General features: G+C 39.8%; 3 protein-coding genes, 2 long non-coding RNA genes, 1 other non-coding gene and 1 pseudogene across 25 annotated transcripts; 5 read left to right on the top strand and 2 right to left on the bottom strand.

The window, feature by feature from the left end:
- Nucleotides 1–68,070: 68,070 nt before the first annotated feature.
- On the top strand, nucleotides 68,071–68,969 carry LOC102277210 (60S ribosome subunit biogenesis protein NIP7 homolog). The gene is made up of 2 exons (XM_005898257.2): nucleotides 68,071–68,444; nucleotides 68,813–68,969. Exons 1-2 carry the CDS (start codon nucleotides 68,071–68,073, stop codon nucleotides 68,967–68,969), a joined length of 531 nt encoding a protein of 176 aa, XP_005898319.2.
- An 18,763-nt stretch (nucleotides 68,970–87,732) lies between these two features.
- On the top strand, nucleotides 87,733–167,487 carry LOC138989389 (uncharacterized). Its single transcript, XR_011465627.1, has 3 exons — nucleotides 87,733–87,917; nucleotides 141,938–142,064; nucleotides 167,426–167,487. It is a non-coding gene; the product is annotated as an uncharacterized lncRNA (long non-coding RNA).
- Nucleotides 167,488–175,396: 7,909 nt separating this feature from the next.
- Nucleotides 175,397–414,822, top strand: SYNE2 (spectrin repeat containing nuclear envelope protein 2). Of its 10 annotated transcripts, none has more exons than XM_070377739.1 (110): nucleotides 175,397–175,577; nucleotides 177,839–178,035; nucleotides 183,500–183,600; nucleotides 185,273–185,374; nucleotides 187,660–187,797; nucleotides 193,760–193,924; nucleotides 194,479–194,591; nucleotides 195,431–195,593; nucleotides 196,973–197,051; nucleotides 197,321–197,508; nucleotides 199,388–199,552; nucleotides 200,598–200,747; nucleotides 202,127–202,300; nucleotides 205,124–205,282; nucleotides 205,575–205,748; nucleotides 208,595–208,729; nucleotides 209,623–209,781; nucleotides 212,825–213,036; nucleotides 213,185–213,275; nucleotides 214,101–214,219; nucleotides 214,687–214,813; nucleotides 217,216–217,373; nucleotides 218,336–218,483; nucleotides 219,290–219,897; nucleotides 222,318–222,497; nucleotides 224,435–224,585; nucleotides 231,444–231,602; nucleotides 232,238–232,399; nucleotides 233,288–233,389; nucleotides 234,335–234,535; nucleotides 235,348–235,519; nucleotides 236,046–236,158; nucleotides 237,036–237,238; nucleotides 237,961–238,080; nucleotides 238,179–238,470; nucleotides 239,539–239,690; nucleotides 240,598–240,907; nucleotides 242,093–242,257; nucleotides 244,984–245,325; nucleotides 253,668–253,823; nucleotides 254,681–254,946; nucleotides 255,592–257,695; nucleotides 259,458–259,780; nucleotides 260,920–261,064; nucleotides 262,363–262,581; nucleotides 269,502–269,767; nucleotides 271,542–271,710; nucleotides 275,048–275,203; nucleotides 277,717–277,857; nucleotides 280,055–280,237; nucleotides 281,371–281,508; nucleotides 287,410–287,595; nucleotides 289,210–289,332; nucleotides 290,759–290,941; nucleotides 293,264–293,395; nucleotides 296,533–296,730; nucleotides 297,338–297,412; nucleotides 298,612–298,722; nucleotides 304,302–304,418; nucleotides 308,561–308,791; nucleotides 312,317–312,499; nucleotides 313,531–313,659; nucleotides 314,200–314,321; nucleotides 314,477–314,615; nucleotides 316,077–316,208; nucleotides 317,631–317,783; nucleotides 317,910–318,119; nucleotides 319,330–319,431; nucleotides 320,230–320,349; nucleotides 320,725–320,925; nucleotides 322,262–322,435; nucleotides 329,999–330,130; nucleotides 333,868–334,064; nucleotides 335,558–335,690; nucleotides 336,958–337,140; nucleotides 337,557–337,703; nucleotides 339,645–339,821; nucleotides 341,432–341,587; nucleotides 343,150–343,302; nucleotides 345,456–345,626; nucleotides 346,094–346,224; nucleotides 349,202–349,406; nucleotides 350,716–350,895; nucleotides 351,558–351,686; nucleotides 353,611–353,765; nucleotides 353,873–354,017; nucleotides 356,308–356,402; nucleotides 357,614–357,848; nucleotides 364,021–364,215; nucleotides 366,410–366,535; nucleotides 374,431–374,586; nucleotides 376,955–377,113; nucleotides 377,804–377,970; nucleotides 391,331–391,493; nucleotides 396,841–397,028; nucleotides 397,570–397,720; nucleotides 398,064–398,246; nucleotides 399,660–399,797; nucleotides 400,621–400,815; nucleotides 402,707–402,989; nucleotides 403,478–403,546; nucleotides 404,446–404,585; nucleotides 407,462–407,576; nucleotides 408,281–408,483; nucleotides 409,494–409,694; nucleotides 410,652–410,780; nucleotides 411,781–411,972; nucleotides 412,685–412,768; nucleotides 413,266–413,315; nucleotides 413,770–414,822. In XM_070377739.1, exons 1-110 carry the CDS (start codon nucleotides 175,528–175,530, stop codon nucleotides 413,990–413,992), a joined length of 20,220 nt encoding a protein of 6,739 aa, XP_070233840.1. In that variant the 5' UTR covers nucleotides 175,397–175,527; the 3' UTR covers nucleotides 413,993–414,822. The 10 variants fall into 10 exon arrangements, with proteins under 10 accessions (XP_070233840.1, XP_070233843.1, XP_070233841.1 ...); XM_070377742.1 differs by having other exon boundaries at nucleotides 314,474–314,615; nucleotides 322,343–322,435; XM_070377740.1 differs by having other exon boundaries at nucleotides 314,474–314,615; nucleotides 407,462–407,564.
- On the bottom strand, nucleotides 294,372–308,407 carry LOC138989388 (uncharacterized). 10 transcript variants are annotated; one of them, XR_011465618.1, is made up of 6 exons: nucleotides 308,254–308,389; nucleotides 305,049–305,286; nucleotides 299,140–299,170; nucleotides 296,404–296,524; nucleotides 295,689–296,020; nucleotides 294,372–295,563 (listed from the first exon to the last, which is right to left on the bottom strand). It is a non-coding gene; the product is annotated as an uncharacterized lncRNA (long non-coding RNA). The 10 variants fall into 10 exon arrangements; XR_011465626.1 differs by having other exon boundaries at nucleotides 294,373–295,563; nucleotides 305,049–305,238; nucleotides 308,272–308,407; XR_011465624.1 differs by having other exon boundaries at nucleotides 294,373–295,563; nucleotides 305,049–305,190; nucleotides 308,254–308,391.
- On the top strand, nucleotides 361,223–362,218 carry LOC138989387 (lactoylglutathione lyase pseudogene; annotated as a pseudogene).
- A 6,356-nt stretch (nucleotides 414,823–421,178) lies between the features above and the next one.
- ESR2 (estrogen receptor 2) lies at nucleotides 421,179–486,601 on the bottom strand. 2 transcript variants are annotated; one of them, XM_005898252.2, is made up of 9 exons: nucleotides 486,286–486,601; nucleotides 472,404–472,845; nucleotides 470,647–470,819; nucleotides 463,254–463,370; nucleotides 453,217–453,516; nucleotides 450,029–450,167; nucleotides 443,752–443,885; nucleotides 426,281–426,461; nucleotides 421,179–423,766 (listed from the first exon to the last, which is right to left on the bottom strand). In XM_005898252.2, exons 2-9 carry the CDS (start codon nucleotides 472,754–472,756, stop codon nucleotides 423,580–423,582), a joined length of 1,584 nt encoding a protein of 527 aa, XP_005898314.1. In that variant the 5' UTR covers nucleotides 472,757–472,845; nucleotides 486,286–486,601; the 3' UTR covers nucleotides 421,179–423,579. The 2 variants fall into 2 exon arrangements, with proteins under 2 accessions (XP_005898314.1, XP_070233848.1); XM_070377747.1 differs by lacking the exons at nucleotides 421,179–423,766; nucleotides 426,281–426,461 and adding an exon at nucleotides 435,639–435,988.
- Nucleotides 474,506–474,609, top strand: LOC138989606 (U6 spliceosomal RNA). Its single transcript, XR_011465865.1, has one exon. It is a non-coding gene; the product is annotated as a U6 spliceosomal RNA (small nuclear RNA).
- Nucleotides 486,602–498,471: the final 11,870 nt, after the last annotated feature.

Genomic DNA, 498,471 nt, shown 5'->3' with positions numbered 1-498,471 from the left:
GGTTATCATCATCCTGTTCCTGTCTCTCCCTCTTACTTTACTACTGCCTCGCTTATCCTCTTACCCTCACTCTATATTTAGTTATTCTGAAATGAATTGCTCTGAATATTTCATGCTCCCTTGTGCCTCTGTGTCAGGGCTCTGTGTCCATTCTGTGTCAGCTTGTATTATTTCTGTCTTGAACTCACTTCCTTCTATCACTCACCCGGCTGAGTCCTTCAGGATTGTCTCCTACACTAGAACGTAAATTAATTGAAGACAGGAATAATATCCTTGATTATTACTTATATCTTTCTGTATACCTAGCACCTAAATGTTGTCAATCAGTATATATATATGGGCTTCTCTGGTGGCTCAGTGGTAAAGAAACCTCCTGCCAATGCAAGAGATGTGGGTTCGATCCCTGGGTCAGGAAGATCCCCTGGAGCAGGAAGTTGCAACCTACTCCAGTATTCCTGTGTGGAAAATCCCATGGACAGAGGAGCCTGGTGGGCTACAGTCTGTGGGGTTGCCAAGAGTCGGACACTACTGAATGACTGAACAGCAACAATATATGAGTGAATGAGCTTTAGAAATCCATTCCTATAGAACTCCCCTAGAAAGATTCTGAAGCCTAAACAAATTGTTAAAATGTATATAAACTTGATTATTTGGCTTTGGCTCATTCCCAGCCTACCTGTAGTTGTTTCTTATACAAATCTTTGAGAGACCTAATAATCCTTAGCGATGCCTCAGGTCTGTTCCAACCAGTGTGAGTGAAGTGAAGTGAAAGACGCTCAGTCGTGTCTGACTCTTTGCAGCCCCATGGATTATACAGTTCATGGAATTCTCCAGGCCAGAATACTGGAGTGGGCAGCCTTTCCCTTCTCCGGGGGATCTTCCAAACCCAGGGACCAAACCCAGGTCTCCCGCTTTGCGAGCTGATTCTTTACCAGCTGAGCCACAAGGAAAGCCCAACCAGTGTGACCAGTAGCTATTTGGTAACAAATTCCTTGGAATCATTTAACTCAAACAATCACGAAGAGGCAACAAGAAAGTGAAGCTTTTCCTTTTTAGATACCCAATTTTGATAATAAAAGTAATGTTTGAGTCTTGTTACATGATGTGTACTATTTGATAGGCTTTACTGATAGTAACTAATGTAATCACAACAACCCTGTAAGGTAAATCTTTTTTCTATCTTCATTATACATATGAAAAATTGAGGTATAGACAGATTAAAGAAAATGCTCAAGGTCACCAAGTTGGTAAGTAGCAGAGCCTGCTTTCAAACACCTGACACCCAGAGCCCACAGTTGTAACACATTATGTTATATTGCCTCCCAGTTCAGTTCAGTTCAGTTCAGTCACTCAGTCGTGTCCGACTCTTTGTGACCCCATGGACTGCAGCACGCCAGGCTTCCCTGTCCATCACCAACTTCTGGAGCATGCTCAAACTCATGTCCATTGAGTCGGTGATGCCATCCAACCATCTCATCCATTGCCTCCCAAGAGGTAGTAAAATAACCAGCTCAATCTTGCTATTCTCTTATGACTATTATTAATTAGGAAATTCCATCTTCTGTCTTATTGTAAATAATATTCAATTGACTTCTAAGTCCTGAATTCTCATGTTTTATCTGCATTCATTTTAATCACAAGATCAAATATTGAATGTTTACCAAATGCAGTGCATTAGGCTATAGGCCAGAGAAAATACACAGAGGAATGGGCACATTTGTGCCCTCAAGAAGTTTATATTCTAGAAGGAGAGAGAAAAACTGTAGACAGCCTACTGTAGTGAAAGACAATTATGTTAAATACTTTAATGAAGGTACAGATAGTGTCAGGGAAATAATAGTGGAAGAGATTAATTCCCAAACAGGGAAGGAATAGTATGTGTGTTGGATAAAAATTAAAATGGGGTAATTTTGGAAGGAAAGCATTCAAAGCACAGGAAATAAAATGGTTAAACACAAGGAGACTAGAAAAAGCAAGACAGGTTTTAGAAACCACTGAAAGCATTCAGTGAGAGAAACAAGAGATGTTAGACCTCTTGGAAAGACTTAAAAGCTACACTAAGGAATTTGGACTTTATTCTCAGGCAGCAGAGAGCCAGAAAAAGAGCAAAAAGAGTGCAAAACATGCTGAGGCTGGAGTCGTGATCTTGGCAGAGATTTATTTGCTAGCCATGTAAGAAATCAAATAAAATTTGACTTGGCCAGGAGTTGGGCAAAAAAGAGGTTTTTTTTGTAGAGAGGAGTGAGCAAGGATAGAAAGGACCAGGTGAGGGATGTGGGATGCAAGGATGGTGTGATGGGTTGTTGTGTTAGTCACACAGTCGTGTCCGACTCTGCAGCCCCATGGACTGTAGCCTGCTAGGCTCCTCCATCCATGGAATTTTCCAGGCAAGAGGCAAGAATACTGACGTGGGTTGCCATTTCCTTCTTCCAGGATCTTCCCGACCCAGGGATCAAACTGCATTTCAGGCCGACTGTTGACCTTTTGAGCCACCAGGAGTTCCTCCTGTGATGGGAGAGTAAGTCAAGGGTGTTTTACCCTAAGGCCAACCTCTTCTCAGGGAGCTACCCTTAAGGAGGGGCTGTATGCTGCCTCAGGACTCAGGGTGGGCCCAAGTACAGGATCCTGGAGGAAGGAAAGAAGCTTAAACAAAATTTGGTTAATATTTTTCCTGTTGATCAGTGGGGACAAAACAGTTCAGCTCTTCATTTATGAGGCAAAGAATGGATATTTCTTTGTGGCTCTGTCATTGACAAACCACGCAGGCATCTTATCTAAGTCCTCTGGGTGGAAGGGTAAGGGAATTGTTTAACCTTCAGATAAAGGTCAGCTTTCTTAAGGCATTACTTGAGGCATTACTTTATATGCTCTTATATGCTTTAGAAGCATAAGTGTTAGTTTTCTTTGGATGTCAAGCCCAAACCTGTTTGAGTTTCATTGCAAGACCTAGGCATTGCCTCTTGAGAAACCTATACGCAGGTCAAGAAGCAACAGTTAGAACTGGACATGGAACAACAGATTGGTTCCAAATAGGAAAAGGAGTACGTCAAGGCTGTATATTGTCACCCTGCTTATTTAACTTGTATGCAGAGTACATCATGAGAAATGCTGGGCTGGAAGAAGCACAAGCTAGAATCAAGATTGCCGGGAGAAATATCAATAACCCCAGATATGCAGATGACACCACCCTATGTCAGAAAGTGAAGAGGAACTAAAAAGCCTCTTAATGAAAGTGAAAGAGGAGAGTGAAAAAGTTGGCTTAAAGCTCAACATTTAGAAAACTAAGATCATGAGACCTGGTCCCATCACTTCATGGCAAATAGATGGGGAAACAGTGGAAACAGTGTCAGACTTTATTTTGGGGGGCTCCAAAATCACTGCAGATGGTGACTGCCACCAGGAAATTAAAAGACACTTACTCCTTCGAAGGAAAGTTATGACCAACCTGGATAGCATATTCAAAAGCAGAGACATTACTTTGCCAACAAAGGTCCGTCTAGTCAAGGCTGTGGTTTTTCCAGTGGTCATGTATGGATGTGAGAGTTGGACTGTGAAGAAAGCTGAGTGCTGAAGAATTGATGCTTTTGAACTGTGGTGTTGGAGAAGACTCTTGAGAGTCCCTTGGACTGCAAGGAGATCCAACCAGTCCATTCTAAAGGAGATCAGTCCTGGGTGTTCATTGGAAGGACTGATGCTAAAGCTGAAACTCTAATACTTTGGCCACTTCATGCGAAGAGTTGACTTATTGGAAAAGACTGATGCTGGGAGGGATTGGGGGCAGGAGGAGAAGGGGATGACAGAGGATGAGATGGCTGGATGGCATCACCGACTCTATGGACATGAGTTTGAGTAAACTCTGGAAGTTGGTGATGGACAGGGAGGCCTGGCATGCTGTGATTCATGGGGTTGCAAAGAGTCAGACACGACTGAGTGACTGAACTGAACTGGAGGCATTGTCATTCATTCTAACACACCCACATCTAATAAAAGGATAAAGACTCCAGTATTATTAAATTTATCTGGAACTTAGTCATTCCATTGTTTCCAAAGTTGTTCTTATTACACTTTCGTGCCCTGAGCTAGTCAGAAGTGGTTGTCAGATACTAAAATTATTGCTGAAAGGTTAAGTGCAAACATTGGATCTTAGGCTTCAACACTGTAATTTGAACTCTGTAATTTTAATTGTTGCTGGTTCAGGTTAACAAGGTGAGTTGACATGAAGCAACCTTAGATTTTCTCAGTGTGAGGCTAGAAAAAGCTGGTATTTCAACCATCCAGTCGAGAGACAAACATTCCAGCTACTGCCAAAGACTCTGTCTTTGACCAAGCCTAAATCGACTTTGGGCTCAGTCCTTGGCCACTTAGTCTAGTTTTCCAAAGAATCCTGCTGAATTGGTTTAGTGAAAGTCCTCCACCTTTGGTATCTGATCACCTTGTATCAGATCAAATTCCTCATCCTGCATTCTTGATATTTTAGGGCCAGTCTTCAGCAGGAATCTCCCTTATCCCTAATGTGTTCTATCCACTGACCTCTATCTTGCTCCTTGAATGTAAATCCCTGCTTGTCTTTATTGTATTCAGAGTTGAGCCCACTCTCTCTCCTCAAATGAAGAACCCTCATTGCAGTAGTTTGTCTTGAATGAAATCTTCCCTAATCTCTTTAGATAAAGTGTCATGAACATTTTTTTAACATCAAGTTCATATACATATTATATATGTGTCTCCAGAAGTAGGCTGTCACTTCAGAAGCAGATCTCTGTTGCTTTCTTCTTCTTCTTTCTCATATTGTTTTAACTGTTAGTGCATAGAATTATTTAGTTTCATATATAAGTTATGAGTACTATAAATTCATATCATTTCCACTTACTGTCTTAAGAGAGTAAAACAATCTTTCACTTCATAACTTCTGTTTCGGAAATCTTTTTTATATTAACTCTGCAACTAAATTTGGCAACTTTAGATTTTCAAAACTAGGTATATTTTCACCCAAAAATATACTCAATTGGAAAAGAATTTAAATGAAATGCTCTTACATTGAGTTGGGAAGAATACCAGAATTAGCAAAGAATAATGATTGTTTGTAGTTTGTGTAGTACATTTCTATAAAATTGGCTTTCATATACGTTATTTCATGTAATCTTGATAGTGATAATAATAAATAAGTTATTATCGTCAATCTATATTTGAGGCAACTTAGAATGTGGCAGAGCTGGAATGAGAATTAAGTCTGCTGGGTATCGGTGGAGTACTGTGTTCCTTTTACTACACTGCTCTATATACTACATAGCCAGAGAAATATTCTATGTAGGAGTGCAAGAAGATTAAATGAAAAGAAATGATCCCCTAGAGAAAGGAATGGCTATCCACTCCAGTATTCTTGCCTGGAGAATTCCATGGACAGAGGGATCAGGGTGGGGGCTAAGTCCATGGAGTCGCAGAGTTGGACCCAACTTAGCCACTAACAGTTTCATTCTAAACAAAACATTAGCGAATCAAATCAAACAGTGTATTAGAAATGTTAGCATACTGGATTTATACTGAAGACACATGTTAGTTTAATAGTAGGTAAATTAATGTAATTTATTGTGTTAACAAATCTAAGAAAAACGTGATCTTTTCAGTTGATAAAGGAAAAAAATAAAATTCAACATCCATTCACAACAAAATTTTTTTTTGAAATCTGGACTGTAACGAAACTTACTAACTTGATAAAAGTTATCTGCAAAAACTTATACCAAACATTTTATCTAATAGTGAAATACTAACACTGACTCATTAAAAAAGACCCTGGTGCTGGGAAAGATTGAAGGCAGGAGGAGAAGGGGACCACAGAGGACGAGATGGTTGAATGGCATCACTGACTCAAAGGACACAAGTTTGAGCAAACTTGGGGAGTTGGTGATGGACAGGGAAGCCTGGCATGCTGCAGTCCATGGGGCTGCAAAGAGTCGGACACGACTGAGCCACTGAACAACAACAACAAACATATCTAAGATCAGAAGCAAGTAAAAGATACCTGTTATTACCACTTCATTTCACCATTGTATTGGAAATCTTAGTTGCTTCAGGGATAGAAGAAACAAAACTGTCACTATTGGTGAATGGTATAAGGTTTAAAAAAATATCTGTTTATTCATTTATTGGCTGTGCTGGGTCTTCTTTGCTGCGTGCAGGCTTTCTCTAGTTGAGGCAAGGAGGGGCTGCTCTCTGGTTGTGGTGTGTGGGCCTCTTATTGTGGTGGCTTCTCTTGTTGCCAAGCACGGGTTCTAGAGCAGTGGGCTTCAGTAGTTGCGGCACATGGGCTCAGTTGCCACACAACACGTGGACTCTTCCCAGACCAGGGGAATTGAACCTGTGTCCCTTGCATTTGCAGGTGAATTCTTAACCACTGGACCAACAGTAAAGTCCCTAAAATTTTTAAATCTAGAAGTTAATTATTAAAATCGATAAGAGAAACTGGCAAGAATGTTTAAAAATCAATATGCAAAAGTCAGCTGCAATTCAATAGCATGTATCAATTGGAAGATGTAATTTTTTAAAAATGCTATTTTCAATGACAACAAAAAAACCAAAAGTATTCAGGAATAAATTTAATAAAATATTAATGTATGTAATCCTTTTTTGAGGGAAATGATAAAATGTTATGAAACTACATTAAAATCCTAAGTAAATAAATGTCAGGTTATTAGCTAAGACTCTCTTTGATAGTTGTGTTTGTGTGTGTGCTTAGTCGCTCAGTCGTGTCCAACTCTTTGTGACCCTTTGGACTGTAGCCCGCCAGGCTCCTCAGTAAATGGGATGTTTTTCAGACAAGAATACTGAAATGGGTTGCCATTTCCTCCTCCAGGGGATCTTCCCACCCCAAGGATCAAACCTACATCTCTTATGTCTCCTACATTGCAGGCAGATTCTGTACCCAGTGAGCCATCACAAGGAAACCCTTGTGAATCTCTATGGGAAAGCAATGGACCATTACTCATACAATATACAAAAGAAAATTCCAGATAGATTGAGACCTAAATACAGAAAACAGAACTTCAGACTTCTTAAATGATGTGTAGGACAGTATCTTTATTGTATTAAGGGTGCTGAAAGGTTTCTTAAATTGAGCACAAAAACACAAACCATAAAAGAAAATATGAATGAATTCAGTAGATTTAAATTAAGAACTTCTGTTTATTGAAAGACACCAAAAACAGTAATAAACTGAGAGGGTACTGTGACACATAAAACTCACAGAAGATTAGCATCCAGAATAATTGTAAGACTGTTAGTTAATAAGAATAATACCAAAATAAAAAATAGGTGCAATACAGAAACAGTCATTTCACCAAAAAAGAAGAAATCAAATGGTTCACAACCATATTACAAAGTGCTCAACATCTTTAGTAGTCAGGAAAATAAAAATTTTAAACCAAACTGTACTATTTCATGATAACCAGACTGGGCAAAAATTTTAAGTGGGTTAATGTTAGATATTGATAAGAATATGTGGAGCAATCAGAACTTTGATACACTGCTGGTAGAAGTTGAAATTGGTACAACCACTTTGGACAATAATTTGGCATTTTCCGGGAAAAAAGAACACAAGCATACCCAACAACCCACTGTTGCCACTCCTAGGTACAGTTTAAGGCATCTCTTGTACATGTGCCTTAGGAACACACATAAGAATATTCATAGAAGCAATGTTTGTGATGGCAAAAAATAGGAAACCCAAATGTCCTTCAACTGAAAAATAGACTAATAAATTGTGTGTTTCTCAACTGAATACTTTACACAGCTGTGAAAATGAATTAACTTTTATTCTACTGCTAATGAAAATTCAATTAACTACAAGTTAAAAAGAAAAAGGAATTTTATATGAGCCAAACTGAGAATTATAACCCAGGAAGTAGATTCTCAGAAAGCTCTGAAAACTGTTCCACCTGGTAGAAGTTGAAGGAATAGTCATATATATTTTTGAGATGAAGGATTTACCGTAGAACGATAAGCTGGTATTTTACACAAGGTTCTTCAAGGGTTCATAGGCCAGGTAAACATATACAGCCACTATAACCCCCTACAGAGCCAGGAAAGAACATTATTTTTTTTTAATAGCTGAAGAGTTTTGTTTTATTTGTAAAATTTTATTAGAATATAGTTAATTTACAATGTTGTGTTAGTTTCAGGTTACAGCAAAGTTATTCAGTTTTACATATACATATATTCATTCTTTTTCATAGTTTTTTCTTGTACAGAGTGTTAGAATACCGAGTGGAGTTCCCTGTGCTATACAGTTGGTCCTTGTTGGATATCTATTTAGTATATAGTAGTGTGGTAGGCTGCAGTCCCTGGGGTTGCGAAGAGTCGGACACGACTGCACGACTTCACTTTCACGCATTGGAGAAGGAAATGGCAACCCACTCCAGTGTTCTTGCCTGGAGAATCCCAGGGATGGGGGAGCCTGGTGGGCTGCCGTCTATGGGGTCGCACAGAGTCGGACACGACTGAAGCGACTTAGCAGCAGCAGCAGTGTGTGCATACTAATCCCAAACTCCCAGTTTTCCCCTCCTACTCCATGTTTTCCCTTTGATAAACCTGAAGGAGGGTATGGCAACCCACTCCAGTGTTCTTGCCTGGAGAATCCCAGGGACAGAGGAGCCTGGAGGGCTACAGTCCAGAGGGTCTCACAGAGTCAGACACGACTGAAACAACTTAGCACGCAGGCAGAACCGTAAGTTTGTTTTCAAAATCTATGAGTCTGTTTCTGCTTTGTAAATAAGTTCATTTGCACCATTTTTAAAAAATTAGATGCCACGTGTGACTAATATCACTTGGTATTTGTCTTTGTCTGTCTGACTTATAGTTCAGTTCAGTCACTCAGTCGTGTCTGACTCTTCGCAACCCCATGGACCACAACATGCCAGGCTTACCTGTCCATCACCAACTCCTGGAGTTTACTTAAACTCATCTCCATTGAGTCGGTGATGCCATCCAACCATCTCATCTTCTGTCGTCCCCTTCTCCTCCTGCCTCCAATCTTTCCCAGCATCAGGGTCTTTTCAAATGAGTCAGCTCTTCACATCAGGTGGCCAAAGTATTGGAGAGTTTCAGCTTCAACATCAGTCCTTCCAATGAACACTCAGGACTGATCTTCTTTAGGATGGACTGGTTGGATCTCCTTGCAGGCCAAGGGACTCTCAAGAGTCTTCTCCAACACCACAGTTCAAAAGCATCAATTCTTTGGTGACCAGCTTTCTTTATAGTCCAACTCTCACATCCATACATGACTACTGGAAAAACCATAGCCTTGACTAGACAGACCTTTGCTGGCAAAGTAATGTCTCTGCCTTTTTTTTTTTTTTCTTTTCAATAATGTTTTATTTATTGACTGTGATAGCCCCACAAGAATACTGAAATTCAGTAGGTTTTTTATTCAGAAACTTGGGTCTGCCCATCTACTTACCAGTCTCTAGCATGAAGCTGCCATTATTCGGTATCAGTATTTGTTGCAACCTGTGTGCTGTGCTTAGTCACTCAGTTGTGTCTGACTCTTTGCAACCCCATGGACTGTAGAATTTTAAATAACAAATTCCTGGTTATTTAAAAAATTTTTGGAAAACCAACGTATGAACAGGACTGTACCAGTTGCAGTTGTTTCCTGGGAGAGGGGGAAATCTGTGGCAGACCCAAGGTTTCCACCTGTCTGCCTAGCCCAAGTGACTCCTCAAGGGACAGAGAACTACCAGCAGGGCTCGTGCAGTGAGGCTTCTTGTGCAACCAGTGGTTACCCTTGGAAACTTTGCCAGCGCCCTCAGACTTTCATCTAGGCCTTTAGTCTACCAAATACCGTCTCCACCAACATGCTAACTAGTCACAGGCCTTTACGCCAGAGGCCTCCGTCAAAGACCAGTTGCAATTACATACTCTGATCTGCTTTGTTCACAATACCCAGAATAGGTCTTGGCCCATAGCAGGTACTCTATTTTTTAATGAACATTAAAACCAGTATCTTAGTACCATATAAATATCAAGTATCAGTATTTTCATTCTGATCTAAATTACAGGGACCATACAGTATTATCAAAATGATCCTATAGCACTACTAAGTGCCTACTACTCACAAGGGAGTTAGATGTACTGTGTATAAACCCCAGTAACTATCATCAACTTAAGAGTTAGACTCAACTTAGTGACTAAACCACCACCAAAGATAAAGAAATTGAAGTTAAGAACTGGTCAGATCATTTAGGATGGGGATTTGAATCTAGGCTCTTATTAACTAGGCTCCACTCCTAAGTAAGCCACTTACTTCAGTGTGATTTATAAGACAATTCAACACAACAATAGTGTTATAAATGATACTGCTCCTTGTACTATAGTCACCATGGTTTTAGGACTAAGTATTTGAGAACTTATAATATTCCAGGTCAGACCTCAGGGATATGGTAGAAACCAAGATGGATTTTATTGGCAGGGGCAGGTAGGCAAGCTCACAAGAAACCACAAAATGTGCTTCCAAGTATAAGGGCATTACAAGGTGCTATAGAAATCCAGAATAAGAGCACTGGGGAGGGAAGATAGCACTTAATAGAAACGTGGGAAAGTATATGGATGGCAGGGGGCATTGTAGGTTAAGTGATAGCATTCCAAGGTCTGACAGGCCAGAAAGCAAGCTGCCGCCTTAGAATGGTCTCAAATATCCACCCTAGCCCTGCACACAAACTTAAGGCCACTTCTCTGCAGCTTCACCATGCTTTCCCCACAAACCTTTAAACATATCCCTCCCCAGGGCCTTTGCACTTGCTTTCCCTCTACCTGAAATCCTCTTCATCCAAATATGTACAGTTGACCTTTGTATAATAAAGGAGTTAATCTGAATAATTTATAGATGGCCCTCCACATCCATAAATTCAACCATATAGTATCTACTACTGAAAATACCTGTGAATAAGGGGACCCATGAAATTCAAATCCGTGTTACTCAAAGGTTGACTGTAACAGCCACGTTACCCTCTGCAGCCCTTTCAGGTCTTCTGTAGTTAGTCTCAGCCAGCTCTATCTGAAATTATGTCCTCCACTCACAGTGCATACACACGCCTTTCCTATTTCCCTTGTTTTTTCCCTCTAGCAATTATGCTTTTACAATATATTTGTTGAAATTCCGATATTAGGAGGCTAGATTTTACAGAATATGGAATATTAAAAAAATGAAGTTTACACAGAGGCTAAAACAATGTTTTGAAATAAGCATTAAGAGTGAATCCTAGGCGAATACCTTTAAGATTTCTGGAAAATGAGGTATTTGCAAACATTCAGTGCTGATCAACAGGAAGAATTCCTAGCTCCTACTGGGCTGTTAATTTTGCTACACTGACATTTCTTCCTATATGAAAACTTTCCCATCACCTCCAATACTTTCAGAATTCTAACCATCTAGCATCATTGTGTCCTTTAAATTCCTTCTTACAGAGCACTGTGCTACATTCGTCAGCAACATTTAACATGCTGAAGAATGGTCCCTTTGTGCCAAATTTCGACATATATTCTTAGTAAGCCTCTAATCCTAACTCCCTCCCCAAATGGCCTAATCTCTATTTGAATACTTCTACTGTTAAACAAGGACACTAAATCTCAAGAGAGATACAGGACTTTCCATAGTTTACATAGCCAAAAAGGTACATGAGGTTCCTTGTTGAGGGCTATGCATATGTGATGGAATATTAATTCACTACCTGAACTATTGCTTCATCTATAATTTTACACTACCCACTTCATAAATCTGGGAGAATTAAACCACCAGCATTATCCCACTGACCCAACTCCTATGCCAGTGCAGATCCATAGCTGCTACAAGTTATGTGAGAATAGCTGGCCTCATTAGACTCACTTGTGTGTTGTACACTGCAGAGTGATATAGTTGGTGTAGGTCAGTTAGAATACCAGCATCAGAGAGCATCCTGGCTTCAATGGCTTGTACCTGTAGTTTTCAACCTGAGATGGCATGTGTAGTTGAGCAGGGGGTGGAAAGTTCCAGGCTGATGCAATCTGCCTGGAGTATTGGAGTGGGGCAAAGTTCAGTTTTGTTTCCCTGAAGTCAGGTGGTCCAGCAAGGGCCGTTGAGGTAGTTATCTTATTTTTCTAGGCCTGAGGACTCCTTCATTACAGACCCTGAAGTCATAAAAGGATGGGAAAAGGGCGCCGTATCTCTCTGGCTACTTCCTGCTGGATAGGGGCGACGTTTTTGGGGTCTGGAACAGAGGATCTTTCTAGGGCCCAGAGTTTCCTTTTTCCAACGTTAAGGTGAGGCTCTCAACAAGAATGGTCTTTTACTTGGTCTTGAGAGATGGCCTGAATCCGGTCTGGGAGAACCTGCGCTTAGTACTCAGGCCGCTGCAGCCGCCAGTAGCTGGAGATAAACTCCCCAGGCCCACGGTTGGTTCAAGATCTGCTGTAGCCGCCGCAGTCTGGGTGGGGCCCGACCCCGCTACAAAGTAGCCGTGGCTGCACCTGCTCAATTCAGCAAGACTGAGTATGTCTCTGCTTTTTAGTATGCTTTCTAGGTTGGTCATAATTTTCCTTCCATGGAGTAAGCATCTTTTAATTTCATGGCTGCAGTCACCATCTGCAGTGATTTTGGAGTCCCCCAAAATAAAGTCAGCCACTGTTTCCACTGTTTCCCCACCTATTTCCCTTGAAGTGATGGGACCAGATGCTATGATTTTAGTTTTCTGAAGGTTGAGTTTTAAGCCAACTTTTTCACTCTCCTCTTTCACTTTCATCAAGAGGCTCTCTAGTTCTTCCCTCTTCTGCCATAGGGTGGTGCCATCTGCACATCTGAGGTTATTGATATTGCCCTCCGTACAGATTTCTCAAGAGGCAGGTCAGGTGGTCTGGTATTCCCATCTCTTTCAGAATTTTCCACAGTTTATTGTGATCCACACAGTCAGAGGCTTTGGTATAGTCGATAAAGCAGAAAAAGATGTTTTTCTGGAACTCTCTTCCTTTTTCCATGATCCAGCGGATGTTGGCAATTTGATCTCTGGTTCCTCTGCCTTTTCTAAAAACAGCTTGAACATCAGGAAGTTCACGGTTCACATATTGCTGAAGCCTGGCTTGGAGAATTTTGAGCATTACTTTACTAGCGTGTGAGATGAGTGCAATTGTGTGGTAGTTTGAGCATTCTTTGGCATTGCCTTTCTTAGGAATTGGAATGAAAATTGACCTTTTCCAGTCCTGTGGCCACTGCGGAGTTTTCCCAATTTGCTGGCATATTGAGTGCAGCACTTTCACAGCATCATCTTTCAGGATTTGAAATAGCTCAACTGGAATTCCATCACCTCCACTAGCTTTGTTCGTAGTGATGCTTTCTAAGGCCCACTTGACTTCACATTCCAGGATTATTGTACTTAGTATGATAATCTCTAGGTCCATCCATGTTGCTGCAAATGGCATTATTTTGTTCTTTTTCATGGCTGAGTGATATTCCTTTATATATAGATACCATATATTCTTTATTCATTTATCTGTTGTTGGGCATTTACATTGTTTCCATATCCTGGTTCCTTCCATGTCCTGGCTATTGCAAATAGAGTAATGAACATTTGGGATGCATGTATTTGGGTTTTTTTGCATGTATCTTTCTGAATTATGGTTTTCTCTGGGTATATGCCCAGGAACAGGATTGCTGGATGATATGGTAGCTCTGTTTTTATTTACTTATTTTAATTTTTAAAATGTTTAAAATTTAAAAATTTTAATCTACAAGGGCTTTATTTTACCTAATTTTTAAAATAAATTTGTACTGCTAATATTTATTTCACTTTTCATTTTAGATATTATTCAATGATTTTTATTTTTCAGGTTTTTTTTTAACTTTTTATATTCAAGTATAAGCCAATTAACAATGTTGTGACAGTTTCAGGTGGACAACAAGGGACTCAATCATACATATACATGTATCCATTCTCCCCAAACTTCCCTTCCATCCAGGTTGCCACATAATATTGGACAGAGTTCCCTGTGCTATACAGTAGGCCTTGTTGCTTATCCATTTTAAATATAGCATGTGTACAAGTTGATTCCAAACTCTCTAACTGTCCCTTCCCCCATCCTTTCCCCTTAAATTGGACCAGAATGGCTGGCATGCTGCAGTCCATGGGGTCTTGACTGCTGGCATGCTGCAGACCATGGGGTCTCGAAGAGTCAGACACAACTTGGTGACAAACAACAGGTCTTCACTGCGGCATGTGAGATCTTTGTTGTGGTGCCCAGGTTCCAGAGCATGTGGGCTCTGTAGCTTGCAGCACACAGGCTTCGCTGTCCTGTGGCATGTAGGATCTTAGTTCCCAGACCAGGGATGGAACGCATATCCCCCGAATTAGAAGGCAGATTCTTAACCACTGAATCACTAGGGAAGTCCCTATTTTTAGCTTTATAAGGAATCTCCATACTATTCTCCCTAGTGACTGTACCAATTTACATTCCCACCAACAGTGTAGGAGGGTTGCTTTTCTGCACATTTTTCTCCAGTATTTATTGTTTGTAGATTTTTTTGATGATGGCCATTCTGACTGGTATGAGGTGATATTTCATTGTAGTTTTGATTTGAATTTCTTTAATAATTAGTGATGTTGAGCATTTTTTTTCATGTACATTTTGGTCATCATTATGTCTTCTTTGGAAAAGTGTCTATTTAGATCTTCTGCTCATTTTCTCTTTTTATTGTTTTTTTGTTTTTTTAACATAGACCCTCATGTGCCATTTGTATATCTTGGAGATTAATCCCTTGTCAATCACATCATTTGCAAATATTTTATCCCATTCTGTCAGTTGTCTTTTTGCTTTGTTTATGGTTTCCTTTGCTGTGCAAAAGCTTTTAAGTTTAAGTAGAGTCCTTTTGTTTACTTTTTTTTTTTTGTCTTATTTTCATTACTCTAGGATGTGGGTCAAAAAAGAACCTGTTGCAGTTTATGTCAAAGAATGTTCTGCTTATGTTCTACTCCTAGGAGTTTTATAGTGTCTAGCCTTACAATTCAGAGAAGGCAGTGGCACCCCACTCAGTGTTCTTGCCTGGAGAATCCCAGGGACGGGGGAGCCTGGTGGGCTGCTGTCTATGGGGTCGCACAGAGTCGGACATGACTGAAGCGACTTAGCAGCAGCAGCAGCAGCAGCCTTACAATTAGGTCTTTGATCCATTTTTAGTTTGTTTTTACAGATAATGTTAGCGAATGTTCTAATTTCATTCTTTTACATGTAACTGTCCAGTTTTCCTAGCACCACTTACTGAAGATATTGTCTTTTCTCCATTGTATATTCTTGTCTCCTTTGTCATAGATTAGGTGGCCATAGGTGTATGAGTTCTATACTGTTCTAGTGATCTCTATTTCTGTTTTGGTGCCAATGTCATACTGTTTTCTTAACTGTACCTTTGTAGTATAATCTGAAGCCAGGGTGCCTGATTCCTCTAGCTCTGTTATTCTTTCTCATAATTGCTTTGGCTCTTTGGACTCTTTTGTGTTTCCATGCAGATTAAATTTTTTTTTGTTCTAATTCTGTGAAAAATGCCATCGGTAATTTGATAGGAATTGCACTGAATCTGTAGATTGCTTTGGGTAGTATAGTCATTTTCACAATACTGACTCTTCTGATCCAAGAAACAGTATATCTCTTCATCTCTTTGTGTCATATTTGATTCCTTTCATCAGGGTCTTATAGTTTTCTGAGTACAGGTCTTTTGCCTCCTTAGGCAGGTTTATTCCTAAGTATTTTATTCTTTTGATGCCATGGTAAATGAGACCATTTCCTTAATTTCTCTTTCTGATTTTTTATTGTTAGCATATAGCAATGCAAGAGATTTCTCTGTATTAATTTTGTATCCTACAACCTTCCTGAATTCATTGATGAACTCTAGTAGTTTTTTGGTAGCATTTTTAGGATTTCCTATGTATAGTATCATGTCATCTACAAACAGTGACAGTTTTACTTCTTTTCCAATTTGGATTCCTTTTATTTCTTTTTCTTCTCTCCTTTCTGTGGCCAGAACTTCCAAAATTAAGTTGAATAAAAGCATTGACAATGGACATCCTTGTCTTGTTCTTGATCTTAGAATGTTTTCAGCTTCTCACTCTTGAGAAGGATGTTAGCTGTGTTTGTCATGTATAGCCTTTATTTTGTTGAGGTAAGTTCCCTCTATGCTCACTTTCTGGAGGATTTTTTTTTTTTAACATAAACAAGTAGTGAAAGGAACATTATTGCTTTAAGAAGTTACACAGCTACACAAAGAAGAAAGAGGGGAAAAATTGATCTTTGTGGTTGAGTAGGCACTCCCATCTTTGAGGAGCTCTAGTTAATGTGTAATGCAGGTGTACACTGAGCTGTAGGTTTTTTCTTATTCTGCTTTAAAATATACATTTTATTTCATCACCACATATCAACAGAGATGATTCTCAAGAACAACATATTAAGAGAAAAGTTCAAGTCACAGAAGAAAAACACAGTACAATTTCATTTATACACAGACCAAAGAAATGCAAACTCACATAATATACAGTGGTTACCTCTCAAGCAAAGGCAAAAATGCACAAAGTGACTTCTAAGATACCAGCAATTTTCTATTTCTGAATTTGGAACGGTTGGTTGATCCTTTTTGGCTTCCCTCGTGGCTCAGATGGAAAAGAATTTGCCTGCAATTTGCCAGATTTGATCCCTGGATCAGAAAGATCCCCTGGAGAAGGAAATGGCAACCCACTCCAGATTAGTATAATCTAAATTGTGCAGATACATTTTTTAAAAAGAGAATTAAAACAAAAATTTAAAAATTAGGACCATCATGGTAGAGTTGCATTTCATCATACCACAGCAAAGTCTGTGGCACATTTGTCAGAGTTTATGGACCTGTTGTATGCAGGCAACTGAGATTATAGCAATGTTAGGGTATTACTGTACTTATAGAATACATTTATGGTATACCTATGGTCAAAGTCACTTTTATTTGCAAATGGCAGAAACTCATTCTAGTTTAAACACAAAAGAGTGTCTATTGACTGTATAACTGAGAAATGCAAGATTGCTTCCAGCTTCAACTACAGCTAAATTCAGATTCTCAGATGATGTCATTGGAACGCTGTCACAAACCCACCATTCTCAACATTTTCTTGTTGCTGTTTTTAGATTTATTTTACAAGTTTTCTCTGAGTGGTGGCAACGATGGCCACTTGCCAGTCTAGACTTCTGTTTTCTTTACAGCAGTGGAAGAGTGCCTTCTCTTCAGCATTATTACCAAGTGTCCTAAAGAGGACTGCGATTACCCTTGCTTGGTCCCTCTTCATGATCATTCCCTGCCGCCACAGATGGGCGGTATCTAGCTAGGTCTGTACCATCTGTGTATTTTCTAAGGTGGTGGTGGTGGTGGTAGATCCAGAAGTGTATGCCTGGTGGAGAAGGGCAGGGAATCAGCCCCACAAGAAATGGAGTCCCCACAAGAAAGCAGTAAGGAAATGTCTACTGGGTAGAAAAAGAATTAATTATCACAATTCTCTGGCAATTCTAAAGTTGCCTGTCATGTCCAGCATCTTGTTTTTGTTGCTCAGAAGAATAATTTTGGATCCTGAGTATGCACTCCTTTTCAGATTCTTAAGCTTTGGAATAATCTCCAAGAAATGATTATCCTTCTTATGGTATATGAAATATTTCAGTACATGAACCTGGCAAGTATCCAACAATATTATAGTTCACAGATTAGCTCTATTAATAGAATTTCTCAAAAAAGTCATGTATTGCAGCAATGCATAATGTGATGTTTTATGATTTATGCAAAATGATTCATTCACAAATTATCTTGATCAACGGCCTCACAATGTCAATGCCAGTAGCTTTTCCCTTGGCTTAATTGCTTGCTCATGGACTAATTATTTTACTTTGCGTAAAATCTCATATTGTTGCCCAAGATATCAGGCAAGTGCTAAGAATTGCTGACTATATTTTGGAGCTCATTTACAGACAATTTTGTCCATTACCTCCCCAATTTTCTAAGTTTCCATTTTGATTAATAATCTATTAATTCTTATTCTCTACCTATCTCATCACTCAGAGTCATTTCATTATGTTTACAGAATTTGATGTCAAAGAAGTGTTGTGTTGAAGGCAATATGTGTGGTGGTTAGGAGATAAGCTTTAGAGACAAGTAAAAGTAAGCTCAGTTCCTAGCTCTGTTATTTGTTGGCTCTGTGATACTGAAATAAATAACAATGCTTACCTCATAGGAATTTTGCAAAGAATGAATGAGGTTATTTATGTAAAAAGTTTAACAATGCACAGCTTATAGGAAACATTTAATAAATTGTTGTTATTGTTGATCCTCTTCTCTTTAAAAGATGCTAAAATTGCTATTTTTTCCCCCTTTGAAGGAGTCATTGTAGTTTTTAAGTATTCTATTTCCTTCCATCCTTTATTCTAGTTTCCTACCTTGTGGTCACTAAAAGAAAATATATTTTGACAATGAAAGATCCTGAAATAAATCAATACCTCACCTGAAGAAAAACTGGTTTAGAGAGTAAAATGAATTTGTAGAGCAGTTTTGTTTAGAGTTGGTATTTAAAATTGGCAGTTATTAAGTATATAATACATGAAGAGACAATTTGACTATAAAATACATAGACCACCATAACTGTGAAATTTTAGAAATTTATAGGAACCCTAGGTTGGATTTCCTTATCATTGTTGCTGTGTGACTCATATTTATGAAATAGGAAAAAGTTGAAGAAAAGGACATTACAAAAAGAAAGAAAACACAAAAAATGTAAAGATTTTATTGCCACACTAAAGAATGTTTTTAACTGGAGTTGTGCATGGGTAGGGCTTCCCAGGTGGCACTAGCGGTCAAGAACCCGCCTGCCAGTGAAGGAGACACAGGAGACGTAAGTTTGATCCCTGGGTCGGGAAGTTCCCCTGGAGGAGGGCATGGCAACCCACTCTACGATTCTTGCCTGGAGAATCCCATGGAGAGAGGAGCCTGGTGGGCTACAGTCCATAGGTTCACACAGTCAGACACAACTGAAGTGACTTAGCATGCTCAGATATGCATGTGTGTGGGACCCGTGTGATAAACTTTCTGTATTGAATTGATGAGATAAGTAAGTGCTTTTTTAAAATTTATTTTTAATTGCAGGATAATGCTTTACTGTGTTGTTAGATCAGTGCTTTTAAGTTGAGATACACTGCTCCCAAGTCTGTATTATACCATGTTTACAATTTTTTGTTAGTAAATTTAAACAGATAGACTGTTAAGGTGTCAGATTTTACTACAATATTCTTATGATTCTGAATTTGTTATTAAAAAAGATTTAGAAACATTCTTGATGCCATTAACAAAAGAACCTTGACAGTGAAGGTTTTTACTTTTTGTCGTTACTTTCTTATTTTACTTTTTGTTATTGTTTAGTCGCTAAGTTGTGTCCAACTCTCTTGTGAACCCCATGGACTGTAGCGTGCCAGGCTCCTCTGTCCATGGGATTTCCCAGGCAAGTGGGTTGCTGTTTCCTTCTCCAGAGGATCTTCCTGACCCAGGGATTGAACCCACCATTTCTGAATTGGCAGGTGAATTCTTTATCACTGAGCCACCAGGGAAGCCTTCCTTTTAGTTTTACCCTTTTAGTTATTCTAGTTGAAAGTTGGTCATAACTTTAACAGTTTTCTATTAGTATTTCACATTTATTTAACAGTATAAATTGGAAAATTTTTGGATGTTATTGGAATATCCAGACATTGAAAATGTTGGAAACTATAAAGGATAAAAATATTAGTTGTGTGTCTCTGATCTGTGAGTTTTTCTCCCAGTGGCTTGAAAAGAATTTTTTTAAGTTATGCTTGTTCGATGAACCTAATGTTTATTGGAATAAGACTATGTCACTATTTATCTTAAAAATAGCTGGGCTGAGATATTAACTGAATCTTATACCTATTCAAAGATTTATCAATAATATGCTGATAAACCAGCTAGCCTCATGTCAGTTCAGCTAAAAGCTCAAAGATTAATTCAACTGCCTCTTGTCGAGTATTTGTTTTCAGTAATTTAGGAGTAAATGACCAAAGAAAGGAATACATGGCCTAAAAAAGGATTAGAGTGGTAGAAATGGTTGTTTCAAGTTTCAAAGAGTGCTTTCAATCTCTTTTATTCTTTACAACTTAAGAGGCTTATTTTGTTTGACTTGTTTTTTCAGTGACTGCTGTTAATAGCACCTCTTTGTTTTGGATATCTGCTTTTATTTTCTTTCACAGATGTTATTGGCTTAATTTATTTTATAATTCAAACTTTTCCTTACCTTGGCCCTCCACCTGGCTTTTGATTTATCCATTTTTCTGTTGCTCACGCAGGAAGGCTAACTTTTTTTAATAGAAATTCTAGCTTATGGACACTGGTAGAAGAAATATAGTGTAATGACTCCACAGTTACAGTCCCTGTGCCTTCAGACCTCCTGGAAAGAGGTTCCCTTGGTAAATGCCTCTGGTCTAACAGACCCTAAAGAATTAAAGAATCTCTCTTTGGCAACTGTGTGTGTGTGAGTGTGTATCTCTACGTATATCTACACACATACATATATATACCACATACAAATGTAAATACAGTACTCTTGCCTGGAAAATCCCATGGACGGAGGAGCCTGGTAGGCTGCAGTCCATGGGGTCGCTAAGAGTCGGACACGACTGAGAGACTTCACTTTGACTTTTCACTTTCATGCATTGGAGAAGGAAATGGCAACCCACTCCAATGTTCTTGCCTAGAGAATCCCAGGGATGGGGGAGCCTGGTGGGCTGCCGTCCCTGGGGTCACACAGAGTCGGACACGACTGAAGCGACTTAGCAGCAGCATATATATATATTTGTATACATACCATAGAAGCAAAAATATAGATTAAAATAAGCTCTTCACACAACAAATCAAATTAATGCTAGCCCACAACAGGATATCATGTCTATCTAAATAGCATGTTAAAGAAAGCCTTGTCTCATAAAACCATCTGTGTTGGATTTACTAGAAATGTTATCAGTGCACAATTCTTCTTGCCCTTTAGTTTCATTTCAGCATTTATAAGGGCATTTATGTCAACGTGGGCTGTTTACTCAATCATTAAATTTACCCTTATGAATTTATGAATCTTGTGTATTCAATATTTCTATATATTTATGAATGTGCATATTTTACAACAAATCAAAAGCATATTTATCTATACATATGACTTCATCTATATAAAAATGTATAAAAAAGATTAGAGAGAATACAAAAAATGACAACAATGATTGTCTCTTGGATTTTTCCTTCATTTTATTTTCATGTCATTTTCAAATTCTCAATAATTATCTTTACAATTTGCAGAAATTAAATAAGACTTTATTTTAACATATTCATAAAACTGTATGGTGATTTTTAGTATGTAATGACTATTTTAAAGGTTAGCAGTCCAAATGCAATAATTTAACATTTTATATGTAGCTGTACATCTCATTTATTCCTTTTGAGAAAGTTTTTTTCCAGAGTTTTCTCAAAATATAAACAAAATGACTTAATCAAAGAATATTAACTTTAAAAAAAGCAGTCTGCAAGCTTTTTTGCATGTTATTTATTTTTACATTAAGTATATGTATTACTATACTAATGTATAATGTACGTTCCCTCATAGTTCAGTTGGCAAATCATCTGCCTGCAATGCAGGAGATCTGGGTTCGATTCCTGGGTAGGGAAGATCCCCTGGAGAAGGAAATGGCAAGCCACTCCAGTATTCTTGCCTGGAGAATCCCATGGACAGAGGGAGCCTGGCAGGCTACAGTCCATGGGATTGCAAGAGTCAGACATGACTTAGCTACTAAACCACCCACCACCATGCACAGGCATTTTTAAGGGTGGAATAAAAATATAAATTGACATTTATTCAATAGTTTCTTTCCATACCCAGTGGATTGTCTTGTGTAGCCCTGAAGGACACATACCAGGCTTTGGAGACCATTGCCTTAGAAAACTAAAAAGTCAACTAACTTAGGGTTTTACATTTATCTATATGCTGGGTTCCCTCCATTATTAAAAAAAAAAAATGTGACAGTAAATTATTTTTTCCCCCTATTTTTGATATTGTTTTTGAGAACCAAATTCTACATGTCTTTGATGCTAGATTTTGCATTCATTTTTTTTTTTTTTGAAGACTGTGTTTACTATTTAAGTTCAAAATTTGGCATTTGCTGCTTAAAATTATATTTCATAGAATTGTATAGGAAAGGCTGGAAGTATAAATGAAACTGTCAGGCAGCCCATGAACTATAAAATGAGGGCAAAGCAAGGTCAGGCTGTCTCTAAAACACTCTATAACATAATCTCAAGAGCTGTCCCTGGACAAAGACAAGCACCACTGGTTTGAATTAGAAGTTTTTGGCTTTCTTTTAGCCTTCTAGACACTGTTCATAGGAATAAGTAAACAGTTCAAGGAATTCAAGCAGGCACTCCAAAAATACTTCCAATCTCTATAGTCTCCATCTTTTAGCAGGCATACAGATAAAGGGACGGAAATTAATCTTGAGTCATGCACAAGAGTGAAAAAAACTAATGTCTGTGAAGAAAAGAAACCTTGTTCACTGATGCGAGAAAACATTATTAAGTTTATATTTAATACACCAACCAATGTTAGCTAAATATTCTAAACAGAAAGAATCAGAGAGGTAGTAAACTGAAAGAAAAACACAGTCATTGTTTTTATTTTGAAAATGTTTAGATCAGATAAATGAATAATCAGGTACACCTTTGCTTTTTAGACTTGTAGTCAAAATTACTTAAGAGAAGCAAAATGAGTTGATTTAATTTTTATCTGTCTGCTCACTGGATATACAAATAAGTAATGAAATAAGCAAGAACTGACTAACACCCTCATTTGTTCATCATCCTTTTATGTCATCCAGTTAGCTGGCTATATTAGCACAATATTTCCTTTTTAAAAAATTTATTGGGGAAAAACGCTATCAGCAACATGTTTTGGACAATTCAGGAGGCTAGAATGGACTATACTGTTAGATTTCTTGGGCATAAATGTGGCATTGTGGGCATGGAGGAGAATACATGATGAACTGCTTAGTTGTGAAATGTCATGGAGCCTGCAGCTTATTTTCAAATGATTCAGAAAGTGAGAGAGAGAAGAAGGCAAATTGGTAAAATGCTAACAAGTGGTGAATCTAGGCAAAGAATACATATAGATACATTACACAATTATTTCCTTTTTTTTTTTTTCTCTGTAGATTTGAAATAAAGAGTTGGAGGAAAATGGTGTAAATAAAGCCATTTTTGCAGCCTATAAAAGGTTTTTTCCCTTTGAAGCCTTTTGTAAAGAAGTAATTCCAGGGCTTTTAGAGGCTAAAAAAACCTATTTAAAGGAATTCCCTGGCGATCCAGTGATTAGGACTCAGCGCTTTCACTGCCGGGGCCCAAGGTTCAATCCCGCAAGCCGTGGCACAGCCACACAAAAAAACCTGGAATAAAAGGTGTGATGTGTGCGAGCTAAGTTGCTTCAATAGTGTCTGACTCTTTGTGACCCTTTGGGCTCCTCTGTCCATGAGATTTTCCAAACAAGAATGCTGGAATGGGTTGCCATGGTCTCCTCCAGGGGATCTTCCCAACCCAGGGATCCAATGCACATCTCCTACGTCTCTTGCATTGGCAGGCGGGTTCTTTACTACTAGCACCACCTGGGAAACCTAGATTAAAAGGCAAATAACCCTGAATATTCACTGGAAGGACTGATGCTGAAGCTGAAGCTCCAATACTTTGGCCATCTGATGCTTAGAGCATCAGACCCTGATGCTGACAAAGATTAAAGGCAAAGGAGAAGGGGGAAGCAGAGGATGAGATGATTGGATATCATCATCAACTCAATGGGCATGAATTTGAGCAAACTCCAGGAGATAATGAAGGATAGGGGAGCCTGGCGTGCTGCAGTCCATGGAATCACAAAGAGCTGGACACGATTTAGCAACTGTACAACAGCAACTTTCAGTGATAGATGTTACCTAGCTGAGGTTAAATCCTCATGTAAGCTTACTTTGAGTCTTTCCCTTTTGCAGTGCTTGTTTGAGCACAACTTGTTTGATGCCTTGCTCTCCTGCTGGACCATAAGCTCCTGATGGTGAGAATTCTGTTAATTTTTAAATTTTTTATATTGCCATATTTTAAAGTACATAGCAAAGTAGTTTATTGGTTCAATAAATAGATGAAAATATATCAGGAAACTTTTTGTTCACTTGTTGCTCAAAACAAAGCTATAACAACCAAGCATAAAATTATTTTTCAGATTCCTAGCAACCAGAACAAAGAGAGAAGAAGCCAAGGGCCTTAGCTTGTGGCCTAACAAGCCAGGGGTCAGCCTCCGTCTCAGAAAGCAGTGTGGAAAAAGCAAACACGCTAGCTAAGAAAGTCACTCGGGATTCCTAGTTGTTAAGTGCCTTGAGGAGTAGAGTACAGGGTCCATATCACTGGGCTGGGTTTCAGGGCAGGACTTTGGTCTCTTGAAAGAGCACAGAGGAACTAGCTTTCAAATGGGAACCCAGTTGATAAAGAACAAAATGCAAGCTGTGTTACTTGCAATGAGGGTTTAGGAGGTCACAGAATCCCATTATCAGTTCTGTCCAAGATTAGCACGGGACAAGCTTTAGTTGTAGGAAATGGACCAGAGCTAATACACTAAACTTCCCATTTGCAGGATTGGTCCCAGAGTACAGGGAGGGGTTAAAACTTCAGTGGCTGGGGACACTAAGAACAGAGAATCAGGCAGGCCATTACAAATCCTAGGGTTAATACCGATCCCGTTATTTTATCTCATGATATATCTTACCGTGCCATAGTTATGTGGGAAAATAAAAATAGTGGAATGCTAAAAGGAAAGAGGGGATATACTACAAAAATGCTTTAAACCCCCAAGATCCTTTTTTTTTTAAACAAACAAACAATTACTCATTTATTTGTTTTTGGTTGTGCTGGGTCTTCATCGCTGCGTGAGCATCTCCTAGTTGTGGAAAGCAGGGGCTCCTCTCTGGTTGTGGTGAGGGCTTCTCACTGCAGTGGCTTCTCTTGTCGTGGAGCCAGCTTCTGCAGTTGCAGGCACATGAGCTCAGTAGCTGCGGCTACCAGGCTGTAGAGCACAGGCTCAATAGTTGTGGCACATGGACGTAGTTTTTCCGCAGCATGTGGGGTCTTCCCGGATTAAGAATCTCCTGCATTGGCAGGCAGACTCTTTACCATGTAGCCACCAGGGAAGCCCAACCCCCAAGATCTTGATGTAAGAAATAGTGAAAAGTACCGATAAAGTACTCAATAAAGTTAACCTCCCCTACCTTATACATGTTTGGAGCCTGTGCTGTACATTCATGGACCACTTTGGATCCTCTCTGGTGGCACATTAATCCTCAGTGATTACTGTTTTCAAAAATTTCTTGTAAATTAAAAAAAAAAAATCCCATGAATAAATTCCTTTATTGATGTTTTCATTAAAAGTCATTTTGTAGTTTACCAGTCTTAAATATTCAAATAAATTAAAAATGAATTAAGAAAACAGTTGATAGAAACAGACCCTTGGATAAATGAAAACTTTATATAAGACAGACATGACCTGGCAGATCAATAAAGAAATGTAAACCAATTGGAAGGTGGGCGAATGATGTGATTAGATATTTCACATCTAATCTTAGCTATATGAAATAATCATATCATGTCTTGGAAGGGGGGCTTTCCTGATGGTTCAGTGGTAAAGAATCAACCTCCCAATGCAGGAGATATGGGTTCGATCCCTGGGTTGGGAAGATCTGAGAAGGAAATGGTGACCCACTCCAGTGTTCTTTCCTGGAAAACACCACGGACAGAGGAGCCTGGCGGGCTGCAGTCCATGGGGTCGCAAAGAGTCAGACATGACGGAGCACGCACACGCACATGGTAGTTCTATTCGTAGTTTTTTAAGGAATCTCCTTACTGTTGTGCATAGTGGCTGTATCAACTTACTTCCCCACAAACAGTGCAAGAGGATTTCCTTTTCTCCATATCCTCTCCAGAATTTATTGTTTGTAGATTTTTTTGATGATGACCATTCTGACTGGTGTGTGTAGTCCATAGCATTGCAAAACAGTCAGACATGACTTAGTGACTAAACAACAACAGAATCTTAGAAGGGAAAGCATTTACGGCCAAAAAAGCATGTGAAAAGATTCTCAACCTCATTAGTGATCAGAGAAATACAAACCAATGAGATACCATTTCATACCTACCAAACTTGCAGAAAGAAACTCGAAAATTGGTCAGTTTTTGATGTTGGGAGGAAACGGAGTCATAGAAACCCTCATACACTTCTTGCCTGCATGCATGTTCACTCATGTCCAACTCTGTGACCCCATGGAGTGTAGCCCACCAGGCTCCTCTGTCCATGGGATATTCCAGGCAAGAATACTGAAATGGGTTGCCATTTCCTCCTCCAGGGAACCTTCCCGACCCAGGGATCAAACCTGTGTCTCCTGTGTCTCCTTCATTGGCAGGTGGATTCTTTACCCCTGAGCCACCTGGGAAGCCCCATACGCTCTTTGCGTGCATGCATGCATGCTCAGTCACTTCAGTCGTGTCTGACTGTTTGTGACTCTATGGACTGTAGCCCACTAGGCTCCTCTGTCATAGAATTCGCCAAGCAAGAATACTGGAGTGGATTGCCATGCCCTCCTAGAGGGAATCTTGCTGACTTTAGGAAAACCTGCATTTCTTATATCTCCTACATTTGGGAGGTAGGTTCCTTACCACTAGCACCACCTGGGAAGTCCTTATGAGACTGTAACTTTGCTCAAGATTTTGGGTAACAATTTTGTATTGCCTTATAAGTTGAAAATACCATTTCTAATGACCTTGCAATTCTACTCCTAGATATTTACCCTAAAGAACAATTTTTACATTCACTAGTAGGCATATGCAGGAGCTTCTTAGCTATACTATTCGTAATAGCAAAGAACTGGAAATATCAATGGATAAAGCTGTGGTGTAGACAAATAATAGATTACTATACAGCAGTGAAAGGATGGACTACAGCCATAGGCATTAATATGGATGAGAATCTCAAAAATGTTGACCAAGGAAATAAAGCTAGCAAAGAAAAGTATTTAGAGTATGACTCCATTATATAAAGTCGAGGACAGGCAAAACTTTAAAAAAATATAATTCAGAAATATATAATTAGGAAGCAAAAAATATTTTAAAAGTTTAAAAGTTGCTGTTTATTTTTCTTTAAGTTGCACGTCCTTGCATTTACCTCTGTATTGATGATATGTTTCATAGTATAAGTTCAGTTCAGTTCAGTCGCTCAGTCGTGTCCAACTCTGTGAGACCCCATGAATTGCAGCACGCCAGGCCTCCCTGTCCACCACCAACACCCGGAGTTCACTCAGACTCACGTCCATCGAGTCAGTGATGCCATCCAGCCATCTCATCCTCTGTTGTCCCCTTCTCCTCTTGCCCCCAATCCTTCCCAGCATCAGAGTCTTTTCCAATGAGTCAACTCTTCACATGAGGTGGCCAAAGTACTGGACTTTCAGCTTTAGCATCATTCCTTCCAAAGAAATCCCAGGGCTGATCTTCAGAATGGACTGGTTGGATCTCCTTGCAGTCCAAGGGACTCTCAAGAGTCTTCTCCAACACCACAGTTCAAAAGCATCAATTCTTCGGCACTCAGCCTTCTTCACAGTTCAACTCTCACATCCATACATGACCACTGGAAAAACCATAGCCTTGACTATGTTTATGTCAGCAAAGTAATGTCTCTGCTTTTGAATATGCTATCTAGGTTGGTCATAACTTTCCTTCCAAGGAGTAAGCATCTTTTAATTTCATGGCTGCAGTCACCATCTGCAGTGATTTTGGAGCCCAAAAAAATAAAGTCTGACACTGTTTCCACTGTTTCCCCATCTATTTCCCATGAAGTGATGGGACTGGATGCCATGATCTTCGTTTTCTGAATGTTGAGCTTTAAGCCAACTTTTTCACTCTCCACTTTCACTTTCATCAAGAGGCTTTTTAGTTCCTCTTCACTTTCTGCCACAAGGGTGATGTCATCTGCATATCTGAGGTTATCGATATTTCTCCCGGCAATCTTGATTCCAGCTTGTGCTTCTTCCAGTCCAGCATTTCTCATGATGTACTCTGCATATAAGTTAAATAAGCAGGGTGACAATATACAGCCTTGACATACTCCTTTTCCTATTTGGAACCAGTCTGTTGTTCCATGTCCAGTTCTAACTGTTGCTTCCTGACCTGCATACAGATTTCTCAAGAGGCAGGTCAGGTGGTCTGGTATTCCCATCTAGTAAAATACAAATTATTCATTTAATAGTCTGTAAGAGTAAGGATACCCCACTTAATTCATCTCTGCTTGATATCATTATGAAACTGCCTTCCAAATGTGGTTTATATCAACCAGAGCTCTACTGAAACAGCATCAAGGCTTCCTATTCACCATAGTCTGATGTACAGCCACTCCGGGTGACAGAAGATTCAAGGCCCTCCCTATTTAGACCCCAGTTGATCATTCTTGTCTTGTTTTCCACCACAGCGTCTGTTGTTGACACAGTGATCCACTCACTAATACTGAAACACACTGAGTTCTCTCACTTCTTGGTCTTTGTTTCTGCCATTTTTATTACTTACTAATTTTAATTCTAGAAACTGTACTTTTTATCACCATCAAGCTACTTACTAGCAGTTACTATTTTGCATTTTTAAAATAATCTATCTAGTTTCAATATGTTGTAAAGAGCAAATTGCGGGATCCAAAGCAACAGACGGAAAAGTGCAGATACCAGGGCACTAGCCTGTTCTTGATTGTAAACTTTTTATTCTTTTGGCTGTGCTGAGTCTTCAGTGCTGTGCGTGGGCTTTCTCTAGTTGCGGCAAGCAGGGGCTGCTCTTCACTGCAGTGTACAGGCTTCCCATGGTGGCGGCGTCTCCCGTTGTGGAGCGCCCGCTTTGGGGCGCACTGCTTCAGTACCTGCAGCTCACCAGCCCTAGAGCTCGGTCTTAGTAGCTGTGACACATGGGCTCAGTTGCTCCACGGCATGTGGAATCTTCCCAGACCAGGGATTGAACCCATGTCCCCTGCGTGGACAGGCAGATTCTTATCCACTGTACCACCAGAAATCTGGCCTGTGCTTGTTTGTGATCATCCTTCTGACAGAAGAATTTTTTTGTTTGAGCTGAGCACACTTGTTTTTGCAACATGATTATAGAATTAGTAATTCTGCCCACTCATCGACTCTTAGAACTATAATAATATTATTAACACTTTGTATTTCTCTGACTAGCTGTGGGTAGCACAGCTGTTCAACCGATTATGAAGTAGCATGAGATTTCTCCCTCACCTTACAGTTTAGGAAACTGAAGACAAAGAGAACATTTTAATCAATAAAATCTGGTATGTGAGTTTAAATGATTGTGTTAGTACTAATAGTAGAAATTAAAACAGTAACAATAATATCCTGAATGTGAAAGTCCATGAGGTCCTGAGTCTTACCTGGTACCTGAATTACTCTATTTACAGAAAAGTTTAAAGGAAACAGCAACCCACTCCAGTATTCATGCCTGGAAAATCCCGTGGACCGAGGAGCCTGGTGGGCTACAATCCATGGGGTCACAAAGAGTCAGACACGACTGAGTGACTGTGTGTGTGTGTTCTGTGTGTTACTAAATAAAGATGAATTTATTCAACAAACATTTGTTGACCACCTGCCAAATGTAAGGTAACACATTAGACACTGACAGATTTACAAAGATTAATGATATGGCATGGTCAGTGTCTCCAGGAAGCTTCAAGATAGGAGGGGGAACCTACCAGTATTTTAGATCAGGTACTTTAATAGCTTTTGTATGTGTTCCACAGATTAAGACATTGTGTTCTCAGTTCACACACTAAGAAGAGCGCCTAGTACTTTTCCTTTACCGTTGAAAGCCTTCAGAGTACATTCAGTAATTTGGTAACCACGCCAAGGAGGAGGGAGCCCTCTGAACTCTGCCAGTGTATTTTTCTTTTAAACAGCATCTGGTTCACTGGAGGCTTTAAGTGAATGTTGATTAAAATATTTGTTCCTCTTGATTAAGATGATAGCAAATGATTAATGAATTCCATATCACAATTAAATGAAAATTTCTACCTTCCTGATTAACAGGAATATCCAGATGATAACAACTCTGGAACATAAATCAGAGAAATTACCACATAACCCTTCAGACAGATCAGTTGCTCAGTCGTGTCCGACTCTTTGTGACCCCATGAATTGCAGCACGCCAGGCCTCCCTGTCCATCACCAACTCCCGGAGTTCTGAGACTCAAGTCCATCGAGTCAGTGATGCCATCCAGCCATCTCATCCTCTGTCGTCCCCTTCTCCTCCTGCCCCCAATCCCTCCCAGCATCAGAATCTTTTCCAATGAGTCAACTCTTCGCATGAGGTGGCCAAAGTACTGGAGTTTCAGCTTTAGCATCATCCCTTCCAAAGAACACCCAGGGCTGATCTCCTTCAGAATGGACTAGTTGGATCTCCTTGCAGTCCAAGAGACTCTCAAGAGTCTTCTCCAACACCACAGTTCAAAAGCATCAATTCTTCGGCACTCAGCCTTCTTCACAGTCCAACTCTCACATCCATACATGACCACAGGAAAAACCATAGCCTTGACTAGACGAACCTTTGTTGGCAAAGTAATGTCTCTGCTTTTGAATATGCTATCTAGGTTGGTCATAACTTTCCTTCCAAGGAGTAAGCGTCTTTTAATTTCATGGCTGCAGTCACCATCTGCAGTGATTTTGGAGCCCAAAAAAATAAAGTCTGACACTGTTTCCACTGTTTCCCCATCTATTTCCCATGAAGTGATGGGACTGGATGCCATGATCTTCGTTTTCTGAATGTTGAGCTTTAAGCCAACTTTTTCACTCTCCACTTTCACTTTCATCAAGAGGCTTTTTAGTTCTTCTTCACTTTCTGCCACAAGGGTGATGTCATCTGCATATCTGAGGTTATTGATATTTCTCCCGGCAATCTTGATTCCAGCTTGTAGAAGATGACAATCTTTTGTAAATGTGTCTGATCCTAGAAGGTTAGCACAGTTACAGCTCTGAACTGTTATGAAGTTCATAGTTCAATTAGTACAGCTACATACCTGACTTTGAACTCTAACATTTGCTATGAATAGCACACATTCCTCAGCACAAATCTCTTTGTCTCTTAGTTTGATTATGATTATGAAAATACCAGGTTATACAGACTAGTATTATTGATGGCAAAATAATTAGTATTGAAGAGAATTTTGCATTATGGGTCTTTGGATGGGTTCAAATAGAAAGAAATCAAAGACTATTTTGTTGATAAGCAGTTCTACCTGCTATCAAGTAGACAGCATTTTGAAGGAGATCATGTAAAAATAGAAATTTCTTATGCCAACAATTACTAATATTAATATTAATAATAGATAAAATATTATTAATATTATTTGAAGATAGATTGAGATAAATTAAAAATGCCAAATTCAGAACAGAGATATAATTAATAAGCCAATATAAAAGATAAAATAGAATGTAAAAATACTCAAGACAAAAGAAGATAGGAAAAGAGGATACAAAAGGACAAAGAACAGATGAGACAGATAGAAAATATCAAAACAATAGACTTAAACCCAATGATATTAATTATTCTATTATATGTAATGACTAAACACTCTAATTGACACATTATTGACCAGGGGGTTTTTGCAGAAACTAAAGCCTGTGACCAGTGATTTGTTACGTAAGTGAATACTAAAACATCTTTGGTCAATAATGTTCAGGTAACAAAAGGTGTATTAATACATCTCTAGTCAATAATGTGTTAAAAGGCGAAGATTGTACTCAGTTGTGTCTGACTCCTTGCAACTGCATGGACTGTAGCCCGCCAGGCTCCTCTGTCCATGGAATTTCCCAGGCAAGAATACTGGAGTGGGTTGCCATTTCCTACTTTCAGGGATCTTCCCAACCCAGGGATGGAACCCATATCTCTTGCATCTCCTGCATTGGCAGGCGAATTCTTTACCATTGTGCCACCTAGGAAGTCCAAAAGCCAAAGACTGCTTAAACCGAAAGATTATATGCATCTATGAGAAACATTCAAAACAGTGACATAATGTCACTGATGTACATAGATGCAAAAACCTCAAAAAAATACCAGCAAACAGAATCTTAACAGCACATTAAAAGGATTATACACACTAATCAAGGCTGTATATTGTCACCCTGCTTATTTAACTTATATGCAGAGTGCATTATGTGAAATGGCAGGCTGGATGAAGCACAAGCTGGAAATATCAATAACCTCAGATATGCAGATGACATCACCCTTATGGCAGAAAGCAAAGAGGAACTAAAAAGCCTCTTGATCAAAGTGCAAGAGGAGAGTGAAAAACTTGGCTTAAAACTAAACATTCAGAAAACTAAGATCATGGCATCCGGTCCCATCACTTCATGGCAATTAGATTGGGAAACAATGGAAACAATGAGATACTTTATTTTCTTGGGCTCCAAAATCACTGAAGATGGTGACTATAGCGATGAAATTAAAAGATGCTTGCTCCTTGGAAGAAAACCTATGACAAATCTAGACAGCATATTAAAAAGCAGAGACATTACTTTACTGACAGAGGTCTGTCTAGTCAAAGCTATGGTTTTTCCAGTAGTCATTATGGATGTGAGTTGAACTATAAAGAAAGTTGAGCACTGAAGAATTGATGCTTTTGAACTGTGGAATTGGAGAAGCCTCTTGAGAGTCTTTGTACTGCAAGGAGATCCAGCCAGTCCAACCTAAATGAGATCAGTCGTGGGTGTTCACTGGAAGAACTGATGTTGAAACTGAAACTCCAGTGTTTTGGCCACCTGATGCAAAGTGCTGACTCATTTGAAAATACCCTGATGCTGGGAAAGATTGAAGGCAGGAGGAGAAGGGGACGACAGAGGATGAGATGGTTGGATGATATCACTGACTCAATGGACATGAGTTTGGGTAAACTCTGGGAGTTGGTGATGGACAGGGAGGCCTGGCGTCCATGGGGTTGCAAAGAGTCAGACACGACTGAGCAACTGCTCAGTTGTGAACTGAACTGAAAGTTGTAACTGGAAAAGTTACAGTTAATACACAGGAATCTCTTGCATGCCTATATACTAACAGTGAAAAATCTGAAAGAGAAATTAAGGAAACAACTCCACTTACCATGGCATCAAAAAGAATAAAATACCTAGGAATAAACTTATCTAAGGGGACAAAAGACCTGTACTCTGAAAACTATAAGATACTGACAAAAGAAACTGAAGATGACACAGATGGAAAGATATGTTCTTGGATTGGAAAAATCAATATTATCAAAATGACTATACTACCCAAGGCAATCCACAGATTCAAAACCATCTCTATCTAATTACCAATGGCATTTTTGACAGAATTATAACAAAAAATTAAATTTGTATAGAAACACTAAAGACCCTGAATAGCAAAAGCAATTTTTAAAAAATATTTATTCATTCATTTTTGGCTGTGCTGGGTCATTGTTGATGCACTCGGACTTTCTCAGTTGCAGCAAGCAGGACCTACTCTTCACTGTGGTATGTGGGCTTCTTGTGGTGGCTTCTCTAGTTGCAGAGCGCGGGCTCTCGGCGTACGGGTTTCCGTAGTTGCAGCACATGGGCTCAGGAGTTGTGCCTTGCGGGCTCTAGAGCACCGGCTCGGTAGTTGCGGTGCACAGGTGTAGTTGCCACATGGCATTTGGGATCTTCCTGGAGCAGAGATCAAACCCATGTCCCCTGCATTGGTAGGTGAATTCTTAACCACTGGATCACCAGAGTAGACCAGCCAAAGCAATCTTGAGAAAGAAGAACAGAGCTGGAAGAATAAGGCTTCCTGATTTCAGACTATATTACAAAACCATAGTAATCAAAACAGCCTGGTCCTGGCACAAAAGCAGAAATATAGATCACAAAAACAGGATAGAAAGTCCAGAAAAAAACCCAGGCACTTATGGTCATCTAATCTATGACAGAGAAGGCAAGAATATACAATGGAGAAAATATACAATGGTCTCTTCAATAAGTGGTGCTGGGAAAACTGGACAGCTACATGTAAAAGAATGAAATTAAAACCTTCTCTAACATCATATACAAAAATAAACTAAAAATAGATCAAAGACCTAAATGTTAGGCTGGTCACTATAAGACTCTTAGAAGAAAACATAGGCATAACATTCTTTGACATAAATTGCAGCAATATCTTTTTTAATATTAGTTTCATTTATTTATTTCAGCTCACCAAGTCTTAGTTGTGGCATGTGGGATCTTCAGTATTTGTGTGGCCTGTGGGGTCCTTAGTTAGGGCATATGAACTCTTAGTTGTAGCGCTTGGGATCTTGTTCCCCAACCAAGGATCAAACCTTGGCCCCCTGTATTCAGAGCACAGAGTCTTAGCCACTGCACTACCAGGAAAGTCCCAGCAATATCTTTTTTGATCCACCTCCTAGAATAACGAAAATAAAAAACAAAAATAAACAAATGGGACCTAATTAAACTTAAAAGCTTTTGCTCAGCAAAGGAAACCATAAACAAAGTGAAAAGACAACCCACACGATGGGAGAGTATATTTGCAAATGAAGCAACTGACAAGGGATTAATCTCCAAGATATACAAACAGCTCATGCAGCTCTATATCAAAAAGAAAACAACCCAATCAAAAAATGTGCAGAAGACCTAAAGAGACATTTCTTCAAAGAAGACACACAGATGGCCAAGAGCCACATGAAAAGATGATCAACATCACTAATTATTAAAGAAATATAAATCAAAACTACAGTGAGTTATCACCTCACACCAGTCAGAATAGCCATCATAAAAAAAACAAATCTACAAACAATAAATGCTGGACAGGGTGTGGAGAAAAGGGAACCCTCCTACACTGTCTAGAGAGATGTCTAGAGGGATGGATATTTGGATAGATATGTAATAAAGAAAGCAGAGTAAAATATACATGTAGATTCTAGATGGTGGGCATTTGGGTAATAATCATATTATCCTTTCAACTTTTCTCTACTTCTGGAAATTAAAAATAAAATCTTAAATAAAATCAAGGATCTAACTTTCTACTTGAACAAGGTAGACAAATAGGATCAGCTACAAAAAACTTAGAGCCAACCTTATACAAATAGTAAAATATTAAATTTTTTTTTCTAAGTTCAGCAACAAGGCAATGATGTCCTTTCTCATTATTTTAATTCAAGATTGTGTTGGAGATCTTAACCAATGCAAGAAAAAGTAAAGGATTACAGGTAGGAGAAGAGAAAGTAAAACTGTTAATCTTCGCAGGTAATGAAAAAGTTGGAAATCTGAGCATCTATAATACAACCCCTAGATCTGATACTTCCAAGATCAAACGATACATAGTCAAAATTTACAAATCAATACTATTGGAAACACAATTGGAAAATGAAATGAAAACAATTCTATTTACAATAGCATAAAATACTTCAATTAACTTAACGAAAGCTGTGCATGACCTCTAACCTGAACACTGCAAAAGAAATTGTGATACATGTAAACAATGAAATACTATTCAGTAACAAAAAGGAACAAACTGCTGATACATGAATCAACTTGTTTGAACCTCAAAAATATTACACTGAATGAAAGAAGCTAGAACAAAAATAGTATATAATATATGATTCCTTTACATGTGCTTCTAGAACAGGCAAAACTAATATATAATTAAAAAGAAAATCAGGGCAGAGGTTGCTCCTGGATGGTTTTGGGATGGGAATTGATTGGGATTGACTGGGGAGGAACATGAGAGAAACTTTTGGGATAAAGGACATGTTTTTAGGGGTGAGTTAAATGGATTTATGTAGTTATCAGATATGTCTATTAATGTATGGATATATACATTTCTTAGCTTTGTCTGCTGAGAGGGCCTACAAACAAGGACACATCAGTAGCAGTGAGCATACCTAGCACCCAGATTTTATTCTTTTATTGAAATTTCTATCATTATCTAAATTTAGGACAATTTGAGCCTTATAATAAATGATAGAAATGGAGTATAATCCATTGAATAAAATAAGATTCTATGAATCCAATCTGTCCATTGGATTCTCCAGGCAAGAATACTGGAGTGGGTTGCTATGACCTTCTCCAAGGGATCTTCCCAACCCAGTAATCGAACCCAGGTCTCCCACATTGCAGGCAGATTCTTTACCGTCTGAGTCATCAGGAAAGCCCTACAATAGAGTGCTCAGTAAGAGTTATAGAAGAAACAGTAAAGTTGGATACCATTAGTAGACATTATAACTAGTGGGTAAAAATATTACACACAGAATATTAACATAGTATTGAAGTATTTTCACACAAATTACATAATATTTACATAGGGGAAAATATTAACTTTACAGTGGAGACATCTCATGGCCACTACCTAAGCTAATTAGCAAAGTTTGGCCAGTCTGACTGGGGAATCCCTGGTAGCTCAGATGGTAAAGAATCTGCCTGTAACGCAAAAGACCCGGGTTCAATCCCTGGGTCAGAAAGATCCCCTGGAGAATGAAATGGACAATTTGACATCATGTATCTACTGATACGATGCTCTAAGAAAGCTACAGCATCTCTCTGTGTTATTATTAACAGAAATGAATAACCTGAATCTAATTATGGTGAAACATTAGACAAATTCAACTTGAATGACTTCCTACAAAATATCTGGTGTATATTCTCATCACTGAGGAACTGTTCCATATTAAAAGAGACCAACAAGTCATAACATCTAAAAGCAATATGGAATCTTGGGTTGGATCCTAGACAAGGAAAAATAAATATGAAGAATATTATGAAAAATATTATCTGGACAAGTGATGAAATTTGAATATGAACTTCAGAGTAAATAACAGTATAGTACCAATGTTAAATTTTCTGATTTGGGTCATGGTACTGATTACATAAGAGAATGTTCTTGTTCTTAGAAAATACAAAAGTGTTTTGGGGTAAAGGCACAATTGCCCTCTGTCCCTGGTAACAACTTAATTTTAAATGGTTCAGAAAGAATATATATATGTGTGTGTGTGTGTGTGTGTGTATATATATATATATATATATATATATGCAGGCAGGCATATACAAACAAATAAATATATATCAGAGTGAGAGAGAGAATGATAAATGGTGCAGAATATAAATAATTTGTGAGTCTGGTGAGTATATGGGGTTTCTTACACTATTCTTGCAACTTTTTAGTAAATGTGTAATTATATCAAGGTCTTCTCTGGTGGCTCAGATGGTAAAAAATCCACCTGCAATGCGGGAGACCTGGCTTTGATCACTGGGTCAGGAAGATCCCCTGGAGAAGGGCATGGCTACCCACTCTGGTATTCTGGCCTGGAAAATTCTATGGACAGAAATTAAAAGTATGTTTAAGTGAACCTGTGTGTGTGTGTGTGTGTGCAGTAAACATAGGGGCGTGCTACGATATTTGTAAGTATACGAACTCAGTGTTCAGTTTGAAATGGTGGTTCTTATTCTTAAGCTGAACAAACCTCTTTACTGATAAGTCCCACCATTCTGTCTGCTTCAAGTGCTTTTTTGTTTCATTGTTTTGGAAATACTGAGAAATCAGGAAAAGATAGCCTACTTTATTTTCATCCATAATCAAAACTAGCAAACCTCTTTCCCGAATCTACTCAGGATTTACCCTGACAGGCAAACTGAATATTTACAACCATGACTTCAGATCTGTTCGTGAGACAATTATGTGTCTGTTGACTTGCTTCAGGGGATGGATTACTGAAAGGCATTAGTGTAATCCCAAATAGGACATCATGTGTCTAGTGTGAAAAATGTATCCACAAAAATCCACAAAATTCAATAGCCAGAGATGTTTTATAAAACCCAGACAAATATGAAGCTTTAATGAAGCTTTTTGGTTTTCATCACTGTCAGCATTATATATGTACTTTGTTTAAAGAGTCAAGTGATTCAGCAAGTTTTGTTCAGAAAAAATATCAATACCCCATGCTCCCTCTACCTGTTCCCCACTCTTCAGAGGTAACACTTTCATCTTTTGTAGCTGGTTATTTTTATGTTTGCTGCCATGTCTCTAAATAACATGATTAATTTTTATTTCTTTGATTTTTCAGTTTTGTAAATGAATATTTATTTGTAAACTTACTGTGGAAGGTAGGACCCAGATTCTCATTGCTCTCCCTTCACCCACCACACAGTTACACACCCTTCCCATCTTTCCATCCTCCCCTCTCCCACAACCTCCAAAAACTGTTCTATCAAATTTTGATTCATCTATATTCAGTTCAGTTCAGTCGCTCAGTCATGTCCAACTCTTTGTGACCCCATGATCGCAGCACGCCAGGCCTCCCTGTCCATATCAACTCCCGGAGTTCACTCAGACTCACGTCCGTTGAGTCAATGATGCCATCCAGCCATCTCATTCTCTGGCGTCCCCTTCTCCTCCTGCCCCCAATCCCTCCCAGCATCAGAGTCTTTTCCAATGAGTCAACTCTTCGCATGAGGTGGCCAAAGTACTGGAGTTTCAGCTTTAGCATCATTCCTTCCAAAGAAATCCCAGGGCTGATCTCCTTCAGGATGGACTGGTTGGATCTCCTTGCAGTCCAAGGGACTCTCAAGAGTCTTCTCCAACACCACAGTTCAAAAGCATCAATTCTTCTGCGCTCAGCTTTCTTCCCAGCCCAACTCTCACATCCATACATGACCACTGGAAAAACCATAGCCTTGACTAGACGGACCTTTGTTGGCAAAGTAATGTCTCTGCTTTTGAATATGCTATCCAGATTGATCATAACTTTCCTTCCAAGGAGTAAGCGTCTTTTAATTGCATGGCTGCAGTCACCATCTGCAGTGATTTTGGAGCCCCCCAAAATAAAGTCTGACACTGTTTCCACTGTTTCCCCATCTATTTGCCATGAAGTGATGGGACCAGATGCATGATCTTCATTTTTTGAATGTTGAGTTTTAAGCCAACTTTTTTATTCTCCTCTTTCACCTTCATCAAGAGGCTTTTAGTTCCTCTTCACTTTCTGCCATAAGGGTGGTGTCATCTACATATCTGAGGTTGTTGATATTTCTCCCGGCAATCTTGATTCCAGCCTGTGTTTCTTCCAGCCCAGCGTTTCTCATGATGTACTCTGCATATAAGTTAAATAAGCAGGGTGACAATATACAGCCTTGACATACTCCTTTTCCTATTTGGAACCAGTCTGTTGTTCCATGTCCAGTTCTAACTGTTGCTTCCTGACCTGCATACAGATTTCTCAAGAGGCAGGTCAGGCAGTCTGGTATTCTCATCTCTTTCAGAATTTTCCACAGTTTGGTGTGCATAATTATGATCATGTAAATATAATTTACAACTGATGCAAGTCATCTACTATGATTATTGTCTTATCCTGAACATGCCTTTCTTTTCCCTGGAGTTAATAACTGTCACGTTTTGTAATTGGCTTACTTTTCCATGTATGTATCATGAATTCAGCCCCAAACTCTTTGACAGTTGTGTGAATTTCCTTTCAAGAGGTTCTGACACATCAAATATTCTAGTGGTTTCCCCTTCCAAGGAATAGTGCCTGTAATCCACTCTTGTCTGAACTGATATGCATGTGCCTGGTGACAACTGTCATCCGGAAATTTCCCTTCACTGTCATCTTGTATGTGTGCGTGGTCAGTCATGTCTGACTCTTTGCGATTCCATGGACCGTGGCCTGCCATACTCCTCTGTCCATGAGATTTTCCAGGCAAGTGGGTAGCCTTTATCTTCTCCAGGGGATCTTCCCAACCCAGGGATCCAACCCAGGTCCTCTGCATGGCAGGTGGATTCTTTACCAGTTGAGCCACCAAGGAAGCCAAAGAATACTGGAGTGGGTAGCCCATCCCTTCTCCAGCAGATCTTCCTGACCCAGGAGTTGAACCGGAATCTCCTACACTGCAGGCAGATTCTTTACTGGCTGAGCTACCAGGGAAGCCCTTTGCAAGCAAGAATACTGGTCATTTCCTACTCAAGAGGACCTTCCTGACCCAGGGCCTGAACCCACTTCTGTGTCACCCGCATTGGCAGGTGGATTCTTTACCACTGTGCCACCTGAGACATCCCCTCATTGTCATCATTCACCCCTCAATTACTGTAGATGTCCTGTTCATTTTCATCTTGAATTGTACTTTCGTTTTAGGGGACCACATGCGGGGAGCGAGCTCCGCCTATGGCAAAGGTCATGAGGAAGGAGGCTTGGCATACGCAAAGGCGGGATCAAGCCTCAGGAGTCTCCCTGAAAATTCTCGAGCATCTACCCCCAAAACCAGAGTCTGCCTACTTTCTGCTTTGTGCTTTCACCTACACCTCTGACTTTACGGGGGCTGTCCCCCACTACCTCTCTCTGAAAAAAGAGTTAGCTTACAGCTCCAGTTAATAATTCCTGGGTGTGACAATGTTTCAACCTACAAACTCCTTTGGAAGTCCTCTAGCCTGCCTGAATAGGTTTTTCTGGCCACATGTGATTGCTCAGAGCCTCCCAACTGTGAGAGGCATGAGATGTTCTAAACTGTCTAAATACAGATTCCTTTGAGCAGTTAAAACATTGATTAGAAATTGTATTGGTGAAGGGATTTTCACTTGTTGGGCCAATGTTTGCTGCTAAGTCTCCATATCCCTTACCTGCTGTGTCCCTGGCAGTGTATTGATTAATATAATTGGTGTAAATAGTAGCTTTAATGTTTGTAACCTGGGACCCTTGAGTTAATTCTTTTTCTTGTTATAGCCCACCACACCTTTGCTCTGTAGGAATGCAACTTTATCTAATGCTTTTGGAGGGTGGCGCTTGACTTATCACCTTTAGAGAAAAATAAGTTTTCTGAAGAAAGGGTCTTAAAATGTTAACAGGCCTCCGGGCCAGAAGATGATGCAAATCACCTAAGCTTTTGCATATGATAAGTTTGCAGGAAGAAAGCCTGGCTTGCTGCATGACTCTACCCCTTCCCCCATTATCCTCTATGCATAACTTAAGGTATAAAAACTACTTTGGAAAATAAAGTGCGGGCCTTGTTCACCGAAACTTGGTCTCCCCATGTCGTTCTTTCTCTCACCTTCTGGCTGAATTATTCAGCCTCTTTTCTCCACTAAATTTCCTCACTGAGCTATCCTTATTTCAGCCTCTTTTCTTCACTGAATTTTCCTACTGAGCTATCCTTATTCTATTACTCTTTATATCATTAATTAACGTTTAATTAAGCAGTTGTTTCCTGATCCTCGCCGACGCCGTCCCCGCTTCGAATTCCCTGGATCCGCTGGGGCTGGACCCCGGCAACCACATTCTCCAGTTATTTCATAAGAAAGATGCAAAGGAATTTTGTTGTTCTATTTTTTTTGTTTTCTGAGTATTTGCATTTCTGAAAATATCCTTATTCCCCCAGTGTACCTGATTTAAGAGTAAGTCCTTCACCAAAGACAATATCGTTGGGAATGGAATAAATGAATATAAAAGTTAAGATCCTGTTGTTGTTGTTGTTGTTGCTCAGTCACTCAGTCATGTCCAACTCTTTGTGACCCCATGGACTGCAGCATGCCAGGCTTCCCTGTCCTTCACCATCTCCCAGAGCTTGCTCAGACTCGTGTCCATTAAGTCAGTGATGCCATCCAACCATCTCGTATTCTGTCATCTCTTTCTCCTCCTGCCTTCAATCTTTCCCAGCATCAGGGTTTTTTCTAATGAGTTGGCTCTTCATATCAGGTTGCCAAAGTACTGGAGCTTCAGCTTCAGCATCAGTCCTTCCAATGAATATTCAGGGTTGATTTCCTTAGGCATTGACTGGTTTGATCTCCAAGGGACTCTCAGGAGTCTTCTCCAACACCACAGTTCAAAAGCATCAATTCTTTGGTGCTTAGCTTTGTTTATAGTCTAGCTTTCACATCCATAATGACTACTGGAAAAACCATAGCTTTGACTAGACAGATGTTTGTCGGCAAAGTAATGTCTCTGCTTTTTAATATGCTGTCGAATATGCTGTCTAGTTTTCATAACTTTTCTTCCAAGGAGCAAGTGTCTTTTAATTTCATGGCTGTAGTCACTATCTGCAGTGATTTTGGAGCCCAAGAAAATAAAATCTCTCACTGTTTCCATTGTTTCTCCATCTCTTTGCCATGAAGTGATGGGACTGGATGCCATGATTTTCATTTTTTGGATGTTGAGTTTTAAGCCAGCTTTTTCACTCTCCTCTTTCACTTTCATCAAGAGACTCTCTAGTTCCTCTTCGCTTTCTACTATAACGGTGGTGTCATCTGTTTATCTGAGGTCATTGACATTTCTCCCAGCAGTCTTGATTCTGGCTTGTGTTTCATCCAGCCCATCATTTCGCATGACGTACTCTGAATATGTTAAATAATCAGGGTGACAGTATACAGTCTTGACGTACTCCTTTCCCGATTTGGAACCGGTCTGTTGTTCCACGTCCGGTTCTAACTGTTGCTTCTTGACCTGCATATAGATTTCTCAGGAGGAAGGTAAGGTGGTCTGGTGTTCCTATTTCTTGAAAAATTTTCCAGTTTGGTGTGATCCACATGGTCAAAGGCTTTATCATAGTCAATGAAACAGAAGTAGATGGTTTTCTGGAATTCTCTTGCTTTTTCTATGATCCAGTGGATGTTGGCAATTTGATTTCTGGCTCCTCTGCCTTTTCTAAATCCAGCTTGAACATCTGGAAGTTCATGGTTCATGTACTGTTGAAGCCTGGCTTGGAGAATTTTGAGCATTACTTTGCTAGCGTGTGAGAACGAGTGGAATCGTGCAGTAGCTTGAGCATTCTTTGGTATTGCCTTTCTTTGGGATTGGAATGAAAACTAGCCTTTTCTAGTCCTGTGGCCACTGCTGAATTTTCCAAATTTTCTGGCGTATCAGCACTTTCACAGCATCATCTTTCAGGATTTGAAATAGCTCAACTGAAATTCCTTCACCTCCACTAGCTTTGTTTGTTGTGATGGTTCCTAAGGCCAACCTGACTTTGCATTCCAGGATGTCTGGCTCTAGGTGAGTGATCACAACACCGTCATGGTTATCTGGGTCATGAAGATCTCTTTTGTATAGTTCTTCTGTGTATTCTTGTCATCCCTTCTTAATATCTTCTGCTTCTGTTAGGTCCGTATCGTTTTTGTTCTTTATTGTGCCCATCTTTGCATGAAGTGTTCCCTTGGTATCTCTAATTTTCTTGAAGAGATCGCTAGTCTTTCCCATTCTATTGTTTTTCTCTGTTTCTTTGCATTGATCACTTAAGAAGGCTATCTTATCTCTCCTTGCTATTTTTTGGAAGTCTGCATTCAGATGGATATATCTTTCCTTTTCTCCTTTGCCTTTCACTTTTCTTTTCTCAGCTATTTGTAAGGTCTCCTCAGACAGCCATTTTGGCTTTTTGCATTTCTTTTCTTGGGGATGGTTTTGTACAGCCTCCTGTACAATGTTACGAACCTCTGTCCGTAGTTCCTCAGGCACTCTGTCTATCAGATCTAATCCCTTGAATCTATTTCTCACTCCCACTGTATAATCTTAAGGGATTTGATTTAGGTCATACCTGAATGGCCTAGTAGTTTTCCCTACTTTCTTCAACTTAAGTCTGAATTTGGCAATAAGGAGCTCCTGATCTGAGCCACAGTCAGCTCCCGGTCTTGTTTTTGCTGACCGTATAGAGCTTCTCCATCTTTGGCTGCAAAGAATATAATCAATCTGATTTCAGTATTGACCATGTGATGTCCATGTGTCGAGTTGTCTCTTGTGTTGTTGGAAGAGGGTGTTTGCTATGACCAGTGTGTTCTCTTGGCAAAACTCTATTATCCTTTGCCCTGCTTCCATTTTGTACTCCAAGGCCAAACTTGTTTGTTACTCCAGGTATATCCTGACTTCCCACTTTCGCATTCCAGTCCCCTATGATGAAAAGGACATCTTTTTTTGGTGTTCATTCTAGAAGGTCATGTAGGTTTTCATAGAACTGTTCAACTTCAGCTTCTTTTGGCATTAGCGTTCAGGGCATAGACTTGGATTACTGTGATATTGAATGGTTTGCCTTGGAAATGAACAGAGATCATTCTGTTCACCTATAAAATCTCGTAGGAGAGTTAGATTCTAAGAGTTTAGGAGTGGGTTCAGAGGGTTACCCCCAAACACTTACCTGAAACAGATGATGAAACAGGAGGAAACTGAGATACCTTTAACTAGCAGGTTTACATTCTTATCCCACGTCCACCCTCCCTCTGTGAAATGAGAACTGTAGAGGAAGAGTGAGTCAGTCAGTTCTTACTCAGAAAATAACAAATGCTGTATTTTTGTATATCTGATTTTATGATGTGATCAAACTTGACCAGTCCATGGACATTTCTGATTTCTTTTTTGTCCCCCTTTAATGAATGTCTTTTATAATCAGAAAAAGCAATATAGGTGTTTCCATTTTGAGGCAAAGTGTTTTGGAAAACCAAAGGATATGTTGTACAGAAGTATTTCTAAGGTGTGTAAGTTCCTAATCAACAGGTAATGAGGGTGAAAGAATGGTATTAAATAAGAAGCTGATACATGAAGCGTGTGTAAGGGGATCATACAGTTCTGTTAAATGTGATTTGACATTTTGCAGAGGTCTCTGGCCCTGTGCAGAAAGAACTACCACAGTTTTTCAAAGAGCAACATAAGGATATAATAACCTTATTTTGCCACTTTCTTCTTAGTGGAAACTTTATTCTCACTGGCGCTCTTCAAACTCTGCTGTCCAGCAAATTATGATAAAGGGCAGGGGCTATTTAATAGTTATTCCCCATTCAGATCAGAGAAGGCAATGGCAACCCACTCCAATACTCTTGCCTGGAAAATCCCATGGATGGAGGAGCCTGGTAGGCTAAGAGTCGATACAACTGAAGCGATTTAGCAGCAGCAGCAGCCCCATTCAGATGTCTGAGGGTGTGAGATCTAACTTCAGTGAGCTTTGTTTCTCTTAACACTCCATGTGTGTCTAGATCTCATAATTGCTAATAAAAGCCTGCTGATGATAAGTCCACGTCCGTCTAATTATTCTCTTTTTTAGTTGTCTGTTTCCCAGCCAGGGATTATTCCCCTCAGAAGTGAGAGGACAGAGCCCTAATCACTGGACCGCCAGGGAATCCCCTCATTACCTTTGATTCCTACAGTTTAACTTCAGTGTGCCTTCCTGTTGGTTTGTTCCTATTTTTCCTCATGAAGATCCTTTGTTGTTTTTCAGTCTTAGGATTCATGTTTAGGAAAATTCTCCTCTGTCACCTTTTGGATATTGCTTTTCTCTCATTCTACTTCCTCACCCTGAAGTTCTTACTGGCTTTATATTGGAGCTTCTTATTCTGTTTTTCATATTTCTTAGATACTCTTTGATATATTGTGTTTTTCTTTCTCTGTGCCACCCTCAGGATGATTTTTTTCACATCTCTTGTTTCCTCTTTTTTTTTTTTCATAATGTCTGATGAAATACTATTTATATCTTATGGCAGGACAAGAAAAAATTAAACATAAACTTCTCTCTGTGTGTTTGGCCCTTCTCACTCCCACTGTGCAGTGTGCAACTGCCTTACACACTAACCAGGGTTCCTCAAAGATGGGATGCTAGCAGGGTAACTTCTTAGGAGAACAGTGTCCTTTCTCAGCTCTGTAGGGAGCCACGGTCACTTGCTGCTTGCTTTGTGTGCTACCCTGGCTATGTATGCCTGGTGAAGTTTATCTGGAATATCAGCATATCATTTTGATGTGTAGTCTTTTGTCTCAAAAATGTATATGACATGCCTTCAACTTCTAACAAATGGAACAGTTTTCAAAGTTTTCTGTGAATCTGCTTCCCGGGTTATAATCCTCTATTTAGCTTGAATAAAATTCCCTCTATTTCTTCTTGATAGTTGAAGTTTCATTGACATTTCCCCCCTCCTTCGAGTTTCACTTCTTTTCTGAGAAGAACATACCTAGACTTTAATATAGCTCAGTCACCTCAGTGTCTGGCTATTTGTCATAAGTATTATTTGTTGGACCTACTGATCTTCTCTGATATTATTGTTTTCCATCTAATTTTTGATCCTGAGTTAGAGTTATTTACTGTGTGATTTCTATGTACTCTGGCTTATTAAGATGTCCTTATTGAATTAGTTCCGATTTGGATTTTGTCACCTTGAGTGCTCAGTCGCTTCCGTCGTGTCCGTCCTTTGTGATCCAATGGACCATAGCCCACCAGGCTCCTCTGTCTATGGGATTCTCCAGGCAAGAATACTGGAGTTGGTTGCCATTTCCTCCTCCAGGAAATCTTCCTGACCCAGGGGTTGAACCTGATCTTGTGTCTCTCACATTGGCAGGCCGAGTCTTCCCCACTAGCGCCACCTGGGAAGCCCGGTGAGAATGTGTACCTACAGCCACTGCCTGCAGAGACTGGGTTCAGATCATCTCTTGGTGATGCTTCCATCCATAGCACAGCCTGTTAGCCTGTTTCTATGCATGTCTCTACGAACACCAGCAGGTGGGGTTTTCTTGTTTCACAGGCAGAACAGTTTTTCCCCGTGCCAGCTTTCTGCAGAGAGCTCATTTCCATTCTGACCTGTTCAGGTGTTTGTGTATGTGCTGGTGGTCTCAGGTCCTCTATTCCCTGAGCGTTTCTACCCTGACCCCTTATCCTTGAGGGCCATTTGATTTTAACTCATGATCATCGCTATTCTAGCTTGGTGTTTCTCTCCATTTATTAGCACCTGGAAATTTCTAGGTGGAACTTGTAAAGAGAAAGGCCAGGAAAATGATCTTTAGCTGGTAAATAAGTGGGTTTGAAAATTTAAAAATAAAACCAATCTCATTTCATTGCACTTCTGATATTACTTATTATATCAGATTTAACTTCATCTAGCTAATAGTCTACTAATTTGTAAGCTTTATTTAAGTTTGCATAGCCTTTTTTTTTTTTTTTTGTGTGGCATGGGTAACCTTAGTTTCCCGATCTGGGACTGAACCCATGACCCCTTCAGTGGAAGCGTGAAGCCCTAACCACTGGACTGCCAAGAAATTCCGTAGATTATTTTTTTAAGTTGAACTTATTTGCTGTTTGGTTTCACAGAACCACATAATTTCCAGGTGGAAGGGTAGGTACCCTGGTGAAAGCATAACGTGGTAGAAAAGATAGGGCTGTAGCATTCAGGCACATCAGAGTTCACACGCTGGCTTTAGCACTTACTCTTACCTAACCTTGGGTAATTTACTTGTCTCTCAAAACTTTGGTTTCTCCATTAGAAGAGTGAATACAGTAATACTCATCTAATATTACTGCTGAGAGGATTAAAAGTGATCATAGCAATTAATAGTAATTGAGTATTTATGATGTACTCAACACTCGGCCAGGTGCTTTGATGGATTATCTCTTTTATTGTATGTGAAATGTTTAGTCCAGTGCCTGACAGACTGCAAATGTTTAATAAATGTAGCTATTAGTCTCACATAAGTTACCTCATCCTAGCCAGGCTTTGACCGTATGACACCCTTCACCTCACCCCACCCTTACCGTTAGTTAACAAGCTTCTGCTTAAAGAGAGCAGTCAGAATTCCAGCGTTGGAATCTGACTCAGTGGATTCAAATCTGCCACTTTCTTGCTCTCTGACGTTGGGCAAATATATCTGTGAAATGAGGAAAATAGTAGTTTCTTCCAGGGTAATTTTAAGGTAAATTTGGAAAAGACCCTGATGCTGGGACAGATTGAAGGCAGAAGGAGATGGTTATATAGCATCACCAACTCAATGGACATGAATCTGAGCAAACTCCAGGAGATAGTGAAAGACAGGGAGGCCTGGCATGCTGCAGTCCATGGGATCACAAAGAGTCAAACATGACTTAGAGACTGAACAACAATTTTGAGGCTCAAATGAGTTAATGCATGCAAAGCACTTAGAATAGTGCCTGGTACATTGTAAATCCTCAGCCAGTATTTTTACTACTACTGGAAATTTGTTATCACCTCAAACTTATTTTGTTTAGGAAGCATTCATACTCACCCTCATTTTTACTCTTTTTTTTTTCATCCATAATATGAAGGAACTATTCAGCCAGTAAATGAGAGTAGGGCATGAAGAAGGGATGAAACAGAGATACCATGGTGAGATTCTGTGCAAACTCAGTAGGTGACCTCTGAAGAAGGAAGCATTGACTAGGATGACTTTGCACACAGTGAGACTCCCGCAGTTGGGGTTATCACCTCAGAGTGTTACAAGCTAAGGAATGAATGTGTAGGGGCTTGATCCCACCTGAGGACTCACAGAAACCACATTCAGAGATCAAGAAAAACTCAGAAGGAGGGTTATAGTGAACTTTGGTCCAATTGTGTCTTCCTGAACATAGATATCATATTGAAAAGCAGAGACATTACTTTGCCAACAAAGGTCCGTCTAGTCAAGGCTATAGTTTTTCCAGTGGTCATGTATGGATGTGAGAGTTGGACTGTGAAGAAGGCTGAGTGCTGAAGAATTGATGCTTTTGAACTGTGGTGTTGGAGAAGACTCTTGAGAGTCCCTTGGACTGCAAGGAGATACAACCAGTCCATTCTGAAGGAGATCAGCCCTGGGATTTCTTTGGAAGGAATGATGCTAAAGCTGAAACTCCAGTACTTTGGCCACCTCATGCGAAGAGTTGACTCATTGGAAAAGACTCTGATGCTGGGAGGGATTGGGGGCAGGAGGAGAAGGGGACGACAGAGGATGAGATAGCTGGATGGCATCACCGACTCGATGGACATGAGTCTGGGTGAACTCCAGGAGTTGGTGATGGACAGGGAGGCCTGGTGTGCTGCGATTCATGGGGTCGCAAAGAGTCGGACATGACTGAACGACTGAACTGAACTGAACTGATCCTCTGCATTGCTGTTAAAGTGCTCTGAATGGATGCAAATGTGACCATACCTCTTTATATTTTAAAATAATGTGTGCTCTACCAACCCCTCCCCTGTTGATTTAACAAGGTCCTTCATGATCTGGCCTTTGTTGTTTCTTTCATGTCTTTACTGCCGCTGCTGCTAAGTTGCTTCAGTCGTGTCTGACTCTGTGCGACGCCATAGATGGCAGCCCACCAGTATGCCAATAAATAGCCTGTTTTTTGATTCATGCCTTTGCTTATGTGTATCCCTTTCCTGAAAGACAGTGTGTCTTTTCCTGTTTTTACTTTCTATCTCTTTAAAATATTTGGGACCTTTGAAAGCATCTATCTTAATCTATCTCTCCATTGAAGGGGAGGGGGAGAATGGCAGTATATTAGATCAAGTTTGCACATTTTACTAGAATTGGTCAATTGAAGCCTGAAGCAGATTGTGATAAAGATGCATACCATATTCCCTAGAGTAACCAGTAAGAAAAAGATCAAACAATAGCTTAAAAATGAACAAATGAATTAAAATGGCACACTGAAGAGTCTTGGTTTAATGCAAAAGAATGCAGTAAAGTTGGAACAGAGGAACAAAAATGACACGAGGCATAAAGATACAAGTAGGAAACTAGCAGGCATAAATCTAACCCAGCAAGTAAGTACATTAAATGTAAATGGGTTAAGCACTTCAATTAGAAAGTAAAGATATAAAATAAAGAAATCAGATCCAACTACATACTGTCTATAAGATATACATTTTGGATTCATAGATTTAATATATTGAAAGTAAAATGATGCAAAAAGTGGCTGTAAGAAAATTGGAGTGGCTATAATATCAGAAAAAATATTTTGTCTGATAGACTTTAAGACCGAAATAAGTTACTGTAAGAGGAAAGTAGATATGCTATAATGATAAAGTGATTAGTCCATCAGGAAGATAATTATAAACATACATGCATTTAACAAGAGAGCTCCAAATTATGAAGGAAAAACTGAGAGAATTGAAGAAAGAATAATTCAACAGTAATAATGGGAGATTTTAATACCCTATTCTCAAAAACTAAAGGCTGAGTGCTGAAGAATTGATGCTTTTGAACTTTGGTGTTGGAGAAGACTTTTGAGAGTCCCTTGGACTGCAAGGAGATCCAACCAGTCCATTCTGAAGGAGATCAGCCCTGGGATTTCTTTGGAAGGAATGATGCTGAAGCTGAAACTCCAGTACTTTGGCCGCCTGATGCGAAGAGTTGACTCATTGGAAAAGACTCTGATGCTGGGAGGGATTGGGGGCAAGAGGAGAAGGGGACGACAGAGGATGAGATGGCTGGATGGCATCACTGACTCGATGGAGGTGAGTCTGAGTGAACTCCGGGAGTTGGTGATGGACAGGGAGGCCTGGCGTGCTGCGATTCATGGGGTCGCGAAGAGTCGGACACGACTGAGCAACTGAACTGAACTGAATATTCTAAAACTGAATTGTGATTGTTGAAATATTTAGTACACTGACTAAAAATCATTAAATTGTACTGTTAAAAATGGGTGAATTTTGGACTTCCATTGCAGTCCAGTGGTTAAGACTTCGTCTTCCAATGCAGGGAGTACAGGTTCAATCCCTGGTAAGGAAGCTAAGATTCCATGAAAAAATAAAACATATAAAACAGAAGCAATATTATAACAAATTCAATAAAGACTTTAAAAGTGGTCCACATCAAAAAAAACTTTTAAAAAATTAGAGAAAAAATTTTAAATGGATGAATTTATGTAAATTATACCTCAAAGTTGTTACATAATTACATGTAATAACTTGTTACTTTTTAGTATATTAGAAATAATATTGATAATAATAATGATACTGAGCTCTTGCTAAGTGCCAGGCACTGTTTTAAGCACTTAGTTAGTCCTCACAACAGTCTATGAAATAAATTTTATTATTCCACTTATACAGGCTTCCCTGGTGGCTCAGATGGTAAAGAATCAGCCTGCAGTGCAGAAGACCCAGGTTCAATCCCTGGGGCCAGAAGATCTGCTGGAGAAGGGAATGGCTACCCACTCCAGTATTCTTGCCTGGAGAATCCCATGGACAGAGAAGCGTGGCAGGCTCTAGCCCATGCGGTCACAAAGAGTGAGACCTGACTAAGCACATACCACATTCCATTTATAAATGAAGAAACTGAGGCCCACATAAGTAACTTGCCAAGGTCATGCAGCAAATAAATAGGTGAGCCAGGACTGAAATCTAAGCAACTTGTTCCAGTAGTTGTGCTCGCATAAATCTACTAAGGCAAATCAAATTTTGATGATTTTTAAAAATATTCATTTATTTATTTTTCCTCTGTTGCTGTGCGGGCTTTTCTCTAGTTGCAGTGAGCAGGGGTTACTTTCTGGTTGTGGTGTGCGGGCTTTTCATTGCGTGGCTTCTCTTGTTGCAGGGTACAGACTCTAGGCGATTGGGCTTCAGTACTTGTGGCACGTGGCTCAGTAGTTGTGGCTCCCTGAGCTCTAGAGCACAGGCTCAGTAGTTGTGTTGCAGTGGCTTAGGTGGTCCAAGGCCTGTGGGATCTTCCCGGACCAGGGACTGAAGTCGTGTCTCCTGCACTGGCGGGTGGATTCTTTACCACTGAGCCACCAGGGAAGCCCCTTGATGATGTTTTTTAAGTTCTAGTGAAGCAGCATCATTGTGAATCTCCCCTGAAGTTGAAAAATATATAATATACCAAATTTGACAGTACGAAGCAGGGGAGGAAATGTTATCTTTCAATTTAGGATAACAGTAAAATTGTTCCATCAGATTTCTAGAGAAGAGGTGAAGAATATTTTCCATTTTCTTTTTCTTCTATCTGTATGGCAGGAAGCAATACACATTGAACAGATAATGGGATTTAGAACTGAAATAACTGAGATTTGATCTCTGATTCTGCTACTTAAGTTATACAGCCTGGAGCCTCATTTTTCTTTTATATAAAGGTAGATTTAAATGCCTATACTTCAGGATTGTATGTTTTAAATACAGTCTGATTTAATGGGCATGAAATCTTAGCATGATGTCCTGCTTGTAGTAGACCCTAAAGGAGCGGGAGTTTTCTTCAGTGATCAGTATCAGGTGTCTTTTCATACATTAGGACCAGTCCTGACTTTTAGAGAAGGTCCGGGCAATTCTCTAGGACTTCTTAACAAGATTAAACCTGAAGGAGAATGAAGAGCAATTTAGAACTTACTGATGGCTTGCTTGCTTTCTTAATTTATATTTCCCCTAGATTAGTCTATTAAAATATAGAATTAAGAAATATTTCTTCCTTGTGCAGCAATCTTACCTAGAACTCTTACTTCAATCTTTTTTTTCCCCCATTCTGGACTCTAACTAGATTCTAGCCCTGGCCTCTGAGTGGTATTATTTCACTGTTATCTCCATGTACCTTGGAGAAGTATGATCAACACCTCCTCCAAAGTGTGGCTATTATCAGAACGCCCCATCAGAGTTCTAATAGGAAGACAAAAAATGGCTAGAAAGAGGTCTTGTTCCCTCACCCAGGTGAGTTCTGTGGGACCTAGAGATTACCTGATATCCTGTTGAACAACTCTCTGGGGTACCCAAGGCCCTGGTCACACAAGTTACTGAGAACCTTTTTAGTAAATATATATATGAGAAAAATTTTTTTATTAGTGGCCACTGACCTGAGTGAATCTAAGGGGAAGAAAACATTTATTAAAGTATAAGTATTTTATAGCATATTTTTCCTTAAAGACAGAAATATAAAACGTTAAACTCACCGCCTAGTGGACATGAATCTGAGCAAACTCCGGGAGACTGAAGAACAAAGGAGCCTGACGTCTGCAGTCCCGTCTGTGGGGTCAGAGAGTCAGACAGGACTTTGCGAATGAATAAAAGCTCTAGGTAAGTGAAAGATTTTGTCCACTAGGTGTCGCTGTTGCGCTTGAAAGATAAAACGGTCTATGCTGCTGCTGCTGCTGCTAAGTCACTTCAGTCGTGTCCGACTCTGTGCGACCCCATAGACGGCAGCCCACCAGGCTCCCCCGTCCCTGGGATTCTCCAGGCAAGAACACTGGAGTGGGTTGCCATTTCCTTCTCCGATGCATGAAAGTGAAAACTGGAAGTGAAGTCGCTCAGTCGTGTCCGACCCTCAGCGACCCCTTGGACTGCAGCCTTCCAGGCTCCTCTGTCCATGGGATTTTCCAGGCAAGAGTACTGGAGTGGGGTGCCATTGCCTTCTCCGAAAACGGTCTATAATAAAGTTATTATTATTATTATTATTTTTTTTTGGTCTTAAAAGGCCTATTTCCTTCTTTTTTTTCAAGCATTAGAAGATACCACCGGATGACTGAGACTAATTTGATTTCAGGATAATTTCCTTAAAAGGGAAATCAGGAAGGAGTTTCTTGTACAGAATTTAGGATTTGTCCAGAAGGTCTGGAAGCATCCAGCGTCTGCTGAGGAATGACAATTTTCAAAGTCCCATCTAGGAAAGAACTTTTAATTTTCCTGTTAGCCTGTTCATTTGGGGGCAAAAGTTTATTTTGACGAACCCCTTCATTTTTCATGACCTGTGTCGTGTACACAACCCAGGACAGGCTTTCTTCTGACGATAGAAGTCAGAGGTCCGAACATCGCTCCCATATTCTTTCCTTCTTTCGCATCCCAACCTCTTTTATGATCCAAGTCCTCAAAGCATAAAGTACAGTCATATTTCCATTTTTAAATCAAAACGCTAGGGACTTCCCTGGTGGTCCAGTGGCTGAGACTCCACGCCCCCAGTGCAGGGGGCCCAGGTTCAATCCCTAGTCAGAGAACCTGTTCCTGCGTGCTGCAACTGAGACCTGGCGAAGCCAAATAAATTAAAAAAAATGTTAAGATAATAGAAACAAAATTGTAACACTAAACATTTCTCTAGTCAAGATTTATAAAGATGATTCAGATTTTTTCTTCATTTCTCTTTCCCTGTTGTGTTTATTAACAAAACAGAAACAAAAATCCTACTAGCATATGGTTTTTGAGCCCATGAATGTTTCTTTATCCCTGAAGTTGTACTCAAATACAACAGATGGACTCACAGTAGGATATGACATATGCTGCACAGGCAGAAAAGAGTCAAAGACTATTAGCACTTCCAAAACAAAGAAAGGAAGAACTAAAGAGGAAGAACTAAAGACAATAGTGACAGTTCTTGATTGGTCCTATCTGGTACCATGTGGCTCATTAAAATGTTTTGAGGAGAAAGTTAAGCTCCTGGAAAGAAGCCACTTATCTATGTAAGTGTCACTTTAACCGTCTTTTAGTTTAAGAACTTCTATACTTGCCATTGTACAATTTCAGTATAAATGAAGAGTGATGGGGAAGTGACTTTAGAACTTCAATCAAAATTATTTTCCAGCTGCAGAAGATTGAGGAGGTAGAAGAAGTTTAGGAAGATATTCTCTGTGACCGGTCTTTCCTTTGCCAATTTCTTCCTACCCCAAGAATGATTCAAATTAATGAGTTAGGTTAGCATTGTTTGATTTTTTTGAAATCAGTTTTTGTTTCATAAAGTTCTATAATTTTTACATCATGTGAATTAAATGAAATGACTTACTGTCAGTATTCTGAGATAAGTACTGTAAAGTACTGCATTGAATACCTTACAGTTAGACCTGAGTTTAAGTCTCAGCTTTTTCACTTACTGGTTGCGTTATCGTGGACACACATTATTTTTATTTATTTGTTTGTTTGTTTATTTTGGTCACACCACACAGCTTGCAGGATCTTAGTTCCCCAACCAACCAGATTATGACTCGCTTTATTGTGATCATTTGCTCTCATGCAATATTTGTTTTATTGTGGTGGTCCAGAACTGAACTCATGACATCTCTGAGATGTTCCTGTATCTGTTTTGAGTCTCTGCTTTCAATTCTTTTAGATATATATTTCCCAGGAGTGGAATTCCTGGGTCATGTATAGTTTTGTGTTTAAACTTCTGAGAAACTGACCAAATTGTTTTTCAGTCTTTTTTTTTTTTTTAATATTCATTTATTTGGCTGTGCCGGATGTCAGTTGCAGCACATGGGATCTTTGATCTTTGTTGTAGCATGTGAGATCTTTAGTTGGAGCATTTGAACTCTTAGTTGCAACATGTAGGATTTAGTTCCCTGACCAGGGACTGAACGCATGCCCCCTGATTGGTAGTGTGGACCACCAGGGAAGTCCCTCCCTTTAACTTTTTAATCTAGCTTCTATAATTTAAAATTTGACACATGATCAAAATGCAATTAATTGAAAATAAACAATGAAATGTAGAACCCTGAAATACTCTGTATTAATATTAATCTAAAATGTATTAATATTAATCTAAAAATGCACTTGTTTAGAAACATGTTCACAATGGTGGAGTAAGAACATATTAAAATCTGCTCATTCACAAAAGCAAGAGATTATGTTAGTGTGTGTTAGTCAATCAGTTGTGTCCAACTCTTTGTGACCACATGGACTGTAGCCTGCCAGGTTCCTCTGTCCATGGAATTCACCACACAAGAATACTGGAGTGGGTTGTCATTTCTTCTCCAGGGAATCTTTCCAACCCAGGGATGGAACCCGGGTCTCCTGCATTGCAGGTAGATTCTTTGCCATCAAAACTAGCAGGGAAGCCCCAAAGCAAGAGAACAATGACAAAAAAATTGTCAAAATCAACTTATCAGAACTCTAGAAATGAACGAAAGGGTTGCAATATTCTAGGATCATTTATTCAAGAAAAATGGCTAAATATCAGTAAGAACAGTGAGCTTTGTGGCTCTTAACGTGCCCTATTCCCATGCCTCTCCCCCCATTTCCAGGATAGAAACCATTGGCTTCACAGCTATGATAGATGTGAAAATCAGAAGCCTGGTAGCCACTGGTGGAGAGGGGCAGAATGGATTCGACACTCCTACTCTTTCCATCCCCAGATAATTGTCACTATTTGACCTTTTAGCTCCTTGAAAAGCTCTGTTATCACAGTTAGTCTTTATTTGGCCTGCATCAGAGCTGACTCTGTGTGCGTAGCCTTGTGATTATAGGACATTTACCAAAAACCAGTCGTGTCAGTTGTTTACCACTGCAGGTGCATGAGGCAATTGTATTGGTTGGAGGTACTAAGACCCTGACCAAAGAAATTAAAAGGAAAAAATATAGAATGAGATGTCTGTGTTACAAAGGTTCCACATATTCCAGGGAATCTGGAAGGTCCTGTGCAGTTATAGTGCTCTGCTCATGTTCAAGAAAGAGCTGAGAAAGCCATGATTTCTCACCTCCAACTGACCTTGAGGCTCTGCACAGGGAGAAAATGAAGGTGAAGGCAGAATTGTAAGCTACCTGCTTACAGCATTGAAAACATACCTCAAAACATGCACAGAGTGGTGTTTAGACTGAAATTTATAACTTTTTTATACATCTATACTAAAGTAGAAGAAAGAATTTAAATCAATAAATTAACCATACACGCTAGGAAACTAAAAAAGGAAGAGCAAGCCAAAATTAAAGCAAGCAAAAGGAAGGAAACAAAAAGATAAGAGTGGAAATAATTGAAATAGAGAATAAAACATATATTAAAAACCCAGCAAAGCTAAAGCTGGTTTCTTGAAAAAAATGAACAAAATTGACAAACTTTTAAGTAGCTGACAAAGCAAAAAAGAGAGAAGACTCAAATTACTAAAATCATAAATGAAAAGGAAATGTCACTACTGACCTTGCAGATGAAAGGATTACAGGGATTCTGTGAAGAGTAGTATGCTAGCAAATTGAAATAGGCGAATTCCTAGAAGGACAAAGCTACCAAGTGGCCTCTAGAAGGAACAGAAAATTTGGATAGACTTAATCGGAGAGATTGAATTACTAACCAAAGCTCTTCCCAGAAATGAAGGTCCATGCCCCAGTGTTTTCACTGCTGAATTCTACCAAACCTCTGCTGCTGCTAAGTCGCATCAGTCGTGTCCGACTCTGTGCGACCCCATAGACGGCAGCCCACCAGACTCCCCTGTCCCTGGGATTCTCCAGGCAAGAACACTGGAGTGGGTTGCCATTTCCTTCTCCAATGCATGAAAGTGAAAAGTGAAAGTGAAGTCGCTCAGTCGTGTCCGACTCTAGCCACCCCATGGACTGCAGCCTACCAGGCTCCTCCGTCCATGGGATTTTCCAGGCAAGAGTACTGGAGTGGGGTGCCATTGCCTTCTCTGACCAAACCTCTAAAGAAGAATTAATAGCCATCCTTCACAAACTGTTCCAAAAAAGTAACAGAGACAGGAATGCTTTCTTTCTAACTCATTCTGTGAAGCCTGTATGACTGATACCAAGACCAAACAAAGACACCACAAGGAAAGAAAACTACAAACCAATATTTTATGAATATTTTAAAATATTTTATAAATATTTTTGCATCCTTAGGAAAATTGATGCAAACATTCTCAAGAAAATACTAATGTATCAAATTTATATAAAATTTTATATAAAATTTGATCTATTTATATAAAAAGGGTTATGCACCACAACCACATGGGATTTATCCCAGGAAGGCAAGATTGATCTAACCTACAAAAACATCAGTGTAATAAAACACATTAATAGAAGAAAGGATAAAAACACATGATCATGTCAGTAGATACAGAAGATAATTTGACAGAATCCAATATCCATTCCTGAAAAATCTCTCAGCAAATTAGGAAAAGGAGGAAACTTTCTCAACTGGATAAGGGGCATTGATGAAGAAGACTACTACTAACATATACTCAATGGTGAAAAACTAAATGATTTCCCTCAAGTATCAGGAATAAGACATGGATATCCACTCTCATTACATCTTCTATCCAGCACTGCCCTGCTGTTTCTATCTAGAGCAATATGACTTTTTCTAAAAAAAGTTTCAAGATTGGAAAGGAAGAAATTAAACTATTTAATGTAGGTGACATGACATTTATGTAGAAAATTCCATTATATCTACAAAGAGTACTAGAACTAATAAACGTGTTTAGCAAAGTTGCAGCACAAAAATTAATATACAACACTAAAATGCATTTCTATATGTTACCAATGAAAAATCAGGGAAAGAAATTGAAAATACCATTCTCAATGGCATCAAAAAGAATAAGATATTTGAAATAAATATAACCCCCAAAAAGGCAAGACATCCAATGGAAACTACAAAAGGTCATTGAGAGAAATTAAAGACCAAGATAAATGGAAAGACATCTTGGATTCATGGAGTTCTTCATATTGTTAAGATGGCAATACTTCTCAAATTGATGTATGTATTCAATGCAATCTCAATCAAAACTTCAGCTGCCATTTTTTGTAGCATGGTGCAAGTTGATTCTTAAGTTCATATGGAAGGACTAGAGACCCAGAATATCCAAAACAATCTTGACAAAGAATAACAAAGTTGGAGGACTCACATTCCCCAATCTCAAAACTTACTAAAAGCTAGAGTAACCAAAGTAGTGTGGAGCTGGCATAAGGATAGACTTATAGACCAATGAAATAGCATTGAGAATCCAGAAATAAATTCTCACATTTATGTCAATTGATTTTTGACAAGAATGTCAAGAAAATTCTGTAGGAAAACAACAGTATTTTCTGTGAATGGTGCTGGGATAATGGGATATCCACATATAAAAAAGTAAAGTTGAACTTCTACCATCCACAAAACTAAAGTTGAATCTGACACCATTTATAAAAATTAATCAAAAAAGAATCATCAATTTAAAGGTTTTAAATGTTAAAACAATAAAGAAACTCTTTTTGAAGGAAAAGAAAGAAACTTAGAAGAAAACCTAGATGAATATCTTTTTGACTTTGAGTTAGGCAATATTTTCTTAGCTATGATACCAAAAAGAGTAAACTATAAAAGAAAAAATAGATAACTGAACCTCATCAAAATTTAAAACTTGTGAGCTCCAAAGAACCTCATCAAGAAAGTGAAAAGACAGCCCATGGAATGGCAGAAAGTATTTGCAAATTATATGTTTAATAATTGTCTATGCTATGCTAAGTCACTTCAGTCGTGTCCGACTCTGTGCGACCCCATAGTGACGGCAGCCCACCAGGCTCCCCCGTCCCTGGGATTCTCCAGGCAAGAACAATGGAGTGGGTTGTCATTTCCTTCTCCAATGCATGAAAGCAAAAAGCGAAAGTGAAGTCGCTCAGTCATGTCCGACTCCTAGCAACCCCATGGACTGCAGCCTACCAGGCTCCTCCGTCCATGGGATTTTCCAGGCAAGAGTACTGGAGTGGGGTGCCATTGCCTTTTCCAAATAATTTTCTAGTATCCAGCATATATGAAGAACTATTACAACTCAACAACAGCAACAAAAAGAGACAACCCAGTCAAGAAGCTGACAAAAGGTTTGAATAGTAGTGACTCAAAAAAAAAAACATATTAATACAAATAACCAGTAAGCATGTGGAAGGATGCTCAATATCATTAATCATTAGAGAAATGCAAACCACAACCAGAGTGAGATACCACTTCACACAAGGATGGCTATAATCAAAAAGATAGATAATAAGTACTGGTTAGGATGTCTACAAATTAGAACACTCATCCGTTGCTGGTGGGAATGTTAAATGGTGCAGCCACTTTGAAAAACAGTTTGGCAGTTCCCCAAATGGTTACATGCAGAGTTACCACATGATCCACTAGTCCTAGGCGTACACCCAAGAAACACATGTTCACAGAAAAAATTCCGAAATTTCATAGCAGCATTATTTGTAATAACCAGAAAGTAGGAAAAAACCCAAGTGCCCATCAACAAATGAATACAATATATCTATGGAATATTATTTGGATATAAAAAGGAATGGAATGGTGATACATGCTACAAAAACATGCTAAGAGAAAGCAGTCACAAAGCATTACATATTGTATGATTTCATTTCTGTGAAATGTCCAGATAAGAAAAATTTATAAAGACAGAAAGTAGATCAGTGGTTGCCTAGGCCTGAATTTGGTCATACTTATGAGGTTGTGGGCTGATGGCTACAGGGTATAAGTTTTCTTTTTGAGGTAAAAAAGAAAATAGTCTAAAGTGGATTGTGATGATACATGCACAACTCTATGAATATACTAAAAGTCATTGAATTGCACACACACGAAAAGGTTATCAGAACATTTTAACATTTCCCATATCTCCTCATTAGTTTTCCCCATCTATCTGGGGAACTTAAATCATTTCTTATATTCAAGCTTATTTTTACCTTTAAATATGTCTTTTCTAAGACTTGATAATAATATATTCTTTGTTTTGTAATTATTCATAATAATTATTGCAATATAATCTTATGATTAAATGGATTTTTAATTCTTAGCACCCATCCTTCCATACAGTCATCTCTCCTCTCTTTGAACCTCTATTTTGACTACTTCTCTTGGCTGACCAGAATTTTACTTGAGTATATTTTCAAGAAGGGTTATAGGCAAGAGTTAGATAGCCAAGGGTAGTCCTTGGCTATCTAACTCTGTCTGTTATCTTCACATATGAAATGACATACTGACTAAGTATAAAAGTCATGAGACTCAATCTCTTTCAAGTACAAAGACATTATTGCATTGCTTTCTAGTATGTAATGTCATAGAAAAAAAGTCTGAGCTTAGTTTGATTATTTTTGTTGTGGTATTTGTGCTTGATTTTTTATTTAGTTTTATGCATGTATGATTTTTTTTCTCTGTTTAAGTTCAAGATTTTCTCCAGCATGTGTCTAAATATTGATCTATTTTTGTTAACTTTTTTCTTAAAACACATACTTCCCATTGACTTATGCAAGTAGAGAATGTTAGAATATACTACTCATTTTCCTAAAAATCTTATTGACTATTGAAGTCATTAAGATAATATGCATTATTTTAAAAACTAATTTGAAAATAGATTTTTTAGAAATTTTCAATATTTAAGAAACCACATTTTATGGGCATCATGTTCATATTATTTTATTCTTGTACTTCACAAAGATTGTTATTAAATGTTCAAAATAAACATCATGAAATAAGAAGAAAACAAATCTACCAAATTATGAGTTTCAAGTTAATCAAATATTCTTTGCTCTAAGCTATCAAGATAAAGCTTTCTCAGCTTTCAACTGAAATAAAGAGGAGCAAAAATAGGGAGGGAAGAAGGATGGAAAAGAAGAAGCCAAAGAGAAAGAGAGGCAAAGAGAGACAGAGAGAAAGCATAAAAATTACCAGATGAACAAAACAGACCAAAGATTCAGAACAAAGGAGACACACACACACACACACACACACACACCAAGAAAGAGGAGAAAAATTTTAAGCTATAAGGACTCAGTATAGGAGAAGACTACAATGGAGGTAGATTTAGAAAAAAGAACAAAAAGAAAAAATTCAGGAAACAAGAAAAATAGTTCAGAGAAAGATTAATAGTAATTTTTTAATTGGTCCAAATATGTATTCTGTTTTCATTATATTATGCAGTGAAATTCAAAATAGGCAATTGCTCATCAAATTAACTGGAAATTTTAATTAAAATGCTAACCATATTCCTAACTTTGTAATTTGTCTAATCCTTGAAGTTCGGAAAGTTCTCTTCTGAATCCAAAAGTCATAATAATCCACCAAGGAAAAATTATTTTAGATTGCAGTTAAGAAGTTGAGAACACAATTACCACAAGAAGAGTGTCAGATGTGGTGTATTCTCCATCTCTGTTTTACAGTATTTATTATTGCAGAAAAGAAATGGCCAGAAGAAAACCATAATTATTAATAAGTTAGTGTTTAGCTTACTCCTTGGAAAGAAAGTTATGACCAACCTAGATAGCATATTAAAAAGCAGAGACATTACTTTGCCAACAAAGGTCCATCTAGTCAAGGCTATGGTTTTTCCAGTGGTCATGTATGGATGTGAAAGTTGGACTGTGAAGAAAGCTGAGCACCGAAGAATTGATGCTTTTGAACTGTGGTGTTGGAGAAGACTCTTGAGAGTCCTTTGGACTGCAAGGAGATCCAACCAGTCCATTCTGAAGGAGATCAGCCCTGGGATTTCTTTGGAGGGAATGATGCTGAAGCTGAAATTCCAGTATTTTGGCCACCTCATGCAAAGAGTTGACTCATTGGAAAAGTCTCTGATGCTGGGAGGGATTGAGGGCAGGAGGAGAAGGGGACGACAGAGGATGAGATGGCTGGATGGCATCACTGACTCGATGGACGTGAGTCTCAGTGAACTCCAGGAGTTGGTGATGGACAGGGAGGCCTGGCGTGCTGCGATTCATGGGGTCACGAAGAGTCGGACACGACTGAGCGACTGAACTGAACCTAACTGAACTGAAAATACACCAAAGCAGGAAAATCTCATTGGTTAATAATAATGCACATATTGTATCTATTTGAACTTCTGATTGAACAAAAGGAGAGAAAATAAAGGTAACAAGGCCTGTTGCTGTTGGAATTTAAGCTGTTTAAAATAAATGTTAATTGAATTCTATATGGCACTCCAGAGATAAGGCTTTAATGGTAATTCCACTCCCGCTCCCAACCTATGTTGAGACAGTAAAAAGTTCACATGTAGACTTTAAACATTAAAAGCACTAACAATTATGACAGTCTGAAGATACGACTTGGCATGAAATCCCAATGAGTAGATTGTTTTATTTCGTTTAGGTAAAAGTGAACAAATAAGTTTAGGCAATGCAGCTAGTTTAAAAACAAAGGGAAAATGATGCTTTATGGGTTCATTTAGTGTGTGAAAATTCACTGAACCATGTAGTTATGATAAGTTTTTTTGCATATTGTTAAGAAAAATTTTTCTCTGAATCCATTCATATGTCATAAAATGCTCTTTCATTAGTATTAAAATATTTAAATATCCACATACATATTTTGTTCTACCAATATGAAAGGAGGTAGACTACACAGATATAATCACAGTCTTCATGTACTCTTCTTTCTCAAATAGATAAGATATGTGAAGACAGACATATAACAGACCGACACTCAAAGAGCTGACCGCTGATTGACAGCAGTATCACCTCTCTTTGTTTATGATAAAGTCCCAGCTAAGTGCCAGAACCTTTTCTTTAATAGCATCTGTTTATTCTCTGTCCTTGAACCATTGTCCATAGATCATTTAGAAGCTGTATCTGTCCAGTGTCTCAATTACCTTTCCAAACCTCATCAAAGTAATAACTCCTTGTTAATGGTATACAATGTGCTTGGTACTCTTCCTTATGCCTTTAACTTAATGTTTATAAAACTTCAGTCTTTCATTTACTATCATCACAATTTTCACAGTGTCATCATACCAACTGGGCTGTTATTTTTAAAATAATTTGAAGTTGACTCATATTCCTTTCATTGTAATGCCTACTTTAACCTAGTCCAAAACATTATTATCCATGGAATTGTTGATTTTTTTTTAATAGCCTGTCTGTGTATCATCAACTAAAATAATCACATAAACCCCCAGTGGCATGCTAACCACACTTGAATAACCACAGCGTTCTTGGAGTCAGCTTAGTTATCACCTAGTAAGAATGATAAGTGTACCAACACAGAATCTTGCCCTACAGAACATAAGTTACTTTCTCTTCTATCTCAAAAGGTAGTCTTATGTTTTTGTAATCTCTAGTAAATAGACACATTCCAAGATGTGCATAACGAAGAATATTTAAGAAACTCTTCTGAATTTTAGTTTAACATGCTGATTAGTTTCACAGATTAAAAAGTTCTTTTCAGAAAAATCATCTGTGGATTTTTTTTTTTAAAATTCTTTAGATTGGTTTAGTTATAACTGAAGTTTACTCTGATAATAATGACACATAAATCACTGTCTCTTAATTCTTATCATATAGAATGGTGAAAGTCAAACTCAGAACTTGTGGAATTTAAATAATAGGTAAAGGAAAAAACTGGACCTAGAGGAAAAATAAGGCTCTTTGTTCATTTATTCTGACTCTTGAATACATATTATATGCCTGCCATCTTTCTACATGCTGAACATGCATCAGTAAAGAAGTTTTAATAGACAAAAATACCATGAACATGCATACATAATAATTGTAATACAAAATTTTATAGAAAAGTTTTAAAGTACATGTTTAACTTTGAGATACTCCTACTGAGATATTCCTATCAGTGTTTTCTAGTATCTCATTTCTTATTATTCTCACTTTCAAAATCTCTAAATATTCTAATTACCATTTTAATTCATATTTATGATCTTTTTATTAAAAGTTATTTATTCTCAACATTTGCATATTATAAAAACTTGAAACACAAAAGTTCAGACAATAACATAAGACTTTATTCTTCCGTTTGTTCAGACTAAAAGCATCAGTGTTACTGATTCCTTTCACTTTCTATGCCTCACCATTTTTGCAGTATCATCACACCCACTGTGTCATTATTTTAAAAAATATTTTAAAGTTAGCTCATTTTCCTTTCATCCTAATACCTACTTGATTCCTATCCTTCACCAATACCCCTCAAATTTTGTTGCTTGTACCTTCATAATATATCCAGAGTTCTACCACTTCTTGTCATTCCCACTACCACAATCTTAGTCCAAGACATCATCATCTATTACATAAATTATTGCAGTAGCCTGCGCAGTGGATCTGCCAGCTTCTGTTCTTACTTTCCACCCTCCACATTCTACCTCAACAAAGCACCCAGAAAAATCCAGTTACAATGTGAGTCATATAATATTATTCCTCTGCTCAAAGCACTACAATGAATTGTCATCTTACACTAAATAAAAGTCAGAATTCTTTTTCCTTTTTTTTCTTATTGAAGTATAGTTGATGTACAGTATTATATGATACAGGTGTACAATATAGTGATTCACAATTTTTTAGGCGGGGTATGGGTTGAAGGAAGGATTTATTACTTGCAACAAGTAAAGAGAACACCAGGGATCATTTCTCAAAACGTCTCCCAGAACTGCAAAACTGGGTGAGTCTTAAACTAAGGGTATGTGCAAATTCATGAGGGGTGTTGAGCAGAGGAGAATTCAGCTTAGAATTGGGGCAAAAGTAAACAGAGTCCAAGCTTGAGTTGGTTGAAGTCTGGAGGGTCTACATCATCATTCCCTCCTCCACCTGGGTGGGGTGCCTTAATTCCTGGTGTCAGGACTTAACAGATGCTCAGGTTTTTAGTCTTGTGGAAAGAATTCAGTGAGAGACAAAGTGATGGGTAAGAAGTGGTTTTATTTAGAGAGGTACATATTCCATAGGGCTTCTCAGGTGGCTCTTTCGTAAAGAATCCTCTTGCCAAGCAGGAAACTCAGGTTCTATCACTGGGTCAGGAAGATCCCCTGAAGAAGGAAATGGCAACCCACTCTAGTACTCTTGCTTGGAAAACCCCATGGACAGAGGAGCCTGGCAGGCTGTCGTCCATGGGGTCACAAAAGAGTTGGACACGACTTAGCCACTAAACAACAACAACACATTCCATAGACAGAATGGGTTTCATCTCAAAAGGTGGCCCTGAGAGAAAGAGACTTCACAGAGAGGGCGTGAGTCATCTCAGGAGGCAAGAGGCTGTGATTCACATTTTTTAAAGGTTATTCTCCACTTATAAAATATTGACTATTTTTCCTATGTTGTACAATATATCTTTGCAGTTTATTTTATACATATTAATAATAGTTTGTACCTCTTATGCTCCTACCCCTATATTGTCCCTCCCTTTTTCCCTCTCTCCACTGGCAACCACTAGTTTATTCTCCATATCTGTGAGTCTGCTTCTATTTGTTATTGTTTTATTAATGTTTGTTGTATTTTTTAGATTCTACATATAAGTAGTATCATATAGTTTTTGTCTTTCTTTGGCTGGCTTATTTCACTTGGCATAATATCCTCCAAGTCCGTCCATGTTGCTGCAAATGGAAATTCACTCATTTTTATGACTGAGTAGTATGTCATTTTGTGTGTATTTGTGTGTTTATGTGTGTATCTCATATCTTCTTATCTACTCATCTGTTGATGGACACTATAGGTTGCTTTCAAGTCTTGGCAGTTGTAAATTGTGCTTCTATGAACATTGAAGTTCATCAATCTTTTCAAATTATATATATGTATATATGTGTGTGTGTGTGTGTGTGTGTATACACAGCTTATATGTAGTATAAGTTGTATATTGTCACCCTGATTATTTAACTTATATGCAGAGTACATCATGCGAAATGTTGGGCTGGATGAAACACAAGCTGGAATCAAGGTTGCCAGGAGAAATATCAATAACCTCAGATATGCAGATGACACCACCCTTATGGCAGAAAGTGAAGAGGAACTAAAGAGCCTCTTGATGAAAGTGAAAGAGGAGACTGAAAAAGTTGGCTTAAAACTCAGCATTCAAAAAACAAAAATCATGGCATCCAGTCCCATCACTTCATGGCAAATAGATGGGGAAACAATGGAAACAGGGAAAGACTTTATTTTGGGGGGCTCCAAAATCACTGCAGCTGATGACTGCAGCCATGAAATTAAAAAATGCTTGCTCCTTGGAAGAAAAGCTATGATCAACCTAGACAGCATATTAAAAAGCAGAGACATTATTTTGCCAACAAAGGTCCATCTAGTCAAGGCTATGGTTTTTCCCGTAGTCATGTATGGATGTGAGAGTTGGACTATAAAGAAAGCATCACTGAAGAAGTGATGCTTTTCAACTGTGGTGTTGGAGAAGACTCTTAAGAGCCCCTTGGACTGCAAGGAGATCCAACCAGTCCATCCTAAAGGAAATCAGTCCTGAATACTCTCCAATACTCTGGCCACCTGATGCGAAGAACTGACTCACTGAAAAGACCCTGATGCTGGGAAAGATTGAAGGCAGGAGGAGAAGGGGACGACAGAGGATGAGATAGTTGGATGACATCACCAACTTGATGGACATGAGTTTGAACAAGCTCTGAGAGTTGGTGATGGCCAGGGAAGCCTGGTGTGCTTCTCTCCTTGGGGTTGCAAAGAGTTGGACATGACTGAGTGACTGAACTGAACTGAAGTGATCCAAGAATAGAATTTTGGAGTCATATAGTAGCTCTACTTTTAGTTTTTTGAGAAACCTCCATACCATTTTTCACAGTGGCTGCACCGATTTACATTTCCATTAGCAGTGTTTGAGGGTTCCCTTTTCTCCACATCCTTGCCAACATTTGTTATTTGTGGTCTTTTTGAAGGTAGTGATTCTGACAGGTGTGAAGTTTCACTGTGGTTTTGATTTGCGTTTCCCTGATGGTTAGCAACGTTGAGCATATTTCATGTGCCTATTGGCCATCTGCATTTCCTCTTTGGGAAAATGTCTATTCATTTCTTCCACCCATTTTAACATCAGGTTGTTTGTAGAGTTCTTATTATTCTAAGAGTTTTCTATATTTGTGTATGTAGTTACAATAAATTCATTTTTCACTGCTAGATGATAGTCTAAGAAAATAATTCATTAATCCATTCTTTCATCTATGGACATTTAGGGACCTTTCAGTTGTCTTGCAATTATAAATAATGCCCACATTAAGAAATGCTGAGAGAAATTCTTAAGGATGGAGGAATTGATATTAGATATAATTTCAGAAGTTTGGGAAGGAATGACTACCTCTTATTTATAGTTAACTGATTTTCAACAAGGGTGCCAAAAAAATCTGGTGGGGAAAACATGTTTTTTTTTCAATGAGTGGTATTGTGACATTCAGATATTCATATGTAAAAGAATGAAACTGGATCCCTGTATCACACTATACATGAAAATTAACTCAAAATTGATTATTGACCTAAATGTAAGAGCTAAAACTATAAACTTGCTGGGAAGAAAAAAACCTAGATTGATATCTTCTTGGATTTAGGTTAGATGCTGGTTTCTTAATGAGATCCCCAAAACACAGCAATAAAAGGAAAAAGGGTAAATCAGACTTCATCAAAATTAAAACTTTCTGTGCTTTAAAGGAAATCATCAAAAAAAAAAAAAAAAAGAAAAGATAACACATAGAATCAGAGAGAAAATATTTGCAAATCATGTATCAGATTAGGGACTTGTATCAGAATGATTGAAAAATACAACTCAACAATAAAAGTACAAATACCTTAATTTTTAAAATGAGCTAAGTATCTCAACAGACAGTTCTCCAAAAGAGACATGCAAATGGTAAGAAAGCACATAAAAGATGCTTAATATGCAAATTACAACCACAGTGAAGTTTCCATTTCAACAACTGAGGCCTGAAGATTCTGGGTTCCAACCCAGTAGGAAAATTTGGCCTCTGACTGAAGAGGAGACCCATGTAATGTTTGAGAAGACAGCAAAATTCGTCAGAGAGAACCTTCAGCTGCTGGTCAACAGGTCCTATGGCACCCATTGTTTCAGGCGGCACAATGACAGGACAGTGTACTGTGTAAATGAGATGATCTTGAAGTTGGTTGTGGGTATCTCTGGTGACAAGCTGGTTTTGCTTGGGAGGTACTTTGGAAAATTCCCTAAGACCCACAAGTTTCAGTTGGACATATCAGCTCTGTATTACCTTGCACCCTATGCCAAGAATGGGGCTTCCCAGGTGGCGCTAGTGGTAAAGAACTTACCTACCAATGCAGGAGACATAGATGTGGGTTCAATTCCTTGGGTGAGGAAGATCCCCTGGAGGAGAGCATGGCAACCCACTCCAGTAGCTTGCCTGGAGAAAGGACATGTACAAAGGACCCTGGCAGGCTACCGTCCATAGTCCATAGGGTCACAAAGAGTTGGACATGACTGATCAACTTAGCACTGTGCCAAGACTAAAGTGTCCCTGAAGCAGAGCAAGCCTTCCTGTCTGGGAACCATGAGCTGAAATCTGGACTTGGTTGAATTACTGGAAATACTTCTCAGTACTAGGGAGTCATGGGGAACTCCATGGCAGACATCCCTTTGACTTTTGGGGTAGCAGCAAAGTCTACACAAGACTGCAGGAGAGTAGACACCATGATTATGGTGGTATTTCCTCAAGCAGACATTGGGGAGTACGTTTGGCACGAAGAGATGTTGACTTTAAACCATCAGGAGGACCTGGGGCTGTGTAGATGGGCCTAGCTTTGATTCCTGCGTCTGTAGACCCCAGCATCATGTTGGATTTTGTCAACACTGTGACCTGTTCAGGGACTTCTTGATTTAATATTCTCTCGATTATGGACAAATGCAAGCTGGATTCTCATGCAGACATGGCTCAAAAATGGAGTCTTGGATCTTTGTGATTGTGAAATAGAATACTGTGTTTTATATTTGAATCAGAGGGCTTTTTGTATTAACAAGTTCTAAATTGTTGGAACTGAGGACAAGAGGAGCTTATTATTGTTATCTGTGACAATACTATTTTACAAATATAAGAACATAATGGATTTTCTTATTTATTAATACAACGAAAGATAGATATTGCCATATCAGAATACTAGGGCATGTCTGGAATTTTACAAATGAAATTTGGATAAAATATACGAGCAGTTTATTCTGATGATTTTCTATATGGTAGGTGCTGTGTGGTGTGGAAGAAAAACTTGGATTCAAGCAACAGTTCTCACATCTACTAGATGTATGACCTTAGATGGGGCATTAAACTTTAATAAGCTTCATTTCTTCAAAAAAATAGTTTAACTGTCTTCCTAAGCATAGTTCTTAGCATTAGAAATCATAACTGTAAAGCACGTAGCACAGTGCCTGGCAAATGATAGGTGTTGAATAAATAGTAAGAATTATTACTGAGATGATTCCACTGAGTGTTTCTGTTACTGAGTAGGATCTTATGAATATAATTTGATTATATCTTGACTTTTAGAAGCAGTTTTTCAGTCTTTCTTGAATGATATGATCTCATGCTGAATGTTATTTTTATCACCTTGATTTCCTAAAACACAATTTCTCTGATAAATCTTTTGTTTTGTTTTTTAATTAAAAAAATTTTAAATTGAAGTATGGTTGATTTACAATGGTGTGTTGGTTTGGGGTGTACGGTAGGGTGATTCAGATATATGTATATACATATACATACATATATTCTAATAAATCTTAACTTACCTGACTGAACTGGGTGAAAAACCACTAATCAGAGACTGCAATAATAATTCAGCTCTACCATCCTTCCCTGTGCCTTCCAAAATTATTTTTAGGATTTTAAAAATATTTTTTCATTTTGCTGTATGGCAAAAGCCAACACAGTACTGTAAAACAATTATCCTTCAATTAAAAATAAATAAATTTTAAAAATTTTAATGAAAAACATTACAAATTTTTAAACTACCTGTATTGCAAGGCAATTTCTTTAGTGAATATACTGCTTATTTTAAATTCCAAAGGTAGCATCTCTAAAATAAAGCATTTTTCAATTACCAAAAAAAAAAAAAAAAAACTGAACTGCACAATAAAATAGGAGTTTAACTATTTCACACACTACAATAGTTAAAGTTAAAAAGATAGACAGTAATTAGTGTTGTTGAGAATATGGAGAAATTAGAACCCTTATACATTGTTGCAGAAGTGCAAAATAGTGCAGCTACTTTGGAAAAGAGTTTGACCATCATGGTCAACAAAAGAGTCTGAAATGCAGTACTTGGATGCAATCTCAAAAATGACAGAATGATCTCTGTTCGTTTCCAAGGCAAACCATTCAATATCACAGTAATCCAAGTCTATGCCCCAACCAGTAACGCTGAAGAAGCTGAAGTTGAACGGTTCTATGAAGACCTACAGGACCGTTTAGAACTAACACCCAAAAAAGATGTCCTTTTCATTATAGGGGACTGGAATGCAAAACTAAGAAGTCAAGAAACACCTGGGGTAATAGGCAAATTTGGCCTTGGAATACGGAATGAAGCAGGGCAAAGGCTAATAGAGTTTTGCCAAGAGAACACACTGGTCATAGCAAACATCCTCTTCCAACAACACAAGAGAAGACTCTACACATGGACATCACCAGATGGTCAACACAGAAATCAGATTGATTATATTCTTTGCAGCCAAAGATGGAGAAGCTCTATCAGTTCAGTTCAGTTCAGTTCAGCCGCTCAGTCGTGTCTGACTCTTTGCGACCCCATGAATCACAGCACACCAGGCCTCCCTGTCCATCACCAACTCCCGGAGTTCACTCAAACTCATGTCCATCGAGTCGGTGATGCCATCCAGCCATCTCATCCTCTGTCGTCTCCTTCTCCTCCTGCCCCCAATCCCTCCCAGCATCAGAATCTTTTGCAGTGAGTCAACTCTTTGCATGAGGTGGCCAAAGTATTGGAGTTTCAGCTTCAGCATCATTCCCTCCAAAGAAATCCCAGGGCTGATCTCCTTCAGAATGAACTGGTTGGATCTCCTTGCAGTCCAAGGGACTCTCAAGAGTCTTCTCCAACACCACAGTTCAAAAGCATCAGTTCTTCAGCACTCAGCTTTCTTCCCAGCCCAACTCTCACATCCATACATGACCACTGGAAAAACCATAACCTTGACTAGACGGACCTTTGTTGGCAAAGTAATGTCTCTGCTTTTGAATATGCTATCTAGGTTGGTCATAACTTTTCTTCCAAGGAGTAAGCATCTTTTAATTTCATGGCTGCAGTCATCATCTGCAGTAATTTAGAGCCCCCAAAATAAAGTCTGACACTGTTTCCACTGTTTCCCCATCTATTTCCCATGAAGTGATGGGACCAGATGCCATGATCTTCGTTTTCCGAATGTTGAGCTTTAAGCCAACTTTTTCACTCTCCTCTTTCACTTTCATCAAGAGGCTTTTTAGTTCCTCTTCACTCTCTGCCATAAGGGTGGTGTCATCTGCATATGTGAGGTTATTGATATTTCTCCCAGCAATCTTGATTCCAGCTTGTGCTTCTTCTAGCCCAGCGTTTCTCATGATGTACTCTGCATATAAGTTAAATAAGCAGGGTGACAATATGTAGCCTTGACATACTCCTTTTCCTATTTGGAACCAGTCTGTTGTTCCATGTCCAGTTCTAACTGTTGCTTCCTGACCTGCATATAGATTTCTCAAGAGGCAGGTCAGGTGCTCTGGTATTCCCATCTCTTTCAGAATATTCCACGGTTTATTGTGATCCACACAGTCAAAGGCTTTGGCATAGTCAGTAAAGCAGAAATAGACGTTTTTCTGGAACTCTCTTGCTTTTTCCATGATCCAGCGGATGTTGGCAATTTGATTTCTGGTTCCTCTGCCTTTTCTAAAACCAGCTTGAACAACTGGAAGTTCATGGTTCAGGTGTTGCTGAAGCCTGGCTTGGAGAATTTTGAGCATTACTTTACTAGCGTGTGAGATGAGTACAATTGTGCGGTAGTGTCAGCAAAAAGAACACTGGGAGCTGACTGTGGCTCAGACCATGAACTCCTTATTGCCAAATTCAGACCTAAATTGAAGAAAGTAGGGAAAACCACTAGACCATTCAGGTATGACCTAAATCAAATACCTTATGATTATACAGTGGAAATGAGAAATAGATTTAAGGGACTAGATCTGATAGATAGAGTGCCTGATGAACTGTGGACGGAGGTTCGTGACATTGTACAGGAGACAGGGATCAAGACCATCCCCATGGAAAAGAAACGAAAACAAGCAAAATGGCTGTCTGGGGAGGCCTTACAAATAGCTGTGAAAAGAGAAGCAAAAAGCAAAGGAGAAAAGGAAAGATATAAGCATCCGAATGCAGAGGTCCAAAGAATAGCAAGGAGAGATAAGAAAGGCTTCCACAGTGATCAATGCAAAGAAATAGAGGAAAACAATAGAATGGGAAAGACTAGAGATCTCTTCAAGAAAGTTAGAGATACCAAGGGAACATTTCATGCAAAGATGGGCTCAATAAAGGACAGAAATGGTATGGACCTAACAGAAGCAGAAGGTATTAAGAAGAGGTGGCAAGAATACACAGAAGAACTGTACAAAAAAGATCTTCTTGACCAAGATAATCATGATGGTGTGATCACTGACCTAGAGCCAGACATCCTGGAATGTGAAGTCAAGTGGGCTTTAGAAAGCATCACTATGAACAAAGCTAGTGGAGGTGATGGAATTCCAGTTGAGCTATTTCAAATCCTGAAAGATGATGCTGTGAAAGTGCTGCACTCATTATGCCAGGAAATTTGGAAAACTCAGCAGTGGCCACAGGACTGGAAAAGGTCAGTTTTCATTCCAATCCCAAAGAAAGGCAATGCCAAAGAATACTCAAACTACTGCACAATTGCACTCATATCACACGCTAGTAAAGTAATGCTCAAAATTCTCCAAGCCAGGCTTCAGCAATACATGAACCGTGAACTTCCTGATGTTCAAGCTGGTTTTAGAAAAGGCAGAGGAACCAGAGATCAAATTGCCAACATCCGCTGGATCATGGAAAAAGCAAGAGAGTTCCAGAAAAACGTCTATTTCTGCTTTACTGACTATGCCAAAGCCTTTGACTGTGTGGATCACAATAAACCGTGGAATATTCTGAAAGAGATGGGAATACCAGAGCACCTGACCTGCCTCTTGAGAAACCTATATGCAGGTCAGGAAGCAACAGTTAGAACTGGACATGGAACAACAGACTGGTTCCAAATAGGAAAAGGAGTATGTCAAGGCTATATATTGTCACCCTGCTTATTTAACTTATATGCAGAGTACATCATGAGAAACGCTGGGCTGGAAGAAGCACAAGCTGGAATCAAGATTGCTGGGAGAAATATCAATAACCTCACATATGCAGATGACACCACCCTTATGGCAGAGAGTGAAGAGGAACTAAAAAGCCTCTTGATGAAAGTGAAAGAGGAGAGTGAAAAAGTTGGCTTAAAGCTCAACATTCAGAAAACAAAGATCATGGCATCTGGTCCCATCACTTCATGGGAAATAGATGGGGAAACAGTGGAAACAGTGTCAGACTTTAATTTTTTGGGCTCCAAAATACTGCAGATGTTGACTGCAGCCATGAAATTAAAAGACGCTTACTCCTTGGAAGGAAAGTTATGACCAACCTAGGTAGCATATTCAAAAGCAGAGACATTACTTTGCCAACAAAGGTCCGTCTAGTCAAGGCTATGGTTTCTCCAGTGGTCATGTATGGATGTGAGAGTTGGACTGGGAAGAAAGCTGAGTACCAAAGAATTGATGCTTTTGAACTGTGGTGTTGGAAAAGACTCTTGAGAGTCCCTTGGACCGCAAGGAGATCCAACCAGTGCATTCTAAAGGAGATCAGTCCTGGTTGTTCTTTGGAAGGAGTGATGCTAAAGCTGAAACTCCAATACTTTGGCCACCTCATGCGAAGAGTTGACTCATTGCAAAAGATTCTGATGCTGGGAGGGATTGGGGGCAGGAGGAGAAGGGGAAGACAGAGGATGAGATGGCTGGATGGCATCACCGACTCGATGGACGTGAGTCTGAGTGAACTCCGGGTGTTGGTGATGGACAGGGAGGCCTGGCATGCTGCAATTCATGGGGTCGCAAAGAGTCAGACATGACTGAGCTACTGAACTGAACTTTGGAAAAAAATTTGGAAGTTCCTCATAACTTTTATAATAGAGAATTACTAGAAATGGCAACCCACTGCAGTGTTCTTCCCTGGAGAATCCCAGGTATGGCGGAGCCTGGTGGGCTGCCGTCTATGTGGTCGCACAGAGTCGGACACAACTGAAGCGACTTAGCAGCTGCAGCAGCAGCAGATAACCTACATTTCCAGACTTACTCTAATGAGAGGCCCTGGCAAGTGACATATCATGGACATTATTTTCCTTATTTATAAAGTAAGAATGGTATCTGTTTGTTGATAATTCATTTCTTTGTGTTTCTTGTATTTTGTCGCTCAGTCATGTCTGACTCTTTGTGGACTGTCTGTTCATGGGATTTTCCAGGGAAGACTATCAGAGTGGGTTGCCATTTCCTCTTTCCAGGAATCTTCCCAACCCAGGGAATTATACCTGTGTCTCCTCCAATGCAGGTGGATTCTTTACCCACTTAGCAATCATTTAACTTCAAATAACAACAAAAATAAAATCTTTGGCTTTCCATAAGAAAATGAAAAACCAGCTCACAGACTGGAAGAAAATATTTGCAAAATAGCACATAAGTTTGATGAATGGGCTTTATAAAGAACTCTGACAACAATACAAAGACAAATAATCCAATTTAAAATGGACAAAAGATTTGGACACTTCACAAAAGAAGATACTTACATGCACATGTATGTTAAAGTCTAATCAGCAAATGAGGATGCTCAATATCACTAATCATCATGAAAATCATATTAAAATCTTTTAGATACATCTCTTCCCACCAATTAGAATGATTAACATTTAAAAAAATTGATGACACCAACTGAAGTAATTGGAAATCTTGTATATTGCTTGTGGAAGTGTAAAGTGGTATAATCTCTTTGAAAAACAATTTCACAATTTTAAATATAATTAAAATAAGTATATACCTATTCCATGTCCTAGCAGTTTCAGTCCTAGATATTTTCTCAAGAAGAATGGAAACATATGTCCACAAAAGGACTTGTACAGAATACTTACAGTAGACTGATCTATAATAACCCCAAGTGAAATAATCCAATGGCCATCATTGTGTGAGAATTCATGCAATGGAAAATTAATTAGCAATAAAAATGAATGAACTCCTGATACATGTAAAAACACAGATGAATCTCAAACACAGTTATTTCAGGGAAAGAAGCCAACACAAAAGAATGTTTGCTGTATAATTTCATTTATATGAATTCTAGAACAGATGAAAGTAATCTATGCTGATAGAAGTCAGATCAGTGGTTGCCTGGAGGAAGGGATTGACTACCAAGGGATATAGAGGAATTTTCCGGGGTTATGTAAGTGTTCTGTATTATGATTGTGGAAATGGTAGCTCAAATATATGCATTCATTTAAACACATTGAACTGCACTTAAAATCTGTGCATTTTACTCTAATCCACAGTGAAGTGTATTTAAAAAGTAATGCTACTAGAAATGTTTATATGAGGCATTTTTGTACCTGTCACATACATGTACATTTTTTACATGTTCTAGATATACATAGTATATACCTGAAAGTGGAAATCCTCTGAAAGTTTGCAAATTTACGGTTTTACAGGATAATGTGAAACTGATCTTCAAAATTATTTTTCCAAGTTACACTTTTAATTTTTTACCAACTTACACACAAATGATTTTAACAACTTGCACTGGCAAGTGTTCCTATTGATTTATGCCCTCATCAGCACTTGTATTTTCTGATTTAAAGAATTTTCCAATCAGTGACTAAAAATATTACCTGACTATGGTCTTGTTAAAATTTTTTTCTCATTATTAATAAGGTGGAACTTTTTTTTTCATATTGATTATTTGGATTGTCTCTCCCTAAAGTTGCAGTTCAACTAGTGTGTTACTTTGTCCCCTTTTTCTCATTGATTTTGTAGAATTTCTAAATATATTCTGAATTCTAGATCTTTGACATGTGCTGAAAATATTTTCTTTCTGTAACTTGTCTTTTCACTCCTTTTAAAGTATCTTTTGATGAACAGTTCTTAGTTTTAAAGTGGGCTTTTCTTTTTCTTTATGGTTAGTGCTTTTTAATGCCTTCTTTAAGAAATCACTCCATATCCTGAAGTTATAAAGATATTTTCTATTTTCTTTGGAAAGTTTTATAATTTTTGTTTTCCACATCTAAATCTTTAATCCAGTGTCTTAGTATGGGTAAAGCTAAGCTTACTATAGAAAAGAGGGCTCAAAATGGAGGGCTTAAAGAATGTAGATGCTTTTCTCTTTCAGCTTTAAAGTGGGCCTTGTCCACCACACCCCGCTCCTTCCCTGATCAGGGATGGAACCTACGCCCCCTGCAATGAAAGTGCAGAGTTTTAACCACTGGGCCACCAGGGAAGTCCCAAAGTGGACATTTTAGTCTGGAGACTGGTTTCATTTTATGGAGTCACTGGGGGCCCCGGTTTTAGACGGTGTCTCTGCCAGTTGTGCTCAATGCCATTGCTCTGCTGTGTGTGCTCAGTCGGACCCACTCTTTGCGGTCCCATGGACTGTGCCCACCAGGCTCCTCAGCCTATGGAGTTTTCCAGGCAAGAATACTGAAGTGGGTTGCCATGCCCTTCTCCAGGGGATCTTCCCCGTCTGGGAACTGAACCTGTTTGCGTTTCCTGCCTTGGCAGGCAAGTTCTTTACCACTGAGCCACCTGGGAAGCCATGGCAAGATATATCCCTTCACTTAAGTAGTAGCTGTAAAAAGGAGACATTACTGCTAGGATTAAGGAACAAAATGGAAGAGATAGCATGGATAGAACCTGGGGACTTGCAGGAGGGGCTCCCACAGGCTATACCCAGTCCCCCAGAGAGAGTCCACAGCTGCGACCTCAAGGGGGCGCCATGGAGCTGGTCCTTGGATGCTGAGCGCTGCTCCTGCTCAGACGTCTAGAGGGTCAGGGCTAAGACTGGTGTTGGGACTTCAGGGAGGAAGGTGCCAAGCCTTTGAAGCTGTGAGCAGCAACAGAAGTGGGAGGCTGGAGATACACCTGTTCTTGTGCTGCTCAGGCGTTCTGACTGCGACTGGAAGCAGGAGGCAAGCCCCTTCTCCCTTCTCCTGCCTTCCTATCTCTGTCTCTCACTAACAAAACCTAAGAGAAACCGGCTGGCAGGGGAACAAACAGTGCTGCTATTTGTGGAAAACCTTGCTCATATGTTGTTTTGTCTTTGTGGAGGTAACTCCTCAGGGTAAATTCTTAAAGGGATTGTATGTCGCTTTGCTAGATATTGCCATATTTTTCTCCATATGAGGTTGACCCATTTTGTACTGTCAGCAATAGCACACGAAAGCATTCGTGCACAGAAGAGAGTGCATTATCAAACTTCTGAATTTTTGCCAAATAGATTCTAAATGATATTACAGTAGAATTTTAATTCAGATTTCTTTTATAAAGTTGAACATTGTCTTGTGTGTTTGAGATCCATTTATGTATCTTTTTCTGTGAATTGTCTATTCATGTCTCTTGGCCATGTTTATATTGGATTTTGATAATTTTACTTGTATATGTTAGGGCAAATAGCCCTTTAATTTCATGTGAGTAGTAATATCCTCCCAGTCTGTCATTTGTCTTTTGACTTTGCTTATCAACTTAACTCCAGAAAAAAATCATGTTAGTACCATTATGAAACTGACTTATATTTATGTATTAATTTTAAGGAAAATTAGCATCTTAATTTTATTTGCCTTATCCAAGAACACAGGGTCCTTTTCATTTGTTCAAGATTACTATTGTGATTTCAAGAGTATTTTAAAGATTTTTCTCATATAAGTTTGCATATTTCTGGTTGTTCACTGTTTAGTATTTTAAATTTTGTTGCTTTTGTAAAGAAGGTTTATTTTACATTGTCTTCTATCTTACTCTTTGATATGTCTGAAGGGTAATATTTTTTGTATGGTAACTTAAAATTTAGCAACCATTGCTGAATTCTTTAACATTTGTGTTAAATTCCTTGGATCTTATATGTTTATTCTAAAAACATTGGCAAGTGTAATTTCACTTCTTTATTTCCAGATTTTATGCCTTTAATTGAATTGTCTTATTGCACTGGCTAATCCCCATTAAAGCAGTAAGTTACAGTGGAGACAGTGAGCATCTTTGTTTTGTTCTTGACCTTTAGTAGGAATGCCTCTGATGTTTCCCCAGTAACATGCTGTGATATATTTTGTTATTTTATTATGTTAGGGAGTATCCATCAATTTCTATTTTATTGAGTTCTTTTTTAAAAACAGAAGAAAAGATGTTGAATTGTATAAAAAGCCTTTTCAGCAAATGTGGAAATAATCAGCATTTTCCTCCTTGTATCTATTAATATGATAAATTATATTAATGGCTTTCTTAATATTGAACAATCTTTATATTCCTAGAATAAACCCATCTTGGTCATAAAGTTTGGGTTTAAAAATTTTTTTAACAGACTTTATTTTTTACGGCAGGTTCACACAATATTGAAAGGAAGGAATAGAGATTTCCCATATACTCCCTGCCCCACAGACACAAAGCCTCCCCCACTCTCAGCATCCTCCACCTTAGTGGAACATCTGTTACAATCAAATGGACCTACACTGACATATCATTGTTGCTCAAAGTCCATAGTTAACATGAGGGTTCATTCTTGGCTTTGTACATTCTATGGGTTTGGATAAATGTGTAATGATATCTACCCACTATTATAGTATCATACACAATAGTTTCACTGCCCTAAAATTTTATACATCACCTATTTACCCCCGTCTCCTCCAATCCTTGGAAACCACTGATCCTTTTATTTTCTCCATAATTTCGCCTTTTCCAAAAGGTCATGTAGTTGGAGTCGTACAGTATGTAACCTTTTCAGATTAACTTCTTTCACTTAATAATAAACATTTAAGATTTCTCTGTGTCTTTTCTTGACTTATTAGTTTCTTTTTTAGCACTGAATAATATTCCGTTGTCTGGATGTATCAGTTTATGTATCCATTCACCTATGAGGACATCTTAGTTGCCTCCATGTTTTGGCAATTATGAATAAAGATGCTGTAAACATTTATGTGCAGATTTTTGTGTGGATATAAGTTTTCAGCCCATTTGGATACATACCAACTGGTGAATTGCATAAAGTATTTTTTTAATGTGCTTTTGTATTCTGTTGCTGATGATGCTGACTTAAAATTCTTTGCATTGATATACATACATGAGAATGGTGGTGGTGCTGCTGCTAAGTCGCTTCAGTCGTGTCCGACTCTGTGTGATCCGAGATGGTAGCCCACCAGGCTCCCCTGTCCCTGGGATTCTCCAGGCAAGAACACTGGAGTGGGTTGCCATTTCCTTCTCCAATGCATGAAAGTGAAAAGTCAAAGTGAAGTTGCTCTGTCATGTCCCACCAGGCTCCTCCGCCCATGGGATTTTCCAGACAAGAGTACTGGAGTGGGGTGCCATTGCCTTCTCCGAGAATGGTGCAGGATTTGCCTATTTTGGAATTGATGTTATGCTGGCTTTGTAAAAACAATTTGGAATATTTTCTTCTTTTAAAATGCTCTGAATCACTATATGTAACAATTAAATAACAGCTCTTTGGGGATTTAGAATTTCCTTGTGAAACCATCTGGGCCGGGCACTTTTTGTGTGTCAGTAGTTTTTTGATATCTTTAGTTTTTAGAATAAAACTGATTAGTGTATGCTTTTTACCTTTACTGGGATTAATTTTGGCATATTGTGATTTGCATTAAATCTAGGTTTTCAAATGTATTTTTGCAGTACTATGAAAATAATTATGTTATATCAACAACTTCAAATATGCAGATCTGTCAGTTCAGTTCAGTTGCTCAGTCATGTCTGACTCTTTGTGACCCCATGGACTGCAGCATGCCAGGCCTCCCTGTCCATCACAAACTCCTGGAGTGCCGGGGACCAGCCCCGGCTGATCCAGGGTATTCGAAGGAGAGACGGCATAGGCGAGGATCAGGATACAATAGCTTCAATTAGATATTAATTAAAGATATAAAGAGTAATAGAATAAGGATAGCTCAGTAGGAAAATTCAGTGGAGAAAAGAGGCTGAGTAGCTTGGTTTACGCGGGAGACCAATAAAACTTCAAGACAAGAAGTTTGCACCACTTACGTAGGCCGCAGGCGTCCTTCCGTTCTCCCGAAGGAGAGGAGACACTGAGGCCTCCCCGGTCAGATCTTAGAAGCCCAGGCATAATTAGTAAGCATGGTGGGTTCCGCGCTCCAGATGGAGACTCAGCCAGAGTGAGAGAGAGAGCGACATGGGGAGACCAGTATTTCGAGAAACTGATCCCAATTCTTTATTTTCCAGAGTCTGTTTTTATACACTGAGATGTTATACAAAAGTCACGTGGGGACAGCAGTCCTGACTTTTATTAAAGTCAGGTGCTTCACACAAATGTATACAGAGGTCTTAGGGGTGTTACATCATCTTCTGGCCAGGGCAGCCTGCTGACAATTTACGACCCTCTCCTTGTGACAGCGGTCAGTCAATCAGGACACTTATTTCTCCAGGGCTGATTATTCTCAAAACAGACGCCACCCAAGTAAAGTTACATTCCTACAGGGTGAGGGTGTAGTGGGTTTTAGTTAAGGAAAGAATTTACTTAGCCTAAGGTCTAACATGATTAATATCAAAGGTTAATACTTATTCCTTCTATATATTCATTAATGTGTGTAAGGGCAGGGGATATGGAGACTTAGCAATAAACATTGGCTCAACAAATGAAAAACCCTTCACCAACACAATTTCTAATTAGCCCACTATACTTATAGTTTTCTAACTTTTCTAAGGAACCTGTTTTTAGAAGGTTTAAAGCATCTCGTGCCTCTCACGGTTGGGAGGCTGTGAGCAATGACATGTGGCCTGTCAGGCAGGCTAGAGAACCTTCAGAGGAGTTTGTAGGTTAAAACACTCTTGTCACACCCAAGAGTTTTTATTGACTGGAGCTCTAGGTTAACTCCTTCTCCGAAAGAGGTGGTGGGGGACAGCCCCCCGTAAAGTCAGAGGTGTAGGTAAGAGCACAAAGTAGTAAAGTAGGCAGGCTCTGGTTATGGGGGTAGACGCTCGAGGATTTCCAGGGGGACTCCTGAGGCTCGATCCCGCCTTTGCGTATGTCGAGCCTCCTTCCTCATGACCTTTGCCATGGGCGGAGTACCTCACTCTGGCCCCCAACACTGGAGTTTACTCAAACTCACATCCATTGAGTCGGTGATGCTATCCAATCATCTCATCCTCTGTTGTCCCCTTCTCCTCCTGCCTTGAGTCTTTCCCAGCATCAGGGTCTTTTCACATAAGTCAGTCCTTCACATCAGGTGGCCAAAGTATTGGAGTTTCAGCTTCAGCATCAGTCCTTCCAATGAATATTTAGGACTGATTTCCTTTAGGATGGACTGGTTGGATCTCCTTACTGTCCAAGGGACTCTCAAGAGTCTTCTCCAACACCACAGTTCAAAACCATCAATTCTTCAGCGCTCAGCTTTCTTCATAGTCCAACTCTCACATCCATACATGACTACTGGAAAAACCGTAGCTTTGACTAGATGGACTTTTGTTGGCAAAGTAATGTCTCTGCTTTTTAATATGTTGTCTAGGTTGGTTACAACTTTTCTTCCAAGGAGCAAGCATCTTTTAATTTCATGGCTGCAGTCACCATCTGCAGTGATTTTGGAGCCCAGAAAAACAAAAGTTTGTCACTGTTTCCATTGTTTCCCCATCTATTTGTCATGAAGTGATGGGACCAGATGCTATGATCTTAGTTTTCTGAATGTTGAGTTTTAAGCCAACTTTTTCACTCTCCTCTTTCACTTTCATCAAGAGGCTCTTTAGTTCTTCACTTTCTGCCATAAGGGTGGTGTCATCTGCATGACTGAGGTTATTGATATTTCTTCTGGTAATTTTGATTCCAGCTTGTGCTTTATCCAGCCCAGCATTTCTCATGATGTACTCTGCATAGGAGTTAAATAAGCAGGGTGACAATAGACAGCCTTGATGTACTCCTTTCCTGATTTGGAACCAGTCTGTTGTTCCATGTCCAGTTCTAACTGTTGCTTCCTGACCTGCATACAGATTTCTCAAGAAGCAGGTCAGGTGGTCTGGTATTCCCATCTCTTCAAGAATTTTCCACAGTTTGTTGTGATCCACACAGTCAAAGGCTTTGGCATGGTCAATAAAGTAGAAGTAGATGTTTTTCTGGAACTCTTGCTTTTTCGATGATCCAACAAATATTGGCAATTTGATCTCTGGTTTCTCTGCCTTTTCTAAATCCAGCTTGAACAGATGATACCACTCTAATGGCAGAAAGTGAAGAGGAAAGAAAGGGCCTCTTGATGAAGGTGAAAGAGGAGAGTGAAAAAGCTTTCTTAAAACTCAACATTCAAAAAACTAAGATCTTGGCATCTGGTCCCATCACTTCATGGCAAATAGAAGAGGAAAAAGTGGAAACAGTGGCAGATTTTATTTTCTTGGGCTCCAAAATCAGTGATTACAACCGTGGACAGTGATTACAGCCGTGGACAGTGATTACAGCCATGAAATTAAAAGAGACTTGATCCTTGAATGAAAAGCTATGACAAACCTAGACAGCATATTGAAAAGCAGAGATCACTTTGCCGACAAAGGTCTGTATAGTCAAATCTATGGCTTTTCAATAGTTGTGTATGGGTATGAGAATTGGACCATTAAAACTGAAGAATTGATGCTTTTGAACTGTGCTGCTGGAGAAGACTCTTGAGAGTCCCGTGCACAGCAAGGAGAGCAAATCAGTCAATCTTAAAGCAACGCTAAATATTCATTGGAAGGACTGATGCTGAAGCTGAAGCTCTAATACTTTGGCCACCTGATGTAAAGAGCCAACTCATGGAAAAAGACCCTGATGCTGGGAAAGATTGAGGGCAACAGAGGATGAAATGGACGTGAGTTTGAGCAAACTCAGGGAGATGGTGAAGGATAGGGAAGCCTGGCGTGCTGCAGTCCATGGTGTCACAAAGAATCAGACACAACTTTGTGACTGAACACCGAATAACAATGTAAGTTTTTGTTTCTAAAACCCCTTAGATTTCTTATATTGAATGTTTATGTTTCTTCCCCTTTTTCTGGAATAGGTTCATTACTGATCTGTCATTAAAATATTTTTTATTTTCCAATAATCAGCATGTGTTGACTGTTTATTGGTCGTATTGGTTCTCTGTATTCAACCTCATTGCTTTTATCTTTATTTTCTTCCTCTGCTTTTCTTTGCTTTAGGTTTTCATATTAGAGATAGAATTCATTTATTCTTATTGTATAAATATTTGAAAGCTATAAAATTTTTTCTAATCACGAATTTGTTTTTTATAGATTCTGATATGTATTGTTTCCATTAGCATTATTTTTTGGAAATGCTTTGAGTTTACATTGTACTTTACCCTTTTCTAACACTTCTTTAATAGTATACTTTAAAATATTCACATGGGAAAGACTGTTTTCTGATTTTGTTATCAATTTTTAGTTTTATTATGGTATTTATTGACATTATTGTCTAACCTAAATATTATTTTCGTGATTTTTACTTTTTTCTACTATTGAGGAGTTCTTTGTGACATAGTACAAAGCCAGTTTTCATGACTGAGTCTATATGTGCTTAAAAAGAGTATATTCTCTATTTTTGAGGTTAAATTTAAATATGTCAATAAGGCTTACCTTATTTATTACATTGTTTAGCTTTTCAATATCTGTGCTTAATTTGCTCCATTAGACTTGTCTTTCCTTGAGAGAGATATATTGATGTCTTTTATTTTTATTTATTTATTTTTAATTGTGAGCTGAGTGGTGTGACTAATTTGATGCTGTGCTTTTGAGAGTAAAACAAAAAAGATGTACAACAGGATTTCTCTAAATGATACCTTTATTTCTGCTAAAAACTTTTCTAGGTTCTAATCCGGGAATTGCTTCTACTAGTTTTATGCCATTAGGGAAATCTTTTTCTCTAGAGGCTCAGTCTTTTATGTAAAATGAGGTGAGCTATAGAATATTTTTTTAACCCAATACTTTGCCAGTTTGATAAAAGTGCTTTTGAAATAGTACCTAAGTCCCACTGTTATTTACTAAAGTTATTGTAATCATAGCTATCATTTGTTGAGTGCCTACTGCATGCAAGGCTCCGTGCTTAGCACTTTACATAAACAACTTCACTGAATCATAGCACATTTGTTTTTTCTTCAAACTCTACAATATTGAATAGGCAGAAATTCGATTGACTGGCTCACTATTTTAGGAGACTGTCTACTGCATACCTTGGCAGGGCACACTTGCATGTTGTTGGAAACACCTTTCTACTTGAAGCAGGACAATGGTCAGAAAGATCACATTGGTCCAGGGAGTAATTAGCCAACATTTATTTGTTAGTTTCCGGATTTGGCAGGAAACAAGACTAGAATGAGATAAGGAGCTCAGGCCTTTACAGGGTGTGATTGGACTTTTAGACAAAGAGAAACAGAGCCCTTTTCCTGGCCAGCTATTTTCATCCCAGGCTTACACATGTGCTGCTAGTGCGGTAAATATATGGTAGCAAAAGATTGGTCCTTGCAGTGGTCAGAGTTAACATCTTAACAAATTGTTTAGTTGTATATCAATCTCCTGGTATCTTTAGTGGCAACACTGTTAATAAGATAGAAGTAAGTGGTAACATTGTCTTACCCTGCCTTAGTATAATATCTGCCTCTTGGCCTAGAGATACTTTGTGTTGTTCTTAAATTCACTTAACCATCAGGCCAATCATTTAGCATCATTATCTGCTATTGCCATCATGTTGATAAATACATGATACTAGTGTCAGTACTCTCCCCTTATGTGCCCAGGGTAGAGACTGTAGAGACTCAGTTACTAATAAACTTGTATTCCTCCTTGAAAAATGTAGATGCAGCCCGTAATCCTTCTTAACCTGTTAGCTAAGTACCACTCTAGAATTTACTTCCAGTATAAAATCTGTTGCCTTTCTTATTCAGGCACTCTGGATGCAAAGACAAGGGACTCACAGTTTAGTGTGGGGTGCAAAAATGTAAACAACAACTCTAGTTCAAAGAGGAGTCGTTGCCTAACTTAAAGAGAGGTGACTAGTTCCTTCAATGGCATCAGGATGTCCAACTCACTTGAATGCCTCAGATCAAGTTTTCTGTCTTGCTCTGTTCAATGTGCCGGCATATTTTGAATGTCTGCTTCAGTAGTTCTCACCACATGCCACAGCATGCTTGTGTGCCTAGTCACAGATGTGCTTTGTTTGATCAATTTGCAAAACCTGTGCTTCCCACAGTTGGAGCTAGCAAAGTCTCTCAGGTGGGCTGTTGAGGTGGGTGGATCTTTTGCTATAAATATGAAGGCCTGATGTAAATAATAGCTAAGACACATAATATGGCATCATACTATGTTATTGTATGGTATCTGTGTTTTGGTGCATGGGAGAATGTGGGCATAGCTGGGTTCATGGCAGCCCTTATTCTGCCAGTCAGAGATATATGAGCATATGAGCCATCCGTTCACATGCCTAGTGTTATATTTCAAAAGAGCCAGGTGTGTCTCTGTTTGGCTTAGCATTACATTTTATTTTTATTTCAAAATGTGGAGGACCTGTTTCAGTGTTCTTGCCCTTAGTCTAATTTGTGGATTTAAAAGTATATATTAATATCTAAATTGGCATGGCTAGGAGATGCTACAGGTAATTAAAAGGCTCTAATTAGGGGTATCTGAAAACATTTTGAGACACTTTATTCTGGACTATCTTAAGTGCACTAGATACAGTATGGAATATGGAACAACAGTCCTTTCACTTTGAGGACTTTTAACCTAGATGCCTGGAAGGGAACAATAATGAAGAAATTATCTTCCCCAGAGACTGTTGCCATGATGGTTTTGCAGCATTTATTATAAAAGAATGCAACCAATATAAAATAGAAACAAATTGAATAGAACAGAGAAGGAAAATAGCAGACAATGCTTTGTGGACAACGTCATTAATCCTGGAGACCTGCTCCACCCCATGGTTGATTTGCATGTATTACATCAGGCAAAATGGTACTATGGGAAAGATACACCAGGACAAGAAAAATCTTGTTATATAGACCACTGTTGTGAACCAAGCCTTTGATAATAAATAATGCAGACCTATGTAGTCCAAGAAGAGAAGTGATACTATCAGAACTATTTTCTTGGAATACAAGGATTGGTAGTGTGCCATAGATTGTGCAGTAAATTGGTAGTATGCAGTTTTTTAAAGAGTTAAGCTATTATCAAAATAATGTGCTTTTAAAACAACTTACCCAAATCATCCTGCTACAGAGGTACAGCTGTTTGAAATAATTGTCCCAAATTGTGGGTGCAATTTTCAGCTACTTTTTTTCCATGTTAACTGAATGCATTATCAAACCTCTTAATCTCTGCTTCTTACCATTTAGTTTGGGTCATAAGCACCAAATTTAACTAAGTAATCCAAGCAAGATTCTTGAACCATATAATACATATGAACTAGGACTTATAAAAAAAATAAATTTGCAACACAAACTCAGTAGAGAAATACTTTAAAGTCACTGCTTCTTCGGTGTGATGATAGTGAGTTGATACAATACCTTTCATTTAGGACCTCCAGTGCCTTAGTAATAACACTATAATAGCAGCACAGGAGGTAAGTGGGAGTCAACTGACATCATCCTGAGTCCAAAGGCATTGAGTAATTTGCTGGAAAATTAAACTGACACTTGCAGTTTGGATTCCCGAGGATTCAGTTTCGACTGAGTATCAGACCAGGGAGTTATATATCGGTGTAAGGTTGAGGCTGTTCTCCACTCCCCAGCTTCCAGGAAGGAGGGACCCTGCATTCTGCATTAAAAACAAGCGCCTCATCTTCCCGCCAGGTGACACTGAGGTCTGAACCACGCTATAGGAAATACTGAACCAGATCTTAAAGGCCATCTAATCCAAATTTCTCGTTTTACAAAGGGTCCATAAACGTTTACGGACTTGATCAAGGTCTGGTATCTAATTCGCAGATCTGCTTTTCTTACCTCCACTTCCAAGACCTAGGAGTCCGAGAATGTTAGGGAAGTTTCTAGCTGAAATCGACTCGAAAAGCTTGCTTGAGGGAGTGTGTGACATTCTCCCGACCCTCGGTGGTGGTTAACCTGCATTCTGAGTTAGCGTCTCCCTCAGAGCCTCTCTGATGTTCCAGAACGTGGAAGGAAAGTTGCCAGTCCTGGGCTGCGGCGGGGCGTGCGGGGGGAGGTGGCTGCTCCGCCTCCGGCGCTCGCGGGCGGGCTCGACACCGGCCACCGAGCGGCGAGAGCGGGACTCGGCGGCGGGCGGGGAAGGCGCGGGGCGTGGTTTGCAGCTTTCCGAGCGCCAAGGAGCCGAGCGCGCTCTGCTGCGCCCCGAGCCTTCCGCTGGACCAAAGAAGCGAGCGGGAGACCGAGCAAAAGGCGCGATCGAAGGAGCAAGGCGAGCGGGGCGCTGACCCGGGCTGGCCGCAGCCCGCGCCCTCTCCGGGCCGGCAGCGGGTGAGCGCGACGGCGGCGGGGCCCCTGCACCCCGGTGCGCCCCAGAGGGAGCGGACTGTGGCGAAGAGGGAGGAAGAACGGGAGGGAGGAAAAGGGGCGGGGGCCAGGGAGAGCCAGGTCCCCGAGCTGAGGGAGGGGGCGGCTAGAGACGGGACCCGACCCACGGCGGGGGTCCGAACCGGGCCCGGGAAACTTTGCCCGCTTGGGAAGAGCGGGGTGCGTGGAGGGCGCCGCAAACTTGTCAGCGGGCGGGGCGCTCCGGGGATTGGAGCGAGCGCCAGCGGGTGGCGTTTGTCTCTCCGGCTTCTTTGTGTCACCTCCGGTCCCCAGCCCGCCGGTCCGCCCGCCTGGGAAAGGGGCTGCGCGGGGGGCTCGGCCCCGATCCACCCGCCGCCCCCGTCGGGCCCAGGCCCGGGGAGCTAGCAGTCGGCTGATTGTTTTCGTTCCTCGCGTCACGCTTGGGCGGGAAAGATTTTGAACGCCGCGTGAGCTAGAAGGCAGAGAGCAGCGGCGCGGAGATTGCCAGATAGGGGGGCGGCGCGAGGCTCGCCCAGGGTCCCCCAGGACTGGCGGGCGGGGATCCGCCGGCCCCCGCACTCGAGGAACCGCGGCGGCCGAGCGCCTCCGCGGCGTGGGCCGCTCGGACGGTTCGGCTTGTATATTCCGAAAAGATTGCTTGCGGTCTTTGTTGTCTGAAATTGCCTTGCGCATCTGACGGTAGCACCTTCTCCTTCTGAGGTGGTTTTCCTTCTGTTAAAAAAAAAAAAAGAGCGAGGGGAGACTTGTGTGAAATCAGTGCTATTCCAAACAACGTTAGCCACCCTCTTTGATGGAGGTTGAGGAGTCCTATGTAACCTTTGCCTTTGTGGGCGCCTGTTATTTCCGAAAGTTATTATTTTCCCCTCCCCTAGTGGAAGGGAGCGTCTGAGCGAGATGCCAGCAGGCACGATTGTGTACATGCACCGGCAAGTCAGAGCCAAACCCAGGAGGTTCTTTCCAGCCGCTCAACACTTTGGTGTCGCCTTTTTAAAAAAAGTTTGATTTCAAACAGCTTTCACCTGCTTTTCTAAATGTTCCCAGCGCTTCGAAGAACTCCTTGCAGATATTTTGTGGTTGTAGTAGGATGAGTTCGACCACTTTTAGGGTTGGGGTTAAACACCGGAACCACACCTGGCCAGTTCACCGCTCAAGTCCCTGCCCTTGAGCCATTGTAAACATCATCGGGGTGAGTGTTCACCTTTTATGAGATGGAACATTTGGTGTGTTTTTATACTTTAATGCATGACTCTTTCTTTCCTTACCTTTCCTTTCTGGAAAAGTCTCTTGAGACTCTCCCAGATTCTTCTTGAGATAATTAACTGATTGGCCTTAGCTGTGTCATTACATCCCCCACCCCCGGGAGCACCTGAGGGAGAAGAGAACAGGTGTAATCCTCATTAAGGTTTTTTGTTTTTTTTTTTTCGGCCCCCGTGATGAAGACTCTGGGGATGTCAAAATAAGCAAAAAGTGTAAATCCTTAGTTCTCTGTCCATTTATTTAAGTTTACGAGCTCTATTTGAAGTCACAAAAATCAAAATCAAACCAGCTTAACCTTAGGTCAGCTTAACCTTGTATATTGATTGTTTTTGTTTTTTTTTTTAATCATGTGAATAAGTTTACCCAGTTAGAAATTTTACAAGCAGTTCATTGCGTTCGTCCTAAGTGTGTTTGTAGGATATTGCAGTATGCTTAAATAACTGAGTCAGAGTGGGATTATTCTTGGGTCATGCCCTTAATAGTATATCAGAGTTTAATATAAAGCTCAAAACCAGGATCAGTCAGGTCTTGATAGGTAAGGGAAGATATTAAAGGCAATTACTTCATTTGTCCTTACTCATATGCTTTAAAAGACTTTCAATAATTTCACAAAATTATTCTTTCATTTACTCAAATAAATGCTTACCTGTGCCAGCCACTGTGCTGGACTCTGGAGTTTCAAATAGTACTAACCATTTATAGAATACTGATTTGGTACCAGTAGATGCTTCACATGGATTACCTCATCCATCTAATAAATATTTATTGAGTGCTTTCAGTGTATTGTGGTAGGTGCTGGAGTTATAATAATGCACAGGACAGCTGTGGTTCCCGCCTTTATCTTAGTTGGTGGGGAGGATAGGCAGAACATAAAAGACATCACTAAACTAATAGTAGTTTTTAAAGTGTAAATCAGATCACACCACTTCTCTTCTATGTAAAACCTTCCTGTGGCTTCAGTCTCCCTCTGAGTGAAAGGCAAAGGCTGGTCAGTGGCCTCGGTGTTTACCCCATGTGATCCTTACCGCCCAGTCCTGTCTCCTTGATTTTGTTTTCTGCTCTTCTTTTTCCTCATACTTCTATAGCCAGACTAGCTTCCTAGCTATCTGCGGGCTGTCACACTTGCTGTTTGCTCTGCCTGGAATGCCCCACCATACCTATATGGTTCTTTCTCTGATCTCCCTCACTTCTTTACTCAGTTATATTCTCTATGAACCTTCACTGAACCCCAGATTTAAAATCATAACCCACTTGTAACTCCCTTACTCTCCTTTCATAACTGATTTTTTCTCCCTCCATTTCATCATCTAACACACTCTGTATTTTATTTCTCTGCTTATGTTCTGTCTCACCCCACTAGATTGCACACCTCATCAGAGCTATTGTATTCACTGCTGCATCCTCAGAGTCAACACCTGGCATATAGTAGGGACTCAAACTATTTGTTGAAATAAGAAAACCACAGGATGCTGAGACATAGAGTAACCAAGAGTTCCGAAGTGAATAGTAAGAAGTCTTCTCTGTGCAGGTGACATGTAAGCCAAGACAAGTAGCATACAGTGTGTTGTGGGTGAGGAGGTGAGGAGAGGAGAGAGGCATGGAAGATTAGCTGAGGAGGTAGTACTGAGTCGGGAAAGAGTTTGGTGGTGCATGGATTGATTGGACCTGAGAGAAGGTCTTGAGGCTGAGCACTGTCAACTGCAGGGAGAGAACTCAAGGGAAAAAGAACGGTAATCAAATGATGGCAGAGGTTGAGATGGTTGGATGGCATCACTGACTCGATGGACATGAATTTGAGCAAACTCGGTAGTGAAGGACAGGGAAGCCTAGTGTGCTGCAATCTGTGGGGTTGCAAAGAATGGGACATGGCTTAGCGACTGAACAACAACAGCAGCAATCAGCTGACAGGTCATACAAGGCCTCACTGGCAAAGGTTTGGATACATTCACAGTGAATTCTCATGTATACCCTAGTGGCCCTATGTTACAGTTAATAAAATTGAAGGAACTTCCAGAAGCTACCCAGCAGGTGAATGGCACAGCCTAGGATAGGTAGGAAAACAGGTTCTCAGATCCTGCTTATATTTAACCACTGTGTGTGTGTGTGTGTGTGTGTGTGTGTGTGTGTGTGCGCGCGCGCATGCATGCATGCACGTGCTCAGTCTGGATTGTAGCCTGCCAAGTTTCTCTCTCCATGGAATTTTCCAGGCAAGAATCCTGGAGTGGGTTGTTGTTTCCTTCTCCAGGGGATCTTCCCAACCCAGGGATCTAACCCGTGTGTCTTGCATCTCCTGCATTGGCAGGCAGATTCTTTACCACTAGCACCACCTGGGAAGCCCCATTTAGCCACTATGCCAGCATCAAAAGACATAGTCTGTATTCTGATGGAGCTGTTTGTCTAGTGAAGACACGCCGTTGCAATACACATATGGCAGTGCTAGAAAAGATGTATTCTCAGGGACTCTGGGAGGAGGAAAGCATCCATTTCTGCCTCTGGAATGGGAATGGGACAGGACAAATTGGAAAAAAATGAATTTACTTTTCCTTTTTTATAATTATGAAGTGTTTCAGATTAGCTATAATTAAGAAATAATCTTAACATCATTCAAACGCATAGCCCATTTCTTCACGACTTTACTGTGTGCTCACTGTTGTGTTGTTTTTGCTTTCGTATTTTCCAATGACCTGGGTTATGCACCCCCATTCCTACCTTCACCAAATTAAGAATTGTGTCTGCAATAGTGTAAAATCAGTTATGTTTAAAGCTTGTAATTCTTTGTGAAGTTGCAGGTTAAGTACTGTTTTGATTGTTATCTTAAACTCTGTCCTTTCTGGTTTTTGTGTGATAATTTTATAAACAGTTTCATTGAGTGTACTTGATATACAGTAAGCTGCATAAGTTTAGTGTTAAATTTGATACGTTTTGGACTTATTTGTAGACCTATGAATCATCTTTCCCTTTGGTCCCTTCCTATACCCTGTACCCTTCTTTCCCAACCGATGAGAGCTCTGACTCTATGGATTAGTTTGTATTTTCAGAGTTTTATTCACATGGAACCATATAATATGTTTTCTCTTTTGTCTGGGTTCTTTCACTTAGTATAATTGTTTTGAGATTCATCTATGTTGTTCTGTGTATCAGTAGTCGATTATTTTTTATTGCTGAATGGTGTTCTGCTGTATGAATATATGCCAGTTTATTTGTCCATTCACCCATTGATAAACATTTTTCTTTTTTGCTAGTTTTTGGATGTTAAAAATAAAGCTGCTGTAAACACATTATATTCAGTCTTTATATGGACATCTGCTTTCATTTTCCCTGGGTAAATGTCTAGGAGTAGAATGGCTCGGTCATATGGTAGGCGTATGTTTAACTTTTAAAGAAACTTCCATACTTTCCCAGACATTCCCAAACTAGTGTGTGAGGGTTCCAGTTGCTGTGCATCCTTGCCAACACTTGGTATGGTTAAGCTGTCATAGCCATTCTATTAGATGTGTAGTGGTATCTCATTGTGTTTTAATTTGCATTTCCCTGCTGACTAACGATGTGCTTATTTACCATCCATATTATATCTTTTTTTGCTGAAGTTTCTGTTTACATTTTTTTGTTCATTCTTCATTGGATTGGTTGCTTCCTTATTGAGTTTTGAGTTTTTTATAAATTCTGGATACAAGCTCTGTATCAGATACGTGATTTGCGAATATTTACTTTCAATCTGTTGCTCATCTTACATTCTCTTAATAAATCTATGAAGATCAGGAGTTTTAATAAAGTCTGATTTATCAGTTCTTTTATGGAATTACACTTTTGGTGTTATACCTAATAAATCTTTGCCTCGCTCAAGATCACAGAGACTTTTTCCCTAAGAGTTATAAAACCTGTAGAAAAACTATAAGAGAATATAAAACCATGAAGTCTTTCTTTTTACTTTTTGGTACATCTACCTTGAGTTAAATTTTGTTTATGGAGTGGGATATGGGTTGAAGTTTACTGCCACTAGAACACGTGACAAGTTTTGGAGATGAGATAATGTCTGGAGACAGTGTCTTGGGGGGGGGGGCAGGCATTTGCTATTGGCATCTAGTGGGTCAAGGCCAGGGATACTGCTAAAGATCTGCAATGAACAGGAGAGATCATCTCAACAAAGACTCATTCAGCCAAAATGTCAGTAGTGTCAAGGTAAAGAAACCAAAGGCGATTTTATTGACCTTCTCAATGTTTTGGCTATTAGTTTTCTTTATATTTTCTATCTTCTATTTAATTGATTTTCACTCTGATCTTTATTATTATTTCCTTACCGTGTGCTTGAAAAGGATGTTTTGTATGTGCTTGAAAACAATATTTATTCTAATTATTCCATGTCAAGAGAGCATTCCATCAACAGAGCATCACTATTCATGCTAACCTTGATTACTTAGCTGAGGCAGTGCTTGTCAGGTTTCCCTGCCGTAAAGTTGCTCTTTTCTCTGCATTCTGTCCTGTACTTTTTGAGATGGAAGTTACTATGTGTAGCCCACATTTAAGGAGTGGAGAGTCATGCTTCTTCTCCATGTGACAATCTCTGACTTTTAATTCTGGTATTTAGACCATTTATATTTAAAGCGATTATTGATTATAGTTCACTTTAAATGTATAATTTTGCTATTTGTTACATGTTTTTCTTATCTTTATTTCCTTTTTTCTCTTTTTCTGTCTTTGGATTAATTGAATTTATTATCATTATAATTTATTTATTTATTTTTTGCTTATTAGCTAACAGTCCTTTTTTTTTTTTTTTTTAAATTTGACTCTTGGGAATCTTAGTTCCCTGACCAGGGATTGAACCAATGCCCTCAGCAGTGAAAGCGTGGAGTCCTAACCCCTGGAGTGCCAGGGAATTCCCTAGCTATCATTCTTTATTTTGTTATTTTAGTGTTTGCTCTTGGGTTGATAACTTACCACAGTTTACCTTCAGGTATTATATTATACCACCCCATGTACAGTCATTACCTCATGAGAGCCTTGGAATAGTTAATTCCCATTTCTCTCTGTTAACCTTTGTGATATTGTTATACATTTAACTTTTTGTCTGTTATTGATCCCACATTACATTACTGTTTTTTGTTTGAACAGTCAATTATTTTTTAAAGGAATCTAAAACCTAAAACATCATATATTACCCATGTTTTACACAGGTTATATTCTTTATTTTGCTATTTTCAAGTGAAAATAAATTATACATATTGAGTTTATTGGATTCATTTTTATGAATATGTATATATTCTAACTTGTAATTTTAGTGTAAACATTAAAGTAGTAGTGAAATTTGGAAATCAGAGCATAGTTCATTTTCTTAAACTAAATTACTGAGTTGTCATTGAGCTGATCATTGCTGTAATAGATACTTCAGGATACTGTGGGGTCTTACAAGATTCAGAACACCTGGACTTGGAGATCTCTATGCAGGTATTGATGAGTGTGCTGTCTTTTCTTTCCTTAGGGCAGCATTAGAAAAAGGGAAATTTCAGGAGTGAGTCCTCCCATGCTGACATTATCTAGACCCTGAGAAACTTTCAAAGCATTTCTTTCTTCCGATGGTATATGAGGTAAAAAGCACTTGGTTATAGCTACTTGGGTCAGAGTAACACATTTGACAAAGTGAACTTGAAGCTTCTGCTTGTCAGTGTCCATATTTGGTTGAAAACTCCAATCTGAGATGCAGTTCTTAGAACTCGCCAGAATTTCCTATTTGTTGCTCTGGTTTTAGTTAACTTTTAGTCTTCTTTATCAGTGAGGATGGAGTGGGTACCCTTTCCATCTGGGTATGTGTAAATGTACTCCTATTCTGAAGGTTAATACATTGACAAACACTCAACTATAAATGACTGGGAAAACTTAACTCATCCAGCAAATTAACTTACTTTGTAAATGTTTGTTGAATCTGGGCTCTGGCACATTGATGAAAATTTATGTCTCCTGCCCTTTGAAAGCCAACTCTCTTTTAAGAAAAGGGCCCATAAGCACAGGAGCACGCATTCCAATGTGGTAATTGGTGATCACTGCAGTGGAGATACGAACTAGGCAATGGGTGTAAGCTTAGAGCAGTGGTTCTCAAAGTGTGGTCCAGGGACCAGTAGCATCAAACCTACTGGTTCAGAAATGTAGAGGGTGAGGCCCAGTGATCTGTGTTTAACAAGTCTTCCAAGTGATTCTGATGCATGCACAAGATTGTGAACCACTGGCACAGGGAATTAGATGATCTCTGAGATTTTTTCCCCTGGGTCCTAGTTTCTACAAATATGATTTAGAAATGTGATATTTACCACGTACTTTAAGAACTATTTTGGCACTAATGAATTGTCAAACGTGAGTAGTTATGCGGGTAAAATAGAAATCCAAAATGGTAAAGTTTTGTCTGACACGGGAGCAAAAGTCAATTAGATGTTAGAACACTATTATGAAAAATTTTAAATATATTCAAAAGCAGAGATATTAGTGAAATGAACTCCTATGTAAACATTCAGTAGAGTCACTCAGTCATGTCTGACTCTTTGTGACCCCATGGACTGCAGCACACCAGGCTTCCCTGTCCATTACCAACTCCCAGAGCTTGCTTAAACTCATGTCCATCAAGTCAGTGATGCCATCCAACCATCTCATCCTCTGTCGTCCCCTTCTCCCGCCTTCAGTCTTTCTCAGCATCAGGGTCTTTTCCAATGAGTCAGTTCTTCACATCAGGTGACCAAAGTATTGGAGCTTCAGCATTGGTCCTTCCAGTGAATATTCAGGACTGATTTCCTTTAGGATGCAGTGCTTGGATCTCCTTGCAGTCCAAGGGACTCTCAAGAGTCTTCTTCAATGCCACAGTTCAAAAGCATCCATTCTTTGGTGCTCAGCTTTCTTTATGGTCCAACTCTCACATCCATCCATGACTACTGGAAAAACCATAGCTTCGACTAGACAGACCTTTGTCAGCAAAGTAATGTCTCTGCTTTAATTTCATGGCTGCAATCACCATCTGCAGTGATTTTGAAGCCCCCCAAAATAAAGTCTGTCACTATTTCCATTGTTTCCCCATCTATTTGCCATGAAGTGATGGGACCTGATGCCACGATCTTTGTTTTTTGAATGTTTTCAGTCAGTCAGTTCAGTTGCTCAGTCGTGTCTGACTCTTTGCCACCCCATGAATTGCAGCATGCCAGGCCTCCCTGTCCATCACCAACTCCCGGAGTTCACTGAGACTAACGTCCATCGAGTCAGTGTTGCTATCCAGCCATCTCATCCTCTGTTGTCCCCTTCTAAAAGTTGAGTTTTAAGCCAACTTTTTCTCTCTCCTCTTTCACTTTCAGCAAGAGGCTCTTCAGTTCCTTTTCACTTTCTGCCATTAGGGTGGTATCATCTGCATATCTGAGGTTATTGATATTTCTCTTGGCAATCTTGATTCTGGCTTGTGCTACACACAGTCTCCTTACCAAGGTTAGACATAACCTGTTTAGTTAGAACTCAGGCTATGAGATAGTTCATGTTTTGAGAAAGGGAACAGAATTAACTTACGCAGATATACTACCTGTTTTCTCCCACTTTGACTTTGGAGGACTAATTGTAGTATTCTGAGGAAAAGCCGATTGTAATACACCTGAGCTCTTCAGGTTTGAGTGATATGTTAATTAAAGGATCAGACTGTGGGAGTCTGGGGCTTCCTAGGTTGTTCAGTGGTAAAGAATCCACCTGCTAGTGCAGGAGTCTCAGGAGATACAGGTTTGATCCCTGGGTTGAGAAGATCCCTTGGAGGAGGACACGGCAACTGACTCCAGTATTTTTGCCTGGAGAATCCTATGGACCAGAGGAACCTGACAGGCTACCGTCCTTAGTGTCACAAAGTCAGATGCAACTGAGCAACTGAGCAAGCACACAGTAGGAGTTAGCTAATTTTCATTTAAAAAATGCTGATTAGTAAGAAATAATTTTTATCTGAAGTGTAAATTGCAACAAAATAAATAAAGCTGTTCAGGATTGTTCCCCATGCCCTCAAATAAACCTGAAAAAACCCTGCAACAACTCATGCATCTAAGTTGTTGGTACTATGGTAGGCTATAGTCAACGTTTGATGAGATTGTTTGATAAAATAATGCATGCTGGAACTTTTAGTTAAAAATTGTTAGTGGTTCAGAAAGTAAACAAGAGGATTTACTATATAGTCTGTTTATAAAGCAGTTAAAGGCATGTTTTATTATTTGTGCTAGTATGTTGACAAAGAAAATAGGTAACTAGCAATCTCTTGTTTGACTGTCTTTTGTAGTTACTCATTTGATGGCATCGAGTAAAAAATTTTCCTCCGTTAATAGGCCTTTGTTTAAAAGAAAGTATGTTACCTTTGTAGTTTCTGTACTCTTTTTCATCAGAGAAAGTTCCAATTAATTGGGTAATAATTAATTTTATAAATAGTGTTTAGTCCAGAACTGATTATATTTCCTTCTGAGCCAAGTGAAAAGAAACTCTCAATCTGTAACCACAGGTTGAAAGTTTGGTTACAAGACTGTGCTCGTGATGGTTCTGAGACTTGGAAGGTAAGCTTGCTCCTTTCATGAGTCATCATGTTGTCTCACGGTTGGCTGTGTGTTTTCTTAGCAACAGCTGTTGATTTCTGGTTTGAGTTGGGAAAGTATGTTTTGAAATGATTCAACATATTCTTTCAGGTTATATATGCTTGCTGAACCTTATAAGCTTACTGTTAATGTGGTGAGTTCCACGATGAAGGAATGATTTCATTCTCTTACTGTCCCTGCATTCCAAATCATTTTTCTTCTGTTTTTTTAGGGAATTAAGGGTGGGTATAAGAAAAGAGAAGTCGTCAATCTGGAAGACTATGAACCTGATCGTTTATGACCCTGGAATAGAGCAGAACCAAAAATGGTCTCCACATGCTGATAGTATAAAATGTAATTTACTGGAGTCTTCATCTCGAGTAATACTCCAGGGTGCATAAGTACTAAAGGACAAGTGAATTTTTGAAATGTCTGTGATATTGTGCAATGGTTATGAGTATAACTTCTGAAGTCAGATGGACCCTGGTTCAAATCCTTGCTTTGCCATATATTAACTGTGTCACTTTGGGCAAATTATAAACCTCTCTGAGTAGAGCTTCTTCATCTATAAAATAAAAGGCAAAATGTGACCTACCTCATGGGGGTGTTAAGAATATTACTGAGGCAACACGTGTAGTGGGCAGTACAGCACCTACAATCAAACATTGTAGAGCACCTGGTGATAAGTGCTAGTTATTACATTCAGTTCGAGAGTGCAGTGAACAAGGGGCTAAGTGGCAGGTGTTAGAGGACAGTCAGCAATCAATCAGGCACGGCTCCCTTTTTGCAGGAACTGGGACAGATAGCCTTGTAAACAAGTCACTCTAGTATGATCCAGAATGAAAGAAGTGCCATCTGAAGTGCTAGCAAAGTGCTATGGTCATAAATGCCCACTTTGGGGAAGTTAGGACTAATTTTGTATAGGATATTGACATTTGAACTGGACATATAGCTGGGTTTAGAGTGTAGAGTAGAGCTTTCATGGGTGGAAAATGGAGGATAGTAGATTGCAGGCTGAAAAATATCACAAACTGAAGCACAGGGCTTGTGGCAGGTTGTAGTGAGAGAGGTCTAGATAGATGCTTTGTGGTTAGATTGTAGGGCATTTTGCTCATGGAAGCATTTGGACCATATTCTTCTTGTCAGTGGGAACCTACAGCATGCACATGGTGTGAGCTCTGTTTCACAATAATGTTCTGAAAAATGAAGTGGAGAGGCAAGAAATCCAGTTAAAAGGATGTTTTTAGAAATCTAGGTGAGTGATGAAGAAATTTAGAGAACAGAGTCAGAGGGGATTAAAAGGAGTTGGAAGAGAGAGGATTCTAAATTTGATGCCAAGAAGAATGCTGGTGCTATTACTTGAGAGAGGTACCACAGAAGAAGGTGTGGGGGAAAACCAATGGTCTGGTGGCAGGATGGTCTACTGGGTCTTTTTTTAAGTTGAGGTACAGTTGATTTACAGTGTCGTGTTAATTTCAGGTATATAGCATAGTGATTTATATAGGGTGTATAGGAATTTTTATATAGAGTGTCTATGTTAATCCCAAATGCCTAATTTATTTGTCCCCCTTCCTCTTTGGCAACCATAAGTTTGTTTTCTATGTCTGTGAGTCTCTCTGTTTTGTAATAAACAAGCTCATTTGTATCTTTTAAAAAATATATTCTACATATAAATGATATTGTATGTTACTTGTCTTTGTCTGGCTTCATTTAGTATGATAATCTCATGTTGTTGCAAATGGCATTATTTCATTCTGTTTGCTGCTGCTACTGCTGCTAAGTCGCTTCAGTCGTGTCCAACTCTGTGCGACTCCATAGACGGCAGCTCACCAGGCTCTGCCGTCCCTGGGATTCTCCAGGCAAGAACACTGGAGTGGGTTGCCATTTCCTTCTCCAATGCGTGAAACTGAAAAGTGAAAGTGAAGCCACTCAGTCGTGTCGACTCTTAGCGACCTCATGGACTGCAGCCTACCAGGCTCCTCCGTCCATGGGATTTTCTAGGCAAGAGTACTGGAGTGGGGTGCCATTGCCTTCTCCGTTATGGCTGACTAAAACTATATATATGTATATATACACACACCACATCTTCTTTATCCAGTCTGTCCTTATTTGTCTCTTATAGCAGTCTTTATTTTAAACACTGTTTAAATGCAGGGTCTTTGGGGCTCACAGATTAGTGAGCTGGCAGTTGGGAATTTAGTTCTGAAAGAAGGAAGCTAACATTTATTATGCACCTACCGTGTCTCAGGTTTATGCTGAGCATCTTTACAAATCATTATTGGAAGCAAATAGTATTTTTATTGATGAAGAAATAAAGGTCAAGAAGAGGCCTGATATTATAATGCTTAAACATTAACCGTAATTTCAAAGCATTTCTCACTTCTGTCATTTTCTTCAAAGTCGTTGGAGCTAGAGGAGGGCTGGGGCTAGAAAGATTGAGTGAATGGGTACTGAAGGCATTGAACTGTCCTCTCTGGCACTTTTCATCATTTCTGCATTCAGACTCTCATTACGTATTCTTTACCACAAGGAGAGAACAGCCCTCTAATTAGGTGGTTACTATTTGTTACTCAAAGACTGTTGAGGGAGTTTCATAATTAACCATATTTCTCGAGTTCTAATATTCCTTTCCTTTTAGAACTGCTTGAAGGTTGAAGTCCTCCAGGACTGTTTTTTTCTCTTGCTTCTGATAAAATGGAAACATTTTGGTACGGGTGGGTTTTAACTTTATAAAATGAGCCTTGTTATATTGGGTTAGAGAGGATGAGCCAGGGCAGAGAGAATGATGCTCTTTTCCTTAATGTTGCCACCTTTAAAACGTCCTAAGGTCAAGATCATGAATGCAGATAAAAATTAAGACTGGGAAGACTTTGAGAATGTCTTAAAAACTTTATGACAAAAATCCAGCTACACACATACAACACACACATATTAAAAAGCAAAAGTTCGCCTTCATGTTATTTTCACTTTCCATTTCTGTTGTCTCTCTCCCTAGAGATAATCACTGTGGACAGTTCTTTGTTTATCCTGTGTAAATGTGTATGAATACTTGGAACCTTGGCAGTAATTAGGCAAAATAACTAGATTTTAAGCTTTTTCCTTTTCACTCAGATATTTAGTATCAGAGTTTATATTGAAGTTTCATAAATACAGATTCTTCTTTTAGACTGTGTTCTGAGAACCCTATAAACATCTAATGTAATTTACATTAAATGCTCTCAGATTACCTTTCAAATCAGTGACATACCTAGGATTAGAATTTAGAGAACTTGAGCTTCTCATTTGTTGCTAAACCAGTTCTGTTAGTTAATTTATTACACAAGTTTGCCGGTTAACTGCAACACTGGGCAAAAACATGTTTTATCTTATTTATTTGAGAAGAAAGGACAGAGAACTGCAAATTTAAACTAACATAAGCTCATTATAGTCACTATATTAATCTCTTAATTACTTCATATTTTGAATGCTTAGACAGTATGTGTTCTGATAAATTTCTCTAAAAACTCATGGACCAAGTTAGTATAGGTTGGTATCTCTTGGCTGTTAGGCTACCCACTCCAGTATTCTGGCCTGGAGAATTCTATGGACTGTCTAGTCCATAGGATTGCAAAGAGTCGGACACAACTGAGCAACTTTTCACTTCATTGGCTGTTAGGAATTTGAAGGACATGGAGTTCAGAACCTGCACATTTGTGTTCAAGCAAGAGTTGCCAGTAACTTGGTGTTCTCAGGAAAGGTGCTTATCGTCCCTGTTCCCCTAAATGGAGTAGACGGTGTCTATCTTGTGAGGATTAAAGAGATAGTACATGTAAAATGTTTGGCACAAATTAAGAACTAAATATTAGCTCTTCTTTCTACTGTTTTGTCATTATCAAATAGAGGACCTACAATTTTGTTTACCCATGTAAGCTGAATTTACCTGTTCATACTCTCAGGCTGTAACAAAGGAGACCTCATTACATTTCACTTTTTTTTGCACTGTAGGTTGTTGGGGTATGGTTTTTAAGCAGATATAGATCTCAGTACCTCTCTTAGCTTCTTAGCTAAATAAGTTAGAAGAGTTTCAACCAAAGGACTGCATACAATTTTGTTTTGTCCCAGTGGTCCTACTTCTCAAGAGTCTTCATTGGTCCCAGTTTTGGTTCTACTCAGGAGAATACTGTAAAATCCACAAGACACTTTCTCGAGAGTGTTCCAATTGTTCATCAATGGGGAGAAAACTACTTAGGTGTATTCCTTTTTGAGGATGTTTTATGTTATATGAGTTTTGGGGGCTGGGGACTGGTCAGGGATCTTTCCATGGGGAGGGCTTTGAGAGAAGGAAAAAATATTTCTGTAGAAATCTCAAAACGGTAGTCTGAAATTCCATGAAGAGAAAATTTAAGATTTTCATATTCTAAGTTACTGGAGTTAAGGGGTCAGAAGGATTATTTATGTTTCAGGAAGTTTTTCTTCATACAGAGGTATATAACTTCTAAATATTTTAACGATGTAGAAGATATACTGAAGAAAAAATAACCTTAGAAATGGACAGAAGTAGGATTTTTTTTTTTAAGCCAGACAAATTTCTAATGGAGTCCCTGCACATAAGTAACAACAAAGATAATTTTGTGTACACAGAAGTACATTCCGTTCTTTCCCTGAGATGATGTAACCTCATATCAGATGTTAAAATTGTGCCCACAGAACTGAAAACTGTATCTTTAGATAAATTCAGAAACAAATAATTCTGGTTGTTTCTCTTCAGGTGAGAAACTTCTGTGTGTTTAGAAATGGACGCTAGTTTGCAAACTCTGTAGGGAATCAGGAGGGAAGCCTGGGAGAAGGAATGATCTCACAGTTTGAGGTTCTAGTAGACACTTTACTGGTATTCACTGATCTGCTCTCCACAACCTCCTAAATCTACTTCAGAACTCAAATCCCTTTTTCAGCCTAAGTGTGTGTGTGTGCTCAGTCTGACTCTTGGCCACCCTAAGAACCGAAGACACTCTCTATTTCTCTAGTTGCTTGATTCAGTACCTTTTAAATAAATGAATACTTGTTGAAGAATGGCACTGCTGGCTGACACCCTAGAAAAAACAGCTTCCAAACCACACAACAGTTAATTTTTCAGTTTTTTGGTTTTTTTTCTCCTCATTTACTTTCCCAGTAACCAGTCATAATGCTAAGATTTCATGGTTAGGTAAGACTGGGTGTCTAGTATTTTGTTAGAACTCTACCAAAGTAGTACTGAATAGTTCCTTGGAAGTAAAGAGTTCAACGGAAACAAACTCAAAAAGGACAGATAGGAGCTCTAATTTGGTGAAGATTTGAATTAAAAATATCTCTAGAACAATTTCCTTAAAATTCTGGTCTGAAAACCCTTTGTTGCTGTTGTTTAGTCACTAAGTTGTGTCTGACTTTTTTGAGACCTCATGGACTGTGTAGCCCACCAGGTTCCTCTGTCCTTGGGATCTTCCAGGCAAGAATATTGGAGTGGGTTTCATGCTCCAGGGTATCTTCCTAACTCAGGGATTGAACCCGCCGCTCCTGCCACATCTCCTGCATTGCAGGCGGATTCCTTACCTAAAGCAATTAGAAGAAATGTCATTTACTCTTTAGGTCATAGTACTCGCTAAACTAACTTTTATATACCAGAATCTGTGATCTACATGTTAAAATCTGCAGTGATTTACTGAGTGATTGAAGGATTTGCTAGTTTATTTGCTTTGTGCACCATGTAAGTCTTGGTAAATTAGTTAAAGTTAGATTGTAGAGAGTAGAGGGGAGCTCTTCTCTAAAACGAGTCTTGAGAGTATGAGAAATAATAGGGAAGTTGTAAGGGAGAAGGCAATGGCACCCCTCTCCAGTACTCTTGCCTGGAAAATCCCATGGGCAGAGCAGCCTGGGAGGCTGCAGTCCATGGGGTCATTAAGAGTCAGACACTACTGAGCGACTTCACTTTCACTTTTCACTTCCTTGCACTGGAGAAGGACATGGCAACCGGCTCCAGTGTTCTTGCCTGGAGAATCCCAGGGACGGGGGAGCCTGGTGGGCTGCCGTCTAAGGGGTTGCACAGAGTTGGACACGACTGACGCGACTTAGCAGCAGCAGCAGCAAGTTAAGAGCTGTACCTTTCCTAAGATACCAATTATGAGTTCAAATCCTGGGTTTATCTCAGACAGTTTTATGTTCTTGAATAAGACTCTGATGTTAATGGTCTTAGTTTCTCTGCCTCAAGAATATCATGATTATTTAAAATCACATATGTGTGTGTATGTGTGTTAGTTGCTCAGTGGTGTCTGACTCTTTGTGACCCCATGGATGGTAGCCCGCCAGGCTCCTCTCTCTGTCTATGTTATTCTCCAGACAAGAATACTGCAGTGGGTAGCCATTTCCTTCTCCAATAAAATAACCTATAAGCACAACTAAATACAAAGAATGTTTTGTCTTGGGTCAGTTAAACTGTCCCCACCCCTTTACTGATATTCATTGGTTTGCTCTCCTAAACCCCAACAGACAGCTCTCAAAAGTTCACCATCATCACAAAGGATGGTGAAAGAGAGAATGTCGTGGGATTCAAGCCCATTCCTAGGGTGACTTTAAAATGTGTGTGTGCTATCCATAGTGAGTTAGTATCTCATCTCATATCTGATTTATTTGTCACTTATACAGTGACAGAGTGATGGGTTGTTACTAGAGTCCAGGGAGTTCAACACCTATCATGTTGACTTTAAATTTTAGACTGAATGATACCTGGATCTTCTTATTTCACAGAAGACAATCCAAGATTCAGGGATGGCAAGGTACAGTTGGCAACTGGCAGAACAAGGAGTAAAAATGCTGCCTTCAGATTCCTGGCTCTTGCTGGCATAGATATGTGTGTGTGTGTGTGTTTAAAATATTTGTATTATTTATTATTTAAAACCTACAAAAAGGTATAAACCACCATACTATTAAGTGCCTACGTGTTTTAGCATACTACATAAGAAATAAATTGTTGCTAACATGGTTGTGACCCCTTCTTCCTCCTCAGAGGTAGCAGCTATCCTGAATTTGATGTTTATCAGTCTCATGCATTTCTTTACAGCTTTATTGTATTTGAATAGTAAGGGTGATTTTCAAAGTATTTAACAAACTGGAGTGTGTGGATATGGCCACTCATAACGGATGCTGGCAACAGATCCAGCCATGCCAAGGTCTACTGGCTGAATATCAGGCCCATCATGGACCCCCATAAGCAATGTTTTTAATACCATACATAGTACCATTTTGTATGCATTCTTCTACAAATTGCTCTTTTTCTTTCAACTTTATATTTGTGAGCTGCATTTGTATTGATATGGGTAGCTGATTTATTCATTTTCAGTGTTTAATACCCTAATGTATGAATATGTCACAATTTATCCATTTTTGGATAGTTTTTTTTTTTGTTTGTTTATGCCCTCGTACCTGTTCAGGTGTTTTGCTTCTTTTCCTTATTGATTTGTATATTACTTTTGAATTTTTTTGGTAAACTGCTCTTTAATAAACACATTCTTTAACATCTGTACTTAAGAAGTCACATAAAACCTATCATGGCTTTGTCTTTCCAATATTATTTCCAGCTATTACACATAGTTGTTCATATTTGAAAAGGATCTTTCAGTATTCCCTAATCAGGTTCACGTCAAGTACACCAAGGGCATTGCCTGTGACTGCAGACATGAACATGTTCCATTATTTAGAGTGTATTTGACATAGTCTTAACACTGATTGTGAAGATGGACTTAATTTCCCCATATTTCCATGGTCATGCTGGTGAAAGGGTTGACCTTATTGTAACTCTAAAGCATGGGAGGAAAGTCTTTATAGGAAATTATAAAGTTCTTTTTTTTTTTCCTCTTTATTAAATAAAAAGCAGGAAAATGAAAGTTACGCTTGCTTCCTTAGTGAACCAGAGTGCCCCACAGGATATAAAAGAAGCTGTATAGTAAATGGAAGGGCTGAGGCTATTGCTCAGGAAGTTCTTTCTGGAACTTTCTCTGTTTAAACTATGGGTTAGATAGCTAACAGGGACCTGATGTATATCACAGGGAACTCTGCTCAATACTCTGTAATAACCTAAATGGGAAAAGAATTTGAAAAAGAAAGAGGTGTGTGTGTGTGTGTGTATAAATAACTATCACTTTACTGTACACCTGAAACTAACACAACATTGCTAATCAACTACAATATAAAATAAAAATTGAAAAGCCCTATCTGGGTTGTTTGATTTTGGCTTCTTCCCCACCCCCTCCCTACCCCCTCCTCCGCCACCAGTGATCAGAAGCTAAAGAAGGGCATGTTAGGTTATTTGTTTCTTTTGTGGGCCAGTTTGTATTTGCTTTCTAGATGGTTATTGGTTTCAGGGATGTTAAACAGCAGGATCAGTACAGTTCAACTTTTCCGAGGCTTGAAATGTGTGATATTCCTGCTAGTTTTGCTCTCCTGGCTCACTTGCTTCCTTCTCTCCTTCCTTGTTTCTTTCTAATTACAAATGGCATTTGTTAGTTAACAATCCTTCAGAGCATCCAGTGGTTTGTTCCTTTTAATTTTTAACCATCTTTTTCTTATACAAAAGGACAAAAACATTTAAAATTACTTTTAGTACTGAGGCTTGCTTTATCCCAGAGCATCGCTTCCACCCCTCTCCCCCGTCCCCCAGCAGCCTCGCCCCACCCTCTACCGCCTCCCTCCCACCCTCCCGGCTCTGTAGGTCTCTTTTGTTGTTGGGAGCTAACAAAGTGCTGTAACTTGCTGGATGGTGTGGATGGAGGATAGGCCCAGGGCTCCCGGAAGGAATTTCTGTAACCTGCCCGAGCTCCCTTCTCTTAAAAATTGCTGATTAACTAGACCCTTCTGTCCTGGGAATAGCCAAAACTTTAAAGTGAAGTGTTGTTCAAAAGAAACGTGTTTATTTTTAGAGGCAGAAAGTATTTTGAGCCCATTTGCCAGTAACTGTTTTTAAAGAAACAAAACTGTGGACTTTAAGCCTAATCCCAGAGCGAAAATAAAACTCTTGCTGAAAGAATTAGCAATATATTAAACATTTTGAAAATAAGCTACATTTTTATTTTAGCTTTCTGTATTTTGATTGAAATTAATATTACTACCGTTGTTCTGTAATCTCCTTTTCTTTGCATGTTTTGCCATATACAGTTGATTTATTTACATAGAAGATAAAAAAATGTCAAAGGGGAAAAGTGTTTAAAGAAATTTCAGAGGACATGCATTTAAAATTAGCAGACAAGCCGAGTTCTCAGAGATAGTGTCCTCCAGATTTATTTTAACTTCATCATCACATGAATACAGAGAATCCCTTCCGTCTTTGGTTTTTAAAAAATCCTGGTTTCTTTTTGGAGGGTAGTTTTCACTTTATGAGTTTCGGTTTCTAGTAATGATGTAGCACACGACGTAGATAAAAGGGAAAGAGGGGGCCAGGAGCACCGACCTTCCCACAGGTCTTTGTGAGCAGAACCCCAAAACCTTTACAGAGGTAAAGGTCTATTTAAAGGTTCACAATAACAATGACCGCGTTTTAGGGCTGTCTTCCAACCCCATCACTTCCTTCTTCTAAGGGGAAGTTGAGCTTGGGGCGGAGGAGGTGCATTCAAGCTACAGCCAGCTTTTGTGGAATGACAGACCTTGATGGGATGTTACACCATGGGACTGGTGAAGTGAAGGTCCTTTGATTGATTTAGACTAACAGAATAGAAAATAACAGTGGGTAAGTTAAATAGCAGGACTTGGAGAGGGGGAAAAAACCACACTTTTTTTTGAGGAGGGGGAAGCACATGCTTTTTTTTTTTTTTTTAATCAAGGTATAGTTGATTTACAGTGTTATGTTAGTTTCAGGTGTACAAAACAATGATACATATGTATATATACACACATACACATTACATATATATATGTGTGTGTGTGTGTGTGTGTGTGTATATATTCTTTGCAGATTCTTTCCCTTATAGGTTTTCACAAAATATTGAGTAGAGCTCCCTGTGCTATTGTTGGTCCTTGTTGGTTATCTATTTTTATATATAGTAATGTGTATATGTTAACCTGATAGTCCTCTTAATTTATCCCTCCCTGCTTCCCCTTTGGTAACCATAAATCTGTTTTCTATGTCTGAACCTCACATCTTAAGCAATAACAAATAAAACCTTCAGAATGTAAATATTTACAGTGGATTTTGTGTGTGTGTGTTTGGGCATGAATCTTTAAGCAGGTGTATTTGAGGGACTAGCAGTGTGTCACCAAGGTAATGCTTGGCTACTGAGGTAGAAGAGCTAGCCGATGGCCTCTCCAGGGTCTAGAGCCCTCAGACCATGCCAGAAGCCCCAGAATGGAAGAGGATCTCTGGCCAGAGTGCCTGTTGCAGGAGGTGTATCTTAGAAGGTCCCTCTGTGTAACACTGTTGTGCTCTAGGGGAATCTGCTGATCAGGGTCATCCTGAGTGTCAAGCGAGTGTATTCTCCTCGGTTCTGTCTCATCACAGCAAAGATTTGGAGTGATGGACATTAAAGCCCTTGGCATGTCACAGCTCTCGGGTCTTGGACAGACTGTGTTATAGCTCTTAGACAAATCAGTGTTACAGCTCCGTGTTACAGCTCTATTTTATTTAGAAAGTAGCAGGAGAATCCATCCTCGAGGCGTGAGGGCATGCCCACCCAAAGATGTGAAGGGAAGAGAGTGGGGAGCGCGCCAGCGTTGAGGGGGGGCGGGGGGGTGGGGAGAGAGTGAGAGAGCCCTTGGGCTCCTCTTTTTATGTTTTTCCCCCCTCCCCCCCGGCCCCGGGCCTGCCCTATGTAAATTGGGCCAGCCAGGAGTGCTGTTTGTTCTACCTGAGGTCCTCACTCCAGTCCTCGGACCTTCCTTTGTTCTATTTTCGTGGGCTTTTCCCTTCCTTGTCTTTTAGCCACTGCCATTTTGGCTCCTGTTTCCTATTCTAAGTACCTAACACTGAGGATTTTGATTTAAAAACTGTGAAGCACCTGAAGGTCCTACATTTTTCTGAGCAGATCTCAAGAATTTGTTTTATCTAAAGTGTCTTGTTTTTTGAGTGCTCTTTCTTCCTTCTTTCCAGTGGGACTTCGTAAGGGGTTTCGCACATAGGGGCCTGGACCTCCAAATTCTCCCAGTGCAGATACTTCTCAGGATACCTTGAGCTCCTAAGGACTTGAAGTAGATCAAGACCTGGCTTCATTCAAATTTCTGGGGGTGATTCCAGCAGCCTTAATGAAGTAGATTCCTCTTGGAGTCCCGAGAACCCTGTTGGGAACTTGATAATGTGAGTTCCTGATGGGACCCTGGATAATGAGAGTTCCCACAGCTGCCATGCTGTAGGTGCTCAAAATTTGGTCCCCCTTACTTGTATACTGATTCCTGGGCTTCAGGGAAATGCATCTCACTATCAGTTCAAATACAGTGTAGTCTTGCTTCCTAATTCCAGTGTGTGCTAGGGCTGTGGTTTATGACGGTACATGTTATGGATTTGGTGGCTGTGGATTGAGTTGGTTGCTTAAGCCTTATCTAATTGCAGTAGTGAATACCATTATAGTTTAATTATTTCTTAATTGAAAGAACAACAAAATACATCCCTTTTGACTGCTTGGTAATCATCCTATGATCAGAGAAACTAAGAGAACGACAACTGACTTGTTTAAGGCTTCCCAGTGAGTAAGTGAAAAAATAAGAGATCAGAACCACTGTCGCTAGGTGCCCAGTTTGTTACTTAGTCCAGCAAACCTGTGTTTGAGGATTAACATCTGCTAACAGCCAGAAATAGACCAGTTGAGACCAAAGTCAATTCTCATCATTGGCCACTGAAGACAAAAAGATGAGGGATACATCAGTTTGCTGGGTAATTGATTCTCCCTTAGGATAAGAGAAAGACAAAACCAAAATTGTCCATCATTGAAAATGGTACAGTAAATTATGTTTGGGTTTGGAGAACTTCCAGTCCTATAAATACATTATGGGAAGCCCTCAGGGAGAGAAAAAAAGCACACTATGGCTGTTTTCCTATGTAAAAATAGCAGGGCCATGCAGCTTGAAGAAAAATAACTTAGAATGTTATTCAAAGTAGGAACTACGATTTGTGACCAAAACTTCACTTTTTAAGTTTATTATCACACACTGCCACAGATTGGTAAGTTGAGAAACAATAGGTCAAAAGTTTAGCAGGAAGGTTTTGGGAAATGATTTGTACAAACAAGAGGTTTCTGAGAGTTTCCCTTTTTTCCTGCTGGGAGGTAGTTGATTTGGTTACCTGCATTCATGTTTTGTCTTAGTAAAGGTTAAGGAAACCATGGAAATAGAAAGAAGAACCATCTCCATGCTTTAATGTTGTGATTGAAATAGAACTGCAGAATGCTTTGGGAGATCTGTACTGGTGCAAATTGTCATGGCTCTGAGTTTCTAGCCTGCGTTATGTATTCGCTTGCTCTAGTGTTCTGAGTTTACCTCCTTTTTCTTGGGTTTCCCTGACCGTGCCAGTTTATGGCCATCTGTCTCAAGGTGTGGCATTCTGCATTTTACAGGCTGGGCCATTTGACTTGGCACACATGGTCTTCAGGTGGTAAGTGGGTTTGTGAATGTGAAATGGCACATGTGGGAGCTTGAATGTGACTTTGCCCTGCGGGGCCAGCATGTCTAGATTTCATTGATCTGCCCCTGGTACATCTACATCATCTGATTGGGCCTGAAACCCCAGTAATAGGCCTGCTGTGAGGGCAGTGCACACCCTTACCTCTGGGTATAGGGCGGTGAGGTTGTGGGGACTGGTTGTTTGTCCAGAAAAGTTGGTTAATATATTTATATTTAGGGCCATACAGGAATCAAGATAATGATTAGCTGACATCCATTCTTCCTAGATTTCAGGCATTTCATTGTCTGCTGCTGAAGCTTGCTTTCTTTGTTTTTTAAAGCAGCAATCAAAATTTAGGAATAACCTATCTGATCCAATCTATTAAATAATACGGTTTACTTCATTCACTCAGTACATGTTTTTGGTTCTTTTAAATATATGAAAGACTCCAGATCCTTGAGGAATCTTCTTGTTACATTAGGGACAGAAGGAATTCATGGATGTGAAGATAATGATATGCAGATTGAGGTTGAACTCTTGCATTTTGGAATAATAAACCTAAGGAAAAAAGAAAGCCTTTTCTCTATAGTTAAGAGTCACAGAGCATGGAGGATTCTGTTACATCCAGGAAGAAGGGAAGTCCCTGACTTCAGGCTGGAGTGTTTGAGAGTCTTCCAAGACAACCTTTGGACCTTTGCTTGTATAGAAGTAAGAGAACTGGGGAGAGAATGACCTTCTCCTCCATCAAAGGAAGGAATGTACAGAGAAGTCTGTTCTCTACCTGAAAAGATGCTGAATAAAGAGTTGCATTGCCTCATGAACTAAGAAGAAATGGGAAAAACTGAGGTAGGGTTAATTTGTTTCAAAAATAAAAGATACTGAGAAGTCTCCCTTTAGGCAAGTTTTATAAGAAAGTTAATTTTAATATCATCTTCTTCTTGCAAGTATGTTTCCACATCACATAGAGAAAGGAGACCAACATGTTTAAAAATTAACTTCTGTAGTTGAGCGGCCACCAGCCCAAGTCAGCCCCAGTGAATGCTGGCTGTGGTACCCCTTGTGATCCAAGCCATAAATCTTGGGGGGTGGGGATCTGGCAGAGCCCACAAAGGATCTTCATCCCCTGAATCCTGACATTTACCATAAATAGTCTGTTGGCTTTCATTTCTTTCAAGAAAGGCTCTCCAGGGGGCTAGTGTATCCTGGAAAGGAAGCTGAGAAGGTGGAGAAACCAATTAGACAGAGACTGTTAATTGTGTGCACAAAGAAAGGAGAGAGTGATAGTACATAACTCCAGGGAGAAACCAAAGGACTTGCAAAGTTCATCTAAGGAGGGCTGAGACAGAGGAGGCGGTTTCAACTTGTTCAGATAAATAAGCAAGCGTAGGCAGAAATATTTGTGCTTTCCCTTTAGTACTCCACAGATAACATACTTTACAAATACTGCAAGATTAAATTCTTCAGTTAGTCTGGAAAAGCACTGCAGGGGAATTCAACAAACTAGAAAAGATTACTGTGGGGATTCTTAGGTTTGTAGTACCAACCAGTGGTAGAAATCCTAGGGGCACTGTGAGGACTTAGGTTTATTAATACTATTATTGTTTTTATTAACCACAAATCACATTCTTAAGGGGATATTTTCTTTCATGCTATTTCTTATTTTATAGGTAATAACCTTCTAAATTTTATGTATTTTGTTTCACTTGGTGGAAGAGTTGTGGCAAAAGTTGATTTTAAGGATTTTTAAAGAAATGATATGAGTTACTTGTTTTCATTTAGAAGATGAGGGAGCAGTAATGTTAAAGGTTTTGAATGAGATTTCTGTAAGTATTATATCACTAACAACAATTTTCATTTTTGCACCTTACCTTTTTACTCTTTGTCCACATGAATATGTATTTATATGGTGATATTCCTGTTGAATCTAAACACTATATGCTGTTTATCTTAATATTTTCCTGTTTTCTATTTTCCATAGACTTTTAGGTGATGGGTTTTGTTTGATTAAAAACTTCCCACATCCCAGGTTGATGTATCAGATTTTGCAAAGCATTCCAATGTTACACATATATACATATATTCTGTGTGTGTATATATTTATTTCTAATTAATTACCTCTTAGGATAAATTCACAGGAGTGGGACTACTGAGCATGTTTATGATTCAAGCTACATGAAGGAAAAGTGAAAGTGAAATTGTTAGTTGCTCAGTCATATCTGACTGTCTCTTTGTGACCCCTGGACTGTAGCCCACCAGGCTCCTCTTTCCGTGGAATTCTCCAGGCAAGAATACTGGAATGGGTTGCCGTTTCCTTCTCCTGGGGATCTTCTCTACCCGGGAATTGAACCCAAGTCTCCTGCATTGCAGGCAGACTCTTTACCATCTGAGCCACCAGAAGCCCTCAAGCCACACATATCACTATATTAATTTCCCAAATGTATATATAGTATAGAGGTATATAAGTTTCTTTGTCTACTAGGGAAGGTGAACATTTTTGCATGTGTTTGTTTAGTATTTATATTTCCTCTTAGGTAAATTATCTGTTCCTATTTGTCAGAACTTGGTTTGTTTTTTAGAGGAAACTCTTGACATCTTCTGATTACCCATGAAGCTGTTCACATGGTTGTTTCTTGTCTTTAGTTACTTTGTACATTATGTAAAATGCTTGGTGCATAGTAAGCACTCTCTTTTACCATGAATTTGGTGGCACTAGTGGTAGAGAACCCGCCTGCCAATGCCAGAGATGTAAGAGATGCAGGTTCAATGCCTGGGTCGGAAAGATCACCTGGAGGGGAGGGCATGGCATCCCACTCCAGTATTCTTGCCTGGAAAATCCCATGGACAGAGGAGCCTGGCCGCCTACAGTCCATTGGGTCCTAAAGAGTTGGACATGACTGAAGCCATTTAGCACAGGTGTTTTTTACTGGTTAACTATGTTTCAGTTCTCCTTTATTTTTTATATTTTAAAATTTAGGATCAATCATATGCTTCTTCACTAATTTTTCTCATAACAGAAAAGTTAGAAAGAAGAAACATTTTTTTTAAAAAAACACAATCCCCATTCATTATCATTTCTTTTATATAGCCGCCTTCTTTTTTTTTTTTTTTAACTGACTTGAATGCAGTGAGTGAATGTGGCTTTGGATGGGCACTCTGACTGACTGTGGGCAGATATTCCTTGTGATCTTGTCCTTTTGACCATGTTTAGTCTTATGAGTCAAGCCTCAGGAATTATCTGCATTCCATGAATTCCATCTGTGTGTGAATATTTGTGAGCAGTTTTGGCCTTTGATATTTGGAATCAGACTTGCTTTTTGTGGACATTTTATTACACTTTATAATAATGATCTATGTGTAACCAAATTCAGTTTCAGTTAGCACAGAAAAGGGCAAAATATATTGAGCATGACAGTTGAGAGTTTGACCTCATACATGCTCATAAAGAAGACTGAGTGCTGAAGAATTGATACTCTTGAACTGTGGTGTTGGAGAAGACTTTTGAGAGTCCGTTGGACGGCAAGGAGATCAAACTAGTCAATCCTAAAAGAAAGAACTGTGAATATTCACTGGAAGGACTGATGCTGAAGCTGAAACTTCAATATTTTGGCCACCTGATGTGAAGAGCCGACTCATTAGATAAGACCCTGATGCTGGAAAAGATTGAAGGCAGGAGGATAAGGGAATCACAGAGGATGAGATGGTTGGATGGCATCACCGACTTGATGGACCTGAGTTTGAGCAAGCTCCGGGAGATGGTGAAGGAAAGGGAACAAGGCGTGCTGCAGTCCATGGGGTCGCAAAAAGTTGGACATGACTGAGTGACTGAACAACAACATTTTGTTAAGAATTTTTTTGACCTATGTTTTGAAAAGTAATGGTCTAGATTTTTTTCTCTCTCTCTCTCCCTTCCTTTCTTCTTGTTCTATAAAATACCAAAATTTTACATGTGGCACGTGGGCTTCAGTATAGGAGCATGTGGAATCTTTTCAGGCAAGGGATCAAACTGGTATCCCCTGTATTGCAAGGCAGATTCTTAACCATTGGGCCACCAGAAAGAAAGAAAGTGAAAGCTGCTCAGTCATATCCGACTCTTTGCAACCCCGTGAACTATACAGTCCATGGAATTCTCCAGGCCAGAATACTGGAGTGGGTAGCCTTTTCCTTCTCCAGGGATCTTCCCAACCCAGGGATCGAACCCAGGTCTCCTGCATTGTAGAGGATTCTTTACCAGCTGAGCCATCAGGAAAGCCCCTGGACCACCAGGGAAGCCCTATAATCAGTTTTAAATTATTCAAGAGCTAGTTACCTAGCTTTTGTATGTATTTATATTCTTGTTTGTTCCTTAAATCGATTACCTTTATTTATTCACTTGAACATTGTGGGGCCTGGGATGGGAATGGCTTGTTTTCATTGTTGTAAACATTTAGTTTTAGTCGTGTCAGACATTAGCTATAGTTTGCTGCTGTTCTAGGGTATGTATATATAAAGCACTTATGAACATAGTTGAAACTTACACTAATATACTTTGCCTGGAGTGGATCTTCTGGGATACAGATCTGTGTCTTCAACCTTTCTACCTGTTTTCTGCCATAATTGAGGAATAAAATAACCTGTATAACCTCATATTCTACTTAATGGAGAGTAACTGACACAACAGACTGTTCATTTTCAGGGACTTAGACTGTTTACATTGTAAACATCTTTAGTACAACTGAAATTTTCTTTGAGGTTCATTGCAAAGCTTCCAAGTCCTTTTATATTATCATCATTACAAGCTTCATTGTACTGTGGATATAAAAAAGTGAAGTGAAGTCGCTCAGTCGTCTCTGACTCTGCAACCCCATGAACTGTAGCCTATCAGGCTCCTCCATCCATGGGATTTTCCAGGCTAGAATACTGGAGAGGGTTGCCATTTCCTTCTCCAGGGATCTTCCCCACCCAGGGATTGAACCTGGGTCTCCCGCATTGTAGGCAGACGCTTTTACCGTCTGAGCCAGAAGTGACAGTTAATTGACAGTTAATAAAGGCTGAACATGCACCAAAAAAGAAAAAGGGAATTTCTATCAGATGATAAATATCCCTTCCCTTCAGAAGTATTTTGAATTTGGGAAAAAGTTTTCCTAAACCAGAACCTGATGTTTTCTGTGATGAAATAGAAATGTAGAACTGTTTCTGTTGCTTAAAACACAGAGACTACTGAATTTTTTTGAAGTGAAAAAAATATATTGTGGCATCAGGAAGAGAATTTTGTGAAGGGGCCTTGGGTGATGGTTGATGACCAGGGGAGAGTTGAGGGGTGGGTTCCCTTAGTCTGGCCCAGGAGATGAAAAGCAGCCATGAAGCTCAAAGCTTAGAGTCAGGCCATGGCCAAGATGTCGGGGCCAGACATGTCTGTGAGCATCTTCCCACTCCTCAACCATCTCAGACAAAAGAGAAAATTGAGGGTAAATTAAATGAAGTAAATGGACTTTGTCATAGACCACAATGAGGTAAAATTTCTAGGATTAGAGAATGGGGGGGTACAGCAGCTTTGTGGGGAAAAGGGAGAAGTGCTTCTCAGCACAGTGTCAGTAGGAGGCATCTGGTGAGGATGCTTATTGGTTCTATTCCTCCCTCCCTCCACTGACTCCTCACACATTTGTTGAGTGTCTACTTTGCATCAGAGGATGAGATGGTTGCATGGCATCACCGACTTGATGGACATCAGTTTGAGCAAGCTCCAGGAGTCGGTGATGGACAGGGGAGTATGGCGTGCTGTAGTCCATGGGGTCGCAAGGAGTCAGACACGACTGAGCGACTGAACTGAACTTGCGTCAGACTTGGTATCTGCTGCTGCGGCTACACAGAAGGAAGTGGTACTCACAAGAAGCTTATGGTTCAGATGGGGTCTCAGACACGGAGACCTGACAGTTGGGATATTTGTGCTGCGTTTGAGGTATGGGGTGTGTAGGGAACCCAAAGGCAGATTTCCTCACTCCCCTGGGCTTGGGTAGGAGAAACAGCATGTGCAAAGACAGAACGGTGAGAGAGGACACAGGGCATTAAGGAGAGCATCAACTCGCTTGCCATGTCTGTAGCCTGCGCCCGTGTAGAGTGTCAGGAGTTGGGGATGAAGAAGGAGGAAAGTGCCAGGTCTTGACGAGCCTGGAAGTTGTGAGGAGGAGCCTCTAAAGTGTTTTAAGCAGGGAACAAAAATCACTAGACTGATTAACTTAAGAGCTCCATCCAGATCTTGCAGCCTCTGGGAGAGCTGTCAGCCTTTCAGGGATTGCCTCAGGAGCAGTGAACCACCTCACCTGGTGTTATGCCCTTTCCCAGGGGTGCATGGTGATGGAGGCCCCACATCCAGTGACTGATGAAGTCAGAGTGTGATGACCCCCTCACCCAATTCAAGATGACTCTGAAAAGCATTTCACTTCCAGAGCCCACTGTTGGGTTAAGAGAGGCTGTTCTGGAGCCACTTTGCAGCTCACCCTCGTCCCCTGCCTAACCCTGCCCCACTCGGCCTTTCTGAATTCTGATCTCAGTGGGTTGCTGAGCTTTATTTGGTGTTCCTCTCGAAGCACACATGCACAACACACATCAAATACTAGAAGGCATTGGCTTGGGGCTTCCCTGGTAGCTCAGATGGTAAACAATCCACCTGCAATTCAGGAGACCCAGGTTCAATCCCTGGGTCAGGAAGATCCCCTGGAGAAGGGAATGGCAACCCACTCCAGTATTCTTGCCTGGAGAATCCCATGGACAGAGAAGGTTGGCGGGCTACATCCATAGGGTTGTGAGGAGTCAGTCACAACTGAGAGTGCAGGCACTTGAAGCACTGAAGTCTGCATGTTGTCTCCAGGTAGAAAGCAGGAGCAGTCCTGGGGCTCACCTCACTTATCTCCCTCTCAGAAGGATGACCCTCCACATTGCCCGTTGCACTCTTAAAATCATTGTTTCCTATTTAAAAAAATTATTCTAGAAGAAACTTAATTCTGGATCCTGGAACTCCTTCATGGCCAGAAGTGAAGTCACCTATTCTACTTGGACTATGTGGCATTGTTAGTTGTGGAGGTGGAGCTGTTAGCTATATATTGGCTGCATGTTCATTGGAGGTATTCAGCTTACATTTATTGAACACTTAACTGAAGCGGAGGGAAGATATTCTGAGAGTAAGCAAATTGCATGGGTGCTATTTCCTTAATTGTACTTGGCCACCCACCTCTCCTCCCCAGCACCAACATAGGATCTTGCTACTTTCCAGTGACTGAGCCCTACAACCGTGCACTAGCATGGACAGATATTGATGCCATTTCACAGGGTGAAGATTGCTTTAACACACCCTGACTTGAACAAGATTCCAAATGCACAGTTGCATGGGCTCATTACCTACCAAGCCATCCATACAAGCAGATACACTGTCTTATCACCTCTGTGTAATATCCTGTATCAAGGAAGGGGACGGACTGATGTGTGCCTGGGTTTTGAAAGCTGATGGTACTTTTTTTTTTTTTCCTTTTTGGCTTTCTGATCTTCATAAGAGTAATAATTATTTTTGGTAAGACTAATTGACTCTAATGCCTGTAAGGCAGGGTGGAATGCTCTGTTGCCCACTTATTATGGTGTTTTCTTCCTTTTTACTTTTCAAGTCATAGAATTTGATTTAATGAGGTAGGTAGAATAGAGGTGATTTTAAGAGTGCATTTTGTGATTATTAGGTGCAAAGGCAATTATTAAGTGCAAAGTTTGTTTACCTGCTGCTGCTAAGTCACTTCAGTCGTGTCCGACTCTGTGTGACTCCATAGACGGTAGCCCACCAGGCTCCCCCGTCCCTGGGATTCTCCAGGCAAGAACACTGGAGTGGGTTGCCATTTCCTTCTCCAGTGCATGAAAGTGAAAAGTGAAAGTGAAGTCGCTCAGTCGTGTCCGACTCTTAGCGACCTCATGGACTGCAGCCTACCAGGCTCCTCCATCCATGGGATTTTCCAGGCAAGAGTACTGGAGTGGGGTGCCATTGCCTTCTCCATTGTTTACCTACTGGATGCATTTATATTTTATATTTTGTAAGTAAGTGTCTAAATTGTTTGACAGACTATTTTATACTTATTGGGGTGCATGCATGCATGCTCAGTTGTGTCCAACTCTTTGTGATCCTAAGGACTGTAGCCCATCAGGCTCCTCTGCTCATGGGATTCTTCAGGCAAGAATACTGGAGTGGGTTGTCATTTCTTCTTCCAGGGGATCTTCCCAACCCAGGGATTGAACCTGCATCTCCTTGCATTGACGGGCAGATTCTTTACCACCAAGCTACCTAGGAAATCCATTGGGGTAGTAGTGTTATTAATTTTGTGTCTTTAAATGGCATGGACTATTCTCTAATTATTAAAAAACTTATAAAGAAAACCCTAACAGCATAGAAATAGTGATCATTTTGAGAATGAAAATAAGTTTTCAATAACATAATTTGTTTGCTAGTTTCCATACTGTCTGAGGGCTTCCCTCATAGATTAGTTGGTAAAGAATCTTCCTGCAATGCAGGAGAGCCAGGTTCGATTCTTGGGTCAGGAAGATCCCCTGGAGAAGGAAATGGCAGCCCACTCCAGTATTCTTGCCTGGAGAATCCCATGGACAGAGGAGCCTGGCAGGCTGCAGTCCATGGGGTCTCAAGAGTTGGACACGACTTAGTGACCAAAGAGAGAAAGAAAGAGATACTGTCTGAGGATATCATGTAATGAGAGTGTGATTTTCAGTCATTTAAGGTGGTATTTTGAACTTTAGCATTAGAAAAGCTGATTTGTACCCATCAGACTCACTCTTTGCGTCTATGGAGAAGGTGTTCATCCTGGGGCCATGTTAGATAACATAGCTGATTGTCCTCCTGGACAATCCAGAGGCTTGCCCCTGCCCTGGCCTTGTGGGCATTGCCAGCCAGACTGAGGATTGATGACAACTCAAAATAGCTCAGTACCTGAACTGGAAGGCATATAACTTCTAGAGCAGCAAGGAACTATTTTTTATTCATTCCTATTGTTTGAAATAATGCTTTTTAAAATGGTAAGATGGCTGGATTTGGTACTTTTGTGGACTGTGAATCTACTTTTTACAGCCTCATAAAATCACAGGTTTATTTAGCTGGAAGTGCTCTTAGAGAATGTCTAGTTCCACCCTTATGGATGAGAAAATTGGGGTTCAGATTTGTTAAATGCATTCTCTATTTTTGGGCCAGAATGAGGAACAGAACTCAGGTCTGTAAACCACTGTTGTTCTGTTGCTAAGTTGTGTCCTATTCTTTTGCGACCTCATGGACTGAAGCCCTCCAGGCTCCTCTGTCCATGGGATTTCCCAGGCAAGAATACTGGAGTGGGTTGCCATTTCCTTCTCCAGGGCATCTTCAGGGATCAGGATTCTCGCCTATGTCTCCTGCTTGGCAAACAGATTCTTTACAACTGAGCCACCTGGAAAGCCCTTGTAAACCACTTCTGCTGCTGCTGCTAAGTTGCTTCAGTCGTGTCTGACTCTGTGCGACCCCATAGATGGCAGCCCACCAGGCTCCCCAATCCCTGCAATTCTCCAGGCAAGAACACTGGAGTGGGTTGCCATTTCCTTCTCCATGTAGTCTAGGAATAATTCTGCAACATGGCATTGCCTCTTCAAAGACCTTTCAGCTTCCCAGACTAGACTTAGTGCAACTAGGGTATTCTAAGCCTGCATGGTAATCATTGTCCTTTACTTGATAGCCATCCATCAGCTCATGTGTGCTGGTCCTTGCTTCTCTCACCATGGGCAGAGATCTTGAGGCCAGACTTGCTTTTCGCCAGCTCACATGAGCCTGGGTCCTTATTATTGCTGCCCATTCACCATTCCTGTCCTCCTGAAAATTAGTCTCATGGTATAACTCAGTTAATTATTTGATTTAATCTACACAGAACAGAGCTGAAGGACAGTGGTAACAATGACCAGGGATCAAATAAGGTGAGGGATTATGTATCCCTCTTGCCTTGGAGACCATTTTTCTGAGGATTGACTATCTTGCTGACCATACAGCATAGTGCCTGAAACATGCATGCTGCCCATTAATACATTCTGGGTAAATTATTCTGTGGGAGAGGGAGAGGGTGGGTTGATTTGGGAGAATGGCATTGAAATATGTATAATATCATATATGAAATGAGTCACCAGTCCAGGTTCAATGCACGATACTGGAGGCTTGGGGCTGGTGCACTGGGATGACCCAGAGGGATGGTATGGAAAGGGAGGAGGGAGGAAGGTTCAGGATGGGGAACACATGTATACCTGTGGCGGATTCATTTTGATATATGGCAAAACCAATACAATATTGTAAAGTTAAAAAATAAAAGAAAATTAAAAAAAAAGAATGAAAAAGTTGGCTTAAAACTCAACATTCAGAAAACTAAGATCATGGCATTTGGTCCCATCACTTCATGGCAAATAGATGGGGAAACAATGGAAACGGTGACAGACTTTATTTTGGGGGTCTTCAAAATGACTGCAGATGGTGACTGCAGCTATGAAATCAAAAGACGCTTGCTCCTTGGAAGAAAATTATGACCAACCTAGATAGCATATTAAAAAGCAGAGGCATTACTTGGCCAACAGAGCCCATCTAGTCAAAGCTATAGTTTTTCCAGTAGTCATGTATGGATGTGAGAGTTGGACTATAAAGAAAGCTGAGCACCGAAGAATTGATGCTTTTGAACTGTTGTGTTGGAGAAGACTTTTGAGAGTCCCTTGGACTCTCAGGAAGAGTCCGACCAGTCCATCCTGAAGGAAATCAGTCCTGAATATTCACTGGGAGGACTGATGATGAAGCTGAAATTCCAATACTTTGACCACCTGATGCGAAGAACTGACTCGTTGGAAAAGACCCTGATACTGGGAAAGATTGAAGGTGGGAGAAGAAGGGTAAGACAGAGGATGAGATGGTTGGATGGAATCACTGACTCAATAGACATAAGTTTGAGTAAACTCGGGGAGTTTGTGATGGACAGAGAGGCCTGGCATGCTGCAGTCCATGGGATTGCAAAGAGTTGGACACGACTGAGCAACTTAACTGAACTGAAACAATAACAACTTTTTTTTTTCTGGTCTTGATAAGTTTTAGGAGATTAACGCTTGGTATTCTTTTCTGATTCAAATTTTTGTGTACCATCAAAATACAATGTAGGCATTAAAATGATGTTTATGAAGACTTATAACATGGAAATGCTTATGTTTAATATTTAGCAGAATAAAGAAAAATTTGTGGTATAATTGCAACACTATGAAAACAAAAAGCCTGTGTTACAGATAAAAGTAATCTAAAAATTCACCAAACTATTAGGAGTGGTGGTATTTGTATGTTGGGGCTGTGGATAGATTTCTCATTTTTTAGTTAAAAAAATTAAAACTTGACATTACAACTTACTTTAATACACACAGTTAAAATTCCAAAAAACCCTCATAAAAGTAAAGAAATTGTATATTCCATTTTGCAGGAAATAAATTTAAACTACAGTTTGACTTTTTATCTTTATAGGGTACATAATTTAGATTAAAAAAATTTTTTTTACTCTCTATAAAACTTGAATCTATTTTTTGTAATACTAACCACATTCTTTATATTTTTTTAACTTTCATTTTATATTGGAGTATAGTTGATTTACAGTGTTGCGTTAATTCTAGGTATAAACCAAGTGATTGAGTTATACATGTATATACATCTATACTTTTTCAGATTCTTTTCCCATTTAGGTTATTACAGAGTGTTGTGTAGAATTCCCTGTGCTATATAGTAGGTCTTTCTTTATTTTATGTATGGTAGTCAATGGCACCCCACTCCAGCATTCTTGCCTGGAAAATCCCATGGACAGAGGAGCCTGGTGGGCCGCAGTCCATGGGGTCGCTAAGAGTCGGACAGGACTCAGCGACTTCACTTTCACTTTTCACTTTCACTTTTCACTTTCATGCATTGGAGAAGGAAATGGCAACCCACTCCAGTGTTCTTGCCTGGAGAATCCCAGGGACAGGGGAGCCTGGTGGGCTGCCGTCTATGGGGTCACACAGAGTCGGACACAACTGAAGCAACTTAGCAGCAGTAGCAGTAGCAGTATATATATGTTAGTCCCAACCTCCAAATCTATCTCCCCTCCAACTTTTCCATTTATTAATAATAATCTGAAGTTTGTTTTCTAAGTCTGTGAATCTTTTTCTATTTTGGAAATAAGTTTATTTGTATCATTTCTTTAGTATCCACATATCATGATAACAGATTATATTTGTCCTTGTCTGACTTACTTCATTTAGTATGATAATCTCTAGGTATATCTGTATTGTTACAAATGGCACTATTTCATTCTTTTTTATGGCTGAGTAATATTCCGTTGTATATATGTACCACATCTTCTTTATCCATTCCTTTGTTGATGGACATTTAGGTTGCTTCTATGTCTTTGCTATTGTGAATAGTGCTGCAATGAACGTTGAGGTGCATGAATCTTTTCAAATTATGGCTTTTCTCTAAATGTATGCCCAGGACTGTAGTTGCTAAATCATACAGTAGCTCTATTTTTAGTTTCTTAAGGAACCTTCATACTATCCTCCATAGTGGCTGTACCAATTTATATTCCCACCAACAGTGTAGGAGGGTTCCCTTTTCTCCATACCTTCTTCAGCATTTATTGTTCATAGACTTTATGTTGATGGCCATTCTGACTGGTATGAGGTGATATCTCATTGCAGTTTTGATTTGCATTTCTCTAATAACGAGCGATGTTTAACATCTCTTCATGTGCTTTTTGGTCATCTGTATGTCTCTGGAGAAATACCTATTTAGGTCTTTTGCTCATTTTTCTGTTTTTTTTTTTTTTTTGTTTGTATATTTTGGAGATTAGTCCCTTGGTTTGTTTTTTTGTTTGTTTTTCTATTAAGCACAATTTTTATCTGTTTTTTTAATCCCTTGTTGGTTGCATCATTTGCAAATATTTTCTTCCATTGATTCCATTTCTTAACTCTATTGTGGTGTTGGATTAGAGGAGTAAACTTATTTTTGCCCTTACTAATGATTAGTAATTTGACTAGATTCAGTTGTCCTAGCCAGCCCCCTCATCCACTAGTCTATATTTGCCAGGTCCTACCTGTGGTCATGTATGGATGTGAGAGTTGGACTGTGAAGAAGGCTGAGTGCTGAAGAATTGATGCTTTTGAACTGTGGTGTTGGAGAAGACTCTTGAGAGTCCCTTGGACTGCAAGGAGATCCAACCAGTCCATTCTGAAGGAGATCAGCCCTGGGATTTCTTTGGAAGGAATGATGCTAAAGCTGAAACTCCAGTACTTTGGCCACCTCATGCGAAGAGTTGATTCATTGGAAAAGACTCTGATGCTGGGAGGGATTGGGGGCAGGAGGAGAAGGGGATGACAGAGGATGAGATGGCTGGATGGCATCACTGACTCAATGGACGTGAGTCTGGGTGAACTCCGGAAGTTGGTGATGGACAGGGAGGCCTGGCGTGCTGCGGTTCATGGGGTCGCAAAGAGTCGGACACGACTGAGCGACTGAACTGAACCTGCTTTACCAGGAAAATCTTCAGAGTGAGAAGGTAGAACCTGCTCCTTTTCTGATAAGCATGTTAGGACAAGCCTTGCTTATTTGGATTCCCCCAGGCAATTAGTGACTGCTGTCAGTTATGCATCCCAAGCGCACTGTCTTATCTCTGGAGGATCTTTCCCACATACTCATCTTACATTCCTAGTAACTGATACAGTGCCAGGCAAGTAGTAAGCACTCAGTGGATATTTGTTAACTGAATGAATTAATAACAGTCAGTCTTACATGGAATGCTTAACTCTCCATGAATTTAGTTCATGCTTTTATAATATTTATCTAACGCTTGAGTAGTAGAATAAAACTGGATCAGAAAGCTTCTAAGTTAAGCAAGAAACTTAGCAGTCATGTATGTGTGATTGAAGGCTGATAGTGGAACTTAGTCAGTGTAAGACAAAGGGGACCCTTATCTGAAAAAGGTTAATTCTGTGAATTTCCTCTGTAAGAACATGGTCAAAGAGAAAGAATGGGTACCTGGCCAAGCAGCAGCTGGTGCATCTGTTGATGAATATGTGTGTCATTTGGGTTGGTTGTAGTACTGCAAGCCAAAAGGAAAAAGCAAATCACTCTTCCTTTTCCCATTTTTAATAGTGAGTTAATTTCAAAGTGTGAAAACATTTCTGCAGCTGCCACTAAAGTTGGCAAATATTTTTCTAAAGGAATAGTACATTTCAGAAACAAATTTCTCATCTTAACAGCCAGCATATTTCTGGCTGTTGTATTTGCTCGCAAACATTTCAAATTGAGAAATATTTATTTTAAATGTCTTGGAGATACCAGTATTTGGAATTTGACAGCCCACGAATCCTTCATCCATGGGGAAATGCTTCCCAACAGAAACAAAATTGCACATACAGCTATGTTACTTGAAACACTTGACAGAAATCCTGTTACAATCAGAGTGAGATCCTGCACTCACCAGGCAGCACCTGAAATGTCCAACTAGGACGTTTTCCCAGACGTTTCAGTCATTTCAGGATTTGGCCAGTGAACATGCAACCATTTTGGCCACAGCTCAGTAGTACTAGTAAGGCTTGGTAAATTTAATACAATTCATCTGTCTTCTTCATCCCTCCTTTTCTTCCAGAATGGTTTGGGACCACAGTTCCTCTGGAACCTTGAAAAATCCAAGAAAAAAATTATTATAAGTGGAAATAGGCATTTTACCTTAAGATACATTTCAAAAGACGCTTGAGGACAGTTCACTTTTTTGTGGCCAAGGATTCTGGCCATTTGGGGAGAAAAAAACAATCTTGTCAAAAGTGGAAGGAAAGGAAACAATTCAAAAGGAGATATCAAAGAGGATATTATAACTTTTTAAAAATACCTTGTGACCCAGGAGGACCTGAATTTCAGAATTATTTTTATTTGTGTATGTATTAGAAGACATCCTTGTAAAATACACTTTCTGAGTTTTGGTTTGCTTCCTTATTTGGTTATTTAGTTTTTTCATTTTTTTACCCTGTTCACAAAGAATTCAAGATGACCACAGCAAATATATATGAGAAAGAGACTGTATGTCAATGAAAAGTAAAAACAAAAAAACAAGATAAAGGCCAGGGAAAAACAGATATAACTAGCACCAACGTAATTGCTACAATTTGACCTTAGAGTTAGCTCTGTGTTTCTAGACATCCTAAGTGAAAAAGGAACACTAATTATATGGTTCTTGTTTTCAGAAAGGAAAACAATAACAAAAATAATACAAAAACAACCACAAGAAAATCCAACCCATGTCTCCAAGGAAATGAAATATTTCCTAGCATTAAATTATTAAAAAAGAAATTTAATGGAGGGCTTCCTACCAGGCAAATGAGAGTTGTAGAGACAGTGTCCTCCATTACATCGCTCTCATTTGTTCAGTTGTTTACTCGTTCCTCAAACATTTATTGTGGAACACTTTGTGCCACATACTGTGCTAGAGGACAAAGATACAACAGTGAGCCATACGTAGTCCCTTTCTTAGAGCTCACAGTCCAGAGTCTCAAGAAGACCCAGGGCCAATGGATCTGCTCCAAAAAGCCAATGGATCTGCTCCTCCCTCAGCAGTGGAATTTGTGAGGGTTTCTCCATGTTAGCAGGAATTTAAAGTTGACATTTCAGGACCTACAGCCTCTGCCGCAATGCCAGGATGCTTGCAGTTTACTCTGGCATGAAATCCTGGGAAGAGACTAGTAAGAACTAGGTGATCTAGGTGATCAAGACAGGGCTCCCGCTGTCTTGCCTGGGTGCAGGGCTGAAGTTATTCCTGGAGTGGGGACCAGAGTAACTGATCTGTTAGTCACACAGCTACTTCTTGGGGAAGTAGCCAGTTTCCTGAATGGCAAGTGGAGCTACCTAATTCCGTTTCTTTACACTGTTTGTTTGGAAAATTTCAGCTATTTATATATAATGATTTTAATGGCTTTTTGAAGTTGTATTTAATAGATGGTGTTTAAGTTGTCCTCTTTTCATTTTTATGTGCCAGCAATTTATGGAACATCCAATTTGTGCTTGTGCTGCTGTAATGGGAGGGGACTGGGGCAGAGAGGAATAAAAACACCCTCAGATCCTGGACTGCTGATCTTCAAGAGGAGACTGATGGTCCGGGAATGGGGACATGTGGGAGAGGCAGAGTAGGACTATATTCACAAAGAATGTAATTATTGAAAACATGTTCTTGAGTGCAAAGAGTTCTTAAGAATATATATTTTGTGTGAATAATAAACCAATTTGTGCCCTTTAGTACCGTGTGTGTGTGTGTGTGTGTGTGGTAGTCACTCAGTCATGTCCAATATGGACTATAGCCTACCAGGCTCCTTCTGTCCATGGATTTCTCCAGGCAAAAATACTGGAGTGGGTAGCCATTCCCTTCTCCAGGGGATCTTCCCAAGCCAGAGATCTAACCTGGATCTCCCAAGTTGCAGGTAGATTCTTTACCATCTGAGCCACCAGGGAAGCCCTCCACCTCCCCTAGAGGTGTTGCTAATCCATTGCTTCTAGGCAAGACTCCCCACTGACTCAGGGTCTCCATGGGAATGAGGCTACAGGTGATATGTACTTAGTTCAAGAAGATGGGAGAGGGGCAAACAGAACATGACTAATAGAGTGGGTTACAAAGTCATTCCTAGTGTTTTAGGAATGCTTCACTGTGTTGTCTATAAATTAAATCTCTTCCTAGAGCTTACAACTGGGATCTAGATATCTTCAAGCAACTGGACATTGAAAAATATTAAGAAGATCTCACTTACTAAAAGCACATAAACTTCATCCTCCACTAATACATTTTTCTTTCTCACCAATGGAGAACAACTTGCATTTGTGTCTCACTTTGTAAATTTCAACATGCTACATATGTTGTCTCATTGTATCCAACAAGACTGACATTGTCCAGCAATGTCAAGCAAGTCTGAGTTCATTTAACTCACTTATCTGTATTCTCTCTTATTCTAGAGAAAGTTTGAAGCAGTTTGCCGAGAAACAAAATTCAATAGAAAAAAAGCTGGCGAGGGTATTGCAGCAAGGAAAAAATGAGTAAATGCATAAAGCCAGTGGGGAGCACCTTGTTTTCTGTAAAGTCATTTGTAGTTGCTAGATCTGGGCTATACCAGCCAAAATAAATAGAGGGAAACTTTGTTTATAAAAATAACATGGTCATTAGATTAAAAGAATGAATGCTCAGGGTCACAGTTTTTCTTGGTACTGAGACCCGAAAATTTTCCACACTGTGTTCTCATAAAAGGAGGTTGTCCTCCTGAACTCCTGTGTAAGAAGTACAACGGTAGGTCTCTTTGACTGTTTTCTATAATATCCTGTTCGGTAAGGCTTACGGGATTATGCCAGAGTACGTTTTAATAAAAGCGATTCTCTGGGGGGAATAAAACAATACAGTTCAAGTTCACAGCTCCCTGGTGGCTGGACCGGATCCAAAGACCACATCCAGGAATGGAGAGTGTTCAGTCTTTCAAACGTTCCTCCAGGAATATTATTTCTTGTAATCCAGAGTTTTTAAATGCACAGCAGAGAACTTCGGGTTAGATTCTTTGGCAAGAACGTGAAAGCCTATGAGTTGGCTCAAACAGAATCATTTCACAGATGAAGAAACGGGACCTTGGAGAAGCTGATGATTTATCAAGGCCATGAGGTCGGTGGCAGAGCTGGGACCAGGGCCAGGTTCTTCCAACTCTACGTCTAGGGCTCTTTCTTTTTTTTTTTTTTTCATTTCACATGTTTCAATGACATTCTCCCAAATCTTCCCACCCTCTCCCACAGAGTCCATAAGACTGTTCTATACATCAGTGTCTCTTTTGCTGTCTCGTACACAGGGTTATCGTTACCATCTTTCTAAATTCCATATACATGCGTTAGTATACTGTATTTATGTTTTTCCTTCTGGCTTACTTCACTCTGTATAATAGTCTCCAGTTTCATCCACCTCATTAGAACTGATTCAAATGTATTCTTTTTAATGGCTGAGTAATACTCCATTGTGTATATGTACCACAGCTTTCTTATCCATTCATCTGCTGATGGACATCTAGGTTGCTTCCATGTCCTGGCTATTATAAACAGTGCTGCGATGAACATTGGGGTACACGTGTCTCTTTCCCTTCTGGTTTCCTCAGTGTGTATGCCCAGCAGTGGGATTGCTGGATCATAAGGCAGTTCTATTTCCAGTTTTTAAGGAATCTCCACACTGTTCTCCATAGTGGCTGTACTAATTTGCATTCCCACCAACAGTGTAAGAGGGTTCCCTTTTCTCCACACCCTCTCCAGCATTTATTATTTGTAGACTTTTGGATCATGAGCCATTCTGACTGGTGTGAAATGGTACCTCATAGTGGTTTTGATTTGCATTTCTCTGATAAAGAGTGATGTTGAACATCTTTTCAAGTGTTTGTTAGCCATCTGTATGTCTTCTTTAGAGAAATGTCTATTTAGATCTTTGGCCCATTTTTTGATTGGGTCATTTATTTTTCTGGAGTTGAGCTGTAGGAGTTGCTTGTATATTTTTGAGATTAGTTGTTTGTCGGTTGCTTCATTTGCTATTATTTTCTCCCATTCTGAAGGCGTCTAGGCAACCATTTCATCTCTCCTGTCTAACCTCAGTAGAATTCCAGGTTCTTCCAATTCTACATCTAGGGATCTTTCAACCATTACACCTCTCCTATCTAACCTAAGAAGAATTTATTACAATTTAAAAATGTTTACAGTGAATATTTCTTAATGATGTTTTGTTTTATATCATATTTACCACTTATTATAAACTTTATTAATAACTTATTTGATTCATAATGGGTCAACAGATGGCAGAATAGTTTAAAATCTGCAAATGTAAAATGATCTGAGAAGAGGAAATCAGTTAGGATACATGTTTTAGAGAATCCTCATTTAATTTGTTGTTCAAGAAAATAACTAAAAGTTTGGTCTGGGAAAAAAAATGAATGACTGTTTCTAACATATACAATGTACTTCCTACTTAGATGTTAACTTTTTAGAAGAATGAGTCAAAAAAAAAAAAAAAAAGAAGAATGAGTCATTAACTGTAGAGCTGAAGCCCTACCTTCTCACTCTTTTAGTGGGTGTAATTTCCCAGCATGTTTCTGTTTTTTTACCATATACATATGTGTGTGTTTAAAATTTCATGTGTTTCATATGAGATACATTAATGGCTTCATAGTGTATCAGTCCTTTTGCACTTTTTCTGCCCCTAACCCCCAACATTTTAGTTTTTTTTACAAAGCTTTTTATTTTGTATTGGAGTATAGCCAATTAACAAATGTTATAATATTGTTAGTTTCAGGCGAACAACGGAGAGATTCAGCCATATATATACATGTATTTATTCTCCTCCAAACTCCCTTCCCATCCAGGCTGCCACATAACATTGAGCAGCATTCCAAGTGCTATATAGTAGGTCTTCAACATTTTAGTTTTAATGTATAACCTTGCTGATACTGGTCATTCATTTTAGCTGTGGAATAGTGTTTCCTTGTATGAATCAACTATAGTTTATCCACTCTCCTATTGATGGGATTCAACTGTTTCCATTTTTTCTGTTACATATAATGAAGCTTCTTGAAGATAAGTCCTTGTGTGTGCAATTTTAGAGCACTTTTTAATCGGCGGAGGTTCACTAGTTGTTGCTCCTCTTATCTGAGCATCAGTTAGATGCTGTGTGCTCCTGGGACATCCTTGCACCCCAAATTATGTTTGGGTCCATTTGCAGCCAGTGCTGATCCAGTTTCTGTGCATCTTCAGTGCCCTCCAGCTTCTTGTGTGTCTGTCTGCTTGGTTTGCTCATGTTTTCTACTAGGGCCTGTTTTAAGCACCTTTCATTTCTTAAGAACCCTACACCATCCTAGCTCCCTCACACCCAAGAGATGAACTGACTTCTTATTTTCCTGAGAAAAATGGGGTCATCTGCTGAGAGCTCCCTCGATCCTTCTCTTCCAGACTTCTCAGCATTTCTATCTAGAGGAATTTTCTGTGCAAATCATAAGTGCTTTGTGATTCTCAGACCCCAAATTGGAACTCTGTCTTATGGGGAGCTGCAAAAATCACTAATTCAAATACCCTCTGCCACCAGCCTCCAGTTCTTCTAGCTTAATACCCAAAGTGAGTACCTCACTGTGACAGTTCTTCAGTTTCCCTCAGTCATCAGTCTGTGCTCCTTCCTCTGTCCGTTCACCTCTTCCTGTCTTCACGTCCCCTCTTTCTATTTCACCCTCCCTGTAGCTCCCACTCTGGCCCGCTCTTCTAGAATCCTGCTTTTTCCTGCTCAGATCTGCTGCGTGGCAGTCATCCTGGGAACTTCCCTTTATTCTTTCTCTGTTCTGTATCTACTCTATTTTTCTCATGTTTACTTTAGTTTTCTATTTTGTTGGAACACTTCCCTTCCTCTTTCTATTTTACTTTCTTATTCTGGTGGAGTAACCTTTTGTAGCAGCTTTCTAAGAGCCAGAGCATAGGAAATAAAGTTTCTGGAGCTTTGCATGTCAAGAAATGATTGTTTTCTACCCTAATACTTAATTAAAACTTTAGCTGGGTATAGACTGTAGGTTGAAAATAACTTCCTATCTGATTTCTAAAAATTGTGTTAATACACATAACATAAAATTTACCCATTTAACTGTTTTTAGATGTATAGTTTGGTGGTATTAAGTACATTCATATTGTTGTGTAACAACCATTACCACCATACATTTCCAGAACGCTTTATCTTCCAAAACTGAAAGGCTATACCTGTTAAACAATGGGTTAGCTAAATTTAATTAAAAGTTAATTAAAACAATTAACATCTCCCTCCCCCAACCTCTGGCAACCACCATTCTACTTATGTATCTGTGAATATGAGTACTGTGGGGACTTCATATAAGTGGAATTATACAGTCTTTATCTTTTTGTTACTGGCTTATTACACTTAACATGATGTTCTCAAATTTGCTGTCATGTTGTAGTATGTGTCAGAATTTCTTTCTTAAAGTTGAGTAACAGTCTGTTGTATATACATGCCACATTTTGTTTATCCATTCACCCATGTATGAACACTTGGGTTGCTTCTACCTTTTACCCATTGTGAATAATGCTGCTGTCTTGATGAAAGTGAAAGTGGAGAGTGAAAAAGTTGGCTTAAAGCTCAACATTCAGAAAACGAAAATCATGGCATCCGGTCCCATCACTTCATGGGAAATAGATGGGGAAACAGTGGAAACAGTGTCAGACTTTATTTTTTGGGGCTCCAAAATCACTGCAGATGGTGACTGCAGCCATGAAATTAAAAGACGCTTACTCCTTGGAAGGAAAGTTATGACCAACCTAGATAGCATATTCAAAAGCAGAGACATTACTTTGCCAACAAAGGTTCATCTAGTCAAGGCTATGGTTTATCCTGTGGTCATGTATGGATGTGAGATTTGGACTGTGAAGAAGGCTGAGCGCCGAAGAATTGATGCTTTTGAACTGTGGTGTTGCAGAAGACTCTTGAGAGTCCCTTGGACTGCAAGGAGATCCAACCAGTCCATTCTGAAGGAGATCAGCCCTGGGATTTCTTTGGAAGGAATGATGCTAAAGCTGAAACTCCAGTACTTTGGCCACTGCGAAGAGTTGACTCATTGGAAAAGACTCTGATGCTGGGAGGGATTGGGGGCAGGAGGAGAAGGGGACAACAGAGGCTGAGATGGCTGGATGGCATCACGGACTCGATGGACGTGAGTCTGGGTGAACTCCGGGAGTTGGTAATGGACAGGGAGGCCTGGTGTGCTGCGATTCATGGGGTCGCAAAGAGTTGGACACGACTGAGCAACTGAACTGAATATGAGTGTAAAAAAAAAAAATCTCTTTGCAATTCTGCTTTCAGTTCTTTAGTGTATGTACCGAGAAGTGGAATTGCTGGATCATCACATGGTAATTCTGTTTTTAGTTTTTTAAGGAACTGCCATACTGTTTTCCATAGCAGCTGCACCATTTTTACATTCCTGCCAAGGGTTCTGATCTCTCCACATACTTGCTAACAGTTGCTATTTTCTATTTTTTTTCTTTTTGATAGTAGCCATCCTAATGGGTTTGAGGTGGTATCTCATTGTAGTTTCAGTTTGTACTTCCCTTATGATTAATGATGTTGTGCTCAAGACTGCTGCCCATTTTAATTGGGTTGTTCACTTTGTTGCTGTTGATGTGGGGGAGTTCTTTATATATTATGGATGTTAATTTCTTATCAGGTAAATAATTTGCAGGTATTTTCTCCCATCCCATGGGTTGCCTTGTTACTCTGTTAATTGTGTCCTTTGAGGAACAGAAATGTTAAATTTTATTGTAGTTGAATTTATTTTTCTTTTGTTGCTTGTGCTTTTGGAGTCATATCCAAGGAATCATTGTGAAATCCAATGTCATTAAACTTTTGCTTTTTTTTAATAATTTTATTTATTTATGTCCTTATGACTGTTCTGGGTCTTTGTTGCTCCACAAGCTTTTCTCTAGTTGCAGTGAGCAGGAGCTGTTCTCCAGTTGCGGTGCACAGGCTTCTCATTGCGGCGGCTTCTCTTGTTGAGGAGCAAGGCTCTGGAATGCGTGGTCTTCAGTAGTTGAGACACGTGGGCTCAGTAGTTGCTATTCCCTGGGCTCAGTAGTTGTGGTGCATGGGTTTAGTTGCTCCGCAGCATGTGGGCTCTTCCCAGATCAGGGATCAAACCCTTGTCTCCTGTGTTGGCAGGCAGCTTCTTTACTGCTGAGTCCCAAGGGAAGCCCCTGCCCTATGTTTTTTCCTACAAGTTTTATAGTTTAAGCTCTTATGTTTAGATTTTCTCAGAATTTTTAAGATGTTTCTGTCTTCTATCGTCCAGCATGACTTATACAGAGTCTTATGCTCTTCCGATTCTTTTTCCTTGGTGTATGGTATGGTTTTATACTATGGGAAGTTCTTTACTCTTGCTATTCTGAAATTTTGCAACCATGTGTTTTGCTGAGAGTCTTTAAAAATTATTATTTTGTTGGCCACTCATTGTGCTTTTGTAATACTTGTTCTTTAGTTCTAGAAAATCCTGCATTACTTCTTTGATAATTTGCTCCCTCTGTTTTCTTATTTGGATGTTAGAGCCACTGGATTGGCCCTTTAAATTTTCTATTTTTTTTTTCTACTTTTCTTCCTTTTGTTTATCGGAGAGGTCCTTATTTAATTTTCTAACCCTTTTATTGATCTTTTAAAATACACCACTTAAATTTTTTTTTTCATGGTACACTGTTCCTGTCTTATTGTCTTGCCAAACTCCATCTTCCTGGTCTGAGTTGATCCTGTCGATTTAGTTTCCCATGGGACATGAAACATTTACTTTGAAAAAAAAATGGACTATGCACAATCACCTGGGTTCAGAACCGATGTCTGATGTACATCTGATATTTCAAACCTGGAAATTTTGCTTTGCCCTCAAACCTGCTCCAGCTGCAGCCTTCTCTGTCTGGCTCAACTCATGGCCTCTCCCTCCTTTCTGTTGCCTAGGTAAAAAACTTAGGAGTCATTTTTTATTCATCTTTTTCTCTCACATGTAACATCAAATCAGTCAGAAAACCTTGTTGGCACCATCTTCAACATATACTTAGAATGACCACTTATTCCTTCTGTTCATACAGCCCTCATCTTAACCATCATCATCTGGCTTACTGTAATAACCTTTTCCTTCCAGCATTTTAATATGAAAATTATAAAACATCCAAAAATTTGAAAGAATTTTATATAACTAGCCATATTCTTAATTCCTAGGTTCCACCTTTAACATTTTACCACGCTTGCTTTTTCATTTATTATCTATCTGTGCCTTCCTCTGTCCACCCGTTCTATGATAATCTTTTCATTAGTCTCCCTGCTTCATTCCTTGTCCCATATTTTGTTTACACACATCAATCCAAATGATAGTTTAAGTCCGATTGTATCTCTTCTCTGCTCAGAACTCTGCTATGGCTGCCCATTTCACTGTTACTAACTCTGTGGTCTTTTGATCCTAAAAAGGAAAATTGCCTTGGTAATTTTCAGATTCCTATGAAATTGTGGATTCATTCTGAGTTTCTGTGTGATATTGCCATTTGTTTCACTGACAATGGAATTGACTTTTCTCTTGGAAGAAATAGAACAAACGGTAGTGCTTGTTCAGAGGGCTTCGATTAAAATCTTTATGCGTTCATTCCTGCCAAAGTCCTTTTCTTGCATTTTGCTTTCCATTTTAGCATATGTGTAAGTGTGAGTGTTATAAGCAAGACTAAGTCTAATTTCACAAGGGCTTTGCAAAATTAATTTTGTCTAATAGAATATGCTTTTGCTTTGATATTGTTAAAAATTAATGGTTAAAGAAAGAGCTAGTGAAATGTGTCAGCATGCAGAACAAAACTTTAAAATACATCTCTTGTTATATAGTGCATTGTCATGTGAAGGAGAAAAATGGAAGAAATGTTGATTCTGTTTGCAACCGATATTGATAGCTTTTATCAGCTTTAAAATAAAGTTCATTTTATGGTGTCACTTCTAAAAAAATTCAATTACCAATTTCATTTTTTCTTTCTTTTCTTTCCTACACTTGCTGGTTCTTCCAGGTTCCTCTTTTGTGTTTGTTTCGATCTCTTTCTTTCATTCTTGGAGGCTCTCTTTAAATGTCTGGTGATCTTTGGTAATATAATCATTCAAGAGTGAAGGATGAAAAAACCAATTAGTGGAAAATCATAGTAGCGTGATTTGGCATGGAACTGACTTTCTTATTGAGGAACCCAAAATATCAATCTCTAGAGGTCTTTTCTGGAAAAGGCAATGGCACCCCACTCCAGTACTCTTGCCTGGAAAACCCCATGGATGAGGAGCCTGGAAGGCTGCAGTCCAAGGGGTCGCTGATGGTCGGACACGACTGAGCGACTTCACTTCCAGTTTTCACTTTCATGCATCGGAGAAGGAAATGGCAACCCACTCCAGTGTTCTTGCCTGGAGAATCCCAGGGACGGGGGAGCCTGGTGGGCTGCCGTCTATGGGGTTGCACAGAGTCGGACATGACTAAAGTGACTTAGCAGCAGCGGCAGCAGCAGCAAAGGTCTTTTCTAAGGGCTTTACTTTCTCCGGAAAAGGATCCTCTGAAATCCCACCTTGTGGGTAGATCAAGTAGTTTGGGGAGCAGGTCCATCTACCAGTGCTCATGAAGTAGGTGGGATAGGTGAGGGCTTGGAGTCCTGCTGTTGATGTGTATACTTGTCTGAAATCTTGCTCCAGTCTTGATGTTCAGCACACTCAGTTCCATTCATTTTCAGGCCTGTATTTCATCTTCAACTTCTGCAGTATCTCACTACCAATCCTAGACTTCTTTGGGATGCTTCAAAGATACAGGTGGAGAAGCTAGAGTTAATACAAAAGCCAGGAATCTTTGACAGCAGTTTAGGAACAAAGTCATGGGGTTGGGCTTCCCTGGTGGCTCAGACAGTAAAGAATCAGCCTGCAATGTGGGAACTTGGGTTTGATCCCTGGGTTGGAAATATCCCCTGGAGGAGGAAATGGCGGAGGAGCCTGGTGGGCTACAGTCCATGGGGTTGCAAAGAATTCTAAAATATGACTGAGCGACTAAGCACAGCACAATGGGATCATGGGCAGAGGTGATGGCAAAAGGAATGAATATATATATGAAAAAAACCCAAACCACTGCCAGTACTTACAACTTAAAGATCTCTTAAGGTTTTTTTGGGAGACTGGTATTATGGTAGTAACAAAGGCAGGGAACTTTTGCTGGGGGGATGATGAGCTTTAAAAATTGGATTGTGGAGTACTAGGGCAGAATTTCTAGGTTAAAATAGACCAATGAAAATGAAAAACAATTACTTCCTGAATGCATGCTTTCTAAATCTGTGCTGATTTCACACATCAGGTTTTATAGCATTGAAGGTTTTTATCCTTGTGTTTTTACTCTTCATTTTTATATTGTCATTAGCTTTTAATTTTTACTGCCAGGTAAGAAATGGGCTAATCTGGATAAAGTCATTTCCTGGATTGTAGTAAATACTGTTTATATACTGTAGTACATCTACCATAGTAAGCACTTAGTAGTGCTTACTACAGGTACTACTATAGTTTTAAGTTTCATGTGCTTCACTGAAATCCAATACGTAAAATGTGTATTATTCCCTTTCTGTAGTGGTGGACACTGCAGTTCAGAGCATTTGGGACTTGGCTGGGGCTTCCATGGTGACTCAGCTGGTAAAGAATCAGCCTGCAATGTGCGAGACGTGGGTTCAATCCCCGGGATGGGAAGATCCCCTGGAGAAGGGAAGGGCTACCTGCTCCAGTATTCTGGCCTGGAGAAGTCCACGGACTGTATAATCCATGGGATCACAAAGAGTTGGACATGACTGAGCAACTTTGACAAGGCCAACAGAAGACTCTTTTAGGAAGGTGGCTGCATTTGCTCAGAGTGCTGTTACCATGGTGGTGGTGGGTGGTTTAGCGGCACAGTTGGTATTGGCTGGTGAGTGACCGTGCTTTGTTGTGAAGTAGCAATATCATATCCAGAGAACTGCTACATGTTTGTTTTCTAAAAGTGTGGTGGATAATTAAGATGGATTATTCTGGCATTTTGTGCTGGTCATTAGAAAAATAGTATCTGAAAGCAGATAGGAGAGTGGACCTTAAAAATCAATGGATCTGGTAATTTGCATCAATTGCTTCTGGTCAAATATAGATGAAAAGATAAGTAATAACAGAATTAGGAAAAGTTAATGGGAAAAAGATGAAGAAACTTATTGCAAATATGTCATCAACTTTTCTTCTGTGAGCTTGTAGGCAGACTGGAGTTAATAATTGTCAGCTGCTAGGACAAGCTCAATATCTTAACTGACAAAAGGGAGATCCTTTACAATTCCTAGCTGGACCATAAATAACATGGTGCAGCTGAAAGAACAGAAAAAAGAACAGGGAGGTACCCCAGGGAAAATGTTGACATTTAAACCACTCTGTTAAAGAACTACCTACATGTACTTAACATGTCCTGCTCTGGTACATACACCTTCCGATCAAATTTTGAAGATGACGTAAAAGTCCCTTTCTCCCCACTGACAGTGCTTTTTTCAGTGCTGTTAGAACAGCAGGGCTCATTAGCAAACTGCATAATAATGGAAAATGAAGCCTTTTGAACTACCAAAAGGACTTTTAGCAATCCTTTCTACAAATTTCTGACAAACTCAAGAGTTTTTCTAATATCCCATTTGTGTCAACAGAGTATTTTTCTCATTATGAAGCTATAGATATACAGTTTCATAGCAAATGGATTGGAGAACTGACCCTGAACTAAGTAATACCTTATTCCTCACTTGTCATTTCATCAAAATAAAAGCATTTTTCTTATTGCAGCAGAAATAGGCATTCATCACTTGAAATTTTAAAAATACAGATAAGTGAAAGGAAGAAAATATTTAATAAAAATCACTAATAATTCCATCAATTAGAAAAAGATTTCTATTCAGATTTCACTTTTGAGTTGTAAAAATTCTAATCATACTAATCTGAAGTAAATACGAAGATTTCTCTTAAAAAGGAAACTGCTCTAGTGTTTTGAGGTTTTAGAGATACCGGATGCATATTAAGATATATTGCATAAGCAAACCACAGTCATTTCAAAATAGCTTATGACATTTATAAAAGCACATGCATTAATTTACATGGATTTTAAAAACACAGTTTCGCATGCTTCTTCTTGATCTCTGAGTCTTCAATGCCACTACGTGAATTCTCTACCTAAACTCTGGTGTGTCCCTGAAGATGATTCATTATTTTCCTTCCGAACCCCGATGTTACATAATTGTAACCTTTATTTGAAAAGGAAAAGTAAGGCCATGAGGACTGCATGGGAAGAGACCGCGTTTGTCTTGTAATCCCACCAGTGAAGGCGGCCTTTGTGCTCCGCGCGGGGAAGGCAAATGGCAGGATGGCCCTCGGGATTTTAACTGATAGACACTTGTGACTTGTTGAGTACCTGGCCCAGCCTCATTCCTCTTTCTGCATTCCCTTTCTCATACTCTTTCTAGCTTCTCAATTTGGATCCAGAGGCATCTCTCAAAGCTTTTCTTCTCTATTCTGTTCCAGTTTTTCATGAGCCCCATATAGTAAGTATATTCCTCTCTGGAGATGTTAACTGTTTCTCACCCAAAACAATTACATTGGAAATGTCATCATACCTTGTCTTCAGTCAGATCCTCTTGACCTCTGTAGCATGTTTTGATAAATAATTGTACTAAAACAATATTTGGATCAATAATCTAACACTTGTAATTGATTCCACCTTCATAGCTTGGTTTTACTTTTTTCTTTTTTCTAAATTTTTTTTGGCTGCACCCCAGCTCACGGGATCATAGTTCCCCAACCACAGGCCGTTGTACTCCAACCCAGGCCGTTGTACTCCAACCCAGGCCCTTGGCAGTGAGAGCACGGAGTCTTAACCACTAGACCACCAGGAAGTTCCCTGGTTTTACTTTTTATTTACATTTTTTAGAAACCCTAGAAAAATTACTACATTTTATTGACTTGTTCATTAATAAAATTTCACTGTTAATAACAGAAATGTCTGAGACAAATAGTTATTTTTAAGGTCTATACTTTCTTTTTACAAATACTATTTTTTCCTATGGCTTTAAGATAGAAAACAGTGGAACCTACATGCCAGTCTAGCACAGGAACATTTTCTTGATTCTCTGGTTATCAATTTGCTGTCTGTGGTTCTGTTTTTAAGTTTTTTCTCCTACATTTGATATTTTATATTTATTTAATATTGAATGGCAATGAGTAGCTCTCAGAGACATTCTTACTAATACTCCTGTATTAGCCTAATAATGCTTACAGGACTATTTGGAGTGAGATGCTGTTTTATATTAAGTACACTGCTGGTATCACATCTGTCTCTGATTCATGTGATGGGATGTGCCCTCTCCTTTGCTTCCATAGCACCTTCTACATACATTTCTTAGAAGAATTCTTTCAATATGTGTTCACTTGTCATTCTCAAAAGATTGAATTCCTTAAGAGCAGTGCATAGCATATATAAATGCTAGCTGAGTAAGTGAAAGAAGGAACTAATGAAATGTAAAGAGTCAACTCATTAGAAAAGACTCTGATGCTGGGAAAGATTGAAAGCAAAAGAAGAGAGCAGCAGAGGATGAGATGGTTAGATAGCATCACTGACTCAATGGTCATGAATCTAAGCAAACTCTGGGAGATAGTGAAGGACAGAGAAGCCTGATGTGCTGCAGTCCACGGTGTCACAACCAGTTGGACACGACTTAGCGATTGAACATCAACAAAGCTAGCTATATGAGGTACCAACCTGTTTTAGCTAAGAGCATGAACTCTGAAACCAAAACCACGTGGATTCAAATCTCAACTCCATCATTTAGTACGGTATGTCCACGGACAGGGCTTCCCTGGTGGCTTAGCTGGTAAGGAATCACATGCAATGTGGGAGACCTGGGTTCAATCCCTGGGTTGGGAAGGTATGTTTATGACATTTGTGCATCTCAGTTTTGTCATTTCAAATATGGGATAATTACCGTACCTAACTCATACAGTTGTGCTTAGAACAGTATCTCTATATAAGTAACTGTATCTCTATACAGTAACTGCTGTATATGTGTTTGCTACTATTGCTATTGTCCTTTTATTTAATAGCCCTGGCGTGGAATAGCAGGTGCCATTAGGAAATTGATTCTGGAATTCAGGATTTCTCCTGTCATCATGAAGAAGTATTTCCTTTCCACTTTGGGTTCAGGAGCTTTCGGTATGGAAAGAGGCAGAGGTGGTCTTTAGTACATCAAAAACTGAGGACATTTGTACCTTTATCAATGATCAGGCTGCACAGACTGGCCAGAACTAACAAGGAGCTTTTTATTTCAATCAGAATTGTATCAACTTAGCACAGGAACAGGAGAAGGAAATGGCAACCCACTCCAGTGTTCTTGCCTGGAGAATCCCAGGGATGGGAGCCTGGTGGGCTGCCGTCTATGGGGTCGCACAGAGTCGGGCACGACTGAGGTGACTTAGCGGCAGCAGCAGCATAGGAACAATATTACCTCAGGGAGACTCTGATTCATCTTACTTCTGGAGGATAAAACAAATTAATTATTAATTAATAAGCATAGTTTCTTTGGTAGGTAAAAATCTTTAACAACAGTGATCCATGGGAGTGATGATAAAGGAGCTTTAGATAAACAGAGTAGGAAGACGGGATTGAAAGATTTTTGAAGTCTGGCTCAACTGTTGGATATTTAATGATTTTTGTCTTGTCATTTTGAAAAAGTGGTCTATTAGATATGATTGATTGTATCTAGCTCTTGGCCTCAGGTTTATTTATTTTTTAGTTCCCCTCCTCAACATTTTATTATGAAGAATTTCTAATACACATCGATGTTGAAAGATTTAACAGTGAATACTCATGTGTTCAACACAAAGATTCTGCCATTATTGGTTTTCTATACTTTGTTGATCACGTATCTGTACACTTAACCATGCCTCTTTCCATCCCTGATACATTTTGTCTTCTTGTATATTTGGTTAGGTTTATTTTGATAAGAAAGTCATCATCTGAATGGGAGAAGTCAATGATTTATTCTCAGCCCCCAGGATAGTAATAGCATACACATACATGAAGCAGTACTTTTAAAAAGTTGATGGTAAGAATTACTCTTACTGGAAGGATTTCTCAAGAGTTAAAGTGGGGGTAGAGTAGAAAATGTGAGAGCGAGTGAGAGTGAAAGTCGCTCAGTGGGGTCCGACTCTTTGCTACCCCATAGACTATACAGTCCATGGAATTCTCCAGGCCAGAATACCGGAGTGGGTAGTCTTTTCCTTCTCCAAAGGATCTTCCCAACCCAGGGATCAATCCAGGTCTCCCGCATTGCAGGCATATTCTTTACCAGCTGAGCCACAAGAGAAACTCAAGAATACTGGAGAAAAATAAGGACTTGGGAAAATAATTCAGTAAATAGGTAACCCATGAAAACATTCTTTTTCATACAGTATTTTTAGTTTCACTTTGCAAACTACACAGAACCAATTGTTATTGTTTCCAGTAAATGACAACCATCATGGAGCAGAAAAGGAAGTAAGTTAAATGGAAAGTTTTAAAGAAAATCCCTATAGGTGGAGGCCAATAATATAATACAAAGACCTAAGATATCAGTTTGTGTCAGCTTTACATCCTCTGGACAACTTACAGAATGTAATTGTGTAGCTTTCCTTTTCACTGGTAGTACAGAATCCACAATGCTAGCCCTTGTGGAGTTCTGCCCGCAACTCTGAAGGGCCTGAATAGATCATAGGGCAAAATCTTGATTATGACTCAGAAAAGAAGGCGTAGTCACTTTGTTCCTCATAAACTAAGCACTCACTCACTAGAAAGCTGTGATTCTTTTGGAGGGCGATTTCTGGTTGCTGTTGTTTTCTGACAGTGCATGTTTACTGGAAATGCAGAGCTGCAGAGTACTAATGAGCATTTATCCCTTCTATTTTTAGTTCACTTCTTTAACTGCGATGAACATGATATAATCTCACTGAGTCAAAGGATGGCATCTAGTCCTGTGCTTCCCCGAAGACCAACAGGTTTCCTTGGGCATTGATGATCTCCATTTTTCATTGCAAGGTAATTAAGATTGGTTGGGGTAACCCCATGGCAACTATGCAAACCTCACTGTCACCTGTTCTCAAATTGTACGGCTTTCTGTCTCTGTTATGGTAAAATCTATACATGTTGTTGTTGTGTTAGTCGCTCAGTTGTGTCTGACTCTTTGCAACCTCATGGACTGTAGCTCGCCAGACTTCTCTGTCCATAGAATTCTCTAGGCAAGAACACTAGAGTGCGTAGCCTTGCCTTCTCCAGGGGATCTTCCTGACCCAAGGATCAAACCCTGGTCTCCTTCATTTCAGGCGGATTCTTTACCATCTGAGCCACCAGGGAAGCCCAAAATGTATACCTATGTCTGTATTTTTCCATTTGTAGAAGCTTTAAGTATACTTCAGTATCTTTATTGCTCTCTCAGCTGCTTAGGAAAATAAGGAATACCTAAAAGGAATTTGGTATTTTGGTTTTTTACTCTTCAGTGCGTGTGTTTTTTTTTGCAATGAAAATTAAATAGTTAGTTGCAGGATATAAAATCAACACACACAAATCCCTTGCATTCCTATACACTAATAATGAGAAAACAGAAAGAGAAATTAAGGAAACAATTCCATTCACCATTGCAACGAAAAGAATAAAATACTTAGGAATATATCTACCTAAAGAAACTAAAGACCTATATATAGAAAAAAAATAAAACACTGGTGAAAGAAATCAAAGAGGACACTAATAGATGGAGAAATATACCATGTTCATGGATTGGAAGAATCAATATAGTGAAAATGAGTGTACTACCCAAAGCAATTTATAGATTCAATGCAATCCCTATCAAGCTACCAACAGTATTCTTCACAGAGCTAGAACAAATAATTTCACAATTTGTATGGAAATACAAAAAACCTCGAATAGCCAAAGCGATCTTGAGAAAGAAAAATGGAACTGGAGGAATCAATCTACCTGACTTCAGGCTCTACTACAAAGCCACAGTTATCAAGACAGTATGGTACTGGCACAAAGACAGAAATATAGATCAATGGAACAAAATAGAAAGCCCAGAGATAAATCCACGCACATATGGACACCCTATCTTTGACAAAGGAGGTAAGAATATACAATGGATTAAAGACAATCTCTTTAACAAGTGGTGCTGGGAAATCTGGTCAACCACTTGTAAAAGAATGAAACTAGAACACTTTCTAACACCATATACAAAAAAAAAAAAAAAGAAAATTAAATAGTTAATCATAGTTCGCTTGTCATTGTTTACACTTATTTTACATCTTTTTGTAAATCCTCTTTTAAATGTAATATGCTATTTTTGTCCTAATAAAAAGGAATAACAGTAATACTAAAAGTGAATGAACTTCCAGTCACATGAATTATGTATGAATTTATATGAGTACTGTCTATTTTTTTCATGCTTCTTGGCAATCTTTGTTATGTATTTTGAAAATTCATTAATCACTAGACTCTACCTTTGCTGCAAATCTTAGAGCCAAGTAAAGTTAGCTAGTGTAGAAAAAATAAGGCTATAGCAAGTCTTTGAAAATATTTATATAACTCTGTGTTTTAAAGTAGTATACGGATTATTGACAGTATTGTGTAACATTCTTAGAATGTCACTTAGAAGCCATAGCCATAGGTTTGAGTCACTTGTTTTTAAAAATTTTTAATTTATTATTCTAAAATTGAAATATAATAGACATACTACAATGTATCAGTTTCAGGTGTACAATATAACAAAATTCAATATTTGTTTACCTTGTGAAATAATCACCAAAATAAGTCTAATTAATATCTGTCATCTTACATAGTTGCAGAATTTTGTTCTTGTGATGAGGACTTTTAAGATTTACTCTCTTAGCAACTTTTAAATATGTAAAGTATTGTTAACTATAGTTGCCATGCTTTGCATGTGAGTAACAATAACTCATGTGACCTAAAACGTGTCAGGAAGATAGTGCATCAATAAATGGTCAGGTAAATCCAGTTTCTTTCTTTTTCCTGAATCAATTGATCCTGATATTTATTTATTTATTTTTTCGTTCTGGTTTTATTGAGATATAATTGATGTACAGCACTGATGAGTTGAGGGTGTACAGCCTAATGATTTGACTTACATAAATCATGAAATGAATATCACAGGTTAGTGAACATCCATCATCTCATATAGATGCAAAATCAAAGAAATAGGAGAAATTTAGTTCTATTTGATGAGAACACTTAGAATTTACTCTCTTAACAACTTTCATATACCATAGAGTAGTGTTAATTATATTTATCATGTACATTACACCTCTGATACTTATTTATCTTAAACCGTGTGGAAGTGAAAGTGAAGTCGCTCAGTCGTGTCAAACTCTTTGCAACCCCATGGACTGTAGCCTACTAGGCTCCTCAACTAGACTTAATTTAGCAGGCCTTTTGAAACTTATAGGTATATTTAATTACTGTGTTATGTAACAGGAGCTAATATAGTGTTGGAAGTCAATAAAACTTCAAAAACAACCAATCAAACATACGAACTCATAGGAAAAGATCAGACTTGTTGCCAGTTGTGGCAGGGGTGGTGGAGTTGGCTGAAGGCAGTCACAAGGCACAGACTCCTAAAGGCAAACCTAATTTCAAATGCTGGCTCTGACACTTACCACTTCTTTGAACTCAGATAAGAGACTTTATCTTTTTTGAGTCTCCGTTTCCTCGTATTTAAAATATGGGTGATAATGCCTATCTTGCCCCTGTGCTTTGAGGATGAACATTATGCAGGCTTAGCACAATGCCTGCCAGATACAGAGTAGGAACTCAGTAACTGCATCATAATTTCTTTGTATATATTGCAGTTCAAGTCTTTGTTCCAAAGGATTTTTGTGCAGGAGCACAAGGCTAGAGTAGACACTGTGTGCTGGATAGGAAATAATTGTAAACCAGAAGTCTGGTTTTCATTGACTTGTGTTTTGTTTTGTTTTGACATTTCTATTCAACTCCGGGAAATAGTGGAGGTCAGAGGAGCCTGGTGTGCTGCAGTCCGTGGGGTCACAAAGAGGCGGACATGACTTAGCGACTGAACAACAACAACAACAATTCAATGGCTTCGCATCACATGTACAATGAAGTCGAAACTTCGTGGTGTGGCTCACACATACTGTTTGCTGTGCACCTTTCCCTGTGCCCTCCTCTCCTACAAGCACCCTGTTCTCCAGTCCCACAGGCCCCTGAGGAGTCATACCCACACCACCCCACCGACTGCTTGTGTGCTTTTGTTAAGGTGGTTGTCGCTCCCCTGCCATCTCCTCCCACAAGAGTCCAGCTCATCCAGTCCTCCCATGTCCCTGTTCATCCCAAACTTAGCCAGACTCAGCTCCTCCACAAGCCCCACTCTTCCTTTGGCCAAGATTTACGCTTCTCTTTTCTCCCATAGCAGAGAAGGCAAAGGCACCCCACTCCAGTACTCTTGCCTGGAAAATCCCATGGATGGAGGAGCCTGGTGGGCTACAGTCCATGGGGTTGCTGAGGGTCGGACACGGCTGAGCGACTTCACTTTCACTTTTCACTTTCATGCATTGGAGAAGGAAATGGCAACCCACTCCAGTGTTCTTGCCTGGAGAATCCCAGGGACGGGGGAGCCTGGTGGGCTGCCGTCTATGGGGTCGCACAGAGTCGGACACGACTGAAGTGACTTAACAGTTTCTCCCATAGCACCTACTTTAGCACTTATAATAGTGTTCATATTATAAGTGTTATATTTAAAAATGCTTTCTTCCCCATTGCAGAGTTTTATGCAGCATGCTCTAGCTTACACATCACCCTTTTGTACATTATCTCATTTGATCCTCACACCCACACTGTAAGGTAGATATTTTATCTTCCAGATACAGGGAAGGAAGCTGTGGCTCACAAAGGTGGAATTACTCTCCCAGGGTTACACAGCTAGCGAGCAGCAGAGCTAGGTTTTGACCTGGAGGATAGCTCTCTTTCCACTGCACCACACCCACTCTGACACAGTTCAGAGAACAACCTGAAAGAGGAAATTTCCCTAACAACTTTCTTTGAAAAGTGCACATAAATCTTAGCTTTAATTTTAGTCAACCCATAGCAAACTTTTATTTTTTTAATTTTTACAGCCAATATGGATGGGCATTTTTAAGTAACATTAATCTCAGGTTCACAAATAGCTCAAAATAATGAACAAATTACTGGTAAATGAGTGTTTCCTATAGCATGTTTTTAATAAAATTTGGTTATTACAGTTTTTACAGTAGGAGATGAGTGTGGGCTGTTTGGCAGTGGAAATGTGATATACATGTGCTGCCAGTGTGAATGATTTGCCTTCATGGTCTCTTTAGAGGACTGTAGAGCTGGGTATATTGCTCTATAGGGGGAGAGGTGGAAAGCCAATACTATAATCTAGTTGGCTTTACACGAAACAAGAGCTGCTCACATTAGCTACGTACCCTCAACAGAGGAGTTCCCGTGACTGTAGAATGAAGGCTTAATGGTGAAATGAATGGGTTTCCCAAAGTTAAGTTCTATATTGTTATTAGCAGATTTACAATGATTCTTCTGGCTTGAATTCTTTCTGGTTGAAAGAGAAAGAAAGCAAGGAGGAAGAGAAGAAGGAAGGAAAGAACTTGTATGTACTTCTGACGGTAACTTTGGTTTCATTGCAGGATTGTTAGCTATGTAGACAAAAAATTGATAGATAACATTATGAACATTAGTTACTTCCAAACTGCAGGCTGTTGGCAGTAGTCTTAAAAGCATTCAGCTCTGTCCACTCTGTAAGCCGACTTGTATTTCACAAAATTCACACGTGCTTAATGATCCTTGGAGTAATAGGAAAAAGAGATTTTATGTAAAATGAGAGGCTCAGGATGACTGCTCATAAGAAAGGTTTTTCCTCCTCATTTCAGAGCCTTTTTAAAAGGAAGAAAGAGGCCTATTTAACTAACAATGCCTGTTTTATTTTAACCAAAAAGTTACATAAGATGAGACAGTTACTGCCACACCTTGCCTGCAAATAATATGCTCAAGGAAAGATTAAAATGTCTGCATTGAAATGTGGTGAATCATTGTTGATATCCTATGAAAACCAGGTATCTTATGTGTTCAGGGCCAACAAGGCATCAGACCTAAGGAATCAGGCAGTGCCTTGCTGAAATTTATAGAGCAGGACAATAAACAAGCAATTTTGTCTTTCTCTTTGTTCATCATTTGTGTGATCTTTGAGAAAATGTCTTTATGGAGGGATTTTTAAGGGTCCTTTTTGTAAAGAGAGATTTGTGTTTTCTTAGTGTAATGAGGATAACAGCATTGAAATGGTTGGCTTTTGGGGAGGAAAAGGAAATGGAATTTGTGAATTTGAGAATTTAATTAATGTAAAAAAATGGAATTTATTATTTTTTTCTTTCTTTTATTTTATTTTTAAACTTTACATAATTGTATTAGTTTTGCCAAATATCAAAATGAATCCATCACAGGTATACATGTGCTCCCTATCCTGAACCCTCCTGCCTCCTCCCTCCCCATACCATCCCTCTGGGTCGTCCCAGTGCAGCAGCCCCAAGCATCCAGTATCGTGCATCGAACCTGGACTGGCATCTCGTTTCATACATGATATTTTACATGTTTCAATGCCATTCTCCGAAATCTTCCCACTCTCTCCCTCTCCCACTTTAATGCATTTTGTGCTACTATGGATGGTGCACATTTGAAATAAATTATATATATGAAAGTTCAAGCTATTTAAAATGAGAAATAAATGGCTGCTATTTGCTTAACCGAGGTTTCCATTATAGAATTTCTTTACACCTTTCCATTGGATTTCTTACTTGGCAAAATGATAGGTGCTTCCTTCCCTTTTATCCTAAGAGAATAGTAACTACATTTTTTTTTTTTGTCTGAAATAACATCTCTGCTAAGCTCATCAGGTGGGGAAAGTTATGTTCAGAGGATAATTCTTCGATGTATGGGGCAGATATGATTATAGAAGCAGTAAGGGGTAAAGTTGAATAATACCACCGAGTTTTCAAGTTGTATGGGATTTTCTTTGCTATTCTGTTTAATTTTGAGATGAAAGGAGGAATCCCTTCAGTAGCATTTCTGAGATGAAGATTCTGGAGGGAGTTGAATTCAAGCTAAGAAGTTTGAGGATTATGCTTTTAGGTAGCGGGTAGCTATGGGTCTTGAGAAGAAGAGGACAGGGTCCATGGTCAGAATTGTGCTTTAGGAGACTAATCTGACTTTAAGGTATGGGAAGATGAGAAAGTGAAGTTGGAGAAACTAACTAGAGAGTTCTACTCAGTACTCTTTGGTGACCTAAATGGGAAGGAGATCTAACAAAGAGTGGATAAATGTAGGGGTATGACAATTCAGCTAGCTGTTCAGCAGGAAAGTAACACAACACTGTAAAGCAACTGTAGTCCAATAAAAATTAAGTAAAAAAGAAAAGCTTTGCAAACATCTGGGTGTTGAGTAATATTGGCTTGGATTCGGGTGACAGCAGTGAGTAGGAAAGTATGGGACAGGTAAGAAACTATTAGGTGGACTCTGCAATTATAATATATAATATAATATGACTCTGCAAATATTGACTATGGATAATAAGATGGAGAAGAGCCAAAGTTAGAAGCTGAGCTGCTTGAAATAAAGCAGTAGCAACTAAACTGTCCAAAGACCTCCCTTTTGAATTAGTGTGTTTTCACTATTATAATAGCATCAAATAATAAGACCATTAAATACTATTTTATATCAATGTTTTTAAAATAAATTGTTGCAGATAAAAGATCCTGTTTTCAAAGAAACTCTTTCTTGAGAACTTCCTATGTCGTGGAAAACTTAAAAGCATAACACACAGGTAGAGGACCCATTTGAAAGTCAAATTAATAGTGAGTGAAACTGACACCTGGAATTTAACACAATATTTTAAATCAACTATAGTTCAAAAAAAAAAAAAGTGAAATTGACTGACTATGCTGACTCATCTTATGATATTATAAGTGGCAGCTGTGACAATTTTGAATTATTTTGGACAATTAATATATTTCATATTTAAGTTTTCTTTTTAACACATCAGATCAGATCAGATCAGTCGCTCAGTCATGTCCGACTCTTTGCGACCACATGAATCGCAGCACGCCAGGCCTCCCTGTCCATCACCAACTCCCGGAGTTCACCCAGACTCACGTCCATCGAGTCAGTGATGCCATCCAGCCATCTCATCCTCTGTCATCCCCTTCTCCTCTTGTCCCCAATCCCTCCCAGCATCAGAGTCTTTTCCAATGAGTCAACTCTTTGCATGAGGTGGCCAAAGTACTGGAGTTTCAGCTTTAGCATCATTCCTTCCAAAGGAATCCCAGGGCTGATCTCCTTCAGAATGGACTGGTTGGATCTCCTTACAGTCCAAGGGACTCTCAAGAGTCTTCTCCAACACCACAGTTCAAAAGCATCAATTCTTCGGCGCTCAGCCTTCTTCACAGTCTGATAATTTGGGGGCCATAAAAGGACACAAGAAATTTATGTACATGGAGCACATTATTTTGTTTTGAAAAATGAGGTGGGCCCATGATACCTCATTAGAATGACAGTATTCAAATACAGAATGCAATCATCCATTAGACAAAGGACTAGGAAGTAGTGTGTATTCTATTACCTTGGCACCATATGAGGAATTAACTTTCATGCAGTCCTGCTAAAATGCTGGTGGATGGTTAATCCTCTGCATGAACCTGTATAAAACCACGTTTAGCCAACTTACTGTGTAGTTTCAAACAGTGCTCATATGTTTTATTTAGTGCTGTTATCTTCCAGATGACATATTTTAAAAGATTGAAAAGCCCTTTGTGCCTTCTGAGTAGACATGCTTTGTGGACTGAGCAGTGAAATGTGAGTCTCTATAGTTATTACTCTCATTTATTCATGATTTACTGAGTATCCATCTGAAGGGTGGCTTTCAATTTAAGTATAATTTTTAATAATATTAGAAAATATTTATGTTCATTGAGGTAGATTACAAGCGTAATTATGTGATGTAATGTTGAATTTTATTCAGTTGTTCACTAAATACTGGATGCCAACCATAGGTAGGGTGTTAAGGCTGCAAAGATGAATAGACTGAGCACCTTCCAGAGATGTGTAGCCAAGCTGTGCTTTTGCCTGTTGATGTCAGGTGAAAGGGACATCAACAAATAATACAAGTAAGAACTTCACTGGAGTTTTTCCTGCTGAATCCTCTGTAATTGTTTCTTATCCTGGAGTTTCCTTTCATCTTTGGACATCACTTGTTCTAATCAGCCATCTGAGTTCCTCTAAGGGTGTGTTAGGTACCTGTTAGGTACCCTGTTAGGAAATCTTGTATCTTTATTGCCAGTGAAATTTCTGACATGTTTTAGGCTTTTAGTAAACAACTGTGTAATGAAAAAATGAGTGGCCATTCCAATATAAAAGTATAAATAAGGAGTTTGGGATTAATATATACTCACTACAATATATAAAAAAGATAATTAACAAAGACCTACTGTATAGCATAGGGAACTCAATATTCTGTAATAAGCTATATGCGAAAAGAAGCTGAAAAAGGATGGATGTATGTATAACTGAATCACTTTGCTGTACACCTGAAACTAAAACACTGTTGTAAATCAGCTATATTCCAATATAAAGTAAACATTTAATTTAGAAGGAAAAAATATATATAAAGTACCCTGAATTTGAAGAGTTGTTCTGTGTTCAGGAAAATTAGGATAGAAATATAGGTTTCTTTAGAAACAAGGCAGTGAGGTGTGTATGTGATGTTTAAGGGCTCAATAGTGTTTTAGTATCGTGTTTCTGAGAGAAATTCTACTCAGCCTTATGACAGTGAGTGCATGAAGCTGTGTGAAGTCCGAGAAGGAGGAGTAGATTTAATAAAATGCTTTTGAGTAGAATTTCTGCCCTTTTGCACTCAGGTCCCCACTGTGGAATTTTGATGGATCTGATGAATGAAGGGTAAGAAATGTGCAGACAGTATTTTTGCTCCTCTAACCAAGGCAGACTGCTTCATAATTATGAATAAGAGCAAATTATCTCTGGCTTTCTATTTTTTTTTGCCAATTAGATGATTATTACACCCAGAGAAATTAATTAAGTTATAGTCCTTCATCAGCTATCAGTGCTGTACTGTTTCAACAAAAAACCTTCCAGAAAATTCCTGAAATCATAATAGCTGAGGTCTTTTGCTATTTTTTTTTTTTTTTGAGGATTATTAACCTCCATATTGTAAAGCTTCATAATCTTAAAAATATTTCAATTAAATGAAAAACACAATAGCTCTGTGAGAAGTAGTGTTTGCAATGAACAGTGTTTTTCAGGGAAAGGTCCCTTTCCCCCCTCCACCGCCGCCCCTTAGTGGTATATACTGTTTCGTCTTCTGGGAACTTTGGTTCTGTTTTTGCCAGGAGTTTGGGGATAAGCTTACTTTATTCTGGGTCAGTTACATTTTGAAAAGTAGGGCAAGATAAATCCAGGGTCATTTAAGAGTCCTGTTAAAGTAGGTTAACAAAGATCTCATTCATTCCTTATAGAAATCAGAATCCTTTTTAATTAGTCCCATGGGAGATACAAGATTTTTCTGAGCATTTGTGTATGCCTGTGTCTTGGGAAGGGTGTACTTATTTGGAGCTTGAAGTAGTATGTTAGAAAAAATAAAACTCAAAATGATTTCCCCTTAGGAAATGGTAAAGTTTGAGATAAATATGAGAGATTAATTTACAACCACTTAGTGGGTTTAGTGTGTGATTTTATACTCTAAAAATCAGAGGTCACTGTAAATGTGCCTCTTCAAGGGATTACTTCCCTCATCTGTTTTCATCACTGGTGATTATAATTCTTACAAACGGTTCCATTTTTCTAGAACGTTCAGCAGAGAAACTTGGTAAAAGCTAACTGATGATGTTTGTTGTTCTCAGTATGTATGGGAGGTGAAGTCGACTGATAACCACCAGGTATTTTTAAAGTCATTTAAAAATGATAGATAAGGGCTATGAATGATTTATTACAGAAATAAACGCAGTGAGTGATGTTCTCAACGTGTGTGTCTTTACAGGAGAGGTATAAGAGTCTGGATGAACACTCTCTCCGGGTCAGTCTCTCTTGGTCATTCATGGTCTTTGAAGTGACACATGTTGAATGAGCATGGAAAGAAAAGGGAGAAGAGTAGCTACACACACTTGCTGTCTGCCTCTGGGGGTGGGCAACACCCTCAGGTTTTGCTTTGGTCCTTTCAGCCTTTGCTACACAGAGGACTGCCAGTTACACGGGCAGTGAAATGCTATACGGTCAGAGCACTTGGTTCAAATACAGAACACGCGTGGCCCTTCTCAAATTTGAGTAACATGTAAGATCTTTCCAAAACGTTGGCGTTGTTGGCCCTGTCTTCAGTCAAGGATATTCATGGTGGCAACTAGTTCTGCTGTGTGCCTCCTTCTGCCTCAGTTTGAATGTTTACTTGGCAGAACTTCCAGGGTGGTTTGATGTCTTCAAAACAAAATGTTTCAAAAGTACAGGTGAATTTGCACTGAACTGCTTCATTGCATAATTACAGTTTTTATGAATACAGGTCAATCTATTCACTAATATATTCATGCAACCTGTGTTCCTTGAAACACCATTTGTATCAAGCACTATTTTTTTTAATCAAGCACTCTTTTGCAAGATTATTGAGATGAACGACTCCAACAAACTTCTTGTGTCCATGCATTTCAATTGGAGAGACAAACAATAAATAACAAAAAATATCAAATATTAAAAATGGATTTATGTAATTGTTGTTTGGGTGTCTTCTTTAGATCAGGTTGTCAGAGAAGGAGAAGACACTTAAGGAGAGATTGAATAACATGATGGAGCTGCTGTGCAAAGAACTAGGGAAGAACATTCTAGTCTGAGGCAATGGCTCAAGGCAAAGCTCAAAAGTAGAAACAAACCTGGTGAATTTGTGGAGTCAGGGGAGCCTGGTGTGGTTGGATTGTGGTGGACGAGGGCAGTGTGATTGGTATTGGAGAGCAGGGCAAGGCAGAGCTTGGTCAGGCAGGGATTCGTCAGCTCTAAAGTTAACGTGTGTGGAAGGGAAACCTTTGGAAAATTTTAATCAAGGGAGTAACATGATCTGATGTACATTTTCCAAAAGATTATTCTGGCTGCTGGGTGGAGAGGGGATTATCTGGGAGTGGGAGGGGAAACAGGAAAGCCAGTTTTGTTGTAACCATGGTGAGATATCATAGAATTTGGACCAGGGTGGTAGCAATGGGATGAAGAACCATGGATTTTTTTTTTTCAAAGGATATTTGTGAATGTTGGGATGTGTGGGGGTAAATTATAGGAGAAATTAAGGATAATTTCTAAATTTTTGCCTTGAGCAGTTGAGCAGTTGGTTATACCATTTATTATGATGAAGAAGTTTGGCGGATAAACAACTTTTGGGGGAAATCAAGCATTTATTTTTTCCACGATAGATATCAGATGCTTATTTGATATCCAAGTGGAGATGTCTAGTAGATAACTGGATATCAGGATTCAAAGTTCTAGACTTCTAGAGACTTGACAGCTATCAGCATATGGCTGGTGTACTTAGATTTAAAGCCACAAACTGAGATCACCTGTGGAGCTAGAGCAGCCCTTTTAGGTCTTGAACACCTTTTAGGTGTTCAGAGGTCAAACAAAAGAGGGAGGAGACAGGCAAAGAACACTGAGGATTGGTCAAAGCCAAAGAAGGAAAACTAGGCAAGCTGATGGGCTGGAAACCCCTCCATAAAGATATTTCAAGAAGAGGATATGGTCAATTGTGTTGAGTAGACAAATGGCCGCTGGATTTGGGCTCATAGTGTCAGTTGGTGGCTCAAACACATTCGCTACACTCAGGTGGTGAGGTGGAGGCCTGACTGGAGTGAATTAAGGAGAAAATGAGAGGTGAGGAAGCAGAAACAGTGACTTAACATTTCAAGAGATTTGGATGATATCAGGTACTTGTTGAAAGAAAACGGGATTTTTTAAAAGTAAGAGATACCACTCCATTAATGGTTATGCTTTCCCTAAGTATAGGTTCGTTTTTTCCCTAGGGCCCCATTCATGTATTTATTTGTTACTAAGCAAGTTATTTTGTAAAATGCTTGTGATGTATAAGACACTGTACTGAGCACAGGGAATGGCACATAGCTTTTGCTGTCCTGAAACAAAGATACACACCAGTCTATTGGCGGTATAGTATGATGTGTGCTACGGGGGAGGTGGCATGGTGCTGTAGAAGTTCAGAGTGGGAACACCTCCCTCAGACTTGAGGATCAGGGAGAGCTTCCCATAGGAAGTGGTTTCTAAGCTTAGACCTGACGTGTTAACAGATGAGAAGGCTGAAGATGGAAAGAGGGTTTCAGGCAGTGGTGACAGCGTATCAAAGCCAGAAGATGTCTGAACGTGGCACGTTCAAGGAAATGGATGTTCAGTGAGTCTGAAGTTTGGAGTTTGAAGGAGAGTGTGAAAAGACAAAGTCATGTAGGGACTTCCCTGGTGGTCCAGTGGTTAAAACTTTGCCTTCCAATGCAGGGGGTGCGGGTTGGTTCCCTGGTTGAGGAGCTAGGATCCCACATGCCTTCAGCCAAAAAAAACAAAACATAAAACAGAAGCAATATTGTAACAAATTCAATAAAGACACTAAAATTTTTTTAAAAACCGAGGTCATGTAAGTGTACAGAGGTTTGACATTTTTCTTAAGACCAAGAGAAGGCAACAGAAGCATTCTGAGTAGAAGCTTATTCAGAACTGGTGATGCAGAAATCACCTAGGGGGAGCTGTTACCAAAGTCTAACTGAGGCATAATTGTGTCCTGATCTAGGAGGCGCCAGTACAAATAGAGAGAAATGGGTATCCAGAGATATCCAATAGGCCCAATTTTCAGAGCTTTGAAATTTAAAAATTTTTATTTTATTTATTTATTTTTAAAATTTTGACTGGAGTACAGTTGATTTACAGTGTTGTGTTAGTTTCAGGGGCACGGCAAAGTGAATCAGTCATAGTGAAAGTGTGAAGTTGCTCAGTCGTGTCCGACTCTTTGCGACCGTGGACTGTGGCCTACCAGGCTCCTCATCCATGGAATTTTCCAGACTAGAGTACTGGAGTGGGTTGCCATTTTCTTCTCCAGAGGATCTTCCCAACCCAGGATCGAACCTGGGTCTCCCGAATTGCAGGCAGACGCTTTACCATCTGAGCCAGCAGGGAAGCCATCAGGAATCAGTTATACATATACACATATCCACACTTTTTTTTTTTATTCTTTTCCCATATAGGCCATTACAGAGTATTGAGTAGAATTCCCTGAGCTATACACTATGTCCTTATTAGTTATGTATTCTATATATAATAGTGTGTATATGCCAATTCCAATCTCCCAATTTATTCCTTCCCCTTCATGCCCTGGTAGCCATACATTTGTTTTCTACATCCATGACTCTACTTCTATTTTGTAAGTAAGTTCATTTGTACCCCCTTTTTTTTTTTTTTTTTTTAGGATCCACGTATAAGGGATGTCGTATGAAAAATTTTTTTTTATTTCAGTTTTATTGAGATAATTATCAGGGCTTTTTGATTGAGTGGGTGTGGGAAAGGGAGGGAGTAGCAAGTATCAAAGATGACTCAGGTTTATTCTTCAGCAAACGAACAAACGATGGAGCCATGCACTGGGGAAAAGATGCAGAACAACTTTGGTGGCAGAGGGAGTTGGTTGAGATGGTAACTCAGTTCTGGAAATGTTGAGTTTGGAGTGTCCCTGAAATAATGAAGTGGAGATACCCAGAAGATAGTGGGGTAAACATACACACAGCTCAGGAGAAATGGACACCTGGGCTGAAGGTAAAGATGGGAAGTGATGAGTGTATAAATGGTAATTTGTTCCATGGGAGTAGATGACAGAATCTAGAGAAAGAGAAGAAGGGCCTAGCCAGAACATTCCAGAGATAAAGAAGCCAAACAAACCCATAGTAGGGCTTGGAAGGGGTGTCCAGACAAGTAGAAAACCAGCTGAGTGTGGTATCATGGAATCCTAAGAGAATATTTCAAGAAGGAGAGGGTAGTAAATAAAGTTTCAGAAGTCCAAAAAATACTGACAAGTATCCATGAGGTTAGCAGTGGGCATATTATAAGTGGCCCAGCTGAGAATTAAGTGGAGAGGCAGGGGTAGACGCCAGATTTTTGTGGGTTGAGAAGTGTGTGGTAGGTGAGGAAGTGAAGACAGCCAGGGTAGACAATTCTTTCAAGAAGTTCGGGTTTGAAGGGGAGGAGAGAAATAGGGTGGTAGCTGGAGGAGACATAGATCTGGCATTTCAGATGATTTTTAATTATAATGAAAAGAACATGGATTTTGGTATCAGACGCATCTGGATTTGAATTTCTCTCTCAGCCAGGTGTGACATCTAGAGCACAGTATCCAGGACATAGTAGATTTTCAATAAATGCTTATTGCATGAGTGGCTACAAATCCTTCATCTTTTGTATCTACAGTTTACTCATTTACAGAATGCCTGCCTGAGCACTTGACTAGAAATGAAAATGAAATGTTATTTGCTCAGTCATGTCCGATCTCTGGGATCCCATGGACTGTAGCCTGCCAGGCTCCTCTAACCATGCAGGGAAGAATACTGGAGTGGGTTACCATTCCCGGAAAGTTTAAGGAAATAGTCTCATTGTTCCTTACCCTTGAGTCCTACTTATTCCTGGACATGGCATGCCTTCTGAGTCCCTTGAAGTGTGTCTTAGGATCTCCATAAATTAGAATAGATTTATATTTGAGTTATTAATTCATTATGTTAACATCTCAGAGTTTATTATTTCATTACTATTTTGCTAGGTCCTTCCTGTTCCCTTGTATTTTTTCAAGAATAAATCACACGTATAAACCCATCTAATTACTTTAGCGAGAGGTTTCTCAGAGTGAGCTGTGTGATCCCCCTCAGTCAGAATCTCTGGGAATTGGGGCATAGAACCCTGCACTTAACCTTTGACCTCCAGTTGATTAGCTGGCGCTCAAAAGTGTAAGAATCCTAGATTTGTAACCACAGCACCATCCCTTTAGCTCAGTCTGGCTCTTTTGAACTCAGAAGTCAGAGGTGTTTGGACTGCTGGCTCAAATGGAAGGTGTTCAGGCTCACACCTTCAGAGGAAGGTGATTTTCAGAAGAAAAGTGCTCACAGTATTAATGTGGTTGTTAAAAAGTAGTAGGGAGTGAGAAATATGTGTTAAAAGAAATGTGGTCATCTCTTTGATTTATTCATTCCACAGATATTTTTTATTGAGCAACCCAGGTGAGTCAGAAGAGGGTAAGAAAGAAGAGAAACAAAAAGCACCCCAGATCCTAGGCATGTTATTTGCATTGCGGGCTCATTTTCATGTGCTGGAAGTGCAAAGTTTGTTTTTGCAGAGAGCCAGGAGCTGTGTTCCAAGTGGCTGGAAACAAAAGCCTCGGTGTGAAGGTCTCAGGTGTTTGCATGAGGGCGCGGTTGCCTCATGTGGCTACACGACCTGGCTGGATCCTACATGCTAAGGCCCAGAGCAGAAATTCCTTGCTGTGTGTCACAGCGTTTCCCAGCCAACTAAGATCTTAAATCTCTGGATTGACTGGGGAAAAATAGCAGCAAAGCCCCACTCGCACCTTCCAGCCAGATAACCAACAAATACTTTTTGAATCCGAACAACATGAAATGCACAGGGGTACGTACTGCACGCAAGATGAGGAGCAGAATCAGGGTTGGCCTGTGCTCTCCTGGGGCTCACAGGCTAACGAGGAAGCAGATAGTAATCAAAGAAGTTCACAGGTCTTAGCCGCTGTTTTGGGGGTAACAGCGTTATGGAGATATAATTCAAGATGTGATTCACATACCATGCAGCTCACCCACTTATAGTGCAATTCAGTCATTTTTACTATACTCACAAAGTTGTGCAACCATCACACTTAATTTTAGAATGTTTTTATCATCCCCCCACCCCCAAAGAAACCCCATACCCTTTCAATATTATTCCAAAACCTTCTCCTCCTCCTTGTATCAGCCCTGAACAAACACTGGTCTACTTTCTGTGTCTATAGATTGTCCTGTTCTGGATGTTTCATACAAATGGAATCATATACTGTGTGGTATTTCGTGATGGCTTCTTTCGGTTAGCATAATGATTTCAACACTCATCCATGTTGTAGCTAATATTCATTTGTATAGCTCGAGCATAGTCTGGGCCAAGGATTGGTAGCCTTTTTTTGTAAAGAACAAAGTAGTAAATATTTTAACTTGGAGGTCCGTATGGTCTCTGCCACAACTATGCAACTTGCCATTTTAGCATGAACAGACAATATGTACATTTTACAGACAATTTGTAAATGAATGTATCTGTGTTCCAAAATAACTTTATTTACAAAAATAGGCGATAGGCTACATTTGGCCTTTGGGGTTATCAGTTGTTGATCTCTGATCTACATCACAAGTGTTTAATCCTCTTAACAACTCTGAGGTAGGCACTGCTGTCCCCATTTTACAGGTGAGAAGACTGAGGCTCACAGCTTGTATGTGCAGCAAACATGGATCAAACTCAGGTAGTCTGCCTCTAGAGTCCATGCTCTTAACCTTGTCAGTGATTATAAGTTGAAGCAAGTGCTTAAGTAGTAGAGGAAGACAAATCGGCTTAGGTTTCCTTTGGGATGCAACTATTGAGCTGAGCCCTGTGTGTAATTAGAAGTTAAGTACATGAAGGGGAAGTGTGGTACAAACAGGTGTGGCAGCAGGAACATAACTTCTAGAGGTCCTGGAGGAAGATGGAGTGTCTGGAGCGCTGGGCACCAGGAAAGGGTAGTGTTAATATGTGCTGAGGCTGGAGAGATGCTGTGGGTGAACCACGCAGGGCTTCATAGGCTGTTCTGCTTTTGATCCTCAGAGCAGAGAGAAACCATCCGAAGGTGGAAAAGGTAATGTGGGCAGATTTACTAGTTGAAGTGGAGAATAGATTGAAGGGAGCAGAGCCGACTTGATTGGCCATGGCTGCAGTCTGCAGCAGAGCTGATGGTAGATGAGGCAGGAGGGCCATCAGATGTAGAGAGGGAAGTGCATCTGCCAGAGCCACGTGGAGCAAAGTTGGCAGGATTTGGCAATAGGCTGTACCTGGGGCTGATGAAAGATGGTGGCGTCAAACCCAGGAGACGAAAACACAGATGAGAGCAAGTTTGGCGAGAAGTAGGGAGGTAGAGTGTGGTTTCAGTCCTGGAATGCTGGTTTGACAGTCCATTGCTGTTTCTTGTTTTTTCCTTTTCCGTAGCGACAATGTAGGTTCTCCAGGGAGGAAGTACTTGAATGAAAAGAATTTTGAAGTAGAGACATGTTTGCATACTGTGCTTACAAGATATGTTAGCAAAGACTTAGCTTCTAAACTCACTCTTCTGATTCAGTAAGTAAGGCCTCAGTCTTGGTACTGTTTATTTTTCTTTCTTGCTTCTTTGTTTGGCGTATGGTTCGTTGCAAGAAAATGTGTTGTAAGTTGTCGCCTTGCTTTCTCTATTGGTTAACAGTCTCCCCTTTGGTAGCTCAGTCACAGGCCTTTTCCTGTTTATTCCTAAGATATTTTAGGCTTTTCTTGTTTTGATTGTGCATGCCTGTGTGTTTTCTTTCTCTTAATTTGTTTCTTCATTTATTTCTATTTGTTATCATCTCCTTGAGAAACAATAGAAGAGGTGGCCTTATTGTTTTTAGTTCCCTTTCTCTCGGATAACAGCTTGGGTAAGATTCTTTGGGATGGCTGTTGGAACACGTGGCTAAAATGTGTTGTATTATTGTCTTACTGAATTTATTTATCCTTACTGTGGCTGTCCCAACTAACAAGGGAGTTGGCAGGATTGTTTCAGGGGAGAGAAACAGGGTCTCATTAGTACATGGTCTTTTGTTCAAGACATTTTCTTAGCAGGAGAAAGAAATTGCCCAGGGGTTTTTATTTATTCACTTTATTTTTTTGAGTTTATGTTGTTTTTTAATTTTTACAGTGTTGTGTTGGTTCCTGCTCACAGCAACGTGACTCAACCATAATTATACATTATTTTTATATGTATAAAATATATACTCCCCTCTCCCCCATCCCACCCCCTAGGTCATCCCAGAGTGCCAGACTGGTCTCCCCGTGTTATACAGCAACTTCTCACCAGCTATCGGTTTTACACATGATCGTGTATATATGTTGATGCTACTTTCTCCATGTGTCCCCCTCTTTCCCTCCCCAGCTGTGTCTAAAGTTGCCCAGGGGTTTTTAAAACAAGGATTAGGATAAGACCTAGGCCTAGTAACAGTTGCCAATAAATTCTTCTCCAGGCAACGACAAGTTCAGTTTGAGCCTCAGTCTTTTCATCTTTACTAAATCTTTCAGTCAGCTAAATTTATTGAGTATCTCTTCTCTACATGGCACTGGGTTAAGAGGAAGCAAAAGCACAAAAGGATAAAAGTTTAGTTTTAAGGTTTGTACACTGAGTAGGAGAGAAGCCACGTGCAGTGCATGACTGCAGTATGTGAGCAGCAAGCGGTAATGACCGTAAGACTGAAACAAAACAAAACAAAACTATCCTGTCATAAAAATACAGATGGGATCATTATAAACCCGTTACTTTATAACTTGCTCTCTTTCACTTAAGAAAATACACACACACACACGGGCACATATATATCTACTCTGTTCTTTTTACTAGCCAGATATAATTTTCTTCCTTCCTGTTGATGTGGAAGGTTTATGATCTTTTAAAAATTTTCTTATGGTTCAACAGCTGCTTTTCTGATTTAAATAGTGTACCTAAATCATGTTTATTTTGAATTATCAACTTTAAAAATATCATGTATAGTAATTAATTTACATATAGATTCATTCATTCAGTCGACAAGTTTTGACTGTCTTTTACTCCTTGGAGCTGGAGACCCAGTGACCAATCCAAACAATCCTTGCCCTTTAGAATTTCTTTTCTTTGCCTGCCTAATCTAGAAGGGATGTACAGGAGATTGTTAATTAATGTTGTCTCAGGGCAAGGAAAGTGGGTGTTTGGGGAAGTTAAGAATAACTTTGAATTCTATTACTGTTTGAAAAAAATGTTTTATGAGGATTATATACTTTCTAATGGTAAAGATTAAAAAAAAAAGATCCAACAAGTGTTGTGGTAAGCCGGAGCCAGAAGAGACTATTTCTGTTTTGCAAAGGGAACATTGAACAGGATATGTCTTATTTTAACAAATGTCGATCTAACACCCACCATGTGCTGGGTGCTGGGGTTTCTGTGGGTCCAGAGGGATATGGAAGAATTGTCCAATCCAGAGGGTACATAGCATATTGATGCAGAAAACAGTGCAACTCAATTGGGGGACTGTAGATACTCTGGTTTGGCTAGGGCAGTAGGATATGAGTGGAGAAGTTATGGGAGATGAGTCAGGAAAAAGTTGATCAGAGTCAGATTATGAGTGACCTAGAATGTTAGACTAAGAATTCATTAAGGAATTAGGGAATGATCAAAAGATTTTAATGAGGAGAATGAAAGATCCAAGTAATAAATCTGGGGCCATGTGCAGTAAACCTGTAATCAGTAATCCACCAGTAGAAAGGGAAATTCCTGGATAGAAGGAGATTACAAAGCTTCCTTGGTGATCTCATGCAGTAGAGAACATTCTTGGAGAAGCCACATTGTAGTAATGCATTCCTCTGTATTTTAGTGAAAATGTAAATTAGAGATTCTTATGCCTGGGTGACTTTTAATAATGGGAAGGACTGCTGGAGTCAACATTTTAGATGAACTTTTGTGAAACTGGACCTTGCTGAGACCCAGTGGCCATGGTAGTTTTATAATGAGCTTAGTAATGAATTTATAATCCACCCTCTTTAATTGAGCTTAACTCAATTTGTTTTCATTTAAGTTCCCCTCCAGCTAAAGATATGAGTTGCTAGCTCACAAAAGGCAGATTGAATAAGAACAAACTCAGGGATTAAATGTTATTTTTATGGTAATGACACCTAGAGAAAATCTTTTCCTTCTATGCCTCCTTTCTCAAACTCAGCCAGATTTTTTCCAAGAATGATAATCAAGGACACCTAATATGGGCCTGAATAAAATTCACTGACTACATTTTCCTGCCTTATACATATTTCTTATTTGCCTTAAAAAAATTAGGAGACAGAATTTCTCACTCTCTCTACTCCTTGGTATTTTTAAAAACTCATCATTATGGTAGATTTTATTATTCTCTTTCTGCTTTGGTTTTTTTCCATCCCTAATGTCTGCTGATTAAAAAGTCCTATTCTCACTATTTAGCCATAAAAAAGAATGAAGTAATGCCATTTGCAGCAGCATGAATGACCCTAGAGATTATCATGCTAAGTGAAGTAAGTCAGACAAAGAAAGACAACTATCTTATGATATCACTTAAATGTGGAATCTAAAAATGACACATATGAACTTATTTACAAAACAGAAATAGACTCACAGACTTAGAAAACAAACTTATGGTTACCAAAGGGGAAAAGTGGGGAGGAGGAATAAATTAGGAAGTTGAGATTAACATGTACATACTATTATATATAAAATAGATAATCAACAAAGACTGTATAGCACAGGAAACTCTACTCAATACTCTTTAATAACCTATATGGTAAAAGAATATGAAAAATAACAGGTGTGTGTGTGTGTGTGTGTATATATATATAAATGATTTTGCTGTACCCCTGAAACTAACACAACTGTACTCAATATAAAATTAAATTAAATTTAAAAAAATTAAAGAAATAGAATAAAAAAATAAAAGGTCCTATTCTCTTCATGCCATTCTGTGAAAAGTTTTATTATTTTGTTAGAAAGTTACTCTGAAAGTTTAAAAAATAAAACCCAACATTAATAAAATCTCACCCACTCAAATCAAGTTGCTTTAAAGCATGTAGATCTCAATTATTTTTTCCCCAATGGGTCAACCTTTGAAAAGAACAAAAGGTTACTTATCCTGCCATAGGGTGAGCTATTTGGCTCTGATTCCTGTTGAATTAACAGCACTTTTCAAGGGTAAGACAGTATGGAAGTGTGGGAAAGAGTGTCAAGGGATAAGTGACATGGCAAGGACAAAGCATTCAATCAAGTGGTTATAAAGGTGTTTAATGACACCTGGGACATCTTTGTTTGCTGTTAGCAAAGGGTCCTTGTTGCATTTGAAGGTTTCTGATTTCCAGGATGACCAAGTATCCTGGATTTGGACAACGCATTCATTAAAAGCCATGAAATTTCCTTTTTAAAGCTTTTCATGAAGATTTCAATTGCTAACAGTAGAGTTCCGGGTGGGGATTTGTACTGACTGCTCATCTTACTGTTTTTCTCCTTGTTTTTATTAGATGTTAATCAAATTACGTAAAATTTTTGGTTATTTTATATTTGTTTGTGTAGATTATAGATTGGGTGCTCGATTATTGAGCACCCTTTAAGGTGTAAATGAGCTACAACTAATTTCAGCTGGTAATACAGAAAAAATGAAATGGATTTAAAAAGTTGAGGAAATCCACCAAGGTTCAGTGCATCTTTAATCTCTAGTTATAATTATAAAGACCCTAAAATTCCATTTACTCAGGTTCTCTTCATTTTCTCACCCTGAGCTCTCATCAGATTAAAACATTTTTAAGAACTCAAACTAGGTGTCATGTCAACCATTTCAATTTAACCGTGTTAGAGATTAATAGGGGTGAATGGGAAGAGTCAAAGGAAAACAGTGTTTTAGAAGATAGAACAGACAGCTTTTCAAAGAAGGAATGCAAACACATAAAGGTAGATTTGACCTTCTCAGTATAGAGTAAATAAAATATAACAATAATAATTAGTAAAATTATTGTTATTCCTACTCTTTTAGCAAATATTTATTTAGAATCTGGCCAGACTCTTCCAGGCCCTGGAATGTTTCACAGATGAAACATCTTGCTTATGTGCTGCTTAAATTCTATTGTGAGGAGAGCAAGACATTAAATGATAAACCTACAACATATATGATATACAGAGTGCCTGAAAAACTGTGGACAGAGGTTTGTAACATTGTACAGGAAGTGGTGATCAAAACCATCCCCAAGAAAAAGATAGGCAGCAAGGCAAAATGGGTTGTCTGAGAAGGCCTAGCTGAGAAAAGAAGTGAAAGGCAAAGGAGACAAGGAAACATATACCCCTCAGAATGCAGAGTTCCAAAGAAGAGCAAAGAGAGATAAGAAAGCCTTCTTAAATGAACAATGCAAAGAAATAGAGGAAAACAATAGAATGGAAAAGATTAGAGATCTCTTCAAGAAAATTAGAGACACCAAGGGAACATTTTATTTATTTGCATTTATTGCAAAGATGGGCACAATAAAGGACAGAAACGGTAAGGACCTAACAGAAGCAGAAGATATTAAGAAGCGGTGGCAAAAATATGCAGAATAACTGTACAAAAAAGGTCTTAATGACCTGGATAACCATGATGGTGTGATCACTCACTTAGAGCCAGAAATCCTGGAGTGTGAAGTCAAATGGGCCTTAGGAAGCATTACTACAAACAAAGCTAGTGGAGATGATGGAATTCCAGCTGAGCTATTTCAAATCCTAAAAGATGATGCTGTGAAAGTGCTGCACTCAATATGTCAGCAAATTTGGAAAACTCAGCAGTGGCCACAGGACTGGAAAAGTTTAGTTTTCATTCCAATCCCAAAGAACGGCAATGCCAAAGAATGCTCAAACTACCGCGCAATTGCACTCATTTCACATGCTGGCAAGGTCATGCTCAACATCCTTTAAGTCAGGCTTCAAAAGTATGTGAACCAAAAACTTCCAGATGTTCAAGCTGGATTTAGAAACAGTAGAGGAACCAGAGATCAAATTGCCAACATCCGTTAGATCATCGAAAAATCAAAGGAATTCCAAAAAACATCTACTTCTGCTTCATTGACTACGCTAAAGCCTTTGACTATGTGGATCACAACAAACTGTGGAATATTCTGAAAGAGATGGGAATACCAGACCACCTTACCCGCCTCCTGAGAAACCTGTACGCAAATCAAGAAGCAGCAGTTAGAACCAGACATGGAACAACAGACTGTTTCAAAATCAGAAAAGGAACATGTCAAGGTTGTATATTGTCACCCTGCTTATTTAACTTATATGCAGAGTACATCTCGTGAAATGCTGGACTGGATGAAGCACAAGCTGGAATCAAGATTGCTGGGAGAAATATCAAATAACCTCAGATATGCAGATGACACCACCCTTATGGCAGAAAGTGAAGAGGAACTAAAGAGCCTCTTGATGAGGGTGAAAGAGGAGAGTGAAAAAGCTTTCTTAAAACTCAACATTCAAAAAACAAAGATTATGGCATCTGTTCCCATCAACTCATGGCAAATAGATGGGGGAAGAAAAGACAACAGTGACGGACTTTATTTTCTTGGGCTCCAAAATCACTGCAGATGGTGACTTCAGTCATGAAATTAAAAGACTGTTGCTTCTTAGAAGAAAAGCTATGACAAACTTAGCGTATTAAAAAGCAGAGACATCACTTTACTGACAAAGGTCTGTATAGTCAAAGCTATGGTTTTTCCAGTAGTCATGTACACATGGTGATAGTTAGAACATAAAGAAGGCTGAGCACTGAAGAACCGATGAACTGTGGTGCTGGAACAGACTCTTGAGAGTCCCTTTGACAGCAAGGAGATCAAACCAGTCAGTCCTAAATGGAATCAACCCTGAATAGTCATTGGAAGGACCGATGCTGAAGCTGAAGCTCCAGTACTTTGGCCACCTGATACGAAGAGCCGACTCGTTGGGAAAGACCTTGATGCTGGGAAGGATTAAGGGCAGGAGGAGAAGCGGGTGGTAGAGGATGAGATGGATAAATGGTGTCATCGATTCAATGGCCATGAGTTTGAGCAAACTCCAAGAGATGGTGGAAGGACAGGGAAGCCTGGCATGCTGCAGTCCATGGGTTCACAAAGAGTGGGTCACAACTGAGCGACTGAACAACAATACTACATATGTAGCTTACATAGGATGTTAAAGGTGGTAAGTACTGTAGAAAAAAAAAAATCAAGCCGGACCACAGGCAGAAGAAGGGTTGTTACAGTTTAAACTAGGATGGTCAGAATAGACCTTTACAGGTGAGTGCCACTTAAACCAAGATTTGAAGGAGATGAGGGAGTTAGCTTGTGGGGATAGCTGTAGTAAGAGTATTCCTGGAAGAAAAGAGAGCAGTGCAAAAGCCCTCAGGTGGGAATGTGTCTGGAGAAATTTGAAAAAACAAACAAATAAACAAAAAACCAGATAGGCCAGAATGGCTGGAGTGGAATGAGCATAAGGAAGATGGTGGGGTGAGGGCAGAGGGCAGGTGGTGTGGGGCTTGTAGCCATTTTAAGGAGTGAAGTGAGGAGCCCTTGCACAGTTTGGAGCAGAGTGGTTTCCTGATCTGAGTTAACATGGACCAGGATCGTTATAGTGAAGGTGGGGAGAAGTGGTCGTATTCTGGATGTATTTTGAAGGTGGACCTAAGAGGATTTCCTGAGGCTTTGGATATGAAGTGTGAGAGAAAGAGCAATGGCAGCTTGTGATGTAGGAGGAAGTCAGAGTGTAGGGGAAGCATGGTGTCAGTGTAGGGCTCTCTCTTGCCCCGGGAAGGAAGAGAAGACCCACCTCGAGTGTTCAGATCTTTCCTGGGACCCTCTTCCCGGTTAGTCAGAATGAGAGCTGGCACTTGCTCTGTGTTTCCTCGTTGCCAAGGTCCGTTCACTTCGAGTGAATCACTAACAGTCTCTCGCAGTGTGTACTGCCCACGAGGAACCTGCTCCATGTCCCACAGCTACTCAGTAACAGAGGCAGGATTTGAACTCAGGTCTCTGACTCTAATTGCAGCTCATTTATGGTGAATTCAGTGGCAATATATTCTTCATGATAAATGTCAAAACTAAACTGCCACGACTTTATGAGCCTTTAGGATGTTTTCAGGTGTTCTGGGTTTATCTGACATTCCAAGTGTTGTTGGCTTAGACTGCAAGTCCTTTAGGATTATCAACTTTTTTTTTTTCTTCTTTACAGGTCTTTGTACAGCCCTGTCAAGGTTATGTAGGGGCTTAATTCTTTTGTCAGTAAAAAGTATTAAAAAACCATTGTCTCTTGCAGTTAATCTGTGGGTTTGAAAAAAATCTCATATCAACATGTTATTTCCAAAACATTTCTTGGACAAACATCTGAAATTTAGACTAAATTCCAAGAAAGTTTATAAGATTGTGAGACACACGTACATTCCCAAAGTGACAGACCTTTAATGCTCTGATTTGTTCAAATGGCTTCTGAGGCTTCTCATTTTCTAACTGCCAGTGTCCTTTTTAAACAGCGGAACAGGAAGACACTCAGAAGAAAACCTTCACCTGCTGGATAAACTCACAGTTGGCAAAGGTGAGGAAAAACAGAGCAAATCAAGCTAAAAATATATTTAAGTGATTCCTCCTGTTCTCTCCTGTTTTGGCCTCCAAAATGGCAATGGTGACAGATTGAAAATATGTGTTGAATGTCACCTTGATCTTTGGTATTCTGTTTTGATATATTTGTTATTCTTTCCCAACACTAAAAGGGGGCACTTGGGCACTTCTGTTAAGGATGTGGGAGAGAGTGCTATAAAATATTTAAAGCAGCAACATCTGTTTTATCAAATGTAATTATAATGGAAGTCCTATATATTGACTGTTATGTTAGACACTGTTAAGTTCTTTAAATGTACTGACTACTCATTACATTTCATTGAATTTGCAACATCCCATGATATAGATAGTATTGTTTCTATTTAAAAAACAAGGAATGTAAGGCACAGAGAAGTTGTGTGACTTCTCGAAGGTCCCACAGCTTACAAGTGATAATGTAGTAGTGTGGTGTTAGCTGCTCATGCAACCCCATGCATGGGCTCATGAAGCCCACCAGGCTCCTCTGTCCATGGAAGTCTCCAGGCAAGCCTACCGGAGTGGGTTGCCATTTCCTACTCCAGGGTATCTTCCCGACCCAGGGATCGAATCTGGGTTTCTCACATTGCAGGCAGATTCTTTACCATCTGAGCCACCAGGGAAGCCATGAGTGATCACACTGGGATGCAAACCCAGGCAGTCTGGACCCGAGACCTTGATCTTAATCTCTGTGTCACCCTGGCTCTCAGTGATGCCAAGTGCCTGGGTAACCTAGATACAAAAATGAATGAGCCTCTCTCACAGGCCACCCATCCTAGCCCAATGCTTGTAGTTCTAAAAAGAATCAATTCATAAACAGGTTATTTCAGAAATGTAATCTCCTCTCCAGATGGGTCACTATTGGCTGATTCTGACTATCTTGAATGCCACTTCTCCGCGCAGGTTTTAAGCTGTCAGTGAAAGCTGAAAGGGTGTTGTATTATTGGAAATCTACTGTGAGTTAAGTTCACTTCTTTCCTTAACATGTTTGGATGTGGAACTTTGTGTGTTTTCTATCATCCTGTTAATTAAGAAGAAAATCGCTACCGAATCTTAGCTTTTGCAGAGATCCTAAAGCACATTTATGAGATTCTTAATGTTACCATGTTGTTGTTCCAAACTGTTAACGATTACTTTTCTCGTGACCTTTGGTAGCACACCCCTCCCTCAGTTGTAACAGACCTGTTCACAGACATTAAAAAGGGGCATGTCCTCCTGGACCTGCTGGAAGTACTCTCAGGACAGCAGTTGGTAAGTTTTTAAAATTAAGTCGGCAAGCTTTTAAAACGACATTAAGAAATTTTGTGGATTAAAAAAAAATCACATTTCTGAGTAATATATTTTGCTTGAATCTCAGCCTCGAGATAAAGGATCTAATACATTCCAGTGTAGAATCAATATAGAAAATGCTCTGACATTCCTACAAAACCAATCAGTGAGTATGAAATTCACATGAAAATTAGTTGGGGAGATTAATGCTGTGAAATATTTTCTCTTTTCTAACCTGCATTTTTCTTTTCCAGATCAAGCTAATAAATATTCATGTTACTGATATCATAGATGGAAACCCATCCATTGTTCTTGGCCTCATTTGGACAATTATACTGCACTTTCATGTGAGTAGTTTGATATGAAAAGTGTTCCTCTTCTAATTACCATGGTATAAAATAAGTGTAGCGCAAAAGTGTGACGACGCTGGAGCTTCTTTAGAAATGGGCCCCTTTGGAAGTCTTTTCAGGTGAAAACCATATAGCTGACCTTTTGTCACTTACGTTACTCTTCAATTGAAAATTGAATGCTAAATTATCATGATATACTGAAATAGCATATATGTATCAGCCCCAGCCTGAATAGGACTTGCCGTGGTAAATTTTTGTTTACTCTGGCAGAAGAGAGAATAGGAAGCTTTTGGAGTAAATTCTGGAAAACTAACCCACTAAACTTGGTAAAAATCTCCCCATTTTTGAGGTCCCTTGTCTGTTCTAATAGTCCTGCAATGTCTTATTCTGTCCCAAGACTGACTCATAACTTTTCTTTCATTCCATGAGTATTTTTGAGCACCTACTATGTGCTTGCTTTTGTGCTAGGACACTAAGAAAATAATAGCAGATAAGATGATTAGAGTCCTGACTTTATGACACTTAGGATTGATAAATACATACTTTCAGGCCTGGAATTTTGAATTAGTGCATGTTTTCTGGAGCTACTTAAAAAGTTTACATGTAGGTTATCTCCATAATTACTTTAAAAATAACTTTAAAAATTATATGGGGAATTTATATCCATACACCCGTGGCGGATGCATGTTGATGTATGGCAAAACCAATACAATATTGTAAAGTAAAAAAAATAATAATAAAAAATTTTTTTAAATTATATGGAAAGCAAGTGCTTATTTTAGGAAAAATAGAAAGTAACATAACTAATTTATATAAAATTTCAAACAAAATGAGACTTTGTATCATTTCTGTATACCTATAGGAGAAGGCAGTGGCACCCACTCCAGTACTCTTGCCTGGAAAATCCCATGGATGAAGGAGCCTAGTAAGCTGCAGTCCATGGGGTCGCTAAGAGTCAGACACGACTGAGCGACTTCACTTTCACTTTTTACTTTCATGCATTGGAGAAGGAAATGGCAACCCACTCCAGTGTTCTTGCCTGGAGAATCCCAGGGACGGGGGAGCCTGGTGGGCTGCCGTCTATGGGGTCGCAGAGTCGGACACGACTGAAGTGACTTAGCAGTAGTATACCTATAGTTGGTACAAAATAGACTTTGTATCATTTGCAAAGGGAGACTTTGTATCATTTCTGATTACCTATATTTGTAGTTACAGTAGAATAATATGCATGAGGATGATGAAAACTAAATTTAGGATTTGGAGATTTTTCCTCTGGGAAGGGAAGGAAATGGAATTGAATGCACAAAGACAGAGGCTCAAACTGTGTTTTGTTTCTTTAAAAATTATGAACTAAATGTGGTAAAATGTTAAAATTTAATAATTCATAGGCATGTTAAATATTTTTCCATACTTTTCAGGGTATTTGAAATATAAATTAAAATTTCAACATAGATAATAAAAAGAAAGTCATCTAGAATTTCACCACTCACAGATAACCACTTCAATTAATTTGATGTACAGTCTTCATGACATAATATAGCAGGAATTAATATATATATTCGTGCATGTCTGTCTTAAACAAAATAGGATTGTGCTGTCCATATTGTTTTCAAGTTATCCTAATTATCATCTTTCTGGGTTTATATATATTATAATGGAAGCATGGTGTTCTATAGTAAAGCATATATTTCATTAATGGACTCTCAAAATGTTCACAGTTTTTTGTGACTGTAAGCAATTCCAAAAAATTTATCCTTAAGATAAAACTTTTTTATATAATCTTAATCATTCCTATGGGCCAAATTCCTCAAAACAGCATTCTTGGTCCATTAAGTTTGCAAAATACAAGCTTTTTAAACTTTTGTTTTAATATTGTAAATGAAATTTTGGTAAGAGTATAACACACACAGAGAAAAAGGCACAAATCTTAAGTGTAGAGCTTGATGAATTTTCATAAATTAAACACATCCATGTAACCACCATGTAACTGAAGATAGAAAGATAGAACATGGCCAGCATGTCAGAGCCCCAGGTCCTTCTCCCAGTCTCTGCTCTCCTTCCCTTTAGATAACCACTACTTTGATCTTTATCACTGGTTAGTTTACCATTTTAAACACAATATAAAGGGAATTATAACTGAATTCTTTTGCATACACTATATAATACTCTTCTGTATCTGATTCATTTTCTTTAACATCATATCTGTGAGATTCATCCTCTTAATGTCTTTCCTTTTCATTGCTGTGTATGAATATATCAGTGCGTGAATATTCTAGAACCTATTTACCATTCTGCTGTTGACGCACATTTCTTTTGTTGCTAGTTTTAAGCTGTTACAAATAAAGCTGCTAAGAACGTTCTTGTATATGCCATTTGGTGCCTTTGGTGGCCTCATTTCTGTTGCATATTTATCTAGGACTGTTAACTGCTAAGCTGTAGGGCTTATGATCTTTAGCTTCAGTAGATCACTGCCCAACAGTTTTTTGAACTTTTTCTGATTTGCACTATTATCATAGTTTGAGAATTCTTTGCGCCAATTCTCACTAATCATTTCAGTTCAGTTCAGTCTCTCAGTCATGTCCAGCTCTTTGCAACCCTATGAATCGCAGCATGCCAGGCCTCCCTGTCCATCACCAACTCCCAGAGTTCACCCAAACTCATGTCCATTGAGTCGGTGGTGCCATCCAGCTACTCATCCTCTGTCATCCCCTTCTCCTCCTGCCCCCAATCCCTCCCAGCATCAGAGTCTTTTCCAATGAGTCAACTCTTCGCATGAGATGGCCAAAGTACTGGAGTTTCAGCTTCAGCATCAGTTCTTCCAATGAACACCCAGGACTGATCTCCTTTAGGATGGACTGGTTGGATCTCCTTGCAGCCCAAGGGACTCTCAAGAGTCTTCTCCAACACCACAGTTCAAAAGCATCAATTCTTCGGCGCTCAGCCTTCTTCACAGTCCAAGTCTCACATCCATACATGACCACAGGAAAAACCATAGCCTTGACTAGATGGACCTTTGTTGGCCAAGTAATGTCTCTGCTTTTCAATATGCTGTCTAGGTTGGTCATAACTTTCCTTCCAAGGAGTAAGCATCTTTTACTTTCATGGCTGCAGTCACCATCTGCAGTGATTTTGGAGCCCAAGAAAATAAAGTCTGACACTTTCCACTGTTTCCCCATCTATTTCCCATGAAGTGATGGGACCAGATGCCATGATCTTAGTTTTCTGAATGTTGAGCTTTAAGCAAACTTTTTTACTCTCTCACTTTCATCAAGAGGCTTTTTAGTTCCTCTTCACTTTCTGCCATAAGGGTGGTGTCATCTGCATATCTGAGGTTATTGATATTTCTCCCAGCAATCTTGATTCCAGCTTGTGTTTCTTCCAGCCCAGCGTTTCTCATGATGTACTCTGCATATAAGTTAAATAAGCAGGGTGACAATATACAGCCTTGATGTACTCCTTTCCTATTTGGAACCATTCTCACTAATACTTGACATTTAAAAAAAACATTTATTTTAGGTATTCTGCTATGTGTAATGATTTATAGAAGTTTTAAAATATATTCTGGATCTAAGTCCTTTGTTGGGTATATATATAAATTGCACATATCTTCTCTGACTCTGTGACTTGCCTTTTCAATCCTTTAATTAACAGACATTCATAATTTTAATGTAGTTCAAATTTATCAGCTTCTTTTTTTTTCTGGTGGCTAGTACTTTTTATGTCTTTTAAAGAATTCTTTCCCATTGCCAATATCATGGAGATATTCTCTTACTTTCTAGAATAGTTCTTTCCAGTAGAACTTTCTGCAATAAGGGGTATGTTCTATACTTGTACTGTACAGAATAATAGATACTAGCAACCTATGGCTATTGAACTCTTAAAGTGTTGCTAATATGTCTGAGAAATTAAATTTAAAAATTAAATAGTCACATGTGGCTACTGGCTATCATATTGGACAGCATATCTCTAAAAGCTTAATTATTTCACATGTTACGTTTAGATCTGCAGTCTTTCAGGAATGAATTGGTTTGTCTGTACACCTGAAACTAATACAACATTGTAAATCAAATATACTTCAATACAGAGTTAAAAAGAAGAATAAATTGATTTGTGTGAATATGTTATGTTAAAGCAATCAAGATTTACTTTTTCCATATGGCTATCCAGTTGACCCAACACTAATTTTTTTTTTCCCCTTGCTTTACTGAGAACTTGACTTGAGTTAGGGATTACCAAGGACATTGATAAGCATTGAAAATCTTAACTTACAGAAACTGATACTTTTTGCAGGGGAATGAAGAAATATCACATTTTCCCAATAATTAGGATATATAAGGAAGAAAAACTGTCCCTTTACATAGGGTCTTGAAAGATACTAAACACATCTAGTATAATTACTAGGCAACTTTAAATCAATTGTGTGCAGAATAACTTTCTCATTTCCAGAACACTTTTTGTCTTCTGTTTGCTGTGATAGCAAGTGTCTGCACTTCCTGTGCTTTTCTCTTTTTTTTCAATTGGAGGAAAATTGCTTTACATGTGTTGGTTTCTGCTGTTCAACATCATGAATCAGTCATAAGTATACATATACCCCTCCTTCTTGAGCCTCCCTCCCTCCCAGCCCTCTAGGTCATCACAGAGCACCGAGCTGAGCTCCCTGTACTATACAGCAGCTTTCTGCAGCTATCTGTTTTACACGTGGTGGTGTATATATTGTCAGTGCTACTCTCCCAGTTCATCCAACCCTCCCCTTTCTCCCGCTTCACGTGTCCACGTGTCCAACATTAATTGAAGAGACCTTCATTTTCCTACTACGCTATAGTATCACCTTCATAAATCAAGTAGTCATGTAGGTATGGCTCCATTTTCAGATTGTTCTGTCCCATTATTTATCCTTGTACCAAGTCTATACTAGATTAATTTCTTTAGCTGTACAGTCAGTCTTGATATCTGATAGTGTGCTATCCTACTTGTTTATCAAGATTACCTTGGCTTCTCTGCTCTTTGTATCTCCATATAATATTTTTTTATTGAGATGTAATTGAGATATACCATTGGGTAAGCTTATTGTTAATTTACACACACAACCTACTGGAATTTTAATGAGGATTGATTAAAGTATAAAATCATTTGGAAAAAGTTGACATCTCTTAAATAATGCATCTTTTAATCCAAGAATATAATATTTTCATTTTTGTTCTGTTCAAAAGATTTTAAATTTTTCATTATGATTTCTCATTTGACTGATGGGTTCTATAACAATCTATGACTTAATTTCTAAATATTTGAAGTTTATTTTTTATATCTTCATTAAGTTCTAGTTTAATTTCAGTATGGTCAGAAAATATAATCTGAATTATTTCAGTCCTTCAAAATTTCTGTGGCTTGCTTTATGGCTCAGCATGTCAATTTTGGTAAATAGTCTATATTTACATAAATATATTTATATAAATACACATGTACTGGGTCCCATTTTAGGTGCAAGGCGGTTTGCAAACCAGATCAGGTTTGTTCATTGTGTTGGTCACACCTACTATTAATGGTTATTTGGGAAATCTGAAATTATTGGAAAAAAGTGTACATCTTTCAATAACACAGCTGTTTCTAGATTTGTCTTTTAACATTTTCTGTAGGTATTATCATATTGCCATCCAAGAAATCTGAATCAATTTATGTGTTTCCAGCAATATATGAATATTCATTACTGTTATCTTTTAAAAACTTTTGCCTGCATTACGAGTGAAAACACTGTCTTCTTGCTGTATACAATTAGATTTCTGAAATGATCAATGAGGTTATTTTTAATATATGTAAGAGGGATTTTTTTCTCTCTTGAAACTTAACATCTCCATGTGTTTGATTATTTTTTCCTGTATGTATATTTGTTTTTTAATTGTTTATAATCAAGGGTGCATTTTAATTGACCCAGTCTCTCCAGAAATTTTCTTGACTAGCTCAATTAAGCTCAGTTGAGTTTTGATTGACATATGTTGAGCACCAGTGTAGTGCTCTGTAAGCATGGTGGGGGTGGTGAATAGATGCCTGCCTTCAGTAGTCCACTGAAAGAAAACCAAAGTGTAGCCCCGGATGCCAAATGGCATTGTTCAGGGACTTGTGCGGTGCTCATTTTACCACAAGTAAACTGTTACCGTTAAATGATACTTTTTAGATCTTGTTTTGGCTGAAGGTTTTGTCTCAGTGCTGCTAACTTATGATTCCGTACACATTAACAATGATTATGTCTTCCTTAGATTGAGGAGCTTGCCCGGACTCTTCCTGGCAATTACAGTCAGCCTTCCCTGGACAGTGTGAGTGCAGTTGACTCCTCTCCTACCTCAAGTCCTCCAGCCAAGAAATGCTCCAAAGTCCAAGAAAGATGGCGGATGTCTGCAAAGAAGGCTCTTCTCCAGTGGGCTCAGGAGCAGTGTGCCTCGTAAGTAGCTTGCTGTGACCAGGGGAGACACACAGGGTAGCTGTACCCACCAACATAACCTTACTGACCTCCAGGTCTGAAAATCTGGCCAAATAGGTGTGACAGCTACCTGAAAACTTCCCTGTCAGAAGAAGAAAATGCTCACTCTCTCCTTCTCGCATTGAATTTTTCACATGTAGATGTCTGCGAGCTCAGCCACTCTTGGTTTTAAAGACCAGAAGGTGGTATCACCTGAGTAACTTATCTCACTCCCATGCCCATGTATAGGTGGCCCGTTATGGTATACAAATAAAGTAGTCTTCAAATATCCTTTTCGTTAGGCACAATTCCCTTATGCATCTGGAAGGTGGATTTAGATTTTAAAAAGTTTTACCATGCTGGGAGTTCTTTAAAAGTCAAGACTATTTTAGTTGACTGTGTATTCTCTTAATTTTAGCCTTATATGTGTTCATGGTATAGTTGGCAATAAAGTTAGGAAGGACTTACGGTTGAAAATGTCAGGGGTAGGAAGAGGATTTCCTTTATCTGAGGTGATCATGGAGTGCCTTTCTGAGGAGACCTTTGAGCTGAGACCTGAAGAGATGGCTTGAAGTATATGAAGATTGGGGAGAGTGTCCAGGCAGAAGGATTAAAAGGGCTATCGAGAAACAGGAATGAGGCTGGTGTTGCTATGTGTTGGAAGGTGGAGATGCTGAAAAATAGCCTCTGAACTGAAAAGGAACTTTTAAGACTGAGGAACGAAGTGGGCAACTCCATAAAGTGCAATTATGAAGTTTATTGTGGGTCACTTACAGGCAGGATCAGGCAGACAGGGATCCAGAGGCACTCCGTGCCCCTAAAAGGGGTACAGGGGGATTTAAAGGGGCCAAAGCTAAAAAACAGAATCAATTACGAAGAGAGAGGTATGTCTGCACCAACAGGAACCAGGGGTTTTTTGCTGTCCCTGGGGGTCTTGACCATTAACCATCTGTGTCAGCAAAAGGCATTCTTCCAGTTTCCATATCAGATGAAGGCAAGAGAAAAAGTTGATGGGGAACTTACCTGGCTTGGGCATATTCCTCGTGAGCAGGCCAAGCCCGGTCATGCAGAGAGAAGAGGGGATGGGACTAGCAGGCCTAAGCTGAAGCTGACAAAATGGAGTCAGTGTGGTCCGGCCACACTGCAGCATTGTAAGAAAGGAGAGATAGAAAGACGGGAGAGGTCAGGAGGAGCCAAAGCTTGTAAGGCCTTGTGGGCCAGAGTGAGCGATGTTATTCTAAATATAATACAAACTATGATGTTTTTTTTTTTTTCGAATAGTTTTTTATTGTGATAAAATATACATAGCAAAATTTACCACTTTAACAATTTTTAAGGGTACAGTTCAGTGACATTAAGTACATTCACAGTTGTGTAACCATCACTGCTAACTGTCTGCAGAACTTTTTTCATCTTGTGAAACTAAAGCTCTGTAACTGTTTAACACCTCCCAACCCCACCTTCCCTTCAGCCTCTGGCCACCAGAGGTCTACTTTCTTTATCAGTGAATTTCATTCTGCAAGTTTCCTTATATGAGTGGAATCATGTAGCAGTTTTCCTTCTGTGACTGGCTTATTTCATTCAGCATCATATCCCTAAGTTTCCTCCATGTTATAGCATGTGTCAGAATTTTGTTACTTTTTGGACTAAATATTTCATTTTATGAACATGCTACATTTTGTTTATTCATTCATTCATAATCCATTCTAAGCAGAGGAGTGACAAAGGCAGTCATCTATACAGTGAACTATTGACCATTGACTTGGCACAAAATATTGTTTAATTTTTTCCAATGAGAAATAAAATTATTTCTTCCAGTGAAAAGAACTTAATGGTTCATAGAGATCCAAACTTAGTCAAGCCAACAGATTGTTGAATGAAGAGCATTAAATTTGAGTATCACTGTCATGTGAAGGACTTTTAAAGACAGATTTCAGGCCCACTTCCAGAGTATGATTCAGGTAGACCTGGGGTTGGGCCTGAGAATTTCTACCTGCAGTCCAAGTGAAGCTATTACTGCTGGGCCAGGGGCCACACTTTGAGAACCAATATTTTGTAGTGTCGTGAGCCTTATCAAACTTGACATTTTACTTTAATTTGATCTTATGATTAAAATAAAATACTTTTCTAGGTTGACTGACATAATTTGATTTGCTGAAATTTAAGTCCTGATGAATAGATTAGAGGTACTTTGGTATAGTCTTTTAAATAGTATTTTTAATGTTTTTATTCTTTTGTGATAGGTATGAATCTGTCAATGTGACAGATTTTAAGTCAAGCTGGAGAAATGGGATGGCTTTCCTGGCTGTCATTCATGCCTTGCGACCAGACCTGATTGACATGAAGAGTGTGAAGCATAGATCCAACAGAGACAATCTGAAAGAGGCCTTCAGAATTGCAGAACAAGAATTAAAAATCCCCAAAATGCTGGAACCAGAAGGTAAAGAAGCTTCTTTCTTTTTGAAACAATGTCCAGTGTGAAGAGGATTTGAAAATAGTATCCACATATGAGCAAACATAACAGCGTGATATTTAAGTCCTGGAGGGTTTAACTTTAAACTCCTTTAAATTTCATGAAATTAAGAATTTCTACCAATTACTTAGACTTAGTACTTGCAGGGATGATGTCATAGCTGAAAGCAAATGATGCTGTTTTGTGGAATAATGTGAGTCTTTGTCTTAATTTTCTTTTATTGTGTTCTATTGTGGCCTCCTTGATTTGATAATTCTTTTCTAAAATTTCTCAAGTAAGATATTACTTTGAGTTGTCTAGGTGGCTCAGATGGTAAAGAGTCTGCCTGCAATGCGAGAAACCAGGGTTCAATCCCTGGGTCGGAAAGATCCCCTGGAGAAGGGCATGGCAACGCACTCCAGTACTCTTGCCTGGAGAATCCCATGGATGGTGGAGCCTGGTGGGCTACAGTCCATGGGGTCACAAAGAGTCAGAGATGGCTGAGCGACTGACACTCTTCACTTGAGTTGTCTGTTGTCTCTGTACCTCCCTTTTCCTGTTCCCTCTCCTAGTTAAAGCTGGACCTCTGTGAGGACAGAAGCTACTTTCCGTCTCTTCCTCTGTGGCGGGTCCAGCTTTGCCATTGACTGTGCTAAGTTTTGTTGGATGGTTAACAACAGTAGCAAAATCCCAAATACTGGCTATACTCAAAGAGATAATTATCAGGTTATGTTTAACTTCATGAAATTAAGATTTAAAAAATTCACTTCTGGAAAAGCACTGTACTTTGGATTGCATGGTTTCCCAACGTGCGTGCTAAGTTGCTTCAGTTGTGTCTGTTTGTGGCCCTGTGGACGTAGCCCACCAGGCTCCTCTGTCCATGGGATTCTCCAGGCAAGAATACTGGACTGGATTGCCATGCCCTCCTCCAGGGGATCTTCTTGACCTAGGGATCAAACCTTATGTCTCCTGCATTGGCAGGAGGGTTCTTTCCCACCAGCGCCACCTGGGAAGCCCCTTCATAATGTATCCAAAGCTTATTTATTTATTTATTAAAACAAACAAAAAAACAAAGCACCAGTAAGGTCATAAAAATGGCATGTGGTGAGAGTTACAATGAACTAACAGGTCAAGAGGTACAAATTCTAGTCTTGGCTCAACAACAGGGGTGTGTACGTCAGTGTTTAATATTAGGCTCTCTGAAACAGGTATGTACGTGTGTATGTGTGTGTATGTGTTATACACACACATGTTTAAAGGATGTGTAGCACAATTTACAAATAAAAATATATGATGCACTTTATTAGAACTTCCATATAGCCCCCAGATGCCTATGATGATTTTTGCCAAACTCTTATATCCATCTGTAGCCAGCCTCTGGTTGCAGTTGCTGAACCGGTACAGTTCTGACATCAGTGTGGGTGGGTAACTTCCTTTGCATTAATGAGTAAGTGCAACAGCAAAGAGGCATGTCAGAACTTCACTTGTTCTTCAGTGATGTAAATAAATTATTGCTGAAAGAATACTGGAAAAGTTTGAGTTTTATTATAGTCACAGTTTGACAGCTATAGACAGGACATACTTTTAAGATTAACCTGCATTATTAACAATTTCTCCATCTCTTTCTTAGCACTCAGAAAGTGTTAGTCTCTCAGTCATGTCTAACTCTTTGTGATCCCATGGACTGTAGCCTACCAGGTTCCACTGTCCATGGAATTCTCCAGGCAAGAATATTGAAGTGGGTAGCCATTCCCTTTTCCAGGGGATTTTCCCAACCTAGGGATTGAACCTGAGTCTCTCTCATTGCAGGCAGGTTCTTTACCATCTGAGTCACCAGGATAGCCCTCTTAGCACTCAAGGAAACAGCAAATCAAGCCCACATTTGCTGATTTTCTGTGGTATAAATCTTGCCTCCAATGTGAAGTCATTGAACACATTGGGAAAAGATGCACAGTAGTATATCATTGCATATTATTTCTATCTTACAGATACTATAAGCATAGTCCCAGGCGTGTAGATAAGTAAACTGCAAAGAAATAGTTGAGTACTGATGAGTTTTGAGTATTTATTACCCTTGTTTTAATATAATTTATGTAATTGTACATTTATCTAATTTAATTTTTAATGCTGTGTTTAACAACTGACTTATGGAACTGCTGAAAATTTAACGATCAGCTCTCTCAGGCTGATATAAGCACATCACTGACTGAGTTGACTATGTCTTTGTCACTTAACCTTTCTGGTTTTCAATAGCCTTATTAGGATATATTCACATGCCATGTGGTGTACCCATTTGACTCTACAATTGAATGGTTTTTAGTATATTCACAAAATTTGCAACCATCATTACAATCAAATTTAGAACATTTTCGGCACCCCCTAAATAAACCCAGGGAGCCCATTAGTAGTCCCTTGCCATTTCCCGCAACCTCCCAACCCTGTCAACCCTGCCTCCCCTCCACTCATAGCCCTAGGCAACCACTAATCTACTTTCTGTCCCTGTAGATTTGCCAGTTCTGGAAATTTCACATGAATGGAATCATACAAATACCTGGCCTTTTGTGGCTGGCTTTCTATATTTTATTTTGCTGACAAAGCAAGAGAATTTTGGGGGGAAGTTTGCCTGGGTGGGGAGCAGCTGGATAAGGAACCCAGGAGAACTGCTCTGTGACTGACTTCTTTAAATTAAGCATAATGTTCAAAGTTCACCCGTAATATGTTGCAACATTTATTGATACTTCATTTATTTTTAATTTTTGATATACTTTATTTTTAGGAACAGTTTTAGATATACAGGAAAATTGGGAAGGTAGTACAATAAGTTCCTGTATACTGGACACTGTTTTCCCTATTGTTAATATCTTAGTGCAGTACACTAGTTACAATTAATGAGTCAATATTGTTATGTTATAATAAAGGCAGTACTCTGTTCACCTTTTCTTAGTCATCCCCCAACGCCTTGTTTCTCTTCAGGATCCTGTCAGAATACATTACATCTAGTCATCATATCTCCTTGAGCTCCTCTTGACTGTGATGATTTCTCAGACCTTTTTCTGTTTTGTTTTTGATAACTTGATGGCTTTGAGGATTACTGTTCAGGTATTTTGCTGGATGCCTCTCTAATGGAATTTGTGTTATGCTTCTTCTCAGACTGTCAGCTCGACAGCACTGTTGATGTTGACCTTGATCTCCTGTCTGAGGTAGTAGTTGTGAGTTTTCTCCACTGTGAAATTACTCTTTGTTTCCCCTATCCCATACTCTCCTCTCTGAAGGGAAATCACCAGGCACAGCCCACGCTCAGGAGAGCTATGCTCACTCTCCTTGAGGGCAGGTTGGCTACATAAATTATTTGGAATTCTGCACAGGAGATTTGCCTATTCTTCTCCATTTATGTACTTATCCAACTATTTATGTCACTGTAGACTCAGTACTACTTTATTCTATTGCTATAATTAGAAAAAATTCCATTCATGGGCAGTTCCTTACTCTGGCACTACGAGATGCTCCAGGCTCATCTTCTGTACTTCCTACTGTAGTCCTGGGTCAGTCATTCCTCCAAGGAGCCCTGGTTCCTTTTATTGGAGAATGGTATTGGAAACCAAGGTCTGGGTGCTGCGTATGCTCACTGCTACTGATTCTTACTTTTTTGAAACTTAGTTGTTTTTGTAGAAGTTAAATTAGGTGATATTCCTAAGTTAGGCTAATGGTTCCATATTTCTATAATGTTAGGTTTGTTATTAGTCTGATTTCTTGTTGCTTGTTAATAATCCTTCTTATTTGACCTTCACCCATCTTCTTGTTTTTTCTCCCCTCCTTTATTTTTCTTACTTCTTTTTGTTTTTTAATCTTTTGTCTTGCCTAATTGACTTTTCATTATCTTTTAAAAATTTCTTCATTTTCCCCCATGCTTTGCTTTATTTCCTATTTCTGTTTTTTAACTGCTCCTCTCCTTGTGTTTGCTAAGCCTTTATTACTAGTGTTAACTATTTTCTCTAGTCTAGTATGTGAAAATAACCATGCAACTAGAGGAATAAACAATTTAATCAAAACAAATTTCCACTGTATAAATGATTTCCTATAATTCATTTTATATAGTTTAAATAATAGGTCAAAAATGTGAAGTACATCATGATTATTTATGCAGACCAAATACCAAAGTCATATTTGAATAAGGGAATTATCTTTTGAGACAATCTTGTTAATACTTTTATTCACTATGCATTCCTTCTTATCCAGTAAAAATATTTTAAAGTATCCAGTTAAGGTGATATAATTATTTTATGTATCTCTTGATATTTATATTTTTTCCAATAAAAGATAACTCTTAGGGATCCTTTCTTTATTGAAACCCCACTCCTACCTTTTTATTGATTCTTTTTGTGTGCTTACTGTCTTTACGTTTATTATTTGGATATAGATTAGTTTCACTTCTTCTCTCAGCTGACTTAAAGCATTCACTGGGAAACATGTTTCCTAAAGCATGCATAATTTGTTGTATTTGTTTGTTTTTCTCCTAACTGCAAGCTCGTTGAGGGGCAAATAATGTCTTAAGGCATCTAGCATCTACTCAGGAGTCTAGCATCTACTTGCTGAATGGAGGGATGAGACAGTCCCTGTGAGCAAAGTCTGAGCCTTACATGTCATGCTTGTGACCTGCATTTGTTGACTGTCCGCAAATATTTTTAAATTGAGTTTAATGGAATTAATAAACATAGATTTCCTTGTCAATATCTTCACTGGACATAGCTAAAGACATCCCCAAATCATGTGTTCATTTTACCTGTAACGTACTGCAATCTTTTCTTTTGATTTTGCAAATTACTTAATTTATTATAGGCCTGGAGATGTTCTGCCCTTTAATTAATTTATAATATTTTAAATTTGTGTAAATCAGCATTTTCCAAATTTATTTCACCATGGACAATTTCAGTACAATGCAAAGACTGGCCCATAGACGGCTCTCAGTAAATGTATTTGTTCCATGAATGAATGAATAAAATCTTGTGGATGTTTTGAACAGATCTTCTATACAGCATATACTCTTTGAGATTCTTTAGGTACAAGTGCAGAGACCAGTGTGTCAGGAGTGAATTCCCTTTGCTCTATATTCTTAGACTCCTGGAGGAGTTTCTGCATTGAATCACCAGAAAGAGGAAGGCTATCCTTTTCCTTTCCACCCTCCCTGACTACTTATGTCCTTGTACACACAACATGCACAGTGACTTTTTTATTATTAGGAAACCAAGGCTGTGCATGTACTCCTGCCAGGATTCAACCCAGCTCCTTGTGACTCCAGATCTAAACTCTTAACTACTGCATAGTCTTGGAGCAAGGGTGAGTGTGCAGAGATTGCATGATTGGTTGACTGCTTTGATTCATTTCATGTTCATTTCAATACTGTTCTTGAGTATTACAGTAAATCACACCTGAGGCTGATTGGTGTATTTTGCAGACGTGGATGTTGTTAATCCTGATGAAAAGTCGATCATGACCTATGTGGCACAGTTTCTGCAGTATTCAAAGAAGGCACCTGGGTCTGGAGATGAAGCCCAGGTATGTCTTTATAAGTACAAACCAAGCTCATTTTTGTTGTACCCTACTAATGGTTTAATTGTTAGCATAGAGGCATAATTTGCACACAGATCTTAACTGTACAGTTCAGTGAGCTTTGACAAATGCATACACCATATGTCATACTTTAATCATGACGTAAAACATTTCTGTTACCCAGATGTTTCACTGTGCCTCTCTGTCCCTACTCCTCTACCCTAAGCAACCAGCACTCCAGTTTCTTTCACTGTAGATTAGTTTTGCTTATTTTTTTTAAAGTTAAAAGCAGTAATTTATTAAACTTTGCTGAATTACCTAAGACAACATTTAGATAGGTACTATATAGGACAACTTATAGCAGGCTTTAAAAACAGTTTAGAGATATCAGACTTTTCTCTGTTGTAATTTTTAGCAGCTTTATTGAGATACAGTTCACATACCATAAAATTAAATCATTTAAAATGTACAGTTCAGTGGTTTTAGTTTGTTTACAAAGTTGTGCACCATCATCACGGTCTAATTTTAGCATATTTCCAGTTTACCTGTTCTTTAGCTTCGTATCAATGGAATCATTGTGTTCCACTCTTAATCCTTGTTTGTTGAGACACTCTTGAATTTCCATCAGATTTTTACAGTTTTTTCCTTTGACTTTCAGTTAGTTACACAAAGTATTGTGAGTGGAAATTTCATAAAAATCAGAGCTGAAAGTAAACAACCTGCTTCTTTATGGATAAATGAGTGCTGTGAATTTAGTAAAATGTTTTTCAATATTATTTTTAAATGTAAACTACTTCCTCAGACATGTAAGCATGCAGTCGTATTACTGCATTTTGTTTGACGAATTTAGGACTATGTGTTCCCAACTGTTATGTTTGAGGCACCAAGCCAGATTGTTGCTGACTCTGGAGGAGAGACTCAAGCTGAGACTTGGGCTTATAATGTACTTCATTTATTTCTGACCTGCTGAGGAACTTCTTTTTTCTAATTAATTTTCTTATTAAAAACTAAAATTAAAAATTCAACTGTCCATGAAATCAGATGCAAAAATATATAGAAACACTCTTCCTTAGTAGGAAGGAAAAAGTAAACGAAGGTTAAAGGAAAAAGTAAACGAAGTAAGATGTAATTTCTTTGGCTTTATTCCCCAGCAGTAAACTTTGCTTCTAAATGTGTGCAAGTTTACCACCTAAACGAGAATCTAAATGTTGCTCATTTCCATAGGATAGCTTAACCAAAGCCTTTAATAGTGTTATTTGTAGCATCTTTAAACTGTTCAAGATATGTTTTGATGTCATTTATTTAGTAGATGTAAACATTTCTTGAGTTACCCATGTTTGGGTTTATTGGAAAGCAGAATTCTGAAATGCCTGTTATAAATGAATAATTTAGAATAACATTCTCTAAAATTGAAGAATGATGGAAGTGAATGAGCCAAAAGCTAAGAGCTTGATTGCCCTGTTCTTTTAGCACGTTCTGTTCAGATTCTAGTTTCAGTCCATTTTAAAATTTAAGGTGCTACATGAGCAAAATCCTTCTTTGACACAAGTGAGTCACTGGTGTGTAGTGATTACATTATTTCACTGCTGTTTGAAGTTGTTAATTTTGTTGTTAAAAAAAATCAGTCTATTTAGGATAGACTTTTAAATGTGTGTGTATGGGTGTGTGTGAATTACAGGGAAAGGTGAAAGATGCTATGGTCTGGTTAGCTCTACAAGAGAAGAAGGTACAGAAAATGCTAACGGATTCAGAAAATGAGACCTACTGTAAAACGTATGAAGTAAGTATGACTTTAAACAGCAATTTTTTTGTGGTTTACTCTTAGGGAAGAGTAGGATGTTTTTAGAAAAAAAATCTTTCGGAGCTAATTATTTAAATACCAAATGAACTCCCAGGTTTTAATGCTGAGTTCTAGGGACAGAGCTTCTGGGAAATCTTGTTAAAGTACAGGTTCTAAATTAGTAGTTCTGGGATGGCGCCTTAGACTTTGCATTTCTCACAAGTTCCTAGATGGTGCTGATTCTACTAATCCTTAGAGAACTTTGAGTAGTAAGGTTTCAGTGTGGAAATCGCAAACTGGTCTCTTGACCCCACCACCTTTTTTATGAATACACTGTTATTGAATATATTATATTATAATATACATTGTATATGAGCCATGCCCATTAAAGTATGGTTTGTGACCTCATTCTCATCGCATTGTTGAATAGTAACAGCAGAGACCATATGGCCCAGGACACAAAGACGAAGATGTTTGCTATCTTGCCTGTTACACTACACGTTTTCCAATCCCTGGTCTAGAGCAGAAATATGCTTTTCAGAAAGAATTTGAAGGAAAAAAAGATTAGGAAATCAGAAATGGAGCCATCCTGGAAGTACAGTGCAGGGTTTCAGCCAGCATGTCCTTTGGGGAGTAATAACAACTGATATTATCACCATATATTGAACATTTGCTACATATCAGGCACCTTGCTGATAAGCATTTTACATGTTATAACATCTTGCAGAGTATGGTATTGTTATTTCAGTTTTACAGATGAAGATAAGACTTAGGAGGACCAAGGGATTTATCTAAAGTTACATAGATACTATGAGGTAGAGGTGGGATTTGAATGAAGTCTAGCTTTAAAGCTGTAGCTCTCTTGGTGTCCTGATGCTTCTCCAGGGTAAGCAGTTATTCCCTCTGCATCTTGAAAGAGACTTAACAGGAGCCAATGTGAAGGTCCACAGGTCTATTTCTCAGAACCCAGTGTGCTCCCCACCTGGTCACCATCCTAAAAAGGAAACTCTCATGGGTCTACCCAGCATGAGCACCTCTAGGTCTTTATCCCCACATTGGTTAAGGGAGGGAATTGGATGAATCCAGTCCAGCCTTTCTGTGGGTTGTGTGACTTGCTGGCCTCCCCTTTCTTTTTGGTTTGGAGCCACCACCAAAGGAAGGGATCTCATCTTCCTTCTGTCTGAACTGCGTGGGCTTCTTGTGCTTCTTGCCTCTGAGCTCTGCCCTTAGAGTTTTTTCAACAAGGCGCTCAGTGTCCACAGAAAGTATCTTGCTCTCTCTTTGATTTACTAAAGTACCACAGATTCAGGCTTCCTAAATGAAAGACTATGTGAGGTTATTTTTAGAAAGAATTTAATTATCCCTCAGTTTGAACACAAAATTTAATTAGAAACATGGCCAAAGTTTATGGGTAATCTTTTGAATAGTATTTATGCAGTTGTTGACTCAAATACCAGTATTTCACACAAATACATGCCAAGAAAAGATTTATTTATTAAGTTTTTGAGGGCAAAGACACAGTATTTTCTTTTTTTTTTCTTTTTATTTATTTATTTATTTTAAAATTATTATTATTATTATTTTTTACTTTACAATATTGTATTGGTTTTGCCATACATCAACATGCATCCGCCACGGGTGTACACGTGTTCCCATCCTGAACCCCCTTCCCACCTCCCTCCCCATACCATCCCTCTGGGTCATCCCAGTGCACCAGCCCCAAGCTTCCTGTATCCTGCATCGAACCTGGACTGGCGATTCATTTCTTATATGATATTATACAAGTTTTAATGCCATTCTCCCAAATCATCCCCCCCACTCCCACAGAGTCCAAAAGACACAGTATTTTCTAAAATTCGTATAAAATGACTTGGGAAGAATTGACTGAAGCTCAGTAAATCATGGACACTTCAAAAACCATTTATACTTGACTGCTGTCATTTAATTCTTATTTCCACTCATTCTTATTTTGTTGTGAACACATATTTAGGGAGGAGAAACTTACATTTTTCATGGGTTATTACGACTTGTCCTCTAGAGCTGAGTGGCCTTGCTGCCTTACTCCAGTAGAGGCAAAAGCTGTGACTTATGTCACTATAAGGGTGCCCAGATCGTGAGGGTGCACTGAAGAAAGAAAATGGATTGGTGAGAGGATCCTAGATTTAGGGAATTTTCGTTTTTTTCTAAGTAAAAATTTAAATATAATCTACAGCTATAGACCTTCAAATAGCAAATTACATTTTATAAGCTGGTTTAAACATTTGTCTTTATTCTTCTAATTGTAGAGCCTGCTGTCCTTTCTGGAGTCATTCAACAAAGAAAAAGAACGCTTTTTGGATGTCCTGACAATAAAAAGGAATGTAGATGACCTGAATAAAGATCAGTTGCAGTTGAGAGAAGCCTGGGATGGTCTCAACTACCAGGTTACTGCGTTACGTTGATTAGAACATTTTTGTGGGGCAGCTCGTTTGTTGGACTAGAGCTTTAGACTTCCATGAGGAATTCTGTAAAAGACAGGGTAGATGCTTCAACAGAAAGTTGTAAGAATGTTACTATATTTTCTCCATGATCTCGTTTGAGTAGTGGTTGATATGAATAGGAACTTATAACATTCTCTTGAGAGAAATTGCAGGCTTATCCAAAGTTTTTGTATCTGCCATCAGTTCTTGCAATCGGAATCCTTATTCTACCCGTATTGACCTGCAGCCTCCTCTCTGCTTTGGGACAGGACCATGTGTCAATATCAATAGATGCTTCAAGTGGGTAGGGACAAACCCAGAGAGAAAGTGTAGTGATAAATGTGTGTCTGGATATATCTGTATGATTTCAGTCATTTAAAATTTATTGACTCATGTGTTATGGTATATACCATGTGGTATATATGGAAGAACATGTATTCTGTAGTCATCTGATATAGCATTCTGTAAATATCAGCTAGGACAAGGTGGTTGGTAGTATTCAGATTGTCTATGCCTTGACTGTCATTTTGTCTAGACATTCATTCTACCAATTTCTGAGAGAGGATTATTAAAATCTGTAGCAATCCTTCCTTTAATTTAGTCAAATTTTGTGTCATGTATTTTAAGACTTTGTTATTAAGTATGTACATTTATGACTGTTATGTCTTTCTGAATCAACACTTTTACCACTATGAAATATTACTGTTTATCTCTGGTAAGACTATTTTTCTAGATGTCTACTTAATCTGATATCAGTATCATCATTGCATTCTTACTATGCTGACTGTATGCCACATCTTTTTCCTTCATTTATTTTCAACCTATTTGAGTCTTTCTATTTAAAGGGCATCTCATAGATAGCATATAATTGGATCTTGCTTCATTATCCACTCTGACAACATCTGCTTTTTCACTCAAGTGTTTACACAATATTTAATGTAATTATTGATATACTTCAGTGTAGGTTTATCATCTTATGCTTTTTTATGTTTGTGTACATGCTAAGTTGCTTCAGTCATATCCAGTTCTTTGTGACCCCATCAACTGCAGCTGGCCAGGCTCCCCTATCCATGCAATTCTCTAAGCAAGAATACTGGAGTGGGTTGCCATGCCCTTTTCCAGGGATCTTCCTGACCCAGAGATTGAACCTGTGTCTCTTACATCTCCTGCATTGGCAGGCGGGTTCTTTACCACTAACTAGTGCCACCTGGGAAGCCCTTTTTTAATGTTTATCCCCTCTGTTTTTTGGGAGGGCTTCCCTGGTGGCTCAGATGGTAAAGAATATGCCTGCAATGCAGGAGACCTGGGTTCAGTCCCTCCTCCAAGATCCCCTGGAGGAGGGCATGGCAGCCCACTCCAGTATTCTTGCCTGAAGAATCCCACAGACTGAGGAACCTGGTGGGCTACAGTCCATGAGGTCACAAAGAGTCAGACATGACTGAGCGACTAAGTACACACACCTCTGTTTTCGGTATCTCTATTCTTTCTTTTCTTGCCTTGTTTTAGATTATGTTAATTTTTAACATATTAAATCCCATTTTAATTTAGCTATTGGCTTTTTAACTCTACCTCATATTGTATTTTTACTGTGATTACAATATACATTATAAAATTTTTGCCATCTACTTAAAAGTTGTAAACTTCTAAGTTGTACAACTTCTTACAACATGTAGAAGTCTTGCAATCAAATCTCTCACTTTTTATGACTGGTTGCTTTATATATATGTATGACACACACATATGTTTTATAGTTCCCAAGACCATGTTATAAATTTTTGTTCAAAACAGTCATGTGTTTTAAATAAATTAAGGGGAAAATCAGTTTTTCATATTTATATAACTATTTACATTTCCATTGTTCTTTGTTCTTTCCTAGAGATTTGAGTTTCTGAACTCACTTCTTTTCAGCTCGAAAACTTCTTTTAACTTACCTTGTATTGCAGGTCTTTTTTTATTTTGGCTTCCCTGGTCTTTATTGCAGTGTACAAGCTCTTCATTGCAGCATGCAGACTTCTCTCTAGTTGTAGTGCTTTGGGGATTCCCTGGTTGTGGTGCAAAGGCTCAGTTGCTCAATGGCATGTGGGATCTTAGTTCCCCATCAGGGATTGAACTCATGTCTCATGCATTGGAAGGTGGATTCTTAACCACTGGGACCACCAACAAAGTCCTGTCTTCATTCTTTCTAAACAGTTTTGTTGAGGTATGATTTATATGCCATAGAATCTGCTCATCTTAAATGGCTAATTGACTTTTAGTGAATTTACAGTTACAACAGATTATGCATCACAAATACTCTTTGGCCCTGAAAAACTTTGCCAATCCCTGCTCAAGACTCTTGACCACCTGGAGTGACAGCCTGTTTTCAGAATACGTTTATCACACCGTCTGTGAAATGTGTTCAACACTAGCTCAGTGGCTTAAAAAGAGCCACACTTTCTGAGTCCCTAATTTTGAAGGACCAGTGCAGCTCCAGAAATCTTCCCATAAAGTGGCAGTGCTCCTTGTGTTATCAGCTCCTGTTCTGATCACAGCTCTGACAACTCTGATCCTTGTGAAGGGCAGGAACTCTGTTACAAATCCTCAACAAGACAGGAGAGGAAGAAGATGCTGTCTGTATAGTTCAGGCTGTTCCAGGCCACTGAGATCTGGCCTCATTTTGCTGCCTATGATTTGGAAAAATCACCCAAAATAATGAGGAAAAATCATTAAAAGAACTATTTTACAAAAGTAAGTGCTACAAATTGATGGTAGCTTGAAAATCCAATCCTTAGGCAGACTGCCACTCATTTTCTTGGTGTTACATAATGAAACTTAGTAATTTTAAAGTTATCATATGTATAACAGTGAATACCATCCAGTTTCTGGTTCAGTTGGTTGAGGACACAGATATCTCAAAGTATCTTGATAAATGGTTTAATTTTAAGCCTGTATAGGAAATAGCCACATTGTGTTATTTTGACCTGACAAGATCTTATATAAATTTTCATCCAAATTCAAAAGTAATTTCCAACACTGAGAAAGAAAGCATAGAACTAGTTTTCTATGTTAAGAGTGGAAGGAGAATGAAAGGCAAATATTGCCTTCTACCGTTCCTCTTCCTACTGCTGCATAGCGTACAGCTCACAGTCAGAAAACTCACATTTGTCTTCTTTCAAAGCATATACGGAATTCAACCCTGTGCTCTGTGACAACCTAGAGGGGTGGGAGGAGGGACAGAAGAGGAAGGGGACATACATATACCCGAGGCAGATTCATGTTGATCTATGGCAGAAGCCAACACAACATTGTAAAGCAATTATCCTCCAATTAAAAATAAACAAACATACAGCTTTCTTTCAGTTGCGAAAAGAATAATAGCTGAGTTAGAGGTATCATTCTTAGCTCATCTTTTGCTCAGTTGTTTGCCAGTTTTCTGTTTATTTTGGGGGAAATGCTAATAATAATAAATCACACACATATATATATATAATAAAAGTACATCCTAGCTTCTTTATATTAAAATTCATAATAATGAGAATCTCTTTTTCATTTTTTTCCACCTGGAGGCTTCACGGCATATAATTAATGATTTAGGATTGTAAAGCTGTCTTTTGCTACATGTGTTTTGAGAAAATAAACTTGCATAACATCCCTTATATGCAGAATCTTTATTTAAAAAGTCAAACTTAGAAGTTCCCTGATGGCTTAGTGGTTAGGATTCTGGGCTTGCATTGCTGTGGCCTGGGTTCAATTCCTGGAAACTGAGATCTTGCAAGCATCATGACGAGGCCAAGAAAAGAAAATGAAAGTCATAGGAACAGAGAATAGAAAAGCGGTTGTCCAGGACTGAGGTGGTAGGAAACAGGGAGAAGTTGGTTAAAGGGTACTTTCAGCTATAAGATGATTCAGGTCTGAAGAGATAATGTAAAACTTGGTGACTATAGCTATTAACACTGTATTATATCACTGAAATTTGCTAAGGGAGTAAAATGTAAATGTTCTTGCCAAAAGAGATAAATATGTGAAATGATGAATGTTAATTAACTAGATGGTGAGACTCCTTTTACAATGTAAATGTATATCAAATCACCATCATGTACACTTTAAATATCTTACAGTGTTATCAGTTATACCTCAATAATGTTAAAAAAAAAAAAGCAAACCAAAATGCAGAAAATTCCATGCTTCTAGTTTATGAATAGTGCCATTTGACTGCCTTAAAAGAGCCTAGCTTTGTTCTCATTTTACATCTTTGTATTTGCGTTGTGGATTTAATGGTTTTTTTTTTTTTTAATACTTGCCTTGTATATAGTGGGCAACCAATAAATGTTTTTCAATGAGTTAATTATGAATTAAAGAACCCTATTCTTAAAAAGTAACCTAATTTTTGCCTATTCTTACCTATAAAAGCAACTTAACTCTAAGAATACTGACAATTTATTTAGTAGAACTGTGATAAAAGAGAGAGTAGAAATTTAAAACTTATGCTTTCATCATCAGTGTGGGGTCCTCCCCAGCCCTTTGCTCTGTTATACTGCTGACCACCCTTTACTATGGGCTTCCCTGGTGGCTCAAATGGTGAAGAATCTGGCTGCAATGCAGGAGACTCAGGTTCGATCCCTGGGTCAGGAAGATCCCCTGGAGGAGGGCATGGCTACCTCCTCCAGTGCTTGCCGGGAGAATTCATGGACAGAGGAGCCTGACAGGCTATGGTTCACGGGGCTGTAAAGAGTCAGACATGACTAAGCAGCATTCACTTCACTTCACTTCTTCACACATTACTGTAACCATGAACTTGTTTGTTTCCCCCACTAGGTGGGTCTGGCAGGAGCTGTGGCTGCTGTTCATCTGGTTGACCCTCAGATGTGTGGACAGTTGTGCTAAACTTACTCTTGTCTTCATGACACATGAATCTGGACAAGATCCTACTCCTATTTTATTCACTTATTAAGTCTACAGTCCATGGGGTTGCAAAAAGCCAGACATGACTGAGCAACTGACACACACAAATTGCCTGTTTATTTGCTTTTATCCTCATACCCTCCTTCCATTCTTCTTTTTCCTTAGGCCACCATTGTGATGTGCCTAGTATGTATCTTTTCGTTTATATGTTCTTTCAAAATGCAGTAAAGTATTTACGTAACCATGTATTAAGTTGTATAAATTGGTATTATATGTTATTCTGCTTCTTTCAGTTTTGAGCACACATATTTAAGCCACCTCCACATTGCCATTCGTGTACCTCTAATTGGCTCAATGAGTGAATGTATGAATGTGTGAGTGAGTTTTGGTGGTTCCTCAGCAGGGAGAAAATTCAGGTAGAAGGGGCAGAAAAAGCAAAGACCTGAGAAGGTAATCAGGGCTTGGGGCACACATGTCAGGAGTGGTGGGAAGACTGAGGAAGGAGGAGGCAGTGGGATTGAGGGGCGGGGGCTCTGGTGAAGGACAAATAATCAGGAGATGTGGTAGAGATATCTAATATAAATAGACGATTGGGGCTAGTGAGGAAAATAACCTATACATCTGCTTGCTAGCTGTAGATGTTACGTCAGAGAAGACAGGGGATTATAGGATTTCAAATGGTCGTTCAGTACAGTAGTCTACCCCCACTTTGTAACTATTTACAACTAACTTTTTACCCCCTTGCTGTAACTATTTCTGATTCCCTTCTTATAACTGATTGTGGGTTGATCAAAACATTTGTTTTCATTCTTGCACCCTCTTCTGAAGCTTTTGAACAAATTATCTTCTCGATCAGCAGCTAGCCAATGATACTTAGAAATATACCTATTGATCAGTATTTCCTTGACTAACATATCAGAATTAAAGTATTGTGTTTAAAGGGTTGTTTTAAAATAATTCTTTAGAGGATTAAGCATACTGTATGTGAACAAATAAACTAGAGAAGTGTCTACTGAAGAACATCTTTCCTTTTTTTTTTTTTCAGATTAACGTGTGGCAAACAGAGTTGAATCGTGTCTTGCCCTCACCCCTTTATCAAATAGAAACTTGGCTCCAGGAGGTAGAAAAGCTTATAGATGAAGATTTGTCAGTCTCCCAGGATTACAGTGAAGCCATGGCTCTAACACAAGAGAAAATTACTTTATTCCAGGTTGGCAAAGAAGAAACAAGGAAAAATCTATATTTTGTTAGAACTGTTCTTGAGGAAGACTTTTCTCCTAGAAGAAAGGGAAGGAAATATAGTGGGTATTTGAGGATGGTTTAGGTGATTCCTCTGGAGATTTTTGGGACCCAAAACGATTTGTCCAGTAAGTCCTAAAGCAACTGTAAAGTCTGGCCAAAAAGGAGAGGGGAGACTGTTTAAAACATGGGAGATTGGGTTCTCACTAAAATGATACGGAAGAATTTAATAGGTGAGGTTTATAGCATTTGAGCCCACAATTGAATGGAAAATACATCTGAAAACAAAAGAATTTGATAATGCTTTTACCAGAGAAACCACAGTCTGCCTCTCTGTAAAATGTTCTAGTTTAAAACATTTACGATGGAAATATTTACTCACAACATTTTAGTTGAAAATGTAAGGGCTTTAGAATTTCTTTTAAAAAAGATGCAATGCGTGCACAGAGCAAATGAGGTTAACAAACCCTTGGTTACAGAGTTTGACAATAAATGTGGTTCATGTTATACTGAATTTCTTTTCAGAGTCTGATGGATAAATTTGACTGCCATTTGAATACTCTCCTGGCGTTTGAAAATAGAGACGGAAACCATTTGCCTTTGGTACCCCCTGAAAAATTGGAGGAAATGAAAAGACGGTTTGTACCACCATCCTTTCACCACTGCTGACATCTTCATGTATGAACACTAACACGGTTCTGCAGGCAGCAGGAAATACAGATTTGTAGATAATTTTTGACAATTAGTCTTTAGCTCTTGATAACAATTCCTTCGTGTTTTATGTAATAGTAGCATGATAACATACTTCCTCTTTTATTTCCTGGGAGGATATGGTGGTAGAAAAAGTTCTGGAGTTAGACGCAGAAACTGAGCTCTTTATCTTGGTTTTGGTCAAGTTATTATGTCTTTCTGCACATTTTCTCATTTGTAAATATAGAGTAATGGTAATCACTGTGTTCATGTCTCACAAGGAATACTAGGTGAAATGGGAGGAAGTATATGAGAGCACTTAATAAACTCCAAAAAACTATAAACTAAAGATTATTTAATTGGTGTTTGTCCACATCATCTTCTCTTTTCTCATTATTCAAAGAATGATAGTAAGAAGGTATTACCTTTAATAATGAAAGCTGTTAATATGTAAATGTGGAAATTATTGTTGTATTCTTATATGGAAGTTTTCAAATTCAGTAAAATGTTTTAGAGATTAACATTTTATCATAGAAGTTCTCAATAGGGGAATAATTTCTTCAGAACATAATTCTGTTGGGTATTTTTATCTTAGAAATAGCTGGTTTATATCTCATCACAATGTTTGTTTTACTTAAAAAAAAAAAAAAAGAGGTGAGGATGCATCTGAGTTCCATGTGATTAAAAGAAAATGTTAAAGCCCCAGTATTTTTTAAAATGCCAAACAGGTTTTTCACATTTGGCCAATCGTATTAAATTAAATTCTAAAACCTGCACTATCTTCCAGAATCAACAACATTTCGGGGAAAAAAGTCATTCCACGTTTAGAATTTCATTACTATGAGTGCTCAGTTCTTGGTTTGCTAGAGGAGGTGAAATCAAAATTGCTTGTTTGGAACATCAAATACGGGAGCAAAGAATCTGTGGAATTATTGCTGGAAGACTGGCATGTAAGCTACTTTATTTCATGTCTTAGACAACTGTTCTCCATGATTCTGAGTTTGCATGTTTCCTGAGCACAATATCCCTTAACTTTTCAGGTTTTGAGATGAGTTTTCTTGGTAGCTTTCGGTAGCTTAAATATTACCTAGAGAAAAAGATTATAGGTAGTCAAATGACAGACATCGAGAAGAGTAAGAAGGAGACAATAACATTATTTAGCACAACAGAAGAAACTGAGTTAACCAGGCTAAGTTACAAAATAGTTAGAGATAGTTTCAATGTTACTTCCTTTAAAAAAAATTCCTATTTCCACCTACTGGATATCTTGCTTAATATCTTTCCCCACTCTGATATATGGTTCTATTCAAAAATTAAATTTTTCTTAGAACATTTTAATCTTAGCCTTTCAAGTTTAAAGAATGGGCAAAACAGTAAATTCTGTCTTGGAGGTTTTTCTGGGGGAGGGGTTTAGCTCTTACAATTTATAGGAAAAATTTTTGCAAATGACTTAAATATATGTGTTTATATGGTAAATTAAAACTGAAGCATCCTAGCAATGTCATTTCTATAGTTCGGCCTTATTACCCTTCTTCCTGTATCTCTGTTTTTATTTTTGACCATGTTGTGTGGCTTGCAGTGTCTTAGTTCTCCAACCGTGGCTCCGGGGCCACGGCAGTGAAAGTGCCGCATCTAACCCCTGGACCGCCAGTGCGTTCCCTGTTCCTCCGCTTTTGGAATGAGGGCCAGAAAGAAAAATCTAAGATTATGAACTTCAGTGGAAAAATTGGGAAAACATGATGAGGAAATACTTATTTTCAGTTTATGATTTAAACGCTGTACATTCCTGAATAGGAATCATCACTCTAAATTAGATTTTGAGTATTTTAACTTCTTTTTCCTACTTTGATTTTTCATTTTTTCATTTAAATAATCATACTGTTGCCACATAAGTGTATAATAAATGAGCTTTTAATTGTCTGTTCTTCCATGAAAGATTTTGCTTGCTTAAGACACATAACTTGGATAATGGTATTTCTCAAGGGTCTTTGGTAGATGATTGATTGTATCTATTTATTATCATGCTCAACATATCTAATAAAAATTGTTCAATATTAGTAAAGACATGAGAAAAACCAAGGTAGAACTGTGTCACTACATTAAGATAAACTTTGTCAGGTCTCGTACTTGTATATTGCTAATACTCATATGTATGTTTCTTTGACCTTAACTATCTTTCTTCATGAACTACTTACCCAAATATGTAGTATTAATTACTGTAAAGAAATTTTGGTGCCTAAGCGCTTCATCAATGTTTATGTCTCTGTCTGGATTTCTTGACACATTAAAAAAAATTGTCAATATGTTTTATTTTCATTTCCACCCCCAGAAATTTATTGAAGAAAAAGAGTTCCTAGCTCAACTTGAAACTTCGTTTCAAAAATGTGAAGAAATTCATAACAACTTGGGTAAAGCTGTATTTTCTTTTTGATGGAATGACCATCACTTAAAAATAACATTTCATTTGTTTCACTTTCCTTATGTATCTTAATGCTTTAGGAATTGGTTTTACATATATGTATATTTTGGAAAATTCTTGCATTCACTGTTAATACTGTTAGTTTACATATTTATTTTACCACTGTCAATTAGTATGCCAATATTTTTCTTAGCAGTATTATTTTCTTAATGAAAAACTGTTTTTTAAAATTGCTCTCTTGTCTTGTTAACATTATAGCTGGAGAATATCCAAATATTAGTAAACAATATACGATGGTGAAATATCATTTTTCCATGTATAGAGAAAATATACTTAATGTGAAGTCCACTCTACAAAAAGTTCTGGCATGTTGGGCTACTTATGTGGAAAACCTTCGTTTACTAAAGGCTTGTTTTGAGGAGACAAAGAAGGAACAGATGAAAGAGGTATTTTCAGTCTTATGGCATTTGCTTAATTTTAATTTTTTTTTTTTTCATTTTGTTTGGATACCCTCATTTTCAATCCAAAAACGAGAGACCAAGAATGAGTAAACAATTGTTGGAAAAATTCTCCAAAGTATTGGAAAGAGTTCAGGTTCTTTCTCCTATAATAGCTAAAAGGAATTTTCCTCCTTACTGTAGGTTTTATATACACACACAGAATTTTATTGAGGTATAACCCACATACACAGTATAGCATTTGGAAGATATATTGCTTAATTCCTTGGAAAGAAAAGACATGGAGTACTGGATAGCTTATGCTGCTGCTGCTAAGTCACTTCAGTCATGCCCGACTCTGTGCAACCCCACGACAGAAGCCCACCAGGCTCCCCCATCCCTGGGATTCTCCAGGCAAGAACACTGGAGTGGGTTGCCATTTCCTTCTCCAATGCATGAAAGTGAAAAGTGAAAGGGAAGTTGCTCAGTCGTGTCCGACTCTTTGCGACCCCATGAACTGCAGCCTTCCAGGCTCCTCCATCCATGGGATTTTCCAGGCAAGAGTACTGGAGTGGGTTGCCATTGCCTTCTCTGATACATTTAAAATAAATTAATAAATTAGAAAGTTTTCTTTACATTTAGGTGAGTACCTTTCAGTTCTAAAAGCTTTCTTACTTTCTAGAGGAAGAAAAACAAAATACTTCAGATTTATGTGGAGAAGTGTGGAAAAAATTTTGGTATAATTTATTATTGTTTTTATTTGCCATTTGTGTAATAACCTGTTTTATGATTTTTCTTTGAGGTAGTTTTCTTTCTTTCATTTGCTTTCTTCTGTTGCAAATAAGTGTAGACAACCTCTCAGATTAAACATTTTCCATATAAAAGCTAAAGATACTGAACAAAAAACAGGCTGTTCGTATGAAAGTAAAATTTCTAATAAATGTATGAATGCAAAAAGAATATTCGAGTGAGTCATTACTTTTCCCTATAACCTATATTGATACCCAAAATTCAAATCTTTGGCTTTCAACAGGTCTTCTGTCTTTTAAAGGTCTTTTAATGAGATTCACATTTCTTTGAAAAAATAAGACTTTAAGCCTTGCAGTTTCCAAACTCGATGCTGAGATGCCCTGAGCTACCAAAGAGAACTCTTGGGTAAATTTAAAATTTGAGGGAGAAAAGCAACATCTGTCTGTTGAACAGCACACAAATTACCACTAAGCTGTTTGGACCTGACTAATTATGAATGAGAAGTGTTTGGTACTTTTTCTAGCTTAGGGAATCCTTGAAAAAATTTCTGAGACATTAAGGGGGCCATGAACTGAAAAGATTTGAAACCTTTGCTCTAAGCCTGTCAGCTGCTTAGAAAAATAGAAGAACATCACATGCTTCTTAAAAGTCCAGGATCAAGAATGATGACAGACAGCTGCTGCTGCTGCTAACTGCTTCAGTCGTGTCCGACTCTGTGCGACCCCATAGACGGCAGCCCACCACGCTCCCCCGTCCCTGGGATTATCCAGGCAAGAACACTGAAGTGGGTTGCCATTTGCTTCTCCAATGCATGAAAGTGAAAAAAATAAAGTGAAGTCGCTCAGTCGTGTCCGACTCCTAGCGACCCCATGGACTGCAGCCTACCAGGCTCCTCCACCCATGGGATTTTCCAGGCAAGAGTACTGGAGTGCGGTGCCATTGCCTTCTCTGTGACAGACAGCTAGCAGCTGCCAATTGATCCAAGGATGAAGAGGTAGCCCAACAGGGAGGGTCAGAATCTCTGCAAAATCTTCACACTTACTTTTGCTCGAAATCAAGCTCAGTGAAGATCTTTTATGAGTAATAGAAAGACAAATATTATGTCATTAAAATATTGCATTGTTTATATGTTATATAGGTTCCCTTTGAGACACTCTCCCAGTGGAATCTACAACATACTACTTTAAATGAAGTGGGAAATTTCTTATTTCAAGTCAGCAATGATGAAGTTGGATCGTCTATTTCTAAAGAACTGAAGAGGCTGAATAAAAGATGGAGAAAGCTTATTACAAAAGCTCAGCCTGTAAGGTTTTTTTTTTTTTTGCTAACAGCTTCTTTGAGGTATAATTCACATGCATACAATTCACTCATTTAGTGTGAATTCCTCAGTGGTTCTCAGTATATTTAATGTTGTGCAAGTCATCACCATAATCAATTTTAGAACATTTTCATCACCTCATAAAGAAACTTTGTACCCATTAGCAGTCACTCCTCATTTTCTCCCAATGTCCCCAGCTTTAAAAATTGTCCTGTTCTGGGTATTTCACATAAAGGAAGTCATAAGATATGTAGTCTTTTGTTTCTGGCTTTTTTCACTCAGTGCAGTGTTTTTACAGCTCATTCATTCTGTAGTGTGCATTAGCACTTCATCCCTTCGGACCAGCAGAGCATAATCTGCTGTATGGACATGCCGCACTGTGTTTATTCGTTGACCGGTTGACGAACATTTGACTTCTTTCCACTTTTTTGACTCTTACGAACAATGCGGATATAACCATTCATGTTCAGCTTTTTCTGTGGACGTTCAGCATAGATTTTTAGTTGAACTTTATGTGCCATTAAAGAGTAACATAAGCATTTTTGCCTGTTAGATTTCAAAGCCTTTGAAAACATACAGCAAATTTTATCTTTATATTTAATATTTGTTGTTGTTGTTTAGTCCTAAGTCATGTCTGACTCTTTTGCAACTCCCCAGACTGTAGCCTGCCAGGCGCCTCTGTCTGGGGGATTTCCCAGGCAAGAATACTGCAGTGGGTTGGCATTTCCTTCTCCAGGGGATCTTCCCAACCCAGGGATGGAACCCATGTCTCCTGCATTGGCAGGCAGATTCTTTATCACCAGGCTACCAGGGAATCCCTATATTTAGTATAGTGCTTCATAAAAGCACATATTTAAAAAATAATTTTTGAACTTAAATGATTATTCTCTTATTCTTAATAATTTGAGACTGAGGTGTTGTATGGGAAATTTTATAATGTTCCTAATAAACCCTAAAAAAATTGTTTTTAATCATATATCTTAGAATAAAAGATATAAACATTACATTTCATGACATTAATTTTTCATAGGAAGTGAACCTGCCACTTATGAAATTACAAGATGAGCCCTTTCTTGACAATTCTGGAAATATTCAGCTATCCAAGGAAGAAAATCTAGCTGTTGGTTTTTCAACATATAGGTCAAGCGAACTTCCTGAAAACCACAATCAGAATATTATGGTAAATAATCATATTTTATGTAGTTCCTTTGTATTGATATATGGAAATAATTTAACTTTGCTGTTTTTTCCTTTGGAAAACAACCCATATTGTTGAAACATAGATAAGAAAGATTATTAGATAACACTTAAAGTATGGTCATTGTTCAGTAAAATGCCCAAGTGGAACCCTCACGCAGTGGTCATCAGTGCCTAAACAGTAGCCATAAGCCTCTAGCTTTTATGGTTGTAGGCTTATGGATTAAAATAAATAAAAAATTTGAAAGGAAATAGTAAATAAAAGCCCTGTGCCTCTAACTCACTGAAGAGTTTGCAGACACACAGAAGCAGTCATGCTTTCTGAGCTGTGGAAGTGCAGTTTCTGTTTTCTTCAGATTACTTCTGACTAGTACTCAGTTGTCCAGCTTTAGGCTAGCCTCTGGCCTGTCTTGCATCCTTTCTGTAAAATGGGGGGAAGTAAAATCTTTATTTCCTGCTGTGTTGTGTAATTCAGAGGGTGACTTTAGATTATAGATAAGAATATGGAAAAGAAAGAACAACAACAAGAAATCATACACATGTATGGTGTAGCGCCTGTGATTTTGGAAATATGCCCCCTTCAGAAAAATAACTTATACAACTTTAAAGAAAATACAACTTTAAAGAAATAAATTTATCTGGCTTTTGCCAGTTGCTGTGATGGAGTGCCTGTTTTCCCATCATTAGGAGACCTAATTATGGAACATCTTGAATCTGTGCACTATGCTCTTCGTATAGAAAAATACAGAATATTTTTCTCATACATTTAAAATGTGATCTGATTAAAAACAGCTTTAAGAATTTGTCATATAAAACTGTAGCATATCAACTTATAGGATACTGAGAGATTATTAATGGGAAAAGACAATTTTATTGAAATTTGATTCTGATATTTCACAACTACTGTTACCAATGGCTAGCTGTATTTAATTAAATTGTATACCAGTTTTAGAAATGTGTTTATAGAGTCAATACTATAATTTTCTAAGCTCTAATCTTTCCTGTAAAATGGAAATAATAGTAACTAACTGATAGGAATGATATCCTTAAGAAGATTTTGTGAATAAATCTCTTAATTTTTAAAGTATTTATATTATCATAATGTATCATTATGTCCAAAAAGTAGATCTTAAATCATTAAAATATGTTGATTTAGCACTCTCAGGGGGAAAAAAGCAATATAATGTGTTTATTTTTATTTTTTTGGCATAAAAGTTCAGTATGCATTTTAACTAACTTTTATAAAGATGCTGTTAAAACATTGAGTTTAAAAAGCAGCCATTGTTTTTGAGACTTTAACTGTTAAATTAATTTAATGGTAAATGATACCATTTTCTCGAGTGATAATTTTGAATGTTGTAGGCTGGGGAAGTACATGAAAAAGAAAATGAAGACTTTTCAGGGCCACTGAAAGTGGCTAAAGAGGTTGAAAAGCTCATTGGACAAGTGGAAACCTGGGAGGCAGAAACCACGTCTGTTTTGGATCTTCTGAGACAGCAGGATGATGTAGAGACCTCAGTGGAAGAATCTTTGCAGGTATGACTGTAACAGCATTAACAAGACAGCTTTTGTGGCTGTAGGCTTATGGATTAAGATAAAAAGTTTTAAAGGAAATAGTAAATAAAACCACTGTTTGAATTTTCTTTGTTGGGGTTTTTTAAAAAAATGACATGGAATCTCAACCCTGGATCATTTGCTGTGATTTTGCCTGAAGACAGAGGATAGAGTTGAAGACTAATAATACCTGAGGAATTTAAATTCTTGAACTGATTTTCCCAGCTCCAGAGTGGAGATTAAAATATTCTCTTTCATCAGAGGGCAATGAGATGAGTGAGTTCAGTCTTCCTATAGCTCAGGGCAGTGTGAATATAAGAGACGATGCAATCTACTCTTGGAAAGCTCAGCCCCTGTGGAAGCCACTTTCCTTTCTTACCTGATGCAGGGAGGGGGCTGCATGTTGTTAAAACTCTGTTCTGTCTTTATTCTCAGGCAGTTGACGCATTGAAAAGCAATGAGGCAAGAGTGTATTTTAATATCACTCAGTTCTTCCTGGAAAGAAGTTACAATTGAGGTTTTACTGAGTTCCAGCTCAGCTATGAAATTTATAGAGCATGTCATACATTATAGCAAGATGGCAAGTTCTAGGAGTAAAGAATTACTTGTTTAATTCTTTTGACTTTTGAAATTCTTTTCTACATTTTGAAAAGGTGTATATGAATAATTCTGTGTTTCATTGTTCATAAGAGTAATACCTTTCCTTGCTCTGAAAATATTATGTGAACTTAACCTGTGCCATCTGCTGGTACTTTTCTAATTTTATTTATCTATTTATTTTTGTAACTGAAATTTCTTTTAGTGTAATAAATGAGTGAGAAATGAAAAATTCAGTATTTTTAAAATATTGAATTTTTTAAAAAATCAAAGGTGTTAAACAGTGAAAACACAAACATGCTGGAATATACTTCTGGTAAGAAAAAGTTAAGTAAAACTTATGGTTGCTGGGAGGAAGGAGATGGGGGAAGGGATACTTAGGGAGTTTGGGATGGACAGATATACACTGCTAGTTTTAAAATAGATAACCAACAAGAACCTACTATGTGGAACAGGGAACTCTGCTCAGTGTTATATGACCTGAACGGGAGGGGAGTTTGAGGGGAGAATGGATACATGCATATGTTTGTCCCTTTGCTTTCCACCTGAAACTGTCACAACATTGTTAATCGGTTATACTCCAATACGAGATAAAAAGTTTGATGAAACAAAAAAAAATGAACAAAGGTAGATCTTTATTGGATCAAGGTATATTGTTAATCAAGAAATACAAGTTGCTGAACAGTATGGGTCATGTGTTTTTAGTATTTTAATACTAAAACTCTAAATACTTTTAGTGTTTTTAAAAACAGTTGCCTTTTGTACTTTATACTTTTAAATCTATAGAAAAATATCTGTGAGCCCTCCTCTGAGTGTATTTCCTGGTACATAGTAGATATAAAGTACATATTTTTTAAATGAATATGCAAATGATTGATTAAATGACGAGGGATGGGGAAGAAGAAAAACTTTTTATTCATGTGCTCTACTTCTATTCTTGTTGAAGTATTTTACAGGAACTTTTGTTACTTTTATAATTAAAAATAGAAAAAATTGAAATTACAAATCAATGTGCTCATTTCAGAACATTTAAATAATTTATAAAAGTATAAAGTGAAAGTGTTAGTCACTCAGTCATGTCTGACTCTTTGTGATCCCCTGGACCATGGATCCATGGGATTTCCCAGACAAAAATACTGGAGTGGGTTGCCATTCCCTTATCCAGGGAATTTTCCTAACCCAGGGGTCAAACCCCGGGTCTCCTGCATTGCAGGCAGATTTTTTACCATCTGAGCCACCAGGGAAGCCCATAAAAGTGTAAAGAGGAGAATAAAAATCACCACAATTCCTCTGTTCTATGATAAATAAGATCAATATTTCCATAGTTGATATCACACAATATAATTTCTATTTTATAGAAATATACCTATGCCACCTCTGAGTTGTAATTTAAAATTTTTTTGTTGTTTTGATAACTGAAAAGTGGTGCCCCATTATTTTAATTTGTAACTTATTTGATTACATGTAAGGTTGAACTGTCTTTCATATATTCATTAGCCATTTGTTTCCATGAATAATGTCTTTGTATTTTCTGAATTTTCTTTGGGATCTTAGTATTTTTTTTATTGAATTTATAAGCTCTCTGAATCATGACTCATTTTCATTTGTATGGCAAATATATTTACCAAGTTGTTGACTTTTAAGTTATTTTATTTTACATACAAAATTTTTGTATTTTTATAGTCATTTCTGCCTTTAAAGGCCCTCCAAACCCAGGGAGCAGATCAATTTTCATGGATAATTTCTTCTCTTTCTAGTTTCATGTTTTATATATAATTTTCTAATTCATCTGAAATTTATTTTTGGTATCTTGTAAAAAGCATGGTTCTAAAAAGATGTTTTTCCAACAGCTGTTTTCTCCAGTAGCATTTATTGAACTCCTTTCTGACTGATTTGACTACGTGAATAATTTCACTTTAAGGTTTATTTCTACTCTCTCAACTTATTTTCTCTCTATCGGCATTGTATTCTTCTAGTCTTTATTTTATCTAAGTGCTTAGTGTTTAAGAATAATACACAAAAGACTATGTTGCTCAGAATCTGATTGTATTAATATAAATTTTAAAATGAATTTTAAAAATAACTTTTTTAGAATATAAATTTGCCTCATTTTGGATTAACAGTTAACTTTTTATGATTTCCTGATGAGATTATTAATATGTTTAACATATAATCAGAATATTTATTGTTATCTCACTCTACTTATAGCATCTTATTGCCAAAGGCTCTATGTATGAAGAGCTTGTATCTAGAATTGAAGACACTTTACAAATGGATGTACAACATGTTTCAAGTCAGGAGTCTCTCCAACATGTCCTCACAGCTGGACTTCAGGCAAAGATTCAAGAAGCTAAAGAGAAAGTCCAGGTCTCTCTTTAATCTTCCCTATTTACTGAATTTAGTCTTTAAAACCAAGTAGTCAATGGGAGGGCAGGACAGAGAAGGGGATTGCCTTGTAGTTTGAAAATTTTTTGCAAAATATTAATTTTCCCTTTTATTTCTTTATAATTTAGAGCATGTTGGAAAATATCAATATAGTAAATAGAATATTCTTATGTCTAGTGGGAAAATATGAGTTGCTACTCAAGCTGTTTTTCAATTTATGAGTTTTCTAAGAAGTTGGGCCAAGTGTTAAGTTGACAATTTTCTGTCATTACAGATCAGTATGATAAAATTAGTAGCTGTGTTGAAGAACTCAACTGATGTTTCCCAAGACCTGGATGTCAGGCTGAAGGTGGAAGAAACACAGAAGGAACTTGAATCATACATTACAAGGGCTGAGCAGTTACTTGGGCAAAAAGAGAGCCAGAGGGGACTAATTACAAAATACAAGGTGGGGCTGTTTCAACTATCACATGTAGGGCATTTTTCATTACCTCATTTACAATCAAGATGTTTCCATCACTGTAATTATAATGAAGTTATCATAACTTTTAAAAAGTCCTAGTTTTCTATATTGTTCCCCAGAGACTCTTAAACATTCAAGTGATTTTTTAAATTCAAATTTTACTGTAGACTCACTGAATGAATTCAGTGATATAGTGTACAAAGCATGGCTGACTCTATGACACTGAGCAAGAATTTGATTTCTCTGGCTTTTTTAATCAATAAAATGGACATAATAATTCTAGTCCTATTCAACTGCCAAATAAATGAAAACAAGATATGTGAAGAAGCTTTGAGCGGTTAAAATTCCCCAAATGTAAAATAAAATTATTATTAAAATACTTTAATCAAAGTTACTAGGGACATATACTTATCAGCAGTTAAAGATCCAGTAATAGTTTGCATGGAGACAGTGTTTGGTTGACTTCATGGTTTGATAGGCAGCTTAAGATGGTATCAAAATCAATGGTAAAAACTACTATGTATAAAATAAATAAGCTCCAAGGATATATGTGCAGCATAGAAAATATAGCTATTATTTTATGATAACTTTAAATGGAGTGTAATCCATAAAAATATCCAATCACTCTGTTGTACACTTGAAACTAATGTAATATTGTAAATCAGTTATACTTAAAAAAGAAAAATATGTCCAAGCATATCTAAAGCAGAGACTCACTATTAATTAATACTGGGAGGCACTGGGAGATATGAAATAAAAGTAAAACAAGGTCTCTACCCTTAGACATCGGAGAGGTAGAGAAATATATGTTCCTTCATTCATCCATTCAACATTTACTAAATTTACTGAACATTTTAAATGGGCTAGGCATTTTGGGAGAGATAAAAAGAAGTAAATCCAAAGCAGAAATAGACTACCAGACATAAAAAGCAAACTTATGTTTACTAAAGGGGATAGCAGGCTGGGGAGATAAATTAGGAGTTTGGGATTAACATATACATACCTCTATATATAAAATAGATAATCAGCAAGGTCCTACTGTATAGCATGGGCAACTCTACTCAATATCTTGTAATAACTTCAGTATCTTATAATAATAGAAAATAATCTAAAAAATAATATATATATTATTTTATATATATATATATATATAACTGAATCACCTTGCTGTACACTTCAAAGTAACACAGTATTGTAAATTAACTAAACTTTAATTTTTTTAAACAAAGATGAAGTCAATCAGTACTCTGTGCTACTGCACCCAGTCTTTCCAGGAAAAGGGACTCCTCCAGCAGCCTCTCTTAATCCTCCTTGTGGCCTCCTCCTCTTGTCTGGGTTCAACCCTCTTTTGGCTTTCTGGACTGTTAACCATACTGGACCATAGCACCAGCTATTTCAACATTGCTTCTCCCACAACCATCTTATTCTGTTTGCACCTTGTCAGCCACCAGCTTTGCCCAGTTCCCACTGTCTTTTTTTTTTCTCCCAGTTTTACTCCTGGAATGCTGAGAGTGCTGAACTGAGCTAGAGTCAGTGGTTCTTGTAAATAATCACTAGGCTGGATTTTAAGAGGACAGATACAGTCAGCTGAGGAAAGAGGGAAGGGAAAGAAAAAGCAGAGGCCTCAGGCCCCTTCTCTACCAGAGGGAGGAATTACAGTGTTAGTCCTCATACCACTTTCCTCTTCCTGCCCTTCTTCCTTTTGAAATCTGAAGCCAAGGCCTCCTCCTTTTTGTCTCTGGCATTTAGTAAAATAGTCCCATTTTCACAGCAGAAGCAGAATCCGTGCCTTGCTAGTTACTGCCCTGAGGCCCCAGGGACTCCTGGGACACATGAGTGGCAGGAGTTCCCTGCCCGCACATGGGGCTAGCATGTCTTCCCTTTCCATAAATCTAGCAGTCCTCACAGAGGCTTTAGAGGAGGTCCCTGGGGCTCAGACTGTACCTTTTCTGCACAAGACCCATGATAAATATGTAATAAGTAAATGAATAAATCGCCAGCCTGCTTCATTGCTTTCTCCCTCAGAATTAGTTTCATCTTCTTGTCTCTTATAGATTTTTCTGCCCTTTCTTAGACACTAAACTATTTTCTGTTCTGTTGTTTGATGGTTGCCTAAGCCGGGTTTCTGTTCTTACAGAGTATTATTGCCAGGCAAGATCCTGTAAGAGTAGGTAAGTGTGAGATGAGGAGCAGGCATGTTCCAGTCTATGGGACTGCCACTGGTGTGGGCCCTAAACAAGCCTTTGAAGTCCATGATAAGAGGATGTCGCCTCCTTGCAGCATAAAGTGATTATGCACAGTATTAAACATTTGCCACATTACCCCTACTATAAACTGTGTCTTATTGCAACACTGATATCTAATACAAGCTGGTATACTCTTTGGACTGTATTACTTATGAAGTGTGGTCATCTGCTCAATACTTAAGAACTTTAGAGGATACTTTGCCAGTGGCTCATAATAACAAGCCTTTTAATTGTTTATGAAAGGGACCAAAAACTGTTTGGAATATCAAAAGGAAGTCTCTGTCTTGGCCTCAAAGGTGTAACTATGTTTGAATAATAAATATTTGCAGTTCTTTTCAAAAGAAATCAAAGCATACAAAAGGGAGATCAAAAAAAAAAATCAAAAAAAAAACCAAAAGGGAGATCACCTTCAGTCTACACCTAAAAGTCTCCCCTAAATCTTCAAGTAGTCTCCATGGAGTCCTTTCCTGGTTCTCCCTGTTAAAATTCTCTAAAATTCTACCTGTTAAATTAGCTTTGATAACATGGCCGTAGAATAAGGCTTTCATGCTCTTGTTTGTGGTTTTTGTTTGTTTGTTTTTTTAGGAAGCACTGATAATTTCTAATACTAAAAGTCTGGCCAAGTATTTGAAAGCTGTTGAAGAACTGAAAAATAATGTAACTGATGATGTAAAGCTGTCTTTGGAAGAAAAGAGTAGAGACATTTGTGCCAAGTGGGAGGTAAGAACATGCATGTATGTCTGGGGCTTATGATCCTGATATTGATCCTGATATTAATATATACACATGTAGAGTTTCATAGAAAATATGGGTAGGCTTTGGTGGCAGACAGACCTGGATCCAGCAGCTAATGAATGAACTTGAGCAAGTTGCTTAGCTCCTAGGAGTTTTATTGATGAATTGGGAAAAACCTCACTGACTTGGCAGGATTGTTGCAAGGCTTTATATAAAGCACCTACCACAGAGATTGTTTTTGCTAAATGTTATTGAGTATTAAATATGTGTGTGAGTATATGAAGAGAGAGAGAATAAAGTAATATAATTGAATGTCTACTGTTAAAGGGTTTCTTAAAACACATTTAAAAATAATCTTTTAATTTTAGAACAATTTTATATTTACAAAATTATTAAAAAGGTAGTAATAATGATACAGAGAATTCCAGTGTATGCATGCCCAGTTTCCCCAGTTATTAATATATTAATATAGTACATTTGTCATAAGGGACTAATAGTACATTATTAACTAAAGTTTAATTTCCACCTAATATCCTTTTTCATCTGTTACGGAATCCCATTCAGGATATACATTGTAGTTACTTGTTATTTCTCAATAGGCTTATAGCTCTATATTTTATATATATTTTCTCCCAGTCTACCTCTTTTTTAATTCTAACCATGTCTTTCACAGCTGAAACACATTTTTAGTTATTAGAAAGAAAAAAAAATGTTTATGAGTTTTAAAACATCCTCCCCAAAGATATATGCATGAATCAGAATTACACATAAATTCATTTCTATGCTTGGTTACCACAAATATTTTAATTTTTTAATGGAAATCTTCTCAATATATCCTGTTTCCATGGTTAATATGTGTCTTTGATTTTTTTTAATAGTCTCTTCATCATGAAATGTCCCTATATATTCAACAACTAAAAATAGACATTGAAAAAGGAAAACTTAGTGATAGTATTGCAAAACTTGAAAAGCAAATCAATAAAGAAAAGAAGCTAATTCGCAGAGGAAGGACCAAGGGTCTCATCAAAGAACATGAGGTAAAAACCTGTTTTCATTCAAGTTTTGTCATCACTGTGGGGTTTATCCTAAATGGTTTAGTAAGTCCTTGGCTAGGATTAAAACTGCTCTGAAAATTACCTCAGCGCTTTTGTCCCCTGGGGTTCATCCCTTCTGCAGTTGAAGCTCTATCTAACCAGAGCCTGCGTGTCTTGTTTTTTAGAGGTGAGAAGAATTCAGCATTGACTTCTTTTTTTTTTTTTTTTTTTCATATATCTCAGTGCCCCTTGTCCTCAAGACTCTGATTACAAACATGTCACCGTCTGTTGAAGTTCCCGTAGTTACTTTTGTAAGGACTCGGCATCCTCTGAAGCACAGCTTTTGTGAAAGATAGTAAATCAGGATATAAACCAGCCTGGGCCATCTTATGGTCTGTTTTTGGTCCTCATCCTATTTGATTGCTTTTGTATATTTGACAGTCCCGACCCCTCTTTTCATTTAAACTTTCTACTGCTGTGGCTCTCTCAATATCCATCTCTCTTGCATTTTATTATTTTGCGAGAGATCCTTCTTTTTACATGTTCTTCACAAATTTTCCTTTTTTCTTCTGATATCCCAAAGCTTTTGTTCTGGGGTCTCTGTTCTTGGCTAATCTCATGCTTGCTCCAGGTGACTGTACGTACTTTGGTGCTTTAACTGCCCTCTCTGCAAGGAAAAGCCCAGATCCTTATCTCCAGCTGAGTCCTTCCCCCTGAAGTCCAGATTGTGTCTCTGAGTAGTAGATAGCACCAGAGTTCTTCAGAGACCTCCACTTCAGCATGTCCAAATCCAGCCAATCTTATCTCAGACTTTTCTTCCTCTAACACATCCTGGTTATGAAAGACATCGCTGTCTCAGAACTCCCTCCCCCCTTCCTCTTCCCTCTTCCCTCAGCCTTGGAGTCAGCTGCCAGGTCCCATCTGTTAATCTTCAGAAGAGCTGCTGCTTCTCCTTCCTTTCCATCAGTGTTGCTACTTCCCTTAACCTGGGTTATTTTTTCAGTGCGATGGTGGTGGCATCATTTTCTGGTCCCGTCATGAGAGTGACCCATTGAACCCCCCTTACTCTCAGGACATCTCCGAACTCCTCAGAACTCCATGCAGGCCCTTCACCGTGTGGCCCCAGGATACATCTTCAGTGCCCCTTCTGCCACGCTAGACTCCACGTCCTTTTGGAACATCTGGAGCTTTTCCTGTCTTGGCTGCTCCTTCTGTTAGGCACGACCCCTCTCTCCTTTTCCTTGGAGGACTCCGTGCATGTTCTTTCAACCTCTAGCCCAGATGGTTCCCTCATGTGAAGGGGTTTTCCTCTGACTGCTTAAGGCAGGAGGTGTCTCTTGTCATGCTGTTTGCTCATTATTTGTGTGGTTACTGTGGGGAAGGAACAAGCTTTCCTCGACGGTTTAAGATCCTTGGTTGGATCTGGAAATTGAACCGACAAAGACAGATTAACAGGAGAAAAGCATACATATTTCCTTGAATTTTTTTAATGTGCATTGGAAACTTCATAAGGGCATAATGACCCAAAGAAGTGACTGGAGCAGGAATCTTGTGTACCTTTCAGACAAAGAAACAATACATTTGTGAAGAATTGACAAGACAGAGAAGTTTGGGCTAGGGGTAGTGAAATGGTGAAGAAATAACTAGGAAGAGAAACGTTATGGTACAAGGTTTCTTGCACATTCCTGTGGTCCCATCTCTGGGCTGATAAAACTCTGTCTCCAGTAAAAGGAGCTTTATTTCTTGCCCTTAGGCAGAAAAGGAGAAGCCTTTTCTGTTTTATTTTTTGACCACACTGTGCAGCTGGCTGGATCTTAGTTCTTGAACCAGGGATTGAACCCTGGGCCCCAGTAGTGAAAGCACTGAGTCCTAGCCACTGGACCGCCGGGGAATTCCCTCTGCATTTACTGCTGCTGCTGCTTTTTTAAAAAATATTTATTTGTTTGGCTATGTCAGGTCTTAGTTGCAGCATGAGGGATCTCGGTTGTGTATCTGGGATCCTTGCCGCTAATGGACTCGAGTTGTGTCTCATGGGCTCCAGAACTCTAGGGAGTCGTAATGAAGAATAATATAGACATACAGTTGGCAGTTGGCCCTAAAGGGATTCGCCACAGCCTAATGATGGAGTGAAGGAAACCAGAACATGTCATCCCAACATATGCCTCTCTGACACACAAGGAAATTTTTTTTAATTGAAGCATGGTTAATTTACAGTGTTGTGTTAGTTTCTGCTATGTAGATGAGTGATTCAGTCGTATGTAATTCCCTCTGCATTTACTGCTTCTTTTTAAAAAAATATTTATTTATTTACATATTGTATATATTGTTCTTCATTATGATTTATGACATGAAAATTATTTTTTGCTGAAGGCAAGTATGAAGCAGAAAAGGGACTTCCTTGGTGGTTTAGTGGTTAAGAATCCACCTTCCAATGCAGGGAAAATGGGTTCAGCCCATGGTTGGGGAACTAAGATCCCATGTGAAGTGAAGTAACTAAGCCTGTTCACCCCCACTACTGAAGCCCTAGAGTTCCAGAGCCCGTGAGACACAACTAGAGTCCGTTCACCACAAGGATCCTGGATACACAATGGAGATCCCTCATGTCGCAACTAAGACCTGACATAGCCAAGTAAATAAATACTTTTTAAAAATAAGAGAAAAAAACAAGAAGTAAATGCAGAGGGAGTTTTATATATATATAATATATATATATATATGACTGAATCACTTGTCTGTATAGCAGAGACTAACTCAACATTGTAAATTAACCATGCTTCAATTAAAAAAATCTCCTTTCGTGTCAGAGAGGCATATGTTGGGGTGACATGTTCTGGTTTCCTTCGTTCCATCATTAGGCTGTGGCGAATCCCTTTAGGGCCAACTCTCTCATCTTTGTTTCCAGTGCCCACTCCCACACCAGGCACACTGGAGGGGCTTATAAAAGAATGTGTTGTTAAAGCCACACACATCTGTTCATTTCTAATCCTCATGGACTAATCATGTAAACTCATCGGAAACACATTTCCCACTTTATTTCCTCAATCAGGCCTGCTTTTCTGAGGAAGGCAGCCTGTACCAGCTTGATCATCACATGGATGTCCTGCGGGAGCTGTGTGAGGAGCTGACTTCTCAGAAGAGTCAACAAGAAGTGAGGAGAGTGCTCAAAGATTACGAGCAGAAGATAGAGAGGCTTCGGAAATGTGCTTCCGAGATTCATATGACACTGCAGCCCACCTTGGGAGGCACATCGAAAAACAAGTTAGTGCCTCATGAGAATAGCTACATATGAGGGAGAAATAAGATAAAGCCTTTTGTGAAGGCACATGACACTGAACATTATTTATTCTCTCTTAGGCTTCATTTTTTTCTCCTGATATCTTAATATGCAATTTTGATTCCTTCCTAGGGGAACCACGGATGCATCTAAGAATGGAGGAGGGAATACCCTCAGCGAGGTGCCATCTGCAAAATCAGACAATCAGCTGTCAGCTGAAAAGGTGTTAAATCTGGATAATGTGTTTTAGAAGTAAACCCAATAAGAAAAAATACCAAGAGTACAATAATCCACTTCTCATTGAGTGTTGGTTTTAATTATCTGATTGTTTCTATTAGCTGAGAATTCTCACTTAAATAATGTAAGGAAGATTGCTTTTCAAAGAATTAGAATACAACAAACCAAAGCCAGGACAATCATACTTGATTGTCCCCTGAGGACACAAACAGTTCTTTCCAAAAGTGACCATTTTGAACCATTACGAATACATGCTGCCTATGTGCGTTACTTTTGAGAACACAAGAAGGTTGAGCTTAATCTGCACAGATGCTTCAGCATCAGAGATGAACTAGTTCATTTGTCATGTATTTTTTTTTTTGTCATTTGTCTTTTTATCATTATAATGTCTTTTACTTTCTTTGGGAATTGGATTTTCTAAATTGTTGAGTTCTAGCTTAGTGGGGATTTGCTGTGAGTCTAGGCCGCCAGTCAGAAGGTGTGGGGCAGGAATGAGGTGTACTTGTTTCAGAGGTCTGCTCCTATTGCTATGCTGTGCTTCTGTCTGCCCTTGACCATGGATGGCTATGTGGTCACAAGCAGAGACAATGCTTAGGGGTTGGGAGAACTCCTCTATCCTGCTGGCATACCAATTAGAAGGTGAGAATCAGCCTGATAAATCTCCTGTGTCCTACAGGAAGACCTGTCTCTGAGCTGAAGTTTGGGGTATAAAGAATCAGTGATATCCATTTGTATCACAAAACTGTTTATTTTTTCCAGGCTATTAAGTATATTGAAGATAGTATGTTTACTCTTTTGTGTATTTGCTTAGGCAATGGAATTGGTTCAGAATTTTAACCTGGAATCCAAGTTGAAGCTGCAACAGGAGGAAAGCATCATGGAGAAATATGAAAAGGGTCACAGTACCTCTATTGACAGTTTACTAGAGAGGTAAACTGTTTTTTAAAAAAAGATTTTTATTTGAAGTATAGTTGATTTACAGTATTGTGTTAGTTTCAGGGGTATGGAAAATGATTCAGCTATACATACATACACATATATGTATATATTCTTTTTCAGATTCTTTTCCCTTATAGGTTATTAAAAATATTGGTATAGTTCTCTGTGCTATACAGTAAATCCTTGCTGGTTATCTATTTTATGTACAGTATTGTGTATATGTTATGGAGAGGCAAACTCTTTTAAACAACTAGAAAATCCAGCAAAAATCTTTTATCAGTGCAGATACGGTGTACTTTAAAAAGTTTTTCTTTTCCTTTAGTCATAATTTTTGTCTGTAGTCCAATATCTTAAGCAGAAATTCCCTGGGCTTTCCTCATGGACAATTGACAGTAATTTAAAAAATTTGGGGGTCTAATTTAAAAACTCAAGTAACTTTGCATTTAATTTTTTTCCAGGTATGATACACACAAAGGCACTCTTGAACTTTACCTGCAAAACAGCATTGCCAGAATTACTTCTGATTTCTCTAGTGACAAGGAAAGGAGTAGTGTTTGTCTCCAGGACAAACTGACAGATCTACAGGTAAATACTGAAAATATAACTAGAGGAGTTTTATCTTTATTAGAAAATAATGTCACCGTAGGGTTTCCCTGGGGGTCCAGTGGTTAAGAATCTGCATGTCAGTGCAGGGGACATGGGTTCAATCCCTGGTCTGGGAAGATCCTACACGCCATGGGGCAGCTAAGCCTGTATGCCACAATTGCTAAAGCCTGTGTGCTTAGAGTCTGTGCTCGACAACTACGAGAGAAACCACCCCAAGAGGAGAGTAGCTTTGGTGCCCACAACTAGAGAAAGCCCATAGGCAGCAGTGAAAACCCAGGGCAGCCACAAAGAAATAATACATAAAAACAAATAAATCTTTTTAAAAAATCGTAAAAAATCTTTATTACAAAAGAAAATAATAGCACCCTAAGTATAGAAAATAAAGACACCCTAAGTATTACACCACCATTTTTGTTGAGGTCCCAGATGCTAGATGTTTCTGAAGAATGTTCTGTCACCCATTTTCAGAAAGACACCCCAACCCAGTGAAGAATTTGGTTTCAGGTCCTAATTTATTGCTTATGCTCTAATTTGATATTTTATCAGAAGTTTGGATTCTGTTTGGAATGGAGATGAAATTGGATGAAACAATATGTTTGAAGTTTATTTCAACCAATACACCTTCTGGTTTGCTCTAAAATTAAGGATATGTGAAAAATCAGCCACTCTGAATTTCTGTTTCAGCCAGCTATCACCTTACCTGAATTGTCACATTATCTGTTTGATGTTGGTCAGTAAGGAAGGGGCAGGTAGTGGAGAGAGTGTTCACAGTATGTGATGGGTGACCTGATGGAGAGCCTTCAGAGGAAGTATTGCATCTGACTCAGGAGCTGCAGAAAAAACAATTTATCTAGTGGTGGGCATACCAATTGTAAGTTCTACAAATAAACATCTTCCTTGGAGTTCCCTGGTGGTCCACTGATTGAGAATTTGCCTGCCAATGCAGGGAGCATGCGTTCTGATCCTTGGTCTGAGAGGATTCCACATGCCACAGGGAAAATAAGCGCAAGTGCTGCAACTACTGAGTCCGTGTGCTGTAAATACTGAACCCTACTTGCCTTAGAGCCCACGCTCTGCAACAAGAGAAGCCGCTGCAGAGAGAAACCCATGCAATGCAACTACAGAGTAACCCCCCACTTGTTGCAACTAGAGAAAGCCTATGCACAGCAATGAAGACCCAGTACAACCAAAAATTAATTAATTAATTTTTAAAAGTCTGTTTCTTATTTAGTAGATAATCGGCATTACTGTGCAGCACCCTTGTATGCTTGGAGGTACATTAGAGTGAACCCTTAGAGAAGGCATATCCAGTGGAGAAAAGGCCAGGGGTGCTTCCTTCAATGCCTCTAATATTTTCTAGTTATCTTCCTTTTAAGATGCCAGTTCCTGAGTCACATTCTACCAAATGGCTCCTTTCTATTTTCTGCCTGAACAAGCAAAATTCATGTGTGAAAATCTCTGTTGTTCAAGTGATGAATTTAGTATGTTTTCATCACAATTAAGAAATCGCCTTTGAGACCTTATTCCTATGACTGAATAATAAGTTGATTAGAAAAACTGTACTAAATCCTTGGGGAAAGTGAAGGACAAATGATGCTGATGAACACTCAGATTTTACAGCAGTGCCTTCTTTTTTAAAAAATAGAACGAAGAGAAAGATTTGGAATAGTATAGAATTTTAGTACTCTTGCCTGGAAAATCCCATGGATGGAGGAGCCTGGTAGGCTGCAGTCCATGGGGTCGCTAAGAGTCGGACATGATTGAGCGACTTCACTTTCACTTTTCACTTTCATGCATTGGAGAAGGAAATGGCAACCCACTCCAGTGTTCTTGCCTGGAGAATCCCAGGGACGGGGGAGCCTGGTGGGCTGCCATCTATGGGGTCGCACAGAGTCGGACACGACTGAAGTGACTTAGCAGTAGCAGTTAGATGTTTGATAATAAATCATAAATTAATTTTATTCACTTCTTATTTGACAGAAATGATTCTGTTTTGCTTCAGTTTTAGTTTAAGGAGAAAAATGATTATCTAGATAAAACTAGAATAGCTAATAGAATATCTGTCCTTCCTTCTCTGTGTGTCTTTCTGAGTTGTATTCTGTGTATCTCACTTCAAGAAGGGGATTTGGATTCTTTGAAAGTCATGTTGCTGATTCCCTTGACTTCTTTCAGTGGATCCTCTGAGAGCACATTAATGTAATTGTTCTCTGAAGGACAGTTTACTTGTAGATGGTTGGAAGATATCTTTTCAAATGTATCTTCACGTGAAACTTGAAGATGTGAAACTTGCTTGTGCCCACAGTTGTGAATGTTTCATTTTGTAAGAATAGAATAATTGTGCCTATTAACCCATTCGTTAATCAATTATGTATTCCACACAGGTCTTAAAAAATGAAACTGATGCTTGCTGGAAAGAGTTTGAAATCACTTCATTGAAGTTAGAAGAGCTTGAGAGTGACATTAAGAAGCCTTTTATAGTTAAGGCAAGAGACAAATTAAAGGAGAAAGAAAGAGAGCTTCAGATGACTCTTAAGTCCAGGTATCATTCTGGGATCTATTAACCATTCATTTACTAAATTTGCTGAATTTGTTAATGCTGTTTTAAGCAAGGTGAGTATTATATTTTGGAGAAGGAAATGGCAACCCACTCCAGTGTTCTTGCCTGAAGAATCCCAGGGACGGGGGAGCCTGGTGGGCTGCCATCTATGGGGTCGCACAGAGTCGGACACGACTGAAGCGACTTAGCAGCAGCAGTTAGCAGTATTATATTTACAAAGTATGTTATTTTATTGAATTGTCACAGCAGGCATAAGAGAAGCTGATGAGGAAACTGCTACTGAAGGAGGTTAAATCTTAAAACCGGGTCACACTAGCCAGAAACTTAAGTGGAACTTAAGTTTTGTTGAGTTCTAAAGGCTGAGCTTCCCACTGTCTCCCCTTGAGGCTGAATTTGGGCACATCACGCGACTTCTGGGCCTTGATTTCCTCATTTCTAGAATGAGAGTGCTATTGTTTTTTCTTTACATATTCCAGCACATCTACCCATTTGACATCAGATGAAACTGAGGCTCGGAATCTACATTCTACTGATTCAGATTCACAAATTTCAAATTATTAATTAGCTTAGTCTTTGAAGGCTATTATATTCTCAGTAGTCAAGTAATTAGTATTCATATGAGTTTCTTTGTCACCAAGGCAAGGTTCAGTTACATCCAAGTATTTTATATGTCAAAAGGGAGGGAAAAGCTTAGTGTGTTTTACACCAGTTTTCTATCTAGTGCAGTGTCAGTTAAATTATCAAAAATACTTGGATATAGCAAATAGCTCATTTGCCATTGTGGATCACTGGGTTTGACTTTTAATGGATGATCTATGCATTTGATTGTATGTATTTTCATCAAATAATTGTTTTCTGTTCTTGGTTAATAATGGTATTGATATGTTTTATAGGATAACTTTCTGCTGTGTTTTCCCCTAATGTCTGGCTTATTTTTCACCCAGAATGGAGTCTTTAGAGACTGTACTGAAGATGGTGTTACCCATGGAGAAGGAGTCACTGCTTCTCTGTGACACAGACCTGCTCCTCCGTGAAATGGCCATTCAGGAATTTCATCTCACTGATGCTGATGACATTTATCAAAACCTGAGGGTAAATATAAATTCTCACAGTATATTTATGGAATTACCAGTTCTTCAGAGACCTATATATGTTTATGGATTTTTATTAAACATCAATAGTATTTCTTTAGAATATAAACCATGACAGAAAAACCTTCAATAATATAGACTTGTTATTTATTTCTCAACTCTTTAATTCCTCGCCAGTTCAGAAGTAGTTACCTTGGAGTAAATAAGAATGTATTTTCTTTGAATTAAAAATGAAGGCTTGCTAAGAGTTTGGGGGAGAATGGATACAGGTATGTGTATGGTTGAGTCCCTTCACTGTTCAGCTGAAACCGTCACAGCGTTATAAATCAGCTATATCCCAATACCAAATAAAAAGTTTTTAAATAAATGAAGGCTTGGTAATGAATGCCTTCTCCAGTGACTGAAATCCTAAATATCTGTAGAGACTCATATACTTAAATTATCATATTCTGTAGTTTACTTATACCCTGTCTCATCTTAAATTGAAAATATTTGCTTTATTTTTCAAATTATAAACAGGTGTCTCAGCAGATCAATCTGTAATTATTTTCCTTGCATCAATAATTTGATATACCTCTTTTCTTTTGGAGACCAAAACATCAGGAAGGCTATCAGATAAGAAAACACCTGGGTCATTGGATCATATGTAATTAAAATGTTCCTGCTGTCAAAACTGTCAACCTTGGTTAAATTGAGAAGCAGTTTTCTAGATCAAACCTAGTGACATAATTCTGGGTTAGTTTCTGTTATACAGTCTGTCTTTCTTCTACCTCAGTCTTTCAGCTTTTCTTATTACTTTTATTTTAGAATATCCAAGATTCCGTAGTAAAACAGATTGAAACATGTAAGAATTTGGGACAGTCAGGCAACTTTGCATTAAAGGAATTGCACCCCCTTGACCTGCATGCAGCACAGAACATTATTCTGAAACACAGAACTCAACTGGAAGAGATGAACCACAGAGTACGGAAGAGTAAAGATGCTCTCGAAGCTCTGGAAGATTTTTTGGCTTCTCTGAGAGCAGCTGAACTCTCTAGTGAGCTTCTTACAGACCATTCAGCCTCAGATTCACAGGGGGTACCGGCAAATACTTTGACGGTGGAAAATAAAGAGAAAGAAATTCATCGGATGAGAGACAAGGCCAGACATTTGGATGAGCATTTGAAGATGCTTGGTATAAGCATTAAAGACAGTGAACAGGGTGAAAACACTTCCTGTGAAAAACTTCTGGATGCTTTGTCCAAAAACTTATCTGAGACACGTTCTGGTGGGCAGGAGGAAGTCACTGAAGAAGACAAATTACTAGGGGCTTGTGTTTCTAAGAATGATGAACTCCTGAAAAATATTCAAGATGTGCACAATCAAATCAGTAAAATTGGCCTGAAGGATCCGACTGTTCCAGCAATAAAACAAAGGTAGGTATTTTTATCCATCTCCATGCAAGATGACATTTTTCTGTTGTTGTTTTTTTTCCCCCAAGTATCCATTAGGTGAAATAAATGCTTCCTATGTCTTTCAACTACTGTTCCATCCTCCTCTATTCAGGGTTCAGTGTTCTTTTTTGTAGACTTTTCAGACAAACTTCATTTTTGTTGATATTATGCCTTTACAAAGTGTTATGTAATTTTTTTCAATTTAATAGGGAAATAATTTTTTTCTTTAAAGTTTTCATTCTTCTGGACAAAGGAAGAGTGAAATAAGATACGTGTAAGATCCATGAGTTGCTGAAAAGCCTCTTGACTGCTGTGTATTTATTATGGAGTTGCCTTGATGGGGAGAAGTCCTGGGAAACTACACACATTTGATGATAGACAAGGGGAAGACGCACAGGCCACCTTGGCCTGACTTCTTCTTCATTGCTTGGGGACTGAGTGGGAATGCAGGGGACTGAGTTTAATAGGTAAACTAAAGTTCGTGTTGAATTTGGAGCGTCTCCAAAGTCAGCTCCGTTGGCAGCTGCTGTGAGTGCTGCTGCTCTAATTCTGGCATTCAGATCCTGAAAATGAAAATGTTAGCAAAAGCTAGCAAAAGAGTTACTTTGGTAGAGCTCCCCTCCCCCTTCTAAACCTCTCCCTTTTCCTGGCTTTTCTTCTGTCCACCTCTAATCCCTCAGGCTCAGTGCTCTCCCAGGGCTCTTTAGCTGATTAAGCTCTTCCCTCTGAAATCTCCCTGAGCTCTCGTCTCAATGAGACATCTGTTTCTGCAGTGCTCCAATTCTTAATAAGGCATGGAACTGATTTAGTTATTGATTGTTAATGCATTTACTATAGATTTATAAATAAATTAGTAATAAATATTAATTTATAAGTGAAAACTACATGTTGATAGATGGTAAGTTGCTTTAATTTTTAATTGAGTTATCAATAGAACAAGCCAGGCACTGTTTTAGGTCCTGGGGATATAGCAGTTAACAAAACAGACAAAAATTCTTGCCCTTTGTAGAGCTTATTATCTAGTGGAAAGAAGAAGATATACAGTATGTGTGCTGATGATAAAGGCTATGGGGAAAAGTTAAGCAGAGAAGGAGGAGGTGGTTGCAATTCAAAAGTGGTCATTAGGCAGTTTTACAGAGAAGGCTTTCACCATCTCTTGGAGCTTGCTCAAACTCATGTCCATCGAATTGGTGATGCCATCCAACCATCTCATCCTTTGTTGTCCCCTTCTCCTCCTACCTTCAATCTTTAGCAGCATCAGTCAGCTTTTCACATCAGGTGGCCAAAGTATTGAAACTTCAACTTCAGCATCGGTGCTTCCAGTGTATATTCAAGATTGATTTCCTTTAGAATTGACTGGTTTGACCTCCTTGCAATTCAAGGGACTCTCAAGAGTCCTCTCCAAACCACACTTCAAAAGCATCAATTCTTTGGTGCTCAGCTTTCTTTATGTCCAACTCTCACATCCATACGTGACTACTGGGAAAACCATAGCTTTAGCTATATGGACCTTGGCTGGCAAAGTAATGTCTCTAGGATTGCGTATGCATGTCGCAAAGTAATCCTGTCTATGTTTGTCATAGCTTTTCTTCCAAGGAGCAAGTGTCTTTTAATTTCATGGCTGCAGTCACTATCTGCGATGATTTTGGAGGGAAGTCAAGAGAATCCTGGAGGTCAAGTGAAAATGCCTTTCAATGAGGAGAAGCGATTAGCTGTGTCATATGCTGCCTACTGTTGAAGGAAGGAGATGATGGAGACTGGGACATGAGATTAGCAATGTGAAAGTTACTGGGTAGCTTGACAAGCAGTCTTGGAGGAGTGAGCGCCTTATTGGAGTGGATTCAGTAGAGAACTGGAAGAGAGGAAGTAGAGATAGAGAGAGTATCTGATAAAAGCAATTTAGACCTAAGCAAATGGAGTTAGCCCTGCCAGGGTTAATTTTTACATTAAAACCCTTAGTTCAAATGACTCTTCTTTGTTTCCGGGGGCTTTTCGTACACATTTGCATTCCCCTTTCTTTTTACCCCCTCGTGCCCTGCCTGAGGGGTTTGCAGTGTTCTGCCACCTGTCTCTTTTCCTCTCTCCATATCATCCTTTCTATCCCACCCATGCACACATATTATTTCTTTTTTCTCATATGCATATATACACCCTTTATAAGTGTATTCATCACTGAGAAATGTTACTGCTCATGGTTTTGTATGTCTGTTCTATTTAAAACACAAACTAGTTCTGGAAATGCAGAGCCTCCTGAACTCTGTCATAGGAATCTGTGATCTTGGCATAAATCTCATGAGGGCAAATTAAAGTTAGTGTGCTCCACGAATTACCCATATTTGTATTGAATCAAAATTGGCCAATATTGATACTTGGCAATTAAACTTTTCTCTCTCATGTTCAAGGAGAAAATCGTTAATCAGACTGGATAAGGACCTAGATGAATATGAAGAAGAGAAGAAACACTTGCAAGAAATGGTGAATTCTCTTCCGCAATTCAAAGATGGCAGAAACAAAGCCTTGAGTCAAAGGTGCCAGGACACAGCAGTCTTGTGGGAGAATGTAAAAACCTTGGTCACAGAATGGTAAGGAAAAAACATTCCTTCCACCAGCTAAAATTTTAAAATAGAGAATAATAATAATAAAAAAACCAAACCCCTCCCAAATCTGAAAGATTGTCTGTGGCACAGTTAACTTTTTGGAATTTGTATGTTAATAACACAGTCCCTTGGGCCTCAAGGAGAGGCCAACTTAAGAGTTTCACACTAAGCTCACTAGGCCAATGTCTGGGGCAAGACCTGGAATCCTAGGTTATAGGCAAATGAATTTAAAAGGTTATCTAAGAGACAGGACAAATATAGATAGTGTGTTTATAATCACTATTGCCCCATTTGTATTAGTTTTCTGTTGCTTCTGTAATAAATGGCCACAAATGTAGTAGCTTAAAGGCAGCATAAACTTATCGTACAGTCTGGGGGTTGGAAGACCTAAAATCAAGCTGCGTTCCTTGCCGGAATCTCTAGGAGAGAATCCACTTCCTTGCCTATTCCCTTTTCTGGAGGCCGCCTGTTATCTTCCTTGGCTTGTGTCCCCTTCCATTTTTAAGGCCAGCAGAGTAGCATCTTCAGATCTCAATCTCTGTCTTTCTTTCATCTCTGCTTTTGTTATCACATCTTCTTCTGACTCTGACCCTCCTGTCTCCTTCTTATAAGGGCCTTGTCATTATGCTGCACCCATTCAGATAATCCAGGAAAATGTCCCTATTTTAAGTTCCTTAATTTAGTCACATCTGCAGAGTTCCTTTTGCTATGTATATAAGGTGTTTGCAGGATCCAGGGATGAGGACGTTGATGTCTTTGGGAGTTGGGGGCATTATTCTACCACACCTCTACTTGATTGACAGGTGTTGTCAGTCAATTACCACCATCTTTCCTACAGAGCCTGGACAAGGCTCAGAGTTTTCTTAATTTTGTAGCAGTCAGTACTCACCAATCCTGGTTGGCAGTGCAGCTGGACAGTCTTCATCCTTATCTTCTCCCTTTACTTTCTGCCTGAGGGTGGGAGTAGCTGGGAGGGCTGATCATTCCAGGGACCATACCACTCAAGCCAAGGGTTCCAGTTGGGTTAGGAGGTGGAAGAGACTAGTAGGAGATTCGTGAGCAAGAAGAGAGAGAAGACAAGGTGGTCTTAACCCGTCCTTTTCAGCAGAGGTTCTGACCGCTCTTGTTGGCTCCCTCTTTGGCTCAGGGCACTTTCCCTCTCTCCTCTGGAGGCCAGGTGGCACATCTGTTATTGGAAAGGTTAGTCTCCAGGTGCCTCAGCTCCCTTGTGGTCTCCCTTAACTCTGCCCTCAGTGGTCCTTCCACCACAGAACTCCATCTGAGTATACCTTCTGCTTCCTGCTGGAACCTGAGTATACAGTATTCAAGATGAAGCCGTCTGTGGTGTTTGATCTAGTCCACTCTTAGATTTTACAGAGGAAAGAAGTGAGGTCCACAGAGCCTAAAGTAACTTATGTAAGGTCACATGACTAATTTTACCCAGCCATAAATAGAAACCAGCTGTCTTTTAACTGCCGCATCGTCTATTCTACTTAAGTTTTTTTTTTTTAAATGGCTAAAATCTATAATGAGTTGAAATAGACGTTATTGAATTAACACTGAAACAATATCTAAAAATAATGCTAAAGAGGCTCATTTTCCAAGATATTTTTTAGTTAATGATGAAATCGAGGTGCTGATTCCTTAAGGTTATGAATCCTGTGTTTCTGTCTAGAGCTTACATCTGGTAACTTTTTAATATTGACCTGGTGAAAATAGTAATCCAGTCCTTATTTAGGCCATCCATTTGTCAAATAATTACATATACCATCATTTGTGGGTTAAATTGTAAAACAATATTATAAACCTTGTCTAGAGGAAAAATCCTTCTATAATTTATTAGGTTATTTTTATAGCATACTACAAAGAGAAAGAATGGTTTTGTAACTTTCAGAAATTTAGCTGTGTTATTTTTTTCATAGCCTTGACCAATGTGAAAGAGTTTTGGAGCTCTTAAAACAGTATCAGAATTTTAAAAGTGTCCTGACAGCATTGATTCAAAAAGAAGAGAATGTCCTCTCTGTCCAGGCTTCCTACATGGGAAAGGAGAACTTGAAGAAAAGGATAGCAGAGGTGAGTCCAGATTCCAAAGGAAACTTTACACAGTGGCCTCGATTGCAAGCCTGACAATAGAGAGAAGGTTATCAGTGGAATCATTTTCAAAATGTAGTTTAGAAGTAGTTATTAGTGACTCTGTTTTACCAGGTATACAAGAATTTATTGAATTTATCCCCAGGGCTTGAAAAAAAATTGGTCCCCAAGTTAATACTGGGTTGCATCTGTTTGGGTTTTGATATTGGTGGTATGGTTCTCTTGGAGTCTGAGCTTGCCTTTGCTGAAAGATTGGAACAGTCTGTGCGCTGACTTTCCACCTAAGAAGAACCTGACTTCACCACAGACTTAAGAGAAAGAGGGTACTAGGAAAATCCCTAAAATCGGTTCTTAGTGGATAAAGAAAAAATTATCTTTTTATTTCTTTGTTTTCTGTAAAGATGTGTCAGCTTATCTCCAAGTTGCTCCATCTGTATTCATAGCCTTGCCAATCACAACTTTATAGTCTAAGAAGAATTACACTTTTGGACACTAGATGTCATTATTTTCTATGATTTTATGTGGTTATCAACCAGAGTGGCAGAAGAATGGAATACTTAGAAAAGAATATGTTACACTGTATTCTTATACACCAGAAAATTACACCTCCTCTTGGTTTTCTGAGTACTGTATACTAAAGTGCTGTCAGAGTGTCAGAGGCATGTGTGAAATATCATCTACTTGATACACCTGGCTGTTAGAAGGCAATTTTATTAAACTTTCCAATGACTGAGAGCAACATTAATGAAGCTTATATACAGACATACTTTGTTTTATTAGACTTTGCTTTATTGTGTCTTTTACAAATTTGAAGTTTGTGGCAACCCTTTGTCGAGCAAGTCTATCGATACCATTTTTCCAACAGCGATTTCTCTTTGTGTCCCTGTGTCACATTTTGGTAATTCTCAGTATTTCAAACCCTTCACCAGCAGAGGTTATGGTTCGCTAAAGGTTCAGAGAATGGTCAGAGTTTTTTTTTAGCAGTGAAGTATTTTTAAATTAAGGTATGTACATTGTTTAAGACATAATGCTATTGCACACTTCATGGACTGCAGTGTAATGTAAACAAAATTTTTATTTTTTTTTTATTTATTTATTTTTTTAAACAAAATTTTTAAATGTATCTGGAAACTAAAATATTCACGTGACTTGTGTTATTGCAATACTTCCCTTACTTCCATGGTCTGGACCCAAACCTGCAATGTTTCTGAGGTATGCCTGTTGACCAGATTCTTACGGACAATTTAGTCTTTGCCTAAAACACGTCCCAGTTCATACAGCTACTTTTCTACTCTGCCCCTAGCGCATTTTCCAGCCTGCGCTCTTGTTTCAGGATCCAGGTCTCTGCCTTAGATACTCACAGATCCTGAGTCCCTGCCTTTCAAACTGACCAGAGAGCAAATCCCTCTTGACTTGCAGCTATTCTTGTTTTGTGCCAGGCCCACTGTGATGGCGTAACCTTACCCACCCCCCGACCCCCCACGCCCGGCTTGGCTGGACAGGTTAGCAACTTTCTCTGTAAACAAAGAAATAAAGTAAGGATAGGGGTTAAATAACTTTCCAAAGATTATATGGCTAATAAGTGATAGAATTATTATTTAAGCTCAGCCTGTCTGACTACAAAGTTGTGTTTCAACCATAATATTGTCTTACCTGAAGACGTATTTGAAATGTGAATTGTAGAAGTAAAAAATGGCTAGCTTTATACCTCTTTCTCAAATCTAAATATTTACTCACAAGAATATCTTGAAATTAATGAAACAACTGATTATATTTAAGAAATGTATAAATGTCCAGGTTTTTACTATTAGATTGAGAATCTTATATCTAGCATGGTATTTTTGTATATTTGCTGAAATAATACATCATTTTGCATGGGAGATATAGAAGTACACTTGTGTTTAATCATTTTCTCTAATGCTTTTTTTTTTTTTAACCTGTCTGGAAAAAGCAAATTGTGGTACCAGCTGTTAATGTAACTCTCTGTTAATTTTGTGATGACTTAGGTATGGTCTTGAGAAACAATCAACTTCTGGCATATGTATTTTCATGATACTTTGCACCAGTGGCTGAAATATGATACCACTGAGAACTTTTGTCCTTAAGAACCATAGAAACCTGGATGTTTATCTAGGGTATGGTGCTGAATTTCCACTCTCTTTAATGAAAGGCAGAAGTGCAAAAGTAAGACTAGAAGGCTAGAATGTCGGGGGACTATTAAAGTCTGGGAAATGTCAGGGGGTATCTGGTTTCCTTTATTTACTCCTTCCATTCATTATAGGACAAAACCTGCAGCTCCTGTCAATACTAGAGGTGTCCTCTCCTGCTCTTGCTTTTCTCATCACCCACCAGTAGCTTGCATCAGTGTAACAGCAAAGCTCTTTGAATGTAATAAAGAACAAGATACATACATATATATGTATATTCATATATATATATTTCCATTTAATTGAACAAGTGTCCTGAATGGGCAGAAAAAAAACACCAGAGTCTACTTCTCTGCTCTGCCAAAGTATGAGTCAACTTCAGGTCAGGAGACAGAGACAGCCCAATTTTGTTTTTTATTTAAAACATTTAAGTAAATTTCGTTTTTTAAATTGAACTTTTAATGTGAGATAATTGTAGATTCACATACAGTTATAAGACATACTACAGAGAGACCCTGTGTACCCTTTACTCAGTTTCCTCTGTAGTAATGTCTGGTGTAACTATAGTACAATATTGTAGTCAGGTTGCAGACAATGATGCAATCAAGAGAAAGAACACTTCCATCACCACATGATACCTGGTGTGGTCATCTTATAGCCCTACCATTTCCCTCTTGCTCCCACCTCCTCACAACCACTGATATGTTCTTCATTTCTGTACTTCTGTCATTGCAAAAAGTGTTATATAAATGAAATCATACAGTGCATAACCTTTGAGTGAAAGTTGCTCAGTCATGTCTGACTCTGCAACTCCATGGACTATATAGTCCATGGCATTCTCCAGGCCAGAATAATGGAGTGGATAGCCTTTCTCTTCTCCAGGGTATCTTCCCAACCCAGGGATTGAACCCAGGTCTCCCACATTATAGGCAGATTCTTTACCAGGTGAGCCACAAGGGAAGCCCAAGAATACTGGAGTGGGTGAAAGTGAAGTCGCTCAGTCGTGTCCGACTCTTTGCAACCCGTGGTCTATAGCCTACTAGGCTCCTCTGTCCATGGGATTCTCCAGGCAAGGATACTGCCTAGTATGCTTTATACCTAAAGCATAACCTTTAGGGATTGGTTATTTTCATTCAGCATAATTTTCTGGACATTCATCCAGGCTCTTCCATGCATTGATAGTTTGTTCTCTTTTCTTGCTGGGTAGGATTCCATGGTATGAATGTACCACCGACGGTTTAATGGTCTTCTGGACATCTGGATTGTTTCTAGTTTTGGGCTGTTATAAATAAAGCTGCTATAAATATTGGTATACGGTGTGTGTGTGTGTTGTCTTTTTATTTGTCAGGGATAAATGGCCTGGAGTATAGTTGCTGGGTTGTATGTTAATTTTTCAAACTGTTTTCCAGAGTGGCTGTACCATTTTACATTCCCACCAGCAATGTATGAGGGATCCAGTTTCTGCACAGCTTTGCCAGCATTAGATGTCTTTTTGTTTTATTCATTCTGATACACATGTAGTGGTATCGCTCTGTGGTTTTCATTGGCATTTTCCTAATTGTTAGTGGTATCGATCAGCTTTTCTTGTGCTTATTTGCCATCTGAATGTCATCTTTGCAGAAATCTCTTTTCATACCTTTTGCTCATTTTCTAATTAGATTTTTTTTTTTTTTACTGTCAAGTTTTGAGAGAGATACACACACACACACACACACACACACACACACACATATACACACATACATACACACACACACACATTCTACACACTGGTCATTTGTCAGATATATGGTTTGCAAATATTTTCTCCCAAACTGTAGCTTGCCTTTTCATCTCCCTAACAGGGTCTTTGCAAACAAAAGATTAAAATTTTGGTAAAGGTTGGTTTATCGGTTTTTCCTTTCATAGATTGTACTTTTGGTGTCAAAGTCTCAGAATTGTTTGCCTGGCACAAGATCCTGAAGATTTTCTCTTATTTCTTTTTCTAAAAGCTTTATGGTGTTATGATTGACATTTAAGTTCATCATCCATTTTGAATCAGTTTTTGTATAAGGGATGAAATTTGGGTCAAGGTTCCTGTTTTTGTTTGTAAATGTCCAGTTGCTCCAGCACCATATGTTGAAAAGATTCCCATTTCTCCCTTAAATTGCTTTTTCATCTTAGTGAGAAATCAGTTATTTGTTGGCTTCACTTTGATCTATTGATCTGTGTATCTGTCCCTCTGATATAATCTTTATTACTGTACCTACATGATAAGTTTTAAAATCAAGTAAACTTCCCACTTTCTTCTTCTTTTTTCCAAATGTCTTAGCTATTATAGTTCCTTTATTATTCCATATACATTTTAGAATAATCCTGTCTATATCTACAAAAAATGCTGCTAGGATTTGGTAATAATTGTATTAAACTTGTCCATTGGTTTCAGGAAAATTGATATTTTTGCTATGTTGTCTTCTGATCCATGAACTTAGTATGTGTCTGCATTTATCTAGATCTTCTTTGATTTTTTTAATTGGTATTTTATAGTTTTCGGCATATAATCACTATATATGTTTTGTTAGATTTACACCTATTTTGAGTAATTGTGGATGGTATTATGTTAAAAATTTTAGTGTCCATGTATCCATTGTTAGTATAAAGAAATACAGTAGATTTAAAATTTTTTTTCAGAGTCTTTTCCATTATAGGTTATTGTAAGATGCTGAGTATAGTTCCCTGTGCTGTGCAGTAGGACCTTGTTGGTTATCTAGTGGTTATGCTATATAGCAGTGTGTATCTGCGAATCCCTGACTCCTAACTTATCCCTCCCTGTTCCCCTTCCCCTTTGGTGACCCTAAGTTTGTTCACTATGTCTATGAGTCTGTTTCTATCTTGTACATAAGTTCATTTGTATCATTTTTTTTTAGATTCCGCATACAAGTAATATCATGAGATTTGTCTTTCTGTTTGGCTTACTTCACTTATAGGATAATTTCTAGGTCCATCTTGTTGCTGCAAATGGCATTATCTCATTTTTTATGGCTGAGTAATATTCCATTGTATATAGGTACCACATCTTCTTAATCCATTCCTCTGTTGATGGACATTTAGGCTGCTTCTATGTCTTGGCTATTGTAAATGGTGCTGCAATGAATATTGGGATACATGTATCCTTTTGAATTCGAGTTTTCTCTGAATATTGTGCATGTCTTTTTCCCTGAGTTTTGGATTTTTTCCCTTTTTTTCTTTTTTAAATTATGAAAGTATTACACATTTACAGGAGACTTGGAAAATACAAAACAAAGTTACATACAGTTTCACTATATATTACAACTGAGAAATGTACTCTATTTTTATATGTTTATCTTGTATCCTGTGACCTTCCTGAACCAACATATCAGTCCTAGGGTTGTTTTTGTGGATTCCTTGGGCTCTGTGACATAGATAATCATTTTGTCCACAAATAAAGACAATTTCATGGCACCCAAGATAGAGGCTTCCTTGTTACTGGTTGAGGGTGGGCATTCTCACTTTCTACAAGGTCTCCACTGCTACCTCCCTGAATCCTCCTTACAGCTCCCTATGTAGCCATCCCTGACATCATGAGTGTGTGTGTGTGTATGTCACTGCTCAGCAGGAATGAAAGTCTGAGCTCTACTTGGCCTTCTTTTTCCTGGCTGGGGGAGAGTGGGGCTCCTGTTACTACCTTGAGATGGTGGTGATCTAGGCTCTACACTTAAGCTTTGCTGGTACAGGAGGGGGTTAGGGCCACGTGTTTTCTAAGGTTTTTTGCTCCAGCGGTATTTCCTAAAAGTTTTCTGTTTTACTGTGTTGTCCTATTCCTGGTTCTTTGGCTGAAGAGAAAAGGCTTTTCTTGGTCTGTACACGTGGATATTGCCAGGTTCTGACTTCTCCAGCACACACTCTGGGATATACAAGGGAAAAGGAAAATTCAGGGAACTGATCACCAGGCTGGCTTCAGGAGCTGATACCCCCAGCCATGCTCCCTCCTTGAGCGCCTCACTTTTTAGTTTTCTTAAGTCTGTTTTGTAGGTAGTGTCCAGGGTTTTTAGTTGTACTTAATGGGAATAAGGAAAATTATGTTCACTGCATATTCCCAGAAATGGAAGTCGTATCCCCCATAGGGATATAATTTTTAGTTTTTTATTTATGAGGAATCACTATTTTCAAGTTTTATATAATCATTAAAAATGCTTGTGTAAGATTAGTAAATTGGAAACATTAGAATTGCATTACTCAACACTCAAATTTTATTTTGTAGTTTAAAATCATTGGCCTTTTGATAGTGTTTCACTTTCTATGTTAGAAATGATATGGGAGTTAAAATCATGAAAGATTAAACTAGAAGTCATATTATTGATGTTTTAGAGCTTTGTCTGTTTTAATCAGATGAGCACTTAGGTTCTTCAAAATTACAAAAACGGTTCCTGTTGAAGCAGTCTAGGAGCTGTCATTTTTCATACCACTGAATAGAGGTGACTTTTTTGATAGAATATAATTTCATTTGACTAGAAACATAGTTTTAGACTATTATAAATATTTCATCATGCAGAGCGGGACGAGGAATTTGGTGGTAGGATTATTATTAAACCAGAAGTTTAGGATTCTAAGAATTTCTCGTTGAGAAAGTGGAACAATAAGTCTTACCAGTTTGTGTCAGTATATCAAAACATGTTTCATATCACTTTTACAGATTGAAGTTGTTAAAGAAGAATTTAATGAACACTTAGAAGTTGTAGACAAGATTCACCAGATCTGCAAAAATCTGCAGTTTCATCTGAATAAAATGAGAACCTTTGAAGAGCCTCCTTTTGAGAAAGAAGCTAATATTATTGTGGATAGATGGCTTGATGTAAGTGATAATTTGATTGACTAGAAATTCTGCTTTATAACAATTAAATTGATCTTTTCGTTTGCATCTTTAATGTTGTTATCTAATTATAAAATTCAAAAGTGCTTATTATAAAAAAATGTTCAAATAATATAAAATTTATGACTTAGGATTTAACTTTACCCCAGAGTTAGGTACTACTAAGAAATGGGTCCATACTCTTTTAGATCTACAAGTACATACTCAACTTATTTAAAATAAACTAGTTAATATATTACTCATCCATGTAAGTTATTGATGTTCAGCTTTGTATTTATTTACTAATTTTTGGTTGAGTAGTAATGATATTTCATGAATTACAAAATAAGAATTTGTATATTTTCAGCTGGATTTTTGAAAGCTTCTTTTATTATTGTGGTTTAGAAATGAGAAAGACTATTTCTTTCAGTTGTTTATAAACTGCACCAAATCAGCTAAGTTATTTTTGTAGAATAATGAAACTATGGTATATTAAAGCAAAATTTTTGTTGATAAATAAAGCAAATAATTTAGCAAGTAAAGGTAATCTAAAATTTTATCTTAAAGTTGTGTTTAAAACAGTTGTTCTTATACTTTTCACCATTCAGTGTATTATTTTTATTTTTAAATTGTGGTAGATAAATGAGAAGACAGAGGACTACTATGACAATCTTGGTCGAGCTCTAGCTTTATGGGACAAACTTTTTGACTTAAAAAATGGAATTGATGAGTGGACTGAAAAGGTCCTTCAAAAATTGGAATTACATCAACTGACTGAAGAGGAAAGAGAAAAACTGAAGGTAATTGAACAGAAATAGAACATATGTCCTTATTATAGACATTGGCATTTTATTATCAAGTTTGCTTTCTTGAAGAGGGATAGAGAAATCACAAAGAAACCCTTCATTTCTTTCATTGTTCCTCGAGGGAGACCTGAATTCCATTGTCTTCTTTGTGGTAGTCCAGGAAGATGTTAGCAGGTGTTAATGTGGGTTCACAGACAACCTGGAGGTTCATAGATAAAAGTGACCTCAGGGATGGGTCAAGTGTGTGGCAGCCTGAAGCAGGATCTTAGTTCTCTGGCTGGGAATGAACCTGTGCTATAGTAGTAAGAGCGCTGTATCTTAACTACTAGACCACCAGCAATTAGTGACTAGAAGGTATGCTCTGGCTCTTGTGTTTTTTGGAAAAGAATTTCAACAAGGAGACATAAAATAGTGAAACAGGTAGCTGTCTCTTTATTAAAAGAAAAGTTTTTATGAATAGGCACTTGGATGGGCTCAGAGGAAGAGAGGAAGAGAGTTGTGCAGTTATATGCGGTTCAATGTAATATAAAAATGTATGTATGCATGCCTGATGACTTTACAGTATACCAAGTCTGATGCTTCAAATCTTTTTTCCTCTAATTTTGGTCCCTTTATTCACTTTTAAGTTCACATATCCATTTTTTATACTTTTGGAAAAGACTTTGCAAATGTGTTATTGCCAAAGTGTTTCACTCAGTTATAACATATGCCTGACTCATGAAGACACTTAGTTTTGTATCTCCCAGGACTCTGTCAAAAATCAAGTGATTTGGGAAAATTCAAAGCTCTTTTAGTTGCTAAATATTTTCAGTACCAATCACGGGTACCAGAAAATAAGGTATAAAATAAAAATATATTTTCTATTGGCATTGTGTGTTTTAGGAAGAGTTACAAGTCCATGAACAAAAACCTTCAGAATTTTCTAAAAGAGTGGCTAAAATACAATTCCTGCTTCAAAGCAGTGAAATACCTCTTGAATTACAGGTAAGAGAATTTTTGTTTAAAAGTTGCAATTAAAAATGCTCTCTATCCTCTACAGTAATATTTATAAACCAGAATTCTAAAACTTAAAATAAAAAAGGGTCATTATTTGATTCACCTTTATTCATGCCCAACCAAATTTTTAACAGTCAGCATAATTTATTATATTTGTTCCAATTTAGAATGAGTAATTTTTTACATTGTTTTATTCTCAATTCACTTATTTCACGGACCTCTTGTGTGGAAGGGGAGATGTTACTGTGCTCCCATGAAAAGTAACAAGGGTTTCCTCATAAGTGTTCTTGGGCATAGGATGCAGTCATATGGCTCAATGATTCCAGGTTTATTAGTTGCTAGACAGGGAAACAGAGAGATTGCCCCAACTGGGATTTTCTGTTGTATGGAGAGATTTGTTAGACTTTTACTTAAATAAAAATGCAAAAATGCTTGAACATGAGCTCTGGAGTCAAACTTTCTGGGGGAAGGCCTTGCTCTGCCACCTGCCAACTTTGTGGTCTTGGGCAAGTTGCTTATCCTTCTCAAGCCTGAATTTTGTATATAAAATACTTACCATGATTCTGTGTACATAATAAACAGTAAATGCTGGCTACTTACTTTTTTATATATGTTTTAAAATTAGTTTCCAATGAGCACCATGAGATAGTACCTCAACTGGTATGCTAAATAAAACTTGTTTCAAGGGGAAGAATTCAGTTACTCTCTTAGAAAAAAATTAGAATGTCAATTTCAGTTTTTCATGTTACTCTTTTTTTTTAACAGCAGTATTTAAACTGTTGTATCATCATGCAGAACAAGGAAAAAATCAGAAAGAGAGAGGTGATTTCACATTGAAATGAACAGTTTCAACTCATTCTTCAGCAATGTAGTTGTCTTAAAATCTAGTTAAATCAAATCCGTGACAGTACTTCATATGTTTCATAATTTCAGGTGATGGAGTCTTCTATTTTGAACAAGATAGAACGTGTGAAAATGTGTTTAACGGGAGGATCCCACTGTGGTGCAATCAGCGGCAGCACAGCTGAGCTAAGGGAAGATCTTGACCAGGCCAAGACCCAGATTGGAATGACTGAGTCTCTCTTAAATGCCTTGTCGCCTTCCGACAGCTTGGAGATCTTCACTAAACTCGAGGTACTTCCTGGTTGCTTCTCTTCTGTGGCTCAGATTTATTTTCACACTTATTTCTGGTAGTCTTATCCTTTTGAAATTAATACAAATAATTACTTTAAAAAAAATGAAAGCCTGGGGAGAAAAGTCAGAAAAACAATTTGTGTATGTTTCACCTTTTAATTGAAGAAGGAAATGGCAACCCTCTCCACTGTTCTTGCCTGAAGAATACCATGGACAGAGGACCCTGGTGGGCTACAGTCCATATTAAATATCAAATAATTATTGCACACAAAGGAATTAAAAGGTGAGTGAATTAGTGAAAGTTGCTGAGTTGTGCCTGACTCTCTGATCCCATGGACTGTAGTTCACCAGGGTCCTCTCTCCATTGAATTCTTCAGGCAAGAACACTGGAGTGGGTTGCCATTTCCTTCTCTAGTTAAAAGGTGAAACTGTAAAATACATAATTGTAAAATACATTTATAAAATACATTTATAAATACACCACATTTATTGGTGGCTCAGATAGTAAAGAATCTGACTGCAATGTGGGAGACCTGGGTTCGATCCCTGGGTTGGGAAGATCCCCTGGAGAAGGGAATGGCTTCCTGTCTGGAGAATCCCATGGACAGAGGAGCCTGGTAGGCTATAGTTCGTGGGGTCACGAAAGTCAGACTCAACTGAGCGACTAAGCACATACATTTATTATCTAAGAGAAAGCAAATCCACCCAGTAAAAAATTATCTAGGTTTTAATAGAAACAATGGATACCTAATATTCTGTGTGTAAACTGAGCCCATTTTAAGTACTGGTTGTTTGTTTGTTTATATATTTAGGAGATTCAACAACAAATTCTACAGCAGAAGCACAGTATGATATTACTTGAGAATCAAATAGGTTGTCTGACTCCTGAACTCTCTGAATTAAAAAAGCAATATGAAAGTGTCAGTGATTTATTTAATACCAAAAAAAGTGTTTTGCAAGATCACTTTTCTAAGTTACTGAATGGTGAGTGCAATGCTTCTTTACTATTCCTGGGAATATTAAAAAGTGAATAGGTACTGTGAACACAAGGGCTAATTAATCTAAGCTTCACTTAGAGATGATGGTTGCACAGAGCCTATTTAAGGAAATAATATTCAGATAAATCTTTTGGGAGCAAACACTCACTGATGTATGCCTATTATAAAAGACATGCCTTTTGTTCAAGTCCCAGATCTTTATTTCATGAAGGAGAGGCACCTGGGTCCTAGTGTTTGACCTGCTCACTGTGGTCAGAGTCTGGGGACATGCCTGTGAGTGGGCTGCCCCTGTCCGTGTGGGTCTTGTATGATTGGAAAGGAGGTTTGGTATAGAAAATATGCCACAATTACTGTGTAGGTTCTTTTAACCCTCAAAATTAGGTTTTAGTTTATTATCATTTCACAGAGACTTGTACCTATGGCATGGGGAGCAAGTTTCAGAATCTCTTAATTTAACAAGGTAGGTGATGTCATCTTTGAATAAATACAGCTTCCTTTGTTTTTTCCTACAGATCAGTGCAAGAACTTTAATGACTGGTTTGGCAGCATTAAAATGAACCTTAAGGAGTGTTTTGAACCATCAGAAACAAAAAAGTGTGTGGAACAAAAACTACAAAAACTTTCTGTAAGAAGACATATATAAATTTCATTCAAAATTTATCAAAATTAAAATACTGGAGGCAGAACTGTATATAAGTAGATAGGATAATAGTTATTTTGACTTAGTAATTTCCCTACATAAAGGTAATATTTACCAAAAAAATCTGACTTTTTCTCAAATATTTTAATACACTGCTGATGGGAGTGGAGTGGAAGGTAGCCTGAGATAAGAGGCATTAATAGGGCATTTAAAATGTGTATGGCACCCTCAATTCTTGATCACTTTATGGTAGATTATCAAGTATTTTAGGTGATAAGTTATGCTCTCCAGCTTATTGATGTCATTAAATGTTCTCAGTATATTTCTTGCTTTGATGATAACCATTCTTTATCGACAGAATCATTTTTCTTCTCCTTTTTTCATTTAGAGTTCTTTTTTCTTTTCTTTAAATTTGCTCATTCCATGGGTCTCAGCAATTGATACTCAAACCTTGAAACCCAGACATTGAAATAAAATTCTGATTTGACAAAGTTAAGTAGAAAATAGGCTGCCTGGTTTTACATATTGGTTGCCAGAAAGGCTCAAATATTTAGGAGAAGTTGAACAGAATGTGGCTTTCCGGATCTGACTCCCACTGACCCACACGGTGGCATCATTTTGCTTGATGTGATTCCCGGAAAGTCAGATGCAAACGCCAATGTGCACACACAGTCTAGAACTAATATAAATCATCTTTTGATCATTTGCCATTGGAGTTAGCCGTATCTCCTAGCTCTTCTTTTACAGAGGAAGTTATGGAGATGGCTTGTCTGTGTACTATCTTGGAAAAGTATCACTGGGGTGACAGGGACCACACTGATGCTTGCCTGTAGGATATAATTCAGTTTTTGTCTTTCTTAAGGATTTCTTGACTCTTGAAGGAAGAGGCAGTGAAATACAGCAAGTGGGAACTGTACTGAATCATGTGAAAAAACATCTGCCCAAAGCACCTGTTAAGAAGCTTAACAGTTGGATCGTAAGTCAAGAAGTTGAATTAGAAAAAATGGAGTCCATATGCCAGGCACGAGCAAAGGAGCTTGAAGAGTGCTTGCAGCAGCTACTGAGGTAGGAAATAAAGGTGATCTTTCATAGTAAACTTACTGTGAAAGTTTACTTATGTAAAATCTTCATATGTACTCTGCCTCAGTACAGCTAGCAGTGGGATATATATACACATGAATTTCAAAAATAAAATATATACTTTCAAACCCATGTTTGACACTGGGGATACAGAGGTTTGGAGAATTCTTCAAATTATGGCAAAGGTTCAGGGGAGAGCCCCAAAATATTTTCTGTTTGTTTCTTATTTTTTATGATATATCTCATGCTCATGCTCATCGCTAAGTCATGTTCAACTCTTTGTGACCCCAGGGACTGTAGCCCGCCAGGCTCCTCTGTCCATGGAATTCTCCAGGCATGAATACTAGAGTGTGTTACCATTTTCTCCTCTAGGGGATCTTCCTGACCCAGGAATCAAACGCAAGTCTCCTGCATCAGCAGGCGGATTCTTTACCACTCAGCTACCTGGGAAGCTTATGATATATATTTATGGCTTATTAGAATTCCACTATAATACATGCTATTATTATTCAGATTTTAATGTTATAATTTTGTTTCTAAATTTGTTATTTGTAACATTATTTTGTAAATAATGTTACAAAAATTTTTATAAAGAATAAAAATAAAATGTAAAAAACCTGGTTGGCTTACAAGATTGGTGCCAACGATTTCTTCAGATAGACACTTTTTGCTGATTTCATATTTTAACATGTGTGATGTTGTTTTAGACTCCATAATGACCACAGAAACCTGAGTAAGTGGTTGACTAATCAAGAAGAAATATGGAAAGAAATGGAAGGAACACGAGAGAAAACGGAGCTATTTTGCCAAGCTCTAGCTAGAAAGAGGTATAGATGATCTTGCACAAAATGTGTTTCTTGGGGATATGGTTTCTGAAGGTGTGTCATGGCTCCTATAATCTTCCAATGATATTTGGAATTTACAGAGAACAATTCGAATCAATGGCCCAGTTGAACAACTCTGTGAAGCAATATGGGATTACTGAGGAAGAAGAAATAGTAACGGAATCAACACATTTGATTGATAGATACCAGACATTATTGAGACAAATATGTGAAACTGACAAAGAGGATAAGTTACCTCCTGCCGAGGACCAGAGTTTTAATGATCTTGCACATGATGTAATTCATTGGATAACAGGGATTAAAGAATCCCTTATGGTTTTGAATTCATCTGAAGGCAAAATGCCACTTGAGGAAAGAATCCATAAAATAAAGGTATAACTGTGGAAACTAAATGTCAGAGGTCAGGATGAACTCCAATTTTAATAAGATTTAGAGGAAAGTTGCAAAGATTTGTTTGTTAATGGAAAATAGGATCAGTGTGGATTGGGTGAGAAATTCAGATGACTGAGCTTACAAAAGAGAAGGCCTGTGATGAATCTAAAATTATTTTAACGCATATAGAAAGGAAAGGTATATCCTCTCTTTGTGAGAGCAGTGCCCAGTTATTATCCATCTTCACTGACTGCAGATATGAAATAAAGACTATAAATTAGAACTGCAGCAGGTAGGAGTTTGCTAGGATGTTAAACGAATAGATATCAGTACATCAGAGGCATTGGCAATGTCAAAGTCAGGGCTGGAGAGGAGCTCATTTTCAGAGTGGATATGTATGGATCCTAAAGGGTATTAGATCCTGAGTGGGTTGAGTGTTTCCTGGTTTATCAGATACTAACTGTGGAGGAAGATAATGGTCAAGTTTCAAGGGTTAGTTTGACGTACAGAAGTAGTCAGAATTGTTTGGGATCACATCTGAAAGGTTTTCCAGAGAAGGTGAATCTGAAGTAGTGTTTCTAAGAAGAGAAGAACTTGATTGTTTAGGGCAAAAGAGGAAAATCGAAGTACAGGGAATGAGAATTAATTATGTTGTGCTGGAGAAACAGGAGTGGGCCTGTGACACTGTGCATTTTCCTATAGGAAGCCGGAAACCCACTCTTAGATGTATAAAGACGTCTTGTTCAGGTTGTCACCCCAACTTTTTATTTATAAATAATGGTGCAGGTTGGGAGGAGGATTTGCCAGGGAGTTTTTTTGTACATAATTTCTTTGAGTGCAATTGAGAATCGAGAGGAGAGTAGGTAACGTGACAGATGTTTACTGAGAAGCAGTTCTATGCAATGTGAAGGATATCTTTGTGCTTGGGGCATATGTAAAAGTGAAAGGGAAATTTTGAAATCTACTCCGCAGTTAGAATCTCTGAATGATGTTTATGAGTAAAAAGATATCATATGTAATCCCCAAGTAGTATGAATGGGATTTTAAGATCATTTTTATTTAATTTAGGAAATCATTTTACTAAAACCTGAAGGGGATGCTAAAATACAGGCCATCATGAGTCAGGCTGAGAGCAGCAAGACTCCAGTGGTTCCAAAGACCCTCACTGATATCAAGAACCAGTGGGACAACACACTCCATTTGGCCAACACATATCTAAGGTAAAGGGCATGCCTTCACCATTTTCATGATTTTTCATTGCACAGGGAAGCCATAACAAGTATGTTTTGTCTGCCTTCTGGATGTAGATATAATATATCTGTTGGAGAGAAAGTAATGTCAGGGACAACCACAGTGTTGAGGCAGAAACAGAGACTAGTTCTCTGGATCAGATATGAAACATGCTGTAATAACTCCTTGTTTACTTTGACTGGTGCATCAACCCACCATTGGTAACAAATTAACATTGTCTATCTTTCTACCTTCAATAAAGTCCTTCTGTACCAAACCTCCTGCCCCCAGACAACCTCAGTGTTTACTTTACTGTAGGATAGTTTATGCTTTTAAATATATATGCTATGAGAAACATTTATAAATGTATGAATTAAGTGAACATAATTCTGGTGAAAATTCTTAACTCCTTTCACATCAAATCAAATCATGATACATTTAATGTTCAGTGGAAATGTAAATTTCATATTTTTATAAGGAAGCAGTCAGATCAAAATTAAAATCAAGCTGTAGGAAGCATAAGCTAGTTAGCTGGCCAATATACTGCATGCTTATTTGTTTTACTTAAATGAAAAAGAAAAACACAGAATAATTATATTTAAACATAATAAAAACTGGACTAGTTTGAAATCTAAATTATTAAACATTTGTCCTCAGATCAAATTATATAATGGAAACAATAGTTTTTAAAATCATACTACAACTAATTTTTATCTTGATTTCTGAGTTAAACTTAGGGCCATTTAGAATGTTACAATGCCAAAGAAGTCTCTGGGAATAATGTACAGTAGTGTTATTTTAATGCTTTTTATAATAATGCATGTTGTATTATATGTTGCAAAATGCTGTTTTGTTTTGCTGTGTCATTTCATTTATAAACTATTTTGTAAAATTTAGCCATCAGGAAAAGCTTCTACTAGAAGGCGAGAAGTATTTGCAAAGTAAGGAGGATCTGAGATTAATGCTCACAGAACTGAAAAAGAAACAAGAAGTGGGCTTTGCTCTGCAGCCTGGTTTGCAGGAGAAGAAAGCTCAATTAAAAATTTATAAGAAGTTCCTCCAGAAAGCACAGGATTTAACATTCTTACTAGAGGAGTTAAAATCTCAAGGAAATTACCTCTTAGAGTGCACTAAAAATCCCAACTTTAGTGAAGAACCGTGGCTGGAAATCAAGCATCTACATGAGAGTCTTCTTCAGCAACTGCAGGTGAAATGCTCAAAACAAAACTTTAAGTGATCATCCTCAGTATGCTTAATTATGTACTATTTGTGTATGGGACCATTTTTTGGTTCTTTTGGAAAATCTAAAACTTTTAGAAATGTATCATTTTTAGATACAAATGCTAGCTCCACAAAATGGAGGAATCGATTTGGTCAGTTTTGCTAGAGAAATCTAGTGTGTATTATTTGATGATAGTGTTATCTCCTTTCATCAAAGTTCTCCTCTTCAGGGATTGGAAGGTTTAAAATTTTTTTCCAGGCCCTTGGCAGTGAAAATGTGGAGTCCTAACCACTGGACTGCCAGGGAATTCCCTTAGGCATTTTTATGTAAGAGGTAGTGTCAAAATTGCCCATGCAGCATCCATCTATCCATCCATCAGTCTATTATTGCCTTCACCCATCTATCCATCCACACATCCATCCATCATCTATTGTGATAGTTGTATCCATTATTCTGTATAAACTTTATCAGATTTCTCCCTTGAGTCTTTCCATATGATCCACAATAAAAGAATTAAGAAGTAAAATGTCATTTTGTCATGAAGCATAGTATTATCTTAAGAGAATTATTTATATTCTTTGCACATGGAAAGTTGGATTCAGTGTAAGGATTACCTGGGTTAGAAATCTCACTTATACAGATAGCAGGATTTGTGCGGAGGTGAAGATTATGCTCACTTGGCTGTAAGTTATTTAATTGCTGCTTTTCTGATCAGGTGTGGTCACCTTATTTTCTTACTCCAGGAAGATAACTTGAAAGTGGTTTTGCTCTTGAGTTAGGATTACTTTTTCCCAACTTTGGGGTTTGATTCTTAGGAAAGGAATCTGAGGTTAGGTTGATTTCACATAGTCTCATTTCTGAGAAGGGTAATCGAGGGAGCTGCTTTATTATGGATGTTTGTGATTTGGTGATATAATTTGTAGCCATTTCATTTTGTAAACCTCTGACAAGTTGTTTTCGGGAGTGAAATGAAAGCAAAGAAACGTGGGGTGGAGAACAAATAAATATCTCAACACTAAAAATTTTACTTAAGAACTCTGGATGATTTATGGTCTTATTTCTATTTCAAGATGAACCCTCATAAAATAAATATTTATGAACAATTTAATTATTTTCTGAGTGAGATAATTCAGAGATCTAATTCATACATTGTCAATGTTTTGTTTTTAGGATTCTGTGCAGAAACTAGAAGGTCATGTTCAAGAACACGACTCTTACCAGCTTTGCGTCACAGACCTGAACACTGCATTGGACTATATCGCTAAGGAATTTGTCTGTTTTTCTGATAGGCCTGTAGATGAAAGAGCAGTTGAGGAAAAACTGCAGAAACTGCAGGTATTAAGCAATATCCAGAAATGATAGGCATTTTAAAAAATCAATATTAAACACAACTTGACAAATTAGTGTTCTTGATCAGAAATTCAAATGCTGAAAGGAAAGAAATAAAAAAAGAAAAAATGCTGAAAACGCTATTCAGATGACTATTGGATAAAGTCCTATCTGGTCATGAAAAGTGGAAATGTTCTTCATTAGTGAGCAAATCCATTTATAACTTGAGTTGGACAGTACTCAGCCCTCTGGACCCTCAGAGATAATTCCACTCATGACCAGTCAGCAGCTGCTGGAGATCTCTGTCTTAGAAAAAAGTGCAGTGATTCTAGGAGATAACTAGGTGATCAAATGGTGTACCTAACGCAATAAGGCTGAAGGGGAAATGGTTCAGTTTTGCAGTCTTCATCACAGGTGGATGGGAGTTGTGTAATTTTCACCTTATTTATTTTCATACTCATGGACTACCTTAGAGTTCTCTGCAGATGGAGAGCTTTTAAAATTCCCACCCTCACCACTTCAACAACCCCTCACCTTACACAGTAAGCATTGCAGCTCTTTACCTGCATTCTCAAAACACATTCCTTGGAAGCTCACTGCACAGCCAACAAATGCAGTGTCCTCTGGAAGGAAACAGTAAAGTATGTTCTTTACTTTTCTATGCTGCTTTCACAGTCCTTTGGAGATTGCATGGGGTGAGTCTCAGGAAGCCCTAGTGCCTTGAATTTGGGAATTTCTGATCTCTTCTTTTTAGGAACTTGGGAATCAAGCAAGACTCCCCCTTCAGAATAGCTTGACACTCTGACAAGGCCACCTCCCTCTCCCTCTTTTTTTGGCCATGTGGCATGTGGGATCTTAGTTTCCAACCCTGAGGGATTGATCCTGAGCCCCCTGCAGTGGAAACGCAGAGTCTTTACCCCTGGATCACCAGGGAAATCCTGCCTCCGTTTTTAACAGTGATAATTTGACAAATGTTGAGGGTCATCATGTCCAAGCCCGTGTTTGGGTACCTCAGATACTGAGAAAAGTATAAGACATGAGCTATAGTTGGAAGGAATCTCAGAAACTATCAAGTTCAGATTCCTCATTTTATATATGATGAGCTAAATGACAGAGTAGGGGCTACTTCTTGGGTCTCCTGACCCCACTAGACTTCTGTACTTGGGTGTCTCCTAGTTATTTGTGGTTCAGCATGTCCAGAAAATAACTCGTCATCTCCTTCCTTTTGTCCATACCCCGACTCCTTCCAGTGAGCCTGCTTCTTCTCCTCTGATTCTGGATATCTACACCATCTCTCTAGGCTGCGGGTCAGAAACCTGGATATCCTTTCCTAGGCTGCCCGGCCTAGAGGGACATCAAGAGTTGTCTCTTTCATCTCTGGGTTACCTCTACACTTGGTGCCTCTGCTGTTACCCCCATGGCCGCTGCGTTAGAGCAGACCCTCGTCTCACAGATGCCTGTGTTTGTTAGATGTCTGAGTAGGCTCCCTGCCTGCACTGTCACCCTTGCTGGTGCAGCTTGCCCATGGCCACCTCGTATCTATCCAAAATGCAATCTGGAACTCCCTTCTTCCAGCTGAAAATGTTTCAATGACCTGTGCGTATTTGTTAGCATACATCTTTCCACATTCTTTTACAATGGTCTGTTTACTTCTGTGTCACTCTCACTAGGCTATAGGATTGTGAAGGGACTATATTTTACTCATCTATGTAATTTTAAAACTTGACCATATTACTCGCATGAATGAATGAATACTTACTGTGTAGTCCATTAGAACAGTGAGCAATAAATACAGCATAGTTCACCTAGTAACTTTTAGGCTTATTCTGTTTCAGTAGTAATATCTGGACCTGCTATAGTTTATCAAATTCCTTTTGAGTCTGGAGATCTCAAATTAGCCTCATTCATTTAAGCATTTAGTAAATATTGATTGAGTCCCTACTATATTTAAGATATTGCATTTGATTGATTTAAGCTTTGCTCTGAATTTTAAATGTTAGCACTAGATTCATATGAGCACATACTAAATGATTTTATTCTTTTTAGGGCCTTGCTCAAAGTAGGCACTTATTAGTGTTTTGGTTGTGTTTGATTTTAGTATTATTTATATATTAATTAGTATCTTGAACAAAATATATACTCAACAAATATGTGTTGGCCATTTCCTATGTTCTAGGAATGGGTTGTGAACATTTTCTTCATTACTTTTTATAAATGTAATCTTATAAAATTTTCTGCTGCTGCTGCTAAGTCGCTTCAGTCGTGTCCGACTCTGTGCGACCCCATAGACGGCAGCCCACCAGGCTCCCCTGCCCCTAGGATTCTCCAGGCAAGAACACTGGAGTGGGTTGCCATTTCCTTCTCCGATGCATGAAAGTGAAAAGTGAAAGTGAAGTCGCTCAGTCATGTCCGACTCTTAGTGACCCCATGGACCACAGCCTACCAGGCTTGTCCATCCATGGGATTTTCCAGGCAAGAGTACTGGAGTGGGGTGCCATCGCCTTCTCCGGTAAAATCTTCTAGTATCTTATAAAATCTATTGGGGAATTTGATCTGGGTCACTACATTAGTTTAAATTTTGCCCAAAGTTTCTTCTTTGTGATATGGGTTGATATGTTTCTTACAAAGCTTCCCACTAGTGAAGCAGAATACTCTATAATTTACAAAAGTCAACTAACTCTTGTGATAATTGAACAGTGATACTTTTGTGACAATCTTTTCTCTGCTCACAGGACCTAGAGAATAGTCTCCATTTACAAGATGGCCCATTAGAGAAGATTTTAACTTTAGCAAAGTCCGTCAAGCAAAATACATCTTCAGCAGGACAGAAGATTATTAAAGATGATATAAAATCACTGAAGTGTAAACAAAAAGATTTGGAAAACAGACTTGAATCTGCTAAGCAGGAGATGGAAAACTGTCTCAACAGCATTCTCAAATCAAAATGCTCAACAGAAAACAAAGCAAAGTTTCCTCTGCCAGGCAGAGAGGAGCAGGTCACTTCTGATGTACAGGAGTCCACTCAGGACTCAGCTGCAATGGAAAATTTGGAGGAAGACTGGGAAATCAATAAGGTTAGTGCTTATGATTGCAGCTCTAAGACATCATGTCTGCGAACGGAGAGGTGTTGTTGGGCTCTGAAGAGAGGGTCGTAAATCAAGCCTCCTGATTTCATAATTAAACCCTCAATGTGCTGGCTATTTATGATGCTCACTTGTAAAAAGAGCCCTTAGAAAACTGTCCAGGATTTCAGCAGTGAAATATTACTGTTCATCTGTTAGAAATGTCAGTCATCAATTTAGGTTTATTATTCTCTCTGATATGTAATCAGATACAATTTCTTGGGTCAAGAGCTCAAAAGCAAATTAGAGAAGGCAAAAGAAAATGCACTTTACCCATTTTCTAAAGAAAAAAAAATCTAACGGCTCTATTTTGGTGGGTCTTTTTTGTTGTTGTTGATTTCATAGTGAAATCAGAGACTGTATGGAAGGATAGCTGCCTTTCTTTATCTTCTTACGTTAACCCTATACTGCAAATGTATTTTTAACTGTTGTCAGGTCAGTTAGTGTGAGAATAATGACATTCAGACTTCTGATCTTCCTGGGGAGAAGAAAGAAGAATATCGTTCTGTTTTCTTTCTAAACATCCAAATGGGTATATTTCCCTGTGGCTTTTAAAGTGGTTTCTCATAGGTGAGAGACTGAAATGGAAAAGGCACAAAGAGCCTTCCAATAAACTCCACTTGAAAGAGTCTCCTTGTTTGGCAGCCTCTCGCAGTCCAGGGTCCATTGGGACAACAGCGAAAGTTAGCCCTTTAATTGTCAGCATTTTATGGAATATGTGATACACGGGGATGAAGAGAATCTGCACTTCTGTTGTCTTCCAAGAGCAGAAATACATGGAGGGACTTCCCTGTGCTGGTCTAGTGGTTAAGAATCCACCTGCCAGTGCAGGGGAGCATGGTTTCAACCCCTAGTCTGGGAAGATTTCACATACCTTGGGGCAACTAAGCCCATGCAGCACAACTACTGAGCCGGTGCTCTAGAGCTGGCGAGCTCCAACTACTGAGCCCAAGAGCTGCAGCTATTGAAGCCCACATGCCCTAGAGCCTCTGCTCTGCAATAAGAGAAGCCTCTGCAATGAGAAGCTCACCCAGCACAAGAAGAGAGGAACCACCCCTGCTTCCACAACTAGAGAAATCCCACGTGCAGCAACAAAGTCCCAGTGCAGCCAAAAAAAGAGAGAAGAAGTGCATGGAGGACTAGAGGAGCCAGATAGGGTTTCCTAAAATGAGAAACAAGGTAAAATGCCAATGGAACATGTCTCTGACATGAAGTCCCACTTGTTGGATCGAGCTAACAAAGTATGTCTTAAATGCTTAGGGCCCTGTGATGAGACTCTTGAAGTTGTATCTGTAAAAGGAACTTTCTTAATGGTATTTAAAGAACTGTAAAAAGTAAAAAAGGTAAAATACTTGAGTACTTTTCTATCCTAATACGTGACATTGATAAGTGGATTTGCTTAATAACTCTAAGTTTAGCTTCTCAGACCCATGTTGGCTGTGAACTACCCGAATTCAGTAGAGTATATTGAAAACTAAAGATCACAACCCAATAATAGAAATTTTTGTTTATTAAGCTTTTACTCATTCTTGAATGATGAGCTAATGATAATTCATGCTACTTCATTAGAATGCTTTTTCCTTTTTAAAAGCAGATGAAGGGACTTAAGTCTTCAAATAATTTTCATAAGCCTGTACTAGAGGAAGATAGTTTTAGTTTCTAGTAACATTTTTAACACCTTTTTTCCCCTCTATTGTAACATGAATCTTTTTTCTTTTTTTTTTAATATGGAAAGGCATTTTATTTCAAATATAGCAGTGTGTACATGTCAATCCCAAACTCCCAGTCTATCCCCACCCTCCGTCCTGTCCACCTGGTAACCATAAGTTCATTCTCTACGTCAGTGAGTCTACTTCTGTTCTGTAGATAAATTCATTTGTTTCATTTTATCTTAGAGTCCACATATAAATGATATATGGTTTTATCTTTCTCTGTCTAGTTACTTTATTTAGTATGACAGTCTCCAAGAATGTCTATGATGCTGCAAATAGCATTATTTCATTCTTTTTTTAAAATGTATTTTAATTGGAGGCTAATTACAATATTGTAGTGGTTTTTGCCATATATTGACATGAATCAGCCATGAGTGTACATGTGTTCCCCATCCTGACCCTCCCTCCCATCTCCCTCCCCATCCCATCCCTCACGGTCATCCCAGTGCACCAACCCTGAGCACCTTGTCTCATGCATCGAACCTGAACTGGCGATCTGTTTCACATATGATAATATACATGTTTCAATACTATTCTCTCAAATCATCTCACCCTTGTCCTCTCCCACAGAGTCTGAAAGACTGTTCTTTACATCTGTGTCTTTTTTGCTGTCTCGCATACAAGGTTATCGTTACCATCTTTCTAAATTCCATATATATGCATTAGTATACTGTAAGGAGATCCAACCAGTCCATTCTGAAGGAGATCAGCCCTGGGATTTCTTTGGAAGGAATGATGCTAAAGCTGAGTACTTTGGCCATCTCATGCGAAGAGTTGACTCATTGGAAAAGACTCTGATGCTGGGAGGGATTGGGGGCAAGAGGAGAAGGGGACAACAGAGGATGAGATGGATGGATGGCATCACTGACTCGATGGACGTGAGTCTCAGTGAACTCCAGGAGTTGGTGATGGACGGGGAGGCCTGGCGTGCTGCGATTCATGGGGTCGCAAAGAATTGGACACGACTGAGTGACTGATCTGATCTGATCTGATACTGTATTGGTGTTTTTCTTTCTAACTTACTTTACTCTGTATAATAGGCTCCAATTTCATCTACCTCATTAAAACAGATTCAAATGTATTCTTTTTAATGGCTGAGTAATATTCCATTGTGTATATGTACCACAGCTTTCTTATCTGTTCGTCTGCCAATGGACATCTAGGTTGCTTCCATGTCCTGGCTATTATAAACAGTGCTGTGATGAACATTGGGGTACATGTGTCTCTTTCAATGCTGGTTTCCTTGGTGTGTATGCCCAGGAGTGGGATTGCTGGGTCATATGGCAGTTCTGTTTCCAGTTTTTTAAGGAATCTCCACACTGTTCTCCATAATGGCTGTACTAGTTTGCATTCCCACCAACAGTGCAAGAGGGTTCCCTTTTCTCCACACCCTTTCCAGCACTTACTGTTTGTAGACTTTCGGATAGCAGCCATTCTGACTGGCGTGAGATGGTACCTCATTGTGGTTTTGATTTGCATTTCTCTGGTAATGAATGATGTTGAGCATCTTTTCATGTGTTTGTTAGCCATCTGTATGTCTTCTTTGGAGAAATGTTTAGTTCTTTGGCCGATTTTTTGATTGGGTCGTTTATTTTTCTGGACTTGAGCTACAGGAATTGCTTGTATTTTTTGAGATTAATTCTTTGTCAGTTGCTTCGTTTGCTCTTATTTTCTCGCACTCTGAAGGCTGTGTTTTCACCTTGCTTATAGTTCCTTCGTTGTGCAAAAGCTTTTTAGTTAGGTCCCATATGTTTATTTTTGCTTTTATTTCCATTACTCTGGGAGGTGGGTCATAGAGGATCCTGCATAATCAGATTATGTCAGAGGGTGTTTTGCCTGTGTTTTCCTCTAGGAGTTTTATAGTCTCTGGTCTTATGTTTAGATCTTTAATCCATTTTGAGTTTATTTTTGTGTATGGTGTTAGAAAGTGTTCTAGTTTCATTCTTTTTAATGGTTGGGTAAATTAAAAGATGGTTGCTCCTTGGAAGAAAAGCTATGACCAACCTAGGCAGCATATTAAAAAGCAGAGACATTACTTTGCTGACAAAGATCTGTCAAGTCAAAGCTATGGTTTTTCCAGCAGTCATGTATGGATGTGAGAATTGGACCACAAAGAAAGCTGAGTGCTGAAGAATTGATGCTTTTGAATTGTGTTGTTGGAGAAGACTCTTGAGAGTCCCTTGGACAGCACAGAGATCAAACCAGTCAATCCTAAAGGAAATCAGTCCTGAATATTCATTAGAAGGATTGAGACTGAATCTGAAGCTCCAATACTTTGGCCACCTGATGTGAATAACTGACTCATTGGAAAAGACTCTGATGCTGGGAAAGATTGAAGGCAGGAGGAGAAGGGGATGACAGAAGATGAGATGGTTGGATAGCATCACTGACTAGATGGACATGAGTTTGAGCAAGCTCCAGGAGTTGATGATGGACAGGGAGGCCTGGCATGCTTCAGTCCATGGGGTCGCAAAGAATCGGACACAACTGAGCAACTGAACTGAATATTCCATTGTGTATATGTAACACCTCTTTTTTTATAAAAAAAAAAAAATTTATTGGAACCTTTGGCCACCTGATGTGAAGAGCCAGTTCTTTGGGAAAGACCCTGATATTGGGAAAGACTGAATGCAAAAGAAAAAGGGGGTGACAGAGGATGAGATGGTTAGATAACATCACCGAGTCAGTGGACATGAATTTGAGCAAACTCCAGGAGATAGTGGAAAACAGAGGAGCCTGATGTGGTGTAGTCCATGGGGTCGCAAAGAGCTGGACACAGCTTAGTGACAGAACAACAAATCTGAATTTTGTAATACTTTCTTACTTAGCCCCAGTGAAGACACGTGGGCTTCCTTATAGCTCAGTTGGTAAAGAATCTGCCTGTAATACAAGAGACACCGGTTCAATTCCTGGATCCGGAAGATCTGCTGGAGAAGGGACAGGCTACATACTCCAGTATTCTTAGGCTTCCCTGTGGCTCAGCTGGTAAAGAATCTGCCTGCAATGTGGGAGACTGGGTTCGATCCCTGGATTGGGAAGATTCCCTGGAGAAGGGAAAGACTACCCAATCCAGTATTCTGGCTTGGAGAATTCCATGGACTGTATAGTCCATGAGCCTGCAAAGAGTCAGGCATGACTGACTGACTTTCACTCACTCACTCACTCAAGGGATATTTTAGAATCAGACCTTTGGCTGACTTTTTCTTTAATATCAAAAATGTTAAGGCAGGCTTAGAGGCACAAGAAATTACAAAATGCAGTCTGAAGGGTGTAGGTGCTTATGATCCAAGATCATACTGTATATTTTTACAGAGGTGAATTTCTAAAATTTTTTAAATATGAAAATACAAAACTACCTTCCATCTCCCCCTTCCTATATAACTTAAGTGGGGTTACAAATTAGGATATGATAAAAAGTGAGGTCTGAGTAATCTCTCAGGATTCTACATGTCATAAAAGGAAATGATAAAAAGGAAACACAGGGTAACTGATACATTCTTCTCTTATTATTTTTCTAAAAACTCATAAAGCAGCATTATAGCCTAACCCATATTGAATGATCTTTCTTGTCCCTTCCTTCCCAAATGTCAACCTTCATGGCATAAATATGCCTAAAAAAAACAAAACACCTTTTTTCTATGATTGCTTTTTGAATGTCTTTGTTATTGGGTATAATTGTCAGTCAGTATGTCTGAATCATTTTTTGTTCTTTTTAACATTTTCTGAGTGTTTATAATTTCCGTATTTAAATGAACATGGATGATCATAGACATAAAACATGCAAGGCATCCAGCTGTAGCTGAGTGACCAGAAACTCAGGGAAGTCAGTACTAGAATGAAGAGGAAGAAAGAGAGTTCATTCCTGGGGTAAATGATGTTTATTTCTGGTGTTGGTTATCCTAGTAAGTCAGTAGAAAAATTTTTGTCTTGGAACATGTAGTTAGGTCGTGTGTCAACTCTGTCTTCCAAGTATATTACTTTGCTTTCTGGCCACTATGCAAATCTTGGTTGTTGCTCTAGAGGTATTATTCTCAATCCAAAATTTATTTCTGTACAGGAGTGACTTACATGGTATAAATGGTATTAACATCTAGGAGCAACATGCATTTGAGGACATTCTTCAAAGTCTTAAAATATTAGGCTGAGGAACCTTAGAAAATTTCTATCCTAACTCTGTGTTTCGGGTTAGGGAATTGACATCAGAAGGTGTTAATCAGCCAAATTCTCATTCTAGAAGAGTTGGGATTAGAACCAGTCTCGTCTCTACCCAGCTTGATGTTTGGCGGTCTATCCCCCAATTTTATCAAGTGTGTTACATGGGCTGTTAATTGAGGTTTAATATGCTAATATGCTATCTGGCACAATGATATCTGACACCATGATAAACCTCAAATCATATTGCTGAATGAAGAAAATAAGTTATAAAATAATATATATGTGATTCCAATTTTATGAGTTAAAAATACATAAAATAATACTATATGAATATTAACATATGTAGTCAAAGTATAAAGACAAGTGTATGTGGATTTAGAATAGTGGTTAGGTCTAGGGAAGAATAGATGAAAAAGAAGTGAGGACTGGACTTTAAATTGTATTTTTAATATGGAAAATTATATCAGTTATATCCTTGTCATGGGTAATGAGTAACCATGATATTGTATTCTTTTTAATACATTAAAAGAATACATTATATATATAATATATATAATAATTATATATATTATATATTCAAATATAATGCATTATATTTGAAACATCTTATTGTTTATTGTTTAAAATAAGATGTTTCAAGTGAGTCTGGAAAATCAGAATAGAGCTAAAGATGAGGAGCAAAAGATGACTGGTTACAAAAGAATCTTTCCAGGAGCCAATCAGGGCAGGTGTCTGTGTTCTAATTCTGGGGTGTGCACAAAGGAATGTTACTTTTTAAATTTAAAATGTTCCTTTGAGGGATTCTGTTGGATTTTCTGCCAAAGTGGAAACATGGCTTTTGGATTTGGTAAACAAATGGTGTTTTGGGGTGATTTCAGGCTTTTTAGGATGCTCTCTCTGACCACTGAAGGCTGAGTACAAATAGCAAGCTATAAATGTGGCTAGTCCAGTGACTGGTCCATCAGGTAAGAGAGACCAGGGCTCTGAATTCCTAATAAATTATTGATAAGGAGTGAAGATTTCCTGGGTTTAGTGTCTATGTCTTTAGCTCAGGAGCTCTTGCCCTGCAGGTGGATTTGTTGGGGTACTAAGTAACAGTAGCCATCAGGTGACAAAGAGACAGGCTTCGCCCTCACAGGACTTCAGTTTATGGTGCAGAAATCTGTGATGTGGCACCAACGCCCCCTCTTCTCACAGTCTTCCTGGATCTCCCTCCCTGTCCCCCATCCCATGCAGAGATCCTACCTTCCATGGGGATTAACCATAGTTCTCATGAATAAATTGTTAGAAATGGAGGAAATTGGCAAAATCATCCCACTTATTTACAGCCTTTTAGAAGAAGTGTCCTGTGCTAACTGCCAAGCAGATACTTCAAAACCAGTAACACTGGTCAACTGAATTTTCTTACCAATCAGTATTGGTGAAGCTCCAGACAGTATCTGTTTTATTTAAGTAAACCCTGATTTTATAATAGTTTCACATTGACAGAAAACTTGCAAAGATAGTACAGATAGTTCTCATTTATCTCTTACCCAGTTTTTCCCATTGTTAACATCGTAACATTACTATCTAGGCTGTATTTTTAAGACAATTTTTTAAATAATTTCTGCCATGTTTGGAGATGTGGATATATTTTATTCACAGACTTGGTACAGACTGGATGTTTACTGACATGAAAGTATATGGCAAATTTGAATGATATTTCACTTATAAAGTAACCTGAAAATGAAATCTACTACCTTAGCAAAATAATGTGAAATGTTTTAAAATTACTGCTGTGGAACCTGGTATATATAAGTGCTCAACAAATGTTTGTTGAAAAAATAAATAAATGAGTTGAAATGCCATCTCTGTATATCCTATTGAGAACCTCGAGTTCTTAGAGCTTTTAGAAAAGATCAAATTACCCTCTATATAACCTGTTCTGCCATACCCAGAATTGGTATTCTTACTGTTACTTGGTTTACGGCATGACATTTTTAATGCATGAAATTTTGGCATTTCTTTCATCTCTCCACTTACTCTTTTTAACTACCAGTTGTTACCATTGAATGCCTATTTACTAAACTAGCCCTCTGCATCATGGTGAATACTAAGTATGCACTTTGGAACTTTTGTTTTTTTCATATCTGTTTCTTTCTTTAAGACTGTAGCTATTCCTCAGTATATAATTGAGAAATGCTAGATCCTATACTATCTTGTAAAAAAAAGTTTCATTTTTCTTGGTATTAAATATTGCATGGAAGATACTAAATATTGTCATTAAATATTGCATGGAAAAATCCACTTTGGTCGTGGCAAAAATATACTTTTGAAAAGTCTTTAATGTGAGTAAATAGAAGAAACTGGAATTTTTTCACCAAGAAAAATAAAAATTATTCATTTGGAAGTTAGTCTATTTAGCAATTAATCTTTTTATGTTTTCAGAATTCAGCTTTGGAAATGATTTTGTCAAGACAACTTTCTCTTGATGTTCAAGAAAGCATGAAAAACACTGAAGATGAGCAGAAAGTCAATGAGCTGCAAAATCAACCTTTAGAATTAGATGTTATGTTAAGAAATGAACAATTAAAGGAGATAGAGGTATGGAAACAAGAAAAACACTGACAACATGATTGCATCATTTATCTAGTGCAATACAATATATTTTAATTACCAAAAACTTGCTTGCACAGAATGAAAAATCTTATTTAACCTTTGCCTGATGATCAATTTGGTAACTATATAATTATGTACTAATCAGTAAGTTGTATAAATCTTTCCATTTAAAAAGTGTAAGAGTTTAATGAACATTAGTCTTTCTCTTCCAAAAAGTTCCTAAAAACTTACTTATTCAGTGATAAAATTTGGAGATTCTGGCTTGTCATTATTCCTTTTTTTAGTCATATCTATTTTCCTGCATTTGACAAATTCCTTTTGTTTGTCTTAATGATCAATATTATGGGGTACTCCTTCTTCATTTTTATAGCTGTGTTTGCATAACTGTGTTTATGTATTTATGTACTTATAGCCATGGAAAAGCATCCAAAAATCCAGTAGATGATCATGTTTTGAAAAATGATCCTTACAATTTTAGCCAAGTTTACGTAATAGTAAACGTGTGTCTAAAAGAGGAAAAAGAGATGATGCATGTAAATAATAAAAGCAAGATAAATCTTCTTTAGACCTTGTAGAACCTTTGAACACAATAGGGTAACCAGATTGCTATTAGATGTTAGACCAATGGTGAATGTTAGTTTAGATTTTAACATGACTCCAGTCGGGGGGGAGATCTTTTAAATGTCAGGACCTTCGTTTCTCTGGGTGCAAATGAAATATTTAAAAATATTCTTGGAATGGAATGTATTACTGGAAGGAAAGAGCAAGGGGGAAAATAAGTGAATTAATTAATCAGTGAATTAGTAAGTGCATATTTATTGATTTCCTTTACTTGTTTTCAGGAATTATGTACCCAGTTGGAAGGAAAGAAAGCAGCCATTGAACCTCTAGAACAAAGTGAATATCTCAACAAAACAGAATCAAGTGCCTTGGTTCTCCACGATGAAAGTTATTCAGTGCAGCACTTGGATAATCTGCTTCAGGCACTTATTACTTTGAAGAAAAAGAAAGAAAGTCAATACTGTCTCCTTGAAGATTTTCAGGGACATCTCATGGCAGGTGAATCCTCCATGAAAGCCTCGTTGACAGAAAAGGAAAGTCTGAAAGTGTAAGTATAAGAATTTAGGACGTGCATTCTTTATTTGAACATAGGCTTTACTTCTTTGGACAGGCCCAGGGTGTTAAGAGCTTATATTGTTAAAGAATATTATGATTTTAATACTACAGTATAGAAATTAATTTCATATGGAAACCATTAAAGAAAATTCTTTAATGGTTTTCTTATTTTAAAGAAAGATTTGTATATTCTGGGTATGTGTATTAAATATAGCTTCTCCTTAAAAAAAAAAAGTTTAGCCTGATGGTTATGCCTTCTTGATCAGTGTCGTTATTGTTGGTAAGATAATAACAAAGGAGTTGGATATTGTCATTTTTCTTAGTCCTAACTTTGCACAAATACTTTGCAGATTATAGAGGACTTTTGCGTACATTGTTCCCTTCACAGAACCATTGTTCCTGTGGTTCTCCGTTTTTATGATACTCATTTTATAGATGAGCTTTCTACATTGTCACACATTAATTGAGAGCCACAGTAAACAAGATTCTGATTTTTGTTTTAAGGAAAGAGTGTTCTTACAGACAATCTAATCTTCTCTTTCATGAATTCAGAGCAGAATTAATTTCTTTTAATGACAGCTAACTTCATGTTGAGGTAGTAAATATTAATAAGCTTCACTTTTTCTTCTTTTGCTAGGGGACTCCTGGACAGTACAACCTATATGGACAAAATTAAAAATTTTCTGGCATCAATAGAAAAAGAGAAAGATTCTTTAAGCAAGATGAAAATCGAATGGGAAAATTTATCAAACTGTCTGACTGACATGGATAAGAAGCTATTGGAAAGCCAGATCAGGCTACTTGAGCATGGTTGGGAGCAAATGAAACAACTGGTTCAGAAGAAGTATTCTCAACAATCAGTGGGACACGAAGAGTTTATGTTTCTCATGAGTAAGATTCAAGACCTTGAAACTTCCCTGCAGCAGCAGCAGCAGCATCTGCAGTTAAGGCTGAACTCTCCAGAAGCCCAGGAAGGGAATCTAAGCATGGTTGCTTTGGCCACTGAACTCCATACTATAAAGCATAGGTTTTCTATGCTCAAGGGGCGAGCTGAACTTCAGATGAAGAGGATTTGGGGAGAAAAAGAAAGAAAGATTTTAGAAGATGCAATAAGTAATTTGCAGAAGCAATTGGAAGCATTGGAACCATTAAACATGGAGGTGGAAAATCAGATCAAGAAGTGTGAAACCAGATACAAAATAAAAGAGGCTATCTTATGGGTCCAGAATCTGTTAGGGGAACTCACTCCTCCCATTTCCCTTCTCCCAGATGATGTTCTTTCACAGATCAGAAAATGCAAGGTGGTGCACGATGGCATTCTAGCTAAGCAGCAGGTTGTGGAGTCCTTGGTTGAAGAGGTCAAAGATAATATTCCTAACTTCACAGCATATGAGAGCAATGATTTAAATAACCTCCTTCAGGACTTACAGAATCAATACCAAATGCTGGTTTTAAAATCAACCCAAAGATCACAGCAATTAGAACTTAAATTGGAAGAAAGAAGCAAATTTGTTGCCATAATAGGGAAGGTTCAACTTTCACTTCAAGGAAATGAAACACTGATAATCCCCAAGACAGATACAACCTCCACAGAAGCTGAACTAGAACAACTGTATGTTGCTTTGACCACTTCTCAGAAGGAATTGCAAGAAATTAAGAGTGTAATCTCGACACATCTTCAGGAACAAACAAACATCTCTAAGGATCTAAGTGTATTTGAAAGATTATTTCTAGATGATCGATTGAAAAATCTTAAGACTAGAGCCAACAGAACTCAAAGATTCATTCAAAATAAGTGTAATGAAGTAGAACACAAGATAAATTTTTACAGAGAATTTCATGAAAAAATATCTGCACTTCAGAAGGAGTTTGACCATATACAGCACAATGAACTTCTACTGAATCCAGAAGTAAATCCAGATGTTAAAGAGGAGTTGTATCATCTTAAAAACCAAATCACTGGCATTCAATCTGGTATCCTACAAGTACTGAAACTCAAAGAAGTGTTTGACTGTATAGAACTAAACTGGGATTGGACCCAACTTGATCAAATACAAACCCAAGTACTTGAAAAAGAACGAGAACTTGAAGAAAAAATTAAGCAGTTGAATACGTTTGTGGCAGAATACGACAAATATCAAGCATCACTAGCTAAACTGAAGGCTTTGGATTTACAAATTAAGAAAAGGGCTGAACCAGTACTAACAATGCCTAACACTCCACCAGAAAGCAGTCTGCTCAATGCTCAAGTTTTGAATCAGAGAATTGGGAAAGCCATGAGCTTGTATCATGAGATTATCAAGAAATTAAGTGAAAATAAAGACTTTGATGACTTATTCAAAGAGAGAGAAATACAACAACTAAAGCTGTATGCAGAAGAACATAATAAGTTGCGCCAGGTTCTCCAACAAAAAATGGCCCTGCAATCCCAACTGAAAGAAATGGATGAAAAGGATTTTAAGGACAAACTAGAAAATTCTTTACATGTTTTAAATCAGATAAAATCTCAGTTACAACAGCCATTGCTTATAAATTTGCAAATTGAATATATTCAAAATGAAAAAGATAATTGTGAAGTGTTTCAGGAAAAAGTTCAGGCAGAAATGGATAGCATTAAAGCTGTGACTGTCATTGAGAAGCAAAGTGAGGAAAATTCTTCTGAAGCTAGTGATGTGGAAGCAAAATTAAATGACATTGAAGATCTTTACATGCAGCTTAATGCAAGCATTGATTCCCGCACTGTAAGTTTTTTAATTAGGCAGTTAATGTATTTGTTTTATTTTCATGTTTTTAAAACATAAAAACCCGATTTTATGTTTTACTCTAGTTAATATCTACATTTCTCAAGAAGTAACAGGTTCTTATGGCTGACCCACGTTGATGTTTGATAGAAACCAACACAATACTGTAGAACAATTATCCTTCAATTAAAAATAAACACATTTAAAAACGGAAGTTACAGGTTCTATAAGAACATTCTACACAGGAGAATAGTCATTTTAAAGAACTTCAAAGGGCCAGTTTATAGCCCCAACGCATTCCACATCAAAATGTAGTGCTTGTAGTGGAAAAAGATGTTTGACACTGTTAGTTCTATATGCCTTGTAGAATCTGTTGGGCTCAGAACCAAAAAGTTTGGGTTTTGGTTTGTTTGGGTTTTTTTAGAGATAACAGAATGTAGTGGAATAAATATGGTGTAAAGAACACAAAACAATAACTCCACATTTCTTTAGCACTTACAGTGTCTAGGAGGTATGCTGAACACTTTCATCCTCACAGCAACTCTGTGAGGTGGGTGCTAATATTAGCCTCATTTTAAAACAAGGAAATTGAAGTTTAGAAACTACCATTTTCTCAAGATCTTTCAGTAGTAACAGAACCAGGATTCATGTTGAGATCTGTCTCCTTTTAGAAAGTGGTCATCAAATTAAGGCTCATTGGTCAATCTGCCTACAGCATCTGATTTTACAAGTAAAATCTTACTGGAACACAGCCATGCCCATTCACTTTATGGCTTGTTATGGCTGCTCACCTGCTACAACATCTGGGCTGAGTAGTTGTGACAGTCTGTATGTCTTGCAAAACCTGAAATATTTAGTCTGACCTTTTACAGGAAAAGTTTTCTGATGCCTGTTGAAGAGCGACTGTAACAAACTCCCTCCTTTCCTGTAGTAAAAGGGTAGATATCTTAGGCATCAGTTAAACACACTGTGCTTAACGTAACTCCTTTCACTGTGTTTTCTGAATTGTCACACTAAATTTATAGAATGGGGAAGTTAACTCCCTTCTTTAATTCAAAGAGTTATTAGATAATGTATTTGAACTATTTTGCTAGGTATAAATACTATAGAAATATGAAGTCATATGAACGCTAATATGTTCTTTAAATTGATACTTAATTTCTCCATTTGATTTTAATATGGTTTCCAGAAACACTGTACATAAATCCTCAAACTGTTATGCTTAGAGATGGAATGGAAGGGACCTTTCAAGTTCTTTATTTCAACTATTTGTTATTTCAGCAAGAAGACAGAGATCTGGAGACATTAAGTGATGTGCTCAAAACTAAAGTTAATGGCAGAGACATTAATTTAGTTCCAGTTTTTTTTTTTCCACAAACATTGCTTGAGGTTATATACACTAAATATATTCAGTAGTTTTATTTAATAGTCTAATACAAGAGTTCTAGAGCATTAATATATATCATTAGACGTGATTCATGATGTGTATTTTTAAATTTAGATTGGATTTCTTAGAAATCTAATTTTCTTTATGAAATATTTGAAATTGAAATATGAAATAATTCTAAAAATAATTTTCTTTATGCAAAGAAAAGCCTATTCATTTTAAAATATCAGTGTAATATTATCAAACTAAAAGTGTGAAATGCTTGCTCTTGTATGACCCAGAGATGTATTATGAATGTATCACAGACATTCAAAAATGACAAAAATCCCCCAAATTTGAAAATTTCATCACAGCATTTAATCTTCCATTCACCAGAGTGTCTTGAATGATGCTTATGAAAATATGACACGCTATAATGAAGCAGTCTCCAGGGCCATGGGGATCATCTCCGATCTGGAAACCATCATTGTGTCGCATAGAGTAGATCTTGATAATCCGAAAGAATCAGTAGAGGTGCCTCGCCAGAAACAAGAGGAACTGAAATCCACAATAGCAGGCATCCAGGACCTCACCGAGAATTTGGGGACTGTCTCCAGCCTGGAAGCTAAACGACAACTTGAGTGCACTTTACAGGACTTAGTTTCTAAGAACTCAGCCTTGAGGGAGGCAGCCAAAGTAAAGGAAGCTGAAGTAGAAAGGTAGGTACTTCTTTCTAAAGGTAACGCTTTAAGAACAAATATAGATTATAATTAACATGTACACATTAGAACTAATTTGGAAAATATGGAAAATAAAAATCACTGTCTAAGGAAAACTATAGCAAATATTCTGTTGCATTTATTTAATTTTTTCTTAACATCCAGTACTTAAAATGGAATGTTTATAGAAATCTGCATGTGGTATAAAGAATAATGATAAACACCTTTGTACTGAAAGGTTCAAAGGTAAACACGATGACTTTTTAGTTCCTTTGTGGACTCCTTCCCTCTCCTCTCAGAAATAATCATTATCCTGTCTTTATTGACCATGCCTTTGCTTTAAAAAATATTTTTACTATGTATTTGTATCCTATTTTCACATATGTATTCTCTTCTGTGACTTCATTTTTTTTTCACACTTACAATTATGATTCTGAAGTTCATTCATGTTTTGTCTGTAGTAAAATTCACTCACCCAGGTATTGGTAGATATTTGGATTGTTGCAGTTTTTTCTAGGAAGAACGTTTTCAAATTCAAGAGCTTCTGTTGGGTGTATACTTAGGATTGTGATTACCAGGTCAAAAGTTATACACATCTTAAATTTTTAATTCCAAATGATTTTATCTATTTCTACTCAAGCCAGCAGCATATTAATATTCCAGTGGTCCCATATCCTTATCAATACTTAATGGGGTGAGGTTTGATTTTTGCCAGTCTGATGGTTGAGAAATGATATTTCTTTGTGGTTTTAATTTGAATCTTTATTATTGCTAATGAACTTGAGCCTCTTTTGTGAATATTTCTTGATCAAAAGTTATGAGCAGTTTTAAGACGAAGGAGCTTTCTACAAGAATTGTACCAGTTTACACCTTGTTGGCAGTGTTCAAGAATACAGTTTTCCAAAGTTTAAATGCTTGGGGAACAGTCTTATCTACCTGTTAATATTTGCATTAAAAGTCTCATGCAGATCTGGTGAGGGGGAAGAAGTCAATAAGTATTTGTTGAAATACACTGAGTAGCAAAAAGAGAATTAAATTCTGTTTTTTATTAGGGGTTCAGAATACATTCTGGAAAGCTCAGAATTTATTGCACTAAATAAAGTTTAATATTACTTTTTCCCCCAACTGTGCCTTACTAGGTGTCTTGACAATTACAAACGCTATAGGAATATAAATGAGAAAATTTGCACTAACCTCAGCCAGATGGAGACCATTCTTGGGCAGTCCATGTGCCCCTTGCCAGTATCTTACAAAGAAGCTTTGGAGCGCTTGGAACAGAGCAAGGTAACAGATACTCCAAATCTTCAGTAAGACTGTGTGCAAAAAATTGGCAGAAAGAGCAAGTGGAGGCATTGGGGGATGTGGCTCTGTTATGACCCACAGAAATCTTTAACCTAATTCATACACTCAAGAAAATTCCTAAACCAAAAGCCATGGGGAAAATGAAGAATTGGTTCTGAGAGAGTTAATCGGTCGAATTCACAGGACAGTCCTCTCCCCAGTAGCATACTGTCCTTATTGATCTTTCTTTTGAAAGCTTTGCCTTGCTTGTTACTTTGTTGGAGATCACTGGGCCTATGACAGAGCATTTAATGCAACTATCTTAAGTGCTACATTCTGGTTACTTTTTATACTCTATTACTGAGCAATTTTAGTTTTGCATTTTTTATCTGTTGCAGTATTGTGTTATAAGCATTTGGATGAGAACATTTTAAATCATCTGTGCTTATCATCTACCACAAAACTAAAAAACCTTAACTAATGTGTTAGTGGTTGATGCAGTAAGTGTTGTACAAATTATTAATACCTATCTAGTAAAATATGGGCCAAAGCTATGGTCTTTCCAATAGCTATATATGGATGTGCGAGTTGGACCATAAGGAAGGCTGAGCACTGAAGAATTGATGCTTTCAAATTGTGGTGCTGGAGAAGACTCTTGAAAGTCACTTGTACAGCAAAGAGATGAAACCAGTCCATCCTAAAGGAAATCAACCCTGAATACTCATTGGAAGGACTAATACTGAAGCTGAAGCTCCAATACTTTGGCCACCTGATGGGAAAAGCCGACTCACCTAATCCTGGGAAAGATTGAAGGCAAAAGGAGAAGAGGGCTGCAGAGGATGAGATGGTGGAATAGCATCACCAACTCAAGAACATGAACTTGGGCAAACTCCAGGAGATAGTGAAGGACAGGGAGGCCTGGCGTGCTGAAGTCCACGGGGTTGCAAAGAGTTGGACACAACTTAGTGACTGAACAACAACAAAATATGAGGCTTACATTAAAATTTTTTAAAAATGAAGTTCTAGGAATATTTACCTTGGAAGACACATGTTTACTTGGAAAATGTGTGATTTAAGGGTCATTATTTGTCCCTGTAATTCTAAATTCATGTGCTATATAACAATACATTGATACTTCTCATCTGTCTCAAATTGACTTTGAAAAGGAATAAAAAATGGATCATATCTGACTTATGGATGATTTAAAAGCATTAATTATTCAAGATTAAAATAGTTTATAACTTTCAGAATAGTTCTGAATTCAGAAAAATTCTATTTCTCCTTTTCTTTTCTCTCTTAAGGCCTTGATGTCAAATCTTATGTCAGCCAAGGAAGAACTGCTGAAACAACGACAGGTCCTCAGACACTTGAGAGCCACGTGCACGGACAGTGACAGCCTCTGTTTGCTCAGAAGCACATCGGCTCTGTGGGAGAGATGGCTGAGTTTGCTGGAAGCTGCTAAAGAGTGGGAGATGTGGTGTGAAGAACTGAAGCAGGAGTGGAAATTTGTCCATGAAGAAGTAAGTGCTTCATGTGCAACAATCACAACATACAGTTTACTAACATTTGTCATTTAAATTGTTTTATTATTTTCATTTTTTAAAAATTGTAAAACAAGTCCTCAATCTGTACCATTTGTTTACATCACATATATGGAACCATGTACATGGTTTATAGTGATCAGGTCCTAGCAAAATAATCTCCAAGATATGATTCAAGAATGATTCAAGTTCATTCATGATAGTGGCATTTTTTTCAGTATCAGATAACTTAGAAATAAGTGATTAGTTGCCCATATGATCTTTAAAATCTTTATTGTGCATGTAAGTTCAGTTCAGTCGCTCAGTTGTGTCCGACTCTTTGCAACCCCGTGAACCACAGCATGCCAGGCCTCCCCGTCCATCACCAACTCCTGGAGTCCACCCAAACCCATGTCCATTGAGTCAGTGATGCCATCCAACCATCTCGTCCTCTGTCGTCCACTTCTCCTCCTGCCCTCAATCTTTCCTGGCATTGGGGTCTTTTCAAATGAGTCAGCTCTCCACATCAGGTGGCCAAAGTATTGGAGTTTCAGCTTCAACATCAGTCCTACCAATGAATACCCAGGACTGATCTCCTTTAGGATGGACTGGTTGGATCTTCTTGCAGTCCAAGGGACTCTCAAGGGTCTTCTCCAACACCACACTTCAAAAACATCAATTCTTCTGCACTCAGCTTTCTTTATAGTCCAGCTTTCACATCCATACATGACCACTGGAAAAACCAAACCATAGCCTTGACTAGACAAACCTTTGTTGACAAAGTAATGTCTCTGCTTTTTAATATGCTCTATAGGTTGGTCATAACTTTCCTTCCAAGGAGTAAGTGTCTTTTAATTTCATGGCTGCAATCACCGTCTGCAGTGATTTTGTGGCCCAGAAAAATAAAGTCAGCCACTGTTTCCCCATCTATTTGCCATGAAGTGATGGGACCGGATGCCATGATCTTAGTTTTCTGAATGTTGAGCTTTAAGCCAACTTTTTCACTCTCCTCTTTCACTTTCATCAAGAGGCTCTTTAGTTCTTCTTCACTTTCTGCCATAAGGGTGGTGTCATCTGCATATCTTAGGTTACTGATATTTCTCCTGGCAATCTTGATTCCAGCTTGTGCTTCCTCCAGCCCAGTGTTTCTCATGATGTACTCTGCATGTAAGTTAAATAAGCAGGTGACAATATACAGTCTTGACGTACTCCTTTTCCTTTTTGGAACCAATCTGTTGTTCCACGTCCAGTTCAAACTGTTGCTTCCTGACCTGCATACAGGTTTCTCAAGGGGCAGGTCAGGTGGTCTGGTATTCCCATCTCCTTCAGAATTTTCCAGTTTATTGTGATCCACAGAGTCAAAGCCTTTGGCATAGTCAATAAAGTAGAAATAGATGTTTTTCTGGAACTCTCTTGCTTTTTCCATGATCCAGCGGATGTTGGCAATTTGATCTCTGGTTCCTCTGCCTTTTCTAAAACCAGCTTGAACATCTGGAAGTTCATGGTTCACGTATTGCCAAAGCCTGGCTTGGAGAATTTTAAGCATTACTTTACTAGCGTGTGAGATAAGTGCAATTGTGTGGTAGTTTGAGCATTCTTTGGCATTGCCTTTCTTTGGGATTGGAATGAAAACTTAAACCCTCTTAAAAATAACTGTCTCTCCATCACATTAAAGGTTAGAATAAGGTAATATTCATAATAACCAACTTATTTTGAAATTAATTACAGTTATTAACTGTGGAAATTAACTACAGTTGTTAATTATTGACCTAAAAGTATGTAAGATGTTCTTTCCGAAGACTGTCTCAAAGAAAACCTCCATAGTATAAATTGATTACAGAAGTTAATTTAACCATGGTTGAGGCCTAAGGCATCACATACATTTAGAAGGAAAATTTAAAATAGTATAAAATTATCTTTGGTGTTTTTCATTTGCTCAATCATGTCAGACTCTTTGTGACCCCATGAACTACAATACGCCAGGCTTCCCTGTTCACTATTTCCCAGAGCTTGCTCAAACTCATGTCCATTGAGTCAGTGATGCTATCCAACCAGCTCATCCTCTGTCGTCCCCTTCTCCTCCTGCCTTCAGTCTTTCCCAGAGTTGGCTCTTCACATCAGGTAGCCAAAGTATTGGAGCGTCAGCTTCAGCATCAGTCCTTCCAATGAATATTCAGGACTGATTTCCTTTAGGATTGACTAGTTTGATCTCCTTGCAGTCCAAGGGACTCTCAAGAGTCTTCTCCAACAGTACATAAAATTATCTTAGGGTATTCTTTAATCTTTCTACAGAACCAGTCATAAATGAGGTACAAATCAGAACGTTAAGTGAAAACTCTTCTCTCTTATGCCTATCAAAATTCCTGCTGAATTTGCTTAAAACAGAAATATAATCAATACTTGATTGGCAGTAGGTCACATTGCTTTAGGATTTAAATGTTTAGCACTGTCATATTTTTCTACTAGTCTAATGATAGAGGAAAGTTACCTACAGAACTTAACTTGAAAGTCGCTCAGTCGTGTCCGACTCTTTGTGACCCCATGGACTATACAGACCAAGGAATTCTCCAGGTCAGAAGACTGGAATGGGTAGCTGTTCCCTTCTGCAGGGGATCTTCCCAACCCAGGGATCGAACCCAGGTTTCCCGCCTCGCAGGCATATTCTTTACCAGCTCAGCCACAGGGGAAGCCCAAACTTAAAACTTGGTCTTCTTGAAAATGAGTATCATTTTAGTGATGTTGCCTGGGTTGGATTAGTAAATAGTCTCTCAAATGTGAAAACATCAAGGAGCTTTGTAAATTGTACTTTTAGCAGGACTGCCAGCCTCCAGTTCTTTCTCATCCACAATGGCACTGTGTACTGAGGCCCTTCTGTGCAGTGTGTTCCCGTGTGCTGTGCTGAGAAGGCAGTCCAGTGGTTAGGGACATCTTACTCTCATTGCAGGGGGCACGGGTTTGATCACTAGTCAGGGAACTAAGATCCCACACATCACACAGCAGGGCTGGGGGAAAAAAAAGGCAGTTCACACATGATGCCACTGAATCTTTGCACGGCCCTCACGAGTTACCTGTTATCACCATTTTCTAAATGGAAAAGCTGAGGCACTTAGAAATTTAAGTTGGTACAAGCCCTCCAAGCTAGTGATTAAACTGGGGCTGTGGACTGGGGCTATATCTATTTTGCCCATGCCATAATTTTGGAATCTGAACAAGGCTTTGCACTAAATTGGCACTTAGTGTTTGTTGAGGGACAGCTCTTATTCAAATCCAGGTCTAGGCCAGTCCTAAGCTTATTGTTCTTTATATTTTATTACATTATCTTTTCTTGCTCTATACCCATTAGCAATCATATTTTATCAGTACCATGCAATAATACTTAGTAGTTATTTAGTTGTAGTTATATTTGTAGTTCGGAGAAGGCAATGGCACCCCACTCCAGTACTCTTGCTTGGAAAGTCCCATGGACAGAGGAGCCTGTTAGGCTGCAGTCCATGGGGTCGCTAAGAGTTGGACACGACTGAGCGACTTCACTTTCACTTTTCACTTTCATGCATTGGAGAAGGAAATGGCAACCCACTCCAGTGTTCTTGCCTGGAGAATCCCAGGGATGGGGGAGCCTGGTGGGCTGCCGTCTCTGGGGTTGCACAGAGTCGGACACGACTGAAGTGACTTAGCATAGCATATTTGTAGTTATTCATACAACATTTGACAGTATCTGCTAACAGAATGTCTTTCAAAGAGTAATGCAAACAAAATATGTTCTCCTGTACTAACAATAATAACTACTAACACTTAATAGACACTTAATTGAATATGTGTCAGGCATAGTTCTAAGCACTTTACATGTATTACATTTACATTTATCCTCACAAGAATCCTATGAAGTGTAGATATTTTTACTATCCTCATTTTATAGATGAAGAAAGGAGGCACAGTGAGATTAAGTTGCTCAGTTTCATAAGTAAGTGATGGAAGATTCAACTTATAGTCCGTTTTTAACCACTAAGCTATCCACTTAAATGATATTTACACCTACCAAATTGATATGAGTTTAAAATATCTTTCATCCATTCAATAAAAATTATACCATCTAAATACCTGTACATCCAAGATTCTGTTGGCATGGTTGATGATTTTACAAGTGACAAAATGAATCTCTGTTTTTAAAAAGTACAGTCCACGGGGTGGGAGGTGGGAGGGGGGTTCAGGATGGAGAACACGTGTACACCCGTGGCAGATTCATGTTGATGTATGGCAAAACCAATACAATATTGTAAAGTAATTAGCCTACAATTAAAATAAATAAATTTATGTTTTAAAAAGTACAATCCAGTATCTTTATGAAAGAAAGGTTTTGTAAATATATTTTCAAAAGCATAAGTGCTTATTTAAATTTACCAATTAAAAAATTAATTTAAATTTTGATTTACTGTGTTTTCTCCCTAAAGTCTTACCTTCCTGTTTTCTTAAGCAGAGTCTGCTTAATGTAATTATTCATTCCTGGTTATTCAGGATCATCATTTTATGCTCCACTGATCATAATGTGCTGAAATAAAGGCATGTCTTCAATAATGATGGGAGGTGTAAGGCTGTCTTCTTTCCTTTCTACCAAAGATCCCAAAGTCTTTTCTGTTTTAGTTTTAGTTCTTATTCTTGTTGCTTGCAAGTTTTTCAGTCTCCTTCGCTGTGTTTACTTATGAAACAACTATAGTTCCTCCTCCCTTTCTAGACTCAACTTTATAACTGACTGAACCTAAAAGTTTTATAACCAATTTTTGTTAGACTGCTCTGTCTAAGGAAAATCATCCAGAGGCTGCAGAATGAATGCATAATCTTTGTGGTAACTCTTTTACTAATTTAGAGTTTGCTGCATTTTGAGAAATGCATAGTCACATGACCACCAGTAAATCAAGACTTCATTCCATCACCCAGAAATCCCCCTGTGCCCTTTGTAGTCAGTCCCTTCTGTTACCTCCAGCCTGTGGCAATCAGCAATCTGTCTTGCCATTTTCAGAGTCATAAAAATGGACTCAAATGCGTTTGAGCTTGGGCTTTTCCCACTAAGCATAGTATGTGTGAAATTCCTTCATGCTGTTGCTTATATCAGTAGTTCATTTCTGAGTAGTAGTCTACTAGACTCACACACAACAGTTTATCCATTCACAAGTTGAATAATTGCCTGGCTTTTGGATGAAAATATTGTCCAAAAAGAAAATTATTCTTCCCCCTTGCATTCTCTTCCTAATGACTTAGCAGCTTTAACAGCAGAGAGCAGAACCTGAGACAGGGGCTTGTCAGCAGGTGGTTTATTTTGGAAAGTAATCCAAGGGAACAGGAGTGGGAGATAGGAGAGCTGACCGAGGAAAGGCTAGAGCCTTTAGTCGCTTTACTGTTATCGGGTCCTGGTTGCTGCAGTTGCCCATTTATGGTTATCACTGGCCATGGAAGCACCAAGAAATGCTTGATTAATCCTGGATTATGAACATAGTTCTTTCAACCCCAGTGTATGTTGGAAACCATAGATGGACAGTTACCTCTGTCCACATGGCAATTTCTTTCTTCTGTGCATGCTGGTTCTTTGACTGGTGCAGGGTGGGGCATACTGTAAAATAATCCAGTGGAACCCGTTTCCCATTCCCTGGGGGAACTGCAGCTGCAGAACTAGGACTTCAGTTCAATTGAATTTAGGTTTGAGGTGATGGAAGCACAAACTCCGTAACTGAGTCCTTTGGAGAGGGGCCAATCTGCACATGTACCCATGTATTCTAGCAGTTGGAGACTCGGCTGGAACCTATGGCCCAAGTGACAGGGCTGCTTATACCACAGCCTGGCCCTGCTGCACTGCCCCCTCTACACTGGCAGGATTCTGATAGATGGTCACAAGTTCTGAGCAGCAGTCACAAGTATAGCATACACAGCTGCCAAAATCCCAAAGGGTCCATCTGGTGCTGTGCCTCGTTCTTGGCAGTAGAAGTGCAATATTGAACAACTTCATCTTTACCTTATAGAAGTGCTGGCATGCCCCAGACCATAGGTCCCTGAGAAACTTAACTGATGCTGGGGCTCTTGAATTCTCATTCTTTGGCACGTCTTACTAGGCATCCAGTTCATCATTTCAGTTAGCATGTTGTCATAAATGTAGTTGAGCTGTGTGATATTCAGTGATGTCAAGACTGCAAGATGCCTGATTCTGTCTGAGCATACAGCAGGAATGTTAACAATGCTGGAACAATGTGATAAATGTTTGCTGCAGCAGAGGAGAGAGCTAGAGGATTCGAGGAGGGAGTAAGAGGGATCTGGTTTTCTGTGTCTTTGTTTGAGTTTCAGGGCTGGTAGAACTCCCGTTTCTAGAGATTTGATTTATTAGGTTATGTATTTCTGAATTCTACATTTAGCTGTGGTTGAGAAACACATGAGCAGTCCAGTCATTTGGGCAGCATTCCCATTGGTTTAGGTGACAGGTAATGAGGACCCATTGAACTTACTTTTCTGAGTATATAGGGATTGGATGTGAAGGAAAAGAGAGAGTTATAGAAAAATTATCCAGTACTTGCCTAACCTCTTCTACTTCATGGATGCAATTTGGTGGAACTCATTCAAGGATTTGCTTTAGTAAAGCAACTGATCATGAAAGGAAAAAGAAATAATGAAAATATTCAATAGCATTTCCTTCACTCGTAACAGCAGCACTTCTTTTTAACCACACATCTACATGATCAATAGCTGGGAACTATGGGATTCAAATCCTGGAGGGATAATATTCCCAGCTATAGGAAGACAGATATTACTTTGAACTGGAATTTGGCTTTGGGAATCCTCTGACGAGCCAGTCTTTAAAAATTATGGTTCCTGAGTCCTGAAGTGGTAAGAATATATTTTACTTATTTCAGCTCCTTTTTTTTTTTTGCTTATTAAATTAGATTGAACGAGAAGTAATTATCCTAGATAATCTTCAAGAAGAAGTTCCTGAAATTTCCAAAGCAAAAGAGGCAGCCTCCACAGAGGAACTCTTGGGGCTGCTGGACTGTTTATGCCAATACGAGGAGAATGTGGAGCAGCAACAGCTGTTACTGGCCCTTCTTCTGCAGCGTATAAAAAATATCCAGAGCACTCCTGAAAGCTTGGGGGCTGTGGAAAGTGTTCCTGCATCTCAAGAGATTATGTCCATGCAAGAACGATGCCACAAGTAAGATTTATGAAAAACTACTAAGGAAATGGGTTTGCAACTCAGGCTAAAAATTGAGAAAATATTGAATTTCTAGAATATAAAAATATTATAGAACAAGGATAGATGGTATGGCAGAATTGAGTTGCATCAACACTGATAGGTATGAAAAGGATAGAAAAGATTAATATTAATGATAATTAAAACAAGCACACCTTCTCCATCTTGGTGTTACTGTGGATGAATCTTTCAAAAAACTTTTTTAATGTTTGCTGTTTTTCTAACTTAGTAATACATATTCATTAAAGGAAGTTTAGAGAATGTGGATAATTATGAAGATTAATATAAAAATCACCTTTAATTTTTCATTCAGTGACAGTTACTACCAATCATTCAACTTTCTTACTATGGTTATATTTTTTTTAAAAATTGTGATTATAGTACTATCCTGTTTTGTATTCTGCTGAGCCATCTATCAGCATATTTTGTTCATTTTCCTATGCTATTAAATGTTCTCTGAAATATAACTATATCACCTTGTAGATATGCTATAATGTATTTAGTAGTAGTAGTAGTGCTCAGGTGTGTCCAACTCTTTGTGACCTCTTGGACTGTAGCCCACCAGGCTCCTCTGTCCATAGGAGTTTCCAGGCAAGAATACTGGAGTGGGTTGCCATTTCCTACTGCAGGGGATCTTTTTGACCCAGGGATCAAGCCTGTGGCTCTTGCATCTCGTGCATTGACAGGTTGATTCTTTATCACTAGCGCTACCTGGGAAGCCCAATAATGTATTTATGTGAGTGTGTGTGTTAGTCGCTCAGTCATAATCAAGCCCCTAACACAGAACCTTAAAATTATATATAACCTTTTTACTTTTATAAAAACACTACAGTGAGTATTGTAGAAGGAAATGGCAACCCACTCCAGTATTCTTGCCTAGAGAATTCCATGGACAGAGGAGCCTGGCAGGCTACAGTCCATGGGATTGCAGAGTCAGACATGACTGACTAAAGCTCATAGTGAATATTATGCTAGAATTTCATTCTAGAATTAATTCATCAAGAAAGATGCCAAGAAGTAGGATCACTGGGTCAAAGGAGATAATATGTTTGTAGCTAGAAATACCAGATAGCCCTAAGGAAAAGTTTTAACGACTTAAGTTCCTCCAAAAACATGATGGCTGCATCCATAGCAAGTAGGGGCAGCTCAGATAGAAACACCAGTGGGGTCATCTCTGACCCTATGAGCCCACTCATTCCTTCATTCACACCTCTGGTCATATTCAGTTGAACTCAGGGATTATATGGGAAAAAGGAGGATAGAGCTGGCACTTGGAATGTAAAGTGTGAAAAGAAGGTATTTTGAAATGAAAGTTTTAGAGAGGTTTTTGATGGAGTGATAGAACTTGATATATGTTTGTATATGGGGTTCCCTGGTGGCTCAGACGGTAAAGAACCTGCCTGCAATGCAGAAGACCCGGGTTTGATCCTTGGGTTGGAAAGATCCCCTAGAGAAGGGCATGACTATCCACTCCAGTATTCTTGCCTCGAGAATTCCATGGACAGAAGAGTCTGGTGGGCTACAATCCATGGGGTCACAAAGAGTCAGACGTGACTAAGTGACCAACACTTTCACTTTTCATATAGTATATAAATCTTGAAAACTGGTCATTTTCTCTCAGGAGAAAAAAGGTCTTTTGTCAGCTATATAGACATCTTGTTAATTGTTGAAATAAAATTATTGACTAGAGAAAAACAGAATAAAGGAATAATCTTATTTTGATGCTCTACTTTAGGCTTTTGCAGAAAGCCCAGAAAAATAAGGAATTGATGCAGAATGAAATCCAAGAAAGACATTCCTTTACAAAAGAAATAACTACTTTGAAGAATTTATTTCAACAGACCACAATCTCTTTCCAAAATATGGAATTACAAGACTGTCCAGAAAAGGCAGAACAGCTTGAGGTAAGTGAGGAATGAACTAGTGAATGTGGCTGATACAGGTCTGAAATCTTGGATCCAAAGTTATTAGAGTAAAGGTAATACCATGGCTAGTGTCGAGGGAACCTAGAAAAGGAGAATATGCACACAGGCTCTGTGGCATGGTGTGGGCAGACCCACAGGAGATCCACAGGAGACCCACAGGAGATCCACAGGAGACCCACATGATTGGAGCACAAAGAGCAGAGTTGGGACCAGGTTGGGAATAGGCCAGTGTGGACCAAGCAGCCCCTTTTCAACTACATTTTAAGTGTGTATGATGAACAGGGTCTGTGACTACTCTTGTATAGTATGTTAAACTGCTCGCTTTAGTAGGATGTAATACCTTATCTCTGATGGAGTGGAACTGTTTTTACTCAAAACATTCTGCCACCAAATGTGTGGGGCTTCCCCCCCCCCCAACACACACACATACACACTAACCTGTTCTCCAACCCTCTAGACACCAACTGGGACACCAATTCCATTCTGACACTAACTGCAAGGAGTTAGTACTGACCACCAGCTTTGGGGCTCAGTCCCACAAGACTTCCCCATTTCACATGCTACTGGTAAATTTTGAATGACAGGCTATAAAGCCAGGACTTCCATGACTCCTTCCTCAGGTTTGTAAATTTGCTAGAATGGCTCAAAGAGCTCAGGGAGGCACTTTATTTGCTATTCCTGGTTTATTGTAAAGGATACAACTCAGAAACAGCCAACCAGAAGAAATGTATGGGGAAAGGGGCAGCAAACCTCCGTGCCCTCTCTGGGTGTACCACTCTCCCAGCACCTTGATGTGTCCATCAATCCAGAGCAACCCCAAACCATGTTTAAGGTGACTGCAGCCATGAAATTAAAAGACGCTTGCTCCTTGGAAGAAAAGTAGGACAAATCGAGACAGCATATTAAAAGGCAGAGACATTTCTTTGCTGACGAAGGTCCATGTAGTCAAAGCTATATTTTCCAGTAGTCATGTATGGATGTGAGAGTTGGACCGTAAAGACGGCTGAATGCTGAAGAATTGATGCTTTTGAACTGTAGTGTTGGAGAAGACTCTTGAGAGTCCCTTGGACTGCAAGGAGATCCAACCAGTTAATCCTAAAGGAGATAAATCTTGAATATTCTTTAGAAGGACTGATGTTGAAGCTGAAACTCCAATACTTTGGCCACCTGATGCGAAGAACCGACTCATTAGAAAAGACCTTGATGCTGGAAGGTTGAAGGCAGGAGGAGAAGGGGATGACAGAGGATAAGATAGCTGGATGGCATCACCGACTTGATGGACATAAGTTTCCGCAAGCTCACGGAGATGGTAAAGGACAGGGAAGCCTGCTGTGCTGCAGTCCATGGGGTTGCAAAGAATCGGACACAACTGAGCGACTGAACAACAGCAAATGGAGGCTCCATTATATAGGCATGGTTGATTAAATCACTGACAGTTGGTGATTATCACAATCTACAGCCCTTCTCCCCTCTAGAGGTGTGGAAGTTCCAACCCTCTAATCACATGGATGGTTCCTGTGGCAACCAGCCTCCTTCCTGAAGCTGTCATCCCCTACACACCCCCAACCTTCACCCAACCACCACCAAAGGTTGTCTTATTACCATAAACTCCCTTAGAGTTGGAAAAGGCTTGTTATAAATAACAAAAGACACTCACCCCAATCCAGGAAATTCCAAAGGTTTTAGAAGCTGTGCCAGGAACTAGGGATGAAGACTGAATATATCTAGGAGAAATTGTGAGATTGGGATTGATACTCTATATAAAATAGATAACTATTGAGAATATACTGTATAACACAGGGAACTCTGCTCAATACACTGTCATGACCTGAATAGGAAGGAAGTCCAAAAGGGAGGGGATTTTTGTATATGTATGGCTGATTTATTTTGCTATGTAATATAAACCTATACAACATTGTAAAACAACTATACTCCAATAAAAATTAATTTTTAAAAACTCTAAATATGTTTCTTATACCACACTATCTATATATAAGTGCTTCCCAGGTGGCGCAGTGGTAAAGAATCCACCTGCCAGTGAAGGAGGCTAGGTTCTCTCTCTGGGTCAAGAAGGTTCCCTGGAGAAGGAAATGGCAACCCACTCCAGGATTCTTGCCTAGAGAATCCCGTGGGCAGAGGAGCCTGGTGGGCTGCAGTCCATGGGGTTGTGAAAGAGTTGGACACAGCTTAGCAACTAAATATCAGTCTATACGTAGGCTAAGGGTCCATCTCTTTTCATTCCATTCAGTGGTTACAGGCAAAAGTGATGAAGGTTTATTCAAAAGTTGCAGAGCTTTTGGTTTTCAATGAAAAAGGAAGCTTACCCTGTGTCACAGAAGCATTCTTCATGGGGAAGCCATCTTGGGGTAGCTCTGAATGAAGAGCTGTACTCGCGGCGAGGTCTAGATAAACCAGGAGCGCACCGTGTCTGAAACCCCACATTTGTCAGAATGGTGGTGTTCTCTGACTTTTCCTCTCTAGATTTGTTCTCTGCTGAGGGTTAAAAGGAAAGCAGTGACACATCGTGGAGTCATTCAAAATTGTAATCATTCTTCAGTGTGGTGGCTCAATCCATTGACACAAATAATGCTCCTGAACAGCTACTGTAGAAATGAAAGAAACCTCCAAAAGCCACAGGAAAGTCAAGAAGTATTTTTCCACTTTATCTTTGGGAAACTTTCCCAAACAAATGAGTTTCTCCTTTATAATTAGTGCAGGAGAACGCAGATCAGATTCTGTTTCTAGGCCACTACCAATAGACGGCTTGTTCAGGTTTCTTTTATCTCCTAAAAACTCACATTCTTTACAGGGAACTGGAACCCTCCCTTTTGAAAGAGGTTGAGCTCCACTGGGCTGTCTAATTACATGAAAGCAGACACTTCTGCTTCAAACACAGGGCTTTTAGTGGCCTTGAATCATTGTGATGTTAATGTAGGAAGAAGCAGAAATGGCAACAAGTTAATAAAAAAAAAATCTTTGAAACTTTTTGCTACTAGCAGCCTTTTATATCAAGACTGCTACTGAGATATACTTAAATCCTAGAGGTACTTTAGAAGCAGGAGATGTTGTAATGTCTTTTCAGGACAATGGGTTGACACTATGAAGAGATATCAAGTTTAATTCTTTACAATTTAGAAAGCATCATCTAACCGAACTGAAGATCTCTCAGGCTTAATCAGCTTGTATCAATAGTGAGGTTTTGTCATGCAAAGTTTGCTCATTTAAATCATAAGGATGGCTGAAAAGCGGCTTTCCTGTTTAAAGTTAAACTTTTTCTCTGTCCTGGGAGCATTTGAAACTCTCTTGATTTTTTTAGGAGCTTCAAAGCATTCTTAAGAAAGGGAAGCTAACTTTTGAGAATATTATGGAAAAACTGCGAATCAAGTATTCTGAAATGTACACCATAGTCCCTGCAGAGATTGAATCCCAGGTGGAAGAATGCAGAAACGCTTTAGAAGACGTAGATGAGAAGGTAATAATGTTTGTATTCGTGGTATTATTTATGGAGGGTAATGAATATAAAGAAGAAAATATCATTTAATATCACATTTTCATTTGTCCTGATTCCAACTATGTCTGTTTTCATAGAGTTTAGTTGAGTGATAATTTTTTGTGAATTCAATACTGCTCTAAGTAAGTGACACAGGTAACAGAATTAGTCTATTTATTTTTAGTTGTCAAGATGCTTAGTTTTTCTTCTCTTGCACTTAAAAATAGAGTTATATATTGTCTTTTACTTGGCTTTCCTTTTTCTGGAAAGTCACTGCAAGTCATTCATTTTGGACATGAATAATACTTTGCCGTTAACGTTTTGAAATTGCAACCAAGAGCAATAAGAATACACGTTTCATAACTCACTAGGAATAGCACTTAACACACGGTGCCTTTCTGATGATGATGGTAACGCAATTCTCACACAGCATTCCCAGACAAGTCTTTTACACCTAAAAGTCCAGGTTGAAAGAAAGAATAGGAAATTTCCCTAGTACTTGGAGACATAGGAGAATAACAAGACAATTTTATTGTGTTATTTAAAGGCTGCCCCGATCCAACAGACCAGCATTCAGTTTGGTCCAGAAGAATGCAGAAAGATTTTTGTATTGCCTTTTGAAGCCTAGAATACCTATAATTCAATAAGGTAGATATTAATTGCACACACAAAAAAACAGATTTCAAACTTATGGCAGATTTCTTAGATAATCTATTATGAGAAACTTCCCCAAGAATCATGTATTGTTAGAAAATATTAAATGTTTTTGAGAGAAACTAAATTGGTTTTCCTGACTACTTCATATGAAAATCCTTGACAAAGTGATTTAATCATCAAAATTTACCTTTTAAATTTAGGGTTGAAAGTTTCATCTGTAATTCTTATTTCTGTGTACGTCTGTAAACTGATTTTTCTTGCGTGGTATGTTTATAGGACCCACGCAGTAGACACAGTACCATTCTGTGTAATTCAGATGGCTGTATACTTCACCTAATTCATGATCTCCTAGTGTATGAAAATGATAAGCATTTCTGCCTGGAGAATAACTACTTAAAATATCAGAAAGGTTCATTTCGTGGTAATTTGTTATATAGCAATAAAAAGCTAATACAGGATTAATTTTTTTCTACAAATCTTGACCATGGTATGGTCTGTGGGATAAAATCATTATATAAACTATCACTTATTATATAAACTATAGCAACCTTATGTTGAGAAAAGAGCATAAGGCCTTGGTGTCTGATGGCTCAGGCTTCTTGTGATGAGTTCACCTACGCCTTGATGTGTGACTTTAAGCAAGTTATTTAGCCTGAGTTTCAGTTTCTGTATCTGTGTAGTATCTGCATTGGAAGGTTCAGCCTCAATGGTTGTACAAATATAGTGGTTTTAAAAAGTGAATTAAAAGGATTATGCAAAAGTATTAAGTATTATCTGATTCAATTCCTGGGTCGGGAAGGTCCACTGGAGAAGGGATAGGCTACCCACTCTAGTATTCTTGGGCTTCCCTGGTGGCTCAGATGGTAAAGAATCCACCCGCAATGCGGGAGACTTGGGTTCGATCCCTGGGTTGGGAAGATCCCCTGGAGAAGGGAATGGCTACCCACTCCAGTATTCTTGCCTGGAGAATCCCCATGGACCGAGGGAGCCTGACGGGCTACAGTCCATGGGGTTGCAAAGAGTTGGACACGACTGAGCAACTTTCACTTCACTATTTGGTTATTCAGTGGCTGCTTGGAGAAAGCTTTATCAACATAGTTTAAGGAGAAAAAAAAAAAAAAACCAAGAACTCAAACTATCAGGCATTTGAAAAATGATACATTCAACATTTATTATCTTTCTGAGAACAAGTTATTTTGTTAGGTAAATCATTCCAATTAAAAAAAAAAATACACTGTTTAGCAGCTAGATTTCTAATTGCTAGGAAAACATATACTAGAAACATTCACATAGAAAAACTAAGCTTTTTTGCTGCAAGAAACAGCTAACTTAAGAAGTTTTTTTTTCACCTAAATGAATATTAAGGTGAGGATTACATTTTTTACATCAGATTAAGAATGTTTGCTTTTATTGAAAACAGATCAGTGCAGAGGATTCTCTCATAAAACAGACTGTATGATAAATAAATGTTCTCCTAGGAATTCTTTCCTATCATTTGCTCCCTTGGAGTGTATTTCTAACAGTCCTCTCAGTAATTTTGCCCAGTACAGCACACAGCTGTCATACATACTGTGGGTTACATTGAGCAAAATGTTGTTGGTCAGTTTTCTTTTTTTTTAGGTTGGCTTTAAAAATTCAGATCAGCCCAGCTGCCATTTCCTAGTCCACTAATCTACCGTCTCATTTTGGCAGTAGTCAGCATGGTTCGGAATTTTTCCCAGACCTTAAGAAATGCGTACAAGTAAAATTTCACACTTGTGTGACTGCCCCTTTTAGTATTTGAACCTCTGAATACAGTGCAGAAAACATCTCCATTGTGTCTTTCTCACTTGTAACAGATTAGCAACGAAGTCCTGAAAAGCTCACCGTCGTATACAACGAGTAGAAAAATAGACGAAATTAATAATGGGCTTCGTAATGTCGAAAAGATGCTACAGCAGAAAAGCAAAAATATTGAGAAAGCTCAAGAAATTCAAAAGGTAACTTCCTCCCTTAGCTTCCTCCAGCATCTGGTGTATTCCCTGTTCATTAGTCATCACAGGGATCCTAACCCAGGTTTAAGGGGCCTCCTCGCTGACAGTGTCACCTGCAAAGCCTTGATGGAGAAGGTTGCATTTAAGAATTGTGATGTTTCTTCCGTAATGGGAAGAGACCCAGACTGCTGAGAGCTTGTGATTGTGAACCAGCCTTTGCACAAGGGAAGAAAAGTAAGGATCCTATCTTGGGAAAACTGACATATAAAAATATTTCAATAGGATATGAATAGGATTAACAGCTTATCTTTAGACTGCCAAAGGAAAACAGAAAAAAAATAAAAATTTCAAATTTATTTCCCATGCAAAATGTCTTAGGTTTTAGAATGGTATATAAACATAATATTCTGCCTCTTAACTTCTAAGTAAACTCCTGAGTGTGGAAAACATTATATTTTACACTTTAAGGAAATATTCTACTATGAATGGAAACTTTTAAAAATAGGGCTAAGAGAGACTTCCGGTTGTCCAGTGGCTAAGACTTTGTGCCCCCAATGCAGGGGCCTGGGTTCAATCCCTGGTCAGGGGACTAGATCCCACACGCTGTGACTAAAAGTTCACATGTTGCAAGTAAGCAACTAAAGATCCTGCATGCCACAACTAAGACCCAGCACAGCCAAGTAAGTGTTAAAAATAGTTCAGAGAATCCATCTTAAAAGTCATTATTACAGGGGAAAAACATTTTGTAATTATGAATAGTGATGGATTTTTTTTTTTTTGGTTCCAAAACCCAGGATTATGGATTTTAATTAGACTTATTGTGGCAATCATTTTGCAGTAGATAGAAATAGTGAACCATTGTGTTGTACACCTAAAACGAATAAAATGTTATCAGTTCTACCTCAATTTTTTTAAGTTATCCTCGGAGAAGTCTTACTTCTTATCACTCCCCTTCCATCTATTCCCTCCCTGCAGTTAAACCTCTCCTTTGGTTTCTAACTCAACCTGATTGTGTTCCTTTTGGTAAAAAGAACAAAATAATTATAAATATTGAAAGAAATAATTGTACCTGTTGTATGTGTTCTTCTTTCTTATAAGAAGACATTAGAGTGTGTATATTCTTTTAAAATAAGGTGAACAAGATTTGCTCACAAACAATCATACCTGCCTTTGCTTTGTAGCTCCCTCTAAACCAAATAAATGTGATGTCAAAGGATAAAAAATTAAATTAAAAATAAAAATAGGTCAGAATATGGCTTGCCATTGGACAAAACCCTGGGCTCTCAATAAGCAACTTAACCAAATTTTTTCATTTCTAGAAATTATGTTCTTATGTAGATATTAAGTAATAATTGAATGTTGCCTTTGAAATTTCCTCACCCCAGACAAGTCCACATTTGAATCCAGTCTATTGGTTTCTTGAACCAAAAGCAGTTGCTACTAATACATGTGGCTAGAGTTTCCTGCCTCTGCATTACTCTGAGTCAGAGTGATATTTTCTTTTTATCATTTTTTTTAACATTTATAAGAATTGTCTTCTAGATTAAGTACATATATATACTGGTCTAAGATAGGTATTTACCCAAGCCCTTTTAAATATAATGTTACCTCATCACTCTGGAAAGATTCGGTTAGGGTTATGTTGACCTTGTTTGGTGTCATTCATCTCTGAAAATGCCCAGGACTTTGTGCCCCCTTACAGCTAATTTGTACTGAAATGAATACAGTTAGAGTTAAGAGCTGGAGAAGGAAATGGCAGCCCACTCCAGTATTCTTGCCTGGAGAATCCTGTGGATGAAGGAGCCTGGTGGGCTGCTGTCCATAGGGTCGCACAGAGTTGGACACGACTTAGGCGACTTAGCATGCATGCATGCATTGGAGAAGGAAATGGCAACCCACTCCAGTATTCTTGTCTGGAGAATCCCAGGGACGGAGGAGCCTGGTGGGGGCTGCCATCTATGGGGTCGCATGGAGTCGGACACAACTGAAGCCACTTAGCAGCAGCAGCAGCAGCAGAGTTAAGAGACCTCAGAAAAAGTGTTTTCCAGTTCAGGTCACATGCTGTTGCTGGGCATAAGTGAAAAACTTTGACTGCAGTGTTGTCTCTGCCATATTGTTTGGGTAACACAAGTACAGACACTGTGTGAAAACTTAGAAATTAACGTATTCTTCATCCGAACTGACTTATGCTTTTCATCTCCAGAAAATGTGGGATGAGCTTGATCTCTGGCATTCCAAGCTAAATGAGCTGGATTCTGAAGTTCAGGACATTGTTGAACAGGACCCAGGACAAGCTCAAGAATGGATGGATAAATTGATGATTCCTTTCCAGCAGTATCAGCAAGTATCACAGAGGGCAGAATCTAGAACCTCACAGCTAAACAAGGTATGGCTGTAACAACACATTATAGCTACGCAGAGCCAGTGGTGGTAGTGAGATGGGTTTAAAACAGAAATATATATTCAGAGGCAGCTGGTTTCCCTTGAATTGCCAGTTTTAGGACCTGAGGCTAGAGCCATACCATAGGTTCAAGTGGTCATCGAGGGCACAAGATTTCACAGCTGGCAAAACTGGTATCTCAGTCCTACAACTAAATTCTACCAACAATGAGAATGAACTTGGAAGAGACACCTAAGCTCAAGATGGGGCCTTGATTGCAGCCTTGTGGCATCCTGAGCTGAGGACCCACCTAAGCTATGCCTGGACTCATACTCCATGGAAACTATGAGATAATAAGCAGGAATCCAAAAGTGAGACCACATAGGATTTCCCAGGCAGTCCAGTGGTTAAGACTTTGCCTTCCAGTGCAAGGGGTGTGGGTTTGATCTCTGCTCAGGGAGCAAAGATCCCACATACCTTGTGACCAAAAACCAAAATATAAAACAGAAGGAATATTGTAACAAATTCAATAAGGACTTTAAAAATGGTCCACATAAAAAAAAAAAAAAAGAACTTTAAAAATAAGCCAGAGCACACAAGGATTCTGGGTGAGAATTAGACTTCTCAAGAGGTAAGAGAGGCAGGCAATCTCAAGTATCCCTGGAGAGAACCAGAGAGAGAACATCATTCGGGAACAAGACACCCCACCCTCCCTCCAAGTAAGGGTCATGGTGGATGAGTTGTGCATGTGGTCTAGCAGGAGCAAGGCAGGAACCTACTCTCAGAAGGACTGGGATGCTGCAGGACAAGGCCCTGGACAGGAAAACCAAGTGGAAACCCAGTTTTCAGAATAGAGCATAAAATGGGAACCAGACCAGTTGCAAAGCTAACTTGGAATCCATGCTGAGGCCTGTAGTGCCGGGATAGAACTTCTTCAATCCTTCCCACTTGTGGCCAGGATTCAGTTTATAGATTGAAGGATTGAAAGCTGGATGGGGTGGGCAAGTGTCCCAGCTGTGGGGCATGGAGCCCTGTGAGACCTGACACCACTGACTCACAGCAACCAATTCTTTATTCAAGAATCGTTTGACTCAAGGAGGAGGCATCAGACTGAGTTTGGTTCTGCCTCTCTTTCACAGGCCACAATTAAGATGGAAGAATATCATGATCTTTTGAAGAGTACTGAGGCTTGGATAGAAAATACCAGTCGTTTGCTGGCTGATCCTGCAGACTATGACTCTTCAAAGACACTGAGTCACCATGCTAGCACCCTTCAGGTGAGTGAGTTTTTACTGTTTCCTGGGTGTCACAGAATCTATATAATGATTAATGGCTTAGCCTGACCATCATGATGCTTTCCTCCCCGTGTCTTTCCTATAAAATACAACCTTATCCTGAAGCATGCCAAATGGCAGAAGGAAGTTTGGGAGAGTGGCAGGCTCTAGATGGGGGTTTTGGAGACCAGGATCTAGTTCTTTCTGTCCTCATGAGTATGTCATGATTTTATGAATAATTCACTGTGTCCTCCCTGGGCCACGGTTTTCCCCATTTGTAAAGTGAGAATGTGGCACTGAATGGTGGTGATGGTTTTGATCGTAGAATTCCAAGGCGGCTCCCAATAGTCCTGTTCCCTGGTGTACATGACCTGAATAATCCCCCTCTCTTGAGTGTGGGCAGGAGTATGAGTATGTGATGGGAGAGTTACTCTGTTGATTAAGTTACAGCATATAGAGATGTATATGGGATAGTCACTCCCATGAATACATGACTGATCATGGATATATGATTTTAAAACTCCCTGGTAACAGACTAGAATAAGATTCTCCTGCTAGATTGAATAAGTAAGACCTCATACCATGAGAGGTCTTCCCACGTGGTACTGGTGGTAAAGAACCCACCTGCCAATGCAGGAGACTTACGAGACAAGTGCTTAATCTCTGGGTCAGGAAGGTCCCCTGGAGGAGGAAATGGCAGCCTACCCCAGTATTCTTGCCTGAAAAATCCCATGGACAGAGAAGACTTGTGGGCTACAGTCCATAGGGTCACAAAGAGTTGGACACGACTGAGCACGCATGCATAGCATAGCATACTATGAAAGGACCCCAAGGCCAAGACCCTTGCTGCTAAGTCACTTCAGTTGTGTCCGACTCTATGCGACCCATAGACACCAGCCCACCAGGCTCCCCCGTCCCTGGGATTCTCCAGGCAAGAACACTGGATTGGGTTGCCATTTCCTTCTCCGATGCATGAAAGTGAAAAGTGAAAGTGAAGTCGCTCAGTCGTGTCCGACTCTTTGCGGGTAAAACTAGAATCTCAGTCCTACAGCTAAATTCTACCAACAACCAGAATGAACTTGGCAGAGAAACTTATACTCTGATGGCACCTTGATTGCAGCCTTGTGGCATCCTGACCTGAGGACCCACCTAAGCCTAGACTCATAAGCCATGGAAACTATGAGATAATAATTTTGTTTTATTTTAAGCTGCTAAATTTGTGGTAATTAGTTATATAGCATTAGAAAACTAATCTGTCGTTCTTTCCAGTACTAGCACACCATGATTCCAAAGTTCCTATCTCCTTCCTGGTGCTCCACAGATGCCCTGTGTTTCCATACTAACCTACAAAGACAAAACAAATAAAAGTCTTTTCCTACTCAGGGCCATGACTGCTAGAAATCTGGACACCAAGTGTTGGCTTAAACTTTATTGTGAAGGGATATTTCCCTTCTCTCATATTATTCAGCCATGAGGAAGAATCTCTTAGGAGAAGGTTTATCCTATAACAGCTTTTAGAGTAATCAGACCTCAAAGCTGAAATAGTTCCTTTTTTATATCTTTTGAGTAGCACAATGTGTCCCTGAGTAACAGCTGACCTCTGGGTGTTTGAGATTTGTTGGCACATTTTTTTCCCTATGGCAACAATTGTAAGGATATTGCATTTTCACCTACTTGTTTCTTTTTACCCTTGCCTGTAATTGATGCCCCCACCTCTTGGGTTGATGTTCCACATATCCAAAACATACCATCTTTTATTTTATTTCAAATCATTTATTTATTTTTGGCTGCACCGTGAGTGGCATGTGGGATGTTAGTTCCCCAACCAAGGAATGAACCCATGTCCTCTACCCTGGAAGCTCAGAGTCTTAACCACTGGACCGCTGGGAAAGTCCTTCATCTTTTTGTTCTAAATCACTTGACGGATTCATTTCAATATTTGGCAAAACTAACACAATATTGTAAAGTTTAAAAATAAAATAAAAAATAAATAAAATGTAAAAAAAAGTAAAAAAATAAAATAAAATAAAAATTAAAAAATTGGCAAATAGGAAAAAAAAAAGAATTTTGCAAAGACGGAAGAGAGGAACGATGCTTGTTTTTTCCTCAAATTCTCCTTAGGAGTTTTTTTTTTTTTTTTTTTAAACTGTACAAGAATGAACTCACACAAAAACAGCTGAACTATTACTGCCTTCTTCTGACACAGTGTAAAAGTGTGGAAGTGTCTCTCAAACTGTTCAGGATACCCTTCTTTGCTGGCCTTTGTTTAGGAGCTGGAACTGAGTAGAATTTAGGTTATTTGGTGGAAAAGTAGGGACAAGGGGATGTGCAGGCTGATACCCACGTGCAGGCTGATACTAGTAAATCCCTAAATGGGAGATAAGTCACAAATAACTAATTACATGTGAATACCTCACTTTGTTCCTGTTTTGAAAATAGTTGTCCTACTTTAGAATGTTGTTGTCCTTTAGTCACTAAGTCCTGTCCAACTCTTGCAACACCATGGACTATAGTCTGCCGGGCTTCTCGGTCCATGGTATTTCCCAAGCAAGAATACTGGAGTGGGTTGCCATTTCCTTCTCCAGGGGTCTTTGCAACCCAGGGATTGAACCCGGGTCTCCTGCAATAGCAAGTGGATTCTTTACCACTGAGCCACCAGGAAGCCCTGTACTTCCCTTAATAGCCTGCAGCAAAAGTAGGATTTGGAAAAGATTGGATGAGAGCCCTGAGTAGCAGAGTTGGATATTTCAAGTTTGGGGCTACATACATATACTGCTGTACAACTCATTACTCCTAAAGTTATCTGCTTAAAACAAGAAACATTTCATATCTCACAGTTCATGTGGGTCAGGAATTCAGGCATGGCTTTACCTGAGTGCTTCTGGCTCAAGGTCTCTTAAGAGAATGCAGTCAAGGTGTCAGCCAAGGGTGTGGTCTCATTTGAAGGCTCAGTTTGGGTGAAGGAAGAGAGAGGATGCACTTCCAAGTTCATTCACGTGGTTGTTGGCAGGCCTGAGAAGATCCACTTCCATTCGCAGACAGATGACCCTCTCTGCAAGACTGCCTCATGGTGTGGCAGCTGGCTTCCTTCACCATGAACAATCTAAAAGATATCGAAGAGCTCCCAAGACAGAAACGGTCTCTTACAATCTAATCTTGGAAGTGACAGCTCATCATTTCCACCATATCTTATTAGAAGTATATCAATAAGCTCAGCCTACAATCAAGGGAACTGATTATAAGGACATGAGTGCCAGGAGGTAGCTACTGCATGTGTGTGTGTGTGAGTTGCTCAGTTGTGTCCAACTCTTGTGTGTCCAACTCTTTGTGAACTGTAGCCTGCCAGGCTCCTCTGTCCATGGGGATTCTCCAAACAAGAATACTGAAGTGGGTAGCCATTCCCTTCTCCAGGGCATCTTCCCAATCCAAGGATCGAACCCAGGTCTCCTGCACTGTAGGCAGAGTCTTTACCACCTAAACCGCCAGGGAATCCCTATGAGCAAAGCTACTGAAAACAATGATTTACAAATCTTTTTGTGGACGTGTGTTTTCACAGATTGCTGGCTCTTACAGTATTTAGCTAGGTCAGAAACTGGCAAATTATTTTCCAAAATGGCTGTACCATTTTTCATTCCCACTAATAATATGAGTTCTAATTAATTATCCTGTATTTTTGTCAGGACTTGATATTATCTTTTACATTTTACTCTAGTGACATGTAGTGGTATCTCATTGTGATTTAAATGGCATTTCTTTAATGACTAATGATTAATTTATTTGAGCATTTATTTGTATACTTACTTGTCATTTGTACACTTCCTTTGTGAAGTCTGTTCAGTTTTTCTTTATTGCCCAGTTTTAAATTGGGTTGTCTGTCTTTTTATTATTGAATTATAAGAGTGATTTATACAGTATTCTAAAATCCAGTCCTTTATTAGGAATGTAATTTACAAATATTTTTTCCCAGTTTGTGGCTTGTCTTTTCATTCTCTCAATATTATATTTCAGAGATCAAATGTTATTACTTTGATGGGGTCTAATTAATAAATATTTTTTCATTTATGTATTATTCTTTTGTGTTGTATCTAAGAAATCTTCTTCTAACCCAAGGTCACTAGGATTTCCTCGTATCTTCTAGAAATTTTATAGGTTTAACTCTTAGTATGTTATGAAGTGAGAATTAAAGTTCACTTTTTTTCCTCTGGGGGTAGCCAATTGTTCTAGCACCACATTTTGAAAGGGCTCACCCTTGAATTACTTCAGTGCTTTGTTGAAAATCAATGACCTCTCATATATGTGAGTCTGTTTCTGGAACGTCTTATTCTATTGATCTATGTGACCAATATGATACAACTTTGATTACTATAGTAAGTCTTGAAATCAGGGAGCATAAATTCTTCAACTTAGTCCTTCTTTTTCAAATTTGTTTTGGCTAATCTGAGTCTTTTGCATTTCCATACAAGTTATATAAGTTTTAGAATCAGCTTCTGTATCTATGCAGAGGTCTGTTGGAATTAAATCTAGATCAGTTGGGTGAGAATTTACATCTTAGCCATATTAACTGTTCCTATCTAAGAACATGATGTTTCTCTATTTATTCTGGTCTTCTTTAATTTCTCTTTAATGTAAATTGTTAAATTTATACCTGTGTATTTTTTGATGCTATTGTAAATAGTATTATTGGAAAAAGCATTGGTTTTAGTTTTGGTTTCCTTAAAGTTTTCTTCTGCTGGGATTTTGAATGAAGTCAGTAACCTTATTAATTTTAGACTTGATTCTAGTCTAGAAATAACTAGATTTCTAGTTGCATGGTCTTTCTCATGTCAGTTATTTTTTATGAAATTATCTGAAGGCAACATTATCAGGTTGAACATTTCCAACAGGTGGCTGAGATATTTTGATATCTTAAGTTTGAAAGTTAATGATTATAATTATTAAAAGGAAAAAAAGAAAAATTATAAGGAAGAATGTCTGAGAGACTTTAAAAATGGATGTTTTCCACTTTTATTTGGTTTTATCAGCTAGAACTCTTTGGTATCAAATTATTCAAGTGACTTCAAGCTATAAGGTTGTCTCACAGAAGTCAGTGACTCCATGTGGTAAGGCCAAGGAGGACACTGGCACCAGGACTGGCAAGCCACCGAACTGCCTCTTCATTTCTCATCCCCACTTCATCTATATATTTCTCCAAAGCCCATGTTCCCAAAATTACAAATCAGCCAACTGAATGGCTTTCTTGGCCCTAGTTCCAAATTTATAGAGGGATGGACTTACAGGTCAGGTGTTTCTGATTCTGTTAATGACGGTGGAGGAGCAGGGCTACATGCTGTAAGATAGCTGCTGCAAGCCCACTGAAATGGAGTAGACAGTCTATAGTTACTACTGCCACTGAAGAGAATGTTCAGTGTTTCACTGTTGTGCACTCAGTCGTGTCCGACTCTTTGTGACCCCATGAACTGTACCCTGCTAGGCTTCCCTGTCCTTCACTATCTCCTGGAGTTTGCTTAAGCACATGTCCATTGAGTCAGTGATGCCATCCAACTATCTCATCCTCTGTCACCCTCTTCTCCTCCTGCCCTCAATCTTTCCCAGCATCAAAGTCTTTTCCAGTGTTTCATCACAAAAGTGGAAATGAACAGGAGTTTGAAATATTGAGACAAATTCAGATTTTCTCTGATTTAATTTTTTTAATTAAGGTATAATTCGCATAAAACATTCATTAGTTTCAGGTGTCCAATAGAATGATTCAATATTTGTATGTATTGCAAAATGATCACTCACATTAAGTCTAGTTGACATCCATCACCATACATAGTTATAGAATTTTCTCTATTTTAAATTTTGATTACCTTGTTCCAATATCTTGCTGTTTCTCTCTCATTTTTCATGTTTTCCGTTATCTAGATGGCTTTGGAAGATTCAGAACAGAAGCACACTCTTTTACATTCAGTTTTCACGGATCTCGAAGACCTGTCAGCGATTTTTGAGACAGATGACTTAGCACAGTCCATACAAGAGTTAAGTCATCAAGTAGCAGCTTTACAACAAAGAATCATAGAAAGCCTTCCACAGATTCAGCGAATGGCTGATGTAAGTCAGCACTATAAAGATGTAACTTCTTATTTTAAGTTTATATTTCATTTAGTAAATTAGACTTATGCTGCCAATCAGTTCCTACAAAGACACATTGATCTGATATATATTTTTTATTTATGTTATTTTTTGAATGATACTTTACTTTGTGCCCTATAGTACAACTACAATAAAAAATCATATCCCCATTCTCAGTTCAGAAGTGGTCTTTTAAAAGGGAGGAATCTTGGTCAAATATGCTCAGTGTATTCTCTTTGTCAGAGAGGAGATATTATTGATTTTAAAGCACAGATTAGCAAAGAGGGAGTTAAAACAGACAGCTTCCCAAGACTTCCGTGACCTATAGCAAATATTTTTTGAGAGGATGCTGTATATGAGCCACTGGACTTTTAAATAATTTTATTTATTTTAGCTTGAAACGTGTGAGGCATTTATCTAAGGATGGAGTCACACAGCAAAGGCAGATGCAGTTAGTCTTAGTAATTTACCTTTTACTTCTCAGTAACATTCCCTGCAGTACACTTAAGTAACTTCAGAGCATCATACTTGTTAAATATTCTTATTCCAAAATTGTTAAATGTGTCTACAACTTTTCACAGAAATTACCATAAAATGCATTATATACTTTTATATACTTTCTTAAATGTAAGGTGCAGAAAATAATTTCAATATGATTGAACTTCTCATAATATGAAGACATCACTATAAATTACTGTAATTACTGCTTCATTTGCTTGTAGAGTTATGTTTGTCCTGTATTGAATGGCTCTAAATTGCTATAATTTGAAACCCTTTGTCGATTTCTATGTAGTTTTTTCTATTTCCTTCATTATTAGGCATACCTTATTTTTGCTGCACTTTATTTGCATTAAGCTCTAGAGATCTGAAGGCCTTCTTACAGTGTGAGTGGACTTTAAAATGCAGGTTTTATAGCACATATTCTTAAATATGGGGGTTTGATAGCAAAAATTGCAGCGTTTTTACTTTAATGTTTCGGCCATGTTCTAGAGGTTGAAGTTGACGGGAGAATAGCCACTGGACAAATGATCTATTGTTTATGTTAACCTGAGTAGGTTATAAGGTAATTTAATGATGCTGCACATGACAACAGTTTGTTAGGGAATTGGCAAGAAAATCTGTCAGTTTTCTAGCTCCTTGTGTGTTTGCTTCCCAAGGGTGACTGTATCATTCTACTTAGAGTAGTAAGAATTTTTTTTCAACATTAGACCCACTTGTATTCAAGTGTTTGAGCACATTCCAAAGATAAATCTAAAGAATTTGCACATAATTGACAATTTACTTAAAATTGTTTCAGATGCATTCTGCTTTTGTTCTCATAGCATAAATAATTAAATATTGGCCTCTCGAGGATCTTTAACCCAGCAACTATATGCAGTGCTTTGTACTGTTACATGCCATTACTAACAGAACAGCGTTTTTATTGAAAACAATCTACATTATCTGTGAAGCACTTGGTTAGTTTTTAAGAGATACAAGTGGCAAACATGTTTTGGTTAAACGTGAAAATAAATGGCAACAAATTGTGTTTTATAAAGATGATTAACATATAATATGCTGCGTGAGTGTGTTATTTTGTTTATGAAATTCTAGGATGTGGTTGCCATTGAAACAGAAGTAAAATCAATGGAGAAGAAAGTTTCAAAAATCAAAGCTATCCTGTTATCCAAAGAAATATTTGATTTTTCACCTGAAGAACATCTTAAGCATGGAGAGGTAAGCATAGATCTGTTTAAAAATCTTTTCTCTTAGTACTTATTATGCTTATTTAAAAATATGTAATAATATGTGATTTAAAGTAAGAGCAAGATCAAGTTGAGAATGACTATAAGGCAATGGCACCCCACTCCAGTACTCTTGCCTGGAAAATCCCATGGACGGAGGAGCCTGGTAGGCTGCAGTCCATGAGGTCGCTAAGAGTTGGACACGACTGAGCGACTTCACTTTCACTTTTCACTTTTATGCATTGGAGGGGGAAATGGCAACCCACTCCAGTGTTCTTGCCTGGAGAATCCCAGGGACAGAGGAGCCTGGTAGGAGGCCGTCTATGGGGTCGCACAGAGTTGGACACGACTGAAGTGACTTAGCAGCATCATGTTTTAAATCCTATTCATAGTGGTCTCTGTATAAAGATCATTTTCCTATAAGTTATTTTTTCAATTAATTTCTTCCTAAAACTTCAAGGTTTGGCAGTTTTTCCTTCAAGTCAAACCTAAGTGTTTAATAGTCTAGGAGCTTATGCCTCTGAGTCAGGAGAACTGGGTTCCAGCCTCAGCTGCTCTGCCTCTGTGCCTTTACACGATTGGTTAATATTTCTTGGATTTGCTTTCATGACTATGCGGTGGTAATGCAGTGATTATGTTGGACAATTATAACATATACAGAGCCTCTAGCACAGAAGCTGGGACATACTGAACAGCAGGCAGATGTTGGTTCCCCCTCAGCCTATCAGTTAAGAGCGTGGACTTTGGGCTCAAGCAGCCCTGGGTTCTAATCCCAACCCTGCCTCTTTGTGATGTGCCCTCATGTGGGTCTTCTAACTTCTATGAACCCAATTTCCTTACGTGTTTTGATCTCTGCCTCCTAGGACAGTTATGAAAATTAGAGGAAATAATGTATATGAAATGCTTAGTAAAGTGAATACTGTCTTATAATTTATTCACTATGTAAATCCAGATTTCTATGGACAGGATGTCATTAAAGTGAAGTAGAAGTATACTTTTGAGACTTAAGAAATTTGACAGGATAGTTATCCCTTCAGTGCAGTAAGCATGTTTTGAGGGTCTGTTAGTGGGAAACCCTGTGCTGGGTGCAGTTGCTGTGAGAGTTAGTAAGAGGGCAGTACCTACCTTACGTGGCTCACTGCCTGGCGACAACACAGAAAGCGAAACAATGGTTCTACAGACAGAGGTGGAAGGGGAGAAGGAAGAAAGGCTGTCCAAATGCGTCATGTTGTGCTGGAGGGCACTTTTGCCCCCCACATTCTTTCCGGAGACCCCCTAACTACCAGATCACAAGTAATATTAGTTCTTTTCAACCTGAGCTAAGAAACTGTTTCAAAACTGTAAAGACAGAAGTTTAATATTTAATCGACTTAAGAGTGGCCTTTTTGTCCCCCACTTGTGTACCATGTTTATCTAAGGTGATATTGGAAAATATACGTCCCATGAAGAAAACCATTGCTGAAATCGTGTCTTACCAAGTGGAACTGAGGTTACCCCAGACAGGAATGAAGCCTCTGCCGGTGTTTGAGCGGACAAATCGGCTTTTACAAGACATAAAACTGTTGGAAAACGTGACTCAGGAGCAAAATGAGTTGTTGAAGGTGAGTGGCTTGTGATGACAGCCAGCCTGTTGGATGAAAATGTTCAGCAAAAGCTGGTTTTGTTTTCAGTTTTAAAGCTTGGGTAGATCAAATTCCCATGACAGTAAGACACTGCCTGTGTTGATTCTTTTTGGTCTCTTCCAGTATTATTATCCAGGAGCCAGCATTGATATAAGAGAGCATTTTATTGTTCAAATGGAGCTAACATGATTTTTTCTTAGCTCTTACCCTTGTTCTGGTTGAAGACATTGAATCATAGTTATGGTCTGTTTCATTCCATTCTTTAATAATTGAAGATCTACATGGGTAAAATGCTATGGGAAAAGATTCAACCTGCATAGTGCATTTGCAGTCACATGAGGCCAACAGACCCAACAATAATCTCTTTATACATCTCAGTTGCTTTCCTTTTAATCATTTCATTTTATTACCAACATGATGCAGGTCAAGTAGGCACTTTGCCATTTTATTTTTACACGTTAGGAGACTAGTGTCCAAAGGTTAGGTGATTTGATAAAATACCAGAGTTAACATGTGTTAGGATTAATTTATGTATGAATAAGACAAAAATTGGGGTTTCTAGCCTCCTAGTATTATTCTTCATATTAGAGTCTCTTCTTTCTAACTGATGGCATCTTCTAGCCTCTCCCTGAGGGCTTTCTTTTTATTCTTACATTTTGATTGATCTCAAGCCAAAGAATAGATAAAAATTGCATTTTACTTTGGTTTGTGTTCCTAGATCAACAACCACTCCTATAGGGAAAGAAAGTTCCTGAAACAGCCATGGACTTTTCAACCCTCTTAGTAGACTCCCACATTCTGCCTACTGTTCTTGATTAGGGGGTCAGGGTAGGAGAAAAAGTTATTTTTCCTCCTTCCCACTCATACCCTAGTTATAGGAAGAAAACTGCTATCTCCTTCTCCCTCTTCAGTTTCATTCACATTTGGTGGTCACTCTGTTCTCCTAAGATTTGAGGATATTGTATCTCTGGTTTGAGTCTTAGCTCACAGTCTCTCTGCCTAGCTACTAATCTGTTGACGTTATTTCCTAACACCCACAGGGAGAAAAAAGATCTGGCACTCAATGTACTATTTTTTTTAATAATATAAAGAGAAAACAAAAAGCAACGATAGAAAGTTTGATCTGTTTTTCATCTTTTTGTGTTTTATTGGTCTCTTGGTTAGAAAAAGAAAATAACAGTCCTGACTATGCTTTAAAATGACTCCTTCACAAGATGAAAGGGGGAAATAGAAGAGGAAATTAGGTTTTGTACCAAGTTAGATATCAAGCTGTGCTGCTAAAATTTTCCATCTTATTGTGTTAGTGGAAATCAGATATCATCTCAGGTATTTCAAAGCTAAGTAAACTGATAGTAATGCAAATCATAGAATATGGTGCATTTCTTTTAATTTCTAGTTAGATATTGTTGTAAGTGCTCTCATTGTAGAAAATAAGACAAATTACTTTTGGGGGGAGTAATGGGATGCAGCTCATTACTGAGGGCTGGGAAACAGGTGTGTGCAGTGAACATAGTTATTCATTTCCAGCCTGTGGCTAAAATTATAGTTAAATGTTAAAGAAAATATAAGGAAGAATTCTGTGTCGACCAGAAACTTTGTAGTTTCAAAAGGCATTTGGTTTCATTGTGAAGCATACCAAGGAAATATCCAGATCTTCTTTTGAAGTCCATTTCTTTGACTTTCATCACACTTTGATTGTATCATTTAGCACACTGGTAGGTTCAAGCTCTTAACACCAGATTCCAGATATTGTTCTGGTCTGCCTTATTCTTCAAACTCTCAAGCCTCAACCTCTTACCACAAAATATACCTCACAGATCCCAAAGAGTACCAGGTGAGGATGAGTCTGTACCAGGGAAATCTATCATTTCTCAAATCACTTGCCCTTTCCATTCTCAGTTAGGATTGTCACCTCTTTGTGTAGAAATATGACAAGGAATATGTATTAAATGTCTTACGTGACTATCAGTAATTTCATAAAACTTAGCCTCTTTGTTTATATGCTATCAAATGCGTCCCAGAATAAGCCCATTACACTGGGACAACTTAAGAGCAAATGTATGTCTGATTCCACTCCCAGCATTGCCCAAGGTGCTCTGGCATCTAGTAGAGCAAGTCGGTCAGGTGCCAGCTTTGCATATGTTGTCCTCTATGTTGAGACTACCATTCCCTATTAAAAACTGTGTAGTTGTGTATTTGATAGAATTGATTGGAGTTTGGAACAGGGTTAGACATTGAAAGGAACCCATTGGTCTAGTCATTGGATTGTAACAGATTCTTTTGGGGGGATTTATTTTATAGATAGCCATAAAACAGACAAATGAATGCAATGAAGAAATAGAAAAATTGAAGCAGATCTTAAATAATTATCCAGCTGAATTCTCCCATGAACATATGTCAACAGACCAAGCTGCCAACCTGTCACAAGTACAGGTATGTTTCTTTCATTTCATCTGTCTCATTCATTTGTCCAGCAGTTCATTCACTTTCTAAGCTGTTGATATCTAGAAACCTTTTTGATGATCTGGTGTATTTCCTACTTATCTCTTTCAATTAAAGGTATTTTATGTATATGATTACTTTCTATGCCTATTTCATTAAATAGGTTATTATATAATTATCATAATGAAAGTCTCTTCAAGTGTCTTTAGCCTCAACTTGGTGCATTTTGGCTGGTACCAAAGAAGCTGATGTTACACACGGTATTGGACAACCTGACTTCCCAGCTAGCATTCTGACATAGGGGTCATGCAGGCTGGGCTTTAGAGGTAAAGACTGAATGCTGTTGTAATAAAGAGTTCCATATACTAAGCAGTCTCACCATATGCCATAATTAACAATGTCCTACGGGCCCAGTTACAATGGTTTGCATGTTAACTCTCTATTGCCGTCAAGTTGGTGTTGGCAAGCAGTTGTTGTGGTATTCTTTCTGTGAGTCATAGGTCAAATTCTTTAATATCTAAAGTGAAGTACGAGGGAGTCTAAGGTGACACAAGCTATTAAGTGGTGGACTCAATAAGGCAGACTCAATGTGTTAGTGATTCAGTATTAGAACAGTGTCATATTTCCCTTTACATTAAAAAATTCAAGAACTCCAAAGAGCTTTCATGTATATTAAAGTTCAGAAATGTAAATATATCTGTTATTTTAAAATAGTGATAGTAAACCCATTAAATATGAATGGAAATTATATTTTACAGGGAAAAAATATAGTGAGAAGAGTGACATTGTTTTGCATTTTTGCAAATCTCATGAGGATCTGGCTTTCTAGGAGACAGCTAGATTCTCACCTGGTTCTGCATTCAATCTTTTGAGGTATATAGTTTTGTGTGAAGCATATAAAGATTTCCAACCTCTCAAAGACACATACATGGAAGAGAAATATTTTAATAATGCTTTTGAATAATTTTGGACATCCTTTGAAACGACACTAAACTCTGACAAGTAGCATTACTTACAGGTTCATTGTTAAATGGAATTTGGAGCCATGTCAGTGAACTTTCATACTCTTGCATTAAAATCCATCAGTCTGTCTTATACTTGGAATGGATCTCCAACCATGCATGATTTTATAACATCATGCTTGATCATTTGGAAAACACTTATCTGACTTGTTATGTAGATCCTCCAAATGATGACACATCTCAGTAGCCAATATTAAAGAATTCACATTTATTAACATCTACAGATGTTACCTCTTCAGAAAAATCTGTGTATTATGTACATATGTATATATAGTTTAACAACTGTCTTTTTTTCAAGTAAAAATAGTATTCTATGGGGAAAAAAATGGATAGATCAGCTTGAAACTTAATCACATGAGTGCTTTTCCTCAACCATTAAACTTTGGTATACAGCAGAAGTGCTTTATGCAGGCTTCGCACTTTGTCAAACAGAATATTAAAAATACATGTTCTTTATCAAGGATATTCTTAACTGAAGTTGGCTTTTTTTGCAGTTAAATTCATGATACTAAATTACTAAATTTAGTATGATCCTAAATTACTAGATATGAAGCATCTAGTAATGCTAATACAGTTGATGTTTCTGCCTTGGTTCCTACCAGACTTCAGGAGTTTTCCCCACCATTGCTTTTACTACATCACACAGTGAAAAATGTCAACACAGTGAGAAAGGCCAGTAACATTTTGGTATTATTATGAAAATGATCTTGACCTCATACAGTGCAGACCTCCTGGGGTTTGCAAATACTGCTTTGAGAATGGCAGCTTTGTGCCCTTCTCTGCCTCCATAATTCCAGTGGCTCTGGAGACTGGTCTGTTTCTCTAAGTGCTGTTCTAATGGCTATAATGTTATGTCTGTTGGGGGGCACTGTAGCTCTGAAGTTTAGTGCTTATGGAAAAGGGACGCAAACCACAGCTAGCTCAGATTGAATTAAGTTATTTCCCAAAGCAATCACAAGAAGGTTCATTTCAAACAGAATAGGGGTATGGTGTCAGAATGTGTGCGGTAGCACTGGAGTCATGGGGGCTGGGTGTCAGAAGTCCAGGTCTGCGCTCTGTCCTGGCTGCAGCTCTGGAAGGATCACCTTCTTTCTCTGGACTTCAGAACTTTCACTCATAGGTGGAGTTTCTCTGTCTCTAAAAAAAAAAAAAGATGATTCTATCAATGTCTCTAGGATAGATGGACTGAAAGAAGAAATAAGGAAAAAAGGAATGAATGAACACAGGGTTTAAAGAATACGTTAGGGACAAAATTTCAGTACCTGAAGTTCTGCTAAAAAGGAGCAGGTCTGTCTTCTGATACAGCTCAGGCTTTGAATGATGCCTTTCAGAGTACTGGAGAGGAGGATGTCAAACAAGACAACGCCTGACGTTCCCTCCAAATCCAGGATTCTATGACTCTGTAATCCTCCTGGACAGACAGTGGGCATCTGCACTTTTACTGCCCATGTATGACATTTTATTCCCACATATCAGTCACACAAATTTTTTAACCTTATAAAGCTTGGAATTATTTCTTCATCATTCCTGTAACAAATTACACTTCACAGCACCTTTATTTGCTTATTTATTCCCATATGGTAGGAAGCTTTGGCTGTAAGAAAAAAAGGAAATAAATTTAGGAAAACTAAAGAAGGCTTCAAAAGTGACAATAAAAGTGTGAGATTTCTAGCCTTGTTTTCTCTCAGTGGTTCCCAAATGTTAGTCTGCATACAAATCTTCTGGAAGTTTGTTAAAGTGTGGTTCTTTACCCCTGTGGATTCTGGCCGATCAGTCCTATGGCTACTGAGGTGAGGCAACCCTGGCTGTACTCCACAGTCACCCATGGGGCTTGTTACAGATTTCTGAGCCACCATTTGACCCCCAGCGATTGATTAACAGGGTGTCAGGTGAGGCTAAAGCATCCTATAAGGGAGATCATAAACCTTCCCTGGACCATTTAGAAACACAACCAGAGGGAAGGGAACTATGCCATACCAGGGACTAGTTCCTGGCTGTGCAAGCCCACAGCGTAGAAAAAACTTCAGCCCTTGCACCAAATGCAGCAGGCTCCTGTGGCAAAGGCATCAGATGTCCCAAACCAATGCAAACATTCTTTCTGCATAGGGAGAAATCGAAGGTATGGAAAAGCAGATTCTGAGCTTGAACCAGAAGAAAGAAGACCTGGTGGTGGACTTGAAGGCTGCCATACTAAATCTTCACCAGCATTTACAGCAAAAACAGCAAGAATTAGAACAGGAAGTGCTGTCAGTCGGGGCATCCGAGGAGAATACAGGGGCTGAGAAGGATGCTTCTGAGTGGAAGGTGGGTATGACTGTAGTTAACAATGGTCCCACATTCCTCAAGAGCTTTAAATTGGTAGTATTTTTCATCTGGAAAACCTGTGGCCTCTATATTTATGGCCTATAGAAAAGGAATTTCTTCACGAGGAAATACTCTGCCTGAGATTATTCACGAGTGAATATTAATTCTCAGGGTGCGTCTGTGCTGGACTCAATCCAGAATTCTTATGCCCAAGTTACTTAAGGGGGTGCTTATGAAATCCTATGGATAGGTGGGTGGCAGCCACCCTTTGAAGTGTCTTCCTACCAAACTGTGAGCCCATTTCAAACTCAGAAATGGGCCCAGCACCTCTCAAAGCCCACTTTAAATCTACATCAGTGAATCGCATTCTTGAATTGTTTGATGAGGGGCCACAGAAGGCAATGCAAATGAAAGGGATTTAAGATTTGACCGAGTCATGATATTTGGCTGGATGAGTTGAGAGTTGCTAAACCCAGAGGCTACTTGTGTGGGTGGGCATCCTGGATAAAGAGAGTAAAAAATTAGCTACATAAAAAAGCAGCCGGGCCGGGATCCTGATGAAGTTGAACAGCAACCCGGCTGAAAGTCTTTGTACTGTGCCTTTCAGTTGAACAGAACGAGTTCCATGTCCTTCCTGCCAGCACTCGAGGAAGAGGCAGAAGAGAGCTCTCTGAAGAGTGAAGTAAGGAAAATGATTTTCTCGTTCAAGTTTGGTAGAAGCGTAATCTCTAAAAGGTCAATGAGAAGATCTTAAAATGAATGGAAACATAAGGATTTTTCAAATTCGATGCCAGTATTTTGTAAGGGTGGTTGAAGTAGTTATCTTATGTTATTAATGTTTAAGTGCATATAAACCTACTTCAGGCCAGAGTGGGATAAATGTAATTCAGACACACTTGTTGGCAGAAGGGAGAAGATGAAGTTCTTTGTCATATCCTGAGTTCTGAGTACTTTCTCTGGAGTTTTGAGAGTTTGCTGTTTGGCTGGCACTCCTGGTGGCTTTATCTTTCCATATTTGAATTACTTTTGCAGTCAGACAGCACTGCCAAGGACACGGAGAACGGTGTTGGCAACTAACCCTACTATGTTACTACTCCTATCAGAACGGGTTGAATGAGACCTTTACCAGTTTCCTCATTATATCAATTTCCATTTCATACTTTAAGAACTAAAGCAGTAATGGGTCTGAGCCAAAGGGAAGAAAATTGCAGCAATTGACGGTTTTTAATGTCTCCTACGTAACGAGCAGACATTCTTCCTGCTCATTTTATAGATTGCTCAGTAGCTCCATGGTCACACGGAATAGCCTGTAGTCCTTCACCATATCACTGGGACACGTGGGGCTGAGTGGTCGGATGAGGAGTGACCCGCAGACAGCTTTGTGATCTGATTCTACCTCTTCATAGCAGAGAAAATTTTGAAAATGAAAGAGGTGCTGGAGCCAAAATAAGAGTGCATTTCAGTATGATTCTAATTTGAGACCTGTATTTGCCTCTGAGCTGATATGTTTATAATCATTGTTTGTCTTTGACACCAGTCAAAAAAATACATGTTGTTAAAGAGCCTTTGAGATTACATTTACCAAGGCAGATGAAATTCCTAAAGTGCTGTTTTAAAGGTCCCCTTTGTAGGACATGAACTGACTGCCAACTTTAAGAATATTTTTTTGGCTTTAGGAAGAGCTACCACATTTGGACTCCTGTGATGTAGTTAGCCAAAGAAATCAATGATAAATAGTGGGGGAAGGGGAGGAGAGGGTGGAATTAAGGACTGCAGTTATACTGCCTGGTAAGCTGAGTATTACATAAAAGATATAAGGAGGATGCTGTTATGATGGTAGGAAATCACCTCCCTCTGCTAATCAATTGATTGCTGTGTTAGAGTGGAGATAAGAAAGCAGAGCCGTCTTCCGGGTTCCTGTCTTTACTCTGGAAACATGACAAGGACGTGGAGGAGGACAGGGCATCCTCATCCTCTGGAACAATCATTCAGGTAATGCTGTGCGGGTCACATTTCTTGGGGGTGGGGATGGGCAGGGATAGCAAGTCAAAGCAAAGACTTTCTTGTTTGAAAGAATGTTTCAGGAGGGAATCTATGTGGGTTGAAAATGTTTAAACTTCTTACCGCTACCTCTGGACAAAGCAAAGGCAGCCAAGTATTAGTTGCATTTCTTTTGTGCGCTCAGTGATAATGTTGTTGCTGAGTCCCTAAGTCATGTCCGACTCTTGCGACCCCATGGACTGTAGCCCACTAGGCTCCTCTTCATGGGATTTTCCAGGCAAGAGTACTGGAGTGGGTTGCCATTTCTTCTCCAGGGAGTCTTCTGATCCAGGGATCAAACCCACGTCTCCTGTATTGGCAGGTGGATTCTTTACCACTGAGCCACTAGGGAAGCCTGTAAGTATTTACCTGAGGAAAACTCCCTAAGTGAAAATCCAAACTGAAAAAAAAAAAAAACAGTTAAAGGAGCAGCTAAAAGGTTGACCAATGTGGTTAAAGCATTTAACATGCCTCTTTTTGGGGGAGCAGTTGAGGGTGAGAGTTCTCTTTTTGAACAAAGTAGTGTGGAAGATAAATTAATGAAATAAGTCTTTTTGCTCCTGCTTCTCTTTCATTGACTACGCTGAAGGCTTTGATTGTGTGGATCACAACAAACTGTGGAAAATTCTTAAAGAGATGCAAGTACCAGACCTTACCTGTCCCCTAAGAAATCTGTATGCAGGTCAAGTAGCAACAGTTAAAACTGAACATGGAACAATGGACTGGTTTAAAAAATTGGGAAAAGAGTATGTCAGGGCTGTATATTGTTATACTGCTTATTTAACTTATATGCAGAGTACATCATGTGAGATGTACTGGGTAATCACAAGCTGGAATCAAGATTGCTGGGAGAAATACCAACAACCTCATATATGGAGATGACACCACCCTAATGACAGAGCGTGAAGAGGAACTAAAGAGCCTCTTATTGAGGATGAAAGAGGAGAGTGAAAAAGCTGGCTTGAAACTCAACATGCGAAAAAGTAAGATCTTGGCATCGATCCCATCAATTCATGGCAAATAGAAGAGGATAAAGTAGAAGCAGTGACAGATTTCATTTTCTTGGGTTCCAAAATCACTGCATATGGTGACTGCAACCATGAAATTCAAATGTGCTTGCTCTTTGGAAGGAAGCTTTGACAAACCTAGATAGAATATTTAAAAGCAGAGACATCACTTTGCTGACAAAAGGTTCTTATAGTCAAAGCTATGGTTTTTCCAGTTGTCATGTATAGATATGAGAGTTGGACTGTAAAAGCTGAGCATCAAAGAACTGATGCTTTCTAATCGTGGGGCTGGAGAAAACTCTTGAAGAGAGTCCTTTGGACAGCAAGGAGATCAAATCAATCAATGCTAAAGGAAATCAATCCTGAATATTTATTGGAAAGACTGCAGCTAAAGATGAATACTTTGGCCATGCAAAGAGCTGACTTAATGGAAAAGACCCTGATGCTGGGAAAGATTAAAGGCAAAAAGAGAAGGGAGCAGCAGAGGGTGAGATGGTTAGATAGCATCACCAACTCAATGGACATGAATTTGAGCAAACTAGAAAATATTGGAGGACAGAGAAGTCTGGTATGCTGCAGGCCATGGGGTCACTAAGAGTCAGACAGGACTTAGTGACATGAATGAATGTCATGTCACTAAGAGTCAGATATGAATGAATAACAACTTTTTGCTCCTTGTGAACTTACAAGCTTCTTCAGTCTCTCAAAACAGAGGGCAAATGCCCTCACATTAGAAAATCATTTCATGCTGATATGAAGACGATGTTTTTCCCTTGCTTCTAAAGGATCTCTGCATCATTATGAACCACACTTCCCCCCTTACCTGCCTCCCGACTAGGGCTGACCCTACCCAGCTCCCAGACCAGTCCTTTCTTTGATAGTTGGCATGGGGACACTTATGCCAGCATCTTCGATCTCTGCTTCTTGGTCATGTCCTTTCCTCTCTACCTCAGAAGTGTTCAGATTTCCCTTCCCTAACAAGTTCCTTCCCCCATTGCCCTATCCCTCCCAAAGCCCAGACCATCTCTTTAGAACTGCTCTGCCTCCACAGGTACCCTTCTCTCCATATCTGCCTAAGGACTTACTTCCTGCTCATCCATAAAGTCACTTTTCAACTCCCACTGCCTCCAAGAACCCCCCTGTTCTTTCCCTTTGTTTTCCCATAGCATTCTGAACCTCAGTTATTATAATTTATCACAGTTTTATACATCGATCTGACACAGTTTCATGAGAAGCAGGAACTTTATCTTCTACATTTTCATGTCCTGTACTGGGCTGATTATGCTACTTTGTAATTTATTTGTTTCTTTTTGGCTGTGCTAGGTCTTCCTTGCTACCCAGGCTTTTCTCTAGTTGCATGGAGCAGGGGCCACTCTCTGTTAGTGGTGCCCTGGCTTCTCTTGTTGGAGAGCACAGGCTCTGGGCACCTGTCAGTAGTTGCAGCTTGCGGGCTGTAGAGCACAGGCTCAATAATTGTGGCGTATGGGCTTAGTTGCTCCGCAGCTTGTCGGATCTTCCTGAATTGGGGATCAAACCTGTGTCTCCTACATTGGCGGGTTGACTCTTTACCACTAAGCCACCTGGAAAGCCCTCAATATGCTACTTTAATGTGTTGAATTTCTTGATCCTACTTTCCAGATCAATTTCATGGTGCTTCCTCTTTCATTTATGGCTAAATGTCTTTAGTTGGTGCTCCTCTTTCTTGGCTCCATTTGTAATCGAGATTTTGCCCCTTACTATATTTATACTGCCATTGACTTCTGGATATTAATTTTCAGTTCAGTCACTCAGTTGTGTTCAACTCTGTGTGACCCCATGGACTGCAGTACACCAGGCTTCCCTGTCCATTACCAAATCCTGGAGCTTGCTCAAACTCATGTCCTCCGAGTCGGTGATGCCATCCAACCATCTCATCCTCTGTCGTCCCCTTCTCCTGCCTTCAGTCTTTCCCAGCTTCAGGGTCTTTTCCAATGAGTCAGTTTGTATCAGGTGGCCAAAGTATTGAAGTTTCAGCTTCAGCATCAGTCCTTCCAATGAGTGTTAAAGAGTTGATTTCCTTTAGGATTAACTGGTTTGATCCCCTTGGTGTCCAAGGAACTCTCAAGAGTTTTCTCCAACACCACAGTTCAAAAGCATCAATTCTTCAGCGCTCAATTTTCTTTATGGTCCAACTTTCACATCCATACATGACTATTGGAAAAACCATAGCTTTGACTAGATGGATCTTTGTTGTCAAAGTAATGTCTCTGCTTTTTAATATGCTGTCTAGGTTGGTCTTAGCTTTTCTTCCAAGGAGCAAACATCTTTGAATTTCTTGGCTGCAGTTACCATCTGCACTGATTTTGGAGCCCAAGAAAATAAAGTCTATCACTGTTTCCATTGTTTTCCCATCTATTTGCCATGAAGTGATGGGACTGGATGCCATGATATTTGTTTTTTGCATGTTGAAGTGCCCTTTTATTAGTCCTGATCCTTCTTGACCTCTAGCAGTAGCAACCTCTTCCTTCTTGAAATGCAGTGTTCCTCTGGCTTTATTAATTCTATACGTTCTCGTCTCATCTGTCTGCAGCCCCTCTTCCAGCTCCTTCTCTTTACCCATCTCTGTCATAGCGGGCATTTCCCCCAGTGGTTTACCACCTTCTTTCTTTTCTGTTTTGTCTCATGGCAGTTTCTCCTCTCATAAGTTTTGTAGTCACCTCTATGCCACAGATTCCCAAATTAAATCTCTGGTCTTGATTTTTCCTGTAAATCTGTTCCACATTTCTACCATCCAAATACATTTCTCTTTTTGAATGTGTTTTCTCAAAACCATTTACCAACTTTTCTTCAAAGCTTACCCTGCCTCGTAATCTCTCAGTGTCTGTTAGTGATACAGCTCTCTTATCAGTGTCTGAGACAGACTTCAGAGTCATTTCGGGCATCTCATTTGTCTGGCCTTTTATGGCTACTGCTCAAGTGATGTCCATTCAGTCTTTACATCCTTCTTCTCCCATTATTTTTGTCATTATCCTATTCCAGGCAATTATTAACTTCTTCCCTAGACTTTGAGAGGAGTCTTCTAAGTGGACTTGTAGCCTCCAATCATTTATACATCTTATACTTAACTGATGGATCTTCCTAAAGCAGTTCATGTTAAATTCAAGTCTTTCCTAGATTCTGATTTCTACTGAATAAAATGCAGTGTTCTTAGCCTGGCATTCCAGACTTTTCATGATCCCAGCTTACGTTCCCACTTTTATGTAAGTTTGACCTTTAGTTCTTGGTTCATACCTTTCTAATAGCAGTTACTGTTTTCAGTACATGGAGCTCTTAGGAATGACTAGGTGCTTTGTATGTGTCATCTTGTTTACTAATCACAGGAATGAGTGAGTGGGTTGTGTTGCCACTTTAAAGATGAAGCAGGTGAGGCTCAGAGAGTCCAGGTTAATTTGTCCAATATCACGCAGCTTGTAAGTAGAGCGGTCAAGATTGGTTGATTACAATATGCATACTTTTCCCACCACACTGGTCTTTTGTGTAAGTTTCATTTTCCCATTGTTTAACCTTGATTAACCTAGCAAGTGGATCAAAGTGTACATCCATTTAAAATGTGACATACATCATTAAACTGTCCTCTAGAAAGACAGTAATTTTATTTCTACCAGAATGCATGGAAATGCCTTTTTTCTGACCCCAAGTTAATATTGGATATTTTCAACCTTAGTTAAACATAGCCAGTGGATTAAATTGCATATATTCTAAGGATGTTGACTATCACTTCAGGTATGAATTGGCTTTCATGTTCTTTTTTTATGAATCATGTATCCAGGCCACTTGTCATTTTCTACATAGAAGTTGATGTGCTCCTAATTTATTTGTAAAACTAATTAATACATTAAAGATGTTAACAGTTTGGAAGATGTCATCTCAATCTGTTATTTCTCTTTTAACTTAGATTATGATGTCTTTTTGTGGCACATGTTATTTAGGTTGTTAATACTAACATTTTTTCCCTTTATTGTCAAGCTTTAAAAGTCCCTTCCCACTCTTAGAACGGAAACAGATTCGCTCATATTTCCTTCAATAATTTTTATGGTGTATCCTTTACATTTAAATATTAGATACAATTGGAATTCATTGTTAGCAGTGAGACAGAGATTCGGTTGTTTTTCCTGAAGTGCCTGGATAAGATAGTTGTTCCCAAATTTTAAAGTTTCATCTTTCCTCCATTATTGGAAATAGGACTTTTATCACATAATCTTATTTAAGTTTAGTTCTCATAATAATTCATTTAAATACCCAATTCTTTGGATTTCTTATGTGTTCCTCATTAACCACAAAGCTTTGGAGATTTAAGTCTTCAAATAAAGATAAACTTGAAGAAGTTGATTTTTTTCCCCTAATGAGCAGACTTTTTTTTTCTCAATGTACCTGACTAGTCTAGACATTTTTGTAAGCAGGTGACTTGTAAACTGAGCAGGTGCAGAAAGGACTTGTAAGGCTTCAGGGCAGGAACTTTTCTGAACCTGATTCTTTTCTTTACAGGAGGCAGCTGGGAAAATAAGCACATGTGATAGTTCCATGGCACAGGTTCTTGAACCAGACCTGCTGAACACTGAGCGAGGCCCAGAATTTTCCCTGAGCCCCAACCAAACACCAGAGGTAGGTCCCTGCTGCTGATGAGCCATCTGCCCAAACCCCTGGACTAGCACCCAGAGGCGGCGGGCTCTCTGTGTTTTGCGATATTTTTTTACCAAGCAAGAGGTCTTTGTGAACCTTAACACCTCCATGTGTGCTGCCACGCTGGAGAAGTGGAAGATTTTCCATCAGATATTTACATGGAGACTAAGCGTGGCACAGGGCAAGTAAAGACTTCTTCCTCACTCACCACGTGCCAGGATGAACCAGCCTTTCCAGCAGTATCCCCTTCTTTTCTCTGTAGATACAACTTATGGGGGTGACAGAAGTGGAGGAGAGCGAATGTTAATTATCTACCTATTACATTAGAGGCATCTGTGTTTGCTCTCTAATCCACAGATTAAATAAGGTAGGTTAACATGTACCATGCATTTACAAAAGCAAAATCAAAATTCAGGGTGTAAAAGTACAGTTAGTAAATGGAGGAATAAGGAGGTAGACTCAGAATATTCCAGTCTGCCTTCCTAATTTGAATATTTAGTATTTAAAGATTTAAAACTGAGGCAGATTTGGCCTCACCAAATAAGCTGCCACCACACCATCCCAGCAGCATATTTAGTATTTGTGCAAATGCATTTAGGTCAGGCACTTTACCTAAATCTTCCCTCTTAGCACAGTAGGCAGCACATCAGTCTCATAACCTGAAGATCCTGAGTTCGAGCCTCAAAGAACAGCAGATCCTTCACTTTTGGGGCTTCCCAAGTGGCGCTAGTGGTAAAGAACCCGCCTGCCAATTCTGGAGTCATAAGAGATGCGGGTTTGATCCTTGGGTCCGGAAGATCCCCTGGAGGAGGAAATGACAACCCACTCCAGTGTTCTTGCCTGAAAAATCCTATGGACAGAAGAACCTGGTGGGCTACAGTCCATGGGATCACAAAGAGTCAGACACAACTGAAGTGACTTAGCATGCTAGGCACTTTAGCCAGGCAGTTTTGCATTTTATAAAAGGGGGTGGTGTGTGCAGATATTTGTAGAATTGATGGAAAAGTATTTAAAGGTTTGGTATTTTGCAATGAAATACTGCTACAGCCAGAAAACTCATTTGCATTTTAACTGGATCTTGGTACTCAAATCAGCGATGTGTTGTACAGAAATCAAGCACTGCCACATTCGTTGACTGAGAGGCTAACTTGAATGCCAGAATTATGTCAAAAATGTGGACTTGTAGACCCCAAGGCATAATGAAATCAGAGATTGAATCCTGGGTCTAGGATTGAATCCAGTGACCATAGGCAGTTTGAATAACTTCTCTAAGCCTCAGTTTCCTCATCTGTACACTGGGAATAATGGATTTGTGGCATAAAATATGAGATAGTCTTAGCACAGTAGCTTAGCTCTAGAACCCAGTAAAAGATTGGGTATTATTAATTTATATTTATGCTTTAGACTCTAGATGACATAATTCTCTAACAAGACATATTTGTGGTCATGTTTTTTTAGCCCTCCAAAATATACAGCTATAAAACTTTGATTAAAATAATTTCTGCTTTTAAAATGTGGGGTTATCATTTGAAGAAGATACTCAGCAGGCAGACTACTGTGGGAAAAAATGTAGACTCGGAATTAAAAGATCTTGGAACTGTGTGACCTTGGGCAAGTAATTTATGTCTGGGCCTGAGTTTCTCAGAAGCAATGTGGTGGGATGGGAGGGGTGTGAACTGATTAAACATTAAACACACTTGGATTTCTTTGGCTATAAAAAAGATGTGAACTGATTCCTGGCACGTTTCCCAGACCACCTTCAACTATTGAAATTCTACTGTTACAGATAATCTTTTTGTCTTCCATTACTTTTGGATTCTTTCCAAGTTCAAATAACTAGCAAATAAAACCAAGATTAGTACTCCAGCTTCCATATTTCCTCATTAATTCAGTGACTTAGTGGAGAAGGCACTGGCGACTCACTCCAGTCCTCTTGCCCAGAAAATCCCATGAACGGAGGAGCCTGGTAGGCTGCAGTCCATGGGGTCGCTTAGAGTCAGACACGACTGAGCGACTTCACTTTCACTTTTCACTTTCATGCATTGGAGAAGGAAATGGCAACCCACTCCAGTGTTCTTGCCTGGAGAATCCCGGGGACAGGGGAGCCTGGTGGGCTGCCATCTATGGGGTCACACAGAGTCGGACACGACTGACGTGACTTAGCAGCAGCAGAGAAAACAAAGAAACTCAACTTTGTCGGTTTCTTTTTTTAACATCTGTGGCAGTTGTAGGTGCTCAAATAATGTTTTTGAGTAAATAGGGAAAGCAAATGGAAAATCTCTTATTACAGATTAATTAATCAATCAATCACTGTTAACAGATTTTTATCTCAGGTGACAAAAAGGGGGATTGCAAAATCTTTGCCACTGAGATATAACAATATCTGAAAAATCTGAAAACTAGGAAGCAATCAGATGACTAGAAATTGATGTCTGACAGTAAACTCACATATGAGTTGCCTTTTTAAAGATCAGAATTAAAAAAGAAAATTGAAATGAGTGAATCTAAATGTGGATCCGACTGCGTATGAGCTATAGAGAAAACACGGTACTGGAAAGACTTCCTTAGGAAGATGATTCTTAAAGAAAACCCTGATTAAAGCAGGGGAGAAATAGCATTTTGGCAGAAAAGGCAGGCATCTGTGAAGTAAAGAGATGGTCAAGGGGAATGAGTACAACTCAGAGGACCCTTCTGTTGAACCAGCTCTTATAATCCTCATCAGAGTGTATGTGAAAACGAGTGGTATTTTCATATCCTGCATATTTTTGTTACCACTTACCAATTTTGTCTGTTTCTATTGTACTGAAAGTTCTGTGTTTAAACAAAATTCCATAAATATTAGGAAATAGGCACTTAAGTTGAGACAGGGTATATATTTGTGAGCAACTCCCATTTCTCAGTTGGCCAAAATTATGCCTTGTTAGATGCTGAGATGTAGTTAGCAAAGCCTTATATATTGAAAACATTGTCTTTTCCTCATAATCAGAATGAATAAAATGTTTATGTCATTGTTTAGTCGTTCAGTCATGTCCAACTCTTTTGCGACCCCATGGACTGTAGCTCGCCAGTATCCTCTGTCCACATTAACAGGTGGATTCTTTACCACTGAGCCACTTGGGAAGCCCTGAATAGATATCACTAATTTGGTAGAGCAAAACACAAATCCTTATTCCTAAAAATATTCCTCTAGAAAGGTCAATAATACTGTTTCAGTATTTTGGAAAAAGATGTGGGAAGCAAATATCTGTATTGGTTTATCTTTTGCCTCCAAGTTGGAAGTATCTATCACATAATCACCAGAATACTTTTACTTGGTACCTGGGAGAAATTTTTCTATGGGATTGATAAACAACCTGGTTGTTTGAATATAAAAAGAATACATCACACACATCCTGCCTTCTTTATACTATACTGTGAGTATCCATTCCTTAACACGGTAATATTTGAGTATCTAGAAGCTAAAAACTAACTTTAGAGAGTCAAGAATACAAGAAAAGTTTCCAAATTACCTCAATGAAGCTTATCACTTGACTCAAGCTATTTTTAATAGAAAAAGATAAGTAATAGCAGGGCGGAGGGAAAGCTAAAATATTTTTTAATCTTAACCACTTAAGATGTTAAGTTAAAAGTGTGAGGTATTAACATATTTTCCTTGTGTCCCCACCAGTGTGTAAAGATCTCTTTTTTCTGTTTGAACAGAGGGCATAGCAATGTAAGCATTGCTTAATCATGTGTCACGCAACTTTAAACACTGGCCAATTCGCTGCAGTGTTTCAGACACACACACCCACATGCACACCCTCTCGCGCACACTCACCTGTCTCCTGGGACCCACCGTTTAATGAACCGTCAGCCTGTTTGCGTCCTCCGTGTCCAGGAACTCTGTGCCTGTGTTCATGCAGATTGGCTGCTTGGAAACCTGGGGCGCCAGGTCATGTGATTGTTGCTATGCCTGTGGAGGTGCCTTCTTCGTTTCTTTTTGTTTTTACTTCTTCTGCCCTTATATATTTGTTTTTCTTTTAACTGGGGGAAATGCTATAAGTTTATAGGTCTTTACAAGTCCAAATCTGAATATTTTGGACTCCTAGTTTTTCACTGCCGGATTATCTTGGATTTTTTCATAGGGTGCCACACCTCCCATCAAGGCTGCAGCTACTGGCCTTTCGGACGAGCAAGGAGCTTTTGAGGCCACGGTGGAGAAAGTGAGGCCCGAGCCTGCAGAAGTCCTCCATGTCTGCAAGAATCAGGTGGCTGAGCTGGAGCTGTGGCTGCACCAAGCCAACGTGGCATTTGAGCCAGAAACATTAGACGCGGACATGCAACAGGTGGTGGAACAGCAGTTGGTAGGGTGCCAGGTAAGGCTGCTGGGTCTGAGTTCATGGCCTGTCTCTTCAGCAGTTATGAGAAGATGAATTTCTCTGAAAGCAACAGTCTGATTCTTCCTGTTGCTCTGACACCTATGTTTATTTTGGCCTCAACTTTTTGTTCTCAGGATAATTCTTTGAAATAATTTATGTAAGCAGAGTATTTGGGGAGACAGTAGTGGAGAAGATCTCAGAATCTAGAGTTTAGATCTGGTCACATTAACTATGAACTGGAGGGAGTTACCTCTCACTTCATTTTCCTCAGATAGGTCAACTCCTAGGACTTTGTTAGGATTAAATGAGATAAAGTATCTAAATCAGTGTCTGGAGTATAAACTATATATAAAGTGCTCAGCAGATACTAGTTTTATTCATAATATTCAGTTTTTTAAATTTTCATTCATCAGAAATGAAACTGAATATCCTGATTGGCAGGGTTACAGATACAGCAGAAAAGGGCTTTGCTGTCATTTTACTATGAATGCTCCTTCTCTTGCTGGCTTGGTGGCGCTAGCAGTGAAGAACCCACCTGCCATTGCAGGAGACGCGGGAGTCGTGGGTTTGATCCCTGGGTTGGGAGGATCCTCTGCAGGCGGAAATGGCAACCCACTCCAGTATTCTTGCCTGGAAAATTCCATGGACAGAGAAGCCTGGTTGGCTATAGGACACAGTGCCACAGAGAGTCAGACAGGACTGAACACCCTTGGCTAGGGAGGGGCAGGAATGTAAACTTCCTTGCCTGGAGTCATTTTGAGGAAGCTTTGCTGGCACAGCCCAAAGGTTGGGATCTCTGGATCCCTCCAGGGAGGGGCGAGACTGACATTGCTGGAGCAAAACTGAGTGTCCTCAAGAGCTCAGCCAAGACACCTCCCTCCAAGGCACTTACACCCACCTTGGCCTGACATCTCCACCTGATTGGCTCATTCGCAGTGGTGTCCAGGGACAAGGACTTCCTCTCAGAGTGCCTCAAACCACTGGCCCGTCCACAGGGAGCTCCACCCACTATGTGGGGCTGGGCATACGACCCACCTTGGCCCGAGGCCGGCGCTCCTCCCCTTTCCATTCAGACCCACACTCTTACTATGTAGGACCCAGCCAGGCAAGCTGACTTCCTTCCTCAGGCAACTCAGCACCTCTCACCCCAAAAGTCAGCTCCCGAGGGTTGGATTCATTCAGATACAGGCACTACCATGTGGCCTGACTGGTAAGACGTGCAGGAGGGTCTGGAGAAGACAGTGTAAGTGGCGCAGAGCAGTGTTCCTCTAACCTGAACCTTCGGTATTCCAGATGTTGAGACCCGGCCACTTAGGGCCTTTCAGGCGCCATTTGCCGACTGATGGTCCTGCTGACTGAGTGGACCCCACAGCCAAGTCCTTGATCATTACCGGAATCTGGTCCTTGGGCCTCTTGTGAATTTTAAAAATGTGGGGGCTGCTCAAGGAAAAGACACGACCACAAGGTGGCAGTCGCGCGCAGTGAGCATTACTTGGGCAGCGTTTAGGTGGGGTCTGGAGGGACTGGGAAGTCTCATGCCAGATCTTCCAGAGGCTTTGGCAAGGAGTGGGGGTGGAGCCACCACCCAGAAGGGGAGGAGACAAGGGAACTCCTAGGGGTTAGAGAAACCAGAGGGGCGGTGTGTCAAGATGATGTCAGAGAATCTGAAGGAAGCAGAGGCTGGAGTCTTTAGAGCTCCAGAGTTTGTCTTAACCATGACTAGATGTGGGGGGTCCAGTTTTGAGTCTGGCACTGGTGAAATATGAACTAATATTTCTGCTGGGAAGAAATAAACAACATATAGATCCATATACACGGGCCAACTCTGGCTCATTTATATAACACCATGGCGTATAGACTTTAACACTGAAACATAAAAAGCCTTACAGTGCTCTCTAAAAACATTAAGTTCCCAGAGGGGAAATATGCAAGGACAGGAGCAAACAGATCAGTCAAGAAAAAATTGTATTCCGTAACTTAATATTGAGAAGAAATGTTCAGCCTTGATTATTAAAGATGCATGAGTCAAAACAGCTGTTTTGTTCCTACATTATCTTGACAAAAATTACATTTCCGGGAAAACTCTGGAGAAATAGATCCACTAATGTTTGCCTGATTGGTTCAGTATTTGTGGCAGTCAGCTGTTAGCAGATAAAATGTCTATCTTCTTTGACCTATTAATCCCATTACTTTAAATTTATCTTCTGAAAGTAACCCTAAAAGGAGAAGAATATTTATGGCTGCATTGATTATAAAAATGAAGCACCAGAAACAGTTTAAAGGCTTAACAATAAGGAGATGAAGAGAATCATAGAGTACTAATATGCAGCTATTAAAATAGATATCATGAAACATATATATGTAGACCCATGAAAATGTATACATAAAATAGCTAAGTGGACAAAAAGCACAAAATTATAGTACACTTTGTTTTCAGCCACTTTATAAGTACATGTTGTTTAAGCTTAAAAGAGTCTGTATTCAGAGGATATAAGTTTACTCGGATGAGAAATTATAACTATGTTATTGAAAATCTGTTTTAAGTTTTTAAGTTTCTCTCAAAGGATTGAACTTGTTCTTAGCACCCACGATTTTAGCACAAGCAATCGCAGTGTTAGAATGTGTCTGACTCTACATTCTGCTGCTGCTACACTCGTGTGCCCAGCCAATTGGCATGACTTTTGCGGCTCCATAGCTCAAGGAGAGAGCAAACTTGATCTCTTGAGGAGGAAAACAATGATGATGACTTACTGGGAAACTTACTTCATCCTCCTGACTTATTTTTAGACATGGGTGTAAGTTGACCAGTGGTATCAATGACTAAGTGTTTTAGGTTCCAAGTTATGTCTTCCTGTAATCGTCTTCTGATATTTGGGGAGCTTATTTGGCTTTAGAAAGACAAGAAAAGAGCAAAGGAAAGAATTTCCCAAGGGTTCTGTGGAAGTATTTTTTTTAATTACTACTCAACACTTGGATTGCAACAGAAAAAGTTTAGGAATAAGGTGGGAAGTAATAATAGTAGGCACAGACTACATATCAAGCACTGGCCAAAGTATATGGATTTAACTCTAGCTTCTCAAAGTGACCCCGGAGGTAAGTTCTGTTATTATCTCCATTTTACAGATAACTAGAGGTACACCCATGCAACGTAAAGTGCCCAAATTTTCCCAGCTATGAAGTTCTAGTTCTAGTGTCTGTGGTCCTAACCACTGTGCTGTACTGGATGTGTTCAGCTCTGTGTTCTAAGGGGAATATAGCATCACTTGTTTTAGATTGTGATACAACCAATTTAGTTTATTTATTCACACCCAATTTGGAGTTGGTTTGGCTGAACCCCTACTGAAAAACATCAGAATTATGTGGAAGTTGTTTTTTTTCTCCCCCGACAAGGTCCCTATCAACCTGTGTTTCTGGAACTTCTTAAATACACTTAGGTGTAGAGACAGTGAATCTAACTTATTTTAGAGTGTAATGTGTGTTTGAGACCAAAACTGTGATTAATGAAATGATTTTACTTTCTAGGCTATGCTAACAGAGATTGAGCAGAAGGTGGCCTCTCTGTTGGAGAATTGCAAAGATCAGGGCCTGGGAGACAGTGGAGCCACTCAACAGGAGGCTGAAGCACTTTCCTTGAAACTGAAAACTGTGAAATGCAATTTGGAAAAAGTCCAAATGATGCTTCAGGAGAAATACAGTGAGGACCAGGTAAAATATGACTATGTGTAGACATGTATGTAAATACAGGCATATGTATCAGGAAGGAGCTCTGGGTGCAGGTAAAGAAACAACTACAGAGGAATTATAGTAAGTGAAAAAGAATTGTGCCTCTTAAAGCTTTAAGGGGTGGGTACCCTGGCTTTTGTCATTGGTTTCATTTTGCTGTGTAGTTTGCTCATCTAGGTTGTTGTTAGTGATCGTGTTGCTTTGATTAGGTTTGGTTTGACTGGGTTGGTTGTTGTTCTTGCTGGTAATGAGATCTGTGCAACCTTTCATCATAAATTTTAAAGGAACTTCGTATTTGAAAGGAACTGTGTAATCATGGTTGACTAGAAAAATGAAGCCTTTATAGACATGCTTAAAATTTAACATCAGAAACACAAAAACCTGTTTCACAGGTACTTTTGTTTTCCATTTACAAATATTTATATATACTGATCCAAGTATCATATAGTTAAAGTATGCTTATTACTTTTAAAAGCATTCTGTGTATATAAGTGCAAATGTGCATCCTATGAGTAGAATCTTACTATGTAAAATTCACAGCCATTCTTAATGAGATGGTGGTTTCTACTTAAAGGACTTCTATTTACAGAAGTAAGATTGGCTGCAGATATACAGGCTGTATGGAACCCCTTTTATCCTAATATGTTCTGTCTCTTAAAAAATATACTTATGTTTTGGACATAGGGGAAATTTGAGTTCATAAGCTTAATACTATGTCTGTTTTTGATATTTATTTCACTTTGTTCTCAAGAAAAAAGGGCAATAGATTTTCTGGCTTTTAGTAATTCATTGGATGAATTAAATTGAGGAAATGATAAAATGACCACTTCATTAAATGTAGTGGTTTTTGAAGTAGTTATGAAATAAGTACATTAAATTGTAGTATGTAATCATTGTAATTAACAAAATACAGTCATTTACTTCATATATAACTTTTCCATTGTGTAGTTACATTATTAGAATTGAAATGGATCACCATTTTAAATAATCTGCCATCATAAAATGTTTTGCAGCATTCTACCACACTAAAGAAATCTTCAGAGCATCAGAAAGTTCTCCAACCAGATAACCTTTCTGAATTTGAATCTGTTGTTACCGAAAGGCCACAATTCAGTAGACAAAAAGATTTCCAGCAGCAACAGGTATTTTCAGCCCCCAATAGTTATAAGGACAAGAATAAAGTTTTCTATATGGAATTTCCCACTAAGCTGTAATAAATACCCAAAGGCCACTGGAGTGCTTTCTTACATGACTGAATAGAAAGTGTGATGTGTAGGCGTTCCTGTGTGTACAGCAGTTTTGAGTTTTGAGCATTTGCTGCACTATCTACTTTGCTTTCATCTGCTACCACTGGGGATACTTGAACTTGGCTGCTTTGTTAACATGCATCTTAAACCAAGCAGGGATATACCTCTGCAACTGCAACACTTCTTTCCCTGTTTCAAAATGTGTTTGTATTTTTTTGGTGATTTTCCTTGTGTGTAGTATTATGTTAAAAAATGCTTGGTCATTGTCTAAATATTTTAAATAAGTTTTTGAAAAATAAATATTAACAAGAACAAGAGATAGTAAATAATGATTTAGGAAGTGGTTTCAAATCTGATGATCTCAACAGAAGAAATCCTTGTGTACTAAATGAAAACCTTGATTAATTGGACCATTTGAATCTTATTCAATTATAGGTTTTGGAGTTAAAACCAATGGAACAGAAAGATTTAATCAAATTCATAGAATTTAATGCTAACAAAACATGGCCCCAGTATTGCCAGCATGATAAAGATACAACTCAGACATCATCTGCAAGGTAAAATATTTTTAAAGAATTGGACATTCAGTAGTTTTGTAGTTGGGAGAATTAAGAGTGTTTCTTTTAATATCACTTATAAAACTCTGTCTGGATGTAACATAATTTTTGTACATTGATCATTCTTTTTACCTTTTGTTTTCCTTTAAAAGCAGTAAAACATCTAGCCCCCAAAATGATGCTCCAGACTTGATCTTGTCAACCCAGGGCCAAAGTGGAGATAAGTGGCAATATTTACACCATGAACTCTCATCAAAAATAAGGCTCCCTCTCTCTCAGCTTGTACAGCCCCAGGTCAGTGTATATGTACACGTAGTGCAAATAAACATGTTTACCTTTGAAAAGCCAATAAGCATTCATTAAACACATGTGTGTGTTCTGCATTATTTCCAGAAAGCGATTTATTTATTTTTAGAAAGCAAAAATGCCAAATAGATTTTCATACTTGGCTATCCTCTTTTCATCTTCCTGGAAATCTGCACTTCCCTTTTTGCTTCTGTAGCACCGTGGGCTTCCCCGCTCATAGCTGTTACTAAACTATACACCCGCTTATTTGTCTGTATTCCCCATTAGACAGCATGAGAAGAACGATTGTGTCTGCCTGGTTCACATTTGAGTACCTGGAGCAGAAACTAGAACATCATAACATCTTGGTTACTGTATATTGAATGAATAAAGGAATGAATAATATATATTTTAAAGAAAACACTTTAAAATTATACAGTGCTATATGAGTGTCATTCATTCATAAAAAGATTACTTGAAATCTGCTGTGTGCTGGTCCCTATGCCAATGGTACCCGTCTATAGGTATTCTCACCAACACACCTTAGCATACCTGATCTTTGCCATTATGATCTTTGTCATACCGTGCCAGGTACTGATGCGTGTCTCTCTAAACAGAGCCCATGAGCAGAATAGCACCGTTGCTCCCAGCAGTCAAGCTTGTGCCTTCAGTTTTGCACTCAAACTACCTGGGTAGTGGTTACCAGTGGTTTCCCAATTCCCCAGTCTGGTGGGAACTTTTTCAGTTCTCTTCTATTCTGTGAAGAACCTTATTTGACCAATTAAAGTTGAATTGAATTCATTGGGAGGACTTTAGTCTTGGTTTCTCCTTGTCATACACGCTATAACATGTATGTTGTTCTTTTTCCAGAATAGAATAACCTCCCTCTTTCTCCACCCTCCCACCCCAGCAGAGTCCATCTACCACCCCATCCTGTTCCTTTATATGTTAGTTTTCCAATTTGGCAAAGAAATTAACTCTGAGTCATTCCCCCTTATGAAGTCACAGCTCATTTTCAGTACTTATTTGGCTTTTCAATAACAAATCAAGATGCAGATCTGCCCCTGGAGGTTACTGTATACTATTTAAGAGTTGGCTGTGTGCCAGGAGTATGCCAGTAAACAGGGAAAGAAAGAGCTAACCGTGGAAGTCCAGTAGCATGGCCACAGATTGAAAAATGAGTGGTTTTACTCTATTTTTCAAATTATAGTTTCTTTTCCCTTGGTTTTTTTTTTTTCCTTAATCTAAATGGACCCTCAAGTGTCTAAGTAAAGCCTGTCATGACTTTTCAAAGCTGTCCAAAATATTTAAATTTTAACTAGATCATTTTTTTTCTTTTAAATGACAAGATAGACAAAAATACTTACCAAGAAGATAAACTCAGAAGATAGCTTGTTAAAGCACTTTTGATGTTTTACATTAATAGGATCTCAAACTTTTCATAATAGTATTTCCTTTTTTCAAATGTAGGTTACCACAAATATGAGTATTCTACCCAGTGTGACTGTGTATAACTTTAGATACCCAACAACCGAAGAACTGAAAACTTACACCACCCAGCTTGAAGACCTGCGTCAAGAAGCAAATAATCTTCAGGCACAGGTAGCAGCTGCCTATTATATATTTTCCTCATTGCAATAACAAAAATAAAGGGAAATGTGATACTGTAAAATACCATAATTTTCTTTGTGGATTCTTCAACTTACCCTCAGAGCCAGCATCCAAGGAGTGTGCCCAGTCACTAGGTTATGTCGAACTCTTTTGCAACCTCATGGACTGTAGCCCATCAGGCTCCTCTATTCATGGGCTTTCTCAGACAAGAATATTCTAGTGGGTTGCCATTTCCTCCTCCAGGGAATCTTTCCGACCTAGAGTTCGAACCTGCATCTCCTGCATCTCCTGCATCTCCTGCATCTCCAGCATTGGCGGGCAAATTCTTTACCACTGAGCCAGCTGGGAAGCCCATTATTTTCCTTACCAAACAAATAATAAGATGTACAATTGAAGGAGTCCTAGAATTGCAAATAGAATTTATCTCTGTTACTGACTCTGGTAAATTTGGTAGTGGCTACATAGAATACCACGTATACAGGCTTCGAAACCTGAGTCTAGGATTGGCAGAAACAAGGATCATGATCTATTAATACTGTCTGCAGTGGGGCACTGGGGTCGCAAGGCTGAGGAGAGGTGGAGGGAGGAAGTAGCAGCAGGGTTGCCAACCTTGAGTAGGCTTAACACTGAGATGTTGTGCTGGGTAGCTTAGGTATCCATCAAAGGAAACAGTAGGAAACAGCCCACATTGGGTGACTAATAGGTTTGGCAGGCTCCTAATTTACTTATAGTCACTATACTGTACCATCCCTGTCTTTAAGATGCTGTTCCTCTTTCTAATGAATCCCTTCAAGTTTCTTGACTTCTTTCTTCAGGCCATCCTTGTTGTCATTAACCCACTTTCTCCTTACATTAAAATATGGGGGACAGAGAACAGTGGGAAGAAGGGCAGTTCGGTTTATCTGGAACCACACTTCCCTGGTGGCTCTGACAGTAAAGAATATGCCTGCAATGCAGGAGACCCAGGTTCGATCCCTGGGTCAGGAAGATCCCCTGGAAAAGGAAATGGCAACCCGCTCCAGTGTTGTTGCCTGGAGAATTCCATGAACAGAGGAGCCTGGTGGGCTACAGTCCATGGGTCAATAAAGAGCTGGACACGACTGAGTGACTAACACTTTCACTTTCACACTTCCAGCTGGACAGCCCCACTAAAGAAGTCCATCTTTCGATTTACCTTTTAATTCTATTCAGTAGTCAACTCAATACCTAACACTGAGTTTCTTAAACTTGTTTCTCTCAGAATTAACATCTTAATTTTATTTATTTATTCTGCTACCTAGTTCACAAAGTATTTGAAATGACTAATAAACATAACATGAATGGTAAACTATAATGGAAACCAGGGAAAATATAGGCTTAGGAAGGCAAGGAATCTTAGTGATTTCTGTTTTTCCTTTTCTTCTCTTGATTCAGGAAAACACGTCAGAAGAAACGTACACGAATCTGGATAAGAAATTATTTGAACTGTTTCAGACCCTCCTTCAGTGCCTGGGCAGTGTGGAGGACATGCTGCAGACACCTGGGCTCTTCAGAGGGGATATTGGTACCCAGCAGGTGCACTACGAGGTAGGGAGCACCCATCAAGCACGTGTGTTGGCTGTTACCGCAGGCAGCCCACCGGTTAGCCAGAACTGAAACCTCTCTTAAGGTCAGAACTTATTCACGGTGTCTTTCTTCTTCTCCACTTTGCAGACATTGGCTCTTGAGTTGAAAAAACTTTACTTAGCTGTGAGTGACAAGAAGAATGACCTTTCAAAAGCCATGACTTGGCCTGGCAAGAACGCCAGCCAGTTCCTTGACTGTTTTGATAACCTCCAAGTCTACCTGGAGCACACCCAGGCTACAGCTGCCTCTAGAAGCAAGGCTCTGAAAGCTGGCCTCGACTACACCCGCAGTTATCAGGTACAAGTCTGGGCACTGGGCTGCTTTGGCATAGTGGTAGGTGACAGAACGGACCTCCAATCTTCATTCGCTCCTCTACCCAGAGGCATTCACGAATGGAAATTGCTAAGGAAAGCAGTCAGACTCTTTCTATGAAGGTCTTTAAGTTAGTTCAGCTGCTCATGGCTGGAGACCATTTGAAAGTGAGGTCCTTTCCAAAATCTCAGGTATGAATTTGTTAGGTCTAGCTAAAGTAATGCTTCTTTCCTGTATGACATTCAACCACTAGAAGTGTCACCTGGGAGGATTCCCAGGTAAGGAGGAGCTATTAAAGTTTTGAACAAAGGTATTACAGTCTGTGTACGTTTCTGGTAGATCCAGCTGGCAATTGTCTAATGAGGATTGGAGCAGAGACTTGAGGCAGCCCTGGACTAGTTAGGAAGCTGTTAGAAATTGTCTAATGAAAAGGAAATGAAACACACCACCACTTAGGAAGGAGTCTTCCCTGTAAAATCAAACCTGAATCTGATCAAGTCTCTAGAATCCAAGTCATATAGACACAAGAGAAGAAAATGGTAAGTGGTGCTAAGGGAGTGCAGTCAGCCATATACAGGCAGTGGCAAGCTGTACAGAATAGGTAGCCCATTTTTTTCCTACTACTGCCTCCCTCCCCGCCCCGCCCCCCCACAAAAAAATCCCAGAAACAAAAAAGAGAGATGGGCAGGGGGCCAGCAGATTATGAGGGATTTAAGATACATGAATCCACTGCACCTATTGGACCCCATTTAGATCCCAATTCAAGCACACCAAAAGGAGAAAGTATAGGCAATTAGGGGAATGTGAACCTTGCCTGGGTAGTTAATAATGCTAAGGAATTATTATTGATTTGTGATATTTTTAAAGGGAGGAATCTTTGTCATTTAGAGATACATAGTGAAATATATACTAATAAAATAATATGATATCTTGGACTTGCTTCAAAATAATCTGAGGGAAGGGAAGTCAGGTGTAGTCAAGAAAGCTCAGGGGAGGGGGCAGAAGAGTGACGACCAGCTACAAGTCATCAGTAATTGTTAAGGCTGATGGATGATGATAATGCAGGGGTTCCCCTATTTTGACATATGTTTGAAATTTCTGTAGCTCAGAAACTAAAGGACAGCTAAATTTTTTAAAATGTTCCAAAGCTCTAAATGAGAGTCTCACTGTTTCCTACATTTCTCTTTTTATACAGAATGAAATAAAACGATTATATGATCAACTTGTTAAGAATAAGACATCTTTGCAACAATCTTTGAATGAAATTAGTGGCCAGACTATTGATGAACAGCTTCAGGTAATCAAGTGAAAATCGTTCAAACTGACTTAACCTTGAACCAAAGAGTCTCCTGCATAAAAGACTCCATAAGTCTCCTGTGCTTGTGAATCACTCCCTAAAACACAAGTCTGTGCAGTGTTGGGAAGGTTGTTGAGAAATGAGACCCTCATCCTCTTGGGAGGGGTGCTGACTACTCCTCCATCTAGAGGTCATTTGGCTACATATCAGAATTGTAAATCTAAATGCTCTTCATCCAGCAGCTCCATTCACTTATACAGCAAGTGTGAATTGACCTAATGTGTTCAGGCCATGGTTCTACATTCTGGGTTTGTACTTATCCTAAATAAATAAGACAAGTGCATAAAGATAAATATGTGTGTGAATATTCAAGGAGGGACCTGACAGAACTGCTTGAATTAAAAGACTCTAAATAGCCCAAAAGTCCATTTTGAACCAACTGTTACTAAAGCAGTGAGCAGCCTTACTGTGTCTGTTTAAAAGGCTCTAGATTAGTTTGTACTGCTATGACTAGATGCTGAGAAGCTGATAAGTAAAGCATGCAAACTGTAGAATCCAATGACATGTGCAAGCCAGTGCATTTCAGGATAGGAATGTATCCCTCTTCTCAGTACATGCTTTGAATACATTAGAAACAGACCATCAACTGTGGATCTTTGGGGAGAACTGGAGAGGATGGAGGAAAAGTGGCACTTTCATTTTTCGTTCTTTTCTATATTGTTTAATTCTTTTTAAGTGACTATGTATACTCCTGACTTACTAAACAGTTTTATTTTTTTGTGTTGTCTCTCTCTTTAGAAAGTGGATGCATATACAGTGGAGCTGCAGAACTCTGAGAGCCGAGTGGCAAAACTAAGAGATGAAGGAGAGAGGCTTCATTTACCTTATGTTCTCCTCCAGGAGGTTTACAAATTAGAGGTACGTCTGAGCAGAACATATTCAATCCATAAATTACTATGATTATAAAAAGTTAGGCATTTTTCTTCTAGCAAGGAAATTTGTGCACTGTGTGCTCAGTCACTCAGTCTTGTCCAACTCTTTGTGACCCCATGGACTGTGGCCCCCCAGTCTCTTCTGTCCAAGGGGTTTCCCAGGCAAGAATATGAGTGGCTTGCCATTCTCTTCTCCAGGGGATCTTCCTGACCCAGGGCCCACATCTCCAGCATTGGCAGGTGGAATCTTTACCACTGAGCCACTTGGGAAGCTCTCCATGGAAATTTAGATATGCTCTTTATTTGGGTTATTTTCATGGTTGGGTGGAAATGTTTGTGCACACCTGTTCTTTCTTTTCAGGATGTCCTTGACAGTATGTGGGGACTCTTGAGAGCCAGGTACACAGAACTCAGCTGCCCTTGCATCACTGAGAGCCAGCAAGATGCTTTGTTGCAAGGCATGGTGGAACTGGTGAATATCGGGAAGGAAAAGCTTGCTCATGACCACTTACAGCAAGCCAAAAGTAAAGTTGCCCTACAGGCTCAAATACAAAATCACAAGGTAAGACACATGGGTCAGATCACCTTTTCATAGACTAAGTTATTCTGAGTATGAACAGAGCATACATGTCTTTCCTGGTGAAATACACATCATTCCTTTATTCTTTAAACAAACATCTATTACACCATGTACCAGGAAGTCTGCTAAACTCTAAGAATATAATTGTGAGTGAAAACAGACACAATTCTTAAGATTTATGGACCTTTTAGTTGATTGAGAAGACATTTTTGTCAAGGAGCAATTCAAACAAATTTAAAATTGAAATTGGGATACATACTTTAAGAGCATTTAATAGAGGGAGTTGAATTCAGGAGGTTAGGAAAGGCCTTACTGAGAACTAAAATCAAAATAAATAAAGAAATAAATTACAAATGTATATGTAGTGTAATGCTACAGTAAACCCTTTTGCTTTCCATTAATTTCATTAAATAACACTTCATGATAACCAACAAGAGATATGTAGTAATTTAAATGCTGATAATAAATGTGTAAGATATAGTCCCTGCCTCCAACAAGCTGAAGTCCAGGTTTTTGATAAGTAGACGTTAAGAAAAATTCAAAGGTAAATATTGTATAAAGAATGGAGGGGAAGAGGAGAAAATATATTAACTGATATAAAAATGTCTCAAAGCTTATGGTAGACCCTTTTATGTATCCTTTTCAGGGAATAAGAAAAGAGATTCACCTAATAAGAGGCCCCTCAAAATAATTAAGGGGGCAGCTGACTATAAATGGTGAACCATGTGAAGGAAAGCCTTTCTCTTTAAAGGTCTTAAAGTGCTGTTGTAGGAGCTTTGACCAACCAGAATCCCAATAGACCCCCATCAAGAAATTTCCTTTATTTAACCATTGTATTGAGTAGACGTTAGAACCAAAGTTTAGAAACCCCTGGCAATTGAATATGTGATGTGAATTTTTGAGGCTCACACGTCTATCTATCCAATTTATTGTCTTGAAACCAATCAGCCAAATCAGCATCTACATTTTGGTAAAAAATTTAAAAAAAATAAAAAAGGTTCTTAAAACCTAGAATTTCCGATATACTGGAAATTTTAATTGCCTAATTAATAATATTGGCCCTTTAATATTGATAGTTTTGAAAAAAATATTACCAGGGATAATTTTTCATTGTGATTTGTTAAAATTCCATTAGTATTTGATGACCATGGATACATAGGCAATATTTGGTTTGTTTTCTCATGAATTTGACTCTACATGGCTGTCCTGGGATTTCAGAGTAGAAAGTAAATATGACAGTATAACATGTTGAAAAAACTTGAATTTTAAGGCTTTTCACAGCATAAAAATAAATAAATGTCAACATCTCATTTCACAGCTTTTTTTCCAGAAGCTTGTTGCTGACATGCTCTTGATCCAAACATATTCCAATAAAATGCTTCCTTCTTTAATGCAAAAGAAAGAAACATTTGGGGCAGAACAAGTCAAAGAAGTTAAATTGCTAGAAGAAAAGTCACATCAATATGGAATAAAGCTACAGAGTTTACTGCAGGTATGTGGCTTTCATACATTTTGTACTTAAGCCAGGAATTCTGGATTTTCAACCACCACCTCTAGGTTTGAAAATAAGTATCTGGTTATTATTAAGCAGTAGTTAAGTGAGAACCAGCAATGAGGAACGTGGATCCTGTTCCAGCTCCTACTGCTGCTCCCCCAGTGAAATATTAGCTGAAATTTCCTATACGTCAGTTAGGGATGACACAGCATCTTTCTGCCTTCAAGGGCTGTGTACAAATAAACAAAATGGGAAGCATTTTGAGGTCTTGAATGAGATCATTTCATGAAACATCAGGGGTTCTGAAACTGTGCATCCCAAAGAGGATAAGCCCAGATGTTCTGTTGCTAAGATTTATGCCAGTTCTGTCCTGATTCAAAGAAAAAAGGGAGGCGGTCCTAAGATGGAGGAGGAATAGGACAGGGAGACCACTTTCTCCCCCACAAATTCATCGAAAGAACATTTGAACACTGAGCAAATTCCACAAAACAACTTCTGAATGCTGGCAGAGGACATCAGGCACTGAGAAAGGCAGCCCATTGTCTTCAAAAGGAGTTGGAGAAGTCTTGAGGCTACTGTAAGAATATGACTGAAAACCAGAGGCAGGAGGCTTAAGTCCAAATCCTCAGAACACCAGAGAACTCCTGACTCCAGGGGACATTAATCGATAGGAGCTCATCAAATGCCTCCATACCTACACTGAAACCAAGCACCACCCAAGGGCCAACAAGCTCCAGAGAAAGACATACCATGCAAATTCTCTAGCAACACAGGAACATAGCCCTGAGCTTCAATATACAAGGCTGGCCAAAGTCACACCAAACCCATTGACCTCTCAAAACTCATTATTGGACACTTCAGTGCCCTCCAGAGAGAAGAAACCCAGCTCAACCCACCAGAATACCAACACAAGGTCCCCTAACCAGGAAACCTTGACAAGCCACACGTCCAACCCCACCCACAGCAAGGAAACTCCACAATAAAGAGGAACCACAAACTGCCAGAATATGGAAAGGCCACCCCAAACATAGCAATATAAACAAGATGAAAAAGCAGAGAAATACCCAGCAGGTAAGGGAACAGGATAAATACCCACCAAACCAAACAAAAGAGGAAGAAATAGGGAATCTACCTGATAAAGAATTCCAAATAATGATAGTGAAAATGATCCAAAATCTTGAAAACAAAATGGAATCACAGATAAATAGCCTGGAGACAAAGATCAATAAGATGCAAGAAATGTTTAACAAGGACCTAGAAGAAATAAAAAAGAGTCAGTATATAATGAATAATGCAATAAATGAGATCAAAAACACTCTGCAGGGAACCAACAGTAGAATAACACAGGCAGAAGATAGGATTAGTGAGGTAGAAGATAGAATGGTAGAAATAAATGAAACAGAGAGGAAAAAAGAAAAAAGAATCGAAAGAAATGAGGACAACCTCAGAGACCTCTGGGACAGTGTTAAACGCCCCAACATTCAAAGCATAGGAGTCCCAGAAGAAGAAGACAAAAAGACCCTGAGAAAATACTTGAGGAGATAATAGTTGAAAACTTCCCTAAAATAGGGAAAGAAATAGTCACCCAAGTCCAAGAAACCCAGAGAGTCCCAAACAGAATATACCCAAGGTGAAACACCCCAAGACACATATTAATCAAATTAACAAAGAACAAATATTAAAAGCATCAAGGGGAAAACAACAAATAACACACAAGGGCATTCCTATAAGGATAACAGCTGATCTTTCAATAGAAACTCTTCAGGCCAGAAGGGAATGGCAAGACATACTTAAAGTGATGAAAGAAAATAACCTACAGCCCAGATTACTGTACCCAACAAGGATCTCATTCAAATATGAGGAGAAATCAAAAGCTTTACAGACAAGCAAAAGCTGAGAGAATTCAGCACCACAAAACCAGCTCTCCAACAAATGCTAAAGTATCTTCTCTAGACAGAAAACAAAGAGAGGGTGTATAAACTCGAACCCAAAACAATAAAGTAAATGGCAACGGGATCATACTTACCAGTAATTACCGTAAATGTAAATGGGTTGAATGCCCCAACCAAAAGACAAAGACTGGCTGAATGGATACAAAAACAAGACCCCTATATATGCTGTCTACAAGAGACCCACCTCAAAACAAGGGACACATACAGACTGAACGTGAAGGGCTGGAAAAAGATATTCCACACAAATAGAGACCAAAAGAAAGCAGGAGTAGCAATACTCATATTAGATAAAGTAGACTTTAAAACAAAGGCTGTGAAAAGAGACAAGGACACACATAATGATCAAAGGATCAATCCAAGAAGAAGATATAACAATTATAAATACATATGCACCCAACATAGGAGCACTGCAATATGTAAGACAAATGCTAACAAGCATGAAAGGGGAAATTAATAATAATACAATAATAGTGGGAGACTTTAATACCCCACTCACACCTATGGATAGATCAACTAAACAGAAAATTAACAAGGAAACACAAACTTTAAATGATACAATCGACCAGTTGGACCTAATTGATATCTGTAGGACATTTCACCCCAAAACAATGAATTTCACCTTTTTCTCAAGTGCTCATGGAACCTTCTCCAGGATAGATCACATCCTGGGCCATAAATCTAGCCTTGATAAATTAAAAAAAATTGAAATCATTCCAAGCATCTTTTCTGACCACAATGCAGTAAGATTAGATCTCAATTACTGGAGAAAAACTATTAAAAATTCCAACATACGGAGGCTGAACAACATGCTGCTGAATAACCAACAAATCACAGAAGAAATCAAAAAAGAAATCAAAATATGCATAGAAACAAATGAAAATGAAAACACAACAACCCAAAACCTATGGGACACTGTAAAAGCAGTACTAAGGGGAAGGTTCATAGCAATACAGGCTTACCTCAAGAAACAAGAAAAAAGTCAAATAAATAACCTAACTCTACCTCTAAACCAACTAGAAAAGGAAGAAATGAAGAACCCCAGGGTTAGTAGAAGGAAAGAAATCTTAAAAATTAGGGCAGAAATAAATGCAAAAGAAATAAAAGAGACCATAGCAAAAATCAACAAAGCCAAAAGCTGGTTCTTTAAGAAGTTAAATAAAATTGACAAACCATTAGCCAGACTCATCAAGAAACAAAGGGAGAAAAATCAAATCAACAAAATTAGAAATGAAAATGGAGAGATCACAACAGACAACACAGAAATACAAAGGATCATAAGAGACTACTGTCAGCAACTATATGCCAATAAAATGGACAACTTGGAAGAAATGGACAAATTCTTAGAAAAGTACAACTTTCCAAAACTGAACCATGAAGAAATGGAAAATCTTAACAGACCCATCACAAGCACAGAAATTGAAACTATAATCAGAAATCTTCCAGCAAACGAAAGCCCAGGACCAGATGGCTTCACAGCTGAATTCTACCAAAAATTTAGGGAAGAGCTAACACCTATCCTACTCAAACTCTTCCAGAAAATTGCAGAGGAAGGTAAACTTCCAAACTCATTCTATGAGGCCACCATCACCCTAATACCAAAACCTGACAAAGATTCCACACACAAAAAAAGAAAACTACAGGCCAATATCACTGATGAACATAGATGCAAAAATCCTTAACAAAATTCTAGCAAACAGAATCCAACAACATATTAAAAAGATCATACATCATGACCAAGTGGGCTTTATCCCAGTGATGCAAGGATTCGTCAATATTCGCAAATCAATCAATGTAATACACCACATTAACAAATTGAAAAATAAAAACCATATGATTATCTCAATAGATGCAGAGAAAGCCTTTGACAAAATTCAACATCCATTTATGATAAACCCTCCAGAAAGCAAGAATAGAAGGAACATACCTCAAATAATAAAAGCTATATATGAAAAACCCACAGCAAACATTATCCTCAATGGTGAAAAATTGAAAGCATTTCTCCTAAAGTCAGGAAAAACACAAGGGTGCCCACTCTCACCATTACTATTCAACATAGTTTTGGAAGTATTGGCCACAGCAATCAGAGCAGAAAAAAAAATAAAAGGAATCCAGATTGGAAAAGAAATAAAACTCTCACTGTTTGCAGACGACATGATCCTCTACATAGAAAACCCTAAAGACTCCACCAGAAAATTACTAGAGCTAATTAATAAATATAGTAAAGTTGCAGGATATAAAATCAATACACAGAAATCCCTTGCATTCCTATACACTAACAATGAGAAAACAGAAAGAGAAATTAAGGAAACAATTCCATTCACCATTGCAATGAAAAGAGTAAAATACTTAGGAATATATATACCTAAAGAAATAAAAGACCTATATATAGAAAACTATAAAACACTGGTGAAAGAAATCAAAGAGGACACAAATAGATGGAGAAATATACCATGTTCATGGATCAGAGGGATCAATATAGTGAAAATGAGTGTACTACCCAAAGCAATCTAGAGATTCAGTACAATCCCTATCAAGCTACCAACAATATTTTTCATAGAACTAGATCAAATAATTTCACAATTTGTATGGAAATACAAAAAAACCTCGATTAGCAATCTTGAGAAAGAAGAATGGAACTGGGGGAATCAACCTGCCTGACTTCATTCTCTCCTACAAAGCCACAGTCATCAAGACAGTATGGTACTGGCAGATCATACTGCCAGAAATATAAATCAATGGAACAAAATAGAAAGCCCAGAGATAAATCCACACACCTATGGACACCTTATCTTCAACAAAGGAGGCAAGAATATACAATGGAGAAAAGACAATGTCTTTAACAAGTGGTGCTGGAAAAACTGGTCAACGACTTGTGAAAAAATGAAACTAGAACACTTTCCAATACCATACACAAAAATAAACTCAAAATGGATTAAAGATCTAAACGTAAGACCAGAAACTATAAAACTCCTAGAGGAAGACACAGGCAAAACTCTCTATGACATAAATCACAGTAGGATCCTCTATGACCCACCTCCCAGAATATTGGAAGTAAAAGGAAAAATAAACAAATGGGACCTAATTAAACTTAAAAGCTTTTGCACAACAAAGGAAACTATAAGCAAGGTGAAAAGACAGCCTTCAGAATGGGAGAAAATAAGAGCAAATGAAACAACTGACAAAGAATTAATCTCAAAAAATACAAGGAACTCCTACAGCTCAATTCCAGAAAAATAAACGACCCGATCAAAAAATGGGCCAAAGAACTAAACAGACATTTCTCCAAAGAAGACACACAGATGGCTAACAAACACATGAAAAGATGCTCAACATCACTCATCATCAGAGAAATGCAAATCAAAACCACAATGAGGTACAATCTCATGCCAGTCAGAATGGCTGCTGTCCAAAAGTCTACAAGCAATAAATGCTGGAGAGAGTGTGGAGAAGAGGGAACCCTCTTACACTGTTGGTGGGAATGCAAATTAGTACAGCCACTATGGAGAATGGTGTGGAGATTCCTTAAAAAACTGGAAATAGAACTGCCTTATGCCCTAGCAATCCCACTGCTGGGCATACACACCGAGGAAACCAGAATTGAAAGAGACATGTGTGCCCCAATGTTCATCGCAGCACTGTTTATAATAGCCAGGACATGGAAGCAACCTAGATGTCCATCCGCAGACGAATGGATAAGAAAGCTGTGGTACATATACACAATGGAATATTACTCAGGCATTAAAAAGAATACATTTGAATCAGTTCTAATGAGGTGGATGAAACTGGAGTCTATTATACAGAGTAAAGTAAACCAGAAAGAAAAACACCAATACAGTATACTAATGCATATATATGGAATTTAGAAAGATGGTAACGATGACCCTGTATGCAAGACAGCAAAAGAGACACAGATGTATAGAACAGTCTTTTGGACCCTGTGGGAGAGGGCGAGGGTGGGATGGTTTGAGAGAATGGCATTGAAACATGTATATTATCATATGTGAAATGGATCACCAGTCTAAGTTCGATGCATGATGCAGGGTGCTCGGGGCTGGTGCACTGGGAAGACCAAGAGGGATGGGATGGGGAGGGAGGTGGGAGGAAGGTTCAGGACGGGGAACACATGTACACCCATGGCGGATCCCTGTCAAAACCAATACAATATTGTAAAGTAATTAGCCTCCAAAAAATTAATTAATTAATTAAAAAAAGAGAAAAAAGTTAAGCTTACATAAAGCTCTTTCTCAGTTTTAAGGTTTTTTCCACCTTTACCTTCTTAAACACAGTGGAAAGAAATACTAAACTTTTTTAATGGATAATAAGATATCGTATTATTTTATGCTAATAAATATTTTCTAATAGTATGTCAAGTGGGTATTTATAGTAATAGTTCATGGTGTTTAAAAAAAGAAAAAGATTCCATAAGTGACTTCCCTCATGGTCCAGTGGTTAAGACTCTGGGCTTCCGAGGTAGGGGGCACAAGCTCGATCTTTAGTCAAGAAACTAAAATCCTACATGCCATGCAGCACAGCGTAATAAATTACGAGTTAAGTTAAAAAAAAAGAAAAAGACTCCATGAGTCCAGTGAGTGTCCCTAACTTTCAGGTGACCCACTGTTCCACTCGGTAGGAAAATTAGTGGAGTGGTTCGTTTTCCAGCAGGTAATATTTTGTGTCCATAAATGAGCTCTGTTGAGGGTTAAGGCCCCAGAGGTGGGCTTCTCTGGAAACAGAGTGCTGGGACCAGGCAGACTCTGGCGAAGGCAGTAGTACTCCCCTGCTGAAGTGTAAACTCACAGCCTCTCAAACCACTTATTTGAGCGGCATGCTAGGGTAATGGATTGGGTCATGTTCAGTGGGCTGGGAGTTGGAGCAGGGAGCGTTAGGAACAGCCTAACATGAGCTTCTGTTGAAAAACTTTAAAAGTTAGCACCTTCCTTTCCAAGTAATAAAAGTCCTCTGAGATCATGACAGAGGCGTACACTGAGAGTATCATTTTAACTTAATCCTATTATTCCCTGGGTTGGGAAGACCCCTGGAGAAGGAAATGGCAACCCACTCCAGTACTCTTCCCTGGAAAATCCCATGGATGGAGAAGCTTGGTAGGCTACAGTCCATGGGGTCGCAAAGAGTCAGACACGTCTTCCCTGATGGCTCAGACGGTTAAGCGTCTGTCTACAATGTGGGATACCCGGGTTTGACCCCTGGGTCGGGAAGACCCCCTAGAGAAGGAAATGGCAATCCACTCCATTACTATTGCCTGGAAAATCCCATGGACTGAGAAGCCTGGTAGGCTACAGTCCATGGGGTCGCAAAGAGTCGGACACGACTGGGCAACTTCACTTTATTATTCCCTGCTCGATTTGACAAGACAAACATAAAACCCTAGTACCTCCTGGATTTTTTAAAACCTTTTCCACACTGCAGTGAAAGTGGAATTGTTTCCTACCAGACACTGAGCTCTCATTAGGGTAGGTTATATCTCAGAAACCCCTGGAATCTGTGCTTTAATTTTGTATGGTCTCAGAGTTCATTTTTGTTTGGGAGATTAATTTCATCCCTTTCTGGAACTAAGCCCTCTGGTGATCATGTGTTCTTAATTCTCTAGAAATGGGAAGAATTTGATGAAAACTACGCATCTCTTGAAAAGGACCTGGAAATTCTTATGTCTACGTTGCCCTCTGTGAGTTTGGTAGAAGAGACAGAGGAAAGATTGGTGGAAAGGATTTCATATTACCAGGTATTTTGCTTCCACTTACACTATCAAAGTCATGGTCTGAAGCACTTTGTGTTTTTATTGTGTTTTGACTAAAGTACTTGATTTTGAGGGTGAATGATTTGAATTGAAATGAAATGTTCCTCAAACAACTCACAGGGAGACATATTTGGGAGAACTGCAGATTTGCTTGTGGGCTTCTCTTCATAACCATGTGCCTGACGTGGGGTCGGGACCTTGGTTTGAGTCCTGACTCTCTCTCATTTAGCACTTTGTCAGCTTTCTGTCCCTAAGGTTCAGTGTCTTCATCTATAGAATGTAGGTAATCAAGCTTGTTCTACCTGTCTCTGGAGGTGGATGTCAGCAGGTGTGGACATGAGCTAAAGTATGAGAAGAACTTTGTGAACTATGGGCCTCTGAACATATTTTTAGTCTTATGACAAGTGAAGCCCTGATTGGACAGAGCCAATGAGGAAAACAACAATCTGCTCCCTGCCACCAGCATTATAAAGAGACTTCAGACTTGAAATTTTTTCTTGTGTAACATTTGGTATTGTTATGATCAAAGTCTCTGTGTCTCAGATTTCAATACCATAGAAAAGATACAACCTTAGCATGGTTTTTGAGTGGCATTGAGAATGTGACCTACAAGATAAGAACAGGGTCTAAATATTTTCAACAGAAACTCGAAATGCTTAGTTTTTACTTTAGAATGTTTGTGGTCAGAACCTGGTTGTGTGGTTAGTGTGTGTATGCACTATCAAATAGCCACTTTAAAATTTCAAAAGCAGGTTTGTTGCCTGACCAGACTGGATGAAAAATGAAAAAGTGAATTACTTGTCAGGGTACCACCATTCCTTGGAGGCACTTAAACTCCTACAAAGAGCATTTTCCAGAGGCTGGAATGCTGTAGTTATGCTCTCTAGGTGTCTTGAAAGTTTCAATTGATCTCTTTGCCATCTTCACATATTGAGCCAAACTCAAACATAAATCTGAGTCTTCTGGGACAAGAAGCTGCTCTTTAATTCTTTGTTAGCCTAGGGGTGCAGAAGGTGCCATCTGAACAGCTGAGAGAATGCAGTGGAAAATATAGCTTTTAAACCTCGTGGGATTAAGAAACATTTCACATTAGCCAACCTGATAGAAGCCTGATTATTTCTCCAAGAGTAGCTGTATACTTTAAACCAGTGGTCCCCAGCATTTTGGGCACCAGAGACCAGTTTCATGGAAGACAGTTTTTCCACGGACTGGGTGAGGAGATGGCTTCAAGATGATTCAAGTGCATTATATTTATTGTGCCCTTTATTTCTATTATCATTACGTCAGCTCCACCTCAGATCCTCAGCCTTTACATACAGGAGGTTAGGGACCCTTGCCTTAAACTATAACCTGTGTTTCTGTTAAGCTTGAAATATTTTAAAAAAGGATAGAATTGTTCTAAGACTTTTAGATAATCTGCCAGACTAAAAGAAGACGGATTATCTAGTGAAGCCCATCTCACTGACAGCGGTCCTAAGGTTGTTATCAGTCTTCTGTGTCATGGGGAAGTTTGTATATATCTTGACTGGGGGACATCTATGGGCTGGGAATATAGGGCCAGTCAGTTGTGTGACCTCTGGAGTTGAACAGGCCATGTTCAATGCTGGTTGTCACCTCATGGGCCAAGCGACTAGTGCAGCCTGACTCTAGGGGACAAAATGAGGAAATTAAAACTTCTCAGAGATGCTCTAAAGATGAAGTGTCTTGCACTGAAGGCTTAGAAAATTAGAACCATTTATTTTTTTAAACTAACATTGAACAGTTTATTCTAGCCTGCAGACTCAAGCAGTAAGAGGTATTTGCAACTAGAGTGGTAGAAAGGGGTTGGAGGTAGAATTTTTAATAATTTTTTAAAAGCTTAAGTTAATTGGAAAGTGGCAAATGTTCTGTTTGACCACAATTTATTTTTTAAGATTAAATTTAAGTAACTGTCAGGATATGTCATTAAGCTGAACCCAACTGCAGGAGATAATTGCCTTTAGAGAGTTCTCCTCAGGGGATCATTGTATTTGCAGTTTTGAAGAATTTTTTTTCTTTTCATGAAATTGAATTAGCAGTGTACTGTTTTAATTTATTCTTCTGAAGTCCTCTTTTTTCCTCCCTCCTGAGTCCTTATATTCAGAAGAATCTCAAAATGAACTTTTCCCCCTACTATTTGGGTCTAAAGAATAACCCCTACCTAACTAGCCCACTTCCCTGGTGGCTCAGATGGTAAAGTGTCTGTCTACGATGCGGGAGACGTAGGTTCGATCCCTGGGTTGGGAAGATCCGCTGGAGAAGTAAATGGCACCCCACTCCAGTACTCTTGCCTGGAAAGTCCCATGGACAGAGGAGCCTGGTAGGCTACAGTCCATGGGGTTGCAAAGAGTCGGACACAACTGAGCGACTTCACATTCACGTTCACCTAGCCCACAAGGTAAAATGCTTCCAGGGGCCCAGACAAGAGAACAGAAATAAGGGCAGCTTAGTGGATGGGTATTTGTGGGCTGGTGGGGAGAGCAATGGAGGAGAACCCAGGAGAACAGCCTCTTCTAAAGGAGCTTGCTATAATAGATCTTCCTGTTTTCCCAGAGTCACAGGAAATCCTGATTTCTATATAAAATTTCTTGATTTTCAGAGTAATCCTTAGGTCACACAAACCCTCTGTGCAAGCTCGCTGTGCCCTGAAGACTGTCACCGTTTTAGTTTCTAGGTGAAAGAATTAAATGATCAGTTCTAAATCTGTGAATTTTCATTTCCTACGGTATGTATAAGTCCATGCAGGAGAATTGCACTAGACATTCTCATCATGAAAGATAATAATCCATTAATTATGCTCAGCCAGACTGCAAGAGTCTTGAGGATTAGGAAAGTGTTATTGTTTCTTTTTTTTTTTTTTAATTGAAGTATAGTTGATTTATAACGTTGTACCAATCTCTGCTGTAGAGCAAAGTGTTACATACATATATACATTCTTTTTTAATATATATATTTTTTCCATTATGGTGTATCACAGGATATTGAATATCATTCCCTGTGCTATACATTAGGAACCTTGTTTATACACCCTAAATATGATAGTTTGCATCTGCCAATCCACACTCCCAATCCATCTTTCTCTTTCCACCCTGTCCCCCTCCTCGTCACCCACAGGTCTATTCTCTCTGTCTGTGAGTCTGTTTCTGTTTTGTACATAGGTTCGTTTGTGCTATATTTTAGATTCCACATATAAGTGATACATGGCATATGTCTTTCTCTTTCTTACTTCACTTAGTATGATTATCTCTGGTTGCATCCATGTGGCTGCAATTGGCATTATTCCATTCTTTTTAGGGCTGGGTAATATCCCATTGTATATGTGCACCACGTCTTCTTTATCCATTTGTCTGTCGATGGACATTTAGGTTGTTTCCATGTTTTGGCTGCTGTGAACAATGCTACTATGAACATGGGGGAAACATATCTTCCCCCTATTATAGTTTTGTCCAGGGATATGCCCAGAAGTATAGTTTTGTCCAGGGATTTGCCCAGAAGTATAATTTTGTCCAGGGATGATATGCCCAGAAGTGGAATTGCTAGATCATTCTATCTTGAGTTTTCTGAGGAACCTCCAAACTGTTTTCCATATTGACTATGTTATTTTTTCTTCAGTAGCCTCAACTGTAGGTTTTTCATGAGATATTTGTGAGTTGACTGGCCGATTTAATTTTAAGTAATTCAATCTATGACTTTATTTTTATTAGCAAATAAAAAGAAACTTGGATGAGAAGCACGCCCGGCTTTACCAGACTCTGAATGAAGGTAAACAGCTGGTTGCATCCGTAAACTGTCCTGAACTAGAGGCCCAGATTGCCAAACTGGAAGAGCAGTGGTTGTCCCTAAACAAAAAAATTGATCATGAACTACACAGACTACAAACGCTTCTCAAACATCTGCTCAGGTATGTTTTCTCAGGGATTGATTGCTGTCAGGTTTTGCTGTGGAATAAGACCTCAGAAGGGTTCTGCAGTCAGCTAAATTTCACATGTCATCCCCCAGTGGTACAGTTTTTGATCATCTAAGGCAGTTGGGTCCCTCTTCCAGGCCAAAGGGGATCTAGAGTCTCTGATGTTGGTTCATAGGACTCAGGATAATGTGTAATCAGTTTTCTATGGAAACTAGGAGCTATGTTATAAAATTATATACATGTCACCTTTATGTCATGATGTTGCTCTTTCCTACACTCTTCCAAAATTCTTTTACATCTTAAAAATAATTTTAGCTAATGGAATACTTTGGAAAAAGTCTTTGAAGTTCTTCAAAGAATTTTTTTTTGCTTTAACAGCTCAAATCTTTTATAAAAAAAATTTTTATGAAGTATACTTGATTTATAATGTGTTAATTTCTGGTATATAGCAAAGTAATTCAGTAATATATGTATGTATTCTTTTTCATATTCATTTCCATTATGGTTTACTATAGGATAATGAATATAGTTTCCTGTGCTATACAGTATCTTATTGTTTATCTATTTTATATATATTAATAGTATTGTGTTTATGTTTATCTCAAACTCCTAATTTATCCTTCCCCCGCTTTCCCCTTTGGTAATCATAAGTTGTTTCCTATGTCTCTGAATCTGTTTCTATTTTGTGAAGAAGTTCATTTTTATCGTATTTTAGAATCTTCTTGTAAATGATTATCATATGCTATTTGGCTTTCTCTGTTTGACTTATTTCACTCTTGAACCCCTTGAGGAAGGTGGAAAACACATAATGTTTAACCTGATTCTCTTCCCTGCCCCTTAGGGGGCTGTCTTAACCTAAAGAAGTTTAGACATTTACCAGAGGGAGAGCATTTTGCTTGGATATTTTCATTCTATCAGATATATTGGCATCCACTGAACAGCAGTTTGCTGTTATATAGCTTAAATAAATAATAACAGCTTATAATAAATAAATGTTGGTTATATTTTTATTGTACACAAATCTATAGAGAACATTTGATGAATAAAAATAATGTCTTTCCTTACCTGTGGGTTTATTTTGGTATAGCTATCATAAATTTTTAAAAGAATATTTTAGACTTTAAATGCCTCTTTGTTCTTGATTAGTCATTATAGAATCATAGAAAATGACAGAAGCATCAGATTTGGGGCCTGGAATGAAACAGGGTATGCTGCTAAGTCACTTCAGTCGTGTCTGACTCTGCGACCCCATAGACAGCAGCCCACCAGGCTCCCCCGCCCATGGGATTTTCCAGGCAAGAGTACTACTGGAGTGGGGTGCCATTGCCTTCTCTGAAACAGGATATATAATCCTTTAAAAAAATCATGATTTTGTTCTGAATACCAGGTTTGGTCAACACAAGAAATCATACAGTGAAACAGAAGAAAATTTGTGGGTATTGCATATTGTTTCTTATTTCCTTTCTCTCTCGCTTTGCTCCTGTTAGTTATAACAGAGATTCAGATCAGTTAACCAAGTGGTTGGAGTCTTCTCAGCAAACTCTGAACTATTGGAAAGAGCAGTCCCTCAATGTGTCTCAGGACCTGGACACAATCAGAAGCAACATAAACAATTTTTTTGTAAGTTGTAATAGAATATGCTTGAATAATTATTGGTTGGCTGTAAATAGCAGGGGAAAATTATGAGAGTTGATGTATTTCATCTCCACAACCTTTATGTGTGGATAAGGAATAAGACTTGGGCTAATAGCAGCTGTATTCTTTAGACTTAGAACTATTTGTTTATATTGTGACTTATATGTTTATAATACTGATAAGGTATATTTTTTAATTGGCTCTATAAAATATATGTAAATTTAAAACTTACTCTGACATGGAACATGTTTCATAAATGCAGAAAATATCTCTCCCACCAACTCCATCCCAAAACCTCACAAGATAATCAATTCATAAATGTTAGTTAATAAATACATGATTTTAAATTGTTCTTACAGAATTGATATTTCCACTAAAATGTTATTGTTCTATTGTTTTCAGGTCTTTTTTTTTTTTTAAGAAAGAGTAGTAACTTTTGTAATATAAATTATACTTCCAATACCTGTTTGTCTTTTCTCTTAGTCTTTTCTCCACTTTTCATATTTTGTAGCTATCACTCATTTTGATGTTAAAATGAAAATATTTCTTAAATTTACTTGGAGAAAGCTTATAAATACACAGGAATATTTTCAAATATTTTAGTTAAAATTTTGTTGCATTTAATTCACTCAGTATGAACTTTGTGCTGTGTACCATAGTTTCTTTTTAAAGTTGAAATGATTTGGCTATTTTTAAAAACAATAATCCATCAAATTATAACCCCCTCGAGGGGCAGGAATTTCATCTCTTTTGTGCCCTGCCATATATTTAATGCCTGCAACAGTGCCTGACATTTAGGAAAAATGTGTGTGTGCATACATGTGTGAGTGCATGTATACACATGTGCGTATACATATAAATATTTACTATTTGAACTCAGTTATTTAGCTTTGAACTCTAACCAGTTATTCTGATTCTTAATTACTCCATGCCGTATTTATATATTAAAAGTTTCTCTCTTTTATTATGTATTTATTGAATTTGGCTGTGCCGGGTCTTCGTCGCTGCGTGTGGGCTTTCTCTAGTTGTGGCCAGCAGCGTCTACTCTCTAGCTGTGGTGTGCAGGCTTCTCACTATGGTGGCTTCTCTTGTTGCAGAGCGCAGGCTCTAGGGCGCATGGGCTCAGTAGTTGCAGCAAGTGGAATCTTTCCAGACCAGGGATTGAACCCATGTCCCGTGCATCGGCAGGCAGATTCTGGACCACCAGGGAAGTCCTTCAATGTTTCTAAATTTTAAAACTGTTTGCTTTTAGGAGTTTTCAAAGGAAGTTGATGAAAAGTCCTCCTTGAAGACTGCAGTTCTAAGTACTGGAAACCAACTCCTTCACCTGAAGGAGGCTGATACGGCAACACTGAGAGCTTCTTTGGCACAGTTTGAACAAAAATGGACAGGGCTCATAACTCAACTTCCAGACATCCAAGAAAAACTTCACCAGGTGAGTATTCAAAGACCCAGCATTTGAATTAGCATCCATTTGTTAACGCACAACTCTTTTAAAATCATTTCTCTGACTCAATAATTTTCATTGACACCACCTTTTTTTTCTCTGGCAGCACTGAATATAGGTCTTAATTACTGAACTTTCCTCCAGTGGGATCTTTCTTAAGAGAGAAATCAGGCTTAATTACTTTATTTCCCAGTTTATCTGCACCACTGTGTTAGTTTATGTGAAGGTCATTGTCATTGTTTTGGGGTCACTTATTCTGAGCTTGAATGCTGGGTTTGTTTTCATGAGTAACTTGCATAATTATGTGGCATGACCTTTTATCAAACTAGATATCATCGTCAGTGATGCCCTGATTCATTTTGTTAACTGCAGGTAATTAAATGGAAATCATTTTGTTTTTGCAGCTTCAGATGGAGAAATTGCCATCTCGTAAAGCAATCATGGAAATGATTGACTGGATGAACAATGTGGAACATCAAACTGAAGATGAAGACTCTGAGCATTCACTGAGTTCTGCATCTCAAGTTAAAAATCTTCTTCAGAAGTACAAGGTAATTATCCAAAAAAAAGCCAGAAGCCATTTCATGAAATAAAGAAGGCAAGTCTGTGGGGAAAGAAATACTGAACAAAGAGACATGTAGAATATAATTTAGAAATGCTGATTTTATCAGTGGGGAATGGGATGGTGGATGATTCTAAAGAGAGAAGTTAGTATACTTGCTCTTATCCTGTCCTGATTCTTTTGGTAGCTCCCATTATCACAGTACAGAATCCAAGATTTCCGGCGGCCTCTCTTTTCCTCTCCAGCCTCATCTCTTCATTTTTCCACGTAAACCCTGAACTCTGCCTGAACCAAGTCCTTTGTGGTCCGTCCACTGCTCCTGGGGCTCTCCCACTCATGTTTTTGTATGTGCTGTACCTTTGGCCTAGGAATTCTAGTGTCCCACTTTTAGCCATGGGAATCTTCTTAGTCATCCTTCCAGAGTCAGGTCAAGTGTCTCCTCATTTGGAAATCTGACTCTCCCAGCCAGATCAGTTTACTTTCCAGGATTAGGTATCTGCATGGTGCTATCAATAGTTCCTATCACCTGGTATTGTAATTATTGAGTTGGCCAAAAAGTTTGTTCCAGTTTTTCTATCACATCTTATGGAAAAACTGGAATGAACTTTTTGGCCAACCCAATGTTTCTTTACTTGCCCATTTCCCCACCTTGACTTTGCTTCTTGAGAGCAGGAGCTTCTCCTTTACCTTCCCAGCCCACCTAGCACAATAGGTATTAAGTAAATGTCCCTTGGATAAGAGAATGCCTAAGGAAAACTTGATATCCTTCTACAAATAGATAGGAATGTGGACTTCTCCATGATATTCAATTTCAAGTAGATTTAACTAACATTTAACAAGCCACATGCAAATACTTTTTGTGTGCCAGCAAGGTGTTTGCCACTAGGAACACAGAGAGAAATGAAGACTCTGGTCATTGCTTTCTAAGACCTCATAGGCTAATAGATCTAGCCTCTGGTCCGGTAAAGAACCTGCCTGCCAGTGCAGGAGACGTAGGAGATGTGGATTCAATCCCTGGGTCAGGAAGATCCCCTGGAGGAGGAAATCGCAACCCACTCCAATGTTCTTGCCTGAAGAATCCCAATGACAGAGGAGCCTGGCAGGCTACAGTCCATAGGGTCGCAAAGAGTCAGACACAACTGAAGTGATTTAGGACAGGCAGAAAATGAATGGCTTAAGCACAAATTTAGGTATTAGTAACGATTTTCTTTTTAACTCCTATCCCATCCTAACTTCAGTGAGTAGTAGAATCTGTAGAGGGACTATATGTATTTTTCTCACAGGCCCTAGCAACCTAGCACATAGCTTGGTTTTCCCCCTAGATGTCTCCAAAGGAGGTGCTCGAACTTGCCAGGATAAACCTAACAAGTATTAGGCTTGAAAGAAACATGCTTGGCCCTAAGGAGGGTTTAGGATTGCTCTAGAACTTAAAGTCATCCAAACTTGGAGGCTCCTGAGACAGTCCCCAGGGGAACAGAGAAGCTGCCTAAACTGGCATTGTTCCTTAAAAGTGTCCTGGGTTTTCTGAGAGTTTTAACTTCAGGCTTCCCATCCAGTCATTTCACAGAATGACTCTGAATTCCAATGTAGCTCTCAGGAAACCTCTTACAGGAACCCCTTGGCAGATCTTGGGTCTTGATTTTGGTTCCTATGATTCTACTACCATTCATGGTGCCATCTCTGATTTTTCAGTCTGTTTGAAAGCCATGAGTCTCTCTGTTCCAGAAACGTGTAATTCCCAATAAGGCTCTCCACTCAAAGTAGACACCTGGTGGGGTTGGGGAGGGGTAAAATGTAAGTCTGGACAGGTGCCCCTTGATGACCCAGTGGCAGCCTGGGGCCCCCTACAGCACAACAAAGGGGAGGTCCAGTTCCTCTAACCTGTTTCAGTTCAGGCGTTGGTGGTTTAACTTTGTTTTCTTTGTTTTAGGAGTTTAGAATGGAAATGGACTATAAACAATGGATAGTTGACTTTGTAAACCAGTCATTACTTCAGTTAAGCACCTGTGATGTAGAAAGTAAGCGCTATGAGAGAACAGAGTTTGCAGAGCACCTGGGAGAGATGAACCGCCAGTGGCAGCGGGTCCACGGAGCCCTGAACGGCAAGGTGAACTCATGGTCACATGTGTGATTTGGCCTTCGCAAAATTCCACTTTCTGAAAAATTTACAAAGACATTTATGAGTCTTTCCTAGTGGTCCAGTGGTTATGAGTCTGTGCTTCCACTGCAAGGAGTGCAGATCCAGTCCCTTGTCAGGGAATTAAAATCTTGCATGCTGCACAGAGTGGCCAAAAATAAATAAATAAATGGACATTTGTGTGGTTAACTTACAGTCAAACCTAATAATCATCTCAATTCTAGCCCCTTTTAAATCCAGAGCTTCAGCATTCTCCATTGGTGCATTTAAGAGTGGGAAATTGAATTAGGCAAGTGAAGATGAGACATGTTATTTAGAAAGACGTCGGGTATTGCATGAGGCTACTAACTGGTCAGAGGTTTTGACATTTTCTTTGAAAGTAGATGTTCAAAAGCAGCAAAGCTATTTCAGATTTAGGACTATAAAAAGGAAGAAAAATGTATATGACTTATTGTTAGATTTTTATTCCATGACTGAAAAGACTAAGGAAACCTACTCTTGGGAAAATATTTAATATTCATATATAATAGTGAAATTGGTTGATTTCTTTGTTGTGTACAGAATGCAAACAAATAGATTTATACAATTAAGTTTAAGTACATGAATGAACAAAGAACATGAACAGATAATTTACAGAAGAGAAAATTATAATTAGCAAATAAACATAAGGTTACAGCTTTGACAGCTGAAATAAACATTAATAACATTATACGCTTACTAAACTAGAACAAGATAAAGATAAAAGCCCAAAGCTTTCACATTCATGCAGATAATGGCTTCAATACCTTTTTGGAAAGCCTTCAGAAAATTTCAAGAACGATAATAATCATCTTACTTCTTAAAACAGCAATCCACTTCTTATACATTTATCTAAAGTAGATAGTCCTTTGAAAAGGAACAGATATGTGCACAGAGTGTTCAACATTACTTATTCTGGTGAAAAATGTAGACTGCTTGAATTTCCAACTTGAGAGAAATATTAATAATTAATCATATGGTGTCCATTTGATGAGGTATCGGGCAGCCTTTTGAGTGAATGCAAGTCATGCCACAGCAAGTGCCTGTGGCATATGAAAAGGAGTATTAAACTTTATATATACTGTGGTTGTAACCTAATAAACATTGTGAGCATTGGAAATGAGGAGAATCACAGACTGAAAAAATACTACTTTATTAAGTTTATGCATTATTTGTGATATTCTTTATACTGACAGTTTTTAAGAGAGTCTAATAAAGAGAGTCTGGAAAAAAGAACATTTTCTTAAGCTTTACATATATCAATAGATGATGCCGTGAAAAAATATTGAGTGTTAGCAACATGAGTCTGTTTCCCAAAGATACTGTGGCACTCCAGAACAGCCAGTATCCTTAGCAGGTTAGTTTTCATTTCAAAAAGGAGATTGTTATTCTTATTTCCTGGTTTATGAATCTTTATTCCAAAAATTATTGGGGAATCTTATGCAAAATGTTAGAAATATGACAGGAAACAAAAGTACCCTCTTAAAAGTATCATGACATTCACATTTTAAAGCATGTAGTTGAAAATAAGAAAATTTTTATTTCTTATTCATAACTGGTAGATACAACATTTAGAACAACTTTTGGAAAGTATTACTGAGAATGAAAACAAAATACAGATTCTGAACAACTGGATGGAGGCCCAAGAGGAGAGACTGAAAACTTTACAAAAACCTGAAAATGTGATCTCGGTACAGAAGACGCTCCTGGATTGTCAGGTGAGAAGGTGCATAGCTCGGGCTGTTAGCTAACCCTCCTCCCCCGGGGAGCAACTCAAGCTGCTGCAGTTTCTCAGGGTTCTCCTCCAACCCCCAGGTCCGTCCTTTCTTATATAAAACAGAGAAGTGTCCATGTGTTTTACAGAATTGCAAAATGCTATTTTTTTTTTCCTGATGAGCAGAAAAAGGTATTTTCGTGGTTATTGTTCTTAAGAGATTTGAATGTTATTCTTAAGAAAAAAATGTTGGGAGTGCCCTCGCAGTCCAGTGATTGGGATTTGGTGCTTTCTCTGCTGTGGCCCAGGTTGACTCCCTGGTAGGAGAACTGAGATCCCACAAGCCGCATGGTGTGGCCAAAATTTAAAAAAAAAAAAAAAAAAATTGCAAGGGAATTTTGATTTAGATGTTTTCCAATATTTGTGTATTTATTAATTTATCTACTGTTTACAAAATTATTCTGTCTCTGTGATTTTTATTATTTCATTCTGTTTCTTCAGAGGAAAGTGGCTTTCTTTTACCTACTGTGTAACGTGTTCTAAAAGGGGTGCTTTCCCTTGGAGACCCTGTCTAAATCCCATTTGGACGGGAGCGTGTTGGCTGTGCCCTTCTTTCATTCAGTCATCATTCTCCAGGTCACTCAGTCTTTAAGGTCCCCCACCCTTCCTCCCCACTGCCCTGATCGTGTCACTCCTCCTGAGAGCCGTCCCCAGGTTCCTCGGCTTCTGCACCGCCTATACGAAGACATGACGCTCCTCGCTGTTGGGTGGAAAGTCAGCTCAGACCCCAATTCTACTTCGAAGGTTACAAAATGATACTGGATAGAACACGGGTGGCAACACCACCATCTGTGTTCATTTTCAGATGGTCTATCCTGTTTCTGACTACCCACTAGCCATTTCCACTTTTTTGTTTGTTGTCGTTCAGTCGCCGTGTCGTGTCAGACACTTTTGCGACCCCATGGATGGTAGCCTGCCAGGCTCCTCTGTCCATGAGATTTTCCAGTCAAGAATTCTGGAACGGGTTGCCGGTTCCTCACATACAACTCCTGAGTGGAAACTCAGTCCTACAGCACCCCCAACAGGCCACCCTGGTTTCACTGGAGTTCTAAGTTATTCATGCCTGGGATGTCATCACCATTTTCCAAATGAGAAAATGCAGGTTGGGGGTTTGATGACTTTATGCTTGGTCCAACAGTCAGTACAGGGCAGATATGGAATGGAGGCTATATCTCCTAGACTCTTTCTACTATTCCATGATGATAAGGGCTTGCTACCTAGACTCTTCTAAAGTCTAGAGCCACATAATAACTGAAATATTATTGTAAAAATTATTAGTGTAAAAAATTATTATTGTAAAAATTCATCCTGTAATTGTGTAAATTCATATTATAAAATTTCATTGTAAAAACTGAGTTGCATATGATTAAAATGTCTTTTGTGTAATGTTATTTTATTATATATTCTAATGGCAGTTTTACTTGAAAAGTACAAACTCCTCTTACCCTTATTCATTATTTTGTAATATTGCACAAATGAAAACCTTTTTCCCTCTGGCCTTTCCAGGATATAGAAAATCAACTTGCAATGAAATCCAAAGCATTGGATGAGTTGAGACAAAATTACCTGACTTCGGAGAGTGGGACAGTGCCATTGTTGGAAGACACAGCATCCAAAATTGATGAGCTATTTCAAAAGAGAGACAATGTTATGAACCAGGTACTAGAATTCATTCAAAATGTACCATTTCTTTTCAGATATCCTTCTTTTATCTTATTTGTTGTTTATTGGTGACTACTTGCTCTATACCAAAACCTGAAAAATTGCTGAGAAGAATACTGAAGTGAAGTACAGAAACATATTTTAAATCTCATGGGTTTTTTTTCCCCTTCACTGGATAATTAGAGGCAAAATCACCAACTTCCCACATCTTTGGCAAGCTTGAAGTTCACTTGGTTATCTTTGTTTTGTCTAATTCACTAATACACTCAAAAATGTCTCCAGCCTACCCCCAAAACCCTACAGAGCAGCTGGCATTGTCTGCTGGTCAGATATACAGGAACAGCCATGAAGAAGCAGCTCAGATAGCCCACTCCCAGGGAGATAGCCCAGGGGTGGTGGGGTGTGGTTCTGTCCCATGTAGCCTCCGTTAAGCTGGAAGCATGGTCAGCATAGGAGAAGCTCCAGAGGTGGGGAGAAATGGCATGTGGTGAAGAGAAAGCGTAGGAGAGTGTGGATGACATCTGCTGATTGTATCAAAGGCGTGACAAAGTCTGCATTTACCCCTTCCAGAAGAGCACCCAGAGAAAAAGGACAGTCATCCTTAGACTCTTCAACTTTGACATCTCCCCACAATTGGAGGGAGAAACTGTAAACAGTAGCCTATTATAAGTGTGTCCTTGTTTCCCAGAGAGCCCTTGTTGTGGATTATTTGTCATTTACTGAAATCTACTTTCAACCATTTGTTTCAAGAGAGAATTGGGAGTAACCTCTCTAAATGAAATCCAGAGGTAACCTTCAGCCTCATTCCTCCCCCAGAACTCAGGCAGGAAAGTAGGGATGAGCTTAACATATCTTCTGTGAGTCATTTGTTAACATATCTTTTGTGAGGCGCTATGCTCACTGCCAAGGGTACAGTGATAAACAAGAAAATAAATGGTTCTTGCCCTCAAAATGCTTCAGCCTCCAGAAGGATACCTGTAATAAAAGGATGGAGTGACAAGTGTTGGCAGGGAGATGAAGACGTTGAAACCTCCTACACTGCTGAGACTGTGTAGGTTTTTTCCGCAAATGTCTGCTTTCAGTTCTCTTGGGTATATACCTAAGAGTAGAATCAGTGGGTCATATGGTAACTCTATACAGCATTTCACTTTCTGAGGGACTGGCAGATGTTTCCATAGAGGCTGCACACCTTTATGTTTTCATTGCAATGTATGAGGGTTCCAATTTTTCCCTGGTCTCGCCAACTCGATTAGTTTTTATCGAACTTTGAGGATAGCCCTTCTAGTGGCTGTGAAGTGGTATCTTGGGGTTTTGATTTATATTTCTCTAATGACTGTGGATGTTGTATGTCTTTTCATATGCTTGTTGGTCATTTGTATATATTCTTTAGAGAGATGTCTATTCAATCCCTTGCCTATTTTTTAGTTGTCTTTTTATTGTTGCGATGTAAGTGTTCTTCTCTACATAATACATAAAAATTTTTACACTTACATATTCTCAGTTGTGTCAGGAATCATTAAAATGCTTCAAATTTCAACTTTTCATAATTACCAAAACACATTGAAGGATAAAATACAGCCACCATTGCATCTCTTCCCACTTTGCACTTGCTCATCATTTTGGCCAAGCATGTTCCCCTCCAATTTATACCTGCTCTGCAGGAGTAACCAGACTTAAGTGCCAGGTAACCCAGGGAACCCTTTACATTTATAATGCTTTATAGTTTGCAGAGCATTTTCACAAACACTACTTCTTTCTTTATGTTTTCTTTTATCTGTTCTGTGGATTAAAAAGCAGACTTAAGGATTAAATACCTTGCCCAAGGTCAGAAAGCTAACAGGGTGTCACTGAAATGTGAAATCTCAGATTCTGATTCCTCACTCAGGGTTTTTTCCCTGGTCTGCCGCTCTGTAGGCTGAACTCTCCATGCTGATCCTTCTGGTCTCAGGGCTCTTTTCCATTCACCTATTCTAAAACTTAACCTTTGATATTTCTTGTTCATTTACCCACCTTCAGTGAATCATCAGAGCTCCACTCTGAAATTAAAATACCTAACTTGGATACAGTGGTAGAGTCCTTAGAAGAGAAAAAAGAGATGAGCGAGCCTCTTGTTGATGATTTCCTAAATATGTTTCTACTTTTTTGTATAGGTCAATGAGCTCAAGACCTCCATGCAGTCTGTTGTACAGGAGTGGAAAATTTATGATAAACTCTATGATGAAGTGAATATGATGACAATCCGATTCTGGTACTGCATGGAACACAGCAAGCCTGTGGTTTTATCATTAGAGGCCTTAAGGTGCCAGGTGCAGAACCTTCAGGTAAATTAACCAGATCTTGGCACAGTGCATTATTGGCAGAAAATCTCCAGTGGAAGAAAGCATAGATGTGGACACAGCTGCTGTTGTGTTTTCCACAGAGAAACATGAAACAATGTTTTAAACAGCAGCATTAAACATATAACTTGTAATTTCAAAATGAATTACATGAACCCAATGAGTGAAACTTTGTAAATACATATTGTGAGTTTTTCTTCATCTTTCATGTTCATATTATTTCACAATTTAAAGGTTTTAATTTGGGGGTGTTTTTGTTTTTTTTTAAGTGTACAATTTTAAGTTCTAGCCTCAAATGAAAGAATACCTTCTTGGTTTTCTTCTTCATATTTCTGATAATTTACGGCTGCCCTATTAAGGTTTGAGTGCTAATATTATTGTGATATAGTGGCAAGTGTCTCTGGATGAGGCCAGTTCATTCTGAAGCTGACATACCTGCTCTGTCCTCCTAGACTCTTCAAGACGAAGCTGAGAGCAGTGAAGGGAGTTGGAAGAAACTCCAGGAGGTGATTGGAAAACTCAAAGAGTACTGCCCCTCAGTTGCTGAAATAATTCAAGAGAAATGCCAAAATACTCACACAAGGTACGCTTCAAGATGCGACTTGAATGATAGAGCAGATTTTTTTATCTTAAAAAAGAAAAGATTTTTTCATCTTACTAAGCCTTCTTAATCATCTGAAGTAACTGGTTTCATACTATTCTGGTCTCTTCTGCTTGCTTGGAAGGATCTAGTTCATGTAAGATTTGGTGTTGTGAGGGCTATTGTACTTGCCTTGTACAAGTGTTTGGTATAATCAATCTAGAACTAAGTACAGCCCTAGGATAGCCACTTTCAGTGGATAGAGGCTGAATGCCCGATGTGATCCTCACAGGCACTAAAAAAGCAGGCAGAAACGGACTAAGGGGTGGCCAGAAAGGCAACCTGTCTTACTGGGAACATTATAAGGTGGAAGAAAGTGGATGTTAGAGTACCTCTCAGGAGATATTTGTGAGATTCAGAGGAATTCTTTGATGACCTGCTTATGATTGACAGTTCCCTCTAAGGAGGGTGGCCCTGCTTAATTCTAGGCTTTTGCTGGATGGGGTATGAAGTTGGTTCAAAGCTGATTTGCACCAGACAGTGTTGATGAGATTAAGCCACCCTCGGTGATCTTCTCCATCCTTCCTCCATGCACATTCAGCCTCACCTGTGAACCAACTTGGAACAAGTGTTGAATAAGCGACACCACATTTCCACACCCTGCAGTGGTGTCCTGAGCTCTTGATCCAGTCTTTAGTGGAAGGAGGGGGAGAAGGGAAGGTAAAGAGGGACACAGACACATATCTGATTTCACATACAGTATTGGGACCACCCTCAAAACATTTGGTGGTGGTGCAGGTTGCTGTTAAAGGGGTTGGCTTGTCACCACTACCCAGACTCATTCAGTTGTTAATACAAGAATATATAAGCAGTCATACTGAAAAAGACTGAAGAAAATGGCACTAAATTGCCAACAGTAGTTATCTCTAGATTACTGAGATATCAAGTGATTTTTTTTTTTTTTTACTTCCTCTGTATAGATAGGTGGGTAGATAGGTAGATAATCTCAATATAGGTGTGGATAGATTTAAATATACATGTTTTGTGGAGGGTTATGAGCATACGTTGTACTTATAATTGGATAAAATCTTATTTTTAAAACAGATGGTTTTGAGGAAATTTGTGACATACATAAAAGTAAAGCAATTATGCCATTTTTTACCTTTTTCACCCATTTAGTGGGGTCACTGATATTGTGAAACAATCATTCTCACTTGCTTCAGGTGAGAATGTAAATATTTTAATGTTTTCAGAAAGCAGTTTGAACATATACCTATAACCTTAAAAATATTTACATATTTATATTCTTTGACCCAAGAATTCTCTTTTAAAAATCTAGTGTAAAGCCAATATCTATAAATACAGAAAAAAAACCTTTGAATAAAGTTGTATCTGAGTGTTATATTTGGAAGCAAAAATTGAAAATTACTTCAATATCATACTAAATTAGAATTTGGAAATTTTAAAATAGACCATTTATAAACCATTATGTACATCCATCTAAAATTAGGCTTATTTTTTATTAATAACATGGCAAAATTTTTTTAAGTGGGAAAGGAAGGCAAAATGTTACAGTCCATATTATGGATTAAAAACAAATTTTTAATTTCTACCTTTTTTTTAACTTTCAATTTTAATAAAATGAAAAATGTATTACAGAAAATGTTTTTCTTATTATGATTTTTAGTTTTTGTAGCAGTTTGATAGTACATTTGAGAGCCAAAAAATTTCATACAACCAATGAATGTGCCAGCCCCACAAAATTAGCTAATTTTCATGGATGCGAAAATACTTTTATTATTTGCCATTGTTCATAATTTGGAGAAAGAAATAGCAACCCACTCCAGTATTCTTGCCTAGAGAATCCCGTGGACAGAGGAGCCTGTTAGGCTGCTGTCCATAGGGTCCCACAGAATCTGACACGACTGAAGCAACTTAGCATGCATGCATGCATGCATTGGAGAAGGAAATGGCAACCCACTCCAGTGTTCTTGCCTGGAGAATCCCAGGGACAGAGGAGCCTGGTGGGCTGCCATCTATGGGGTCACAGAGTCGGACATGACTGCAGTGACTTAGCAGCAGCAGCATCATAATTTGATGATATTTACTCTAAGTGAGATATCTAACTAGGTTTCATCAACAGCTCTAGTTATGTTCACCTGGAATCCAAAGGTGATTTATTTTTTAGCCTGGTCCTCATGGAGACCAGCTATGTAAATCTGGGGCCTGAGTACTCCACTGCTGCCTGCCTTCATAGACAGCGCGCTAGCATCCTTTGAAGGGCACACCTGGGGACAATTTTCTCATATGATTAAGATCAGTAACTTTCTGCTGCAAATCAGCCTAAGTAGTAAGAGAATATACAGGAATTAACATTCCTCTAAAGAACAAAATATTATCAAGTACCAGGTAATATCTGCCATTTTTTCCTCAATTCACAAAGAAATTAGTCCTATAACAAAGCATGTGTCTACAAAACAGTAAAACGTTAGAAAATGTAGAAAATAAGCGCCCTTTGCTGAGAAGTAGAAAAGTATATATTTATTTCTACTTTTATATAAGGAACCTATTGCTTTTGTAATTAGAAAATAAATTTGACATAAATACATTTTAAATAAGGCCTATCTAAAGACCTGCTTTATGAAACAGGAGCCCTTCCCATGTGGAGACATTTTCATCAGGTAAACAGTTTGGTACTTTTCCTCACCTTTGCCTAAAAGATGTTCATAATGCAATAGGTATTTCCTGCCAGTCACAAATTTTGCAGATTTTGTTGAGAATTATAAAGTCAATGAAGTATCCTAACTTGGAATTCTGTTGGAATTCTGTTTATATACTGATGATATCATTCATTTTGAAAAGGTATTGAACAGTGTCTTGTTAATTCATCTGCTGTTAGCTTAACGGATAGAGTATGCATTTGCTTTTTCTGTAAAGGAAGAGATGGATGGGGGTCCTGTTTCTTATTTTGCCCTGACAGGTGGACTCAGGTAAACCAAGACGTCGCAGACCAGTTGCAGAGGGCCCAGAGCCTGCTACAGCTCTGGCAGGCATGCAGCAGTGCTCACGCTGAAGCCGCAGCAAGGCTGGAGCCGCAGGAGACAAAGTGGCAGCAGCTCGCAAACATCAACACATCTGGGAACAACCTGGCAGAGGTCCTGCCCCCGGCCCTGCAGGGTGCAAAGGTAGGCGTTACGCCTGCTGGGAAAACCAAGCGCAAGACAGCCTTATGGACAGGGCCGTGACCCAGGGAGTAGCCAGACCACAGGGAGGGAGAAGTGGGTCAGGGAAGCAGCAGACCACGGAGGACACAGGCAAGGCAGGGACGTGTGGGGTTGGGAGAGCCAGGCAGTGGCTCACAGGTGAGGGTCGGGCAGCTGCTAGCTGAGTCAAGGGCACCTGACCACCTCCTTCCAAGTCTCCTCTTTCACTCTAGCAGGTAACTCTCTAAGGCAGAAGCCTTGTACAAAGTCTCCAATTAAAGCAGAAGTGTATCAGCTGAATGTGGGCATCTAAGAAGTAGATGTGGAATCTCTTGATTTAGAAAGAATTATAGATTTGCCCCTGTGTTAATAAGGCTTTTCTGTGGAAATAATGATTTTTAGACTAATATTTAAGAGTTATATACTTTTCTCTGTGGTTTTATTCTATTATGTTAATGATTGGCTATAAAGCAAATACTTTCTAATGTTAGATTAGGTGACCAGATACATTTTGTATCTTTTGATACTATAGGTCAAGTAAAGAAATATCAATTAGAGACAAGAATTCAACAGATATGAATCATATTTCTGATCAACTTCTACATAATCTGTTGTTTAAAAAAAAAAAAAAAACCAGAAATTCACATAGATGCAATATTTCCAAAATCAGTTCTAAAATTGGCTTGGTCAGTGAGATTCCACTCTCCCTACATATGAATCCATTTATGTTACATTTATGTTACAAAGTCTCAGACAGAGAGAAGGGTTGGATTGATCCTTTAAATGCCTTAAAGCAGATCCCTAAAGTGTTCGAGGATTAGAAATAGAACTCATAAGACTCTACCAAAGTCATCTCCAGTTTCTGTGATCTAGAAGCCCCAGCTTTATTTATCCGTGGTCACTTTTAGCTCTGAACTGACAAATTTGAAACTAGCACCAGTGATGTGCATCACATAAAGAAGCATTAGCTTTGTTGGCTCTTTAAAATAAACAGTAGGGCCTTCCCTGGTGGTCCACTGTGTAAGACTGCACTCCCAAAGCAGGGTTCCCAGGTTCGATCCCTGTTCAGGGAACTAGATCCCACATGCCATGACTAAAGATCCTACATGCCACAGCTGAGACCTGGTGCAGCCAAATAATAAACAAAATAAACAGTAAAAAAAAAAAAGCCACACCCACAATTTCAGGGGAGAAATTCTTCTAGATGTTGGTGGAGTGGCATGAGGTGGGCCTTTCCCATTTGTTCTGGGAAAGGAAGAGGAATGTTTTACAATCACTTTTTCTCTTCCAGGAGCTGCAGTGTGAGGTGCAGAAGACAAAAGAGGCGTTTCTCCAAAATTCCACTCTCCTGGATCGACTCCCACAACCTGCAGAGCCCAACACCCATGTGCTCCTGTCTAGTCAAATGCACTCCCTTCAGAGAGCTTCCTACCTGGAAAAGATGCTGCTTGTGAAAACAAATGAATTTGAGGTTCTTCTTACTTTTTCCATTCAAGTTATAGTCTTGGACACTTGCACACTCTGCACAGTTCCTAGTATCTTGTGAAGTGATAGTTATCAGTGCTTTGTGGGCTGCATGTTAGGGAAACAACAAAATAAAGATGCCCTAAACATATCTACCATTTGACACGATTCTGCAGTCATGTGATTCTTCAGTCACATTTCTTCTTTATTGAACTTGTTAAAGTGATATATTTTATATACTGTTCAGATCACACAGTATTTGAATCTTCAGGTGGGGTAATTGAGTCCCCCCAAAAAGAATGGCTGCTTAAAGCATGGCCATTTGTGGTATATTTTATTCTCTTTTTGAAAGCCTTTAGTTCATGAACTCTCAAAAAGATGAACAGAAGGCCATGGAGCTCCAGTATCACACAGCGGGGAAAACACTTAACTAGCAGGACTCTTCTATATGCCCCTGTCAAGCAGGTGGTCTGTTCACCCCTGTGAAGGCTTAGTACTTTACCAAAGGCACAAAGTAAATATCAGAGATGTTCTGGATATTCAAGATAATGAGCTGATAATGAACTCCTGAGGGCTGGAAACAACTTGAACTTTTATCACAAGGCTCTGCTTGCTTCTGTTGTAGATGCACATGAAAATTGTTTCTGATGAAAACTTCTCTTGTTCTAGTTTGTTCTATCACAATTCAAGGATTTTGGGGACCGGTTGGAATCTTTAAAAGGTCTCATTACACATGAAGAAGAGAATCTGGATAAACTCTACCGGCAAGAAAAAGAAGGAAATCCTGACTTATTCCTGGTATTGCTAATGTTTGTTATTTCTAGGGGCTCAGGCTCACCATAGGATAAAAAATAAGTGACTTACTGTCATATGATAAAATCCGTGTGCATCCTAACCCTTGAACCACATTCACTGATCTGTCTTCATTCTCATCCTATTTTCCCTAGTGTCTACAAAAGTATGACAACACAGAGATCTGTTTTATTTTTTTACACTTTAAATATACAATTCATTTGTCAATTATTTCCCTTTTTAATTTGTAAATTTATAATATCATTTTTAAAGATTACTTTCCATGTACAGTTTTTACAAATATTGGCTATATTGTACATATATGTACAATATATCCTAGAGTATATATATCCATGTTGTACAATATATCCTAGAGTCTATCTTAAACCCAATAGTTGTACCTCCCCCACCTCTGCTCCTGTATTGCCCTTGGCCCTGCCACTGGTAACGTCTGGTTTGTTCTCTTTATCTGTGAGTCTACTTCTTTTTTGTTATATTCACTAGTCTGTGGTGCTTTTTAGATTCCATCCATAAGTGATTTCATACAGTATTTATCTTTCTCTGACTTACTTCACTTAGCATAATGCCCTTCAGATTCATCCATGTTGTTGCACATGGCAAATGTTTGTTCTTTTTTTATGGCTAAGTAGTATTCCATTATATATGTACCATATCTTCTTTGTCCATTCATCTGTTGGTGGACACTTAGGTTGCTTCTGTATCTTGGCAATTGTAAATAATGCTGCTATGAACATTGGGTTGCACATATCTTTTTGAATTAGGTTTTGGAGGTGTTGGGTTTTTTTTTGGGGGGGGGCTATATACCCAGGAATGGAAATGCTGGGTCATGAGATTTATTTTAGTAATATGCCTCAATAATTTCAGTAGACTTTTAAATCTTAAAGTCTTTACTAGTTAGTTTCAGTGAACTAGAATAATCTAGCAATTGGATGTTGTGATTCATTGAATTTTTCTGGTTAGTGGAAGATCAAAAAGTAAAATACCCTATTAAATTAATGGTATTTTTTTCCTTCTTTATTACCTTAATAAGTTGAGTATAGTTAACATAGATGAATGAAGAATTAATGAATTCTGGATCTTTATCCTAAGGACCAATATTCATAAATTAAGAGTCAGCAAACTATGGCATAAGGTCTTAATGCAGCCCCCACCTGGTTTTGTAAATAATGTAGCCATGGCCTTCCACTGTTTATGTACTGTCTGTGGGAGTTTTCATGCTGAATGTTTGCCACAGAGATCATATGGCTAAGAAAAGGCTAAAATATTCATGATCTAGCCCTTAACAGAAAAAGTTTGCTGACCCTGACCTAGACTTTTAGAGCAGAGTTCTGTAGTGAGAACATGGATATTGTGAAGGATGTTTGCTGAATACATTGTTGACCGATATGCTGTCCCTAAATATTGTTTTAAAAATAAAATTTTGGTGAGTTTGCTTTCCTGTGATATCACCATAATGTGGATATTTAAGTAGCATGCTTTGCTAGAGTTATTTCAGGGATTGAATTTTCATTTACTTAATAAATAAACTGCATGATCTGTTGAAAGTCAAGTTGTTGGCAGACTAAATGGGACTTGAAGGTCCAGTGTGGATCCTTTAAAAAAAAAAGGAAGCTTATTTCCATCCTCTTCAAAGACAGGAATCCGAGATCACTCTCTGTTTCCTGGGCTGTTTTGATTCTGGCCATGTGTGCGGCTTATTCTAGAAAAGTCACAGAATTGACAGGCCTAGGTTCAGGTCCAATTCTGACACTAACTAGCTGTGTGACTTTGGGCAAGTCATTTACCTCTTTAAGCTCTGGCTTTCCCTCATCTTTGAGATAAGAAAGGCCTATAGGATTTCTGAGGCTTTTTCACCATATGCGTATCTTAGTGGCATCCAAAAGTCTGGAATTTAATTTCTTTTTCATAGAATCATGTGCTGGCACTGACGGCCCAGTCACCTGATATCGAGCATTTGAACGAAGTGAGCCTCAAGCTCCCACTTAGTGACGTAGCTATGAAGACATTACAAAACGTGAACCGGCAGTGGATCCGGGCCACGGCGACGGCGCTGGAACGCTGCAGGTCAGAACAGCCCAGCTCTCGCTTCTGCTTCAGTTGTGGTAAAATTGACGGTTGAGCGCAGTAATGTCATTGTTATGTGGGTCTCTTCTGTTTTTAAACCTTTGTAGTGAGCTTCAAGGAATTGGATTGAATGAAAAGTTTCTTCATTGCTATGAAAAGTGGGTCCAGCTTTTGGAGAAGATAGAAGAGACACTCAAGGCAAACATGGCTGACAGCCTTCCTGCTCTTCTAGAACAGCAGAAGACGTATGAGGTAAATAAACCCATGCTCTGCCCTCTGCCCCCCTCTCCCTGGGGCAGTACTCATGGGATGAGAGATTTAAGTAAAAGTATGCATAATACCTGTCAATCTTCAATCCCTAAACATAGAATGTATGTCTTTAAGCAAATTCAGTTGTCGGTTGATCATTTGCAAAACTCTCACATATTTCATAAATTTCCAAATATTGTTTTGCTACTCTGTTTTATTAATGACTAAACTTCTAGCCAGGCTTCAGCAATACATGAACCATGAACTTTCAGATGTTCAAGCTGGTTTTAGAAAAGGCAGAGGAACCAGAGATTAAATTTCCAACATCCATTGGATCATAGAAAAAGCAAGAGAGTTCCAGAAAAACATCTATTTCTGCTTTATTGACTATGCCAAAGCCTTTGACTGTGTGGATCACAATAAACTGTGGAAAATTCTGAAAGAGATGGGAATACCAGACCACCTGATCAGCCTCTTGAGAAATCTGTATGCAGGTCAGGAAGCAACAGTTAGAACTGGACATGGAACAACAGACTGGTTCCAAATAGGAAAAGGAGTACGCGTCAAGGCTGTATATTGTCACCCTGCTTATTTAACTTATATGCAGAGCACATCATGAGAAATGCTGGGCTGGATGAAGCACAAGCTGGAATCAAGATTGCCGGCAGAAATATCAATAACCTCACATATGCAGATGACACCACCCTTATGGCAGAAAGTGAAGAGGAACTAAAAAGCCTCTTGATGAAAGTGAAAGAGGAGAGTGAAAAAGTTGGCTTAAAGCTCAACATTCAGAAAACGAAGATCATGGCATCTGGTCCTATCACTTCATGGCAAATAGATGGGGAAACAGTGGAAACAGTGTCAGACTTTATTTTTCTGGGCTCCAAAATCACTGCAGATGGTGACTGCAGCCATGAAATTAAAAGACGCTTACTCCTTGGAAGAAAAGTTATGACCAACCTAGGCAGCATATTCAAAAACAGAGACATTACTTTGCCAACAAAGGTCCATCTAGTCAAGGCTATGGTTTTTCCAGTGGTCATGTGTGGATGTAAGAGTTGGACTATAAAGAAAGCTGAGTGCAGAAGAATTGATGGTTTTAAACTGTGCTGTTGGAGAAGACTCTTGAGCATCCCTTGGACTGCAAGGAGATCCAACCAGTCCATCCTAAAGGAGATCAGTCCTGGGTGTTCATTGGAAGGACTGATGTTGAGGCTGAAACTCCAGTACTTTGGCCACCTGATGCAAAGAGCCGACTCATTGGAAAAGACCCTGATGCTGGGAAAGATTGAGGGCAGGAGGAGAAGGGGATGACAGAGGATAAGATGGTTGGATGGCATCACCGACTCAATGGACATGGGTTTGGGTGAACTCCGGGAGTTGGTGATGGACAGGGAGGCCTGGCGTGCTGCGATTCATGGGGTCTCAAAGAGTCGGACATGACTGAGTGACTGAGCTGAACTGAACTGAAGCTCCTAGATTTTTCTGCAGTAGATGGAACTTCTGGCACAGCATTGGTTTCTTAGAATGTGAACATGGTGCCACTTAACCAAAAGCGTGTAAAAGTACTTCAGCTTCTCTTCCTATTTTCACTGAGCAGTTCTATAAAGTATTGAGGCACCTGGTATAATTGTAACATAAATAATTTTACAGAGGAGTTTCTTCATACTTTCACTGATGTATGTTTGAAAATCCTTCCACAGGCAGATCCTGCATTTCCAAACTACACATGATTAGTTCACTGTAACTTTTTAAAGTAGCTGATTTCAGTCTGCATTGTTACATTAAGGTCATCCACTGAAAATGAAATCTGAAAATGAAAACTTTGAGTTAGTTCCTGAACAGTTTAGTTTCTTCCTCTTCAAATGGATCTAATAGTATTTACTTGAGTCCTAAGCTGAAGAAGAAGTGAGACAATGCTTGTTTTACTGAGTACCTCTCAAATTGAAGGAAATGGCAACCCACTCCAATATTCATGCCTGGAGAATCCCATGGACAGAGGGGCCTGGCAGGCTACAGTCCATGGGGTTTCAGAGAGTCGGGCACGACTGAACAACTGAACAACAACAACAACTCAAATCGAAAATGCCCAATAAATGGGTCTTAGATGTAGTTATTATTAGACCTGTTTGCTTCTAAGATTGTATTCATAGGTGTGATGATTAAGCATTTTTTGCAGTTAGGCTCAAATCATTTGAAAATAAATTATCTCACATATCCTCCATAGACTTTATTAGGAAATTCACGAAAACAGTTTTCACTAATATTTTACATTTTGATTCACGTACAGATGTTAGAAGCCGAAGTTTCTATAAACCAGACAATTGCCGATTCTTATGTCACCCAGTGCTTACAACTCCTGGACACAGCAGAAATAGAGAAGAGGTAAGCTCTCCAGGACTCATGATGGCTGTGAGAATGTGGAAGGCAATGCGAGTGAACGAGCCTTCTACCACATGAATCTTAACATTAGTGCCTGTGGCTATGCAATTGATAGAGCGCTATGGGGCCAGTCTTCTGGCTGTATATTAGGATAAAGCCTTGCTTCGTGGCCATAAAAACATCAGGACCCCTTTGCCCTGTGGTAGAAGGGTGGGCTTAGCAGATCAGATGAGTTGCAAACACGTGTCTGCCAAGTCCAGTTAACTAATTTTTTTATTCCAAAGGGTTCTTTTATAGTGTGTTTTCCTCTCTACCTTCAGCCTCATGATATTTTGCTATTTAAAAAATAAATTTCAAAGGACTGCTGTTCCCAGCAGGTGGCTATGTCACAATTGTGAAAGAAGAGACTTCTCTCTCTGCCGTGAACATGGGGTTGGGGTCTCTGGGCAGTTCCAGTCGGGCTGAGCGGAGCCCCTCAGCCAGCCTGGTGGCACCAGCTGCACCTGCTCACACAGCTGGTACATCTGCCAGCAGCCGCCCGAGTGGGCCTGGCCTCCTAAACGACTTCTCCATACGTCTCCATAGGCATTCGTTTCCTCCCCGTCATTACCCATGTGCTTCTGAATCTTCTTTCGGCATAAGTAAGAAATACAAACCCCATTTCTTCCTACCTCTGAAGTAATAAATTCAAGCCAGTTTCAAGATGATTAACTACTTTTGATTTGATTAGCATGATTTTTCCCATAATAAATAAAAGGTCCTATTTCTCACATGAAGGGTGTTGTTTATCTGGGAAAGAAATAGTTGAGTAGTTGCAGAAAGCATGTTCTTTATTGCTGCAATTGTGTAGTGTACAATCCTCAAGTAATCAATAACATTACAAGGGACCTACCTATTCATCCGTTTGCCATTGACGCCATGCTTAGTGTTCTGTAAAGCACTTGGCATAATCTGTGTCAAAACAGCTTGTTCGAGGTCATGCGTGTCAGCAAACTACCAGGCCATGTGCAGTTCTCTTCTGCTCAACACCTTTCACCATCCCACACACTGCCCCCTCCAGCCCCACATTCCCCATCATGTTTAAGTTGGATGGGGCTGAGATCTATAATAGTCTTTCTAATTAAAAATGGAAAATCTGAGTTCCCATTACACATTGCTAGTTATTTTTTCTACACATCAATGTCAGAATTCTCTAACCATCTATTTTCCCCAAGACCGGAATTTGTTTGGAAGTTCACGAGGCTCAAGGGGCAGTGGCAGAGTGCGGCCCAGGGCGTTCGCCAGAGGAAGAGCGACATCGATGAGCTGGTGAGGCAGTGGCGGTCCTTCACCACCTCCGAGGGGGACCTGCTCCGCTTCCTCGCCGACACCAGCCACCTGCTGTCCGCAGTGAAGAGCCAGGACTGCCACAGCCTCCACCAAACGAGAAGCCTGATCCATGAGCTGAAGGTAGTGTGAACCCAGCAGCAGTGTGGGAACCACAGGGTGCCTTTATTTGGAAGATATTTGTTCGCTTCAGGTTTTGTGTTTTCTCTGATGCTCAAGTGTGCTCTCTGCAGGGGGGAGGCCAGTTGGTCATGGGGACCTTACTCAGCCGTGTCCTCAGCCTTGTGGGGTCAGAGACCCAATCTTATCCGTTCGTCCAGAAATAGTGAGGCTCTCCTGGGCTGTGGGCACAGAGGTGGACTCGGATGAGGAGGGGAGTGCAGAAGTTTGGGGTGACAGACCTTTACAGCCTTGTGCTTCAGTCATGTCCAACTCTTTGCAACCCTCTGGACTGTAGCCCACCAGGCTCCTCTGTCCGTGGAATTCTCCAGGCAAGAATACTGGAGTGTGTTGCCATTCCCTTCTCCAGGGGATCTTCCTGACCCAGGGATTGAACCTGCGTCTCCTGTATCTCCTGCATTGCAAGCAGACTCTTTACCATTGAGCCAGTGGGGAAGCATGACAGACCTTTAAGACACTGACAAATATATAAATGATTACCACAGTAGTAGTTTACAACAGGACTCCTGCTTACTCTTTTTTATAAAAAAATATTTATTTATTTGGCTACACCAGGTCTTAGTTGTGGTACTCGGGATCTTTAGTTGCAGCCTGTGAATTCTTAGTTGCAATAGGTAAGGTCTAGTTCCCTGACCAGGGATCAAACCCAGGCCCCCTGTATTGGGAGTGCAGAGTCTTAGCCACAGGCCACCTGGGAAGTCCCAGATTCTTGCTTACTCTTGAAGGGCAAATTCATGTAGACAACAGTGTTTCCAATACAAAAGTTGCTTGATGAACATAGAACTTAGAACACTTAGTTGGCAATTCCCAGGGCATGTTCCATTGAGTTATCGAACCATGCGTCACATTAGAGGGACAGTTAAACAAACCAGCACTCCTCAGAAGTCCTGTGCTTGCCTCATTTGTTTATCTAGGTGTCAAATATTAATTGAGTACCTGCTCTGTGCTGGTCACTGTTCTAAATGCTAGTTATATTGTGTGGACTAATAGAAGACCTCTGCTCTCCTGTGGCGATCAGACAAATCAATAAACTAGAAAATACTAGTTTGTCTGATTGGTGGGGGAAATCGGACAAATTAAAAAATAAACTATCGGACTACAACATGGCATATGTGGGTCATTAAAATAGGGCCGATGATGGAGAGACTAAGTGGCTGCTTTAGATTGGGTAATCTCTGGGGAGGTGACATTTAAACTGGAACCTGAGTGATAAGAAGGAGCCAGCTGTGCAAAGAGTAGAGGGTTGGAGGCGGGGAGCAATTCAGACAGAGGGAACAACTTTCCTGAGTCCCTAAGATGGCAACAATCTTAGCAAAAAAGAGGAAGAAAGAAGGCTCATACGATGGGTGTAGCCAGTAGACAGCAGTGATAGAAAATGGACTTGAGAGGTAGTCATGGAGGAGCATTTTGGAGACAGGCGTGACAGCTGCATAACAGTCTGGGTGTAATAGGAAGCTGTTGAAACTGGAAAAGGAGGCCACATGATATGATTCGTGTTTTTAAAGGTCCTCTGGCTGCTCTGAGGGAGATGGGGTGGGGGTGGGGTGGGGTCACAGAAGCAGGAATCCCCGCGTATTACCTCTATTTATTGCTGCATCACAACGAAGAGTTCTTACTCTCTTACACCGTTCTGGAGGTTGTCAGGGCTGTTAGACGGCTCTCAGCAGGAGTATCTCAGGCAGTTTGAGTCAGATGGCAGCTGAAGCTGGACTCATCTGAAGGCTCCCTCACTTTCATGTCTAGTACTTCAGCTCTGGTGTTGAGAAAAATCCCCTGGACTGCAAGGAGATCCAATCAGTCCATCCTAAAGGAGATCAGTCCTGAGTGTTCACTGGAAGGACTGATGTTGAAGCTGAAACTCCAATTCTTTGGCCACCTGATGTGAAGACCTGACTTATTGGAAAAGACCCTGATGCTGGGAAAGATTGAGGGCAGGAGGAGAAGGGGACGACAGAGGATTAGATGGTTGGATGGCATCACCAACTCAATGCACATGAGTTTGGGTAGGCTCTGGCAGTTGGTGATGGACAGGGAGGCCTGACATGCTACAGTTCATGGGGTTGCAAAGAGTCGAACATGACTGAGCAACTGAACTGAACTTCAGCTCAGACAGCCAGGATGTGGAGCAGCTGGGGCTCCTTGGGCTTCATTCCCTGTAGACTCTACACGTGACAGCTTCCAGTAGCCGGACTCCCTACATCCGGCTCATGGCTTCAAAGGTGCATGTCCCATGGAAAGGAGAGCCAGGGAGAAGCTACACCACCTTTTTAGACCCTGCCTTGGACATCAGCCACTTCTGCCATCCTCTGTTAATCAAGGCTATCACATGTGCCCACAGGGGTTCAAGAGGAAGGGGTAGAGGTACCACCAGTTGATGGGGAGGGGCAAGGTTCTAGGAGAGCATATGGGGCTGGTAATATTGTTGTGGTCATTCTGTGAAAAATACAGTCTGCTGTAACTCACTAGGCTGTTTCAGTGGTCTTGGTTAGTTGTTAGGATGGAGAAGACAAGGGTGATCACAGTGAAGATAACAAGGCTGTTTGTAGGTGAAGCTTACAGGATGTGCTTATGGTTTGGATATGGCAGGTAAATAAAAATCTAAATCTAGGTGACTCTAGGTTTGGAGGTTGAGGATCTTGGTGAATAGTGTGCTGCTGACCAATCAGGGGAGACTGGATGAGAAGCATGTCTTTTGATGAGTTCAATCTGAAATGGCTAAAAGACGTCTGTAACAGTGGCTATGTCAGCAATATTAGAAGGACAAGTGTGGAGGGGGAGTGTTCCTTGAATTGCAGTTTTTTTTCATTTGGTTTTCATGGAGTTTTTTCTTTGTTTATTTGTTCTGATGTTTTGATTTTTCGGTCATATGGCTTCTGGGATCTTAGTTTCCCAACCAGGAGTTGAACCCAGGCCCTGGGCAGTGAGAGCTTGGAGTCCCAACCACTGGACCACCAGGAAATTACCTCTTTTTTGCATTTTGGCTATCCTAGGTATTGTTGAGACTATCTTTGTAAATAAATGCTCAGTTGATTTTTTTAAAATATCAGCTTCCAGTTTGAAAAATGCCTATATTATGTCTCCCTTGAGAAATTTGAAAATAAAGGAAGTCATATTTACAACAGAAATAAAAGCCATTTTTTTCTTCTGAAACCAAATATTTTGAGAAATATGAATCAGTTGTAAAGTTTTTACTTCGTTTTTGTAATATAAATACTTGGTTTCAATCCCTTTTAAAAGAAAATCTATATGATATCCAAAGAGAATTTTTAAAAGCTATCCCTTTAGGGCAAACACTGATGTATATAAGTGTTTAAGTGCTAAAGTGTCTAGTTTTGGGGTACGTCTTGCATTCCCGGAGACAGTCGTCCGTGATACAGCAGTGCGGCCATGGCAGAACCACAGCCCGCGTCCGGCGGCCTCACCGACGAGGCTGCCCTCAGCTGTTGCTCCGACCCGGACCCCAGCACCAAGGATTTTCTCTTGCAGCAGACCATGTTGCAAATTAAGGATCCTAAGAAGTCACTGGATTTTTATACGAGAATTCTTGGAATGACACTACCCCAGAAACTTGATTTCCCCACTATGAAATTTTCACTCTATTTCTTGGCTTATGAGGATAAAAATGACATCCCAAAAGATAAAGATGAAAAAGTAGCATGGGTATTCTCCAGAAAAGCTACACTTGAACTGACACACAATTGGGGCACGGAAGATGATGAGACCCAGAGTTACCACAGTGGCAATTCAGACCCTCGAGGATTTGGTCACATTGGAATTGCTGTTCCCGATGTTCATGGTGCTTGTAAAAGATTTGAAGAACTGGGAGTCAAATTTGTGAAGAAACCTGATGATGGTAAAATGAAAGGCCTGGCATTTATTCAAGATCCTGATGGTTACTGGATTGAAATTTTGAATCCCAACACAATGATAACTATTATTTAGTTCTGTGAGAATGCTGATTTGAAATTTCAGTGGAGACATTGTAGAAGGTAGAACAGGAAATCATGTGATTCAAGATATTCAGATAACAGAAGCATCCAGGACTGATGGATCCTTGTCCCAACTCAGATTATTCTTAAATCTCTCTCCCTTTACTCTTTCAGCTGTTTCCCCCTAACTGTTGTTCAGTCATCCTAGTTTTAATGTAGTGCCTTGTTTTATGTCCTTGAATATAGTTGTATAATTTTACTTTTTTAGGCAATAATTAGAACAGTTCCCTTCAGAGGCTGCATTTGCCTTCCATCTCCTGAAGAGATACAAGTCTACAAGTCTGCCTTTGAACCATCATTTAAAATATAAAAAAACACTGAACATGTTTTTGTTATGGTTACCTTCTGGGGTTTCAGTTCCTCAGAAGTAACTTTTCACAATGAGAAGTTAAAAACCCTGAACAAAAATAAAGCTTCACGTATATTTCAAATAGTATAAAGTTTATTTTACAAAAGAGAAGTGACTCTCGGGAGAAATTTAGAATCATGCTGACACGGATGCAGATAGAAATCCTAATTTTTTCTTTACAGAGTACTCTGAAAGTTCAAGGACTAGCCTCTTTGGGGATGGGGAGGAGGATGGGAATATTATATACTGGTTATGCAGACACAAACTAGACTGTCACATACTTTATCTCACTTAATCCTCCACAGTGTCCTGTGAGATAGAAAGCAGACTAACATGCAAAATCAGTGAATCCAAGGCAATATAAATAGGCTCAAGTACTCAAGATCTCATCATCGTCATCACTTTTAGTATTTAGCTGTACCTCACAACATCTCCTTCATTAGTCTTCTTTGTAAAAGCCTTCAGTGAGTTTAAGCATTGCCCTCTCAGCTTTGGAGGCTTGAGTACCATGGTGAGGAAGAAGCAGTGGAGGAAGTCAGGAGCACACGGCTGCTCTGGGAATGCCCGGCCATTCCTGTGCAAGTGGTGCTTGTGTTACTTATGAAAAGCCCCTACCCCAAGGTCTTCCGCATGGCAGCAATCATGTAGGATACGTTACGTTCAGTGATAACATAACTTAGTTATCAGAAGTCAGCTCAGTGGTCTTCCTTGCCATGACTGATATTTGATGGGTTTTTAAAACCAAACTGATGTTGAATATTTCTTACGGCACAGATAATAAGAACATCCAGTTTATGGCTTAACTCCATTTAGATTTTTTTTTTTGCGTGCAGACACTATCGGAAAACCTTTGGATAGGCCATGCCAACTGTGCTTACGCTGTTAGAAGCATTTTATATTTCCTTTTTGGATGGAATGGGTTTATGTGAGCTATTTGAACAAGTGGCAATACTCAGACTGAAATAAAATAAAATTTTAGATAAAAAAAAAAAATGTCTAGTTTTGTATTTTACCTTTTTTATTTGTTCTCTCCTTAAAAAAAAAAAAAGAAATTATTTATTTATTTTGAGTAACTAGTAATTATCAAAGATTATAATTGTACAATATTGAGAAGTATAGAACAAAATACAATTTTGGAAGACAATTTCTCTATAATATTGTGTTGGCCTCTGCCACACGTCACCATGAATCAGTCACAGGTATACGTATGTCCTCTCCCTCTTGAACCCCCCTCCCATCTTCCACCCTATTGCATCTTTCTAGGTTGTCATAGAATGCTGGGTTGAGTTCCCTGTGTTACATAGCAAATTCTCACTTGCTTTCTTTTTTTACATATGGTAATGTATTTTTTAGCATAATGTACACATTCTACTCATGTGGGTTAGGAGTAAGCTGACTATATCATAATAATAATGGTATTTGCTCTTAGTATCAGATCTAATACTCCAGTCATTTTCTTAATACTCTTGAATTCCTTTATCTTATAGACTTTTATTCTGTGAAGTGTATTTTTATACACCTTTTATCAACGCTTGGAAATTGTTTTAAGAACACATCATTTGGTGGTATGCTGTCTACTCAATTGAATATCAGCCTTTGATGTGAATGAGTGTGTGTGTGTGTGTGTGTGTGTGTATTCTAACCAGATTTGTTTAATTTATATCTAGTTTAATATTTAAGAGAGGCTCTGAAGGAAATACAAACATGTGCAGAGAGTCATATTTTGATCACATCAAAGGCTTAAGCAAATTACTTTTTTTTTTTTTTTTTTTTTAAGAATAAAGAAATTCATTTCCAGAGGTGGCAGACTACCTATGCATTAACATTGGAAGCTGGGGAAAAGTTACTGAACACAGCTAACCTGGAAACTAAAGAGTCAGTTAACAAGAGAATCAGTCAACTTCAGGACAACTGGAAGGACACAAAACTCCAACTTGGAGAAATGATTAAACGGTTCCAGAGCACTACAGAGGTAACTCAACACTTTCTTTTCCTTTCATGGTATTTAAATGTAGTACATAGAATTTTTGTTTGCTCTGCAAAGATGGCAATGATTTTAGGAATTCACAATGTTGTGGGTTTTCCAAGGGACCATAGGTCAGGTCCTGCTGATCTGCAAATCATGATAGTTACTTAAAATAATAATATAACACTGGAAAAGCTTAATGTTAATATCTAAATACTTGAGGTGCTATTTTACATTTACCTTTTGAAACAGGAAACTAACTCACGTTCAACGGAAGTTCAGTAACCAAAGCTAACGTTCCACGTGTAGTCTGTCTTTGAATCTAGTATATGGAAGCAAACATAGTGATGCTTCATCTTTCTGCTACCTTCAAAGAATCCACTTTTCCATATAACTGAATTTCCCAGATAATTTATGATTGTACCTCTAAAAACCATAATGTCTTTTGAGTGATTATTAGAAAAATCCTTAATTTTTTTAATGTTAAAAAATCCCAAGTTGTTCTTTAAGAACTCTGAGCTGCTTTGAACTTAACTCCTGTGCTGTTGTGCTTTTTGAGTTCATATGTGGTTTTTATGGTTTTTCTCTCTTTCTATTTAATGTTAAGCTGTCTATTTTTACTTTTTATTTCTCTGAGAATACTTAACTCCTTATAGCCCACTCTTTAATCTGTTGGGTGTGTATCAAAACCAGATAACCAAGCTTGTCAGAGATATTTTTCTGAATAAAGAATAGATATGTGCTGAGTTAGGGCCTGAACAGCTCTCCTATAAAGTATCTGAATTTTATTTGGTGTACACACTACGTGAAATTCGTTAACTCCCAGACCATTGTTGAGCACGTGCCATGTTTGTAAATGCAAGTGAAGGTTTGGTGGAAGTGGAAAGGACTCACAGTTTTGTTTCTCCCTTCACTTTCTTCTTGGTTATGTTCCAGTATTGATGTTACTAGATCAAGTGGCTTCTCCTTCAGTGAGGGTTAGCATATAGTTGGGCCAACCCAAGGATATTTAAGTGTCAGTTGCACTGAGGAATAAAATAGTGTTCGACTCCGTATTTGTCTGTTTTTAGTAACTTCAGGAGAGTAATTTTAGTAATATCAGGAATAGAAACTTATCCTAATGAATTATAATCTCCCTTGAAAATACAGGCAGAATTGAAAAAAAAAATACAGGCAACTATTTGTTCAGTAATGTAAGGTTTAAGGAAAAGATCTAGTATGAAAGAAAGGCATCTACAAGGGAAACTGTAGCCTTAGATCGACTCACTTTTTTTTTTTTTATTGGAGTATAATTTGTTCACAATGTTGTGTTAGTTTCTGCTGTCAACCATGTGAATCTGCTGTGTCTATGCCTATATCCCCTTCCCCTTGAGCTTCTCTCCCACCCTGCTCATTCATCACAGAGCACTGTGCCGGGCTCCCTGTGCTATATGTACAGAAGCTCCCTGCTAGTTATCTACTTTACACGGGGTAGTGTGTGCATGTCAACACTGCTCTGTCAGTTCATCCTACTTCTAACTGTATGTGCTTGGACTAGTCAGTTTTCTCTGCGTTTCAGTTTTCCCATTTTAAATGTGATACTAACACTTGCCCTGTCTGTCTCCTCAGCTTATTATAATTACAGCGAGATAGTGAAGTTGAAAAAGCTTTATAAACTATAAAGCACTCCAAGCAGGAGCTGACAGTTAGAACAGTGGTGAGAAATAGAATGAAACTGGACTGTGAAAGGGTCACTAAAGCCAAGCTATGTCTAGAAGGTGGGGAGAGAGCAGAGGGACGGCATTAGAAAAGAAGACAAGAAAAGTGGTTGAGTGCTTTTGCTTTTCAGTGTTAGTAGAGTGTATGGCCAAGACTGGATATGTTAAAAATTAATCTTTCCAGTAGCCTTTGAAATGTGAACTTTTCCAAATTAAAATAGAAACAAGTTAGCTAGATCAGAGATATGGGGACGGAGGAAGAAGTATTTCTAAGCAAAAAGCAACCCAGTGGTTAAGATGAGCCCCACATAACACTGCAGAGAGGCGTTGAACATCCTGTCATCCCAGCTGCTTTGTTGGCTGAGACAAGGACCTGGGTGTCTGTGTGATTTACAAAGACACATTTAATAGAGCAATTACATGGATTAAGTTAATTATCCTTTTCCTGTAATTCATTCTTAAACAGAAAAGTACTTACCAATTTTAACACTGTTTTCAAATAGACCTGGGACCAGTGTGAAAAGAAAATCAAGGAGTTGAAAAACAGGCTGCACGTTTTAAAAGCACAAAGTAAAGACCCTCTTCCAGAACTTCACGAGGAGCTCCACAGAGAAAAAGAACTGATTAAGGTATTGAGTTCTGAAGTAGTGTTCAAGATAATCACTCAGCTGTTTTCTGAGAAGTTGAAGTGTTTGTCTTTCGTTGTCTGTGTGAAACAAGTTTTCAGGTCCACTTGGAAAATATTTTTTCTACCTTCTCTGTAATACACCATGCTGGTCGCTGAAACAACTAGCATCCATGCTTTTTGAGATTCATGTGTGAAGGCTAGAAAGATTTATCAGAAATTCTTCTTTTGGGGGATTTTGCCCTCAAATCGTCCTGTTTCTCCTCTGTAATGTAAGATGTGGTCTCTGAGATTACATTGAAAGCTCTTCCTTTATCAAATGGCCTTGTGTTTGAAATTAAAGCTTGATTGAAGAATTAATTTTTTAGAGGACAGTAGTTAGGGGTTTTGCTCAAATACAATGTTTCTGTAATATTTTCCAAGCTATATTCTGCTTAATGGACACTACACTCTCAAAAATTCCTGGGTATGTCAGGACTTTGCAGAAGCCAGGCAAACTCACCAATAGGAATTTGGACCAGTTAAATTTCCAGGTTAGGAACTCCCTCCATCTCTTTCCTTTCTGGAGATTTTATGTTGGAAAGACATCCACAGCCTAATGGAATATAGTTTAATTTTTTTTCCTTCCTTTAGTGACTTCAGGGATCTAATTGAAAATAATTAGGAAGAATTGAGTAGTCTCCTACTTCAAGCTGTGCTGGAAATTAGTGTCTTCCTGCCTGAACCGTTTTTCTTCATTGTAAACATTTCTAACATGCAAGAAAATTCAAACATAACAAATAATATGACAAACTTCCATGAAACCATCAGCCAGCAGAGAAATAAAATATTACAAGTACAGTTCAAATGTCCTGTATGATCTCCAAGGTATTCCCTGTCCCCAGAGGTATCCACAGTCCTAAATTTGGTGTTTTACGATTCTTATGTATTTCTTTATCATTTTACTACATGGGCATGTAGATCTCGGTGGAATATAGCAGTATTACTTTTGTTTTTAAACTTTATATAAGCAGTACCATTACTCTGTAGATAAGTCACAAGGATATACTTGTACGTTTCCTTCTTAAAGTTTTCAAATTTTACTTTTTACACTTGCAGAGTATCTTTATTCACTGAAGCACTGATTTTTGTTTTGTTCATATAGATGCCTATTATTCTGTTGTCCATTTACTGATTAGTCCAGTGTCCAATATCAGGTTTCCATATATGCATGGTTTAATTCTTGGTTCTCTGCTCTATTCCATTGGTCTGCCTATCTTAGCATTTATACCAAATTATCTTGAGTACTGTGTTTTATTTGAATAGATCTTCATTTCAGGTGTGGTGTATCCATCCCTCATTCTCACACGTGAGTGTGGCTGTCCTTGGTTCTTTGGTCTCTCACAGCTTTTAGAAGCAGTTTGTCAAACTAATGGAAATCCTGATAAGAGTTACAGTGGAGCTGTATTGAATTTATAGAGTAATTTGGAGGAAATTAACATCTTTTTGACATTGAGTCCTCCTGTTTTCAAATATGGCATATTTCTCCTTTTAGCCATGCTGAGTGTTTCATAACTTTCTTTATGTAGTATTGTACATCTTTTGTTAGATTTATTGATGTGTTACTTTTAAAGCTATTGAAAATACTGTTTTTTCCTAATTATATTTTTTGTTTATACCGATGCCTAGAAATGTGACTGACTTTTCTGCATTGATACTATATTTAACTGTCTTGTTAAACTCTTTTATTAAGCCTGATAATCGTGTCAGTTCTTTTGGAGGTCTATGAACACAGTTACCATTGGTGAATAATGACTCTCTTGGTTATTTTAATTCTTATACTTCCGTTGCGTCTACGTTGGTCAGTACCTCCACAGCCGTATTGTAGAAGCATTGATAGCTGGCCCCTATGTGTCAGTCCTGATTTTAAAGAGAATGTTTTCATTTCACCATGAAGTATGATTTTTGCTGGTCATGTGTTAGTAGATGCCTTTTTTAGGTTAAGAAGGTTCCTGTCTATCCCTGATTTTCAAAGTTTTTTATCATCTCTATATCTTTAAGTTTGGATCTAGGCTTCAAGTAACAGATAAGAGGACTTGGAGTCCCTCTGAGTTGACACGTAGACTTTCCTCCCATCAAGTCCAGAAACCTGTGCAAAACGTGAACCATAAGCCCATGTTCAGTTCAGTTCAGCCACTCAGTCATGTCTGAATCTTTGCAACCCCATGGACTGCAGCATGCCAGGCCTCCCTGTCCATCACCAACTCCCGGAGTCCACCCAAACCCATGTCCATCGAGTCGGTGATGCCATCCAACCATCTCATCCTCTGTTGTCCCCTTCTCCTCTTGCCTTCATCTTTCCCAGCATCAGGGTCTTTTCGAATGAGTCAGTTCTCTGCATCAAGTGGCCAAAGTATTGGAGTTTCAGCTTCAGCATCAGTCCTTCCAATGAATATTCAGGATGGACTGGTTGGATATCCTTGCAGTCCAAGGAACTCTCAAGAGTCTTCTCCAAAACCATAGTTCAAAAGCATCAATTCTTCGGTGCTCAGCTTTCTTTATAGTCCAACTCTCACATCCATACATGACTACTGGAAAAACCATAGCTTTGACTAGATGGAAAGCCCATAAGGAGGCATAATTTCTCCCAAGTAGGACAATTCTCAGTTTCCACTAGGATCCTTTCAATTTCCATAGCCTCAGCATTCTATTTTTCTTTGCAAAGAATTGGGGAGAGTGGGCAAGAGCATTGAGTTCATTCAACCTATGACCATATTCCAAAGAGATCCCAAGTAACCTGAAGCCTGTCCAGAGCAGTGTTTATTATTCTCAAGTCACTTGGGGGAAATACCTAACCACTCAAACTTTACTTTCCTCCTTGGAAAATTACATTACCATGACAGCCAAGTTGACATATGGGGAAGTTGATTTACATGGTTATATGTGTCTGTATATGTGTATGATTTCTTTGTTGTTGTTATTCAATCACAGTCATGTCTGACTCGTTGCAACCTCATGGACTCCAGCATGCCAGGCTTCCCTGTCCTTCACTGTCTCCCAGAGTTTTCTCAAATTCATGTCCATTGTGTCAATGTTGCCTGCCGTCCAGCCATCTCATCCTCTGTCGGACCCCTCTCCTGCCTTCAATCATGTTTTATATGCTAACTATAAACTGTTATGAAAATTATTATCATTATAGTGGGCATCAATGTTCACAAAACTTGTCAAATGATTGAATCCATGGGATAGTTTTATTTTTAAAATAATTGTTATTGAAATATAGTTAATATACAATATTATACTAGTTTCAGGTGTACTACATAGTGATTTGACATTTGCATACATTATGAAATGATCCCACGATGTCTAGTAATCATCAGTCCTCATACAAAGTTATTACAATATTATTGACCATGTTTCTTATGCTATATATTACCTCTCTGTGCCTTATTTATTTTATAACTGGAGGCTTGTACCTCTTCATTAAATATTTTTTGAATAAGTAATGTGGTCACATGGTTCAGAATTGGAAAAAGTATACATGAAACTTTTTTTCCATCAGTTTCTCTCCACAGAAGCAGCGTTACCAATATGTTACATTTTCTTCCAAAGATACTCTATGCATATACAGACCAATACACACACACACACACACACACACACACATTCATTTTTTTGATCCTCTTTTTACCCAGCTAGTAGTGTAGAGAAATAGGACTTGACAATCCCAACAATAATTGAATCCACAGGAAGGCTTAAATGCTATTGTGCTGTGTTAGAGTTCAGTCAAAGCCTGTGCAGTGCACCACTTTATGTAGTCAAGTTTTCCATCACATTCCATATGGACAGTTGGAATTTCACAAGTACTTTTGCAGTATAGAAAATTTATCTTGTTAAATTAAGAAAGGCAAACTTACCTGACATGTTCTCTTTTGCAATTAGTTTTGGTAGCAAATCTGGAGTATTTTCTTTTTAAAATGGAAGTGTGAGTTTTGAAATACTTATAGAAATAAGTGAACTTTTTCAGCCTTAATAGATTACTTCAGTAGACCTCACCCAATATATTGTTTGATTCCTTGCTTTTTCACTTAATATTTAGGAACATTTTAAAGCTCCTGAGACATACTGCCAAATTCTTTTCTTTCAATCATACATTTTGATATTTGAGGATTTACTTTATCCTAGGTCTCTTGGTAAGTGCTAAGTGGGCAGTGCACTGGTGAGAAATGTTGTCATGGCTTCAGCCAGTGTGGTGCTGATAGTCTAGGCTACTGGAGAGATACATGTTGACCAGAGTCCTACCATATGGGTACATATGACACCATATGTGCATAATTGTAAGCATGGTGAGTATAAGAAGGGAAAAGGACAGAGGGGCCTTGAGAGCGTAAAACAAGGGTCCCAACCTCATCCCATGACTTAGAGAAGGCTCCTCTAAAGAATTACCTGTGTCTGAGACCTGCAAGTGTTGGTAGGAATTAACTAAAATACATCTGGGGAAGGATAAAGGTGAACTGGGTAGCATCTCAGGCAAGTAATTAAAGAACAACAAATTTAAACATAACTAGGTTGGAGATACCAAAAGAACATTTCATGCAAAGATGGGCTCAATAAAGGACAGAAATGGTATGGACCTAACAGAAGCAGAATATATTAAGAAGAGGTGGCAAGAATACACAGAAAAACTGTACAAAAAAGATCTTCACGACCCAGATAATCGCAATGGTGTGATCACTGACCTAGAGCCAGACATCCTGGAATGTGAAGTCAAGTGGGCCTTAGAAAGCATCACTATGAACAAAGCTAGTGGAGGTGATGGAATTCCAGGTGAGCTATTCCAAATCCTGAAAGATAATGCTGTGAAAGTGCTGCACTCAATATGCCAGCAAATTTGGAAAACTCAGCAGTGGCCACAGGACTGGAAAAGGTCAGTTTTCATTCCAATCCCAAAGAAAGGCAATGCCAAAGAATGCTCAAACTACCGCACAATTGCACTCGTCTCACAGGCTAGTAAAGTAATGCTCAAAATTCTCCAAGCCAGGCTTCAGCAATATGTGAACCGTGAACTTCCTGATGTTCAAGCTGGTTTTAGAAAAGGCAGAGGAACCAGAGATCAAATTGCCAACATCCACTGGATCATGGGAAAAGCAAGAGAGTTCCAGAAAGGCATCTATTTCTGCTTTATTGACTATGCCAAAGCCTTTGACTGTGTGGATCACCATAAACTGTGGAAAATTCTGAAAGAGATGGGAATACCAGACCACCTGACCTGCCTCTTGAGAAATTTGTATGCAGGTCAGGAAGCAACAGTTAGAACTGGACATGGAACAACAGACTGGTTCCACATAGGAAAAGGAGTTCGTCTAGGCTGTATATTGTCACCCTGTTTATTTAACTTATATGCAGAGTACATCATGAGAAACGCTGGACTGGAAGAAACACAAGCTGGAATCAAGATTGCCGGGAGAAATATCAATAACCTCAGATATGCAGATGACACCACCCTTATGGCAGAAAGTGAAGAGGAACTAAAAAGCCTCTTGATGAAAGTGAAAGTGGAGACTGAAAAAGTTGGCTTAAAGCTCAACATTCAGAAAACAAAGATCATGGCATCTGGTCCCATCACTTCATGGAAAATAGATGGGCAAACAGTGGAAACAGTGTCAGACTTTATTTTTTGTGGCTTCAAAATCACTGCAGATGGTGACTGCAGCCATGAAATTAAAAGACGCTTACTCCTTGGAAGGAAAGTTATGACCAACCTAGATAGCATATTCAAAAGCAAAGACATTACTTTGCCAACAAAGGTTCGTCTAATCGAGGCTATGGTTTTTCCAGTGGTCATGTATGGATGTGAGAGTTGGACTGTGAAGAAGGCTAGGGTGGAAGAATTGATGCTTTTGAACTGTGGTGTTGGAGAAGACTCTTGAGAGTCCCTTGGACTGCAAGGAGATCTACCGGTCTATTCTACAAGAGATCAGCCCTGGGATTTCTTTGGAAGGAATGATGCTAAAGCTGAAACTCCAGTACTTTGGCCACCTCATGCAAAGAGTTGACTCATTGGAAAAGACTCTGATGCTGGGAGGGATTAGGGGCAAGAGAAGGGGATGACAGAGGATGAGATGGCTGGATGGCATCACTGACTCAATGGACTTGAGTCTGAGTGAACTCCGGGAGTTGGTGATGGACAGGGAGGCCTGGCATGCTGCAATTCATGGGGTCGCAAAGAGTTGGACATGACTGAGCAACTGATCTGATCTGAGGTTGGACATGACTGAGCGACTTCACTTTCACTTTTCACTTTCATGCATTGGAGAAGCAAATGGCAACCCACTCCAGTGTTCTTGCCTGGAGAATCCCAGGGACGGGGGAGCCTGGTGGGCTGCCGTCTATGGGGTCACACAGAGTCGACCAACTGAAGCAACTTAGCAGCAGCAGCAGCCGGAATCCTTACACATATTAAACTTGCCCCCCAAATATATAAAACTCGATACCAAACAGTCTGTGGAAAAAGATAGTCATTCCTTTGAGGACACAATGTGGCAGTATTTATTAAGAATCCCAAAATATCCATATTCAAAAGTTCTACACCTGTTAATTATCCTTTCAACTGTGGGAGAAGACGGGGTATCCAAACCAAAATTGATTTAAACCGGGCGGTGGATTACTTACCCCAGCCTCCCTTCGGGGCAGGCGTCTGAGCCCACACTTTTGATCAGGAAACACTGAAGTGCAACCATCTTCCGGTCTTGAGAGTCAGTGAATGGCAAACCTCTGCTTGTGGCTTGCCTGCTTCAGGTGATGAAGCTGGTAAAAAAGTGTTCCACTGCAGAATCTGCTCTCGTCCACTTTACTAGAATCGTGAAGCGAGAAGTAGGTAACAGAAGTTTAAAGTGATGATTTCTCCTCTGAAAAAGATGTTATGTCTTAAATCTCCATGCAACCTTTAAAAAGAACCCTCTGAACCATTTTATTCAACGTAAATCCTTGTTGGCAAGTTCATGCCAGTGTAGCCTTTAGAACTCTGAAAATCAATCAGAATTAACCCATTTTTACTGTTGCCACCCCTCAGGCAGGTTACTGATGTAAATGAAATACACTCTTCTTTCAGATTTCAATAGACAGGTATGAATAGAGACCCTTCAAATGTGCCAAAATACAGAATACGAGAAGCACAATAAAAATCTGGAGGTCTCTTGAATGTTTGAGCTGTTTCATTTTACCTTCTCTCTCGTGAAAGTAATTATCTAGATTAAGTCCTAGAATTCAAAAAATGTTTTAATTTGACCAATACTTCATTTAAAAAGAAAAAATTGTTTCCAGAGCCAGAGGACATTTTCTGCTAACCCATCTCTGGCAATCATTAGGGAACAATTTTTTTTTTCCCTTCAATTATATTTATTCTTTTTGAAAGTTAACCAAAATGATTCGCTTAACAGAAGCTGTCATTATGTGATTGCCACGTAGCAACAATGCATTTCTTAAGATGTTTTTAAAAGTAGGGAAATCATATTTTATACAACATTCTGTAACACAGTTTCAGAATTACGTGTATGTAGGTGAGAGAGATTGTTGTGAGACTCCAAAAATACTTTACTTTCCCCTAAATAAAGGTAAAGACTTACTTGACTTTAACATAGAGTTAAGTATAGAAAAGTCTGAAATACCTGAGGAAGTGAAAATAAAGGTAGAAAAGAGTTCTGCTTTGAGAAAATAGGTGCTGAGGAATTGGCCAACCACAGCTGCAGAGGCCGGCCCTGGGCTGTTTCTCATTCAGAAAGTCCCACCCCCTTTCCTGGCCTCCCCTCCCCCAGGGTCCAATCAAAGGATTAGCCTCTACAGGTTTGGAAACAACAGCAGCTTGAGTTGAAGAGTTTTCTTTCTTTTTTCCCCCTCTTTCTTTCTTGTGTTTAAATGCAGGAACTAGAGAAGTCTTTAGCTAACTGGACTCAGAACTTGAAAGAACTTCACACAATGAAGACCGACCTAACCCAGCACATTCTGGTGGACGACGTGATGGTTTTGAAGGAGCAAATAGAGCATTTGCACAGACAATGGGAGGACCTCTGCTTAAGAGTAAGTCAGTTAACTGCAGGGCACGGCTCTTCTGAAGTTTATTGAAATGTCTCCGAAGGCCAGACAAAGTAGAAAGGAGCTTAATTTCATTGAACCGGGAGGCCCTTTTCAGTTGGAGCCCGGGCTGGCGCTGTTCCTTGAGAAGGCAGCAACAAGGTTTAACAGATTTGACCCTTTGTTTCTCCAGCACTCAGTGCTGGAACTTTGCACACTCTTAATGAGCTTTTTAAAAAAAAAAAAATCACCTTGAGAGCAGGGGGGAGGGGAGGATTGCGGTTTTGAGCAGCTGTGTGCACTCTGCTCTCAGTCGTGTAGAGATGACAAGTACCAGTCCTTGTCTGAGTATCAGAACTTCAGCAGAGAGGTCTGGGCTGGCCTTACAGCTGTATCTCTGCAGTGTCTGTTCTGGGCCCACAGACAGCAGGAGTAGCACTGAGTGCCAGGCTCCAGGGCATTTTATCTGAGCACTCTGCATTCACATGCAAGCCAGTGTTTATTTCAGGTAGCTGGCTTTAAAACTCTGAAAGAAAGGGTCAGCTGCTACACTTACTATCTCAGTGAATCACTTATACTCATTAAGAATGAATTGTAGTTAAGGTATTACAAGGTGTAAGTTGATGACAGGATCAGGTTGGAATTGAAGGGTTCAAATAGATTTTTTTTTAAGAACATTTAATTCTAAGAAAAGTCCTTAATCTAATTTTTGTGAATTAAGAGATGTACATAAAAGTTGAAAATTCAGACACTTCTGAGTGCATTTTAATAAAATAAAAATGTTCTTCCTTCTTTATTTTAGTATTTAATATTCATGATATACCTGTCCTTTTACAATTTTAGAATAGTCCTTTTAGACTATTTTAGAATAGTCTTTTTAGACTTTTAGTCTTCTAAAAGACTAAAGGACTTTTAGAATAGTCCATTAAGAATTTTTATTCAAATTTTATATAACAGAAAATTGAGAATATGTGAAAGGTATCCTGTAAGCTAAGGAAGAAGTGAAGACTGGGGCCCAGATGTTCCTAATTGTTACCATCAGGAATCCAATCAGAATGATGCTATACAAAATGCCAGGATTTTTAAAAGCTGAGTTGAATAGATGCTATGAAAAACAGAAATACAAAACGGGTTTTTAGCGATAGTTTTTTCAGCCCTCTCAACACATTTGGTTGGGTGGATATAGAAGCATTGGCTATTTTTGCTTCACTCTGAAAAGAGCAGAGGTTTTTTTTTTGTTTTGTGTATAGTTGAAAAATGTCTAGGAGTTCAACTTTGGTTTCCCCATTTGTAAAGCGGGGTGTTAAAAGTTAACCAAAAAAACTTTTAGGTTACCCTTTTTATCTCTAGGATTCTGAAGATTTCTAAGACCTGGGAATACTTTGTACATTTAAAGAGGCTGATTTGCAGTCTTTAAATTTACATTTATTTAAGTAATAAATTTGAACCCTGGAAGGCGGAAGATCCTTTGCTGATGTCAGCTTAGGGGTTGCTTCTGCAGAACAGAGCATTGGGTATTTGGGGGTCAGCCTGCTCACTGCAGACCAGGATTTGATTCCGTTTCCATGGTTTCCATCCAGAGCAGGGGTGCATATTGGGAAGGTGGATTAAATGAATGATATGCACTTTTAAAATTTTGCTTTGTTTTTGAAATATACCACTCAAACATTTAAGTGATGTTAATTTTTGTGGTCCATTTGCACTATATACATAAGATTTATATTGTGACCGAGATGATAGTTTTTAAATTAAACAGGTGGGACATTGGCCTTAAGTAAGGATAAGGACTTGATCATTTTTTAAAAAGAAAGAATTTGGATCATAAAACAAAAAAGTAACATGTAGCAAGCAGTAAATAAATGTATACTTAAAGAATAAAGAACAGAAGAAATTTAGGTGATGGTTAAAATACATTCATCTAAACTTCCTGTTTCTAATTTTTAATAAAATGCGGTAATAATAAATTGAAGGGCATGGCAACCCACTCCAGTATTCTTGCCTGGAGAATCCCATGGACAGAGGGAGCCTGGAGGCTCCATAGGGTCTCACAGAGTCAGACATGACTGAAGCAACTTAGCAGCAGCAATGATGGATTACCGCATTATATTAAAACTGTTTTGGATAAAGCTGAATCCTTTTGGTCAGTTACAGTTCAGGTACAATCTTTTGTTACTGTCGCTTTTTAAGGCATTTATCAAAGGTGTAAAACTTCTGTTGACGTCAAACCCTAGGTCTTTAAAAGGCAAAAACATGATAATTTAAGTCCTTGGGATCACTTGAATGGAATCCATAGTCCTTTCGATGGGGGGTGGGAGGAAGAGAAAGTCCTTCCTTCCTGCCTGTACTCAGCTGCCAACTGCATTGTCATTTCCAGGTGGCCATACGCAAACAGGAGATAGAAGATAGACTCAATTCATGGATTGTGTTCAACGAAAAAAACAAAGAGTTGTGTGCATGGCTGGTGCAGATGGAAAACAAAGTTCTCCAGACAGCAGATATTAGTATTGAAGAAATGATTGAAAAGCTCCAGAAGGTGAGCAGGAGTCCCCAGAGGGGTGCGGTTATGACCACCATGGTCTTCTCTGCCCTCCTCACTCCCAGACTCAGAACTGTATGCCGTAGGCACATTTCCAAAGAGGTGGGAAAGGTGGGCTGTCCTTGGCGGGCAGGGTGCTGTGTACTAGGGCGTTGCTTTCCTTGGTTAGGAAGAAAAAGGGGCTCAGGGTTTCTTAAGCCTCAGTTTACATCCCAGGTGGGTTATGGTTTTTCTAACCATGTTGTTAAGATGATCCCCTGGCCAAAGGAGAAAGACCAACAGCAGTGGGGCTCGTAATTGTGAAGTGGTCGCTGATTCCCATAAGGAAAGGAAGAGAGAACCTTCTCATCGCAGTCACCCCAAATGCCACTCGTTTAAACCTCAGGAAAACTCTTGCTGATATTAGGCTAATTTAGCTATACCCTGTAGTCCTCAGCTCCCAAGTGCATTAGAATAACTCTGTGAGAGAAAGCAGGGCTTTTGAATTAAGAAACTACTGCCTTAGGTATTACACATGCACTGAATGGGGGTGACTTTTTAGCCACTCACTGAAGGGTTGCATTAACAGGTGAGTGAAGTGTTTTTATTTTTTAAGAAATTTCAGGAGGCACAACTGTGTGTTTGTATCTGCCAAAGAAATGAAGTTTCTGTAGTGATTCCAGCTTTGTGTTTTGGTGCCTATGCCAGGACTGCATGGAAGAAATAAATTTGTTTAGTGAAAACAAGTTACAATTAAAGCAAATGGGCGACCGGCTGATCAAGGCCAGCAACAAGACAAGAGCAGCTGAGATCGATGACAAGCTCAACAAAATCAATGACCGTTGGCAACATCTTTTTGACGTCATTGGCTCAAGGTAAGGAATGGCCTAAAAATGGGTTCCTACTCCCTGGCTACAGTCGTTACCTCACAGATCTCAAAACTGAGCCCCATCTTCCTCTAAGGTAACCCAGCAGTTTTCTAAACTTACAGATAAAGGTAGAGCTTGATAAAAATGAATGGAAATTCTTATTTTGATATTATAGGAGGATTATATTGTAGCATGGTGGTTTAGTCATGAAGTCGTGTCTGACTCTTTTGTGATCCAATGGGCAGTAGCCTGCCAGGCTCCTTTGTCTGTGGGATTTCCCAGGCAAGAATAGTGGAGTGGGTTGCTATGCCCTTCTTCAAGGGATCTTCTGACCTAGGGACTGAACCCAGGTCTCCCGCATTGCAGGCAGATTCTTTACCAACTGAGCCACCAGGGAAGGAAGGAAGATAAACCAAGTATATCTCACCTTTTTTTTCTTTAGCTTAAAATTTCACATGACTTAGACTTGGTTTAAATGAGAGTTGGTCCTTGAGGAGGAGGTATTATTTAGAAATTCTAACACTACCTTAAGACTTATGTGAAGTCTTAAGATGAAGTTATGCCTGCCTGTTCTTGCTTGTGTGTGGCAGGTAGGTCAAGGCATTGGCCTGATTTTCTGGGGGCTGCTTCTGGGGGTCCCTGGAGGTTCCCCTCCCTCTAATCACCACCATCAGAGAAGCTGGGCTCATTCAAGGCAGGGCCCCTCTGCAGGTTTGTGCTGGGTGTGCTAGGTCCCCAGTGGGCATCTGGTCCTAAGACGTGGAATCCGGAGGCACGGCTGTGACTGTAAATCAAGGCTGTCCAGTGCTTATCAGAAACAAGACTGACCATCTGATCTCCCCTCACAAATAATGACGACAATACCGCCCAGAGCTTCGAAATGTTTTCTGTCTTCTCTGTCCAAAAGAGACCCCAAGCAAAGTGTTTTTCAGTTGTAAGCTGGCACACAAAGAACAGTCACCTGGCTTTGGGGCCATTCATGCAGCTTTGTTTTCACTGGCTGAGCAAGTCTGTTACATAACAGAACGCTCACATATTTTGACCACATGTAGAACATGGACTGTACAGGAGAATCCTGTAAGATAAATGAAATGCTGGGGAGTACGGAAAACAGAATACTCTTAATAATCCTTTTCTTTTACCCCATCGTTTACCCTAAACCTTAAGTGAACCTGGTTCAGTCAGCAGAGGCACCAGGCCAAGTGCTGTGAGAATTACAGACCGGAAGTGCAATAAGATGAGTCAGTTAATGTTAATGGGAGCAGACATGCCAGCAGCTGTAAAGCCAAGTGGTCTGAGAACGCAAATCTCATCTTCCCAGAGTGGGGGTGGGGATTGGGAAGAACCTGATGGAAGGGCAGTGTTCCCAGATGGTCTTGATTAAGGGGATGGGATTTGAGTGTTCCTGGTGGCAGAGAGAGAGAAAGGTACAGGGTAGGCAGAATAGAAACTGTTCAGGAAATTATAAGAAGCTCCACTGGCTCAGGAATAGGAGATGAAGCTTTTAGAGAGGTAGGTTGGAGCTAAGTCTTAGACAAGCTTAAATCTCAACTAAAGACTTGGCCTCCTAAATAAAGTCTGAGTCTTTCGTGATTTTTTAGCAGCTGAGGGTCTGTTGAAGATAAATACTAGAGTGATTGGCTGGCAGCATAACTTGGACTAAATTTAATATCTCTTTACTACCATTTGGGGTTGAAATCTATGTTAACTCAAGAATAACATGGTGATAACTCAAGTAAGAGCACAGATTTTGAGCTAGTCCTGACTATCTGACTTCTACCTACCATGGAAACTTGAGTAGTGATTTAACCTTTCTAGGCCTCAGTTTCTCAATCTACAAAATAGATCTAACAGCACTGATTATGGAGAAGGCAATGGCAACCCAGTCCAGTACTCTTGCCTGGAAAATTCCATGGATGGAGGAGCCTGGTAGGCTGTAGTCCATGGGGTCGCTAAGAGTCGGACATGACTAAGCGACTTCACTTTCACTTTTCACTTTCACTTTTCACTTTCATGCATTGGATCAGGAAATGGCAACCCACTCCAGTGTTCTTGCCTGGAGAATCCCAGGGACAGGGGAGCCTGGTGGGCTGCCGTCTGTGGGGTCCCACAGAGTCAGACACGACTGAAGTGACTTAGCAGCAGCAGCACTGATTACATCAAAGTCTGCTGTGTGAATGAATGACAACACATGTCTTGAATTTGTCACAGGACCAACACATAGGAGTGAGCATTTAGTGAATGCTATCATTATCGTTATCAACGCTATCATTGATAGTAACATTATCAATGTTACTATCATTGTCTTTCCCTAAGAAGACTTTAAGTGGCATGTTTTTGGAGTGTTCCAGGATTCCCTTGCTTTTGTCTAACAGTGAGAGGTTTTTCTTCCATGAGACCAGTGTCTTTGTCTTATTTCCAGTGCTTAGAACAGTGCTTCAGATAATTTGTTGAATGGATGTTCCAGGACATGAGAATGTGATCGTTTCTGTTGGGTCAGTTGTGTCTGGTGTGCCTTTGTCATCACTGTCTGTATCTCCTAAGTCTTCTTGGGCACCTGGCACTAATCCAAGGTATGAGGACATCATACCTGTTCTTAGATCATTCAAGAGCAAGATCTAGATTCTGCTTCCTGAGGGCTAGAGTGATTATGCATTCTTACTTTGGTTCTATCACTTCAGAGTTAAACAGACTGCTTGCTTTCCTCCCTCCTAACTGCCTGTCTTCAGCCAGTTGCATGGTGCGAAAGAAGGAAAAACAGCCGGTGAAATTTCAGTGGTCTTTCTAGAAGGAGCAAAATAAGGAGTTGAAATAATAGCAAATATATTGGCTGCTGGCTATATTCTTCACAATGTGCCTTTTATGTCTGATTTCACATAATCATCACTGTAATTCTGAAAGGTAGATGCCATTATCCTGTTTTACAGATGAGGAAATTGAGGCACTAAAGTAACTTGGCACGACTGCATAGTCAGCACATGAGGCAACCAGGATTTCAACTCAGACAGTCGTATTGCCTCCCTGCAAACCCAGACCCTTCTGATTTGTTATACCAAAATGAGTAGAACATGTTGAAATCCATTCAAAACTGAGGAACTAGAAAGGAATAACTTATTTTACCTTAAAGCAAAGGCCAGGGTGAGACATATGACTGACAGGCTAGGAAACTTAGTTAAAGTGACACTTCAGGTGAATCTGTGGGTTGAGGCGGCCAGCTTGGACTTGCCATAAATTGACCTCATGTATTAATAGAATCAGCTCCTTGTCTGATCACTGGCACTCATCACATCACCATCAGGAAAGCAGGCGAGGGTCTGTACAGGCTGCAGAAGTCAAACCACACGGAGGAGAACCTGCAATCCTACAGGGTCCATTAATAACCCCGTTTGTCCAAAGAGCTCTGGACATCATTTAATCATTCCTGTCCTGCTCACAGCATTCCACGGCTTCATTTCTGTGGCAGGAGACAGTGTCTCTTGTTAAAAATAAGACTTGGAGGGAGACCATACACAGGCATCCAGCTTCATGACTTTAAAATTCTAACTGCAGCCTTTAACTTCAAAGCTGGAGATGGTTCAGAAGTCCAAGACCTCAATAAATTGGGTTGGAAAAAGGCCTATTGTTTTGGGATTATTCTCAACAAAATAGAGGTAAGTTTCAAAAGAACTGACAAAACATGAAGGACAAGATTAGTTCAGTGCACATTAAATTTATGAGTCGTTTCAGGTAGTAGGCTTCTTGTGGGGTGGATAGGGTGTGGGTTGTTTTGTTGTTTTTTTTTCAGTGCCAGGCTTATATATATTATTTTATTTCATTCTTGCAAGAACCCTACATGGTCAGTATTCTCCAACTTTCAGAGAAGGATGCTGTAGCTCAGAGAGGGTCAATAAGAACTGAGCCAAGGGCAGAAGCGATTCTACCTCGGGCAGGACGGAGCCACAGTCTTTCTATCCCCCTGCACCGTGCATCAGAGGAGCACTTGGCCCTTTGAGACCTTTAAAGGTGCTTTATCAGAATTTTTCTAAAACCTGGAACTCAGTATAGACTTGACTGTTTTCTATGGAGCTGCTGCTGCTAAGTCGCTTCAGTCGTGTCCAATTCTGTGCGACCTCATAGACAGCAGCCCACTGGGCTCCCCCGTCCTGGGATTCTCTTGGCAAGAATACTGCAGTGGGTTGCCATTTCCTTCTCCAATCTGGAGCAGTGGTTCTCAGATTTAAACATGCAGCAGAATCCTTGGAGGGCTCCTGAGAACATGGATGGCAGGACCCCACCCCCAGAGCTTCTGATTCCCTGGGTGGGGGAATGTGCCCATTCTCTGGGCCGAGAATGCGTATTTCTAGCAAGTGACAAGGTATTGCCAATGGTTCAGGTCTGGGGATCACAGATGGAGCGAGCAGCCGGGTGACTTGCCACAGAGTGGACTTGCCACTTATGGTAACCTTGTGGCCTCTGTAGCGTATCTCCTTGTTGATGAACCATGGGCTAGATTCTGGATGAAAAAGCACCAGGACAGTGATGGCTCCGTCCATATACATGTGTGTAGTATTAGTGTATGATCCGGGAGGTGGGGGGAAGGTGCTTTGACCCAAACCACGGTTTTTCCCCTGCATGTATAGTGTTTTTCAGCTTCTGTAAAATTCTTAAAGCAGAGAGTCTAAAGGATACATCTTTTGAAATAACCACATAATCAGGGGGGCTGGGGTGCCTAAGTCAGTCTTAATGCCAATTTCCTCACATAAGGTCACATAGGCCCTGGTGGTGGTTTAGTCGCTAAGTCGTGTCCGACTCTTGTGACCCCATGGACTGTAGCCTGCCAGGCTCCTCTGACCATGGCATTCTCCAGGCAAGAATACTGGGGTGGGTTGCCATTTCCTTTTCCAGGGGAATCTTCCCAACCCAGGAATCGAACCTGGGTCTCCAGCATTGCAGACAGATTCTTTACTGACTGAACTATGAGGGAAGCCCCTGGTGTGGGCACTAAACTTCACAGAACTGACTCTCCATCAGAATTGCTGCAGGAGCTTTTAGCATTCCTCATGGGCCCCTGGGTGGCTTCTTATATTTGTGACATCTAAACTCTTATCAAATGTTATTAATTTCTTTCACAGAAAGGGCATTTGAAGCACTATGTATTTTTTGGTGAATGGTGTGAACCCAATCTGATTTGATGACATATTAATTATATCCTACTATGCTCAGTGACAGATTAAATGAGTTAATTTTTTTAATTGTAGACATTGGCTATGCCTCTTGCCCATGTTTTCTAAGATAATGTCATTAAAAATTGACCTAGCGAAACCTGAATGCAGGAGAGATGGCTAAGTTACAGAAGCTGTTTTTCAGAACCACCAATATGTGTGATTCGTGTTTTGGGTCAGCTGGGTTACCTATTAAAAAGAACAGTAAAGGCACAGGATGTTGGATGGTGGACCAATGGATGCAGAACTGCCTTGCTTCAGCAGCACAGACTAAAACTCCGAAAATAAGGTTCTTGGCCATCAACAGGACTGATGCCAAAGAAAGCTTCAGCTCAACACATAATCTCACCTATGGGTACCCTTGATTTCAAAATCCCAGTAGCTAAACTCCTTAAAAATCCACCTCCTTTTGTTTCCCAGAGCCTCCGTCCCCCTTTATTAATCAGAGCCTTCTCTGTGCCTCCTGAAGCAGGGGCCCTGTGTCCTCAGTGAGCCACTCTCTAGTTGTTCATCTGGGTGGAGCCTCTTTGGAGACTTGGGGTTAGTCTTTAAAGTTTTAAAGACTTTTCTAGCAGCCTGTGAGGATAATCTGGTGAAAGCTTTGCATGCCTAGAAGAGATGAGACAGCTGAGCGGAAAGACATACCCCAGAGTATTTCCATTGGTGTCTGTTGGGTGTTGGCATCGTTGGTGGTTTTAATTTTCTTTTTATCTGTTTAGTAAATGTTCATTATGGAAGAAAGAATACAGGAACTTTTTTTTTTTTTTTAAATGTCATAAATGTTGTTACCTTTCTTCTAATCTCTCGTTGATGGTAGCATCATTTAATAGACTTGGCATCCTTAGGCCAGTGTTATGAAGGAGGGATGCACTCAGACATACTACCTTATGGTCCCTTTGTAATTAGACTAGATAGCTCTCCTGCTATTAGCAAGATCAAGTCCATGAAAAAACTTTTTAATGAAGCATAAATTTCCTACCAATGAAAAGCCCACCTGTTTTATATTAGTAGCAATTAAAATGTTGTCATTTAAGCGCAGCAGTTATTACCATGGCAACTGCGTGTTAAGATTGTTTTTCCATCCCTTGAAGAATGGCCAAGGAGATGTGTGCCTTTTTAAACTGCTACGTTTTTCATTGCTCTCCTTTTATCTGTATTTTCTCAAGGTGACTCTGGAAGACCAAACAATGCTGCTAGTCATAAAGCTGACTTGCTCTGGTCTTAGCAGGTTGCCTGATTTAGTGGGACTGGAAAGACTTAGAGGCTTTTAGCACAGGGAGAGCCAGATGTGAGGTCGGCCTCTCCCATCTCCTTTTTCCTTCCCATCAACCCCATCGTTCCACCTCTGGAGCTGGCGGCTGCGGCTCTCAGGGCCAGCAGAAATGCCTTTCTGAGGGTCGGGGATCCTCCCCAAGGAGACAGCAGCCACCACAGGGACCGTGAGCCTCAGGAGCCTGGTGTCCAGCAGCAGATAGGTCCGGTGTCTGAGTGGTGGAGGTCACCCTGCACAGCCAGGCATGTGGACACAAGTTAGACGCTGCATTTGAGGGAACTATTTCCAAATCTGTACCCCTCATTTCACTGGTTTAGAATGTGTTTGCTGTGTTCAAGTGGGGATGAAATAATGACTAAATGTTGGGCTTTAGGGATCCATGAAAAATGATTGATACCATCGAGTCTCCAAATAAGGCTGAGACTGAGCCTAAAAGGGGCTTGGACACAAATCAGTGGTGCTCCACCAAGCAGAGCCACTCAGGATCACATCAAGAACCATGAATAGGGATGTGGAGGAATTTTCAAATCCTCACATTATGGTAAACCTTAGGGGGAACTAGCAAAGAAAACTGCAGAATTTCTTCCTCTGCAAATCTTGAACTCCTTTTGTACAACAAGATAGTTGTTTGTTTGTTTTTGCAAAAAAGCAAAGAAATGGACTAAATAAATTCTCTGCTCCTCCTAAGCCAGGATGCACAGGACTAAAAAGGCAAGGCAGAAAATCTCCTGGGGCAATTTCTTCTTTAGGAGAAAGCCATTCCTGTTGGACCTGGGGGCTTCAGATTACACCCTTGCTTTTAAACCTGAAACAGAGACATTTAATTTGATGAGAACAGAAATCCTCCTTTCGAGCGCCCCAAATTAAATGTTTCTTCCCTGGGTTTATAGCACTTCATAAATAACCCATAGATAACACAGGGACTTTCTTCCCTGGCATTGCAATCCTGTAGCGTCAGAACAAAGACTGTGTGTGTGAGAGACAGGCAGGGGCTGGAGATGTTTGTTTACTGGAAGGGAGAAAACTAAGATTTAAAAATTGCAGTTAGCGGAGTCGCAGGTCACTTGCTCGCCTCTGGGCACTGTTCTGTGGTGGCCGGTGAGGCAAGCCCCTGGGAGCCTGCGGGAGGGCGGCCTGGGGAAGATGCAGAACCAGTGAATGGAGAGGCCGCCGTGCGGGGGAGGGGCCGCCTCGTCCCCGGGAGGTGGAGGTGCAGCCGGGAACTTGGAGGTTTCGCTCAACCTAAGGAATGATTTTTTCTCATCAACAGTAAGTGCCATTTCGATCATCCGCTCTGCATCTGGGAGGGGCGGCTGCTGTCTCTGGGTGTCTCTCTCGAGCTCCCATGTTCGTTACAATAGAAATGACCGATGAGATGGTGGCTGCGGAGTGTGTGTGCTCGGCCATCGGGGGATGGGTTCTTTCTACTGTCAGCATGCCGTGCGGTGTCTGCAGCCAGCCTTTGACAAGCTGGGCAAGAGAAGTGATTATGCTGTGGGGAAAATGGAAGTCCTCGGGTTCAAAGAGAGGATTAGCTCAAATGTGATGTCCCTGCCCTCAAATCAGGGCTTCAGGATCTTGGAGTAATTGATTATCTTACTACAGGGCTGGTTAGTTGTTTACAAAGATGCAATTATGCAGAATTCATACAATGTTTTTAGCAACTGACAGCTGCCCACGAGTCTGAGTGTCCGTTTTAGCACAAATTCGGATATTCAACCATCTCAGTTTTCCTTTTTAAGTTATGCAGTCCGCATTGGCATGGGAATTTTTCTAGCTAATGCTGATCCAGGACCTTAATCATTTAACTGTAGACCCTTTTGCATGGAGAAAATAGGGCTGCAATGTAAACTCTTCCATATACATGAATTTGATATTTAAAGCTTCCCTCACACATTAAGACTTATGCCTGACTCATGAAGTGATATTTAGTTACCTGGCTTAATTTTTATTTTTGAGAGAGAACAGGGTTCATAGGTATTAATTCCCATCCATCACTAGATGGAAAACTTTATTCATCTTGATTATTTTCTGCATTTCTACCCACAAGCCCCACAAAAGAACTTCTAAAATGTATACTCTTTGGCAAACTTCTTATTTTGTTTGGTATTATATAAAAATGTGTTAACTTTATTCAGGTCTTCTAATAGTTCATATAGGTGAAAAACTTCCTCTTTGCACTTAAATATTTTGGTTTTCCAGTCCTTAGAACTGGAATTCAGCTCAGGGAATTGTGTTTATTTTTTCCAGAGAAACATGATTTGTTGAAATATATGTGTGATTAGTATTAGTCAAGCGCATCTGGGGTGAACCATGGGCCAGTGCCGAGATGGTGAGCTACTTAAGCTGCCTGGGTGGTTGATGCAGTCCAGAATTGTACTTGCTTCCCTGTGCCAACAGTCTGCTCTCTGAATGGATTTCCTTGTTCCCAATATTAACTCGAGATTTAAAATTTTCCAAGAGCAAAATTAACAAGGCCTAACTAGGAGGTTGGTTGCCTGGGTTGGCAAATGACGTGTACTTCCTGACCTGGGAAAGGTGATGATTAGATAATTATATTAGTGTCTCCACAGAATAGAACCATACAGACTAAGCAGTGCATCTGATGGTTCTCAGAGTAAGTCTTAGTATGATAGTATGAGGAACAACATTCATTTATACCACTGGGCATTTGGGGATATTTCGCATTTGGGGACATTTGGTCAGAGGTTGGGACATAGAAGCAGGTTAAGTCCTGACTGATAGGATGTTTTGTAGCTTCTTTTCCTTTCCCTCCCACCCTCTCCCTTCCTCTTTTTTTTTTTTTTTTTTTGCCCCAAGCAAGCATGTGATGTATAAGCTTGGAATTCTTAGCATGTCTAATATAGAACCAAGGTCTAGGAGCGTGTGTGACTCGTAGAATACCAGCAAATTGTCTGTGTCTGGATGGCTTGAAGGTGCTCTGATCTTTACCTCTTTCCTTTAAAATGTATTATGACCATCTCTTTTATGAAAAACACAAGTTTGAAGGGATGTGTGAATGTCACTTGCTCATTCAGAAGATATTTATTGAGCAGCTCCTATATTGTATTATAATGTCAAATTAGATCATGACCCCTGGGAATAAGTTATCTTGGAATCCTCAGGATCTTCACAGGACCCCAGACAAAGTCAGTGGTTAAAGTTTATTGAAAGGAAATCATGAAGGGGCAAAGTGGGCACTCAAAATGCAGCATTTAGTAGGTGGGTTCCTACCCCCCATTGTGTCCCGAAGCCTGGTCATATTCCCTGACAGCGATGAAAACTATCCTGTACCCCCGCGCATGTGCACATTATCATGTGTAGGTTTATACGAGCCATCACAAAAAAAGCGCTTAGGAACAGCAGTTCTGGCCAGATTGCCCAGGTTGACATCCTTCCTCTGCCATTGAATGAGTATGTTACCATGGCAAATTCTTTAACCTCATTGCCTCAGTTACCTCATCTGTCAAATGGGCATGATTCTATACTGATTTCACAGCACTGTTGTAAGGATTAAATGAGTTAACTACTATATATAAAGCACAACAAGCCTGACACATGTAGATGTCGGCATTTCTGTAGATGTTCCATTTTAGTAATATAGTTTGTGAACTATAAAGCATGCCCATTGTAAGAATGGGATAACAGAGAAAGTCTAGTATTTTATTCCCACACCTAACTAGTTTGGACACCAATGGGCCTGAGCCCCATATTTTGGGCACCACTGGCCTGGAGTACCATAGTCCTGGGGGTGCCAAGCTAATTTTGCATCCACCTTGCCATATTCCCCCCTCTACTTGTTGCACACCTCACCCTTAACAGAATTCAGGATCACTGTATCTTGCTCTTTTTGCTCCTAGGTTATTTCGTTACTTGTTAGCTTTCTTCATTTAAAAAGTTGTATTCTAACCCTTTTCTTTCAAAATAAAGAAACTGAGATCCTTATGATGGAATGGGGTCAGGTGCTGGGTGAAGCAGTGCGGGCTGCCATTCTGGGAGAAGAGAAGGGGACGGATGGGGAAGCAGGGCGCTGTGCAGAGGTGCTGGCCTGAGCACCTCTCCCCACATACAGGGAGCTCTCAGGGCCGCGCTTCTCTAGCCCCTTGCAAACTACATGGGAGACTTTGTCCCATGGGGCCTGGGGTTCCCAACTGCTCTGGCATTGTCTGGAGTGTTCTTTCTGTTCCTCAGGCAGTCAGGGTGATAAGACATTGGGGTGAGGAGGGTCTAACTCTAAAGTCAGGGGAATAAAGGAAGGATCTAGGTTACAGCTGGCCTTGCCCCAGATTCCATTGCTTCCTTTTTAATAAATCATCTTATGGCTTTAAAGGAAATTTCTTGTGGTATTTGCAGTAAGAATGTAATTTGGAAAATCTACCTTCTTCAGATGATCACAACCACAATTTCTGGGCATTTATCTCTGTCAGGCACTGTGCCTTTCATGTATTTATATCTCATTCTGTCCTCTCAGCCACCCCATGGAGGAAGGTTCCACTGTTCACACCGTTTTACACATGAGATTAAACAGAGCCAGGGCTCATACCCAGACCCTTAACACAAAGTGTGTGCTCTTCATCACCAGGCTCCTTGGACTCCTTCCAAGCTTGCGCTCCTCATGGCACTACGAGGATAAAATATTTATAAAAGGACCGTGTGAGGGCCGGTGCCATATAAATGAGGCCTTATTGTAGCAGTGTGTGATCCCAGTCATCAGTCATAAGAGCTGAGTGAGCATAGTGAGTGCTTGCTTTATGCCAGAGGTTTACATGCATCCCCCTGTTTGTCTCAGAAACCCCTACAAGGTCGATAATTTGCTGGTTAACAAGGAAACTGGGAATCAGGAAGGTTAGGTCCCTTGCTGGGTACACAGCTTATAGATGGTAGAGTGGGGCTCAGACCGGGGTCTGCTCACTCCAGGGCTCTGGCCTGCATGTTGCCCAGATGCTACCACCTTCCTGAGGCTGAGGGGACCTGAGAGTCATGCTGGAGGTGAGGGGCTGAGGTAGAAGGATTTTCCCTAAATTGTAAAACTAACTGGAAATAGAACTGAAGCTAGAAATCATTCCCCAAGGTTGATTGGGCTTCCCTGGTGGCCCAAATGGTAAAGAATCTACCTGCAATGTGGGAGACCAGGATTCAATCCCTGAATCAGGAAGATGCCCTGGAGAGGGGAATGGCTACCCACTCCAATTCTCCACTTCTTGCCTGGAGAATCCCATGGACAGAGGAGCCTGGCGGGCTACAGTCCGTGGAGTCACAAAGAGTCAGACATGACCGAGCAACTAACACACACACACAAGGTTGACTTTGTCAGTAGTGTGCAAAAAAGAACATAATAATAAAAAAACAACTCTCTGGTAATACGTAACTATGGTTTTACTAGATAGTCACATGAACTAGAGGTGCTCATACATATTTATTCATTCAGGAAATGTTTGTAAACACCTCCTGGCCACTAGTTGGTCTGAGGGTGTGCGGTGCACGCAGAGGGGGCTGCATGCCACCTGGCTGCTGTGGACTCTGTCTGGATGGGCACAGCGAATGAGGGATGTGAACACACTTAATGCCGGAGACCCCCAGGGCTGTGGGAGCACATGGGCGAGAAGCCCCCAGCTCATCTCAGAACAGCAGTAGAAGCTACGGGAGAAGGAAAGGGGAGCTGGTTTGTGGAGGGCAGGGCTGGAGGCAGACAGGACACGGACCACTTGAGGAATTGAAAGGGTCAAGGTTTTAAACTGATATGTCAGGGTAGGCGAGGACCGTGGAAGGGTTTGAATGAGGATCGGACGCTGTATGCTTCAGCTACAGAACCAGAAGCTGGTAGGAGGGTGAGGGGGCAGCAGGAAGCTGTTCACAGGCAGTCAAGGAAGAGATGCTGGTGGCTGGGGCGGGCGGGGCACTTCCTGTGAGTTACAGTCAGTGCCCCAGTTTCTCTTTCCAGCACCGTGGGATGCAGTTCTGATAGCCTCGTAACGTGAGTATCAGTAAGTGGGAACTTTCCATTGTTGCCATTACCTCAAGTCTCTGGGATTAAAAAAGCCCACAGATTACCAGAGCAAGCCTTCACTTGCTCTGCTTGAGGATTTTCACATTGTCTGTGGGGATCTATATGGAGATCATTTTCCCTCAGCCCCTGCATCACTCCCCCTTGACAGCACTTTGACATGCCCGTGAGCTCTCTGTGTATGCTGATGCCAAGCGTGTTAGTTCAAGTCTACTCCATGCCGAGCCAGGTGGATTGATTGGGTTAAATGGAGCTGGAACCGTGCTTGCTGACGACGTGTCCACCCCTCCCTTCTTGGCTCAGCTTTCCCATGACGGGCTGGTTCCTTGTGTGCAACACTGCCAGCGCCTCAGGCTGGATGTGGTGGGGTTTAGGACATGCTCTGTGCTGACTCAAGGAGAGGGTCTCATGAGAGGCATCTAGGGCCAGAGACCCCCAGTAAGACAGGTGTGTAACATCTTTACCCGTCATGGAAGGTCCCTGACTGCTGTGCCCTTGGTGATACCCAAGACCGAAACTGGACAGAAGTCACGTGTGGTGATGTTAAGATGGAAAGAAAGAAATGGCATCTCCTGACTCCTCTGAAGCCCCGGAAAGATGTACTAGGTCTCAGGGGACCCCACCTTGGGAACGATAGGATTTTACATGTGCCTGGGTAGATTAACTCTTAGTCCATTTAAAAATCAACTGCAACAGCAGTTTTGTAAATTGTCCCATATTCTGTGAAAACTTGTATCTGGTGACATGAGCATTGTCCCTGCTATAAAATCAGTAGCCAATGATGATTCCATTTTACTCTCCAACACGCTTGTGGGTGCATTTTTCTCACCGCTAAACATTGTGCTTTTGTTTTCCGTCTCTTTTTTTTTCCCCTGCAAATATATTTAGGGTGAAGAAGTTGAAGGAGACCTTTGCTTTTATTCAGCAGTTAGACAAAAACATGAGCAACCTTCGCACCTGGTTGGCTCGGATCGAGTCTGAGCTTTCTAAGCCCGTGGTTTATGATGTCTGTGACGATCAAGAGATCCAGAAGAGGCTTGCTGAGCAGCAGGTGGGGAAGTGTGGAATGGGTTTTTGTCAGGGCCCACTCACTCAGACCTGTCTCATGCTGGCTGTGTGTTTTAGCGGGTTCACATCCATAGTATTGGTTTGTTTCTTCCAGAGAAAGCTGACCACCTGTCTGTGTCCCTGGGGGTGTGAGGCATCTGTCTCTTACACGCACACCCCACCATTCGTGTGGCTTCTTGTGAAATATTTTGAAAGATGCAGACCTTAATTGTAGTGATAAATAAGGGTTTTTTAATTTTGTATTTTCCTTAACTTTGATCTTTGTCTTTTGGTAACATAGTTTTGGCAATGACTTGAAAGAAAAATAATTTTCCAACCAAAGAAGGTCTTCATGGGACAATACTTGGGTCTGATAGAGTTTCAAAAAAAATGGGAGGCTCGAGGGGTGGGGAATACAGAGGACCCATAGCGGAGGAAGCCTCTCCTGTGGATGTTCTGTACATTTCTGCCATCGGTTCTGTCGCCTCTTAGCCAACCTTGGAAATCCCACAGTTTGAACACCATTGAGTCCTGCCCCCTTACCTGGTGGGTACTCTTTGGTCTCACTGACTTGTCAAATCCACTCTCCTGCCCTCCAAGGGCTCATGTTCAGAAACTCACTCTCATATGCAGTGCCCAAGCTTCTCTTTATTTTTAAAATAGCTAAGTTTATGTTAGTTTAGTAGCTTTCCTTCTCTTGTTTTTCTTAGCCCTGTGAACACATTCGGTTTTAACCATATAAAGCAATATGGTCACCATCAAGTTCACAGACTTGTATGTTTTCTTCCTATTTCCTCCAAAGCCTTGGTGTTTGTTTGTAACTCACCAGGCAGGGGTGATTCACCCACATATCACAGCTGCTTGGGGGGCTAAACCTTTTTCATCAGATTATCATCGAGGCCAGAAGGCCACCCCTTGATGATAAATTCTCTTGAGTTCAGGTCAACATTTCATGCTCCCCTGAAATAGAGCTAACTATTTGATAATACTCACAACTTAGATCTTTATTTAATCCTATTACATTTTACTGTTTGAATAATGCCTATTCTCTGATTTTTAAACTAGTATGATTTAGCAATGCTCCTAAGTAAAAATACTGGTTTTTCCACTTAGTCTCAGAAATTTAAGTATATCTTTTCCACTGAGGTCATCTATATTCCATCTTTCTTTTGTGGAGAAATGAATATTGATATAACCACCATGTTAATGGACACTGCAGAGATTTTCATTCCTTTTCAGTATAGTCACAGCTACTAAATACTATCAGCTTTAATTACAAGATTTACCCATTAGGTTGGATTTCTTTGAATAGTCTCTTCATAGACAGGCCTTATATATAACCATTTACCCTGACTGGTGAGCTTTTTCGGGTAAATAGAACCAAAGCTGACATTTTTCCCCTTGAAGAATGACTGGCTAAATTTGGCAGGTGCTGATTATATAAATGTGTTAACATTTTATAAATCTGACGTGTGACAAACATCATTAAATTGCAGGGAATTTATTCCCAAAAGTGTATAATTTGGAGCAGCTGCCATTCTCTTGGCCATGTTTGTTCCTGTATACTGAAATGGTATATAATTTTAATCTGGCTGATTTGAAGTTTTCCTCTTCATAGAACTTAGAATCACCATCATGGAATTCTTATCCCTTGGTTATAAAGCAAATTATGGAGTTAGTGTTCAGGATCACATTGCTGTAAAGAAGTCAGATATTGTATTAATTTTCTATTACACTGTCACAGATTACTACTGATTGAGAAGGTTAATGCACATGTATCATCTTGTAGTTCTGGAGGTCAGAAATCTGGCACAGGGCTGAGGTCAAGGTGTTGCCAGGGCTGCATTCCTTTCTGGAGGTTCGAGTGTTAGTGTTCACTAACTCAGTCGTGTCCAACTCTTTGTGACCCCATGGACTGCAGCCGCCATGGACTGCAGCCAGGCTCCTCTGTCCGTGGAACTCTCTGGGGATCGAACCCAGGTTTCCTGCATTGCAGGCAGGTTTTACTTTCTGAGCTACCAAGGGAAGTTCTAGGGGAGGATCCGTGTGTTTGCCTTGAGTTCCTAGATGCTGCCCACATTTCTTGGTCCGTGCCTCCCTCCTCCATCTTCAAAGCCAGCAACTTTGCCTCTCTCTCTGCCTTTCTCCCTCCAGTTGTCTCTACTACTTTTAAGGACCCTTGAGATTCCATTAGACCCACACAGAGAATCCAGGATAATCTCCCTGTTTTAAGGTTGATTGGCACCCTTAATTCTCTTTGCCGTGTAACCTAGCATAGCTACAGTTCTGGGGATAAGGACCTGGTTCTTAAAATGCTGATATTCTGCCTACCACAGATGTCCTGAGGAAACCTTTAGTATTCTTATTTAAAATAAAAAAAAATTATAACTTAACCTAGACTTTAAATGCTCCACCAAAACCAAAAAATGTGTCACACACAAAAAAGTATGGGCCATTAGAAAAAAACTTTACCTGTGTCGCTGCCACTAATTTCAATATAACAAATTGCTTGATTACTTCCAGAAATAAGACCCAAGCTTGAGATCACCTAGTCCTACCTTCTGCAGAAGCCCTCAGGCCCCCAAAGTGATTAAGAGCCGTGAGGTCCCTGGACCCTCACTGTAATGTCCTTGGGAGCCTGGTGCAGAAAGGCTCAGACCTTACAGAAGTCTTTTTGCTTCTCTTCTTTATGAGAAACGCTTTAGGTAGTAAGGGTTGTGTTGTTATTCCTGTAGAATATGTATCATCTTCAAAATGCAGAGGAAGCAATGGCCACCTCTGTGACAGTTTTAAACCATGAACCACTTCCACTATGTCTTCAGCATTCCTCTCCAGTTTCCTTCGGCTTCTTGGTTCTCTGTGGAGGTGCCTGGTGGTGGCCGGGGGCGTTAATTATCCTGCACCCTGTAATTCCCAGCAGTCCCCTCCCCAGTGGGTCATGTCAGCCTTCTGCAAAGCCCCCAAACCACTCCCAAGACCACCCTGCTGGACTTGCTTGACACCCCCAGTGCCTCCCAGGAGACAGTCTGGAGCCACTACCTGGGGTCCCATAACACACCCCGTGACTTTTGCCCTCTCACCCTGGTTTCCCTGATTTCTGCTCTTTATTTCATCTTTTTCTGGTTCCACGTGTATTCTCACTCTTCCCAGCTGCATTCTCAGCCCTAGCTTCCTGCCTCCCCCATCTGCCTTAGCCCTTTTGCAGCTCTAGTGCTCTGTGCCACCTGCTCAGGAACAGAAACACAAAGCAAACAGGCGCCCGTGTTTCCAGAATTGTTGGCAAAAGTCTTTCACGTGGCTTTAGGATGTTTCTTAGGTTAGATTCATCTCTGCATTTGAACACTTTTGAAACCAGGGGCCTCACCACAGGTGCTAGGCGTGGGATATCTCAGTTTGCAAAATGTCACTTGTCTCGGACTTCACTGGTTTGTGTTTTAAAATAGAGTCCACTATTTATTTTATACTTTACAAGATGACTAGTTCACACTACAGTTGGCCATTTTGTGGTGTTTTAGAAGTTTGGGAAATTTTGGAAAACTTGGGGCTCCTTTTTTGCCAAGATGTTCATGGTCTTTTATAAAGCATCGGACAGCCCGTTTCTTGCCATCATTCACCCCTTATATTACCCAGTTTTCTTCAGCTGTTTCATTCAGTATAAGCTGAGTAGAAAATGTAGAGTAACTGCAAAGAGGCTATTAAAATACATGGCATTTATGTTTATCCATAGACTAGACTTTCTCAGTGCTTTTCAGTCAAATCCTACCAAGCAAGGTCAGGGGCAGGTACCATTTTTGAAAGGTAATTGTCAGTATTATTCATTTAGCACCAGCATTAAGATTCCTTATCTGGCAAAACAGTTAAAAGGGACTTATCAAAATCCCTTATCAAGCTGCAAATTTTAAGAAAGCCTGTGGCAATTCTGTGAACTGGTGAGAATTCTTAAATCTGAAATTCTATTAAACCTAATAAAGCTAGTCTTCCACTGACCCCAAGATGACTGCCCCCATTACAGCATCTCAGACATTTGTCCTAGACTGCAGAGCTTAAAGAAAATCACCTGCGCATCTCTTTTCATAGAACATATGGTGACGAACTAAAAAAAAAACATATTTTCTTCTGAATGTAACTTTGAGGTACCCATTGTTCATAAGTTAGGATCTGTGTTGAGAACTGCGTGATTTAAAACTTGATTTGAGTATTAGCATTTTGTTCCCACCTAGACACAGCATGAGACAAATGTGCATTTATCAGAAGAAGAGTAGGAAAACATTAGTCCTATCTAGTAATCCAGTCATAATCTCCAAAATTTTTAAATACTGAGATGACCTGGAAGAAACTTCAGGCTGCCTTTCTGTAGACAATGGTAGACACTGTTTATAAAATAATCCCTCTTAAAATGAACTTTGTTGAATCCAGGGAACTTTCTGTTGAATCCAGCAGTTTATTTCACTTTGTCTATTTCACAGTGTAGTTTGGGTAGTAAGATGAGTGGCGTGGCCTCATGTCACTTATCACGGAGTTCGGATACAGGAGAGGACTAACTCGTCCAGAATAACAAGACAAACAGGCTGCTCACCTCTCCCTCGCCCAGCCTTGCCCCGTGTGCAGAAGCAGTACTCTCTGGGTGATAACTGAAAATGCTATGCTTATTCTTAAACAAGGTTTCCAGCGACCATGAGCTTTCTCTTGGTGAGCCTTCATTTTCCTGAATCAGCAGTGCTCTCCCTATCATGGGACAAGACCCCAGAGACCCCGCCCCCACCCCCATGAGTTAGAGGGCAAAGTCTCTAGCCCAAATTCTCCCCTTGGGCCTATGGTGCCCTAGGATGCGCCCGTGGGGAGGCTGTGGGCACCGTGCCACTGTGTGCACAATTTGGGGGTGGACTGTATGAAGATAGCACAGAACTCTTGGTAGAGTTAAGAATCCTGTGATCCGTAAAAGGTTAAGAGTTTGTGTTGCTGAAGTGTTAGGTCCTGTTCAAGACAGTTTTCCAAGGAAAACCTCCCGAAAGCCAAATCTAAACTGGAGGCCCTTGAGGTTGGATGGTGTGGAGTAGATCGACTGCCACCCCAAAGTCTGGGGTGGTGGGCTGTCAGGGAAGGGGACCCCCATTCCTTTGCCTCCTTCACCTATTTCAATACCTTCATCCCCCGGTTGCCCACAGTTAGGCCTCCTGTCGGGTGCTGGAGCACAGGGGTTGCACAAAGGTGACTCGGCCTGTATTGCGGAGTCCCAGGTGGAAATGCACGCAGGACTGTGTCCCCTAGGCTGGAGTGAGGGGCTCCTTTGGTGCCAGCCCTTCCACCGCCACCTCCCCCTCACAGTGCCTCCTCCTCTCCTGTTGTTGCAGGACCTGCAGCGAGACATTGAGCAGCACAGCGCAGGGGTGGAATCTGTGTTTAACATCTGTGATGTCCTCCTGCACGACTCGGATGCCTGCGCCAACGAGACCGAGTGCGACTCCATCCAGCAGACCACCAGGAGCCTGGACAGACGCTGGAGGAACATCTGTGCCATGTCCATGGAGCGGCGGATGAAGTAAGGGCTGAGCTGCCCTGGGTGATTTAAGTGTGGTCCGCCCACTCCATGTTCCCGTCTGACCTATGTAACAGTGCCCGTGTTCTGTTAGCTTCACTGAGGGACGTGCTGAGTGCTGGCGGGGAAGGCTCGGTAGGTGTGGCCAGTCCTTATTAAAGAAATCATTCAAGGAAAGCATGATCAGGGTCATGTCTCTCCCTGGCTCTGCTGTGTCTTGGGTGTAACTGCGGGTTACACTGTACTGAAGTGTCCCAGATCTGTGTGGTGGAAGACGCCGGTCTCCTGTTGGGTGACCACTGTGAAGCTGGAGTTCAGAGAGGCCTGGTGTTCCCAGAAGGAGGGTTTCCTGACCACGAAGTGATGTCTCTGGTTATTTCCTGGAAGGGGTAGCAGAATCACCCCCACCACCCCCCCGACCCCCAGACTTTTAGTGCCAGTGCATGGGGCCAGGGCTGGAAGTGGGACCAGTCAAGGGAGAAGAAGCTGTACGAAAGCTCTGATTGGAATAGGCAGCTTGCATTGAGTTCTTTCCTTCCATTAGAATTGAGGAGACGTGGAGGCTGTGGCAGAAGTTTCTAGATGATTACTCCCGCTTTGAGGACTGGCTCAAGGCTGCCGAGAGGACAGCGGCCTGTCCGAATTCCTCCGAGGTGTTGTACACAGTTGCCAAAGAGGAGCTGAAGAGGTTTGAGGTAAAGACCCAACCACCCCCTGCCCCCAGCGGCACCTTCCAGCCAGTGGTCCTGAGAACCAGGAACTCGCAGGGCTCGGGGATGGCTACAGGGTCTTCCTATGAGTGGCAGGCTTCCCTACCCCTAGTCAGGGCCGCCCAGTCTGTATCGGCTGCTCCAGCGACTTTGCAGGGCATTACTGATTCATGCTAACCACCTGGCCATGACCTTGAAAGGCTGTTCCCTGGTAGCATCAAAAGAGTGAGTGAAGCTAGCGACCCGTGCCTTTCCTTTGGGGATGGACACTTGAGGCAGGTGGCCTGGGGCCTGGAGTTGTGGCACTGACGGTCCCCACCTGCTGCAGGCCTTCCAGCGGCAGATCCACGAGAGGCTGACGCAGCTGGAGCTCATCAACAAGCAGTACCGGCGGCTGGCCCGCGAGAACCGCACCGACACGGCCAGCAAACTGAAGCAGATGGTGCATGAGGGCAACCAGCGATGGGACAACCTCCAGAAGCGGGTCACGGCCATCCTGCGGAGACTCAGAGTAACCCCCTCTACGTCACCGGGTCACTTGTAGATGCTGGGGGGTGTGGGAAGCTGATACTTGATATCAGTCAGGCTTGTAACAAAAGCAGCGGGTAGAAGGTGTCTCTTGAGGCCTAAGCTGTCTTAGCATTCTTCCCGCAGAGCCTTCCCCTTTGTCTAAGCCCAAAGCTGCCATGAGAGCTGCCAAAAAAAAAATTTTTTTTTAAAGAAGTCATTTGCTTCAGAATAGGTCTGAACCTGTTTATGGGATTTGTGTTACCAAATACATTGCTTTTTTCAGCTTCTGTCACCCCCAAGGGTGACACCCACACTGCCCAGGGTCTGGGGCACTGTCGTCACTGGGTCTGGTGAAGGTACCTCTTAATCTCGGAAGAGGCGCACTTTGCCATCTGCCCATGTGTCCTGTTGGCTCTCGCACTGTGAGGGGATGGACAGAGCCCCCTCTGTGTTGGGGGTTGGGGACAGTGACTGTTCTCCCAATTTTAGAGCAACTGATGAACCTCAAATGTTGGGTTTGGTTCTGGGGTATAAACAGTCACCTTAGGGTTCTGTAACTCCTAAGATATCATATGTCAGCGCTTTGTGAGTCCAGGTGTAAACGGACAGGACCGGTGTGGGTGGTGGCTGAAGGAAGTAATTTTAATCCTTGATTCTATTCTCAAGGCTGAGCGCTGTTAAAGCCATTCTAAGAAAAGGCAAATCTGGGTGTGTGTTTTTTTGTTTTTTTTTTTAACCTTCTCAGGGAGAAGAAATTGGCTAGCTTTTCAGACACCCCCTTGTGTTAATTTATCTCCTGCTAATTTGACTGTGACCAGCAAAGCCTTCACTGGGCACAGTGTTTGTCTGAGAATCAGCTGCCTGTCTATGAGGTGGTAACCCGAGAGGCCTCCTGAATTGGAGGTGATAAATCTGGGTTTTTTCTTTGAGGAAAGACACTCGGAATTGTATCAGTGAAGGCAGATCGGGCACTAGTCCAGGTTCAACCCCGAGATGGGTACTTTTCCATCTTGAAAAAAGTTCCCATAGAAAGCTAACAGGTAGAAACAGGCAAATGCCTGGGCTGGACTCTTAAGGGGTTTCCTCAAAGGACAGACTAGGAAAATCACTGACCTAGACTAGAGAATTGTAGAATTTCCATTGCTGAAAGAACCCTAGAGATCATGGTCAACATTCCCACACCTCACCTCATTTACCAGCAGACACTGAGACTCAGAGAAGTTAGGGGGCTTGTTGGTATAACAGCCAGGACCAGACCCCAGGCTCCTGACCCCACAGCGGTCCCCCTGCATGCTGAGTGGGCCTCTGGGGGTACCCCAGGCTCCCCTTCCCCTGTGCTGAAAGTGACCTTGCTGTCTGCCTGAACTCCTGTTCTGCCATCAACACAAATGTGACCTTCTCCCCCTTTTTGTAGCATTTCACCAACCAAAGGGAGGAATTTGAGGGGACCAGGGAGAGCATCCTGGTGTGGCTCACGGAGATGGACCTACAGCTGACCAACGTGGAGCACTTCTCAGAGAGCGATGCTGACGACAAGATGCGCCAGCTGAACGTAAGGCCTGCCTCCCTGGCTCCTCCCCACAGAGCGCACCCTGTGGAGAGCTGGCCAAGTACAGACTCCACCTGACACCCTAAGAGCAGATTCCAGAGCTGCCGGAGCAGCCAGACCGCATCCACCTGCGTCCTGCCAGGTTATCACGAGCAGGCATACCGTTCCTTACAGTCCAGGGGTCATTGGAATGAGGCCCTTCGTTCTCTTTGTCATTTATAATCATCCAAGGGGAGAACACTCCTGAGGTGCCAAAGAGAACTTCGTTCATAAGATGCTGTTTCTCCAGTACTCAAGTCTGAGTACACCTGTGGGCTGAGGCAGGACGAAACTCTCCCTCAGGAGCGTGGGATGGACTGGGAGGCTGGGATTGACATACATACACTGTTGATACTACGTCTAAAATAGGTAACTAGTGAGATCCTACTGTCTAGCGCAGGGAACTCGACCCAGTGCCCCTGGTGACCTAAACGGGAAGGAAACCCAAAAAAGAGGGGATATGTGTATGCACATAACCGATACACTTTGCTGTGCAGTGGAAACTAACACAACCTTGTAAAGCAACTATACTCCAATAAAAATATAAATAAATAAGTTAATAAAAAAGAAACAGTAGGACCAGGAACAGACACTTCTCACACCCAAAAGCAGTAAATGTCCGTTTGTGCCAGACCCTTAGAATTATTTTAATTGGAAAAGTCCGTGCCCAAAAGGGGAAAGAAAAAAATGTGTATGATCATTTTAAATTCTTAACTTATTATAGTCACTTAGTTCAAAATTGATGAAGCTAGAGTTTGAAATCCTTTCTTCTTCATCCTCTAAATAGGGTTTCCAGCAGGAGATTACATTAAATACCAACAAGATTGATCAGCTCATTGTTTTTGGGGAGCAGCTCATTCAGAAGAGCGAGCCCCTGGACGCCGTGCTGATTGAGGACGAGCTGGAGGAGCTGCACCGCTACTGCCAGGAAGTGTTCGGCAGGGTCTCCCGGTTCCACCGGAGGCTCACCTCCCACGCGCCGGTAAGGGCACCGCCCCTCCCACAGGGGTTCTGGGCCACCCAAAGCTGATATTTGACTCCACTTTTTTAATACTTATTTATTTGGCTGCCCTGGGTCTGAGACGGGCACACAGGCTCTTTAGTTGCAGCATGTGGGGTCTAGTTCCCTGACCCCAGGGATCGAGCCCCGGGTCCCCTGCAGCAAGAGTGTGGAGTCTTAGCAACTGGACCACCATGGAGGTTCCTTGACTCCACTTTTAAAGACTGGGAAACTTACCATGTTACAGCTAACGATAGTTTGGTTTTTGTTTTTAAAAAAAAAAAAACCTGTGTTTTTGTTTTATTAAAGTGTAGTTGCTGTACAATATTATATGTCACAGGTGTATCATATAGTGATCCACAGTGTTTCAAAGTTATACTCCATTTATAGTTATTATAAAATATTGGCTGTATTCCCGTGTTGTACAGTGTATCCTTGAAGCTTGTTTTTACCTAATGGTGTGTACCTCGTACTCCCCCTACCCCGATGTTGCTACCCTCTGCTCACTAGTAGCCTCAGTACTCTGTGTCTGCGAGTCTGCTTCAAGAAGCTGAGTTGAAAAATGTTCTTTCCACTCTTACTAATATAGAACCATACTTACTGAGGAGCTGCTATTTCTCAGTGGAAAGGATGGCCCTCCTGCAAGTTCTTGTTCCTCTTACCTGTTTCCCACGGGTTCCTCAGCACAGAGCTTCTCTGGCCTGTGTCAGTACCCCCAGGATATGATGGTAACTGTCCTGGTTTTGCTTCTGGCAGTAACTTGGTGATGTATCGGCCTTTTCCTGTATCTTAATATTTGTGCCTTTCTAGTGCTTTATTCGGAGAAGGCAATGGCACCCCACTCCAGTACTCTTGCCTGGAAAATCCCATGGACGGAGGAGCCTGGTAGGCTGCAGTCCATGGGGTCGCTAAGAGTTGGACATGACTGAGCGACTTCACTTTGACTTTTCACTTTCTTGCATTGGAGAAGGAAATGGCAACCCACTCCAGTGTTCTTGCCTAGAGAATCCCAGGGACGGGGGAGCCTGGTGGGCTGCCGTCTATGGGGTTGCACAGAGTCGGACACGACTGAAGCGACTTAGCAGTAGCAGCAGTAACAGTGCTTTATTCTCACCTTTGAAGCACCAAAAGCACCAGCTTTCCAAAAAAGTTGTGATGTTTCCCTGGAGAGAGGCGCCTCTGGAACGTTCAAGTGGAGTCAAGGCCATTATTTACAGCTCACTGCCTCTGCCAGAAGTTTCACTGGTGACCACTGACCAACACGATTGGCCACTTTTTCTATCTTTATGTCTCCAACTGGCCAACTTGAAACAACTTCTTTAAAAATTACCCTCAATTCCTTCATTTTATAACATAACCATATAGTCATTTTTCTCTATATATACAATTACTACAAAGTAATTGTAACATAGGGGAATAAAATTCTGTATTTGGAACAGTAAGATTGGGGGATAAGAAGAAAGAGCCTGGGGCATGATGTTGTGAATTTCCTTTTAGAACATGCTAATGGCCTTTAAAATTGTTTTTTAATTTTCTGATTCTTAGATGAACCTACCATTAACCATCAGTGAAACTTTGTCCTCCATTTCCTTATCTTCTATATATTTAACTTAGATGATCAAGTTTCCGGTTTTCTGAGGAAAGAAGGTAGAGTTTTGGAAACTATAGATTCTGGGTCCCACACTTGATACTCTAAATTGGAATAACCACAGGCAGGGCCTGGGGACCCGATTCTTTTCAAAGTCTCCTCAGAAACACTGGTGGTAGCCATTCTCAGGAGCTGCTAGTTGGGCAGACTTAGCTGCTAACTCTCCTCATCATGGCAACAGGCTATGATTTGGTTCATTCTGAAAACTGGACACCCCTGTTCTAGGGCTTGGAAGATGAAAAGGAGGCCTCTGAGAACGAGACAGACGTGGAAGACCCCAGAGAGATCCAAGACGACTCTTGGCGTAAAAGGGGAGCAAGTGAGGAGCCCTCATCCCCGCAGTCCCTTTGTCAACTGGTGCCCCCAGTGCTGGGGCCCGAGCGCTCTGGCTGCGAGACCCCTGTCAGCGTGGACTCCATCCCACTGGAGTGGGACCACACAGGCGATGTGGGGGGCTCCTCCTCTCACGAGGAAGACGAGGAGGGCCCCTACTACAGTGCACTGTCAGGTATGGACCCAGGCGGCTGTTCTCAGCGCCCGAGCCACACGCCCAGCTCTTGGTAGTCAGAGTGCAGCCTGTGGTTGACCAGACATCCTGTGGCTTCCTGTGTCTGTCCTGCCCACCTCTGACCCTGAGAGCTGGCTCGTTCCTATTACTGATGGAATGAAAGGGAAAAATAAAATCTACATTGGGATGTGAAGGCTGTTTGATGATGGCTCTGGATATTGGAGGCTCATCAGCGGACTTCTCAGTTGAGTTTTGCAGAGTTATCAGGGATTGTCTCTGTCCTTTCTATGCAGTTCCTCTCCCCCAGCACTACTTTGGATGGTCAGGAGTTGGCTGGAAAAAAAATCCTGTTTTTTTAAATCTTTTAAATAAAACAGATGAAGGATAGTTACTTTTCTCCTCCCAGGTGACAATGTTTCTACTGTTTTAATCCTTGGACATTCATCTACAGCGCCTGCAGTGAGGAAAATGACATTGTTCTTTTTCAGATATAGAAATCCTTGAAAATCCTGAGGCATATCTTAAAATGACCACAAAAACTTTGAAAGCGTCTTCTGGTAGGCCCCTGCCCATGCATGTGTCTCAACATGGCAGCGTCCTGTGGCACGCACTGCATCCTAAACCTCGCTCCCATGTCGTGTCTGACCTCTGCCTTCTGTGGACACCATGCGCCTTGGTCCTCGCGTCATGGTGTATGCGCACTGCCATACTCACATATAGCTTTGTGCTCCATGCAAAACCCTCCAGACCAGAGCAGTCTCCACACCATCCTTCTCCTCCCCCTCAGGCCCATGTGGAAGGGAGTTCTTCACGGTGCCTTTAAAAATTTTTCTCTCCATCTAACTCAAGTCCTTTGGCACTGGCCAAGCTTTCTTCAGGGTGGCTTGGTTTGGAACTACCTACCTTGCTTATGGTGATTTCCTGGGAAGAGGGTGGGGGGTGAGGGTACCGCTGCCTTTGCCACAGGAGAAGACACCTTCGTCTCCCTGACTTTCAGCTCTGCTCTTCCTTCCCTGCCCCATCCCCACCTGCAGTGGTTGGCTAGAGCCACGAGCGCCCCTGGGGTCCTTGAATCTACCCTGATGTTCACTCTTCCTCGCACTCCTGAGAGATCTTCAGTTCTCTCAGGCCCCAGACCCAGCCTTGCTGCCAGCGCCCCTGCCACTAGGGCCCCCGGCTCCAAAAGGCCATTCATCTCACAGCAGATCATGTTTGTCGTGCTCCATCGTGAACCCACCTAGTGAAGACCCAGTGTCGCTCAGTTGCATGAGTCTCATTTCATCCCCTTCTGGGACATACTGACATTTTGCAAACATGCATGCTTTGCAAGGAAAGCTGCAGAACTCATATTATACTGTAACCCGATGCCACGTTACCCATGACCTTTTTTGTGTAACTAAATATGAACCCTTTGGTTGGAGAGAATGGACCGTCACTTGCCATTCTTTTGTTTCAGGCAAATCCATTTCTGAAGGCCCCTCGTGGCATGTTCCTGACAGCCCTTCCTGTCCCAAGCGTCGCTACAAACAAATGGGAGGTGACAGGAATGTTCAACCCATCCCCTCTGATTCCAGCACCCCTTATAAACCAGCCTATGTAAGTCTTGACCCCACTGAGAGTATAACCCACATCCATGAGTTACAGTTTTAAAGAGAGAGAGATTTTGGTGTATACTGCATGTGCTCACCTGCCAGGCATATTTGGGGTTGGTTTTCCCATGGTGACATACTTCATGAGGACTCTGGCACAACTGACTAGACTTAGAGATGGGTGTCTGGCTAAACACCATCTTTGAGTGCTGACACACGATGACCATGGTTATTACTGTTGAGTCAGTCATCTGTGCAAACAGCAGAGAAGCAAAGTGGTGGCCTTTCTGAGCTGTTCCTGAGCTCCCAAAGCTTTGATATATTCACCTTGACTATGGTAGGTCAGCTGGTAAAGAATCCACCTGCAATGCAGGAGACCCCGGTTCAATTCCTGGGTTGGGATGATCCCCTGGAGAAGGGATAGGCTACCCACTCCAGTATTTTTGGGCTTCCCTGGTGGCTCAGTCGATAAAGAATCCACCTGCAATGCAGGAGACCTGGGTTCAGTCCCAGGGTCGGGAAGATCCCCTGGAGAAGGGCATAGCAGTCCACTCTAGTATTCTTGCCTTGACAGAGGAACCTGGCGGGCTACAGTCCATGGGGTTGCAAAGAGTTGAACACGACTGAGCGACTAAGCACAGCACATACATTCTAGTCAAAAAATTGTGACTTCCTATTCAGAAAGATGACAGTGTGCAGTGGTAGACAGAGGATGAGCTGGTTGGATGGCATCATCGACTCAGTGGACATAAGTTTGAGCAAACTCTGGGAGATAGTGAAGGACAGTGCTGCAGTCCATGGGGTCACAAAGAGTCAGACACAAGTGAGGGACTGAACAACCAATAGTAGACCTGGGTTTGATTCCCAGCCATATGAGGAAATTGCTCCAGGGCTGTAAACACTTAACTTACCCCTGTAAGCCTTCCTTACCTGAAGGTAAACCTACCTGACATAAAGTCAGAAAAGGAAAACAAATACCATATAATATCGCATATGTGTGGAATCTAGAAAAATGGTATAGATGATCTTATTTTCAAAGAAAAAATAGAAACACAGACATAAGAGAACAAAGATATGGACACCAAGGGGGAGAGAGGGTATGGGCCGAATTGGGAGCTTGAGATTGACATTTACACACTACCGTGTATGTGTGTTAGTCGCTCAGTCGTGTCCAGCTCTTTGCAACCCCATGGACTGTAGCCCACCTGTTCTCCTGCCCATGGGATTCTCCAGGCAAGAATACTGGAGTGGGTAGCCATTTCCACCTCCAGGGGATCTTCCCAACCCAGGGATCCCACCTGGGTCTCCTGCACTGCAGGCAGATTCTTCACCATCTGAGCCACCAGGGAAGCCTCCATGTATAAAATAGATAAATAATGAGAACCTACTGGATAGCACAAGAGACTCTCCTCAGTACTCTGTGGTGATCTAAATGGGAAGGAAATCCAAAAAAGAGGGGATGTATGAATACATATAGCTGATTCACTTTTCTATGTAGCAGAAATTGACCAAGCATTGTAAGGAACTATACTCCAATAAAAATTCATTTAAAAACAAAAATCTACCTTCCATAGTTGCTGCTAGGATTAATGTGTATGAAAACATAAATGAGGCCCTCAGAAGTGGTCACCAGCATTATCATCACTACTGATATGGTTTGTTGTTCTTGTTGTTCTACTGGTGACTGTTTCTTCTAGTTACATGTTCCTCAGGCAGCGTAAGTCCTTGCCACGCTCTGGTTATGCAGCTGTTGGGGGCTAGCCAAGCCTAGGATTTAATGTTGGCCCCAGATCATTCTCAGTATTGAGAATTAGTGACCAGCAAGTCGAAATTAAAACGTCTCACACATTCTTAGTGTCATCTCTTAGAGAACCCAAAAGTGATGTGAGCATCACTAGATTCATCCTCAAAGTCCCCTCTGCATGTAGGAGTGCATGTTGCTAGACAGCGGAGAAGATTCTGCCTAAACATGGTCAGAGCCTAGTCATTTGATAATGGGTTGTCCGTACCCAACTCAGAAACTCTTCAGCAAGCAGTTAGCATTTCAACTCTGTCCCTTTGTGGTGCACAGTAAGACCCGATGGCCCCAGGGAGAGACCCCCCGCACCTCACTCTTTGCTTTGCATCCAGGGCATGTGGTATGGCCTCTGCAGGTGACTATGCTTGTGTTCTTACCTGCCCTCTTTCAAAAGCTCAACCCTTTTTGGATGTGTCTGCAACCACAAATCTGAGGGGTTTTTGCCTTTTTTTTTTTCTTTCATGCCACACAAATAGACCATACGGACACAATCCAAAAAACATGACTTTTCTAAAAGATACATTTATTTTTGGGAAGGCCTGAGGTAACAGCACAATTAGCTCTGTGATAACAGAAGAGTCGGTGTATGCACTGAAAGGAAAAGGTTTGTCACGAAGGGCCCTAGTTGGCAGATTTGTGCTCTATTTCTGATACCTGGTGGTGATGATGCCACCCAGTTCTACAGAGTGACTGGGAGGGATAACGAAAATTTTGTAAAAAACTGTGCAAATGTAAAAGTGCTAACACAGCACAGTCTGGTAAGCTCAACAATTGTTTGGTCTTTTCGCACATTTCAATAGGGGAGCATTAGGAAGCCTCACATTAAATCAGGCCATTCTGTTCCCAACATTGACCTCTCACCTGCTTCCCCCTCCCTGGGCCTTTGATGAGACTTTATTTTTGCCATCAGTTCTGCTCCTTACAAATGCTACCCGTACACTTAAGTGCCTCTGCATTACCAACAAGTTACCCTTTGAAGGAAAGGGCTCCATATCTTCATTTCTTACCTGTTACTATGAACCAAGACAGTCTTCAAACAGCCTTTAAAATTTATAGATGGTAATGTAAAAATTGTCTCATTCTAGGTAAAACTGCTGTTGTCTCCAGGGACTGAAGGTGGCAAGGAAGATCCAGGGGTTCTGACTGGCAGTGCACAGCAGGAAGATGAAGACCTGGCCGCCCTCACTGGTCAGCAGTCAGGTACAGTTAGATCAGGCAGTTGTTCAGAGGCAGAGACTATGTCTTGGGTTGGTTAGACATTTACTCTAAGTCTCTGCTCAACACCTATTACCTGATTCACCAAACTTCTAAACTTGACCTAGAGCAGCTAATGTTATTTTAGATCCAGCTGACTTTTATTTATGAACAAATTCCTAGGCTATTCACTTTACTTTCACAACTATTCTTTAAATATTGACAAAATGAGCCTCATATGATGAAGGGCCTGTTTGCACCTGCATGACTTTGCTTGTGTGCAAAGATCAGACATGAAGATGATGATCAAAGTGTGTGTCAGGTGTCTCCTTTTACCGTAAAAGTAATGACTCAACTGACACTAAGTCAACTTCATAGCATTGACCTGATCACTCATGGACAGGAGGACAGAGCGTCTTAAATACAGCATGAACTGGAGTGTTGAACATGGGACCACAGAGCATCTTGGCAACATGTTGGGCCTCCTAGCCACTCCGCACCTTGTCCCAGGCCCTGTGAGAGTACACTGGCACAGGCCTTGAACCAGAGCGGAGGAAACGTGCTGTTCCACACTCGGGGGAAGTGCTAACCCCGGGCCTCCTGCAAGGAGCATCGCCTCCAGGTTTTATCACCGTGACCCTGAATTAGTTGGAAGCAGAGAAATCTGTTTGCATTATTGCTTCTTTTTATTGGCGGCTTTTTTATTCCAGGTGCCTTTGACAGATGGGAACTGATCCAAGCACAAGAACTTCACAATAAGCTCAGAAAAAAACAAAACCTGCAGAAGCTGAACTCTGATATCAGCAACATCACCCCTTGGCTGGAAAAAACTGGAGCAGAGCTGGAGACGTTAAAGCTGGCAGAACCTCCCTCTGATATGCAGGAAATGGAACGCCAAGTGAAGAAGCTGAAGGTGAGTGAGAGTGTGGCAGGGAAGAGGGCTTCAGAATGCACGTGCAAACACTGGCTGTGTGTATGAGCACGTCAGATCTGCTAGCTGCGTCGGGGGTGGCATGTACGCAGCGTGTGTTCAATAGTCTCTCCTGTTTTACTTCTGTAACCAGCAAGGAGACAGATGAAGATTTGTATTTTAATTCAGAGGAGCATCTCCAAATGATCCCAAAGCCCAGAGCTTTGATCTGACTGCAGAGGGAGCAGTCCTAGACTCCCTAGACTCTTACGGAGGCACCAGTGGCCGTGGCAGGCAGCTTAGAAATACCTTTCCAAACTATGTGCAGGCAGCACTGGGGGTGGTGTTGAGGGTGGGGCGGAGGACGGCTTACCCACTGACAAATTCTGTAGCCTGATCTGTAACTCAGATCAGGAGTTACAGCGGAGCTGGCACCCACACAGTCAGCCCTGGCCCCACCAGAACTAGCCCTAGGAGAGGGGTGGTTTGAGCCCTGCACTTTGGGGGTGCTCTGCACATGAGCCTGGTCTCCTAAGAGGACCCAGGATAGGAGTTTTGGGGTATCCAGGCAGTCTTCACATTTGTACTATTGTTTTACTTTGTGCCTTGATATATCAGGGGTTACCATTCATTCTAAGAAGTAACACTTTTGTGATGCCTAAGAGGCAAACGCTGGATAGCTTCATGTGTTTTACCTGGAAGGCTTTTAATCTGATCCAGAAATGTTATTAAGCCAAACAGAGGTCAGGGGGTCCATTCATGCCTCCGGTATAGCTGGTCCCCCAGGAGACAGGCCGCCGCCCTGGGTCTGGTCAGCTGGCCAGCCAAGTTGTGACCTTGTATGGCAGCTCCCTCACCTGATGCCTCTCAGCCAGTCACAGGCCACGCTGCTCTGGTATTCGGGGCCAAAGCTCGGAGGACTGTCTGGAAGATCTGTTCCCCACAGAGGTTCAAAATGAACCCCACATCACCGTTTTCAGAGTGCCTGACCCAGCCTTTTCCCTCTGCGGTAGGAGATACTGAAAGCCTTTGACACCTACAAGGCCTTAGTGGTCTCCGTCAACGTGAACAGCAAAGAATTTCTGCAGAGCGAGAGCGCCGAGTCCAAAGAACTCCAAGATAGAGTCGGCCAGCTGACCCTGCGCTGGAACACGGCCCTGGGCGCGGTGGAGAGCTGGAGAGAGGGTTTGCGGCGGTCGCTCATGCAGTGCCAGGTACGCCGACTCAGCACCCAGCCAGTGCCCAAGGCTTAGTCCGGGGCACAGCCAGGCCCACGTGGGCGGGAGAAGAGGTATTTTTATCATCGTCAGGCTGCTCTGGCACAGCCAAATACGGCTTGTGCTTAAGAAGCATGTGCTTCACCATTTGTCTCCCAAGAGGCCCACCTGCTGTCTTCTCAGATACCTGATACTCACCCTGCATTTCCCACTCTGCCACCCAGGCCCACCCATAGTATATGGGTTCCAGCAAGCGTTCCAGTAGGTTGGAAATGTCAGACCAGCCCTGCACCGTGTCTGTCCTTTTGCCAAGAAGGCTGGATAGCAGAGTGATTTAGAGATCTGGCCTTGGAACAGGGAGCAGCTTAACCCTGCTCTGTAGCTTTAGTAACTGTGTGACTGTGGGGAAAGCACTGAACCTTCTAGACCTCAGTTTTTTCATCTGAAAAATGGGGATAATTCCAGTGCCTACCTCACAGGGTATTTTCTGCAACTCCACATGTGTAACCTTGGCCCAGCACCTGACACATAGTAAATGGCCAGCCCGGGTTAGCTCTGGCCCCTCTTAGAGAACAGGAGCCCACCACCGAGCCCACGTGCAGCCTGTCCCTGGGCCATAGTCTGTTCAGTTGAGGGGTCTCCCTCGATCACTGAATCAGCACATTCATTGAGTAATTTGTGTGGGGCATGCTGACACCCACCTTCCAGCTAACACTTTGCACTTGGCAGAGTTCACCATGCCTCCTGGGACATGCCAAGTGCTCTCTTGTCCTGCTTTCCCTCCACTGGGGCGGGGGGGGGCCTGGCATCTAGTTTAAATCTGGCCCTTTTAGTCACTGAGTAAAACCCAGAAGAGCAAGTGCTGTTGATGGATTATCATAGTAAGCTGCTTCCCAGCACACCTGCCTTCACAGACTGAGAAAAGGCAGTGCCCTGATGTCTGCTGTTTTTAAGGACTTTCACCAGCTGAGTCAAAGTCTGCTGCTGTGGTTAGCGAGTGCTGAGAGCCGGCGGCAGAAGGCTCATGTCACCGACCCGGAGGCAGACCCCCAGGCTCTCCTGGCGTGTCGGGAAGAACTCGTGGTGAGTTTCCTCCTAAGGGGCCCTGCGCCACCACTGGCCTGTGCAGGACCTCAGGACCGAGCGGCCTCACCTGGCATTTCTGGAAACTGTCCACTGGTGTTCCGCCCTCATGTTCCGGTTGGCATCCCTCTGCTGAAGTGGGATGAGCGCAAGGGTGAAGCGCCGTGGTCCAGAGCAGGAAGTCTAAACCGCTGTAGAACTGGGGCTATAGGCGTTTAGCAATATCCTGGTACCCTTAAGGCCGTTTAAAGTATTTCTCCCTTGTGAATAGAGCTCATTTGGGAAGAAATGCGGTGTTTGGTTGCCCTGCAGCCCTGGTGAGCTCTATGAATTTTCTATATCCACACACATAGTCTTTTTCCTTGTGTTTGTGTATATTTCACCAACAAGTGAAGATGAGACCCGTAATTGTCACTTGCACTCAGGGTGACATTTTTATCCATGTATTTGTATGTGGTTTAATATTTTAAATTTAATCGAAATGCTGGTCATTGTTAAAAAAATATTTTTGTATTAAAATCTTTGTAAAGCCCCACTCTCCAGAGCAGTGGACTTTTAATTTCTTTAAGTAGACACATATTGTCTAGTGGCTACCACTTTAGACATCGAGCAAGACAATACAAGCAGATTCACTTGATCGCTCTTTCTAACCATAAGCTGCGCTCTCTCAGTTTACCCACTTTAGATTTTCTCTCGACTTCCTGCCATTACTAGATGAGGGCCTAGTCTTCCCAAACCACCCTCTCACTCTTTCCTCTAATTTCCCCAGCATCATGTCTCCAGAATGACAAGGAATTTGAAAAAATAGGGATGGAGCATGACCAACTTGCTATCTAGATGATGCCAGGCTTGGGGACCAGCAAATAGGAGAAGGGGGTGGTTCTGGACGAGCACCAGCCACCATCCATCCCGGAACTTTCCCGGCACTGAGAAAGCTGCTTCCAGCCACACATGCTTCCCTTTTGATAAGCAACTGTTTTACACACTTTTTTATTCCTAGCAACTGGAAAAGGAGCTAGTGGAACGTCAACCTCAAGTAAATTCCTTGCAAGAGATTTCCAGCACCCTGCTTATCAAGGGGCATGGAGAAGACTACATTGAGGCTGAAGAGAAGGTCCATGTTATTGAGAAGAAACTCAAACAGTTACTTGAGCAAGTGTCCCAAGACTTAGTGTCCTTGCAGCGAAGCCAGGTGAGTCCCCTTGTAGCCCTTAAATATAGAATCGTCCTGTTAGATGCAAACGGAAAAGCTATGTTACGCCCTGCTAGGGGAGGGAGGAGCCCTGCCCACTCTGCCGTGTGAATAAGTTATGAAAGCTCTTTAAAGTTGTTTTGTCATCTGTGAGGAGGAGGTGACAGCAGTACCCATCAGTGTGGCTGGGGGCATATGGAAAACAAGCCAAGTCCCCGCGACCTTTCTGCCTTCACGCCCTCACTTTTCTCACGGAACAGTTCCTGATCCTCTCACTGTCCTGGCCGCTCTCTTCTGACCACTCTGATTTGTCTACCTTCTTCTCTAAGCTGTGATTCAGCCCAGAATAGGTGACTCACCAGATGTAGAGCAGCCCCTCCTCTCCATCCCAGAGAACACCTCTCCTCTTGTGCAGCCCAGATCATATGGCCACGCTATTACACCACGTGTCCAGCTATCTGTCCTGCTCATGGGGGCTGTGGGTTTTTAATGCATGTGACTGGCCTCACTTGTTTACAGTTCCTCTAGCCTTAAGAAAGGCCATTTTAGAAGCGGGGAGTGAGCACACTAGAAGAGCCTCTCTCCTTCTAGAAAGATCAGAGTCGGGGAGGGGTAGGTAAGCAGTAAAGTGAAGAAGCTGCAGGAAGCAGGTTCTGTGCTCTTGAGACTTTTCAGAGCCTTCCGTTTCCCTGAACTCTTGTGTGGATTTCAGAACCCAGACTCACCTCTGCCCAGCGTGGACGAGGTAGACCACGGAGAGCCTCTAGCCGCGTCTGCGCCAGCTCCCCAAGCCAAGGTGAGAGCCCCTTTCCGCCTGGGGAACCACACTAGTTACTGTTGAAAGTTATTGAGATGACCGGGACTTGGACCTCCAAGCTCCCTTCCAGTACTTCACAACAGTGCAGATTTCTGCTTCAATCTGCTGCTCAGTGGAGTGGCTTACTCCAGAGATTTGAGGGGGAAAAAAAAAAAACTTTTAAAGACCTGACTGAAAGGCTGTCCTGTGCTCAGTACTCTTCCCTGGGATTGTGGAAGTCAGCAGCCCTCCGGGCACTGCTAAAGGGGCTTCTTGATCTCTCCATCAGCAACAGCTCAACAGGCTGGAAAAGTGCTACTCTTGCTAGTTCAACCCAATATTTTCTTACCTCAGAGTGTAATCTCAAACGTATTACTCTAGTCCTCCTGCCAAGCTTTTGAGACAACCTAAGAAACATGTATAACTTAAGAAAGAATGTTTTATCATTCACAGAACTAAATTATCTTCCATTTACTAATTGGATTATTTTTATCCAGCAGTTCGAAGCAGAGAAAACTACAAAAGAGAAGAACAAGACCGCCAGCAGGTAACAGCATCACAGTAACAGCAGTGGGTTCCTGCCCTAAACTGTCCCCCAGCAGGCTTGCCAATGCCTCTCTCAAGGTCTTTGTAGAAACTGCTTTTCTACCATTTAGAAGGAAAAGGAAATGGCAACCCACTCCAGTGTTCTTGCCTGGAGAATCCCAGGGACGGGGGAGCCTGGTGGGCTGCCATCTATGGGGTCACACAGAGTCAGACACAACTGAAGCAAGACTTAGCAAGCAAGCAAGAGCTAGGCTTCTCTTCCGTGCCGGGTCCTAGTTTCGGAACTTGGAATCTTTTAGTTGCAGCATGCTGGCTCTAGTTCCCTGACCAGGGGACAAACCCAGGCCCCCTGCATTGGGAACACGAAGTCTTAGCCAGGTCTTACACAAGCAGAGGCTCAGGTGATGGGAGGTCTCCAGAAACTCCCAGTCAGCTCTCATCTCCTCTGTTGCCAGGGTGCCTGGTCCCGCTGCCCCTGAGAGCTCCAAGCCCCAGCGCTCCTTCCTTTCTCGGGTGTTCAGGGCAGCGCTGCCCCTCCAGCTGCTCCTGCTGCTGCTGCTGTTCCTGGCCTGCCTGCTGCCCTCCTCCGAAGAGGACTACAGCTGCACTCAGGCTAACAACTTTGCCAGGTCCTTCTACCCCATGCTGCGGTACACCAACGGGCCACCCCCGACATAGAGGCTCGGCCCGGCCCGCAGTGCCACGCCACCAGCCTGTTGACTTGGTGTCCACCCTGTGAGTGACTCTGAGCACTGATCCAAGGGCCACCAGCTGTGGATACCTCCCTCTGGGCTTGACTTGGGAGAGCTCTCTCCAGACCCTGGGCAGCAGTCATTCCGGGCAGTTTGGCAAAGCTCAATTGATTGGATTTGGGATCTTTGGAAACAGCAGTTTCCTGAAGAGCCAAGCACTTTGTGAATTCTGATTTGTCAAACCACATTATTAAAACGTAGTGAATATGGTCAGTGAACAGTAGTATTCATCACATAGTATATATATTACAGAAACAAGCAGATTCCACCTTGGAAATGGTTCAGAAACTCACACACCCTTAGCTGATTGATTGAAACAATCATATTTAAGATGTTTGTTTAGAATTAATTTTACTTCAATCAGCAGCAATCTTGAGCTACAGGTTATAAAACCAAAATGATCTGTTCAGTACTTAGGTCTGCTCTTTATACTGCTTTAAATTTTTAAAGAAATTATATTGCATGGATGTGGTTATTTGTGCATATTTTTTAACAATGCAGAATCTATGAATAATGTAAACTTTGATTTTTTAAAAACAAATTTTAGCTTGAGCTTTTTTGACTAATGTACAGTAAATGCCAAACCACGGACTTGATAGGGACATTTTTGTAAGTTAATTTTATAAGACTTTTTCACACTTAAAGTGATGCTTCAGGTTTTAATTGTTTGACCATGGGGGATTGGTGCAGAAACTTGAAGCTGTTTGTGGTATGTACAACTCAGATGTTTCTCATTAAAACAAAACAAAAAAGCCATACCTTTGTCATAATGGATTATATTTACAAAGCCGTTAAATGTCATGCGTAATCCTCCATAGAGGAAAAAATATTTTAAAAATATTTGAAGGGATTTATGGGTTTTACTATTTTTGAGCTAAGATTTATATTCTACTGTTTTATAGGGGAGATGAGGGCAGCACAAGTTGGATGTGAAAGGATCATTTCACTCAGATTTTTTATCCCCAGCTCCCTCCAGAGCCAACCAACACATAGTGTTTAATGAATATTAACAGACAAAGCCATCTGGCTTTCCTACAATTCCAGCACCACCATCTATCTCCTACCCAAACAAAGAGTGTAATGATAAGTTACTGATCCAAATGGAACAGAAGAGAGAGCCCAGAAATACACCCACACACTTACGATCAGTTGATCTTCCGCCAAGGAGGCAACAATATAAGTGGGAAAAAGTCTCTTCAGCAAGTGGTGTTGGGAAAGTTGGATATCTGCATGTAAGTCAGTGAAGTTAGAACACACCCTCACAACATGCACAAAAAGAAAACGGCTTACAGACTTAAGACGTGATCCCATAAAACTCCTAGAAGAGATCAGAGGTAAAACATTCTCTGACATAAAGGGCACCAGTGTTTTCTTACGTCAGTCTCCCAAGGCAATAGAAATAAAAATAAATAGAATCTAATCAAACTTAACCAGCCTTGGCATAGCAAAGGAAACCATTTGACAAGAAGACAACCTACAGAATGGGAGAAAGTATTTGCAAATGAAGCAACCAACAAGGGCTTCATTTCCAAAATATACAAACAGCTTGTACAACTCAACAACCAAAAAACCCAATCCAAAAATGTACAGGAGACCTAAATAGACATTTTTTCAAAGAAGAAATACAGATGGCCAATAGGCATGGGAAAAGATGCTCAACATTACTAGACAAAAGCAAATCAAAACTAAAATGAGGTACCACCTCACACTGATAGCCGTCATCAGAACGTCTACAGTGCACCCCTATGTTCATTGCAGCACCATTCACAAGAGCCAGCACATGGAAGCGACCTAAATGTCCATCAACAGAGGAATCGGTAAAGAAGATGTGGGGGGGGGGTGTGTGTGTGTATACACACACATATGTACACAGTGGAATATTACTCAGCCATAATTCTCATACTGAGTGAAGTAAGAGACAAATATGATATGGCTTATATGTGGAATCTAAAAAAGCTACAAATGAACTTATCTACAAAAACAAAATAGTTACAGATTAGAAAATAAGCTTAGGATGAATTGGAAGATTGGTATTGACACATATACACTGTTATATATAAAACAGATAACTAATAAGGACCTACTGTATAGCACAGGGAACTCTGTAATGACCGATATGGGAAAAGAATCTAAAAGAGAATGGATATATGTATAACAGATTCACTTTGCTAAACGCCTAAAACTAACAACATTGTAAATCAGTTATGCCTCAGTAAAAAAAATCAACAAATAACAAATGCTGGAGAGAGTGTGGAAAAAAAGGAACCTCCTGGAGAAGGAAATGGCAACCCACTCCAGTAATCTTGCCTGGGAAATCCCATGGACAGAGGAACCTGGTGGGCAAAGAGTCAGACACTGAGGGAGGGGCAGGCGCTCGCTAGAGGCCCCAGAGCTTTTGATGGCAGAGCCAGCACTGTGGCTGAGGACTCCTGGCTCCCAGGCCTCTCTCACCAGATAGGAGCATGGAAAACTAGTCTAAAATACGCCTGAGGGCTTTCCTGGCGGCTCAGTGGTAAAGAATCACCCCCCTGCCAAAGCAGGGGACGTGAGTTCCACCCCTGGTCTGGGAAGGCCACACGTGGCAGAGCAGCTGAGCCCATGCATCACAGCCACTGGGCCGGGGCTCTCGAGCCGGGGAGCCGCAGAACTGAGGTCTGTGGGCACCAGAGCCCATGCTCCGCAACAAGAGGAGCCACAGCTAGAGAAAAGCCCACGCAGCATGAAGACCGTGCACAACCATAAATAAAATCATTAAAAAACAAACAAAAAAAAAGGAACCTCCTACACTGTTGGTGAGGATGTAAATTGGTGTAACCACTGTGGAAAATAGTATGAAGGCTCCTTAGGAAAGCTAAAAATAGAGTTGTCAGCCACCCCACTCCTGGGCATATATCCAGACAAACTATAATTCATAAAGATAAATGCACCCTGGTGTTCACAGGAGCACTATTCACAGTAGCCAAAACATCGAAACAACCTAAATGTCCACCAACAGATGCATAGATAAAGGAGATGTGGTGCATATATGCAACATCACTCAGCTGTAAAAACCACCACCACCAGCTGCAGCAACATGGATACAACTTAGAGATTATGCTGAGTCAAGTCAGAAAGAGAAAGACAGTATGGTATCCAGTGGATACCATACATTTTACCATACCATTTTAAATTCCATACAGTGGGATTTAAAGTGACACAGATGAACCTACCTATGAAACCGAAACAGAATCGCAGACAGATAACAGACTGGTGGTTGCCAAAGGTGGGGTTGGGGGAAGGATGGAGTGAAAGGCTGGGGTTAGCAGACATAAGCTTCTATATAGAGAACGGATAAACAACAAGGTCCTACTGTATCGCACAGAGAACTATATTCAGTATTCCATGGTAAACCATAATGGAAAAGAATATTAAAAAAAGTTACTGATCCAGTTGCATAGTTACCTGGTCCTAACCTGCATCTCTGGACACTCAGGAGATACAGGGACTTGAAGCAATCCCAATACTGCTCTTCTTCTCTGCAAAGCACAAACTTCAGGGGAGCCAGGGCAGCTTGTCAGTAGATGAAGCCCAGACTTCAGCGCTGGCGGCCCTGCTGTGGCTCAGACACTCCAGGACGTGCGCAGTTCACCAGGAGCTTTGCGTAAAGGGACCAGCTAAAGGGACTCTGTCTTCATTTTACCACGCAACCTCCAAGTCTCTTCTAACTCTAAAATAATTCATCTCTTTTCAAAGATTACAATAACCCTACAGGGAAATTTAAGTGAAAATATTACCACTTTTTCTTTTAAGTTTAGAAGGTCACGCCCTAAACTGATGCATTGCATACCAGGGTTTTTATATTCATGAGCTGCATTTTACTTGATCACACAGTGCCTTCTTCATAAATCACAAGTGTGAAATTAGCTGACTAAAGATTAAATTGCTGCTGTTTAAAAAGTCTTCAAGGTTAAGAAAGAGATTCTTAACTCAATATGTAAGCATTTTGTTTCTGTGCCTTTTTCCCGGAAGAGTGTCTGATTTTCATCAAATTCTTAAAGAGCTCTGCAAACCTAAAACAATAGAATTCAGAATAGATTGGGCACACTGATGACTTAACCTAATTATCGAAAGTTCTTATATTCCCAACAAATACATTTCTAAAACCAAAACTATGAAAAAAAAAAAAAAAAACACTTTATTTAGCTTATGTCACATTAAACTTCTTTCTGCAACAGTTCCATAGACATTAAAGGCACACAGCAAAGAAAAAGTCATACCTGGAGGAATGGAAAGCAGATACCAAAATCTGCTTTCACACAACAGCAAACATTCATTTGTCAAAAGGCCCATAATTAAAAGCCTGCTTAATGGTACAAAGCATTCATCTGGAAAAAAAAAAATCACAAATTATAGCGGGCTCTGAGGTACACAGGATCATCAAATAACAAAGTTACAGGACCTACAGTCATGGCACTTAGACATCCAGCGCAGAGAGACGCAGCAGCACAGACCATAGGATCACAGGAGCTGTTAGGGCTAGCATCATCAGACCTTGGTCCTTCCCATAAAGGAAGTCCACTATCCCATAACACTGACTGGCCCCACAAGTAAATAAGCATTCAAAAAAAGAAAAAGGATCCTTGATTCCAATTCAACAAAAAGGGTTATAGGGATAACACTGCAGAGAATGCACATCTTCCAGCTGCCACAGGAGCTAAAGTTCCAGCAGCTTGGAGAGCTATATGAATAAATGCATGTGTTTAAGTGCTGCAGTAGACCAGACTCAGTGAGGAAGCATCGGTGCCTAAAAGGTGTGAGAATTTTACACAGGTAAGTTTCCAGGGAATCTACCTCACAGCAATACATCTGGGGAATAGTAGCAGACAGGAGGAAGTGACAGCAGGGCTGCCCAGGAGCTTAGAAGCCCAGGATGGGAGGGCAGGCATGAGAGAATTCATCTTTTTTAACCCCCCGTTTCCAGGACTGTTATTCTGTAAAGCTTTGTACAGACCCCATCTACATGGTGAAGGCAGACAGTACAGTAGAAGGAACCACAACGTAACGGTCTCTGCTCCGTGCACGGAGGCCCTGCTCCATGCACCGAGGCCCCGCTCCGTGCACCGAGACTCCACTCGAGCAGCAGACCCCTGTGGAAGCAAGTCTATAGCAGGAGCGGTGCTCGCCAGGCAGGCTGAAGACCTAAATTCGGATCCAAGTTCTGGCATAAGTAGTTGTATGATCCTGGGCAGGTCTGTATACCCCTCTGGGCTTTACACATGTACAAAAGATGGGACTGAACTCCTTGTCTACCGGGGTGTTCTGGAAATGAGGCCACAAGCAGGCCCCACTTTGAAACCAGAGTAGCCACACATGTCAGACTGCATTTGACAAATGGATTCTGCAGTCTAAAAATATTTTTCCTTCAGTTTTTTAAAGTTGCAATGATTACTTTCAGCACTGGAACTTCAACTGCCTATGTTCAGCTCTGTCACTTACTCCCTATATGACTTTGAACAAATCTGCTTTGAACTCTAGTTTCCACAGCCAGAAAACTGGGGTAACAGCAGTTAGTATGGGGATTAAATGAGTGTATGAGGCACTGAGCGCTGTGTCTGGCACACAGTCCGTGTTCCACAAATACTATTTTTAGGTATTAATGTGTTTTTATCATTTCCTTCATATGACTTTTATAATGTCCTTTTAAGATTTTTTAGCAGCTTAAAGAAATGTGTCAAATCTTATATAAAAATGTTTGGTTTCAAAATAGACTAGAAACTGAAGGTTCACCTTTGAATTTGAAAAAGTGTTAATATATGCAAGTTTCTTAGCAGATTAAAATAACCAAACTGTTTTCACATGCTAGAACATTCTAGAATTGCTTCAACTTAGCTTTTATATATATATATATATATATATATGAATATATAACATAGTTCTGCCAAGAATTGGAAACTAATAATTTTTTTTTGTGAAACTAAAATAATTGCCCTTCCAGTTGAGTTAGCAAAGGAAAGAACCCAGATAAAGACTGTCTCACCGAAGAGCGTTTGTTGAATTTGCATTATTTTTTAATACAGTTAAGACCCTCCAGAAATGTTTTTAAGCTGACAACTTAATTTTCTGTTTCTACCACAATTTTCGAAGAAAAATCAGTTCAAAATTATTTTAGGGTTGAATCCTTTGTAGTTAGTCCTGGTGGACACTGAGCATGTGAGAGGCCTGAGGCCAGACAGGATGTGGTGAGGGCAGAGGGAGACAGAGTCAAAACGATGACAACTCACGGTGCATTCTCCCAGGGGGGCCACGAGGGTTCTCTTTAGGGGCTGCCAGCTCTCCTGGGAACCTGCGTGAACACTGTCGTGAACACTGTTTTCTGTATTAAGAATATTCCATGGTAATTATTTTATTAAAATTTGTCTATATGATTCCTATATTAGACACATGTTTTTGGAATTTAGCTCAAATCTCACTTATCTCCCACAAGTAAGTTTCTCACATTAAATGATCAAAGTGGAGGAAAGGACTCTCACCATACGAATCTCAGGCAAAGCTGAGCATCCCTTTTCCGTAAGACATAAGATGTAGTTGGGTGGGTAATTATTTTTTTCCCCAATACTCAGTTAATTCTTATTTACAGTTGTCACAGGTCCTATTCTCCCTAGTTAATTCCTTTTAAAAACTGAACTTGAAAGCACTGAAATCTGTACTTAGCTATGGGAGAACTTTAAGTTGCCCATGGACCATTTGGGTGGTTGGTGTTAGTTGCCCAGTCATGTCCAACTCTTTGTGACCCCATGGACTATAACCCGCCAGGCTCCTTTGTCCATGGGATTTCCCAGGCAGGGATACTGGAGTGGGTTGCCATTTCCTCCTCCAGGGGATCTTCCCTACCCAGGGGTTGAACCCAGGTCTCCCACATAGCAGGCAGATTCTTTACCATCTGAGCCACCAAGGAAACACTTTGGGTGGTTAGATACCCTCCAAATAGAAGACATTTAAGAGAAAGCACTATTTAAGAGAAATGGCTCATCTTTAAAACGAACATGGAGGATTTACTCAAAACCCATAAAAACAGCAGCCTGATTTTGCAGTTTGCAATCCTCAGAGAAAGGATTTGGAGCAACTGGGAACAGATGTACACACTACATCTGAAAGGGGGAAAGGGCCCTAGGGAATTCAAAACAAAACAAAGAACACCTTTAAACGACATACCATATTATCTCAACTGCCTGCTTGGCCTAGATGCCAGTCTAAGAGACAGCCTTGCACCAGGGCAGCCTCTCTGGTTGGACTGACTCACCAGCACACCAGGTGAGACCACAGCCAAGAAGAAATGACCCAAAGTGTTAACATCCTCCTCACGGGCTAAATCCAAATGCAGTGAAACAAGCAACCTCAAGCAGCATACAGGAGTGTTTGTGGGAGGTGGGCAGTGGGCACTGAAGGAGTTTTCATGACAGCAAGCACCATGTGGGTGACATGCAGGGTTTGGCACAGACAGGTGCTTGGACACCTGAGACCAATCGGATGCCTTCCTTGGCATCAAAATCCAACCTGAAAAACTTCATTATGCAGTCATGGGGTGGTGGCTTGAACTTCATTCTGTATTATTTTTGTTGATTTTTTTTATTTTTTTTTTCAAACTGGTAGTCTTTTTTATAAATACAATTAAGAGAAATTCATCAGCAAATAATTGTTCTTCAAATAACTGCCTTCTTTGCCTCCCACTTCCCACTCTCTAGCCTCCATCGCCTTGTTTGCCATAGGGGGTCCTAAACTGACTGGAAAGAAAGAAAATTGACCTAAACCCTGGTTCCTATAAAATCTAAAGTATCTGTTGTACTAAAGCTACAACATTGAGTCACTAAGAATAATTTCAAATACCCTCAGAATATAGACAACACTGTGTTCTTCTTGGTTCATGATTAAGGGTTTCTGATACAGCTTTGCTCAACATTTTTAGTAAAACTGCATCGATATCAAAATTAACAATTATTCAAGATCACACTGCCAGAAACCAACCTTATGTTATTGAATGTAATCTTCCTAATGACTTAGATTTACTGTGGTGAGCACATTTTGTATTTACCATTTTCAAAAAGAAAATGTGTTTAATCTCCTATTACAAGGTAATTTTTAAAAACATCACAAAAGTCACACATGATTATCTAACTGCTCTCTTCCAAAGTACTGATGTAAACTTGCTATATGCATTCACGATGCTCCTGAAAATTTGTACGAAAACGTAAATTTAAAAAAATGAGTTAAAATTGTAATTTCAGAGGTGCTTTATCATCACGTCCTATTTATGTTCCACTTGAAATAAGAACTAATATTTTACTAAGTTTTTATTTCACCCAACCCACCATATAAATGTTCTGATAAGAAAATATTTTAAAAGAGCCCTAGGGTATAAAAGACTTTTTTCTTGCTATAAATAATTACCCTAACTATCTCTCTTTTCTAATAGAGCTCACAGTCTTGTTCAAGTGGTGTGCTCATCCCGTCCATAGTTTGACCCTGAACCTGACACGCAGATGCTGACGTGTGTGTAGCCATTCATCCCTCTGTGGATCAGCACACCTCACACACACACACCTGCAGTGTCCCTGTCTCCCCTGGGTGGCTGATGTGGCAGCTGTGGCTGCCCCAGGGAAGCCTGGTGGCTGTGACCCACACCCACAGGAGAAACCCCATTCCTGCAAACACTGGTCCTTCCTCCAGCACACATGCTGAACTCCTTGGGACACAAGAGTTTTAAGAAAGGCAATTCCAGGAGCAGAGTATTTGCATCTCCACATTTCTTCTCCATGGAGGTGAAAACACACACACACACACACACCCACACACCCACCCACCCACCCAGATAATTCACAGGCTCTCTGAATGCAAACCAACAGGGGTGAACCTGCAGGAAGGCGGCAGCAAGGTGTTGGCGGAAGATGTGGCTCCCACCCCAGCCTGACCACTGGCTCCCTAGGTCACATTCCCTCTGGCCTTGGACAAAATCATAGCAATGTATGACCATCCATCCTCACAGGCCAGTTAGCTGACGGTCACTGTGGTTTTCAATCCTACAATCAAGCGGTCCAGAAGGCAGCACACAAAGGACTCCAAGGGCAGCTTAAGTGGCACAGAAAAGGTTAGTCCCCTTCTGTGCGTGTCCTACATTTTCTCCCCTTTCTCCCAAGTCAGTTTCCTCCAGTCACTCCAAAATCCCTAAGATATTTTCCAAAGAGTGGGAGGGAGATGGGAAGTAACGGAGTGACCACAATGAGACCCCATGAGGCCAAGCCAGACATAAACCTTGTACTCAAACTCTGCCCTCTGATGACAAGAGTACTGGCTTTTGAACCCTGACTCCCAGGAGATGGGGAGGTCGGGGAAGGATGGCATCGAGGAGCCACAGGAAGGACCACATAGCAGAAAGCCAAGGAAGCCTGCCCCCTTCTGACGGGGCTCACGGTTTGTGCTGGAGTTCATGCTTCAGCCTCTGACCTTCTCTGCAGTCTGACCACAGCTCAGGGCTGGGCGTCACTGAGCCTGGGGTTTCTGGGAGCCCTCTTTGCTCTCACTGTCCTCCACCAGGTTGCGCTCAGACCCTGTGACCAAAGACTTGTTGCCGCGAAGTGTGTGGGCATTCAGCATCTCCAGCAGCAGATCGTAGACGGGGACCACGTTTTTGCACTTCATGTTGAGCAGGTGTTCCATGCCCTTGTTACTGGAGAGACAAAAAAAAAGGTGCTGAGATTCCCTCCTGAAGCAGCCACAGGAAGCCTGACATCTCCCCGACTCTCCCCCATGGAGCTGGTCCTCACCTTCACCCCAGCACGACCCCCAGCCCTCTGCTTTATGGTTCTTGCATCTGGCTCCTCCAATGATCTGCAGGTGAGGATGAAGCCAATGTCCTGTGGACGATGGTGTCCCACCACCCACCCCAACAACTTGACCCATAGTGTGATGGGGTCTCTGAACACCATAGGTACATCTTCATGGTCTTTGAAAACACTGAACCATTGCTACTGGGAGAAATAAGAGTTAGGTTCTGAGAGATCCTGGTCCCAACATTTTCATCAGCCCATTAATACATAATCTTGTTTCTTCTGAGTTATTGTTTAAAGGGCCTTATTTAACATAAATCGTTGATTCATTAACATTTCATTCACAGCCTGTAGCACTAAAATTCATGCCTGAACGAAACTTATCTAACATGCATTTTCTCTGTAAGCACATCACAGGCCTCTTGCACTTAGGAGCTAGACAGTGCTTTTTTTTTAGACTATGAAATCTCCAACAAAGCACAAAATGCCAAAACAAGGTACTAAATAGACCATATAACACACCCTTGTTTACACTCTGAGAGCAGAAATAAGAAGGCAGAGCAAGCAGCACCTGGTATGACCTCCGCTGGGAACGTAAGTGTGGGTAACTCAAATTTTCTGCCAGTCTGCACACGTCCTCAAATGACCTCAAAAGCACCGTGAGTATTGATTTTGGGGTTACAAATACATTTTCGCAAGCAGGCAAATTCACAAGTAGAGAATCTGTGATTAATGAGGATGGACTGTTTCTGCTCTGTAAATGGTCGTGTGCTGAGTAATCATTAACGAGTAAACAGAGCAGAGCTTATTTCCACTTCCCTCCCCCTTGTTAAAACCCATGAGGTGTCGTCTTTTCTCACCGTCCCTAGACTTTCCTCCTCAAGGGAGCATTTACCTTCCTTCCTCTTCTCCCCTCCTCCAGCCCCAGCACCCCACCCTCCTCCTGGGTGATGGCCAGCGCTGAGCCTCACAGCACCGGCATGAAGCCACCATCAGACACCATCTCCCTTCTTGAGGGCACACAGTGTCCATTTCCTGGATACACTCTACCCATGCACTGCCTTCCCAAACCTACTCAGCTCACTAGTTCTCTTAGTATCATATTGCAAGATGGATAAGATAGACTTGCCACTTTGAAGGGAAAATGAACTCCTGAAAGGGAAGGCGGGCATCATCAGTACACACACTGATGGCTCTTATAGGATGCAGTTGTCATAGCAGCTTTATGGTGTCTTGTTAACAAGCCCAAGCTCGCTCTGCTTGCCACATGATAGATGGCAAGAGACAAGGTGTTGAGGCAGGGAATACAACTTTAGGCTGACCAAGAGGATGGCAGACTAATGTCTCAAAATAACCATCTTACGAGAGTCTGGATGCCAGGTTCTTTTATAGATCAAAGGTGGGGGGAGATAGGCAAACAAAAATAAAAAGGCCACTAATCTGGCAAATATCTCCTAGAATGGCAAACCTCGGGCAGGGGATGTGTTGCAAAGATACATAATATCCTTTTCTATAGCAAGAAAAGGACGACTCTTAGGGAAGCCTTTGTGATCGCCCCAGATCACCAGCCCCAGAGCTGATCTAGAGAAGCTGGGTTTAACCTTTTTAAGAAAACACCTCAGGACCCCAGCCCTGTGTAGTGCAGGAAGATGGGGCAGCTCACTTTACGGGAGGAACTAACTGCCCCTTTCAGAATCCATAAACAAGCTAAAATCCCCAGCAACTAAAAACCGGATAAGCCAGCACAATGTTGCAGGGAAAAGCCAATTCTGGCTCCATGTTGGAACTGTTCCTTTGACTTGCTTTCTGTTGCTTTTGTTATTATAATCACACATAATGACCTGCCTCAGAGAATCCTGCCCCTCTGCCTGACTTACTAAAGTGTCTTTGTTCAGGACCCTGTCCACCTATAGGTGGCAGGAAGGAAGACACTAACACATCCCCTGCCTGAGGTTTGCATTCTAGGAAATATTTGCAAGATTAATGGCCTTTTTACTTTGTTTCCTTGTCTCCCCCCACCTCTGATCTCGAAAAGAACCTGGCATCCAGACCCTCAAAAGATGGTTATTTTGAGACATTAGTCTGCCATCTTCTTGGTCAGCCTAAAGTTGTATTCCCTGTCTCAACACCTCATCTCTTGCTGTCTATCTTGTGGCAATTAGAGTGAGCTTGGACAGGGTAACAAGACACTATAAAGCTACTACAACGACCGCATCCTATAAAGGCCACCAGCGTGTTTACTGATGATGCCCGCCTTCCCTTTCAGGAGTTCATTTTCCCTTAAAGGTGGCAATTCTACCTTATCCATCTTGAACTTGCAAAACCCTTTTTCCAAAGCTCTTCACCCTTCTGTGAGCATCTGCACCCTCCCTCCCACCACACACCCAGTGGAGCAGACCCCGCAGGGATCGTACCTGGCGTGCCTGACGTGAGACAGGAGCATCAGCAGGTTAGCCAGGCGCATGGACTGCTGCTGGGAGGACATGCCACTCTTGGCAATCACCCAGACCAGAGCGTCCGTCACAGCATTCAGCAGGTGAGTCAGCTTCCGGCCACTGTCAGCCTCCTGGGGTGCTGTAGCTGAAGGGTACATACCTGGACAAAGAATTAAAAAGCCAAGAGTCACTGTCCTGAGAAAACAGAAGTCATGTGCTCAGCCATTAGGCATGTGTGTGCTAAGTCGCTTCAGTCATGTCTGACTCTGTGTGATCCTATGGACTATAGCCTGCCAGGCCTCTCTGCCCATGAGATTCTCCAGGCAAGAATACCAGAGTGGGTTGTCATGCCTTCCTCCAGGGGATCTTCCCTCTACGTTCTCCAGGAAGGAGGCCCAAGTGGTCTCGGCTGTTCTGACATCTGCGTATCTGGTGAAACCTTAAAAGCATGGCTTCACCTCTGCATGCTGTCTACTCCCCCAAGAGCCAGCCCACCACTGAGCTGGAAGGGAAAGCTGGCTGAATGCAGGCAGACTCAGCAGCCTCTCAGAGGGCTGCCAGGCCCACAAGTGTGGCCGTGCCACAGTAGGAAATGGATCCAGCTGCCTCAAACCATGACATGGTACCTCTCAGCTGCAGCAGCAATACCCATATGGAGATGGCCAGGAAAGTGAGGTTAATCCAACTCTCAGTCCCTAGGAGGGCCACTGGTCTAAGGGGAATTTACTAAACAAACTAATCACCACTGCTATGCAGCCCCCAACCCCTTACACGGCAGGGCCACTGCCACCTCACCTCTGTCCAGACTCTCAGCATTTCACTTCAGGTGACGCTTTGGTGGAGCAGGAAGACCACCGATTTGCAATAAGACAGACCTACTTTATATTCACCATCTCTTGCTCTCTGGCCCCTGACCAGTTACTTTGTTCTTCCAGGCTCAGCTCACTGAGCAAAGCTTACAAGCACGTGAGTCCTGAGGTCCCCACAACTACCTCAGGAGGTAGGTCACCTCCCGCTTCCTGCCTGGCCCTGTGTTTAATTCCCCTCTGACTCTAGGAACTGAGATACCTGGCCTCCTGAAAGTTAAAAATAACAGCTCAGTTGTGTATCCTTGCCCCTACCATCCCCCTCCCCTACCAACCCTGACTTTTTGATTCTGGGCAACAGGGAAGTAATTAGCTTCCCTTCCAGGCTTTCGATTTCAAAGACATGAAATCAACAGGGGAGCTGATGACTTTTGACTGTGACGAGAACGAAGGATCATCCAGAGTTTGTTTTGGCAGCTTTTGTTCTCTACTTTTATCGGCATTTTCAGTTCAATTAAGGCAGCTCAGTTCAACCCAGTTCAATTAAGGCAAGGGACATACTGAACCACAACCATGCCAGTGCAGTGCTTTACCACGTCCCTGGGGGCATGTCCCTCCATGATGTCTCATGATGCAGATTTCAGATACTCATCTTTGGCCCAGAAGCTGCTGCTCCAAGCCACCTGCTCACCTTGTTCCCCACAGTGATTCTTCCTGACCCCACCGCATCCTCACGGAGGACTCCTCTGTCCCTCATGGCAGATGACCTGCCCTCTTACTGCCCCCACCCAACATGCCCTTGAGTAACCAAAATGGAAAATGCAGATCACGAAGCACCCTTCAATGACTTCCCAGCTCTTGGGGTGGAGTCCAAACCACTTAACGCCATCATCAGGGTACCAGGCCTCTCTCTGCTCTTTCCATCTTCAGTTCTCAGCATGCCTCAACTTGAACTGTAGCTGGTGCACTGACCATGCTGAACGTTCAGCTTAGACCTGCCCTTCCTTCCCTTCCCTCCTCCATTCCACCTCCTTCTTTCCACACCCCCTCCTCCAGCTTATCTGCATCCATTCCTCCTCTAGACTCCATACATTCCGTGTGTCACAACTACTGGTCATGAACTTCCCTGTAGAAGCTGACGCTCCCAAGACGCCACATGCTTTCCCAGCAGAGAGCACCACATTGTGCCACTGGCTGGAAGTCCTCATACACATGCTCTGACCCTCAGCAAGACTGGACGTAAGTACTGTGGGGGCACAGACCCTGTCCATTTGTGTGCCATTCTATCCCCATCACTGACTGCAAAGACTGGCCTGGAAGAATTAGATGAATTTACATAGATTCAAACTTCTAGCCAATCACACCGTTATAACTGAAATGATAAATATGCATGTTAATGCATATTATAGGTACATACACAGAAAATTATTAATTAAATGAAAATATAGCAAAAATTATTTTAAGCTTAACTTCCTTAAAATGCAGACCCTGGCTACATGAACAAGTGCTTTCTTGTAACTACCCTTTTTAGCTTATTCTGCTCCATTCTGTACTTCTGTAATTCTGTACTTCTACTGCCATAAATAAATCTTCTCTCTGGATTCTAAAAGGAGTTAAAATTGTGTACTTGTACATACATTGGTCTAAAGTGACAAAAAGTGAAAATGTAAAAATACTTGGCTACTATACAAATGTTCATAGCAATATTACTCATAATAGCCTAAAAGTGAAAATACCCCAAATGTCCATCAACTGATGAACGGATAAACAAAATATACATCCATATAACGGAACATTTTTTGTTGTTTAGTCACTAAGTTGTGTCTGATTCTTTTGTGACTCCCACAGACTGTAGCCCACCAGGCTTCTCTGTCTATGGGATTTCCCAGGCAAGAATAGTGGAGTGGGTTGCCATTCCCTTCACCAGGGGATCTTCTCCACCCAGAGATCTTCTCCACCACTGGTCTCCTGCATTGCAGGCATATTCTTTACCCTCGGAGCCACCAGGGGCACAAGCTTATAGATATGCTAAAAACCAATGAACTGTATGCTTTAAATGACACTACGCTTTAAACTCAGGACATCCCTGGTGTCCAGTGATTAAAAATCCATCAGCCAATATAGTGGGCAGACATGGGTTTGATCTCTGGTCCAGGAAGATTCCACATCTTACATGGCAACTAGCCTTCCCTGGTGGCTCAGATGGTAAAGAATCTACCTGCTAATGCAGGAGACCCCGGTTTGATCCCTGCGTTGGGATGATCCCCTGGAGAAGGGAATGGTTACCCACTCTAGTATTCTTGTCTGGAGAATTCCATGGACAGAGGAGCCCGATGGGCTACAGCCCATGGGGTCACAAAGAGTCAGATACCACTGAGCCACTTTCACCTCACAGGGCAACTAAGCCTGTGTGCCACAGCTACTGAGCCCATGCACCCTAGTGCCCATGCCCCACAACGAGAAGCCCCTGCAATGAGAAGCCCACTTGCCACCACTAGAGAAGGCCGTGCGCAGCAACAAAGACCCAAAGGAGACAAAAAATTTTAAATACAAAAAAAACAAAGCTCCTCAGTACCTCCCCATGCCTGACCAAGGCTCCCATCAAATAACCTGTGTTGGCTATTGGGTCATGTTCTTCACAAATGAGCAAGCAGTCACTGCCAAGGGTGAGCCCTGGATTTTCTACAGGCTGTGGAGCCAACACAGCCCCACACAGGGCTCAGGGTCCATCACTGATGAGGGGTTTGGGGATAGGAGTCACTGTGGTTTTGTAAAGGCATGCGCTATATCAATTTTATACATGGGAAAGATTTTACATACAGAAAGATTAGCCTATATAAAATCATCCGGGGAAGGAACTAGGCTGTAGAATAGCGACCTTGCTGCCTGACTCTCTTCAGTCAGCAATGCTGTGCCTGCACTTTGGACATTCATGTATGCTCTGACTCATCAAAATGTATGTACACAGTAATTGCTAAGTGGCAGGCCCTGGGAGAGGCAAGGGACAAGACTCAAAGCCCCCACCCCTAGGACACTCACTGCCCAGACACATAGGAAATGGCAAGAATTAATCCCCTCCAGCCCCTAAGAGTAAAAACATCAGATTTCATTTTAGAATCAAATTACTTTTCCTAAAACTAAAGAAATACAGGAAAAAAGTCAAGATTTTGGCACAACACCACACACGTACCAAGGAAAATAAAATAAAGTCAAGGACACAATTTCCTCTCCTCTTTATCGCCTGGGAACAGCTGTGTGCTCCTTCCACCAGCCCACCTGCTGAAATTCTGAGCAGCACATGGGGAGAGCTGGGCAACCCACCCCCACCCCCACCCCCCGCATTTGCCACATCCTTAGGGTTCAAAGGATGAAGATATAAGCTCACCTTGACCAAAAGCAAATAAATCAGAACAGATAAAGTGTTTAATAAAACTTTCAGAACACTGACCAAAGGAAAAATGTTCTGGCTTTCGGGAGGCATCTGGTCCCATCACTTCATGGCAAATAGATGGGGAAAAAGTGGAAAACAGTGACAGATTTTATTTTTTTGGGTCCAAAATCACTGTGGACAGTGACTGCAGCCATGAAAATAAAAAGACACTTGCTCCTTGGAAGAAAAGCTATGACCAACCTACTGCTACTGCTACTGCTGCTGCTAAGTCACTTCAGTCGTGTCCAACTCTGTGTGACCCCATAGATGAGAGCCCACCAGGCTCCCCGTCCCTGGGATTCTCCAGGCAAGAACACTGGACTAGGTTGCCATTTCCTTCTAGACAGCATATTAAAAAGCAGAGACATTACTTTGCCGACAAACGTCCATCTAGTCAAAGCTGTTTTTTCCCGTGGTCATGTATGGATGTGACAGTTGTACTATAAAGAAGGCTGAGTGCTGAAGAATTGAAGCTTTCAAACTGTGGTGCTGGAGAAGACTCTTGAGATTCTCTTGGACAGCAAGGAGATCAAACCAGTCAATCCTAAAGGAAATCAACCCTGAATATTCACTGGAAGGACTGATGATGCTGAAGCTCCAATACTTTGGCCACCTGATGCTAACAGCCAAATCATTGGAAAAGATCCTGGTGCTGGGAAAGATTGAGAGAAGGAGGTGACAGAGGATGAGATAGTTGGATGGGCAACACTGACCTGATGGACCTGAGTTTGAACAAACTTCAGGACAGAGTAAAGGACAGGGAAGCCTGATGTGCTACAGTCAACGAGGTCAGAAAGAGCTGGATACAACTTAGTGACTGAACAAGATACGACCATCTCCTCTATCACCACCTCCCCACCCAGCACCATGAGCATGGACTGGTGTTGAAAGGTGACAGTGACATGGGCCCAGCAGGCTGATGACCGCAGTACTCTGTGCCCATGTTCTCCATCAAGAAGAGAAGACCCATCTGACCTCTTCAGTGTCCTTCTGTGGATCCTTTCATGCCATGGCCTTCTCTACCCACCCATGTCATGAGTGAACCAGAGTGAACCAGAGCTTGAGTTGATTATCTCTTAAAAATTTTCTTTATGTAAAATAAGAAAATCCTGTTTATGCAAAATAGGATAAACAGGTTCTAACTATTTCTTTCATTTAATGAAAAGTTTCATCCATATGAAAACTTTGTAATAAAAGGTTACAAAAGCTTGATAAGTCTTAAAATTATTTAGATAAATAGATCTTATTCCTAATTTTAAATATTTCAAAAGACTTTTTATCTGCAGATTGATTCCACTGTGTTTCTAGATTCAGTAGCCTCTAATTCTATGCAAGGGAGGATTTCTCTCGTTTTCAGGTTTCTGGATGATGAATGGCTGGTCCCATGACTCTTAGTTTGGATATGTTATTACGTTAACTACAACACTCACACAACACCTTCATGTTTCTAAAACACCTTAACAATATTTTAACAGTTTGTGTTAAATGCAACATTGCTCTTGTCTCTGAGTTTCAGAAGCCACATCAAAGACTGAGTATTTATAACACAGCAATTCTAGGTGCTCGCACATCTTACCTCTGCATGGTGGAGGAAGATTTGCTGAGAAGTCCAGGTGGTACTGTCCTCATCCCATCTCTCCCCACAGAAAGGAACATGTACTTCTCCTAAGCTTGGTAAGTACCTCATTAACTGTAAGAGTGTATAACCTTATTCTAGACCAAAAACATTGTATCTAGTTCATTACCACTAAGACTTTCTTGGGATCAAGTTGAATTTAGAGATTATTTGTGAGGAGGACTGACCTCTTAACATACTGAATCTGCTAACCCATTAACACCTCTCCCCACTTATTTAGAATTTCTTTAATTTCTGTCTGCAATGTTTAACAGTTTTAAGTGTGCAGTTTCACATCTTTTGTCAAATTTGTCGTAAGGTTTCATAATTTTTATGCTATTATAAATAGTATTGATTTTTAATTTCAAATACCAATTGTTCATTACTACCATATAGAGATAAAATTATTTTTTATATATTTCCCCTATTACCTGCAATGCAGGAGACCCGGGTTCAATTCCTCGATCAGAAAGATCCCCTGGAGTAGGAAATGGCAACCCACTCCAGTATTCTGTCTGGAAAATTCCCTCAACAGAGAAGCCTTGCAGGCTACAGACCACAGATGGGGTCACACAGGGTCGGAAACAACTGTGCGACTAAGCACACACATACTTTTCTACACAGATTATCATGTTTTCAAATACAGAGTTTTACTTCTACCTCTATAATGTTGATGGAGGTACTTTTACCTCTTTTCTTGCCTTGTGGCACTAAAACTTCCAGTAAAACACTGAACAGAATTCATGACAGTGGATATTCTTGCCTTGTTCCTGATAACAAGTACATTAGCTGTTGTTTTTTCATTAATGCCCTTGATTGGGTTAAGGAAGTTTCTTCCCATTTACTAGTTTGTTGAGAGTTTTTAGCAAGAATGGGCATGCTGCTAAGTCACTTCAGTCGTGTCTGACTCTATGCGACCCCATACACGGCAGCCCGCCAGGCTCCCCCGTCCCTGGGATTCTCCAGGCAAGAACACTGGAGTGGGTTGCCATTTCCTTCTCCAATGCATGAAAGTGAAAAGTGAAAGTGAAGTTGCTCAGTCATGTCCGACTCTTAGCAACCCCATGGACTGCAGCCCACCAGGCTCCTCCGTCCGTGGGATTTTTCAGGCGAGAGTACTGGAGTGGGGTGCCATCGCCTTCTCCGAAGAATGGGCATAGATTTTGTCAAATGCTTTCTTTGCACTTCCTGGGAAAATCATGTGATTTTTCATTAATTACTCTGTTAACACAGTAAATTATGCTGATCGATTTTCAAATGTTAAAGAACTCTTGTATCCTTGGAAAAATCACATTTGTTATATACTATTGGATTCTACTCTAAAAACTTTTGAGAATTTCTCCATCTGTGTACATGAGAAATATTCATCTGTTGCCTTTTCTTCTAATATGTTGGTCTGGGTTTACTGTCAGAGTAATGAGTTGGGAAGTTATTCTTAGCTCCTCAGTTTTCTGCAAGAATATGTATAAACTTGGTATTATTTATTCCTTAAATGTTTGGTAGAATTCTTCCAGAAAAGTCATCTGTGCCTGGAGTTTTCTTTGTGTGAAGGTCTTAAACTAAAACTAAAACTAGCTATTCAGAGTTTTTAGGTTTCTTTTTGATTCAGATTCAATAATTTGTATCTTCCAAATAATTTGTCCATTTCATCTAATATTCAAGTGAATTGGCATAAAGTGTTTATAATATTATCTTATTATTCTTTTTAATATCTGAAGAATAACAATGTTACATGTCCCTGTACTAACATTGGTAATTTCTATCTTTTCAGTCTGGCTAGAGGCTTATCAGTTTCATTGATCTTCTCAAAGAATAAGCTTTTGACTTTCTTAATTTTCATCTACTATTTTCTATTCCATTGTTTTCCACTATATCCTTTATTATTTCTTTTCTTTTGCTTACTTGGGATTTCATTTTCTCTTCTTTTCCTAAGTCTCTTTAAGGTTGAAAACTGAAGTCTTTCATTTCAGACCTTGATTTCTAATTGAAATATAGTTGACACACAATTCGGAGTCAGGTTCAAGTGCACTGCATGGCGATTTGGCATTTGTGTACATTATGAAATGATCACACAAAGATATTACAATATTATTGACCATATTCCTAATGTTATATATTGCTTCCCCACGGCTTTCTTTTTTTACTAACTGCAGGTTTGTACCTCTTAATTCCTTTCACATGTTATTTCATGCTCTTTTGCCTCCACCAACCACCTGTTTGTTCTCAGTATTCATTTAGTCTATTTTTGTGTTTTGCTTTTTAAATTCCACATATAAGTGAGACCATACAGTATTTCTCTGATTTATTTCACTTAGTATAATGCCCTCTAGATCTTTCCATGTTGTTGCAAATAGCAGGATTTCAATGTTTAATATATGAGTAACATTCCACTATGCGTGTGTGTATATACACACATACATATATATGACATTTTTTATTCACTCATCTATTGATGGACACCTAGGTTGCTTTGTTATCTTGGCTATTGTAAGTGAGTCTCCAGTGAATGTTTGTTTTGTTTTGTTTAGTCACTAAGTTGTGTCTGACTCTTTTGCAACCCCATGGACTATAGTCTGCCAGACTCCTCTGTCCATGGGATTTCCCAGGCAACAATACTGGGGTAAGTTGCCATTTCTTTCTCCAGGGGATCTTCCCAACCCAGGGATTGAATCCATGTCTCCTTTATTGGCAGGCGGATTCTTTACCACTGAGCCACTAGGTAAGCCCTCAGTGAACACTGGTGTACATAAATACCAGAATACACATTCTCTTCAAGTATACATAGAACATTCTCCAGGATGGATTACAGGCTAGGTCAGAAAACAAGTCTTAATAAATTTAAGAAAATTCAAAATACACCAAACATCTTTTGGCTATAACATTGTGAGATTAGAAATCAACAACAAGAAAAAAAAACTGCAAAAAACAGAAACACACAGTCTAAAGAGCTACTACTAAAAAGTCAATGGGTCACTGAAGAAATCAAAGAGGAAATAAAAATATACCTGGAGACAAATGAAAATGGAAACACATGATGTGAAATCTATGGGATGCCACAAAAACAATTCTAAGAAGGAAGTTTATAGCAATATAAGCTTACCTCAGGAAACGAGAAAAAATTTGAGAGGTTCCTTTTATTGGAATATGAGCCTTGAGTGCTATAAATTTCCCTCAACTGTTGAGTAAGTTGCAAGCCCAAATTTGGCTGTGTTCTACTTTTATTTTCCGTTAGTTAAAAATGCTAATTTTGATTATTTTTCCTGTGGTCTACAGATTATTTAGATATATGTTATTTGGTTTCCAAGTGTTTGGAAATTTTCCAAGATCTTTCTAATATTAACTTCTAATTTAGTTAGATAGTGTCAAAGAAAATACTTTGTATGAGTTAAATTTTTTTAAATATATTCAGTTTTGTTTAATGGTTCAGAATATGGTCTATCCTGGTAAATAATTCAATGAACACTTACAGAAAATGTGTCTTCTGCTGTTTGGGGGATGAGTGCTTTTAAAATGTCAATTAGGTAAAGTTGGCTGGCAGTGTTATTCAAGTCTTCTCTATACTTGCTGATTTTCTGTCTTCTTGCTGTATCGATTATTAAGGGGTATTAATATCCAACTATAATAAAGGATTTGTTCATTTCTCCCTGTAGCTTTTTTTGGATGAGTTTTATTGTTATTTGTTTGTTTTGGCTGCACTGGGTCTTGTGGAGCGTGGGGCTTCTCCAGTTGCGAAGTGCAGGCTCAGCAGGTGCAGCGCATGGGCTCCCTGGTTGGGCTTAGCGGTCCCATGGCATGTAGGACTTTAGTTCCCAGACCAGGGGTCGACCCTGTGTTCCCTGTAATGGAAGGCAGATTCTTAGCTACTGGACCACCAAGGAAGTCCCCTCCCTGCAGTTTTATCAGATTTTACTTCATAATGTTTGAGGTTCTCTTATTTGGTGCATAAATGTTTAGGGTATTTACATCTTCTTGACAAACTGACTCATTTATCATTGTGAAATGAACTTCTTTATTCCTAGAAATTTTGCTCTAAAATTTACTTTTTTCTAACATTAATATAGCCACTCCAGCTTTCTCTTGATTAGTCTCAGAATGTAATATCTTTCCCCCATCCTTTACCATTAAATTATATCTTTAAATGAGCTCGTTAGTAGTAAACAGTTGTGCTGTTTATCCAATCTGAAAATGTTCTCCTTTTAACTGAGGTTTAATATAATTATTGTTAGGATTAATTAATTAGGAATTTACCACCTTGTTTATTGTTTTCTATTTGTCCTATCTATGCTTTATACTGCCTTTTTTTTCTTCTTTTTGGCTAATTTTTATGGTTCCATTTTATCACCATTGTTGGTATTAGCTCTAATTCTTTGTTATTTTCATGGTTGCATTTGGGTTTGTGATATACATTTTTTTTAAATTTTATTTTATTTTTAAACTTTACATAATTGTATTAGTTTTGCCAAATATCAAAATGAATCCACCACAAGTATACATGTGTTCCCCATCCTGAACTGAGTTTATCTTCAAGTACTACTATAGTACTTCATGTACAAAATAAAAACCCTATACCACACGACACTTCCATTTGTTCTATCCCAGCCTTTGTGGTCTTGTCATCTGTTTTACTTCTATATAAACCCACAATATACGTTTATTTATTTTTTTTGCTATAAACATTGGATTATCTTTTAAATGAAAGTAAAGAGTCTTAAATAATAAGATAAATTCATTATATTTACCCACATTGTTATCATCTGCAGGACCTCTTTATTCCTTTGCATGGATCCATATTTACATCTGGTATCATTTTCCTCCTGCTTGAAAGACTTCCACTAATATTATAGTGCTAGTGATGAATACTTTGAGTTTTTGTATGTCTGACAATATTTTTATTTATTTTTAGTTTTTATTTTGCCTTCATTTTTTTAGATTTTTCTTTTTAGGTGGGCCATTTTTAAAGTTTTTATTACATTTGTTACAATATCTCTTTCGTTTTTATGTTTTGGTTTTTTGGCCGTGAGGCATGTGGGATCTTAGCTGCCTGACCGGGGATTAAACCCATACTCCCTGTACTGGAAGACGAAGTCTTAACCACTGGGCCGCCAGGGAAGTCCCCTGCCTTTGCGTTTTGAAAGGCATTCTCATTGTGTAAGGAATTCTACTTTAGTGCTCACTTTGGCAGCATGTATACTAAAACGAATTCTACTTTAACAATGTTTTTCCAAAAGTACTTTGAAAACGCTGCTCCCTTGCCCCATTCACTTGCATCAGAACAGAAATTTGCTGTCATCCTCTTCTTTGTTCCTCTGTATGTAATATCTTTATTCTCTAGTTGCTTTTAAGATTCTTCTCTTTATCACTGATTTTAAGCAACTTGAACATGATGTGCCTTAGTGCGGTTTTCTTTATGTTTCCTGTTCTTGGGATACATCAAGCTTCTTGGATTTGTGTGTTTATTGTTGTCGTTCAGTCACTAAGTCATGTCCAGCTCTTTGTGCCCCCATGGACTGCAGCACACCGGGCTTCCCTGTCCTTCACTGTCTCCCCGAGTTTGCTCAAATTCATGTCCATTGAGTCAGTGATGCTATCTAACCATCTCATCATCTGCCATCCTCTTCTCCTTTTGCCTTCAATCTTTCCCAGCATGGGGTCTTTTCCAATGTCAGCTCTTTGCATCAGGTGGCCAAAGTATTGGAGCTTCAATTTCAGCATCGGTCTTTCCAATGAATATTCAGAAAATCAATCCAACTGATTTTCCTTTAGGAAAAGGAAATCCTAGTGTGTTTATAATTTTCATTAAATTTTGAAAAATTTCAACCATTGTTTCTTCAAGTATTTTCTTACCTCTCTGCTTTCAGGGACTACAAATTCATGTATATTAATAACTGTAGTTGTCCCACAGCTTCCTAATAATCTGTTCATTTTTAAAAACTTTTCTTCTTTCCATTCTTTCTTTTTTGATAGTTTCTATTGCTATCGCTTAACATCCACTATTTTTTTCTTCTGCTATACCTAATCGGATGTGAAAGTGAAAGTCGCTCAGTCATGTCTGACTCTTTGTGACCCCATGGACTATACAGTCCATGGAATTCTCCAGGCCAGAATACTGGAGTGGGTAGCCTTTCCCTTCTCCAGGGGATCTTCCTAGGATGTAAATCCATCTAAACATACTTTTCACATTTAGAAATTCAGTTTGAGTGTGTTTCATATTTTCTATGTCTCTTCTAACCTGTTCATGCTTTCCTCTTTCTGGTGATTCTTGCCCTATCCTTGGTTAGTATTGCAATAAGCACAAAACTGATATTCAGCTAAAGACCTGAAGGGGACCCTCTGCAGATTTTGAAAGTCTCTCTGGCCAGCTTTTTCCTCTCTAGTACTCCTCAGAAATAAGGAATATAGTTATACTAATTGTTTTAATGTCCTTGTCGACTAATTTTATCATCTGCATCATCTGGCATCTTTTCCAGTTATTGTCATTTCCCTCATTTTAGGTCATATTTTCTGCTTCTTTGCAGGCCTGCCAACATTTGATTGATTTACCCTGTTAGGTGTTGTATATTCTTCTATTCCTTTAAATTGTCTGGAGCTTTATTCTTGGGTGCAGTTAAGTTACTTGGCAATAGTTTGATCCTTCAGACCTGTTTTTAAGTTTCCTTTGGAAGGACCAGAGCAGCCTTTGTTCTAGGGCTCGTGTTACCTCACTACTGAAACACCTTTCTGAGTACCACAGCCAACATCCATTAGAGCTCAAGGTTTTCCCCGTGGCTGGTAAGAACATGAACTATTCCTGGCCCTCTGTGAACTTCCAGGGGTTGTTCTGCCTCCTTCTTTCTGATGATTCTTTCCCTGTCCTTAGTTATTATCATACTAAGCATGAAATTGATGTTCAGCTGAAGACCTGAAAGGAACCCTCTGCAGATCTCGAAAGCCTCTCTGGCCAGCTCTTTCCTCCCCAGTACTGTCCCCTGCAAATCCTAGCTGCCTTAGCCTCCCCAAACTCACAACTCTGTCCCTCAGTTCAGGAAGACCCCTGGTGTCCACTTGGTTACTTCTCCCCGTGTTACAATCTGGAAACTGGCTCTAGGCAGTCAACTGGTCGATCAAGGACTCATTTTGTGTCTCCTCTCTTGGGAATCACTGTCCTTTGTGGCCTGTGTCTGTTTTATATATTCTGTAGGGTTTCTTAAATTAAAGGTGCCTAAGTGGATTCTGTCCCTGTTTTCAAGTTCATGTTATAAATAATCAAAAGGAAAAATAGCCTGTAACTTGAAATGCTTAAAATCTAGCAAAGACTTCTCCTAACAGTGGAAATTTTCCAATAGAATGAGAACCCCATTTTCTGAACAGTAATGCTGAACAGAATAAATTCACTTTTGGGACTTTCCTGATGATCCAGAGGTTAGACTCTGTGCTTCCCCTGCAGGGGACACAGGTTTGATCACTGGTCAGGGAACGAAGATCCCACATGCCATGTGGCACAGCTTAAAAAAAAAAAAGAATATATTCACTTTGAAAACTGTTTTGACCACCAGGCCAAAAGAAACTTTTTAAAAGAAGATTTCTTAAATTGGGGTTTACTGTAAACAAATTCTACCCATTTACCACCATGAGTGATAATTACATCACATGCCTGCCTCACCCTCTGTAATCCCCTCCACATGGCAGCTCCGTGAGACGCTGCACAAGGAACGCCGCAGCCTTAATCTTTCCCATTTGCACAGATGATGCTTCTAGCTTCCTAACAACACAATATGATGTCTCAGAGGCTAAAATGTCTGTAAGGAGCCTCGCCAAACAGAAGCCTTTAGACATGAAAGTGTTCTAACAAGAAGCAACTGCTTTCCAAGGAGCACTCTGCTACACAGAAAAGAGTCCTAAGTTATTTCTGCAAGTGAGAGAAGTCCCATAATTTGGCATTTGATAATCCTCTTGTGCCAAGGTACAAATGAACTTTCCAGGGAAATCTTTCCTTTAACAGAGACAAACAACAGCAAACATTTGAGATAATGTAAGTAGGTAGATTCAAAGACAGGATCTGAAAAAGCTGATTTCCTTCCACAATCAGTTTCAAATGTCCTACCTGGTCATTACCTATATGCACATCAACTTAATCACTGATTTAAGCCATGTCCTCAAATTATTCTATAGAAGCTGAATGGTAACAGTCAATGTCAAGAAGGTGATAAAAGCCCCAAAACATTTAGCATTTTTCTTGACTTCCCCTACAATTTTCACTTGTCCAACGATTTACTATTTCTACTCACAAATGTTTGTTTTCTAGATATGGCATAGAGAGTGCATTGGGTGCAGGGGAAATGTCTTGTCTTATAAGTAAGGCCAGATTCAGACCCAACAAGTAAGTACCCAAAGTTGTCTTCAGGGTGTCTGAGCTTCACACGACCTTCAAATTTCTTCTTCATTCCCCACCTCCCCTCCTTCAAGACCTAACTTCCTCCCCTCACCCTGTCCCTGTACCATGATCCAGTTATCTCCCAGACAATATTTCCTGCTCAATACTAGAGTTATGCAAAGTACGACCTGTTACCAGTACACAAAGAGAGAAGTAAAAATTGAGGGTAAGCACTTGGAAACTCTTACAGCAACTGATAGAGTCATTTTAAATCAACTGAATATAACAATAAAACACTAGGGCTTAGTACTTTTCAAAAATTTTTTTATTTTATGAAAGTACTATCCATAGAGATTCCCTGGTACTCAGCTGCAGGGAATCTGTCTGCAGTGCAAGAGACCCCAGTTTCCTGGAGAAGGGATAGGCTACTCCCTCGAGTATTCATGGGCTTCCCTGGTGGCTCAGATGGTAAAGAATCCACTTGCAATGAAGGAGATCTGGGTTCTAACCCTGGGTTAGGAAGATCTCCTGGAGGAGGGCATGACAACCCATTCCAATATTCTTTCCTGGAGAATCCCCATGGACAGAAGAGCCTGGCGAGCTACAGTCCATAGGTTCACAAAGAGTCAGACACAACTGAGCAACTAAGCATGGCACAACTATCCATATAGAAGGATTCTTTTAAGAATCAATACTGTCAAAATGACCCAAGGCAATCCCTGTGAAATTACCAATGACATTTTTCACAGAACTGGAACAAAAAAATTCTAAAATTTATACAGAAACACAAAACACCCTACATAACCAAAGGAATCCTGAGAAAACAAAACAAAGCTAGAGGAATCAGACTCCCTGACCTCAAACTATACTACAAAGCCACAGTAATCAAATAGTATGGTATCGACACAAAAACAGAAATGTAGATCAATGAAACAAGATAGAAAGCCCAGAAATAAACTCAGGGACTTACGGTCAACTAATCTATGGACAAAGGAGGCACAAAAATACAATGGAGAAAAGACAGTATCTTCAATTGTGGTGCTGGAAAATTGGACAGCTACATGTAAAAAAAGGAAATTAGGACACTTTCTAACACCATACACAAAAATAAATTTTAAATGGATCAAAGACCTAAATGTAAGGCCGGACACTATAAAACTCTTAGAGGAAAACATAAGCAGGACACATGCCTTCATGCTCAGTCATGTCCAACTCTTTGTGACTGGACTGCAGCCCACCAGGCTCCTCTGTTCATGGGACTCTCCAGGCAAGAATACTGAAGTGGATTGGCATGCCTTTCTCCAGGGGATCTTCCTGGCACAGGGATCGAACCTGCATCTCTCCTGTCTACTGAATTGCAGGTGGGTTCTTTACCACTAGTACCACCTGGGAAGCCCTAAGCAGAACACTCTCTGACATAAATCCCAGCAATAGCTTTTTTGATTCACCTCCTAGAGTAATGAAAATAAAAGCAAAAAATAAATTTGTTTATTTAAATTTAACTTGGGCCTAATTAAACCTAAAAGCTTCTGCACATCAAAGGAAACCATAAAAACAAAAAGACAACCCACAGAATGGGAGAAAATATTTGCAAATGAAGCAACCAACAAGGGATTAATCTCCAAAATATACACGCAGTTCATGAAGCTCAATATCAAAGAAAAACAAACAGCCCAACTGAAAAATGAACAGAAGATATAAACAGACATTTCTCCAAAGAAGACATACAGATGGCCAGAAAGCACATGAAAAGATGCTCAACATCACTAATTATCAGAGAAATCCAAATCAAAACTACAAGGAAGTTATCGCCTCACACTAGTCAGAAAGGCCATCATCAAAATGTCTACAAATAATAAATGCTGGAGAGAGTGTGGAGAAAAGGAAACTCTCCTACACTGTTGCTGCAAATATAAATCGCTACAGCATCTGTACTGGAGAACAGTACAGAGGTTCATTAAAAAATAAAAATAGAACTACCATATGATCCTGTAATTCCACTCCTGGGCATATATCTGGAGAAAACCATAATTCAAACAGACACATGCAACCCCAATGTTCATTGCAGCACTATTTACAATACCCAAGACATGGAAACAACCTAGATGTCCATCTACAGGTGAATGGATAAAGAAGAAGTGGTGCACATATACAACAGAATATTACTCAGCCATTAAAAAGGATGAAACAACACCATTTACAACAACATGGATGGACCTAGAGATTATCATACTAAGTAAAGTAAGTTCAGTTCAGTCGCTCAGTCGTGTCCAACTCTTTGCGACCCCATGAATCGCAGCACGCCAGGCCTCCCTGTCCATCACCAACTTCTGGAGTTCACTCAAACTCATGTCCATCAAGTTGGTGATGCCATCCAGCCATCTCATCCTCTCATCCAGAGAAAGACAAATATTATATTGCTTATATGTGAAATCTTAAAAAATGATACACATGAATTTATTAATTCAAAACAGAAATAGAGTCACAGATGTAGAAAACAAACTTACATTATGCGGGGAGGGGGATAAATTGGGAGATTGGAATTGACATACACACTTAATGTGATCATCTCTCAATTATACAAATTCAAATCATTTATGTTGTACGTGTTAAATAATATCATGTTATGTCAATTGTGTGGGTACTTAGTCACTAAGTTCTGTCTGACTGTGACCCCATGGACTGCAGCCCACCAGGCTCCTCTGTCCATGGAATTTCCGAGGCAAGAATACTGAAGCATCTTTACTTAAAAAAAAAAAAAAAAATATATATATATATATGTATATATATATATATTGAGTTGCCATTTCCTACTGCAGGGGATCTTCTCGACCCATGGATCAAACCTGAGTCTCCTGCATCTCCTGCATTGTCAGGCAGATTCTTTGCCACTGAGTCACCTGGGAAGCCCAATATGTCAGTTACACCACAACAAAATAAATTAGAATGTCAAAAAACACAAAACAACGCAAGGTAAACATTTTAAAGTTCATTTTTTCCTTTTCCGGTGGAGTGGCTTGAGCCACTTTTTAAATTACCACCAGTAATTCACCTAATGAATAATTTATATTCAAATTACCAAAAGTTAAGTACAGTTTAAATCCCTATACATGAAACAGAGAAGTCAGAAAGAAAGCCATTTTCCCCTTTTTAAGTAAAATAAGAAATTCTGTTCTCCTCAACACCATGCCAACTCTAGAAACAGCATCTCTCCCCCATAAAACATGGCCCAGGTGTGTGGTTACTTACTGGAGTTGAGGAGGATCATGGCCTTGACACAGAGATATTCTTTGTGTTGGAGTTTTAACTCACGAAACCTTGAAGTCGTTGCCAGGAGCATGTCAAAGATTTCTAGAATTCCTTCAACACATTTCCCTTCATCCCTACAAAAGTCCATTTGGAAATGTAAGAAACATATAGCTTTAGGTAACCATCAAAAGTAAGGAGTATTTTCTTTTTAATCTCAAATTTCATCTGGCACACCCTTTAACAAGGTAGTAATGAGAGCACACCCAGAAATATGAAATTACCAGAATAATTTTTATATAAGGAAGACAGAGATTTCCTATAAGTCCCTGAACCAAACATTTGAATAAATACTATTTAGGCAACAGTGTGCACTGGAAGTACATTTGCCTTCTACCTGTTCACCAAATGTTTTCTTAAAGGAATATCATTTCTGTTTATTATTTTCGATCTAAACTATTTCAGCCAACCCTCAAAATATGACATATTTTACTAAAAAGAGACAGTTCATGTTCTCATCCAAAGACTCTAAAGTATTAATGAGAAAAGACTGAACATTACAGAAGCAAATATTCCAAAAAGAAATAACACTTTATATCTAGAGCTTAACTCTCACATCCTGGTGGTCAGTTACAAACTGGTGGGGCAATGAACATACATTTAAATGTAGTTTGAAAAAAAGCTACTATGACATACAAAGAAATCAAAATTATAGCAGATAGATCAGAATCAGGAAAAAAAGGTAGAAATGGAGACATGATAATTTTGACTTGTCAAAGATTATTTTTAAGCAAAAGCTTTAGACAAACATTGGACCATATAATCAAAATTCTTTTGAGCACTCTTTATGGAAATGAACTGTATAAGTGTATTTTGAAGTAAATTACTTGAACTGCATCAAGAAAATACCAGCTTCAATCCACTCCAGCCAGACACATATTATTCCACCTCACTGCTCCCCCCGCCCAAAACATGCATTATCATCCATCATAGAGCTATTGTAAGTCCTTGACAAGCAAGCATTTAGATGATTTTGTCATGAAAGTTTCATTTGCTTCTAAAAGCCTGCAGTACACATCAAAGGGCAGCTGTGGTAAAAGTGAAATCATGAAAGTTTCATTTTCAGTCTCTGGAGGAGCTCCTGAAGGGGACCTGAGATCTTCAAAGAAGTGGCCAGTCCCTTCTTCTTCCTCCAATCTCAACCCAGGACGTTTCCAGCGATGGTGGGGTTTGGAGAAAGGGCCTCTGTAGAGTTCAGTGAACTGACACCAGTGGGTGCCACCAATCTTGGTAAAGCCTTTCCTATTTGGTGCTATGATGGCCACTCACCAGTATCCTGCACATTCCTGCAAACTCACTATACAAAGTTACAAGTACGCAAACTGCACACTTTGGTAAGCAAGTGTGGTATCTTCAGCAACCAGTCTAGAATTTCTGAAAGTGTGCAGTTTAAATGATAAAACATCATGCCCCTTAGAAATCACTTCTAAGGGAAAGGCCACTTTGGAGAATCACAGCCAAAGGTACCAAAGCCTGTAGGAAACCCCAGCCCTCCACGTGTCACCCACCCACCTCCCCTGCTCTGGCTTTTCCCAGGCAGCTTGCTGCAACTGTCCAGTAAGGACATGCATGCCCTGAACACAGCAGAGGCACAAGGAATACTTATTCACTGAATGCCCCTCAAGCCAATCACCAAATCACTCTGCCTAGGATAATGAGTTATTGGAAATTGTAATTGATGGGTTTAAGGACATTTGATACTGAGAAAAGTTAGTTTTAAAATATCTCTGGGGCCAAAAACAAAAAGTCCAACAAGTCCTGCACTGACAGTTTAGTAGTTTGGCTCTTTACTCTTTTGTGCAACTCAGAGAAGTCACAGGCACACATGTGCACACACGCACACATCCACTTCCCCAAGTAGTATAAGAGGACTCCTTTGAAATTAACCCTATTTTGCAGGAGCTGTCACCTGAGCCCAAGAACACATCCCTAAATACTGAAGTCAGCACTGTTTCCTCATTAAAATACATAATATTTTAAGTGTAAATTCACATTTCAAAAATGGAGGGAGAACTTCTATCACATGGTATCTTAAGCCCTGATGAATGCTGCAATTCACAAAAATCAGAACATATGTACCTCATGGAAAAAGAGAATTTCTAAACCCATTGTAAAGAACTAGGTCTGATTGCTTTCTCCAGCAAGTGTGATAGCCAACCATCTCATTTTGGGGGTGGGGGCAGGCAAGGTTAGAATATTTATATTCACTTCACAGGCTGTAGAAATCAAACAAATTTTTAGAAAAGAAATATGAGAAACATAGAGGCAATGAGGTAAAATACTTTATAAAGTGACAGTCTCTCAGTCGTGCCCAACTCTTTGCGACCCCATGGACTACACAGTCCATGGAATTCTTCAGGCCAGAATACTGGAGTGGGTAGCCTTTCCCTTCTCCAGGGGATCTTCCTAACCCAGGGATCAAATCCAGGTCTCCTGCATTGCAGGCAGATTCTTTACTAACTGAGTCACAAGGGAAGCCCAAGAATACTGGAGTAGGTAGCCTATTCCTTCTCCAGCAGATCTTCCTGACCCAAGAATGGAACTGGGGTCTCCTGCATTGCAGGCAGATTCTTTACCAACTGAGCTATCAGGGAAGCCCTTACTTTATAAAGGACACCCTAATTAAAGTTCTACTTTAAGATGAATTATACAGAATAGTGAGTAAGGACTTTAAAATATCAACAAGACCTATTTCATTTACCCTGTAAGTAACTATGGATTGACACTGATTTATGAGTAAGATATTAGGACAGGTTTAAAAGATTTGAATTCAACCAGTTGGGTATATGAGTTGTCAATCTAGTAGGTATATGAGTTGGGTATTAAAATATCAAAACAATATATCAAACAAAACCACTCATGGAAATTTACTTTTACACCCCATTAATCCACAGTGAAAGTGAAAAAGTGAAAGTCAGTCACTCGTGTCAGACTCTTTGGCAACCTCATGGAGTATATAGTCCATGGAATTCTCCAGGCCAGAATACTGGAGTGGGTAGTTGTTCCTTTCTCCAGGGGATCTTCCCAACCCAGGGATTGAACCCAGCTGAGCCACCAAGGAAGAACAAGAATACTAGAGTGGGTAGCCTATCCCTTCTCCAGGGGATCTTCCTGACCCAGGAATTGAACCAGGGTCTCCTGCATTGCAGGTAGATTTCTTACCAGCTGAGCTACCAGGGAAGCCCGTTTACCCATAAACCAGTGCTAAATAAAAACAAAAGTAGTAGTTTCAAGCAGACTATTATTTGATAACAAAATAAAAATATTCCATTTGATGCCAAGGACATCTTGAAAGAGATGTCCTTTGGGGCTCGCTGCTTTGTACTGACAGTACACATGTGGCTAATGAACCACAACTCGTCTACCTGTGTGAGAGGCAATGGGGTTGGGAGACACATGGGAAGGACTTTAATATTCAACTAAGGTGGAATGATCTGAGTACAAAGGGGAAATAAAAATTTAGAAGTGAAAATTCTGTGGGTCTCTTGAAGAAAATTCAATATAAAAATACCTAACATGAATGAAAACTCAGCACATTTACATTTGTCAGTCCACAGAACTCCATAAACATCCACTTCCTCTGACTCTGTAATAACATTTGACAGTTTTCCCTTCCCTGGTGGCTCCGCTGATGTTAAGGACACATAATGTCTTAGCATATACGATTTCTCGAATAAGTAGAAGTTCAAATTCTCTGGTAGATCTTCATATGAATTGGGATTCTAGTGATTACCTAAATAGCGACCTTGTTAGAAATAAGTTGAGATACCTGGATTTTTCTCTCATCCTCAGTAGGTTCAAGTTTTTTCACTGCAGAAGCCTCAACAAGAATAAAGGGAAACAGAAATTATAGTCTCAGTCTCCACAAATAAATAGGCTAATTTAGTTGTGTTCACTGCTTAAATGGTCATACTACCACATAGAGGAACTCCGACAGGACAATCCACCAAAAGACAGTTACTTTCAAGTAGTGTGAAAAAGTTTTATTCACATTGCAGAAAAGATTCCCATTAGAACTCCTTTATGGTAAATAATTTGACTTTTGGAATTGTCAAAAATGTTTAAACATGCTTGAATAAGCAACTCCTCCAGATATATACCCATCACACTAAAATATATTTATGCTGTATATATAATAGATGTACTAAGAATCTGAGACTTGAAATTCTAGACTTTACAGAGTGCTCAAAACAAGTAGAACCTGCAACAAAAAATAACTAGTAGACACTCAAAGAAAAATGCCTGTTGGATGTGAATGCACTTACAATTCCCAAGAACTCCTCTTCTACACTCAAATACACACAACTTCTATAAATTCTTCTCTTCTAATGTGAGTCTAATTAAAATAAATATATAAGAAAAATTACTTCTTTTTCTTCTATTACTTAACCAACAGGTAGGCCTAAACTTTATCTGGGATTTGTGTCAATTTACACTAACCTATTTACATATAGGAGTTGAATCCATACAAAAAGGCGAGTTTGTTGTATTAAAAACCAGGAGTGAAACAGTCACTGAAAATAAACTCTAAATGTGGCAACACTTTAGAAATCAACACAAAAAAGCAAACCCAGTCCCAAAGTCTGCAAATGTATTAGTTTACCAAAGGATAGAACTTCCTAGCGCTAACTTCTAGGGAATTATGTGTGTATATTCGTGTGTGTGTGTGTGTGCACCTTTATCTAAATTCCAAGTGGAACACATTGAATGCAGGAATGAATGACAGTGATGGTGTGACTGGGTGCTTGGCCTTTCAGCCTGCCTTGCAACATGGTACCGTGAAACGACAGCTGGAGGAATAAGTTTTCTGAAATGGCCAGAGAGTAAAATAGAGTTGTTCTAAGATAAAAGAATAAAGCAGAAAGTTACTTTGCCTTTGGCCTCCTCCTCTTTCCTCATCCAGTTCTCTATCCTGCTGAGAGGCATGTACTGTTGTTGGTAAGAGGGTGAACTTCACAGCCAGTCCCCGTGTCCGTCACCATAACTGCAGGCAATCTACCTAACCTCCCACTTCCATACCTGAAGGAAAGGGATAATAATGGTGCTCATCCAAAAAGGGCTACTGTGAAGATGTAATGACCTAAGACATTAGTGCTTAAGATGGTGCCTGGCACATACAGGCCAATAAGTTAGCTATTTTGATTGTTACTGAAGGGTCTGGGCTTCCAGAACCTCCCTCTGGGCTTGCTGCTGCTAGAGCCATAGTCCATGCTCCAGCTCCTCCCAAAGGCCCTGCTCTCCACCAAAACACCTCCGTCACTTAGAACAGCGCTCTTTGTCAATGCCATCATCCCCGACAACAGGAGGAATAGGTGCTAACACCCTGGCTATTACTTTTCATCTGAGTAAGGTGTGTACGGGGAGCTTCTGAAGATCTAAAGAGGTAGTGCCTAGAGCTGGGGGCAGATCCTTTCCCTCCAGGCTTAGGGTCCAATGTGACTGAACACTCAACACTACCACTTTTTCAATTCAAGGAAGACAAAAATCAATTTCCATGGAGATTCTCAAACTGTTCAAATACAACACCAAGAAAGTGTTCTACTTTTCCTACTAAAAAGCTTCAGTGTTGCTGTACATTCCAGCTTTCCCTCCATGTACAGTTCACTAAGTCAGTTAAAAAGTGGTTTCGCCATCTTCAAAAGAAAACTAAATGCAAGAAATTATAGCATAAACACCATCATTCCCCAGTTTCCATCAACTTTCATCTGGTTTTAACAACCATTCCTTTCACTGCTTTGCCCAAAATGCTATATAATATGTGTAGTTAGAGTGAGTTAAAGCATGTAAAAATAAACTTGGTAGATTTATAAGAATTTTACCACTGGTCCAGATAGCTGGAGATGTAAATGGCCCCTACTAGTGGAAAGAACAGCAGGACAGCTTAAAAATTAAAACCCCAAAATGGATTTTTTGTAATGCAGGAAAACCTAAGGTGAGCTTCACACTGAGTGCCCACACACCCTCAGGACACAGGCCCTTGTGTGGTCTGGCCAGTGAGCGCTGCTGCATCACAGGAAAGAATGAGTCACAGGACACTGAATCGTCACACTCACGCTCTCCTTCTCAGGTTCTTGACCCAGTGAAGGAGCCCACGACCTTCTCCTCCTCCTACCTGCCCTTTCAGGAGTGAGGTTTTCATTGCAGAACTCAGGACTCTGTTCCCACTTCACTTGGCACTTCACTCAAGTTGGAGAAGAAATACAAGGAATTTGTGTCTCACCTGTCCAGAATGAGGTCTGGAGCAAAGATGAGCTTGCCAGGGTGGTCGATGGAGCGCCACATCAGCCCCACCATGAGCACCTCCAACCAGCAGCTCTCCAAAAGCCGCACTTGGTCGAACAGGCTGAGCTCCACGAAGCCTGGGGAAAGCAAGAGGCTGTGAGCATACCCGCCCTCCTCCTCAGCTCCCTGATTCCATTAAAAAAAAAAAAAAGAGCAAGTTTTGAAAAGCTAAGAAAACACAAATCACCCAGAGTGCAGGGGAAATCAATATTTTAAAGATGTGGTTAATAGCTGGTGAGGAAGAAAATCCTGAATTCAGAGTGAGTAACTCACAATTTCTAGTCTCGAACACCTTCTAGGAGAAATGTACATCATTCAGAATTTCCAAAGGATTATTAGCTGGGCTTATACAGCTTCCAGACACATGCTAGGGAAGAAGACAAAGCTGGCACTGACCTTTGTTAGTTATATCCCAGTAATCCCTCTGCACTACCAAGAAAGATAGAGTTCAGACATCAGCCAGAGGGGCTGCCTGTCTGGCCCATCCCATGATGGGGGCAGGAGGAGTAAGGGGACAGGATAGTGGGGGTGATGGGTGGGGGGCTTGCAGAGAAAATAGGACCAGCTCCTGGAGAAAGTCAAAGTTCCAGCTGAAAGAGTTTCTCCAATTGCTTACCATTTCCCATCTAGTATTAGACTCATTCTTCTGAGTGGGTGCACTTGTTTCTGGGCTATTCTATGCTGAAGAACACACATAACAACAGAAACAGGTCCCTAAGGAAAAACTTCAGAAGCAGAGTTCACTGGGGCTTCCTCCATAAGTCATGATAAGAGGAAGAAGCTGTATAACATAAATAAACAAACAAATGACCTTGGAGTGCAATGGACTTTGGTTAGAACCCCTGCTCAGCCTCATCCCAGCTAGTTACTTAATCTTCTTTTAAATCTTTGTTTTTCCTACAGAAAAAATGGGGGCAACAATGCCTACCTCTGAGAATTTCCTAGAGGTGAGATCTCTCATCATCCTCATTTTAAGGATGAAGACACGATGGCACAGAGAACATATGTGGTTCAACTCTTTGAACAATTATAACAGAAATCTGAACAAAGGAGAACTGAATGGAAAGATGGATAAATCCTTTCCGAAGCCACATCCTACATACTCAGTTCACATTCCTGGTGTGTGTACACATTCCAATCTCACCCACAGTTACAGACAATAAGCCTGCCTAAGGAAGATCAAGCTTTTCATACTTATAGATCTTCAACAAAGCCAAGGCTAGGTGATAGACTAAAATTTTTTTGGTGGGGGCTAGACAATGGCAATGAAGAAGAAGGCAATGGCACCCCACTCCAGTACTCTTGCCTGGAAAATCCCATGGACAGAGGAGCCTCGAAGGCTGCAGTCCATGGGGTCATTGAGGGTCAGGCACGACTGAGTGACTTCACTTTCACTTTTCACTGTCATGCATTGGAGAAGGAAATGGCAACCCACTCCAGAATTCTTGCCTGCAGAATCCCAGGGATGGCGGAGCCTGGTGGGCTGCCATCTTATGGGGTCGCACAGAGTCGGACACGACTGAAGCGACTTAGCAGACAACGACTATGCTAACTGATAAAGTGTGGGAAAAAGCCCACAACTTCAGACTATGCCTAAGCTTTCAGAAAATTTTCCAAAACACCAGGCTTGAAGAGGGACTGATGCAGCTTAAGAGATCTGCTTTGCTTTGGCACAAAGAAGCTACACAGCTCTCAGAAGTAATTAATCACCACTCTCCAGGTGGGGTCTTGAAAACTAGGCTTGGCATACACATAGATCAAAAGCTAGAGGAAAAAAAGAAGAAAAAAAGCTAGAGGAAACTGCACCAGTATTGTCTCCTATGGGAAAGAGCTCAGGAAAAAAAACCATCATTCTGGCAAAGGAGAAGATGCTAAACCATCAAAACTGAAGTGGAAAAACCTGAAAATTCTCAGAAAGCTCAGGAGCCAACAAATGACCCCTATGGATCCTATTTGCTGAGACCCTTAACCCAGGTGCTCTTCCCCAGCTCCCTCAATCTTCAAAATCTGCCTAATGTAGTTGCTGCCCTCTAGGCCATGGGAATCATCCTTAGTGACTTAGAACTTGGAGACCTCATTTCTTAGACAAATGGAAAGATGTACATGGAGAAGCCCTTCCAGAGGAAGCATGGGTTGCTGTCAATGTATGTTAGAATCCTTGATTCATTCTTTCACGGAAATACCAATTCAAATAACTAGATGGTGACCGTGCAGTACCTTGGGTGTACATGTTACAAGCCGGTCTGGGAAAATGAACGCACTATAGAATAGAAAATGCATGTTCTAAATGACAATTCAGGAATAACCAAACCCATTTTTAATTTTATCATTTTTAATGGTTAAAAACCATTCCAGGTTTACTGATGATTCATGTTACTTTTGTAGCTGATTTACTCTATCCATTTTATTCATTTATGTACATATTACTGATTTTTTTTCTTTATTGAAACACAATTTTACAATTCCTATTTAGCATCTGAGAAACCTTTCACTTTCATACTGTGAAAGGTCATACTGTGCCCCACCCCACTCTCACCTGATCACACCCCTCCTCCCAAGGTGATGAGTCCACAGCCAGGAGATGCGTTAAGGTGGAACCCAGATTTCTTTCTTTTAGATCATGCTCCAGGTCCCAGGACCTTAAAATTCCCTGCCTAAATGGCCCCACACCCACATCCAGAGCATGGGTGGGTCTCTTCCCTGGGTCTATCTTCCCAGAACATATCTAGGCATGAGATATAGCCAAACCAGCTAATGTCTGTAGGAGATGTGAACAGGCAGGATTCGGTGTGTGCAAGGTAGTGTGGGATCAGTGGAGTGGGGAACAGGGGCGGACAGGAAGAGAAGGGGCCCGCCATATACCACTCCTTCTGCACTGCCATGTCTGGTACAGAACTCAGAGGAATTCAAGAATTCTAAATTGAAACCTGGCCACCTGTGTTGAAGGCACAAGTGTCAAGATAAGAAAAAAGGATGTATTCCATTTAAAGCTTATAAATCAAGCTGTCAAACCGCTAAATACAGGAGACACAGCTTGCAGACCTCCATTCTGTATTCGTGCCCCATAAAGGTTAGGAGCAGGCCTTTCTACAAATAAATTTAAAGCTAAGACTCAGAAGGCCCTACCCGGAATCTTCTTGGCCCAGCTGATCATGTGTACCAGTTCCTTGTCGGCCAGCTTGGTGAGGGACATCATCATGGAGGCCTCAGTGAAGGGCGTGCTGGGGCGGCTCATGAGCACGTGGGGCGGCTCGGCCTCCAGGAGCGTAAGCACCAGCTGCTCTGGGCTCAGGGCGCTCAGCAGCAGCTCTTTCACTCGGGTCATGGGTCCACCGTTCCTCTTGGTTTTGCTCAGGCAGTGCAGCTGCTCATCAGAATTTCTCTGCCTTCGCACTATGCGGTACCCACACCTTTCTCTCCGGGAGCCTAAAAGAGAGCAGATAACACAGTGCTTTCCCCGTCTCTTCCCCAATGCAGCATCAGGTTCCCCCAGTCACCAGGATGAAAACAGAAATCACTGTAAGACCTGAGTCTATTCATAGAATATGGCTTAGAACACGAGTCTGATTTTTATTTCTGGAGCCTGTGAGGCATGTACTAAAGATTATTACATTTGTGACTGTATTAGCAAAATCCAAAAGTCTACAAATAATAAATGCTGGAGAGGGTGTGGAGAAAAGGGAACCCTCTTACACTGTTGGTGGGAATGCAAACTAGTACAGCCACTATGGAGAACAGTGTGGAGATTCCTTAAAAAACTGGAAAAAGAACTGCCTTATGATCCAGCAGTCCCACTGCTGGGCATACACACTGAGGAAACCAGAAGGGAAAGAGACACGTGTACCCCAATGTTCATCGCAGCACTGTTTATAATAGCCAGGACATGGGAGCAACCTAGATGTCCATCAGCAGATGAATGGATAAGAAAGCTATGGTACATATACACAATGGAGTATTACTCAGCCATTAAAAAGAATACATTTGAATCAGTTCTAATGAGGTGGATGAAACTGGAGCCTATTATACAGAGTGAAGTAAGCCAGAAGGAAAAACACCAATACAGTATACTAACGCATATATATGGAATTTAGAAAGATGGTAACGATAACCCTGTATACGAGACAGCAAAAGAGACACTGATGTATAGAACAGTCTTATGGACTCTGTGGGAGAGGGAGAGGGTGGGAAGATTTGGGAGAATGGCATTGAAACATGTAAAATATCATGTATGAAACGCGATGCCAGTCCAGGTTCAATGCACGATACTGGATGCTTGGGGCTGGTGCACTGGGACGACCCAGAGGGATGGTATGGGGAGGGAGGTGGGAGGAGGGTTCAGGATGGGGAACACATGTATACCTGTGGTGGATTCATTTTGATATTTGGCAAAACTAATACAATTATGTAAATTTTAAAAATAAACTAAAATTAATTAAATAAAAAAAATCAATAATGACTTTTTAGAGACAACAGCCCAAATGATCTTTAGGTTTCCATTTCAAGATCATCTATTCCATTTCTAAATCTAAATCCATCTTTCTTTTAAAGAGTACTAACAGACTTCAGTTTCCAAACCATGAAATTAGGAATTTTCTTCAAGCAGAAGATAGGGAAAAGTAGGAACTGACTATAAATAATACATTTTTATAATACATCCTTAAATATTTTCTGCATGTATGTATGTGTGTCTGTGTATTCTTTTTTTACATACTTACACAAATAAGTTTATTTCAAATAATAAGTTAACTGAAAAAATTTGAGATTAGATTTTTTTTTAATCTAGACATAATGCTCAAAATTCCCCAAACTAGGCTTCAACACTATGTGAACTGAGAACTTCCAGATGTTCAAGCTGGATTTAGAAAAGGCAGAGGAGCCAGAAATCAAATTGCCAACATCCGTTGTATCATAGAAAAAGCAAGAGAATTCCAGAAAAACATCTACTTCTGCTTCATTGACTATGTTAAAGACTTTGACTGTGTGCATCACAACAAACTGTGGAAAATTCTTCAAGAGATAGGAATACCAGACCACCTTACCTGTCTCCTGAGAAATCTGTATGCAGGTCAAGAAGCAATAGTTAGAACTGGATATGGAACAATGGACTGGTTTCAAATTGGGAAAGGTGTACATCAAGGTTGTATATTGTCACCCTGCTTATTTAACTTACACGCAGAGTACATCATGAGAAACACTGGGCTGGAAGAAGCACAAGCTGGAATCAAGATTGCAGGAAGAAATATCAATAACCTCAGATATGCAGATGACACCACCCTTATGGCAGAAAGCGAAGAGGAACTAAAGAGCCTCTTGATGAAGTGAAAGAGGAGAGTGAAAAAGTTGTCTTAAAACTCAACATTCAAAAAACTAAGATCATGGCAACTGGTCTCATCACATCATAGCAAATAGATGAGGAAACAATGGAAACAGCGAGAGACTTTATTTTCTTGGGCTCCAAAATCACTGCAGATGGTGATTGCACCATGAAATTAAAAGACACTTACTCCTTGGAAGAAAAGTTATGACCAACCTGGACAGCATATTAAAAAGCAGAGTCATTATTTTGCCAACAAAGGTCCATCTAGTCAAAGCTATGGTTTTTCCAGTAGTCATGTATGGATGTAAGAGTTGGACCATAAAGAAAGCTGAGTGCCAAAGAATTGATGCTTTTGAACTGTGGTGTTGGAAAAGACTCTTGAAAGTCCATTGGACTGCAAGGAGATGAAACCAGTCAATACTAAAGGAAATCAGTCCTGAATATTCACTGGAAGGACTGATGCTGACTGAAGCTCCAATACTTTGGCCACCTGATGCCAAGAGCCAACTCATTAGAAACACCCTGATGCTGGGAAAGATTGAAGGCAGGAGGAGAAGGGGATGACAGAGGATGAGATGGTTGGATGTCATCAGTGACTCATGGACATGAGTTTGAGCAAGCTCTGGCAGATGGTGAAGAACAGGGAAGCCTGGCATGCTGCAGTCCATGGGGTCGCAAAGAGTCAGACACGACTGAGCATCTGAACAACAACAACAACATAGGCTGGTTATTAAGGGATACATCTAACACAGAGAAACTGGAAGTAAAAGAGCAGAAAAAGATTTGGCAAAAGTTAACCAAATAAATTGGAGTTACCGTCAATATCAGACAAACTTTAAGACAAAAATCATTATTAAGGTCTCATAAGTAGATTATAAAAGAAAGATAAATAATTCTAAACTCATATACATCAAAACAATTTGAAAAAATTATTACATACTAGGTCAACTTTAACTAAAACTGTTATTATATAGATCATATTCTCTGACCACAATAAAATAAAAATAGAAGTCAGTAACAAAAATATAATTCCCGAAGCCCTATATATATAGGCAAAATATTTCTAAATATCCATTGATAAATTTAAAAAAATATAAATGTAAAAAATGTAAAATGGAATTTAAAAAGACACAAATCAGGATGTCATTAGCATGGGCACAACATTTATATAAATTTTCCCTAAAAAAAAAAATCTAAAACTTAAAATCAGAATGCCTACTTTCGATACTCCCACCATTGCCTTTGTTCACTAAATTCAATTGTCCACATTTATAAAGGGAAATATGAGTTAGGCAGTATGAGCAAATTTATTTACTTCCAAGAAAATTTATCTGAATTTCTCTTATCCTTGGCTAATTACAGTAGAAAGAAGGGCTCTATTCATCTAGGGATAACTGAATCGAACAAAATAAGAAAAGAATTAAAAGCCTAGAATGTAATTTATTTTATTAGTAATCACATAGAGAACTATTATTTACATATAATATTATATATTTATAATTATTATTAAAGATAAATTATACTTCCAGGGTAAAATGGGATAAAATGTATTGCTTAAGAGAGTATCTTTCTAATCACACATTTCTCTTCTGTGGAGAACATGAGGATAAGGAGTTTACAAAACAGACTCCATACAAAGTGAAAGGTTTTGAATCCAAACATTCAAATTTATTTGACCAAATTTCTTCAACAAAGTTCCATGTACTAGACCCTGTTCTAAGTTAGGATCAATAAAATAAAGCCCTTAGAATCTATCGATAGAGCTCCTAAGGTAAATCAAGTTGTATTCTATACACGGGAATAAAATGAAATTGAGAAGGTCAAAAAATAAAGCCATTGACAAAGAACTCACATTTCTGTACCAAGGACATTCCCAGGGTTATGGCTTTGACACTGTAATCTAGGCAGAGTCACTCAGTGTGCCTGAGTGAGCTTAATGAGAAATTACCAAATAGGAGCGCTCCATATTAGAAAGTGCCCCAGCAAAAACAAGATGACAACAACAACAATGGTAAATGATGATCACAGCAGCTATCGTAGACTGGAAGCTTCTATGTGCCAGGCTTTGTATATTACTGTACATAGCTTATCCCTTTCTGACAACTGCCTGAGAGGACACGTGGTATTACTATCTTCAACATACAGGGGAGGATCCAGGCACAACAGCTCAAGTAACTTGCTCAAGGTAGAAAAGCTAGAAAACAGCAGAAGCAGGACCAAAACCCAATCAGTGGTCTGAATCCAGAGCTGGTGCTTTTAACTACTATTTTATATCACCTCCCCAACAAATCACTTTCAAGGATCTATACAGCAGGCAAATAAAGAGATGGCATCAAAAGATGCTGAGCTGTTGTCCCAACAGAAGGCTACAGATCAGATATACAGTTATTCAGATCAGTTTGATGGCTGCTTGCATTGCAGTGTATTCTTATAATGAAGCTTTTCCTCTGAAGCTAGCCTGGGTGGGTATCCTTCTACCATTTAAACAACCTTATTAATGCTTCAGCGGAAAGGACAAGATTGGAAATGAAGCAGAAAAAGGTGCTGACTGAAGGGAAAGGATTTCTGAATGAAAGGGGGAAGTGGAATTATGCAGGAGGATCTAGAATACAGGGAGAATCCCTAATCCTCTGACATTAGATAGAAGGAAGAATCTAGATGAAGGATTTTCTCAGGAGGGCAGACAAGAGGGCTGGAAAAGGAGAAAAGCCACAGTTAATGAAATTCACTCCTAATGGTCTTTCCTCATGGTCAGTAAAGAGCCAAAATACCCATCTGTTTGCACATCAACCCATCTCATTTCTTCTGCAATCTCCAAAGGTAATGCAAATCTTTTTCTTAGCTCTATCCAGTGGCTTTTTGGTCAAATTCAGTGACCTTTTCCAGGAAAATTTTAGGTATACCCCTGAACTCTGGTGCTCCCAACTTAGATATGTTTTTCAACGAGAGAGGGAGAAAAAGGAAGGGAAAGTAATATTCAATGCCACAAACTGTGCTAGGTCTTTATTCCTCACAAAACTCAGTGAAGCAGATATCTCTGCTTCAGAGATAAGGAAAACAAGGGCCAGAAAGGTCAGGTCATTTAAGCACTGTCACAGTTAGCAAGAAGTGATGAGACAAAAGACTAGAGACCTCTTCGAGAGAATTAGAGATACCAAGGGAACATTTCACTCAAAGATGGGCTCAATAAAGAACAGAAATGATATGGACCTAGCAGAAGCAGAAGATATTAAGAGGTGGCAAGAATACACAGAAGAACTGTACAAAAAAGATCTTCACGACCCAGATAATCACGATGGTGTGATCACTGACCTAGAGCCAGACATCCTGGAATGTGAAGTCAAGTGGGCCTTAGAAAGCATCACTACGAACAAAGCTAGTGGAGGTGAGGGAATTCCAGTTGAGCTCTTTCAAATCCTGAAAGATGATGCTGTGAAAGTGCTGCACTCAATATGCCAACAAATTTGGAAAACTCAGCAGTGGCCACAAGACTGGAAAAGGTCAGTTTTCATTCCAATCCCAAAGAAAGGCAATGCCAAAGAATGCTCAAACTACCGCACAATTGCACTCATCTCACACGCTAGTAAAGTAATGCTCAAAATTCTCCAAGCCAGGCTTCAGCAATACGTGAACCGTGAACTTCCAGATGTTTAAGCTGGTTTTAGAAAAGGCAGAGGAACCAGAGACCAAATTGCCAACATCTGCTGGATCATCAAAAAAGCAAGAGAGTTCCAGAAAAACATCTATTTCTGCTTTATTGACTATGCCAAAGCCTTTGTGTGGATCACAATAAACTGTGGAAAATTCTGAAAGAGATGGGAATACCAGACCACCTGACCTGCCTCTTGAGAAACCTATATACAGATCAGGAAGCAACAGTTAGAACTGGACTTGGAACAACAGACTGGCTCCAAATAGGAAAAGGAGTACGTCAAGGCTGTATATTGTCACCCTGCTTATTTAACTTACATGCAGAGTACATCATGAGAAACGCTGGACTGGAAGAAGCACAGGCTGGAATCAGGATTGCCGGGAGAAATATCAATAACCTCAGATATGCAGATGACACCACCCTTATGGCAGAAAGTGAAGAGGAACTAAAAAGCCTCTTGATGAAGGTGAAAGAAGAGAGTGAAAAAGTTGGCTTAAAGCTCAACATTCAGAAAACAAAGATCATGGCATCTGGTCCCATTACTTCATGGGAAATAGATGGGGAAACAGTGGAAACAGTGTCAGACTTTATTTTTCTGGGCTTCAAAATCACTGCAGATGGTGACTGCAGCCATGAAATTAAAAGACGCTTACTCCTTGGAAGGAAAGTTATGACCAACCTAGATAGCATATTGAAAAGCAGAGACATTACTTTGTCAACAAAGGTCCGTCTAGTCAAGGCTATGGTTTTTCCTGTGGTCATGTATGGATGTGAGAGTTGGACTGTGAAGAAGGCTGAGTGCCAAAGAATTGATGCTTTTGAACTGTGGTGTTGCAGAAGACTCTTGAGAGTCCCTTGGCCTGCAAGGAGATCCAACCAGTCCATTCTGAAGGAGATCAGCCCTAGGATTTCTTTGGAAGGACTGATGCTAAAGCTGAAACTCCAGTACTTTGGCTACCTCATGCAAAGAGTTGACTCATTGGAAAAGACTCTGATGCTGGGAGGGATTGGGGGCAGGAGGAGCAGGGGATGACAGAAGATGAGATGGCTGGATGGCATCACCGACTCGATGGACGTGAGTCTGAGTGAACTCTGGGAGTTGGTGATGGACAGGGAGGCCTGGCGTGCTGCGATTCATGGGGTTGCAAAGGGTCGGACACTGAGCGACTGAACTGAACTGAACTGATAAGACCAAAAAAATGAGATTTCATCTATGCAGGGATTCAGTCCTCCTGTTCCTCTCACCACATATACTGCCCCCTACAGGTGGAGTGGATGTGCTACTGCCCCAGTCCCAAACCAAGAGAACCACAGCCACTAACAGATCCTAGCACATTGAAAACATTCTTTTCCTAAGATCATATTAGAAATCATTTATTTAAAATATGCAATTTAAAATACTGTTTTACTTAAAACATTATATATTTATTTGCAGTCTTTAGTTAGAAGGCCAAGGGATTTCTCTTTAAACACTTCTGCCAATTTAAGTCACAAATTACGCTGTCTCTAGATTTTCAGTTTCAGCTTTCTTAAAACAGAGCAAGAACTTAGAAACTCATAAAGCACTCTGAATGCAGACTCTTTCTAGGTTTATGATGATTTTGCCCTAATCTTACCCATCCAGTTCCAGTTTAGTCACTCAGTTGTGTCTGACTCTTTGTGACCCCATGAAGCGCAGCACGCCAGGCCTCCCTGTCCATCACCAACTCCCGGAGTTCACTCAAACTCATGTCTATCGAGTAGGTGATGCCATCCAGCCATCTCATCCTCTGTCGTCCCCCCGTCTCCTCCTGCCCCCAATCCCTCCCAGCATCAGGGTCTTTTCCAATGAGTCAACTCTTTGCATGAGGTGGCCAAAGTACTGGAGTTTCAGCTTCAACATCAGTCTTTCCAATGAACACCCAGGACTGATCTTTAGAATGGACTGGTTGGATCTCCTTGCAGTCCAAGGGACTCTCAAGAGTCTTCTCCAACACCACACTTCAAAAGCATCAATTCTTCAGTGCTCAGCTCTCTTCACAGTCCAACTCTCATATCCATACATGCTGCTGCTGCTGAATCACTTCAGTCGTGTCCGACTCTGTGCGACCCCATAGACAGCAGCCCACCAGGCTCCCCCGTCCCTGGGATTCTCCAGGCAAGAACACTGGAGTAGGTTGCCATTTCCTTCTCCAATGCATGAAAGTGAAAAGTGAAAGTGAAGTCACTCAGTCGTGTCCGACCCTCAGCGACCCCATGGACTGCAGCCTACCAGGCTCCTCCGTCCATGGGATTTTCCAGGCAAGAGTACTGGAGTGGGGTGCCATTGCCTTCTCCGCATATCCATACATAACCACTGGTAAAACTATAGCCTTGACTAGACGGTCCTTTGTTGGCAAAGTAATGTCTCTGCTTTTGAATATGCTATCTAGGTTGGTCATAACTTTCCTTCCAAGGAGTAAGCGTCTTTTAGTTACATGGCTGAAGTCACCATCTGCAGTGATTTTGGAGCCCAGAAAAATAGTCTGACACTGTTTCCACTGTTTCCCCATCTATTTCCCATGAAGTGATGGGACCCAATGCCATGATCTTTGTTTTCTGAATGTTGAGCTTTAAGCCAACTTTTTCACTCTCCTCTTTCACTTTCATCAAGAGGCTTTTTAGTTCCTCTTCACTTTCTGCCATAAGGGTGGTGTCATCTGCATATCTGAGGTTATTGATATTTCTCCCGGCAATCCTGATTCCAGCCTGTGCTTCTTCCAGTCCAGCGTTTCTCATGATGTACTCTGCATGTAAGTTAAATAAGCAGGGTGACAATATACAGCCTTGACGTACTCCTTTTCCTATTTGGAGCCAGTCTGTTGTTCCAAGTCCAGTTCTAACTGTTGCTTCCTGATCTGTATATAGGTTTCTCAAGAGGCAGATCAGGTGGTCTGGTATTCCCATCTCTTTCAGAATTTTCCACGGTTTATTGTGATCCACACAGTCAAAGGCTTTGGCAATCTTACCCATACCTAACCCAACAGCTGTTAGTCCTTCACATTTTACTCAAAGCTTTCACAGAACTATCTTTTCCTACTCATATTTCATATGTTTGCATAAATTTTAAATTATATAACTTAACAATTACAATGAGTAGAAACAGGTTGGGAAGAAGTTAGTGGTTACTGATAAGGATATAACTGAAGTGGCATTTATGAAAGTAACCAATACCCACTGGGAGATCATTGGCAGGATGTTTTACAGAGGAAATGGAGAACATCAGTGATTTTAGGAAGCCAGAGAACTAATTAAAAGAACTTCTGCTGTAATTCTGAACTAGAGGAAGGGACAAAGAATGTTTGAGGGCAGAGCTACTAAGAGATTATCAGAAAAGAGAGGACTTAAAAAAATATATTTTCAAATAGTTACAAAGAGAGAAATTACACCAAACTACTGCTACACCAAACTGGCTGGCAGAAGAATAAGAAAAGTTTAGGCAGAGTTGACATGAGTGCATACAAACAAGCAAATATGTACGGACACATGAATTGAGTTAGCTGGCTGGAGGAGGCAGATTGTAAGCATCATTGTCAGTTGTTACACTAGTGTTCCCATTTCCCTTTGTCTGTTCATGCATGTATACATGTGTGTATACACATATATATGCACACATACCATCTTAGAACAAAATTCATGCTCTATATGCTTTCCATAGGTCTATCATGTTTCTGACTCCTGCATATATATTTTTTCCAGTTCTAGAAAGTTAATGGAGTGACAGGCATGAGTCATCCCAGTAACCCACAATGTAGTCTACCTTCTTGTCCCAGCTTTAACTGTTAACATGTACCAGAACTTCATCCTGGGACTTTTCAAGGCCTCAGGCAGATGGTGATCCAGCCCATCTGAGCACTTCAGTGGCTAGAGTTCTCTAATTCATGCAGCAGCCTATTCCGGTGTCAGACCATTTGACCTGTAGAAAGTTCTTCCTTATGCTGGGCCCAAATCTGCCTCCTGCAACTTGTTTCTGTTCACCCCAGCTCTGTCTTCCACAGTTACAGAGAATAAGTCAATGCCCCTGCCATGCAACAGCATGCAAACACTTGAAGATAATTACCGCGCCCTAAATCTCCTCTCACCCAGACTCCATGTCTTCAGGTCCTCAAACTGTCCCCAGTTTGACCTGGCTCTCAGCATGTCCCACATACCACAGAAGGGGACGGGAACACTCACCACACTTCACCATTCCAACCTCATAGCACTTCCGAAGTCGACAGGCCTGACAGCTTTTACGTCGGTTCTTATCTATGGTACACTGATTTGTAGCTGGACAAATATAATCATTATGTCCTACAACAGAGCAAAAAAAAAAAGGAAGTTTATTGTTACAATATTTTGGATAATTCTCTTTTCTGGTCAACAACACAGCTAAAGCCACGCAGCTGAGAAATAGGAAAACAGCTTCTAGCTACAGGAACAGGTATAAAAACCAAGTGTAACCTCATCAGTGCCTCATTAGTGAGTAAAAGAAATTTAGGAATATTTTGATATCCTACATCTTGACCAGTAGACTATTCTCTGAATGTTTTTAGAATTCTCAAGAGATACACTTAGAAATACTCTTCTTTGGACATGGAAAGTGAGACAATCACCTGAAATTGATTTGGTCAAAGTCACAAAATTCCTCAAGAGTAGTACTTGGTGTCAGGTCAGCAAACTAAACTCCTTGTACTCTTTTGCATACATTGTTCTTTGGGATTTAACATGACTTTTTAGTGGGAATTCATAGCTAAGAGAACTAAACTGGTCAATAAGAGAATATAAAAAACCAGCAAACTAAACAAGGAAAAAAAGAAGTACCACTTGATAATCACCAGATTTTAAAGACCCCTTCAAAAAGACATAGTTCCATGATTGAAACATAATGAAATTTTATAATCCTCTCTCCTTTCAGGTAGATTCCAGATTCCAGTAACATGTGTTCAACAAAACATAAATTGAACTTCAGTTGTTTGTGACTTGCCAGCCATGCCCTGAGTTGGCTTAGGTACCAGCAAAGGCACCTGAGAGATGCAAAAACCACTCTCTCAAGTGCCCCTCCATCCTGGCCGTGTACAGGAAGCAATGTCTTCTTAGCCTGACCCATCAACATTTCTGACCTCCTACTGATTTCCAGGTTCTTTCCACGAGCACCTCATTTACTCATATAACTTCTCTATAAAGAGCTATGATCCCGATTTTACAAATGAAAACACTTAAGCTCAGTTCAATAATCTTAAAGTTACTGCTTTTTCATTTTGCATAATAAATTCCTTTAAAAGCTTAAAATAAAACAAATTTATTATCTCATAGTTCCCATGAGTAGACAGTTCAAAGAAAATTTACTCAGGGTCCCAACAAAGCTTCAACCAACGTGTTGACAGGGCTGTGGCCTCATCTGAGGTTCAGGGTCCTCTTCCAAGCTCATTCAAGTTCTTGATAGAATTAATTCCTTGCAGTTGTAGGACTGAGGTCCCCATTTTCTTGCTAGTTATAGTCTGGACACTGCTCCTAGCTCCTAGAGGCACTTGCCCAGAAGCACTTGACAACAGGATGTCTGCTTTCCTCCAGGGTAGGAGGAGTGCATCTCTGACTCCACTCCTCTCCCCAGGCTGCTATGATGGAGTCTCACATAACCACAAGAGGCGATCCCATCACCATTTGCCATATAATGTAACCTAACTAACACAGTCACTTATAATAGATACATTATATATATATAAAACATTTTTATTTATGTTTTATGTTTATGGCAATTCCCTCATAGCTCAGTCGGTAAAGAATCTGCCTGCAAAACAGGAGACCCAGGTTCAATTTCTGGGTCAGGAAGATCCTCTGGAGAAGGAAATGGCAATCCACTCCAGTATTCTTGCCTGGAAATTTCCATGGAAAGAGGAGCCTGGTGGGCTACAGTCCATGGGGTCGCAACAGTCAGACATGACTTGCAACTAAACCACCACCACCATAAAACATTTTAAGGGACAGATAATTATCTTGTTATTGGTTTTATCCTCACTTATATTCAAAAATAAATTTTAAAAACCAAAATATATTTCTAATCAGAGACTTTCTATTGTAGTTTCGAATATATGCTTTATAGTTTGAAGGTAAATGTAATCCCACAGTATTTCCCATAGCAGGAGTAATCTTTTACATATCTTCTAAAGCCTCAAAGAACTGTACATGATGTTATTCTCACTGATTTTATAATGAGGTTTACAACAATAAGCATTTAAAGAACAACTAGAGGTTGGTCACAGTAGCTGCAATGGCGCACACGCACAGCCGAGAAGAGCTGCCCCAGGCCCTAGAAAAGGCAGAGGAACCAGAGATCAAATTGCCAACATCCATGGATTATGGAAAAAGCAAGAGAGTTCCAGAAAAACATCTATTTCTGCTTTATTGACTATTCCAAAGCCTTTGACTGTGTGGATCACAATAAACTGTGGAAAATTCTGAAGGAGATGGGAATACCAGACCACCTGATCTGCCTCTTGAGAAACGTATATACAGATCAGGAAGCAACAGTTAGAACTGGACATGGAACAACAGACTGGCTCCAAATAGGAAAATAAGTACGTCAAGGCTGTATATTGTCACCCTGCTTATTTAACTTATATGTAGAGTACATCATGAGAAACGCTGGACTGGAGGAAGCACAAGCTGGAATCAAGATTGCTGGGAAAAATATCAATAACCTCAGATATGCAGATGACACCACCCTTATGGCAGAAAGTGAAGAGGAACTATAAAGCCTCCTAATGAAGTGAAAGAGGAGAGTGAAAAAGTTGGCTTAAAGCTCAACATTCAGAAAACAAAGATCATGGCATCTGGTCCCATTACTTCATGGGAAATAGATGGGGAAACAGTGGAAACAGTGTCAGACTTTATTTTTCTGGGCTTCAAAATCACTGCAGATGGTGACTGCAGCCATGAAATTAAAAGACGCTTACTCCTTGGAAGGAAAGTTATGACCAACCTAGACAGCATACTGAAAAGCAGAGACATTACTTTGTCAACAAAGGTCCATCTAGTCAAGGCTATGGTTTTTCCAGTGGTCATGTATGGATGTGAGAGTTGGAATGTGAAAAAAGCTAAGTGCCAAAGAATTGATGCTTTTGAACTGTGGTGTTGGAGAAGACTCTTGAGAGTCCCTTGGACTGCAAGGAGATCCAACCAGTCCATCCTAAAGGAGATCAGTTCTGGGTGTTCATTGGAAGGACTGATGTTGAAGCTGAAACTCCTATACTTTGGCCACCTGATGTGAAGAGCTGACTCACTGAAAAAGACCCTGATGCTGGGAAAGATTGGAGGCAGGAGGAGAAGGGGACAACAGAGGATAATATGGTTGGATGGCATCACTGACTCAATGGATATGGGTTTGGGTGGACTCCAGGAGTTGGTGATGGACAGGGAGATCTGGCGTGCTGCGGTTCATGGGGTCACAAAGAGTTGGACACAACTGAGCAACTGAACTCAACTGAGAGGTTGGTCTCAGAGTTTGTTGTAAAAAAGCATTTTAATTTTTTAAAAAAGGATTGGAAAACACAATAATATGAAGACAATAGCCTAGAGAATGCCGTGTGCAAGAAGGTGATAGTAATTCACTTCATTTCTGGCAAAAAGAAAAAAGTCCTCCTTGAACTGCAGCAAACACTGCACATATTAAAATGGTTTTATTGCTCTATGCAAGAGTCTGAGAAGCATCCTACTCTATATGAACAGAACTAAGAAAGATGCAAAGCAAAATTCAAGGCAAATCATGAAGCTAATTCTTTAAGATATAAAGCTTTACAGGGAGGCCTGGCTTGCTGCAGTCCATGGGGTCACAAAGAGTCAGACATGACTGGGTGACTGAACTGAATCCATACAAAGTACTCAATTATAGTTTGTTGAAGAAATGAATGCATATGAATGTGTGGGCTTCCTTTGTTGCTCAGACAGTAAAGAATGTGCCTGCAATGCAGAATACCTGAGTTCGATCCCTGGGTCGAAGATCCCCTGGAGAAGGGAAAGGCTACCCATATCTGACTCTTTGCGACCCCACGGACTGTAGCTCACCAGGATTCTCTGTCCATCGATTCTCCAGGCAAGAATTCTGGAGTGGGCTGCCAATCCCTCCTCCAGGGGATCTTCCTGACGCAGAGATCAAACTCACATCTCTTACGTTTCCTGCATTGGTAGGCAGATTCTTTACCCCTAGCGCCACATACGGAGCTTATTATACAAGTAGCAATTTTACTCATAAGTATTTACCCAAAAGAAACAAAAAGATATGTCTAAACAGAGAGATATGCATAAATGTTCACAGCAGTTTTATTCAAAGTATAGAACTAGAAACAATTCAAATGAACAAATAAACATGTAATTCCCTGGTGGTTCAGTGGTTAGGACTCCACACTTCCCTCCCAGAGTTCTATCCCTGGTCAGAGAACTAAGATCCCACAAACCTTGCAATGTGACCAAAAAAAAGAACAAATAAACAAAACGGGGTACACTTACTGGAATATTAGTAAAAAAATGGAATGAACTACTAATACATCCAACAACACAGATAAATCTTAAAAGCATCATAAATGAAAGAAACCATACGCAAATGGTTACAAACTTTAAGATGCAATTATGTGACATTCTAGAAAAGGCAAAATTGTAAGGACAGAAAATAGATCAAGGGTCACCAGAGCCTGGGAAGCTTGGGTGAAATTGGCTGCAATGGGTACGAAGGAATATTTTGAGGTTATAGCAATGTTCCGTATCTTAATTACAGTGTTGGTTACATGACTACATATATTTTCAAATCCATAGAACTGTAAAATTTGTGGCTTCCCTGGAGGCCCAGTGGTTAAGACTCCACTCCTCCACTGCAGGAAGCCTGGGTTCAATTTCTGGTGGGGAACTAGGATCCCACATGCCTCATGGCTTTGCAAAAAGACCAAAAAACAACTATAAAATTAAAATAGAGGAATTTTGTTGTATGTAAAGTATATCTCAAACAAAAAAAAAAGGTCCTATATTTTTTAAATCAGTGAAAATGGATTTATTTAATAAAACAAAGTGAAGTGAAAGTTGCTCAGTCGTGTCCAACTCTTTGTGACCCCATGTACTGTACAGTCCACGGAATTCTCCAGGCCAGAATACAGGTACGGGTGGCTGTTCCCTTCTCCAGGGGATCTACCCAACTCAGGGATCGAACCCAGGTCCCCCATATTACAGGCGGATTCCTTACCAGCTGAGCCACCAGGGAAGCCCAAAAGAATCTGTTTTATTCTTTTTCAATTTATGAAAATATATTTGATTCTCATTCCATTCGACATACCCAAAAAATTGAGTAGTTGTTTTGAGTTACTGCAATGCATTTATACCAGAGGGTACCAAAAATAGGCAGAGTCTAAAGAAATAATCAATTAGGCATTCAGCAATTGTAAGAGCACTAACATTACCATCTGCACTTTTAGGATATGACCTTCCTTCTCCCTTTCCTAACAGCTCCTTTGCTGATGCATTAGGAAGGAATGATGTGGGGAAAGCGCAGTAAACTTATTGTTATCAGCTGCAGTCTCAGGGTTCATGAAATATAGTCCATACAGAGATTTTTCCCAAGGAGCAAATAAGAAAAATTCTTTCTTTTAAGGATGTAGTTAGTGTTTTTTGGATCAAAACTTCCTTTAGAATATAAAATTCTAGAACTTCAACAAAGTAGGGAATTGTCATATCAAGAGTTTGGTTCTGAATTTCAGAAAATCTAAATTGTTCTTATCATATATCACAATAAACTGAACCTGGCCTGATAATCTACTAGTACAATGATAACCAAAAAAAATTTAAGCACTGAAAATGTTAAATGCAGAAAAGTTCTGTGTATATAAAAGAAAAAAATAGCCAAACATGATTTACGTTTTGATAATATTTGATGACATCAGCTTCCTTTATTTGTGTTGTTTTTCCTTTTGACAAGCAAAGGAGCTTGGAAATGGCAGAGGCCCTCATCCACCTAACTATGAAGATTTTAGAGGAGATGGGTTTAAATGAGGTTAGGATTAGAAGAGAAACAACACAGGCAGAAAGAAAAGACGCCGACATTTGAAAACAAAAGAGTTAAAAGAAAAATTAGAATAACTTGAATTTGCAAGTAGTTCTACTCTTGCAGTTTATAACTGACCAAATATTTTTCACATAACTACATTTCACATAACTACATTTTACAAATATGTTCACATTTTAGTTTTTGAATAACTACCTCCATTTCACAGATAAGGAACCAGGCCAGGATATCAAGTCACAGAGCTACTAAGTGGAGGGTTGAGGACAAACAGGTGCTTATCTACTGCTGCTGCTGCTGCTGCTGCTAAGTCGCTTCAGTCGTGTCTGACTCTGTGTGACCCCATAGACGGCAGCCCACCAGACTCCCCTGTCCCTGGGATTCTCCAGGCAAGCACACTGGAGTGGGTTTCCATTGCCTTCTCCAATGCATGAAAGTGAAAAGTGAAAGTGAAGTGGCTCAGTTGTGTTCGACTCTTTGTGACCCCATGGACTGCAGCCTACCAGGCTCCTCCGTCCATGGGATTTTCCAGGCAAGAGTACTGGAGTGGGGTGCCATCGCCTTCTCCGAGGTGCTCATCTATGAAGGATGAATTTCCCAGGGACTCAGAGGAAGGTGATTCCTTATCTACTAACATTCCACCCCTCATCTCCCTCTAGATTACATCAGCTTCTCTGCTTGAGGTAAAATGCTGTCAAATCTAGAGTTTCATTGGGTGAATTAACCCAATAAATTGCTGTTCGCCACTTGCACACTATGAATTGCTTTAAGGTAGCTTTCCTTAACCGGTTAAGAACAAGGCTTTGGCAGAAAAGGGAAGGGAGCTCTGAGATGGGAACACAGGCCACTGCCTGGAAGGAGGGCCGACAAGGGAGGGGTTATGGGGGTAGGGAGACAGCTGAGAGCACAAGCAAGCAAGAAAGTGCCTGCAGCAAATTAGGACTAGCAAGGAAACGTGTGGCAAGGGGCTGACTGGCCTCGAAACCAGGTGCGTACAATCTGAAATTGATTAAAGAGATGATTGAACAAAATGACAGAAACAGAAAGCCAGCCTAACAGAAATTTGGAGAAGGGCAGGGAAACAGTCTAAACGCAGACCAGAAAATGGGATTGTGAAGGAGGTTCCACTAGTTGAGCTACTGACTGCATAAAATATATTCTCTCTTCCTCAGGAGCCAGCCCACCATCTCAACTGTTACGTATGCTAGATATTAAACACAAGTCAAAGGAAGAAACAATCTTCGCAGTTCCTAATGGGCACACATTTTTTCCAACCTTCACAAAGGTTATAAGATGTTCTCTCCTAGGAAGACAACAACGGGTGATGGTGGTGCAAGATCCATTTGGGTTTGGGGTACAGATCTGTGTGAAAGATAAAGTACTCTATACTTGAAACAATCCCCCCCACCCCCAAAGACACATGATCCTCTGAAACACTCATCAAGTACTCTGTGTACCAAACAAAGGTGAAATTTCTGCCAGGTCATCTGCAAAATTGTTTAAAAGCAAAGTGGAAAACAAAAAAAGCAGCTAACAACACTCTTGTACCTTGAATACTTCTTTTAAAAAAGGCCTTACATCCTTCACACGACCAGACTCCATAGTGATATCCCGACGCATAATCACTGCAGACAGCACAGAAGTGGGCATCCCTCTTTGAACTTGGACTAGTAGCAGGGCTGGCACAACTGCTCCCACTAGCCTTCCTTTTCAATGTCTCCCTAGGGGCAAAGAGAACATTCACTGTAAAAGAACATTGATGGTAAAACAAGCCCTTTCTAGAAAAAGGAACAGCATGAACATTGCCTCATGTATCTCTTTGCCCTCCAGGCTTCATAACAAATATATTCCAAGAGATCTGATCAAGCAAAACCTTTGTTACTGATATCAGATCTATTAAGAGTCGCCTTGTCGGGATCGCTGGTGTCTGAAAGTGGATAGGTGAGTTTACACCCATCCACGTAGTGCAAATGAACACTGGTTACCATGGAGAACTAGCTGTATCCATCAGGGTGTACATCTCTATAATCAGTGACCACATCAAGTCTGGGTGGGAACAGTGGGGAAAAGGGGAGAGCAAAGGAGAAGAGAAGGGGAGAGGGGGAGAGCATAAACACATGCCTGTCCCTTGAGAAGGCTCTGAAGAAAGCAGGTGTTCAATGCAGGGTGGAGAGAGGGCCAGGGCTTACCACAGAGGAAGGGAGAACCCACAAGGGACCACCTGCAGACACCAAGAACACACCGAGCTAGTTCCTAATTTTGCTACAGCATATTTCCTTTGAAAAGGACATGGCAGAGGTATGATTGATTTATAAATTTAATATGCTGAGGTTTACTGTACCCAAATATTCACAGAACTCTGATTAGAACTTGTCCTCAGAAATAAGATATTTCTTCCTTTGAAAGTTGAATGAGAAGACATTATTTTTAAAAAGTTATCTACATTTTTCATATTCTCTTTTACCCATCAAAAACTTCTTTAAAAAAGAAGAAAAATAAAATTAGTGTGTAATATGGCTTTCTCAAAGTTTTATGATATTCAAAAGTAATAAATTTCAATGTCAAATATGCTATAACTTAGTGCTTGGGTTGTTGTGTAAAGTTATGCCCCCTCATGCTTCTCCCTGTACTACCTCTGCCCTCCGTAGCCATGATTATCATTAAAACTATCCAAGTTCAATCCCTGGTTGGGGAAGTAAGAACCCACAAGCCACCTAGCACAAAATATATACGTGTGTGTATGTATAACAAATTGAATGCGAATAATCCATCATGTTACCTTGCACTTAGAGTTTAAGAATGTTCAACTAAAGTCCACATTTAGATTCCTGTCAATCTTTATAAAATGTTATTTAGTTCACTGTTTAAAAATTTGTAGCAAAGTTTATCTTTTCACCTGTCTAGCATTTCATCAAGCTGTAATACCAATGGTTACTTTTATCTTGGACATAATTTGTCATGAACACTAAGCTGTGATTTCACTTCAAGATAGGAAGGATCTAACTTGAAATTAAAATTCCTTTTTGAAACTCAAATCACTTCATCAAGAAGGAAGTGATTTAAGTTAAATATTTTCCAAAGACAGTCATGAAGTGAATTCTCCCCCACAACACAGATCTAAAAGCTCAACTTTTTAGTAAGGACTAGAATATCAGAATAGATATCCTAGAATTCAGAACATCAGATGTTTTAGGTGCTCTATGTGATAATGAAGACCTTGTATAACATATATCTTTCTTCTCACTAAATCATAAAGCAATCTGAATACCGGCCATAATATAATTCAGAATGAAGACTGGATTTACCTGTTCACAGGTAAGGTGTGTTCTAATGATCTGGTTTCACGCCAAGGACTCTTTTGAGGTTCTGCATACAGAACTGATGGCTGGCAATGGATGGCTAAAGGAGAGAGGTGTCCAGGAGTTGGCCACAATACATTTGGGCTTGTGGTCTGTCGACCAGGCCCATCTTCTGAGTTATTGGGAATACTGTAATTCATCACAGCAGGGCTATAGAATGTCACGGCTGAGTATTCATGGCGGCTCTCTACATAGGAAGAGGGTAAATAGATGGGGCCTGGCTCCAGGGGTAGGATGGATTGACTGCAGTTATAGGAGACAGGAGAGTTAAGGCTAGATGGTGAGTTTTTGACATCCATGTCTTGAGTAGGTAACAGCTAGGAAAACCCCTTGTAAGAGGAGGCACAAAAGGACATTATAATGTTCACAGAGTCATGGACAGGTATGGCTGTAAAGAAAAAAGAAAAGACATTTCTAAGTTACAGGTACAAGCATACTGTGAAAAAGGTTGACACATTTTTATTATACATACACACTTATATGGACCTAGAAATACATCATGAAAAATGTACACACAACCTTAGAGGGGTAGGAATAAAAGGCATGGAATTCGTTTTCTTCTTCATTCACTTCCATAAAGCTTTTGTTGTTAACTATAAGAATTTTCTACCATGAGAATTTAATATAAAATACTTTTAAAAATTAAAAAACACAGGGAGTTCCCTGGTAGCCTAGTGGTTAGGACTTTGGGCTCTCAGTGCTGTGGCCTGGGTTCAATCTCTGGAGAGAAAAAAAAAAAAACTTAAAAAATATAGGATTAAATAAAAATGCCAACCAGTTTTTTTCCCCCTAGAAGTAGATAAATTCATTTTTAAATTCTTACAGAAAAATTTAAAAAACCTACCTCAAAGGGTAGATCAGTAAGCATGACTAGCATTAACAGATCTTCAAATATATTATGAATAGCCAATGATAAAAAAGGAATACATAGGCCAATGCACCTGTCAATGATCAATTTATTGCCTCTCACCTTCTAATGCACTCTTCAATATACATAATATATGTTCTATGGCAATAGAATTCCTTTAAGCATTTAAACTGAGCCCAGTGCTAAGCTTTCTCAGTAGAGGGCGCTGCAGGGACTGCAGGAGGAAGAGGCCGCTGTGATTTCTGGCAGGGGCAGAGGCTGACATTGTGGGTGAGAACAGCCAGTGGAGCCTGTGCTAGTCCAGAACGAGATCCCATTGCAAACTAGCAGCCCTGGCATGGCAAGAATCTTTCTGCAATGACCTATTTAGACTATGTCCTGAGGAGTTAGAGAAGTTGTTCCTTGTGCAAGCTTCATCACCAGCACCTGCATGCTCTGAAGGCCTTCCACTCTGGCAGGCAACTGGATTTCCAGGGCATGCCCAGGCTACCAAATGCTGGTTGCCTGCTCCCCACCTGCAACTCCAGACCACTTTTGTCTGGGTAAACCAGTGAACATTTTAGTGGCCAAACTGTCTTTTCCAAGGAGGTCCGAACACCCCCAGCCCCTGAAGTTTGTCCTTCCTTGGGTACTCTACCTCGGCTCTTGGGTGCCTTATAGAGTTTCTTACATCTTACACTTAATCTCCCATCACAGTTGGGAATTCTTATATTAGACTGCTCCTGTTGAACCTATTGTGTAGTTTCTTTCCTGACTGGAGAGAAACACACTGCTATGCAACAGAATAGAAAATCCCAAAACAGCCAATTTAAAAGTCAAAAGTTTTTGGAAATTTGTCATATGATAAAGGCGATGTTTCAAATCGCTACAAAAACATTGGAACACAGAATAATCATTGGAAAAAGACATGTATGCCAGAATAAACTCCAAATGTTAGCAGAGATTTGGAAAGAGAAAGGAGAGGGAGGAGGAAGAGAGAGGGGGTAAGACAGGAATGGGGGGAGGAAGAAGGGGCTGCACAGGTTAGACTAGACGAGAACACAGATAAATCCCCTTATAATACGGGTGTAGGGGAAACCTTAACTATGACTCAAAATCCAGATGCAATTAAAAGATGTGCATAAAAGTACATAAACTCATGAAAGTCAATATCCGCATATCATAAAAACGGCATAAGTCAGTGCTCACTTTGGCGGCATAGATATTAAAAACTGGAATAATACAGAGGTTAGCATGGCTCCTGTGCATGCATGACATGCAAATTTTGAAGCATTTCATATTTTTTACATGATACACATATATGTGGAATCTAAAAAAAGGTATAAATGAATCTATTTGCAAAACAGAAATAGAGTCAACAACGTAGAAAACTTACGGTTATCAAGGGGGAGGATAAATCAGGAGACTGGGACTGATGTATGTATGTTACTGTATATAAAATGGATAGCAATAAGAACCTGCTGTACAGCACTGGGAACTCTACTCAATACTCCGTACTGACTTACATGGGAATAGAATTTTTCAAAAGGGTAAATGTGTATTTATGTACCTGATCCACTTTGCTGTGCATCAGAAACTAACACAACCTTGTAAATCAACTATATTCCACTAAAAACTAATTTTAAAAAAAACACCATAACTCAAAACGTTAATGACAAACTGGAAAAAAATACTCCCAACTCATATTAGAAACAAAGGGCTAATTTCTCTGGTATATAGAGAGAGCTCTTAAACTAAGATTTAAAAAAAAATCCAAACTTCATTGGGAAAACAGGCAAAAAACACAAACAGAACACACAAAAAGGAAGGCAAATGGCTCTCAAAACACATAAAAAGATGTTCAACTTTGTTCAATAAAGAGATACAAATCAAACTGTACCAAAATACCATTTCTCACTGATGTTTGCCAAAAACTCAAATGTTTTACAACAGACTCTCTTGGCAAGGTTACGGAAAAAACATGGACTGGCTTCTACACTGTTGGTGAGAATGCAAAATGGCACAACTTCCATGGGTACTTGGCAATAAACAGCAAAATTACATATGCTTTGGACTACGAGTCCATACTGGTGTTCAAATAAAATCATCTGCTACCGTTGCAAGTGACTGTTACATCAGTTCCTCACTCTCTTAATTAGTCATCAGGGGAAAAGAATTAAACCTGTACTCTGCCTTTTTAAGAGGACCTGTAGTTTTTCCCAAGATAGAGGGGGAAACCCTTCTTTACCAAAGAATGCCACTCAATAAGTAGTTCAGAAAAATATTCAGATGGATAGATACAGTGGGCAAATAAATCAAAATGCTGATAATTACTGACTCCAGATAGTGAATATATGGACATTATACTAGTCTTTCAACTTTTCTGTAACTGAGATTTTTCATAAGCTTGGAGAAAAAACAAAACAATACAAGAAATTAAAAATGGAAAACTTAAAAGTTTAAATATCTGGAATAATATACTTTGGGGAAGGGAACAATGACCTTTAATAATGAGACTGGTTGAGAGAGATCATTAAAAAATTTGCCTAGAGAAGTTCTCCATTTTCAGTATTTTCAGCTCCAGCTGGCACCTACCTCCATATGCAGGCAGCTTGGCTCTCTAAAGCTCCCAATTCCTTCTTCCTGACATTTTCCTCTGAATGCTCACTCCATTTGTCATCAAAACAATATATCTGTGGTAGTTTTAACACTCCTCCCCTTCAAAAGATGGTGCCTAACCTCCCCTTTGAGTATGGCCTGCATTTAGTGACGCCCTTCTAGAATAAATTATGGCAGAATGGATGGCATGCACTTCCATGACTAAGGCACTGCAGCCTCTATCTGGCTTGCTCTCTTGGATCACTCATTCTGTGGGAAAGCTACCTGCCATATTGTGAGGACACTCAAGTAGCCCTACAGTGGCCTCTTGCCAATAGCCAGTAAGGAACTATAGCCCCAGTCTAATGGTCAGGTGACTGCAGCCCTGGACAATATCCTAGCTAAACTGCTTCTGGATTCCTCTCAGAAACCATGTGAGATGTTTGTTGTTTTAAGCTGCTAAACTTGATGACAACGTGTTATAGAGCACTGGCTAATGGTACAATACATGCATGCATGCTAAATTGCTGCTGCTGCTAAGTCGCTTCAGTCGTGTCCGACTCTGTGCAACCCCATAGACGGCAGCCCACCAGGCTCCCCTGTCCCTGGGATTCTCCAGACAAGAACACTGGAGTGGGTTGCCATTTCTTTCTCCAGTGCATGAAAAGTGAAAGTGAAGTCGCTCAGTCGTGTTCGACTCTTAGCGACCCCATGGACTGCAGCCTACAAGGCTCCTCCATCCATGGGATTTTCCAGGGAAGAGTACTGGATGCCTTGAGTACAAGAGTACAAGGGTGCCATTGCCTTCTCCGGCTAAATCGCTAATCATGTCCAACTCTTTGCAACCCTATGGACTGTAGCCCTCCAGGTTCCTCTGTCCATGGGATTCTCCAGGCAGGAACGCTGGAGTGGGTTGCCATGCCCTCCTCCAGGGGATCTTCCTGACCCAGAGATTGAATCCAAGCCTCTTACGTCTCTAGCATTGGCAGGCGGGGTTTTTTTTTTACCACTAGTGCCACCTGGGAAGACCAACTGGTACAATATCCATGGGAAAATTCATCATTTTCCTCCCGTAAGCCACTCATTTCCTATTTGTGTTAATGACAAAGCCCATTACAGTTATCTGTCTTCTCCCCTTCATCCAGCTGCCTTTCATCAAACCCGTCATCATGAGTTTCTCTCTCCATTATGCCTTTCCCCCAGTAAGTCTTTTGCCACCATTGGAGCAAGCTCTTGCTACTTCTTATCTGTGCATCTTAAATAGGTTCCTCACTGCTCCTAGACTCCAATTAGCTCTCTCCAGGGCCCCAGAGGGGCCAGATTAACATTCTTAAAAACCCAGCTCTGAGCAGCTCTGCTCCCCACCAGCCTCTTCTAAGCCATGCTCTTCTAACAGTCAAGGCATTCCACTATGTTGCCCCAACTCATCATTCCACTCTAACCTCCTTCATTTTCCTACAGAAAACCTGCCCCATCCATAAGAAATACACAAAGTACATTGTGAAGTGGTTGGCATTCTATGCCTTAACACTTTTTTCACACTAGCACCCCTATTAGATGAGAACTACACTGAATCCTTCTTGGAAGTGGTAACAGTGGAGTGGGAGAGTAAGAAGTACATACAATTAGGTTTTGAGCTCCCTGAAAGCACACACTATATTTTATTCACCTTCCAATACAATGCTATAAATATCTATTGTAAGAAAAGAATATGAAGAAACTTCCCTGACAGTCCAGTGGTTAAGACTCCACATTCTCAATGCAGGCAGCACAGGTTTGATCTGTGGTCAGGGAACTAAGATCCCACATGGTACAGATTAAAAACAAGGGAAAAATGAAGAAATGTGTAGAAAATATATGCTTTCAGCCAGTAAAGAGTATTAAAGATGGAGCACTTTCAGTAGGCATGGTATTAAGCAGATACGGAGGATCTAAAGGAATCCCAAGAGACATACACCCTGCCTTCAAGGAGCCACGGTCCCCAGTAAAGGAGGCAGGCAGACCAGGTAAAATAATAAGGAACTAATACAAAGGTGCTACCACTTCCAATCAACACTGACCACAAGGGACCGGAGAGAGAATGGTAGCTGAAGATAAATACAAGATCAAGGAAATTTTTAAAAATATCTATGTGTATTTATTAATCATGAGTACACGATTCCATATTTCAACTACTTAGATTCCCAGTCAACGTATACAATCCCTGATTCCTAAAAGAAAATATAAAGGATAAAGCATAATGCTAATTATTGTCCAGTGGTCATGTATGGATGTGAGAGTTGGACTGTGAAGAAAGCTGAGCACCGAAGAATTGATGCTTTTGAACTGTGGTGTTGGAGAAGACTCTTGAGAGTCCCTTGGACTGCAAGGAGATCCAACCAGTCCATTCTAAAGGAGATCAGTCCTGGGTGTTCTTTGGAAGGAATGATGCTAAGGCTGAAACTCCAATACTTTGGCCACCTCATGCGAAGAGTTGACTCATTGGAAGAGACTCTGATGCTGGGAGGGATTGGGGGCAGGAGGAGAAGGGGACGACAGAGGATGAGATGGCTGGATGGCATCACCGACTCAATGGACATGAGTTTGAGTGAACTCCGGGAGTTGGTGATGGACAGGGAGGCCTGGCGTGCTGCGATTCATGGGGTTGCAAAGAGTCGGACATGACTGAGTGACTGAACTGAACTGAATTATTGTCAAAACTAGCAATTTCCAAACTTTAAAAAGTTGTAGTAAAATACACATCAAGTTTACTATCTTAACTATTTCTAAGTTTACAGTTCAGTAATGTAAAATACTTTCTCTTTGTCATGCAACCAATCTCTAGAACTCTTCATCTTGCAAAACTAAGGCTCTAAACATGTTAAACAACTTCCCCATTCCTCCGTCCCCCAGCTCCTTGGCCACTAGCATTCTACTTCTGTCTGTGTGTGCGTGCGTGCGTGCGTAGTCACTTCAGTCACGTCTGACTCTTTGTGACCCCACAGACTGTACCCTGCCAGGCTCTCTATCCATGGGATTCTCCAGGAGTGGGTTGCCATTTCCTTCTCCATCTGTCTGTACAGATTTAAACTATTTAGTACCTCACATACGAGGAATCATACCGTATTTGTTCTTTTGTGACTGACTTATTTCACCAAGCCTAATGTCCTCAAGGTTCACCCAGGTTGGCACACGTGTCAGAATTTCTTTTTCAAGGCTGAATAATATTCCACTGATGTTAGACCACATTGTGTCTATCAAGGAAGGTCTTTAATAGAGATCCTTGAAAACATTTATAGAACCATAGAAATGACCTGTTAGAGCAAGTGACTGAATATAGGAGTTGGCAGTTAGGTCACTGGTAGCCTTTAGATGTCAGCTCTAAAATTGACTGTATTGTTAGGAGGTTTTTTATCCCTCAATTTGCCCTAAAAACACTTCTCCCATTTCAATCGACCTGCACATACACATACACTGTGCTTATGTTTTCCATACTGCACCTCAGTGACTGTATTTTAGTGGGTTATTTTTGCTAAATGATCTGTGAGAGTTGGCCTGTAAAGAAAGCTGAGCACCTTTTACTGAATGAAGAATTGATGCTTTTGAACTGTGGTATTGGAAAGGACTCTTGAGAGTCCCTTGGCCTGCAAGGAGATCCAACCAGTCCATCCTAAAGGAGATCAGTCCTGAGTGTTCATTGGTAGGACTGATGTTGAAGCTGAAACTCCAATACTTTGGCCACCTGATGCGAAGAGCTGACTCATTTGAAAAGACCCTGATGCTGGGAAAGATTGAGGGCAGGAGGAGAAGGGGATGACAGAGGATAAGATGGTTAGATGGTATCACCAACTCAATGGACATGGGTTTGTGTGGACTCCAGGAGTTGGTGATGGACAGGGAGGCCTGGCGTGCTGCAGTTCATGGGTCGCAAAGAGTCAGACACGACTGAGCAACTGAACTGAATTGAGCATCTTATGTGGCCAATTATTTAATCAAAAGACATTTAAAGTATTTTAAAACACAACTTAAACAGTATACAATTGAGAACAAAATACTTAAGTAACATGCATAAAAATTGTATTCTGGAAGCAATATTGAAGTATAGCTGACTGGGGCTTCCTAGGTGGCGCTAGTGGTAAAGAAGCCACCTGCCAACGCAGAAGACATGAGATGGGTTCAATCCCTGGGTCTGGAAGATCCTATGGAGAAGGAAATGGCAACCCACTCCAGTATTCTTGCCTGGAAAATTCCACGGACAGAGGAGCCTGGTGAGTTACAGTTCACAGGGTCCCAAAGAGTTGGACATGACTGAAGTGACTGAGCATGCATGCACATAGTTGATTTACAGTATTAAATATTTATTTCTTAAACTTAAAAAAAGAAAACAAGATGGCTTACACAATTTAATAATTTTAAAAAAGCATATCCAAAGTTTAGTGCGATCACCATGGTGAGTATCCCAACTTTCTTATACAGTTATTTAGTCATTAAGTCATGTCCACCTCATTTGCAACCCCATGGACTGTAGCCCACCAGACTCCTCTCTGTCCATGGGATTTCCCAGGCAAGAATTCTGGAATGGGTTGCCATTTCCTTCTCCAGAGGATCTTCCCAACTCAGGGAGCCAACCCACATCTCCTGCATGGCAGGCCGATTCTTTACTGCTGAGCCTCTGGGTAAGCCTATTTCTTATACAGAACACTACTCACAGTAAACTTACCTAAGGATAAATTCAACACTCTCAATCATCAAATGAAGATCTAATTATATTCAAGAAATTAAGCAGGAAAGCAGATTTTAAAATAAGAATTTGAAAACAGGCTTCAATGTAATACTCAACTTTTAAAAACCAATTAAATTGCTTAAACAAAAAAAAAATCATTCTCTGAACATTTTGGCCAATCAAAGTTGGGCTGACTTTCATGTTGTCTGAACTTTACATTGCCCAAAAGAAATGTATTTGGCATTTCAGCTTAAGTAGCTCAGAAAAGCCAACCCACTAAACTATCAGAAAACCAAGGCCATCTTTTCCTTTCATTAGGCCTCTTAAAACCATAAAGTTTCTACTAACACAAAGTGATGAATAGTAGCAAGGAAACCCATGAACTTGAAATAATACTCCCCATTATCCAGTTGGAAAGAGAAAACATCATTTAAAATCAAAATGACATCTCTCTCAAGAGCAAAGAATCAATCCCATTGAACTTTTACACCTATAACTGAAATGTTCATTCTCGACCCAGAAATGCTGAAATGACCTGTCAGATGCATACAGCAAAATAGCAAATGCCAGGAGATTCATCCAGGCAATCTATTGAATCTATGAATCCAGGAGATTCATCCAGGCACAGCAACTTGGTTTAGAAAATACGGGTTTTATACATATTCACCAACTTCTCTGAGATCTCCACACATACCCCAGTACCATGATAATTCATGTGATAGCTGGTTGCTGGACAGTGCTTAAGAAGATGTGCTGGGTTTTGGTTGGGTATCTTTTAAATTATCCAGATTCACATGACAACTATTTGTCAGTGGAGTTTTGGGTAACTAATAACTTGGTAGCCAATGCAAAGGGTTTTTCCTTCTTAAGCAAAGACACAACAAAGGGTGATGAATTTAAATCACTGCAGTAGACCTGAGACCCAAGAGAACAGGTAGCAAAAGGAAAGTCTTCTTCATTGGAGGTCTAGAAAAGTGAATAAACAACCTGTGGTCATTTAAGCAGTTCTGCTCTAAACCAAGAATATAAACTGACTGAAGGAAAGGATTCCCAAAAGAATACATATCTACAACAATGTACCAACTGGATTGTCCTGACACATTGGTTTGAACATCGAAGCATTGCCTCTGTGACCTCAAGCTCTGGTATAACAAGGAAAAACAGTCTCTAAACACCTTAATTGTTGGGCCTGGCAGGTGTAGAATTTCACCAGGCCAACAAAAGAATGTGTACCCGGACATCCCGAATCTATAAGTAGTCATTTATTTGCATGCTGGTTTTAAATCCTCACCATAGCCTAAAACAGGTGGCCCATATCCTTCATGATGAACAGCCCTTGTCTCCTGCCCAAAGTTCTCTCTCTCACACTCCTCCAGCACACACACCTGTGTGGAGCCCTCTCAGGTCATGTCTGTGTCCAGCACGAAAGCTTTTTGTACACATGGGATTATACACAGTGTTCTAACGTACTAGCTGGGGAATGCATTATGGCTCTTAAACTAAAAAATAATTTTAACTTTTTAAAAGTTTTTTTTTTTTTTTTTTCATTCTTCCAATTTTATTTTATTTTTAAACTTTACATAATTGTATTAGTTTTGCCAAATATCAAAATGAATCCGCCACAGGTTTAAAATTCCAAATATTGACAGTGATTCCTTGGCAAAGAAAAGGGCAGGCCCTAGAAATGGCACAAAGACACTCTAGAAAGAGTAGACTGATTTTTATCAAAGTGCCTATTAAGCCTGGTTAAAAAAAAAAAAAAAATCAGAAGGCAGTCACCACTAGGCCTGTTTTTATATATATTCTTGTCCAGAGGACAGAGCAGAACACTGGGCCCAACGCCCAGCTGTGCCTGAAGGCCAGGTGACCTTAGACAAATCACATAAACTCCCTGAGTTCCCACATCTTCAGTAAAAACAGGGACCTCACATGGGTTCCCCTCAGTCTTTCGGTATGCCACTGAATATGCTTAGAGTGTTAGACAGGATTTCGAGATGATTTAGATTCAGATGCCCTTTTGGCCACCCTGAAGATTTCTGCCTCCTGATTTTACTCTTACCTTCTTGACAGTCCATCGCCACCGCCCAAAAAGCTGAGCTGCAAGTAGCCTGCGTGGGACACAAAACACCACATGCTCCTATGCTGTATTTTCCAGTCTGCCCATCACACTTGTCCAAGCATTCAGCACTAACACCCCACATCTGTGCCTGAATAAGTCATAAATTCACATTCACAAAGCAGACAATGGAAGGAATTTAAAGATGAAGAGTATGTCTTAGGTGTCAAGTGCCCTTGATGTGTATAGGTGGCTACTTGCCAACCATTAGCCTTAAATGTATCTTTCCCAAAGAAAAATATTAACGCTCTCAGTTTGATATTAAAAATAAAAAGCACTCTAAAATCATCACATTATCATCATTAATAATTAACTCACATGCAACTCTTAAGACCATGTACAGGTATTTTCCAAAATGAGAAAAATAACTTCCCTTGTAGCCTACTGAGCTGGACAGGAGATAGGATTTTTAGGGCTTGAATACAGGAAGAGGACAAAGCCTCAGCCCCATGGTTATAACACTGTAAGGGTAGGGGTGGGGCTGTGCAGGGCAAGCCCATCAATCTTCTCTTTCATCATCAAGTATTTGCTCCTTCCCAATACCAACTGTCAGTGACAATGCTCCACTTTTAGGAAACCGAACCATATTAAAATATTTGGAGGAGGGTGGAGGAGAGCTGTGGGTGAAGATATTCAAAAGGACATGCCCTTGCAGAGTTGAGCACATTCAACTCTCCTGCCAGTCCGGGGTTCGACAGTAGAACACAAAACATTCATCAACAAAACCGCAGTCCTGCCTTGTGGAAGTATGAGTCCAGTAATTTGTCTTCCCAGGTGACCCTCATTCTTCTGTTCTCTCTCAAGTACACCTGCAAAAGAGTCCCTTTGTAAAGCCCTTAGCTATTATCAAGAGCTGTAACGGTTCCAGTCAGAAATGCCAACTATCCAGTTTGCTGGTGCTTCATAAACTTGCCAGTCTGCGTACGCTAGTTACTGTCACTGTAGTTCTCTGAAAGGTAAGTTGTATGCATATTTAAAAGACAGGCTCTTGTTTTTCACAACACCAAGGAAAAAGGAAAACGACATCAATCTGACGTACCTTTATTAGGAGTGCCTAGCGATTACAGGCTCCTGCTTACTGATATGAATAATGTATTAAACAGGAAACAAATATTGGTTTATAAAAGATTTTATATCTATGTCCTACAGAGAAATCTAGATTTCACGACATGGGCAAAGAAAAGAAAAAAACTGACATCTACAAATAAATTAGACACGGACCTTAGCCCCTATTAAGAAGATTATTAAATATTTTAACCTATGTAGTCTCAATCACTCTATATTTTATTTTAAATGACTACAAATTGTCATTTGCAATTCTTCTTATGCTTTCATTATTTGATAATATGTAATTTCAAGTAACTTTCTTAATCTCAAATATAAAAAGTATCTCTTAAAGGCAAGATTATAAAAAACTATATATTCTATTAATTACATTATATATTACATTATATATAATTACATTATATATTACATAAGTAATAAATGTATTTTAAATAGCCTTGTTTTTCAGTTCAGAATAACGAATGATGCACACTATAACCAAAGGCTTATACCACAATGGGATCTGAATTTGCTAAGAATTAAATCTACTAGCCCAATATAAATTTAACGTGTCTCTGGTTTCCCATTTTCAAAATAGTTTTGTCTTTGCTTCAATTTATCCCAAGGGGACAGGATTAAAACAAAAATATTACAATGTGGCTCATCCTCAAAAAAGGAGGGGAACTGAGGTTTTCTTTTGAGAAAAGGACAACAATTATTTCTGAGTAAGAATATATTAAGGAGTAACACGATATAGTCAGCAAACAGACAGTGATTTCCAGGGGTTGGGGTTGAGAGGAGAGGGTCAACTAGAAAGGGCACTTCTGGGGTTGATGGAAGGGTTCCATGCCTTGATCATGGAGGGGATTATATGACCGTGTGCAACTGTCAAGATTCAGAGTGTGATATACCTGAAGAGGCCAGATTTTACTCTATGTAAATTATACTGCAATAAGCTTGACTTTTCAAAAATGCTATATGTCTAAAATAGTGTGCTTGGTGCTGAATGATGAAGTCTAAAATTCAAGTACACATTTCTCAAGGATTCTAAATGTAATTACCAAAAAACATGCCAGTAAATAGTTCAAGTTCAGCCTTCAGTATCCTATTATTTTATTATTTATAGATATTATGTAAAATGATTCAAAACATGATTTTAAATTATTAAAAGATGTATCTTGAGTCACCTGTTGGATACACATGTGTAGAAAACTGTAGTGTAATATTCTTAAAAATAGACATATCAAGTGCTGATTATATTTTGAAGGGTTGAATCTATGTATTCCATTTTATAAATAAATTGAGAAATGTAAATGATGATATGATTCATTTGTGTCCCTCTATGAAAGATGTCCTAAACGTTTTTTAAATTGACTTCAGAGACTTGTATGTCTTAAATGTTACAGGAGACTGGCAACTTTTGAAATAAAAATGGTTCAGTAACTCAAATTTAAAAAAAAAAAAAGGCTTGAACATAAAATGGAATCCTAAGTTTTATGCTTTACCACCTGTTGATAAACAATCCAAACATTTCCCCCTCTTCTAGAATGTAGGCAGAAACATAGGTTTTTCTGCAGGACAAAGACAAGAGCCAAAGAATAAGTGTGTAATGTTCTTTTCATGGTCACAGTACATTTACTTTTTACAATACTCACAGCACAAATCTTTCCACATGTTCACTTTTTAAATAACAAGCCTCTTTCCCCCCACACAAAGGAAATCAGCCACTGTGAGTCTGGAAACTTAGAACAAAAATAAAAATTCCCAATGGAATGCCCATGTAAATACTAGAAACCTAACAATACAATTTTACTCAAAAGTGTTGTGTGCTAACACAAAGCACAAAGTTGCTTTTTATGAAGCTAGTAAAACTGAGTCAACCTTATTTTCCTAAATATTCACCCAAGTCCAAAGTTTTGTTTTTCACAAAAATAATATTCCCTTGACTTAATTTAATATCCAATATTAATTAGGCAGGAACTGAGAAACGTGTTAAGAGAACAGTGGCGGGGTTCCGGGTCAGCACATAAAACAGTCCAGGTGATCTCAATCTCGATCGATCCGCCAGGAAAGAAGTTAACTCTGCTTTTCTGGTTTCCCAGTTAAATATATTTAAAAATACTAGCTATCTGCGTGATACATGCACGTCTTCCCAGGCCCACAAAACTCAAGCATGAAGTGCCCTGGTCAACTTTCCTGTCACCATTTCATCTACGGTCGGGAAATCCCTAGAGAATATAGAGGTTTTTTTTTTTTTTTTTTTTTTTTTTTCCCTTCGAAAACGTCTATTAGCACAATGAACCCGGAGCTTACAGGCACAAACTCATTAGTTAATACGCCAGCCTCTTGAATGAAAACATTTAGTCAAAACATGAAATGTCTGTTTCCAGCAGTTTTTTTTGGGGGGGGGGGCGGATTAGGGGGTGTCTTTTATTGTTTTCAATATTACTGTTTTCCCACCGTTGGATTTCAAACATTAAATCAGACAATCAAATCACAGCTGGAGAGAAGAGGCACTTACCTTCCTTGTGCACACCAACCTAGCAGTCACTAACCCGCGGCACGTGCTTCCCCCGGACTAGTTCTGTGCCCCGCCCGCGGCTGGGGCACCCCGCAAACGGGGAGCGAGCGCACGCAGCGCAGCCCAGACCCCAAACGCCCGCCTGCACCCACAGCACCGGATGCCAGTCGCAGCCCAGGATGGTTCCACTATGGTCGGGCTCCCGCCGCCCCTTATCTGCTCTGCAAGTTTCCAGAGGCGTCTCTCGAAGCCTCCGCGCTCCCAGCGGCCTAGCAGCAGGAGCCAGGGAGTGGGTATCCGAAGGGCCAGCAGTCCGACACACTGCAAAGATCACAAACGACTTAATTAGGAGCCTCTCCTTCCTCTTATAGGCTCGAGGCGGCGGGGGGGCGGGGAGGGATGGAGATGCCGAAAGCCCACGTGACCACCTAGCCTGCGGCCAGGAGATCGCAGGAGGACCCGGGCTGCCTGCCTGGCCATCCACTCTCACCCGAGCGAAGTAGGAAGCCCCAGGGCAGGGGCTGTCACCGTCCAGCGCCTCACTGTCACTCTCAGGGGCGGCAAGGTACACACGGCGCCCCTCCCCTGTCTTGGATTCAGGAGATCTGGGGCGCGGGCCTGCGATTGAGCATTCCTAACAGGTGATGCTGAAACTGAAGCTGCCGGGCTAGGGGCCTCGCATTGACGGGCGGCTCCCCAGACCCTGAGCCACGTTGAGTCCGAGAGGAGCTGTATGCTTCGGTGTCATTAAATAGAGAACTCTGCCTCTTTAAGCGAGGCGTTGGATTTGCCCAGTCCCCAGCGGCTAGAGCAGCCTTGTGCCCCTGGAGAGGCAAAGCCTCTTAGCGCGGGTCGGGAGGTGGAGGGTGAGGGTTTTCATCTCTCAAGGGCTGGCTGGGAAGGCCGTCTCGCCCTAGAGCAAGATCCCGGGAAGCTCCTCAAGCTCATCTACTGGAAGGAAGCCCAGGGGATCTGAGGCGGAGAGGTGGTACTGTGCTTCTCTGCAGAGGCGCCCCCAGTCCCCGGCGGCTCCTCTACCAAACTCTCTCCGCAGGCGAGCGCCCCCTGGTGGTAGTTCCAGTTTCCCAGGTCTGCACGGTCCCCTGCACGCTTCTCACCCACCCGACCCGACAGTATCCCACAGTGTGCACACTAGTAGATTTAAGTCATTAATATCTATACACGTGACAAACGGACACGGTTCTTGATGCGGTTGCGGCTCCAGATCGCAGATGAAGGAAGACCAAAGGGGCATATGGAAGGAAACTTTTACAGACTTAAATGCTGGGGTTTAACCAAAAATAGCCGCTAATGTGCTCCGGGCTTGTAAGAGTCAAGTCCACAGGTGGTGGAGACACGCTCCAAATATGGAGAGTCACCTACTTTAAAAACAATGGTTATCAAAAATTTGTACTCTCCCCACCTCCAAGTTTCATTAAAGCTCGGACTCCTGGATTCTCTCAAGTTGTAGGGCAGAGTTTCCTGGTCCTTGAGGCTGAGAAGTTTAGACAGAAGAGTGTATAGCTGGCAAGATCCACCCTGTGGAGGATGGTAGAAGACAAAATGCTTATCTTTGCCAGCCTTTGCTCCCCTGTTCCCTTTCCTAGGTATTTCTCCAGTACCTAATACCCATGTGCTTTTTCCTTCATTCCACTTTAAGGAGAAAATTTTAAAGGATGGTGTTTTAAAAAAAAAATAAATAAATCAGTTCAATTTGTTAGTACTTGTCAACAGATATCCCAGAATTAAAATTATTATGAAGGAGTTCCAGTCATGCAGGGGCCAATGAGGAGACAAAGATTATGGAACAGTTAAGAAAACTGACATCTATTAAGTATCTGCATCATGCCAGAAAGTGCGTTACATGCTTGCACAGCATCTCACTTAATCCTCATTGACCCCACTTCTCAGATAGGGTAACAGAGAGAGGCTCACAGAGCTTATATCAGCTACCTGAAGTCACGCATAGTAAGAAAAGAACCCAGTAGCAACAATGCGTTCATAAACAGCTACCATTTATTGGGCATTTAGCCATGCTCCACTTTCTATGGGTGTCTCTCATGGCTCAGCTGGTGAAGAATCCGCCTGCAGGGTAGGAGACCTGGGATAGGAAGATCTCTATCTTTGATCCCTGGGATAGGAAGATCCCCTGGAGAAGGGAAGAGCTACCCACTCCAGTATTCTGGCCTGGAAAATTCCATGGACTGCCTAGTCCATGGGGTTGCAAAGAGTTGGACTTGACTGAGCGACTTTCACTTTCCACTTTCTATACGTATTATTTTATTCTACAACAAGTCTCTGTGTCAATTCTATTATGAATTAGCCCCATTTTTTTTTCTGGTTTTATTATTTTTTTTTATTTTAAATTTTATTTTATTTTTAAACTTTACATAATTGTATTAGTTTTGCCAAATATCAAAATGAATCCGCCACAGGTATACATGCGTTCCCTAGCCCCATTTTATGACTGAGAAAATGGCCAGTCAATGGCTGAGAAGAACTTGAATCCAGGCCAGTGAGAGCTCAAGACTGTTTTCTTCCGTACCATGGCTTCAATCAATTGGAAATGAAGATGGCTTGAATGTCAGAACATTGTATCTCCTGCAGACAAGCCCCACTTTAAAGCCTCCTGCCATCTGTGAAAAAAGCTTCTGCTCAACTCTGGGAACTAGAGCTCCCTGTTTGCTGTGATGCTTCCTTCAGAAGTCATTCCACTCACCAGAACAACATGTTCTCTTTTTAAAGATCCTCAAACACCCACAGAAGCTGTTTGTCACTCAAGGAAACCTCACTGCAGGAAATATTAAGCAAAGAGAATGAATGGGAATGAGTACATTTCCTTCTGACTTACCCTGTGGATCAAGAAAAATAATAGTACCTTAGGGATGAAAACTTGCCTAGCTGAATGCAGTGAGAGGGAAGGTGACTATTCCAACCCCCCCTGAACCAAGGCTAAAACCAAGAGGGAATTCTTGAAACAGTTAATACCATTAGCGAGGCCCAATAGCACCTGAACTCTAGCGTTGTGGATGTACCTTTTTTCAGCAGGGTCTTTCACTTCCACCTCACCTATGACCTACCTAAGGAAGCACCTACATGGTACGACATGGAAAGGCTTTTCCCTCTCCCAAATATCCTACGATAAGGGCTGAATGGTGAGGACTTCAGTCCTTTAACTTCCTTTGGGGTTAAAGCTTTGGGTTGTTACAATTCAGTTCTATAAGATGTGTAATGTTAATTTTACTAGCATTTATAATTACATTCATGAAATGAGCTTGCAAGATGAGCTAAATGTCACCTGGAAAATCAAAGGAAGTCAGAGTAAAACTCAGTGCATTTTGCTGTAGGAAAAAGGGAAGCATGTCCAATGGGGTGCGTCTCCCTCATCTTCTCATCCCAGCCCTTCTCTGTCTGGAGAAGCCAAGAGCCTAAGTAAAGCGAAGACTGTGAAAGTCCAGCAGAACATGCACACTGCCTCGCCTAGCGCTCAGCCCACTTGTCAACACTGCCTGCACTGTGACTGCACCATGCCCGTCTTGTATCTGCACACCCCCCACCACAGCAGCACCCTGCCCAGGGCACCCACTTAATACAACCCAGGCATTCAACAAATACTTCGTGAAGGCTTCAACTTGGAAAGATCAGAGGTAAAGAGGAGAGATTTTCTGTAGCAAAGAAACTACCAAGGGGCTAAATCAATAAATGCTGTCGAAGACAAAGCAAAAGCTGATGTGCAAAAGTGTAAAGGGGAAGGAGACTTACCGATGACCTGGAGAGTGTCATGCTACAAAATGGTTTGGGATCATTATTCTTTCTCTTCTCAGCCTGAGGGCAGGTGGGAGGATTTAGATTCTGGGATGCTCTTACCTGTTCCAAAGTATAACAGGATCAGACACCTTCATATTACGTGGGTATAAAATTCTGTTTTAAGAGGATCCAAGAGATGAAACCCTAAATGATGAAATTAATAAAAGAGAAGGGAAAGTTTCATTGCACCAGCAATAACACTTTGATTTGATGGCGATGAATTGGGAAGGTGGTGTTACTAATGCAATGTATTAGAGGTTACCTCAGCTGCTCATAAATCAGGGTTTGTAAAATAGAACTTGATATGTGAAAGTTGAATTTGGACAGAGCTCTTCAGGATTAGGTCTTCTGTAGAAATTAAAGTGAACCTAATATTTATGTCATCTTTCTAGCCTCAGTACAATGGGCAGGCCTACACAAATTGGCTCACTTTATTTCATTTAATCCAGATAACATCCCTATGGCCATCTCTGCTCACTATGGAGAAAATGAGGCACAGAGAGATGATTTTTTGCGATCACCCAAATACCTCACTTTCTCCAGTTATCCTGTGATGCTTTTCTTGCTTGTTGTAGAAACTGAGGGATATTTGTCCTGAAGAGCCCGGATATTGCTGAATGAATTTTTGCCAAGTTCTTTTCTAGGCCTGGCCACCTGTGTGCATATTTACATAACTTTATTCCTTATTGACATGTGTTTGACTAGAGCCTCTAGTAAGGTGACCAAGGACATAAGCTGCAAGGTAGACCTAACTTAATACCTGGGCACTCAGACCAGAGGACAAGGTTACTGTGACTCGCAGTTGAAATGAACCACCTGGGCAGTCAGCATGTATCGCCAATTCCTTATAACTCATCCTTTTTTTCAGTCTTGGTCTTCGACATTTGCAAATGTACAGGTAAAATAACTTTTTGTCCTGTCTTCTTCTTCTGGAAGGTACTTAAATTCTGCACAAATCTCTCGTAGACCTTGAGTTTCTAGTTTTTTATCCTCGAAACCAAACAATGTGAAGAATAAACATTCCTTACCTCAGCCTCAACTCTGATTGAAGAAATTCCATCTTGAGCTAGAAAAGTAACTAGCCCCTGGAGGTCACTGGCATGAATTTGAAAACCCAGCTGAGAAAGAACATCTTGCAGAACTGTTAGAAATGGTGGGAAATTGTAATGTGCAATTTCACATATGACTCAAATGCAATTCCAGAAATGCAACTTCCTTACTTTCTTTGGCATCAGTGAGTTAGTCACTTAGTTCAGTCACTCAGTCATGTCCGACTCTTTGAGACCCCGTGAATTGCAGCATGCCAGTCCTCCCTGTCCATCACCAACTCCCGGAGTTCACTCAAACTCAGGTCCATTGAATCGGTGATGCCATCCAGCCATCTCATCCTCTGTCGTCCCCTTCTCCTCCTGCCCCCAATCCCTCCCAGCATCAGAGTCTTTTCCAATGAGTCAGTTCTTCACATCAGGTGGCCAAAGCATTGGAGTTTCAGCTTTAGCATCATTCCTTCAAAGAACACCCAGGACTGATCTCCTTTAGAATGGACTGGTTGGATCTCATTGCAGTCCAAGGGACTCTCAAGAGTCTTCTCCAACACCACAGTTCAAAAGCATCAATTCTTCGGCATTCAGCTTTCTTCACAGTCCAACTCTCACATCCATACAGGACCACTGGAAAAACCATAGCCTTGACTAGATGGACCTTTGTTGGCAAAGTAATGTCTCTGCTTTTGAATATGCTATCTAGGTTGGTCATAACTTTTCTTCCAAGGAGTAAGCGTCTTTTAATTTCATGGCTGCAGTCACCATCTGCAGTGATTTTGAAGCCCCCAAAAATAAAGTCTGACACTGTTTCCACTGTTTCCCCATCTATTTCCCATGAAGTAATGGGACCAGATGCCATGATCTTTGTTTTCTGAATGTTGAGCTTTAAGCCAACCTTTTCACTCTCCTCTTTCACTTTCATCAAGAGGCTTTTTAGTTCCTCTTCACTTTCTGCCATAAGGGTGGTGTCATCTGCATATCTGAGCTTATTGATATTTCTCCCAGCAATCTTGATTCCAGCTTGTGCTTCTTCCAGCCCAGCATTTCTCATGATATACTCTGCATGTAAGTTAAATAAGCAGGGTGACAATATACAGCCTTGACGTACTCCTTTTCCTATTTGGAACCAGTCTGTTGTTCCATGTCCAGTTCTAACTGTTGTTTCCTGACCTGCATACAAATTTCTCAAGAGGCAGGTCAGGTGGTCTGGTATTCCCATCTCTTTCAGAATTTTCCACAGTTTATTGTGATCCACACAGTCAAAGGCTTTGGCATAGTCAATAAAGTAGAAATAGATGTTTTTCTGGAACGCTCTTGCTTTTTCGATGATCCAGTGGATGTTGCCAATTTGATGTCTGGTTCCTCTGCCTTTTGTAAAACCAGCTTGAACATCTGGAAGTTCACAGTTCTAGAATAATTATTAATAACAGGTCTGCCAGTGTAATATTCTCAGAAATAAGGTCAAAAGGAGATAGGTTATAGACATACATGGCTTAAGAAGCCACAGATTCTAATAAGACTATCTGATTCCATAGAGTTTAGAATTCAAAAAAACTAATTTTGTTTTTTTATTTCTTGTAAATGTATTTGACATGTTCAAATTCTTTGTTCACATCATGGAAAGTTACTAGAAATGTTTCACATTGTCCTTTAGACCCACATCAACTAACACTCCAGTGATGCACATTGCAATAATGGCTTTTATAAAACTACAGATCCTGTCTTTTGTGTACAGAGAGAAGGTGCTTCTTTCACATATGTTACTTACTACTTGATCTGATGAGCCTAATGGGAGAAAGAAATGGTATTCAGTCTTCTCCAGTATTCAGTCTCCTCCTTTGCTGGGAATTACAGCCAGGAAAAAATCTTCTCCAGATAGTTCATACAGCTTCTGAGGTCTTGTCAGTGTTGTCCAATGTACTAGAATTTTTGCATTTTCCCCTTTTTTTCTCTTCTTTCTACAGGTCTACACTTTTCCCCCTATCCATCCAGGCAGTTTTGCTCACTTATCTCTCCTTCAGGTTCTGCCAGTGTTCAGGCCATAGTATTCCTCAGCCTGTTCCCACCCACTCTTCCATCCACCAGCCACAGCTTACTAAGAACTGCTACCCTAGGATAACAGATTACAGATCACTTTTACGGTTAATAGTAGTCCCTGGTGGCTCCGATGGTACAGAGTCTACCTGCAATGCAGGAGACCCAGGTTCAATCCCTGGGGTCGGGAAGATCCCCTGAAGGGGATGGCAACCCACTCCAGCATTCTTGCTTGGAAAATCCCATGCACAGAGGAGTCTGGTGGGCTACAGTCTGTGGGTTCACAAAGAGTTGGACACAACTGAGCGACTAACACTTTCACTTTCACTTTACAGTTAATAGATCACTTAGGTGTCCACGTAATGCTTCAGTTTCACACCAGCTCTGAGACAATGATTTTATCCTCGTTTTGCAGATAATTGAAGAGTTCTCCAGGTTTATAGTTCCAGGAACCCCAGTCACCAGTCATCATATAGGTCCATACATGCCTCCCGTCAGCAGATTCATTTCCCACATTCCAAGCACTGGGGTCTCTGAATGTCCTCCTTGCTGCTACTGCTGGCATCTCTAGACTTAGGTCAGTCTGACCCCTTCCCTTTCCTGTGCCTTTCCCACTCTATGTCAGTCTAAAATTCCATTCAAGGAAGAGAACATCACTGACAGCTTCTTTAGTGTTTTTTCACCTTAAAATTACTCTGACACTAGACATTACATTTATTCTTTCATAAAACACTTTTTTTTAGAATGCTTCTTGACCTTATGCATTTGTTTCATTGTGAAAATGCCCCCATTAACGATGAGGAACAATAATGCTTTAACAGCCTGCCTGAAACACAAAGGCATATGAAGGTGTTTGCTCTCAGATGATGAGAAGGAAGGAGGAGATGGAGAAGGCTGTGACTATCATTTATTCAGCAATTTCTTGTAAACGCTCTATCTGCACTATTTCATTTAATCCTTAAGACAATCTTACAAGGCAGGTATGACTGATGTTCCCACTTAACAGATGAGAAGACTAAGGCTCAGAAAGTTTAAGTAACCTGCCCAATATCATACAGCTAGTATAGTAAGGACAGAGGGGTGAAACTGGATCTGCTTTAGTGTAATGCCTATTCTCTCTGAACTGCTGACCTCCCTAAGGCTTTATACTCTACTTAAGGAGGATGAGGTGGTTGGATGGCATCACCGACTCAATGGACATGAACTTGAGCAAACTCCAGGAGATAGTGGAGGACAGGGAAGCCTGGTGTGCTGCAGTTCATGGGGTCACAAAGAGTCGGACACGAATTAGAGACTGAAAAACAAGTAGAGAAGACAAATGCCTAAGAAATGACCTACGAGAACTATTATGAATGATAAATGACAAACAAATGGTGGAAAGCGGGAGTTTTGTGGACATTCAGAGGATGAGAATTCTCTTCTCTGAGTGTTTGAGTTCCTCTTAGAGAGAGATTTACGTTAAACCCCTGCCCCCAGAGTGCATCACCAGAGCTCCCTGAGTTTCAGACACTTAGGGCACTGACCTCCCATTGGGTCTCCTCCAAATTCTGCAGGTGCCCAGGCCCAGCTCTGCAACCTTCCCTCAGAATCCCTCATTATTCTGCTCTGGCCTCTGGCATCTGCATTCAGAGTACAGGACTTCCAGAGATAGGACAGTCAGCACAAAGGCACCTGTGTAGGCAGGCCACAAGAGCCCACAGCAGGATGGAGCCCAGGTTTGGGGTCAGTGGGTCCTGGGTCAGGTTTTCAGCCTAACCACTTACAGTCGTTTGCCCTTGAACACTTTCCTGGCCTCTTTGGTTGTCCTCTGTAAAATGGGAAGAACATGTTAAGAATCTATTCCACAGGTTTGTTGAATGCATGAAAACAAAGAATGAGTTGTAACATGCCTGACACCTGGTAAATTCCCAATAAATGACAGTTTTAAGACAACAGAGCAGTCTTTCGAACAAAGGACTTCTTGGATATAAGGGAGCCTTGGCCTAGGAAAGTGCAAGGAGCAAGTTTCCTGATATGAAATGTATAAGCTCAGAGGGTGGAGGAGTAGTACAGAAATTACATACCTACCTGGAGTTAGTCCTAGAACTCTGAATACATCTCTTCAGGCAAGCCCCATTGTGAAGGAAATCAGAGAAAGACCTACTGACAGGTGGCCAAAATAGCAGACTAACTGAGAGCAGTATTTCCCCACCTTCCTGTATCCTAAGAGTTACCTGGGTCACTTGTTTAAAATGCAGATCCCCAGCAGGGGTCCAAAATGGCAGCTAATAAGACCCTGAGCTCACCTCCTCCCAGAGCTGTGTAAAATCTACACCTACATGTACAGCAATTCCTCCTGATGAAGACCTGAGGGCTGGCTGAACAGCAATTGCATGTAGAAGAACCCCACAGTAACCAGGAGAAAAGATGGAGACACAGGAATATCCTCTTCACATGGCAACCTGCAGTGGGGAGGTCTGTTGCTGAGGGACCCACTCGTAAACTGGCCAATCCTGTGACACAGCAAAACACTGTCAGTTTAAGCACCCCTAGACTATACTAGAAGGAAATTCAATGACTAAGCCTAGAACTTCTGCTGAACAGGCAGGGGACTGCCGCAGCCCTCTCTGGGGTCAGAGGCGCTGGCAAATGCCATTGTTTAAGTTCCCCCAGGAGCCCCTCATGCCTGCTCCAGCTCCAGATGTCCTACTAAGGCAGCCTTGGGTGTGATGTACCCCAGTACTGTCCCAGGTCTGCACTCACACCAGTTCTAGAAGTGCTCCTAAGATGGCCTCAGTGTGGTGCTTCCCAGGGACTTCTCTGAGCTGCATCCACTCCAGCCCCAGCTGGTCTATTAAAGCCACCAGGATAGATCACATAGATCACAAAACAAGCTTCAATCATTTTTTTTCAAATTTTTATTTCGAATTACCTATTGATGTTATACAGAGATAAAACCTTTTTCTAATAACCTTAGGTCCTTACTAAATTCACTTTTTTTTTCAAATTTTTATTTTTTTTATTTATCATTTGGGGTTAAGCTGGGTGTTTGTTGCTGCACGTGGGCTTTCTCTAGTTGCAGTGAGTAGGGGCTACTCTCTTAATTTCAGAATGAGGGATTCTCATCGCATTGGTTTCTCTTGTTGAAGAACACAGGCTCTAGCCGCGGGCTCAATAGTTGTGGCTCACAGGTTCCAGAGCATGGGCTCAGCGGTCGTGGCGCACAGGCTCAGCTGCCCCTCAGCATGTGGAATCTCCCCAGACAAGGGAGTGAACCCGTGTCCCCCGCATTGGCATTACCACTGGACCACCGGGGAAGCCCAAGTTTCAATCATTTTAAGAAGACTGAAACCATATCAAGCATTTTTTATGACCACAACAGTATGAAACTATAAAGCAATTACAAGAAGAAAACTGGAAAAAAACACAAACCAGGAGACTAAACAACATGCTACTAAACAATCAATGGGCCACTGAAAAACCAAAGAGGAAACGAGAAAATTCCTGAAGACATGTGAACATGGAAACACAACTTCCCAAAATCCATGGGACGCAGCAAAAGCAGTTCTAAGAAGTTCACAGTGATACAGGCCTACCTCAATAAACAGGAAAAATCTCAAATAAACAAACTAAATTCACATTTAAAGAAATTAGAAAAAGATCAAGCAAAGTCCAAAGTTGGTGGGAACAAGGAAATCATAAAGATCAGGCTGGAAATAAATGAAATAGAGACTAAAATTTTAAAATCAGATAGAAGATCAATGAAACTAAGAGTTGGTTCTTTGAAAAGATAAACAAATTTGACAAATCTTTAGCCAGATTCATCAAGAAAAAAAGAGAAAGGGTCCAAATAAATAAAATTGTAAATGAAAGGGGAAAATTTACAACATCACAGAAATATAATATTACATGCCAACAGATCAGAAAATCTATAAGAAACAAATAAATTCACCAAAGCATACAATCTTCCAAGACTGAATGAGGAAGAAATGTAAAATCTGAATAGACCAATTACTAGTAATAAAATTGAATCGGTAATTTTAAAATTCCCCCCAAACAAAAGTTTGGCTCCAGATGGCTTACAGGTGAATTCTACCAAACATTTAAAGAAGAGTCAATATCTGTTTTTCTCAAATGAGTCCAAAAATTGAAGAGAAAGGGACATTTCCAAACTTATTTTACAAGACTGGCATTACTCTGATACCAAAACCAGACAAAGATACCATACACAAAAAAGAAAATTACAGGCCAATATCATTGATGAACATAAATGAAAAAAATAATCAACAAAAGATTAGCAAACTGAATTCAATAATACATTAAAAGGATCATACACATGATCAAGAGGGAGTCATTCCAGGAAGCCAAGGATGGCTTAAAATCCATAAATCAATCAGTGTAACACATCACATTAACAAAATGGATAAAAATCATATGATTACCTTAATAGATACCAAAAAAGTACTTAACAAAATTCAACATTGATTTATGAGAGAAACTTTCAACAAAGTGGGTATAGAGGGAACATACCTCAACATAATAAAGGCCATCTATGACAAACCCACAGCTAACATTATGCTCAGTGGTGGAAAGCTGACACCATTTCCTCTAAAATCAGGAACAAGGATGCCTACTTTCACGACTTTTATTCAACATATTACTGGAAGTCCTAGCCACAGCATTTAGGCTAGAAAAACAAAAGTTATCCAAACTGAAGAAGTAAAACTGTTACTATTTGCAAATGCTATGATATGCAGAAAACCCCAAAGATTCCACCAAAACAAACAAACTATTCAAACTAACAAATGAATTCAATAAAATTGCAGGATACAAAATTCATACATAGGAATCTGTTGCATTTCTATACACTAATAACAAACCATCAGAAAAAGAAGTAAGGAAAACAACCCCATTTATTATACAAATGCATCAAAAATAATAAAATACTTAGGAATAAATTTAACCAAGAAGGTAAAAACCCTGTACTCTGAAAACTATAAGATTCTGAGGAAAGAAATTGAAGACAACACAAATAAATAGAAAGATACACTGTGCTCATGAATTGGAAGAATCAATACCATTGAAATACCCACACTACTCAAAGTAATCTATCGATTCAATGCAATCCCTATCAAAATATCCATGGCATTTTTGACAAAACTAGAACAAATAATCCTAAAATGTGTATGGAACCACAAAAGACGCTGGTTGCCAGAGCAATACTGAAAAAGAATAATAAAACTGGATATATCATCTGCCAGAGTTGAAGCTATACTATGAAGCTACAGTAATCAAGTGTATGGTACTGGAACAAAATAGAGCC

This window comes from Bos mutus, chromosome 10 (genome assembly GCF_027580195.1).
Source record: "Bos mutus isolate GX-2022 chromosome 10, NWIPB_WYAK_1.1, whole genome shotgun sequence".
Lineage (NCBI taxonomy): Eukaryota > Metazoa > Chordata > Mammalia > Artiodactyla > Bovidae > Bos > Bos mutus.
Note: the sequence above shows the minus strand (reverse complement) of the source record. Positions and strands in the feature narration are given on the sequence as shown.

What these genes read in the sequence shown, in the direction of transcription:
- LOC102277210 (XM_005898257.2), top strand. Translation starts at nt 68,071, where the DNA reads ATGCTTAATATGCAAATTACAACCACAGTGAAGTTTCCATTTCAACAA. An exon ending in CTTGCACCCTATGCCAAGAA is followed by an intron (nt 68,445 to 68,812) that starts TGGGGCTTCCCA and finishes CATCCCTTTGAC; the next exon opens with TTTTGGGGTAGCAGCAAAGT.
- SYNE2 (XM_070377737.1), top strand. Translation starts at nt 175,528, where the DNA reads ATGTCTGCAAAGAAGGCTCTTCTCCAGTGGGCTCAGGAGCAGTGTGCC. An exon ending in AGATCTTCACTAAACTCGAG is followed by an intron (nt 234,536 to 235,347) that starts GTACTTCCTGGT and finishes TTATATATTTAG; the next exon opens with GAGATTCAACAACAAATTCT. An exon ending in AGCTACAGAGTTTACTGCAG is followed by an intron (nt 322,436 to 329,998) that starts GTATGTGGCTTT and finishes TTAATTCTCTAG; the next exon opens with AAATGGGAAGAATTTGATGA.
- ESR2 (XM_005898252.2), bottom strand. Translation starts at nt 472,756, where the DNA reads ATGGATGTCAAAAACTCACCATCTAGCCTTAACTCTCCTGTCTCCTAT. An exon ending in CACACCTTACCTGTGAACAG is followed by an intron (nt 470,820 to 472,403) that starts GTAAATCCAGTC and finishes CTTTGCCCCTAG; the next exon opens with GGAGACATTGAAAAGGAAGG. An exon ending in GGTTGGAATGGTGAAGTGTG is followed by an intron (nt 453,517 to 463,253) that starts GTGAGTGTTCCC and finishes GCTCTCTTTTAG; the next exon opens with GCTCCCGGAGAGAAAGGTGT.